Source organism: Pantherophis guttatus, chromosome 10, assembly GCF_059756535.1.
Source record: "Pantherophis guttatus breed Tessera chromosome 10, ASM5975653v1, whole genome shotgun sequence".
NCBI lineage: Eukaryota > Metazoa > Chordata > Lepidosauria > Squamata > Colubridae > Pantherophis > Pantherophis guttatus.
In genome coordinates, this window is record NC_142072.1 from 8,797,501 (window position 1) to 9,287,500 (window position 490,000).

At 44.7% G+C, this 490,000-nt stretch overlaps 26 protein-coding genes and 2 long non-coding RNA genes across 61 annotated transcripts in view; 19 read left to right on the top strand and 9 right to left on the bottom strand.

Annotated features, from left to right (window-relative positions):
- Positions 1–43,352, top strand: part of MAG (myelin associated glycoprotein) — a 55,401-nt gene extending 12,049 nt beyond the window's left edge. The window contains exons 2-12 of one of the 12 annotated variants that reach the window (XM_087876134.1): positions 6,370–6,457; positions 24,533–24,614; positions 26,140–26,508; positions 28,889–29,185; positions 31,502–31,759; positions 33,432–33,692; positions 34,579–34,866; positions 35,785–35,881; positions 38,119–38,215; positions 39,720–39,761; positions 41,695–43,352. In XM_087876134.1, the coding sequence (XP_087732260.1) occupies positions 24,566–24,614; positions 26,140–26,508; positions 28,889–29,185; positions 31,502–31,759; positions 33,432–33,692; positions 34,579–34,866; positions 35,785–35,881; positions 38,119–38,215; positions 39,720–39,752 (1,749 nt within the window). In that variant the 5' untranslated portion in view covers positions 6,370–6,457; positions 24,533–24,565 and the 3' untranslated portion in view covers positions 39,753–39,761; positions 41,695–43,352. Of the gene's footprint in view, positions 1–5,931; positions 6,463–24,532; positions 24,615–26,139; positions 26,509–28,888; positions 29,186–31,501; positions 31,760–33,431; positions 33,693–34,578; positions 34,867–35,784; positions 35,882–38,118; positions 38,216–39,719; positions 39,762–41,694 lie in introns of those variants that run through there. The other 11 variants (XM_087876133.1, XM_087876135.1, XM_034423698.3 and 8 more) reach the window with 11 other exon arrangements.
- A 12,154-nt stretch (positions 43,353–55,506) lies between these two features.
- Positions 55,507–76,932, top strand: HAUS5 (HAUS augmin like complex subunit 5). The gene is made up of 19 exons (XM_034423692.3): positions 55,507–55,896; positions 57,299–57,361; positions 58,628–58,660; positions 58,950–58,974; positions 60,727–60,859; positions 61,342–61,495; positions 62,890–62,965; positions 64,267–64,346; positions 65,214–65,271; positions 66,280–66,407; positions 67,776–67,854; positions 68,426–68,571; positions 70,158–70,320; positions 71,641–71,721; positions 72,246–72,391; positions 72,921–73,035; positions 73,646–73,784; positions 75,973–76,105; positions 76,522–76,932. Exons 1-19 carry the CDS (start codon positions 55,640–55,642, stop codon positions 76,643–76,645), a joined length of 2,133 nt encoding a protein of 710 aa, XP_034279583.2. The 5' UTR covers positions 55,507–55,639; the 3' UTR covers positions 76,646–76,932.
- A 1,245-nt stretch (positions 76,933–78,177) lies between these two features.
- Positions 78,178–100,417, bottom strand: ETV2 (ETS variant transcription factor 2). Of its 3 annotated transcripts, XM_060693971.2 has the most exons (10): positions 99,977–100,417; positions 99,708–99,836; positions 92,104–92,210; positions 90,074–90,151; positions 89,110–89,286; positions 88,074–88,154; positions 83,364–83,531; positions 81,996–82,157; positions 80,460–80,578; positions 78,178–79,072 (listed from the first exon to the last, which is right to left on the bottom strand). In XM_060693971.2, the coding sequence occupies exons 4-10, from the start codon at positions 90,147–90,149 to the stop codon at positions 78,887–78,889; spliced, it is 969 nt and encodes a 322-aa protein (XP_060549954.2). In that variant the 5' UTR covers positions 90,150–90,151; positions 92,104–92,210; positions 99,708–99,836; positions 99,977–100,417; the 3' UTR covers positions 78,178–78,886. The 3 variants fall into 3 exon arrangements, with proteins under 3 accessions (XP_060549954.2, XP_060549953.2, XP_087732269.1); XM_060693970.2 differs by lacking the exon at positions 99,708–99,836 and having other exon boundaries at positions 99,977–100,126; XM_087876143.1 differs by lacking the exons at positions 92,104–92,210; positions 99,977–100,417 and having other exon boundaries at positions 99,708–99,808.
- LOC117669340 (retroviral integration site protein Fli-1 homolog) lies at positions 100,178–132,793 on the top strand. Of its 10 annotated transcripts, none has more exons than XM_034423686.3 (9): positions 100,178–100,310; positions 121,419–121,624; positions 122,770–122,921; positions 123,089–123,292; positions 124,275–124,358; positions 125,190–125,255; positions 127,667–127,726; positions 128,301–128,351; positions 128,739–132,793. In XM_034423686.3, exons 1-9 carry the CDS (start codon positions 100,293–100,295, stop codon positions 129,251–129,253), a joined length of 1,356 nt encoding a protein of 451 aa, XP_034279577.1. In that variant the 5' UTR covers positions 100,178–100,292; the 3' UTR covers positions 129,254–132,793. The 10 variants fall into 10 exon arrangements, with proteins under 10 accessions (XP_034279577.1, XP_034279579.1, XP_034279578.1 ...); XM_034423688.3 differs by having other exon boundaries at positions 122,773–122,921; XM_034423687.3 differs by having other exon boundaries at positions 128,304–128,351; positions 128,739–130,527.
- A 4,011-nt stretch (positions 132,794–136,804) lies between these two features.
- RBM42 (RNA binding motif protein 42) lies at positions 136,805–148,210 on the bottom strand. Its single transcript, XM_034423685.3, has 10 exons — positions 147,957–148,210; positions 145,478–145,631; positions 145,209–145,296; positions 143,684–143,749; positions 143,443–143,603; positions 142,125–142,265; positions 141,271–141,474; positions 139,818–139,938; positions 139,013–139,207; positions 136,805–137,240 (listed from the first exon to the last, which is right to left on the bottom strand). Exons 1-10 carry the CDS (start codon positions 148,109–148,111, stop codon positions 137,128–137,130), a joined length of 1,398 nt encoding a protein of 465 aa, XP_034279576.1. The 5' UTR covers positions 148,112–148,210; the 3' UTR covers positions 136,805–137,127.
- Positions 148,211–150,693: 2,483 nt separating this feature from the next.
- COX6B1 (cytochrome c oxidase subunit 6B1) lies at positions 150,694–157,125 on the bottom strand. The gene is made up of 4 exons (XM_034423684.3): positions 156,969–157,125; positions 153,351–153,467; positions 152,039–152,139; positions 150,694–150,921 (listed from the first exon to the last, which is right to left on the bottom strand). Exons 2-4 carry the CDS (start codon positions 153,454–153,456, stop codon positions 150,868–150,870), a joined length of 261 nt encoding a protein of 86 aa, XP_034279575.1. The 5' UTR covers positions 153,457–153,467; positions 156,969–157,125; the 3' UTR covers positions 150,694–150,867.
- Positions 157,126–158,905: 1,780 nt separating this feature from the next.
- Positions 158,906–166,158, top strand: LOC117669335 (snake venom serine protease-like). The gene is made up of 5 exons (XM_034423683.3): positions 158,906–158,987; positions 160,830–160,980; positions 163,364–163,623; positions 164,487–164,620; positions 165,276–166,158. The coding sequence occupies exons 1-5, from the start codon at positions 158,933–158,935 to the stop codon at positions 165,456–165,458; spliced, it is 783 nt and encodes a 260-aa protein (XP_034279574.2). The 5' UTR covers positions 158,906–158,932; the 3' UTR covers positions 165,459–166,158.
- Positions 166,159–168,956: 2,798 nt separating this feature from the next.
- Positions 168,957–172,871, bottom strand: LOC148112388 (uncharacterized). Of its 5 annotated transcripts, none has more exons than XM_087876308.1 (3): positions 172,716–172,871; positions 170,410–170,463; positions 168,957–170,074 (listed from the first exon to the last, which is right to left on the bottom strand). In XM_087876308.1, the coding sequence occupies exon 3, from the start codon at positions 170,019–170,021 to the stop codon at positions 169,173–169,175; it is 849 nt and encodes a 282-aa protein (XP_087732434.1). In that variant the 5' UTR covers positions 170,022–170,074; positions 170,410–170,463; positions 172,716–172,871; the 3' UTR covers positions 168,957–169,172. The 5 variants fall into 5 exon arrangements, with proteins under 5 accessions (XP_087732434.1, XP_087732436.1, XP_087732435.1 ...); XM_087876310.1 differs by having other exon boundaries at positions 172,708–172,807; XM_087876309.1 differs by having other exon boundaries at positions 172,712–172,777.
- A 2,580-nt stretch (positions 172,872–175,451) lies between these two features.
- On the bottom strand, positions 175,452–187,880 carry LOC117669331 (uncharacterized). 4 transcript variants are annotated; one of them, XM_087876307.1, is made up of 8 exons: positions 187,647–187,677; positions 185,516–185,729; positions 182,625–183,565; positions 180,372–181,480; positions 179,320–179,437; positions 177,181–177,795; positions 176,053–176,213; positions 175,452–175,793 (listed from the first exon to the last, which is right to left on the bottom strand). In XM_087876307.1, the coding sequence occupies exons 3-8, from the start codon at positions 183,226–183,228 to the stop codon at positions 175,785–175,787; spliced, it is 2,616 nt and encodes an 871-aa protein (XP_087732433.1). In that variant the 5' UTR covers positions 183,229–183,565; positions 185,516–185,729; positions 187,647–187,677; the 3' UTR covers positions 175,452–175,784. The 4 variants fall into 4 exon arrangements, with proteins under 4 accessions (XP_087732433.1, XP_034279568.2, XP_087732432.1 ...); XM_034423677.3 differs by lacking the exon at positions 185,516–185,729 and having other exon boundaries at positions 187,647–187,880; XM_087876306.1 differs by lacking the exon at positions 185,516–185,729 and having other exon boundaries at positions 187,619–187,721.
- Positions 187,774–204,322, top strand: PSMC4 (proteasome 26S subunit, ATPase 4). The gene is made up of 11 exons (XM_034423679.3): positions 187,774–188,039; positions 192,200–192,298; positions 193,420–193,606; positions 194,104–194,250; positions 194,733–194,842; positions 195,925–196,018; positions 196,480–196,647; positions 198,670–198,746; positions 199,471–199,639; positions 202,200–202,255; positions 203,478–204,322. Exons 1-11 carry the CDS (start codon positions 188,004–188,006, stop codon positions 203,589–203,591), a joined length of 1,257 nt encoding a protein of 418 aa, XP_034279570.1. The 5' UTR covers positions 187,774–188,003; the 3' UTR covers positions 203,592–204,322.
- On the bottom strand, positions 192,572–197,459 carry LOC117669333 (uncharacterized). The gene is made up of 2 exons (XR_015729451.1): positions 197,376–197,459; positions 192,572–192,948 (listed from the first exon to the last, which is right to left on the bottom strand). It is a non-coding gene; the product is annotated as an uncharacterized LOC117669333 (long non-coding RNA).
- A 4,140-nt stretch (positions 204,323–208,462) lies between the features above and the next one.
- GRAMD1A (GRAM domain containing 1A) lies at positions 208,463–271,867 on the top strand. The gene is given in 20 exon segments (XM_087876387.1): positions 208,463–208,570; positions 219,702–219,728; positions 224,467–224,683; positions 228,930–228,950; positions 235,395–235,479; positions 238,616–238,719; positions 238,804–238,899; positions 243,476–243,556; positions 244,675–244,790; positions 245,632–245,785; positions 249,606–249,856; positions 249,858–250,036; positions 252,860–252,978; positions 255,889–256,031; positions 257,642–257,745; positions 258,755–258,940; positions 259,505–259,592; positions 262,833–262,940; positions 267,399–267,519; positions 269,775–271,867. Coding segments are annotated over 20 exon segments (2,277 nt in total). The 5' UTR covers positions 208,463–208,562; the 3' UTR covers positions 269,844–271,867.
- LOC148112389 (uncharacterized) lies at positions 221,267–232,782 on the bottom strand. The gene is made up of 2 exons (XR_015729462.1): positions 232,556–232,782; positions 221,267–222,742 (listed from the first exon to the last, which is right to left on the bottom strand). It is a non-coding gene; the product is annotated as an uncharacterized LOC148112389 (long non-coding RNA).
- Positions 271,868–273,796: 1,929 nt separating the features above from the next.
- Positions 273,797–278,802, top strand: LOC148112390 (uncharacterized). Its single transcript, XM_087876427.1, has 3 exons — positions 273,797–273,885; positions 277,480–277,864; positions 278,065–278,802. The coding sequence occupies exons 1-3, from the start codon at positions 273,797–273,799 to the stop codon at positions 278,800–278,802; spliced, it is 1,212 nt and encodes a 403-aa protein (XP_087732553.1).
- On the top strand, positions 278,633–302,659 carry SCN1B (sodium voltage-gated channel beta subunit 1). The gene is made up of 6 exons (XM_034423673.3): positions 278,633–279,152; positions 293,512–293,678; positions 295,553–295,796; positions 297,276–297,417; positions 299,164–299,277; positions 301,482–302,659. The coding sequence occupies exons 1-5, from the start codon at positions 279,104–279,106 to the stop codon at positions 299,228–299,230; spliced, it is 669 nt and encodes a 222-aa protein (XP_034279564.1). The 5' UTR covers positions 278,633–279,103; the 3' UTR covers positions 299,231–299,277; positions 301,482–302,659.
- Positions 302,660–306,277: 3,618 nt separating this feature from the next.
- On the bottom strand, positions 306,278–310,717 carry FNDC8 (fibronectin type III domain containing 8). Of its 2 annotated transcripts, none has more exons than XM_034423551.3 (4): positions 309,759–310,717; positions 308,491–308,841; positions 307,442–307,654; positions 306,278–306,439 (listed from the first exon to the last, which is right to left on the bottom strand). In XM_034423551.3, exons 1-4 carry the CDS (start codon positions 309,759–309,761, stop codon positions 306,326–306,328), a joined length of 681 nt encoding a protein of 226 aa, XP_034279442.1. In that variant the 5' UTR covers positions 309,762–310,717; the 3' UTR covers positions 306,278–306,325. The 2 variants fall into 2 exon arrangements, with proteins under 2 accessions (XP_034279442.1, XP_034279443.1); XM_034423552.3 differs by having other exon boundaries at positions 308,491–308,924; positions 309,759–309,908.
- Positions 310,718–314,230: 3,513 nt separating this feature from the next.
- Positions 314,231–337,926, top strand: HPN (hepsin). Its single transcript, XM_034423672.3, has 13 exons — positions 314,231–314,853; positions 321,348–321,446; positions 323,081–323,182; positions 323,693–323,734; positions 323,965–324,094; positions 324,467–324,589; positions 325,114–325,154; positions 326,156–326,321; positions 327,787–327,977; positions 329,593–329,688; positions 331,478–331,620; positions 333,955–334,119; positions 335,670–337,926. Exons 2-13 carry the CDS (start codon positions 321,431–321,433, stop codon positions 335,706–335,708), a joined length of 1,254 nt encoding a protein of 417 aa, XP_034279563.2. The 5' UTR covers positions 314,231–314,853; positions 321,348–321,430; the 3' UTR covers positions 335,709–337,926.
- A 3,960-nt stretch (positions 337,927–341,886) lies between these two features.
- LOC148112391 (alpha-tectorin-like) lies at positions 341,887–350,130 on the top strand. The gene is made up of 7 exons (XM_087876429.1): positions 341,887–341,929; positions 343,385–343,423; positions 345,299–345,429; positions 345,514–345,795; positions 346,348–346,485; positions 347,309–347,468; positions 349,697–350,130. Exons 1-7 carry the CDS (start codon positions 341,887–341,889, stop codon positions 350,128–350,130), a joined length of 1,227 nt encoding a protein of 408 aa, XP_087732555.1.
- Positions 350,131–351,156: 1,026 nt separating this feature from the next.
- Positions 351,157–364,383, top strand: LOC148112392 (IgGFc-binding protein-like). The gene is made up of 8 exons (XM_087876430.1): positions 351,157–351,244; positions 352,502–353,100; positions 354,437–354,986; positions 357,884–358,482; positions 359,719–360,277; positions 361,343–361,542; positions 363,343–363,735; positions 364,372–364,383. Exons 1-8 carry the CDS (start codon positions 351,157–351,159, stop codon positions 364,381–364,383), a joined length of 3,000 nt encoding a protein of 999 aa, XP_087732556.1.
- Positions 364,384–364,658: 275 nt separating this feature from the next.
- On the top strand, positions 364,659–366,591 carry LOC148112393 (von Willebrand factor-like). Its single transcript, XM_087876700.1, has 2 exons — positions 364,659–364,939; positions 366,038–366,591. Exons 1-2 carry the CDS (start codon positions 364,722–364,724, stop codon positions 366,357–366,359), a joined length of 540 nt encoding a protein of 179 aa, XP_087732826.1. The 5' UTR covers positions 364,659–364,721; the 3' UTR covers positions 366,360–366,591.
- On the top strand, positions 366,368–368,427 carry LOC148112394 (alpha-tectorin-like). Its single transcript, XM_087876431.1, has 3 exons — positions 366,368–366,380; positions 366,885–367,483; positions 367,855–368,427. Exons 1-3 carry the CDS (start codon positions 366,368–366,370, stop codon positions 368,425–368,427), a joined length of 1,185 nt encoding a protein of 394 aa, XP_087732557.1.
- Positions 368,428–369,506: 1,079 nt separating this feature from the next.
- LOC117669326 (alpha-tectorin-like) lies at positions 369,507–372,573 on the top strand. The gene is made up of 3 exons (XM_087876432.1): positions 369,507–370,106; positions 370,518–371,064; positions 372,332–372,573. Exons 1-3 carry the CDS (start codon positions 369,600–369,602, stop codon positions 372,571–372,573), a joined length of 1,296 nt encoding a protein of 431 aa, XP_087732558.1. The 5' UTR covers positions 369,507–369,599.
- An 80-nt stretch (positions 372,574–372,653) lies between these two features.
- On the top strand, positions 372,654–385,530 carry LOC148112395 (zonadhesin-like). Its single transcript, XM_087876433.1, has 8 exons — positions 372,654–372,659; positions 373,592–373,984; positions 377,703–377,989; positions 379,078–379,343; positions 381,167–381,768; positions 383,296–383,860; positions 384,869–385,401; positions 385,522–385,530. Exons 1-8 carry the CDS (start codon positions 372,654–372,656, stop codon positions 385,528–385,530), a joined length of 2,661 nt encoding a protein of 886 aa, XP_087732559.1.
- Positions 385,531–386,299: 769 nt separating this feature from the next.
- LOC148112396 (zonadhesin-like) lies at positions 386,300–391,824 on the top strand. Its single transcript, XM_087876434.1, has 4 exons — positions 386,300–386,864; positions 387,562–387,761; positions 390,118–390,510; positions 391,810–391,824. The coding sequence occupies exons 1-4, from the start codon at positions 386,300–386,302 to the stop codon at positions 391,822–391,824; spliced, it is 1,173 nt and encodes a 390-aa protein (XP_087732560.1).
- Positions 391,825–391,921: 97 nt separating this feature from the next.
- LOC117669239 (alpha-tectorin-like) lies at positions 391,922–404,702 on the top strand. The gene is made up of 9 exons (XM_034423531.3): positions 391,922–392,191; positions 393,597–393,862; positions 394,763–394,882; positions 396,700–396,884; positions 398,229–398,392; positions 399,567–399,815; positions 401,698–401,860; positions 403,136–403,238; positions 404,454–404,702. Exons 1-9 carry the CDS (start codon positions 391,974–391,976, stop codon positions 404,459–404,461), a joined length of 1,476 nt encoding a protein of 491 aa, XP_034279422.2. The 5' UTR covers positions 391,922–391,973; the 3' UTR covers positions 404,462–404,702.
- An 11,764-nt stretch (positions 404,703–416,466) lies between these two features.
- LOC117669325 (FXYD domain-containing ion transport regulator 3) lies at positions 416,467–435,969 on the top strand. 2 transcript variants are annotated; one of them, XM_034423669.3, is made up of 8 exons: positions 416,467–416,598; positions 427,951–428,011; positions 429,397–429,429; positions 430,726–430,749; positions 431,098–431,172; positions 434,142–434,178; positions 434,922–434,965; positions 435,118–435,969. In XM_034423669.3, the coding sequence occupies exons 2-8, from the start codon at positions 427,969–427,971 to the stop codon at positions 435,132–435,134; spliced, it is 273 nt and encodes a 90-aa protein (XP_034279560.1). In that variant the 5' UTR covers positions 416,467–416,598; positions 427,951–427,968; the 3' UTR covers positions 435,135–435,969. The 2 variants fall into 2 exon arrangements, with proteins under 2 accessions (XP_034279560.1, XP_034279559.1); XM_034423668.3 differs by lacking the exon at positions 416,467–416,598 and adding an exon at positions 425,276–425,936.
- Positions 435,970–436,178: 209 nt separating this feature from the next.
- LOC117669324 (leucine-rich glioma-inactivated protein 1) lies at positions 436,179–459,552 on the bottom strand. The gene is made up of 9 exons (XM_034423667.3): positions 458,938–459,552; positions 456,499–456,570; positions 450,215–450,286; positions 448,336–448,407; positions 447,031–447,102; positions 445,805–445,974; positions 442,219–442,383; positions 440,046–440,551; positions 436,179–438,507 (listed from the first exon to the last, which is right to left on the bottom strand). The coding sequence occupies exons 1-9, from the start codon at positions 459,150–459,152 to the stop codon at positions 438,202–438,204; spliced, it is 1,650 nt and encodes a 549-aa protein (XP_034279558.1). The 5' UTR covers positions 459,153–459,552; the 3' UTR covers positions 436,179–438,201.
- Positions 459,553–473,035: 13,483 nt separating this feature from the next.
- FXYD1 (FXYD domain containing ion transport regulator 1) overlaps positions 473,036–490,000 on the top strand; it is a 33,342-nt gene continuing 16,377 nt past the window's right edge. The window contains exon 1 of one of the 3 annotated variants that reach the window (XM_060693986.2): positions 473,036–473,212. The gene's annotated coding sequence lies outside the window, so the exon portion shown is untranslated. Of the gene's footprint in view, positions 473,213–480,550; positions 480,812–490,000 lie in introns of those variants that run through there. The other 2 variants (XM_087876567.1, XM_060693985.2) reach the window with 2 other exon arrangements.

Genomic DNA, 490,000 nt, shown 5'->3' on the forward strand with positions numbered 1-490,000 from the left:
TATGCCGTGCAGATTCATGTAAATTCACAGTAATAATTGGGAACGAATCCTCACGTCCTTGTGCCAGAATAGCTGTAGAAACTGCAGGCAGCAGGGGGTTGAAATGAAAGTCAAGACTCATGCCAGTGACTCAGAGTTCAGCACAAAAGCCTTTTGAATGAAAACACACCCATTTCGCCTAACATAGCTATCTAGGAAGAATCAAAGAGGTTGAGCACAGTTGGGGACCTCCAAGGATGCTCTGTCTTAACACATTTATTTATTTATTTATTTTTATTTATATCAAATTTATATACCGCCCTTCTCTCTAAGGACTCAGGGCGATGTACCGCCAAATAAAAACATAAACTACAAACATTAAAATACTATTAAAAAGATATATATAAATTTGGCCCCGTAATTAAAAAAAACAATGACAAACCAGTTAAAAACATTTAAAAGTGTTAAGCCAGTCCGGCTTGCTGAAAAAAGAAAGTTTTAAGGGCACGGCGGAAGGCACCGAGGTCTTGGGTTCTCCTTATCTCTGGGGGCAGTTGGTTCCAGAGGGTAGGTGCCCCCACAGAGAAGGCCCTCCCCCTGGGGGTCACCAGCCTACATTGTTTGGCTGATGGCACCCCGAGGAGGCCCTCTCTGTGGGAGCGCACAGGTCGATGGGAGGCCGTTGGTAGCAGCAGGCGGTCTCGAAGATAACTAAGTCCTATGCCATGGAGTGCTTTAAAGGTGATAACCAGCACCTTGAAGTGCACCTGGAAGACCACTGGGAGCCAGTGCAGCTCACGCAGGAGAGGTGTTGTATGGGAGCGCCATGCAGCTCCCGTAACTACCCGCGCGGCCGCATTCTGGACCAGTTGGAGCCTCCAGGTGCCCTTCAAGGGGAGCCCCATGTAGAGAGCATTGCAGTAGTCCAGGCGAGAGGTGACGAGGGCATGAGTGACTGTGCGCAGGGAATCCCGATCAAGAAAGGGCCGCAACTGGCGTATCAGGCGAACCTGACAGAAAGTCCCCCTGGCCACAGCCGTCAGATGTTCCTCCAAGGACAACTGCGTATCCAGAAGGACTCCCAGATTGCCAGCCCTCTCCGAGGGGGCCAAAGACTCGCCCCCAATAGTCAGAGATGGAGTCATCTGACTATATTGGGATGCCGGGAACCACAGCCCCTCAGTCTTGGAAGGGTTGAGTTTGAGCCGGTTTAACATTAACAGAATTGGAAGGGACCTTGTAGGTCATCTAGTCCAACTCCACCACCACCACCACCAAGCAGGAGACCCTACACCATTTCTGACAAATGAAAGCTTCCAGTGATGAAGCTGCCACAACTTCCAAAGGCAACTTCTGTTCCAGTGGTTGATTGTTTTCACTGTCAGAAAATTTCTCCTTATTTCCAGGTTGAATCTCTGCTTGACGGGTTTCCATCCATTATTCCTTGTCTGGCCAGGTGCCTGTCTTAATGCTGCAGCTAGCTTGGAATGACTCAAAAGCAGAACCCTTCTGCTCAGATGCTGTGCAGGATAGTCCTTGACTTATGATTACCCTTGGGACCAGACCAGGGGTGAAATCCAGCAGGTTCTGACAGGTTCTGGAGAACCAGTAGCGGAAATTTTGAGTAGTTCAGAGAACCAGCAAATACCACCTCTGGCTGGCCCAGAGTGGGGTGTAAATGGAGATTTTGCAATATCCTTCTCCCAGGAGTGGGGTGGGAATGAAGATTTTGCAGTATCCTTTCCCTGCCACACCCACCAAGCCACACCACACCCACCAAGCTACGCCCACAGAACCGGTAGTAAAAAAAATTGGATTTCACTACTGGACCAGACTTTCCGTTGCTAAGCAAGGCAGGTGTTCAATGAGCCACGGCCAAATTATAGAACTTTTTTGATATGATTGTTAAGCGAATCAGGCAGTCATTAAGTTCATCAGGCTTCCTCCGTTGACTTTGCTTGCCAGAAGCTAATTGGGAAGGTCACAATGATGCTGCAACCGTCATAAATACATGCCAGCCGCCAACTGCCCCGATTTTGGTCATGTGACCACAGGGATGCTGCAACGGTCATACGTGCAAAGAGCAGTCATTGGTCATTGAATGGTTGCTAAATGAATGGCTGTAAGTCGAGGACTACCTGTATAGAAGATTTAGAATGTTTTTTTTAACAAAATCCTCCCAGAACTCATAGGAGGGTAAGGGCTTTTGGGTACAGATTTCAGTGTTCTAACTGGGCGAATAATGTGGGGACAATTTGAAACTACTGTTTTAACCACTGTTCCCCTGTCCATAAAATGGTATATTATTATTTATTTATTATTTATTAGTTTGATTTATATGCCGCTCTTCTCCGGAGACTCAGGGCGGCTTACAATGCTTTTAAGCAATAGCCTTCACACTTTTGTATATACCTGCTTAGTAGGGCTTTTGGCCCCCCCTAAGCGGTGTTCTATTTTATACAAAGTCAGCTTATTGCCCCCACAAACCGGGTCCTCATTTTACCTACCTCGGAAGGATGGAAGGCTGAGTCAACCTTGAGCCTGGTGAGAATTGAACTCGCAGTAATTGCAGGCAGCTGGCAGCTAAATACTACTTTAACAGTAGTTTAGTCCACTGCACCAGCAGGCATAGCCATAACTAAGGTCCATTGATTAAATGTGATCCAAAGTATGGAGGTTTCATAGTCTTAGTAAGCTTTAGTAAGACCACACCTAGAGTACTGAATCCGGTTTTGGTCACCACACTATAAAAAAGATGTTGAGACTCTAGAAAGAGTGCAGAGAAGAGCAACCAGGATGATTAGGGGACTGGAGGCTAAAACATACGATGAACGGTTGCAGGAACTGGGCCTGGCTAGTCTAATGAAGAGAAGGATCAAGGGAGACATGATAGCAGTCTTCCAATATTTGAGGGACTGCCACAGAGAGGAAGGGGTCCACCTATTTTCCAAGGCACCCCAAGGCCAGACAAGGAATAATGGATGGAAACTGAACAAGGAGAGATTCAACCTGGAAATAAGGAGAAATTTTCTGACAGCGAGAGCAATCAATGAATGGAACAGAAGTTGCCTTCGGAAGTTGTGGGAGCTTCATCACTGGAAGCTTTCAAGAAGAGACTGGACTGCCATCTGTCAAAAATGGGGTAGGGTCTCCTGCTTGGGCAAGAGGTGGGTTGGACTAGATGACCTACAAGGTCCCTTCCAACTCTGTTAATCTGTTAATATATATGGAAAGCAATCTGAGGCCATGTTTCTCAACCTTAGCAGCTTTAAATCCTGTGGATTTAAATTCCCAGAATTTCCCAGTCAGTATGTAGCAGTCCCAGACACCTTAAAATTGCTGGGGTTGAGGAAACACTGCTCTGAGAAATAGCCATACAATAGAGATTATCCAGAACAGTGTTTTTGAAACTTGGCAGCTTGAAGATGTGTGGACTTCAACTCCCAGAATTCTCCAGCCAGCAGAGCTTGCCTTGGGAGCAGAGCTGGCTGGGGAATTCTGGGAATTGCAGTCCACATATCTTCAAGCCGTCAAGGTTGAGAAACACTGATCCAGAATGCCACAAATACTCCATTCTTGGGTAACTAAAACTGTTCTTTAGTTTCAGCAGTCCTGGTGAACCCTGAATCGAACAGATGATTCCTAAAACATATAAAGAACGGTTGCAGGAACTGGGTATGTCTAGTTTAATGAAAAGAAGGACTAGAGGAGACATGATAGCAGTGTTCCAATATCTCAGGGGCTGCCCCAAAGAAGAGGGAGTCAAGCTCTTCTCCATAGCACCTGAGGGCAGGACAAGAAGCAATGGGTGGAAACTAATCAAGGAGAGAAACAACTTAGAACTAAGGAGAAATTTCCTAACAAGGTTAGGTTAGAACAATAACCAATGGAACAGCTTGCCTTGTGTGCTCCATAACTGGAGGTTTTTAAGAAGAGACTGGACAGCCAATTGTCTGAAAGGTATAGAGGATCTCCTACTTGAGCAGGGGGTTGGACTAGCAGATCTCCAAGATCCCTTCCAACTCTGATGTTCTATGTTCCTTCCTACCTCGTGAGAGCCAGCCTTTCCTTTCCTTCGCTCTGCTAGATTTTCAGTCTTCAAATTTCCCAGTCAACCTGACCCCAAGGCAATCTGGGAGCTGCAGTCCAATCTATCTAGAAAGGATTACTTGGTGGAAAGATATGGAGCTGGAGACCCCTTATATATTAAATAAAGAATAAAATCATAAATAATATTCCTCCAGGATGTGGCAGGTGGCTAAAATCTCTGGAGCAATGTTTCTCACCCCTGGTCAGCTTTAAGAGATGTGGACTTCAATTCCCAGAGTTCCCCAACTAGAGGGACACCAAGATTTGCAGGCCATAAAAAGGAACTGCATTGTGTTTGGTATGATATACAGTGCCTTCATTTATCATAGCATAGGCTTGAGGAATTCCTAACATGCCCAAAGCACATTCTTCAAACATTCTCCCTCTTCCCACTATAGTGGGCAGGCGCATGCACGCACACATGCACACACAAATACACAGAGAGGCTGTAGAAAACCGTTTCAAGAGCATCATCTGTGTTCCATGTAATAATAGGGTTCCATTGTAGCCTATGACTATCATTAAGTGTTGTACCTTATGATTCTTGATGAATGTATCTTGTCTTTTATGTACACTGAGAGCCTATGCACCAAAGACAAATTCCTTGTGTGTCCAATCACACTTGGCCAATAAAGAATTCTATTCTATTCTATTCTATTCTATTCTATTCTATTCTATTCTATTCTATTCTATTCTATTCTATTCTATCTTGGGGAAGGCGAAAAACGGGCCTACCGGAAGTTCGGGAAGGCCGGAAATGGGGCCGTTTCTGGCCTCCAGGGGGCCTCCGGAGTCTGGGGAGGCTGTTTTTGCTCTCCGGGAGGCTCGAAAAAAGCCTCCGGAGCCCAGGGAGGGCAAATATTCCCCCCCCCCGCTGTGGTGCAGGAGGCCGACTCAGCCATGCCCACCATGGTCACGCTCACCCAGCAACCGGGCAGAGAGCCCCTTGCTAAAACTTTTGAAGCCCACCCCTGGTGCAGTACCCTCTTTATTCCTCCGCCTCTGGGTTTGAATACAGTGGCTTATGAAGTCCATCCTTCTATGCATAAAATCCAAGTATTCCGTAATATCTAAGCAGAGGGGGATGAACTCTATAAAGAGGTGGGGGGGATCCTAGTGAGATCTGAAAATCCGATTCCTCTATTTATGCACAGGAGGAATCGATAAGAGCATTCTGCCTCTTCCCGGCCAGTGCCAGCCCTCTCCTTTGTTTGGGTGGCATTCCGTCCAATCACCTGTGTGCAGTGTCTTGTTGCCTTGTGGTGACTAGGCAAATGGAACAGGAGCAATTTTCTTCTCCCGAAACACAAAGTGGCGTTTAAACATCCGGCTCCTAACCCCGCTGCAAAACCAAGACAACGTGATTGACCAGCAGGAATCCTACAGCATTTGGTGGCGTAGATAAAGTTGAATGAATAAAAGTGATATAATGATGCTAAGACTGTCCGTCCGTCCCCCACCACCCACCACCCCCATATCTTTCTTAGGGGCACCCGAGGGCAACTGCACTGCATGCCCTGGTGCTCCAGGTGATGAGGACTAAAGCCAGGTGATGGAAAGATGCAAGACTTCGTCAGATAGTGCTGTCTGATGTCCCTCCCTCTCTCCCAGAACTGAGGCTGGAAATTAGGCTCGCATGCAAAACGGTGTCAGGCAAGCAGTCTGTCTGTGCTCCGGCTAACCGTCATTTAACCGAGGGCTGGCATAATGGTACAGTCCAAAAGAGCTGGTCGAGGATGAAAAGAATAATCTGCTCCTTCTCGGGAGCACCAGGGCCAGCTTCAAACGTAACCACCCACAAGTGCGAGATGTGCTTCGAGAGAGGCAACCAATGTACTAAGCCAAACATTTCCTCCCCCCCCCCACACTCCTGCAGCAGCCTGTCTTCACTCTCTCTCTTCCCCCCCCCCACCCCCAGCACACAGCCAGTGGAATTTGTGTGTGGGCTCCGCTTGCTGAAATGCAGAGCTAACATAATTGGGCACCCACCAATACTCGTGTGCCTGGGAAGATGCCGCCAGCTTTGCCCAGATACTAAGTGTGGATGCTCTCACTTACCCAGTCTTGGGAAAAACCAGGATTTGATCCCAGGAGGACAGAACTAGACAAGGACTGCAATCTAAGGTCACTGGCTAGACTTGGTCATCGGTCAAGGCTGCCTCCTCCCTCAAGGCCGAGGCTTCACTCTCCCTAAGAAGCCCCAAAAAGCAGTTTGGCTTTCGTTTCCGGTTGCTTCCCTGGACGCCCGACATCTGGCTCTCCTACCTCAAAGGCATTCAGACGTTGCTCTTTCCATTCCAGATCTCCCACCTACCCACCCACCCACCCAGCCTGGGAAATTCAGTGCTGAAGGCATGAATGGGCAAGGACAGCTGTAGAAGGTTGAAAGGTAAGGTGCGTCAGAAGTGGTATGGAGGTATCCAGAGGGTATCCAGCGCAAGAGTTTGTCCCTAGCTTCATCCCAACCTGTTTGTCAATGCTAAAAGGCTGCATAATTTCTTCTCAATGCTCTCTCCCTCCCTCCCTCTTTTCTCCCACCCACCCTCCCTCTCTCTTTCTTCCTCCCTCCCTCCCTCTCTCTTTTCTCCTTCCCTCCTTCCCTCTCTCTTTTTCTTCCCCCTCTCTTTCTCCCTCCCTCCCTCTCTCTCTTTCTCATTCTCACTCCCCCCTCTCTCTCCCTCCCTCCCTCTTTTCTCCCTCTCTCCCTTCCTCTCCCTCTTTTCTCCCTCCCTCTCTCTTTTCTCTCTCCCTCCCTCCTTTCTCCCTTTCTCTCTCTCCCCTCCCTCCCTCTCCCTCCCTCCCTCGCTCTCTTTTCTTCCTCCCTATCCCTCTCTCCCTTCCTCTCCCTCTTTTCTCTCTCCCTCCCTCCCTCTCTTTTCTCCCTCCCTCCTTCTCTCTCTTTTCTCCCTCTCTCTCCCTCCCTCCCTGCCGGCCCTCTCTCTTTTCTCCCTTCTAACTGAAAGCTGTCTCTCTAGCTTTGGCAGTTTTCTGCAAAGTAAAGCATCCAATTATGAAGCAGCTCTCCAGGTTACTGAGGAATCTTAGCCGTTATTGGGTCATATCAGGTTCCACAGAACAGGACTGCTGAGACCTTGAATCAGCTTAACCTAACCGGCAGCAGAAACCATCACTTTGGGATTGAAATTCCCCAGGGGGGCCTTGAAGCAATTGGAAAATTTGGTGGTGGGGGGTGTTTGTAGAGGCATTCCCTTTCCTTTGAGACTTAGGATCAGTCCCTCGCTGCCTTTGAGACCATAGGATCCCAAATAGTACATCTCCCCTTCAAAAGATAATTCCTGAGGGCAGATTCCTTTGCTTCAGGCCAGTTGATGGAACAAGGGATCAGGGAGAAGAGGATATAACTGGAAAAAGTCAGTAACAGTAACAGAGTTGGAAGGGACCTTGGAGGCCATCTAGTCCAACCCCCTGCTCACGCAGCAGACCAATACTAGGGATTCGAACCGCTGAACTGCCGACCTTTCTGATCGACAAGCTCAGCATCTTAGCCACTGAGAGGGAAGAGCAAGGGGCCACTCTTGAGTTGAGATAGCAACGTTGCTTGAGCTGGTCCCTTCTCTCCCCATTGTCTGTACTATATGTGAAAGGTGGACTTGAGCTCTATAGCAGCATATTTACTTTGCAAAGAAAAAAAAATCCAGGTCCAATCTCTGCTGGCTGGAGAATTCTGGGACTTGGAAGTCTACACGTCTTAAAGTTGCCAAGGTTGAGAAACGCTGCTCTAATGAAAAGGACCAGATAAACAGGAGGTGCTGAGAAAATACCTTTACCCAAGGCTTCAACGGGCATAGCAAATTAAATCGTGGGGAAATAATCTGAACCGTTTTAAGTCTGTTTCCTTATGTCCTGGGAACAAAAGTTAAAGCAGCCTTCCCTGTGTTAAACAGGCATTATCCACAGCTACTGGGAAGAATGACGGGCATTGTAGTCCATCCTGATTGAGGAACAGGAGGTTGAAAAAGATTAGATTACAGGAATAGCCGAGCGCTCCGAAGCTTTGTTATAAATGTTTTCAGTGAATTGTTCTTTCAGGAATCACCCGTATCTCTTGCATTTCCTCAGGACTAGCAGTTTTGTTTGGCTAGGGGCATCCCACCTTAAAGATATAACCCACCTTTTCATCGCCTTTATTTTGATGGTGGAACAGGAGCTGATGGACAGGTGGAAAATAGGGTGGTAAATGGGCTTGACTTAAGTGTGGAGATAAGAACCTTGAAAATAAATGCTAGATCATAGTACAAGCCAGTCTGCATCTACTCAGAAGTAAATCCCATTTTGTTCAAGACGACATGCTCTAATTCATGCACTCGGGAGTTCAGCTATGATTAATGAGTAGGATATTTCTAAAGTAATTACTACATGACTTTTTTTTAAAAAAAAAATCTGACCATGATTATTTCAACTCTGGACAAATGACCGTCTTAAAACGGAAATCTAGAATTAGAAGTAGCTGAAATATTCCAGTTGGTTGATGCAGGAACTGGGGGATTCGGGTTTCCTTGAACTGGTTTTTAGTCATTGTCATTAATCATGCAATTCTGTGCTGGTAACTGTTCGGAAGATAGTCTATTGAATTCACAAGGGTTTGGATAAATGGGTATCATGCTGAATGGAGGACACTCTTAAGAGAATAATTTTATGTGAGATTGACAAGCAAGAGCTCTGGGCCAGCTCTATAATTAAGTAAAATGAGACAGCTGCCTTGGCAGCAGCAGATGGAGCGGGAAAGCACAGAACAGTGCTGGAGAACAGAAATATGCGAGCCATATATAGACTTGTCATATCTGGAGAACCAGTAGATGGCAGTAACAGAGATTCTGAAGACCTTGGCTGTTTGCTGCCATCTGCTGTTCGCCCATTCCAGTTACAGGGACTCTATTCATATCAATTGCAGTACTTTAAGCCCTGTTAACTCATGTGGGAGTCAGATGGGGGATACCACTTCACACAACCAACCTGTGACATTTTTCTTCTTCTTCAGGCATTGTTCTCTTTATGCTTTCAGGTGACACATGGGCAGGGGTGAAATCCAGCAGGTTCTGACAGGTTCTGGAGAACCAGTAGCAGAAATTTTGAGCAATTCGGGGAACTGGTAGCGGAAATTTTGAGTAGTTCGGAGAGCTGGCAATTACCTCCTCTGGCTGGCCCCAGAGTAGGGTGGGAATGGAGATTTTGCAATATCCTTCCCCCAGGAGTGGGGAGGGAATGGAGATTTTGCAATATCCTCCCCCTGCCACGCCCACCAAGCCATGCCCACCAAGCCACACCACGCTCACCAAGTCACGTCCACAGAACCAGTAGTAAAAAAAATTGGATTTCACCACTGAGTTGTCCCAAAGGTGCTTTTTCAAAAGGCAACTGGACTTCCTGCATCCTAAAAGGATGCAAATAACCACCTGTCTGCAAGGAATATAAATCCTTCCGTTCCCCACTATCCTGTCAGAGCTGAAGAAGCTTCTTGGATGAGAAGTGAAACGTCTTCAAAAGAAAAGAAAAAACAAGAAAAGTCCAGTTACCTCTTGAAAAAAGCACATCTGGGACATGTCTTAGCATTGTGATTTTTATAGATTTGCAAGATGTTGTTACGTCTGTTGTAAAGATACCTAAAACGTTAGCGAGCTTATGAAATTCAAGATGGTTTGTGCATTGCCGAGATCAGTCTCACATCTAAGAACTGATCTGGCCACGTGCTTCATCTCAGCAAAAACCTCAACCCTTGTGCTTTTCAACCCATGTTTTTAATAATGATTTGGCACCTGCTAGGTTTGTGGGGAGGGGGGAAACTGTCCTAAAGTAACCCAGTGGGACGAGAGCGATGGAAGCAGATTGAAGAAAAACACCCATTATCCATCTTCAAGGTCAAAGTTTTAGGTGAAAATGGCAACAGAGCAAGAGGGAAAAAAAGAAAGCAGTTCTGTGAACAGGCTGTGGCATGTTTTCGGTGAAAATAACCATAGACACAGAGCAATTGTGGAAAAAATTTCTAAAATTATTTTCTTGCTGCTTTTCAGACAGTAAGACCCTCTTTATCCTAGAGCTGCTTAGAAGTTGCATTCTGTTTGTTACCATTCATGAAGTCAATCATGATTCCTGATGACTTTTCCTGCCAAGTTTTCAGAAGTGACCTGCCAATGATCTGGGCTGAGATAGAGAATGATTGGCTCAAAATCACCCAATCAGCTTCCAGGCCTTAAATGAGAATGGAACTCAAGATCCAAGCTTTTAATTCTACATCATTAACCAATTGAACCAAATGGAATGTGTTTATTCGACCTGCCTTTCCAACTTCTCTCAATCCTCCTTTATTTTATTTTTTTCATTTTATTTATTTAAATATATTAGCCACTTAACTATAATGGACTCTGGACAACATACAAAACTAGGGGAACAAACCCCTAAAAACAGCTAAAAGCATTAAATCAAATAGACAGCCCAGGCTAAAATGATCTAATAAAGAACAAAATAAAAATAAATAAAACTTAAAAAGAGAGGGATCCAGTTTGTTGTAGTGCTTTTTTTTTTTTTTTGCTTTAATTTTAATTCTCTTTAATTCTCCGGAGACTCAGGGTGGCTTACAATGCGTTAAGCAATAGCCTTCATACTTTTGTATATTTATACAAAGTCAGCTTATTGCCTCCACAATCTGGGTCCTCATTTTACCTACCTTTGAAAGGATGGAAGGCTGAGTCAACCTTGAGCCTGGTGAGATTTGAACTTGCAGTAATTGCAAGCAGCAGTTGTTAATAACAGTGCTTTAGTCCACTGTACTACAGGCTCTTAAGGCTCTTGATGCTTAAGGCATCAAGCTACGATTCATGAGACCATGGTTCCATGGTCTAAGCATGAGTGTTGTTATACCCTCTCAATCCTAGGAAGAAGGCAATGGAGAACTTTCCATTGCCAAGAAAACTTCAGGGATTTGTCCTAGCAGTTGCCAGGAGTCAAAAACTGACTTGATAAGAATCGCCATAAAAAAAAGCAGGGGTCTTTGACAAAATGACAAACATCTTGTTCTATATTCAATATCCTTTCCTGAATTTGCATAGCCCTGATCGGTCTTCCGTTCCGTGCCAGTCTTGTTGACACCATTGTTATAAAGATCTCGCTGTGTAGGTAACCTGAGCAAAATCTGCAGAGCTTTGAAAGAGCAGGAGTTAAAAGAACTGACACCCACAGGCCAACCTCCTTGCCAAGCGAGCTTCAGCCTCCTGGCATGTGCACAAGGCCAGGAAATGAATGGTGCTGGGCTAAAGAAAATTGGCAGGTCTGGTAGGCTTAGGGAGGTGGGCACAGCAGGGCAGAAATTGCCTGTAAATTCAAGCCAAGCTGATAAGAAAACACACACATATATATATATTGCATCAGGAGTAACTAGAAAATCCTGGAAGGTGCCTTGTTTATGGAGTTCTGGCTTTCTGGTTAACAACATGTACAAGGAAACAAACTTAGGTTGCAGGAACTGGGTATGTCTAGTTTAATGAAAAGAAGGACTATGGGAGACATGATAGCAGTCTTCCAATATCTCAGGGACTGCCACAAAGAAGAGGGAGTCAAGCTATTCTCCAAAGCACCTGAAGGCAGGACAAGAAGCAATGGGTGGAAACTAATCAAGGAGAGAAGTAACTTAGAACTAAGAAGAAATTCCCTGATAGTTAGAAAAATTAATCAGTGGAACAGCTTGCCACCAGAGGTTGTGAATGCTCCAACACTGGGAGTTTTTAAGAAGAGATTAGATAACCATTTGTCTGAAGTGGTGTAGGGTTTCCTGCCTAAGCAGGGGGTTGGACTAGAAGACCTCCAAAATCCCTTCCATCTCTGTTCATTCTATTCTATTCTATTCTATTCTATTCTATTCTATTCTATTCTATTCTATTCTATTCTATTCTATCCTATCCTATCCTATCCTATCCTATCCTATCCTATCCTATTCTGTTTAGTTCTGGATGAGTAGCAACTGCACACAAATCACACAAACACAGAGTTGGTTCTCTGTTTGAGGACATCCTCAACCAAAACAATTTCCTACTTCTATACAGTTACAGATGTTTACCTGGAGGGAACGGGGAAACAAGCTGTTCTCCCCAGCTGTGAGCCTGCAACATATTTACCCACAGTTTTTAACCACTGTTTTATGGCATTCACCCCATTTTCTGGATTTGGGCGTTCTTTGAACTGTAAGCAAACCACAGGGGTGAGATCTGCACACACACACACACACACACACACACACACCGGTGAGGGATGAAGCAAGCTATGCTGCTGTGGGACACCTTGTTGGAGGTGAACAAAATATTCCGTTGCTGAAAATTGCCTGAAATGATACCATTGTCAGAATTTAAAGTGGCAACTCTCAAATCCAGCTCCAGGATTCTTCCAAAGCATCATGAGAGAGAGAGAGAGAGAGAGAGAGAGAGAGAGAGAGAGAGAGAGAGAGAGAGAGAGAGAGAGAGAGAGAGAGAGAGAGAGAGAATGAAAAAGTCAAGATGGCGGCCATAATAATACAACCCAAGTCCCAACCCTTTTTTTATTTGCATCCACATAATACATGTAAAAAAGGGGCCATAGCTTCAGGAGTGAAATCTAGCAGGTTCTGACAGGTTCTGGAGAACCAGCAGCGGAAATTTTGAGTAATTTGGAGAATTGGCAAATACCATCTCTGGCTGGTCCCAGAATGGGGTGGGAATGGAGATTTTGCAATATCCTTCCCCCAGGAGTGGGGTCAAAATGGAGATTTTGCAGTATCCTTCCCCTGCCATGCCCACCAAGCCACACCACGCCCACCAAGCCATGCCCACAGAACCGGTAGTAAAAAAAATTGGATTTCACCACTGCATAGTTTCATTTGCTTCTTTTTTTTTTTTTCCTTTAATTTATATGCTGCCCTTCTCCGGAGACTCAGGGTGGCTTATAATGCGTTAAGCAATAGCCTTCATACTTTTGTATATTTATACAAAGTCAGCTTATTGCCCCCACAAACTGGGTCCTCATTTTACCTACCTTTGAAAGGATGGAACCTTGAGCCTGGTGAGATTTGAACTTGCAGTAATTGCAAGCAGCAGATGTTAATAACAGTGCTTTAGTCCACTGTATTACAGGCTCTGTCTTGCAGCTGCCATCTTGGCTTTTTATGCCCAAGGATGCCTCAGACTTCAGAGGTGGCTCTTTTCAACAGAGTTGGAAGAGACCTTGGTGGTCTTCTAGTCCAACTCCCTACCCAGGCAGGAAACCCTACACCACTTCAGACAAATGGTTGTCCAATATTTTAAAAACTTCCAGAGTTGGAGCATTCACAACTTCTGGAGGCAAGTTGTTCCACTGATTAATTGTTCTCACTGTCAGGAAATTTCTCCTTAGTTCTAAGTTGCTTCTCTCCTTGATTAGTTTCCACCCACTGCTTCTTGTCCTGCCCTCAGGTGCTTTGGAGAAGAGCTTGACTCCCGCTTCTTTGTGGCAGCCCCTGAGATATTGGAACACTGCTATCATGTCTCCCATAGTCCTTCTTTTCATTAAACTAGACATACCCAGTTCCTGCAACCGTCCTTCATATGTTTTAGCCTCCAGTCCCCTAATCATCTTTGTTGCTCTTCTCTGCACTTTTTCTAGAGTCTCCACATCTTTTTTACATCATGGCGACCAAAACTGAATGCAGTATTCCAAGTGTGGCCTTACCAAGGCATTATAAAGTGGTATTAACACTTCACGTGATCTTGATTCTATCCCTCTGTTTATGCAGCCTAGAACTGTGTTGGCTTTTTTGGCAGCTGCAGCACACGGTTGGCTCATATTTAAATGGTTGTCCACTAGGATTCCAAGATCCCTCTCACAGTTACTACTATTGAGTGAGGTACCACCTATACTGTACCTGTGCATTTTGGTTTTCTTGCCTAAATGTAGAACCTTACTTTTTCCACCTAGTTTATTTTATTGATTAGTAGCCCATGGGCCATATCAAAGTGCAGAGTTCCAAGCACTCTTCTCTGCACTCTTTCTAGAGTCTCAACATCTTTTTTTTTTTTTTTTTTTTACATTGTGGCAACCAAAGCTGGATGCAATATTCCAAGTCTGGTCTTATCAAAGCATTATAAAGTTGAATTAACTTATTAGATCCCCGGTGCGAAGAGCTAGCTCATGAGTGACCATTAGCCCTTCACTCCCCCTGGATTATGTGTTACAGCAGTCTCAGTGTCTCTTATTAAGTGTCACCGCACCGGAGCTGCTGGGACAGAGGAGGGAGGCTCAACGAAAGGTAAGCTACCAAGAGTTTTGTCTTGGAGGAAGGAGATTGGTCAGGAACTCTTCTGAAATTGCGGGTTTCTACCCCAGGCTGTGCATTCTTGGAAAGTGATGGCCCCTTGATACTGAAGCTGGGTGGAGGTGAAATCAAGTGGATTTTGCAGAGATGGGGGCAGCTGGCAGGGAGAAACGGAAGAGGCCTGGGACAAGAGAGGCATTGAGAGACCCACACAGGTTGCCTTTTGTTAAGGGCCCCACCCCACCAGGATCAAAGCACCCCTTGTGCCCGAGGCTGTGAAAGACGCTGGCAAGTGGGTGTCACTGGCAGGCAAACTATAATATGTGCCTGTCTCCTCTTCCCCGAGCAGCTCTTCCTTTTGCTGCTGGCCCCCTTTGGGGATATGTTCCTTCCTTGGGGCTGAAGATCACATGGGACTTGCAGGTTATCAAGGGAGGGAGGCACAGGGGTAGGTTTAGGGGCAAGCAGCCAGAATCCAGGAGGGCAGAGTAGTGGGAAAATGGGGAGGGGGGGAAAGGAGACCAAAATGCAGCCAGAACAGTCTGCCCCAGTTTTGAAGGAAAGGTCTACCCATCAGGATATGAAAGCCTTAAGCTAGAGTTGAAAGTAACCCATCTGTATCCTGGTAGATGCATCAAAAGTGCTCTTGTGTCATGAGCCATGGTTGCACAGTGGTTAGAATGCTGCTCAGTGGTGGGATCCTGCCGGTTTAACAACCGGTTCGGTGATCGCATGCTTTGCGATGCATGTATGTGCGCACTTGCACAGTTTTATGAAAACTTACCTTCCGCGTCACTGCTGGGTAGTAACACAGCAGAGGTGCAGCAATCTGCTCGGCTGCACGAATCAGCTGAGAAAATATAAGTCAGTAAAGTGCAGGGGCAGGCGGGCCCAGCTGATCGTCGGAGCGAACCAGTTCGCTCCCAGCTGATCTTCGGAGCGAACCAGTTCATTCCCAGCTGATTATCGGAGCGAACCAGTTCACTCCCAGCTGATCGTCAGAGCTACCGGTTCACTCCCAGCTGATCATCGGAGCAAACCGGTTCATTCCCAGCTGATGGTCGGAGCTACCGGTTCACTCCCAGCTGATCATCGGAGCAAACCAGTTCATTCCCAGCTGATCGTCGGAGCTACCGGTTCACTCCCAGCTGATCATCGGAGCGAACCAGTTCACTCCCAACTGATCGTCGGAGCTACCGGTTCATTCCCAGCTGATCATCGGAGCGAACCGGTACATTCCCAGCTGATCGTCAGAGCTACCGGTAAAATCCCACCCCTGATGCTGCTTTATTGATGGCTAATTCAGCTCCCTGCCAGGAGTTCGATCCCCACTGCTCAAGGTTGACTCAGCCTTTCTTCATTGAGGACCCAGATTGTCGGGGGTGATATGCTGACTCCGTAAACTGCTTAGAGAGGGCTGTCAAGTCCTGTGAAGCGGTAGATAAGTCTGTTGCTATGATCAACAGCAGGCTTGGCTTTCTCAGTCCTGGCTGTGCATCGCCCATCTTCCTTAAGGAGTCTAAAATCAAGGCAGGAAGAATGAAAAACACACCGATGTCAAACCTGCTCTTGAGTGCAACTGTTTCCCCCATTTGCATTCCCTTTAGCCTCGAGGCATCTCCTCCCACCCCCGCCCATCTACTTCATAAGTCTACTCATTGACAACAATGAACCTGCTTTGCAGAAGCTCCTGGAAGAGATTTTAGAGCAGAGGTCTTCAAACTTGACAGCTTTAAGACTTGTGGACTTCAACTCCCAGAATTCTCCAGCCAGCATAGCTGGCTGGAGAATTCTGGGAATTGAAGCCCACAAGTCTTAAAGCTGTCAAGTTTGAAGACCTCCATTTTAGAGCCTCAACTGGAGATGGAAAAAATGGAGTCCGTGTGCTTTGGAGGCAAAGAGACTGTTCTGTTCTAAACCACTGCCGCTTTTTTATTAGAGGAAGAACCAGAAGCTGTCAAATCAGCCTGCCAAATAAAATTGAACAAGTGGGACTCATAACAAAATAGTGCGGGGGTATGGTTGCCCCTGCAAGCTGTGTTTCTCCTCCGAAGACCGAATAAGCATCCCCCAGAATAGTCTAAGGAAGAGATCAAGCTTTACACTGTATTTTCATCCAAACTTTTGGACGGAAATACATACATGGCTAGAGAAAATGATAAAACCACATATAGACCAAAAACCAGAAATATTTTTGTTAGGTATCCTGCCAGAAAAAAATACGATAAAGGGGAGGTATATTTAATGTTACATGTTTTGACAGCCGCGAGCATTGTATTTGCACAACATTGGAAAAATGAGGAAACCCCTACAGAGGAAAATATAATCAGAAAAATATTAAGACTGTGCAGAAATGGATAGGTTAACATTAAAGGCAAAGGACAGAGAAGATACAGAATACTTTTTAACTTGGGATTTGTTTTACCAATGATTAGATAATAAAGATAGAAACTGGAAGAATATCATTATATATAAGTAAAGAATGTTATTGCTGTTATCACTATATATTTGTAAATTGACTCAACAATATACTGCTTATTAAGCACTTATATATGTTTTAAAAATGTATAAATAAAAAAAATAATTAAAAAAATGCTTTACACTGTAGACTTAAGACCTTCCAACTAAATCAAATACATATAGACCAGGTTTCAAGAGCCCCCAGTCCAACTAGAGCCTGGTTCCGATTATTGGAACTGAACTGAATTTGTTACTGAACATCCGCAGAAAAATCCATTTCTCCTTGTCATCTCTTCTTCCCCCTATGATTTTTTTTTCCAGCAGGAAATTGAGTACCAGCAGTATTTATATCACGCCACGTTCCACATTATTTTCTTTTTACAAGTCTTCAGATTGTCTTTCCCTTTTTTTTTTTTTCTCAGCACATCACTGAGGCTCATAAAAGCTCATAAAAGAAATCTGGGGATTTCAGAGTTTACTAATTGGCTACCCTCGATAGCCTATAAATCTTTGAACTGCACAACAAGTGATCTATTTGTGACATTCTTCTCTTGCAAAAGGTATTGGTTGACACTTCACCTTCTTGCCTTGTGCTTATTTGCTTGCAAATATATCTATTTCGCTTCCAAGTAAAAGGACATCACTAATTAATTATAATCTGAGCCCATGATTCCATTTTCTCGGCTGGGCAAAGGATCTGTGAATCATACCAAGTCAGCCATTTCATTTCCTAAGATTTAAAGAGACATCCGTGTTAAATTGTAAATCTATTTCCTCCTGGAAGCATAAGGACTAGAAACATGCTCTCTATATTTAAAAGAAAAATGAAAACATGATGCTCCCTGCAGGATGCTTAACGATAATTGTGATGGGGCAGAAAAGGAAGCTGCTGGCAGATTTGAGGATAAAGAAGCAGAAGTTGGAGGTGAATAATCAGTTGCCTTAGCTACAAAGACATTTTCAATTTGTCATTAGTTCCGGAGACACGCAACTGGAGGGATTTTGCACGTCTGATATTGTTTATTCCATCTGGCAATACAGATACCCTTGTGGGGATAATATATTATTTCAGTGTAGTGTTGTTACAATTTGAAAGCATGCTTTTCCCCAAGCACCAAACATTAAATGCCGCAATAGGATTTCTGTATGTGGGCGTAATTTTGGACTTTTTAAGGACTTCCTGCAGGGCATTGAAAATTTTAATTGATTATGTGCCGCGAAAATGATGTTGATTCTTATCAAGCGCACAGATTTTTCTTCAGGAAGATATAGTCCTTCAGCTCTTCCGTCGGTGCTGTCACTGAGTCTACCCCGACTGGCTGCTGAGTATTCTCTTCTCTTTCTTTCCATCTTTCCCAGCACTAGAGATCATTTGGCTGGTAAAGAACCTTTATTATATCCCAATATATTGATTGAACATATAAATAACTTCGTAGGGTTCAGGTGCTCCCTGAACTCCCTTGATGTTTGCTTGCAGACATTTCGATACCTTGGTGGCGCAGCAGACTAAAGCACTGTTAAGTAACACCAGCTGCCTGCAATTACTGCAAGTTCAAATCTCACCAGGCTCAAGGTTGACTCAGCCTTCCATCCTTCCGAGGTAGGTAAAATGAGGACCCGGATTGTGGGGGCAATAAGCTGACTTTGTATAAAAAAGAACACCGCTTGGGGGGGCATAAATAAATAAATAAATAAATAAATAAATAAATAAATAAATAAATAAATAAATAAATACCCTACTTCAGGTTATTTCATCAGCCTGAGTGAGTATGTGATTTGCTGCCTGTTTATAAATAGGTAGTCCTCAATTTAAACCATTCATTTAGCAACCACCTGAAGTTGCAAGGGCTCTGGAAAAAGTGGCTTACCACAGTCCCCGCACTTACAATTATCATAGCATCTCTACTGCAGTGGTGGGTTCCAACCAGCGTTACTACCAGTTCTCTTCGTGCACGTGCTTTGTGCGCAATCGCCCCGCACATGCTCGCTTCACTCGCACGAAGTGAGCCAATATTGGAGGGGCTGCCACAAAAAAAGAGGGCATCATCGACCTATTTTCCAAAGCACCAAAGAAAGCAAGGCAAAAAACAGTGGATGGAAACTAATCAAGGAGAGAAGCAACCTGGAACTAAGGGGACATTTCCTAACAGTGAGAACAATTAATCAGTGGAAGGGCTTGCCTCCAGAAATTGTGGGTACTCCATCACTGGAAGCTTTTAAGAAGAGGCTGGACGGCCACTCTGTCCGGAATGGTGTAGGCAGGGTCTCCTGCTTGAGCAGGGGGTTGGACTAGATGACCTTCAGGGTCCCTTCCAGCTGTTATTCTGTTCTTGACTTTTTTGATCCCTCCCCCTACAGACATCCCGGTACTTCACAATTTAAAAAGGTAAAGGTTCCCCCGCACATATGTGCTAATTGTTCCTGACTCTAGGGGGCAGTGCTCATCTCTGTTTCTAAGCCGAAGAGCCAGCGCTGTCCAAAGACGTTTCCGTGGTCATGTGGCCAGCATGACTAAACACCGAAGGCGCCAGGAATGCTGTTACCTTCCCACCAAAGTGGTCCCTATTTTTCTACTTGCATTTTTTACGTGCTTTCAAACTGCTAGGTTGGCAGAAGCTGGGACAAGTAACGGGAGCTCACTCCGTTACGTGGTGCTAGGGATTCGAACTGCTGAACTGCCGACCTTCTGATCGACAAGCTCAGCATCTTAGCCACTGAGCCGCCACGTCCCTAGTGACAGTAAATGGCCGACATTTTCGGCATTCTTCCCTTGGGCAGCTCCAGCTCAGCTCCTATTATTGCCTCCCAGGCCTTGTTTTTCTGACTGGTGAATCCCAACTATTGAGCTTTGTAACTCGCTGTGCCAAAGCAGCACATTTCTGTTCAATAAGCAAAATGAGGGTTTAATACAATGTGCGATCCCTCCCGGAGAACTGTGTGTTGAAAATTCAAGATATTCCTGAAATTTCAGCCTCTGCTGGGTGGTCTGCAAATTTCCTGTCAGCCAGTTGAGGGAAGAGAAATATGGCGGTTTGCCAATCTTCTCCCAAGAACTGGCAGGAGAGAGAATCACAGATTGGAGAATTGTTCAAGAGGTGTCTCAGCCTACAGAAAGAAGAAGGGCATGTGAAGCATTGAAAAGAAGGACTAGAGGGGACATGATAGCAGCATTCCAGTATTTGAGAGGCTGCCACAAAGAAGAGGGAGGTCAATAGGAGCCTGGATAGCTCAACAGACAGAGCACTGTAATTTAACACCAGCTGTCTGCAATTAAAGTAAGATCGAATCTCTCCAAGGCTCAAGGTTGACTCAGCCTTCCATCCTTTCTAAGGTAGGTAAATTGAGGACCCAGTTTGTGGGGGCAATAAGCTGACTTTGTATAAATATACAAAAGTATGAAGGCTATTGCTTAACGCACTGTAAGCCGCCCTGAGTCTCCAGAGAAGGGCGGCATATAAATCAAATTTAAAAAAAAAAATTATTCTCCAAAGCACCAGAAGGCAGGACAAGAAACAATGGATGGAAACCAGGGGTGGGTTCCACTTACCTTTACTACCGGTTCGCAGCGGAAAGCTTCTGCACATGCGCAGATCACCCATGATGACGTCGTGGCAGGTGGGTGGAGCCTCCTGCCGGTTTTATTACCGGTTCTATAGCACCGGATCGAACCAGGAGCAACCCACCACTGATGGAAACTAATCAAGGAAAGAAGCAATCTGGAATTAAGGTGAAACTTCCTAACGGTGAGGACAATCAACCAGTGGAACAGCTTGCCTTCTGAAGTTGTGGGTACTTCAACACTGGACGTCTTTAAGAAGAGACTGGACAGCCATTTGTCTGAAATGGTATAGGGCAGTGATGGCTAAGCTTTTCGGCACCGAGTGCTGAAAATGGAGTTCACGTGCGCGCTCGTCAGGGCCGCAACCCGGAAGAGGAGCTGCCCAGGGTGTAAGCATGGACACGAACCCAAAAATGAACTTCTGGTTTCTGGCGCGCACATGTGCACTGGCCAGTTACTCTTCTGGGTTACTGGCGCGCATTTGCATGCGACAATCAGCTGGCTGTTGCGCATGCTCACACAGGAAAACGGAGGACCAGCTCTTCCAGTTTCCGGCACTGCCACACACAAAAGGGCCAGCTGATTGTCTCACACGCATGTGTGCCAGAAACCCGAAAGAGGAACAGGCGATGCCGTGCATGCCAGGCGATGTGGCTCTGTGTGCCACTTTGGACACACGTGCCATAGGTTCACCATAGGGTCTCCTGCTTGAGCCAGGGGTTGGACTAGAAGATCTCCAAGGTCCCTTCCTAGTCTGTTACTCCGTTATTCGTTTCAGAGGGGACCCTCCCCAGTTTTCCAGAGAGTAAAAGGAAAGAAGGCAAGAAACAGTCTTGCAAGATTTGGTTCATGTAACCTTATAGTAAAGATAGAGCCGGTACTCTTGGTTGTGTTTCTAGTCTGGATTACTTTGCATCGCTAGCAACAGGTGGCAAGTGGTTAGAGTGCTGTACTGCAGCTACTTCAGCTGACTGCTAGTTCAGCAGATCAAATCTCACCGGCTCAAGGTTGACTCAGCCTTCCATCCTTCCGAGATGGGTAAAATGAGGACCCAGATTGTTGGGGGCAATATGCTATTTAGTATACTGTCGATTGTTGTAAGACGCCCAGAGTCCTCGGAGAGTGGGCGGCATAGAAATACGAAAAATAAATAAATAAATAAATAAATAAATAAATAAATACATACATACATACATACATACATACATACATACATACATACATACATACATACAGCCCAGGATCTGTGACCAACAGTCTGGGATTATCAATTCTTAGGTTGCTCTTGCACTAGGACTGTATATCAGATGGGTTAGTAATATTTGACTTTGGCAATCCAGGAGTCCAGTCAATTTCTCTTCCCCACCTCACCCCAAATAGGACTTATTAAATATTTCTGCTTTTTTTTTTTTTTTTAAACCACTGTTAGTAGAAATATCCTTCTGGGTTCAGCTCCAAGTGGGGAAAAAGACACTGGAAACATGGAGACTGCTTGGAAAGATGGTTTAATGGTGGACAGGATTCCATGGTTTGAGTTCCTGAACAGAAAAGGCGCGAGATGCTGAGCGTGACTCGGTTTTATGCCCTCTCTGAGCTTTGAACTTCCTGAGGCCCAGGAAGAGTATCCTGATTTGTTGCTGCCAGAGGTCATAGCTAGCCTTTTAGGTTATCTGTGTGCCAAATTTGGTTGAATCTTGCTGGGTGGTGCAATAAAGGGCAATTAAATGGCTCTGCCTGAAGGAGGTAGATCTTTGTTATGTAGAATAGATTGGCTCATCATTGGCCCATTGACAAGGGTGCGGGGCTGAGTTTCTGCTTCTCTGAGTTTCTACTTCTCTTTTAGGGAAAATATTCTGCCTTTTTAGTACATTCCAAAATACTTCATTTCTCTAGAAGAGGGGTGAGTGCCAACTTACTACACCACCTCACTGCTTCTTATGCTGGAAATATTTCCCCTTCATGCACAAAGAATCTTTCAACAGTTGGGCTGCAGGGTAGAAATCAGATTTCTAAGTGCCACAGTTCTCTACACACTTGTCCTAATCAGGCAGCAATCAGGAAGTGGCGAATATATGAAGTACTGCTTCCCTCTGCTGGCACAATAGCGTAAACAAAGTAAAACAATGTCTTTTTTTTTTTAAAAAAAGAAAAAAATATTGTTATATAAGCTTTACAGTACATTCCAACCAGAGATGTTATTCAGCCGGTTCGAACCAGTTCGCCCGAACCAGTTCGCCCGAACCAGTAGCGGAAATCGCTGGTGGGCCTGCCCACCCACCCCGTCTCTATGCCATCCCATTTAGGCATGTTTTTGAGGCGCATGAGCAAAGGGCATGCACGGAAGGCCGGGCGCATGCATGGAAGGCAAGCACACATACGAACTGGGCACGCACGCACATGAAGCAAGCGTGCATGCGCGTGGCGAACTAGTAGTAACATAATGTGAAACCCACCACTGTTTCCAACCTCCGGGAGAGAACCTCTCCCAAGTTGGCTTTGCAAAAATTAAAAAGGAACAGATATTACTGTATAGCAGGGGTCTTCAAACATGGCAATTTTAAGACTTGTGGGCTTCAACTCCCAGAATTCCTCAGCCATCTGAGGAATTCTGGGAGTTGAAGTCCACAAGTCTTAAAGTTGCCAAGTTTGGAGACCCCTGTTGTATAGGATAAAAATCCAACACTGGAAGTTTTTAAGAAGATGTTGGATAACCAATGTATAGTATAGTTTATTGAATAGCCCGAAGGCCTTTTCAAACAAAACAGAAAAGAAAAAGGGAAAAAGGTAAAATAGTTACAAAAATAGCAATCTAAAAATATATGATAGATGACATTAAAATTTTACAATATCAAATTTCAATAGCTACGTTGCCAAGACTAGATAACCCAAATAGGATAGCTCCTCTCTAACTGAGCTCATCTTCCTTACAATCAATAAAATTTTTTTTGATATAACTGGCTTGTATTGCTGTCATTCTTTTAAGATATCGAGTGATCGCTCTTACCAGGGGAGGAGAGTCAGCCCTCAACAGAAATGCTAGTTTTTGGCTTATATTCCAGTGGGGAAATTTGTCTGAAGTGATATAGGATTTCCTGCCTAAGCAGGGGGTTGGACTAGAAGACCTCCAAGGTCCCTTCCAACTTTGTTATTCTAAATTCTAAAACAAAGATGGCTCGGATATAGCACCAAGTTCATTTCTCTATGACAGGATTCACACATCACACCAAGAGCCACTATTTCCTTAACCATAGTTCGCTGCCTAAATTACAAGTAGGCTGGTAATATGTCAAATTAGGCAACATTGCAACTTAGGCAATGTATGAACACTGTGTGATTATGACAGCTCCTGTTCGACTTCCAGCACCGGACATGTATGCAGGAGGAGGTTTGTGTATGAATTCTTACCAATATTGTATAAAACATCAACAAATGGATGAAACAAATTTCCTACTGAGCATCCTCAGGTTCAGGTTGTATTCAGTAGCTTTAAAACCTCAACCTTGGCTGTTTGATAACATGTGGACATTCAGGGAATTGAAGTCAACACGAAGTAGCTAAGGTTGAGAAACACTGTTTAAACCTTTCAATAGCTTGAATATTGTCTTTGTGTGAATGCACAGTGAATGCATACGATCTGCATGTTAGCTGTAACTGACCTTGTGATAGGATGCAAACAGGAAACAACTTCTGCCGTACTGGCAAAAATCCAATTTCTCCTTAGTGATGGTCTGATGCTGTACATGCCTGAGGTCTAGCTAGCAATTTTCTTCTGTAGGATCTCTCTCTATGGAAGAGAGATCACAATCTAAGACAAGGTTTCTCAATCTTGACCATCTTAAGATGTGTGGATTTCAACTCCCTGAATTTTCAGAGTTGACATACATGCCACATAATAATAATAATAATATTAATAAGCCTGACTAGGTGGCTCAGTGGCTTAGACGCTGAGCTTGTAGATCAGAAAGGTCAGCAGTTCAGTGGTTCGAATCCCTAATACAGGTCTCCTGTGTGAGCAGGGGGTTGGACTAGATGATCTCCAAGGTCCCTTCCAACTCTGTTACTGTTAAACTTAAAGTTGCTAAGTTTGGGCAACACTGCTCTAGGGAATGTTCTACCACGCCAAACAATTGTCCTCTTACTATCAATGTCATCCTACTTCTCCCTCTTTCCTTTAGGTTGACCTACACATTTCTTCAAAAATAAACAACATGAAATTCTTCTGCAAGACGCTGCTGGCCTTCTGGGTCCTATTTGAAGGTACTTTTGGACAAAAGTATGAGTTCTGTCTTGGTAACATTCTCCCAAATTACATTGTGATGACCCATCAGAAACCCAAGACATATCTCATCTAATTCTTTGTAGATTGGGTTTCAAGTTGCTCATAGACCAATTTCTTACTGGGTTAACTATTAAGAGTTGTCAACCTTGACAACTTTAAGATTATGTGGACTTCAACTCCCAGAATTCTAGAAGTTGAAATCCATACCTTGAAAGTTGCTAAAGCTTAAAAAAAAACACTGCTATAGAGTATATAACACCTTTGATATTACCTTTAGTGCAGGGGTGAAATCCAGCAGGTTCTGACAGGTTCTGGAGAACCGGTAGCGGAAATTTTGAGTAGTTTGGAGAATTGGCAAATACCACCTCTGGCTGGCCCCAGAGTGGGGTGGGAATGGAGATTTTGCAATATCCTTCCCCCAGGAGTGGGGAGGGAATGGGGATTTCGCAGTATCCTTCCCCTGCCATGCCCACCAAGCAACTGTTTTTCCTTCCAGTAAGTGATGCCAGTCTCAGGGGAAGGAAATCAAGAATTCCCCAGGCTCTACCCTGAAATTGTCTCCCATTAAATCTGTAGAGCTAGCAAAGCTATTCAGACTCACTTCTGTTAACACTGTCAGACATGGAGGTAAATGATCTCCATGGCCTTTCCTGCTGATTCAAAGGCAGGTGAGATGCAGGTAACACAGCCATGAGGGCAGGGGTGAAATTCAGCAGGTTCTGACAGGTTCTGGAGAACCGGTAGCGGAAATTTTGAGTAGTTCGGAGAACCGGCAAATACCGCCTCTGGCTGGCCACAGAGTGGGGTGGGAATGGGGATTTTGCAGTATCCTTCCCAGTGGTGAAATCTAAATTTTTTACTACCGGTTCTGTGGGCGTAGCTTGGTAGGCATGGTGTGGCTTGGTGGGCGTGGCTTGATGGGCGTGGCAGGGGAAGGATACTGCAAAATCCCCAATCCCTCCCCACTCCTGGGGGACGGATATTGCAAAATCTCCATTCCCACCCCATTCTGGGGCCAGTCAGAGGTGGTATTTGCCAGTTCTCTGAACTACTCAAAATTTCCGCTACCGGTTCTCCAGAACCTGTCAGAACCTGCTGGATTTCACCCCTGATCCTTCCCCTGGACTGGGGTGGGAATGGAGATTTTGCAGTATCCTTCCCCTGCCACACCCACCAAGCCACGCCCATGGAACCGGTAGGCGAAATTTTTGAATTTCACCCCTGCATGAGGGAGGCTCCTGAAAGAGACCTCAAGACTATCCCTATTCGTCATATCCAATAAGAGGGACCAGTGATCCCAATCAATATTATACAAGATAGTTTTTGGGTAAAGCATAAAGTGCCACACGGGGTGAATGAATGGTGCCACGTGGAGCAAACACGGAGAGAGAATGGTCCACAGCACGTAATGAGAAAACTCAAAATCAGCCATGAAGCAGGCAGCCAATCAGCAGCCATATGTTTTTCTCTCTCCTTCATTGTCTCTTCTGCCTCCTTTCATAGGGGTCTTGGCTGGACCGTGGAGCGCTTGGATGCCCGAACACATCACCGCCTTTGAGGGCACTTGTGTGGTTATCCCTTGCCGCTTTAGCTACCCAGAAGAGCTACGTCCAGGAACCATCCATGGCATCTGGTACTTCAACAGCCCATACCCCAAGAATTATCCCCCAGTGGTTTACAAATCCCGCACCAACATTGTCCACGAGAGCTACGTCGGACGCAGTAGACTGCTGGGAGAGCTGAATTTCCGCAACTGCACCCTGCAGATCTCCCGTCTCAGCCCTGAACTCACAGGGAAGTATTACTTTCGGGGAGACCTCGGTGGCTACAATCAATATACCTATCCAGAGCACTCCAACCTGGAGGTCATCAGTGAGTATCAGGCAATGCTAGTGAAAATACAAGTTCTAACTCTTGCTTATAAAGAATCGGGTCTAAGCTGGGAATCAGCAGCAATTAAGGGACGTAGGCGGCTTCCCTAGAGACAGTAGAGTAGAGTAGAGTAGAGTAGAGTAGAGTAGAGTAGAGTAGAGTACAGTAGAGTAGAGTAGAGTAGAGTAGAGTAGAGTAGGAATAGAATGGAATGGAATGGAATGGAATGGAATGGAATGGAATGGAATGGAATGGAATAGAATAGAAATTATTTATTGGCCGAGCATGATTGGACACACAAGGAATTTGTCTCCGGTGCATAAACTCTCTGCGTACATGCAATATAAAATGATAATGCATCATTTTGTTTGAGTTTGCAAACTCAAACAGAAGCAATTCCCTAGCTATCTGCATTCAAGAAACAAAATCATACTAGTATGAATAAACATAGATAAAATAAATCAGAATTGCCTAGGTATTTTGCCAGAGTTATACAGTGAGCCCTATCTCCCTACAGAAGGAGTACAGTAACAAGACCTGGACTTGCCTTCTCCACAATGGCACAATCTTAGCTCATAAGGATTATTTTTAGCATTCTCCAAAGAAGCTAATATTTGATAAATTCAGAAGTTCCCTTAACCTTACAGTATCAGTTCCTAATGCGTAAACTTGATTTAACGGTACTGTAGTTACTACTACTAAATACTGCTAAAACTCTCATTGTGTTTATCCGTTTGTCTACATGTACCCTAAGGTTGGCCCAAACTTTGCATCTTGTTGCAACTATTTTTTGATCCGGCTATTTAAAATTGGCTAACTTAAAGAAGGTGTAAAAAAATCTGGGACCCATTACTTCTGTGGGATCGAAATTCTCATGATGATCAGTTTTGCTCATAAAGGTGCAGCCATTGCAGTGTTGCCGGAGTTACGTAATTGTGATTTTCATCACTCTCTGTCAGCTTCCCACAAGCAAAGTCAATGGGGAAGCCGGCAGGAAGTCAGAAGTTGCTCCCAGTGCTTACCCCCTCCTCCTATAGTCATTCTGTTTATTTGTTTATGTAAGTAAATATTGACTTATCAGTGAAGTTTGCTTGCCGCTACAGTCATTTTTCTATTTATGATACATACCCTACTACAGGAGTGTCAAATTTAAGATTTAGAGACTTTTAAAGTGCTTAGATCTGGCCCGTGGGGCCACCATGGAAATAGCAAAGGACCAGCTTCTGCCAGTGAAAATGGAGCTCGGGAAAGCCTCATGCGATCCGCCCAGGCTCTGTTTTCGGCCACGACAACCTCCTGCAGCCCTCTACCAATCAAAACAGAGCCCAGGGAGGCCTGCCCAGGGAGACCCACCTGGGCTCCATTTTCACTGGCAGAGGGCTGCAGGAGGCCATTGTGGTGACATCGAGCTGGCCACGGCCACCCTGGTCCCTGAGCTCAAACACGATGTGGCCCTCAATGGAAATTGACTTTGATACCCCTGCTCTATTAGATGAGGGTGAAAGTTCATTCTCCCAGTTTGTGGATTGGTTTCTGAACGTTTCATTACCAGGCTAGGCAGGGGTGAAATGCTCCTGGATTGGACTGGATCGCCTGATCCGGTAGCCAGGAAGTAATGTGTTTTTTACCTTCTGCGCATGCCTGTGACGCACACGCGCGAGTGAAGCGAGCACCTGCGCTTCCGAACTGGTAAGGAAGGTAAGTAGATTTCACCCCTGAGCCTAGGTAACATCTTCAGTGGAGTTTAGGAATGTCAGTGTCAGTATTCTTCTGTTTATAAGGGCTTGGTGTAGTCAGTAGGAGAACGAATCTTCACCCTCATCCTACACCTGAGCTACAGATATTCGCCACTATTGCAAACTTTTCTAGATGTTCACGGGACTAGTTGGCTTTGGAGTTTAAAAAATGTAGCCTAAAATGTAACATTCATTCTGGTCACATCAGACTGCATTACCTTTCTCTCAAAGGATGAACCAACTGGTCATCGATTGGTAGTGGTGGGATCCTACCACTTTAACAACCGGTTTGGTGATTGCGCGCTTCGCTATGTGCACGTGCCCAATTGAACGAAAAATCACCTTCCGCATTAGTGCTAGGGAATTGAAACAGCTGAGGTGCGGCAATCCATTCTTCTGCGCTAATCAGCTGCGAAAATATAGATAAGTAAAGCGCAGGGGCGAGCGGGCGGACCCAGCTGATCGTCGGTGCGAACTGGTCTGCTCTCAGCTGATTGTTGGAGCTAACAGTTCGCCCGAACCAGTCCGAACCGGTAGAATCCCAACCCTGCCCGTTGGTCTAATAACCTCTCAATTGGAGGAGAAGATAGGAGTGGGGGAGTTTCTGTTTTCTCCATATTCTCTGTCTCTTTTCTACACCATAGACAAGCCCACAATTGTGAATCCTCCAGAAGTGGTGGAGGGTTCAGATGTAGAGCTGCACTGTGAGGTGCCTGACAATTGTCCAGACATGAAACCCGTCATCACGTGGATGAACTATGAGAATTTGGCTGAGCATTCAGTCTACGCACAGATAGAGGAAGAAGGTAGCACCTGGTCGCTCATCTCCATCCTGAAGTTCCTACCACTGCGTGAGAACCACGGACATGAGGTGGGCTGCAAAGTCAGCTACCCGAACACCACTTTTGAGTTTGATGGCTTCTCGACTCTGGACGTCAAATGTGAGTTGGATGTCGATAAGTAGCATAGAACATAGAATAATAAGAGTCGGAAGTGGCATCCAAAAAAAATGACTTACAACCGTTTTTCACACTTATAAGCAGGGGTGGGCTTCAAAAATTTTAACAAGGGGTTCTCTGCCCGGTTGTTGGGTGGGTGTGGCCATGGTGGGCCTGGCCAAGTCAGACTCCTGCACCACGGGGGGGGAATTTGCCCTCCCCGGGCTCCGGAGGCTTTTCTCAAGCCTCCAGGAGGGCAAAAACAGCCTCCCCAGGCTCCGGAGGCCCTCCGGAGGCCAGAAACAGGCTCGTTTCTGCCCTTCCTGAACTTCTCGTAGGCCCGGTAGGCCCGTTCCCTGAGCCTCTGTGCACCCCTTGCACTTTCCTGCATCCAAAACAGGCCACATGTGGACTCCTAGGAGGGGTGGGCGGGGCCAGCCAGGAGTGGGATTTGGGGGTTCTCTGAACTGCATAGAATCTTAGCTAGAGGTTAGCTAGAGGTTCTCCTGAACCCCAGCAGCCCACCCCTGCTTACAAGCATCCCCAAGGTCACATGATCAAATTTTAGATGCTTGACAACTGGCATTTATGACAGTTGCGATGTGCTGGGGTCATGTGATCATCTTTTACAACTTCCTGACCAGCAAAGTCAGTGAGGAAACTAGATTCACTTAGCAACCATGTTAATTGCAGTGTTTCACTTAACAACTGTGGCAAGAGAGGTCTTAAAATGGGGCACAACTCACTCAGCAACAGAAATTTGGGCTCGATTGTGAGATCGTAAATCAAGGACTACCTGTAGTATCTGGAAATGCCCAACATCAGGACCACAACTATGTCTTCCACAAAATAACTATAATAAAAGGAAGCCCTATTTTCTAATGTTAAAAGTCCATAATCTTAATTAGATGGCTCAAGCTTCTGTCACAGAAAATTGCTTCCTATTCTGCATGAGTGAGAGGGATGAGCGGTTAATTTAGTACTTAGTTATGTGGTAATTAATGGATTCCTGGCCCCCGAGCCATGTGAAAAGCAGTTTTTTTTTTATTCCCGATTTAATTTTAATGTATTCTTTTTCCTTTTTTTTTATTGTCAAAGATGATCTGTTTTGCAAGTCACATTCCTCAAACATGCATATTTCATTTCTCATGAGACTTCCTTCATCTCTAATCAACATCACTTTCTCTTCCACGGCAAAACGAGTTAACTGGGAATATATGATTTCAAATGAAAAATGAGCTAGCGTGCTAATAACAGCTTCTCACCCATTGTCATCTTCCTTCTTAAATTCTGAATCTTGTGAATTTTTTGTTCACATACAAACAAAAAAGCTAAGCTAGCCAGGCAAAAGTTACACACAAACATAAGGAAAAGTATATATATATATAAAAGTAAAATTGGAAGTGTCTTGGTGACGTTTCGACGAAGTCTCATTCGTCATCTTCAGGCTGGTGTTCTCGGCTTCGTGCTTCCAGGAGCTCCTGGAAGCACGAAGCCGAGAACACCAGCCTGAAGATGACGAATGAGACTTCATCGAAACGTCGCCAAGACACTTCCAATTTTACGTGGGAGAAAACCCGAATAACCAAAGACCTACATACAAACACCCGCGAAAACCTGAGAAAACATATAAAAGTAAATATATATACTTCATCAAGTTGATGAAGGGTGGAGAACTTGTGGCTCAGAGGTTAATACAACTGCCTAACAAGTTCGAATCCGAGTAAGGGTATGGCTAGCTGATGAGAGTTAAATAGCTTGAAATAGATCTATACTAGTCACCCTTTATTTCTTTATCAGCGAAATCATTTAATGGAATAAAATACAGTAGCTCCAACTCTGATTTTGTTCACAATAGGGAACAAAGGAAAAAAAGGACTAAGCGGGATATGACTAAGAAAATCAAGATAGCAATAGCACTTATAATATATCACTTTATAGTGCTTTATAGCCCTCTCTAAGCGGTTTACAGAGTCACCATGTTTCCCCAAAAAATCTGAGTCCCCATTTTACCGACCTCGGAAGAATGGAAAGTTGAGTCAACCTTGAGCTGGTCAGGATTGAACTCCAGGCCGTGGGCAGAGTTAGCCTGCAATACTGCATCCTAACCACTGTGCCACTACGAGAGTCATGATGATGATGATGATGCAATGCCCATAAAAGACAACGACAAAAAAAGTTATGGTTGCCCTAACATGACTGCCGTCCTGACTTTTTTTGACCATACCTGGCTGATACCTTTCTTACTACCTTTATCTGCTGCGGAAAGAAAACTGGATATGCACCCCCAAAGGTGATCTCTTTACCTGTCCTTTGCAGACCCGCCACGTATCCTGCAAGTGAACTCCTCCGTGGAAGTCCTACATGGCGCTCACGTGTTCTTGATGTGTATTGTGGACAGCAGCCCAACAGCCATGATTGCCTGGCTCCGAGAAGATGAAATTCTCCATGAGGACTTAGCTGGGAACCTCACGCTCTACCTCGACAATGTAACTCACCTGCAGGATGGCGTCTACACTTGTGTGGCGGAGAACATTTACGGCAAAGACAACCGCTCCCTTGCCTTGTCCGTGCTGTGTGAGTGGTAATCTCCCGTTCTGGGATAAAGCCTATTGATTTTATTTATTTATCAAATGTATTTGCCACCCTTCTTGCATCCAACAACTCTCGAACCCATTAAGGCTGCCCAAGGTTTCTCTGAGACAGACTGAATTTTTTCATTAGTTTCATTAATTTTTTCATTAATCACAGTAGTAAGTTTGTCCTGTGTGGCTTTTAGGGCTTCTTGTATCATTTCAAACGTTAAAGTCTGTGGATCTATTGGGGGGCGGGGCGGGGCAGAGGCTTGCAATCTAGAAGTGTGGGCTGGAGAGCTTCCGGCACTACCAGTTCCTTTAATAGGAACAGTCTTTACAGATTTTGAGGCCATTTTTCAGTTTTAATTAATCTTTGTATTTTAATCAGAAGCCAAAAAGAAAAATTCAACAAAGTCAAAAGTTTTCCCAATCTTAAATTGATGTCTTAAAATCCTCCTTCTCTCAGTACAAATAGTTGGCCTCCTGCACCACTGTGGTGAGGGGGGGCATTTTTGCCCTCCCCGGGCTCCAGAGGCTTTCCTTGAGCCACCAGGAGGGTGAAAACAGCCTCCCCAGGCTCCGGAGGCCCTCTGGAGGCCAGAAACGGGCCCATTTCTGGCCTTCCCAAACTTCAGGTAGGCCCATTTTTCCCCCTCCCCAAGCCTCTGCACATGCCTTGCGCTTACCTGCATCCAAAACGGGCCACATGGGGACTCCTATGGCAGGGTGGGCGGGGCCAGCCAGGAGTGGGATTTGGGGGTTCTCCAAACTGCACAGAATCTTAGCTAGAGGTTCTCCCGAACCCTTGCGAACCCCCAGCAGCCCACCCCTGGTTTCTTTAACATCGTTTAAAATCTGTAGAAACCTTGTATCACGTTAATGGGTTCCAGGGTTATGTTCACTGCCAGAGTTGTCGGATACATTTTGAAATGTAAAAATAAAAATGTAAGGAAAAGGTTGTGTTCTCAACCCTGGAGTATACAGAACTGGATTTTTTTAAAGCTCCTTATAAATTGTCCTTTTTTTAAAAGTAAAAAGAGGCATTGCGCTTATCAAAAGCATAGCATGAGTATTTTATTGTGTGTGTGTGTGTGTGTTTGTAATGACAGCAGAGTTTCTCAACCGTAAATGTGAGGATGGGTGGACTTTGTCTCCCAGAATTCCCCAGCCAGCATGCTGCCAAAGTTGAGAAGCACTGAATTAGAGAATTACATCCACATGTACTATGGATGTTTCCATGCTACCACTGTTTTAATTTCTTTATCTCTACAAAATATGTTGAAACGGACCAGCGATCATCTTTACATGCTTAAAAACCCTGGGAAGTGCAGGAATCACTGCAAAGTGGCTTCAACAGTTAACTAATGGCAAAAGCATGAGAAACAGAATTTAAACAGATTTTTCTTTTTCTGGAGACCAGAGAAAAAGATCTGGGGTCCACATGTTAGCCACAGACCATTGACTATCCGTACAGTACCAATATGGATATTGCTACATTTGAAGGAAGAATAACTTGATGCAAGTCAAGTTTCAACATTGCTAAATCTTTGAAAGAGCATCATTTGAACCATTCTGGGATGAGGACTCTGCTCTTAGCCGAGGTGACCGTTTGCAACATGTTTTCATTTTTTTAAAAAAATGAATGTTCTTCTTGACTTTGTCTCCCTGTGCAGATGCTCCTTGGAAACCAGTAGTCAATGGATCAATGGTGGCCCTTGAGGGAGACCCTGTCACTATCTTCTGCAGCTCACAGAGCAGCCCTGAGCCAACGATCACCATCTTCAAGGACAAGAAACCATTAGCCATGGGGGTCTACCAAAGCCAGGTGGAGCTGGATTTTGAATCCATATCGCACGAAGATGACGGCGAATACTGGTGCACAGCAGAGAACCAGTTTGGCCAGAGCAGCATTGCTTTCAACCTCACCGTTGAATGTAAGCACTGGCTTTGTGTCCTTAGAGCCTTTTTTAGTTCTAAAGATCTCGAGCATGTTTTGGGATTGGGTAGTGTGCTGGTAGATCATGTGCTTTGAATGCAGAAGGGCTCAGCTATGAACTCTGGCATTTCCAGGAAAGATCCGTTCTCAAAGCTTTGGGGAACTGTTGGTAGTAAATTTGGATAAAGCTGGAGAAGAGGAACTAGCAAATTTCTTCTCTATATTATTGTGGAACTGGAGCTATGCCTCTCCCCATGGATTCTCTTTTCCCTGATGTATTTGTTGGAAGTAGACATCTCAAGAGTGTAGACCAGTGGTGGGTTGCCCCCGATTCGGACCAGTTCGCAAGAACCGGTAGTAAAACCGGCAGGAGGCTCCGCCCACTGACCCGGACATCATCATAGGTGATCTGCGCATGCGCAGAAGCTTCTGTGAATGCGCAGAAGAGCACATGCATGTGAGCGAAGCAAGCACATGTGCGCAGGCGCGATGCGAACCAGTAGTAAAGGTAAGTAGAACCCACCCCTGCTCTAGACCAACTCATTGCTCTATTGTATGTCTTGGCATAAATGGAGGAGCTTCCATAGAGAGGATTTCTACAATCCAAGAAAGCTATTAGAGCTTTCTATTAGGTGCAGTGGTTAGGATGCAGTATTGCAGGCTAGCTCTGCTCACTGCCGGGAGTTCGATCCTGATCGGCTGACTCAGCCTTCCATCCTTCTGAAGTTGGTAAAATGAGGACCCAGATTGTTGGGGGCAATACGCTGACATTTGTAAAACACTTAGAGAAAGTTGTAAAGCACTAGGAAGTGGTATATAAGTGCTATTGCTATTAGTTCATCCTGGATTGCACTTTAATCTCTTCTTTTTTTTTTTCTCCACAGTTGCTCCACGTATTCTTCCGGACTCCAAGTGCACAGCCGCTCGGGATACAGTGAAATGCATCTGTGCAGCCAAAGCCAACCCAGAAGCTATGATCACCTTTGAGTTGCCCACCCGCAATGTGACGGTCAATGAGACTGACCGGGAGTTTGTGTACTCCCAGAAAACGGGCTACATTGTCACCAGCATCCTGACTGTTCAGAGGGAGGTTGACTCTCAGCTCTACATAGTCTGCTCTGCCAGGAATCACTACGGCACTAAGAACCAGCAGCTCCAGTTCCATCACTCCAGTGAGAGTCCCTGCAGGCAAACATCACGTCTGATCCCTCTGGTCCTCTTCCTCAATCTATTGGGCCATAGGCCCTCGGTTCTGACCTGGCTCTCAAACACAACAAACCCTCTGTAGTTAACTAAATGTTCCCTTTATTAGGAGCGCCAGCAGCCCCGGCAAAAATTCTCTCTCACACACACAGCAGGCTAACAGGTCTGTCCAGCAGGGAGATGAATAATTATCTGCCACACCTTTTCATCTCCGGCCCCTGCCTTTTATCCCCAGAGCTAGGGTGGGGCTTCACCAGCAGAGGTAGCTCTTCTGTCGCAAGGACCGGCCCATAGATTTCCACTGCTCTCCTCTCCTCTGCCTTCTGCTCATCTGCACGTCAGGCACTGGACCCAGCTGTTCTTCCTCTTTCTCATCAGTCACCTCCAGACCTGGGGGGCTGTTGACTCTCCATCTGAGGGCTGACGGATTATGTGTTAGAACTTTTCAAATATCAGCTGGGCTGTCACATATAAGTGAGAGATCAAACCTGGTTATCTCTGACTCCAAAGAGGAGAACTTAAACTACCACCATTCAATTGCAAGCAAAAAATATTTTTTTATTATACTGTATGAATTTTATTATCCTGAATGGAGATTTTACAGTATCCTTCCCCATGGTGCCATGCCCACCAAGCCACGCCCACCAAGCCATACCCACAGAACCGGGAACAAAAAAATTTGAAACCCACCACTGATGCCCTGCAAATCCAGCTGCGGTTTACTCAACAACCCCCATTAAAATAAACTTGTGTTGGTGCCATGTATGACCCAATGATTGTTCCCCTATTCCTGGCTTACGTTTCGCCACCATCTTGTCTCTTTACATGGTTTCTCTTTGCATTCACTTTTAAACCTGTCTGTTGACCTGTGTCTTCCTTTCTTCCAGACAGCCTGATGTGGGCAAAGGTTGGGCCGGTGGGAGCTGTTGTGGCCTTTGCAATACTCATAGCTGTGGTGTGCTATGTCAGCCAGGCCAGAAAAAAGTAAGTTTTGGGAAGAACGGAAATCCAAGCCCAACTTCCTTTGGTTTACACACAACTGAAAATGGTTTTTTCTTATGACTTTGACGTAGAAACACACAGCAGGGTTTCCAGGGTAGTGGATCACCAATCAGGATTTGTGGGCACACTAAATCAATGGGTGTGTGTGGAAGAGTTGAAATCCACTGTATACACAGCCATCATTGCTCAGCTTTGCATTAAGTCAGTGTTTCTCAACCTTGGTGTTGTGGCCCGCCAGTGGCCAGCAGAGCTGGTGGCAGACTCGGACAGTGAGGAGGTTGGGGAAGAACATGGGCCAGGCCTGAAGTCTGGGGAAGGCTCTGATGAGGGCTCTGCATCAGAGGCAGAGATGGGGCCAGGGCCGTCCGACAGTTATCAGCTACCTTCAGAGTTGGAGATAAATGGAGCTGAAGAATAGCTGGAGTCTGTTCCCGATAGGCACTTGTGACCTAGGCCCAAGTAGCTATTACCAGATCAGTCCTAAACAATCAGTCCTAAACAAACATATTTTATTAGAACAGCTGAGAATTACTTCATTCTCAGCTTAGTCCAAATTAAGTCCAAATTAAGTCCAAAACAGATTTTTCATAAACAATTCTTCAGCCTCATCACCAACCTTGACTTCTTTGGCACCCTGCCAAAGGCTTTTCTTGGCAAAAGTTCAGAAGCAAGAGACTCCGACATGAAACAAATGTAGCAAGACAAGAGACAACTGTAGCAATGTTGCTTTCCTACAAAGATCCCAAGAGCCCTTGCTGCTCTTTTAAGCCTTATGGGAGGGGCCAATCATCTCCTGGCCTTACTCCCGAGTTGTCCTTTTTGCTTAAGCTGCTCTTGCCTTCTGGCAGCTCTTCACATGCGTGCACTAGGAACAGGCTCCTCCTGTTCCTCTGCCTCTCTGCTATCTGCCTCTGGAGGTTCCGGAGTCCGCAAATCGCTCCCAGATGGCCCTGGCCCCATCTCTGCCTCCGATGCAGAGCCCTCATCCGGGCCTTCCCCTGACTCCAGGACTGACCCATTGTCCTCCCCAGCCTCCTCACTGTCCGACTCCGCTGCCAGCTCCGCAGGCTGCTGGCGGACCATAACATGCACAATTAAGGAACAGAGGTCGACTCAGGAGTAAAGGCACAATGGGATGCTGAATGGCCCCTCCCATAGGGAGTAAATAGGAGCAAAAGGGGAGTGGTGTTTGCAGGAGACAATTAGTTCATTTTATTAGTGTGAAGATTTGCTTAACTGAGTTCGTGACTCACAGAGACTCCTTGCCAAGTATTTCTTTGCGCCTGGAAGCTATCAGCCTGGCTACTATCCAAGGATTGATAAGGTCTGTGGTTGCAATTCACCCTTGAAAGACTGTTTGCCGGGACTTTGCTGGATGTGAATGCCAGGAATTCACATTAGCCAAATAAAACAGGTTTTTTTCGGGACAAAGAGTCTGTTTCATGAATTGGTGAAGCCTAGGTCAAAACACTTGACAACTTGAAAATGTGTGGACAATCAACTCCCAGAATGGAGTTGAAACTGCCTGGGGAATTCTGGGAGTTGAGGTCTACATACCTTCAAGTTGCTATGGTTGAGAAACACTACATTAAGCCATGATCAATGCTTCTTTTAAACTACATTTTGGTGTATTAACTGAATCAAAGTGATACATATATGTAATATCTATCCATATATGATACCTATCCTTAATGAGGAGCCCATATTAATTTCCAGAAGAGCTGATTCAGAACCTCGATTTACAACTGTAACTGACCCTACAATTTCTACCGTTAAGTTGTGATGGTCATAAAGTGTGTCACCTTGTGACCACATCCAATGTTATGCCCTTTTGGGGGGCAGTTGTAAAACAAACACCATGGTCATTAAGCGAGCATGTCGTTTGCTATTGGAAGGGTTTTTTTTGCCAGGAACTGGAAGTAAACAATGGTTTTCAGCAAAAATATCGTAAATCACCATTGTGTGACTCGGGATACTGCAAATTGCCATAAATGCACGCGCCGAATGCCCAAAATGTGGTTGCGTGACCATGATAGGTGGGAGACAAATGTCAGAACTTTGAATCTGAGTTGTTAAGTCCCATTTTCAGGATATGTTGTAACTTCAAACAGTCACTAGGCAACCAGTCATAAATTGAGGACTACCTGTTTTATGTTGTTCTATGTCTTATGTTGTTGGGGCGGTTAATATTGTTATTGTAATTATCTCCATTTCCCCAGAAAAAACAATGAAAATCCCGGCTTTGGGCAAACAGAAAATCCTCCTGTTGTCTACAGCGGAGACTACAGGACTCCAGGCAATCTGGAAAAATCAGAGGTACCAATAACTGTAGTTCAGTTGCTTTTGGTAGGACTGTGTTGGTAGGACCCCTCCCTGCAATACACACAACCTCTCTCACACAACCGCTCCTCTGCCTCTCTTTTGCCACCTGGGTGCAGTTGCTATAAGTTGTTTCTGCCTATAGGCTGAATCCATTCCCATCTTCTGGAAGGAGAGGACAAGTATAGTCCTCTCAGCTCAGTATTTTACAACAGGGGTCTCCAACCTTGGCGACTTTAAGACGTGTGGACTTCAACTCCCAGAATTCAGCTGGCTGAGGAATTCTGGGAGTTGAAGTCCACACGTCTTAAAGTCGCCAAGGTTGGAGATCCCCTGTTTTAGAACAAGGGAAACCAGAAAGCTTCTTTAGGAGCTGGATGGATTTTTTCCCCTTTAGGCCTTATTTGGGGCAGTACAGGCAATTGCCCTTAGACCAGGGGTGTCACACTCAAGGCCCGGGGGACAGATCCGGCCCAGGGGGTACTTAGATCTAGCCTGCGGGACCGCCTTGGAAACAGCGAAGGACCGGCTCGCGGTGCTTCTGCCAGCAAAAATGGACTCCCAAGCTCTGTTTTCAGCTGCTACGGCCTCCTGCAGCCCTCTGCCAGTGCAACCCTCTGCCACACAGGACCCCTCCCGAGCTCCGTTTTCACTGGCAGAGGATTGCAGGAGGCCATGACAGCCAAAAACAGAGCTCAGGAGCCCATTTTCGCTGGCAGAGCGCTCGGGCCGCCACAGGCACCCCTGACACGAGTGACGTCGAGCTGGCCACCCCCACCCTGGCCCTCCAAGGTCAAACACAACCCTGATGTGGCCCTCAATGAAATCGAGTTTGACATCCCTGCCTTAGACCCATTCATGAGAAGTGCCCTTCCAAAGGGGGGGGGGTTGGATATGGTCAGAGAGGGGATATTTTTTCTTCCTGGTTTTTTTTTTACACTCAAAGTCAGAAGCACCGCTTCCTGTTGAAAGGATTAGCTGGTGACATCATCACCATTGTCTTGGGGATGCCCCATTTGGGTTCTTTTCTTGTTCCCAGAAGGAGCTGGAGTGAAGGACGGGAGCTCAAACACTCCCCACACACACGCACATACGGCAGCTCTCGGGTCTCGAACGCAGGCTTCCTAACCTCCTGCCCGGGGTTCCAACCACTTGAGCCACTGTGCTGCTTCGTTTTTCCTGGTAGCATAACTAGTCGGCCCTAAGAATGGTTTCCTTACTTAGGGTTTGCTGGCCTATCGATTTCAGCAGAGAAAAAAGCAAGAGCAGACCCCCCAAATATGACCTTGACAGAACAAGACATGAGGAGAAGCTCAGGTGAACATTCTGTCCTTCATCCCTCTGTCACAGCCATGACTTATTTCACCACGGTTCCAATCTCTCTCCCTGACTTAAGCTATACTTCATGGCGCCCCAAACTCACTTCATGGCAGGGTTGAGTTTGCCCAAGCTGTCCTTTCTCCCTTTGGGTCATTAGTGACTACTCTTCCTTTTCTAATAGTCTAAAGAGATCTGCTCCCTGGAAAGTCACTGACCTGGCCAAGTAAGTATGGACTTCCCTGTCCATGTGTAACATTGTTGTCCTCTCATTGCCCCCTCCTCCTTTCCCACAAATGAAGACTCCATGCATGCTTTTATGGGCTTGTATGTCCCTTTGTGGCGGGAAACTACCGGTAAATGTCTTGTCTGGGGTAAGAAGCAAAGCAAGCTTGGGTTATGAACTTGGAAGCAGGAGTGGGCTCCTGGGGGTTCGGCAGGGTTTGGGCGATCCTCTAGCCAAGGATCGCCAAGGTTCGGCGAAATGCTGAATGCCACCCCTGGCTGACCATGCCCATCCCGCTCCTCCAAGGAGTCTCCACGCGGCCCATTCATAATTCCAGGTAAGTCCAGGGGCCGCACAGAGGATCTGGGAAGGTGAAAAATGGGCCTCCCGGAAGTTCCGGAAGTCTAGATATGGGCCTGTTTCTGGCCTCCGGGGGGCCTCTGGACCCTGGGGAAAGCAGTTTTCGCCTTCCCGGAGGCTCAAGGAAAGCCTCCAGAGCCTGGGGAGGGCAAAAAACGCTCCCCCCTCCCCTGTTGTGGTGCAGGTGGATTACTAGGCCACGCCCACCATGGCCACACCCACCCAGCAACGGGGCAGAGAACCCCTTGCTAAAATATTTGAAGCCTACCCCTGGTGCAAAGCAGATGTTACCTTCAAAAAAAGAACTTCAGGAGGCTGAGAGAATATACCGAAATATATAACAAGCTCGTTTTTAAAATCCTGGTTAGAAGCAAAGCCTAGAGAGAAATGAATAAGAAAATTCAGAGGAAGGATCACAACCTGTGGAAAAGAAACTGATTTTTTTTCCCCCTCATCACAATTCTTCTATTGTTTGTTTTTTTAAAAATTTCCCCTTCATCTTTGCTCTTGGCATTCCCTCTTGAGATTGAAGCAGAGTAGAGCCACTTCCACGAAAACTGGTCTGTGGCTTTTCATTTTGGGTGTTTAGAAAAAAAAAAAACAGGTTCTGCCACAGTAAGGCTGATTAACTTAATTTCTTTTTTTGCCACCGGAGACCATGTTTTTTTTTTTTTTAATTTGATTTATATGCCGCCCTTCTCCGGAGACTCAGGGCAGCTTACAGTGCGTTAAGCAATAGCCTTCATACTTTTGTATATTTATACAAAGTCAGCTTATTGTCCCCACAAACTGGGTCCTCATTTTACCTACCTTAGAAAGGATGGAAGGCTGAGTCAACCTTGAGCCTGGCGAGATTCGATCTTACTTTAATTGCAGACACTGGTCTTAAATTACAGTGCTTCTGTCTGTTGAGCTAAACCAGGCTCACCTTATTATTTTTAGTTCAAAAAAAACTGCCAGGCATGTGGTAATAACATCTCTGAAGAAGACACAGCCAGATTTTTTTCTGCTCTGCTTTTTCACTTTTTGAGGGGGAGATGTTTTTCAGAGGAAAGCAGACGTGTTAAGTCTGTTAAAGGCTTGTTGTATTGTTCTGCTGCACAAATAGGATCTTTGCAGTGAATAAGCCCTTCCATTGGATTTTATTTTTATTTTATTTATTTTTTTGCATGCATTTCCCGTGTCTGTAATTTGAAAATGAATTCTATCTCGGCTAAGGGGATTTCCAACTTGGGGGAGAAAAAAATCACCCTCTTTGACATGGCCTGTCTTGCATTAACAGTTGTCACGTCTGCACGCAGTTCCAAAAGCAGCTATTGAAATGCGCTGTGCGACAATACGTTTGTGTCAAATATTTTGTCGTGTGTCTGAATATCTGAAATACTCAGATATTTCTGAAAAACCTGAGAAGATAGCTCTGTCAGGTTTCTGTGGTGTCTGTCATCGTAACCTTCCCGGTGAAATTCTGTTGCGTCTATCAGTGGATCGTGGTTAAATGTTTGCATGTAAGTGGACACTTGCCGTTTGTGGTCTATATACATAGCATTCCTGTCCCTTATTTCTACCACCTCAGGTCTTGCAGAGCAACCTGTCTCCCCGCCTCAGATGTTGCTGAACTACACCTCCTAACATCCCTTAGCATTGATCCTGATGGCCAGGACTGCTGAGAGTGTCCTCAGCAATATCTGGAAGCCTACTTTGATTCTACGGGAATAAACCAAATGATGTAACTCAGAGAGTGAGTTGGCGCAAGCAATAACCTGATCTTGTTTGTTTGCTCACCTCCTCCTCCAGTATGGGCGCTGTGACAAACTGCTGTTGAACAAGCGCGAGGACCTGGGGATTGATTATGCCAACATAGACTTCACCAAATTGTCCACCAAGGACAGCTATACCCTGACGGAGGAGTTGGCTGAATATGCTGAAATCCGAGTCAAGTGAGGCCTCTTCTCACCAAGGCCTTTCTTCCAACTGGAACTATAGTAGTTGAACGAAACCCCGAGCCGTCACCATCCCTGGGCTGGCCAACCATCATTTCTCAGGGGACTCCACACTATCCACTGTTTTTGATATTCTGATGTTCGCACTCCAAAATATGGGGTGGGCTTTCATTTCCTGGAGAGTACATACTGAAGATCACACTAACACAGGTTAGGGCTCCCCTTTTCTCTCACACACATTCAAAATCCCCACAAGTAAACACTTATCCTTTTGGCCAGCCAACAAGTTAGTTACAGAATGGTAAGAGGGCAGCTCTTTCAGCTTCGGCTGTGGTAAATTCCTAAATCTTGGATACCTAGTCTAATTTGCTATGATTCCAGGTCATAATCGTTAAGGATCAAATTGACAAATCCAGAATAGCTGTGATCTAATAGGTATCCCCCTCTGTCTGACAGAGTCCCATGAAAGAGGTTGTGTATCTATGAGAAGTTGAATGGATTCGTTTTCACCACAATCCCCAAGAGTCTTGATCCTTCTTTATCAAGGCTGATGAACCTAAGCAGTAGAGTTGTCTCTCTATCTGTCCAACGTTCACTTCACATTTCCAGATTCAAGCTGGGGGGAAAAAAAATCAAATTCTAGCTCATGTGTCTCAATAACTCTACATCTCTTGTCTTTCACAAAATAAAAAAAGAAAGGAAGAAAGCAGGGAATGCTTTAGGCACATCAATTATTTCTACATGTATAAAGACAGTGGACATTTCACCACCCTGTTCCGATTCCAGCATCATAGATTTCAGGTTAAAAAAAGAAACCAAGTGATGAGATGACCGAAAACATCACCTAGTGAATTCTAGCATCTTCAGTGCACCAACCAGCTATGGTTGAAGAAATATAAAGCCTGCCCAGCTACTGTCCTTTTGACATAGCCGTGGTTGAGTGACTCTAGAAGACGCTATGAATTGCTAGCATGGAAATGATCTTCATGTCAAGCCATTTTTACCAGATATGCTTAGATCCAATTTTACATTATGTATATCTGTTAAGTAGAGGACTAACTTCTGTTTCCTAGAATGTATGTTCTGTTTCATCAAGGGTTTCCTTCTGCACCCCGTAATAAGTCCCCCAGTGATACATTCCTGTTGTTGTTAGCATGACTAATGAAAGTGCTGTGTGTTTTGCTGAGCAACTGGATATTGTATTCTGTAGCATCCACTCAGTTCTGTCCGCAGCTTTGCCTTTTGAGAAAAAAGTGCCCTTTCCAATTAAGTAAATTTGTTGGGCAAAAGATCTTCTCTTTCCTCTGCTTGTTCAACCTCAGGAAAACAGAATCTTTGATGGCTTAAACCCAACAAGAACCCCGCATTTTGATTTTGATGACATTGGAAGGTTATAGAAGAAATATCTTTTTTTTAATTATTATTTTGATTTATATGCCGCCCTTCTCCAGAGACTCAGGGCGGCTTACAATGCGTTAAGCAATAGCCTTCATACTTTTGTATATTTATACAAAGTCAGCTTATTGCCCCCACAAACTGGGTCCTCATTTCACCTACCTTAGAAAGGATGGAAGGCTGGGTCAACCTTGAGCCTTGGAGAGATTCGATCTTGGATCCTTCGTTATTTGCTGAAGACCTGCTATGATTATATTGAAAACCTTGACCGCTCATCCTCCTGGTCATATAGTAAAGCTTTCCAATCATAAAGCAGTTTTACCTGCAAAAGTGGTGGGACTTCGCTTCACTTGAATGTGTTCAAGCTGGGGTGAGATAACCATCATTTCAGGGTGGGGGGTTTAATTTAAAAACCTGCACTGAGCAAGAGGCTGAACTAGATGGTTTAAATCAGGGGTCTCCAACCTTGGCAACATTTATGACATAGACTTCAACTCCCAGAATTCAGAAGCTTTGCTGGCTGAGGAATTCTGGGAGTTGAAGTTCACAAGTCTTAAAGTTGCCAAGGTTGAAGACCCCTGGTTTAAATGGCCTCTTCTAACTTCATGATGTTATGACCACTATTGATTTGATGTCCGCTTGGGATAAGGAGAAATGGAAAAGTTAAAAAGCTCCCTTGGCACTTTCTCCAAAAACTAGAATAAGGAAAGAGTTTGGATTAACCATCACCCAAATTATGACTGTTACATGCTACAGGCATGAATATGTTAAGTTCTCCAAAGCTTTTAAGTCTGTAAGAAAAGCTTCCGGAGCATTCCAAACTTCAAAATGGTGACATTTTGGCAGTCCTTATAAAAGTATAGTTGTTAGTGATTTTTTTTTTGAGAAATAAGAGACTGTTATCAGCCAAAAGATGAAAAGAATATAATAAGCATTATTCCTTTTAATTTCTTCCATTCCTTTCTGCACATTGGAGGTTTAAGCAACAACTGTCGGTGAAAAGGGCAAAACAAACTAGGATTTCAAGCATCTGAAGCTTTTCATGTTTTTAAAAATAATCTCAGGAAAAGTTTTTACTGCTTGGAAAGTTTCCAGGTCTATTGTTGCATTGGAGTAATGTTTACAGAATCAAATTCCACCTTCGGTTTAGTTTTTAAATCAAGGCTCCTCCCAAATCCCCTTGTGTTCCAACACACAACATATCCTGTGTTTTTGTACTGTACAGAAAAAGATACTGTATTTTGCTGATTAAGCAACAGTTGAATCATTGTTTTAACAAGTTGTCAAAAGTTGGGAATTCATGAAACCCAGCTGGGAAGGAATCCCCATCACTGATTTAATTGGTGTTTGTGAAGAAAAGCTGAAATTCTCAGCTGGCAAACTAATTCCAATATCCTAACAAGATTAATACCTAACATTTCAGGCAAAAGCATGGTTCTATTTATTGAAAAAGCACCTTTTTTTAAAAAAAATGCTTTTGTTAGAAGCTGGGGTTGTAGAGATAAAAAGTTGGAATCTAATAGCATTACCTAAAGATCTGACTGTTTTGACAAGGATCCATTCAGCTGAACTCAGTGAAAATTACACATTAGATCAGGGGTCCCCAAACTTGGCAGCTTTAAGACTTGTGGACTTCAACTCCCAGAAGCTGGCTGGAGAATTCTGGAAGTTGAAGTCCACAAGTCTTAAAGCTGCCAAGTTTGAAGACCTCTGCATTAGATCAAGCATGAGTAAAGAAAGCTACAGTATAACACTCCACATAGTTAGATTATAGCCATCAGCCACAGTTGCTACAGCCCGTGGTCAGAAATGATGGGAATTGATGTTCTATAATATTTTGGAGAGTAATAACTTCCCCGTCACTGTCCTTTTAACTATACGTCAAATGCAGCTCGGGAGCAACAATTAAGAATAAGTCTCATTGAACAGAATGGTCCTTATTTCAAACAAGGGATAGGATTCTATCGGTGAGGTATTTGCTAAGCGATCAGTTGTACTAGTGGTGGAGGTATATCTTTAAGATTGATAGAAGTAAAACACTCTAACAATCTTCCCATGAGAGCAGCCACCCAAGTACCTTAGGGCAGCGATGGCGAACCTTTTCAGCACCGAGTGCCTAAAAGGGAGCGCATGCACGCGTCTGGGCCATAACCCGGAAGAGGAGCTGCCCAGGGTGCATGCACGCGCCTGAAAATGAACTTCCGGTTTCAGATACTGAACTTCCGGTTTCAGCCAGCTACTCTTCTGGGTTGCGGCCCAGGGTTTCTGGCATGCATGCGCACGTGATGATCAGCTGGCCGGCGCGCATGCTCACGCAGGAAAATGGAAGACTTAGCAGAAGATCTTCTAGTTTCCGGCACTACCACATACAAAAAGGCCAGCTGATCGTCGCGTGCGCATGTGCACTAGAAACCCGGAACAGGAACGGGCGACGCCAGGTGCCAGGTGACATGGCTCCACGTGCCACTTTGGGCACGCGTGCCATAGGTTCGCCATCACAGCCTTAGGGTATATGGTTGAAGCAGCAACTGTTGATCGGGCTGGAAGAACTTTTTCACTTCTGATCAAACAGGTTCAGCAGAGTTTTGGACCTCTGGTGAATCTTCTTCTCCAAGGCAAGAGCAGAATGAAATACCTGAAAATGATTCTCTGTCTCAGTATCTGAAATCCTTTGTACCAGTCCAATTTTAGCAAAGATTGCTTTCCTTTAAAGTAGCAGTATTGGGAAAAAAGACTTTCCCCCACTGATTCCTGGGTTCAAACCCCGCATTCAGTCATGAAAATATGAAAATATTCCCGCTGGTTCAGGCTTTGGCTGATCGGGCCAGTATTCAAATCTCACTTGATCCACCAGATTTATCTAGGAAACCCATGGATAAGATGTCAAGGTAGGCCTTCTCTCCCACTACCCCTCCTGGGTATGTAGCATGTGGAAACAGATTGTCCCATGTCCGAAAGCAGCATCGAGACCAGAGGTGTGTTTCAAAGATTTTTACCACCGGTTCACCCCATGTGCTCACACTCGCATGTGTGCGCGCCTTACACGCATACACCTGGCCTTCCACACATATGCTTTGCTCGCGCACCCATTCTGCACATGCGCCCAGCCTTGAAAACGTGACTAAATAGGACACCATAGCGCCGGGGCGGGATCAGGGGTGAAATGCTCCCGGTTCAGACCAGATCGCCCGATCCGGTAGCGATGGAGGTGGGCGGTTCGGAGAACCAGTAGCAAAAATCCCTCCACACACCCCCCCATTGCCCAGCTGACCCGCGCAATCATCAGAGGCTTTTTTATTATTATTATTTTTAAAAGCATTTTTTCTACAACCTCTTCAGCTGAAGAGGTTGTAGAAAAATGGTTTTAAAAGTTTAAAAAAAAAAGTTGGCCACACCCACTCAGTCATATTACCACCACCACCACCACGCCACGCCCACAGAACCGGTAGTAACAAAATTTACATTTCACCACTGGGCGGGATGTCCGCTACCGATTCGCCCGAACCGGTACAAACCAGCTGAATACCACCACTGATCAAGACCAAAGGCCATTGATCTAAAAATTAGTCTAGCACCCTTTGGCAACCTTACAAACTAGTGGCTAAAGATCACATCTTCTGGCAGCATATTCCCAAGGTTTATAACATCGGTATTCCTCTGATCAACGTTAATTCTTTTGCTAGTAAGTGTCCTTGAGTAACCTCTGGTTCTAGTGTCATCAATAAGGAGAAAAATCTCTTCTGTTCCTCCTTTCTTCACCGTGCATCCTTATATATAAACCACAATCACATTTCATAAGCTACTTTTTTTTTAATGCAGTGTTTCTCAACTCTAAGATGTGTGGACTTCAACTCCCAGAATTCCTCAGCCAGCATCCTGAATTCAAACATCTTAAGAGTTGCTAAGGTTGAGAAAAATCTGCTCTAAACAGTTTCAAGCATTGCATCTTTTGCTTCTTAGGATGCAGCCGAGCCTAGAGGACACCTGCATTTATCTGACTTTTAGATTTTGTTTCTCTCAAATTTTGGAAACCTTGGATCAAATATGCTCAATTGTAACGGCCATCATCCCCAACCAGTAACAGCCTCTTTAAACATGCTTGGAGATTGGGGGATTTTATTTCATTGCTTCTGGGGAATAATAGGCTAGCAAGATGGCCATTTAGACTTTTAAAAAGAATATCTGTCTGCACATTCTTTTCCCCGGGGCTTTCCTATCTTTGCCTTGCAAAAGGAAATTTTTCTGCACCAGGAAATGCTTTGGATCATAAGCTTTTGGAATATTTTGAAACTGAAATGAATTTTGGGGGTATGAGGAGGAGAAACTTAAATCTCTCATTAAAGCACTCCTAAAATAGGGTCTTTACACTGCTCCCAAATTAACTCAGATCTTATATTCTCATGCTGTTGTCTACAGTCAGCAACTGGGCTGTATCCCAAGCATGCAATCAGTAAATAAATGAACAAATAAATCAACCTTTCCTTTTGTGAGACTGAAACCCTACACAGCTTGTGGATGGCTTGCTTTCTTATTGGCAGAATGAGTGTCTCCTTCCACCTTCAGCTGATGTTTATAGTCTGAATGTTCATGGTCCTTAAAAGGGAATGGTGGCTTGCCAGTTATATAGATCCATCTCATAGAAACCAGTCAGATATTATTTTTTTCAAATGTCCCAAGTTAGCTGCTGATCTATTTTTAAGATGCAGCTGGAATTGGTTGAAACTGTTGTGAATTTTAAAATCTTTAGAAGTTTTCCACCAGGAACAGAAGCTTGCCAAAGCCTTCCTTTTTTACTGCAAGGGACAAGTAGGCATGCAAAATTCCAGGCTGCTCCCCACCCACTGACTCTTCCTAAATGGGAGTATGGTTATTTCCAATTTCTTTTTCTTGTTTCTCTTTTGTCAGATGCAGGCTAGTTCTTATTGCTCCATAAGTTTTCCTTTCTTCCTCTCTCACTTCTCAGCCTCCCCCCAGCAACTTCTCCTGTCTGCCCTGCAGCCTAGAATTTTTTCTCTCTCTCTTCCTCTCCAACAGTATGCAATCATGACTAGAGTTATTAGGAGATGGACGGGGATGATTGATTGCAAAACCGTCATCATGCTATCCTTTCAGCATATTAAGTAGCAAGGGTCTTTACAACTGATCTTTACTTTTTGCACACACTTTTTCAAGGTGGAGGGTGGTGGGAGGGGAGACATAAGGAGAGATACAGTTTTCATCGCTCCAGGAACTGCAGTAGCTTAGGATGGGGCACTGGTTGAATTTTTGATCTTCCTTTCCTTTCCTTTCCTTTCCTTTCCTTTCCTTTCCTTTCCTTTCCTTTCCTTTCCTTTCCTTTCCTTTCCTTTCCTTTCCTTTCCTTTCTCTTTTTCTCTCTCTTTCTCTTTCTCTTTCTCTCTCTCTCTCTTTCTTTCCTTCCTTCCTTCCTTCCTTTATTTATTTATTAGTTCGATTTATATGCCACCCTTCTCCGGAGACTCAGGGCGACTTACAATGCATTAAGCAATAGCCTTCATACTTTTGTATAAACCTGCTTAGTAGGGCTTTCGGGCCCCCCTAAGCGGTGTTCTTTTTTATACCAAGTCAGCTTATTGCCCCCACAATCCGGGTCCTCATTTTACCTACCTCAAAAGGATGGAAGGCTGAGTCAACCTTGAGCCTGGTGAGATTTGAACTTGAAATAATTGCAGGCAGCTGGCAATTAAGTGCTACTTTAACAGCACTTAGTCCACTGCGCCACCAAGGCTCCTCCTTCCTTCCTTCCTTCCTTCCTTCCTTCCTTCCTTCCTTCCTTCCTTCCTTCCTTCCTTCCTTCTGCCTGTAATTTGATTTTATAATGGGCAGAAGGAAGTTTGCAAGTCGATGTCAAAATATTTGTATGGATGTGGGAGGGGGAAAAAATGATGTGGCCCTATTCACAAAATTGACATTTATTTTTGAATGTCATGTTAAAACTCCCGATTCTAAAAACAGGTCTTTTCTCCAAAACATATTAGAACCATTTCTTCATCTTTTTCTTCAAAGAGAAGCCATTGATACTAAGGTTGTGATTCAATATCCACTAAACTCTCTGAGATTATTTTTGTGAAGACATGTACAGCGGTGTTTCTCAACCTTGGCAACTTTAAGATGGGTGGACTTCAACGCCCAGAATTCCCCAGCCAGCCATGAATCAGGAAAAACACATTATCAGCTTTCCAGATTCAGCTGAATGGATGGTGTGCGGAAAGGATTGCATTTGAATGCACACTTAGATAAAAAGGCAACAAGCCAGGAAAGAAGATTTGAGCTGGAGATGGCAGATTTCAAAAAGTTTCTAACATCTCAAAATTGGGCCTGTGATTTCCCCAACCCCCCCCCCCCGTTCTCTCCTGCACTTGTGTCTGAATAGGTTCCAATTTAATACATGTTCCAAATAAATTATTACACTACGTTCTTAGCTTTGGAACTTGCTTTATTGCACTTCAAATGTATGCATTTAAAAAGACTTTTCAGCTTCAATGCATAAATGTTGTGATCGTTTCATGTCATGTACGTTGTCCCTCCTTTTACTGACGGAGACAAGGACAGCCAGGGAGGTATCCCGTTGCAGATTGTACTGTAATTTATTTCTGTGACAGGCACCTAGTAGGGCTTCCTTAATTAGCAGTTCTGATTGTAAATAGACACCAGACAGAGCGTTTTTCAACCCACGCGCACAATTTGCTTTTGAATTTCTTTAAGCATCTTTTCTCACCCACATTGCACGGAAAGGAACACGTAAAACGTATTTCTAGGTGTGAACATGTTTCAGGCAGATTTAAATCTCTGCAGTGGAGTCTGAGCAAGCAGACAAAGAGAATCTGAAGATGGACTCACCTGTCCGGAGTGCAGTATTAATTTAGGAAAAGGCTGGGCTTTTTGTATTTCTTGTATTCCCACAATACCGCAAATGTTTAATGACTTTAACCCCTCTGACTTTGTATCCTGAAAAAAAAAAATAAAAGGTCTTTTACAAATTCCATCCAGTAGCCCATCTCTTTGAATAGCATCTTCGGATACATCAGTCATCAGATCATCATTCTCCAACTAGATAAAACCACTGGCAAACCTGTTTCCTCCCCCAAACAACCCCTTTATTATTTTCTCTCCTTGCATCTTAGTTTTATTGAGGTTACTGTATTTTTCGGAGTATAAGACACACTGGAGTATAAGACGCACCTTATTTTTTGGCGAGGAAAATAAGAAAAAAGCTGATTGGCAAGTGGATCGGCCTCCCGGAATACCCCCAATCAGCTGTTCCCTGAGGTGAATTTTAGCAACAGGTTCCTTGGTTGTGAGCTCTGTGCTTTGCTTTTTTTGCTTTTTTTCCTGCCTCTGAAACGTCTGAAACTCCATTTCAGAAAAAAATTCCTTTTCTTGCCTCTGAAAGCCTCCGAAACAGAGCTTCAGAAAAAAAGCCTCTGAAGCTCTGTTCGGGGGCTTCTTTTCTGAAGATTCGTTTCTGATGCTTTTTTCAGCTCTGAAACCTCCGTTTGAGAAGCTGGGCGGGGCTACATTCGGAGTATAAGACGCACCCAGATTTTCACTCTTTTTTGGGGGGGAAAGGTGCGTCTTACATTCCAAAAATATGGTATTTTAGAATTGGTTTGTGCCAAATCCCCTCCAACACACTTCGCTTTTCAATCCTAATAATAAGAAATATTTTCTTCATTTAAAACAACAGTTCTAATGTGGAGGAATATATGTTTCATCCGAGAGAGAGAGTTGTTTTTTAAACTGATGGATGGAAAGCCAAGGGTTGTTCATCACACTGCCATTGTTGTGGAGTGGAAGGACCAAGCAACATTCCTAGGTCAGCCAGAGACAGTTTTATTGCGCAAGGTTCGGAGCCAGTTTTGTACATGAAGCTTTGAACAAGGGAAGAACCCTGATACAACTGGTTTTATACATTTCTAAGACAAAGGATTCAGTGAGATCATACATTTTCCATATATGATTAATATGAGATCATACATCCGATTTTCCTTATATGGTTACATACATTGGATAATAAGTTCATCTAATTACTTAAAGCATTAATTTTAGTTTCTTAGCCACACAACTTTTCCTTAAGTGCTTGTAGTTGCTAATGGGAGAGTTACTACTGTCCTTGGGTAAGTTTATTGGATTAAGTAACTCTTTGTAACATATAGGTCTTTGTGTCATTCACAGTGGGTCACTCAGATGTTTTCCATATGGCAGTCCTTTCGTGACATCTAGGTCTCAGAAGATATATTACCACTTAATGAGGTTTAACTGTTTGTTAATGTAATTTCCAACAAGCACTTTCCTCTCTTATAATAATGTGAATAGAGAGGTTCTCTCAAAGTTCATGTATCTAAGCACGTCTTCCCCTTATAATAATGTGAATAGAGAGGGTCCCCCAGAGCTCATATATCTGACTCTGTATGATTCCTATTTTATTCACATTATTTCTTATTTGCTATAATTCCTACTTTATTCACATCACCATAGTCTGTTTTTATCATAAATATAATGTATAAGAAAAGGCAGAATTCACTTATAGTTTGCACGAAATAGGAAATGCATTTTATTTTGAGGTTAGGACAAAGCAACCCAAAGAAAAGTTTATGTCAGAGGACTATATTCCAAGAGAAAAAAAAATCAAAATGCCAAAGAAAACATTTTCATTTTCAAAAAAAAATCATCCTTCAAGCCATTTTTTTTTGCTAACCTAGTAATTCAGAAGCATACAAATCATCATACTCCTTTAACAAACCGATAATCCCTTGTGGGGTGGAGTCTAGGCAACTGAATGGAGCTAGCAGAGTGTTTAATGGCCGGATGCTCTTCCTGTTGCCAATGAGGAGTTTTGTTCAGCAGATATATTCTCAATGTGCCCAGAGAGAGCAATATCTGCTTCTACCTAGGATCGAACTCACAGCCTCCTGATTGTGAAGCAAGAGCTCCACCTCTAGGCCACCACACCACTCTGGAAGCATACAAATGCAAGTAGATAAATAGGTACCACTTCAGCAGAAGGTTACCACATTCCGTATTTTCATGCCGGCCACATGATGATAGAAATATCTCAGACAACACAGGCTCCTTCAGCTGAGAATCACAGATTAGCACTGCCCCATTGAGACGGTCATGACTAGACAGGGAAAATCTTTAAATTCATTGGATAATGACCTGTGCCATAAACTAGACTAAATAAGCATCTAGTTTGCCATATTAGACTGCTTTGTAATTTGATACAGGTAGTCCTTGACTTACGACAATTGAGCCCAAAATTCCTGTTGCTAAGCAAGAGAGTGGTTAAGTGAATTTTGCCCCATTTTAAAACTTTTCTTGCCCCAACAGTTGTTGAGTGAATCAATGCGGTTGTAAAGTTAGTAACACGGTTGTTAAGTGAATCTGGTTTCCCCATTGACTCGGCTTGTCAGAAGGTCACAAAAGTGATTCCCATGACTCCGGGACACTGCAACCATCATAAATACTAGTTAGTTGCCAAGCATCTGAATTTTGATCACTTGATCACAGGGACGCCGCAAAGGTCATAAGTGTGAAAAACGGTCATAAGTCACTTTTTTCAGTGCTGTTGTAACTTTGAACGGTCACTAAACAAACTGTTGTAAGTTGAGGAGTATCTGTAGTCTTCCTATCAGGCCCAAATTCAGAGATGACCCAGCTAGATCCCACGGAGTTCAATCCTTCATTTGCTTACACCTAATGGACAGAATCTTGCCAAACTAAAGTTATAACTTTTTAATATGCTAAGTATATCCTGAAAGATTTTAAGATGTGGCTCAGCTGAACTTCTTCCCTCCTCCGTATCTGGAACCAGACTGCACTCTCTCTTAATATGGGCTTCTTTCTGAGAAAACTCAAATGTTGCCAAAACCTTTCCTCACTGCTCTTGAAGATGTACATCCCATCACATAATATCCACATACTAACCTTTATGTTTCCTTATACTCTCCCATCTAATGCTTCTACCTCTTCTTTTGGATTCTTTTACACTCTTGTTTTCTTTTTGTATATGAATCAAGATCACATGAAGTGTTACTACCACTTTATAATGCCTTGGTAAGGCCACACTTGGAATACTGGATCCAGTGTTGATCGCCACGATGCAAAAAAGATGTTGAGACTCTAGAAAGAGTGCAGAGATGAGCAACAAATATGATTAGGGGACTGGGGGCTAAAACATATGAAGAACAGTTGCAGGAACTGGGTATGTCTAGTTTGAGGAAAAGAAGGACTGGGGTGACATGATAGCAGTGTTCCAAAATCTCAGGGGCTGCCACAAAGAAGAGGGAGTCAAGCTATTCTCCAAAGCACCTGAGGGCAGGACAAGAAGCAACGGGTGGAAACTTATCAAGGAGAGAAGCAACTTAGAACTAAGGAGAAATTTCCTGACAGAACAATTAACCAGTGGAACCAGCTTGCCTCCAGAAGTTGTGTGAATGCTCCAACACTGGAAGTTTTTAAGAAGATGTTGGATAATCATTTGTCTGAAGTGGTGTAGGGTTTCCTGCCTAAGCAGGGGGTTGGACTAGAAGACCTCCAAGGTCCCTTCCAACTCTGTTATTCTATTCTATTCTATTTTAATACATATATTTTCTATCTTCTAGCTTTTCATTATTTTGTAAGACTCCGATGTAGCTGTACTTTTTAATCATCTCTAAATCGCCCTTCTTATGCTGGTTTTGACTGTAATAAAAATTCCATTTGATTTGGCAGACGGTTTGCTTGAACCTCGGCTTTGGGGAAAAGGGCATTCTGTTTTTCAGAATCTTCATTGAAAATAAGAGGGATGGTTCTAGAAAACAAATCACAGCTCCTTGGTAAAGCACATACTTTGCATTCCAAAGGCTGTGGGCATCACCCCCTTCACTGAAAAGAACCAAAGACACAGAATTTAACAAAGATTTCTTTCATTGGAGAGAAGGATGCGTGGCATTTTGTAAGACTTGCATTCATTCATAGGTGTTTGGTTGAGTACAACTGGGAGTTTTAAAGTACCCTAATAAATGAGAAAACTCCACTGTTTTCTATATAGGGGCAGCTGCTATATGTAGGTTGCAAAACTCCAAACAGCACCATAGGCAAACAGTACAGAAAAATCTGCTTCTCTCTTTCCAGCAAATGGCTGTTTGGGTTTTTGCAACCCAGATATGAAAGGCTTTTCCCCCTACCAGCAGTGGGTTGCCCCCGGTTCAGACCGGTTCGCAAGAACTGGTAGTAAAACCAGCAGGAGGCTCCATCTACTGCCCCGGATGTCATTGGCATCTGCGCATGTGGAGAAGCATGGCACGCATGCAAGCGAAGTGAGCACGCGCGCGCGTGATCCCGTTGCAAACCAGTAGTAAAGATAAATGAAACCCAACCCTGCCCCAGCAGCATGGCTGGCTTGGGAATTCTGGGAGTTGAAGTCCACAAGTCTTAAAGTGCCTAAGGTTCGAGACCCCTACATTTAAGAGACTGAAGTCCACAGCATGTTTGGCTGGGGAATTCTGGGAGTTGACGTCACAAGTCTTAAAGTGCCCAAGGTTGGAGACCCCTACATTTAAGAGACTGAAGTCCACAGCATGTTTGGCTGGGGAATTCTGGGAGTTGAAGCCCACAAGTCTTAAAATGCCTAAGGTTCGAGACCCCTACATTTAAGAGACTGAAGTCCACAGCATGGCTGGCTGGGGAATTCTGGGAGTTGAAGCCCACAAGTCTTAAAATGCCTAAGGTTCGAGACCCCTACATTTAAGAGACTGAAGTCCACAGCATGGCTGGCTGGGGAATTCTGGGAGTTGACATCCACAAGTCTTAAAATGCCTAAGGTTCGAGACCCCTGCACTTAAGAGACTTGAGCAGCTTAGCTTTATTACTTTTTTAAAACCATAGTTTCTTTTAATTTGACAAACACCTTGCTCCGTTTATTGCAACTCTCAGGCGCAAATAATAATAATAAAAAAACACAATCCAGTTGCAAGAGTCCAACGTCTTCTCCCTATGGGACTTTCAAAGAGCCTCCACAGGCTCTTGGACCACAACTCCCGTCGCCCCCCGCGGAAACAGCCGTTGCTCAATGACAGCTGTTAACTCCACCTCCCTCCCTCCCTCTTGGCTCTTCAGCCTAGCCGCGGGTGGCCAACAAACTACACGTCCCATAGGGCATCGCGAAAGGCCTTCAACATAAAAATGCCTCAGGAAAGCCCCGCGCGCGGGATGGGGAGAGGAGAAGAGGGATTTCCCAGCGTGCTCTGCGGGAGGCGGAGTCCGTCTCGAAGGGCGCCGGAGTTTGAGGCGGCTTTTCGGGCGATGGCGAGCGGGGAGAATGCGGCGGCGAGGAGGGCGGGGAAGACGGGGGCATCGCTGGCTCAGGACCTCAGGCGCTGGGCGGCTGAAGAGATGAAGCTTCCTCCGGGCAAAGTTCCCTCCGAGAGAGACGCGCGCAGGTGGGTGGGAAAGGGGCGAGAGTGTTTCTGAGCATGTGCAAAGTTGCTCTTCCCCAGTCTAGTGCAGTGAGAATAAACCTATACGAAGCGCGGTGAAGCATTGCAAGGCTGGGCTAGAGAAGGTGGGACGCTCCTCTCCTACCAGGGCTATGTTCGCTTGCACCTTAATATGGGTTAACAGCAACAGTAACAAGAGTTGGAAGGGACCTCGGAGGTCATCTAGTCCAACCCCTCCCCTGCTCACGCAGGAGACCTGTACTAGGGATTCGAACTGCCGACCTTTCTGATCGACAGGCTCTTAGCCACTGAGCCACCTAGCCAGGAAAAGATGACTGAACTATTATTTTTAATAATTATTATTAAATTATTAATTAAAAATAATTGGCCCTCGATTGCCAATGACGAATCCGTTTCTTATATACAGTTGGTCATGCAGTTTTAGAACTTAGAATAACTTTATTGTGGTTTTGAATATTACACTAATCGGCATAACATTAGAATGAAATTTCGCTGCTTGCAGCTCTCAAAGGGTCACCCCTTCCAATGTACACTACATAAACCATGACAAAATAAATAAATACAAAGTTATGCATTAGAATGAAATTTTGCTGCATGCAGCTCATGACAAAATAAATATATACAAAATTGCGCATTAGAATGAAATTTCGTTGCATGCAGCTCTCGAAAGGATCACTTCCAATATACACTACATAAACCATGACAAAATAAATAAGTACAAAATTATGCATATATCCACATATATGATGTGGCACAGAGAAACAACACAATCTAGTTCGTATGTATACATGCATGTGGCGAGAAAAAGAATTCTTGCGAGTTTACCAGACAGATGGCATAGGGAACAAGGCTGTTACAGAATCAGGTAGTTCTGCTAGAAATGCTTTGAAATCTCCTCCCAGAGTGGAGCAACAGAAACAGACCATGAAGGGGGGGTGTGGGGGGGTCTCTAACAATGCTTTGAGGGCTAAGTACATAGCGCTTATAAGCAGCATCCTGAATACCAGGAAGTGACTTTCCTATGATCTTCTCGGCTGCCCTCACCACTCTCTGTATGGACTTTCTATCTGAGGCACTGCTGCCACCAAACCAAACAGTGATGCGGTTTATTAAAAAACGCTCTCAATCTTGTCTCTGTAAAAAATGGCCAGGATAGAAGGAGAAAGATGTAATCTCCTCATCCGATGCAGGAATTGCAGACGCTGTTTTGCAGCATAGTTAACAGACAGCAATATCAATACTGTTTCAGGATAGGATTATGGGTATAGTTCTAATAGCCTGGAGTTCACAAATGGAAATATTTTGAGAAATATGTGAACTTGTATGATATAATTATCAACATCATAGATTTTTACTTCTTCCTCTCATTCTTCACCCCTCCCAGGATGTGCTCAGGTCAGTGTGCTGACATCTGGAAATATATCATCCGCCACGTTCATCATCAGAGGTAGGAATACAAAGATGGAGATCGGATACAGGTAGTCCTTGACTTACAAGAGCTCATTTGGTGACCTGTCAAAGTTTCTTTTCTTTCTTTTTTTTTTTTGTGAAAAAAAGTTTTTTATTTTTATTTTTCATCAACATGTTTAAATATACAGTCTTTTATCCATCCTTATACATTGTTCGTTCATCTTCTTCTTTAACTCCCATTAGGTAATTAATTATTTGTTCGGGTCTGCTCTTTTACCATTTCCTTGTTTTGTCTTACTACAACCTTTCCTTTTTCCCTTCCCTTCTTTCTCCTTCTTTCTTTCTTCTTTCCTCATTCCTCCTCTCCTTTCCTTTCCTACTTCCTTTCCTCTTTCCCCTCTCCTCTCTTCTTCCTCCCCTTCTTACCCTCTCTCCTGTTCTTCTTTCCCCTTCCTTCTTCCTCTCCTTTTCCCATTCTTTTCTCTTCTTCTCACCTCCCAACTACCCTACTTTCCCCTCTCTACTCCTCCCCTCATTTCCATTCCTTTGTTGTTTCCTTTTTAAATTCAATTTAATTCAACCACAAATTGAGCATTAGCATAGCCTAGCCTGATATGTAAATCCAGCCACAGTGTCACTTTCCCTTTGTTTTCCAAGTATATACCGTACTTTTTGGAGTATAAGACACACTTTTTCCCCCTAAAAGAGGGTGGAAATGTTGGTGCGTTTTATACACCGAATACAGCTATTTTTGGCCTCAAGAAACCCTGCCACACGTGTCCTGTTTTTGTGAAAAACAGACCCATTTTTCGCAAAAAACAGGATGCGCAGAGGGTTGAGGAGACCTGAGGGTTGGGGAGGGCAAAAATGTGACTCGTGAGGGATTTGGGAAGCCAAAAATGGGCCCGTTTTTTGCAAAAATGGAGGTGTTTTTGCCCTCCCCAGCTCCCAAGAGCATTCTGCAGGCCTCCCAAACCCTCTGTGCATCCAATTTTTGCGGAAAATGGGCCCGTTTTTCGCAAAATGGGACACGCAGAGGGTTTGGGATGCCTACAGAGTGCTCCTGGGGGCCGAGGAGGGCAGAAACTTTTTTTTCTTGTTTACCTCTTCGAAATCTTGGTGCGTCTTATACTTCGGTGCATCTTATAGTCCGAAAAATACAGTAGATAGCACTCCAGCACAACATTCTTTGCAATGGGGCTGACTTCTGTTAGTTTGACCCATATTATTCTGCACCTTAAGCACATTTTTCAAGGGTATATCCTGTGCTCTGTTGAACCCTTTCATCTTGCTTGTCTTGCAGGACCGTCAAGAAGATTCGTGGGAACTTACTGTGGTATCCTTTCCTTAACCCTTTTTCTGAATAGAGTCCAGTTTTCATCTCTCGTTCCCTTCATGGGCTTGAGAGGTTAACCCTGAAACCCTCAACTATCATGATTATTTCTCCCCCAATACTTCCCATTGGTTGGAGCAAAACAATGAAAAGTATTGCAAGAACAATAGAGTCTTAGAACACCTCGGTTGTTTAAATCGGCTGCTGCTAATGGTAGAAAGAGAAAGAGATCCCAAAGGATTTCCAAACAAGTTAAAGATTTGTGTCCTTGATCCTATTTTTTGTCACATAGGTATCAGCAGATGGAAAAGGGCGAGGTGAGTAAGAACAAAGCGAGGTGAAAATTTTGCTTTGTCTCCAAAGGTTTGGGCTAAAGGTGGGGGGAGTGTGGCTCTCTTGATGTTAGACTACTATGTCCTCCATCAACCTTCAGCTGGTGGCATTTGGAATCCAGCAATAGCAGGAGAGTCAAGGATATGGCTTCCACCATTTGGAAAGATCCCTGTCTCAGAACTGTTGACAGCTACTGTAAAGAGGTGTGGATGACATGGGCCGTCTTCTGTGACAGGTTCTGCAAGAACTTTTCTGGTCCTCCAAAGAAAATTGAGCCTTGGTAGTACAGTGGTCTAAGGCACCCTGTTATTAAGCTGGTTATTAAGACCAGCTGCCTGCAATTACTGCAGGGTTCGAATCTCGCCAATGCTCAAGGTTGACTCAGCCTTCCATCCTTTCTAAGGTAGGTAAATTGAGGACCCAGTTGTGGGGGCCATAAGCTGACTTTGTATAAAATATACAAAAGGATGAAGGCTATTGCTGAGCACATTGTAAGCCGCCCTGAGTCTTCGGAGAAGGGCGGCATATAAATCAAATTAAAAAAAAAAAAATTACTGTCAGGCCTGGAAGCCACCTTTTGCATTGGGCCTTCAGGCCTGCCACATTTACTACTGTGGGAAACTGGGAGGGGGGATATTGTGTGTAACACGGGTCATATATAGTCATAATAACATTCCTTTCTCAAGAGAGTCAAGGACATCTTGCTCTGCACCTGGAGGGCTGGAACTGGGAGGCATCTCCAGTTGGGATGGTGCTTTGATTTTTTTTTTTAATTTGATTTATATGCTGCCCTTCTCTGGAGATTCAGGGCGGCTTACAATGCGTTAAGCAATAGCCTTCATACTTTTGTATATTTATACAAAGTCAGCTTATTACCCCCACAAACCGGGTCCTCATTTTACCTACCTTAGAAAGGATGGAAGGCTGAGTCAACCTTGAGTCTGGTGAGAATTGAACTTGCAGTAATTTCAGGCAGCTGGAAGCTAAATACTACCTTTAACAGTAGCATTAGTCTGCTGCGCCACTCAGGCTCCTGATTGGACCATGTGATAGACATGTGGGGCAAGGCTGGGGGAGAGAAGGGGGATAAGATAGACTTCTGTGGGGCAAGGCTGAGGGAGAGAAGGGGATAGGAGAGGATCAATGGGGCCAGCCTGAGGGAGAGAAGGGGATAAGATAGGAGAGGCCTCTGTGGTGCAAGGCTGAGGGAGAGAAGGGTAGAAGAGAGGCCTATTGTAACTACTCATTAAGTTTCATGCTGTAACTATCAATTTGTCAAGCCCCATCATATAGTTTTGTAGCGAAGTATGGGTATCCAGCTAGTATAGTCATAATAACATTCCTTTCTCAGAGAGTCAAGGACATCTTGCCCTGCACCTGGATGGCTGGAACTTTGAGGAAACTCAAGCCTCGTAGTTTTCTTTTGTTGGGAGTGTTACTTGGAACCCTGACATTAACTTAAATCTGCTTTAAAAATCCACCAGCTCCCTGGATACCGGGGTGCTGTCCAGGGTCCTGAGCCCTGAACGTCGACCCAAAACCGGGTGGCGTGAAGACTCAGGGAAGATGGAAGTGTCAGCTATGGCCATCGCAGCAAGCATGGGCTTCCAACTTTTGACCTCTGAAAGAAGGAACAGGAGGGATAATTCTATGACCCTGCTCAAGTAGGAAGCAAGAGCTAAAAGATGGATAGTGGGGCCTTCTTGGTAACGTTGCAGTTTGATCTTTCTTCTCAGGTCAAGCCCAGTGCCTCTGAATCTGATAAAGAACGTCGCAAGCATCTAATCCAGGCCATCTCTCGCTTGAAGGAAGAAGATCAGCAGTTGGACCTTCAGATAGAATTGGCACAGCGTGAGTTCGTAGCCAGCGGTGAGTTTTTTTTTTTTTTTTAATTTGATTTATATGCCGCCCTTCTCTGGAGACTCAGGGCGGCTTACAATGCGTTAAGCAATAGCCTTCATTCTTTTGTATATTTTATACAAAGTCAGCTTATTGCCCCCACAAACTGGGTCCTCATTTCACCTACCTTAGAAAGGATGGAAGGCTGAGTCAACCTTGAGCCTTAGAGAGATTCAAACCAGCAGAAATTGCAGGCAGCTGTGTTAATAACAGGGTGCATTAAACCACTGTACTATCAAGGCTCCTTGATAGTTGAGAGCAAACAGCAAAACCACTTTTGCCTCCATCACGAAACTCCTCGGAGGACGGTTGGGCTGTGATTATAAGCCCCCTTGGCTGAATCCCAGCCATCGAAACACATCCCATAGAACAAGTGAGCCTCTGCTGTAGGCTCAGCTGTTCATGTTTGCACACACCCTGATTTGCAACGTATTGTTCTCCTTGGCATCTAGAGGTCACCCTGGAAACGACTCAGATCTGGGATGCCAAACGACGCAGTTTGCTCCTGAAGGCCTACTCCACACGGGTCACGGCAGAACGCCAGCAGTTGCACAAGAAAGGTGCCCAGGTCAAGGGACGTTTGGAGCAGTTGGAAGAGATGGAGAAGTACGGGCTCACTTTCTAGATCCCTCTACCTCCTTGGCAAGAGGGGATCCGGCAGCTTCCTAGCTGGTGGAGCGCTAGTGTGATGGAGGAAGAAAGGGTGATTTTGGGTCACATGCAGTGGTGAAATCTAAAATTTGTTACTACCGGTTCTATGGGCGTGGCTTGGGGTAATGTGACTGGGTGGGCGTGGCCATTTTTTTAATTTTTTTTTTACTTTTAAAAGCATATTTTTCTACAACCTCTTCAGCGAAGAGGTTGTTAAAAAATGCTTTCAAAAGGCTCTGATGATCCCAGCTGAGTTGCCTGATTGGCAGAGGCTTTTTTTTCTTTTAAATGCCTCTGACGATCAGGCAACTCAGCTTGGATCGTCAGGGGCATTTAAAAGAAAAAAAGGGTTTTTTTCTTTTAAAAGCCTTTGAAGATCCCAGCTGAGCCGCGTGATCATCAGAGGCTTTTTTTTTTTTTTTTTTAAACTTTTAAAAGCATTTTTGGCCGAAGAGGTTGTAGAAAAAATGCTTTTAAAAGTTTAAAAAAAGCCTCTGATGATTGTGCGGCTCAGCTGGGCATGGGGTGGGGGGGCAGGGATTTTTGCTACCGGTTCTCCGAACCATCCGCCTCCATCGCTACTGGATCGGGCGATCCGGTCCAAACTGGGAGCATTTCACCCCTGGTCACATGTACTAAACTGTGGCTTGATTAACCATGGATTAATGAGTAGACACAATACACTGGATTCATGTGATATGCTAAGGCAGCCTTCCCTAGGTGGTAATTTCCAGAAGGGTGGAATCCTAGAATGATTAAGGCTGTCAGGCCTGGAAGCCATCTTTTTCGTTGGATCTTCAGGCCTGCCACGTTTACTACTGTGAGAAACTGGGAGGGGGGATTGTATGGAGCATGGGTGATATGTAGTCATAATAACATCCCTTTCTCAGAGAGTCAAGGACATCTTGCCCTACACCTAAAGTGGTGTGACTGGGAGGCATCTCCAGTTGGGATGCTTTAATGGGACCATGTGATGGACATGTAGGTGCTGGGCAGGGACTTGGACTTTCCTTTGGGTGGGGAAAACCTGGAAGCTTTCAGATTTGGGTTTTCCCAGATGTGCCAATATGACATCTCTAATAAAATGGAACTTTGAGGAAACTCAAGCCTTGGAGTTTTCTTCCGTTGGGGGTGTTACTTGGAACCCTGACATTAGCATTATGCGAGTAGAAGTCCATGTTTTTGGAAGACACCAAATTCGCTAAACCGGTTCTGAACCATTATGCATTAGCACAATGTGTGAACCAAGCTGATCTCTTTTCAGCCAGCTGGCCTGGGGAAGAATCTCTGTGGCCTTCAAGCGTGGGAAGCAGAGGTCCATCTAAAACTCTCTTGTGGTTTTCTTTTAGGAAAGCCAAGACGGTCGTGGCTTTTGGTGGCAGACACCCAGAGCCTCGGTTCCCCATCTTGGAGCCTGAAGTCTTGGTAAGGAAAAAAAAAAGAGAGAGAAAGGCTTTAAGTTATACTTGGGGGGGTCCACAGTTTTGGGAAGAAGTTCAGTGATCATTCAAAGTTGCAACAGCACTACATTAATGGTATTTGGTGCCCAGTCCTCTAAGTTAGGGCCATTGCAGCACCCCTGCGCCAATATTTAACAACTACAGGATATGCTTCAACTGCCCCTTCCCCATCTCTGCATTTTTTGGACACTCTGCTGCCCCTGCTGCTTCCACCTGACCTTTGGCATCTTCATCTGACCCAAAGATGCTTTTTCGGGAGGCAACTGGACTTTCTTGTTTTTCCTTTGAAGACGTTTTGCTTCTCATCCAAGAAGCTTCTTCAGCTCTGACTGGATGGTAGTGGGGAATGGAAGGACTTATATTCCTTGCCGACAGATGGTCATTTGCCTTCTTTTTAGAGAGTCGTCCCAAAGGTGCCATTTTCAAGAGCCAACTGGACTTTTTTTGTTTTTTCTTCGAAGGCATTTCGTTTCTCATCCAAGAAGCTGCTTCAGCTCTGACTGGATGGTGGAGAATGGAAGGATTTATCCTCCTTGAAGACAGCTGGTCATTTGCATTCTTTTTGCAGGTCGTTAAGGTCACCTGGAGGTTTATCTGTGTCATCAGGCTCACCTGAGTGGTGCAAATTGGTGTGGAGCCTTCTTGGAACTGTTGCAAGGACTGTGTTGTAGATTGGAGAGAAATGATGTCCTGTCCCTCCCCCTCTGTTGAGAGAGGGCTGTACAATTTTGACATAGATGGCCTCCTTAAGAAGCTTCTTGGATGAGAAGGGAGGAGGAGAAGGAGGAGAAGAAGAGAAGAAGAAAAAGAAGTAGTAGTAGTAGTAGTAGTAGTAGTAGTAGTAGTAGTAGTACAGTTGCATCCAGGTGCCTCTTGAAAAAAGCACCTTTGGGACAACCATGACCTGGATGACTGAGAACCTCCGTAGACATTTTTAGAGAGTCGTTGAGGCCACTTGGAGGTTTGTCTGTGTCCTCAGGGTCACCTGAGTGGTGCAAATGGGTGTGGAGCCTTCTTGGCTGCAGGATGTTTTCTGCCCTGTGTTCCTTCCCTGTTTGAAGACAGGCGCAGGGGATGAGTCTGTGCAAATGGTTGCCCTTCAGTTTAAGATGCAGGCGACACAGGTATTTTGAATGTTTGAATACCAACTTGCTTGCGCTGGTTAACAACCGCAAAAAAAGTAAAGTCTAAAAGAATGGAAAAGTGAAAGATACAGATTGTATAAAAGGCTCAACCCAGGTTTTATGCCTTTTTTTCCCCCCCTAGAGGGATGTCCAGGAAAGCTGCCAGCTGCGTTTCCAATTCCTGAAGAGCCTCTTTGAAAACAGCATCTCTGGGAGCTCTCCGTAAGGCCCCTTCCTCTCACCTTCCTGCAAATGGTGCCTTTGGCTTAGAAAACAAGACAGGTCTATTGTCATGTGTGAACACACCCACACACTAGCTTCCTCTTTAGAGTTCTGATGTGGTGTAGGGTTTCCTGCCTAAGCAGGGAGTTGGACTAGAAGACTTCCAATGTCCCTTCCAACTCTGTTAATCTAGTCTAGTCTAGTCTATTATTATTATTATTTTGTAAAAAGTTTTTTATTGTTTTATACACAAACAAACACATAATACATCAGTCATTCTGTGTGTCATCTCGGTGTTTCTTCAGTAACAACTTCTTCCTCTTGTTACTCCTCTTTTCTTCCTTTTTTTTAAAAAAAAACATCCCTCTTACAATACAATATTTTTATTATATTATTGTCTTATTTAATTATTAAATTATTTGTCCATATCTATTTTCTAACCAATGAAAAAATTGTCCCCATATCTTAAAATATTCTGTGTCTTCTCTTTCTCTAATTTTCAAGGTTAGTCTATTCATTTCTGCACAATCTATTTTTTTTTAAATCAGTTTTCCTTCCGAAGGGATTTTCCCTGCTTTCCATCTTTGCGCAAATACTACCCTTGCTGCAGTTATTACATGTATAATCAAATATATATTTTCTTTACTAATTTTCTCTGGAAGGATACCCAATAGGAATAGCTCAGGTTTTAAGTCAATATGTTGTTGAATCATTTCTTCCAACTATATCTTAATTTTATTCCAGTAATTTCTAGCTTCTGGGCACATCCACCACATATTGTATCCTATCCTATCCTATCCTATCCTATCCTATCCTATCCTATCCTATCCTATCCTATTCATGTGTTTCTTTGCTTTTTCCTGGCAGAGAGACAAATGAGGAAGAGATGAATATTACTTACCAACATTGGCTGAGCACCGTGGAGGTAAGGCAGACTAGCATACTGGAGCAAGAGTGGGGAAAACTAATGCCTTACAGACATTGTTCCCAGGTCCCTTTGGCTGGGGCTGCTGGGACTGTAGTTCAGTCAGATAAAGAGAACCTAAAGCACTGCAGTACACAGCATTGGTAAACAATCACTTTTAGCCTTGGAGATGCTCTTTACGCCTTCCTTAAGAAAAGTAGAATGCTTAACTGGACAATAGCAAGGCTGCTAGATACAGCAGAAACATATCTACTTCTCAAAGTTGGCATCTTGAAAAATGGGTGGACTTCAGCTCTCAGAATTAAAGACTTGTGGGGGAATTCTGGGAGTCAGAAATATTCTGAGTAGCAAATACAAGATTAAAATCCAACACAAGAAGAATACATAATGATAAACCACAATGATATAATAATAGCCATAAATCTCTGCAGGGATCAAGGTGATTATTTTATGCTCCAGACAAAAAGAATCCACATTTTTAACCTGGTCCACTCGGGGGGTTGCATTTGATCTCTTGGTAACCCATACTTGTAAGATCTGCTATATCAGGGGTCCTCAAACCCTGGGCCACAGCCCACTACTGGGCCATGGCCTGTTCAAAACCAGGCCATGTGAGCGTCTGGCAGGCGCACATGCGTGAGCATGCAACTCAACTTGCACAAGCAGTCTATAGAAGTTAGACTTATATACCACTTCACAGTGCTTTACAGTCCTCTCTAAGCGGTTTACAGAGTCAGCCTCTTGCCCCCAACAATCTGGGTCCTCATTTTACCCACCTCGGAAGGATGGAAGACTGAGTCCAACCTTGAGCCTGGTGAGATTTGAACTGCCAAATTGCAGGCAGCCGGCAGTCAGCAGAAGTAGCCTGCAAGTACTGCACTCTAACCACTGGGCCACCATGGCTCTTTAGTCCAGATATCGGATATTGCTAGCTGCAAGCAATAAAGGTTCGGCATAGAGGTTGGATGAAGGACAATATCTCAGCTATTGTTTTGCATCTTCCTACAGAAAGTTGTCGGTACCCATCCTCCTGCCCATATCCTTTCAGCTCTGGAGCACTTGGCCCGTCAGAACACAATGAAGCTGCAGGAGGTGACGGACAAGATCAACATCTCCCAAGATGTGGCCGCTCTCAAGTAGGTCCTGACCTTTGGCTAAGAAGGACTTGATGATGGTGTCCTTCCCAGGGTAAAACTGAAGGCATCTCCATTGCTAGCAAGAATATTCAGTATCCTCATGGAATTGCTTTTGAAGTCATGTGTCAAGTTTCCGAAAGATGCCCTAATTAATTCATGAGCCATGATCCAAACTTCAAAGGAAATATATTCATTTATTAGGAGCACCATTCCGGCAATACTCTGATGCAGTTAGGACTGATCCTACGTAGATTTACGTTCCCCTAGACCCTGTCTCTCCCCTCCTCTCTGGCCATGTCATAAATCACATTCTCCAATTAACCACTTTGGCTGGCTGTGAAACCTAACACCCTCCTTCTGATTGTGGTCAGAAAGAATGTATGGAATTCACTTCAGTTCTCCCTCCCTCCTGCTCATGGCAACTTGAAAGCTTTGCAAGTTGACATTATGATTAACATGCACATAATACTTTCCATTTTCAGCTGGCTGACTTAGGACCAGTGAGATTTCCCCAAATGCCTTAGGCCACTCCCAAAGCTCTAGGGGAATTGTGGGAAGTTTTACATGCCACCAAGCCAGTTCCCACTCACGAAAGTACTGCTGCTAGGTAAACCTTTGCCCAAAGGCCAGTATATGGCAGAATAGCGTTTCCTGTTCTTGGAAGCCCTTCCCACTTTTAAAACGATGGAAGACGCCAAAAGAGCTTTTGCTTGTATGGGTTACATTTGTTGATATTTACCATATTAAAAATTATTTCTGGATGTAAAAATGTAGAAATAACAATATGAAACCCACTAGATCAGGGGTGTCAAACTTGATTTCATTGACAAACACATCAGGGTTGTGTTTGACCTTGGGGGAGCAGGGCGGGGGTGACCGGGAGAGGGCGTGGCCTGCTCAACATTACTTGTGTTAGAGGCACCTGTGGTGGCCAAATGCTAAGGCAGGACTTCCCTCAGATCCTCCCTCAGTCTCATAATCCCCTCTCTCCCTCCCTTCTTTTTTCTTCCCTCTTCATTCTCCTTTCTACTTCCTTCCCCTCTTTCCTTCTTTTTCCTTCCTTGCTCTCTTCCCCTCTTCCCTTCTTTTTCTATGTCTTTCCTCTTTCCCTTTCTCCTTTCCAGTCCCTAATTGCATGCTCAAATGCAAAAGAGGACTTGGATTCAACTCCTAATCTTAGAACTTACTAGATGCCTTTGGGCAAGACGCATACATCTCTTAGCCCAGCTGCCATTTGTGGATGTGGAAGCCCAGAGTTGCTACTTCAGTGAGATGGGTGGCATATAAATTTCATAAATAAATAAAACTTGGCGCCGGGTTTCCCATCGACATGTAAAATCTGCGAGCCTCATTCTGCCCTCTTCTTAGGTTCCGTTACGACAGCACACACTTGCAAGACGTCTCAGATTCTGCAGACAAGCTACCTTCTGTCCGGGTTCTTATCCAGGTGAATAAATCGGATCTCAAAACATATTTTTCCAAAAGTCCGTTTTTGCCATTAGAACAGTTCATTTCACAGCCAGAGCAGCTCCAGTGAGGTTTACATCAGCTTGTTTCTGGGGGGAACATTCTGATTGAATTCACCTGGTGGATTTCCTGTACACTATACAGGGGAAAAGGGACATGGTGGCTCAGTGGCTAAGACGCTGAGCTTGTCGATCGAAAGGTCGGCAGTTCAGCGGTTCGAATCCCTAGTGACATGTGACGGGGTGAGCTCCCGTTACTTGTCCCAGCTTCTGCCAACCTAGCAGTTCGAAAGCACATAAAAAAATGCAAGTAGAAAAATAGGGACCACCTTTGGTGGGAAGGGAACAGCATTTTGTGTGCCTTTGGCGTTGAGTCCTGCCAGCCACATGACCACGGAGACGTCTTCAGACAGCGCTGGCTCTTCGGCTTTGAAACGGAGATGAGCACCGCCCCCTAGAGTCGGGAACGACTAGCACATATGTGCAAGGGGAACCTTTACCTTTATACAGGGAAAAATTCTCATCTTGGTCTCTCTTCTTTGCATGGGACAGGAGGGCTGGAGCAAATGCGAGATGCTCTGTGTGCAGCAGATTCCCCTACATGCTGAAGAGAAAGGCCTGCTGTCACGTCTTGAAGCCCTAGTTAAAGAGATGCACGGTCTCCTGTCTGACGGATCGGAGCGCTCCATCCTGGCCAGGTAAGACTCTTCCAGAATAGGCTCCTGACGAGGGAATGATGAGAAGGAGTGGTGCGATGGCCTAGAGGTGGAGCTCTTGCCTCACAACCAGGTGGCTGTGAGTTCGATCCTAGGTAGAGGCAGATATTTCTCTCTCTGGGCACACTGAGAATATATCTGCTGAACAAAACTCTGCATTGGTGACAGGAAAGGCATCCGGCCATTAAAACACTGTGCTAACTCCATTCAGTTGCCCAGACTCCACCCTGCAAGGGATTATGGGGTCGTTCAATGAAGATGATGATGGTGAATGAGATTTGCGTTTTTGTTGCTGGAACTGGGTATGTCTAGTCTGATGAAAAGAAGGGCTAGGGATGACACGATAGCAGTGTTCCAATACCTCAGGGGCTGCCACAAAGAAGAGGGAGCCAAGCTATTCTCCAAAGCACCTGAAGGCAGGACAAGAAGAGATGGAAGCTTATCAAGGAGCAACTTAGAACTAAGGAGAAATTCCCTGACAGTTAGAACAATTAATCAGTGGAACAACTCGCCTCCAGAGGTTGTGAATGCTCCAACACTGGAAGTTTTTAAGAAGATGTTGGATAGCCATTTGTCTGAAGTGATGTAGGGTTTCCTGCCTAAGCAGGGGGTTGGACTAGAAGACCTCCAAGGTCCCTTCCAACTCTGTTATTCTATTCCATGACTGGGTAAGGGTAGTTTTAGGGTGGCCTGCCAGGCCATCAGGGAATCCTGAACCTACAACTGTTCGAAGCTACAACAGCAATTGAAAATAAGTCACGACCATCCTCACACTTATGGCCATTGCAACATCCCCATGATCAAAATTTGGGATCTTGGGAACTGACACGTATTTAGCAACTGTTGCAGCGTCCCAGGGTCCAATAATAGCTATTTGCGAACCTCCCAGTCTGCTTCCCACAAGTAAAATCAGTGGGGGAAGCCAGATCTGCTTAACTGAGCTCCCCTTCATTCAAAATTAGATTTGCTTCATTAATTAAATTAAGATTAGCTTCATTATTAAGTGTGATTCACTGAACAATTGCAGTGATATGCTTAACAACCAAGGCCAAAAAGAAAAAAAAATCATACTAATGGAAATTCCAGTCGCAAGTGTGGCCATAAGTCAAGATAGTTCCTCGACTTACGACCACAAGCCCAAAATTTCTGTCATTAAACGAGACATTTGTTACGTGAGTTTTGTCCCATTTTACGACCTTATTTGCCTTTTTTTTCTGTTAAGTGAATCACTGCAGTTATTAAGTTAGCCACACGGTTGTTAAGTGAATCTGGCCTCCCCATTAATGGTGTTGCAAAAGGGGATCTCACGACCATGGAATACAGCAACGGCCGTAAGTGTGAACCAGTTTCCGAGCATCTGAATTTTGGCCACACGATCACAGGGACGCTTAGAAAGGTCATAAATGTAAAAAACGGTAAGTCACTTTCTCCAGCGCCGTTGTAACTTTGAACGGTCACTAAATGAACTGTCGTAAGTCGAGGACCGCCTGTACTTAATTCCCCAATGGCTACTGAAACAACCGGATCTGTAAGTTGGTCTGACTCAGTCCTTTCCCCTCGCAATCCAGAACGGTCTTTGAGCTGGAGCTCCGGGCGGTGAGGTTGCGAGGATACAGGGATGGGCTGCTGCAGGGGTGCCAGGAACTTGAAGAAGCCGTGAAGGCCCGGTACGCAGAACTGCAGAACTTGCAGGCGAAACGCCAGCGCATCTTGGACTTCCGCCGTTTGGTGGTAGGTGTGCAGAAGGAGGAGAAAGGAACGGGAGGGAGGAGGAGGGCAGGTGTGATGACCCAGGACAAGGCGCGAAGGTCACACAGCCAGCTGAGGGTTCAAACTCCCCTTTAATGCTTCAAATTTCCCCCCCCCCAAATGCTCCCACGTTCTTGGCAAGTCCCAGAGCAAAGCACGCACACACACACACACACACACACACACACACACACACACACACATACAAAACATGGCAGCCTCTGGCTGCACCCAGTCCAGCAAAGCAAAGGAACCAGGAAATGAGTCCATGAAGCAAGGAAGAAGCAAGCAGTCCTGCAAACTCCAAATGCCTGTACTAGCACACCAAATTCTACAAATTCAGTGTTTGTTCCAGTGGTGGAATTCAATTTTTTTTACTACTGGTTCTGTGGGCGTGGCAGGGGAAGGATGTTGCAAAATCCCCATTCCCACCCCACTCGGGAGCCAGCCAGAGGTGATATTTGTCGGTTCTCTGAACTACTCAAAATTTCCGCTACCGGTTCTCCAGAACCTGCTGAATAGCACCCGTGGTTTGTTCCCAACAAACGCCCCTCCCCACATTCCTCCTTCAATCTCAGTCCCCAGGTGTGCCTTGTGAAGAGGAGTGGGGCGCTCTCCCGAGTCATTGGGTCTGTCCATTCTCTGTGCTTGGGGATCAAGAGGGGGTGGTCCTTGCTCATTGCCTGAGTTCCGTCGCTCCTCGTGTCCGCTGCTTGCCTTCTCTCGGTCATCCTGCACCCACCCACCCCACTTCCTCCCTGCTAACAATCCATTCCAATCCTGAGGGGCTTTGGGCTGCCTCATCCTGCTCCTCCCCACGTTCCTCCGAAGCCGCCCCCTCAATATTCCTCGGCTCCAGCTCCGGCTCATCCTCGTCTGCAGATTCAGGCTCCAACAGGAGCATGACAGCAAGCTTGAAGTTCAGGAAACTGTTAGGCAAGGTCCAAGGTCGGCAGTTGTTTTATTTCGTGGTTTTATATCATTCCCTGAGCAATCATTTACTTTTTTTTTTTTTAAATGGCCCTTTTAAAACTGAGAACAGACTTTTTCAAACATTTTCAGTGGGTGGACTCTCATTAAAAAAAAAAAAATCAACATCTCGCAAGTTTTGGCCTTGTTAAGTTTTGAAAGCAATTTTAAGTTTGAAGAACGCATACATACCTGTTTGTGTCAGGGAAGCACTTGGAAAAAGGATAAAAACTCTTCCTAGTCAAACTCCCGGTATTGAGGGAATGGAGAATGCAATCGTTCATCGAGGGACTTTCCTCCCCGGGGGTTTATTTCTCTGCTTTCCTCCCACAGAATGAGAAACAGCAACATATTCGGGTCCTTATCAAAGGCACTTCATTTCTCAAATCCCAACTTCGCAAGAACCAAGCTGAGGTGAGATTGGCCATTCGCCCCGTCTGTCAGAGAGAGGCCTTCGCTCATCCCGTTTCACTCCTTTAAGATTTGAGATATTAAGATGCAGCATACAGAATGACAACAGTTTCCCAACCTTGGTAACTTTTAAGATGCGTGGACTTCAACTCCCAGAATTCATGGCTGGCTGGAGAATTCTGGGACTTGAAGTCCACGCATCTTAAAAAGTTAACCAAGGTTGAGAAATCCTGGATTACCACCTTCTGTTCTGAACACAACACTTTCTAAAAAGCCGTGGGATTACTGGCAAACCGGCTTCACGGAAAATTATTTCTGTGCTTATTCGTAATCCCGTTGACTCAGAGGTGGCTTTCACATATTTTTACCACCGGTTTGCCGTGCCCGGCGTGCACCTTCCACGCATGTGCCCAGCCTCGAAAATGTGGCTATATAGGACGGCATAGCACCGGGGCGGGACCCACATTCTTCGCCTGAACCAGCTAAATACCACCACTGAGTTGACTTACGGAGCGTCTCTCCTTCAGATCCAGGATTTCATACAGAAAAAACTGCTCCCTCAGGCGCAACAGGTGCAGCTGGAGACCCAGCAGCTTCACGACAGGGTAGGCCGTGAGGTCCAGCATTTCAAAAGCATCGCCCTGCCTTGTCTGCTGACCCGTCAGATAGCTGGGTGAGTCATCTCCAGGCGTCTCCGTGTGGCTGGGTGTAACTCTGACGGGGTGGGGGTGGGGATGTTTTGAATCCTTTTTCCAGAGACTTTCCTTTTTTCCAAAGCTCGAAAGAGCCCTAGGTGACTACCCATTGTTTCCCCTCCCCCTCTTTGAGAAATAAATCAGCTGGGAGAAATGACTTGGATGGCTTGAGGAAGTGGCTGCCATTTGGTGAGGGAGGATGAAAAGCAGATGGGCTCTCGCTAAAAAGCAGTAAAATAATTCTGTTTTTTTCTTCTCCCGAGGGTCATTTCCTACAAATGAAGTTGACCGAACATCATTTTTTTTAACCTTTCTTGGCACTTGCCTTTCTCTGATGCAAAATTTCAGCAGCATTGTTGGCCCCGATTTTTTTTAAATAAAAATAAAATAGGCTTGATTTTTCTTTTCACGCACGGAGGATTGGCATGACTTAACGATGGTCCGTATGATGTAGCTTCAATTGCAGGGGGAGGAAAAAAAACTCTTCTTTTTGTCACGGTCTTCCAGGTCTGAACACATCCCAGCCCACAAACTTTCCATCCATCACTTAAGCCGGACAGCACTCTCTGAAAATCGGGCCTTTCTCAATGTCTGCAATGGAGTTAGCTTTCCCCTTTATAAGGTAGGGGTGTGCCTTCTCTGGTTTAATTTGCTGAATTCGTCTAGAAAGATGAAACAGACGAAATTCACTTGGATTTGTTTTAGGGACCCTTCTCTTCACCCTCCCTTCCATCTTATACATTTTCATAAAGGTTGTTAACAGTGAAAGGGGGGGGGTCATAAGTTACTTTATTCAGGTACCATTGTAACTTTGAATGAAGTGTTGTAAATCGAGGATTACCTGTATTCAACTCGCTCTGAACCACAGTTACAAAACCTTTCCTGTAAAGGCGATTGCCGTACTGGAAGCCTCCGATGTTGCATTCATTGCTTTTGTTTCCTAAGCGGAGAATGTCGCTTCTTGCCTCTTTTTGAATTGGTGTCCCACTTCACATTCCTCTAACCCAGAGGTCTTCAAACTTGGCAGCTTTAAGACTTGTGGACTTCAACTCTCAGAATTCTCCAGCCAGCATAGCTGGCTGGAGAATTCTGGGAGTTGAAGTCCACAAGTCTTAAAGCTGCCAAGTTTGAAGACCTCTGCTCTAATCTGTGCATTGTCGTATATGGTATCTGTGTGTGCTTTCTCACTCCTGCGCCTCTGCTTTCTTAATCTTGCCCCCACCCCCTTTTAGGCTCCCGAACAGCTCCTTCTCCATCTGGCTGAGCTGAAGAAGATGATTGCTTACCTGTGTGCCCGGCTGAGCTCCAAGCAAAGAGCTTTGGGAAACCTGCAGCACCAGCTGGAGAGTGCCCCAGAGCCCGATGTACCAGGTAGGGAAATTTCTCCCCCCCCCCCTTTTTTTTTTTTTTTTTTTTTTTTTTTTGCTGTTTCTGCTTCTTCTTTCTGACCCTAGGAGCTTTCGTTGGAAGTTTTCCAAAACACAGAGGTCATAATCCTACTTCAGAGTTCCAATCTTTCTCTCTTCCTGTCCCACTCTGTAAGGAAAAGGAGACCCTTTCCCCCATCCTTTATCCCACTAATCTAAAAGCTATACTTGAGAGGCGAACGTTTGATACTATTTCTCCACGTGTGGTACTTTCGCCTCATCTCCATTTGGGGTTGTTTTTCTTTTTTTTTTTTTTTTTTTTTAAAAATTGTTTTATTGAGTTTCCACAAATTGAACAATTCTTATTCACTTCTTGTGCATGACTGTGACCATTTACATATCATCACACTACAATTCAGCTATACTCTGTACAAATTTTTACTAAATCTACCATTCTATTTTGTCTGTTTTTTCCCCATTTTTCTATTTTCGATCCAATTGTACCATTTCTCCCATATTACATAAAAATCCGAGTCCATCAGTCCTTTCAATTCAAGCGACAATTTGTCCATTTCATCGCAATCCAATACTTTTTTTATTTATTAAGTCTTCAGAAGGTGTATTTGTGCTTCTCCAACATTGTGCAAAGGCCAGTCTTGCCGCAGTTGTCATGTGTAAGATGATATACGTTGGTTTTTTTTTCATAATTCCTTTTTATTGTTCCTAAAAGAAACAATTCCGGTGTGTATTCTATCTGGGAGCCTGTTACTTCCTGCATCCAACTATGTATTTTCATCCAATATTTTTTTGTTTCGGAGCATAGCCACCATGTATGAAAGAAGGTACCTTGGTTTTGTCTACGTTTCCAACAGTTGGGGTTTAAATTTGGATATATTTTTGCCAATCTAGAAGGTGCCAAATACCAACGATAAAACATTTTGTATTGATTCTCTTTATATTTTGCCGATCTGGTTGGGGTTGTTTTTCATTACACGGCAAGTCACAATGTATTCTGCAGTGAGCAGGGCCTTGAACCTTGGTGGCGCAGTGGTTAGAATGCAGTACTGCAGGCTACTTCTGCTGACTGCCGGCTGCCTGCAATTTGGCAGTTCGAATCTCACTGGCTCAAGATTGACTCAGCCTTCCATTCTTCTGAGGTGGGTAAAATGAGGACCCAGATGGTTGGGGGCAATAGCCTGACCCTGTAAATTGCTTAGTGAGAGACTGTAAAGCACTGTGAAGCGGTATATAAGTCGTAAGTGCTATTGCTCTTGCTATTTAGGTTCAGCTGTGAGATACTATGGATGGAGCTTTCTTGATAGCGCCTCTGATTCTATGGCACTCCCAAATGAAATACATCCTTTTGGGTAATGTAAAAAGGACCTTTAAGGCTAGTGGGGTCCTTGGTGCTCTCTGAGCTTGGTGGTTTTCTTGCAGATGTTTCATCCACGCTAGCAGTGATGATGATACCAAGTGCCAGAAAACCACCCAGCTCAGAGAGCACCAAGGACCCCCACAGTTCAACCCTGAGCTGCAAATATTCACTTCTATCGGTACCTTTAAGGCATTTTTTAAATGCAAATTGTCATTGACATTGAAGACAATAAAGCCAGCAAGCCACTATGCTGCTGGCTTTATTGAACATGTTTATTTCCTATTCCTTTTGTTTTATTGTTTATTTATCTTCCAAGTCTTGCTTTTAAGCTTAGGGTAAAAATAAATGGAGAGCCAGTCTAGGGGCACCTGTAGTGGCCCGAGCGTTCTGCCAGCAAAACGGGCTCCCGATATCCGTTTTCAGCTGGGACGGCCTCCTGCAGCCCTTTACCAGCTAAAATGGAGCTCGGGAGCGCCATGTGCTAGTCCTTTGCTGTTTCCAGAGCTGTCACGAGGGCCAGATCTAAGCACCCTGTGGACTGGATGCGGCCTTGTGTTTGACACCCCTGGGTTAAGGCATCAATCAGGCTAGAAACCAGAAGATTTGTGAGTTCTAGTCTCAATTTAGGCACAAATCCAGCTGGGTGACTTTGGGCCAGTCACTGCTTCTCAGCCCTATTCAGAAGGCAATGGTAAACCACTAACGAAAAACCTTGCCGAGAAAACTGCAGAGACTAGAGCAGGCAGTCTGCAAGCATTGGACCTGCTCGAATGGAAAGCAGAATAATGGCTAAGCTCTTTTCCTTTTCTGTCCCCAGCCTTGGTGGGAGAGGTGCAGTCCCACGATCAGAAACAAGCCTTTTTGCTCCTGCCCTGTATCCAACGCACGATGGATCAGTGCCAATGTCTCCTCAAGCGTCGACCTGAGATCCAAGCTGTTATCGATACCTGGTAAGCGAACGGACCCTACCTAGCAGGTACTGAGAGCTTGGTCCAAGAGAGGGGTAGTGTTTTAAGAGCTGACCAGCTGCTAGGATGATGCAATGATGCACTGATGTAATGATGAGAATGAGTCAGCAAGGTTTTTGGCTGTTATCCCTTTAAGAGCCTGTATAATAATAAGAAGCCCTGTTTGGGTGTCTCGCTTGCCGTGTGTTCTTCCCTGCTATAATTTGCTGTTTGTTTGACTTCTGCCTATAGTACGAGTATGTACAGTATATATCCTTTTGTAGATAAAACCACTATTTATTACAAACCTCTGTTTGCTGTTATTGCTCCTGGGTTGTCTCACGTAGTAAAAGCTTGTACGCACTCTGACAGGAGGTGTGCCGCATTTGTACATCTTTTATGTTCCATCTCTTGTCTAGGTGGGAGCAGCCAGGACAGCTTGTTCTTCCTCACGAGCTCCGCTATGGCTTCACTTTGCAACAGTGGCTGGAGCGTTGGACTTTGGCTGCCAAGAACCTGCAGCAACAGCAGATGTGGCTTTGATGAACTCCTGGGTATCAGTCTGAGAAGCCGGTTGGTGTTCGTGGCTCGCAAGATACAGCGCCCGGGAGACAGTGCAGTTATGCCTGTGCTTCCATCTGGCTGCTGAATGATGGCTCTTAATTTCATGCAAGGGGGTATGTGGTTTTCTGCACCTCACCTCACCTTCTTCCCTCTCCTCTCCGTTCTTCAAGGGAGGCTGGGGGAGGACGTAATGTTGAAGGTACATCTCAACAAGTAGCAGCTATGTATTTTCCAAGGATTTGAAATAAATATAAAGTTTATCTTCATTCATCCGGCTTTGCCTTTTTCTAACCTTTTGTTGTGGTCTGCCAGCAGCCTGCGGAGCTGGCAGTGGAGTCGGACAGTGAGGAGGCTGGGGAGGAACATGGGCCAGTCCTGGAGTCTGGGGAAGGCCCGGACGAGGGCTCTGTGTCGGAGGCAGAGCTGGGGCCAGGGCCATCTGGGAGTTATGCGCAGACTCCGGAGCCTCCAGAGTCAGACAGCAGAGAGGCAGAGGAACAGAAGGAGCCTTTTCCTAGTGCACGCATGCGCAGCTGTCAAAAGGCAAGAACAGTTAAAACAAAAGGGACGACTCGGGAGTAAGGCCTGGAGATGATTGGCCCCTCCCAGAAGGCTTAAAAGAGCAGCAAAGGCACGTGGGCCCTTTGCAGGAAAGCAACGTTGTTAATTCTGTTCCCAGTTGGCATCTCTGTTTGATTCTAGACTCCGTGTGTCTTTGCCAAGTAGGTCTTTAGCAGGGAGATAAAGATAAAAGATTCTCCCGAAGGACTTTTTGCAACTAATTGGGACTCAGCTGTGAATGAACGTAATTCACAGCTGTTGCAATAAAAGAGGATGGAAAAGCCGATGGAAAAGCCACCGCTGCAAACAAAGCCCCACCTTAGCTCTGGGGATAAAAGGCAGGGGGCGGAGATGAATAGATGTAGCAGCAACTATTTATCTCCCTGCCAGACAGACTTGTTAACCTGCGTTGAGAGAAACTTTTTGCCGGGGCTGCCAGCACTCCTAATAAAGGAATCATTGCTTCAGCTACAGAGGGTTTGTCGTATTTGGGGAGCTGGGTCAGAACAGGCTGCTTCTGAAAATCCATCAAACCTTACAATTCTACCTTCGCTCAGTCCATCAATTCATTGTTTTTTCATTTAAAAAACATGATTTTTTTTTTTAAACTTTATTTTGGGTTCCAAACTGCCAACTTTCAGAACCGACATAGTTTACAATCAGTACAGCAAAAAGAAAATCGGCATTTTTTTCTAACCGCTATGTACAAAGATTTCTGACTTGAAGACGGATATAATTTTGACCTCTTAAAAAACAGCAGCGGCTGTTTTTAAAAAGCCAGCTCACCCGTCTTCCTTATGAAGGCACAAACGGAAGCAGATACTTAAGGTCTGCTTACAAGCAATTGGGAAGGGGCCATGCCTCTCACCACCACCACCAAAAGGAGTTCAAAAGAGCTACGGAGAATCTCTTTTTCCGTTCTATGAGAAGCGTAGCCCTATTTTAAATGGTTTAATAATGCCTAAAGGAGAAGGAGGGGAATGGAGTGTGTGTGTGTGTGTGTGTGTGTGTGTGTGTGTGTGTGTGTGTGTGTGTGTGTTGGGAGGGGGGGAGCAGATAGCTTCAAGAATGGTAATCCTCCTCCTCCAAAATGTCTGTGAAAATCGAGATATTTCATGCTGATCAAATATTGCCGGTTTTTACTCCTTGAATCAAGAGAAGTAAGAGCCATGCTTTCATTTGCCAAACCTCCGCTAATATTTTATACCAGGGGTCTCCAACCTTGGCAACTTTAAGCCTGGCGGACTTCAACTCCCAGAATTCTTCCAGGCTTAAAGTTGCCAAGGTTGGAGACCCCGTTCTACACTTTTAGCCAGGGTGATTGGCTGCCCCCCTGCCTTCAGCTAGGATCAAGACCCCAATTCTATTTTTTGGGGGGGGGATTATTTTTACCTACCCCACCCCACCAAAGCAATAACTTCCCCGCCCCCCAGAAAAAAAATCCCACTGTTTTGGGGGGGGTTGTTTGCCCTGCCCCATCCAGAGAGGGTCTTCCCCCTACTCTTCAGCCCACCGCCAGCATTTCTCACACCCCTTCTTGTTTTAGACGTAGCTTAAAAGGAGACCAGAGTCTTCACCGAGGGAGCCGGTCCTGCTTTCTCTTCCGAGGTTTTAAGGAATGAAGAAAAGGTTCTCTTTTTTTTTTAAGACGGTTGCATGCTAAATCTGCAACTTCTTATCCAATTCGGCCAGCAGGCCCTGGATGTCGCAAACGAAGCGGTAGACGTAACGCTGCCCGCTGGTCTTGTGAATGATGTTCTTGTGATAATAGTAGCGCAGCCCCCGACTCAGTTTCTCGTACGTCATGCGGGGCTTGTTCTTACGCTTGCCCCAGCGCCTGGCCACCTAGCAGGAAATGAGAGGGGGGAGGAAGGAGTAAGCAGTCCATTGATACTGATAACCAGAAGCCCATTTTAGCCCGAGTCCTTACTCAAGCGTTGCTCCTTGTGGCTTGTGCCCAGATAATGCTGCATTGCCTTTGCCTATTATGCCTGCTAGAGGGACGCGGTGGCTCAATGGCTAAGATGCTGAGCTTGTCGATCGAAAGGTTGGCAGTTCAGCGGTTCGAATCCCTAGTGCCGCGTAATGGGGTGAGCTCCCGTTACTTGTCCCAGCTTCTGCCAACCTAGCAGTTCGAAAGCACTTAAAAAATGCAAGTAGAAAAATAAGGACCACCTTTGGTGGGAAGGTAACAGCGTTCCATGTGCCTTTGGCATTGAGTCATGCCGGCCACATGACCACGGAGACGTCTTCGGATAGCGCTGGCTCTTCGGCTTTGAAACAGAGATGAGCACCAACCCCCTGGAGTCAGGAACAACTAGCACATATGTGCGAGGGGAACCTTTACCTTTATTGTGGTTACTCAAGCTAAGACCATTTTGGCACTTGAGGGAGAGGGAGGGCCACGGTGGATGGGGCCATGATGTTTCTTCTCTGGGTTTAGGAGAAGGATGGAATTTTACAGGCGATGGATTCCATTAATCCCCTTTTTTAGTTTTTAATTGTTATTAATTGTTTAGTTTTAATCTGTTAATGGGTTTTAATTCGCATTGTTTTAATTCGGGCCAAAGTATATAATTCTTTTAATTAATTTTAAATTTTGTATTGTTATTTATTTTAGTTCTGGCTGTGCACCGCCCTGAGTCCACTAGGAGAAGGGCGGTATATAAATTGAATAAATAATAATAATAAATAATTAAACTCGCTGTACCGTTGGCTTCATGATGGCGGGAAACGTCTGGTCTTTGATATGGGGATTGGGATGCTGAGGGAACCAAGTTCAGCCCTGGGTTGTTTATATATCCTAATGCTAGGCCCGTGATGGCGAACCTATGGCACACATGCCAGAGGTGGCACGCAGCGCCCTCTCTGATGGCACGCGAGCTGTTGCCCCAGTTCTGCTCTGCTGCGCATGCCTGCACATCTCCCGCCAGCCAGCTGGTCTTTGGGCCTCTGCCACGCATGTGCGGGGGTGGGGCACATGTGGGGGGGCTGCGTGTGCATGCGCGAGGGTGGGGCACATTCGTGTTGCACATTCCTAGGGACTAAACACTTGATTTAACAAACACAAAAACCATGTCATCCTGAAGACAGACAGATATAATATCTGTATTAACGTGTATGATATTATACAGAGAATACAATATCTCTGTATTCCTGAGAGACTCTTTGCCACAAGGGAAGGGCACCGTGGGTTGTCTATAAATGAGGGGGAGGGCGAGGGGGGGCTCACCTCGTGTGGATCACAGAGCTTGAATTCCCAGTCGTTCCCTGTCCAGCGGATGAGGGCTTGGCAGGAGCCATCTTGCAGGAGCTCCAGCAGAAAGCGCCATAATTGAATGGGTCCGGCCCCTGCCATAAAAACAGGAGGTGAACGGGTGATTTGGAAAGGGGGATGTGGACTCACATGAGCACAGCACCTCGCAGCTGTTTGTTGCAACCGGGGAAAAAAAATAACTGCCTTCAGGAGGTGCCACTTAAAAATAAAGGCAGCCTTAAAAGAAAGAAGAAGAGAGGGAGGGGGAGGGGAGGGAAGGGAAGGGAAGGGAAGGGAAGGGAAGGGAAGGAAGGAAGGAAGGAAGGAAGGAAGGAAGGAAGGAAGGAAGGAAGGAAGGAAGGAAGGAAGGAAGGAAGGAAGGAAGGAAATTACGTACGGTCAGAGCAGGCTTGCTGTCAGGGTTCTGACGGATGCCCTAATTAAATCATGAGCCTCGAGCCAAGCTTCAGATCCTACATAATTGACGCACCAATTATGACCCTGTTTCCCCCCCCCCCCAGAGTGTGTCATCAAACATATTCGCCAGTGGAGCAATTTCATGGGTTGTAGATATCACCCCCGTCCGGCTGCTGTAAGTAACCCTGGGATACAGCCTTGAGAGAGACAAGTATGGAATGTGCATCTGTCTTTGGCTGCCATGCCGTTTCACCAGTTTCCCATCCTCCCCGGCCTATGGCAATTTAAGGGCAGGCCAGGGATGATTTGCGAGTTGAAGGAAGGAAGGAAGGAAGGAAGGAAGGAAGGAAGGAAGGAAGGAAGGAAGGAAGGAAGGAAGGAAGGAAGGACTGACTTTGAAAAAAAATCGGCTGCTTAAATTACTTGTATTTCTCTGCAAACAATTGAAAATACTATACAGATAGTCCTTGACTTACAACTATTTCTTCAGTGACCATTCAAAATGGCATTGAATAAACGTGACTTCACTTCCTGCACCACGGCAGGGGTGGGGAGGCGTTTTCACTCTCCTCAAGGTCCAGAGGCTTTCTCGAGCCTCCAGGAGGGCGAAAATGGCCTCCCCCGGGCTCCAGAGGCCCTCCAGAGGCCAAAAACACACCCATTTCCGGACTTCCAGGAGGCCCATTTTTTACACTCCCAGAATCTCCACACAGGCACTGAATTACTTGGCATCCAAAGCGAGCCGCGTGGAGACTCCTGGGAGGGGAGGGGCAGGGTGGTCAGGGCCAGCCAGTCCTTGGAACTACCGGTTCAGCAAACCAGATGTAAAATTAGCATCTGGTTCACCTGAACCGGCTGAATCCCACCCCTGACTGTAACCCAAAGCCAGAGGAACAGAATGGCAGATACCCAAATACGGGACATTTCCTAATTTTGGAGTCACCACTGAGAAGCCAACATCATACCTGCCCTTAATGTTTGGGCAAGCAATTTAAAAAGTCATTGCAACTCCAGACCCTTTAAGACATGAAGTTTAGTGACAGTGCGTTATGGGTTTCTGGAGTCTCCCAACCCATGCTCCCCAGTCAACATTACCTGCCCGATCTCTAGGTGAAGTATTGGTGTTCTTCCTGTCAGCCTGGTCTCTGCGTTCCCGTTTTTTCTGGCTCCTGATTGGTGAATCGCATTGACAAGAATCGCTGTCCAAGGCACTGGATTGGCTGCCTGAATCGGGGCCAAGGGACTCAACCCAATGTTCTAGAGGCAACGACAATGGACGAACAAAATCAGGGAAGTAAGTATAAAAGCTAGTAATCCCTGTAAGATCAAAATCTTACAAAGGACAAGAACCACACACACACACAATCACACACACATACACTGCTTGCATTCACACAATCCCTTTAACCAGTTCCTTAAAGCAAGTCCTGGTCCATGGATCGACACCAATCCACAACCAGGCTATGAAAACAAACGAAGCCCCATCCGCAGGATGCAGGCAGTACATGAAACCACGCCCCCCCCCCCCACGGAAGAATCTCTTTCCACAGAACCATCCCTGGTGCTTAAAAGGTTGGGGGCCACTGCCTTAAAGGCCCAATAGTGTATGGTGCAAATCGTGCATCTAAACTTCTTTTTTAACATGGCTTAGGACCTGGTTATCTACGGGACCGCCTGCTACCTCCAATAGCCTCCCACCGACCAGTACGCTCCCATAGAGAGGGGCTCCTCCGGGTGCCGTCGGCCAAACAATGTCGACTGGCGGCCCCCAGGGAGAGAGCCTTCTCTGTGGGGGCACCTACTATCTGGAACGAGCTCCCCCCGGAGATACGGAGGATCCCGGATCTGTGCACCTTCCACCGCGCGCTTAAGACTTTCTTATTTCATCAAGCTGGCCTGGCCTAAGTTTTTTCCCCTTTTTAAATGGGAATTTTAAATTTGGTTTTAAATTATTGGGGTTTTAAATTTGTTCCGCCAAATTATTTAATTCGTTTTATTCTATTTTAAATTTTGTATTTATATGTCTTATTCTATGGCTGTTCACCGCCCTGAGTCCTTCGGGAGTAAGGCGGTATACAAATTCAAAAAAATAAAATAAATAAAATAAAATAAATTAACGCAGCACATGATTGGTTGGTTGGTTTATGGTTCAGGTTATTCTAGAACTCACAAAACTCCATCCGATTCAGTGGTGGGTTGCCCCCGGTTCGCACCGGTTCTATAGAACCGGTAATAAAACCGGCAGGAGGCCCCGCCCACTGGCCCTGACGTCGTGAAAATGCCGAAATGAAAATGAAAGACAAACACATGCAAAATGATAATGCAAGCTGAGAAACAGCACCCCAAACAAATTCTAAAGCATGTTGAAAATGAGTTTTTTTAAAAAAAAAAAAAAAATCAGGAACTTGAAGGGTAGTTTGGGGGACAGAAATTATGCAAAGTCGTGCAAAACTGAGTTTTTACCTTCCTTCTGCTGTTCTTGCTGATCTCCGGGAGGAAGCTGAGCAGAAGACACCTGTTCTCCAGGAGAATCGGGATACCGAACAAAGCAAGGCTGAGGAGCAACCGGGAGGCAGGTGGAGCCCTCGAGGCTGTGGAGGACACTGTCTTGTTGGAGCACCATTCTTGAAGCTGCAGGAGATTCAAGGTACAGGTGTCATCAGAATCATGGGAGAATGGTAATCCTAACCATTTTTCTTGCGTCCAGTGGTGGGATTCAAAATTTTTTACTGCCAGTTCTGTGGGTGTGGCTTGGTGGGCGTGGCCAGGGGGTGTGACAGGCAGCACTTGGCCTCCTGCTCCCCTGGGAGCAAAAACGGGCTGGGGGGGATGCGCCGCCCCTCCCGCACCCCGTTTTGGGTCTAGGGGGGGATTATGGGAGTGACGGGGCACTCCCATGTGACTCCTCTCCTGCGCGAGCTGCATTGGCTTCCGGTGGACTTCCGGGTGCGCTTCAAGGTGTTGGTGATCACCTTTAAAGCACTCCATGGCATAGGGCCAGGGTACTTACGGGACCGCCTTCTGCCACCAATAGCCTCCCACCGGCCGGTTCGCTCCCACAGAGAGGGCCTCCTCAGGGTGCCGTCGGCCAAACAATGCCGGCTGGCAACCCCCAGGAGGAGAGCCTTCTCTGTGGTGGCACTTACCCTATGGAACAATCTACCCCCAGAGATACGAGTGATCTCCGACCTCCGGACTTTTCGTCGGGCCCTAAAAACTTATTTTTTCCAGTTAGCCGGTCTGTCTTGATTTTAGGGTTAGTTTTAAAATTTTTAATATTGATTTTAAATTGACAAGTTTTAAATTACGGGCCAAATTTATAAATTATTTTAACTTTCTTTTTAACTGTAATGTTATGTATGGATGTTTTTATTTTGGCTGTTCACCGCCTTGAGTCCGAAAGGAGAAGGGCGGTATAGAAATTTGAATGAATGAATGAATGAATGAATGAATGAATGAATGAATGAATGAATAAATAAATAAATAAATAAATAAATAAATAAATAAATAAATAAATAAATGAGGCCTTCCTGAAACCTCCTGGGAGCAAAAACGGGGCGTGGGGGGGTGCGCCCTGTTTTGGGCCTAGGAGGCCTCCCTGCATTTACCTGAGAGCAAAATGGGGCGTGTGGGGACGCCTGGAAGGGGTGGGAAGGGAAGGGGCGGGGCCAGCCAGCAAGTTAACTACCAGTTCACCTGAACCGGCCCGAACCGGCTGAATCCTACCATTGCTTGTGCCTATCTATAAGCATAGGTGTCTATAGGAGGCAAGAATTCCAGGTTATAAAATTCCTCAGGCGCCAGTCTCAGAAGGAAGACCACTTCTGGTACTAAGAGTCAAAAGACACTGAAGGAATTCAGGGTCTTCTCACCTCTCTCTTAAATGGATGTTGAAGTACAGCTTCATCACTGGAGGTTTTTAAGAAGAGCCTGGACAGTTACTTGTCTGAAATGGTATAGGGCAGGCCATAGCGTCTCCTGCCTGAGCATGGGGCTGGAGTAGAAGACCTCCAAAGTCCCTTCCAGCTCTCTACTGTGATTCTGATGGTTTAACTGATTCTCCTACACATTGCAGAAGGTTGGATTAGATCATCTTCTAACCCATTCCAACCAGTAGTAGGTTTCAAAAATTTTTACTACCGGTTCTGTGGGTGTGGCTTGGTGGGTGTGGCATGGCTTGGTGGGCGTGGCTTGTTGGGCATGGCAGGGTAAGGATACTGTAAAATCTCCATTCCCACTCCACTCCAGGGGAAGGATACTGTAAAATCTCCATTTCCTCACGATCAGCTGGGACTTGGAGACAGAGAATAGAAGGGGGCAGGGCCAGTCAGAATTTTTACTACTGATTCTCCGAACTACTCAAAATTTCCGCTACCGGTTCTCCAGAACAGGTCAGAACCTGCTGAAACCCACCTCTTGATTCCAACTCTACAGCTTTCCATCTCTCTGATAAATTAGACTAGTGACTTCTGATAAGTGCCTTGTCTGGGAAACTTCAGAAGAATTCTCATATCCACATATAATGAAAATTGTCTTTTATGCTATACCTACAAATATGGCAATATTCCTGTTGTAGTAGCACAGTGGTTGGGTTTTTTTTTTTTATTCCACCTACTCCTCATCCACATTTCAGATACATGTGCCAATTTCCATAATTTCCAGAGAGTTGTGCTGGCAAGGAACCATGGGACTGATAGTCTAACCTTTCTAAAGGGGAACGTTTTTGGGGAGGGCTGATGACTGGCAGCCTTACAACATTTCGGCAAAGTTGCTTTAACAACTCTAAGTTGCTTCCTCTTGTTGCTTTAACTCCCAGTTGTGTCAAGTTGACACAGGGAGGCAATTTGCGTTGCGCTGTGATGTTGTTTCTGCTCTATCTTACTCTAAGGCCCTGATCAATTTAATTAATTTCAAACAGAAGTGCACAGGATGTTTTTAAAAGGGGAAAAATTCCTTTGTTTGTTTAATCCTCCCAAAACACATATGCCAGCTTGCCAAAGTCATTGCGTTCATGCACTAAGAAATACCCACAAGGACTTGTGACATAGCCCATTTCACTTCCCTTTAAACAGGTACATGTAAGGTATTCTTTCTTAACTGTACCATTTTCATAACGATTCATAGAAACGTACTGAGCCTAAAGAAATCTTTCTCCTTCACTGAATGTGCAATGATGGATAAGCTACAGTATATAGTTATAACAGGACCAAATTTAAGCAGGAATGATTCCCTTATATAAACAGGGGTGGGCTTCAAAAATTTTAGCAAGGGATTCTCTGCCCGGTTGCTGTGTGGGCGTGGCCATGGTGGGCGTGGCCTAGTCAGCCTCCTGCACCATGGTGGGGGGGCGTTTTTGCCTTCCCTGGGCTCCAGAGGCTTTATTCGAGCCTCCGGGAGGGTGAAAACGGCCTCCCCAGGCTCCAGAAGCACTCTGGAGGCTGGAAACAGGCCCATTTCCGGCCTTCCTGAACTTCCGGTAGGCCGGTTTTCTGCCCTCCCCGAGCCTCTGTGCGCACCCTGGGAGGGGAGGGGCAGGGTGGGCAGGGCCAGTCAGGAGTGGGATTTGGTGGTTCTCCAAACTGCACAGAATCTTAGCTACAGGTTCTCCCGAACCCCAGCGAACCCCCAGCAGCCCAACCCTGTATATAAGTCACGTTACTAGCAAGGCAAATTTAGATATTTGCAATATGGCTTCCAAGAAAAATAAGTAAAGTGGCTAACTAAAAAAAAAACACAAATGAAATGATTTAAACAGATATGAGCAAACATGCCCAATGTTTATTATTAAATATTAAAAGTATAGCATAAATATTTATGTGTCCCAAAAGTGCCGTTCAAAAGGCAGCTGGACTTAATATTTAACTGAAGGTTACTGGTTGGGGAAAAAGAATGAAGAGGAGATTGTGCCATCAAATTCTTTGTTGCAACATTTTTACTTTGTTCTTTTTTATTATTATTATTATTTTGCCTTCTATATTTTTATGTTTCACTCTCTGGTGCTCTTTAGGCTTTTGCAATATAATAATTCAATGAAAAGTTAAAACTTTTTGTTTCGTTTTGATATTTTTTTTAGGTTTTTAAAGAAAACACATAAACATAAATGCAAAAAAAAACGGTCAAGAAGATAAAAGAATAAAGCACAAAAATAGGGGGTCTAAAAATCTCAAGGAGGTTATAATTTTAAACTGCATTGTTAATAAATGGCTGAATATAGTGCCTAGATTACTAAAAGTCACTGTCGAGCTTTAAGCAAGGATTATCAAGAATCACGGCCCACACCATATAAATTGCCACATGAGCTACAAAAATTGAGTCAAAAGTGAGCATCTGTTCTGCTTTGAATATTCCAAACACTGAAGTTTGAATCAACTTTCAGTGAGGTTTGAGTCACCATGTGGTGAGTTTGGCAGCCACGTTAAATGTGTTTAATAAATAAATGAACTTTGATAAATGAGAATTTGATAGTTGTGACACTTCAGAAAGCACAAATATTTCCCCTTAGTGCCACTAGCTTTCTCTACTCCCCGCTCTCTCCTTCTGTTCTGACCTAGACTTCCTTAGAAAGTATACAGCACAATCTTAGTCCCGGCAAACCTCTTTTATTCATACGGCTGTGAATTATTGTCATTCCCAGTCCGAAAGGATTCTCAAACAGTCTTTCAGGGGACTGTTTACAAACACCCACCTTATCTCCCTTGGAATGCTGCCAGAGAACTAATTGCCACACGCAGGGCAAGGCCAAACTTGGCACAGAGTCAAACAGAACTTTTCCAAAGCTTTTACTGACCAGATGCACTAATTGCTTCCTGCAAAAGCTCACGTGCCGTTCGCTTCCTTTTATGTCTTATGGGAGGGGCCAATCATCTCCAAGCCTTACTCCCAAATCGACCCTGTTTTCTTAATTGTTCCTGTGTTCTGGCAGCTCTGCGCGTGCGCACACTGGGAACAGGCTCCTGCTGTTCTTCTGCCTTGCTGATGTCAGATTCTGGAGGCAGCAAAGAACTATGGCCTTGGCCCCCTCTCTGCCTCCAACTGAGAGTCCTCATCTGAGCCTTCCCCGGACTCCAGGACTGGCCCACGTTCCTCCCCAACCTCCTCACTGTCTGAATCTGCTGCCAGCTCTGCTGGCCATTGGCAGGCCACAACCCTTTCCAAATATCAACCAAAACTCACCACCATGGTACGGTTCCCTATAGTCTGGATCAGAAGAAACCTGTTTCAATTCCACAATGGTCTTGGTGTATTCAGGAAAACCTCAAAAGAAAAAGAGATAATTCCATTCATGTTTATTCTTACAGTGACAGTGTATGGTGTTAGGGATGGTGCATTTTCTGCTGCTTAAAACTCTACTGCTAAATTGACACTTAGGATAGTTCATAGATGATTTCTTGAAAACCGATGGATAAACAGCTTGAGAAAAACATGGGACTTTATTTCTATATATGATAAAGCAACAAGACTTTTGTAAGTACGGAGATGGAAGGAGCTTCAGATTCCCACAATGGAAGAATGGAGGATGAAATTAATGGAGCTGGCTGAAATGGCAAAACTAAAAACTTTGATTAAAGAGAAGAAAACTCTGGAGACCTTTTTTGAACTTCTTGCTTGAAATGGAAATAAATGAAATTTTTAAATTTTGGGATTTGATGAAGACAACTATTCATGATTACTGAAAATAAGGAGAGAAAAAGTGCCAAGAATAAAAAAAATATAGGGAAAGAGTAACTTTCAACTTTGATACAGTTACAAATATATATATATATATTTGCAAGCATTTAATAATGTATATTTGAAAAAAGAACATCCATCAGTCATATTCCTATTAAAATTAGAATACTGCTTTATGATTAAAGAGAATATTTAGCAACAATCAACTTCAAATTTCTATGAACCTATTCTTAATTTTGTTTAATCTCTTCACTATTCTTAATTTTGTTTAATCTCTTCCTTTCAGATTTGTTTAATGTCTAAAAGAAAGCCTTAAAAAAGAGAAAGAAAATAAAATCATTCCTGTTTGAATTTTCAAACTGTGTAATGGATTCAAGAGATTCAAGAGAAAAGAAAGGAGAGATGGAAAGGGAAGAGGAAAAATGCAGATTCGTGCACCCTCTTAAAATGAAGGTGGAATTCTTATAGTTGGATAAATAATTCGGGATGCTAATGCTGGGACCGCATCCCAACTTCCTCTGCTGACCAGGATGCTAGTTACCTTTTAAGCCAAGGGATTCATGGATTGGCACTGTCTTCTCAAAGCCTTCCAGTTCAGCAAGGTAACTTCCACCAGTCCAGCTTGGCAGCTGCTGCTCCATCTCATTTTCTGGTAGAAACCAGGAACCTATGTCACCAAAATCATCTTGGAAAATCTTCCTGTACTCTTCCAAAAAGTCTTGTGGAATGTAAAGAGAGAAAAAAGAATGTAAGAAGTGTTCATATTCTTTTACTATGCACTCAGACCAGGGGTGAAATCCAACAGGTTCTGACAGGTTCTGGAGAACAGGTAGCGGAAATTTTGAGTAGTTCGGAGAACTGGCAAATACCATCTCTGGCTGGCCCCAGAGTGGAGTGGGAATGGAAATTTTGCAACATCCTTCCCCCAGGAGTGGGGAGGGAATGGGGAATCTGTCTATATTTTATCAGCGTGGTAAGTCTCCAAAAGGTGAGCAGAAGCGGTCCAAATTTGGGGTGAAAAGAAGCCAGCCAAGGACAAAAGCAAAGTTTTTAAATGCACCAAAAACAGCTGTGTGGCAACTTGAAAGGATCATGGCTTCATGAATTAATTAGGGCATCTTTCGGAAACTTGACACTGTGAGCTTTAGAGAAACTCCCATCCCACCCGGGTTGCAATCCTGTAGTTGATCCATTTGAGCAGCCACTCTAAAAAAGAGATGACTCTTCCATTCTCAGCTTTTCTCCTTCATCCCTCCTGGTCACATGTCCCAGAGTGAAGCATAGGCAGACATCCCTTGCTTTCCAGTTGCACATCTACTTACAAACATGTGGCAACAGCTGGGGAAGGATTTGGCAAGAATTCCAGAAGAAGAAGACATGCCCCACATGTTTCCTCTGTTTGTATCAGACGTGCAAGGACTTACCAAGGCCAACTTAGTGGCCTGACAAAAAACAAGACAAAATTGTGGTTTCGTTTTCCCAAAACAAATAAAAGCATCACTTACCTGTTCCTTCAATCTCTGCTCCAACAGGGACCATTTGCACCGGGTTATCCCTCCAGCTTTCTTGCCAGGACTCCATATCTGGATAGAGACAAATACCACATGAAGTTTTAATACCGCTTTATAATGCCTTGGTAAGGCCACACTTGGAATACTGCATCCAGTTTTGGTCACCACAATGTAAAAAAGATGTGGAGACTCTCGAAAGAGTGCAGAGAAGAGCAACAAAGATAATTAGGAGACTGGAGGCTAAAACATATGCAGAACGGTTGCAGGAACTGGGTACGTCTAGTTTAATGAAAAGAAGGACTAGGGGAGACATGATAGCAGTCTTCCGATATCTCAGGGGTTGCCACAAAGAAGAGGGAGTCAAGCTCTTCTCCAAAGCACCTGAGGGCAGGACAAGAAGCAATGGGTGGAAACTAATCAAGGAGAGAAGCAACTTAGAATTAAGGAGAAATTTCCTGATACTTAGAACCATTAATCAGTGGAACAACTCGCCTCCAGACGTTGTGAATGCTCCAACACTGGAAGTTTTTAAGAAGATGTTGGATAACCATTTGTCTGAAGTGGTGTAGGGTTTCCTGCCTAAGCAGGGGGTTGGACTAGAAGACCTCCAAGGTCCCTTCCAACTCTGTTATTCTATTCTATTCTATTCTATTCTATTCTATTCTATTCTATTCTATTCTATTCTACTCTACTCTACTCTACTCTACTCTACTCTACTCTACTCTACTCTACTCTACTCTACTCTACTCTATTCATCCCCAACTCACTTCCTTGGCCTGCCTAACTGTACTCACCCTGCCCACTTGGTAGCATTGATGCCAGGACAGAAGGTGGATGGTACATTTTTATCCCTCAAGGTGGAATGATCAGGAGAGAGCCATAAATAAGCCTGCCCACCCCATGCCTGAAGCCAGGACTATAGCCCCATCTGCCTCTGAGTTTCATTTCTGACAAAAAAATAAAATAAATGCTCTTGCCTGTCTTCAAAACATCATAAATAATGTTTCAATTATTTATACTTTTATAATAATGTTAGACTGCATTCATAACATGGGTTTCTCTTAACATAAGCTCTTGCTAGTCCAACTTACAATGATCTGTGTAAATAATCAGTTGTTCACTGTGGACAGAAATTAATGTAATTCTTTATCAGACCTTATGATTTATACTGTGCTGATTGTTGCCATTGTTACTTATATGCTAACCGGACTTTAACAATGATCAGATTTTTTTAATGATATAAATTATTCACATGTAAAACTAACTAATGAAATATTGGAAATTCTTATCTAACGCACACATACATACATTTCCAGCTGATAACTGATCATCAGTTAACTATAAAACTAACTATATAAAACTAAGAAATATTGAAAACTCTTATCGGCTAGATGTAAAATATTTTGCAGGATCCTGGGACATGTATGCTTGCCTTCGTTTATAAAATATTTTATCTATGTATAGATTCAGATTTGCACACATATACATAAATATAATATTCAGTTATGTAAAACTATTTTGTGAAATATTGAAGATTCTTATGTATATAAAATGGAAATTCATAACACACAAATATAAATTAAATGTTATGTATCTAATTATACTTTTCCAGAAAATGGGTCTATTCAGTAACTAAATTCAATAATTAAAACTAAGCTAGAATCAGACTGTAGGTCGCATTGGGGAGAATTTGGGGGCAATCCACTTAACCTCTAGTGAAGAGGATGAACTGAATCAGGTTTCCCTAACTCAGCATCATCCAAAATTGTTGGCAACTCCCAGAATTCCTTTGGCCATGATAGCCAGATGTTCCAGATGTTTGCAGTCTCAAACATTTCTTTGGTATCCTGGCTATGGTGGGCTAAATTAAATAGCTTTTATCATGTATCGGACTGCAGGTACTAGATATTTAAGTCTGACGTAGTTTATGGGCGACAAACATATTTTTGCATGTAATTTTGTACACACAGAGAGACACATCATTCCAACATGCAATAGTTGCCTCAATCCCTGATTTTACTCACTGCTTTGCAGGGGTCTCTTATGGGATGGCCGGCTTGCTTGGAGAAATTTCTTGCAGGTAAAGAAATCCCAAAGTTTGAGTGGCACAAAATATCTTCTGCTCCTTGGACTATGAAGTTGGGAGAAGAATAGTTACACCTAGGAGTATCTCGGGCCAATTGGCTTCTGCTGCTTTCCTCGTAAAAGTATTGGCCGGCGCTTATCCCTTGCCAGGGGTCTCTCTGCCATTTCCCCCACCCACCCACCCACCCACCTTTTCTCTCTGTATTCATATCCTTGTACTACTTTGCTCCCATTGGTTGAAGAAAGGAGCAGGTTTCGTGACTTATGCTGTGTTTTTGAGGGGAGGGCGAGGCAGGGGGGGGGCAGACGGATTTTCCATGTCAGCACAGCCAACGTGTGTGAAAGGGACAGGGAGCAAGAGGGGGGAAAGATAGAGTGTCTATATCACGACTTTGCAATCCCCGAGGGGTGACCAGGTGGCCAAATTTCAGAGACAGAAGGAAGGTCGTGAGAGGAAGCAGAGCTGGGATGTTTATCTCTCAGGAACACAAAACAGTTCACCAAATCTTCTAAGCAATGCTGGTCCTCCCAACTCCAATCAATCTTAAAAGGAGACACCGTGACTTCCTCCAAGGCCTGCTCTAAGCCAGAAAAAGCCGAATTTTCTCAACTGAGTCAAACGCCTTCTAAGCCGGGTTTATTATTCCTGAGAGCATAAGCACTGTTCATCTAGGATGCTGAAAGAAGACACACTTAGAAAGCTCTTCCTAAGGTGCCGGATCACAATTCTCAACAAGATGTGCAAGTTCAAGGGAGGGAGAGCTCGAATTCAACACAGCCCTAGAAGGAACTAAGTTGACCAACCCTACAGTTGTACTTACACGGTGGACCAAAGGAGAGGAGAGCTGAGCTTAACAAATACCAGCAAGGAGAAGAGGATTGGATCAGAATCATAACATGGGAGGGCATGTGAGCGAGCTGTGCCTATCCTACACCCAAATGAATTCAGGTGCTTCCAATAGGAGAAACCCAACTGCTCCTTAAGGGAAATCTCCAGATATTTACTCACAAAAGCAAGATATTCTCCCCCCACTTAGATACTAACAAGCACCTTCCTAACATGAGGGTTACTTGTACTGAGGAACAGGAGTGGAGTGGTGGGTAGGACAAGCATTTTAAAAAATAATAGAACAGAGTCTAGTTGCATTGTGGTGTTAATTGCCGTGCAATTAAAACCAAATAGCTTGATTTTGGCCATGTTGACCACACTTTCTCCCATGCACACTTTTCTCTATGACAAGCAATGAGTGGCAGAGTTTCCCAACCCATAGAGAAGCCATTCCCCTTGTACTTAAACAGCCCTAAACCACAAACCCACAGAATTGGGTAATGGCTTGAAATTGGGCAAGGAACAACAAAAAAGCTCCCCACCCAACAAGCTTGTTCCCACCCCCACCCCCCAATTGAGCCAGAAACTAGCTCCACATCTGAGTCTCAATTCACCTTTCCCAATCTGGTCCTCACTAAATCATCTGGACTGCAAACCCACCCATCCCCACATCACTACCTGGGCAAGGATGATAGACCACTGTAGTTCAACGCCATCTGGGCAAGCCTTATTCAAGATCAAGGGTGCCTAACTTTGGCCTGGGTATGATGTCCTGTGGAGGCTTGATTCCCCCAGAGTAGATAGGACGAAGTTGTGGGTGACATCAGTCCCCAAATAAATCTGATTTCATTGTAATTCCAATGAAATCAAGTATTTAAAGGAAGCATCTGTCAAACTGAAATGTGCAGTTCAGTGGCAACTGAAGGAGGAGTTGGAGGCTACTTATAGTCCTGGGGTTTGTGCACCTCTGTCTTTCATGAAATCTGCAATCCGGCCACCTTACCTCCAAAGAACCTATTTGCTCTCCATCCTCATCCCATGAACAGGCCCCCTCACCCAGCATTCCAGCTGCCCCAATGATCCTTCAGAAGAACTCCTCTTACGTGTAGGCTCGCAGTGCCTATTGAGTTTGAGGGCGCTCCATTCTGTGCCCCTTACAGGGAATCTCGGCAGAGAGGTGAGTTGGTGGGTGGGTGGGTACGCCAGCCTCCGAAAATATGATGTGAGATTGTGCAATCAGCCCCAGCGTTGAGACAAGGAGTGCACAACAGCAACCGGAAACCTCAGGGCCCCCACGCCTAACCACGAAGCACAAACCAGGTGCAACGGAGCTCAGAAAAGTAGTAGAAAAAGAGGAGGAGGAGGAGGAGAACACAGAAAAGAAAAGAAACTGTCCCTTTGCTCTGCCTAAGTTGGAAAACTGGAGGGTTTTTTCGGCCGACAGCAAGTGTCTGGGGGGCAGGGGGTGAGGGGCAGCTTTCCAACAAGGTGAAAGTGGCAATGACCAAGGCACCAAGTTAAGTTGGGAACTGTTTGTTTAGGGGAGGGGGAAATCTTAAAAGCAAATTAATTTTTTTTAAAAAAAAAACCAAGATAATGTTGCAGCCTCTCTTTGATCTGATCCCTGAAACTTTGGCTGGATAGGCAGAGAAGAAATCAAGTATCTCTATTTCCCAAAACATGGTTGAAAAACATGAAATAGAAAAGAGGGTAAAATATTTGCCAGTTACCAAACCATCCCCTGGACCTGCCTTTGGGGTTGAGGGGCAGGGGTGGGCTGCTGGGGATTCGCAGGGGTTCGGGAGAACCTCTAGCTCAGATTCTGTGCAGTTCGGAGAACTCCCAAATCCCACTCCTGGCTGGCCCTGCCCACCCCATCCCGCCCCTTTCAGGAGTCCCCACGCAGCCCGTTTTGGATGCAGATACTGTAAGAGCAGGGCATGCACGGAGGCTCAGGGAAGGTGAAAAATAGGCCTACCGGAAGTTTGGGAAGGCTGGAAATGGGTGCGTTTCCAGCCTCCAGAGGGCCTCCGGAGCTTGGGGAGGCTGTTTTTGCCCTCCTGAAGGCTCAAGGAAAGCCTTTGGAGCCCGGGGAGGGCAAAAACACCCCCGCGTCCCGCCCTGGTGCAGGAAGCCAACTAGGACACACCCACCCAGCAACCGGGCAGAGAACCCCTTGCTAACATTTTTGAAGCCCATCCCTTTTTGGGGGCAGGGGACGGGATTGGTGGCATGGTCCACCTAGGGTACCAGTTTCTGTTTGTTAGGAACAAACCTTGCAGCCAGAAAATACGATTTGCATTACTTTCCCTGAATGGGCCATTTAGGACAGGCATCCAGAACCCTAACCAATACTGTACACGAGAGGCTTTCAAAGATCCGCCAGATTTAGAAATAAACATAGCATTGCATCTCTCAGCATTATTGAATTAACCCATTTATTTTTATTTACGAAAAACACCCAACTACAAAGGAACAAAAGAGGTTGAATTCACACAACACTCTAAGCCAGGAGAACCTAACCAAGATGAATTCTAACGGAGCTTCCCACATTGTGTGTGGATGGGACCCCTAGATTTGACTATTGGGATGACTATGAACACCACTGTTAATGCTGATGTACACTGTTGCTGCATCATAAAGCATTAAAGCTGATAATTTGTTTCATAACATGTTATCTTAAAAATAAGAAAACCACCGAAACCAAGTTTTAAAAGCACAAATTCCAAATAACTAAAAGAGAACTCTAAAGTGAGTTTTGTTTTTTCTACGGGACTTAACCTTCTGACGATTCTCTCATTTGTAAATGAGTTACAAATAAATAAAGTACGTGTAATTAAGAACAGAAGAGAATAACAGAGGTGGAAGGGATCTTGGAGGTCTTCTAGTCCAACCCCCTACTCAGGCAGGAAACCCTATACCATTTCAGACAAATGATTGTCCAAGTAACTTGATGGCCAAGATGCATGTTGGCCAGGATGCACACAGAATGCTAAATCAGAAAAAAATAATAATAATCCGGGTGAAAATTGCCAAGTTTAACTTATTGTGTGAATGCACACACAATAACAGTCCCAATTAAGTATGTTGTGCAGACACAGCCTGGTGAGTGTATTCTACTGCAGGGGGTAGCAGAGTGAGCATGCTTTCAATGGAGCCCATCAAACAGAACTGTTAATTGATGGTATCTGCAGAAGATCCTTCCTGTAGAGATGAAAGACCAGACACTCACATAACAAGAGAAGTCTACCGTTGGATGGCCAGCCCCTAGAATGCTTTCAGCAGCAAAGTTTAGAACAAGGGCCTGGCACTGAGGCCAGGAAACAATAAACAACACATATCATGGCATCTTCCCCTTTATCAAACCATTATAAGAAGAGACAAACGATGACCATTTCAGTACCATTTCCGTAGGGTGAATGCAGTTAGCATGGGATTTCTAAGAAGTACATGTGAAAAACAAGAAGAAGAGATAAGGTCAAGATTATTGAATGAGTGCTGAATTCATGTGGATTAAGTACGAAAGACAATGGCCAGTATAAAACGAATACGCTTGAGAATGGTTTGGTCATATAGAGAGAATGAACAAGGATCAAACTGGAAAACAAATTAAGGAAGATTGGATGAATTGAGAGGAACAGAAAGGCACCAGAATTCAAAGTTGGGTGGAGTTGAGAGAAATTTTGATGAAGGAAAAGCATTATATGGATATAATGGAGGTAAGAAAGGTAGAAAGATGTGATAGTGGAGGTATAGTGAAGGATGTTGGCTTAAACTCAGAGGCATTTATAGGACGGCAAAGATTCAATCACTTAGTTGCACCCGCCATTTTGATTTCTTTCATCTTCCTCTTGCCTTTATTTAAATGTATTTAGATATAGCTATATTTCTTTAAATGTATTTAGATGTAGTTCTATCTTCTTTTCTTTTTCCACTTTCATGCCTATATTGACTTGTTCTTTCTTACTCTTTTTCTGTGTTTAGCATATGATGATTATTATTATAGTTAATCTTCCATTAGATTCAATCAAATCCTAACCAAGTATATAGCCAGTTGCCAGTAGGGTGGTTTTTTGCAAAGTTGGGATATTTGGGTCTAATAAGTTCAACATTTCCGTGTATCTATGTAGCTCTTTGTGTATTGCTCCAAGACCCTAATTCAATTTTTACTCCCCTTGTGCTGTCCAGTTTTAATCCATTATGTAAATCCAGTTTATTTATTATTATTATTATCTCTTTTATTCATTAAACATGAAACTCAGTCAACTGAACATTTAAAAATGTGTCACAAATATCATTGACTGCTCAGATGGTTGATACGGGTTGCTGCCAGCATCCTAGGTATCGACCAAGTATCTTCTTAAAATATATGATGTTCCGAGTAGCGCAGTTTTTTGCAGTTCCGCTGGTGTTATTGCAGGAAGCTGCAATTTCTTGATGTGTTTTGTAAAATTCTTGGACATGGTACCAAGTGCCCCAATCACAATGGGTATCACTGTTACATGTTTCATCCATATTCTATTTCAATATTATTCTTGCAATGGGTTTCCATTTTCATAACCATACAGTATACCACAATAATCTATAACATAGTTTGCTGAGGCTTGAATATGTTTATTCTGCAGACAAGCCCATGGAGGTTAATTAAACCATGACTTGAGGTCAGCTTAATTGGGTCAGCTAAAAACCAAATAGTTGCATTTGCACTACATTCTCAATTTAAATAATATTAACCATGGTTCATTTTCTTATTCCCCTTGTGTTGGCCAAATGCAGTCTAGATGCTTAGTTTAGAATGATAATGTGCAAAGTCAGACTATGGCTTAATTAAGTAATCAGGTTAAATATGCTATATAGGTAGATACAGTCATCTTATTATACATGGCTAACCAATAGTGATTTGTTCAATAAAATATAGCCCAAACTTTCTGGTCTAGTCAATTGTAAAGCAGTCTAGAGCCTGGTTGATGCTTCTAGATCAGTATTTCCAGGGGTGGGCTGCTGGGTGTTCGTAAGGGTTCGGGAGAACCTCTAGCTAAGATTCTGTGCAGTTTGGAGAACCCCCCAAATCCCACTCCTGGCTGGCCCCACCCACCCCATCCCACCCCTCTCAGGAGTCCCCACTCGGTCCGTTTTGGATGGAGGTAAGTGCAAGGCATGCAGGGAGGCTCAGGGAGGGTGAAAAACGGGCCTACTGGAAGATCAGGAAGGCCGGAAATGGGCCCATTTCCAACCTCCAGAGGGCCTCTGGAGCCTGGGGAGGCCATTTTTGCCCTATCGGAGGCTCGAGGAAAGCCTCCGGAGCCCGGGGAGGGCAAAAAGCTCCCCCCCCCCGCCGTGCTGCAGGAGGTCGACTAGGCCACACCTGCCATGGCCACGCCCACGCAGCAACCAGCCAGAGAACCCCTTGCTAAAATTGTTGAAGCCCACCCCTGAGTACTTCCCTACCTTGGCCACCTGCCTGGGGAATTCTGGACATTGAATCCCACACATCTTAAAGTGGCCAAGGTTGAGAGACCTTGTTCTAGATTCTTATGTTATGAAGCCACTCCAGCATATACGTAAATAACCAATGACTTGACTGAAGACCAAAGAGAAGAAGCACGAGATAGAATAATCAGCTGTGATCATTTAAAAACTGTTCCTGCTCATAGGATAAAGAGGGAGGATCCGATCCGATCATCCTAATTAGAATGACCCCAGTCCAAAATTCACATCAACAATGTTCGGCAATTTACTGATTAAACATCAATTAATCTCAATTAAGAAAGACACAGACTGCATATGAATGCATGCTTGTCCATGTGACATCTGACAATAGTCTCCCTCTGAGAATCAAGATTTTCACTTCTTCTCCCGTTTTCTTTTCGAATAAACTCTTATCTCAACTTTTTCCTAACCCGGACAAAATTGACTGGAATTTCACTGATGTCATATCCTTCTTTCTAACAAAATGATTTCATAAATGGATTAGGTGAGTCCTCACCTGCCCACTGACCCATTGTGTCAGTCAATGTCTCTACACCACCTCAATTATTATTTTTTAATTCCTTTGATTAAGCAGAAAACATGAGTAAATGAATAGAGAAGTACCCTACTGCCAAACAAAGCTCCAGGCTCGACATTATTTTTATAGGAATGCCACCAGATCCTTACTTGAGGCTCCATAACAATCTCTAGACAACAACAACAACAAAAGCTCAGGAATTTCAGGTTATTTCTTTGCTGAGAAGAGAGACCACCTGTACAGAAAATAATAAAAAAATAAAACAAAAGCATCCAAAGCAGGAAGAAAGCTGGCCATAAATAAATAAAAAAATAATAATCTCATCCTATTGTCTCCCCAACCATGGAACGTGACATGATTGGCTACACCGTGGTCCAATGTGGCAGCCATTTTGTGAGAGTGCCCACAGGTCATTTACTGACCTAACACGTTAGTCTCCCAAATAGACTAAAATAACCTCCCTACCAACTGCATAACAGAGCAACAGCATTCAGTAACGTAGCTGAGACAGAATCAAGGATTACAGATGAAATCACTGAGCATGAATTTATAAGCAGTTTGCAGTTCCGGTCTCATTGAGATCTAAATTTCAGTACATAATTCACCAGGCTTGCCTGTCCTCAATCTAGGAGGCCCCACTGTAAGCAATGCCCTTTAGCTGGAGAGGGTAACATGGCGCAAATCAGGGGGGCTAAGACAGAAGTTACCTCTGAATGTGTACAGTGCCTTTCCGACTCCAGAAGCTAATTTTCAACCCATAAAAAAACGCTTGCTTTAAAGATCAAGCATTGGGTCCTCCTGACTTTTATAGGGCGCACCCCTCTTGGTCTTGCTTCCTGCAAAAATAAATCAAATGACCCTTCAACAAGAACAACAACAACAGGTCTTCTTTGGCCCTCGTCCCTCTCTGTTTCCCCCCCCCCCCGCCGTCTCTCTTGCCCTTCCATTTCAGTCTCAAAAAAATCTCTTGACTTACCCATTTGTAATTTGAACAAGAAGAGGAAAAAAATGCATCTAAGCCAACAATGCTATTAAAAAAAAAAACAAAAAAAAAACTTTCAGAGCCTTGTAAGCTTGGTCACACCAATAGGAAACCAGCCCTGGCGGTTTGTGTGACTTCACTTCCCAAAATTAGACGCACACATACACACCACACACACACACACACACACACATATACACACACACCAAGCCTTGTTCATCCGGCCCCCTGCGCAAGATCAGCCCTGCCAATGCAACTCATCTGAATGCCCATGGAGATCTAGGCGGAAAGCAGCAGGTAGAGGCGTGCCATGGATTGCACCATCAAGGTAAGTTCTGGAGAAGTTCCTCCATCTTTGTTAGCAGCTGATCCCCCCCTCGCTTTGTCTCTGTCTTCCAGTTTGCACTGAGCTGGTCTCTGGTTCAGTTCCTCTCTGTCTCATACACACCCAGCTCCAGAAACAGGGCCCCCCTCCGCTCTTTCCTTCTGGTACAAAAAAATTTCCTCTTCCTTCCCTTTCGTGGCGGTTGATGTCTCTGAGCTTAAAAAACCCAAACCAAACCACCACCAGACACTTTCAGCTGTGAAGCAGAGAGCCCCTTGCACCGCTAAGTCTGGCCAACCAAACGAGAGAGTTTTGGGGGATCTCCATACTTTGTCGCAACCGGACACAGGGACATATGTTTCCCCAAGCCATCAAGATGCCCGGCAAGAGATGAAAATGGCATCTCCATGCCAAAATGCAGAAGTGCGGGGTAGGATGCAAAATGTTGGGGGACACGTTACCCCCACATTGGAATGACTCCCCTGTGGTAAGAGGTCAGTTCATTTTATTTTTATTTATTTATTTTGCATTCTTGTTGTCATTAATCCATTTTCAATTTTGATAAAGCTTTTATCCTTTCCAGCTGTAGCTGTTTTTATTCATTCATTATTTCCAACTTTAGCTTTTGGTTCGTCCATTCCTTTTACATTTTGTTTTCCTATGCAGCATACATTCCTGACCAGGTTGGCCAAACAGAGGCTGACTTGTATAAACATTGGTGGCTTCGAAATTTTATCAACTCAAGCATAAGCCTTGTATTTAACCATGCTGTGCTCTTGAAGAAAATAATAATATTAACAATCAACTTAGATTGGTAGAGAATTTTCAGAATTCATTGAGGGGAACCTTTCTTCTTCCCCGGGTCAACTCTTCTCTAAGGATATGCATTTATCTTCGGTTTTGCATTATTATTGGCAAGGAAGGAATCTGTGCTGGGATTTTAACTGTAGTTTAGTGCTGACCTGTTCAGATTTTTAAAGTTGAGGGAAATGGAGCCTTGCTTAATCATTTGCAAAGAAGAAGCTGGTTTGGTCTGTCACAGCGAAACCAGCAAGCCAGAGCTTTGTTGTCTGAGCTGCTCTTGGAAGTAGTTGGCTTCAAGGGGACGCATAGAGACCATAGAGGCATAGACTCACGACTAGCAAAGGACCTGGCCTAACATCACCATCCATCTTCCTTCACTATGACCTTTCGGATTAGCTGGTGAATACAGCTCCACAACTTCCAGGTTAATGAGAACGCTGATGTCTTCTCTCACTTGAGGGTTCCCCCAAATCTTGAGAACCAGTCTTGGGTTTGGCATCGACTTTAGGATTTTCTGGAATGCTTCAGGCGTGAGAGGCCAAGATTTGTTGCCTGTTTGTTTTTCTTTCCCTGCTCATTTTGTGGCAGGGATAGATAAAAGTTGCCTTAACAGTCTGCCTTTCCATGGCATGTAGAAAGAATGATTCAGTTTCCAAAGAAATAAGGCTCTGCAGTTTTCTTCAAGTCAAGCCAACTTAATCAGACACCTCCACCCCATCCCAGATTCTCTGCTCTTCCTGCTTTCAAAATAATTTGATTTGAAAAAGCCATCTGATGAAGATCTAGCAAGGCAGTGATATGAGCCTAGTTATCTCTGCAGACCAAGGGGCTGTTAATGGATAATGTAAGGCTAACGTAGATTTGATGAATTATTGCTTTTAAAATGTACAAGAAGAGAAAAAAATTGCCAATTTGACTGAGCAATGAAGACACCAGGCTAGAGATCAGGAGTTCTAGTCCCGCCTTAAGAATGAAAGCCGGTTGGGTGACTTTGGGCCAATCACCAGGAGACAGTGAGTTCTAGTCCCGCCTTAGGCATGAGCTCACCTGGGTGACTTTGGGACAGTTTGTCTCTCTAGGACAGAGTTTCTCAACCTTGGAAGCTTGAAGATGGGTGGACTTCAACTCCCAGAATCCCCCAGCCAGCAGCGCTGGCTGGGGGATTCTGGGAGTTGAAGTCCACCCATCTTCAAGCTTCCAAGGTTGAGAAACACTGCTCTAGGACCAACTCACCTCACAGGGTTATTGTTGTTGTTGTGGGGAAAATTGGAAGAGATTACCAACTTTTTAAACATGGTTATTCCTCTCACCCACCCCACCCCCCATCCTGTGTGTAATTGTTGAGGTTAGCAGGTGAGAGAACATTTGACTTCGGGGCTATGCAATGTGGATTCTTCAAAATCTATTTATTCTGTCACTTGCCAAGTCTCGGCTTGTGGGGCTACATAGCAGAGGTGTTGTTAAAAGAACCTTCTCTTGTCATGCCAGGATCCTCCCATAATAATTGCAAGGATACAAAAAGAGTGGATTGGATCTGATCAAAAACGTTCCATCCATTAAGGAAAATTTCTGGGAAACTCCCACGCACAACATGGAGCCAAAAAGCAATCAAGTGGTCTTGGTGTCCTCTAACAACAATTGTTTCAGAGGCAAACTATTTCTAGTTTCCTCCTGAATGCTTTCTCCATGGCTTTGCAGCACCTTCTTGAGATACTTTGGGGACAAATTCAGGGCACCTCGTAATGGCAAATCCTATAGCAAAACCCCTGTTCAAACAAATCCTTTTTGCATCTCTTCATAATTTCCAGCACCATGTTATTCTTGATATGGTGAGAGAATTCCCTAACTTGCTATATTATACAGCATGCTGGCTGGAGACTTCTGGGAATTGAAGTCCACCCATCTTAAGAGTTTGCCAAGGTTGAGTAATCCTTGGTTATAAGGATGAATTATGAGGAAAGGCCACGTCTGACTCCATCCTCAGCCATGGAAATTCCCTGGGTGATTTCGGGCAACTCATACTCTCTTATCCCAATCTATTTCACCAGGTTATTGTTATGGGGATAAATGGAATGGCAGTAGTTGTCTAAGCAGCTTTGAGCAAAGGTGGAATATCAATCTACCCAAGAAATAGTCTTCTCCTGTGACGTCCATCTAGTTTCCTTGGTGACAATTTAGATATGCTCACCTCTCTGGCTTTTTCATTTGCTCAATCTAAATCTACACCCTTGAGGTTTCCTCGTGGTCTCTCATCCCAGTTTGATTAGGTTTTTTTCCAAGCTTGCCTACCAGGGCTGGGACAAGCCCTTCAGCTGGGCAACTCCTAAAGAGTCTCTTAGAGCAAAGATAAGAAGGCTTTCCTGTCCCGGGTACCATTTTCATACCCAGCCCAATCCCTCCAAATTTGAGAGATCCTTTCTCCCAGCCAGTCCTGCTTCTGCAGATCCAGCCTCTGCTGTCCCTTTGTCCCATCAGTTGCCAAAGAATTGCTGGAGCAAAGGAGGCCAAGCGCCAGTAAAACCGCCAACCCCCCCCTCCTCCCAGACTTAGGATTTCAATAGCCAAACAGGAAACTCTGCACACATCTCTCCCATCACCTCCTCCTCTTGATCCTTTATTACAGAAGATGGGAGAGCTATTTAAAGACCCCCCCAAGCTAACAAGGGCAGCTCCGAGCTTCTCCAGCAGTCCTTATCAGCAGCAACAGAGGCTTCCGCCATTGTGGCCTCAGACTTCCTGCCTCGGCTTCCTGTGCTAGCTGTCCCACCAGCATCTCCGAGCTGCAACCATAAACCCCCCCTCCCATACCGCTGTCCTCCATCTCTGCCATGTCAGCCTTGCCCGTCTCACATGTGAGCAACACGAGTGGATTTTCCTTGCTCCGAGCAATGTTCAGAATCCCAAACATGTTGTTTGAGTCCCTCCGGGCTATAATTTGTAGTTCTCCATACACTCATACAGATAAAAATATAGATTCCCCTTGCTTTACAGTGGCCACCAGTCCTGTATGATAAAGGCCAGTCCTTGACTGCAGAAAGATGTCCTTTTGGGATATATTTATTTTTTCGAAACCTCACTTTTGTCCTCTCTTTAGGTCATTTCACTCTTGCGGTACCCATGTATACCGCTTCATGCAGCGGCTTTTACATCGTTCGTGTGGAAAATGAATTGTCTTCTTTAAACGAATGTACACGGACTGTTTGGTTTTAGAATGTGTGTTTTGTTGAAGTTTTTCTTGGTTCGGCTCTCCAGTTTTCTTTTGTAAAGCCAAGTTACCAACATAAACAATTATTATTATTATTATGTTCTAATTCTGATGAAACTCTGCCAAATTAGCCCCTTTATCATTTGTTGGTCCTTTGTTTTTTTTTTCCCCAAGAAAATATGGTCACCATATTTAAAAGCCTCCTGCTATTTTTCGTGAGTCCGAAGGTTTCTGTCTCCCATGTAAATTCCCATGGAAGTCTGGACTTATGCTTGTTTGGTGAGGAAAACTCAATAGAAGATTGCACTGGGGGAGGGGGTGTAATTGGTCCTGGGGGAGGTGGGATTTGCACCATGTGACCACTGACCCTAATCTCCAGGGCTGCCATCCATCTGTCAAGAGTCTTCTGGGAATCGCATTAAAAATGAACCGTTTTAGCAGTGTGAGTCTGGCTGATTATTAGTTTCCCATAATACCCCTGGATGAAGCATCCTTTGGGGGCATTGTGGGAAATCAAAAGAGCATAGAGACTTAACGGCAGGTGCTCCCTGTGATTCTGCTCACACCTAAAATGGGAAGCAGATACGGCATTGGTCCAACCTATTTCTTTTTCTAAAAAATATACAAGACTGAACAAGATGAAATCTCATAACATGCCATCTGATTTGGGCTAACTTTACAGATGGAAAAAGACTACATCTTCCAAAATTCCTGACTGGCACAGTCAGCCCAGTGGGAATAGACTGGGAACTCAGGAAAGCGTTTGTTGGTAAAACGCTTGAGTCATGTATCTTCACTCCTGCTATATATATATCACCCTGTCAGGCCCATATAGCTTCAGAATTGATAAAAGTGAGAAGAAAAGTTGATTCCTGGTCTAAAGCATATGGTCAAAAAAATCAAAAGGACAGCTACAATGGTGTGATCCGATTTCTTCTAAATTTTAATTTAGTTTTTATAATTTAAAAAAAAAAGGAAAAGAAATAATACTGATACAAATGCACAAACTACGCCAGCAGCAGTTTACTGGTTGATAACCAATATCATTTCAAATAACTGGCACTCCAAACTATCGCTAGCTAATATATTCTAATACACCATTAATAACTTAAGACATTTCATGACCAATTCCTAGTAGACATATGCCTCTATTCACAACATGAAAACTGATAACAGGAAAAAGAAAATATTTAAATAAACAATATATGGAAAGAATATGGCAACGAATGCCAGTAGACAATACATCAGATTAAAATATAAATTCCAGAAGTCAAATTGGGGATGCAACACAATGCCAAGCCTAGAATTATACTCCAGAAACCATTTCCAAATAAGAACCGTACATCACAGTTGTTTTTTTAGATACAAAGTTATTCTAGATATTCCCCACTTAATTAACATTCTTCCGTAGAGGGAATCAGAGATCTTTTCCAATAAAAAGCATATATTATCTTTGCAGCTGTTATCATGTACAGTGCTTGTTCACGATATTTTGAATAAAGGTAACGTGTGGTGGTGTATGGCAAAAGTATCTCTTTGAAATGGAATTACAACTTTCACAGTCCTGTCTGTTTTTAATGTGTGTTGCAAATTAAAAGAAGGTGGTGTGTTGATCACACTGTTGTGGCTGCAATCTCGATGTTTTGACCACATGCATGCAGAATGATGTCACAATGCACAGGATGTCACTTGCTCCCATTCTATCCTTGGCCACATCTGCAATGCTTAAACCCAATTAAGGAATCCAATATCTGAGGTAACATTATTTATCTTTGTTGCACAGTCAGCCAGATGTTTAGACCGAGTTTCGCAGTTTTGTCCACCTACTGAGTCCTTTCCCAAGGACCTGGATAGGCAGATATTGTCATTTGATGGTGTTAAAGGTGTTGTTGTAGAATATTATAAGATTTTCCAAGTAAAGCTGATGTTTGCAATTGACTAATAGTGATTTTGTCAATGCCAAGGGTATTCAAATGATGCTCCAGATGTTTTGGGATTGCACCCAAGGCGCCTACCACTCTTGGTACAATCTTTGCTTTCTTTTGCCACAGCTGTTCTATTGTACCTCTTTGCATTGTTTGTTATTATCACACTTTTTAATATAATTTCTATATTTAATATATTTCCATATTTAACATGTATGTCCACTATGATTAGCTACAAACTACTAATGGTCTTCATCTCAAGTTTGTTTGGGTTAGAAAGTCAGCTCTGTGAAAAGCCTTTTTTTAAAACAAAATATATTATCAATGACCCACATGGAAATTTTTGTGGCTACTTCCTTATCAGAGTGGTGGCAGAAGTTAAGTCAATCTTTTGCTGACCGGGAGATAAACTTAATTCTGTATGATTTACCTGCTTAATCTTCACCCTGCAGTCTGTTATTCAAAGCCCCTGTGAGTCTGTAATTCCATACAACACTTTTGGTTTCAGATTACATTATTTTCCCATTTGGACCAAGTTCTAAGTCTGTTGCCAAATTCCAGTCTGTCTGTACAGGCCTTCTAGCAAAAATCCGATATGCAGAAATGAGCGGGCAAAGTTTTGCATTGCTTAGAAATCTACCCACTCACCTATCACATTTTTATCGCTCAAATCAAGGTGGTTTATGTACAGTGCAGGAGGTCCTTGACTTAACAACCACAATTGGGACCGGAATTTCTGTCATAAATCGGGATGGTTTTAAAGCAATCTTCATATGAATGGAGTCGATTTTACAAGTACTTTGACTGTGGTTGGTCCCAATCCCCGTGAGATTCCATCTCAAGATTCCCCCACATGTCAATTGGACAGAATCAATCCTCCACAATCGGCTTTTAGTATTCTCCCTGGCGGCTTAAACAATTTTTTTTAAAAAAAAAAAAAGTCTGTGGGTGTTTCTTTGCAAGTTTGCACATTGCTTTGCTCTGTTTGGGCACTTCTGCAAACTTTAAAACTTCATGCAGAGATTATATTTTGGTTTACAGAAAGCGCTGTGCTATTTTGGCCGTAACGGTAGTAGCAATCCTCATTTCTAAAATCCTAGAAATGTTTAAATTTCCTCCTTCTGTCCTTCGTTTTTGTGTTTTGTTCTTCTGCTGCTTTTCAGTTGTTGTTTTTTTTTAAAGTGATGTGTCTAAAATAATTCCAGGTGGGACAATGTGCAGTCACAAGTCTCAGTTCCTTTGGTTAATTTGTCTCTGTTTTCAGTTCCTATATTACCATGCTTGAATTGATAAAAAAAAAACGCTGTGGTGTAGTTTTGATACAACTGCTTGGTGTGTTGGATTACAATGCCTACCCTATTTTACAAGGTCAACCCTGTCCAGATTGCCCCCCCACTGCAAAAAATAGTTTGATAGTATATACATTCATTCAAGATTCACTTAATATTCTAGGTGGGGGGAGAGAAGCAAAAGTTTCCTTTTCACAAAGAGACACCAAGGCAACATGTAGAGAATTCTTTCTTCCTCTTTTATTCTCTACATTAAATCTGTGAGGTGGATTAGGCCGCGAGAGATTTTAGTAATAATTTGTGCTTGGAACTCTGCACTTTAACATGGCCCATGGGATAATCAATAAAATAAACTAATAGGTGGAAAAAAAGTAAGGTTCTACATTTAGGCAAGAAAAACAAAATGCACAGGTACAGTATAGGTGGTACCTCGCTCAATAGTGGTGACTGTGAGAGGGATCTTGGAGTCCTAGTGGACAACCATTTAGATATGAGCCAGCAGTGTGCTGCAGCTGCCAAAAAAACCAATACAGTTCTGGGCTGCATAAACAGAGGGATAGAATCAAGACCACAAGAAGTGTTAATACCACTTTATAATGCCTTGGTAAGGCCACACTTGGAATACTGCATTTAGTTTTGGTCGCCACGATGTAAAAAAGATGTGGAGACTCTCGAAAGAGTGCAGAGAAGAGCAACAAAGATGATGAGGGGACTGGAGGCTAAAACATATGAAGAACGGTTGCAGGAACTGGGTATGTCTAGTTTGATGAAAAGAAGGATTAGGGGTGACATGATAGCAGTCTTCCAATATCTCAGGGGCTGCCACAAAGAAGAGGGAGTCAAGCTCTTCTCCAAAGCACCTGAGGGCAGGACAAGAAGCAATGGGTGGAAACTAATCAAGGAGAGAAGCAACTTAGAACTAAGGAGAAACTTCCTGACAGTGAGAACAATTAATCAGTGGAACAACTTGCCTCCAGAGGTTGTGAATGCTCCAGCCCTGGAAGTTTTTAAGAAGAGATTGGATAACCATTTGTCTGAAGTGGTGCAGGGTTTCCTGCCTAAGCAGGGGGTTGGACTAGAAGACCCCCAAGGTCCCTTCCAACTCTGTTATTCTATTCTATTCTAGGCTGAGAGAGAGAGAAAGTGACCCAAAGTCACCAGGCAGGTTTCCATGACTGAAATTGATGGAGAACCTTGAACAATCCATGCTGGCTGGGGATTCTGGGAGTTGAAGTCCAGATATCTTGAACTTGAGAAATAACCGAGGTAGAGGATAGAGCAGACTGGTTCAGAGTTGTTGTAGAAGGCATAGATTTCACTTAGACATCAGGAAATCTTCCCCAAGAGTTAAGAGAGGTTCAGCAATGAGGCATGGAGGTGGGAAATACTCCTTCCCTGAAGGCCATTCAACACAAGCTAGGTGGCCATTTACCAAGGATGCTGGAATAACGGATTTTTTGCTCTGGAAAGGGAATTGTGCTAAATGATCTCAAGGTTCGTTCCAAACCTTACCTTCTATAGTTCTATGAACAATTCCTGAACGCCATCACTCTGCTAAACAAATAATTCCCTCAACACTGTCAAACTATTCACTACGTCTGCATTACTATTACTATTAATCTTCTCATCATTCCTACCACCCATCTCCCCCCACTTATGACCGCATGGCTGTAACTTTGTTGCTTGTATCCTTACAATTTATATCAATTGTTTCCTAGTATGATTCAATTGCTTATTTATACCTTGTGACTATCATTAAGTGTTGTACCTTATGATTCTTGACGAATATATCTTTTCTTTTTATGAGAGCATATGCACCAAAGACAAATTCCTTGTGTGTCCAATCACACTTGGCCAATAAAGAAAGAAAAAAAGAATTTATCAACGTTTTGCTATACAAGTAGTACTTGACGTATGACTATAATTGCAACCAACGTTAAGAGATGCGTCATGTCCATTCTGGGACATTTGCTGCGGTCATTAAATCAATCATATTTCACATGAATTTGGCTTTCCCCATTGACTTTGCTCCTTGGAAGCCTCTGGGAAGGTCGCAAACAATGATCACGCGACCTCAGAATATTGCAACTGTTGTCAACACATGCCAATTGCCAAGTGCCCAAGCAGCAATCATATGACCATGGGGACACTATAATGATCATAAGTGTGAGTACCAGTTGTAAGTCACTTTTTCAGTATCATTGTACCTTCAAACAAATTGCTGAACAAATGCAAGCTGAGGAGTAACTGTAATGTATTTTTTTATTACTTTTGCATTGTCAGTTCAGAAGGCAAAACTTTCAGCATCCAAATCACAAATATTTTGTGAATGAGCCCTGTTAATAAAGGTCTGTCTGTTATTTCCTATATGAAATTTCCACCCGACTTTGTTATGCAAATTCAGCTATCATTCATAATCAAAGATGTTCCATATTCTCCTATCACAGGATAGTACCCCCGATCTCTGATGAAATACAGGCAATAAAATTCATATGCACATAAATGTGTTAGTTTTTAGGCTCTCACAAGACTCTTTGTTGTAAAGTTAAATCCTTCTAATTCTTATCTAGCTAAGAATCAGGAAAATGGTGAATATTATGTATGGAACGATACCTTCTGGAATAAGACGTGGTATCCGAAACAGGCATTTTTGATTATAACTTCATAGCATCTTCTTGTCTGATGTTCTCCTCTTAAATTTCCCCCAAATATTGCTAACTATGGATGCTGTTTAAAATTTAGGGTCTTAGGTATGAGGAAGCATTATATGTCATTTTAAATGCAATTAAGATAATTGATTCTCAGATGGCTCTTAACACCTACATAGAGGGTTGGAGCCAATCTTTAAACACATGAAATTAGCAACTGGGGCCTCAACCCAACTTATCTAGATTAATACTTCATCCTGTTATCTTAAAGTACCAACAAATTACAAGAATGAATTTCTTGGAAGTGAGCCTCTTTATTTAAAAAGAAAACACATTTGCAGAATTATTTAAGCACGGTTCGCATTTGCAACACTGGATTTTTGACCAGTGTGATATTCTATCTTGACAGTCCGATTTCCAGGGATTTTTACAAACGTGCACAAATCACAAAAACGACTATTGTAAGCCAACTATTTTGCAAAAGTCAACATCATCTTGGAAACGTAAATCCAGTTTTAAATATCCACATCTGATATTGGTACTTTTGAACATCGGAACTTTATTCTTAACCAGGCTGATAATATTGCCTGCAGAAACTGTAGTGAAATGTGAACCTTGTCAGTGAATTGATGGTGGAATTAATATCTTAAATGGCAAGTAAGAACTCAGAACATAAACAGGAATTTTTGGCAGAAGCATTGTATTGCAGACTAAATAATGCAACCAGTTTAATAGGCTGTTCTCGACTTGCAATCATTTTTAATTGACAATTCAAAAGTAACAAAAAACGATTTACAGCTGGTCCTTACACTTATGACCAAGCATCCTGGTGCTATGTACTCCCCATTTGCAACCTTCCCTGCCAGCTTCCAAAAAAGTCAATGCGGGAAGCTGGGTCCACTTAACAATCATATGATTCACTTAACAAAAGTGATTTGTTTAATCACCGAGGTAAAGAAAAGTTCATGAAAAGAGGCACAACTCACAATTGCCTTGCTTAGCAACAGAAATGCCGGTCCCCATTGCAGTCATCAATTGAGGACTACCTGTCTATAAGGCCAGCATTTCTTAGCTGCAATAACCTGAAGGGCCACTAGATGGGGGTACAGAAGACTTCATGAGAGCTCTATGGCTCCATCAAAGGGCTTCTGAGATATCTACAGCTCAGACACGATAGTTTATATAATGTTATTATGGCAAATGAATGGGTTAACACAATGGGTGGAAACTAATCAAGGAGAGAAGCAACTTAGAACTAAGGAGAAATTTCCTGACAGTTAAAGCAATTAATCAGTGGAAGAAACTTGCCTCCAGAAGTTGTGAATGCTCTAACACTGGAAGTTTTTAAGAAGATGTTGGATAACCATTTGTCTGAAGTGGTGTAGGGTTTCCTGCCTAAGCAGGGGGTTGGACTAGAAGACCTCCAAGGTCCCTTCCAACTCTGTTATTCTAAATTCGATTGTCCTACACAAAAGGCCTGCCCGTAAGGAAAAAACTGGAAAGCACTGTGGTTTTTTAAAAAACTGGCTTTTGCTAGTAGGTGTAGTAGCAATTGTCTGAGTTTATGAACTGAACAGGAAGAGCACAGGGGTTTCCGATGAAAGACTGTCTCATTCATTCATGCATCTCTTTCACTCCTTGTGCTAAGAGAGATGCACACCCCCGAATCCTCTTTTACAGCCACCGTGCAGAGTTTCCAACTTGGATTTTCTACCTTATCCAAATGGGAAACATATAAAGGAATATGAAAGTTTCCTTTTAAGTTTCCTTTAAGACATGATAGCAGAGGTCCAATATCTGAGGGGCTCCTGCAAAGATGAGGGGATCAGTCAAGCTATTTTCCAATGCACCAAAATGCAAGGCAAGAAAGAATGGATGGAAATTAACCAAGAAGAGAAGCAACCTAGAACTAAGGAGAAAATTCCTAATGGTTAGAGCAATCCACCAATAATGGTGCTCCATCATTGATAATCATTTGTCAAAAATGGTATAGGATCTCCTGCTTGAGCAGGGGAGGTTGGACTAGAAGACCTCCAAAGTCCCTTCCAACTCTATGATTCTATGTTCTAAGTGGAATTCAGCTCCTGGTAATTATCATAACTCTATGCAGTTTTCCTGGCTACCATACAGAAATATTTGCCCATTCTCTTCTTCTGTGTTACTTTTTCAATTTCCCACCAATCTTTGCTGATCATCTCCCAGCCATGATTCAACATTATCACTCATTTTGGAGGCCATCCAATGCTGCTACTACCCGACTGGGCAATTTAAACATATAAATATTGAAAACGAAACCTAACGTAGATATTTTTTGCTCATTTAGTACAGTTTTTAACAGATTTATTTTTTATTACAATTTTTAAATCTCCCAATACTGTAACCAAAGCTCTCTGGGAAGCTTTATTGTTCAATTCTTACAGGGATTCTTAAATTTTGCAGCACCACAACTGTTTCAGGGTGCCTGGGGTGTCTGCCAAGTGTGGTCCAAATAACAAATGTCTGATATAACCGTATAATTGATCCACCCATGGCCACAGATGCCATTGTGATGTTATTTACCACATCCTGTGGACATCCTTGGAATCTGCTGATTTCTGTCTCTGCAATGCTGATCAAATACCCTGTTTCCCCGAAAATAAGACCCAACTGGAAAATAAGGCCTAGTGTGATTTTTTCAGGATGCTTCTAATATAAGCCCTACCCCCAAAATAAGTCCCAGTTAAGATCATCAGCAGACAGAGATGGTTAGTACTGTATTTTCCCCAAAATAAGACCTAACTGGAAAATAAGCCATAATGCATCTTTTGGAGCAAAAATTAATATAAGACCTGGTCTTATTTTGGGGAAAACACGTTATGGCTCATGGCAGCCTGGGGTGGTTTACAAATTCCATAAAATAAATTAATACATACATAACAGTGAGCTTGTCCCTCAGCCCCATTGTCTCCTCTGGGCGATACTGAATCACAGTTTAAAGACTCCTGTGCTAAGCCCAAATCAAACCAGGCCATCTTAAGGCTTGATTTGAACCACGGGTGGGTTCTACTTACCTTTACTACTGGTTTGCGGGTGCTCTTCTGCGCATGCGCAGAAGCTTCTGCACATGCCCAGATCACCTATGATGACATCTGGCTCAGTGGGCAGAACCTCCTGCCGGTTTTACTACCGGTTCTTGCGAACCGGTCCAAACCGAGAGCAACCCACCACTGATTTGAACCCACCCCTTCTTCCTGCCAACCACTGCAGGATTCCTCCCCTTCTCCAATTTGGAAAAAGACTGGGGCAGAGGACCAAGAGTGAGGGCCTCTCTCCTCACCTCTTCCTCTCAGATACACGAAGATGGCCACCAAAATCAAGTTGCATTGAAGAAATGATTGAAAAGGGAAAATTAAGAGAACTTCTATCCAGGCTTTCCTCGGATAAGTTTCTGCCAGCTGCTTTAGACAGAATAGTCATCTGGCTGGAATCCAACCCATTGTTCTCTCCCTCCCTCCCCATCTCTTCCTTCAGCCTCCGAGGTGCCCATATTTTGCTTTGGAATCGGGTGTTACCCACAGTTCAGCATTACTGGCAGCCCTTCGGCCCCACCCACCATTTTGTGCAACGCAGCGCAACAGTGAGGCAATCCCGTCCTTGCGTGATTGTGCACTTCGGTCATTAGGAAGCCTGGTGGCTGGTTTAAAAAAGGAAGGTTTTCTATCAGCAAAGGGAGCCTGAGGCTTTTCATAGCCAATAGGCATCAGAAGGGGTGCTGAGCAATGGAGCTTCCATGTTCAAGGGCAGTGTACCTCGACATCTACAGCTACTGCTATGAGATGACCAGCCATCTCCATGGGTCCAATAAATCTCTATTTATCTAATGTTTCGGATACAGCAGGAACAGGTGGGGAGGCTGTTTCCATCATTCCTGATTTCTGAAAATTCCCCCTAGAGTTACTAATTAGTTCCTATGTTTTCTATAGAAGCATGGTTAGGCTGCTACTTGGTTGATTTTCTCATCATGCTCAGTGCTAGTAGGTTGGTGTTTGCTATAATGGGATGCCCGAGTCTAAAATCGTGTGTTTACTATAAGATGAAAACCCAGCCTTAGAAGTTAAAACGGTTTGAGCCTAGGATTTGGGAGTACTACAATAGAATTGCATGGGGTTTGTTTCATTCTAGAATAAGACCACGAAATCCAGGCTGCAATACTGCAGAAAAGGCATAGGTGGCAGCAAAGAGAAATGGGAAATCCTTTGCTGCCATCAAGCGGTCGCTTGGACCATTGCATCCCAGACTTTGCACCTCCATGCTTCATACATATGGAGTTAATTCATACACCATACTAAGCCAGGCTAAGAAATTATGGTCATATACAACAGTCTAAGCCAGTTTTTCTCAACCTTGGCAATTTTAAGGAGTGTGGACTTCAACTCCTAGAATTCCCCAGCTTGCTACAGCATGGTGGCTGGGAAATTCTGGTCGTTGAAGTCCATACTTCTTGCCAATATTAAGAAACTCTGGTCTAACTCCAAACCAACCAGTTCTCATTCCAATTTAATACAGGTATGTTGTACAACATCAGCCATAAAAAAACCAGCAATTCTTCCTTCTTGAGTAGCCTCCTCCAACATGGGCACTTTCTGGCCATGATTCCTAGAATTTTGAGGAACTCTGGGAGCTGAGGTCTGGAAGGCATCCATGATGGAGTAGACTACCCTAGACATTCTTCATTGGATCCTTGGTCTCGTAAAACACCTTTTGCTTTGGCTCCTGCTAGTCTCTTGGACTGCAAGGCGATCCAACCGGTCAGTCCTAGAGGAGATCAACCCTGACTGCTCTTTAGAAGGCCAGGTCCTGAAGATGAAACTCAAATACTTTGGCCACCTAATGAGAAGAAAGGACTCACTGGAGAAGAGCCTAATGCTGGGAAAGATTGAGGGCAAAAGAAGAGGAGGACGACAGAGAACAAGGTGGCTGTATGGAGTCACTGTAGCAGTCAGCGTGAGCTTAAATGGACTCCAGAGGATGGTGGAGGACAGGAAGGCCTGGAGGAACGTTGTCCATGGAGTCGCGATGGGTCGGACACGACTTCACAACTAACAACAAAAAAAGAGATCACCAGAAGCACCAGATTCATCTTTTAGATGATTAATTGAATCTTTCAGGTTAGTAGAAGGCTACTTCAAGATGTATGGATTTCAGTGGCCGACTGGGGATCTCTGGGAGTTGAAAACCACTCATCTTAAAATGGCCAAGTATGAAAATTGTGGTTTTAGGAGGCCCCTGGAGCTTTCCTTGACCAGCTGAAGAACGGAGACCATTGTGTGCAAAACAGGCCTCCTAAGAAGCCAAGCACAGTTCCTCACACCACCCCCTTTGCTCTGAGTTTTTGCATCTGACGATAGCATCTCCTATCAAGGCTGCAGAAGTGTCTGTTCAGCACCCTGCCAACTTCTGCTTTTAGTTCTTGACGGAGTTTGCATTGCAGCACCCAGGTTTGGGGGTGGGGGTGGGGGTGCGTGTGCCAGATTCAGATTCTCCTCCACAAAGACCACATTGGAGCAAACATTTGTTTCGCAAGTCTCGGGAAGCTGCCTTGGGGGAATCCAAGATGTCCTGTACAAAGGCAACTCTGAGCATAGGCAGAGTGTGGTTTTGTTTTGTTTTTTCCTCCCCCCCCCCCCAAAAAAAGCAAGCAGATGCAGACGTCCTTTGCTTACCCGTCCGTGCCGGGTAAATTTAAGAGGAAGCTTTGCAGGTGATCCTTGATTTACAGCAATTATTTAGCAACCCTTTAAAGTGACAATGGCTTAATGAATGGCACTGGGGGAAGAAAAGGCTTAACGAAAGGTCCTTGTATTTACGACCCTCACAATATTGCTGCTAATAATGTGATCAAAATTCTGGTGCTTGACCAAAAGGCATGTATTTATGACGGTTGCAGCATCCAAGGGCCATATGATCGCCATGTTCAACCTTCCCAGCTGGATTCTGATCAGCAAAATCAATAGGGAAAGCCGGATTTGTTTATATTGATTCACTTAACAATTGCTTAACAACCGTGGCCCAATATATATATATATATGTAAAAGTCACTTAACCACCTCATTGCTTAGCAATGGAATTCTGTTCCCAACTCCATTCATCATGGGAGGACTGTAATGATCCCAATGATATAAAGCATTATCTTAAAAGGTAAATTTGCTTGTGGGCACAACTCGTTGTGCCCACGTGACACCCCTCCTGCGCGAGCTGCACTGGCTCCCAGTGGTCTTCCGGGTGCGATTCAAGGTGTTGGTTACCACCTTTAAAGCGCTCCATGGCATTGGACCTGGGTACCTTTGAGACCGTCTTCTGCCACCAGTAGCCTCCCACCGGCCAGTTCGCTCCCACAGAGAGGGTCTCCACAGGGTGCTATCGGCCAAATTATGTCGGCTGGCGACACCCAGGGGGAGGGCCTTCTCTGCGGGAGCCTCAGCCCTGTGGAATGAACTGCCCCCAGAAATTTGTAAAATCTCTGATCTCCGTGTATTTCGCTGTGCCCTCAAAACCATGTTGTTCCGCCAGGCTGGGCTATCAATGTAAAGATTTTAATTGGTTTTAAATGGGATTTTAAATTTGGGGTTTTATAAATTGGGCCTATTATTTAATAATTTTAATTATTTTTAAATTTTGTCTGTGTTTTTAATTAGGCTGTACACCGCCCTGAGTCCTTCGGGAGAAGGGCGGTATAGAAATAAAATAAATAAATAAATAAATAAATTGTAACTCTCCTAAATTTTAGACTCTTTAAAAAAATCTTTTTTTAAAAAAATACCTTTATGTAAAAATCTCAAAAGCCAGAGCTGTTGGCTTTCTGGTCACAAAATCTTCGCCTAGATTAGCTAGAAACCTCACAACTCCATGGGTGCATGACATCTTCCCTTCGGGGTTAGTCGTCTTACAGCTCAGTGTGTTGTGCAAATCCAACCTTGTAGGGTTTGTTTAGGAATAACTGTTTTGTGCGCACGTAGAAAGTGAGTTGACTTCGCCACCGAGTCAAGCGTCTTCAGTGATTGCAGCCTCCGCCTTCAGCAGGGCCACCTCCCAGTTCTGTGGTTTAAAAACCGAGAAAGAGTTGGCCTTATCAGCAAGGGCCTCGCAATTCTTTTCCTCTGGCGGATTATTGTAGCGTAATTTCACTACAGGTCAGAAGGATGGGTGCAGAAGGGAACGGAGCTCCTGCCTGCACGTTTAACTGTGATTTGAATGACGGAATTGAAGTTTCTTGCTGTTGCCTGTTTTATTTCAAGGATTGTCACTGGCAGGGAGAATCTTGCCATGTTTCAGACAGGCCACTGATGGCTGACAGTTGCATATTTACCATCCCCAAGGACAGCGTCATATTTTGCTTCAGTTCTTCCCCTATCAAATAGACTAACTTTACAAGTCTTTTATCAGAATATATTCCTTTTTATTGCCTATGCCTGGTAGAATCAATCTTTCTTTTTCTTTCTCTTTCTCTCCCTCCCTCCCTCCCTTTTTCTTTCTCTTTCTCTCTCTCCCCTCCCTCTTTCTCTTTCTTTCTCTTCTTTCGTTCTCTCTCCCTCCCTCCCTTTTTTCTTTCTTTCACCCCTGCCCACCTCCCTCTTTTCTTTTTTCTTTCCTTCTTTTCGCCTTCTTTTTTTCTCTCTCCCTCCCTAGAATCTTTCTTTTCCTCCCTTTTTTCTTTCTTTCTCTCTCCCTCTCCCTCCCTTTTTTTTCTCTCTCCCCCTCTCTCCCTCCTTTTTCTTTCTTCTTTTTCTCCCTCCCTCCCGCCCTTCCTTTCTTTCTTTCTCTCCTGCTCTCTTCCTCCCTTTTTTTCTTTCTTTTTCTTTCACTTTCCTTACTTTCTTTTCTCTTTCTTTTTCTCCCTCCCTCCCTAGAATTTCTTCTTTTTCTTTCTTTTTTTTTCTTTCTTTCTTTTCTTTCCTTCTCTTTTCTTTTCTTTCTTTCTCAACTGAGCTGTATAGCTGCCACCTCCCTGCTATTTCCTGTGCCAAAGTTGTGTCACTGCCCAGGAATCCCAACAGCAGACGAGGCAGAGAGGTGAAAAATCACATTGTGTGGCCCTGGGAAACGTCAGCTATGTAATACTAAGTAAGAAAAAAGAAAGATCAAAAAGAAAGATAAAAGTGTAAGAGAGGAAAAGAAATAAAAGAAACTGTGGAGCTTTAGGCCATGGGCAGTCCTTGATGTATGACCATTTGTTTAATGACTGGTCAAAATTACAAGGGTGCTGAAAAAACTCAGTCCTTCCAACCGTTGCAGCATCCCCACTGTCATGTGACCATATTTTGGAGACCAGCATGTGTTTACAATGGTTGCAAGGTCCCACGGTCACATGATCTCCCCCCCGCCACCTTTCCAGGGAGCTTCCCATAGAAGCAAAGTCAAAGAGGGAAGATGGATTTGCTTAACACCTGTGTGATTCCCTTAATGACTGTGGCAAAAAGCCATAAAATCGGGTGCAACTCACTTAGCAACCACATTGCTTAGCAACAGCGTTCTGGTCCCAGCTGTGGTTACGAGTCGAGGACTAGCTATATCCCGTTCAATTTCTTTTCTGTAGGCAATTTCTCTCTCCTTCGTCACAGTCACCCATTCCCCAGGTTTCTGCATTCAGGTCTGTGTTCCCTTTAAGGCCAGGCCAGTGGCGGGTTTCAAATTTTTTTACTACCGGTTGTGTGGGCGTGGCCTGGTGGGCGTGGCTTGGTGGGCATAACAGGGGAAGGATACTGTAAAATCTCCATTCCCACCCCACTCCAGGGGATGTTTACTACAAAATCCCCATTTCCTCCCGATCATCTGGGACTCGGGAGGCAGAGAATAGATGGGGGGCGGGGCCAGTCAGAATTTTTACTACCGGTTCTCCAAACTACTCAAAATTTCCACTACCGGTTCTCCAGAACTGGTCAGAACCTGCTGAAACCCACCTCTGGGCCGGGCCTGTTTAGAGGCAGGGAGGGCAAAATAGGCTCTCGCTGTGGGTCATAAATCGAAGACTATCTACATTCCATTCATTTTCAGAATTTGCAAGATGATCCAATGAGCCAAGAACTCATTCCAGAATTCACTGCCTTCTGCTACGGGTCTTATTAATGCACCCTCTCCCCTTCTACCACCAGAATCCTACCCACTCTAAAAAAAGGGGGGAAATATTCACAATCTTCAGCAATTTCTAAATAATTGACAGAAATAGCATTTCTAGAGAATAATCTCCCAAGTGGTGGTGGTGGGGGGTCTCTCATTGTTAGAGTCGCTTGTTAAAATTCTTTCAAAGCTGCTTTATGGTGACTCTGGGTCCTTCTGTCTTCTATCGAGGCTGTTTGTTTATTTTTCTGCGCATCTTACCTGCCTGTTTCCCTGCTGGAATTGTTCCCTGTTGTTCGAATTGATGTTTTGAACTAGAGAAATCCAGGTTACCGAAACAGACACAGGTAGCTTTCTTGCCAGGAGGTGATCGTAATGTAAGAAGCTCCTTCCGTTTCATTCTTATAACAGCCTTGGAGGCCAGGTGTGGTCAGAAAAGTCAAGATGGCAACTAGAATTGTATTTGCACAACAATGGAAAAATGATGAAATTCCGTCTGGGGGGAAAGTCATTAAGAAAATATTAGAATGCGCAGAAATGGATAGACTAACTCTTACTATTAAGGATAAAGAAGAACCTGAATATTTTTTTGATATGGGACATATTTTATCAATGGCTAGACAACAGAAACAGAAGTTAGAACGGAGGAGATATAAAAAGAGGAAATGCTAAAGTGGAGAGTTGTTAAAGAAGATGATGTTAAGTATTATGGTTATTATATTATCGTATTATTATCTTATCAATACTATGGTGATGAATACCACAACAAATATGTATATTATGATTGTTTAAAAATAACTGTACCCAGATCACACAGTTTAATGAAAATTGAATGTTTTAAAACAAATAAAACACTTTTTAAAAAAAAGTCAAGATGGCGGACATGATGGGACCTTTGAAGAGGGTGGCCAAGCTCATAACGGCAATGACGCAACTGAAGCTCTGACTGTTTTTCTAGATGCACTGGATAAAAAAAATAATAAGCAGAACTTCGACCTCACCATCCCCTCCATGCTGGCTGGGGAATTCTGGGAGATGAAGTCCAGAGAGGCCTTAATATTGCTAAGATTGAGAAACACCAATGGAAATTGACAGCAGGCATCTCCTAACTCTGCTGTCTGCTCCAAGGACATTCTTTGTTGGGATCAATCAGGATTATTATTTTTTTGGCCCACCCAGTCTAGGAATCTGTCGGTCAGTTTGGACCCGCCGATAGGTTTCTTAGTAACATGCAAGCGACGGACTCTTTGATTCTTGATTCCCATTTATGTGAACAGGGCCGGAAATGAATAACCGGGTGTGGATTTCCTGCATGGAAAGATTGTGCTTTCCATTCAGGCCTCCAGGATGTTAAAACTAAAATCCTGAATTCAGATCCTTCATTCAAAAGCCTGCAGGGTTCACACAGGGATTGTGGGTTGCTTGTGGCTTGGTAGGTTGTAGGAATTTATTTACTGAATTTATATTGCCGCCTATTTGCCCATGGTAACTCAAGGCGGCTTACATCATTTAAAACCACATTAAAAAACAATAAAACTAATAAAAGAATCAAATAGATTAATATAATAAAATCACCCCCATCCACCCTCCACCTCCTGCCCCGGCGACAGCAGATTGCACGAGCCATTTAATGGACTCCATCCTTCTCTGGGTTCCCCAGGCCCGCTGGCAGAACCAGGCCTTCAGCGCCTTACGGAAGAGTGTTAAGAGTGGGGACCATTCTAATCTCTGGGGGGATGATATTCCGGAGAGAGGGAGCCACCACAGAGAAGGCCCTTCTTCTGGGTCCCATCATGTGTATCGCCCTCGGGGATGGGACCGGCAGCATTCCCTGCCTCCGCACTCTAATGGGTCAGGAAGATGTGACCGGCAAAAGACGGTCCCTCAGATAACTTGGTCCCAAGCCATGAAGGTCTTTAAAGGTGACAACCAGCACAGGAAGGGTGATAAAGGAGCAATGCTGTCCCATTAAACAACAATACTGCTAAGTTGGATGTTGCATGTTATGTGACCATCAGAATGGATTTAGGGTCTTTCAATCAGGAAATGGACTTGATCTCTCTTCAGTCCAATGTGGTAGATCTCCTCTGATTTTTCTTAATCGTCGCTCTCGTCTTTTCCCGTTACTTCCCTACCTTCTCCTGCAGGAGGCGCTGTCAGTTGTAAGTGAGGACCAGTCCATCTTCGACCCATCCTTTGCCTCCTCACACCTCTTGAAGACCGAAGTGTCTCCAGTGGACGATTATGGGGGCAAGGAAGAGCCAGGATTGGAAGACCCCTCCTGGTCAGCCCAGGTCAATAGCCGAGGCCATATGGTGAAACAGGAGAACGAACAAGTCAATTGCTCCAGCAGGTTAGCAGCTTTGGAGGGCAGCAATCCAGCTTTTGGATTTATTTATTTCTTTGTTTCATTCAACCTTGAAAAAAGGTGGACTTCAATGCCCAGAATTCCCCAGCCAGACATGCGGGCTGAGAAATTCCAAGAGTTAAAGTCTTACATATCTTCAAGCTGCTGAAGTTGAGAAACACTCCATTAAATCAATGTTTCTCAACCTCAGAAACATTAAACTGAGTGGACTTCAACTCCCAGAATTCCCCAGCCAGCCATGCAGCCATCCCCATACTGGCTGGGGAATTCTGGGAGTTGAAATCCACAAAAGCTTTAAGTTGCTGAGGTTGGGAAACATTGCACTAGAAGTATGTTTGTTTGTCAAACATGTACAAGATAGCAGGTATAAGTATGAACCTAAACATGAACAAAGGAAGTATGTATAGATAAATGGAGACAGTAAGACAGGGACGGTAGGCACGCTGGTGCGCTTATGCACGCCCCCTTTACGGACCTCTTAGGAACGGGGTGAGGTCCACGGTAGACAGTTTGAGGTTGAAGCTGTGGGTTTGATATCCTGCCTTTATTTTGTAAAACTCAAATTGGCATCCATAATCGCCTTGTTTTTTCCATGAAAGCCACTCTCTGAGAGTGATTGCCCCAGAGACACTCAACCAGTTTCCATGCCTGAGAGAGAAGACAAAATCACAGCCTCCCAAGTTCTAGACTAGTCCAGCACCTTCCCCAACACACCACCTCACTGGATTTTGGACTGAACAAGAGGGACAGCCCAAAGAAATTGATGTTGCCTTCAGGGCAAACAGGTTGGCAGGCTTGATTGATCTAGAAGATGGTGCTCCTAAATGCATCTCCTGCCAAAGGTTGAGGCTTGGGGGAATGATTCTACAGCCGTGTTTCTCAACCTTGGCAACTTTTAAGATGTCTGGGCTTCAACACCCAGAATCCTGGGAGTGGTAGTCCACATATCTTAAAAGTAGCCAAGGTTGAGAAACACTCGTCCATAGGATGAAAAGAGGAGATTTACAAGGGAGTCCCTCCTTGGCTTCACAACATCTATGGAGCCTTGGCGGATGCCCCACAGATGCCCACCTTGAGTGAAGACCTGCTACCCTCCTTCTCCTATATACCTACCTCTCTCTCTCCCCCAGCAGACAATCACCGGTGGAATGCAGTGCCACCCGCAGGAACAAAGTGGAAGCGGCGGTCGACACATCCCAAGTGTCCTACTCAACTGGATACCCCAATCAACGTAGTCCCCCCGTTTCTTCGTCCAGAGAAGAGAAGGTCATTGTTCCAGCAGGTTGGTAGAAGATAGGTCCCTCCCCACCATTTGAAGATTCTGTCTTGTTCCACCAGATCTCACACCTTCCCTGTTGCACCCCAACTCAGCAGCTTCCAAGAGCTGCTTTACGTCCCCTGGCCATGGACCTCTTCGCTTCTTACTCCAAACTCTCCTCTCCCTCACAGATCCGGGTGTTTGGAGCTGCGACCACGTCCGTCAGTGGCTGGACTGGGCGGTGAAGGAGTATGGCCTTCCCGACATCGAAACCAGCCTCTTTCAACACATAGATGGAAAGGAGCTCTGCAAACTGGGGAAGGAAGGGTTCCTACGCCTCACTTCACCTTACAACACCGAAATCTTGCTGTCTCACCTCACCTACCTGCGCCAAAGTAAGACCATGAACAAGCTCAGGGATGGGGGGGGGGGAAACCCGGTGATGTGATGCCAGAGATGTCTCTGCTGCATGGTGAGAATCTAAATCCTAACATAAATTTGGAGAATTTATTAGATTTTTTTTTTAATCCTGCACCTTCATTACTTTATATATAAGGTGGTGAACATATCTAATACTCCTTTCTCTTCCCATTTTTCCCACAACAACTTTGTGAGGTGACATGGGCAGAGTGTGAGAGTTATTAGCCCAGTCACTCAACCGCTTTCAATGCTGAGGTGGGACTAGAACTCACTGTCGCCTGGTGATTGACCCAAAGTCAATCAACCACTTTCAATGCTGATGTGGGACTAGAACTTACCATCACCTGGTGATTGGCCCAAAGTCACTCAACCGCTTTCAATGCTGAGGTGGGACTAGAACTCACCATCACCTGGCGATTGACCCGAAGTCACTCAACCGCTTTCAATGCTGAGGTGGACTAGAACTCAGTCGCCTAGCGATTAGCCCAAAGTCAATCAACCGCTTTCAATGCTGATGTGGGACTAGAACTCACCATCACCTGGTGATTGGCCCAAAGTCATTCAACCGCTTTCAGTGCTGAGGCCAGACTAGAATACACCATCGCCTGGTGATTGGCCCAAAGTCACTCAACCGCTTTCGATGTTGAGGTGGGACTAAAACTCACCCTCTCCTGGTTTTTAGGTCTTCACCACTACACCAAACTGCCTCAGTTTGAATCCCATTATAAAACCCGTTTACTTCTGTAAGCAAAACACTGCTGGTTCTCCATAATCCTGATTTATCATTAATTTTTTAAAACCTTGCACCAGGTTCGGTCATTTACTCTGTTGCTGGAACTTTCTGCAAATCGGGCTTTGTGTTGTTGTTGTTTTCTTAAAGGGGAGGGATATTGAAACAAAATGGAGCTTTTTCCTTTTCTCATCATTCCTTCTTCTTTTCTTTCCTTCTTCTGCCAGGCAGTCCCACTTTCACTTATCCGTCTGCACCGGTGATCACCCAGCAGCCTCCTCCGCCTCCACCAAGGGTCCAAGTCAAATCTGGTGAGTTCATACCGTGTTTTCCCCAAAACAAAACCGGGTCTTATATTAATTTTTGCTCCTAAAGATGCATTATGGCTTATTTTCCGGTTAGGTCTTATTTTGGAGAAAATACAATACTAAATGCCTCCGTCTGGTTGACGATCTTAACTGGGGCTTATTTTGGGGATAGGGCTTATATTACGAGCATCCTGAAAAATCATGCTAGGGCTTATTTTCCGGTTGGGTCTTATTTTTGAGGAAATACAGTACTAAATGCATCCATCTGGCTGACAATCTTAACTGGGGCTTATTTTGGGGATAGGGCTTATATTATGAGCATCCTGAAAAATCATGCTAGGACTTATTTTCCAGTTGGGTCTTATTTTCGGGGAAAGAGGGTAACAGAAACTTACCGACTCATTTCAAAGGGCAGAACAGTGAGAAGAGGAAGTGAGGCTAGGCTGGTAATAATTGCTTGCTTTCTTAGTAACCATTCACCCTGGAGTTTTTCACTCATTTTATTACTTTTGGTTTGCAGCAAAAAAAAAAAAAAAAAAGGCCCCATGGGGAACAATGGTTTGGCTTCACAACCACTGGAAAAAAGATTGTAAAATCAAGTGCGGTCACACGATGGCCTGCTTTACAATCACAACGACAACCGGGCCTTTGAACTTGTTGTATCTTTCTTCTCCATCCAAATCAGTGTTTCTCCAACTTTGCAACTTAGCCGGAAAGTTCTGGGGGTTGAAGACCACCCAATCTTAAAGTTGCCTAGGTTGAGAAACACTGATCTAAATGGTGGTGGTGGTGTTTTTTGCCTAATATGTCATCTTTGTTCTTCATTTGATGTAGAGTCTGCCTATGATGAAATCCGAAGAAGCAGCTGGGGCAGCAGTACGGTAAACACCACTCCCAAAGGTATTTATTTTTTATTTATTTTATTATTTTATTAATCATATTTCTATGCCGCCCACTCTCCGAGGACTCTGGGTGGCTTACAACAATCGACAGTATACTAAATAGCAACAATCTGGGTCCTCATTTTACCCACCTCGGAAGGATGGAAGGCTGAGTCAACCTTGAGCCGGTGAGATTTGATCTGATCTGCTGAACTAGCAGTCAGCTGAAGTAGCTGCAGTACAGCACTCTAACCACTGCGCCACCTCGGCTCTAGGTATAGCTCCAAATTTCACTCATATATCTTGAATTATATCGTCCTGTGATTTATTTAGGTTTGGTTTAGTGTAAAGAGCAGTGGTTAGAGTGCAGTACTGCAGGCTGCTTCTGCCGACTGCCGGCTGCCTGCAATTTGGCAGTTCGAATCTCACCAGGCTTAAGGTTGACTCAGCCTTCTATCCTTTCGAGGTCGGTAAAATGAGGACCCAGATTGTTGGGGGCAATACGCTGACTCTGTAAACCGCTTAGAGAGCGCTGTAAAACACTGTGAAGTGGTATATAAATCTATGTGCTATTGCTATGCTATTGCTAATGTGCCAAGCTGACTACCATGATTTGCAAGCCACATCCCAGGATTTCGTTATGCAAACTCAGTCAATTATTGTTTGTTCCATGAACCAGATCAAGGCTTAAGCCACTGTGAGCTTAGGTTGTGTCGGGGTTCACACCAGCTGGTATACTGGGCTACAGTGGAGTTAGGTAGCTTGTGTGGACCTAATCATTGTACTGTGCATGTCTGGGTATTGGGGAAGGTAAAAATCAAACCATACTACATTCTGGAGTTGTCCGAAGTGTAATTGGTGCTTTTCAAGAGAGACTGGATTTAGATGGTTTTTCAAAGAGAATCTGCCAAGGTAGCAGTTAGGTTCAATCAGTGGTGGGATTCAAATAATTTAATAACTGGTTTTCTGCCCTAATGACTGGCTGGGTGGGCGTGGGCATGGTGGGCATGGCCATGGGTGTGACAAACGGACTCCTGCACCCCCCTGGGAGCAAAAATGGGCCACGGGGGCGGGGGGCACCCTCCTGTGCATTTTGGGCCTAGCAGGCCTCCCTGCAGCCTCCTGGGAGCAAAAACAGGCCATGGGGGGTGCACACCGACCCCCCCATGCCCCGTTTTGGGCATAGTAGGCCTCCCTGCACTTACCTAGGAGCCAAAACGGGGCATGTGGAGACTCCTGGAAGGGGCGGGGCCAGCCAGCAATTTCACAACCAGTTCACCTGAACCGGCCCAAACTAGCTGAATCCCACCGCTGGGTTCAACGGCTGTTTCTATGATACAAACTGTGATCACGTAACATACGTGATTTGATTACTGAATTAGGCTACAGCCTTAATTTGCAGAATATTTTGAGCCATAATCTAATGAAACGGGCTTGGCCTGTGTAGCGTGCTAGGATACAAATGAGCAAGCTAACACTACTCAAAAATAGTATGCATAGAATCCGTATTGCTAAGCCAATTAAATACCCAGATAACATGATGTTTATTAAGCACTGAGAAATGTAATTAATGGAAAATTAATAAATTTATTTTTTTTTAAACAAAAAGTAGTATGCATGTGTGAATATAAGCACTCCGTCTTTAACTGACCTGATTAAAGGTATTGTGTGAACGCTGTCAGGAAGTCAGAGTTTCTCTCTCTGTGTGTCATATGATTGGTTTATAGTCTGCTTGACAACTTTAACATGTGTGGACTTCAAATCTCAAGAATTCCCCAGCCAGCAATGTCCACACATAAAGTTATCAATGTTGAGAAACACTGGGTTGGTGGGTTGTATAACCACATCCACCACCAGCCCGAAATTGGAGTGAAGCATGTAAACTCTGCTGTACCATTGAGGTTCTACTTTCCTTGCAGAATTGGAATTTGCAATTTCCCACTCGGTGCCCAGTTAATGAGGACCATGAATGCAATCACCTTAATGCATTTGTCTTCTGCACATGGATTTATCTGGTTCCTCTGAAACACGGGTGTCAAATTCAATTTCATTGAGGGCCGCATCAGGGCTGTGGTTGACCTCGGGGGGGGGGAGACACGGAATGGCCAACTGGGTGGGCGTGGCCAGCTTGACACCACTCCCCAAACTACTGGCGTGTGTCATCTTCACATTGGGTAGACCAGACTGAAGCTACGCTGGCTTGATCTTTCCTCTTTGCACTGGGTATACCAGGACGGCCTCATGGGCCGAATCCAGGACATGGGCCTTGAGTTTGACACTTTATAATGTACAGGTGGGTAGAAGGAAGGGACCCTTGGTCTGATCCTGCTTGGCTTCCCCCAAACAGTGGGATACCGGGACATCCCGGGCTAAAGAAATGACATCACAGCCGCCACTTAGTTCTGCTTATTTTCATCTTCTACTTTGAAGGTTCTCCACCGCAGATCCAAACGGTGAGCCGGATCCCAGATTCTACACGCATGGCACCTGGTAGGCCGATACCGCTGGCTCCTTTGTCCTCCACCATCTTCTGCATTTCTTTGGCGTTTCGCATCAGCCTGCATTCCTCCGCCTTTACCAGGGGCACGATGCATAAGGCTCCGGCAAATATTTGTATGCCTTGCCATGCAGGAAAACAGCTTCTGTTTGTGCTTCCCCTCCCCCCTCTCTCTCTCTCTCTCGAGAGCAAATTAATTGCTTTGAAATTAGCTGCTAACCCAGAAGTATGGCAATGAGAGTAATGCACCCACTTCTTGATCGTATGTTTGGCCTGTACCATTTCATCTGGAGAGGGGAAAGGGTTAGCTAATTATCTGTACTCCTTGCTCCCAGAAAGCAAGCATGACAAGCTAGCAGGTAGAGCCATATAAGATATCAGTTGTGTCAGTTGCAACTTGTCTGCTGGATTGTAGCCTGAATCAGAGGGCTATCATAGCAACTAGGATAGGGCTAGGAGAGAGAATTTGTGAGCTCTTCCAAATATGGGGAGGGGATCCCCTCCAATGCACCCCGTTCATTCAATTGCATCCAATTCGAGTTCCTCTTATTTCCTTCTTCTTCCCAGTAGATCCATACCAAGTCCTTGGGCCCACTAGCAGCCGCTTGGCAAACCCAGGTGAGCCATCCATCTTTCGTCCTGGGGGTGGTGGTGGAACATTTAGCATCCAGAGGTCAGGCCGGAGAAGGAATGCCTTCTCTCTGCCTGGAAAAGCAGTCAATGGACTGGGAGACTTCACCCACCGACAGATGGCGGGAGAAGTCTACTTTCAGACTTGCAAGGTTTTTGTTAAAGTAGAACTTAAAATAAAAGTAGAACGAGCTCATCTGGTTGCGTTCACCTGTCTGGTCTACTTGAGAAAGTTGCCAACTAGCCCCCCCCCATCCCCACCCCACCCCCAAGATCTCTCTTGGCCCAGCAGAAGGTGGGTTGGAGTGTGAGCGTCTTGGTCATCCCAGGAACAAGCGGAGGTCGATGCTCAAAGAGTCATTCTGTCTCCGACAGGTAGCGGTCAGATCCAGCTGTGGCAATTTCTCCTGGAGTTGCTCTCGGACAGCAACAATTCCAGCTGCATCACCTGGGAGGGGACCAACGGTGAGTTCAAGATGACGGATCCCGACGAAGTGGCGCGACGTTGGGGCGAGCGCAAGAGCAAGCCCAACATGAACTATGACAAGCTGAGCCGGGCGCTGCGCTACTACTACGACAAGAACATCATGACCAAAGTGCACGGCAAACGCTACGCCTACAAGTTCGACTTCCAGGGCATCAACCAAGCTCAGCAGGGGCAGCCGGGTGAGCCAGCCCTTTACAAATACCACCACACGGAACTGCCTTACCTGCCCCCCTACCACCAGCAGAAGGTGGGCTTCGGCCTGGGCCATAGCACGCAGATGCCCGCCTCATCCTCAGGTTTTTTTGGCCCACCTGCCCCGTATTGGAATTCCACAGCGGGAAACCTGTACCAGAACCCCCCTGTGTCCAGGCAGGCTACCAACCACTTGGGCTCTTTCTTCTAATCTCCAGAAAGTCCTGGAGCTACCTGAACTTCTACCAGAAGATCTCATTATACAAACATCCTACCACACCCAGAAACTGGGATACAGGGAATATCATCTTGAACGTATTCGTGGCCATCATGAATAAAGAGGGCAGGGAGGAGAGCAGTACCACTCCCCGCCACCAGCAGGCACTGTTCTGCTGCGCTACCAAAATAATTGTGTGATCATCTTCTAATCCACTCATGGACTTAAGGTGGAAGACTTTTACCAACCAGATTTTGTGCTATCAACGCCTGAATTTTGCAGAGATAGGCCGGATCTCAGAATTATAGGAGACACAGATGAGTTGCCTCAGCTTGCTTAATTCCCCACCCCCACCCGCCACCTAGTATTACACCATGTACATTACGGAAGCAGGAGTGATATATTTCTTTGTATATGAAGTAGCGGCAAGGATGAGGTTCTCACTTTAGGCTAGGGTTCCTCAATCTTAGCAACTTGAAGTTGTGTGGACTTCAACTCCCACAATCCCTCATCCCCCTCAGCATGCTGGTTAACATCTTGCATCCTGACTGGGGAATTCTGGGAGTTAGTATCTACTCATCTTCAAGTTGCCAAGGTTGAGAAGCATTACTTTGGCTATTACATTACAGTCATTTTTAATCTTTTCAGAAGTGGAAATCCTGTCTAGCCCAAATGTCCAACATTTTCCCTCTGGTGCTGCTGTGAGCCATTAAAATACTTCAGTTGCAGTACTAGAAGGCTTTTGGGAACTGCCAAAACCTGAAAAATTGTAGTTCAGAGTTTTCTTTAGTCAGATTTATTAAAACGTATGGGGGATAGCAAGAATTCCAGGAACTTTTCTCAATTTAAAAACCAGTATCTCTCTTAAGTATTTTAAGGAGATTTTCTGATTCCCCCCCCCCCCAACCACCTATACTCTATGGGTCCCTTTAGTGATATAATGGGAAAACTTGCAGCTGTTTTCAGCAGGGCCTTCTGAATCATTTTCAGTTTGGAGACCAACTCTTCCAAATTCAATTTCAAATAAGGACCAAATTCAACAGACTTGCTTTCTCAAAACGAGAACATCCCAGAGGTGTGGACCTAAGAGGCCCATAATTCTCAGCTAGCTAGTTAAAACGTTTATTCTTTTGGAATTATGGAAATTGTTGTTCCAATGCATCTCAATTGGTCCAGACTGGCAAAGATTGGAAGTTCTTGGGGAAAGAAAGAAGCAAAAAGTAACTATAGTTCTGTTTGCTCTTATAAAGTGTTAATTCTCCTTGGAATTTCAGAACTTTTTCATATGACGACAATGGTGTGTGTGTGTGAACGGACTCTGGACTCTTTTCACTCATAATACAGATGGCTCAATGGAAGCACAATAAGCGGATAAACTACTGAAACTGTAGGGTGGACTGAACAGGAAAAACATGGCCCTAACCCTAACCCTAGAAAGAGCTACCTGCAAATTTAAAACGAACAGTATGGTTACTGTGCTAGCTTTCTATTTATAGGAATACCTCAGTATTATTATTATACACACTGGAATGCACCACTTCTAGGCTGCAGTAGCATCGTACTCTATGATCCTATGGGTATCAAGTCAAACAGTCAGGTAGCGATGGTGTAACGAGCAGTTGCGTGTACAGAGACTAAAGGATCTTGCTCCAACAGAATAGCATTTCTCAACCTATGCTGCGGCGTTAAAATGCGTGGACTTCAACTCCCAGAATTCACCATTCCCAGCATGTTGGCTGGGGAATGCTGGAAGTTGAAGTCCACACAACTTAAAGATGCTGAGGTTCAGAAACACTGCTGTGGAGCAAAGGATTCACGTACCAGTGTGTCCTGGTGGTCCCATTTCACTTAGAGCAGAGGTTTTCAAACTTGGTAGCTTTAAGACTTGTGGACTTCAACTCCCAGAATTCACCCTTCCCAGCACGTTGGCTGGGGAATGCTGGGAGTTGAAGTCCACACAACTTAAAGATGCTGAGGTTCAGAAACACTGCTGTGGAGCAAAGGGTTCACGTACCAGTGTGTCCTGGTGTGTCCCATTTCACTTAGAGCAGAGGTCTTCAAACTTGGCAGCTTTAAGACTTGTGGACTTCAACTCCCAGAATTCTCCAGCCAGCTTCTGGGAGCTGAAGTCCACAAGTCTTAAAGCTGCCAAGTTTGAAGACCTCTGATTTAAGAGACTCTCTAAAATCATTTGTCTAGATGGCTTCTAGACAAACCCCAGTGAGTGTAGAACCTCTAATGAGAATGCACCACTGCCCAAGACAGATCGCTCTGCTACTAAATAGTTCTTATCAATGATGATGCTTCTCTTTTAAAAAAATCTTTTTCCCTAGTGTTTAAAGAACTATTTTTCTAGTTTTAAATGCTGAAAATTCACTCGTTGAGAGGTAGGACTGTTTTGCCTGGTGGAAGAAACGGCTCAAGTTTTGCAACTTTGATGTATGGACACTCTCTATGTGCACAAATCAGGATTTAAACAAACTTTTAAGTATTTATATCATTCCAAAGATACAGTGACACACACATACCCCAGCCCAGGTGGAAGGAATGACTGTTCCGCAGAAAATATTCCTTTACTCCAGGGGTTTCAAACTCAAGGCCCAGGGGTGCTTAGATCTGGCCCACAGGACCACCCCATGTGGTGGGACAGCGAGGGACCAGCCCATGGTGCCTCTGCCAGTGAAAACAGAGCTTGGGAGGGGGCTGCAGACAGTTCTCCCGAGCCCCGTTTTCACTGGCAGAGGGTTGCAGGAGGCCGTCGCAACCGAAAATGGAGCTCAGGAGCCCGTTTTTGCTGGCGCAGCACTCGGGCTTCCCCAGGCGACCCCGACACAAGTGACGTTGAGCTGGTCATGCCCCACCTGACCCCCCCCAAGGTCAAACACAATCCTGATGCGACCCTCAACGAAATCGAGTTTGACACCCCTGCTTTTGGACTCAATATTTACAACATACAGAGTATAGGTTTGCCCTCGACTCATGAATTTGAGCCCCAAATTCCTGTTGCTAAGCAAGACCATCATCGAGTGAGTTTTGCCCCTTTCATGCCGTTAAGGTTGTAAAGCGAATCACACTGCAGTTGTTTAGTTCATAACACGGTTATTAAGGGAATGATGTCTTCCCCATGGACTTTTGCTTGTCAGAATGTCGCCAAATGACACTGCAACCGTCATAAATACATCCCAGTTGCCAAGTGTCTGAATTTTGATCACGTGACCATGGGGATGCTGCAGTGGCTATAAAGCGTGAAAAAAAGATCATAAATCACTTAAGTGCTGTTGTAAGTTTGGGTAATCAAATGAATGGTTAAGGACTACCCGAATATGGAACCTCAGGATAGTTCCTGCAGCCCACAAAACCACATCTGCATCAATTTAACTACCTTTTGCAACACAGAGATGTACAATACTGCACTTAACTTTTTGTGAATATTTTCCCCTCTCCAATGCAACCACACCCCCACTTCTCTGTTCTAGAACTCTTTTATCATTTTGTACTGGTTTACTGTGTATTAAAAGTTGTGTTGTGATTTAAGTGCGCTGTGGATTTGATGGGCGAGTCACAGGAACACTTGGGTGACGGACGGAAAAACACCCTGGAAGGAATGTGGGGAACGTGCACGTCGGTGAGAGTGCAAGGACCACAATGTACGACATCATCAAATGCTGCAAGTAAATGGATTCGTGCCAGATGTTAGGGCACAAAGAGGGAACGGCGGACTTTTGTGATGCTGGGACACATCGTTTTGGCATCGTTAAGGTTTGCTGCAGACGCTGCCACTGAGGAACTGCGTAATAGCAATTGCACTTAGACTTATATACTGCTTCACAAGGCTTTACAGCCCCTCTCTAAGCAGTTTACAGAGTCAGCCTATTGCCCCCCAACAATCTGAGTCCTCATTTTACCAACCTTGGAAGGATGGAAGGCTGCGTCAACTTTGAGCTGATGAGGATCGAACTTCAGGCTGTGGGCAGAGTTTAAACCTGCAATACTGCATTCTAACCACTGCATCACCGCGGCCCAGTAAGCTTTCAATTGATAATGGAAAATAAACATAGCTCAGGTTTGGCTCTTTGTGAGATTGGCATTCTTACCTATGCTGAAGTTAACCCACTAGGTTACTAAGAAAGATAATGAAATGTCTATAAGGAAAAATGAAATGTCTACAAGGTAAAATGAAATGGCTCAGAAAATCCCATCAATTTTCCCATCAATTTTCCCAGTGTTTTCATTTCTTCTCTCACTGACTTTTATACCTTACACGTAGGGCTGACCAGAGAGAAGGCTGGTGTGGATCCATAAGCTAAAAAAAAAAAAGAAGAATCCATCCATTCTTGAGACTTCTTTCAGATTTAATCCTCAAAACTATTTCCCTAAAGCCTTTCACTTAAACCAGTATTTCTCCATTTGGGGAACTTACAAAGGATGTGTGGACTTCAACTCCCAGAATTCCCAAGCCAACACTGGAGTTGAAGTCAAGTTCCCAAGGTTGAGAAATTCTGGTTTAAGGATATAATCCCAGTTGGTAGGAAGGCACTAAAGGTTATAGAAACCTCTACCTGGGGATTTTGGGAGGACTTACACGATCTGGTTTAAGACATAATCGCAGTCCGTGTTTGCACTGTACAGAAATATGAGAATTGTGGGCACTCTGTTGTCAAGAAAGCTGATCTGACCCAAATTTTCACAACGAAGAACCTCTCAAATTTGCTCACGGACTGCTTGCTAAAAGAAAAGAGATACCACCAGGGATGAAATCCAGCAGGTTCTGACAGGTTCTGGAGAACCGATAGCGGAAATTTTGAGCAGTTTGGAGAACTGGCAAATACCACCTCTGGCTGGCCTCCGAGTGGGGTGGGAATGGAGATTTTGCAATCCTTCCCCCAGGAGTGGGGAGGGAATGGGGATTTTGCACTATCTTTCCCCTACCACGCCCACCAAGCCACACCATGCCCACCAACAGAACCGGTAGTAAAAGAATTTGGATTTCACCACTGGATACCACCTCTTTTAGCTGAGATGTGGGCTGCGGGGGAAAGAACCACCTTATTTGGGGACTTGCAAAAATCAGGAACTGTTTTCTGGTTTTGTTTATTAAAAAAAAACACACCATATAGCTATACCCTCTCTCACTATAGCTGAGCATCTTCTAAAGCAGTTTCACATTTTTTTAAGAGCTACTTAAGCCCAAAAGAATTTTTTTCAGCTTTTTGTAATCTTTCAACCCCTTCCACCTCCTGCTCGCTTATTTGTTTGGTCAATGGAATTTCATCTGTCTGAACAGCTGCTGCCTGCCCCCATAAATCTCCTCCCCAATTAGGGTCAAAGCTCCTGCTTTTCCAAGCTTCTCCCATCTGCTTCCTGCTCTTTGGCTGTTTTTCCTGTTTGCTCAGCCTTAGGATAATACAAACACCTCCTCTAAGACACGCAGAGCACAGAGAGAAAGAACAATGCAGCAGCCACAGCTTGGGGGGGTGAGGGGGAGGCTGCTTCCCTTCTGACCCCCCTCCCACCCTCTCTCAAAAAGCTCCCCCTTCTCACTGAAAACAACAAACATTTTCTATTGTCTACCATTTCTCTGATAGATGCAGACCAAATGGACAAGTCTGCATTCAGCACGCTTCCTGTCCCCAACCTCACCGTTTCATTTGGAAGGCGGGGAAGGATTGCCGCCATTTTTTGTGTCCATTTCAACTACACCCTTACTCAGCACCTAATTCTTTTAACTAGGTATGCCAAGCTGTGGGTGCCCAGAGTCAACAGCACAGCTAACACAGGACAGCTGAAAAATGAGGGGCTACAGAACCTATGGAATTTTTTTTCAACATTGCCGGAGTACAATGCAAACCGGCCAAAGCTACAAGCGTACTACATCCCTACCGCTTTTATACCATTTTACTTAGCTCCAAACAATTTGTCTGATTCTACATTAGCATGTTCTGTAAAACCAGTGACTGTGCTTTTAGTGTGATGTGTGAATTACGGTATTTTTCGGAGTATAAACGCACTTTTTTCCCCCCTAAAAGAGGCTGAAAATTTGGGTGCGTCTTTTTTTCAGCCCTATCGAGGTGCTAGTGAGTGAAGCATCTTCCCAGCTTTGCCTGCTCCCTCAACTCGACTCTCCCGCTGTGCTTTAACAAGGCGCTAGTGAGGCGCGATCACACTTTGCTCGGACTCTCAGCTGTGCCTTAGAAGCTGTTTTTTATCCCCAAGCAGGGGATAAAACCCAGCAAACTAATGTGCTGAAGAAGACCAGACCAAGGACGCTAGCCAGATGAGTACCTGGTAGGCAGATTTTTTTTCCCTAGTTTCCTTCCCAAAAACTAAGCTGTGTCTTACACTCCGGTGCGTCTTATACTCTGAAAAATATGGTAAGTCCTAGTATGACCTTTCCAGGAAGAATAGTCTTGGTGTATTCTGATCAAGTTGAATATTCCAAGCAGGGTGGATAAAAATTGATGATTTTTAAAATAAAAAAAAATCAGATTTTTTTTATTTTCATCAAATTTATTTTAATAAAATGCTTTTGGAGTAAAAAATCTATCTAAAGATAGTTTTCTATTTAAGATACATTAATTTAGTTTATTCAGCATGAAATGGAGCTCAGTTAAGTAGCACGAGGCTGTATATTCTGCAATACTGGGACTGTCGGTGAGTCAACAGCGGGTCAAAGGAGGAGCCACTGCAGGATGAAAATGACAGTTTCTCTTTAAAAATTACGATTTAAATCAAGCTGATTTAAATCAAGCCTTTTTTACTAGTGATTTAAATCGTGATTTAAATCGGCTTGATTTAAATCAAACCCACCCTGATTCCAAGGGTCTTTATAAAATGATTCAACGTTGCAGATAACATTGCTCACCAATATGCTTAACATCTAACAAGTAAGAGCCATGGTGGCGCAGTGGTTAGAGTGCAGTACTGCAGGCTACTTCTGCTGATCACCGGCTGCCAGCAGTTTGGCAGATCAAATCTCATCAGGCTCGAGGTTGACTCAGCCTTCCATCCTTCCGAGGTAGGTAAAATGAGGACCCAGATTGTTGGGGGCAACAGGCTGACTCTGTAAACCGCTTAGAGAGGGCTGTAAAGCACTATGAAGCGGTATATAAATCTAAGTGCTAATACTATTGCTATTGCTAAGGAAACATTCTATTACGGGGTAATCGGAGTATTCTGAGAAGGGAGTCTGACTTCAGCAATACATGGAACAGGCTCACATTGAAATCTACCTAATTTCAAACAGAGCTCTGCTATGCTCCAGAAAATAACATTTTGTAAACTTCTAGAATTAATATGAAAGTTGTGTTCTGGTCAGGTTTGGTCCAGCATTCTATTTACTACAGAGGGTTGACCAAACTGCTGTTGCAAAACCTACAAAGCAGGACTCCAAAGGCCATGAAACTCTTTCCCTCGACTTCCCCAACAACTGTCTGTCTCTGGAAATATAAAATCTATAAGCAGATTCTTACCACCACCAGTCTGAAAATCAAGGTAGCCTCAAGAAAACAAGATTCTTTAGGTAAGGGAAAGATAACAAAAGTTAAATATAATAATAAAAAAAAGAAGAAGCATAAATTTATTGACTTAGCACAAAAGTTATTTCCCCTCAAAATACACCCAGAAGACTCTACAAGTTGTGGTTTCTTAACTATCAAACCAGGAAAGCCAGTTAAGTCTGGGGAACGGGGTGCAAAGCACACAATGCTTCCATGCATGTGAGCCTCAGGCCGGGGAGGGGGACTGTGCTATCCCAAGCCCCTCTCCACTGCCCAAGTTCTCAAAATCTGCATCTTCTCCAGCAGGCCCAGAGCTCAGTTCCTCAGCTTTGGGTGAATGGCTGAAGCACAGTCCCAGCGACTGCTGTCCCGTTACCTGAGGCCCAGCTTCTTCTTCTCTTTCTGTTTCTTGCGCACAATGTCGATGTTGCGATCCTTCCACATGCTCTTGCGCAGTTTAATGGGCCTGCTGCCCACGTATTTTCCTGCCGCAAAAGAACAAGAAACGGTGTGAAGGTGGGGGACCAGAGTGGATAAAGATTGATGATTTTTTAAAAAAAATAAATTAAAAAAAAATCATTTTTTAAAAAAAATTAAATCGGATTTTTTAAAATTTAAATCAAATTTATTTTAATAAAATGCTTTTGGAGTAAAAAAAATCTATCTAAAGATACTTTTCTATTTAAGATACATTAATAATTTAGTTTATTGAGCAGGAAATGGAGCCTAGTTATGATGCATGAGGCTGTATATTCTGCAATATTGGGACTGTTGGCGAGTCAACAGTGGGTCAGAGGATGAGCCCCTGCTGCGAGACAGAGATGACCGTTCCTTTTTAAAAATTACGATTTCAATCGAGTTGATTTAAATCAAGCCTTTTTACTAGTGATTTAAATCATGTTTTACATCAAGTTGACTTAAATCAAATCCACCTGGTGGGGACGTTTAATATAATGCCCGTCTGCTGAAGCCAGGCATTAACCCAAGCTCCTGTCATCCTGGGATGGAAGTACCCCTAATATCTAAGGGCAGCTATAAGGGGGAGGGAAGTCCGCAATTACCTGGAAGGTATCGAGATGAAGCTGGCAAATGTAATTTACCTGCACAACTAGGTTAGCTGGGTTCATGTATTACACCCAAGTGATCGTGTGGCTTATTTCCTTCGGAGTTATCGGTCATATTAACTTCGCTATTGAGGAATGTGAAACTGTAATTAATGGCTTAGAGATCACTTGGGCTACAGGGGTGCATTTCATCAGCCAGTTAAACAAACCATACTTTATTCTTATGTAGGGACCACATCATTAAAGGATAACTGCAATGTGGGAATTTGACTTGAATTCCCTAAAATGGAACAGATGCAATTTAGCACAACTTTTTAAAAAAAAACAAACAGACTTTGTATGGAGCTATACTTCAGATTGGGAGTTAACTGTATTTTTCGGAATATAAGACGCACCTTTCCCCCCCCCAAAAAAAGAGGGTGCGTCTTATACTCCGAATGTAGCTCTGCCCAGCCTCCCAAACAGAGATTTCAGAGGCTGAAAGAAGCCTCTGAAAACTTCAGAAAAAAAGGCTCAGAAACGACGCTTCAGAAAAAAAGCCTCTGAAAGGCTTTTATCTAAAATAATATGGCAAGCAACAAAAGAAGCAGCAGTAAAGGTTCTAACCAAACTATGCTAACAAATCTGGAAAATGACACAGATCAGAAGAGGTTAATCTATATACTAATACCAAAGAAAGGAGATTGAACAGAGTAGATACTGCTTCAGAATAAAAGCCTCTGAAAGAAGCTTCAGAAAAAAAGCCTCCATACAGAGCTTCAGAAAAAAAGCTTTTTTTTCTGAAGCTCTATTTCAGAGGCTTTTAGAGGCAGAAAAAAAAGCAAGGCACAGAGCTCACAACCAAGGAACCTGTTGCTAAAATTCACCTCTGGGAACAGCTGATTGGGGGTATTCCAGGTGGCCAATCCACCCACCAATCAGCTTTTTTCTTATTTTCCGCCCCAAAAGCTAAGGTGTGTCTTATACTCCAGTATATTTTATACTCCGAAAAATACAGTAAATCGTGGTTGGACTTAGTAGCCAGTTGATGTTTGGGGTTTTCTCAAAAGACAGGACATTTTTATCACTGGTTACTTCATTTTTAGATGGGAGTTGATTCTGTTTCTCCAATGGGAGTTGAGGAGGATATCTTCTCGGGATGAAATGGACAGCTTTACCCTCACCGTCAACAAATGGGGGAACTTCACACGCACCATTCATTTCTCGCATAGCACGGACATAGTCGTTGGGGTCTTTGAAGCTGACAAAGCCGTAGCCTTTGGTTTTGCCAGTGCGCTTGTCCCGGATGACTTTGGCCTTTAAGAAAGATGGGTAACGGCTGAAGGCCCGGGCCAGGATGTCATCGTTCACCTCATTGCCCAAGTCCCCACAGAAAATCCGGAAGTCATCTAGAAAGGAAGGATAATGCAGAGTCCTTGCTTAGTCCTCAAGACAACAAAAAACCTTCAATGTGCATTCATACAAGGTGACATGAATCAGAATTTCAGGAAATTCCTTTTTGTAGCTTTTCATGGTTCTTGCCTCTCCAGAAGAGGAATCATTATATTTCACTTTTTTTTTCCCCCCTGAAGCCAATCTCAAAAGAGCCAATTTAGGGTAATGATTGCGGGCACCAAGTTAGAACCCAGGAATTTTATTCCTATTTTGTGCATGAAATCAGCTGGGTATCCTTGGGCCAGTCCCTCTCTCTCAGCAGGCAATAGCAGACCACTTCCGAAAACCTCGTCAAGAAATTTACAGGGACTTGTCAAGACTGACTCAGTGGCACCAAAACAAACAAAATCTCAAAAAGCATGGTTTATTCAAGACTCACGCATTCTGAGTTGGTTTGATACGCAGGCTGAGTTATGCTGGGAGACTCTGAAGATGTTTACAAGTCCATACATTTGACAAACACCAGTCAGTGAAGGAAAATTAATGCCAATGTTAGGCTTGAGGGAAAATCGTGGCCTCAACACCCACTGTCTACTGATTGGCCCACTCTAGTTGGATGCTCACCAGCGTCCCATTCAAGAAGGCTTGGGTCCTCCCAGCAGGTCCCAGCAGCAGTACGGATGCAACGCTTCAACTTCTCCTGCCTTGTCTTCTTCTTGTCTTCAGGCGTGCTCTCCATGACCGGCTAGGGAGGCAAAAAGAAACATGTCAATTACTTCACCTATGTTGAAGAACCACTGAAGCAGTAGGCATGAGCAATGGTGGTATTCAGCCAGTTCTATCCAGTTCGGGCGAACTGGTAGCGGCAGCTGCGAGAGGCTTCGCTCACCCGCCAGGACGTCATCATGTCCTGTGTTGATGCTCTGTGCATGCACAGAAGGTCCTGAGCATGTGCAGAGGTGTCGTGCTCACATCTGCGAACCGGTAGTGAAGATAAGTCAATACCACCCCTGGGCATGAGCTTAAATGGACTCCAGAGGATGGTAGAGGACTGGAAGGCCCGGGGGAATGTTGTCCATGGGGTCGCGATGGGTCGGACACGACTTCGCAACTAACAACAACAAATGTTTAAGAACATATCTGAAACTGAAGACTGTCCTTGGCCCAGCAGGCTAGAGAGTAAACCATACATGGGAAACAAAAACAGCCACACTTTCCTACTTCTTTTTCGCACAAACCTCTACCTATCTCAGGCCATTCATTACAATTCTTATCTCCCAGGCTCACTCACACAATACAAATACAATGACAATTAAGTCAATATAAGGATTTAGCACCTAGGGAATTAAAGCATTACCTTCACACCTGGTTAGTTGGCATTTCTCTAGCTAGTCTAAGAACAGGAAGCGTAAGGCTGGAAGGATGCTTCTCATGATCAGTAAAGTCCTTATGTCCTCATAGAGCGCCCCTTCCTGCAGCATATTAACAAGCACATGTGCTGGTGGCTTTTGAATTTAATCATTTAGCTCCCCAAGATTTTAGACTTTGGCCTTTCATACCAATGGGGTTCTCTCCCTTTTTATTTATTTATAAAAATGTATAGCAAATATTTATTTGTTAAAAATTTCAAAGAGTAAAAGGAAAAAAAAAAAGCAAAGCAAAGATTTAAAAAAAGAGAAGGACTAAAGTTAAGAAATATGACTTCCAATCTTTTCTTCAACAGATATTACAATTATGTCTGCCTCCTGCCTCTTACATATTATATAAATCTTGCATCAACATTATCTTTACCGTAAGGTGAGCTGGGTTGGGCTGAGAGAGAAGGCACCAGTCTTCCAGCCGGCTTGTATGCCTAAATCTCCTGGTTTCTAGTCTAGCTCCTTAACTACAACACCAAACTGGCTCACTCCAAGAGGTTGTGTGAAGATGGTCTCTCTCTCTCTTCCCCCACCCTGCTCCCTCCATCCCAGAAATACTTAACTCTCAACGGCTTTGAAGAAAAACATACAAATAAGACAAGGACATTCAAGAGAAAACTACTCATTGCCTCTACAGAGAAATGACCGCTGTTTATTACCTCAACCGGAACAAATCCAGCATCAGCTCCTCGGGGCCGCTTCCCTCGTGTAGGTGCCAGGTCATGGCCACGTAGCGATGGCAGCCGAGAGTCCGCAACTGGGATCATGTCTGTTTCTGGCATACTTGGGCCTATCACGGGCTCCTCAGCCCCAGCTGGTTCTTTCTCCTCCACCACAGGTGGCAGAGGCTCTCGATGTTCCTCCTGCAGAAGCAGAGGGAAGATGTCAGTGAGGCTCAGGAGCCAGGAGCAGCATGTCAGGTTTTCAAGTGATAAAACCCATTCAAAACAAAAATAGGCAAAGTCCATCTTCCAAAACAAATTTCTTTTATTTTGGTAAGCAAAAGTCTGTTGTCTGTTGGCAAAATCTGTTGTCATTCCGGATCTGACAGAAACCGAAAATTACACCACATAATACTGCAAGTTAGAAACATCCCTCAAGTGTCACATTTTCCAATAAACACTCAATCCACATTTCCCGGTGTCTTCAAACTCCACCTTCCATTCTCACCAGGAGCAGCCTCTGTTCCCACGGGAAAGAAAGTCATCTAACCAAAAGAATCCTCAATATTTATTCGCTCCTTCCCCGCCCCCCTTAAGAATGTGGCGAGCCTGGAAACCCCCCTTACATAGTAAAGAGAAAGAAAAGAAATAAATGAGTATAATAGAGAGCTAAACAAAATGGCTACACGTATGTCAAATTCGGGCTCGACACAGCACTTACTGGAGACCTTGTTTTCCTGTGATCCGCTAAGGAAGCTCAGTGGTTCCAAGTCATTTCCCTCCTTGGAGGTGCAGAAGAAGATTGGAAAGGATAATGGGACTCGAGTACAAATTTAACCAGATTCACTAACCTCTTGCTTTTTCACTGGTGGAGAAGAATATACTGTAGGAGCCGCCTGGATGACTGTGGGGTTGACTTTCGGAGGGGCCACCACTGGCCGAGGAACGGGCACCAGTGGAGCTAAAGGGCCAACAGGAATGCCTGGCCCCACCTGGTCAAGGAGCAGAACACAGTCACAATGTGCTGCATAAACTCTTGTTTTAAAAATGGTTTACTCCTTTTTGACATGTAATCAAAAAGAAAAACAAGTATAACAAAACACAGTATCAAGAGAAAAAACATGAAGGTAATTAAACTGTAGAAGAAATATTCTTTCATTAAAAAAACCCCAAAGTTAATACATTTAAGGAGTTAAAAGTTAAAAATCGAATACTATTCAAGTCTTAAACAGCAGACTAAATCTTGAGTATGCGGACTTATACTCAGATTTATTAACGTCAGTAAAAAAAAAAAACAATTCAGTGTAGATAATATAAAAGTTAGGCTCTTGGGAGGTGGGCAACCATATAAATATAAGACACGCCAGTCAATACATTTACCGCTCCTTTGACTGACAGTATCAGTCAGTCGTCAGATATTAAAATGAGGACTGTCTGTTCCACACCTATACATGTATTGCTCTTTCCATTTATACTGACAAACCCTCTTCATATAATTCCAAACCCACCTTATAACTGGTCTCAAAACTTGGCATAGCTCTTGGTACCCTCCCTGCTCTAAGAGAGAAAGGTGGTGTCCGATGGAATCAGATGAGTCAGAGGAGACGGAGGGGGTGCCTGGGTTACCATCAGGGCCTGCGGAAGGATCTGAGGAGCAGGAGGTCTCGGAGCCAGATGCAGAGCACGGCCCATCTACTAACACTCAGGTGGAGAGACAGCTGTTTCCGGGGCCTGAGATGAGTGAGGGGGAGGAACAGCTGGGGTCTGTCCCAGATGCGCGTAGGCACAGAGAAGTGCAGGAAAAGAAGGAGAGGTTAACAAGCCCCTCTCCTGGCTGGGATGAGGAGGAGGGGTGTGGGAAACATAGTTGTCAGAGACAACTGTTCATGCTCCAGAAGAGTTCCCTCCGGCGGATTCCTTGCCAGGATTTCCTTGCCCCTATCCAGATTGGTCAGGACTCTTCGTATTGGGATTGAAGTGCTAACTGAGGCTCCCTGCAGGGGAACTCAGAGACTGTTATGGCTTGTGAATCACCCAAAGATGTGTGACCTAGAATTTTATCAGTGAATGCCATGTAGTCCTGCCTTTCTAAATAAAAAGGGGTTTCTTCTGACAAGTAGGCTGTTGAATGGGGCTGGTGAAGGCTGGGCCAGAACAAAAGGTACTTACTGGGGGTCCAGGTCGCATTGGTCCTATGTTCCCAAGGGGTGGACCAGGTGCTCTCTGCATTGGTGGACCCATCATTATCGGGGGGCCTTGAGGGCCTGGCATTGGAGGCCCTACCATGGGCTGGTGATGTGGTGGGCGCATTGCCATCGGCCGAGGGCCACCTAAAAAAAAAAAAAAACAGTGGTAGAAAAATACAGGCTCCGGCCATCTACTGGGCTTAAAAAGGAAAAGGAAAACTTACCTGCCCGCTGCAAGACATGAGGCACAAAGGTTGGCCGGAGAATGGGAGGACGTTGTGGGGGAACCGCTGGAAGGAAAAAAAGATGCTTTGAAAACTCTCCTTCTGAAGCAAATGGTTTCTATTTTACAAGTAATTTTCTTAGCCTACTGGAGGAGTGGAAAATTCTATTCTTCCTGCAGTTCACTGAGATTGTATATTGGGAACAGAGAACAGGGTTGCCCAGCTCTGACACCTACTTGGTTCCTAAGTGAGGTGCAGGGGAGGAGGAATGGGGCCTGTCCCTCCTCCACCAGCCTGATCATTCCCTTGCAGTCATTTCCATCTTGCTTTTTTGCAACACAAATCCAAAATTGATGGAGAATGCATGTACAACAGAACTGTCGGGCAGGTTAGAAGAAAGGTTAAATTCCTGGAGCAGAAAACAGTGCCCTACATAGTTAACCTTACGTTGTCATCTATGGCACTAAAGAGATGTTCTTTTGCATCCCCTCAAATCTGTTCAATGGCTCAATTTGTAATGCTGTTTATTACCTTAAAACCCTTACACGGGTCTTCCCCAAACCAAGTTTCTGCCAATATGCTGGAGTACAATAATCAGATTCCAGATCACATAATCCAAATGGCTGAGATCATGGAAACTGTAGTCGAATGGACCTATAACTAGTCAAGGAAAACTATTATAAATGACCAAGGTGCTTAAAAGAACGCCATCCTTCCAAATGTTGGATCCGTTGAAGAGGCCTATTAGGCATGTTCTGCTTCAGTGGCAGTTGTTGAGAATATACAGGCATCTCTGCTTCTTCATTTCAAATATGCTATCTCTGCCTTTAACCTGACCCATATTTTTAAACCAGATGAAAACTATTTGTTTCAGCAGCTTTATAGCACAGGGCATTCTTGAACAAGGGATGCGGTGGCTCAGTGGCTAAGATGCTGAGCTTGTCAATTGAAAGGTCGGCAGTTCAGCGGTTCGAATCCCTAGTGCCGTGTAACGGGGTGAGCTCCTGTTACTTGTCCCAGCTTCTGCCAACCTAGCAGTTCGAAAGCACGTAAAAAATGCAAATAAAAAAATAGGGACCCCCTGTGGTGGGAAGGTAACAGTGTTCCTTGAGCCTTTGGCATTTAGTCATGCCGGCCACATGACCATGGAGATGTCTTCAGACAGCGCTGACTGTTCAGCTTTGAAACGGAGATGACCGCTGCCCCCTAGAGTCGGGAACTACTAGCATATGTATGCGAGGGGAACCTATTCTTGAACATCACTGTTTTCAGCTCTTAGTTTGATTTATCCTAATTCTTTTTTTTCCCCTCCTTTTGGGGTTTTCTTAAATCAATATTTTGGAAACAATATTCTAAGAATGAAAATCAAGAGTTTCTCGAGTACAATAAACGATATTACTTAAACTGGAGTGAGGCACCTCTATCCTTTCAGAAATAAATATCTTTCTCACTTAAAGACACTGATGAAGTTAATGCGGGGGCAGAAAGATGATTGTTTAGCCAAACGCTTTGGAACTGACCATACCTGGGCCTACAAATGGCACTGGAGGAGCCACAATAGGGGCAACTACTGTGGCAGCTGCTGCTGCTCGGGCTTCCAAGCTCTGCTGGACCTGGAGAGCATGAGGATAACAAAATGAAAGACTAGATGGTAGCAAAATAAGATGAATAGCCATGTACAAAAATTTACAACATCACGCTACAAAAAAAATGTAGTACTGATTTTAAATATTCCACTGAAAATATTCTAGCACTTCTTGCATTACAAAGAATACAATTAAACAAACTGCTCACCTGTTGATAAGTGTTAGTGGCAATGATGGGTCGGATGACCGGAACAGGGGGCATTGCAGTTACCGCTGGTACTGCTAGAGCAACTGGCACAGCTTCTACCACAGAGGCAACAGGAGGCAGAGAGACAGGAGCTCCAAGCACTTCCTGCTCAAACCTATAAGTAATTATCAGGAGGCATATTTCATTTTTGAACATTCAAACATTTTACTTTCATCTCAACAGCAATTATAATCAGTTGCTTGGCTTTATTCCCTGATTAGATTTATGTTCCTTCCCTGAAGAGTCCAAAAAACAAAATTAAATTTCCACTGAACTATGAAATTTAGTGAATGGTCCATAGAGAGGCAAAATGACAGACAGACAGACAGATTTTGAGCCTTTATCTAAACTGGGAAATACTAGGGATAAATACTCAGGCAGCTTATCCAAGCTGTTGTAGATTCCCAACTCAGTTTCCTAGAATGCTCATCTGTCTTTTCTCCAAGTTTCAAAACATTGAAAACTACAGGCAAAAGAAATCCTCAATTTTTCACTGCTCCCCCAAGTCAAAGAGTATGGGACTAAAATTAAGTCTAAGCCTGGACCTTCTACCTGTTGTCATTTGTTTGGTCTTTTCTTCTTTATGTTTAAGAAGAAAAGACCAAACAAATGACAACAGGTAGAAGGCCCAGGCTTAGAACTGCCAGTAAAGATACTTAAATGGTAGAGATCTTCTGCCTTTTAACATCAACAATCAACAGTAAAGGAACAAGCAGTCAAGAAACACGCTGCAAATGAGCACTTGGTAGAACAACTATAAAAGCCCTGGAAAAAATATCCAGAATGCTGCGATGTGTCTATACCTACAAAGATCAGATTAGAATCATGCAAGCCACAGTATTCCGTGTTTAAGAAAGCAGGATAGGAAAAGTCTTGACCTTGGACAACCAAGAAAACAAACCAATGGATCATTGAACAAATTAATTCAAGCTCAAATTATCCTACTTTGGACACATTATGCAAAGAAAAGTACTACCTTCTGTCTAAGTATATTTTTTATTTATTATTATGTCTAAGTATATTTACCCATGTAGTATGGCTGCATTACTTTTATCCTTCTCATATATTCCACTACTTTCTCTTATTGGTATGATCATTATGGTTATGATTACTTTGATATTAATGATTACTTTGTTGTTTTGCGTGTACAATGAGCGCTTATGCACCTATGTGTCGAACACGCTTGGCCAATGAAGTATTGTTATCTATCCATCCATCCATCCTACCTACCTACGTATCATCTATCTATGGTATCTATCTATGGTTTCTATCTATCATCTGTCTGTCTGTCTGTCTACCTATGGTATCTATGTATGATCTATTTTTCTATCTATCTATCTATCTATCTATCTATCTATCTATCCATTCAATCTATATATCCATTCTAACTATCCATCCATCCATCCATCCAACCTACCTATCATCTATCTATCTATGGTATCTATGTATGATCTATTTTTCTATCTATCTATCTATCTATCTATCTATCTATCTATCTATCTATCCATTCAATCTATATATCCATTCTAACTATCCATCCATCCATCCATCCAACCTACCTATCATCTATCTATCTATGGTATCTATGTATGGTTTCTATCTATCTATGGTTTCTAGCTATCATCTTTCTGTGTATCTGTCTGTCTACCTATGGTATCTATGTATGATCTATCTATTTTTCTATGATATCTATCTATCTATCTATCTATCAATCAATCAATCATCTATCTATCTATCTATGGTATCTATCTATCTATCCATTCTACCTACTTACCTATCATCAATCTATCTATGGTTTCTATCTATCATCTCTCTGTCTGTCTACCTATGGTATCCATATGATCTATTTTTCTATCTATCTATCTATCTATCTATCTATCTATCTATCTATTCATCCATCCATCCATCCATCCATTCTATATATCTATCCATTCTATCTATCCATCCATCCATCCATCCATCCATTCTACCTACCTATCATCTATCTATCTATGGTATCTATCTATCATCTTTCTGTCTATCTGTCTGTCTACCTATGGTATCTATGTATGATCTATTTTTCTATGCTATCTATCTATCTATCCATTCTACCTACCTACCTATCATCAATCTATCTATGGTTTCTATCGTCTGTCTGTCTCTCTGTCTACCTATGGTATCTATGTATGATCTATCTATCTATCTATCTATCTATCTATCTATCTAAGTAACTAACTAACTATCTATCTATTTTCTATCTATCTACCATCTATCAATCTATCTGCTAACTATCTGACTGATATTTGGAGCTATAGATCCCGTAAGGCCAAGAAACGCGTCTCAGAATTGGGGATTATAGGAATGCACGTATAGGAAGTCACCCGAAAGGCTGAGCTCAATTCAAAGGAGGCTTTGCACAAACCCCCGGAATACACCAAGCTCCTCTCAGGCCTCTACTCACAAGGCCATCTCGGCTTCCATTTCCTTCAGTCTCTCCTCGCCGCTTTTCGCGCCTCCCGCCGCCACCACTGCTCCTTGCCCAGGAGCCCCTCCCGGCACCCCAGGGGGGGCTCCGGGCGGCGGGGGCGGCGGGGGCGGCATCGCAGGAGCCGCCATGGCTCGACTTCTTCAGTCAGGCTCGGTTACTCTAGTAGCGTCCGATACCGACTTTCTCTCCTTTCCGGCGCACACTTAAGTGGTCACAATATAACTTCCGGAGTTTCTGGCGCTTTCTAGCGGAAAACCAAACAAGATTTTCCTAGAGCGTACTTCCGGTTCAGAAAGCAAGGCTCTCCGACTCTATGACCTGGGTGGTCTCTTGTCACCTAAATCAGAGGTCTCCAATCTTGGCAATTTTAAGACTTGTGGACTTCAACTCCCAGAATTCAAGTCTTAAAAGTTGCCAAGATTGGAGACCCCTGACCTAAATAGAGTAGAATACAGCTGGAAGGGACCTTGGAGGTCTTCTAGTCCAGCCCCCTGCTCAAGAAGGAGAACCCATACCATTTGAAACAAGTGGCAGTCAAATCTCTTCTTAAAAACCTCCAGTGATGGAACACCCCCATTATCAGGAGGCAAGCTGTTCCACTGGTTAATTGTCCTCACCATTAGGAAGTTTTTCCTTCATTCCAGGCTGCTTCTCTCTTTGATTAGTTTCCATCCATTGTTCCTTGTCCTGCCCTCTGGTGCTTTGGAGAATAATTTGACGCCCTCTTTTTTGTGGCAGCCCCTCAAACACTGGAATACTGCTATCATGTCACCCCTAACTCTTCGTTTCTTTAGGCTAGCCCAGGGGTCAGCAATCTGCAGCTCTGGAGCCGCATGTGGCTCTTTCATGCCTCTGCTGCGGCTCCCTGTCACTCAAAATATGCCGCCAATATGTGATACCTGCCGGCATGCAATTTATTGAGCTTTTCAACCCCAATAGGCCAACCACTGATAAATCCAAGAAAAGTTTCAGAAGAAAACAGAACGTTTAATTCAGAAGAAAACAGAATGTTTAATTCAGCTAGTTTTGTGGCCGCTCAAGAAATAGTCAGGCACGGGAAGGGTTTTGTGGCTCCCGGTGTTTTCTTTTCTGTGGGAAACAGATCCAAATGGCTCTTTATGTGTTTAAGGTTGCAGACCCCTGGGCTAGCCAAACCCAAATTCTGCAGCTGTTCTTCGTATGATTCACACTTGGCTTGAATGAACAAGTGACATTTCACAGATCCGTATTTGAGGTCAACGCGCACAAAACCTGTTAACTATCTTGCACCTCCTGGCATAAGCATGTGTTTCCTTTGCTTTTTGTTTGCATAGACTCCTTTGCAAAGGAGAAACCAATCTATCAAGATTGCCATCCATGCAGAGGGGTGATCCTGCCACAGTCAAGACGATTGCAAATCAAATCCGGTTTTGTATTAGGAAAACTGATGAATCACCACTAGGTTACGGTAACTTTTATAATATACTAATGTCAGAAATGTATGGTTTATCTTTTTGGAAAACCATCATTTTTTACTAATGAAAGGATGATGTGTTACTATAGCAGATATTTTATGGTATTTTACTTTTGCTGCAATTATATTCTAGTGGTGTATTAGTAAACAAATGACTATTGATAAACATAAAACATAAGGCAGATTTCTTTCTTAGTCTTTATTTGTAGTTTGTTTGGGGTTGTCTCTTCTAATTTTTAAAGTTTTTTTTAAAGTTTGAAAATGATTTTGTTAAGAAAGCTAAACAAAAATGTTTTCTTAAAAATAATCCTAAACATACTTACTAAAAATTTTTTATCTCGATTCTAAAGTATTTGCTTTCCTAGGTACATTATTTCAAACTGGTAACATGGAATATGACTTCACTGCATATATTACAAAAATAATTTGCATGAGTGATATGACATCCAATGGCACCATGTATATTATTTGCATGGTGCCATTGCAATACACATGCCTCTGATTGGCCTAGCCCTAGTAGATCCCCTGATAATAAGCCCAATTGGGCTTTTGAGCGCATGGCAATAAGGCCAAGTGCTTATTTCAGGGTTCAAAAAAATATAAGACAGGGTCTTATTTTCGGGAAAATATGGTACCACCTTTAAGAGTATGTAGAAAAAACACACCAAACACAGCACTCAAACACCACTTTTCCCCCCTAGAAAGATACATAGGAGTGTTATTCTCACTTAACTCTGTAAAGCAGCCTCCTCTCCATAAAACAGAGTTGTTGGCTAAGCCTGCTCAACAGTTAGCCTGGCACAATGTGTGAGCCCATGTGGTATCTGATGCCCTTTTCAAGATCAGATCTTTATCTGTTCATTGGCTGCCTATGATAAGAAGCGGTGACATATGAGGCTATTCAAATATGTTGAAATCAAGGCAATCTACCCAAGTGGGTTTTTCATGTCGCACTCGCTTAGCCCAGAACATGAGATTAATAACTGAGAAATGACCAGGTGTGAGATGGCTGACCCTGGTTTGATAAGTCCTGTTATCAACATACAAGCAGCTATAGAGTTTCCCATGTAAATATAAGCTGTTTAACCCAATGAATGGAAAGGCTTATATCTTGTCAAAGGGGGTCCAGTGAGAAAGTACAAACATATACCACAGTAATGACACGTGTCCCATTCTTTGAGAACGTTACCATAGATAAAGCATGTGGTAGAACATATTCATGAGTCATTAATAGAGTCAGCAGGATAAACACAGGCATGGGTATTATGCATTTTATTAGAATGGGTAATATCCAAGACTTTGTACTATTAAATGATTCAGGCGCTCAAGCAGACAAGAGCCATTTCAGACAATCCTTCAGATGTACCACACGGAAAGAACTCAGCAGCACAACTTCCTGAGTAGGGGAGCGACTGGCAGACAAAAAGACCATCAGATTTTGCCTGGAAAACTGCCATTTTCCCGACCTTCATCCCAGCTATCAACCTGCAAAAGACCAGGAGATTTCTTTGGATCACTGTTTCTCAGTTAAGAGTTATGTCATTAGAATTGTAACTCTTCCACGCACTTCTCAATTGTGTCCTGAAGGGGAGGGATAAGAAGTATTTTGAATACAATTCTGAATGGACTTTTTTAAAAATAATATTTATTGAAATTCCAACATATAAAACACAGTACAAAAGTACAACACAGAAAAAAAAAACAGAGAAGAAAAAAAAACATAGCAAAAAATTTTCACTAATAACAGCTTTTCTATATCGGTATCTCTATCATAACAAACATATTTACAAAAGTTCTAATTCTATTTATCTCTATCTTAAATTACATCCTTATTTAGATTATAATAACCTCTATTCATAATTCAATTTCATATCCTATATTTCTTCAGTAATTTTACCTTCTACATATATATTTAACAGATTATCCCTTATTTTTTTCATCTCCTCTCAAGCCAGAAATACCATCTGTTCCAAATTTGATAGTACTTGGTTTCCTCCCTCTCCTTCATTTCCATTTCCATGGACAGTCTGTCCTTTCTGTACAATCATACATTTTTTTAATTATAATTTGGTCTGGAGGAATATCTGGTTGTTTCCAGTTCTGTGCTAGGACAATTCTACTTGCGGTTAATATGTGTATTGTTATATATTGTAATTTTTTCACCATTTTCCCTTCAAAAATGCCCAGAAGAAAAAGTTCTGGTTTCATCTCTATTCTCTGTTCTGTTATCCCCTCCAGCCACGTTCTTATCTTACACCAGTATTTTATAATTTTAGGGCAGGTCCACTACATGTGGTAGAACGTTCCTTGTTTATGACCACACCTCCAACACGGAGTTTTTTTGATGGCATGCAAATCATGGGAGTTGTAATCAACTGTTTCCCAGATATACTGGATATACTGTTTCCCAGATGTACAACACCCATGATTAATAGCCAGGGATTCTAGAGTTTTACTCCAAAGTATTTTGGTCATCAGGTTGCCTGACTGTTCATGGCTGTACCCCTGAAGAGGGAGAGATCTTTTAGTGAGTGTCTTCCTTTTGTCTCCAACGGGTTTCTTGTATAAAAATGCTCTAGCCAGACTTATATAATTTACTTACCCAAAAAGAAGGGCACAGGGATGAGTATACTTTTTTATACCACTGGCAGACATAGGGATCAGAGCCTTTGGCATTCATAGCTTTCTCACAGCGATGGAAATCTGCCAGGAGGGGAGAAAAAAAAACATTTCAAGCCAATGATGGGGCAAAATGCATCTAATCTAGAACCCAGAAGAGTCCTTAAAACAGAATTGTGTATAAACCTGAAGAATCTACAAAACTGTTTATTGTCCAACACCTGGATCGCCAAAATAAAAAAAGAATCTTGCTGTACCCACCATTCTGCCCTCCAATACATCCAAATACATTTTATGACGATGATGATGATACATCATTCTCAATCTCCAATCAGTTGTTGCTACGGAAAATGTTAGTGGGGATTCAATATTGTGTTATACCAGGGGTGTCAAACTCGATTTCATTGAGGGCCGCATCAGGGTTGTGTTTGACCTTGGGGGGGGGGAGCGGGGGTGTGTGTGGTGAGCTCGATGTCACTCACGTCGGGGGCACTTGTGGTGGCCAAGCACTCTGCCAGAGAAAACAGGCTCCTGAGCTCCGTTTTCGGGTGCAACGGCCTCCTGCAACCCTCTGCCAGTGAAAACGGAGCTTGGGAGGGCCGCCTGCAGCCCTCCCAAACTCCGTTTTCACTGGCAGAGGCACCACGGGTCGGTCCTTTGCTGTTTCCAGGGCAGTCCTGTGGGCCAGATCTAAGTACCCCATGGACCCCCAGGCCTTGAGTTTAACACCCTTGTATTATACGATCAGCCTAACCAGAAAATAAATTATCAAATCCCCACAATTCAATATTCTTGCTTGTATACTTATTTATTTTTTATTTATTAAATGTAGATGGCACTTGATCTCACTACTGGAGTGACTCTTATATGCAAGATAAATAGAGTGTTACAATCTTCTGTAAATAGAAGATTGAGGAGGGTGGGTTTTTTTACGCAATCGGGACAGTATAGTTAAAACTTTGTTTTACCAGGGCAAACTATAACCCAAGCTGTCAAAAAAGTTCAAAAGAAAAATGGCAGAGAAAAAAAGGAAATTTGTTGTGTTAAAAACTAAAAAAAATAATAATTGGTTAAATCCAAAGAAATTATTCTTCATCATGTAACTAACGTTTTTAAATATAGGAGGAAGAGACGGCAATATCATTTTTATGCTTAAACTTTCCGTACGTAATATATTATTTTTACTTCAATAGAGAAAAATATGACTTTTCATAAAGATTTCAGAATAATATGAAGCCTTTTTTCTGATCCGTAATGCAGAAACGCAAACATTCACATGCATCGATTATACTAACCAAGGTAGTTCTGCCAGCAGCCTCGTGTTTGATTTTGATTGGGGAACCTACTGTCAAATGGAGCTGTTTTGTAGTTCTCTATGTTGCGTTTTATGGCTTCAGACATACTTTTTTTTTCTGAAAATAGATATGAAATCAGGAAGTTGATATATCCTGGTGCTTCAAAATGTCAACTATTAGAAGACATTCCCTTAGGAAAAAGATCAAGTTTTCCCTATGACAATTTTATCCCCCAAAGAATTTGATACTGGATTGCCATAGATATTTTATTCTAATTAGAATCCTGCTTATACATCAATGTCTACTCCTTATTGTACGCCTTTTTACTGTCTTGTGATCCTTTCCTCTACAATGAATGTAAATACAAACATTAATTCTCTTCTTACTAATTATATCAGTGTTGGAGTGAGCATTCCAAAGGACAGAGGAATGGGGGAAAGGGACTATAAGATCTACCCTTTTACTTGGCTTCCTCACAAGTCAAGTTTTGGAAACCTTTCTCATCCTTTGGCATCACCCAGCTCTTTGGACACTGTAAAACAAAGGAAAGCTAAATAAAATCATTAGCACATTTGTGGTCATGTGATTGGACTTAGTGACAGTTTTGTTTAACAACGGAGTTGCCTGACTAGGACTGTCAAGGACTATCGGTACAGTCCATTTCTCCTATCTGTGATCAGTGAACCAGAAATTAAATCTTCTGCTCACATCAGCTATAGAAATATGTCTGGAATCCCTTCCTGCTAAATAAGAGAAAGCCTTGGTACCCTTACCACTGACTAATAGCTCTTTTAATCTAATACATTTATACACCTCTCCCTTTTTAAAAACCTTCTGATAACAGATTGGAGATATGGTTTCACCCTTAAGCTTGAAGCAGATACTTTATTCTGCAGTTCTGCTTGCTGGCTTCTGCCCAAAATAATAAAAATGGGTGTGGTTGGTAGGATAATCAGATTAATAAACAATTAAATGTCTGAACGTTGAACAAATGACTAAATGAACATCTTGTTTGTTTATTAGTTCAATTAGGTACAGTTTGGAAGAAAGCTGCATCTACCAAAGTGATGCTTTCTAAGCAGCTCCTAAAATCTTTCAACTGAGCAATGGGAAGAAGAAAGCAATCTTATGTTTTCATTAGACTGCTAGTTGTGTCTCTTTAACAGAGACTGCCTGATACTTTACGTAACAGAATAGATCCTTTCCTAAAACGATTACCTATGGGTGGGGATGAAAGGTACAAAGGTATCCTTGCCTGCAGACAGGAAAACAATAACAAAAATGGCATGCCACATGTGAGACAGTGTACCCATTACTGTAATATTGCTTAACGCATTGTAAGCCGCCCTGAGTCTCCGGAGAAGGGCAGCATATAAATCGAATAAATAAATAAATAAATATTAAGCACTGAAAATTTATACACGTTAGCTGGGTTCAACAGCCCCCTATGCTCAGACCACGAAACAGTTATTGCGTTCACATATCTGATACCCAAATAAAACCATTTTAGGAGGGCTTGACTCGTGACTGACCTAACATGGTAAACCAGTGGCTTCCCACCATTCACTGAACCATAGATATTGCCTCATTGCATTTCAGGCTACCCCAGCTTTTGTGTCAATTCTGCTATTGGAAAATCAAGCTGTTTTAGTAAAAGCAAAGCAAAAGCAAAGGGGAAAGGGACACTTCATGCCCAAATCTGATATAACTTAACTTTCTTGCCAATGTTCCTAGTCTTCATGTAAGTGCTAATCTATGATGAAAAGACAAGCTATCCAGGCCAAACAGAAATACTGGCACACAATCCTCCAACTCAGTGTTTTTCAACCTTGGTAGCTTGAAGATGGATGGACTTCAACTCCCAGAATCCCCCAGCCAGCAGCGCTGGCTGGGGGATTCTGGGAGTTGAAGTCCATCCATCTTCAAGCTTCCAAGGTTGAGAAATACTGCTCCAACTAGTAATGATGATGGTTTATTAAGCTTGTGGGATAATATCATTTGGCTGGAAGGTTACCTTTTGTATTAAGTCTGCTTGGGTGCACAATTCTTTTGAAACAGCTTTCTTTTGCTGCAGGTAGTCCTCGACTTACAACAGTTCATTTGGTGACAAAAGTGACTTATGACCATTTTTCACACTTACGACCGTTGCAGCATCCCCATGGCCATGCAATTTACATTCCAATGATTGACAACTGGTTCCTATTTATGACAGTTGCAATGTCCCTAGGATTATGGGATCAACTTTTGCGACCTTCTTACAAGCAAAATCAATGGGACAGCCAGATTCACTTAACAACTGGGTTACTAATTTAACAGCCGCAGTGATTAAACTTAACACCTCAGTGATCCATTTAACAAATGCAGCAAGAAAAGTCATATCATGGGGCAAAATTCACTTAACAAATTTCTCGCAACATGGGGTCAATTGTGGTCATAAGCCGAGGACTGCCTGCGTTATAGAGAAGACTGTCCTTGGGCCAGACCCCAAAGAGCTTGCTATGAATGGAAATAAATTCTTCCCAGGACAAATGGGAGAGGGAAAGATTTCACCCAAACTGTCCTCCTCCACCCACCTCCTCCCTCCCTGAGCCCCCTTTTGCAGTACTTGAGGGGTGGTGGGTGCTAAGAATAGAATTCTTTATTGGCCAAGTGTGATTGGTTACACAAGGAATTTGTCTTCGGTGCATAAGCTCTCATGGTACATAAAAGCTGTAAGTGATAAAATACCCCTTTTAAGAATAATTATCTTTAAGAAGAAAATGAGAGAGAGAGAGAGAGATGGGAGGGAGGAAAGAAAAGAGAAAGGAGAAAACGATGGAAGGAAGGAAAGAAGAAAAAGAAAGATGGAAGGAAGGAGGAAAATGAAAGAAAGGGAAAGAAAGGAAAGGGGAAAAAAGGAATGAGAAAAAGAAAGAGAGAGGGGGAGGGAGGGAGGAAAGTAAAGAGAAAGAATGAGAAAAAGATGGAAGGAAGGAAAGAAGAAAAAGAGATGGAAGGAAAGAAAATGAAAGAAAGGGAAAGAAAGGAAAGGGAAAAAAGGAACGAGAAAAAGAAAGAAAGAAAGAGAGGGGGAGGGAGGGAGGAAAGAATAGGGAAAGAGAAAGAAAGAGAAAAAGATGGAAGGAAGGAAAGAAGAAAAAGAAAGATGGAAAGAAGGAAGGAAGGAAAGAAAGAAGAAAGAAAAAAGAAAAAAGAAAAGTAAGAAAGGAAAGAAAAGAAAGAAAAATTAAATTATTTTTAAGGATCAAAGGGGAGGATCAAAGGGGAGGCGGGGGAAGGAAAGGCGGGGTCCTGCGGACTTCATTTAATTCCCCACCAACCGAGACAGAACCAGAATTTGTGGCTATTTGGGGTCCAAAGCTCCCGAAGGACCCGGCCTCCTCCTCCTCCTCCTGTGGCTGCCACCTCATGCACTGGACTCCAACCCCCATCATCCCCAACTGACACGCCGAGGCAGCCTGAGACCCAAAGACCCGGACGGGCACGGCTCCCCTTCGGGGTGGGGAGGCGCCATCACCACCGGGCCTTCTCGAGGCCCCCTCCGAGGGCGAAGCGAGCAGCTGGCCTCCTCCTCCTCCTCCTCCCCGCTCGGCTGGGAGCGAGTCCCCGGCTTCTCACCGCAACGAGCCCGACGAAACAGCGGCTTCCTCAAAGTGACTTTCACCTGCAGAACAGGCCACCGAGACGCCGGAACCAGCGACGGGGAGGATAGAGCAGCGCCGGAAGAACGGGCGGCAAAGGACGCTCTAGCTCCGCCCCTCGTTTTCGCGGGATCTCTCACGTGGTCAGTTGAGGGCGGTACTGGCGTCAAAACCTCAAAATGCAGCTGCTTCTAGAGCAGTGTTTCTCAACCTTGGACGCTTGAAGATGGGTGGACTTCAATTCCCAGAATCCCCCAGCCAGCAGCGCTGGCTGGGGGATTCTGGGAGTTGAAGTCCACCCATCTTCAAGCGTCCAAGGTTGAGAAACACTGCTCTAGAGCAAGAAGTGGGGAACTATGCCCCCTTATGATTTGTGGACTTCAACTCCCAGAATTCCTGAGCCAGCCATTTTAATATCTAACACTCAGGTTCTAAGGCCCCTTTATGGCTTGTGGACAACCCAGTCTGATACCATATATGATATCCAACCATATCTGGGTACCCTTCCCCAGCTTGTATAGAATTCAACTTCCATAATTCTCCACAATTGCCATCCCTGTTGCAAAATTCTAGGAGTTGAAATCCAGGCCTCTGGCAGATACGAAATTTAAAGGTTGAGGCTGATTTTAACGAAGTCAAATTCAAACAAATTGCAGCTGTGGAAGAGCGTCCGTCCATCCAGTGTTGTGCATAGCCGAGATGGCGCAGCGGTTAAGAGTGCAGCGCTGCAGGCTACTTCAGCTGACTGCTAGCTGCAGTTCGGCAGTTCAAATATCGCCGGCTCAAGGTTGACTCAGCCTTCCATCCTTCCGAGGTCGGTAAAATGAGGACCCAGATTGTTGGGTGCGATAGGTTGACTCTGTAAACCGCTTAGAGAGGGCTGTAAAAGCACTGTGAAGCGGTATATAAGTCTAAGTGCTATTGCTATAGCCAGCTTTCCTTGATCTCCATTTTTTCAAAACTGGATCCTAGAATGGAAAATGTGAAGAGTTTTCAAACCAGTCTCACAACACTGAAAATTGTTGGACTTAAATCAGTTGCCCCCGCTATTAATAATACAGGAACAATCATTTTTCCGCACCACACAGACAAACTGATCAACGGAGTGTGAGTTGCCTTTGTATGGTCTAACTCCCCTGGCTTTTTGAGGCTTAAAAATATTTCCAGTTAGGGGGAAAAAATCTGTTTTCCTTCTGTTCTAAAGCTGAATTGAATTCTGCACCTCATATAGACAGCATTGATCACATTTTGGGGGGTTTTGCTTTCCGGAAGGGTCTGTTTTTATTGAGATACATATCCAGTCTTTCTATCAATGTTTTTTCGTGCCTCAGGCTGCATGATACAGAGCAGGGGTGTCAAACTCAGTTTCATTGAGGGCTGCATCAGGATTATGTTTGACCTCGGGGGGCCAGGGTGGGCCTGGCCAGCTCGACATCCCTCGTGTTGGGGGTGTCTGTGGTGGTTTGAACGCTCTGCCAGCAAAAACAGGATCCCAAGCTTTGTTTCCGGCTGTGGAGGCCTCTTGCAACCCTCTGCCAGAAAAAACAGAGTTGGGAGTGCTGCCTGCAGCCTTCGTGAGCTCCATTTTCGGCTGCGATGGCCTCCTGCAACCCTGTGCCAGTGAAAACGGAGCTCAGGAGGGCTGCCCTCCCGAGCTCTGTTTTCACTGGCAGAGGAACCGTGGGCCAGGCATTTGCTGCTTATAGGGCAGCCCCGCGGGCAAGATCGAAGCACCCAGATCCAGCCTTGAGTTTGACACCACTGACGTAGAGCCAAGTTACATAAGGGTGAGAACCTGGTATTTTTTTCACATCTGTGCCTGGGCCTCGGAAAGGAAGAGAACAAAGTGATTAATCAAATATTTTGAACTCTACATTCTTGCCAAAAAAAATTCTTATTTCTGAAGTCCGGGCAAACAGTTTGCCACGTAGAGCTGGAACTATGGCACTGATCGGAATGCTAGCAAACCTTCTGATACTACTATGCCTTTCTTATGGTAAGAGCCTGGACAATGGAGCTTTAAATGTCTTTTTTGGTTTAAACCTCCAGTTACATGAGTAAACCTGCATGAAATTACTAACTCTAGATGTACAAGCAGGTGACAGGTAGAGGGTGGGGGAAGAAGGCTCGGTTGGTGCCAATGAATAAGACCATTGCTGCATGTGTAATGATAATATGGATACATTTGATTCATATCAGCAAAACCAGCCAATTAAAATATATATCATCCCAAGTATAGTATAGTCAGCTTCCTTTCATGTTTCCATTTATGTGGCAACTGACTTCAATAGAGGAAGATAACATATTACAAGATACTTTGAGAAAAAAAGTTGGGGAGGGATTTTTAGTCTTAGGATAGTCTTTTAAAAATGGTGTATGAAATGGCCATGGATTTGTGTCCAAACTGGTAAAACAAATCTGTTGCATTTAACCTAACTCCCATTTTGTTAGATTTGTTGCATTATACAGCGTCCAACATATGGGTCACTGCTTCTGAAACAAATATCAAAATTGCATGTAAGGGATTTTACTGCCATCAGTGTTGGCTCAAGCTATTTTTAATGAACTAAATCCAAATGTTATCTACCTCCCATCCAAATTCATAAATTAAATTCCATTTTTCATAGAACTCCCCTGTCTTGGAAGTGTTTCTACCCCTAAATTTTAGCACCACTAACAAAGCAGAACCTTCTTCACTAATGTGTTAAGTGTTAAGGTCCTGGACATATCTTATTTTAGAGTGTGATGAGCTAGCATCTCTGTTTAATATTTAATGAATTTTTGCTTTCATAAAACCATAAAACATACATATATATATATATTACCAAATTTATATTTGGTATACCAAATATTATACCAAATATAAATATTATCTGCAAATATAAATTTGGTATAAAATGGTTTGTCGTGAATGGGACTGCTTGAGGGCTGCTGGATTGGAGCTGAAAGGCGAAAGGGAAGCAGTATGCTCCCTCCCATATATATAGTCATACATACAATTTGCAAATAATCCATAATTATTTGCAAATTAATAAACCTATTTTATTCAACTGGGTTGATGCTGGGTGTCTCACAGTCTTCTGTGCCCTCCAAAATTAGTGTACTAATAGAAACACTATTATTGTTGGGGGCAATTTGCTGTCTCTGTAAACAGTTTAGAGAGGGCTATAAAGCACTATGAAGCAGTATATAAGCCTAAGTACTATTGTTATATACATATATACACACGCACATACACATATATACATACATAGACATATTAATCACTTAAAGATTCACAGGTAGTTTACCTTTATAGGTTTAGGCATGTAGAAGATTTGCAAATAATCCATTTTATTCAACAGATGTCAGCACTCCAAACTACATTCACTCCAGTGCTGACATAAGGAAGAGAAGAGGACACTTGACTCTTCACCTACGTATTTTCCCTGAAGATATTATCCCCTAGGAGATGGGATGGGAGGGGGGACATTCCTGTGAGCTGAAGTAGTAGATATGGGGAGAGTGACTTGGAAGATGGCCAATGAGACGCAGAGAATTGGGGAACAGAAAGGGAGGGTTTGGGGTCAGAAGGTCAGTGCTGACTATGATGGAGTCGGGGACAGATTGTTGTGCTCAATAAATGAAAGATTTCATCAAAGACTATATGTTTGGAAATGCAATTTATTTGAGACGATGTCGTAACCTGACAACAGGTTTGCTGCTGCGTGTCCCACAGTCTTCTGTGCCCCTCCAAAATTAGTTACTGATAGAAACACTACTAATAAAAACAATTGTGTTCGACTCCACAGCCAACAGTGAACTTCCTTGTTTTTTGATTTTTGATTTTTTTTTGCAGCAACAACCCCTCTTGATCGGATCATTGGAGGTTTGGAATGTAACGAAAATGAACATCGTTCCCTTGTACTCTTGTATAACTCTGCAGGGATATTCTGCTCTGGGACCTTGCTCAACCACAATTGGGTGATCACCGCTGCACACTGCAACAGGTGAGGGCATTACAGAATGTGGAAGGGCTGAGGGAGATCTTGCTTAGATATCCAGATTTTTTATAATGTTTCTGCTAATTTTAGTGACTTCTCTGTGCATTTTGAATGAGCGTTCTGCTACTTCTGCTCTCCACAATCATACCATGAACAATGCTGTTTGTATTTATGGTAGAATTTCCTTCTTCTTCACCACAGTATTTATATCTTTCCTTTTCACCATAGTATTTATACTCCTTCTTCTTCACCATAGTATTTATCAGTGGTGGGATTCAAATAATTTAACAACCGGTTCTCTGCCTAATGACCAGCTGGGTAGGCTTGGCTCGGTGATCATGTGACCGTATGGGCGTGGCCAACTCAACTTCACTCACATGGATGGGCACTTCGACTTATCTGTTACAATATAATAAGGGTTAACCAGAGAGGCAGTTTCTAGTAAGCAGGGCAATAAAGATTAGGCTAGAAACAACACCAGAATGTTTCCTTCCTGCCTTCCTTACAGGATTAGCCCCGTCAAGTGGAAAAAAAACAAAATAAGTTTTCGTCCAACAACCGGTTCTCCAAACTGCTTAGAAAGTTAACAACCGGTTCTCCCGAATAGGTGCGAATTGGCTGAATCCCACCACTGGTATTTATATCCCTTTCTGGGATATAGTTACAAGAAGCACCACAATATCTGGATCATTACCTGAACACCATCAACATTGACAAAATCACTACAGTCAGTTGCAAAAGGCAGCTTTACTTGGAACAGCTTACATCCTGTGACAATCCCTTGAATACCATGGAACCACAACATCTACCAATGCCAGGTCCTTGGGAAGGACTCGTTAGGTGGATAAAAATGCCAAACCCAGTCTAAATATCTGACTGACTGCAACCTACCAGAATTTATTAGCCATATGCTGCAATAAGAAAATACATTTTTTAAAAAATCAATAAAGCATAAAAGATAAAAACATGATGAAGTGAGGGGCTTCTCTCTCCCTTGTCAAAGGCCTGGGCGAGGCACTTCATAGCTCTTCAAAACAAGAGCAGATTGGGCACCATCCAGATCTTGTGTTTGCCTTTATCTATCTCATGATCCTTTGAGATAGGTTGGGGTGAGAGAGGATGTGCGCAATACAAAATCATAACATTAAGACCATAATCACATGGATTCTATCTCAACCCTTTTACACAGTCACCTATAGTTTATAAGTGCCACATTCACAGAATGCACATCCAACTCAGGAAAGAGATTGATTCATATTCTATGCTGAGCTTGCTTAGTGCTAAACAGCACTACGCTTCAAGATTTTGCATAAAGAACAGAATAGCTGATTCAATCACCTGAATAAATTTCTTGGGCGAATCCAGACCTCTAGGACATCTAATTCAGTTTTGTCAGCATGGAGTGATTGTAACTCTTCCAGGTTTCAGGCAGGTTTCACCCCCCACCCCACCCCAAAATACAATAGGAGAAGCTGAGTTATGGCCCTTTCTTGTTCAGCACTAATGATCCTGTTTGAAGGCCAAAATGACGTCAAGTACCATCCCAAGTCATCTAGAGCAGCGGTCACCAACCGGTGGTCCGTGGACCACTGGTGGTCCTCGAGAAAATTATGGTGGTCCACAGAAAGATTATTTGCATTTTTTATATTGCACTAAATCAGGGGTCCTCAAACTATGGCCCCTGGGCTGGATACATGCAATGAATGCTTGTGTTGCTGCAGAGAGTCTCCCCCTTCAGGATCTTTTTGTGTAGGTCGGAGGGGGGCAGAAATTTTGACTCGGGGTCTACTTCAGCCTCCTGGTATGGGGCTTTGGACGAAGGCTGGAGGGAAACACTGCTGGTGGTGAAGAGCCGCAGGGCTTTGTTCCAGTGGGACAGCATCATGACCTGGAACTGGCTGACCATCTCAGCCTGCTGAGCCTGCAGGCGCCGGTACCTGGCCTTGCACTCCCGCAGGTCTTCCCTCTGCTTGGAAAGCCTATCTCGTAATCCTCAGTGAGGTGCTTCTGCTGAGCCTCCTTCTCGGTCAGATCCAAATCGAACTGAGCCAGCTGTTTTGCCAACTTTTTGTCATGGTGGCTGCTTAGCTCCAACAACTGCTTCCTATTGGGGCCCTAAGGAGCCCGGGTGGGGAGGCGAGGAGTGGCTGGGAGGGGAGGGGTGAATAGAGGCTGGCAAGGTGCCCCTCGACACGAGTGACATCGAGTTGGCCATGCCCACCCAGTCACATGACCATCTAGCCACGCCCACCCAGCCGGTCATTAGTTAGGTCATATTAGTGGATTTAAAGGTATGAATTTAGTGGTCCCTGAGATCTGAAAGGTTGGTGACCCCTGATCTAGAGTTTATTTTAAGTGACTCCTTAACTTTTTGTTGTTTTTCTTGTAGGGAAGATATCCAGATAAGGCTTGGTGTGCATAACATACATATACACTATGAGGATGAGCAGATAAGAGTCCCGAAGGAGAAGTTGTGTTGTCTCAGTACCAATAACTGTACCATGTTGAACCAGGACATCATGCTGATCAGGCTGAACAGTTCTGTTAACGATAGTACACACATCGCACCTCTCAGCTTGCCCTCCAACCCTCCCAGTATGGGCTCAGTTTGCCGTATTATGGGCTGGGGCACAATCACGTCTCCTGAAGGTAGGGATCTCCGTCTCTTTACTCTCAGACAAAGCTATTGAGGTAACATCAAACACCACATGAGCTGCGGTGGCGCAGTGGTTAGAGTGCAGTACTGCAGGCTAACTGCTCACATTGCCAGGAGTTCGATTCCTTCGATCCAGCTCAAGGTTGACTCAGCCTTCCATCTTTCCGAAAGTCAGTAAAACGAGGACCCAGATTCTTGAGGGCAATGTGCTGATTCTATAAACCGCTTAGAGAGGGCTGTAAAAGCACTGTGAAGCGGTATATAAATCTAAGAGCTATCGCTATCAACCAGAGTTAGGGTCCCACTATGTCTGATGTCACCCATGAAGAGATTGGAATGTGGATGGGCAACGGTGTTCCCTAAGATTCCATTTCTTCATCAGTTCTACCTCCACAAGGTCCCTGGAAAAAATGAAATAAATAAGGGACTTCGCTCTATAGAAAAAACAAAACCTAGTTTCTAGGATCAGATTTATTTATAGCAGTGATGTTGGGAATCAGAGGATGCAAGATCAGTTCTATGACCCTTGAACTAGCAAAAGTCCTACTTTTCCCACAAGGCAACTTTTGCATAGAGTGCCGGAGGAATTTGACAAGCCTTCAAATGCCCATCACCTGATTTAAAACCTATTAATATCTTGACAAAAGCCATCCTTTGCAAACATTTAACTACCGGTAAAATCTATTTTTTCCCAGGAGTCCCTTTGGGCTATTTTGAAAGACAATACTTTCTATCCCCAGTCAGTGAGATAAGCTCTATTGGTTGGAGACAATGGGAATATGTAGCCTCTATGTATCTAGGTGGTAAATTGTGAAAGGGGGAGCTATGTAACTTCGCCTATTTTTAATTTTTTCAGTGACTAATCCCGAAGTCCCTCATTGTGTTAACATTAACGTACTCCATAATGAGGTGTGTCAAGCAGCTTACCCATTTTTGCCAGGGAACATATTATGTGCAGGTGAACTGGAAGGAGGCAAAGACTCATGTAAGGTAAGATGATCCTTTCTAAGATAGAGTCCTAAAGAAACGATGCCAGTTTCCAATGCTGTAAGATCGTGATGGTGAACCCATGGAACTTGTGCCAGAGGTAGCACGCAGAGCCCTCTCTGTGGGCACGCTGTGGGCACTATCACCAGCTGCTCTTCTTTCCTGCTTTCTGGTGTGCCAGGTGATCTTCACGTGTGCTGGAAACCTGAAGACAGCTGGCCAGTGTGCATGCGTGCACCAGAAACCCTTAAGACCAGGCGGCTGGCGCACACATATCCACCAGCCAGCTGGTCTTCAGGTTTCAGGTACTCGGCATGCGCACACGAGCGCAATGCGGTTTGGGCACTCGGTGCCAAAAACATTCGCCATCACTGCTATAAGAGATCCAGCCTTGAAGGCATCTCGTAGAAACATACATACCAAGTTACAGTTTTTAACTCCAGTGCCTTTTAGGTGTCTGGATTTCCAGACTTCCCGATACAGTTGATGCTGGTGGGGGAAAACTCTAGGAGTTAAATTGTATGAGGATCCTGGATTGGGGAACACCGAAGTGAAACATTTGGGGCTATATGGGAATGGACAATGGAAGGGAACTGTTTGCTCCACTGTCCATTCATAGATAGTAATGTGATGTTCCATGTTTGGTTTTTCTCAACAGGGTGATTCTGGGGGACCCCTCATCTGTGATGGAGAAATCCAAGGCATCGTATCTTGGGGGGGCTTTCCTTGTGCCCAAGTTCTTGAGCCTGGCGTCTACACCAAGGTCTTCGATTATATTGACTGGATCCAGGACATTATTGCAGGAAATACAAGCGTGATTTGTCCCGGTGACAATTTTTGAAAAGGATAAAAATTATATTACCCTGTTTCCCCCCAAATAAGACATCCCCTGATAATAAGCCCAATCGTGCTTTTGAGCGCATGGCAATAAGGCCTGAACCTTATTTCAGGGTTCAAAAAAATATAAGACAGGGTCTAATTTTTGGAGAAACACGGTTGTACAACTCTTCTATATCCAGCTGCTTTAGAAAATATTCCGAGACAGTAAGCGTTTTCTAGACTCAATGAGACTGCCTTTTGGAGTAAGAAATACTCAAAATAGTGCTTCAGGGATCATGTCCCAGTTAAATCTCAATATAAAATAATCTCAGTAAAATGGAGGCCTGTTTTAGGGTGAAATGCAAAATTTTCTGACTCTCAAATGGACCGTTCCAAATATCTTAAACCTCTGAACATCTTTCAATTTCTGTCCACTTCTGGGGACAGTGGGGTCCTTGATGCTCGTTTTCTTGCAGATGTTTCATTACCCAACTAGGTAAAATCATCAGTGCTAGAATATTGTCTTCTATTGGTACTTCTGTGACATTTATAATATGCTCATATGGAGTCATACAGTCACCCTGGGAACATATTCATATGTCAGAGTGCCTAAAAAGGATCCTGGATAAACCCCCTCTTCCCAACCACAAAATAGAATCTTTTCAGAATGATGTTTTCATGTAAATTCTCAAGTATCAACAGTAATAAAATCTTATAAATCATCTCTCCTTTGTTTTCTGATCCTTTGCTTTTGTCACTCTTAGTAAAGGAATGGCCTGGCAAATGGCAGCGTTTGGCCAACTAGGCTTAAAAGCTCAAAAAAGATCTGACCTGGGTAGTATGTGGATATGTGGATAGGATGCTACCAGAGTGGGAAACTGGAAAAAAAAAATAAGAAAAATGGTGATGAAGCTCACAATTGCTTGGGTATGCAGGTCAGGAAGCCATCACCAAACAACCTGTTTAATGGCCTGATGCAATGTGTACCGTAAAGCCTTGTTCCCATGGTACAATTTATGGATGCAATGGCAGAGATCAGATTTTTACATAATTTCAACTGGTTTGGTTTTTACTGTGATTTAGAACTGGGCTTCCATCTTAGGTAGCCCTCCCTAGGCAATCCTTTAACAGGACTCATTGTCAGATAAGTCTAACTCTGCCCTTCCTTTCATCTACAATACACACACACACACAGTTCTTAACCTGCTGAATTCAATAGTATGTGACATAGAGATAATCATCTTGAATAGATTTTTGAGTCAATGATGGCTATTAATCCTGAACACTTCCAAGCTGGGGGCGGTGAAGTCCAAGTACCTGGTGGAGGGGATGCTTTTCATTTCTTGCTTGGAGTACCCCAGCAGTATCTAGTGGCCATTGTGAGAAGCAGAATCTCTGATCAAGATAGGTTCTGGCCAATCTAGCACAGCTATTTATACTTTCTTATCTAAAGCAGGGGTGAGGAGATATCAAATACATGACTGGAAAATAATTTTATTTATATTTTTTATTAACATTTCATGCAAATAAAATTAAGTCAAACTGAGTGTCTGGCCTAGCTCCAGGAAAGCTGCATCCCACTAGACCATACAAAAACCAAGCAAATCTGGCGAGCCAGCAAAAGCCAATGATGCTTATGGCCCAGAACTTCAAGCATAGGTTGTATTTTTAGGAATGATTAAAGGAAATCAAACGTGGGTAGACCAGTGGTGGGTTTCCAATTTTTTTACTACCGGTTCTGTGGGCGTGGCAGGGGAAGGATACTGTAAAATGTCCATTCCCATGCAAATAAAAACATGGCTAAAAATCTAGTTTGTTTTTTTTTTACAAGGAAAGAATGTAGAGACTACATTGTTAGGACTCCAGAGAAATTCAAAAATGAAGTATAGGAGTTCTGGTACAATATTAATATGGGATCAGGAGGATGGAAAAAAGCCAGCTACAAATTTGTTTTTTAATCAATATCTTCCAATCTGCTGCTAAGGAGAAAACAGCCTGATGTTTAAAAGGTTGACAAGCAATCCACAACTGTTACACCAGATGATGATTTATCAGATTTGTACATCAGAATGACATGCTTTAAAGTCCGTCTAAGCCACCGACAATAGCATTACACAAACCTCACGAGAGGCTGATTCTCTAATTAGAATATTGTTTTTCTAGCAAACAATTCTTTTTTGGAATCTCTAAGATATTCCTAGATTGATATTTTTTGGTATGGGCTGCTGCTAAAAATCCTTCTACTGGTTTCTGTCTCACGGCAAGTCTCTTTGGGGGCTTCCCACAAGATCTAGCCAAAGCACACCTGAAATGGGCCAGCAGAACAATGCAAAAGCTGGGTCAGACACTTCAGGTCAATCCAAGTCAAGTGGTGTATTTTTTTTTTGGGTGGCAACGCCTTTCTTCTGAATTGCTTCAGAGGACTCACAAGTACATACGTTATCTTTTCTCTTTCACACGCTGAATCCTTTTGTTCCCTAGGGATGCAAGTCCTAGGTACACCTCAGGTGTCCTAGATACACCTGGGAGAAAGGCTTAAAAGACATTTTCATACTCAGCGAAGATGAGGTGTGGTTTGGGACTCCAAAATTTTTCAGCTTGGTAGATTACTAGGTCTTTTTGAGTCTCCTCAGCTGTAAGGGAAAATAAAAAAGAAACACAAATCTGAACACGCCTGTAAAGCTTTCATTTCTGGTCTCATGTGGGATTTTTAGATGATGTCCCACTAAGGTATTGGATGGCGGAGGGAAGAAACAACTTGAGGGGTAAACACAAAGGAAATAACAGAATATTTAACCATAGGCTACCCTTTAATGTAATGGTGTACAACCAGAGATTTCAAGGCTGTATGTGAGTCATGGCGATACAGTGGTTTGAATGCTGTATTGCAGGCTAACTCTGCCCACAGACTGGAGTTCGATCCTGATTGGCTCAAGGCTAACCCTAATCCTTCCATCCTTCCCAGGTCGGTAAAATGAAGATCCAGATTGTTGGGGGCAATATGCTGACTCTGTAAACCGCTTAGAGGGCCATAAAGCACTGTAAAGTAGTATGTAAGTGCTATTGCTAAAAGCCATTCCTGGTTGCCAGTTATTTAGTGACATGGGGAAGAACCATATTAATTTACAATTTTTAATCCTGGCCCCTTTTTTGAAAAGTGTCCCTCAGCACTCAAATGCTATCCTTTACTGCAAAAATGTTGTGCATCTCCCTTCCCCAAATCTGGCACCAGAGGCAGACTAGTGATCAAGTCAACCCCATCTGCTTGTTTAAAGAGGCAACTCCTGCCGATAAGACAACTGTCTAACCAATGCCAGATTCTTCTACATTGTTTACCCAATATAGGCTAAACGATGGTTGAAACCACAGTCCAAGACCTGTTACAGAAGTCTACGAATGCTTCCGAGAATCTCAGATTTTGAAAACCACAACAGAGATTTGTGACATTATTGGTCTTTTTGTTTCAATAATTCATGGTGAAAAAAAGGCAATCTACAAGGAAAAGCTGAATATGAGGAAGTAAATTTTGGAATAGATCAGCCTTTTATTGTCATGCAAAGCATCAACCGGAACTTGGTGTACAAGGAATACAATAGCTGCCCAAAATCATCATGTCTCTTTAGCTTTGAGCAGTAGCAAAGCTCTGAGCAGAGTAGCCATCAACCGACCAGACTTTCTACCCCTAAGGGTCCCTTCCCTTACAAATAGCCCTTCCTGCCTGCCTGTTCCTGAGACTTCAGCGCAGCCAACTTCTTGCTGAAGACCGCTGCCTTGCTCTCTCTGGATAGGGCTGCCGTCCAGGCTCAGGATGCAGAAACTGGTAATCTTCTGCCAGGGCGACAGCTTCATCCCCATTTTCTGGATGACGCTCCCGGACCCATTTCTGGACATCCTCAGGGAGGAGGTTCAGGAACTGCTCGAGGACTAGCTGCTCAACGATTTCCTCTTTGCTGTGGGCCTCTGGATTCAACCACTGGAACAACAACTCCTGGAGCCGCTCATAAGCCACTTGGGGACCTTCAGTCTCTTTATAGGCAAAACCCCGAAAGCGTTTGCGCTGATTTTCTGAGGCCATGTTAGGCAAGCATGGAATAGCCTGTTCCACCTTTGTGCAGCCTCCCGCTCGGCTGACATCCAAACTGCTGTGTGCTTCCTGGGCTTCCCCAAAGAGGTCAGGCAGCAGCATAGCCTTTCTTGGCCCTCTGGCTTCCTGGCACACATCAGGCATTTCTTTAAAAGCTTCAGCATCATCTTCCATCATCCGTTTTGCTCCCTTTCCTTTGTTCAAGGGTGGCACTGGAACAGAGACAGCTACCTCCACAGGAGGAGGCACCAAGACTGCCTCAGTCTTTGGCTCCTCTTCATGTTTCACTTTCATTTTTGTGATCTGGCATGGATCAGCAGGCTGTGCTGGCATTTCCAAAGGTTCAGCATCCCCACCCAAACATTTGGCAACCACCTTAGGCTCGCTCTGATCGCTATCTGAGTCCTGATGTTTAATCACAATGCCACCCTCCGATTCCCTATCTTCCGCAGGGCCAGAACAGGAGCTATCCAGGAATGGTTCTTGAATCTCATTGGCCATTCTTCAGTGGCTGCCCACAGGCGTTGCAGCTTTTCTTTTTCCCTGGGAAAGTGCTATAATAAGAGATGTCAAAAAGAAAAATTGTGGTAAAAATTCAAGATTAACTCTAAAGGCTTCTGTGTAGACATTCATTAAAAAAAATGAGCAGAACCCAGCTCAGAAGTGTGGACAACAGGTACCCAAGGAAAGATGTGGACCCCAGGAACTCCTAGCACTACTAGTTAAAATGTTAATGAGGAACAGAAGAGGAAATAATGAAGAGAGCTTTGAATAATTGTTGCTAAAGAAGACAAATATTCTGTGTGGTAATTGTGTTAGGTGTACAATTACAGTCTAGACACTGTAAAACTGTGCTGAAAACAGGCTAGCCTTCTTTGCAGGTACTTACATTTTTTTCACTGTGTGGATTACTGCTGCTTCACTGTATCAGCCTCCCTTTACTCTGTATTTTAAAAAGCAAAGCAACATGTAATCACACACTTGGGAACAAATGCCAACCAATGCGACTTCTTTCCTTGTCACTTTACAAAACATCCAATTCTCCAGAGGCCAACTAGGTACCAAAATGGGGAAATTATAAGTATGCACAATCATATAATTTTATGTTAACAGGCCTTTCATCAGATAGTGGAATAAACATAGCTCCATATAACATGCTCTTTGCAGAATGGCTGCATTTTTGTTCTGCAATATTTGTTTAAAAATCCCAATAATATTTTGTTGAATTTCTCCAAGAATTCAAAAACTTCCCAAAGCAGCATATCCTTAAGACTCCCAAGTTACAGTACAGGTAATCCTCCACTTATGACCACAATTGAGCCCAACACTTCTGTGATAAGTGAGACATTTCTTAAGTAAATTTTGCTCTATTTTACCACATTTCTCACCACCTTGCAGTTGATAAGTGAGTAACCTGGTTGTCAAGTGAATCTGGCTCCCCCATTGGTCACAAGGTTGCAAATGTTGATCACATGACCCTAGGAGATGCTGCAACGCTCATAAGTATGAACCAGTGGGCAAGCATCTGAATTTTGACCATAATGATCAAAGGTCAAAGGTCATAACTGTGAAAAAATAGGTCACCTTTTTTTCAGTGCGGATGTAACTTTGAAACAGGGTGGATAAAAATAGATGCTTTAAAAAAAAAGATTTTTAAAATTTAAATTGGATTTTTAAACTTTTTTATCAAACTTATTTTAATAAAAGGTCTTTGGAGTAAAAATCTACCTAAAGATAGTTTTCTACTTAAGATACATTAATAATTTAGTTTATTCAGCATGGAGAAATGGAGCTCAGAGATGTGGCATGAGGCTGTATATTCTGCAATATTGGGACTGTCCGTGAGTCAACAGCGGGTCAGGAGAAGCCCCTGCTCTTTAAAAATTATGATTTAAATCAACTTGATTTAAATCAAATCCATCCTGCTTTGAACAGTCACTAAACTTAGGCCCAGGCTATTTGTCGGACCACCTGCAACCAGCGTCAACTCCCCATTGCCCAGTGAGCTCTCACAGAGAGGGCCTACTCAGGGTGCCATCGGCTAGACAATGTCGGCTGGCGACCCCCAGAGATAGACCCTTCTCTGTGAGTGCCCCCACCCTTCGGAATCAACTTCCCTTGGGGCTCCGGCTGGCCCCTGACCTTCGCACCTTCCGCCGTGAATTGAAAACCTGGCTATTTATGTCCCCCGGCCTGGACTGATGGGGTAGTATATTTTAAAAAATTTTTAAACTTTTTTATTTTTTTGTGTATATTTGTTGTTTTTAACCGTCGCTTGGTCGATTGTCGTTGTGAGCCGCCCTGAGTCCTTGGAGATAGGGCGGCATACAAATTTTATTAATTAATTAATTAATTTAACGAACTGTTGTAAGTCGAGGACCACCTGTACTGAAATAAATAACAGCAAAGTTTAAAAGTTGTGGGGGGGAGAGAGAGAGCCGGGTGCGAAAGGAGAACACGGCCCACCCAATTCTTGGAGGTAACCATTCCCCCCCCCCCTTCACAAGGCCAGACGTTTTCCTTAGAAACACTTCGCAGCCTTGAGATCCAAAAGGATTTCTGACTAGGCGGCTCAGTTGGCTAAGACGCCGAGCTCCTCAACCAGAAAGGTCGGCGGTTCGAATCCCTAGTACGGGGTCTCCTGCGTGAGCAAGGGGAGGGGGAGGGGGAGGGGGGTTGGACTAGATGACCTCCAAGATCCCTTCCAACTCTTACTGTTCCTGCTATTTCTTCCCCATTCCCCGCCATGCTAAACGCCGAGCCGGCAGGGTAGGGAAAACTTTTGCTTCCCGCCACAGGATGGGGCGCAGACCCGCTTTCCCTTTCTCGAAGCTCGCCAGGGCCGCGCGGGGAGAGAAAAGGCGGCGAAAATTGGCATAAGAAGCGAAGGCGGGAGAGGCAAAGCAAGCGACGCTTCGGCCTGAAACCTTCGGCTGGGCCGGGTGGCCTCTTTGTCTCTCCCCCCTCCCCCCCGCTCTTTCGTTCCTGAGGCGTTTCGTTCCGCGGGGGCTTTATAAGCATCCCGGCTCCTCGCGCGGCGGGAGGCGGGCGAAGGGCCTTTTCTCTCTCCCAGGAGCGCCGCCTCCCTCCTGGCGGGCCCTGAGGAGCCGAGCGCGGCTGCCCCACCTCACCCCTTCCAACCGTCCCTCAACCGAGGAGAGAAGAGCGGACATCATCGCCTGCCTACCTACCTACCTGCGTCCAGGCCAGGCCCGCTTTTAGCCGCTTGAACCCGCCCCCGGAAGTTCGCCCGATGGCTTCCGGCCCGGTCCCGAGGGACGGTTGACGGTTTAGAGCGGGAGAAAGTAGAGCTATAAAGATATAGAAGAGCGCCCCCCCTCCCCAATTGGGAATAGTTGGGCGCGTCATTGAGAAACCGCTTCCGAGGATGATCAGCCGTAGGGCGAAATGGTGGCGTATTTTCATAGGCAGCCGCGTTAGGCGACAAGTTTAAAACAAAAAACAAAGGTTGGATTAAAAGACCTCCAAGGTCCCTTCCAACTGTTCTATTCTATTCTATTCTATTCTATTCTATTCTATTCTATTCTATTCTATTCTATTCTATTCTATTCTAACAGTAACAGTAACAAGAGTTGGAAGGGTCTTTGGAGGTCATCTAGTCCAACCCCCTCACGCAGACCTCCTATTCTATTCTATTCTATTCTATTCTATTCTATTCTAACAGTAACAAGAGTTGGAAGGGTCTTTGGAGGTCATCTAGTCCAACCCCCTCACGCAGACCTCCTATTCTATTCTATTCTCTATTCTATTCTATTCTATTCTATTCTATTCTATTCTATTCTATTCTATTCTATTCTTATTCGATTCTTTCTATTCCTATTCTTACTCCACTCTTATTTTATTCTATTCCTATTCCTATTCTATTCTATTCCTATTCTTACTCTAATCTTATTCTATTTTTTTTTTTATTTGATTTATATGCCGCCCTTCTCCGGAGACTCGGGGCGGCTTACAATGCGTTAAGCAATAGCCTTCATACTTTTGTATATTTTATACAAAGTCAGCTTTGGGGGATTGATTAAATTGGTTGTCAAATCAAACCTGAAAAGGAGAGGGATTAGTTTTGCCTAAAAGGTCAATTGCCAAAACGTTTTACAGAACTCGTTCCTTGATAGGTAAAGGTTTCCCTCGCACATATGTGCTAGTCGTTCCCGGCTCTAGGGGGCGGTGCTCATCTCTGTTTCAAAGCCGAAGAGCCAGCGCTGTCCAAAGACGTCTCCGTGGTCATGTGGCTGGCATGACTAAACGCCTAAGGCACATGGAACGCTTTTACCTTCCCACCAAAGGTGGTCCCTATTTTTTCTACTTGCATTTTTTACGTGCTTTCAAATTGCTAGGTTGGCAGAAGCTGGGACAAGGAACGGGAGCTCACCCCGTTACGCGGCACTAGGGATTCGAACTGCTGAACTGCCGAACTTTCGATCGACAAGCTCAGCATCTTAGCCACTGAGCCACCACATCCCACCCTTGATAGAATGCCCCACAAATCTTGTGCTGCAATAAGAATATTGAAGACACTACTGTCTTTTTTATGTGAAGAGAAGACTCAGTTGACCATGGTGCTTAAGTTTCAAGTAGATCTCTGGAGCTGTGTGAATTGTGATTTTTTTTAAATAGATTAACTAATGTTGCTTTAATTGCGGCAAACCTCTTTAGAACTACTGGTTAATACATTTTCATTTATCTTTTGGACAGTTTTGAATAAGAGGACACTAATTGATTTCAACTTCATCCCTGCTTCTTCTCTTCCCCCTGCCTCAACTTGAAGATGTTAAATTGCAGGGTAGGAAACCCCCCCCCCCCCACACACACACATTTGATACTCCCAATAACTGAATATGAGAGAGATTCTTTGGGGCCAAAAATCAAATGATCTAATCTGGCATAAAATATATAAAGTAGTAGCATTTGTTCTGAGCATACTAACAGTGATTAACGTCTTTGATCATAGTGAATTGAATTCACTTTGCTTGTTGGAAGCTGGCTGGGAAGGTCACAAATGGTGATCACATGATCCCAGGACATTGCGACAGCCATAAATACATGCCGGTTGCCAAGGTTACCCAACTTTTGATAACCATAGGAAAGCTGTGATGGTTGTTACATGTGAGGATTCATCCCAAGTCACTTTTTTCAATGCAATTGTAACTTCAGTCAGTCACTAAACAAATGGTTATAAGCAGTGGTGAAATCCAAATTTTTTTACTACCGGTTCTGTGGACGTGGTGTGGCTTGGTGGGCATGGCAGGGGAAGGATACTGCAAAATCTCCATTCTCACCCCACTCTGGGGCCAGCCAGAGGTGATATTTGCGAGTTCTCTGAACTACTCCGCTACTGGTTCTCCAGAACCTGTCAGAACCTGCTGGATTTCACCCGTGGTTATAAGTCAAGGACTACCTCTATACATGTGTGTGTGTGAGAGAGAGAGAGAGAAAGAGAAAGAGAGAAAAAGGGAGGGAGAGGGAGAGATTATTAAGTTTCCCTTAGTTTATCTTTTCCATTCTCTCCAGTGTCAAACATTCAAAGTTCTTTAGAACAAAAGTTTAAATTTCTTACCACGGTAACATAATCAAAAAAGTTCCTGTTTTGTATACAATGATAATATTCTTCTTGTGCCGATCAACACTCTGTTCATTTATACAGCTGATGTTGGGAGTCTGTCAACATCTGTAATCATTGTACTTGTGAATATATTAAGAGAGAATATAATGTTCATCATGAAAGCAGGCTGGATCTAGACTACCTCGAGGCCTGTATCTGGGCTAACAATTCTTTCCAAAACCATTGCTTGCTTTCCAAAACAGGAGCTCTGATTCCTTGTGGATTCAAAGGAGGCTTTCTCTTTGCAGACTTCTATGCTAATTGGGTCAGTGCACATGCTATTTATTGCCCATCAAGGGTACAGTGAATCATTCCCAGTTGCTTTATTTAAACTCAAGCAGGAAAGGGAAGAAAGAGATTACTACAGTATAAAAACAAAAACAAAGGGTAACGGTAAAAAGGTAAAGGAATTGACAACATTTGCACCATAGCAGGGAAAGGGCATCTGGATCAGAGCCTGCTGTAGTCTAAGCAATCCAACAGGATGGGGGAAGGAAATAAGGAATCACGGGCAGGGATAGTTGTAAGTCTCAGGCAATCAAGAGCAAAGGGTGCTTTTCACTTTCCTTTTCAATCAGGCGCTTCTAATATTGCTGCTGAATTTCTTGATTTGGGGGGGTACATTCGGCCCATGCAAGGATTCAGAGATGCTACAGGAAAGATAAAACACAATTAGTATTGGATGAAAACTTTTTAAGTATTTTATATTCTACTCAGAGAATGAACACAATCTTCTATACATATATAAATGGCGCTCTCTCTTTGTGTGTATGTATGTTCCAGCATAACTCTGGAACGCCTCGAGCAATTTCAACCAAACTTGGTACATAGATGACTTACTCTATGGACCTAAGGAATATGAAAAAAAACATGCCTTACACACAAAAAATAGCAAAGGGGGAGACTTACATTTCTTTCTCGCCATACTGGCCTACTAGGGATTTCAGCAATGTTCTGGGGTATGTTTGTTCCTGGCAAAGATTTTGTGTCGTTCAGGACCCGTACAACAGTGCCAAGAGCCTCTGATAGGTCCTGCAAAGAGGTGCCGCTCAACCCATACAGTGTAGAAGCTGCATATAAACGAACAACAACAAACAGAAAATAAGTAACACAAAATGCTGCCAAAAAACCCCAGAAAAGCTTCTTAGCAAGTTGACACCTTCGTTCTTGCCATCTTAATAAATACCTCGAGACATGTCTTTTCACCTTAGTTTACTTTATAAATCAGTCCCGATATTATGGATCAATTTTTCAAATCAAGCATTTGCTGCCAATTCTAATTCCATCCTTAGTCCCTTCATCAAGTTCTTTACTGGTGTCTTTAGGCTGTGTTCATTTCAATTCTTATTTATTCACTGATATCCTACCTTTCTAAATGAAATACTTATTTAATGCTGCTTCTAGCTAGAATGCCAGTTAAGAATTCCCTGCTGAATATCAGCACTATACTTTCCTGATGAGTGCTCTCATATTATGACAAAATAAAAAGTGAGAATGGCTATGGGGCAGGGGTGAAATCCAGTAGGTTCTGACAGGTTTTGGAGAACTGGTAGCGGAAATTTTGAGTAGTTCGAAGAACCGGCAAACACCACTCTGGGGCCAGCCAGAGGTGAGAATGGAGATTCTACAATATCCTCTCCCAGGAGAGGGGAGGGAATAGGGATTTTGCAGTATCCTTCCCCTGGAGTGGGGTGGGAATGGAGATTTTGCAGTATCCTTCCCCTGCCACGCCCACCCAGCCACACCACATCCACCAAGCCACGCCCACAGAACCGGTAGTAAAAAAATTTGAATTTCACCACTGCTATGACAAGCAGACTTGATTAACAGCCGAGCAATTATTCTGGGAAAGATCTAAGTGATTTATGTACTGTGTTGCGTTCAGCAATAAACAAATATTAAACGGAACCAATGGCAAGGCAGTCATATAAGTATACTGGCAAGAGACAAATTCTCGCAAGTATCACATGAAGGACAAAAAGGAAATTGATGTCACCCTGGTGAAGAGGCCCTCCATGTTTACGCGCCCTGAGTTACCTTGGGTTAATCGGAGCTCCTCACGGATTGTATCCAACTCAGCCTTCAACATGGTACAGCCCACACAGGGGGGTAGCATCCTGGAACCGGCTCCCCCGTCTTGGGCTGTGTCACCACTGCCATTTCCACTCCAGGGAGAATCCAGTAAAATGTCAATGCTGTCACTAAATGAAGGTCTGTCTATGTCAGGAGACCCGTGACCATCGTGGCCGGGTTGGGGGCTGGCGACGGTTGCATCCTTGTCGAAAGCCAGCTGAGACGACCCAAGACTAGCCGATGCTTTCTGCTCGTGCAGGATCCCATTCACAGCTTCTGAAACTCGGCCGCTGCCTTTCGTCTTAGCTTCCCCCTCCGCCTGGTTTTCCCCAGCCATGTTATAACTGGGAACAGATCTTCCCCGCCCTTTGGCTTTCCCAGCTTGCTTCCCTGGCCCGGAGGTGGATGTCTCTTTCGCTTTCTTTCTAGTTTCAGCCATTTCTTGCTCTTCTATGCTATTGTTCAACTTCATCTGCTTGGCTGCTGCCGCCACACCGTGTTCTCCATCCTGTTTGGGCACAATCTGCTCCCTCGGATCTGATCTGGCTCTCTTCCTCAGCTGGAGATGCGTTTCTGTACCTGAAGATGGAGAATAAGTTTATCTTGAGAGACCTGCCAAGATACAAAAATAACAGATGGGCTCGTGGTTAAGGCCCTAGGCTGGGAATAATAAGACTTGGGTTCCAGGCCCATAGATGGTGGGATTCCACTCGCTTCTTAAGAGAGTATATGCTCCCTTACTCAACAGGCTTTTGTTTTAGCTTCAAGTATGAATATTTAGAATATGAAAGGTGCTTGGTAGCCTTCCTTTCATAAAAAACTTCGAGAGGGATCACAATTATTCCTCTTTTACAGATAAACTGAAGACATCCTTAAGAAATCAAGATAGGTTGACTTGCTAAAGGGTAACCCAATATGGAATTCCTTAAAAGAGCTTATGCACATGCTTGTAAAGTAATCTGAATTTGAAATCATTTAAAGTTCTGTTTGTTGTCTTCTCTCTGTAAGGTAAAGGTTCCCCTCGCACATATGTGCTAGTCGTTCCCGACTCTAGGGCAGTGCTCATCTCCGTTTCTAAGCCGAAGAGCCAGCGCTGTCCGAAGATGTCTCCATGGTCATGTGGCCGGCATGACTAAATGCCAAAGGTGCACAGAACGCTGTTACCTTCCCACCAAAGGTGGTCCCTCTTTTTCTACTTGCATTTTTTACGTGCTTTCGAATTGCTAGGTTGGCAGAAGCTTGGACAAGGAATGGGAGCTCACCCCGTTACGCGGCACTAGGGATTCAAACTGCTGAACTGCCGACCTTTTGATTGACAAGCTCAGCGTCTTAGCCACTGAGTCTCTCTATACATCACTCTGTACTAATCCCCTAAACCTCCAGAAGTGGCTTAGATTTAAGGAAGCTTTTCTGAGCAGTTGAGAATCCAACTAAATGCCTTTTTGATCCCACCCAATCTTGGCATCGATCTCAGAATTACCATTCAAAGTGTCTTTACAAATATACAATCAAGTGAAGTCAACCAGCTGTGACGTGTGAATGAGGACCCTAAGCTGAACTTGGGAGGCCTGTAACATCTCTCTTCAGCAAACACTTCACTTCCTTGCCATCTTGATGATCCCCTCACTTCCTTGGCCAGTTTTTCTTTCGAAGAGGTTTTGCTAATTTGCTAGTCTCTATGCTAAGAAGTGGGACGCGGTGGCTCAGTGGCTAGGATGCTGAGCTTGTCGATCGAAAGGTCGGCAGTTCAGCAGTTCGCATCCCTAGTGCTGCATAATGGGGTGAGCTCCTGTTACTTTCCCAGCTTCTGCGAACCTAGCAATTCGAAAGCACGTAAAAAATGCAAGTAGAAAAAGAGGGACCACCTTTGGTGGGAAGGTAACAGCATTCCATGCACCTTTGGCATGACAGAAATTGTCCAGACAGGATAGAGGGAGTTAAGAGTGGGTAAATCTGCTTATGGCATGCAAGTATAAACAGAAAGGGAAGGGCGGGGGGAATCTAAGTGGATATGTACTAAAACAAACGAAAACAACCCTCGAAAGGCAAAGAAACAAATCTGTCACATCAAAGATTCAACGCACCTAAGAAGCAAATTCTTACCTAGTAAGCCAACCTTCCTAGGATTTTCTCGACTGTCTTTTATGCAGGGTTGTCTCTGATCTTCATTCAAGTCTTCTCGAGGGGAATCGACAACCATGTTATCTGAGGTAACACGTACCTGAAAAATAAGAATGCCACTCTTGTATTTATCACTTCTTTTAAAGTAAAAAAGGGGCCCTCAGTTCCACACACCAAAGATGTCAAAAACCCTAACCTAACCTAACCCTATCATTTGTGAGCTAAGAATAAATACAAGCATTTTGAACTTGCTGTTTGGTTGCCTCATCCTAAATATCCTTCAAAACTGAATCCTGCTGCAGTCACATGAAAATATTAGTCAGAATCTGACAATTTATACCCATAAGAATTTTAATGTTTTTTTTTTAAAAAAAGCAGATTCATTTTCTACTGTCTAGGAAATTTTGAGTAGCCATTCAGCTTCTACCAAAGCAGAAAGGCTCAAGCAAATTGGAAGTGTGTCTTTGAGGAAAAGGAATCTGCCTCTTCCTGCAGTGCATCTTATTGTTCCATTGTCTTTAAAGCAGGGGTGAAATCCAGCAGGTTCTGACAGGCTCTGGAGAACCGGTAGTGGAAATTTTGAGTAGTTCGGAGAACCGGCAAATACCACCTTTGGCTGGCCCCAGAGTGGAGTGGGAATGGAGATTTTGCAATATCCTTCCCCCAGGAGTGGGGAGGGAATGGAGATTTTGCAGTATCCTTCCCCTGCCATGCCCAACAAGCCACGCCCACAGAACTGGTAGTAAAAAAAAAATTGAATTTCACCACTGCTTTAAAGCTCACCTTCAACTGAAAAATGACAAACTTTTGCTAATAGACAAATTCCTTGTGTGTCCAATCACACTTGGCCAATAAAGAATTCTATTCTATCTATTCTATTCTAATAACAACAGTAATTCCGAGATTCCACATATAAAGTCTCTCGGTCAAAAAGAGAAATGTGTCTGGGGGAGGGGAAATACTTTTTTCATTTCCTTGCTCCTTTATGCCGTCTCCAAACCCCAAAGTAGAAATCCCTCTCAGCGTGATCTTACTTGGTCCCGTTGCCTCTTGGACTCGAAATGGAGCTGGAATCTCTCGGCCAGGGCCACAGCTTCCTTGCCATTTTCTGGCTGGCATTCGCGTACCAAGGTCTGGATCTCTTCAGGGAGTACGTTCAGGAACTGCTCGACCACTAGCAGCTCCATAATTTGCTCTTTGCTACGCGCCTCTGGCCTCAACCACTGGTGGGAAAGCCGCCACAGACACCTGTATGCTTCTTGGGGTCCCTGGGCCTCCTGATAATGGAACTGCCTGAAAGACTGCCGGCGGGTTTCTAAGTCTACGTCTGTTTCAAGTACTTTAGCGCCATTGCTGGAGCACAGATGTTGGGCCTTGCTGTGGAGCTGGTCTCTACCCTGCTGCTGAGAACTCGGGTACGAATCGCATAATGGATTCAAAACGGAGAGATGTGCCTCTGAGGTATCACCTTTCCCTGTCGCTGCCAGGTGCCCCGCAATGAAAGGAAGCCTTGGGCCCGACAGCATCTCCTGACAGTGGTCTGCAGGAGGCTGCTGAGACAAGAGCCACCTCAGTATCTCTTCGGCAGTCCAATACTGCACTTCAGGAGGCACCTTCACTCTTCCTCCAAGTGCTTCTTTCACTGCAAGTCTATTTAGACTCTTCCCTGGTAGGTCGGACTGCATCATCTGCTCTAATAAAGCCTGTAGGGCTGAGCTAGGCCCAGCGGCGGCTCCTGCTCCATTCTTTGTGGACATCTGCAAGACCTGCAACGGGTTAGCGCAGTCAGGAGAGCTAGGGCTGGCAGGAGACCGCTGAGTTAGCACCTGGACAAGCTCGGTTTGCTTCTGAAAAAGTTTCTCAAAGAGCTGGGCTTGGAACTCCCTATCCTCACGCCGCATCTCCTTGTCGTGCTGGATGAACTCCGCTAAACTCTGTTTTTCCTCAGCTTGGAGGGCCAGCTGTTTCTGCATCCTCTGCAGCTCCGGCTGATGTGAACGAACGCACTTCTGGCCAGCGCCCCTCGACGGCCCATCCCCCTGAACTTTTTGTTTCCGAGTTCGAAGATGGGGACGTTGGTCAAGCATGGAGATGAGCTGCCTGGGTGGAGGTTGGATCTCCATTAGCATAGGAGAGGCCACATCTATAAAGGAAGGAACAGGGAACAGCCATATATATATATAAATATAAATATAAATATAAATATAAATATAAATATAAATATATATATATATATATATATATATATATACCCATTTCCCCCCGAAAATAAGACCCTGTCTTATATTTTTCTGAACCCTGAAATAAGTGCTTGGCCTTATTTTCGGGGAGGTGTTATTATTTTGGGGCGTGTGGAGCAAGATAGGGCTTCCGTTGCCGTCTTACCTGATTTCCAGTTCTGCATTTAAATATTTTCAGGGAGGGCTTATGTTTTTTAGCTCTCATCAGCTAGCCATACCCTTACTTGGATTCGAACTTGGGCTGCCTGCATGTTAGGCAGTTGTATTAACCTCTGAGCCACAAGTTCTTCTCCCTTCATCAGCTTGAGCCAGGGGAGAGATTAAGAGTTTTTCTATCGAGACACCTGGTCTACCCCTAAATAGATCTATACTAGTCTCCCTTTATTTCTTTATCAGCGAAATATAAATTTGGTATAAAATGGTTTGTCGTGAATGCGACTGCTTGAAGGCTCCTGGATTGGAGCTGAAAGGCAAAAAGGATGCAGTATGCTCCCTCCAACATGCTGGGGTAGACCAGGTGCCTCAATAGAAAAACACTTTATATAGTATGTATGTATGTATGTATGTATGTATGTATGTATGTATGTGTGTTTTTTTTCAAAGCAGTGCAACATCACCAATAGGGTCAGAATGATTCATAAGATCTGATGGTCAATATCCAATGGCCAATGATTCAAAGGGCAAGAAAGTAATAAAACGATATGCATGCATGCACCACCTGTGACTGTAGGCTAAAAAAAAAGGTCTGAAAGTTACCCTATGATGTTGTCCTTCTGAGTATATAAATAAATTAAAAACAACCAGTGGAAGTTGGCCTGCTATAGAGAGTTATATGCATTTCCAGAAACAGAAAGTTGTGTTTCTAGTGGAGTACATTTAAACATTTAAACCAAAAGTCCAATAAAGTTATGAAACCAAAGACCTAAATATTTCATAAAATGATTAATAGAATATTCCGAGATAACTTTCCCCCTGCCCATCCTTAGGTATCCTTCCAGAGGATTTGCACTGACAACATTCCCCAGGAGAAATGAACAAGGTGTTTACCCAGCTCAGGTGAGATTTCATCTTCCGATTCCTCTTCCTTCACCTGAACTGGGATGACTTGGATCTCGCCAAAAGCATCATGAGTCTCTGCCTGGGTGTAGCTGAATTCATCGGTCCCTTGGCTTTCCGAGGCAGCAGTCTGGGACAGCCAATGCCCAGAGGCCTGGGACGCCCAACGCTCAGAGATGCTGGATTGGGTCCCCCAGGGCTCAGAGATGGAGAGGCCTTCCTGTCTGTCTGCAGTAACACTGGGCCCTTCGCCAGCCTCAGAGGGAAAACCAGGCCTGCAGTTTATATACTGTGTCATTATCTGGTCAATTTCATCATAGAAGGGACATTTGATAGGTGGCCGCCCCACGGAGTTATTTTCCTTAGCCTTGCGGTAAGCCACTTTCAATCCTTTCATTTTTTCGCGGCATTGGTCCCCAGTCCGATAAATGCCCATTTCGGCAAGACGCTGAGAAATGCCATCATAGACTGCACGGTTCCTCCCGTGGGAGCTAAGGTCATGAGTGACCGCTGCCTCGGTCCAGAGGGCAAGGAGCACCTTGATATGCTCTGCTGGCCAGCTAGCTGCCCGTTCTTGTGGTCTATCCCGCCTCATTTCTACCAAGGAAAACCTGAAATGTCTCGTTGGCAGGTTACGCAGCAGAGATCAGGCCCACCGAAGTCCAAACGCAAGCAACACAGATACAAGGAAGGACATGTAAAAGGTTTGAATTTCAGAATTCCCAATTTCTGTGCTGGAATGGCCTTGTAGACGATCCTCGATTCTCCTCCATATGTCATTTATGCAGAGAGTGTAGATTATGAAGCTTCAAAATCTAGGAATCTAAACGCTGAACAGCCACAATAGCTACATCTTTCCACTTGTATCGGGTGCAGAGGTATTAAGACAGAGTAAGTTACAGCTCACGAAAGAAGGCAGAATACTGCATCTCCTGTGGAAGAAAAGTCAGGTTTCAAAAGCCAATGTTTAATTCAGAAAATATTGGATCTTTTATACTGTATAAAACCTCTCTCTCTTTTTAACTAACTTTAGTTATCTCCTCTGTTTATTGAAGGAGACGGTTTGGTCAAGTCTGGAAAAATCCTGGAAGTTCGTGCCAAAAAAAAGTGACTAAATATTTATATCACACATTTCTCCCAAGCACCCCAGTCCAAGTTTAATGTTTGCTCCACTTGCCTCACATCAGTTCTGTGAAGCAAGCCAGGTCAAAAGAAAAGTGATCAAGATACAAGCAAGCTCAACAGACGAACTACAGAGTAGTTCCATCTCAGCTTGTCACACAATATTGTAGCATTTGAACAGTAACCGCAGGGAACCTCCAAAATCAATTAATTGCAAACCTGCAGGTAATTGCAAACCTGCAAAATTAATTGATTAAATTAATCCATTTCTATTTCTATTTCTTGCAGAGATCTGAGATGACCATTCCAAGAATAAGTGATGTTTTTTTCCAGGCATGTCTACTTCCATTTTCAGCTTGTGTGATGCACAAGGCTTGCATTTGGTTAGAAAAATAAGTAATTTTTTGTATACAAGTCCCCCTCAATATAACGGAACTAAAGCTGCTTCCATAACAGGAGATTACTTGTTTTTATTCTAGAACATCATAACATCTGAACAGGTGAACAGATTAGAAAACACACAATCCAGCAGATCATGAGTAAAAAAAGTCAGTAGGCACTAGATTATTTATTACTTTTAAAAAATGAATAATTTTATCTTCTGTTCTAAAATATTGTCTCCTAGTCCAATACTATAAATAGATCCTGCTTTTAATCAGCTTTATCTCTGTGGACATCTGCATAGAATGGCAGTATGATCCTACTGCCTGTTTGCTTAACTGTGACATAAAATTTATTATAAATTTGGAACTGGGCTGTTAAAATGCACATTCATTCCTCAAATGTACATTTTAACAGCCAGTTCCAAACTTAAGCAATTTCAGTCCTCTTGCATATTTTCATGAAAACAAATTCAGATTTGTCCCACAAAATATATTCTCAGATATATAGCAGCACTATTGTTTTTATCACAATCAGAAAAAGAAAGTGAAATATACTGTTCACCGAGTGAATTGCTATTTCGCACCCTAACCAATCCAAGAGTGGTATTGTGAAGTTAACACTGGCTTGAGTATACAACGCACTTAACCCTAATTACTGAAACAACTCTTTTGTTGAGAGTTTTAAAGTTTGAGTCTTAAAGTACTAAAGGCAAAGGATCTCTCATGCACAACACTTGCTGAATATATTGTCTGCAGCAATGCAGAAGTGATTTGTCATTTTATTTTTTTTTCTCCTCAAGTCTGCAAAATTGAATTACAGTAAGCTTTTTCCAAATCACCAGGTGGCAGCACCTGGATGCTTTTATCTGGAATCAAAAACTAAATGATTTCCAGGAATACAGTCTGGACAAGAATAAAAGAAATACAAACTACTTCACTTGCAAAAAACATTGCATGGATATGCTCACGTAATTCACTAGAAATCCAGCTGCCCTTGAGGGCATTGCTTACAAGGTGGGATAGAGGATTTACCCAATGCATTAAAGCATAAACTGACCTAACTAGGGTTCACTGATGTGCAAAGAATGAAGATTAAACCTATCTAAGCATTACATGTTGTGGAAACAAAATAGCAAGTTTATAACTAATCAGGTTAAGCATATTGCATTCATTTTAAAGGCATATCTATATATGGATATAAGGGACGCGGTGGTTCAGTGGCTAAGACGCTGTGCTTGTCAATCGAAAGGTTGGCAGTTCAGCGGTTCGAATCTCTAGTGCCACGTAACGGGGTGAGCTCCCGTTACTTGCCCCAGCTTCTGCCAACCTAACAGTTCGAAAGCACGTAAAAAATGCAAGTAGAAAAACAGGGACCACCTTTGGTGGGAAGGTAACAGTGTTCCATGCGCCTTTGGTGTTTAGTCATGCCGGCCACATGACCATGGAGGCATCTTTGGACAACACTGGCTCCTTGGCTTTGAAATGGAGATGAGCACCACCCCCTAGAATCAGGAACGACTAGCACATATGTGCGAGGGGAACCTTTACCTTTACTTTATATAGGGATATACCCAATACATGATTGATCTCTCTAGAATAAAATTAACATAACATATTAAAATAGTAAATAAACACATGGAAGGAACCTTTTAAGCAGCAGAACAGGAATCCAAATGATATCCAATCTATTCTCTACTTGGACACACAATGTTTGCCTTATAGATAACCTTTTTATAATTTGACCCTCAGTGATTGTTTATATGTATCTGTAGTGTATATCCAGCCAATTTTTGACATAGTCACCCTTTTAACAGTTTAACTTGCAATGACTAGCAATGTATACATATGACAGAGAAAGATGGGGGGAGGAGTTTTTGACTTGGCTACTGTATCCTTTCCAGAGGATTTGATTTAGTTATTCTTGCGATTGCTTGCAGTGATTGTATCTATGTGCACGCACACACATACACAAATAGAGGTAACATATGTATAGCCAATTTTTGACTTAGTTATTTTAACAGATAACTATGTATCTGTTACATGGATTCATGTACACAAAAACATACAATACCTAAAGAGCCAAATTTCTATTTAGTTTCAGCTATTTGGATTTAGTATAATTTGTGTACACACAGACAGGTCTATGTCCATGCATATATAATAAGTATAGCTAGGTTTTGATTTAGTTATTAATAGTTAATGTAAGGTAAAAACCAACAGTTGACAGCTATCATTTTATGCTTAGCCTGAAGCGATTTGAAGTTTGTGTGTGTGCGTCTGTGTGTACATATACATAAAGATATACATAAATACTGGATAGAAAGACAGATATATAAGGATACATGGATGAATGGATGGATAGATAGATCAAGCACACGACATATATTATTGCATATACCCTGGGATAGATAGATAGATAGATAGATAGATAGATAGATAGATAGATAGATAGATAGGGCACACAATATATTATTGTATATACCCTGGATAGATAGATAGATAATACATAGATACCATAGGTAGTCAGTCAGACAGACAGACAGATGATAGATAGAAACCATAGATAGGTACCATAGATGATAGATTGATCTTAGGTAGGTAGATAGAATGGATAGATAGGTAGATAGGTAGATCAAGCACACAATATATTATTGTATATACCCTGGATAGATAGATAGATAGATAGAAACTATAGATGGATGATAGATTGATGATAGGTAGGTAGATAGAATGGATAGATAGAATGAATGGATAGATAGATAGACAGACAGACAAACTGACAGATAGATCAAGCACACGACATTATATTATTGTATATACCCTGGATGGATGGATAGATAGATAGATAGATAGATAGATAGATAGATAGATAGATATAGACAGACAGATGATAGATAGAAACTGTAGATAGATAGGTACCATAGATGATAGATTGATGATAGGTAGGTAGATAGAATGGATAGATAGATAGAATGGATGGATAGATAGACAGACAAACAGACAAATAGATCAAGCACACGACATTATATTATTGTATATACCCTGGAGCACATACACCATACATCAATGCCATAAATCAAGAACCACCTCCGGGAGCTCAACTTGCAGGCGGGACCGAGGCGCTCTAGGGGTTTAGATCCCGCCCGGGGGGCAGCTCCGATCCCTGCAGACAAAACCCCGGAGAAGCCCACCAGGTGGGTTTTTCATCGGCCCCTTCCTTTCCTTGGGCTCCCTCATCCCCTTCCCCGCTTACGGGGGTCTCTCCGGGCGTTACACCCCCGGCCCTCCGGGAAAGCAGCCGAGATGCTCTTGGAAGAAGGGCAAAGCCAAGACACCGAGCCGCTTAAGGCCAAGCAGCGGTCCCTCCATCCCCATCCGGACCCGCCGCCCTCGCCCTCTTCTCTGGGGGGTAAGAATGGCCTCTCATGATGATGATGATGATGATGATGATGGGTGGGGGGGGGGTTTGCTCTTCCCTACCTGCTTTGGGGCACCCCAAACCGCCTACCTGCGCTTAAAAGAACCAAGAAAAAGCGAAGGCGGCGCTTCGGCCCAGAACTCGCCCCGAGGGAGCCAATAGGAAAGCCGGGAGATCCCGACCGGGAGAAGACCATTGCTTCTTTCACCCGTCAATCATCCTGGAAGGCAGGGCTCTAGCGGTGGCGTTCTCCCCCCCACCCCCCGGCTACCTATATTCTAATCGTGCGGCAGCCACGACGGGAGAGGTGCCCATCAAAGAGACGTAAGCCAAAAGGCCGGACTACAACTCCCGTGAGCCTCTCTCTTTCTCTCTGTGTCCCCGGCCGGGGAGCGTAACCGGAAGCGGGATCCTCCAGCCTGGTTTCCGGTCGAGGGGGAATTAAAAATGGAGGAGATCGGCATCTCGGTGGAGAAAACTCAGGTACGGGGGGGGGGGGGAAAGGCGGGAGAGCGAGCTGTGAGGGAGGAGGAGGAGGAGAGGCGAAGTCGCGGGGAGAGCGGCGGCGTGGCCCGCCGTTTGGCTTCTTCTTTCCCGCTTCCGAGGCTTGGGAAGGAGGCGGAGGAGCGCTAGGAGCCCCAGGGACGAAGACGAGGGAGGCGAAGATGCAGAGTCACCGCTTGGTAGGCCTAGCAGTGAGGGGGGGGTGGGGGTGGGGAGCAGGCCGCGGCTGCGGGCAGGTTCCCTCCTCCTCCTCCTCCTCCTCCTCCTCGGCCGTGTCTTGAGGCGTGTTTTGATTTATGGAACTTGTTAAGGGAATATGCGCAGAGTAACCCTTGAGTAGCAAGGTTGCGCACGTGAGAAACGGCTGAGGGTGATTGTGAATATATGGTGGGACAGGTAACAAATAAAATAAAATAAATAAAAACACGAATCCAGTTAGATAGTCACTGAAGGGCCCTTCTTTGTTCTTAATATTGTAAGAGAGAAATTGCTTGCAATTATATTCAGAACACAGACAAGGACATCCTTTGCAAGGATGCTTACTTCAAGGCCTCTCAGTTGTCACAGATAAGAACAGTCTACGTGATTTACACCTTGAGGTTAAAGTGACAGGGATGTCCACTTTGTTATTTCAACAAAAGATAACAGATATGCTTCAGTAATCTACAAAAAGAATTATGACTGTTTTGCAAATAAACTCTGTAATGTCAATTAAAATTGATAAATGTATAGGACCATATGAACTGCTAACTTCAAAGGATCCTTTGTTTGAAACTGTATAAAACTGGAGTCTCAGGATCATAACGGGGTTCAGATCTTGAGGTATCAATACCTATCTGATCCTTTTATTGCAATAAAATAATTAAACTGATTCTGTCTGCCCTAATTGGGATGTTTTCTTAATTCCTCATCTCCACAAAACATCTCTACAACAAATAAGCGCTGTCAATACACAGACACACCTAAAATTTACTCCTCAGTTGTTTCTATTGGGTATAACTACAGACTGTACAGTTTTAGAGACTAAATTGATTTTGAACTTAATATCAGCAGCTAGGCTGCTGGTAGCTCAATATTGGAAGAAAGACTCTTTGCCTACTATTGAAGAGTGGACATTGAAAGTAACAAACCTAGCAGAAATGGCGAAAATCTCGGCGTACTTGAAGGACCACACGCAAGGAAGATACGTATCGGAATGGAGAAGATGGATTGATTATATTCAAAATAAGTATCAGACAAGAAAATATCAAACAGCTTATGAATAACTGTTAGTATTAGAAGTATTTGGTTATCGATAGTGGAGTTAAGGTTTCAGTGGGGGAGGTAGTACCTTGAGGATAAGTAGATTAATCTAGTTTATGTTTGACTAAATGAAATACCTTGTATTTTGCTCTGGGAAGTGGGGGGAGAGGGTGGGGGGAAGTGGGGGAAATTTTCTCTTTTTTGTAAAACTTTTCAATTAAAAAAAAACTACACAGACACACCGAGTTCTGATATTCTTTCACTTTTAGGAAAAAAGTAAAGCAAAGTCCAATAAACAATCCAGGTCATACACAGACAAAGATAGTTAAATTGTCAATCCAGGGATATTCCAAGAACAAAGTCTTCTTACCAGTTGTTGTAGTCATACGCAATAAAACAGTTCTTTTTGGAGTTGCAAACAGGAACAAGTACAGCAGTAAAACAATCAGTAAAACAGTAGAAAAACAACAAGTAGCAATGATCAATCAGTGATCAGGCAGAGAGAACAGGCAGAGAGGAGCAGAGGTAGCAATAATAATGTAATAAGAAAAAATAAGCCATGATTCAAGCTTCCTCTTAAATACCTTGGCTACAGAGCTAGCCAATCAGAATACAGTATGATGCAATACAGCATTAAAGCTATACATTACATTTTGACTGCAAACATGCATTGATGGTTTATATATATTGCCAACCCAACCAGTTAGGCAATAGCGATTCCCTAAAGAATAGGGAACTGCGAGCTGATTAATTTATGTTTTGATTGCAGTAATTACTACTACTCTTCTCATCGTTCCTATTACCCATCTCCTCCCACTTACGACTGTAACCTTGTTGCTGGTATCCTTAACATTCATATTGACTGTTTCCTAATTTGATTGCTTATTTGTACCCTATGACTATCATTAAGTGTTGTACCTTATGATTCTTAAAGGATTCTATTCTATTTTCTATTCTATTCTTATTTTTATTCTATTATATTAAAAACAAGGACAAATAGACTGAAAAACAGCTTCTATCCCAGGGCAGTAACTATATTGAATTCTACTGTATAGTGCAATATTAATGCAATATCAGGGGTTTTCAGTACAATAGTATAGAATGTGAAGGATGTGTGTTTGTGTTTTATTTTTTATAGTTATAATGTACACAGAAGATGGCATTGAATTTCGTTGCACGAGGTGCAATGACAAAGTAAACTAAACTAAACTAATTCTACCTTTTTTTCATATGACTCAAGATTGAAGATACCTAAGACAGGTAGTCCTTGACTTACAACAGTTCATTTAGTAACACGGGCACGGGGAAAAAAGGGACTTATGACTGTTTCCCACACTTATGACGGTTGCGACATCCCCGTGGTCACGTGATTTACATTTGGATGCTTGACAACGGGTTTCATATTTATGATGGTCACAGCATCCCAGGGACATGTGATCCCCTTTTGCGACCTTCTGGCAAGCAAAATCAACGGGAAGCCAGATTCGCTTAACAACCGTGTGACTAATTTAACAGCTGCAGTGATTCGCTTAACAAATGTGGCAAGAAAAGTCGTAAAATGGTGGGGGGAAAACTCAACAAGTTTCTCACTTAGCAACATTGTGGTCGTAACTTGAGAACTACCTGTATTCCTGCCTTCTATTTTCACCACAACAACACTTGAGTTGGGCTTTACTGAGAGAGGGGGACTGGACCAAATCCCCCCCCAACCCCCCAAGCTAGCTTTTGTTCCTAAGGAAGGATTAGAACTAGAGTTTACTGGTTTCCAGGCCTACACCAACTACTTTATCCTATTTTTCACCATCTTCTGCAAAATTATTCTCTTTTTCACTGAAGCTTACGCCAATATCATATTGAGACTTCAGAAAGCCATCTATTGGGTGATAAATAAGGATTGTACTATACGTAGGGATAAGAGCAAACTTAATACAAGTGCTAAATACTTTATCTGTTGGAGCTTATGTCCAAGTAGGCGTCAGGGTTTAAAGGAATTCCAAGGATGTTGCTTCAGGTACATCTAGTTAGTTGGTGTTGCCAGTGTCCCACTCAATTCTTCTGGCATGTATCCTAATGTTTGACAAAGGTTGAAGTTGGTTACATGTCTGTTTGTGCAAAAATTTGAACTAAGTCTTAATCAGCAAAATGAACATAAGCCTGAGGCTTTGGAGTTTGTGGCTAATGTAAGGAGAGAAATAAAGCGTGCCATGTATTTCTAACATGGTATGTGTCCTTCAAAATAAGCAGTAAATGTCAGTTGACAAAATGTTAGAAATACATGGCAAACTTTATATGTGGCATGCTTTATTTCTCCCCTTACATTAGCCACAAACTACATAAGCCTTAGGCCTATATTCATGATTAAACCTTACTGCAACATTTTGCACAAATGAATGGGCATGTAACCAATCTTTTGAAATGTTTGCTTTTTTTTTTTTTTTTTTGCAACAGTTGTTACTGTTTTCCTCAAAACTGATAAGTAGCAAAGCCACAACTCCCTGTGGTTTAATAGAGGCTGACATTGGATGTTAAAAGTGTTGCTCAAAACAGATGGTTGAACCTTTCGGTTATCCCTATCCTAAATAAAAAGTTGCACAAGCTTAGTAAACCATGTGCTACATATTAATTCTGACGTGTTCACCTTAGCAGCTTTAAGAAATTTAAATGAACTACACATTCTGTTTAAGTGCATACAACGGACCTCAATAAGTCAGATAAAGATCAAATATGTATATGTTAAACTTGTTTTTTGCTTCTATTTTGGTTTTCTTTTTTGGGATTTTTTGGCCTCAGAATGTTGTGCAAATCCAGGACTTATTCATTCATACTATATGAAACATAGAAAACAGGGATATTCTATATCCAAGTTATTTATATCTAATCTGTGTTTTAATTTATAGGATGAGCTTCCTGCTCTCTCTATTTCCAGACCTCAGACCGGCCTCTCCTTCCTAGCTCCTGAAGCTGAAGATGTCGAGGATCTATATAGCCGATATAAAGTGAGCTGATCTTCAGTCACATGCTACTACTTAGCAGCGCTGAAGAGCGTTATTGTTTCTAATTTGCATTTTGTATTTGTCAGTCTACAACGCAGGTGTCAAACTCGCGGCATCGTGTTGCCATCACGTAACGTATCGCAATGTTTTTGCCCTTGGCAGTGCTGGGGTGGGCGTGGCCTGTGTGTGACGCATCCACCCCGCGGGCCGCCAGTTTGACACCCCTGGTCTACAACTGTCTGTGTTCAAAAGGCATTGGACGCGTAGAACAGAAGGTGTCGAAGAAAGTAAATTATTTATTAACTTTGTATCCTGCATTTATTTTGTGCAACTCTCAAAGCAGTCTACATCGTGCTTTTTCTGTCTGTTTTCCCCATAACAGCATCCCAATCAAGTGGGTTGGACTGAGAGAGAATGACTAGCCCGACATCACCCAATTAACTTGTAGCCTCCTGGTTTCTAGTACAGTATGGTTGATAAAGTGTAGCAAACTGGGTGTCACAAGTATATAAAAGAATAGATCTCTGTAGAATTTTATTCAAGTGTCTCACTTCAGTTCCTTCTTCATGTCTGCTATCTTTTCTTCGGGTGGCTCTAGTTGTTGCTATTAGCTTTCTGGAACAATGGGGTACTGAGTTTGTTGCTCTCTTTCCCTGCCAAGAAAAGCATTATGGGAGGAAAAACCAGAGAAAATAACTGTTTTCTCACCGTATCCCCCCCCCATTAAAAGTGTACTGCCAGAAAGTACGCTTTAACTAGTACTTTTGTTTGTTTTTCCTGCTCTTTCCTTCCAACTTTTTAGTTTTGTCTCATGTTCTGTTTTTTTTTTAGATTACAACATAAAGCTCCACTCTTAGTTGTGAATGGCCATTAATTTTAAAAATAAATATAACCACTGTTTCAAAAGTAATGAATACAATTAGGTTATTTCAAAATGTACATTTCCCATACTTTCCTGGTATTTGAAATTCCCATACTACTCAGTAGGGGGAGTATACTACTTGGTACACATACTCAGCAAGAAGTCATGATCTGGTTGCTTACCTCTCTTGTCCTTTCTTCATTTTATAAGCGGGAATTTTGCAGGCACAACAAAAGCCACACTTCTCTTTGTCTTTTTGTAGAAACTCCAGCAAGAGCTGGAATTCCTGGAGGTCCAGGAAGAATACATCAAGGATGAGCAGAAAAATCTGAAGAAAGAATTTCTGCATGCTCAGGAGGAGGTGAAACGTATCCAGAGCATCCCGTTGGTCATTGGCCAGTTCCTAGAGGCGGTGGATCAGAATACAGCCATTGTTGGTTCTACCACAGGTGCAGTGCTCATCCTTTTTGCTGGCTCTTGATTTGTGGAAAGTTGAGAGGAAAGAACTTCTCTTTTCTTGAATTGCCTCCCTGATAGCTCACAGGCCCATTTTGATTTCTATTAGATGGTTTAAGGCAGGGATGTCAAACTTGATCCCATCATGTGCTGTATCAGGATTTTGTTTGCCCTTAGAGGGCTGGACTGGGCGTGGCCGGGGTGGGCTGGAGATGCGGTGGCATGTGCCTATCCCTTACCGTTTCCCAATCTGCCCTGCGTGTTTGACACCCCTGGTCTAAGGGTTGCCATTTCAACACCCCCAAATGCCTCAAAGCAGTATTCTAAGACATGAAGTTGCAGCTAGACTTGATGGTCCCTGCTGTTCAGAGAGAAGGGAGGGACACAGCCCTGTATCAGCGATAGGCCTAACTAAGTGATCTTCCGTACTCCCCATTCCTTGGAAGTAGAACTAGGATCCTGTCTAATCTTGCAAATGTTTCCAATGCAGGCTCTAACTACTACGTCCGAATCTTGAGCACCATTGACCGTGAACTGCTGAAGCCCAATGCTTCTGTGGCCCTACACAAACACAGTAATGCGTTGGTGGATGTGTTGCCTCCCGAGGCTGATAGCAGTATTATGATGCTGACTTCAGGTGATGTTCATCTATTTTTCTTAACCAGAGATGCAAACACTGCCTGCAGGGAGTGTATGTGTTTGTTTGCCAGATTGTCGTTTTATCTGCAAAAATTTCAGATAAATATTTATTTATTTATTTTATTAAATTTGTATACTGCCCTTCTCCTACTGGACTCAGGGCGGTGCACAGCCAAAATAAAAACATCCCAATACAAAATATGAGACTGAATGGGCTAATAAACTCTTTGTTGCCTCTGCTCATCATATAGTTGCTGAGCACATGAAGTGCGCTCATGTGGCCGTGGGGGAGATGGCTATTGGAACTGGGTCATAAGTATCCCTGGTGAGGTCTGTTGCAACTTTGAAAAGTTGCTAAGTGAACGGTTGTAAGTTGAGGATTACTTGAATTGAGAGCAAATAAACCATAGAATCGGGTTGTTGGCAAAGATGGGTAGTTATTGGAATGAACGCTTATCAGTGTCTATTTGTTTCAAATAGATCAGAAACCAGATGTGATGTATGCTGACATTGGTGGGATGGATATTCAGAAGCAGGAAGTTCGAGAAGCTGTGGAGCTGCCCCTCACTCACTTTGAACTTTACAAACAGGTATTCTAAATTTCAGGGCTCAAAGTCCGCAAACAGTAGTGGACACAAATAGTCCTTTTATTATGGTTATATCTCATTTCTGTTTTTCAAAACTTCTTCAAAACTCATATAAGGCATTTCTCTCCTCCCAATTAGCTCAAGCATAATGACTTCTGAATTGATTTGTTCAGGTTATGAAGAGATGGACAAGCATATTTCACGCATTACCTATCTCTTAGAACGTAACATTTTCAAGTGTCAAGTTATGTGTTTTTTTTAAGCTGAGGTATTAGCAGTTATGTGACAGGAAGAAATATATGTCAAAAGAAGCATGCAGTCTTGATGATATAGTAGTTGACTGAGCTAGTTAAGTCTTGCCCGTTGTCCTAGGCCGTGAAGTTCTCTTGGCTTTGCACAGTGTGTGTACCTAGCCATTATGAGTTAATGGCTTAGTAGGATACAAGCACAGTCATTGTTTAGAGCTAGATGCAATAAAACCAGAAAGCTCACTGGATGCACCAACAAGGAAAACAATGCTTAAATACGGTAGGCATGTAATGCTAAGTTACATGGTTCGCTTAATGTATAACTACCATTATAGTTTTGGCTATTTGTTGCCAGGCAAAATAGGGCAATAGGGTTAATAATTGACTGGATTCAGAGGTTTAATCTTAGCGCTGACAGAGAGCTATGTAATATTGAAGTATTGATGTCCATACTGAAGTCCCAGACCTCCAGACTTTTCGTCAGGCCCTTAAAACCTACTTCTTTCAGTTAGCCGGGCTGTCCTGATTTTATGATGGGGGTTTTTAAAATTTGAAATTGGTTTTAAATTGAAATGTTTTAAATTATGGGCCAAATTATTTAATTATTTTAAATCTATTTTAACTTTTGTATATAAAGTGTTTTACTTGGCTGTTCACCGCCCTGAGTCCGAAAGGAGAAGGGCGGTATAGAAATTTGAAAAATAAAATAAAAATAAAATACTTCAGCCAATTGAGACTGATGGCATCTTTATTAAATCTGGGGAAAAAGTAAACCATGATGGCCTCACAAATTAATTCTTTCATTGCTTGTTGCTTCCTTGTGTGGCTCTTTTATAGATTGGTATAGATCCTCCACGGGGCGTGTTAATGTATGGGCCCCCTGGCTGTGGAAAGACTATGCTAGCTAAAGCTGTGGCCCATCACACCACAGGTAAGCATGGTTTTGGTTATATTACCATGTGTCGTGTATAGATTCCTCCCCTGTTGGGTATTTTTCCCCTCTTCTATCTGAGCTATTTTAATGTTTTATTGCCAATCTTTTTGGTACTTGTTAGTGCCCGAAGCTGAAAATGGGCACGGTTTAAGTGTTGTACTTTTAAGAAGCCAACATGGACGGGAAAACAGTTGCTAACCAACAAGGACAACTGGACGTTGCATCTGGAGGCATCTTAGAATGTGTATTATCCTCTTCCTCTGTAGAGAAGAATAGTCTACCTCTCTGAAACCGTTTTAGTCTTCTTCGTAATAGCACACAGATCAACTGATGAAAGTACACATTTGGTTACTCTGGAAACCATCTACAAGCTTGACCTCAAATGTATATCGCTTCATAAATATACACAGACTCCTGCACAGTCCTATGCATAACCCAGAATCATGATGTCTTTCCAGCTGCTTTCATTCGGGTCGTGGGGTCTGAATTCGTGCAGAAGTACCTGGGTGAAGGGCCACGCATGGTCCGGGATGTTTTCCGACTGGCCAAAGAGAATGCACCGGCCATTATCTTCATCGATGAAATTGATGCCATTGCCACCAAGCGTTTTGATGCCCAGACTGGAGGTGAGTTGGCAAGCAGAAAGCAGCTGAATTTTGAAGGGCAGCTCTGAATATTTGGGTAGAAGATGGAGGATGTTTGAAGAATGGGAATGTCCACTTGGCCGTGGCCGTGGTCCACTTGGCCTGGATATTTTCAGGCAGTTACAGAGATGTCTATGTGGGAGGGTTCTGGAGAAGTGGAAATTGTGTGCCATGGAAATTAACTTACCTTTTTGCCCTAGTGGTGTCCCCACTGATACAGCAGCTGAATTATGTTTCTGCTGTCATTAACTGGAACTTGTGATTATTTTATCTATCTGCATTATACAAGCCACTCCACAAAGGCTTTAATCTTATAAATCAATACTGAAGCTAAGCCAAAATAAAAGAAGGGAAAACATTGCTGTGTTTACACAACACACTTAATCATGTTATTTAAAGACTGTATGGCTGAATTTATATAACTGACTGAGTTGGATCAGCCTTCATGCTCCTGTTTAACATTACCTGCTTTTGTTATGGGTGTGTGTGTGTTGTGAAAACCTTGCTTTTTGATGCTGATGATTCATGTGTTGTGTGAATCCTGAAATTTGAGTTATTCGGTAACAAAACCTGAACCAACTCTAGTTTCTTTTCTTCCTTATTCGAGCCCAGCACTTCTGTGTGCAGCATTCTTTTCCCTCTCTTCCTGATTTGCATTAGGGACTAAATGGGTTTGACATTATTTCTTTAGCGATATAAATCTCTGGTACCTGTCCAGTTCTTAGCTGCTGAGAATCGCATGGTCCTGGTTACAATATGTGGGCACTGCTCTTTCCCTGCCATGTCACAGTGTCTTGGAACTCTTGAGTTTGCAAAGTTCTTTATCTGTTGAGCACAGTGTCTTTGTGTTGGGTTGATCTATGAAAGCCAGAGGAGAATCTCTTTCTAGGTGGGTTTGTGCTTCTGTGTTTGTGAATTGCAACTTCTAATAGCTACAGCAAGAGTGCCTAGCGGTGAAAGATGTGGGGTTTATATTTAAATAATATCTGCAAGGCCATAAATTTTCTGTTTTCTCAGGGTTAGGCCTGGACTTGTTACAGATGCCCTCATTTCTCAACATTCAGTAAATTAAGCCCTCGTTACTACCTTTGTGCAGATTTGTTCAATGATGTGAGATTTTAAATTAGGTTTGGGAAGGTATAGGACAAGGGCGTCAAACTCAAGGCCCGGGGCCCAGATCTGGCCCATGGGGCCACCCTGGAAACAGCGAAGGACTGGCCCGCAGTGCCTCTGCCAGTGAAAACGAAGCTCCATATTTGCTGGCAGAGGGTTTCAGAAGGCTGTCGCAGCCAAAAATGGAGCTTGCAAGGGCTCCATGCCACTCTCCCAAGCTCTGTTTTCGCTGGCAGAGGGTTGCAGGAGGCCATTGCAGTTGAAAATGGAGCTCAGGAGCCCGTTTTCACTGGCAGAGCACTTGGGCCACCGTAGGCGCCCCTGATACAAGGGGCGTCAAGCTGGCCATGCCCACCCTAGCCATGCTCTGCCCCCCCCCGGGTCAAACACAGCCCTGATGCTGCCCTCAATGAAATTGAGTTTGACACCCCTGGATAACAAGCGAGGATTTAAGAAAGGGGAGGTTAGAAATCCTGGCAGCTCTTAATTGTATGAAATAGTAAACTGATTAACCAAATCCTACCGTTCTATAGAATTCATTTTGGAAGAGAAGAATTTCAACATTAAAAAAACATCTAAATTGGGGAAAACCTTAAGAGGATAGATTGCAAAACTTCTTCCTTCATTTATCTATTTTTGAAAGTTTCACGAGATTCTGGTTCCTCTTCAGTATTTTGTCCATAATTTTATAATAAGTTTTGAAACTTGGGAGCATGAATAAAAATTAGAGTTCTTTGATTTTGAGTTGCTTCCCAGAGGGAGCACAAGCTGGTGTGATGTCCTTTAAAGTCTGTGGAATGAAGGATGAATGAAGACTAAAAATATGGAGGAATGCATGGATTTTTTCTCTTAGCTGGCCATCCTCTGATAGTTTTGTCAATCTCTCCACAGCGGACAGGGAGGTTCAGCGGATTCTCTTGGAGCTTCTCAACCAGATGGATGGCTTTGACCAGAATGTTAATGTTAAGGTGTGTTGGGGCTTAAAGATGACTTGAATGATCTAGGGTGACAACGATCTCCTTCTACTTTTCTTCATTTTGCACTGCACAAATACGATGCTTAATACAATGTGCCTGTGTATGTAAGGGAGAAGAAGAAAACGCATCCCAAATCCCAGGAAAATACCCAAAATTAATATATTGCAATCAATAAAATTTTAGCCCACAGTTCATAATGGCTGATAATCTACTGAGGCACTTGCCATGTCAAAAAAAAGTTATGCAGCTTCCTTGCCCATCTAGGTCAGGTTTTTTTTGGCACGTACCTAAAATAATAAGTATTTTTTTCCAAGCATGTTTCATCTTTGATGGGCTGAGGTTAGAAAAATTCCAGTAATGGAACTATTTCCTATTTACAGTCAATTCTTTGTAGGTTGATTTTTTTCTTCTTCTACTAATAGTATTCCCATGATCCAACAAGGCAAGAAGCTTACAGGGAGTTGATGGTTTTCAGAATCCTTGTTAGTCATTGAACCGACCATAACAATCCCAAGCTTTTTAGAGTTGCTAAAGTAAGGAAAATTTCAGACGGGGGAAAGATTTTCTCACTTTACTTATTAAACTTCAGTTCACTATCTGCCTTAGTCAGCTGTGTTTAAGAGTACCCAAGCCATGAATATAGCTTTGGGCTGAGATGACACTTTAAAATTCAGGATTGATGTGGTTTCTTCGTCTCTTGTTCTTTTGACCACAGGTGATAATGGCTACAAACCGAGCAGACACCCTGGATCCTGCTTTGCTCCGACCGGGCCGTTTAGATCGTAAAATCGAGTTTCCTCTGCCAGATAGACGCCAAAAACGCTTAATTTTCTCTACCATCACCAGCAAGATGAATCTATCTGAGGAGGTGGATCTGGAAGATTGTATCCTTGACAAGAATTTAGACAATAGAAGTGACACTTTTTTTGAGAGAGGGGGTGTGCCTTATTGAAGGGACATTGCTACATTTATCTATAGCAGGGCTCTCCAAACTTGGCAACTTTTAAGACTTGTGGACTTCAACTCCCAGAATTTCTCAGCTCTGACTAGGGAATTCTGGGGGTTGAAGTCCCCAAGTTTTAAAAGTTGCCAAATTTGGAGTCCCCTGGTCTATAGAGCAGAATGTTTGGGGTGTGTTTTGGTGTGGTGTTTTTTTTGGAAATTCTTTCCAACCTAATATTATTGTAAAGAAATTACTGTATTTTTTGGAGTATAAGATGCACCTATCCCCCCCAAAGGGGGGTGAAAAATTAGGTGCGTCTTATACACCGAATGTAGCACCGCCCACCCTTTGGCCTCTGCCTCCCAGCAGTTTACCTCCTTGCAGCAAGCAGCAAGAAGAAACAGCTGGTTTCTGCTTCAGCACAGCCTAATTAGCACAAGTTGATTGGATTGGCCACCCGACTCTCAGCTGTTTTGCTCTCACCTGTTTTGCGCAGGCCTCTGCTGCTTGCTGCAAAGAGGTACATTGCTGGGAGCAGGTTTTTTTTTCTTGTGCAAATCAAGCTATGCTGAAAACGAAAATGAAAGTAAAGCAGGCTATTTGCTGTTTGCTGCAAGGAGGCAAAATTGCTGGGAGGCAGAGGCAGATTTCTTTTTCTTGTTTTCCTCACCAAAATGGTAGGTGCGTCTTATAGTCCGGAGCGTCTTATACTCTGAAAAATAAGTTACGTAAAGTTGCCTTGGACTCCCCCTGTGGGATAGATTACAGCTTCCATTTCAGGCAGCAGGTTGGGGGAGACAAAGGTTTTGTGTCTAGCGCATCTTATTGGGGCAAAGTATTCAAGTTCCAGCAACTCATAATTGTATGATTTCACTATATGTTTTCGTTGTATCCTCCTTTTTTTCTGTTAATTCAAGGTTGTGTATATAGACACCTCTGTCTATTTTTTTCTTCCAAGAACAACTCTTATGAAGTAGGCTTTGCCGAGAGCGGGTATCAGACTTAAGAGTCACCCAGCGACCTATAAATTCAAGTGAGGACTTGCACTTGAGTCTCCCTAATCCACTGTTGGAATGCTGATTAAAGTGTTGGAGAAAAGAGACCCAAATTCTAGTCTACCCTTATCTGTAGAAATGTGCAGTGTAACTTGGGCCAATCATGCATTCTTAGTCCAGTGTATCTCCATGGGTCATTATTGAGGGGAAAAATAAAAAGGAACAGTGCTGTGTGCAGTACCTTGAGCTTCTGAATCAAGGGCAGAGTAAACATTTAGTAGATAAAAACACTTCAGTCAGTGCTTAAGATGCATACGTTTCAGCTGCTTTCCTGGGGCCATTCACGCCCCCAATTGTTGCGTTGCAAGAGCTGCTTCTTGCCCAGCAGATCCCTCCCTTCTCCAAGAACAAATTAGAGGCAGCTACTGTGGGAGGGAGCATTCATGCTATAATAGTTTCTCCTGACTGGTTAGAGCTGTTTTCTGTTTAGCCTTGAAAACAAAGCAGTCGGGTTGGGCATTTGTTGTGTTCTTGCCTAATCTGCCAGTGCCCTTTGTTACGAAATGGGATATCAACCAAGTTCCACTTTGTGTTGTTGCCAGATTCCTCCCAATTCATCTGGTCCATTCTTCAGAGGGAAAGGGGATTCCACTTTATGAAGCTTCATGTAAGAGCCAAGGTAGCGCAGTGATTAGAGTGCAGCCTTGCAGGCTACTTCAGCTGACTGCTAGCTGCAGTTCATCAGTTTAGATCTCACTGGCTCAAGGTTGATTCAGCCTTCCCTCCTTCCGAGGTCAGTAAAATGAGGACCCAGATTGTTGGGGGCAATACGCTGCTTTTGTAAACCGCTTAGGTAAAGGTAAGGTAAAGGTTCCTGTCGCATGTATGTGCTAGTTGTTCCTGACTCTAGGGGGCAGTGCTCATCTGTTTCAAAGCTGAAGAGCCAGCGCTGTCCGAAGATGCCTCCGTGGTCATGTGGCCAGCATGACTAAATGCCAGAGGCGTATGGAACGCTTTTACCTTCCCACCAAAGGTGGTCCCTGTTTTTCTACTTGCATTTTTACGTGCTTTTGAGCTGCTAGGTTGGCAGAAGCTGGGACAAGCAACGGGAGCTCACCCCGTTACGTGGCACTAGGGATTTGAACCGTTGAACTTGCCAACCTTTTGATCAACAAGCTCAGCATCTTAGCCACTGAGCCACCACGTCCATTCAACCGCTTAGAGAGGGCTGTAAAAGCACTATGAAGGGGTATACTGTATAAGTCTAAGTGCTATTGCTGTTGCTATTGCCTGGGAGAATCTGTACCTTTTCCAACGAAGTGATTACTAGTTATTTCAATCATTGGTTTCCAATCGGTTGGTTTTCCTGTAATGTTTCACTGGGTCAAATGGAAAGGTGACCACTTAGAAGAGAAATATCCCGATTGCAGAAGTCAGCTAGCTAAAATTGTGGGAATGGTCAGGTTGGGCCTTTTCTCCCTATCTCTTTTCCTTCACTCCTCCTAGATGTGGCACGACCTGATAAGATCTCGGGAGCTGACATCAACTCCATTTGCCAGGAGGTTCGTATGCTCTTGTTCGTCGTTCCAAAAAAGAAGATGGCCATCGGTCTTCAGCCCCGCTTCCTCTTTATTCTTGTCTAGCAATCTTAACAATTTAGGGAAATGAGAGAAATCTTCAGAGGAGGGGGGCAGGGGGAAATAGGCATGAAAATGTTAGGCTCTGAATCATGCTTCTCTTGGGTCAACTTCTGTGAGAGAACGTGTGTAGGCTGGTAGCCAGGAATTTAAACTGTGAGCTGAGAGTCATGAGTCTGGATCTTGCCTCTATAGCAAACTCTGTAGGAGGACTAAGGTTCTTTGCCAGCATTACATCTGATAATCTTGCCCATCTCACTGGGTTTTATTCTCCTGGTGCTGGATTTTAGCAGACATTCCCTCCCCCCACCCCAACCATCGGTGGCATTTCCACTTACGTGGGATAAAAGAGAAGGCAAAACAAATTATTATACATGGAGGTGAATGGAAAGATTGCTGGTTGAGATTCAGCAAACAGCAATATTAGTTTTGGTTTCTAACCAGTTGAGAACTGGGAATTAAAGTAGGGACCCTCTAAATAAATGGATTTATATGTTACCTGAATGTGTGTATATTTGCAGTGGCTGTAGTGGGCTCAGGAGTGCAAACATACTTCCGTTTCAATGCAGGAATCCAAATTTTAACATACTTGGCAGTCTGTTGACATCCATTGAAGGGAGGCTACTGCTTCCTTGGGCAATTTCATTGGGCTGCAGTTCCCAGAACGTTTTGCCCAGATGGTGTGAATTATAAATCTGAACGAAAACATGCCTTTGAGCAGGGGTGAAATACAGCAGGTTCTAACAGGTTCTGGAGAACCGGTAGCAGAAATTCTGAGCAATTCAGAGAACTGGTAGTGGAAACTTTGAGTAGTTCAGAGAACTGGCAAATACCACATCTGGCTGGTCCCAGAGTGGTGTGGGAATGGGGATTTTGCAGTATCCTTCCCCTGGAATGGGGTGGGAATAGAGATTTTGCAGTATCCTTCCCCTGCCACGCCCACCAAGCCACACCACACCCACCAAGCCACGCCTACGGAACCGGTAGTAAAAAAAAAATTGGATTTCACCACTGTCTTTGAGTATTGCTACGCGATGTCTTTCCCACCTCTCTTCTTTTATTGTGAGCGCTCCCTTTCCTTTGCAGTTGGTGTTTGAAACATTTCCCCTTCTTCCCAGCCTCCTTATCTTCTCATTCTTCCTTTTAGGCTGGGATGCTGGCAGTACGGGAGAACCGTTACATTGTCCTCGCCAAGGACTTTGAAAAAGCCTACAAAACGGTCATCAAGAAAGACGAACAGGAACATGAGTTCTACAAATAAAGACGGGAGCAGCAGGACCGAGGTTTGGTTTGGTCGTCTCAGTCCTTGCGGTGGAAAGACGGGCTGTGGTTTTTTTTGTGTGTGTGTTTCTGGTAGGCTACGTTTATCCTGTGTTTTTTTTTTTTTCTTCTAAAAAAAGAAAAGCTATCCAGAAATGCCACTGTTCCCTTCATCGATGGAAATAGGAGATGAGGGTGTTTTTATCTCATCCCCTCCATTCCTATACGTTCTTGATCTGCCTATATTGTTTTTTTTATTCTCAGGCCCTATAGGGAATAAGATTTGAATTGGATTAACATTTGCTCCCTTGAGGGAAGGGGAGCGTGGGTAGGAACAGACCTGCCAGTTATTGTTACACCACAGTTCCGTCATATCTGAAATTTGGTCACAAGGTTGTGGTTGATAGTTGAAAGCAATAGTTGGCCTGTAAAGTGTGTGGGTTCATATTGCATGCTCGGTTCACATGTTAAACGTTAGATCAAAATCAGTCAAACCCTTTTTCTAGGATGGTGTAATGCCCGTGTGAAGTTTTCACAGCTTTCCTAAATTGGGCTGTACGTTACACTCGGCTAAGTTTTATTAAACATGATTTGAAGAAATCTCAGTTTAGACCCATGAATTTCCACCAAGCCACATTGTGACTTAATAATACATTGTATGATGGTTTGTTAGCAAATTATAATACATGGAATTTATTCTTATGGTCCAGAAAATAAAAGACTTTGGAGATACATTTTTGCAAGTGTTGGTGCTGCTGTGGAAGAACCAGGTTTCTTGGAAAGCTTTTTGTGTCGGGGGCAAAAGACCAGGATCACACATGAAGTTCCGTTGCCATTCTATTGCTCGTGCCAGGAATCTACTCAACTAACAGTGCTATTTTGGTGCTAGAGAAGGGTTGATAGAATTCAAGGAGAGAGGGAGTTGGACTTAGTCCGTTTGAGGCTATGTAGAGATTCTAGACTCATTCCTTTTTTGGCTCCTCCTCCCAGATTATGCCTTTCGTTCTACATCTTGAGAATGGCTGTATCAGAATTGTTCACATTCTTTGCAACAATGTCTAACCCATTAAAGAACATGTATTATGTTAATTCAGTGTTGAAAACGACGAGGGCCTTTTTTAGAAGCAGTAGAATTATCCTACAGAAAGTATCCTCATCTTTCCAAGAGATCACCTTGCACAAAAGCTGGGTTATGTAACACAGTAAGCACAAACTGTTATAGTCTCAAACTATGCTGTGCTGAAACTGACCATATTTTAATCTGTTAGGTCAGGGGTCAGCAACCTTAAACACTCAAAAGAGCCATTTGGACCCGTTTCCCACAGAAAAGAAAACACCGGGAGCCACAAACCCTTCCTATGCCTGACTATTTCTTGAGCGGCCACAAAACTAGCATATGTAGTTGAATTAAATGTTCTGTTTTCTTCTGAAACTTTTCTTTTCTCGGATTTATCCATAATTGGCCTACCGGGGGAGCGAAAAGCTCAATAAACAGCGTGCTGGCAGGTGTCGCACATTGGCAGTCGTGACGCCTATTTTGAGTGACAGGGAGCCACAGGAGAGGGATGAAAGAGCCACATGCGGCTCCAGAGCTGCAGGTTGCTGACCCGTGTTAGGTTCACGCACCATGCTAAGAGAATGAATGAATTTGCACTTGCAAATCACAAGCTGTTAACTTCATTGTAGCTTTAACAAAAGTTTGTCTGCCTTTGTTCATACTACAGACTAAATGATGTGGTTTGTTTGCTTGTAATTGAGCCAGCCGTGCTATATTTTTCTAATTCTTGTTGCCTCATAGAGGAAGTGATCACATTTGACACAAATGTCTCTTTCTCTGCCTCTTTCGTTTGACACAAATAGCAACAAGGGGCAATTTTAATAATAGAAGTAGCAGGAGGAGGGTAAAAGAAACAAGTATTTCTCCTTTAGCGGTTGGCTTAGTCTCACACACACACACACACACACACACACACACCATGCGTTGTTGGCTCTTGCTAGAAGAATGCCAGACTGACATGGCTTTACAGTATGAGTGGCTTGATAAATCTCGACCCTTGTTTGCTTTCAGTTTTATTGTCTTGCAAAGCAAACAAAAGCTCCTACTTCACATTCTCAGGAGCCTGGAACGTGCCAAGCCAAACGGAAGCAGAACATGCTTTTGCCCTTTTGCTTTACTGGTTGAACTCTTTCCCCCGCCCCCCATCCTCCAAATTTTGAATGATTTGGCTGCAGTTAAAAATTGCAGTATGTGGGCAGGAAGTGGCACTAGGTCAAAAGTAGTTCCTCTGTTTAAACTGGAAGTTCTCTACTGCATGTTATGGCTGTCAGTTGGCATAGTAGCTTTGGTAAGACATCTGCCATTAAAACAGTTTTGGGTGACATGAGAATCAGTGTTAACCTCAGTAAGCGTCAGTTGGCATAAAATAACGGTTGCATTTAAAGCTGGGAGTTAAGTTATCCTTCCCCTTTATTCTTCCTCCCCATCAACAGACCTCCCTGTTTTATTTTTTAAAAAAGACATAATTTAAAGATGAAGTCCTTAATTTAATTTCCTGCCCATATTTTGTATGCATGGCAGGCTCCGTGCAGAGGTGGTATTCAGCCGGTTCGGACCAGTTTGCCCGAACCGGTAGCGGAGATTGTGGGTGGGCCAGTCCATCCACCCTGGGTCCAAGTCATGCTGTTTAGGCACGTTTTCGAGGCTGGGCACACGCACGAGAGGCACATGAGCAAGCAAAGCGCGTGCGCAGAAGGCCAAATACATGCGTGGACAGCGCATGCAGTGAGCGAGCATGAGTGCGCGCAGCGAACCAGTGATAAAGGTAAGTGAAACCCACTCCTGGCTCCATGTTTTTTTTTTAAATCTGCACAGAATAATAATGGAACATTACCTTCAATAATGCAATCGACTCCCATCATTGAAACAGAACTTCCATAGCACACCATTCATGTGACAGTTAATGATTATGAAATTGAACAGTAATTAGAGGTGTTGGAGAGATCATACTTTCTGGGTGGAGTATTAATTGGGTCAAATGCTTTTCTCTGAAAGCAGATTGGGATGTCTTTGCGTCTGCTGTTGCCCTCTGGTAGATGAAATGGTCAACTTCGCTTTCTCACGTTTTTTAATCTCTGTTCCACCCAATTTGTAAAATCAGAACATTTTGCTAAATTCTTATCAAATACTAGTACCAAAAATTTGCAATGCAAACCAATGCAAAAATTTGCACTGTGGACATTCAAGAGGAACCACAGTATTCAAGAACACATTTTTTGTACCTGCTTGCATTAACTCTTTAAAAACACATGAGCTTGTCAGACACAAAACAAGATCTTCATTCGATTCTACGAAATAATCCTACCAAGATTCATATCCAGATATTTTTACAAGCTGTGTTTGCCTGGGTGGATGAATCTTTTTAAAATACCTTAGAATTAGTTTTTGTGCATTGAGAAAATTCCTGATTTTGTATGTCTGTTTCTTATTAAAAATCGACCCTCTTCCCCCAAAAGGATGAAAATCCCATCCTATCCTTCAGATCCCCACATTCACTTTTTGTCAGTTCAACGACCCTGTGCAGTGCATCTATCTTAGTTTAAGAGTAATAGGATTGACAGTCCTCCAAACTGGATTTTTGCCAATACTTGAAATGAGCTAATTCTGCATTTCTGATTCTGAATCAACTTAAAATTCTTGAATGTGATCCTTTCCAAGATGAAGTGTTAATTTTTTGAGAGGGGGGGGGGTGTATCATACTTTTTAATGGTTAGCCATCAAAACTATTGGTGAGCCTACATAAAAGCTTTTATTTTTTCCAAGAGGGCAGCAGTGGATTGGATCCAGGATTGAGTTGCCATGGGCGAATAGGTAATATAAATTTAATAAATAAATAAATAAATAAATAAATAAATAAATAAACAAACAAACAAACAAACAAACAAACATATACATACACAGATATATACATACACATATACACACACACACATATATACATATGCATATATATATATATACATACACACACACAAATACACATACACACATACATATATAATTTTAGAACCAATCTCCTGAAATTCAGAGGGCGCCGAATGAGTCAGACTTGATGCATGGCTCACCAAGTTGAAAACATACATAACATTGAAGCCTGGAATCCAGTCCCACTGACTGTGTATCCCACCTCCAAACCTCCCCCCTCCCCCACAAACAGACGATCTGTCTCTTTCCGCAACTCCGGATCCCCTAAAAAGGAGCGCTTTCTCCTGCTGGGAACAAGAGAAGCCGCGTCCCAATGTTGGGGCGCCCATCGGAAGCGCTTCCTCCTCACCCATCCTCTGCTACCACATGTGCGCCCGTGGGTGGGTGAGCGCGAGAAAAGAGGAGGAGGAGGAGGAGGAGGCACCTCGTGCCCGAGCGGGGTACGTGCCTAGACAGGCGAGGCGTCCTGGGGCGGCTCGTAAGGCTCAGCCGCAGCCCGGTCCCCGTGCAACCCCGGAATTGGCCCGGGAGGTTCGAGCCCCTTCTGCGGGAAAGGAAACGGGCGAAGCCGAATCGGGGCATCGCAACCAACCAGGCCTGGGTATCCTCCTCTTCCCCCCCCCACTCCTCGTGTCGCCCCCCCCCCCAACCTCCGCTTTACACGAGAGCGGAAAGGTCTCCGCGCGCCCGCTGGCTCCTCCCGCCTGCTTCTGGCCCCGCCCTTTCGCTGGGCTGCGCGGCTGGGCGGCGGGCGGGGGGGGGAGCCGCCGAGGGGCTGCGTGCGACAAAAAGGGGCGGCCGCCGTCGAAGGAGGCAGGGAGGCAGGCGGGCAGGGAAGGAGGGCGGGCGGCAGAGGACGGCCTGCCTCTTCCTCCGCGCGGCACAACGGGAGCCGCCGGCCGGGACCCTCGCTCGCCTCTCCATCCCGGCCGGGCGGGGGAGGGGGGGGCGTCCGCCCGCCCCCCGCCCCGCATTTGCCCGCGCCGGGCTATGTTCGAGTAAGGAGCCGCGCTGCAGGGAAAGGGGGAGGCGGAGGGGAAGGGAGGGGAGGGGGATGCCGGGCTGGCGGAGGGAACGGATGGCGTGGAGCTGCCGCGCGGTCCCGTCGGGCAGGGAGGAAGAGGAGGAGGAGGCTGCGGTGGTCCGGACGCCAGGCAAAGAGGGTGGGTGGGTGGTGGGTGGCGGGGGGGGGTGGGCTCCGCTGCGGCTGAGGGAGCTGGTAGAAGGGGAGGTTGGGGGGGGGGAAGTGAGATCCGGGCGGGAAGAGGGCATCGGCGTCCGCCCGGCTTTAGGCTTCGCGTGTGGGGTTGTTCGCTTGTCAGCTGGCAGATGGAGGGAGGAAGAGATGGAGGGACAAAAGAGCTGCCGGGAGAGAGGGAGAGGGAGGGAGGGAGAGAAGGAGAGAGAAAAGGAGGGAGGGAGAGAGAGGAGAGAGGGAAGGAGAAGGAGGGAGGGGGAGAGAGAGAGGGAGGGAGGGAGAGAAGGAGAGAGAAAAGGAGGGAGGGAGAGAGGAGAGAGGGAAGGAGAAGGAGGGAGGGGGAGAGAGGGAGGGAGGGAGGGAGGGAGGGAGAGAAGGAGGGGGAGAGGGAAGGAGGGAGGGAGAGAGGGAGGGAGAGGAGTGGGAGAGAGGGAAGGAGGGAGGGAGGGAGAAGGAGGGAGGGAGGGAGAAGGAGGGAGAGAGAGAAGGAGGGAGGGAGGGATAGAGGAGAGAGGGAAGGAGAAGGAGGGAGGGGGAGAGAGGGAGGGAGGGAGAGAAGGAAGGAGGGAGGGAGAGAGGGAAGGAGGGGGGAGAGAGGGAAGGAGGGAGGGAGAGAGGGAGGGAGAGGAGTGGGAGAGAGGGAAGGAGGGAGGGAGGGAGAGAGAGAGAGAGAGAGGGAGCGAACGTGGGCTGGTGGAAGGGAGTGCGTGGCATCCCTGCGAACGGCGGCGGTTGTTTTGGAGGGCTGCCCCTTCTCCTCTTCCTCTTTCCTCCCGGTCTCCCCACCCCCCCCCCGCCCCCCACGGGTTTCGATCCAGCCGCTCGTCCTTTCCCCTCTGGGGGCATCGGCGATTCGCTGCCGGTCGCCCTGTGGATCGTGGTGTGTGTTGCCCCTTTGTTGCGGGGGTGCGTGCAGATCTCCGCTCCCGGGTGGGTTGGCTGGCGGGCGCGCGCACGCAGGACCCCCCCCCCCCCGCGGACGATCCTTTTCCAGTCGTGATGTTATCGAGCCACGCTGCCCATCTTCTCTACAGGACCAACCAGCTGAAGGGATGATGGACCTCAATGTCTGGACAGCGCCAGAATGGCAGGCTTCACATTATAAAGATTAGTCTGTAACAAACCCCACTGTGTGTGTGTTTGTGTGTGTGTGTATGTGTGCATTCACACAACTTGCTAGTCTTGGCTTTTGTTTTTTAAACCTGGTTGGCTTTTGGTGCTTTCACATCTTGTGTGAGGCCAGGCTGTTTGGTTGGTTTCGGGGTTCCCTATATTTTGTGAAAGTGAATTATAGCTTTTGTGTATTGGGTAAATGCATCTCTCTCTCTCTCTCTCTCTCTCTCTCTCTCTCTCTCTCTCTCTCTCTCTCTCTCTCTCTCTCTCTCTCTCTCTCTCTCTCTCCCCCTCCCTCCCTCCCTCCTTCTCTCTCTCCCCCCCTTCCTCCTTCCCTCCCTCCCCCTCCCTCTTCCAGCTTTTGAACTGTTTTTTTTTCTTCTGTTCAATATTGCACAGGCTACTGATGTTCCCTGTGGCTCACTCCTCATCCCCAAGCCCCACATAGACAGAGGTTGCAACAGGAAGAATGCCAGCCAGTTCTTGGATTATCTTTGTTGACTTGTGTGTCAGCTAATGTATGAACAAACAGATACCATGTGCTTTTGAGCAGATGTGCAGTACAGTATGTGATTTATTTTTTCCGTGGGCTGAAATTGAGGTATCCTTGCATCAGGAGAGAATCCTTTCTTAGTCTGGAGTAGCATGGCCAAGCATCTTTGGCAAAGCAGCCAATTTGTGAGGATCTTGAAACATATTTTTAGCAACTGAAGAAGTTGAATATACAATTGCACAGTGAAGAGGCTTTCCAGAAGTATTTGGGTTTGTTTTCCCGAGCGTCTAATGTCCTTCCATTATATATATGTGGGAGATGAAGATGTTCCAAAGCCCTAAAAAGCAGTATGGGAGGATAAGCAAAAAATTGTGATGTACCTTTGGAGAATGTTTAAGGTGCCACAAATATCTTCATTTTTTTTTTAAACCAGTGTGGACCGTTCTAAAAGTTCTGAGATCCTTATTCAAAACTTTGCAGGCCAGTCACATGATTTTGAATGTATAAAGGTCTTAGGACCATGGGGATGCCAGAAAACCACTAGTTAAGATTCACACAGCCGTTTAAGGATGTGAGTTTACAAACTTAGCAGCTGTAGCTGCATACAGTACATATAGAAATGCCAGGGCTTCTTTTTTTTCTTTTTCTTTTGTTCTTGCTTAATTATTTTGTGGTTTGGTATGTTGTGTAAGATTAGGCCATATGGTTAATGGACAGATCATTGTATTCTGAAATTCCCCAAATAGATTTATTAACAACTAGGTGATGCGTGTTGTGTGAATACACAACTGTGCGTTCGTATCTTTGGCCCTATGGCCATGATGGTGAACCTATGGCATGTGTGCCAGAGGTGGCATGCAGAGCCCTTTCTGGTGGCACATGCACCATCACCCCAGCTCAGCTCTCCGTGGTGTTTCTTTCGTGAACTTCTGTTTCTTTGCAAATGACAAAACAGAAGTTCACGAAAGAAAAAGATCTTACCTCTTGCTGTGCTGCTAGACGTTGATAGGTATGTTTAGGATGCAGGGAGTTCTTGAGTTAACAACCGTTCGTTTGGCAACTGCAAAAATGTGATTTACAGTTGGTCCTCAGACTTTCAACCTTTGCAGTGTTCCCGTGGTCATGTGATCAGAATTCAGACGCCTAGCAACCTCTGTGTATTTGCGATGGTTGCAGAGTTCTCAGCAGGGGTGAAATGTTACTGGTTCGCACCAGTTCAGGCAAACCGGTAGTAATAAAAAAGATATCGGTTCATCCAAACCGGTATTTCCGACGATCAGCTGTGCCGTGTGATTTATATTCGCTAGAAAGCAGGAAATCCTGCTTTCTAGCAAATCTAAATCACACGACACATCTGTTCCCCCCCTTCGCTGTTCTACTTACCTCCTTTTTCCGTGCGAAGCGCATATTTGGTGCGCACTGAGCACGCACATGCACGCAGCATGCATTTGGCGTGCACCGCGCATGTGCGGGCAGCGAACTGGTGGCAAACCGCGGAGGATTTCACCACAGGTCCTCGGGTCATATGAGGGCCATTTGTGACCTTCCCAGACAGCTTCCAACAAAGTCAATGGGGAAAGCGGAATTCACTTAATTCACTACCTCAGGGGTGTCAAACTTGATTTCATTGAGGGCTGCATCAGGGTTGTGTTTGACCTCATGGGGCCTGGGTGGGTGGCCTGGGGGGGCATGGCCAATTCGATGTCACTCATGTCGGGGACACTTTTTTTTAAAATTTGATTTATATGCCGCCCTTCCCCGGAGACTCAGGGCGGCTTACAATGCATTAAGCAATAGCCTCCATTCTTTTGTATATTTTATACAAAGTCAGCTTATTGCCCCCACAAACTGGGTCCTCAATTTACCTACCTTAGAAAGGATGGAAGGCTGAGTCAACCTTGAGCCTTGGCGAGATTCGAACCAGCAGTAATTGCAGGCAGCTGTGTTAATAACAGGGTGCTTAGACCACTGTGCTACCAAGGCCACTTATGGTGGCTCAAGCACTTTGCCAGAGAAAACGGGTTCCCAAGCTCTGTTTTCAGCTGCTATGGCCCCCTGCAACCCTCTGCCAGTGAAAACACAGTTCGGGAGAGCCGCCTGCGACCCTCCCGAGCTCCGTTTTCACTGGCAGAGGTACCGCAGGCCAATCCTTCACTTTTTCCAGGGCAGCCTTGTGGGCCAGATCTAAGCACCCTCCCTGGGCCGGATCCGCACCCCCCCGGGCTTTGAGTTTGACACCCATGCACTACCTGATTCACCTGACCACTATGGCGATTGAGCAAAAATAAAAGATCATCAAATTGGGCGCCTCTCACTTAGTAACGACTCTGGATAGCGACAGAATTTCTGATCCTAAAGTACGCAGAGAGCTATCTGTAGATGCAGCCTCCTTATCAATGAGTAGCTTCTGTGGGCCCAGGAAAAAAATGTTTCAGTAACTCAGCAGCAAGGGCGATGTTACACAAAGGTCAGCACAGGAAGTGAAGGTCAACAGTCTTTTAACATGTTGCCAGCGCAGGCAATTATGATTGCAGTGAATATGGGAAGGTGGACAATAGGTCAGTTCCCTCTTCCTTCCTCCCTAGTTCCAGTGAAGGCAACCTCATCTGTGTTAGTCTGCTTCTGCAAGTAATTTTGTGTTCTTCTGTTTGTGATTTCTCTGCAGCAGAGGTCCCCAAACTTGACAGCTTTAAGACTTGAGGACTTCAACTCCCAGAATTCTCCAGCCAACATAGCTGGAGTTTCAAGTCCTCAAGTCTTAAAGCTGCCAAGTTTGGGGACCACTGCTCTGCAGTCTTATAGTTCTTAGAAAGGAAGTCTGTGGAAGGTGTAGGACTCTCTCTCTCTCTCACACGCTCTCTGTGTGTTTGCAGGTCTAGAGTCAGAAGGATAATGCTTCAACAATCAGAACAGACAGGGTCAAATTTAGTATGGCAGAAGAAAGGAGAACTATGAGAAGAAGAAGAATGATTTATTAAAACGTGCATGGTATCCAACTCCCAGCAATTATCAAATGATCCAGATCTAGTCAGAGGCTATCGAGAAAAAAAAAAAGAGATTCCCACTGCAGAAGATCCTTGGGGGCGCAGTGGTTAGAATGCAGTATTGCAGGCTACTTCTGCTGACTGCCAGCTGCCAGCAGTTTGGCAGTTCGAGTCCCACCAGCTCAAGGTTGACTCAGCCTTCCATCCCTCCGAGGTGGGTAAAATGAGGATCCAGATAGTTGGAGGGCAATAGGCTGACTCTGTAAACCACTTAGAGAGGGCTGTAAAGCACTGTGAAGCGATATATAAGTCTAAGTGCTATTGCTATGCGGGGGCGGGGGGGGGGACAGCCCAGAATGTTGCTGGAGATTCCATTCATAAGGACTTCACCTTCCTTCTCCCTGGCCATGTGACTCAGAGGCAACCCATCCTGTGCTTCACATAGACACAGACACAACATAGTGAAGAACAGAAGTCGCCTTGAGAACAAGACTTGTGGCTAACAGAGGTCACAAGGGGACGCGATGGCTCAGTGGCTAAGAGGCTGAGCTTGTCAATTGAAAGGTCGGCAGTTCAGCGGTTCGAATCCCTAGTGCCGCATAATGGGGTGAGCTCCCGTTCCTAGTCCCAGCTTCTGCCAACCTAGCAGTTCGAAAGCACGTAAAAATGCAAGTAGAAAAATAGGGACCACCTTTGGTGGGAAGGTAATAGCGTTCCGTGCGCCTTTGGCGTTGAGTCATGCTGGCCACATGACCACGGAGACGTCTTTGGACAGCGCTGGCTCTTTGGCTTTGAAATGGAGATGAGCACCGCCCCCTAGAGTCGGGAATGACTAGCACATATATGCGAGGGGAACCTTTACCTTAACAGAGGCCATATCTGTACTACCCCCAATATTATATCCATATTCCTTGATTTCTCCTGGAAGACAAGTGCATGTGTATGCGCACACATGCGCACTCTTGGTGTGTTTTGTCACAAAGAAGAAAATACAGATGCCATCTTACCTGATTTCTAGCTCTGCGTTTAAATATTTTCAGGGAGGGCTTATTTTCGGGGGGGAGGCTTATTTTAGTGCATGTGCTCAAAAGCCCGATTGGGCTTATTATCAGGAGATGTCTTATTTTTGGGGAAACATGGTATTTGGAGGCAGTGTTTCACAGCATCCTTTCCCGTTACATTTGCAGCTACACCAAATTCAATGAGCTTTACTTTTACTTATTTAAAAGGTTGAACAACTTGTTTGCAAATTGTTCCAACTTTGGCCACGTGGTTAGTTTGCGGCTCAGTGCATTCTGCATACCTAGAAAACAGATTAAATTGATTGGGAAGGAAGGAAGGAAGGAAGGAAAGGAAGGAAGGAAGGAAAGAAAGAAAGAGAAAGAAAGAAAAAGAAAGATTCACAACCACCCAGAATCACTTGGATAGTGAGATTGGCAGCATATAAATTTAAATAATAAATAAATCTGTCACTGGTAATTCATTCCCTATCAATATAAATGTGAAGTTAAGTTTAGTAGATCGTGAAAAATGCCTTTCAGCCTAAGTGTAAAGTAATGTCTGCCTCCCACACTTAGATTGAAAGACATTTCACATCTTACTACATGGTTCTCCCAACTTGCAGAGACCCTACAGAGTTCCTTGTAATGCCTTCTTTAAAAAAAACACAACCCCACCCATAATAATGTGTGGTTATCGCTATCACCACTCCTTCCAGTGGTGGGTTCCTCTCGGTTCGGCCCGGTTCGGCCAAGCCGGTAGCGGTGACGCTATTACGTCACTGAACCGGTTCTCTTTCTTTGGAAATTGGGCCCTCCCGCCCGCCCCCGCATTATTCCGACCTTATATTTCTTCTTTTTTCGCCCAGCTGAGAGGTGCGGCAGAGCGGATTGCCGCACCTCAGCTGGGCAGATTCGCAACGCGCTTGCGCAAAGCGCAAGTTTGGCGCACAACACGAAGCTACTTTAAAAGCATCGGGATTGGTTGATCGCTGGGGAAGCTGAAATGTTTTGGCATCTTGCAGTTCTTGGTCTGATTCACCTGAGACATATCCAGTGATTATAACTTGTGATTTTCAAGCATTTTTCAGATTTCAACACCCACATGGCTGGTGGACTGACCAGGACATGCAATAATTATGCCAGACTTGGGAGCTGCAGAAGGCACAGGCAAGCAGGAAGGGTGTGTAACTGAATAACAATTTCTGCTCACTTATCTAAGTTAATATAGAAGCATAATGTAAACCTAAATTGTGTTTACTTTTATATTGTACATTGTAATTGCAACAATCTCTACAGATACATAGAAAACATTTGAATAATTTCTGTGCCACTTCCCGCTACCGCAAATCACAAAGCCATATATGGTACCCAAAGTATTATTCCAGAAGCAAACCGCAGAAGCGCATCTAAAAAAGAAATTAAAACAGAGCATTTGTGAAATAAGATATGTACTAGATGAAAGCAAAATAAAACAGGAGAAAAATTGCTGAGCACATTGTAAGCCGCCCTGAGTCTTCGGAGAAGGGCGGCATATAAATCAAATTAAAAAAAAAAAAGTTTCTTCCAACAATTATTCTGGGAGGAGTTTATTTGCGTATCTTTTTGTCACATTTGTACAGCTGCCATCTCATGTAGTGACACGGTGCTGTACATAATAAAATGAGATATGTAAAAATCACTGAAAGCAACCAAATTAAATTAAAATGATTAAAAGCATTTTTTTAAAGAACAAATGTCAGAAAAAAAACATGCAAAAGAGTACATTCATTTAACTTATCTGCTAGCCAGCTGGCAGGCTCCAGATATTTGGCAGTATCATGTTTTAAAGGTAGAGCCACATTAATGGCTGCGGAAGAGATATGTAAAAAGATACATTTTTAAAGGAATGCTTTCTGCATGCCAGTTTGGTAGCTTGGCAGAATATCGCTCTCTGACCAGCAGATCCAGGTTTCTACAAAAATCTTAAGCAAATTGGTTGATCTTGAGCGAATTCCCATTTTTTTCAACCACGTTAACTTACCGTTATGATCAGGATTTCTTTGATCAGGAATAAGCAAGCTAAAGTTAGGAACACACTTAGTATATGGGATACAGGCAGGAGGTGAAATGCTATCGGTTCGGACCGGTTCGGGTGAACCGGTAGCGGATTTTGAGGCTGGTTCGCCGAACCGGTAGCAATTGCTGGTTGGCCATGCCCCCAAACTGGTCCGCGGCCTGCAGTCCTGGCATGCTTCCCGGCCTTCCATGCTGCCTTCCAGGCATCCCTGTGGCCAGCTTCTGAAGGCAGGCAAGTGGAAGGCCATGTGGAAGGCAGGCAAGCATGGCAGGGCTGCGGGAAAGAGAGTAGGCTGCTAGCTCCCTTCCCCGCAGCCCTGCTCTGCTTACCTGCCTTCCACGCTGCCTTCCCGGTGGTTCCCATGCCCGCTTGCCTTCCAAGGTCGGCATCTGGCCCGGCCCAGCCAGTGGGTGGGCAGCCAGTCCTTGGTGGAGATGCCGCCACTGCGCTGTCATGGGACATGTGCAGCAGCCCCGGGGCCAGGACATCTGCCTGCCCTCCCGGAGCACCACCGCGGTGCTCCCACCCCTTTCAGCCCCGGAGCAGCGGCTGCATCTCCACCAAGGGCCACCTGCCGTCAGCCTTACCAATGCGCTGGCTCCGCTGGGCATGCTGAATATGCCAGTGGAGGATCTAGAAGATAAGGCCAATGCCTTACCTGGGCGTGAGAGGGAGACTCGCTGCGCTCAACTCCTCGCAGGGACATGATGAGGCTCGCTCACCTTTTGGGCCTGGTGCGCTTGGCTTCCACGGTGCCTTTGGCCGACTGCCACCCGCTTGCCTTCCCCTCTGCCTCTGGTCCTGCCTGCTCTCCCGGAGCACTGCTCCGGTGCCACCGTTCACTTTCTTCCTTCTCCCCCCGCGAAATGAAAGCAAACGGCGGCAGGGTTGCTTCGAGGGTTGCTTTGGGAAAGCGGATGTCTGTAGCCAGGCGGGGAGGGAGGCCGGCGAGAATGGCAGCAGCAGGCCAGAGAGTGCCAAGATGAAGGGCTACCTGCACTGGCCCTCCTGGGTAAGTGCCGCCACCCAGGCTGAAGGGAAAGCGCTGCCGGCTCTGTGGTGGCACGGCCTAGCCGTCTCCCCACACGGGTGTGTGTGTGTGTGCTGCCCCTCTTGCTCCGCTTCTTCGCCACCGGTGGCACAGCTCGGCCTCCTTCCCCCGTAGTGCCGGACTCCGCGGGCCGAGTTCCTGGAGTGGCACCGGTGGTCAAAGAGAGCAGGCAGGTGGCTGGGTGGGAATCCAGTGGGCTGCTTCAGAGCCGCAAACCCTGCAGAGGTGGCATGGGAGGCAAGGGGGGAAGGCGGCCTTTTCTGCAGCATCCCCCTCCCCTCTTTGGATCGCCCTGCAAGGAGGGGGGGCTCTGCCTTTGCAGAAATGGGACAGGCGGTTTGTATGGAGGATTGAGGGGGGGGATGCGTGGCCTTCTGGGATGGAGAACGGGACAAGAGAAGGCTCCGAGATTCACTTGGGCAGTCAAGCCAGATGGCGGAGGGAAACTCAAAGCGTTGGGGGCTTCAGAAAGGCAGAATGTGCTTCAGAATGTGCAGCTCTTGACTCTAACAGTGAGTGACATATGTGACGTCAAGTTGGTCACATCCCAAAGCCACACCCACCAAGCCTTGCCCACAAAACCGGTAGCAACAATTTTTAGATTTCACCACTGGATACAGGGCTGCAAAGGAAGAAAAAGCTTGCCTCTCAGTGGAAAGTTTTGAGAGATCTTTGTATTTTAATAGCAGCATTTAGTTTTAGTTAATTGTAGTATTTACTTAGTATATTTTAATCTTTATTTTTTTGGTGGGAAACCGTGTCCGTGGTTTTTAGCAATCAGGATCAGAAGAGGTTCTAAGAACCGGAAAGGGAAATAATATTAATGACAATACCTAGAAAACATTTCCATCCCTCAATTACAAAAGGCCACACTGCTTGGATCTGCATGTAATGCACGCTACATCAATACATTCTGACATTCTAAGTCATAATGCATCGAGTTTTTCCCAAGAACTTAGCATGTCGTAATGTATTGACACACTATGCATTACGTGCACATCCAAGCAGTATGGTCCTTTGTGATTGATGGATGGAAATGTTGTCAACACACAGATTTTCTAGGTATCGTCATTATTATTATTCCCAATTTCCGGTTCTTAGAACCTCTTCTGATCCTGATTATACCAGCCAAAGAACTGGCAGCTGTGATTTCGCGTTGTTGTGTATTTGTGTATTTAATAGTTGTGTATTTAATAGTCGTCCCAATAACCAAAATCATCATAAGGCTGCTTGAGAAGAGGTTCTGTTGTTCCCATTTCCAATCCAAAGTTGTTGAGGGCCATCTGTGAATGGATGGTGGAGAGGCTTACCAGGCCAGTCCGAGGAAATTAAGAGTAGTGGGCAGTGCCATCTTCATTCAGCTGGCCTAGTCTTGTTGGGTTCAGACCAGGGGTACTATTCAGCAGGTTCTGACAGGTTCTGGAGAACCAGTAGCGGAAATTTTGAGTAGTTCAGAGAACCAACAAATACCATCTCTGGCTGGCCCCAGAGTGGGGTGGGAATGGAGATTTTGCAATATCCTTCCTCTGGAGTGGGAATGGAGATTCTGCAGTATCCTTCCACTGCCACGCCCACCAAGCCACACCACACCCACCAAGCTACGCCCACAGAACTGGTATTAAAAAAATTTGAATTCCACCACTGGTTCAGAGGTAGCTTGGATTGTGGCTTGGATTTGAGGAACCAGGAACAGAAATGCCATTCATGGAACCAAGCAATTCAGTGAAGGAGGCTTGCAGGATATGCCTTTCGGGACCAAAACCTTAGATCCCTCTCCCTTCCCTGCCCTTCCCTGCATCAGAAACTTGCTGGTTTTTCCTATCCAGGCATTGGGATCATAAGATTCTTGGGGAGCAGCCCATGGAGACGGGCTTGGCCAAATTGATGTCCCGTGAAAAAGTAGAAGTGCACTAGGATGAGCGATGATCCTTTAAAACACTCATTTGTGTGTGCCACGCTCCCCTCCTACCATATTCTAAAGCAGCTGTTCAGCGTAAAATAACCACCTGCTGTAAGCATTTGTCTGGGAAGGACAGGAAGGAGGGAAGCGAGAGCTAAACTCAGGGACTGATGCACACCCAGCCAAAGAGAAGAGCAGGTGGTCTCCAGCCTGCAGCAACCATTTGCTCCGTCTTCGTCTTTTCTCTCTTTCTTGCGCTACTCGCTCCGCAAGTATTCTGGCTTTCATGCATTTTCCTCCGCTCTCTTTTTTCCTCGCTCTCGTTTGTACCAGGGCGCCAGGCAGATCCCCAGGTGGCCGGTAAGTTCCCTGCCAGATTGGGTTTCGGGGGAAAGGGAGGGTGGGTGCATGAGCATGATGGAAAACGTGGGAATGTCCTTGCTTTCCCCCACTTGAAAGACCAGGTCCTATAGAAAGGCTGGCCTCGCATGGGTTCCAAAAAAGTGGGCTGCCATCTTCATCTACCCCTTTCCATCACATCTGGTACTAAACGTGAAGTCCTAAACTCACTCGGTTGTCTGAACTGAAGTGACCTCAAGTCTGGATTCACAGAAGCTGGAATCCAGCCTAGGTGTCAAGGTTGGATTTTTTTAAAAAAAAACTAGATTAGTTCTCTTTTGGAGACCAGCATGTCAGAAGGGAAGATAGCAGGGCTGTTTTGAGGGAGAGTGAGACACCAAGCTAGTAGACATTGATAATCCTGTCCTTATATTTGTGTTGGAAATAATGACAACCCCAAAATAATAATTATCAAACCAGGCCACTGTACTTTAAAAAACTTTCTGGTGCCTTGATGGCTGGGGAAGAAAGAAATAAAAAAAGAGAGGAGGCTTCCATTCAGAAGTTTTCTTGCTTGTTTCATTAAAGGGTTATTTTTATACGTTAGCAAGCAAACAACTGTCTACCAGACTTATAATGTTTCTATTCTCTTTAGATTAAGCTCGTGGCAGCTGGAAAGAACTAAATAGATATTGGCAGTTAATAGGTTATCCTTTTGTGACAAGGCTCAGTTATAGGTAGTCCTCGATTTACGACCACAATTGGAACCAGAATTTCCTTTGCTAAACAAAGGCAGTTGTTAAGTGAGACGCACTTAACAATTTTATGACCTTTTTTTTTTTGCCAGAGTTGTTAAGCAAATCACATAAGTTGTTATATGAATCCCGGGGTGATTAATTGAATCCAGTTTCTGTGATTGACTTTGTTTGGAAACCAGCTGGGAAGGTTGCAAATCACATGACCCCAGGACTCTGCAACCGTCATAAATAGAGGCTGATTGGCAAGCATCACAATTTTGAACATGCGACCCTGGGGATGTTGCATTCATTGTAAATGCGAGGTCCGGTCGGAAGTAACTTTTGTCAGTGCTGTTGTAACTTCCCACCGCTACGAAACAAATGGTTGTAAGTCAAGGACTGCCTGTACTCAATATCTATTATTTTGGATTAGTTTTTACCTTCTAGCTCACTCTTCTTATGATTCCGAGAATGAATCAAGAGTGTTGAGGAGAGTTCAGAGGTGGGTTTTAGCAGGTTCTGACCAGTTCTGGAGAACCGGTAGCGGAAATTTTGAGTAGTTCAGAGAACCAGTAAATACCACCTCTGACTGGCCCTGCCCCCATCTATTCTCTGCCTCCGAAGTCCCAGCTGATCGGAAGGAAATGGGGATTTTGCAGTAACCTTCCCTGGAGTACGGTGGGAATGGAGATTTTACAGTATCCTTCCCCTGTCACGCCCACCAAGCCACGCCCACAAAACCGGTAGTAAGATTTTTTGAAACCCACCACTGGGAGGGTCATAATGCATTTAACATTTGAAGGATAGGACAAACGTCCATCGTTTTTAACCATTCAAACAACTTTATAATCATGAAAATAGGAATGCTTTTTTAAAAAAAAAATTGCCAAAAGATTTATATTTGAAAAGAGTAAGAAAGCAGGCTCTTCCTTTCTTATGATTTTTACACGCCATCCCAGAACTTCTTTGGGCAGCTTAGAATAAGCAAACAAAAAAGCAATTTCAGGCCAGGCCATAAAAATCCAAGCTTAGCATTAAAGCAAACGAACAGAAAACAGAAAAGGTGGAATGCAGACTTGGATTCCCAAAGGGAATCCTTTGTTTGTTAATATTTTCACATCCTGGTAGCCCTCAACCAAGGACTTTCCATGTTCTGGAGATCCCCCTTAGCAAAGTCAGCATCCCTTGTTGCCTAGAAAAATCCTACAGATGAAGGAGAACCTATAAGTCTCCCTACACTGGAAAAGTTACAAGTTTCTATATTTTGGTATAGGCCAGGGTTTTTTTTAGAGTGCAGGATATACCACAGAGCGCATGTGGAGCAGTGGTTAAGGAGTTTGGCTAGAAACCAGGAGACACTGAATTCTAGTCCCTCCTTAACAGGGGTGGGCTCCAAAAATTTTAGCAAGGGTTTTCTGCCTGGTTGCTGGGTGGGCATGGCTGTGATGGGCGTGGCCTAGTTGGGCTCCTGCACCATAATGTGGGGGCATTTTTACCCTCCCCGGGCTCCAGAGGCTTTCCTCGAGCCTCTGGGAGGACGAAAACGGCCTCCCCAGACTCTGGAGGCTCTCTGGAGGCCAGAAATGGCCCCGTTTCCAGCCTTCCCAAACTTCCGGTAGGCCTGTTTTTCACCCTCCCCAAGCCTCCGTGTGTGCCCTGCACTTACCTGCATACAAAATGGGCTGCGTGGGGACTCGTGGGAGGGGCAGGGCAGGTTGGGCAGGGCCAGCCAGGAGTGGGATTTGGGGGTTCTCCAAATGCACAGAATCTTAGCTAGAGGTTCTCCCGAACCCCTGCGAACCCCCAGCAGCCCCCCCTTCCCCAGCGCCAGTCTCTCTCAGCCCACTCCATCCCACATGGTGATTGTTGTGGAGAAAAATAGGAGGAGGAGGAAGGAGTGTTAGGTATGTTTGCTAACTTGAGTTACTTATAAAAATAATAAAGTAGGATATAAACAAACAAACAAAGAAATAAGGATCACTTTCACCAGCTGCTCGCTTCCCGTCTTGGGAATCTCCGCTGCCTCCTAAGGTGACCCAAGCTTCGGATTCGGATCCTGTTTCACCCCTTGAGAAGGCACTTTCCTGTTTACATTCTTCTGCACCCAGAATAATTCCTTGGATGGGAAACGGATCATCCTACTGATGTCGTTATTTGGCTTAGCTTTACTCAGGCCCCCAAGGGAGTTTCTGCATCTTTAAAGAGTTCCACAGAAGGGAGAATATGAGAGGAAGAAAGTAGCGACGTTTCCAGATTTGGCGATCACAGTTTTCAGAGCTGACGAACGCATCTGTCAGGCTGAAACAAAACAGATTTGGCTTCAGGCAGGCATTACTGGCAGACCTGGTTAGCAGTGGCCAGGTTCCATAGCTTGTTGAATAGTGAGGATGAAGACACAGATCAGGCTGCAGAGAAATGCACCCAAAACTGTTCAGATACTCAAACGAACTCAAGTTTACAGTTCATGGAGTACAGGTAGTCCTTGACTTATGACCATAACTCAGCCTGCCCATCACGGTCGTAAGTTATGATGGTCATACAGTGGATCACCCACATAGCCGAACCGATTTCACGACTTTTTTTGCAGCGGTTGTTAAGCATAATAGTTCACTATGAGCCAAAAAAAAAAGTAAATGCCAGTTTGGGGCAAAACTGGCCCATAATGATTCGCTTAACAACCACAGCAAAAAAAGGTCCTAAAATCCTAGTCAGGTAACTGTGGGATGCTGCAAATGACTGTAAATCGAGGCCACTTGCTGAGCGCCCAAAAGGAAGTCATGTAACCAGGATGGCGGCCATAAGAACTTCAGAATTGGGTTGTAAGGATGGTCTGTTATAACTCTGAAAGATTGTTAAGTGACTGGTCATAAATTGAGGATTACCTATATCTTTTTTTAAAATATAGGAGCCTTGTGGCTCATGTGGGATAAATATATATACAGGCATCCTTTCCTGGAATTTTCTGGGCAAAGGTTAAGTTAATTTTTATATTTAACAATCAGCTATCAGCTGGGATTGAAAGTATTCTCGCTTCTAATTTAGTTAGATTAATACTGCTCCTGCTGTACCAGCAGTGAGAATTTCTTTGTAATTTGCTTCCCTGCCTTCAATTCTGAATAGGTATATTGTAGGGGTCTTAAATTCAAAAGTATTCCCTGATGTTTGTGACCCAGGTTTATTTTTTCCACTCAACCTACCTCGCTGGGTTTGTCATGAGGGGAAAAAAGACAAACAGCATGCTGGCTGGGGAATTCTGGGAGTTAAAGTCCAAGCTACCAAGGTTGAGAAACATCTCATCGAAGCAGCCTTGAGCATCTTCGATGGAGGGCAGGATATTAGCATCAGAAAAGAAAAAAAAAATCTGTGAAAAGAGGCTTGCACTGTTTGGATGTAGCTATTGAAATGCCAGGACTGTACAAGATTCTGTACCAGTATGATTGCATTCTCACAAAATACAAAATATGATGTTGGTTAGGACTTTGGGGAGGCACTTAGCATGGTGAATGAATGAAGCCAAACTGCTAATGCAAAAAATCTGTGTAGTGTCTGGGCTTATCTGATGCAGAAAAGGCTGCTGGGTGGGAGCAAGATGGAGGAAGAGCTTCAAACTGGACAACCGTCAGTTTGCAAGGCATATCTTGATTGATTTTGGCTCTTTGAGGTTGGTCCAGACAAGAACCAGAACAATGAATCCTAGCTCCACGTCTCCTGCAAGGTTGCCTTAAGGGAATCTTGCAAGACTGGAAGTATTTCTCTCCTCCTTTCCTTCTAGGAAAAGGTCCCTTCTGAAATACTTCCCGCAACCTTCCTCCCTCTGTGGACTGACTCATCTTTTGCATGACTATGATCAAATCTACAGCTCTTCCTCCCCTCTCCAAGGTCATTCCCACTTCCCATTACAGACACAGCTTGACATAGGAGCCGATGCTTGAGTTGAGGCAAAATGCACAGCTTTGGCAGGATTTAGTCTTTGAAAGTGGGTCTCGGCTCACCATGTTCCTTTTTGGCTTTTCCCCCAACAGTGGCACCATCTCTCCCCGCACGACCCCCAGCAGCTCTCCGTCCTTGAGAAAGCGTCTCCTGCAACTGCCTGCCCGACCGGCTCCAGAGCCACTTTCGGAGACTATGGTGGAAAAGGGCACTGATAACCCTGCCGAGCGGGGGCCTCTGACTGCCACCCCTCAAGGCAACCCCGTCAACTACCCGCTCAGTGGGCGCAGCTTTATCCGCAACAACAAGGTACAGTTGGGGGAAGATGTGGAGGCAGATAAAACGGTGCCTTTTTTCAAGATCTCACTGTTGAGCTGCTTAGCCAGTGCGGGTCCTTTTGATTTATTTATTTATATTTCTAAACTTGCCCATCTCCTTCAAAGGGGGAGGGGGGCTCTGAGTGGCGTACAATGTAATATAACCGATACATAAAACAACATAGAAAAATTAACTACTTCTTCTTGTGCCATATCCATCATGTTGACAGTGGTGATCATTTTGGCGATCCTATTTTTATCAGCAACCGCACGAAAAAGTGCTGTGGAGTTTTGTCCAAACTAATCCCATTGATTTTGAAGCCATGATGTTCTTCTGCCTGGATCTTGTTTGCCTTCAATCTTTCCCTGGAGAATTAAGTGAAGCGTGCCGTATTTTTCTGGGTGTTGCATCACACGTCTGAAATATTCTAACTTTCGCTTTTTAATGGTTTTGATGATTTCCCTTGGCTTTCCCAGGCGGTTAATCACCTCATTTGTGATTTTGTCAACCCAGCTTATACGTAACAGCCGCCTGTAAATCCACATTTCAAATGCTTCTAGTCTCTTCAAGTGGCTTTCTGTCAGAAACCAACCCTCTGCTCCGTAGAGCATAATACAAAAGATGTAACATCTGACAAGCCTGATTTTCAATTTTAGGCTTATGTCGTGACTGCAGAAGAACTTTTTCATTTTGAAGAATGCTGTTCGAGCTTTCTCTATCCTTGTCTTCACTTCAGTGGTCATGTCCTCCCAGCTTTAAAAATTAACTGTAAACTTTTTTAAAAAAATTATGCACTTCTCATCACCTGGCAGCCCTTTGAAATAGGCAGAGGCTCTGCAAGAAATGGTGAAAGTCTCGTATTGATTTATAAGGTATAATAACAGAATCCTGAAAGGCAGACAGCATTTCCCTCTCTCTCTTAAACAGTGTGCTGCCCCGGTCCCCTCACACACACACAGCAGTACAACAAGAGGTCACCTGTAGATCCCTCCAAACAGGTTGGGGTTGAGGCCCTTGGAAAGAGCCTCTGTTGTGCAGGTCCGGATTCCAAGCTCAGTATAGCAAGAGTCACTGAGTAACAGTCCAATATACACACACGAAATCCAGGAAGGCAGTCCAGGAATCAAAAGAGGCACGGCACGAGCAAACACGAACTGGACATGTTGTTCCAGCAACACTCAAGTCCTGGGGGCAAGGTTAAGTAGGCAATGCCGGTGCAGCCCTTCATGAGAAGCGAAGTTGCCTCCTCTTGAGTAATCTATTTCCTGACAGAACAATCAGTGGAACAACTTGCCTCCAGAAGTGATTGCTCCATCACTGGAAGTTTTTAAGTAGAGACCGGCTAACCCTTTGTCTGAAATGGTATCGGGGTGATGACTAACCTTTTTGCCATCGTGTGCCAAAAGCGGGTGGAGTGCAGGGGGGGTCAAACACGCACATGCCACACCCAACATGCATGCGCGCGTGATCCTCCCATGCTTCCCCCGCTTTTGGCACGTCATGGCACAGTGGGCCTGGTAGACCCGGTTTTCACTCTTCCCCAGGCTCCAGAGCCTTTCTAGGAGCCTGGGGAGGGCGAAAACGGCCTTCCCCAGAGGCCCTCTGGAGGCTGGAAATGGCCCGTTTGCTGACTGGTGGGCCCAGAAGGCCCAAAAATCAGCGCACTGGAGCTGAGCTCACGTGCCCACCGATATGGCTCCTTGTGCCACCTGTGGCACGCGTGCCATAGGTTCGCCATCACGGATATAGGGCCATGATGGTGAACCTATGGCACGTGTGCCTAAAGTGGCACGCGTAGCCATGTCCGCCCAGCACGCGCGGCCTTGCCTGTTTGCCTTCCAGGTTTCTGCCGTACATGCACGCACAACAATCAGGTGTCCTTCACGCATATGGCAGTGCCAAAAATCAGCCTGCGCATGCGTGCTGGCCAGCTGATTGTTGGCCGCGCATATACGCTAGAAGCCAGAAGTTTGGCTTTTTCCAGAGCACAATCCCTTAGTGCACACAGCAGTGCCGAAAAGTGGCCTGTGCATGCGTGCCAGCCAGCTGATCATCGGGCGCACATACGCGCTAGAATCCAGAAGTTTGGCTTTTCCAAATTGCAGCCCCGATGAGCGCGCCTGCACGCGCATGATGCTTTTGCGCGACCTTTTCGGTTCGCCATCACTGGTATAGGGTTTCCTGCCTGAGTGGGGATGGGGGGGTTGGACTAGAAGACCTCCAAGGTCCCTTCCAACTCTATTATTCTATGTTCTGAGTGGAATTCAGCTCCTGGTAATAGCATAGTTCTGTGCAGTTTTCCTGGCTACCATGCAGAAATGTTTGCCCATTCTCTTCTTCTGAGTTACTTTTTCAATTTCCCACCAATCTTTGCTGATCATCTCTCAGCCACGATCCAACATTTTCACTGATTTGGAGGCCACCAAATGCTGCTACTACCCGACTGGACATTTAAACATATATTACTCTGTTATTTTTTTTGCTCTTAGCTGACCGGCGTTGTGCTTGTCTCCTCTCTGCTCTACGTGTCCTTGGATCAGGAGGAGGTGTGGACTCCACCTCCTTCTCATTGCTAACAGGCGGTAGCTACTCCTGGTTCTTGCCTGGAGCCTCCTGGCCAATTTGGTACAGCTGGGGCTTGCCTCCCTCAATCTCAGCCTGTTGCTCATCTGATGACCCAGCTTGCATTCTCTGAACCCTGAATCTGACCAATTCTTGGCTCTACGCTTTCCTTTGCAGACTCACCCTCCTCCTCTTAATTGCATCTGGAGAGGGGTCCATCAGGGGGCAGATCCATGACATAAGAAATAAGAGCCTTGGTGGCGCAGCAGACTAAAGTGCTGTTAAATAGCACCAGCTGCCTGCAATTACCGCAAGTTCAAATCTCACCAGGCTCAAGGTTGACTCAGCCTTCCATCCTTTCGAGGTAGGTAAAATGAGGACCCGGATTGTGGGGGCAATAAGATGACTTTGTATAAAAAAGAACACCGCTTGGCGGGGGAAGGGGAGCAAAGCCCTACTAAGCAGGTATATACAAAAGTATGAAGGCTATTGCTTAACGCATTGTAAGCCACCCTGAGTCTCTGGAGAAGGGTGGCATATAAATCGAACCAATAAATAAATAAACAAACAAACAAACAAACAAATAAATAAATAAATAAACAAACATGCAGTGGTACCTCGATACTCATCCTTAATTGGTTCTGGGAGGTGCAATGAGTACCAAAAACGATGAGTACTGAACAAGTTTTTCCCCAGAAGGAATAATGTAGTGTAATGTAATGTAATGTAGTGAGTCACAAGGCAGCAGATCCTGACAAGTTTTAGCTTGTGCATTGAGTGCCAAAGAAACTACGAGTACCAGGGCAAAATTTTCACGTCAAAATGCGTTGAGTGCCAAATTCAGTGCATTTCAAAGCAGTCGAGTATCCAGTCGAGTACCTTTATACTAAAAACCATCAATGTAGGGCAGTCCTCATTTTCCTTCTCATACATTCCTGTTTTCCCGGGCAACATTCATGTATTACCAAAAGTTGCTATGGACTGACTTTCCCCAAGATCTTCTCTGTACTTCTCTACACCACCAGTGATGGTTAATAGGGCCCAGAATGGTGGACTTCTTCCATTGGAGATTCTAGATTGCAAAAGGAACTCTCCCAAAAATTACATTGAGATCTTCATTGCTTGGTTTTTTTTGCTTCAGTTATCTTGTTTGTTTGTTAAAGGTACTTCAAAGATGCTGGTTTAATTTGACCTTTTTCCAGAGATACGTTTTTCTGTTTTTTTCTTCTACTTTTTAAAACAAGTGTTTATTATATATGCATAATCAATATAAAATATATTATTATATTACATTACATTACATTGCATTATATTTTATTTTATTAATAATCTATATAGGCACTCCTTGTTTAGCAACCACAATTGGGACCAGCAACTCTGTTGTTAAGCAAAATGGTCATTGAGTGAAACTGTGACTGCATTTATGATCTTTCTTCAGCTTTCTTTTGCTTTGCAGATTTGCAAAGTTTATAAATGCAAAGATTGGTTTCAAAGTTACTTTTTCATCACCAATCTAACTGAACAGTTAGATTAATAAAATCTACTAATAAAATTAATAAATCCACTACTTTGTTTAAGCCAGTTTTGCCAATCAGTCAGGTTTCAAAACAACTTTGGACATGTGTCCTTCCTGCGAAGAATTCTAACTTTTTCTTTTCTTTTCTCTTTTTTTCAGAAAATGCAGAGCTGGTACAGTGTAAGTAGATGACAATGATGATGTTTTTTGAATCCTGCCTTTTATATATAACTTTTATATATAATTCAAAGCAGTGAATAAACCTAATATTCCTTCCTCTTCAAGAGCCGAGGTGGTGCAGTGGTTAGAGTGCAGTACTGCAGCTACTTCAGCTGACTGCTAGTTCAGCAGATCAGCGGATCAAATCTCACCGGCTCAAGGTTGACTCAGCCTTCCATCCTTCCGAGGTGGGTAAAATGAGGACCCAGATTGTTGGGGGCAATAGGCTATTTAGTATACTGTCTTTGGTGTAAGCCGCCCAGAGTCCTCGGAGAGTGGGCGGCATAGAAATATGACAAATAAATAAATAAATCTTCCTATTTCCCGTCCTGAGCTCCAGTTCCTTGTCCCAGCTTCTGCCAACTTAGCAGTTCGAAAGCACGTAAAAAATGCAAGTAGAAAAAATAGGGACCACCTTTGGTGGGAAGGTAACAGCGTTCCGTGCGCCTTTGGCGTTGAGTCATGCCGGCCACATGACCACGGAGATGTCTTCGGACAGCGCTGGCTCTTCGGCTTTGAAATGGAGATCAGCACCGCCCCATAGAATCGGGAACGACTAGCACATATGTGCAAGGGGAACCTTTACCTTTACTTTTTAACTTAAAAGATCTTACCAAGGGGGCCCCTATAAATACTGTGATCATATGTCCTTTTTTATAAAAGGCAGTCCTTTATTTCAAGAATCTGACCTTTAGATTTCTTTAATTATTCATTTCCTGGGTTTTGCTCTTGATTTTTTTTGGGATAAAGCAAAATTATGAACCTTTTTAAAAAATCTTTATGAACCTCTTTCACACTCGCCTCACTTTCAGGTCTGACCTTTAATATTTTTCCAAGAAAATATAGTTGCTTCATCTGTAGTGTTCAGTAGAATTCACTTTACTTGAATCACTCGATGGAGTTAATTTCCTTTGCATGTTTACCCAGAAACTGGATTCATTGCTGCTTATCGCAGTTGCCTGAAAGAAATACAACTCTGCATTTCAAGGGACATTTTCTTCCCTTTGCAAGATAAGGCAGGGGGGAAAAAAAGAAAGAATTTGTTTCCTTACTAGATTCCCCGCTAAGATTTAGTGGAAATCCTAGGTGAATTGTTTGGCAACACCTCCAATCCCCCAGCTTTTCTTTTAAGTTAACTTCAGTACTTTTTGACATTTGTTGAACCCTGAAGTGCAAAAGGAGGTTTAGAGATTCTTCTTCTGCTTCTGCTGGTGATGACTTTATAAAGTTATCTTTGTGTTCCGTTTAGAACTGAAGCAGACCGTGGTAAATTGCATTTGGGATTGGAAGACTAGCTCTGAAGAACCATTGCTCTGTGCCACTGGAAGGGTGTCCTGCCATTTCTAGCTTGGGTTATGTTTGCGAAGTCAGTACTTAGGTATTTGTTTTGGAAATTCGTCCTGGCGTCTGGTCAGATGATTCCCCCAAGGCAGCTTTCAGATTGTTTATGTTCAATGACGAGAAGGTGTTGCCTGATGGAGTTTTGTTTATTTTAGAAAATGAAACAGTCAAAAAGAATATTTAAATAAACTAATCTGATTGAGCTGAAAGGGGGGAGAAGCACCAAGAGATTGTCTAGCGGCTGTTTGCAGTCACGATGGTGACAAAACAGCATTTTTTTTTTCAAAACAAGTTTTTTTTTTAATATACATATCAATGCCTGAATAGTGTGATACCTGGATATCAGTGGTGAAATCCAATTTTTTTTACTGCCGGTTCTGTGTGCGTGGCTTGGTGGGCATGGCAGGGGAAGGATATTGCAAAATCTCCATTCCCACCCCACTCTGGGACCAGCCAGAGGTGGTATTTGCCGGTTCTCCGAACTACTCAAAATTTGCACTACCGGTTCTCCAGAACCTGTCAGAACCTGCTGGTTTATCCATCTGCAAACGGATGCTCTGGGTTCTGTAATGGAGCCTTCCCATTAGGGTCAAAGCTCATGGCAATCCACAAAGCAGATCACCCACATGATCAACCCAATCTTTTGACATTTTTCATGGTGGTCGTGAAGCAAACGCCACGGTCATAAAATGAACCCATTGTTTGCTATAAAGGTATATAAAAATAAATGGCAGGTTTTTGGCAAAAACATCGCAAAACGCAGTTGGGTGACTGCGGAGCTGCAAACCGCCATAAATGTGGGCTAGTTGCCAAGTGTCTGAAAGGCACTCAGGTGATCAGTTGTGTGTGTGTGTGTGTGTGTGTGTGTGTGTGAGAGAGAGAGAGAGAGAGAGAGAAAGAGAGAGAGAGAGAGAGAGAGAGAGGGAGGGAGGGAGGGAACTGGCTGTTAGAATTTTGGAACCCGATCAAGAGTCACCTTGGTGAGGTCTGTCATAGCTTCAGATGGTAACTAAACATCTGGTCATAATTCAAGGGCCGCCTATACCTACAGAAGTCATGGGTTCTCCATCTCTGGAGGATTTTTGACAGCCACATCTCGGAGGAAGTTGAATTATTTTCCCAGCACATTGCAGATGGTTAGATTGGATAACCCATGTGGTCCCTTCCGACTTCACAATTCTATGATTCTATTCTAATTATTATTATTATTATTATTTTGCGATCCTGGTTTGGTTCTGCGCCCTACTTGGCTTTAGATATCCCAGTAGATGGTTCTTGGAGGTCAGGTGAAAAACAGGCAGAACCATTGCTGGCTGGCCCAGGTTTGATTTGGAGCAGAGGTGAATCCTCACATCTGTCTCTGTGACCGGAGTTATAGGCATCTAAATTCCACACTGGCTGCGTTCACACGGCATGCCAAATTTTAGTAGTTAAGTTTTAGTAGTTTAGTATTTGTGGTCTGCTCTGCCCCCTCAATTTATGGCTCGGTGCATTGAACAGAGACGGGGGTTTCATTCAGGAATCCGGTTAAGTGGGTTGTGTGAATGCAGCCATTGGCATTCCAGGCATGTTCAGGACTCCTTTCTCATACACCCCCACTTAATAGCAGCCTCCCTTCCGATCTCCTGGATTTTTTTTGAAAGACAGGGCTCTCTTCGCCAAGATTACAGATTATGCTTCTGCTGTTTCCTTTGGCAGGGCAAAACTTCCGTCTGCGGGCAGGAAATGGTTAAGTGCAGCCTGACACCCATCTCCCCACCCACCCCCTTTGTTTCCTGTAAGCAACACCCAGGCGCCCTCAGCCAATGGCCGGGTAGCGTAACTGGAGCTCTCCTTGAAGAGGGGGGGGCGTGTTTCCAGTTGTGCCTTTCAGGGCTCCTGGAAAAAAAAAAAAAACTTTCCAGGCCCCCCCCCTCCGTTCTCTTTTTCTGATGATCACCAGTTTCTGCCCAGTTGTCTTTCCCACCCATCTCTGCCAACAGGATTCCCTGCCTCTGGGAAAAAAAAAACCCCGAATCTTCTTCTACCTGCAAAGCAACTTTCTTTTATCTTCAAAGGTCCAAATTTTCCCTCCCGTCTTTTTCTTGTTCCAAACTTTTAAACCCTTCTTTGGATTCTCGTCTTTTGAACTTTGCGCACTCTGGCCTGTCCCCACCTTTGTTTTTTTCTCGCCTACCCTTAAAACCCCTTCCTGGGCTGAGCCTGCAGCCATCCTGTTCTCTTACCTTTCTTGTGCCGCTGGCAGTCAGACTTTTCCCGTAGTTGGTTCGTCCATCCTTCCCTTCCCCTCCCCACCAGCTGCAACAGCTCCCTCCTCTTTGTCCAAAACTATCAGGATGTGGTCTGAAACCCTTTGCCTTCTGGATCATGGCTGGTCTTGCTCGCTATGACAAAACTAGGTTTGACTCGCATGCTGCTGGCAGCTGTTTCATCCAGACAAAGTAAGAGGTACAGATCCTTTCCTTCCTTCCTTCCTTCCTTCCTTCCTTCCTTCCTTCCTTCCTTCCTGCCTGCCTGCCTGCCTGCCTGCCTGCCTGCCTGCCTTCCTTCCTTCCTTCCTTCCTTCCTTCCTTCCTTCCTTCCTTCCTTCCTTCCTTCCTAGATGATTCTCTCTCTCTCTCTCTCCCTCCCTCCCTCCCTCCCTCCACCCCACTCCTTGATAAATGTTCTGGTGTTCCTCCTTTACTTTCCCACCAATTCCACAAATGAGTAATATGTAATTTTCCTCCGCTAGAATGTGTGTGTGTGTGTGTGTCTGTAGTATGATTACAGGGCTAATAAATGGAGAATGCACTTTTATGCGCTTGGGAAAGAGAGGAAGGGAGGGAGGGAGGAAGGAAGGAAGGAATTTTATTAGGTTACAAATGAAAAAACACACTGTGGAAATGGATGAGAAAATGGTGTGGTGCAGTGGTGAAAGTGTCGAATTAAGACCAGGGAGATCCAGGTCCTAGCCCACCTCTTAGTCCTGGATGACTTTTGGCCAATCCCTCTCTCTCAGGCCAAGAACCAGTGTGGGAGAGTGGTGAGGATGCTGGATGAGGAGTGAGAAGATCCAGGTTCAAATCTAGGTTCTTGAGCCATGGAAGCTCTTTGGGGTGAGTCCCCCTGCCTCAGCCCAAGAGCCACTGTGGAGTAATGGCCACCGTGGAGTAATGGAGAAGATGCTGGACTAGGAGTGGAGAGAAACACATTCTAGTTCTCAGCCACAGAAGCTTCCTGGATAACTTTGGGCCAGTCTTCCCTTGTCAACCCTATCTTCATTACTGGTTTGTTATGGGAGAAAAATAGGACAATGCTATGTATGCACCTTTATGCTTCTAAACACAAGTCAAGATATAAATCTAACAAGTAACAAGGGATTGAGGCACCCAGTTCACAATTCATGCCCTTGATTTTGTTCAGGACCTCTCTTTTTCCCTCCTTGAGATAATCAGCCCCTGTTTCACATAGCAACAGATAATCAATCAGCTGTTGAGTTCACACCACCATATAAACAGACCAACTAAAGATATAACACTAGCGCAGTGTGTTAACTTTTGTTAATAGGTGTTTTATTTTGGTTTTGTGGGTTGGCCTATGTTATGAATTCGACCTGCTTGGCTCATTTCGGGTCCAGTGTATTGTACAGAATCCAGAAAATGGGTTAGTTTTAGTAATCAGCCTCAGAGTGTTGTGTGAACCTAGCAAAAATAGTATAGTGCAGGAAAGAGCTATTTTCAGATCTTCATTACCAAGCACTGTGGGCAGTCTTTTTTATTATTATACAATTTTTTATTATTTTATAATATAGCATACAAAGAGAATACAAAAGAAAATAGTAGGGAAATTTGGGAAGGGAAAAGGGAAATAGATAGTGGGGGAAAGCAGGGGGAAAAAGAAAAAAAAAGAGCCTTGGTAGTACAGTGGTCTAAAGCACCCTGTTATTAAGAACAGCTGCCTGCAATTACTGCAGGTTCGAATCTCGCCAAGGCTCAAGGTTGACTCAGCCTTCCATCCTTTCTAAGGTAGATAAATTGAGGACCCAGTTGTGGGGGCAATAAGCTGACTTTGTATAAATATACAAAAGAATGAAGGCTATTGCTTAACGCATTGTAAGCCGCCCTGAGTCTCCGGAGAAGGGCGGCATATAAATCAAATTTTAAAAAAAGGCATTGACTTCCGACTCCTTTGGTGCAGTAGAATAAGGCATTAACATCTAACCTCAACTTTTTTACTTTTACATAATAGTATAAACTAGCCATTTCTATAACAACAAATCTATCTAATCGGTAAAGCCCCAAATCAAAGTTTCAGGAAGGGCAGGATTAACGTCTTTTTAAAAAGTAATAACAGACACAATCTCATTCTTTTGCAACTCTTATCTACTTGGTGAAAACATTACTGTCAGACCCATATAGCAAATTTCTTGCCTAGAACCTACCGTGTTTCTCTGAAAATAAAACCTATCCTGAAAATAAGCCCTACCATGTTTTTTGCCCGTGCGCCTAATATAAACCTTATCCCCCAAATAAGCTCTACTTAAGTGCCTGTGCAGCTGGCCAGCCACCCATTCCTTCTGGTTGCTTGTGGTGCCCTGGCCCTGAGGTGAGGCGGGGGTGGAGCTGTCCCATGCCCTCCGTACTGACTTACCTCAGGGAAGTGAGGCGAGACAGGTATTGGGGCGTGGGTGGCCTGGTTGAGGGGGCCCTGAGGTAAGCTGGTGCGGGGCACATGCTGAAGTGGGTGGGCCTCCCATGTCCTCTTAAACTACATGGGGGGGAAAAAGACCCCCCCCCAAAAAATAAGCCCTAGTGCTTATTTTGGAGCCCAAAAGAAAATAAGACCAGGTCTTATTTTGGGGGAAACATGGTACTTCCCTATAAAGTGGTAGAAGTGGCTATATACTGTAGATCTTCTTCTCTGAATTGGGCATTTTGTCCAGAAAGGACCTAGTCCAGCAGATGTGACTGTGTTGTTGATTGTCTAAATCATCTGGAGTGTGTGCCAGGCTGGAAAGGCTGGTTGAGCTTGACGGTAAGAAGGTCAAATCATCCTAAGGCCTCTGTTTATATGTATTGGCAGATGCTGAGTCCCACCTACAAGCAACGCAACGAAGACTTTCGCAGGATCTTCAAAGGGCTGCCTGAAGCTGAGCGTCTTCTTGTAGGTGAGGCCATGAGAGGAGATAAGGGTTGGGAATGGCTTGTGCTTGGATCTAAATAACAGGGTGGGTGAACTGAGCAAATAGAATCACTTACCGGAGCTTGTTGTTATTAGTTGCGAAGTTGTGTCCGACCCATCACGACCCCATGGACAACATTCCTCCAGGCCTTTCTGTCCTCTACCATCCCCCGGAGTCCATTTAAGCTCACGCCAACTGCTTTAGTGACTCCATCCAGCCACCTCCTTCTCTGCCATCCCTTTCTTCTTTTGCCCTCCATCTTTCCCAGCATTAGGCTCTTCTCCAGTGAGTCCTTCCTTCTCATTAGGTGGCCAAAGTATTTGAGTTTCATCTTCAGGATCTGGTCATCTAAAGAGCAGTCAGGGTTGATCTCCTCTAGGACTGACCGGTTTGATCGCCTTGCAGTCCAAGGGACTCGCAGGAGTCTTCTCCAGCACCATAGTTCAAAGGCCTCAATTCTTTGACGCTCAGCCTTCCTTATGGTCCAACTTTCACAGCCATACATTGCAACTGGGAAAACCATAGCCTTGACTATACGCACTTTTGTTGGCAGGGTGATGTCTCTGCTTTCTAGTATGCTGTCTAGATTTGCCATAGCTTTCCCCCCCAGGAGCAAGCGTCTTTTAATTTTAATCGGCAGTGATTTTGGAGCCCAGGAAAATAAAATCTGACTTTATATAGGTCAGAATAGGCAAGGGTATTCTGTATGACCTCAATGGAAGGCTAAGTTGGACTTTGAAGAAGCAGGAGAAAAAGGGTATTGACACTTTGGAGTTGGCGAAAGCTCCTGAGAATACTACGGATAGCCAAGAACACAAATGGACTTTCAAACAAAGCAAATCCAGTGCTGTCACTTGAAGCACAAATGATCAGGCTTAAATTATTCTACTTTGGACACATAGTGTGAAGACCCAGATCTCTGGAGAAGACTCTAACACTTGGAAAGAGGACAACCATCAGCAAAGGTGTAAGGACTCAGTTCGAGTGGCGATGGCTCCATCCTTGGAAGACCTGAAAGACCTAGTTAGGGTCAGATCATCTAAGAGAAAAATCTACCTATGCGGTTGCTAAGAGTTAACACCGACTTGATGACACAATTGGTTATCACTCATTGATGACTGCGTAAAGATGGTGGAATAAATCATTGGGGAACGATTGGGAACAACTTTGGAAAGTGTGGGAAATAATGAAACGGCAAGGGGGGAAAAATTCAGTGTTTCTCCTCATCTTTCTTTCAGTTTCGGGCAGTGGTGAAATTCAAATTTTTTTACTACCGGTTCTGTGGGCGTGGCAGGGGAAGGATACTGCAAAATCTTCATTCCCACCCCACTCTGGAGCCAGCCAGAGGTGGCACTTGACGGTTCTCCAAACTACTCAAAATTTCCGCTACCAGTTCTCCAGAACCTGTCAGAACCTGCTGAATAGCACCCCTGGGTTGGGAGCTGGAAGTCCTGTGGGTAATTTCCAACCCTGGAATGCTTGCCACTTCAGAGGTTTATGATAGTCTTCAAATAACTCGACATTCCAGAGGGTTGCAAAGGATGGAATTATAAGGGGAAAGAACTGGAGTTATCATGTTTAGGCATGTTTGCATGCCTCAGGTTTTTCAAAAGCACTGGTGGTTCGTAATTGTTATTGTCACAGCCATGTTCAGCCTTCCTTTTTTTTTCTTCTTCTTTTTTGATTGCTGGCTATCTCTGGCTATCAGTTACAAAGTCCACTGCTGCAGTTGTGTGACGTGCAAAAAACACAGCTGATTTTAGCTTTGCCTAGGATCAGGGGTGAAATGCTCCCGGTTCGGACCGGATCTCCCGATCCGGTAGCGATGGCAGCGGGTGGTTCAGAGAACCAGTAGCAAAAATCCCTTCCCCCCCCATGCCCAGCTGAGCCGCGCGATCATCAGAGGCTGTTTTTTTAACTTTTAAAAGCATTTTTTCCTGCAACCTCTTCGGCTGAAAAAATGCTTTTAAAAGTAAAAAAAAAAGCCTCTGACGATCCCAGCTGAGTTGCCTGATCGTCAGAGGCTTCTAAAAGCATTTTTTTCTGCAACCTCTTAAGGTTGTAGAAAAAATGCTTTTAAAAGTAAAAAAAAAAAACAAAAAACTTGGCCACGCCCACCCAGTCACATTATCCCCACCGCCAAGCCACGCCCACAGAATTGGTAGTAACAAATTTTACATTTCACCACTGCCTAGGATAGTGTTTTGGTGGCATAGTTAGTGTTGTGTGTCGGTCAGGGGTGAAATTTACTTACTTTCGCTACCGGTTACAAATGTGAGCGCTCGCGTGCACCTCCTCCACACATGTGTAGAGCCTTCTGCGCATGTGCAGAGGGTCAAAAATGGGACATGATGACATCTGGGCGGGTGGGCAGAGCCTCCCGGCGCTACCGGTTCACCCAAGCCGGATTGAACCGGCTGAATTTCACCACTGGTGTCGGTTTAGTTTGTAGTTCAGAGGGTGGGACATAAAACTGGGTTCCCAACTAAGTTGCTCAGTGTGTGAGCATAGCCAATGTACAGGTAGGCCTGAACGTGCAAGCAGTTGCTTAGCAACGATTCAAAGTTATGATGGAAAAATACTCCAGATCTGAAGTTCCAATGGCTATTGCTGTGTCCACCCCCACCACCCCATGTTACAAAATTGCATTTTGGGCAAAACCAATTTCCATTTGCGGCCATTTGCATGTGACCACAATCGACAACATTTTTTTTTCCACCCAGGAAATTGATGTTTACTTCTCATTTCTGTCAAATTGGAAATTGGTGTTTTACTTCTCGTTTCTGCCCATGGTGGACAATTGGTTCACTTTAAAAATTGCACCATTTGCATAGCAACCACCGTGTCTGCTATATGACCATGCAAAAAAGTCAAATAGTCATGTGATGATCCTCTTAATGACTGGGCAGGATTTACAACCCTAATTTTGGGCTGAGTTGCAGTCATAAATTGAGGATTACCCTGTATCTGAAATAAAAGTGTCGGAACTTGGATGAGTATCTCTGCACCTGCAGCCCCCTTAGTACCAGGCTGCAAGGATAATCTCCTAATTTTAATTTGTAGTTTCTGTGTCTTCCTTTCCATGCCACCCACCCACCCCCAACATCTCCTGACTCCTTAGATTACTCCTGTGCGTTGCAGCGTGACATCCTCCTTCAAGGACGGCTTTATCTATCGGAGAATTGGATCTGCTTCTACAGCAATATCTTTCGATGGGAGACCACGGTAAATGCTCCATCCAGGACTCTTCTGATTGCTTTTAGCTCTTCCTCTCCTGGCCACTGACCTCTGTGTCACCTTCCATGATAGATCTCCATCCAGCTCAAGGAGGTGATATGCATTAAGAAGGAGAAAACCGCCAAGCTGATCCCCAACGCCATTCAGATTTGCACAGAGACCGAGAAGGTGAGACCGTTGCATATCCCCTAAGAATCCAAGCCTGGGGATAGATAATTATCATTTCCAAGATGCTGCATTTTATAATCTGCCAGCAAAGGGGCCCCAGTCTCTGATTTTCTTCAGGTGTTGTAAAACTGGGCTTTATTTGTAATCTGTTCTTACTGATTACCATGAATGGTTGCAGGAACTGGGCATGGCTAGTCTGGTGCTCGGACTGATGCAGCAGGCAATGGGATACGTCAGTCCGAGCATGACGCAGCAGGCAATGGGAGCGATGGCAGCGGCTTTTTCGGCGACCTCTGAAGGTCTGGGACGCTGTGTGGGTGGGCAGGGAAAGCGAGCAGTGACCGGGCTACTGGTTCGGGGGAGTAGCCAGCCAGTGGTCGCTACCAGTTTGGCGACCCAGGCCAAATTACCGCTACCGGTTCACCTGAACCGGTGCGAACTGGTAGAAACCCACCCCTGGAGACTTCCCATCCTTGTTCTAGACCAGTGTTTCTCAACAGTAGCAATATGAAGATGTGTGGACTTCATCTCCCAAAATTCCCCAGAATAGCCATTCTGAAGCTACACACGAATGCTCAGTACCACTGGGAAAAAAAACAGGGTGTCTGGAGCCCAACCAAAGAATTTTCAGCCTTTCTCTGTCCCAGCTTCCTGTTCTCTTTTCCTGACTTTTCAAAGCTTTGGGGGCACATGATGGACCTTCTGCATGGTGTAAATATTTGAATAGATTTTTACCCGTGAATCTGGGTTATCTTTCTTCCTAGGAAATGAGGCAATTTTGTGCAAGAAGAGAGCCTAACTGACTGATAACTCACTGTTATTGACTTGTTCCTCTTCTTTCTCTCCCATCTCACTGTCTATAGATATTCTCAGTCATCCTAGGTCAGTGATGGCTAACCTTTTTGCCATCGCGTGCCAAAAGCGTGGGGAGCGGGGGGGAGTTGTGCGTGTGGGTGTCCACACCCATAATGCAATGCACCCCACCCCCTAGAAAGCCTCGAGCCTGGGGAGAGTGAAAAACGAGCCTTCCCCACCCCCGGAGGCCCTCTAGAGGCCAGAAATAGCCTGTTTCCCGACTTCCGGTGGACCCGGAAGGCCCGAAAATCAGCTTGCCGGTGCACACATGCGCACTGTAGCTGAACTAGGGCAATGCTTGCGTGCCCACCGATATGGCTCAGCGTGCCACCTGTGGCCCCCATGCCATAGGTTTACCATCACAGTCCTCGGTCATGGTCCATGTCCCGAAGATGCTTTTTCAAAAGGCAACCCGACTTTTCTTTGCTTTTTTCCTTGAAGAAGATGTTTCACTTCTCATTGAAGAAGCTTCTTTATTTTTTTTTAAATCACGTTTTATTGATTTTTTCTCTCTCTCCCCCTCCCCCCCATTCACCCGCATATTTTATGAACAAAGTATTGGCCATATCATATCTTATACAACTGATCGTATCCAAATATATTTTACATAGTTACAATTTCTGCCAAAATCATCTTTTCCCATATTTTTAAATCATACCTTAATATTTCTATGTTTATTTATATAAACAACATCTTCATTCGCCCTCAAATTCTAATTTCTCTATTTTTACTCCTATTTATTCTTTTTTACTTTTTAATAATTCATTCTTTATCCTAATACATTTACACACGTTCGGGGTTGCCTTTCTTCCATTTCATCTTTTTTATTGTACAGCAATCTTTCTTCTCATTCTCTTCCGTCGCCCTCCCTTCTTTTATTCTTCCTACTTTCTTCTTTCCCTCTCTCCCACTCTTTCCCTACTTCCCCTTCCTTTCTCCCCCTCCTCCTCTCTTTCTCCCTATCTAACCTTTTCTCCTACTCATATTTCCCCTCCCTCCCTTCCTCCCCTCTTCCCTTTCTTCCATTCCTCTCTCTCTTTGTCCCTTCCTTCCATCCCTCTATTCCTTCTTTCGTCTCTTTCTATTGCTGTATTCATTTTTAATTTACTATTTTCCACTATGGTGTCCAGGCAACCCCGACTTTTCCTCCATTTATTAAATATATTTCTCAGAATTCTCCTCCTCTTTTTAATTATTAACAATATATTTCATCTTATTCCATTTTTACCTTAAAGCCTTTGCTGAGTTGGCCTTCCAATCCTTAATCTATTTTACCTTTAACAACATCTTTCTTCTCTTTTATTTCTTACTTATATTTCATTTCATTCTTACTTACATCGTTTACTAACATTTCAATTTTGTTCAGTTTTACATTTCAGTTTTTCATCTTAATTTCAATTAATTCCTTTGAAGCTTCTTTAGAACGGAAGAAACGAAGTGCCTTCTTCAAGGAAAAAAACAAAATCCAGCTGTCTTTTGAAGAAGTACTTTTGGTTTCTCCCTGCCTCATTCCCGTTCCTAGATTTCCTAAGTTCTTTTGGCATCTTTGCTGAGCCAGGGTGAGGCCTTTATCTCAGAGGTATCTCTTCCTGACTTATGGCCCTAACCAGCAGGGCAATGTCCTAGAAAAGAGAAAGCACATCGGGTACAAAGAATTCCAAAGGAAAATGGGTGTGTCCCTACCGCTAGAAAATCATTTTTACCTAGAACCATCCTTCCTTTGCGGAGTTTAATGACCTGTGACTGCATACTTTAGCAAAACCAATGCACAGTCTTTGCAAGTGGCCTGAAAGATATGCACATCCAGGAAGCCTTGAGATTACAATCTTCCACCAACAATTGTGGTTTAGACAGCCAGGGAGGACTTGTAATCTTTAAGTTTGCTCAGATGCCTCTGATGTTTTCTTCTGGTGTTGAGGTTTGCCGTGTGAAACAGCGGAGCCCATTTCAAAGAAAACCTATCGTTGTTTCTTGCCTGAGATCACTGTACTCTTTCGGTGTGTTACTCATGCAAGAATGCATTGCACACTCTTGAGGCAGGAAGCAAATTTCCGTGAATCGAAAATATGCTGATCTGCTAGAACAGTATTTCTCAACCTTGGCATCTTCTAAAACACGTGGATCTCAAATGCCAGCATTCCCCATTTCATAAAGTTGGCAAGGTTGAGAAACACGGCTGAGCTATTATCTCCCAGGAACCATGTGGCGATAATATGACTTCTACTGGGGGATGCTGGGAGTTGTAGTTCAGTCATGTCTGGAAGAGCAACACTGGTCTACATAGTTAAAGGGTTATCTTCCAGGGGTGAAATGTTACTGGTTCGGACTGGTCCACCCGAACCGGTAGTAATAAAAGCTACCGTTTCGCCCGAACTGGTAGTAATAAAAGCTACCATTTCGCCTGAACTGGTAGTAAAAAAATGCTACTGGTTTGGGATGAACCGGTATTTCTTACAATCAGCTGTGCCGCGCGATTTAGATTAGCTAAATCCTGCTTTCTAGCGAATCTAAATTGCGCGGCACAGCTGTTTCCCTCCCCCTCGCTATTCTACTTACCTTCTTAAGTCAAACTTACAGCAAACTGGTAGCACACACCGGAGGATTTCACCACTGTTATCTTCCCACTGTTGAAATTCACCCATCTGTGTGAACAGAAGGAGCAAGAACATAGATTGTCTCCTGGAGATCATCTGTGATAAGGAAATGTCCTTGCAGCTCCGTGATCAAATGTGCATGTCCACGTGGATAAATTCCATTCCTTTGTCTTTCTGTCTACCTACCTACCTATCTCTCCCCTTTTTGGAAGAGCTTTATAGCTCCCGCTGCCTTAAGAAAGTTGAAGACATTCTTAAGGATCCATCACATCCTGGGCACTCTTTTTTTGAACTGTTACCATCTGGCAGACGGTACAGGATAATAAAAACAAGGACAAGGCTGAAAAACAGCTTCTATCTCAGGGCAGTAACTATATTGAATTCTACTGTATAGTGCAATATTAATGCAGTATCAGGGGTTTTCAATTCAAATATGAAGGATGTGTGTTTGTATTTTTTTTAAAAAAAATGATTTATATGCCGCCCTTCTCCGGAGACTCAGGGCGGCTTACAATGCGTTAAGCAATAGCCTTCATACTTTTGTATATTTATACAAAGTCAGCTTATTGCCCCCACAATCTGGGTCCTCATTTTACCTACCTTAGAAAGGATAGAACGCTGAGTCAACCTTGAGCCTGGTGAGATTTGAACTTACAGTAATTGCAGACAGCTTGATGTTAATAACAGTTAATAACAGTGCTTTAGTCTTCTGCTGTTATAATGTACACTGAAGATGGCATTTATTTTCGTTGTATGAGGTGCAATGACAATAAAGTAAACTTAACTTAACTTACGATAACTTAACCTATCGACCTATTATCGGTAATTAAATCAATCAGATTCTCCGCAGTAAATAAGACCATAAAAGAAAGGCCATTCCATTGAAAGATCAATGGTAAAATATTAAAGCACATCAATAGAACTTAGTAGATTGATATCAATCAAGTATGGGTGTCCCATTGCTCATCCTAAACCCTCCAAAATAGTTATGTTTTCAGTAATTTTCAGAAAGCAAAAGTTCCTGAGGAAATCCATAGCTTAAATGCAACACAGAAGCTATGAAAGTTCCGCACAGTCAAACTTATTTTGGGGGCACCAGTCTTAACCTTATTCTTTGTGGTTCCCAGCATTTCTTCACATCCTTTGGTGCCCGTGACCGATGCTTCATGCTCATCTTTCGCCTTTGGCAGAACGCACTTCTGGATAAGGTATGGACAGACAAGGGGAGAAGCCACCTATGATTTTTTTGGAGAGTGGTAGATCAGATTTGACCTATGGAGATTCTCAGTCATCCAGATCATGGTTGTCCCAGATGAAACCGGAATTTTTTCTATTTGGAATGACTACACCACAATATACTAAGGAGATAAAATACCTTATTATTCACATTTTAACAGCAGCACCCATACTGTACGCCCAAAATTGGAAATCCGAATTACTACCAACAGAAGCAAAAATAATTGCAAAAATAACCAAATGTGCAGAAGTGGATAGACTCACTAAAGAGCTTCAAGAGAAGGAAGATACCGATTATTATACAGTTTGGCAAAGATGGTACTCATGGCTGGAGGGAAAGATAGGGCCAGTAAAATAAAATGTTAGGAAAACTTGAATAGGAGTACAGAAAGTGGCACATGAGGAAAACAGTAGGATGATAGTTATGAATAGTTAGTACGAATTGCAGAAAACTATGCTTAGGAATGCACAATTATGTTAAGGTACAAACAAGCAGAAATGCAAACTTTTAAATAAAGAAACAACAGGTAAATTAGAAAACAACGACCGATATGATAGCTTCTTAGGATAGTTTTTTCTTTTTTCTTTGTGTATGTATTATATTGATGTATATGTACGTGTTTTTACATGTATTTACATTGTACGTTTGTTTGTGTTCAAAAAAAAAATTTTTTTTAAAAAAAGAAAGGTTGTAAAATGGGGCAAAATTCACTTAACAAGTGTTTGACTTAGCAACAGTTGGGCTCAATTGCGGTCGTAAGTGGAGGACTCCCTGTACTTTCCCATCTTCCTGGATTTAATGCATGCTTCTTTTCTGTACTTTCTGTTGCCTTAATAGCTTCTCGGTCCCTCCTCCAAATTCATCTCCGTGACTCCCTATACTTAAATACGTTGCACAAATGCAGCCGTTACAGTCTGAAAACCATATTTTGTGCTATTGTGCAATATATGAACCCAGTCAATTGCACCTTGCTCAGCAACCCACGATGGAAACAAATGTTGACTTACTGTGATAAGCTCCTCAGTAGCTGTGCTATCTATCCGCTTCTTAGTTTCCTCTCTTAATGCCGTGTTCTTCTATTGCCATTAGACATTGCCCCCGCGAGAACTTTGGCACATTGTCCATCAATGCTACGGTTCTGAACTTGGCTTGACCAGTGAAGATGATGATTACGTTTCTCCCATTGATGACCTTAATGGCTTGGGGTGAGTATCTACCTGTCCTGTGGATAAGACAGTTTTCACCCGGGTCAGGGAATGGAACCTGTACAGTAGTGGCCAAAATTGTGGAAACCTTTTGAGGAAAGTGTATTTTCTAAAACGAGCTAATGACACCACTTTTTTTTAAATAGTACCATAAAATGATATATCAATGGAAAGATAATTTAATCAAGAATGTAATGCAATAACTTTTATGAAGAATTTGCTGTTAGAATAGCAGTTACAGTATAAAGGAGAAAAGTGAAACACATAGAAAAAAACGAGATATGCAAAAATTATCACCATAGAAAAAAATGAGATATACAAAAATGATCACCATGTCAGTTAATACTTAGTTGGGTAACCTTTAGCATGAATTACAGCCTTACAACGTCTTCCCATGGAGTGAACCAAATCTTTGAGTTCTGCAGCTGTTATAATGTGAAACCAATATTGAATGATTGCTTCTATTAACTGGGTTTTATTGCTGGGTCACTTCTGTTAGTCACTTCTGACTAACAAGTTTCTTTAGTCGGCTCCATAGATTTTCAATTGGGTGAAGGTCTGGGCTATTCCCAGGGCATTCTAGCAGTGGAATATGATTATCTTGAAACTCTAAAAAAAAAAAAAAAGTGATGTTATTAGCCATCCAACCTCAAAAATACACTTTTTCCAAAAGGTTTTCCACAATTTTGGCCACTACTGTAGCCATACCTCTTCTCTACCTCTTCGCCATTTGCAGGAGATGGCGTGCAGCCTTTCTCAAGGTTGATCCTTCCATAAATGAGCCTTGCTGGTCCAAAAGATTCCTTTTAAATCTCCCTGTCTTTTATCTCTCTCACAACAGAAGCCAGAAAGAAATTGGAGATGATATTGACCTGACAGAGCTGACATCCCGCTGCAACACTGAGCTCAAGCTGGACACCAGTCCCTTGCTGGACAAAAGGGACACCAGTCATAGCATCAACTCACTGGCCAGTAGCAGTGATGGGACCACATCGGTGAGGACAGGGGATTCAGAAGACAGCTGGAATGTTATGAAGGTCCATTCCTAGATTTTGCCTCCCATAAGAACTATTTGCCCTAAGATGATTGCAAACCTTTCCGTTCTCCTCTTGAATATTACCTGCTCTGCATAATTTCCTCTCCCCTCCCCAGAAATCTCGTTTGTTTTGCATATTTTAATGCACTTATTTTACCACCTATTTGTAGGTGGAAGGCGAGAGAGAGAGAGAAAAATCACCCCACCAAATTTCAACAGTGTAATCTTGGAGATTCTTCAGAAGGTTGCATGATGTTTATGGGTTATCTATCTCCAAAACCTTATCCTCTTGGGGTTAAATGAAAGGATCTAAAAGACAATATTCATGGGAAAGCTTTATGGAGCAGAACTGGATCACTGAAGAAAGAATCAAATAAACTGAAATAAGTTCAGAGATGAGGAGTGAGGAAATCCAAAACGTAGAAACAAAGTCGTTTTGAGGAAGAAGAAACTGTTTAAGGTTGTTTATTTGAGGGATTGTTGGTGCTCTCTGAGCTTGGTTGTTTTCTTGCAGATCTTTCATTACCCAAAGTATTATGTCAGTGTGTAACATCATCAGTGCTAGGTTGTTCGGTTGTTTGGGAATGTTTAAGCTTGAGAACGGAAGACTGAGAATAGGACAGCACTCTGTCAGAGTTAGTTGCAGCACACACAATCAGACTATTAAGCAGGATTCAAAATGTCTTTATATACATAACAACGCATAAGGCATACAATACCCTTGTAGGTTTTTCCACGTTGTAGGGAAGAGAAATAGCAAGTACAAACACAGCACAAAATGGAGAAGACAAAATGGAGGAGTCAAAATGGAGGAGTCAAAATGGAGGTGGGAGAAGCTAGTGTCCTCAAACTTATATACAGAACAGTTAAGCCACACCCAGGCTCCAAACTCTCTCTTACGTTCCCATACAACAAATACTACCACGTTTCCCTGAAAATAAGACCCTCTCTTATATTTTTTTGAACCCTGAAATAAATAGAAATAGAATAACAAGAGTTGGAAGGGACCTTGGAGGTCTTCTAGTCCAACCCCCTGCCCAGGCAGGAAACCCTACACCACTTCAGACAAATGGTTATCCAACATCTTCTTAAAAATTTCCAGTGTTGGAGCATTCACAACTTCTGGAGGCAAGTCGTTCCACTGATTAATTGTTCTAACTGTCAGGAAATTTCTCCTTAGTTCTAAGTTGCTTCTCTCCTTGATTAGTTTCCACCCATTGCTTCTTGTTCTACCCTCAGGGGCTTTGGAGAATAGCTTGACTCCCTCTTCTTTGTGGCAATCCCTGAGATATTGGAACACTGCTATCATGTCTCCCCTAGTCTTTCTTCTCATTAAACTAGACATAAGCACTTGGCCTTATTGCCATGCGCTCAAAAGCCTGATTGGGCTTATTATCCGGGGATGTCTTATTTTGGGGGAAAGAGGGTATGTTTCAGTTACCAAATAGCTCTTGTTGGCTGACCTGTTGCTATGCCCTATTCCAGTTGATGAATATACTCTGACACACTCTTTAAATATCTGAAAGTCTGCCACACAGATGATGGAGACTTACTCTACCATAGTTCCCAAGGACAGGACATGAAATATTAAGGTTCTGAGTTATAGCAAGCCAGATTCCAACTGAACGTTAAAAAAAATATAGAACCAGTTAAACTGGAAATAGGCTTCCTTATGTTGGATGTAATTCAAAAGACAGCTAGATTTATCAGAGATGCTGTAACATGGATTCCTGCTGTGGTGCCAATGTCCAACAGCCACTTGCAACTAGAAGAACCAATGGAGCATCTTAAACAGAACCCAAATTAACCTCCACCTAGCTTGTGAAGGGTTTTAACTGAATCTTTGAAATACAGGAAGGTAGTGTAGATTCTAACTATTGGTCAATATTCCCCAGAGATATGATGTAACTGTTCTGACCTAAGCTTCCCCAGCAGCACGAAGCCGAGTCCTCGTCCCGATAAACCCCTTTTATTTAATTTACAGTGAATTCCTCTCCAGCAAAGTCTTTCCTCTCCCCTAGTCTTTTAAGATAGTTCACAATTACCGACCTTTATCAGGCTTGGAGAGTGGCCAGGCCAATGTCTTTTCAGACGCCACACTGTAACCGACAATACTTGGCAAGAATGCAGGAACAGATCTTTACCCAAATGAACTATTTATCTCCTGCAAACTCTCCTCCCCTTTGCTCCTCTTTATTCCCTATGGGAGGGGCCATTCACCGTCCATCTGTGGCTTTACTCCTGAGTCGACCCTTGTTCCTTAGCTGTTCCCTTCTCCTGGCAGCTCTGAGCATGCGCACACTGGGAACAGGATCCAGCTGTTCTTCTGCCTCACGGATGTCTGACTCCAAAGGCAGCTGACAACTGTCAGACGGCCCTGGCCCCATCTCTGCCTCCAACGCAGAACCCACATCAGAGCCTTCCCTAGAATCCAGGACTGGCCCATGTTCGTCCCCAACCTCCTCACTGTCTGAATCTGCTGCCAGATCTGCTGGCGGGCCACAACAGTATTTCTAAAGAAAAGTCTTTTCTAGTTCCACTTAGAAATGCTAGGAATTAATTCTGGAACATTTAGTGTGCAAAGCACATGCAGTAACAGTCTAGCTAAGAGTCTCTATTCTTGGGTGCAGTGAAATGAATCCCTTTGAACTATTAAAAGACCCAGATGAAAATACTACAATTGTTCCTATGCGCCATACTATTTTTTATACCTCTGCTTCATAAGTTTATATGCTTCACACACCCATCAATAACTTGAATGTTGCAAAGAACAGCATAAAACTATTTTAAAATAAAGGTTTTAGCTTGTCCATGTTATACAGACATCAAACTCTCAACTTTAAGTAAAGACAACACAGAGCCCATGAAGGAAAATGGGAAGCTCTCCCATTAATTAAAATAATTTTTGAGTGGAAATTAATTATGTTTGATTTCATGCCTCCGAATAAAAGCCTTTTTCTCCGGCTGCCCAAACAGGTGAAAATTTTCAGTTTAGTTTTGACTATCAAGAGTATTTTTAGATACCTGGTCTAATAATACTTCCTTTTTTAAGCAGCTAAAGAAAAGAATACAAAAACCCAACACATTCTGTGATTGTTTTTCACAGTTTTGGGAAATGTCCAAGGATATTTCAGAATCCTTAAAAATGAAGCCGATCTATTGAAACACATCTAGCTAAAATGGTTTTGTGATTCTAACTCTACTGCAACTTACAAAGGAGAGAGATTTTAGCTCTGAAAATTATTTATAGCCCAATACATGTTTATGTAGAAATGAGTCCCATTGAATATTGTAAAAGGACTTTTTCGGTGTCACTGTCACTTCAAACAGTCACTAAACAAAAATGTTGTAAGTCAAGGACTACCTGTTTTACCTTCTGCTGCATGCTTGGTGACAAGAATGTATCAAATAGCAATAGCACTTAGACTTACATAGTGCTTCACAGGGCTTTAGAGCCCTCTCTAAGCAGTTTACAGAGACAGCATCTTGCCCCCAACAATCTGGGTCCTCATTTTTACTTTCCGACCTTGGAAGGATAGAAAGCTGAGTCAACCTTGAGCCAGTCAGGATTGAACTGCTGGCAGTGGGCAGAACTAGCCTGCAATGCTGTGTTCTAACCACTGCGCCACCATGGCTTAAAATAGCAAATATTTTGGCTGATATCTCATTCGCTGTCCAGATGCTGAACGTCAAATTGTGACCAAATGTGCAATTTCAAATGGAGCCGACCTCCAAAGCTTACCTGGGTTGAATCTAATGCCGACTTGTTTCCCTTGTAGCTGGCAGAAGATCCGGAGGACAACACTGACAGCCAAATGGATGCTTCATCCAGCCACACAGTGACCTCAGCCACAGACCCCCCTCTGGAAGATTTGGTGCAAGGGTCTGCTGTGTCCCCCCTGGAGGGGGACCTGCCTCCCAGTGAAGAACTCCCCACCGACATGAGCAATTCCTCCTCTTCCACACAAGATGAAGGTGAGGGCAACCGCCATCCTGCCTGGATTCTCCCAGATTTTAGATTAGGAGATCTAATCCGACCATCTCTCGTTCTTCCTTCCTTCTCCAGCTGAGGTGGAAGCCTTCTTCACGGACTTGCCAGGGCGGCTCCTGATCAATGCCGTGTATCATGTTGGAGCCGAGAGGCTGCAGCAAATGCTCTTCAGCGACTCCCAGTTCATACACAGCTTTTTGGACCAACGCAAATTCACAGGTAAGTGAGAAACCGGTTCAAATCACATCCTCGGTGGATATTTGGGAGCAAAGTTCAGGCAAAGAGTTTACATTGGAAAAACAAAGGAGGCTGCTGTTTTCTGTCTTATTTGCTTAGACTTCCATAAACTGGTTTCCAGTTGATGTATTGGATAAATATTTGGGAGGCCATTGCATAAACAGCCAAGTACAAACTTCCCTGATTGCTAGAGGCACGACCTTCCTCCTTCCCAGATCATAGTAAAAAGCCTAATCCATAGTCTGTTGGAAAGAAAGTCGTAGAGATCCCTATGAATGAGAATGTTATTAAGGAAATATTAGAATGTGCAGAAATGAATAGATCAACACTTGCAATTAAAGAAAAGGAAGAATCTGATTATTGTAGGAAATGGGAGTTATTTTATCAATGGTTAGAGAATAAATATGAAAATTAGAAAAGCAGAGAAGTGAAATATGGAAAATGTTTTAACGAAGTTAAATAAGCTAAGAAGAGCATTGTTATAATAGTAGGTATGTTAGGTATTAGTACTGTTGAGAGATATAACTTTTATTTGCGGTCACAGACCAAAATACAAATAGAATTGCAAAAGAACTCGGGGAAAGTAACATCATAAACAGTTGGCTACCAGAAGCCTTGGCTGAGAGGAATTACAGCATTCTCCTCTAGTATTAGTACTGTTAAGAATAGACAAAATATTAAATATGGCTGTAAATTTTAATTGTTATTGCACAAAATATTTGTACCCAGATGACACGCTGTTTAATGAAAGATGAAATGTTTGTATTAAAATAAAATAAAAAATTATTATAAAAAAAAAGGAAAGAAAATCTAAAAGTCTTCAACTGAACATCCCAAAGGTGCTTTTTTCAAAAGGAAACTGGGCTTTCTTTTGTTTTGCTTCAAGACGTTTCTCTTCTCATCCAAAAAGCTTCCTCAGTTCTGAACTGAATTGAAGAAGCTTCTTGGATGAGAAGCGAAACGCCTTCAAGGAAAAACAAAGAAAGTCCAGTTTCCCTTTTGAAAGAAAAAAAACAACAACACCTTTGGGATAACCATGACCTGGATGACTGAGAATCTCCATAGAGGTTCTTCACCTGAATGTCCGTGGAGAAAAATTGGTTTCAAAGAGGAAAATAGTTCAGCCGCTGGAATTCTTATATGCCCACCCAACTCAATCAAGTCTTATGGAACAGATCTGGGAATTGATTTGATTTGATTTGACTTAATTTGATTTATATGCCACCCTTCTCCGAAGACTCAGGGCGGCTTACAATGTGCTCAGCAATAGCCTTCAACCTTTTGTATATTTATACAAAGTCAGCTTATTGCCCCCACAACTGGGTCCTGTTCCTGTGCTGGAAACTATTGTTTTCAGTTTTAAGCAGCTGTCAACCAATCTTGGAACTCTTTGTGGCATGGTTACTGTCTGTTGCTTCCCTCACATCTGGTAGACGCCATCTTGGGAGCTATTGCCCTTCCCAGTTTTAAGTCGAATGAGGGCTCCTTGGTGCTCTCTGAGCTTGCTTGTTTTCTTGAAGATGTTTCATTACCCAACTAGGTAATATCATCACTGCTGGTTATCACCACCAGCACTGATGATGCTACCTAGTTAGACTAATGAACGGTCTGCAAGAAAACAAGCAAGCTCAATGGGCACCAAGGACCCCTCATGTCAACCCTGAGCTACAAATATTCTACTTCATTAGCAACTTTTTAAATGTCTGGATTCATATACCTATATCCGTATCCTTATCCATCATATCTAACTCCCCTGAAGCCTACAGCAAGTGTGACTGATGATGTTATAATATAATATTTCCAGATGGGGCACAGACAAACATTTTGGTCCTTTGGACTATTTTGGGTGGGTTAAGATGCAAACAGGGCACCCATTTTCCCTCACAGCCTTCCCTCACAGCAAGCCAAATCCCCAGGCCTAAATCCAGTGGTGAAATTCAAATTTTTTTTACTACCGGTTCTGTGGGCGTGGCTTGAGCGTGGGGTGGCTTGGTGGGTGTGGCTGGGGAGGGATATTGCAAAATCTCCATTCCCACCCCACTCTGGGGCCAGCCAGAGGTGGTATTTGCCGGTTCTCCGAACTACTCAAAATTTCCGCTATCGGTTCTCCAGAACCTGTCAGAACCTGCTGGATTTCACCCCTGCCTAAATCCCACCCACCCCCAATCCTAGAGGGCTCCAACAATTGTACAAGGGGTGCTGGGGAATCCCTCACGAGCCATAGATCGCCCGGTTGAATTCATCCATTCAGTCCTATGATCCTTTTCCTTTTCAGTCCAAAGTTAATGGTTGTGAGAATGGATCGTAGTTCCCTGGCAGAGCCAAAGATCTCAGGTTGAGTTAAACTGGCGGTATCCTAGGCATGCAGGTAGCAACCCTTTGAAACCTTGAGTCCTGCCTGTTTTTTAAATGTGCCTTTTATTGTTTTTTTTTTTGGTGCCGGAAGCCTTGTGACCTTCAGAGATAATGGGTGTCCCATTAAATCCAAATTTGTGCCTGCTTTTGTCATTTGCATAATTACACGCTTGGTGTAAATTGTGTGGGTTGCAATAAAACCTTGACTCAACGAACTAACGTCCATTAAAGAGAGTGTGGTCTCTGAACGGAACATGTGTTTGCTGAATCCAGAGTTCACTAAACGATAATCTGTGTTTGATCAACTAAGACTTTATTGTGATCATTTTTTAAAATAAATGTTTTGAATTTAAATTTAAAAATAAATTATTATTTAAAATAAAAAAAATATTTTAATTATCCCTTGTTTTTCCTATCTTGTCCCCAACTTTTCTTTCTCCCGCTTCCTAGATGTTGCACTGAGTTCATGGAGCGGAGACAGCAAGTGTCATCAAAGCCGAGTCATCACCTACACCATTCCCATCAGTAACCCTTTGGGCCCCAAGGCTGCACCTGTGGTGGAGACACAGGTAGGGGCATTGGGTTCCTAAAAATACAGGTAGTCCTCAAGTCACAAATACAACGGAGCCTAAAATTTCTGTTGTTAAGTGAGACGTTTGTTAAGCGAGCTTTGCCCCCAATAAGGGATAGAGCCTTGGTAGTACAGTGGTTTAATGCACCCTGTAATTAACACAGCTGCCTGCAATTTCTGCAGGTTCGAATCTTACCAGGCTCAAGGTTGACTCAGCCTTCCATCCTTTCTAAGGTAGGTTAAATGAGGACCCAGTTTGTGGGGGCAATAAGCTGACTTTGTATAAATATACAAAAGTATGAAGGCTATTGCTTAACGCCTTGTAAGCCGCCCTGAGTCTCCGGAGAAGGGCGGCATATAAATCAAATTAAAAAAAAAAAAAAAGGGATAAGTTAATAACCCGGTTGTTAAGTGGATCTGGCTTCCCCATTGACTTTGCTTCTCGCCAAAGGGGGATCATGTGACCTTGGGATGCAGCCACGGTCATAAATATGAACCAGGGGTGAAATGTAAAATTTGTTACTACCGGTTCTATGGGTGTGGCTTGGGGGGGGTAATGTGACTGGGTGGGTGTGGCCAACTTTTTTTTTTTTTTACTCTTCAAAGCATTTTTTCTAATGCTTTGAAAAGCCTCTCTGCCGATCAGGCAACTCAGCTGGGATCGTCAGAGACTTTTCAAAGCATTTGTTTTACCACCTCTTCGGCCAAGAGGTTGCAGAAAAAAATGCTTTGAAAAGCCTCTGACGATCCCAGCTGAGCCGCGCGATCATCAGAGGCTTTTTTTTTTTACTTTTAAAAACATTTTTTCGTCGGAAGAGGTTGTAGAAAAAATGCTTTTAAAAGTAAAAAAAAAAAAAAAGCCTCTGATGATCGTGCGGCTCAGCTGGGCATGTGGGGGTGGGGCGCAGGGATTTTTGCTACTGGTTCTCCGAACCACTTGCCGCCATCGCTACCGGATCGGACGATCCGGTCTGAACCGGGAGCATTTCACCCCTGATATGACCCCGTTGCCAAATAAATAATAAATAAATAAATAATTTTATTTCTATACCGCCCTTCTCCCGAAGGACTCAGGGCGGTGTACAGCCAATTTAAAAACACAACACACAACAATAATTAAAAATTAAAATAATTACATAGATTTGGCCGATTTAAAACCCCAAACATTTAAAATACCCCAATTAAAATTATTAAGTTGATAGCCCGGCCTGGCGGAACAACAGGGTCTTCAGTGCGCAACGAAACACTCGGAGGTCGGAGATCTTGCGTATTTCCGGGGGCAGTTCATTCCACAGGGCAGGGGCTCCCACAGAGAAGGCCCTCCCCCTGGGTGTCGCCAGCCGACATAACTTGGCTGATGGCACCCTGAGGAGACCCTCTCTGTGGGAGCGGACTGGTCGGTGGGAGGCTATTGGTGGCAGAAGACGGTCTCGAAGGTACCCGGGTCCTATGCCATGGAGCGCTTTAAAGGTGGTAACCAACACCTTGAATCGCACCCGGAAGACCACTGGGAGCCAGTGCAGCTCGCGCAGGAGGGGTGTCACGCGGGCACAACGAGTTGCGCCCATAACCACCTGCGCGGCCGCATTCTGGACCAGTTGGAGCCTCCGAGTGCTCTTCAAGGGGAGCCCCATGTAGACAGCATTACAATAGTCCAGCCGGGAGGTGACAAGGGCATGAGTGACCGTGCGCAAGGCGTCCCGGTCCAGAAAGGGCTGCAACTGGCGGATCAGGCGAACCTGATAAAAGGCCCCCCTGGCCACGGCCGTCATATGCTCTTCTAAAGACAGCCGTGCGTCCAGGAGGACACCCAGATTGCGAGCCCTCTCTGTGGGGGGCAAAGATTCACCCCCAATAGTCAGCGATGGCACCTGCTGACTATATCGGGACGCCGGCAGCCACAGCCACTCGGTCTTGGACGGGTTGAGTCTGAGCCTGTTCCTCCCCATCCAGCGGCTGAATGTTGATCACATGACCATGGGGATGCTGCAGAGGTCGGTAATTGTGAAAAACGGTCCTAAATCACATTTTTCAGTGTCGTCGTAACTTTGAACGGTCACTAAACGAACTGTTGTAACTGGAGGACTACCTGTATTAAGACGGGTGAACAAAGCAAGGTCATGGTGTTTTGATCTGCTGGCTGTCCCAGTACAGATAGCCCTCACCTTCCAACAGTTTGTTTAATGACCGTTTGAAGTTACAACGGCACTGAAAAATGTGACTTGGGACCGTTTTTCACAATTACGACCTTTGCAGCATCCCTGTGATCACATGATGAGAATTCAGACAGTTGGCAACTGACTCACATTTATGACGGGTTGCAGTGTCCCGGGGTCACGTGATCCCCTTTTGCGACCTCCTGACAAGCAAAGTCAATGGGGAAACCAGATTCACTTGACAAGCAGGTTACTAACTTAACGACTCTGGCGATTCATTTAACAACTGGGCCAAAACTCAACAAATGTTTCACTTAACAACAGAATTGTGGGGCTCCATTGTGGTCGTAAATCGAGTGGTGCGGTGGCCTGGAGGTGATGCTCTCGCCTCACAATCAGGAGGCTGTGCGTTCGATCCTAGGTAGAGGTAGATATTTCTCTCTCTGGGCACAGTGAGAATATATCTGCTGAAACAAAACTCCACATTGGCAACAGGAAGGGCATCCGGCCATTAAAACACTCAGCTCCATTCAGTTGCCCAGACTCCACCCTGAAACGGATTATGGGGTCGTTAAAAGAGGATGACGATTGTGGTCTTAAGTCGAGGACTTACCTTTAACTTAACTTTTAAGCCAGTGTTTCCTTGAGACGGATGGGCATGGGTAAAGCATAGCATTTTCTAAGAATGGGTGCCAAAAACTGAATGTCTGCTTATCATGCCTTTCTCTTCCTCTTTGACTGCTGGATGCTAGACTCTTTTCCGTGCCAGTTCCAAGAATGGAGGCTGTGTGGTGGACTCAGAAGTGGTCACTCAGGGCATCCCTTACCAGGATTACTTCTACACTGTGCATCGGTACTGCATCACCAACGTAGCCAAAAGCAAAGCCAGGCTCAGGTATTCATTCTTGGATCACTCCCTTCTCGGCCGCACCTGTACGGTTGGCAAACAGGGCTATTTTCCCCATATTTTTCAAGGAATTCGGTTAGGAGAGTCTAAAACATCGTGGAAATTGCTGGGGAAGAAACGGGGGGTGGGAGTGGGAGGTGGTTGCCCGTGGCAGCCATAATAAGCTTCAAGTTCATCAAAATGTTCACATGGATCATGTTATAGAGTGAAAAAAAGGGACGCGGTGGCTCAGTGGCTAAGACGCTGAGCTTGTCGATTGAAAGGTCGGCAGTTCAGCGGTTCGAATCCCTAGTGCCACGTAATGGGGTGAGCTCCCGTTCCTTGTCCCAGCTTCTGCCAACCTAGCAGTTCGAAAGCACGTCAAAAATGCATGTAGAAAAATAGGGACCAACTTTGGTGGGAAAGTAACAGCATTCCGTGCACCTTTGGCATTTAGTCATGCCGGCCACATGACCATGGAGATGTCTAAATGCTACTCCTATTGCTATTCTCCAAAGCACCTGAAGGCAGGACAAGAAGCAATGGATGGAAACTAATCAAAGAGAGAAACAGCCTAGAACTAAGGAGAAATTTCCTGACAGTGAGAACGATAAACTAATGGAGCGACTTGCCTCCAGAAGTTGCGGGTGCCCCAACAGTAGAGGATTTTAAGAAGAGATTGGGCAACCATTTATCTGATATGGTGTAAGGTTCCCTATTTGATCAGGGCATTGGACTAGAAGACCTTCAAGGTCCCTTCCAACTCTGTTATTCAATCAGAATGGGGAAGAAGCAACACAAAACATATTAAGCCAGCCAGTTCACAGTTTGCAGCTCAGAGTTCATCTTGAGATAGAGACGGTGTTCTAAATGCACGACTGTAGGCATCTTCGGGTCATCTTACATGTTAGCATTCAGCAACAAAGGATGACTGATATCCCCACCTTCCCGGTTCTGAAAACACACAGGTTACTGAGCCTCTGATCTCCTTGGAGAACACTTGATCTTGTAACTGCAGAGGAAATGGAAGAAGATGAGAGAGAGATAGGAAAGATTAAATAACGCCAGAGATCCTTTGGGTTGCAAGCCGAACGAAGTAGCCCATTCTTTGCCCAAATGGGTTCCTCTTCAGGTTTCCCAGCATTCCACGAGGGAAACAGAAAGCTTCTTTGGCCCACCTGTAACAGTCATTCTCAGTGGTGGATTCAGCCGGTTTGGCCGACCTGTAACAGTCGTTCTCAGTGGTGGATTCAGCCGGTTTGGCCAACCTGTAACAGTCGTTCTCAGTGGTGGATTCAGCCGGTTTGGCCCACCTGTAACAATTGTTCTCAGTGGTAGATTCAGCCGGTTTGGCCGACCTGTAACAGTCGTTCTCAGTAGTGTATTCAGCCGGTTTGGACCAGTTCGGGCGAACCAATAGTGACAACATGAGAGAGTGTCTGCCCACCTGCCCTGGCGCTATGACGTCCTATTTAGCCACATTTTCTAAACTGTGTGCATGCGTGCAGGCCGTGAGCAAAGCGCGTGCACGGAAGCCGCAAGCACGCTCACATTTTCGGTGTGCAGCGAACCGGCGGTAAAATGATGTGAAACCCATCTCTGGTCGTTCTCCATTACAGAGTCTCTTCTGAAATCCGATATCGGAAGCAGCCATGGTCCCTTGTGAAGACTTTTATTGAAAAAAACGCCTGGAGTGGTGTTGAAGAATACTTCCAGCACTTGGGTGAGTGAATCAAGGGGACAAGCTAGATTGCAGAACCTGTGCTTTGGAACAACTACAACACAGTCTGGGTTGGGTTCCCTCCTATCTTCCCATTCATAAAGTTCATCGACTTCTCCCAGGAGAGGTTATTAGAGAATAGGTAGTTCTGAAGTAAGGGACGCGGTGGCTCAGTGGCTAAGACGCTGAGCTTGTCGATCAGAAAGGTCGGTGGTTCGAATCCCTTGTGCCGCGTAACGGGGTGAGCTCCCGTTACTTATCTCAGCTTCTGCCAACCTAGCAGTTCGAAAGCACGTAAAAAATGCAAGTAGAAAAAATAGGGAGCAGCTTTGGTGGGAAGGTAACAGCGTTCCCTGTGCCTTTGGTGTTGAGTCATGCCGGCCACATGACCACAGAGACGTCTTTGGACAGCGCTGGCTCTTTGGCTTTGAAACGGAGATGAGCACCACCCGCTAGAGTTGGGAACGACTTTACTAGTTCTGTAGTGGTCTGAGATATCCACCTGTAGTAGCCATGTGCAGAATGAGACAAAAGTGTAGATCAGGGGTGTCAAACTCAATTTCATTGAGGGCCGCATCAGGGTTATGTTTGACCTCGGAGGAGGGGCTGAGGTGGGCGTGGCCAGCTCAACGTCACTCGTGTCGGGGGCGCCTGTGGTGGCTCAAATGCTCTGCCAGTGAAAATGGGCTCCTGAGCTCCGTTTTCAGCTGCGACAGCTTCCTGCAACCCTCTCCTAGAGAAAACGGAGCTGGGGAGGGCTGCCATTGGCCCTTCTGAGCTCCGTTTACACTGGCAGAGGCACTGCAGGCTGGTCCTTTGTTGTTTCCAGGGTAGCCCTGTGGGCCAGATCTAAGCATCCCGCGGGCCAGATTTGGCCCCCGGGCCTTGAGTTTGACACACCTGGTGTAGATGTTTTGGAAAGGGAGAGAGGCTGATGTATCGAGATCATCATTTTAGGTACAAATGCAGCCCTGCAACTCCTTCATCTCTGTGGTCTTAAATGCTGTTTCAGAACTGGCGCTGGTGCAAGCAGAAAAGGCTCTGTTAGAGGAAAGCTGCCATGGCAAAGAACCCCGGGGTCTCTTGTCTGGATTGCGTCGCAGGAAACGGACCTTGAGCTGGAGGGCTCCTCACGTCGAAGCCCCAATGCCCACGCTACCCGATAGCGAAGGGGCATCGCGTACTGTTCGCCCTTCAGGTATGCCTCCTTGCTGGGAATGGTTTACCTCCTTCCCCTTCCCGGATGTATAAGGAATCGAGCCATGGTGGCGCGGTGGTTGGAGTGCAGTACTGCGGGCTATTTCTGCTGCCTGCCGGCTGCCTGCAATTTGGCAGTTCGAATCTCACCAGGCTCAAGGTTGACTCAGCCTTCCATCCTTCCGAGGTGGGTAAAATGAGGACCCAGATTGTTGGGGGGCAATATGCTGACTCTGTAAACTGCTTAGAGCAGGGGTCTCCAACCTTGGCAACTTTAAGCCTGGCGGACTTCAACTCCCAGAATTCCCCAGCCAGCAAAGCTGGCTGGGGAATTCTGGGAGTTGAAGTCCGCCAGGCTTAAAGTTGCCAAGGTTGGAGACCCCTGGCTTAGAGAGGGCTGTAAAAGCACCGTAAAGCGGCATGTAAATTTAAGTTCTATTGCTATTGCTAATCTATGATTCTCCACACATTACTGAACTACTCCTTGTGTAGTTCAATAATGCCTGGAGCACCTCAAGTTCCTTTTGTTCTCTGTCCTTTGATCTGTTGGTTTTCTGTCCTTTAGGCAGCCTGACCTCCCGTCTTTCGGAACAACTGTTGGAACCAGGACAGGGACAAACCGTCTCTACCGTCATCCTCGTCATCAGTCTGGTGTAAGGAAGCTGCTTTTTGGGGGATATAGGTTGGGCTGTATTTGGAGATTGTCCCCCATTCTGATTTTGAGTTCAGTTCCCAAATGGGATTTTAGTAGAGCCTGGAATTCCTCTTAATGGGTAGGGTGGCTTCGAAGTTAGCAAGGCTGCTTGAAAGAAAATAAAGTCAGACGCGTGACCATCAAAACGAGGCTTTTCTTTCGGCTCCCCAAACTGAAACGACCTTGTTGTCCCTTTGCTTGGTGGGATGCAGTAAAAGGAGCCTTGATAGTACAGTGGTTTAGTGCACCCTGTTATTAACACAGCTGCCTGCAATTACTGCTGGTTCGAATCTCTCCAAGGCTCAAGGTTGACTCAGCCTTCCATCCTTTCTAAGGTAGGTGAAATGAGGACCCAGTTTGTGGGGGCAATAAGCTGACTTTGTATAAATATACAAAAAGGATGAAGGCTATTGCTTAACGCATTGTAAGCCGGCCTGAGCCTCCGGAGAAGGGCGGCATATAAATCAAATTTTTTTTAAAAAAATGTCAAGGCTGGTTGGAAAGCCTTGAGTGCTTTCACTTTGCAATCTCATGTTTGCTTTCCTTAGTTACTAATACCTAAAAAGGGATGCTGGCTTGTGGTTTAAGATGTACCACTATCTTCCTAAGATCCCTCACCCTCCTTCTTTTCTCTAGGTGGGTTGGCTGGTTTATTATTTTGATTTATCTGCCTTCCCCCCCATACCCCCTCAAAATAATAATAATAATAATACAAATTCACGACCCTGGGCCGTTCCCAACAGTTAAAATGCCATAAAACGTAATTGAATGAACGGTTTCTAAGTTAACTAACTTAATTTCCTGCTAAATTAGCAATATTTGTTTGAAAAGTACAATCGAGTTTGGGGAAAGTCTGGTGTGGCAGCATCTGTGGTGGGTAATTTTTTTCCTTGTCTTTCTTTTATTGATGAGAGAATGCAGGAACAAAGCTTCATTTCTTTCTTTCTTTCTTTCTTCCATTCCTTCCTCTTTCTTTCTTTCTTTCTTTCTTTCTTTCTTTCTTTCTTTCTTTCTTTCCTTCTTTCTTTCTTTCTTTCTTTCTTTCCTTCCTTCCTTCCTTCCTTCCTTCCTTCCTTCCTTCCTTCCTTCCTTCCTTTCCTTCCTCTTTCTTTCCTCCTTCCTTCCTTCCTTCCTTCCTTCCTTCCTTCCTTCCTTCCTTCCTTCCTTTCTTTCTTTCTTTCTTTCTTTCTCTTTTTCTTTCGTTCTTGCCTCTGCACAGGATCTGTGTGAGGTATTGTATGCCAACAGCCCCGCAGCGCTGGCCATGTTGCTACTGCCTTGGACATCCCTGCCCCCTCCCTTGAAACACCCCCTTCCCCCCATCCTGCCATGCCTTCCTGCTTTGAAAACCTGCAGCTTCCACCCCGCCTTCCTTCTTTCTTTCTGACGATCCCAGAAGCCCCAAGTGGCTTCTTCATCCTGGCTTGGTTCTGGTTTCTTGATTGGCCTTCATGAGTCCTGCCATTTCAATCTCTGCCTGAGCCGTCTGGCAGTCACTTCCATGATGTCTTCCACTATTGCTTATCCTTCAACCCCACTGCACTCCGCTTTCCATGTCTCTCATCCCTCGCCCCAATTCTAAACTGTGATCCCCACCCAGATTAAACAGGAAACGGGGGGGGGGTCTGTCCTGCAAATGGTGGTGGTGGGAGTTGGGGGGGCAGGGGGAGCTAACTTTCTCCCTGTCCCATCTTCATTCTTAGGGCTTCTGATATTTCAGCCTATACATTTTTAAAGCTCAGAGAGCCAGCCACTGAAAGGAAGATGGATTTTGTGTCCAAGGTTAATGTGATTGCTTATGCAAAAATAGTAAGACTATCTCAGGGAGTTACGGTACTCTGCCTGCTGGAGACCCCTTCCTTAGCTCAGGCTGAGATTATCTTCTGCACCGACAGCGCTATCAATGCATAGATGTCTGATATTGGCCCCTGTGATGTTGTGCACATTATGAAATTCATATCCTCTGCACAATGACAGCATGGCGTGCATGATATTGCTTTTCTCTCCCTCCTCTGTCGATCCAGATGCATTGATGTGTTTCCTCTGTGCCCACTACGGTGACTAGCTCGGTGATTAAAAGACCCAGGTCACACAGTGCATTAAACCAGGCGGTTATTCAGTGGTATAAAGGCTCGTATAACCACATTTGAACCAAACCGAATAGATCGCTGCAGGATTAAGGCAAACCGTGAAGGCAGTCTTTAGGGATGCTATTTTACTATGTCGTTATTCTTAGGAAGCTATAAATAAGAATATCAGGATATTTTAACCCCTGGGTGTTTTTGTGGCATCATTTTAATCATGATCTTGAAGGGATTATTCCCGGTGAGTATCCATCAGTGGTGTGGTGGCCTAGAGGTGGAGCTCTCGCCTCACAATCAGGAGGCTGTGAGTTCGATCCTAAGTAGAGGCTGATATTTCTCTCAATGAGAATATATCTGCTAAATATAACTCCGCATTGGTGACAGGAAGGGCATATGGCCAGTAAACGCTCTGCTAGCTCCATTCAGTTGCCCAGACTCCATCCCGCAAGGGATTATGGGGACTATTCCCAGTGAGTATCCATTTTGATTGTGACTCTTTACCGAATCCCCCATAGTGGGAATGCTTTATTTGTATGTATGTATGATGTGTGTGTGTAGCAGTGATGGGTTTCAAATTTTTTTACTACCAGTTCAGTGGGCGTGGCTTGGTGGGCATAGCATGGCTTGGTGGGCATGGAAGGGGAAGGATACTGTACAATCTCCATTCCCTCCCCTATCCAGGGGAAGGTGACTGCAAAATCCCCATTTCCTCCCAATCAACTGGGACTCAGGAGGCAGAGAATAGATGGGGGCAGGGCCAGTCAGAGGTGGTGTTTACCGGTTGTTCGAACTATGCCAAATTTCCGCTACCGGTTCTCCAGAACTGGTCAGGACCTGCTGAAACCCACCTCTGGTGTGTATGTATGTATGTATGTGGTAGAATTTAAATGACTAACAATTCCTCCATATTTCATAAGCACATCCCCTGTCTGTATGTGTGTGTGTGTGTGTAAGTGTGTGTGTGTGTGTATATATATTATATAGGGGATGTGCTTCCTGTGACATATGGAGGAATTTTTGGTCATTTAAATTCTATCACATTCTAGCTGGAATTGAGTGCCACCTTGGTCTGAATGGGTCCTTTATGTTACCAACATGTTTGTGTTTCTCTGTAGTCTTTTAGTTCTGGTCATCCTCAACATGATGCTGTTCTACCGGCTATGGTCTCTGGAGCACACAGCCCGGACCGTGGAGTCATGGCAGACGTATGCGCTCTCCAATGGGTGAGAAAGGCTCTCTGGAAAAGAGAAAACGGGAGACTGACTTTCTTTAGAGATTTTGAGAATTTAATGCAAGCTAATGTAGCAAGAGCACTTACTTAGATACCACTTCGTCTAAGCCAGTCATGGGTAACCTTTTTGCCGTCTCATGCCAAAAGCAGGAGGAGTGGGGGAGGGGTCGCATACATGTGTGCCCACCTCCATAATTCAATTCAACAAAAAAGCTCCCTTCGCTTTTGGCGCACGACGGCAAAAAGGTTACTGTTGGGCCTGTTGTTTGCCCTCCCCAGGCTCCAGAGGCTTTTTTGGAGCCTGGGGAGGTCGAAAATGGCCTTCCCCACACCCCTAGAGGCCCTCCGGAGGCCAGAAGCAGCCCATTTCCGGACTTCCGGTTGGCCCGGAAGGCCCGAAAATCAGCTGGCTGGCACACGCGTGCACACTGGAACTGAACTAGGGCAATGCTCGCGTGCCCACAGATATGGTTCCGCGTGCCACAGGTTCGCCATCATGGCTCTAAGCAGTTTACAGAGTCAACATGTCCCCAACAATCTGGGTCCTCATCTTATCGACCTCGGGAGGATAGAAGGCTGAGTCAATCTTGAGCCAGTGAGAATCGAACTCCTGACAGTGGAATGCAGAGTCAGCCTGCGATACTGCATTCGAAGCACTGCACCATCACGGCTCATGGACTAGGGGTCTTGAATTCTCTCAGAAACCTTGGCAAAATGCCATTTGAATTGAGGGAAAGGCAGAACAATCTTCTCAAGATAGCTTATTGCTGTTTAATATAATTTAGTGTTTATGTCAAGAAATAATATGTTGCAAATTAGCCTCTCAAAGAATAGCAATGAAGGCAATTGAAAAATATACTCTAATGTCTTGATGGGCCAATATTTACAAATATCAGACTATGCAAGCAGTGGGTTTCCTTGTGACACCTTATAGAAGTGAAAGTTGGACTTTGAAATAGCAGCTTTGGATCTTTGATGTTGGACAACACTCGTTGAGAATATCATGGAGAGCCAAGAAAGTCAACAACAGATAGATCACAGAACAAATCTGTTTCAAGACTTCTCACTCAAAATACAAATAACCAGATTCAAATTTTCATATTTTGGATACCTTATGTAAAGACGTAACTCTGTTAAGAAGTTCATAATGCTAGGAAAGATGGTAGGAGAGAGAGAAGAGGATGACTCAAGGTAGATGGTAGAAGATAGATGGACTCAATTATAGTGGCAATGAGTATACTTCTAGAAGAACTGAAGGAGAAGGTTGGGACAGAACCTTCCAGAGAAGTTCTATCTATGTGACTACTTAGAGTAGATGCTTGCTTGATGGTACGTAATCCACCAGTCCATCAATAGCATTTAAGCTGGCTGGGGAATTCTAGGAGTTGAAGTCCACAAGTTGCAGAGGTTGAGAAATACTGTTCTGCTATGAAAATGTTTTTAAATTAGACAAAATTAAATTAGGCATGTTTATACATCGGATGCTTTTTAAATCAAAGCCACTAATCATTTTGACCATTTTTGCTTTGCAAAAAGACCTTGATGCTTAAAATGTAAAAAAAAAAAAAAATGTAGTCATAACAAAATTGTATCTTATGGTTGAAAAGCTGGGTATAAATCAATAAAGAGACAGCAGAAACCAAAACAGATACAAGTGGAATGAGAAACATATTTATTATCAGAACATTTTAAAGCAGGTCAGGAACCCTCAAAAGGAAACCAATGTTATTGACATTCCTCGCGGAGTTATATCTTCAGTGGTAAACCAAGATTTGACACTATGTGAAACAAAGATGATGAATTACGCAGCGCTATTTTAAAAGAATTATCTTTATTGTATCTGTAAAGTTTTTTTTTTCTCGTGCTAAACAGTTATTAACTTAAGACAGAGGTCTTCAAACTTGGCAGCTTTAAGACTTGTGGATTTCAACTCCCAGAATTCTGGGAGTTTGTTGAAATTTGTTTTGAGCACAACTTTGGAAAACATACTTTCTAACGTTGAAATGTTCGGGGTTATTGCCTGGAAAAGCATATCGTAATTCAAATAAACATGTCAGGCTTTTAGTTTATCCCTAAGGAGGGCAGAGAATCAATTCTTTTAAATGAATTTACCTTATAGAATAGCTAGGATAAAACAAAGAAAGGATACCACTTTTCTGGGGGGAAATATATTATTAAGTATATTAAACAGGTGGATGAATACTGAGGATCAGTAAATTATTTGAAATACTGTGCAACAGGATTTAGGAAGCTGATATCCTTGCCTTTCTATATCCAATAGAATTAATTGCTCTCTAATAAATGCAGTCCTCTGAGTGGAATAAAATAGAATACAATAAAATAATATAAAACCCAATTTAAAAAAAAATCCCGCAGTACAATATCAGAGAGAAAATCATTGGCAATAAAATGCTGTGAACTTTCCACAGTTTTTAAAATGTTTGAGCCAATGAAATGCTTTTTTGTTTGACATAGTGAAGCTGTAAAATAGCTGTACCAGAGTCTTTTGAGGAAGCATTCCTAAAACTTGGATTCTGCCTTGTTTGGGAAAAGTTTTCAGATGAAATCCATCCATCAAGATAAATCAACCAAGAGTTGGATGTGTCTTGCAAGCTCCAGAAACCCCAGGTAGATGCAAGCTGATTTTCCGATAGGCCAAACTTGCTTCTAAAATAGAATTATAACCTTCCCTTCATACCTCTAAAGCCCAAGAACAGTGGTGGCGCAGTGGTTAGAATGCGGTATTGCAGGCTAATTTCTGCCAACTGCCAGCAGTTCGATTCTCACCAGCCCAAGGTTGACTCAGCCTTCCATCCTTCTGAAATCGGTTAAATGAGGACCCGGGTTGTTGGGAGCGGATATGCTGACGCTGTAAACCACTTAGAGAGGGCTGTAAAGAACTGAAGTAGTATATAACTCTAAGTGCTATTGCTATAAAATCTCACCTCCTCCAGTATGTTTTAGCCCTAAAACGTATGTTCTGACCTAGGCTTCCCCAAACCATGAAGCAGACTCCTCTTCCCGATAAAACCTCTTTTATTTACGTTAAAGAGAATTCCCCTCCAGCAAAGACCCGGCAAACAGTCTTTCATGAGATTTCACAACTACAGACCTTTTTCAGGCTTGGAGAGTTGCCAGGCCGATATCTTCCAAACGCCACACTGGAACAGCACTTACTTGGCAAGAAGTCAGGAACAGATCTTCACCCTAATGAATTGAACTAATTGTCTCCTGCAAACTCTTCCCCCCCCCTTCGTTCCTCTTTGTTCCCTTTGGAAGGGGCCATTCACTGTCCACCTGTGCCTTTAATCCCGAGTCGGCCCTTGTTCCTTAGCTTTTCTCTTCTCCTGGTAGCTCTGCACATGCGCACATCAGGAACAGGCTCCAGCTGTTCTTCGGCCCCACTGATGTCCGACTCTGAAGACAGCTGTTCTGTCCCCCTTCCTCACACAGGCAAACGTAATACCAAGCACGCCTGCCAATATTTTATTAGGTAAACAGATTAGAATCTTCGGCAGACCAAGGTTTTGGCAGCAAACTGCCGAATGCCTGCCAAGACCGTTTTCACTCCCATAAAGCAGAAGAGGACTTATCTTCAGTCCGTTCCAGGAGCAACAAATTATCCATGAGACAAGAGTTTAGTCAATGTTCAGTCCAAAATATATCCAAGCCGAATTTCAGAGATTACGATGTGACTTTCAAGGTTTAACTCTGTCCGTCACAAAGCTTGAAGAGTAATCCCACCCACTTTTATTCCTGGTGGGGCGTGGCTCCCTGACTCAGCTCAATCTCTGGCCCTCCTATGCCTCTTCCGTTGCTGCGCACGCTTCTTCTTCCGACGCTGCCTGGGATCAAGCCAGGATTCATCATCCTCGCTCCCTATCAATTGGTGCTCTGATATGCCTTCCTCCCGACACATCCCAGGCTGTTCCTCCTGGCCTTCGGATGGAACCTGAGGTATTGCCAGAAAGGAGGGTCCTGGAGAGGGAGGCCTTGTCAGTTCCTCCCCATCACCTTCTGAGTCCTCTTCCTCTGTCAGGACAGGCTCGGGAGTCGGGGTCACAACAGCTGATAACTGTCGGATGGCCCTGGCCCCATCTCTGCCTCCAATGCAGAGCCCTCATCAGAGCCTTCCCCAGACTCCAGGACTGGCCCATGTTCTTCCCCAATCTCCTCACTGTCTGAGTCTGCCACCAGCTCCGCTGGCGGGCCACAACAACATATAGCTCTAAATTGCTATTAAAAAGGTTACTGAGAAGAGAATATAGCTAATGGCAAAAGGTTGCTCCCCCAACCTTAGAATCAGGGGAGTTAGGTTCTGGAAGGCCAACCGGCTTCTGCGTTAAACAGTAGTGATGGGTATGATAATTCACAGGAAGTAAATTCAGAGAGCGGACACACTGCTGAACCATTGCCGTTAAGAGAATTCTGTCTCCTCCTTGCCTGGCAGGAAGCTTCCACAGACGGCCTCGGAATGGGCAGAGATTTTGGAACTGCAGAAACAGTTCCATAGTGTGGAGGTGCAAAAGTGGAAACAGATCCTGAAGGCATCCGTGGAACTTTTGGATGAGGTTTGTTTTCCAATTTGAATGTTCCTCCAGTCCAGCTAAGTTCATAGAAAATGTGAGAAACGATGCTCCAATCCTTGGTTTCCAGAATCCCTTTTTAAGAGTCAGAGATTTCCATCAGATGTTGACCATACAGAGATTGAGATATATCAACTTCATTCCTTCATCGTTAGGCAGGTTCGACCTGATGGATATTGAAGTTCAAATGGGCAGGAAGGCACCAGATTGTCTACCTCTGTATCGAAAGTTTTGAAAGCAGCTTCAAAGCAAGGATGGGGAATCTGTGATTCTCTTTCTGAGGGATCTTTGGAGGCACCAGATCAGTGGTGGGATTCAGCCGGTTCTGTCCGGTTCGAGCAAACCGGTAGCAGCGACTGCGGTAGGTCCCGCCCACCTGCCTGGATGTAATCCCGTCCTATATTGCAACATTTTGGAGGCTGTATGCATGCGCATATAGTGCACGCATGACCAAAGAGCATGCGCCAAAGGCCGAGCACGCGTGGAAGGTGCACGCTCACATTTGCAAACCGGTAGGGCAGGTAAGTGAATCCCACCTCTGCCCCAGATCCAGTGATGGGAGAAGCGCAGATTCCCCATCCTTTAACAAAAAGACAGAAAATCCAAAATCTTAGGATATGGAATTGGGTACCCAACACTCACATGTGACTATGAACTGCTACGGTGACCATTTAAGCAAGTCTTTGATATCCCAATTGTCTCACGATGTGTTGAAACAATTGTATGGACACGATAGTCATCACCACATCACAAGATTGCAGAAGCCTGGCTTAAGGCTCATCTACCTGTGGTGCACAAACATGTAAAACTGAAATACTGATGGGATCTTTACCCGTAGGTTGGGCTCAACCACTACCTTAATATCTTTGGTTGATGGTTTGGCAACGTTTTGTGAAAGCAACCAGTTCTGCCTTGCCCAATGAAATGTGGAGATTACCGTGTTACGTTGTGGGATTCGTTGTCTAGTTTTGAAATAAACAATCACCAGCCAAAACTTCCAAGAGAAAACAATGGTAATTTTATTAACTGCTTTGCAAAGAGGGTGCCCCCCCTGCACACGCAGGTATAGTGGACACACCCTAAATCATCAATATGTTTGCCTTATATTCCCTATTGCCATTACAAATTTACCTCCCACCTTTTTCCCCTTGGCTGCTCATTCATGCCGTCACACCCTATCCAATGGGTTTAAAGCAGGGATGAAATTCTCACGAATTGGTAGTGAAAATGCTACCGGTTCGCCTGAACCGGTAGTAAAAAAATGGCACAGCTGATCATCTGAACTTTTTTTAAAACTTTTTTTAAAGCATTTTTTTACTACCCGTTTGGGCAATAGGTAGTAAAAAAATGCTTAACAAAAAAAAGGGGGGGGGGGAAGGTTCCGACAATCAGCTGTGACAATCAGCTGTGCCGGAGGATCCTTGGAACTTTTTTGGGGAACTGGGGAGGGTCCGTTTTTGCTCCCAGGAGGCTTCCCTAAGGACTGCTTGGCCAAAAGTGGGGGGGGGGGGTGGAAAGAAAGAAGAAAAGAAAGAAAGAGAAAGAGAGAGGGGGGAGAAAGAAAAGGAGGAAAGGGAGAAAGAAAAAAAAGAGGGAGGGAGGGAGAGGAGAAAGAAAGAGAAAGAAAGAAAGAAAAAGAAAGAGGTAGGCAGGGAGGGAGGGAGGGAGGGAGGGAAAAAGGAGAGGAAGGAAGGACCACAAACCTGGCACTACGTGCAGCTTCAGTGGATACCTTGAAAGAGCCCAGCAATCCAGGGCTGGAAGGGACCTGGAAGTCATCTAGTCCAACCCCCTGCTCCAGCAGGACATTGTTAAAATGAGTTTCTGTCTTTTGACCCCCCAGTCACATGACTACATAGCCACGCCCACCCAGTCACATGACCCTGCCAAGCCGCGCCTGCCAAGCCACACCCACAGAACCGGTAGGAAAAAAATAAATGAAATCGAGTTTGACAGCCCAACGCTAGAGTAACTATCATATCAGGAAATTCTGGGTTAAGGCCGGTTTTTAGCATTAGCGGAGACCTTCCTACATACAATTCTCAAGCTTCAGCCTAGCTCATGAGATTAGAAACATATACGCTGCATTTTCTTCACGGGCTTACATGTCTTCTCAACAATTCTGTACAAACAATAAGCTCTTGTTTCCCATAACGTGAACTCAACCCCAGCATCCTTCTTGTTGGTTGGGGCAAGGCTTTCCTCTTTGGGGAATAACCGATTCTTCTCTTTTCCACCAGATGAAGCTCTCCCTTGAGAAGCTGCAGCAAGGCATCCTGGTGGCAGAGCCCCCGTTGGAACCAGAGTGAAGCCTCAAGATCTTCCTCCCTCTCTCTCTTTTGAAGAGGTTGCCGAGTTACCAGAAAGAAGACTCCTGAGATCCATCTCAGAAACTTGTCGAACCATTGGCGTGGGCCTCCTGTGGGAGGAGACAGCATTGTGTACTCCTCGCCAGATCCATCACCTTGGACATTATCCTCGAGAGAGCGAGCCACTGGTAGCGATGGATCGCTTGGTTTTTGCCGGGAACATCTCTCTTGGATCATTCTCCCTGGGATCGTTCCTGTAGGGACTCCTCTTTATCCCTTTCCCCCACTTCAGTGCTATTTATATTGTACCCAGGTCCCTGTCCCCCGAGAATCCTTGATTTTCCTGTATCCTGGCACTGGTTCTTTTTTTTTTTTAACCAGCTATTGTTTGGGGAGGAAGGAGGGTGGGATCAGTTTTGGGGAGGGGGATGGCCTCTGGAGCCGGGATCTCTCTTTTTACCCTGAAACTTCACTCAGCAGCTAAGATACCCTAATGGAGGACAGCAAAGAACCAACTTCTGCCATTCTCTCTTTCTGTGTCTCTGTCTCTGTCTCTCTCTTAACGCACAAGCGATCATGAACTGATGGTGGGGCGAAAGCAATTCAGAGGCTCCAAGGGGGTTCATTCCTTCTCCAGCTCTCTTCCCTGCTGCTTCCCTGCCCTGTCTTTCCTCCCGTTCAGTGGGTCGATTGTCCACGTGGTTAAAAGGGATTTTCCCAACCAATTACCTCTGCCATAGGGTAAAGGCTTTTCAGCTCCTGCATTTTCACACACACAGAAAAAGCAAGGGGGACTGGATTACAGCATCTTGCTGATGGCATCTATTAACACAGAAAACTTTCTGAACAAGGGGGTCACCTGTGAAGTATCCTTGGAACTTTGAAAGATAACATACACCAGCAGTTCTCTATAGATACCTATTTTGCTGGAGTCCAGTCCAACCCTTTTTTTTCAAAGTAGTATTTGGACTTCCAAAAGTTATCAGCTGACATCTGCTCCTCTTGGGACTGTATTTACGCAACACTAAAGCCAGATGCCTGTTTAAAGAGCACACCTGTTTTTCCCCCTGTGCATAGCCAGTCATGAACTCAATGCAAGGTTTCTAACCTTGACAACTTTTTAAGATATCTGGACTTCCAACTCGCACAATTCCCCAGCCAGCATGGGGAAATTCTGGGAGCTGAAGTCCAGACATCTTAATATTGCTAAAGATTGAAAAACCATGACTTTACTGTGTGTAAAATCTGAACCAGAAACACCTAATAGCCAGATAAATCTCACCATTTGAGATTGATTGAAAATGGACTTTGCAGCCAAGGGATAAAGTATTAGAGGTATAAAGTATTCCAAAACCTCAAATGGCACACCTTTTTTTTGAATTTGGAAAAATGGGGTTAGCAAACAAATATATCGTTATTGAGAGGACTTGGCAAAGTGCGAACGTTTTGTTCTCATTCACTAGGCATTTGTTTTGGTGTGCCATGCAAACCAAGACCATTTAGTACATTATTCTCCAAATGGTGCTTTTTAGGGAACGTCGTATCTGGGTGCAGTCAAGAATGGTGGTTCCATCTGGGGTTTTATTTTTTTTTAAAGCCTGTGCAGCATGCCACGTGTGCCCCACGGGAGCCTGGACAACAGCTGGGCCTTTGCCTTCCCACCAAGAAGCTGTATTGTCACTATAAAGTAGAGTTTCACTGCCAATCTCGGCCTCTAAGCCCTTCAAATATACTGCCGCCAGCAGGGAGGGGGCATTAAATCTGCCTCCTCCTGGAGAGGGGGTTGTGTGTCTGTCAACTCTGTGTTCCCTTTCCCCCCAAAAAACCTGGGAGACCCAGGTATTCAGGCCCTCTCCCTTTTTTTTTTACCCGTCCCCCATTAAAACTGGGGTTGGGGGGGAGGGGCGGTCTCTTTCCTTCAGTTTTGTAGGTCTGTTCAGTATTAATAATCCAGTGTGTTTGCAGTTCCAGAAAAAATGCCAGGGCTTATTTATTAGGGAGTGAAATAAAGACCGTGGATCGGAGTTTGCCATGTCCTCGTGTATGTCCTTTTGGGGAGGGATGTGTTTTTAAAAAATGTTTTGTCAAAATACGTCTGCCTTGCTTTTCCCTCCCACTGTGCGTACATTTCTCTCTCTATGGCTTGCAAGACCAATGTCAACCTTTTATAGAATAGAATAGAACAGAACAGAATAGAATTCTTTATTGGCCAAGTGTGATTGGACACACAAGGAATTTGTCTTTGGTGCATAAGCTCTCAGTGTACATAAAAAGACAAGATACATTCGTGAAGAATCATAAGGTACAACACTTAATGATAGTCATAAGGTACAAATGAGCAATCAAATCATACTAGGAAACAATATAAATCATAATATTTATGTGGGCTGGCTTGATCCCACAGTTTTTGGTTAAATTTAATTGATTTTAATTGGGTTGTTTTAAATTGCGGCCAAAAATATTTAATTATTTTTAAACTGTTTTTAAATTTTGTATGTTCTGTTTTATTCTGGCTGTTCACCACCCTGAGTCCTGCTGGAGAAGGGCGGTATACAAATTAAAACAAACAAATAAATAAATAAATAAGGATACAAGCAACAAAGTTACAGTCATAAGTGGGAGGATATGGGTGATAGGAACGATGAGAAGATTAATAGTAGTAGTAATGCAGACTTAGTGAATAGTTTGACAGTGTGGAGGGAATTATTCATTTAGCAGAGTGATGGCATTCAGGAAAAAACTGTCCTTGTGTCTAGTTGTTCTGGTGTGCAGTGCTCTATAGCATCGTTTTGAGGGTAGGAGTTGAAACAGTTTATGTCCAGGATGCGAGGGGGCCAGTTTGGGAATCAGACACATCTAGCATTACTGGAATTTCACTTTATTGTTGCAGTGTGTGTTGTAACAGAATCTTGAAAACTCGTCTACCTTATACCGAAGAAAGTCAAGCTGGGTTTATCTTGAGTTTCTTTCTCATCCCCTCTTCTTTCCCAAAACTCAGCAGATGCTTTTTAAAACTGTTTTTGCATTCCATTTTGTCCACGAGATGGACAAAAGCAGGATTGAAATGCATGCCCCACCCCTTTTGCACGTGTGCCCTGATGCCACAAGGACATAAAAAAGGGGTGGAGCTCACAAGGGGTGTAAAAATAATCTTTTTTGGAGACAGGTAGTCCAGATACTGGTTAGATAAGGGATGTCTGCTCACAGAAGGAATGGGAGTGAAGAAAGCATCTCAAAAGGGGACTGTCCCCAATTCTCTGGAAAGTAAAAAATAAGGGAGGGGAAAAGTGCTTTCAGACTTGCAAAGATTCTGTTATTAGAAACTGTTGGAAGAAATGTCCATCTGGGTTCAGTTCCAAGTGGGGAGAAAGACACTGGAAACATGGTGGCTGTTTGGAAAGATGGTTTTTAATGGACAGGGTGGACAGGACCACATGGTTTGAGGTCCTCAACAAAAAGGCACATGGAGTGGAGAGAGGGATATATTTATACACTCTCTTGGGCCCTGCCTTAGCGTTTCCTGTTCCTGTACAAGAAATGTATCCCATTGGCTGTCAGACTTCCGAGGAGCTGGGGTCTTAGCTAACTTTGTAGACTATCTGTGTCCCAGGCTTGGTTGAGCCTTGCTGGGTGATGTAATCATCCCAGGTGCCATGTGGTGAGATGGGTAGAGAGCTAATCCTATCATGTCCTGAGGGCCATGTCTTAATCCCATCACCCTGGAGCTGAAGGGGGTGGGGGCAGGGAGCTTCAGGAAGCTGCTTTCTCTTTGAAAATATGTTTCTCCTTTTCTCAGCCAGGGAAATATAATATTCTGCCTCTTTAATATTTCCTAGAATATTTCATTCTTCTAGGAGAGGTGGGTGGGTGCTAACTTCCTACAAAACTTAACAATAAAGGTAGTGTTGGTTGCAGGATCCAACTAGATCCAGGATCTTAGAAGTTCCCGGAAAATGAGCTCCAGCACAAGTCAGAAAGCTCATAAGATTAAACCTCTGGTCCTGGTGACCGACTCAGATTGGAAAACATTACCCGGGGACATGTACATTTGCCTTCGTTCATAGTGTTAGTATTCATCAGTGGTGAAATCTAAAATTTGTTACTACCAGTTCTGTGGGCATAGCTTGATGGGGGGGGGGGGTAATGTGACTTGGTGGGTGTGGCCAATTTTTTTTTTTACTTTTAAAACCATTTTTTCTACAACCGCTTCAGCAAAGGAGTTGTAAAAAAAATGCTTTTAAAAGGCTCTGACGATCCCAGCTGAGTTGCCTGATCGGCAGAGACTATTTTTCTTTTAAATGCCTCTGATGATCAGGCAATTCAGCTTGGATCGTCAGAGGCATTTAAAAGAATAAAAGGTTTTTTTTCTTTTAAAAGCCTTTGATGATCCCAGCTGAGCCACGTGATCATCAGAGGCTTTTTTTTTTTACTTTTAAAAGCATTTTTTTGGCCGAAGAGGTTGTAGAAAAATGCTTTTAAAAGTAAAAAAAAAAAAAGCCTCTGATTGTGCGGCTCAGCTGGGCATGGGGGGGGGGAGTAGGGATTTTTGCTACCGGTTCTCTGAACCACCCGCCTCCATCGCTACCGGATCGAGTGATCCGGTCCGAACCGGGAGCATTTCACCCCTGGTATTCATGGTTTATGTTCCCTGTCTGCACTCCCTTAAAAGGCTGGTTACTTGATGATATGGCTTTTATCTTGATGAAGGCAGCAAGAAAATCAAATGCATTTATGTCTATCTGTCCTATTGGTCCTATAGAGGAGCTGATGGGAGCATGCAGTACAGGGAGTCCTTGATTTAACAACCACAATTGATTGAGAAATTTGTTAAGTGACTTTTGCCCCATTTTATTCTTGCCGCATTTGTTAAAGTAAATCACTGCAGTTGTTGAGTTAGTAGCACGGTTGTTAAGTGAATCTGGTTTCTCCACTGACTTTGCTTGTCAGAAGGTCACAAAAGGGGATAGAATAGAATAGAATAAGAGAGTTGGAAGGGAACTTTTTTTTTTTAAAATTTGATTTATATGCCGCCCTTCTCCGGAGACTCAGGGCGGCTTACAATGTGTTAAGCAGTAGCCTTCATCCTTTTGTATATTTATACAAAGTCAGCTTATTGCCCCCACAAACTGGGTCCTCATTTCACCTACCTTAGAAAGGATGGAAGGCTGAGTCAACCTTGAGCCTGGGGAGATTCGAACCTGCAGTAATTGCAGACAGCTGGTGTTAATAACAGGGTGCTTTAGACCACTGTACTACCAAGGCTCAATAGAACTAGAACTTGGAGGTGTTCTAGTCCAATCCCCTGCTCAGGCAGGAAACCTTTATACCTTTTCAGACAAATGGCTGTCCGATATCTTTTTTAAACCCCGCAGTGTTTTAAATTCACATTCACAACTTCTGGAGGCAAGCTGTTCCACTGATTAATTGTTCTAACGGTCACATGGACCACATGACCTCAACCATCACAAATATGAATCAGTTGCCAAGCCTCTGAATTTTGGTCACGTGACCATGGGGATGCTGCAATGGTCATAAGTGTGAAAAACGATCATAAGTCTTTTTTTTCCCCCAGCGCTGTTGAACTTTGAATGATCTCTGTTGTAAGTCGAGGACTGTATTTCTGCTGTCCCTATCCATTTTTCCTTCTTGCAACAATCTGATGAGTAGGCCAGGATGAAAGACAACTGCCCAAATTCTTGTTTTTTAAGCTCTGCCCTTGTACTTTAATGAAAGAAACATATTTCTTTTTCAGTGTATGCTATGCAAATCAAAGATACAATGTATCTTTTTCAGTGTATCCTATGCAAATCAAAGATACACATCTTTGTGTATCCTATGTGTAACAAGGATACACATAGGATCAAAGATTTGCATAGCATGTGAAGAAACTAATCCAGATTAAAAGTAACCCAGCTTGGAAAATGTGTGAATGCAACCCTTAAATTTATAAGCCCTCTGGTTATGCATAGATACATATTTAGATTCTTACATCTTAATATTGGACCTGCATTTTGCTCTGACAACTGGCTAACCAGAGTGCTTTCGATCAGGGAATGTGAAAAATGTACATTGATTATTTTTTTGTGTAGCCCACTTCAAGCTTCTAAATTAACCAGGCAGATTCCATATCAATGATAATCCAGAACATTTTTTTTAAAAAAGCAACTTGCTTGCCAAAGGAAGTTGACTTTTGAAGCCTATTTGGTTCCTTTTGAGCTGGCCAAAGTATTTCCCCTAATACAGATTTGGAAAGTAGAATTTCATCTAGTGTTGGTCACGTTACAAAAAAGATGTTGAGACTTTGGAAAAAGTGCAGAGAAGAGCAACTAAGATGATTAAAGGCCTGCAGACTAAAACATCATGGCTTCAAAATCTAGACAAAACTCAGCAACGCTTTTGTGCGGCTGTTGATAACAATAGGATCGCCAACATGATCGTCAACGTCCAATGAGGGATATGATACAAGAAGACGAAGACTAAAACATATGAAAAATGGAGGATTTGGGTTTGGCTAGTCTAGAAAAAAGAAGGATTAGGGGTGACATGATAGCAGTATTCTAATATTTGAGGGGCTGCCCCAAAGAAGAGGGAATCAAGCTATTCTCCAAAGCACCTGAAGGCAGGACAAGAAGTAATGGGTGGAAACTAATCAAGGAGAGAAGCAACCTGGAATTAAGGAGAAACTTCTTAACAGTGAGGACAATTAACCAGTGGAACAGCTTGCCACCAGAAATCGTGGGCGCTTCATCACTGGATGCTTTTCAGAAGAGACTGGACAGTCACTTGTCTGAAATGATATAGGATCTCCTTCTTGAGCAGGGGGTTTCACTAGAAAACCTCCACGGGCCTTTCCAGATCTATTCCGTTTGATCGACCGGATTAATTTACAGTCAGGAGCTTACCTTTGTCCACATGCAGAGTGTCATTCCCTGCCTAACCAACCAACTAGGCTAGGACTTAAGACTTTGTCAACTGACAAAGGAGCTCTGGTAGCTCAGACTAAAGCACTGTTATTAACATCCACTTACATGTGCTGCCTGCAATTACTGCGAATTCAAATCTCACCAGGCTCAAGGTCGACTCAGCCTTCCATCCTTTCTAAGGTAGGTAAAATGAGGACCCAGATTATGGGGGCAATAAGATGACTTTGTATAAATATACAAAAGAATGAAGGCTATTGCTTAACGCATTGTAAGCCGCCCTGAGTCTCCGGAGAAGGGCGGCATATAAATCAAATTTTAAAAAAAAATGATTTATTTTTTCATACTCAGCACAACCAGCAGTTTGGGGGGGGGGAAACTTTCCTTCGGGTCAACTGGACCTCCACCCTGGTATTTTTACCAGGGGGGGGGGAAACAAAACTTCTCTGGGCCAATCAGTGGTTCCGGCCAACCGAGGATGGAGAACAGGACCAGATGCTGGGATTCATTCAACGTTGGGGGGGGGGGAATGGGGATGCGGGGGGAGGGGTGTGCCTCGGGACGGGCTCCGCAGCCACTGCAGAGAGTGACGCATCCCTCCTCCGCCTATGGTCGTGTTTCCATACCCCCCCTCCGCCTTTTTCCCCCCCTCCCCCCGCGCCCCGGGCTTGCTTTCTTCCCCTTCTCACGTTCCGATCGCCCCATTCCCGAGGCAGGCGGGCGGGCGGGGGAAGCCACTGCGGGCCCCAGCCAGCCCGGCTCGCCCGGCTTCACCTACCGGTACCTTTAAAAAAAAATATTATTATTATTATTATTATTCCCTTTTCCACCCATTCGATCTTTAGGCCCGCGTGGCTTTTTTTTCTTCCCCCCCCCTTCTTCTTCTTCTTCTCTCCCCCCCCCACCCCGGTTACGCCGCCGCCTCCGCCGCCGCTGCTGCAATGCATCAAGTTTGGCGGCGCCCGCCTCCTCCGCCTGGCGCACGCTTTGATTCATCCCTCCTCGCCCTGTCCAGCAGCGAGCCAGAGCAGTTCCCGGGCGGCTCAGCCTCTGCCGCAGCGGTGCGCGCCGCCGGGGAAGGCTAAGGCTAAGGCCAGGGGGGTAAAGGGGGCGAAGGTGGGGTGGGGCGGCGGTGGGGAGAAGCGAGTCATCCCCGGCTTCTCGCTCCCGGGCGGGCCCGATCCCTCCCTCCCTCCCTCCTCCTCCTCCTCCTCCTCCTCCTCCCGCATCCTCCAGCGCCAGGAGCTCCAACCGAGCCTTCCTTCTTCTTCTTCTTCTTCTTCTTCTTCTTCTTCTTTTAGCGGAGCCCAAGGCTTCTTTATCGGAAGGCGGGGACCGGACTTCCCGTGCAGCCCGCCAAGCTTTCAGCCAGCCAGCCAGCCAGCCGGCGAAGAGGCTTCCTATGGATCCGGCCCTCTCGAGTCCAGCGGAGGCACCTGCCCGAGGGAGCGGCTGATCTCGGGCTCCTCCTGGGCGCCAGCGGAGAAAGCTGCCCCCCCCTTTTTTTTGGCAAAGGGTTTGCTTGCAGAAGCGATCCTTTTATTTTATTTTATTTTATTTTATTTTATTTTATTTTATTTTATTTTATTTTATTTTATTTTATTTTATTTTATTTGAAAGAGGGGGGATCTAATTTGGAGAGGAGCGACCCCCCCCCAGCCACCCCCCCACCAGCCCCATTGAGAAAAGGAGACTCCGGGAAGACCAAGCGGGGCTGGGCTCCATCCTTTCGGCCCGAGCAGAGAGGGCCGCAAGGCGCCAACCTTGAAGCCGAAAGGACGCGGGGGAGCGCAGGTGGCCGAGCCCGGGCCGGCGCCACCGGGAGGAGCCGCCGCCTCCGCCGCTTTGCCCATGGCCGGCTGAAGAAGAAGAAGAAGAAGGGGACCCGCTTCCCAGCGCTGCCGCCGCTCGCCTTTCCTCGGGGCCCATCCCAACTTTTATGGCTCCCCCAGCAGCCGGACGCCTCCTCTGCATCTTCGTGCCGTCTCGCTCCCCGGCTTGGGTCCCTCGCAGACCCGGGGCGACGAGGGCAGTCATAACAGCAGCAGCCGCCGTCGGGGCAAGGAGCGGCGGAGCGCCTCGTGCGGCCGATCCCGGGCAGGATCGGGTATCCGAAGCCAAAGCAGGTGGATCCGGCCGGGACATTCCGAGCCGCCCGGCGGCGGGAGGGGTTTCCTTGAGCGAGCTATAAATAAGAATACCCTCCGCGGGGGGGAAAAAAATTCTTGACCGGGATCGTCTGACTGTTGACCGCCAAGAGGGTCGCTTGGAGGGAAAGGGCGGGACGAGCCCACCACCCCGGCCGAGAACGGGAGCGCACCCTGGAACCGATCCCTCAGCATGGCCGCCCCCCGACCCGTCTCGCTGCTGCTCTTCGGCCTGGCCTTGGGTGAGTTGGACAGACCGGGAGGGGAGAGTGGGTGGGTGGGTGGGAGAGAAGGACACGCGTGGGGTGGGGAGGGGGATGGGCGGCTGGAGAAGGTCCGAAGAGGCGGCGTGGGACCCCCCCCCTCACCCGAGAGCCCCGGCCTAAGGGCGAGTCTTCTTTCCCCCTTGGGAGTCTCGGGCTGTGCGTGGACGCTGGGGCGGGCTCGGGCCTCGTGGGATAGGAGGAAGGCTTTGCTGCCCCCCCCCAGCCTCGACCCAGGCCGCCTTTTATTTATTTATTTATTTTATTTTATTTATTTGTTTAAATTTCTATACCGCCCTTCTCCAATGTAGGACTCAGGGCGGTGAACAGCCAGAGTAAAAACAAGACATACATACAAAACATACAAAATCTAAAATCTGTTTAAAATAATTAAATAATTTTGGCCGTAATTAAAACATTCCAATTTAAAATCCGTTTAAAATTTGACTCAAGCCAGCCCAGCTAGTTGAAATAAATGGGTTTATTTTGAGCTTTTGAGCTTTTCTCCTCAAAAGGCCTCCCGCCACCTAATTTGGAGGCTTTCTGAAAGCGGGAAGCAGGTAAAAGTCCTCTCTGGGCTCTTTTTTTTTTTGGGGGGGGGGTGCCAAGCAAAAGGAAGAATTCAATCCGGGATGCCCTCCGTATTCTGCTGGTTTTCTCTTTTAACAGTAACAAGAGTTGGAAGGGACTTTGGAGGTCATCTAGTCCAACCCTGTAACTCTGTAAGGGACGTGCCTAAGAATACCAGCGTGCCTACCTACCATCCCTGTCCTAATGGTCCCTTTATTTGTATTCGTTTTATGTATTCAATTCATGCTTATTCTTATAGATATTATCTAATATGTACTTGACAAAATAAATAAAATAAAATAAAAATAAAACCCCCCTGCTCACCTAGGAGACTTGTACTAGGGCAGTGGTTCTCAACCTGTGGGTCGGGACTCCTTTGGGGGGTCAAACAACCCTTTCACAGGGGTTGCCTAAGACCATCGGAAAACACATATTTTCAATGGTTTTAGGAATAATTTTATGGTTGGGGGGTCACCACAACATGAGGAACTCTATTAAAGGGTCGCAGCATTAGGAAGGTTGAGACCCACTGTACTAGGGGATTCGAACTGCCAACCTTTCTGATTGACAAGGTTGGGCCTGGACTTCTAGATCTGTGTGGTGTGCGTGGGCTTGGATGGAGCTCTTGCAATTGTTTCCCCCCCCCCAAAAACCCAACTTTTGCATCTTTTTTTGGATGAGGGGGTTTGTCCCCTAAAAGTCCTGATGCCTTAAATCTCTTCTTTGCTGGAAACAACCTGGAATTTCTTGCCAAGGAATGAAATCGAAGTGAGTGGGTGGGTGGTTGGAGGAAGAAAACAGAAAGTTAAAAGATGCCTGAGATTTGAAGGGGGCTTCAAGGAGGTCCTGAGGAGCCGTACTGGGGACAGGGGGGCTTAGGCCATGTAGGGAGGATCAAGGATCAAGTTCAGAGCAAGGACCACCAAACACAGATTTCCTTCTGACTCAAGAGAGGGGAAATTGTCTTTTGAAACCTGGGATTTCCAGAGATGGTGGATGTCCCTAAGAAGTGCAGGGACAGAGATGTGCGAGGATGGCAACCATGCTGCAGTCAGATTGGCAAAGCAATAGAAGAATTAAAAAAACAACAACTCTAGAGGCAAAATAGAAAAGAGCCTTGGTAGTACAGTGGTCTAAGGCACCCTGTTATTAAGCTGGTTATTAAGACCAGCTGCCTGCAATTACTGCAGGTTCGAATCTCGCCAAGGCTCAAGGTTGACTCAGCCTTCCATCCTTTCTAAGGTAGGTAAATTGAGGACCCAGTTGTGGGGGCAATAAGCTGACTTTGTATAAATATACAAAAGTATGAAGGCTATTGCTTAACGCACTGTAAGCCGCCCTGAGTCTCCGGAGAAGGGCGGCATATAAATCAAATCATATATATATATATATATATATATATATATATATATATATATATATATATATATATATATAATTGGAATATATAATTGGAAAATATAATTTTCCCTAACTCGTACCTAAGTTTTTTTTAACTGTTTAAAGAAAATGATAAATAATCTGCATCATTCCTGTTGCCTTGGCCTTGCAATGTCAGTTCTTCCCCATCCCCCACCTCACTCAAATAATGCACACTAAGGTCATCTCTTACATCAGTTGAAGCTGCTTTGCTAGCAAACTCTTAATGCATTTAAAGGTAGCCTTTCTTTCCTTGCTTTTTTTTTTTATGGAGCATGTACGGTGAGACAGGAGGGCATACTTCCTATTTCTTTCCTCATTTTCTGCAGTTCCCAATCCTGGATATCCTTACCGATTTCAAAGGCTGCATGGAACCTTCTCTTCATCAGCCCCTGCCCTGAAGAGATAAAAGTTATTTTCTGGTCCAGAGAAACATACTTTCATTCAATGCCCTACAGTGAAATTTGGGCCTTCAGATGCCCAAGACCTGCAGCCCACAATCACAGGAGATTTGAGGCATTCTGTAGAAGGCTGTGAGACTTTCCTTCATCTGGGAGGGGAAAAAAGTATGGTTTTCCAACTAACAATTTTTATTAAAAGGCATACATTCCATGACCTAAAGCTCCCTTCATCAGATGCACCTGACCCTACCAGATCTGATCAGATGCTACTAAATTCTAGATTTTCTTTTGTCACCATAGATAAACACAGCTGTCCTCCTACAATGTCATCATCCTGCAAGAGCTGAAAAATAAACACTTGAACAACATAACATCCTCTTTCTCTCATCCAAGAATAGAATGGAAAATGTGTATAGTACCGTCAATTCCCAACCTGCTAGGCAGAAACAATTTTGAGCATCAATTTTTATTTATTTCCAATTCTTCCTATTTTTTTTTTTTACAACCTACAAGGTAAACCCATTGTAGACAAAGCTGATGGTGGTGGTAACATTTTTAAAACCATCAAAAGAAACCAAAGGAGGCTATTACAATTGTAGAGTATGAAATGAATAAATAGATAAATGATAGACAGACAGACAGACAGATGGTATAACATAGCCTGGGACTTTAAAAACAAATACTCTTCAGTTTAAGTAAAAAACAAGACCAATACCTAGTAAAGAAGTGAATTAAAATAAAATAAAGCATGTCATCATCAGAAGGTATGAAAGTAATTTGGCTGAAAGTCTTTATATAACTATTTTTCAAACTTGGCAACTTTCAAAATGTGTGGACTTCTACTCCCAGAATTCCATGCTGGTTGCAGAATTCTGGGAGTGGAAGTCCACACATTTTAAAGTTGCTAAGTTTGAAAAACACTGTTTTAAAAGGCCTTTGAAAAGTCTGGTTACAGTGAGGGCTATATATTTTGTTTTATGCTGCCCTTTTCTGAGAAGTTTAACTGTCTGTTTCTTAATGCATAACAACTCCTGAAAAGTAGGTTTATGACTGATCATTTCCTTCGTTTCTATTTTATCATGGCTAAATTTGAATTTGACACACTGCTTTTTTCAGTCCTAGTCCATACCAGGATCCTCTTTGCCTCCCAGATGTTCTTAATCAGTATATATATTTTGGCAATCATTTTTCCAATTTCAAACTTCCCTACCTGGTCACCTGCAACTGGTTTTTTTTCCTTTTAGATGAGTCATCATAAAAGAAACAGCTTCAGCTGAAGGATCTGGGTGCTTGGTGGAAGGAAAATTATATTGAACTCTTTTCTGGAAAGTTCTTGAGTAATCTGGTTTTCTTTGTCTGCAAGTGGGTTTAACCAATAAATAAATCAGTGTTGGCATATTCTGTCAGACCACCAGGATCTCCAAAGTGGATTGAATGGCTGCTGTAAGACTTCTCTAAGCGTGGTTGAGCTTTTTGTCAGAAATTCAGAATGCGTTTCATTAAAAGTGAGATTCCTTACACTTGGTTGTTCAAAACTTGGGCCGCGAAACTTGGCAGCAAGGAAGGTGGACAAGTTCACATTAATTAAGCTTTCAGAATTATACCACATCATTAAGCTAATTCATAACAAGTGTCTACTTGTCTATCCTTTATCCTCTATCGTCTATGATCCATCTTCTACTATCTTCCATCTATCCTCCATTATCTATCCTTCTATCATCCATCACCTATCACCCATCTATCATATTTTTATAGCTGCCCAACTCACAGTTGTGATTCTAGCCTTTGTACAATAAAACGACCAGCTAAAACAAACAAACTGCAATAATTAAAAACTATTTACACACAAATATAAATAAGACAGTAAGAATGAACCAGCATCTTGCACACACACTGTAACCATCTTGCAGGCTCCCTGTTTTTTGTTTTTTTGTTTTTTGTTTTTTTTTTTAAATTTGATTTATATGCCGCCCTTCTCCGGAGACTCAGGGCGGCTTACAGTGCTTTAAGCAATAGCCTTCATACTTTTGTATATTTTATACAAAGTCAGCTTATTGCCCCCACAAACTGGGTCCTCAATTTACCTACCTTAGAAAGGATGGAAGGCTGAGTCAACCTTGAGCCTGGCGAGATTCTGTGGGATCCCCAAACCCAGTGGTGAAATCCAATTTTTTTTTACTACCGGTTCTGTGGGCATGGCTTGGTGGGTGTGGTGTGGCTTGGTGGGCGTGGCAGGAGAAGGATACTGCAAAATATCCATTCCCATCCCACTCCAGGGGAAGGATACCGCAAAATCCCCATTCTCTGCCCACTCCTGGGGGAAGGATATTGCAAAATTTCCATTCCCACCCCACTCTGGGGCCAGCCAGAGGTGGCATTTTCCGGTTCTCCAAACTATTCAAAATTTCTGCTACCGGTTCTCCAGAACCTGTTAAAACCTGCTGGATTTCACCCCTGCCCAAACCTCTTAGAAGAAACAGGGTTTCAGGGATTTCCTAAATGGCAATAGGATGAGGACTAATCTCACTGGGGAGTGGGGGATGATAATGTTCCAAAGGATGGGGGCCACAGTAGAAAAGATTGTGCTCTTGAATCCCATCCAGTAGAACTCCTTAGCACAGGGGTCTCCAACCTTGATAACTTTATGACTTGTGGACTTCAACTCTCAGAATTCGCATGCACATGCTGGCTGAGGAATTCTGGGAGTTGAAGTCCACAAGTCATAAAGTTGCCAAGGTTGGAGACCCCTGCCTTAGCAAACGGGACCCATAACATGCCATTCCTGCTGGACCCCGATGGGATGGGTAGATGTAACCGGGGAGACGCTGTCCCTCAACTTGAATTCATATCGTTTTAAATTAGAAGCTGAGTTGGGAAGTGGGATGAAAGAGAGAAATGGCTTGAAGCCAGAAAGGCAACATGAAGCAATCTGCTTATCTCTACACCAGATATAAAAATCTCCACCCCTTGCGCAGTGTGCGTGTCTCCAAAATCTGTTGTGTTTTATGTAACAAGAATTTTAAGATTGAATGATCAATCGCTGCGCAATGGAATAAACTCCAGTTACGGATGCAATGGAATAAGCTCCTGGATGTGGTGGCTCAGTGGCTAAGATGCTGAGCTTGTCAATCAAAAGGTCAGCAGTTCAGCAGTTTGAATCCCTAGTGCCACGTAACGGGGTGAGCTCCCATTACTTGTCCCAGCTTCTGCCAACCTAGCAGTTCGAAAGCAGGTAAAAAATGCAAGTAGAAAAATAGGGACCACCTTTGGTGGGAAGGGAACAGCGTTCCGTGCGCCTTTGGCATTTAGTCATGCCGGCCACGGAGGCGCTGGCTCTCCAGCTTTGAAATGGAGATGAGCACCGCCCCCTAGAGTCGGGAACGGCTAGCACATACGTACGAGGGGAACCTTTACTTTTACCAGTTACCTGCCCCAGCTCCTGCTCACCCAGCAGTTTGAAAGCAAATGCAAGTAGATCAATAGGTACCACTTGGGTGGGAAGGTAACAGCGTTCTATGCGCCTCAGCATATAGTCATGCTGGCCTTAGAAATGTCTTTGGACAATGTTGGCTGCCTTGGCTAAGAAACTTGAGATGAACACCACTTCCTAAAGTCAGACAGGACTGGATAGGGTAACCCTTCACCTTTATAGTTAATTTATTTCTTTGATTCTTACCCTTCCTTTTTTACTTTGTATAAATAACTCAAGGTGGAAAACATAATACTTCATCCTCCTATTTTCCCCATAACAACAACCCTGTGAGGAGGGTTGAACTGAGAGAGAGTGACTGACCCAAGGTCATCCAATTGGCTTTCATGCCAAAGGTGGAACTGGAACTCCTGGTCGCCTGGTTTCCAGGCCAGTGCTTTAACCAAGTACTTCAAACTGACTCTCTAATCTAATGCAATCCTGTGTGTTAACTTTTCTTTCTGAAAGGCAGTGTTTTTGCTATAAATGGAGCCTCCACATCTGGTGGCAATATATCTTTAAATACAGGGTGCCATGGAGAGGCAATAAAGGTAGTCCCTTGTAGGGATTTCCTGGAATATCTTGCTAATATTTCTTAGAAAAAAAAGCTACTAGATTATAGATGTACTGTAATCCTAGCAAAGCTCTCGTGTTCTTCTGTGTTGGCCTCCATGCTAAGTTGTCTCCTTAGAAGGCACAGAATTGTACAGTTTGCCGGATAGTGTTTCCTGTCCCTGGAATATTGTGTGTTCTGCTTTGATTGTCATCAAGGATTTTTTGAATAGTGAAATCCCTATCAATTCTTTCTAGAACATCGACGACTTTAAGACTTGTGGATTTCAACTCCCAGAATTCCCTAGCCCGGCGGCCAGATCCGGCCCGCGGGGTGCTTAGATCTGGCCTGTGGGGCCACCCTGGAAACAGTGAAGGACCGGCCTACAGTGGTGGCCCTCCTGAGCTCCATTTTTGCTGGCAGAGGGTTGCAGGAGGCCATCACAGCAGAAAACGGAGCTCGGGAGCCCGTTTTCACTGGCAAACTGCTCTGGTCACCACAGGCGCCCCCAACATGAGTGACATCGAGCTGGCCACACCCACCCTGCCCACACACCCCCGCCCCTCCCCACCCCCCGAGGTCAAACACAACCCTGATGTGGCCCTCAATGAAATCGAGTTTGACACCCCTGCCTAGCCAGTTATGGCTGCTTAGGGAATTCTGGGAGTTGAAGTCCACACTTCTTCAAGTCGCCAAGGTTGGGCACTCCTGATCTAGGAAGTTGTCTCCCCTAATCTAAAGCCAGTCATTCTAACTCCCCCAAGAATATTGAAATTCATAAATACGCTTTGCATATGTTCAAATATACAACACGCTGCTCTCTGCTTCCATTCTAAAACCAGTTCCAGGCTTCTGCTGCAGCTGTTTGGCTCTGGGCCTGCCTCCAGCTGATTTTCTTGAAAGCATTTGGGATTAGAAGTTCCAAAGTAATTCCATTACCGAGCAAATCAATGGCCTTGCTTTAGATTGTGTGAGGCTCTTTGCAAATGACACACAAATGATCTCCTCTAAAAAAAACAGTAACCAAATTTGTAGGTGCGTATTTACATCAGGTGTGGCCCTCTCTGGCCCTTGTGGGCATTGGGTGAAAATTCAGTTTTCTGTTGTGTAAACCAATGTGACTGAAGGTCACCGCTTTTACTTAGGTGGCAGGATTGTGGCTATACCGTAATAGCAATAGCACTTAGACTTATATACTGCTTCACAGTGCTTTACAGCCCTCTCTAAGCGGTTTACAGAGTCAGCCTATGGCCCCCAACAATCTGGGTCCTCATTTTACCCACCTCGGAAGGATGGAAGGCTGAGTCAACCATGAGTCTGATGAGATTCGAACTGCCAAATTGCAGGCAGCCGGCAGTCAGCAGAAGTAACATGCAGTACTGCACTCTAACCACTGCGCCACCGTGGCTTTAACGTAATGGGCTATAACAATAATTAATCTGTTATGAATGTTTCCTGCAGAGCCATTGGCTCTCTTATCCTAGGCTTGCACAATGTGAGTTTATTTACGAAAGCTTGTCTGCTCTGGTCATTGGACAGCTTTGTGCAGCAATAAATTTTCAGTGGGGCTTATTGCTAGATGCCCAGGAATTCCAGCTTTAAAGATCTAGAACCTAATAATAACTTCTAACTGGTTAAATATTGAAATTACAGAGGAAGTAACATCTTAATAGGGAATTGAGTATTTTATTAGAGATGAGGGGAAAGGATCAGAATCATTTAAAAATCCTAGCAAAATACGTTATTACCGTTCGGTAAGTTGCACATTTGTGGAAATGTTTGGTTTTGGACGCTGCTTAAAATGAATGCTCAGCCCATTTCCAGTCATTAAATTTGCAGAGCTCTCGCTCAAGTGCTGTTTGGCAGCTTGTGGGATTGAGGCCAAATAGTGCTTAGGAAGGTACATTGCATCTCAAAATCTCCCAAGTTGACAATCCTGTGAAATTCCCATAGCGGTAAATGTTCCCCAGGCTCCCGAACCTCATGTTTCTCTGTCACCTTTGCAACTTCCGAGAACCAAAAATGGAGAGGAGCCTAGATTTATCTGTTCAAAGTTCTCGGTTTGGTGGGTATCTGTTGCCCAATTATTCAATGACTTATAGGTAGGTCCTCAATGTACAACGACAATTTGAGACCCACATTTCTGTGGTTAAGCAAAGCAGTTTTAATGGGGTTATGCACAATAGCAATAGCATTTAGACTTATATGTCGCTTCACAGTGCTTTACAGCCCTCTCTAAGTGGTTTACAGAGTCGGCATATTACCCCCAATAATCTGGGTTCCAATTTTACCAACGGAAGGTTTATCGGAAGGTTGGAAGGCTGAGTCAACCTTGAGCCGGTCAGGATTGAACTGCTGGCACTCAGCAGAATTAGCCTGCAATATTGCATTCTAATCACTGGGAGGGACGGAAGGAAGGAAGGGCAATAGCAATCGCACTTAGACTTATATACTGCTTTACAGTGCTTTATAGCCCTCTCTAAGCAGTTTACAGAGTCAGCCTATTGCCCCCAACAATCTGGGTCCTCATTTCACCCACCTCGGAAGGATGGAAGGCTTAATCAACCTTGAGCCTGGTGAGATTTGAACTGCCAAATTGCAGGCAGGCGGCAGTCAGCAGAAGTAGCCTGAAGTACTGCACTCTAACCACTGCGCTACCGCAGCTCATCCAATATTACTGATATTACTTTCTTTTTTTGACATGGTTGTAAAGTGGATCATTGCAGTTGTTAAGTTAATCACATGGTCTTTAAGCAAATCCAGCTTCCTCCATTGACGTTGCTGGTCAGAAGCTGGCTGGGAAGATCACAAACAGCGATCATGTGTCCTCAGGACACTTTGGCTCTTGTAAAATACACGTCGGTTGCCAAGCATTCAGATTTTTAATCACATGACCGTGGGGTTGCTGTAATGGTCATAAATGCAAGGACCAGTCAAGTCAAGTTTTTTTCAGTGCTGTTGTAACGTCAGTCTCTAAACAAATTGCTTTAAGCCCAGGACTGTCTATACATTACTGTATCTTTAGATAACACCTTTTCTTCTTCCTGTTTCAATGGATAATCTGTCCTTCTCCAGAAGCTGGAGTAATTTATCTGATTACAATTTTGGCAGCTATGGGAATGAACCTCGTTGAACTCTGGGAGGTTTACTTTAGAATAAACATGCATCAGATTACACTATCTGCCATTGCTTCCTCTTGGGATAGTTCTTCCTTAGGCATTCAACTCTCTCTCTCTCTCTTTCTCTCTCTCCTTTTAAATTCATTTGATTTTTTTTTTCAAAAAGCAAAACAAAGTGTGTGCCAAAACTTCCTTTCTCCACCTCCCTGCTTGTAGGCCCATTTCTGTGATCAGCGTCAGATGGGCAGGTTGAAATGTTTGCAGAGACTCCAAATTTCTAAAAGATTCACTATCGACATGTTCACCTTTCTCTGGTTGGGAGATAGAGCTGAGTGGCATCTCCGTCACAGAAGCCTTGTGATACGTTGAATATTTGAAGCAAGGGATTTGCAAAGAGATGGTTCGACATGAGGTTCTGCTACTTGGTGCCCCACAGCTGAGTTTGTCTGGGTATCCAGGATGGCTGGAGAAATATTGACATAGACAGAAGCATTTTGGACCCTTGTATAAACTGTTCTGTCACTTTTTGAAGGAAAAACAAACCCGCCCTATTATTTATTTATTTTTATTAAATTTATATGCCGCCCTTCTCCCGTAGGACTCGGGGCGGCACACAGAATTAAAAACATATCACAATAAAAATCCTAAAAACAGCCAATATAAAACCCCAAACAGAATAAAATCTCTAGCAGATCAGGGAAATTGCTGAAACAGCTATGTCTTCAGGTCGGTGCGGAAAGTGCGGAGGTCAGGGGCTGTCCGGAGCCCGATGAGTAACTCATTCCAGAGGGTTGGTGCGGACACTGAGAACGCCCTCATCCTGGGGGCCACCAGCCGACATTGTCTGGCTGATGGTACTCAGAGGAGGGCAGCCCTATGTGACCACACAGGGTGGTAGGAGGCCGGTAGGAGGTGGTCCTGCAAGTACCCCGGGCCCATGCCATGTAGGGCTTTATAGGTAAGAACCAGCATCTTGAAGCGGATCCGAAGAACAACCGGCAGCCAGTGCAGCTCGTGCAGGAGAGGTGTCACATGGGAGTAAGGGGAAGCTCCCGTAACAACCCGCGCGGCCGCATTTTAAACTTATTAAGGTTTAAACTAAGAATGTCTGGTTCACAAGATATAAATCATTAACTAGAGTTAAAGGTTATGGTGAAGTAAATCTAGTCAATCAGAATAGAGTTGGAAGGGACCTTGGAGGTCTTCTAGTCCAACCTCCTGTTCAAGCAGAAGACCCTATACCAGGGGTGTCAAACTCAAGGCCCGTGGGCCGAATTTGGCCCGCGGGGTGCTTAGATCTGGCCCGTGGGCACACTCTGGAAACAGCGAAGGACCAGCCCGCGGTGCTTCTGCCAGTGAAAACAGAGCCTGGGCAGGCCTGGCGCAGCTTCCCTGAGTTCCGTTTTCACTGGCAGAGGGCTGCAGGAGGCCGTTGTGGCTGAAAACGGAGCTTTGAGTGTTATCCAGCTGGCCACGCCCATCCTGGCCATGCCCCCCTCCCGCCCGAGGTCAAACACAACCCTGGTGCGGCCCACAATGAAATCGAGTTAGACACCCCTGCCCTTTTTTTAAGAAAAGCCCAGTCTTAAAAACCTCTGATAACGAAGCACCCACCACATCTGATTGTTCCACTGGTTAGTTGTCCTCATTGTTGGGAAGTTTCTCCTTAATTTCAGGTTGCTTCTTTCCTTGATTAGTCTCCATTGTTTCTTGTGCTTTGGATAATAAGTTGTGCCTCCCCCCGCCCTTTTTTTTTTGTGGCAGCCTCTCAAACCGTAGACTTCTAATTTGATTAAAAAAAATTGAAAGGCAGACTCTAAATATTTTTTTTTAAATGGTTTGGAACAAAACTGTGTCAAATTGTAGTCAAAAGAGCCTTGGTGGCGCAGCAGACTAAAGTGCTGTTAAGTAACACCAGCTGCCTGCAATTACTGCAAGTTCAAATCTCACCAGGCTCAAGGTTGACCCAGCCTTCCATCCTTCCGAGGTAGGTAAAATGAGGACCCGGATTGTGGGGGCAATAAGCTGACTTTGTATAAAAAAAGAACACCGCTTAGGGGGGCCGAAAGCCCTACTAAGCAGGTATATACAAAAGTAAGAAGGCTATTGCTTAACGCATTGTAAGCTGCCCTGAGTCTCCGGAGAAGGGCGGCATATAAATCGAACCAATAAATAAATAAATAGTCTAAGAATGGTTAGAGTTGAACTTACCTCAGATTCACTTTTCAAATAAGAGGACATCGCAGCATATCCACAGAACCTGGTTAGTCATCCTTCAGTGGGAGGAATCAGATCTGCTTTGTGATAAAAAGCATATGGTATTTTTTGCTGCAGTGACATTGTTTATAGCCAGGTAAAGGAATAATGGGAGGGGGGGGAAAGTAGGTCAAGATGTTTTCACTTTCCAGAATTCATACAGCTGAGGTTCTTATAGCTCCAGCAGATCAACTAGGCAGAAATTCCACAAGGATGGATTTCTCCATTTCGTTAGATCTGCCTTGTGAATTTGGAATGCCCTTGAAAGATGTGAAATGTACTATAGGAGGTAAGGAATCAGGACGAGTATCAGAGGGCATCTGCCAAGGTCTGCAAATTGTCCAGTCATGGCAGTTTTGCTGATGTTCTCTCTTGGTCATTGTCACCTGTGAGTGGAGTAAAAAAACAGACACCCAGATACATTGTGTTCTGTCTGTGCACAGCAGCAGTGAAGAAAATTTGGAGGAAAGCAGGAAGATTGGGTGTGTAGAGGGAATGGCCTTGGGGGACAGCAGGAAAAGTCAGATAAAAGGGGACTGAGCCCAGGCCAAGAATGTAACGTGACTACGGGTAGTCCTCGAGTTACGACTATAATGGAACTGCCCATTATGGTTGCAAGTTGTAATGTTAATTAAGCAAGGTGCCTACGTGATCGCCTTGCTTAATGACCTCCCACCTGTGTTCTCCCTGATGTAGTCGTTAAGCGATCTTGTTCAAGGGTAGGGGAGGCCCTGGGAAGCCTGCCTTGAGCCTCCCAAGGCTTCCCCCACACCCATGAGGCACTCCTTGCTCCACTTCCTGCCTCTGGGGTCCCTGCAGCTTTGGCCCTGCGTCTTCCCCTTGGGGTCTCTGTAGGCGTTAGCTTTGCTTCCCACTCAGCCACCCACAGGAGCCCCAGGCCTCTCCCTCAGCTTGGCTCCTGTAGGGAGCCCCACTACAAGATCTTGCAAGATTCTGTTAACTATAACTTTATAATAAATTGGTCTATAGGACTTTCATCTCCTAGACCGGTGTTTCTCAAACCTTAGCAACTTGAAAATGGGTGGACTTCAACTCCCATAGCTGGCGGGGAATTCTGGGAGTTGAAGTCCACCCATCTTCAAGTTGCTAAGGTTGAGAGGCTGGTCTGCCTGAAAGGGCTGACATTGAGCGATTAGATAACAGATTTACAGAGTTGGAAGGGACCTTATAGGTCATCTAGTCCAACCACCCCACCCCAGCCCAAGCAGGAGACCCTACACCATTTCTGGCAGATGGCAGTCCAGTCTCTTCTTGAAAGCTTTCATTGATGAAGCTCCCACAACTTCCAAAGGCAACCTCTTGTTCCATTGACTGATTGTTCTCACTGTCAGAAAATTTCTCCTTATTTCCAGGTTGAATCTCTCCTTGTTCAGTTTCCATCCATTATTCCTTGTCTGGCATACAATCTATTTTTGGAAAATAGCTTGACCCCTCCTCCTCTCTGTGGCAACTCCTCAAATATTGGAAGACTGCTATCCTGTCTCCCCTGGTCCTTCTCTTCACTAGACTAGACTAGCCATGCCCAGCTCCTGCAACCCTTCATCGTATGTTTTAGCCGCCAGTCCCCTCATCATCCTGGTTGCTCTTCTCTGCACTTTTTCTAGCGTCTCAACATCTTTTTTATAGTGTGGTGACCAAAACTGGATGCAGTATTCTACAGTAGGTGTGGTCTTACTAAGGCTTTATAGAGTGGTATTAGTATCTCCCCTGATCTTGATTGTATCTCTCTGTTAATGCAATTTAGGATTGCATTGGCTTTTTTTGGCATACTGTTAGCTCATATTTAATTGGTTGTCCACTAAGACTCCGAGATCCCTCTCACAATTACTGCTATTAAGCCTTGTTTCACCCAGTCTATATGTTTACTTTTGGTTTTTCTTGCCTAAGTGTAAGATTTTACTTTTCTCTACATTGAATTTCATTTTGTTAGATATCCTTATTCTTACCGAGAAAATGCAGGAGAATATCTGAGATTCTGCACCCTTTCCTGTGCAGAAAGGATCCTTGATTGGAAATAAAAAAACTGACACCCATATAAGTTTTTTTAAAAAAAAGTTTGGGCAAAACGATTTACGCTGTCTGAAGGGGAAACTAGTACGTTTATAATGATTTGGATGTAATCAGTAGGGTTCAATGGGAAAGAATTTAAAACCAACCCTGTTTTATTTTTTAAGTATTTATTCTTCACTTTTTTTTTTCTTTTTCTCTATTTTTGTTTACAAGAACATGGACATTTATTTTAAGAACGATGACAAATAAAGGGTGAGATCCATATAAGTATTAAGGTTTAGAGTGTTGTGGTGATTTACTGTATGTTACTTCCTAAGATGATATAAGCAATCTAATTTTATATAGTCCATTAATCATTTAAACAATGAAGTAATAAATGTTACATTTGATGACAAATGTCGTTTATTTTGTCCTTTAAATATTTTAAAATATGCAAAAAAAAAAAAAAGAGGATGTAAAAGCTGGAGACGGGAGTTTTGATACCACCGGATTGTAATTTTTCTGATTTCCCCTCTTTCAGTGACCTTGTGCCGAGGTGGCTGCGTGGAGGTGGATGCAGAAACGGAGGCTGTAGTCGGCAACTCTTTCAAGATCCGTTGCATCTCGTGCAAGAAGCGAAGTGAAACAGAGGCAGAAGCTTTTACTGAATGGTTCTTCAAAGAAGAGGGGACAACAGACTTGGTCAAGGTGTGTGCTGGAGCAAAGTAGGAATATTTTAGAAGAGGGGTCTCCAACCTGGGCAACTTTAAGCCTGGCGGACTTCAACTCCCAGAATTCCCCAGCCAGCAAAGCTGTGGCCCCTGCCCTCTGGAATATTCTCCCGCTAGAGATAAGGTTGCCCCCCTCCCCCACACACACACACCTGGCCTTCAGGAAGAACTTAAAACTTGGCTCTGAAGAGCTGGCCTGTGGCCCTGATAGATGTGCTCTGTGCTGATAGAGGGGCTGGCTGATACAGTAGACCAGCAGTGTCAAATTCAATTTTATTGAGGCTGTGGTTGACCTTGGGAAGGGGGGCTGAGTGGGTGCGGCCAACTGGGTAGGTGTGGCCAGCTTGCCGCCACTCCCTAAACTGCTGGCATCAGAGGCGGTATTCAGCAAGTTCTGACCAGTTCTGGAGAACCGGTAGTGGAAATTTTGCGTAGTTCGGAGAACCGGTAAATACCACCTCTGACTGGTCCCGCCCCATCTATTCTCTGCCTCCCAAGTCCCAGCTGATCGGGAGGAAATGGGGATTTTGCAGTATCTTTCCCCTGGAGTGGGGTGGGAATGGAGATTTTACAGTATCCTTCCCCTGCCACGCCCGCCATGCCATGCCATGCCACGCCCACCAAGCCACGCCCACAGAACCAGTAGTAAAAAAATTTGAATCCCACCACTGGCTGGCAAGTTTCCTCTTCGCACTGGGTAGTCTGGGCCGAAGCGATGCCGGCCAGCACCTTACATTTTCCAGGACGGCCTCACGGGCCTAATCTGACCACATTGCAGTCCGGATTCGGCCCACAGGTCTTGTGTTTGACACCCCTGGAGTAGACAGAGAGAAGACCCCCACCCATGTGTCTCTTGTCCTCTTCGTCAGGGGTCTCCAACTTGGCAACTTTAAGACTTGTGGACTTTAATGCCCAGAATTCTAGCCAGTATGGCTGGCTGCAGAATTCTGAGCATTGAAATTCTCATCTTAAAGTAGCCAAAGTTGGATACCTCTGCTCTTGGTGCCTTTCCATTGCTGCATTTTTCTACCCAAGGCCATTATTTTAGTTTGCCCAGCCCTGTCTTTTTCTTCCAGTTAATATAGGACACAAAGTGGTTCTCTTAGAAGAATCTTCAATCTCCAATCTACTGCCAGAGATGGCTATCTCACCTTGATTCACAATACATTACTTCTACTTATCTGTTCTGACCTAGGCTTCCCCAGCAGCACGAAGCCAAGTCCTCATCCCAATAAACCCCTTTTATTTAATTTACAGTGAATTCCTCTCCAGTAAAGTTTTTCCTCTCCCACAGTTTTTCAAGATAGTTCACAATTACTGACCTTTATCAGGCTTGGAGAGTGGCCAGGCTGATATCTTTCAGACGCCGCAATACTTGGCAAGAATGCAGTAATGAACTAATTGTCTCCTGCAAACTCCATTCCCCTTTTCACTCCTCTTTTATTCCCTATGGGAGGGGCCCTTCATCATCCACCTGTGGCCTTACTCCCAAGTCGACCCTTGTTCTTTAGCTGTGTCTGGCAACTCTGCATTTGTGCACACTGGGAACAGGCTCCAGCTGTTCATCTACCTCATTGGTATCTGATTCCAAAGGCATCTGATAACTGGCATACGGCCCTGTCCCCCTCTCTGCCTCCAACTCAGAGCCCTCATCAGAGCCTTCCCCAGACTCCAGGACTGGCCCACGTTCCTCCCCAACCTCCTCACTGTCCGAATCTGCTGCCAGATTTGCTGGCCACTGGCGGGCCACAACATCATAATCGCCATCGTATTATTACTGAAGGGCTGTATTTTTCTGTGTGCAGTACTGTTCTTCTGGTTCTGACTGGGTCCTCTCCATCTTCTCTCCAGATTCTTCGCTATGATTACTATGAAAGGCTCAATATATATGATCCTCGCTTTGAAGATCTAGTGGTGTGGAATGGTACCAAGAACATTGCAGATTTGCAGGATGTCTCCATTTTCATCCTGAACGTGACTTTCGAACACAAAGGGGAGTACATCTGCAGTGTCAACCGCACACTCCATTTTGCCAATGAGTTCTCCTACAACATCATGGTCAACAAAACCATCCACCTTGATGTGGTTGAAAAAGGTAAGCACAAAGCTGGAGCTAAGAAGTAATACAATAGTTTTTAGATTGTGCAGAAATGAATAGATTAACTCTGATGATTAAGGATAAGGAAGAATCAGAATATTTTAAAACATGGAATTATTTTTATAGTTGGTTGGAAAAGAGATATACTGTAGATGACTGATACCATAATTACGTATAAATGATGATTACAATAGTGATTTAGCAATGAAATGTTAGAATGGTTTGGGTGAAGATGAAGATAGAAGAAACTTATGGAAGATGGAGAAGAAGCCTAGAAGATAACACCGAGATGTCACAGGGAAGGGGGGATTGATGTATTAAATGTTTTTTTGTCTTAAAAAATTACTTAAAAAAAAAAAGCTGGAACTCAAAGATGGTGGAGAAGGCATGAGGATACCTTGGCATGTTGTAGACCATTGGAGAGTTTAAACATCAGATTATTTATGGGTCAAAGCATCTTTTTTAACCACCTTATTTTCCACAGGGTCCAATCGGGCAGTTTCAGAATTTATAAAAGTTCTCTTGCCTGAGTTCCACCAATGAGCATAACCAGAAGTAAGGATGAATGTAGCCAGACTCAAAAGAAATAGAGCCACAGATATACCCTGTTTCCATGAAAATAAGACCCAATTGGAAAATAAGCTCTAACATCATTTTTCAGGATGCTCGTAATATAAGCCCTACCCCAAAATAAGCCCCAGTTAAGATAGCCAGATGGACGCGTTTAGTACTGTATTACCCTGAAAATAAGACCTAACTGGAAAATAAGCCCTAGTGCATCTTTTGGATCAAAAATCAATATAAGACCCGGTCTTATTTTCGGAGAAAGACGGGTAAGTATAATAGTTTGTCCTTAGACTGAGAAAAAAATGTTATGTAGGCAAACAGTTGTAAACTTCTCCATTGTCCTTGAGAAGATCCAGTTCCTTGGTGGATCATAGAAAGCCGTTAAAAACAAAAAAAGAAAACCCACACTTTAGAGCAGGGGTCACCAACCCCTGGTTCGTGGACTACCACCGGGCTGCAGCATAACAGCAACCGAGCCACACAAACAAGCAAAGCTCCATCCACAGGATACAGGCAGCATGCAAAACCACTTCCCCTCCAGTCAGCGGAAAAACCTTTCTCCATGGAACTGGTCCCTGGTGCCTCAAAGGCTACTGCTTTAGAGGAAATCATTGAGATGCTGGAATTCTTGTAGCTCCATTCTGTTCATCTCATTAAATCAAGTTAAAGAGAGCTCTTGAGAACAGTGACTGGAAAGAATCCCATTGAGTTTAGGTGTTTGCCAACGAGCCCAACAGAAAGCAGGTTCACTTCCAGGTGAAACAAGGTCATTCTTTGCATGTGTGGTCCGTGAGTTTCCCAAAACTTCAGTATTCCATTTTCCATTCTAGCAAAAAGTAACTGAGTTTAGTTAACCTGGATGCCTGCGCTTCACACAGCCCTATCCCTGTCTTCCCCTTTCATCCATAGCCAATCGGGATATGGCATCTATTGTCTCCGAAATCATGATGTACGTCCTCATTGTTGTCCTGACCATCTGGCTGGTAGCGGAGATGATCTATTGCTACAAGAAGATCGCTGCAGCGACAGAGGCAGCTGCTCAAGAAAATGCGTAAGGAGAGTGGGATAGGGCAGGAGAAGAAGCATGGGGGAACATTAAGGGGCTTCCACGTTCTGACTTCTAACTGTGTTGAGTGGCTACTAGCTACACAGCGCCCTACAATAACTCGTAAGGCTCTGGGATGATGCTATCAATGCTGTATTTTGAGTACTGATGAGCAGCTCAATCAGAAACCAGACATTGCTGTAAAAGAAATGTCCAAGCTGATGTTGACATCAAACATTACTCCTGGCAGCTTCTATGGCACTAAGCGTCATCCCAACAAGGTAGACCAGACAAAGAAACTGATGCCATATAGGTCATTGTAGTTGTTATCGTGACAAATATCGTAACAGGATCTTGCAATGTTGAATGTGCTCTCCCCTTCACTTTATCTTTGAATCAACTACAGAGAGGCTCTCTGAGCTGTTTACTCGAACTAGTTTCTTGACCCAGCTTCAAGCCCCTCTTAACTGACCATTACCTTGGTAGTGGCTTGTCCTCCTATTTTTCAAGGTCATTCCCTATGTCCTGTCCACTAAGGTTCTATGCTGGGTAGGGCCGAGATGGGACAGTGGATAGTTAAATAGGTATGTACATTAGGAAAGGAAAATCTCTGGAATGAACTTGTTCAGTGGGAGAGAAAGTATACTTGTTTTCTTTCATAAGTTGTTGACAAAGCCAAGATGTATATATATATATTTACGTTTCATCATCACCATGCTCATCTCATTGATTCACTCTTTTCAAGGACAGACCAGTGGGGAAATCCTACCGGTTCGCACCGGTTCGGGTGAACCGGTAGTGATAAAAGCTACCGGTTCAGCGAACCAGTAGTAAGAAAAAGTTATCGGCTGGTCCTAACCGGTATTTCTGACGATCAGCTGTGCTGCGCGATTTAAAATAGCTAGAAAGCAGGAAATCCTGCTTTCTAGCGACTCTAAATCGCGTGGCACAGCTGTTCCCCCACCTTGCTGTTCTGCTTACCTTCCCAAGCCTCCTTTTTCCATGCACAGTGCGCTTTTGGCACATACTGCACATGTGCATGCATGTGCAGCGTGCATTTGGCACCACACATGCGCAGGCAGCAAACCGGGGATTTCACCACTGGGACAGACCTTCCCTTCATGGCTTGTGACTGCACACAACCATTTGAAAAAGCGTGGGGGTTCACATTTCTTAAAATTGTTGGGTCATCAAGCAGCTTCTGCATGCTCAGAAGGAAATTAGGGGAGCTTTGGTAGGCCTAACGTGTCTTACAAGCTTCTAGAGGGAATTGAGTCAAGCTCAACTCCTGGAGACTTGATGGACCATGAATCCTGGCTTTGACCATAAGCCCCACTCATTTTGCATCCTTGCCCCCTCTGTTGGGCTCTTCAGTTTCCCATAAATCAAAGTATCCTGCAACCGTTGCTCATCCCTCTACAGTATAAGGCTTATTCTGCTGCTTATAACCCTGATTCCTCCTCGTTTCATCCTTCTCCCATCACATCATGCAATGAACTGGCTTGCCACTAGCTTTCTCTCCCTCACAGTGAGATGTTCCAGGTCTCCTAACTTAGTCACTTGACCTTATTGGGGTACCAAAGCACACCAGGATTATTATTTCTTTGAAAAGATACTGAAGGCTGGCTTAGCATTTGGTTGTGATGAAACTCCAGCAGTTACTGGAGCTTGTATTGTGTAAGGGAGGAGTGGGGAAAGGTGAGCTTAACCTCATTTCCAAAGTATACACCTTGTCTTTCTGTCTCCTAACAGCTCTGAATACTTGGCCATCACATCGGAAAGTAAAGAAAACTGCACAGGGGTGCAGGTAGCTGAATAGCCCAGGCCAGGCCATTGGCGGGCACTGGGATTACTGGTTTTTATAAGGTATGATCATTATCGTAACCATCACCTAAATGAATATCATACAGACAGTCCACAACTGTACAACTATTCAAAGTTACTGCGCACTTTAAAAAAGCTATTTACAATCCCCCCCTTCAAAGTTAAAACTGCTGTCTTAAAAATAGTCATAAGGAAGAGTCCAGTCATGTGTTACCTTGATGACTACAATGACTTATGATTGAAATTCTGGACTCCATTGCAGTCATAAATCAAGGACTATCTGTAGTCTAGTTGACGTGAGTGTTGATCCCAATGATTGGATAGTTAAGAATCATGAAGGTATTGCCATAAATTGTATTCTGTTCTTTTGCAAAATAGGAGATTTCAAGTCCAGGAAAGTTGACATTTCTAAAATTTGCTAAATTTGTCTGGTATTGCATCAAAAGCTCCAACAAAAATCAGTATATTGATTTATAATTATATTATAATTATATTCTGAAGAATACTTGGGAAATGCTGGTGGTTTAGGATTCATTCAAGCTTTTCCCAAAAGCCACCTGTCCAAATATTATAATAGGCAACGTAGTGCCTATTAATATTATTAATAATAGTATCAAGGGTGCCTGGTGCTTTGCAGATGATAAGAGCCAGAGATGTCTCTGCCTCAAATGATTTGAAATCCAAATTTATGGTAATATGGGAGCAGTGAGACAGTTGGGAAATATAACTCCCATCTTTGCATTTACATCTCATCCTTCTATCAGTTGATATTGTTGGAGAGGATTTTGGCTGACTTCTGAAAGAGAAAATGGATCCAAATTTTCGTACTGTTTCCCCCATCAAAATTAAACGGCAGGTGAAAACTCCAAATAAATCTGATTTGATGTGATGTACAATTAAACTTCATTCAAATACACAGACTTTATCATTCTGAAAAAAAACACTCTGGTAGCACCTTCTCCAACTAGCAGATTTTATGAGAAGACATCAACTGTGTTTAGACACAGTTGTCTTACAACCTTAACGATTCCAAGTAAGTTTCCACTTCTGTCCCATAATCACTTGGAAGTGACATTCCAGACGTGTTGAGAATAGCACTAGCATTTAGACTTATATACCGCTTCATAGTGCTTTACAGCCCTCTCTAAGCGGTTTACAGAGTCAACCAATTGCCCCCAACAATCTAGGTCCTCATTTTACCCACCTCAGAAGGATGGAAGGCTGAGTCAACCTTGAGCCTGGTGAGATTCGATCTGGCAGTCAGCAGAAGTAACCTGCAGTACTGCATTCTAACCGCTGCGCCACCGCGGTTCATAGACTCATGAGAATCATCCTCAGGGGCTTTCAGGGCTGACTGGTTGAACAGCAGGAAGGTGAAGTTTGACTTTCCTCTCTTCCTTCTGCGGCCTCCCCGAGCTCTGTTTTCGGCTGCAACGGCGTCCTGCAGCCCTCTGTCAGTGAAAATTGAGCTTGGGGAGGCTCCGTTTTCAGATGCAATGGCCTCCTGAAGCCCTCTGCCAGTGAAAATGGAGCTCAGGGAGGCTGCAGATGGCCCACCCAGGCTCCGTTTTCAGCCACGACAGGCTCCTGAAGCCCTCTGCCAGTGAAAACGGAGTTTGGGTAAGCTGTCGCGGCTGAAAACGGAGCCTCGACAAGTGACGTTGAGCTGGTCACGCCCACCCCGGCCTGCCCCCTCTGAGATCAAACACAACCCTGATACGGCCCTCAATGAAATCAAGTGTCAACTTGCAAAGCTTTCAAGTTGCCATGAGCAGGAGGAAGGGAGAACTGAAGTGAATTCCATACATTCTTTCTGACCGCAATCAGAAGGAGGGCGTTAGGTTTCACAGCCAGCCAAAGTGGGTAATTGGAGAATGTGATTTATGACATGGCCAGGGAGGAGGGGAGAGACAGGGTCATAGGGGGACGTAAATCTGCGTGGGGTCAGTACTGACTGCATCCCAGTATTGCCGGAATGTTGCTCCAAATAAATCACTATATTTCCTTTGAAGTTTGGATCATGGCTCATGAATTAATTAGGGCATCTTTCGGAAACTTGACATCAAGTTTGATACCCCTGGGATAGAAGATTTTAGTAGCTGGTCCCCCCCCCACCCTTAGCAAGCAATCCACCAATAATGACCCCTGGCATCAGTGTTGTAAAGCTCCCCACTCCCAGGCCTCAAGTCAGGTTATCTTTTGCCATCAAGGTGATCTAATGCTGCTTGTTATTTGCAATTTTCCAGGGATGAGGCTTTGACAAGGAGTCGAGAAGAGGCAAAGTGACTCAGCAGAGCAATCATCAGCCCAGAGAAGAAGTGAGCTGGAGCCAAGCAGCCCCTCCCTCCTCCCCCCCCCACTGCACGGCCTCTTTCCTTAATGAAAGCATGCTATTTTTAATACCAGAGCTCTGTATCCAAGCCAGCCACTCAGAGACAGTCATGCATATTTTTCGTGGGAAGGGTGGGTTTCTCCTTAGAAAAGGGAGTTTCGCTCTTTTTAAGTCCCAGGTTATCACCTTTCCGGAGTGGGCATTGCCCCCCCCACCTCCACCCACCCACCCCGCCATTAGCATGAGGAGAACACGGCATGGCGGCTTGCCTCACGTAATGCAAAGCTTGAGGTCCTTTCCCACGGTGGGCCCCCCCACAGGCCGGCCAGAGGCCTCTTTCCTTTAGGAGCACTTGCGCTTTCTGATGTTTTGCACATTTCTTGCGCTTCGAATTCTTTCGGTTACTTCGCAGCCAGCACTTTCGATGGGTCTGAGGAGAGGATCCCAACTTTCTCTCCTACGTGTCAAGATGGATCTGGACTTCTCAGCGGCCACAGCCAGCAATGAGTAGAGACTGGGTAGAAGATAATGACCTAATGGTTCCTAAACTGTGGAGGGAATGCTCGGATGCAAACACCGTCCTAAACTCTGTTGTGGAGTGAACTCTCTGGGGCAGGTACGGATATGTAAATTGTGCCACCCGAAGACCCCGTTCCCAGCCCAGGCGCCCTTCACCTAATTTTCTACCAAGGTTTCCTTCCAAGATGGCTGGCTGGCATATATGGAAGGTCTTTGCAAAGGAGAGACGCCTTGGAATAGAAATCAGATGGAGGAGGAGACTTTTGCTTCTCTCCCACCGTCCTGGAGATGTGGGTTGTCACGGTGCTGTGTGTTGGGGCCTTGGTGGTTGAGCTCGGCCTTGGAATTGGTGCAGACCAACCGTCACAGCAATGCCATCATCACCCCCGTGCCCTCCTCCACATTTCCCCTTCCTGGATCTATTATTACCTTGCCAGGCCATTTTGGCTGTTTGGAGAATACTCTGACCTCCCCTCTGCTCAGACCCCCCCTTCCCTCTGGGGCTGGTCCTAGGAACCAGCTGCCATCACAATAGAATAGGGTTTGTTCATAAATAAAGATGATTGAATTTCACCCGCTCTGGCTCGCTGATGTCATTCCTATCATAAGTGTGATGTGTGACTATAGAACATCTGGATGGGTCTAAGCAGGGGATGAAGAGGTTTTCAGTGGAAGGAGTGGAGAAGGTAGGCCTTCCCTTGTCAGGGCATTTATTAATCCCATGTTTGGCTCTGGGACTAATTACCCTGGTTTAGAGGAGATGGATCGTGGCTTATTCCAAATTGCAATATTCTGAAAAGAAACGCGAGGAAAAGTTTCTAATAAAACTCATTTATTTGTTATAAAGAAAATAAAACACCTCACTAACTAAGAAAAGTTAATTGCTACATTTTTGAAAGTAATTCTTGCCGGCTATGTCAGCCGGACCTTGCTGGAAAGGGAACAAAGGAAAAGAGTGTGTGAGAAGCAAGTGAAGGAATGTGGGTGGATACGGAAACACGTAGCTTACTGATAAGAAGTTGGCAAGCTACGGAGAGTCAGATAGTCCAGAAATGATGAGCTCAGCTGGTAAATAAAATAACGCAGTGACATCCCTGATAGAGAAGCTCTTTGGCTTCACCCCACCATAATTGACAATTAAAATTTGCTCCTTTATTTAAATCATTTCAACTCTGCCACATCATCATCATCCTCTTTTAACGGCCCCATAATCCCTTACGGGGTGGAGTCTGGGCAACTGAATGAGTGTTATTGGCCGGATACTCTTCTTGTCGCCAAGGCAGAGTTTTGTTCAGCAGATATATTCTTATTGTGCCCAGGGAGAGAAATATCTCTCTCTACCTAGGATTGAACTCACAACCTCCTGATTGAGGCGCGAGACTAGCCCACCACACCACCCATTTAACTCTGGCACACATACTGATAAAAAAAAGAAAGAGAATGGGAATAAGTACCAGTTTCTGTCCCAGTCAATCATTCATAGCCTATTCTGTTTCAGAGGATCATCAGCATTTTAATGTGGGAGGGTGAGACCCATTCACAAAAATAAAATTCAAGAGGGGGCTGCCAATTACTATCGCTAGGTTGGTTCTCGAGCTTTTGTAGTAACCTAGTGCGGTTCCAGTTCAGACAGATCAATAAGGTGGCTCAGCATAAAGTACCTTTACGGACTCTATAGAAGTCGATTATTAGAGGTTATAGAAGCTGGCAGGGCTGGCTTTGTAGATCTTGGGTAGGGCTCAGGACAAAAGTACCATCACTGATTCTGTAGAAGCTGGCTGTTTCTAGATAGGAAAAGAATGCTATTTTATTGTCGGTTCTATTTTCTGCTAAAATTAGCATTCACTCAAGAGGCCGTACTGGAACCAAATAAATAAACTCGCAAGAATCCAAGAACTTCTAATTAATAAACTAAAGAAAAGTGAGATAGTCATCACAAAAGAATTAGAGCAACTGCACGAGCAAGCCCTGTTTGCAGAATCCGTATTTTGTCTCTCTATATGGGATAGGCTGTCTAACCCCCTCTTTAGCAAGAGAGGGTCAATTTCCATCGGTTCCTGGTTTTTTATAAGGGTCAGGTCTGCTATCATGCTTTTCATAGACTACAGAATTGCTCTTACGGCTTTGTACAACCTTGGTAAATGGGTCTCGGACAGAGGTGGTATTCAGCTGGTTTGGACTGGTTCGCCCGAACTGGTAGCAGAAATCGCTGGTGGGCCCATCCGCCCCGGCTCTATGCCAGCCTATTTAGGCCCATTTTTGAGACGGGGCGCATGAGCGGAAGGCGCACCCAAGCAAAGCACATGCATAGAAGGCTGGGTGCATGCATGGAAGGCAGCTGTGCATGCAAACCGGCTGTGCACGCAGACGAAGTGAGTGTGCGCACATGTGGCGAATCGGTAGTAACATAATGTTGGTAACACCGCTGGTCTCAGAGACCCAGTTTGGTGTAATCGTTAAGACATCAAGCTACGAACTGGGATACTGAATTGTAGTCTTGCCTTAGGCACAAAGCCAGCTTGAGTGGGCCAGTCAGCCCGCTCTCAGCCCTAAGAAGGAGGCAATGGCAAACCACTTCTGAAAAACCTTGGCAAGAAAACTGCAGGGATTTGTCCAGGCAGTTTCCCAGACTCACAAATCCCCCCTCCCCCCTCTCCCTCTCCCTCTCCCTCTCTCTCTCCCTCCTTCTCTCTCTCTCTCCTCTCTCTCTCTCTCTCCCTCCCTCCCTCCCCCCTCCCTTCTCCCTCTCTTTCTCTCACAGAGAGAGAGAGAGAGTGCAAACGAGAAATCTTAGATCTTGAAGAATGATGTTTTCTGGCACCATCTGGTGGCAATTGCTCAAAGCATACTTGTGAGTCAAGAAAATGAAGCTTCAAAACAATATCTTTAAAAATAACACGCATAATTTGCAATCCTCAAAATCCATAAAATGACTTCATAAACTCAATAAATAACTGCATATTAACACTCTAGCTATATTTGTACACACTTTACTAAGCTGGGTTTATGTTTGGGTTTTGTTCTTTGGAGGAAAAAAAATAGAAGAAGAAGAAGGAAGAATAGTATTTCGGATGAAAAGGTATATAAGGTAGCAAGCCACAATCAAGATATGTTAGATGTAAAACATATCACCCATCATTATTGGTCAGGAAAAGGCTTCCTCTTATCATATTATGCCATTATTTTATCACCACACTTTGTAGCAGACCCTTATGCTCTACAGACCTCCATTCATTCAGCCATGCTTTATTTTATGACCTGTCCCAGCCAGCCAGCCCCTGGAGACGTCTCATGAGAACGGTTAGCATTTCCCTAGCCAAATGCTAATTGGACCTATTTCTCGGCAATGAGACAAATACATAATGTTAGACGGAAAAAGCCTGGCCGCAGGAAGGGCATTGCTAGTTAATATTAAACACTCTGTGCAACCTGTTTTAATTACAAGGCCTGCTAATTGTGGAAATGCCTCCCGGGTGCTAAGTAGCTCTGAAGTGTAAGAAACTTCTTGTTTCTTTTCTCCCCTCCCTACATCTTCAAGTTTCCAAGCTGTGATACTATTTTCTCTCATCCCTTGGCATTTTCTCAAGGGCCTCCCACCTCTGGGTAGGTGAATTGCCCATTCATGAGGGCCCTCCACAGCCATTACAACAAACTTAATATTCTTTGGATCACATTCCAGACTCTTAAGTAGATGGCACAGCGCAGAGTAAACCAGAGCGACAGCCGTAGTAAGCAGTACAACTCAGGGAATTACAGGGTTATGATGCATTTTTAAAAAAATAAATAAAGACAATCTGATCTCTACCAATTAAAAGATTTTTTTTAAAAAAATTTGCTTCTTTGACTCAAAATGCATTCTCTGTCCCTGATTTTATCATTGTACATGAAGCTGTATCTCTCCACAATCTATAATGTACATCTACATCTATCAATGGAAACTTGGGTTCACTGTTCAGAGTTCAGGAGAGTCCACGAGGAATTTAAAAAGTCAAAATGGAGTTGGTGATTGAAAAAAAAAGCAATACTTGGACCAAAATTGGGGTTCAGTCTTGCTGTTAAAAGGATCAAATATCTATTGTAGGCAGCGGTGGGCTTCAAAATTTTTAGCAAGCGGTTCTCTGCCCAGTTGCTGTGTGCAGATTTGCCAAGACTCCAAGTAACATACAGAGAGATGGAAAAGGACAGTGATCCTGGAGCAGATCAGAGATGTCATCCTTTATTGCTCTGATGTAGATCGTCTTAGGGAGATGGAATAAAGATAGTTTTCCTTTGGGATTTCCGACGCCTTCGTACAGTGACAGTAACAGGAGAAGGATCCAGGGGCATGCCTGGGATTGGATGCATCGTGCAAAACTGCAAGAATCAACATGAAAGGTTTATTGTCATATTCTGCCCATTTTGCTTAAGTGGTGTCCTCTCTAAATTTAGGAAGAATAAAAACATGAAACCCATGGCCTAGCACATTGATCAAATCAGTGGCTTATTCAGTAAGGTATCGTTAACCACACATGGTTTAGTGCAGTGCTTCTCAACTCTGGGCATTTATGATGTGTTGACTTCAACTCTCAGGATCCCCTAGTCTTGAAGTTGGTCACACATCTTAAAGCATCCAAGGTTGAGAAACACTGGTTTATTGTAATGTGTGAGCCCCGTCACTGAATACAATTTGAAATATTGTATTAAGCTGGCTGGGAAAGGACAAACTTCTCAGTCATCATTTGAGTGGCTTTGGATCAATCATGTCTTAGTCTAATGTAGGAGTCAGCAATCTTAAACAGGATAGGATAGGATAGGATAGGATAGGATAGGATAGGATAGGATAGGATAGGATAGAATAGAATAGAATAGAATAGAATAGAATAGAATAGAATAGAATAGAATAGAATAGAATTAAAAGTTCTGTTTTCTTCTGAAACTTTTCTTTTCTTGGATTTATCCATGATTGGCCTACCAGGGTCAAAAAGCACAATAAATCATGTGCCGGCAGGTGTCGCACATTGGCGGTTATGACACATATTTTGAGCGACAGGGAGCCGCAGCAGAGGGATGAAAGAGCCACATGCGGCTCCAGAGCTGCGGGTTGCTGAGCCCTGGCCTAACGTATCTCATGGAATTATTGGAGTATGAAATAAAGTTGGGGAGAGAATCACAGACACTATCTTGACATCCTAGTAAGGAGGACAATTTAGAAATACGATAAGTACATTTCCCGATCCCAAGTATTTGAGGAACATATCTGAATAGTAGACAACGTTAGGTTGATCCATCAGATTTGCTCTCGGGCGTGTTTTTCTGACTTTTTAGAGACCAAATATTATACCAAGTATATTCACCGAGCCCCAGAGCGGTATATACCTTGTAAGGTGGACTCCATTTCCCCGTGCCTGCCACATTGAGAGCTCTGGCACGGATCACATACGCGGTGCCAGGAGTCAGGTTTTCCAAGTTCTCTTCTGTCTGTGAGCAGAACCAGTGGATATCTTTCCCTTGGCCTTCTAGCTTAGCCTCCTGCAGTTGCAGCTCATAGAAGGATATCAACTCACCATTTTGCGGGCCGGCCCAAGAGACCTGCATAGGGGAGACAACTTGACAATTTGTACTGGAACTCACAAGCAGGGATCGACTTGTCTGCAAATACAATTGCTTCCCGAGAAAGTTGGGTTAACATCAGGGGTGGGATTGAAAATTTTTAGCAATCGGTTTTCTGCCTGGTTGCTGGGTGAGCGTGGCCATGGGGGTGTGGCCTACTCAGCCTCCTGCACCACGGTGGGGTGTGTGTGTGTTTTCACCCTCCCCAGGCTCTGGAGGCTTTCCTCGCGCCTCCAGGAGGATGAAAATGGCCTCTCCCAGGCTCCTGAGGCCCTCTGGAGGCTGGAAATGGGCCCGTTTCTGGACTTCAGTACTTCCGGTAGGTCCATTTTTCAACCTCCCCAGACATCAGAGGCTTTCCTTGAGCCTCTGGGAGGGCGAAAATGGTCTCCCCAGACTCCAGAGGCCCTCTGGAGGCTGGAAGCTGGCCCGTTTCTGGCCTTCCCAAACTTCAGGTAGGCCCGTTTTTCGCCATCCCCAAGCCTCCATGCGCACCCTGCACCTCCCTGCATCCAAAACGGGCTGCGTGGGGACTTCTGGGAGAGGCGGGCGGGGGGCGGGCCACCCAGGAGTAGGATTTGGGGGTTCTCCAAACTGCACAGAATCTTAGCTAGAGGTTCTCCCGAACCCCTGCAAACCTGCAGCAGCCCACCCCTGCTTAGGGCTTGATGGTACATGAGAAACAAGCTGTGGTGGATTGCTCAACAAATAGAGGAGGAACAATTTCTACTAAGGAGAAGTAAGCCCGTTAACAGAAATCCGGTTTTGCTGCACATGAATGGTGAAGTTTGTTCATTCGTGCGCAAGAAGCTCACCTTAGCATTGATGGTGCTGACCGTGTGCTCCTGGATGACGGGCTCTGGCGGCAACTGCACATACACAGGGGAATCCGATCCGCTGTCTGAGATGCTGGTCTCTCCATCGCTTACGTCCAAATTGATGAGGACGCTTTCGTTCTTGGTGCTGCACTTCGAGCGAGCTGGTGGAGGCTGGCGGGCTTCTTTCTGTGGCACCTTCATGCCAGCCAGCAGGTCATCCAAGGTGTGAGGCAGACTGCCCGTGGAGTAGAGGATGTTCTTGGAGCTCTCCACGGTGTTGCTCAGGCCATAGCTGGAGGTGTCGCTGCTGTCGCTGGTGAGCATTGAGTGGTTTCTGTATAGCTGAAACTGAACGGAAGAAGAAAAAGAAGAAGAAACATTTCCCCACCAAGAAGCAGACCTAACTTCTTCTCCTATTTCTTCTGAGGCATCTGCGGGGGGACAAAAAAAGGCAAGATGGAAGATCCATCACATTTTTTGACAAGTCTGATAACTTTGATTTCAGGGTCACAATTGTCATTTTGATTATTTTGAACCTCCTTCCTTCCTTCCTCCCTCCCTCCCTCCCTCTTTTTCTTTCTTTTCTTTCTCTCTTTCTCAATCTTCCTTTCTTTTTTCTTTTATTTTCTTTCCTCCTTCCTTCCTTCCTTCCTTCCTTCCTCCCTCCCTCTTTCTTTTCTTTCTCTCTCTCTTTCTCAATCTTCCTTTCTTTTTTCTTTTATTTCCTTCCTTCCTTCCTTCCTTCCTTCCTTCCTTCCTTCCTTCCTTCCTTCCTTCCTTCCTTCCTTCCTTCCTTCCTTCCTTCTCCACGCAAGCTTTTCTCCAAGTTAAGAACCACAGCTTGACTTTCTATCCCCTCTAGGGTCACACTTAAGGGAACAAGCAATGGCACAGCATCCAAAATAGTTACGACCAAATTAAAAATTGAGATTTGATCCAAATATGCTGAGCCCACAGCACGCCTTAAGTCCACATTAGAAAGCCACCTTACGGTCCAGTGAGTTTTCTAGGAGAGCCAGTGTCGTGAAATGGCGAAGGCTTTGAAGTGGGACTGTGAAGAAGATCCAGGTTGACCTTAGGATTCCATGGTTGATTTGGAGTCAGCCATTCCCAATTAGGCTAATCTACCTTGCAGGGATGTTGTGGAATTAAAATAAGTCTTGCCCCATCTAATTATACCCCAGGTAGGGTGTAATTATAATTGTAAATAAAATATAATTCTCTCTTTTTTTCCCCTTGACCTTCCATAACAATTCATCACTTACCATTTTCTAGAGGGGTGAGGTCATATCTTTAAGAAAGAAAATATCTGATAAAAGTTATTTATTGCAAGATATGTTGATATGATGATCAGCTCTGAATATGTCTGGGCCTTTGAAGTGGCAGCTGGTCCCTGGAACGAGACAATGTGAACGCTTCAGATCATTACAACGGGAAGACTGCGAAGCTAGAGACTTTTCAAACTTTAAATATATTAATATCCAAGTATACAGAATGTAATTTTAGGACGTACATGCAGTTCACACTCAGGGGGATAGGTAGCAAATGATGCCACTTCCAAAACAACATGTGACCCATACACATACCTGTACACACACATTATCATGTTAGTACATGATCATTGTACATCATTGTGTCCCCAAAACTCACTTCAATATTAAGTCATGGCATTCATGTGATGATGCCGCACATATGTTCCATGTCCATGGAAAAGGAGAAGGAGAAGGAGAAGGAGAAGGAGAAGGAGGCCGCCTATGGGGTCCTTGGTGCTCTCCGAGCTTTGGCAGATGTTTCATGATCCAACTAGGAATCTCATCAGTGCTAGAAGGGAGTGTAAGAGGAAGTGGAGTGAAGTGGAGGAGGAAGAGGAGAAGAGGACTGTGGGGTCCTTGGTGGTCTCTGAGCTTGGTGGTTTTCTTGCAGACATTTCGTGACCCAACACATTCTCACTTCATGGGGAATAGGAGGAGGAGGAGGAAGGGGAAGGGGAAGAAGGAGGAGGAGGAGGAGGAGAAGAAGGATGGAGATTTGTAAGTCTACTATATGTTCACACCAGCAACACTACTGGAATCCAAAATTGTTCTCTCTGTCTCCCCTGGCCTGATAAAAAGGGCTCATTAGAACTCCAATCCTGCTTTTCAAAACATCTCCTCTTCTTCTCACGTCACAGAGCCAGAGCTGACTTACCCCCACCAGAGGCTTCAGTACTGACAGAAAGAGTGTCACCTTGAGAGACTGTTGCTCTGGGTACCTGGCCCAGAAAGGTCACTATTTGCTTAGCTCTCATTATGCCACAGTGATGCCCTCTCCTATTATGACCAGGTGTGCCTATAAGGACAGGTGTGCCCTCCAAAGTCTAAGACCCGGAGTCTTTTTTTCTTTATGTAAACAAGAGGAGGCAAGCGAAGTCATGCCGTCGCACACACTCCATTAGAAAGAACGCACGCACACTCTTTGTATATACACAGCTGTGCCCCAGGGAGGTGCATTTTCGACCAGGATGCTCCAAGGTGGAGAAGAGATCTCTGCATCTGAAGAGTTGGTGTGGCACAATCACAGGACAACCATTCGGTTGAGATCTGCATATGTGGGACTGATTGGGCTAGAATAGATCTTAGGGGCGATACCATTTCCAGCCTCCAGTGGGCCTCCGGAGCCTGGGGAGGCCGTATTTCCCCCTCACGGAGCTCGAGGAAAGCCTCAGGAGCCCTAGGCCACGTCCACCATGGCCACGCCCACCCAGTAACTCGGTAGAGAACCCCTTGCTAAAATTTTTGAAGCCCACCTCTGTCCAGGGCGTAGGTTGAGAACTAGTAATTACTTCAGGAGGTAAGAACTGCTGTTTCCTTGGCTGCCCCTGCTTCAACTTGCTTTCCCCCATTCCCTCCCACCCCCCTGGGCCACCTTTCAACAGCTGCCCAGGCTGGCTGCCCAGGTAATCAGTAACTGAGCATACAGGTCTCAGAGGTCTCGTCCCTTTTACGTTTGAAGCATTTTTCCTGTTTTGGCAGGAGTGAATGATCCACGGACCCCTCCCCTTCCCTGTTACAAATGGTTCATTTACTTTGCCTAAGCGTCTTCTGCCTGTTCCAGATCTCACCACTGACGAAAGGCCTTCTGGGTTCTCTAGTGTGGAAAATCTCACAGACCCAAGAGAAATTGGTGGGCTTTCCCCCCGACATGCTCACCTCCCGAGTAACTTATCCATGTTTCACTCAGTTAATCCGATTTTCTGGATTTGCATGACCATTTGATTGTGTTCACATGGCAGGTTTAAGCAGGTTTATTCAGGACAAAACCCCGTTGTGCTCACATCACACATTAAGCTAGGTTAGCTTTTAACTTACTATGAGTTGGGGAGCTTAGGGCACGGTGCAAAGTGAACTGGCACGACTATGGTGCCATGACATCATTTACAGAACAGCTTAATTTGATCATTGAGTCAACCTACTTCCTGTGGCACCTAAAACACAATTGGATAATTTGCAGTTCTGTCCAAACTAATTTTCTTTTCCTTTTCCTTTTCCTTTTCCTTTTCCTTTTCCTTTCCTTTCCTTTCCTCCTTTCTTTTCCTTTTTTTCTTTTCTTTTTTCTTTCCTTTCCTTTCCTTCTTTTCTTTTTTCTTCTTTCCTTTCCTTCTTTTCTTTTCTTTTCTTTTCCTCCCCTCCTCTCCTCTCCTCTCCCTCCTTTCCTTCACAACTTTCTTTTATTATTAAGCAAACTCTCTTATCATTGTAGCATTTTCAGGAAAGCTGCAGGGTTCTTTTTTTAAGTTCAGTATAAACTGTGGCTGAATAATTAATAATTTTACGTATTAGGTTCCAATCTGCATGAGAATTAATGGTTCTTTTATTTAACCAGACTCAATTTAGTGTTGTGGTTAAGCAGTTCTGCTGCCATTTGGGAAGGATCGTGGCAGATCTGGAAAGAGCTAAGCAGGATGGGACACCACCAAGAGATCCCAGGAGGGTGGGCTAAACCAGAAAGCTTCCCCTGTCCCCTCCAAGAATTTTTTTTTTAAAAATTTGATTTATATGCCGCCCTTCTCCGGAGACTCAGGGCGGCTTACAAGGCGTTAAGCAATAGCCTTCATATTTTTGTATATTTTATACAAAGTCAGCTTATTGCCCCCACAATCTGGGTCCTCATTTTACCTACCTTAGAAAGGATGGAAGGCTGAGTCAACCTTGAGCCTGGTGAGATTTGAACTTGCAGTAATTGCAGGCAGCTGGTGTTAATAACACTGTTAATAACAGTGCTTTAGTATGCTGCGCCACCAGGATAATCCCCATTATCTTGGGAAAAGGCAACCCAACGACTTCTGTACATGACCTTATTCATAAAGTCACCAGGAGGTGAGGACTCAAAGCCGACTCCTTGCCTGCTGGGGAGAAATCTGCATTTATCTCCTGCTTGGAGAGGACTGCAGCTTGTTCAGGGGGTTTTAGAAACAGGTGGGACTCATCCTGTTTTAGGCAGAAAGCCAGCCAGTCACTCTCTCTCGGCCCTAGGAAAAAGAGCCTTGGTGGCGCAGCAGACTAAAGCACTGTTAAATAGCACCAGCTGCCTGCAATTACTGCAAGTTCAAATCTCGCCAGGGTCAAAGGTTGACTCAGCCTTCCATCCTTTCGAGGTAGGTAAAATGAGAACCCGGATTGTGAGGGCAATAAGCTGACTTTGTATAAAAAAGAACACCGCTTGGGGGGGCCGAAAGCCCTACTAAACTGGTATATACAAAAGTAGGAAGGCTATTGCTTAATGCATTGTAAGCCGCCCTGAGTCTCCGGAGATGGGCGGCATATAAATCGAACCAATAAATAAATAAAAATAGGAAGGAGGCAATGACAAACCACTTCTGAAAAAGCTTGGCAAGAAAACTGCAGGGATTTGTCCCAGCAGTTTCTCAGTCACAAATTCCTTCTCATTCTCTCCCTCCCTCCCTCTCCCCTCTCCCCTCTCCCCCTTTCCCCTCCCTCCCTCCTTCTCTTTCCCTCCCTCTTGTGTGTGTGTGTGTGTGTAGGGGGGACTTATGCAGCGATCGGCTCCTCCTCTTTCGCTGGTGCAAGTTTCTTGGCTCCCAGGTGCGTCCTCAGATAGCCCGGACAATGGTCTCTTTGAGAAAGCAGTGAGGCTGAGCCGGGCGAGCGGGTGGGGGGGAGAGAGGGTGGCGGAAGAGAGCAGCTACTTTCCTCACCTAGCGACGTCCCTCTAAGAAGGCACAATTCCAGGCGGCGGCTTCTTCTTCGCAGCCCTCTTTGTGTGACGGCTGTCTTTGAAAGCTGAGATCCCCGTCAGGAGCCTCTGCTGGGCTGGGGAAGGGGCCCCACCGCGAAGCATTGGGATCCCAGACATCCACCCTTCCCATTCCGCCTACTCTAAAGAACAGGATTTTTCTGGCTCTCCAAGGTCCGCCGGAGAGGCAAGGAGGTCGATGGACCTGGAAAATGTCAAGACTCAACACCGCTGGAGACCCGAACTTTGCTTTGCTTGCATCCTCACCTCCTGCTGCTCCGCTGAGATGCTCCCTGGCTCCCTAATTTAGGAACCCTTAAGTTGTTGGGGTTTTTTTGCTTTAATTTATATGCCGCCCTTCTCCGGAGACTCAGGGCGGCTTACAATGCGTTAAGCAATAGCCTTCATACTTTTTGTATATTTGTACAAAGTCAGTTTATTGCCCCCACAATCTGGGTCCTCATTTTACCTACCTTTGAAAGGATAGAAGGCTGAGTCAACCTTGAGCCTGGGGAGATTTGAACTTGCAGTAATTGCAAGCAGCAGCTATTAATAACAGTGCTTTAGTCCACTGTACTATCAGGCTCTTATAACCCTGATAGTTAACATCCCCCCCCCAAACAAAAAACAACCATCTCTGGCCATCTGCCCCAAGAAAAAACCAGGATCCCAGCCTGGAGGCTTCCCAACTTGGGATCGGTTCCAACGTTCCAGCTGAGACACGCAACCTCGACGTCGTCGTCGCCTTTCCTCCACTCGAGCCCTTCGCTTTAGTGACAGAATATCGAAACAGCCCAAGCCCCGCCCATCGCCCTCTAGCCCCGCCTTCTAACTTTCTCCCCCTTAGGCGTTGACGCGTTCTCCGTTCCTCCGTCTCAAGCCCTTCGCCGGCACTGCGATCTCCCGGTCGATCTCCTGCAGGCTTCGTTTTTTTTGTCTTCCTCGCCGCCCCTCCGCGATCGGCCCGGGAGGGATCAACAGCTGGTTGGGCGCAAAAGCGCTTCTCCGCCGGCAGCGCCTCCGTCCCGTCCCGGCGATGAAGAGCGCGGCTCCCTGGGCTGGAAGAAGGCGACTTCCCCGCGGCTGTGCAGACTGGCCCCGCAGCGGTTGAGGCGGTGGAGGAGCGAGGTGAGGAGGGTACAAGATCGCCCAGGCTCGCTTCTCCCGAAAAACCCGGTTTTTTGGAGAGCAAAGTTGGTTGCCCTGCTTTGATAACCAAAGTCCCCCCCCCAATCACTGTGAATTTGTGTGTGTGTGTGTGTGTGTGAGAGAGAGAGAGAGTTAATTAGTTAATTTGTGGGAGCAGGTTAGCAACGACTATTTTTACACCCCTATCTTAGGGTCAGAAATAAAGTCACCAGGATGCTTTCTAACACTTTTAAAAGTTGTTTAAGGAAAAGGTAAAGGTTCCCCTTGCACATATGTGCTAGTCCAGAGGTCTCCAACCTTGGCAACTTTAAGCCTGGCAGACTTCAAGTCCCAGAATTCTGGGAGTTGAAGTCCTCTCCAGGCTTAAAGTTGCCAAGGTTGGAGATCCCTGTGTTAGTCGTTCCCGACTCTAGGGGGCGGTGCTCATCTCCGTTTCAAAGCCGAAGAGCCAGCGCTGTCCGAAGACGTCTCCGTGGTCATGTGGCCGGCATGACTCAACGCTAAAGGTGCATGGAACGCTGTTACCGTCCCACCAAAGGTGGTCCCTATTCTTCTACTTGCATTTTTTACCTGCTTTCGAACTGCTAGGTTGGCAGAAGCTGGGACAAGTAATGGAAGCTCACACCGTTACGTGGCACTAGGGATTCGAACTGCTGAACTGCCAACCTTTCGATCGACAAGCTCAGTGTCTCAGCTACTGAGCCATTGGGTTTCTGAATTAAATTTCTGAATTAACTTTTTCCCGAATTGGCATTATTGAACCGAATTGTCCCACCACACCAAATCACACCAGAAGCGAACTAGGTTAAAAACAGGTTTGTTATTGATCCTAAATTTCCTGAAATTCAGCTGCTTTCCTCAGAGAGGCCAGAGAATCAATTTGTTCCATAACAATCCAGTTGTTTGCTTGTCCCAAAGCTGGATTAACCCTTGGCTGTTCTGTTACACATCAGTTAACTTTTGCTGTTTTTCATTAGAGGCAAATGAGGCGAGTTGCTCAGAACTGATTTGGTCGTCTAGGCCCCAAATGGGTAGGATCTAAATGTTAAAATGTCTCTCTTTGTTTGTGTTTGAATGGGGGGAGAATTCAGAGAAAGCACATAAAAAATGCAAGTAGAAAAATAGGGACCACCTTTGGTGGGAAGGTAACAGTGTTCCATGCGCCTTTGGCATTTAGTCATGCCAGCCACATGACCACAGAGACATCTTCGGACGGCACTGGCTCTTTGGCTTTGAAACGGAGATGAGCACCGTCCCCTAGAGTCGGGAACGACTAGCACATGTGTGCGAGGGAAACCTTTATCTATTCTTTAGCCAGAGAGACACCCTGAGTTGTAATACTTCATGGGGCCACTAAGTGGCCACAAAGAGCCACAGAAAATCCCATCCCTTTGCTACCCTCTAGTGACTCTGTATTTAGTAACCTTATCTTAGTGATGGCCAAAATTTGACTTCAGAAGAGATGGACAGAAATCTCTTCTGCTGTGCCCCTTATTCTGCAGATGGTTCCTGGCAGGATTATCTGAGGTTGGGTCACTTCTGATAGCACCCTAAACCTGAAACTCAGATGACCAAAATACAAATGTTGCATTCATTTATTATGCCATGTCCAAACAAATAAACTATGCTATGGTTTAATAGGATAACCTGGTTCATGCAACTTGCTTAAATAATGGCTGGGTTCTCTGAATGAAATAACAGGGTTGAGAGCAGTCGTGGGATTCAAGTAATTTAACAACCGGTTCTCTGCCCTAATAATTTCTTCCAACAACCAGTTCACCAAACTGCTCAGAAAGTTAACAACCGGTTCTCCCGAAGTGGTGCGAACTGGCTGAATCCCACCACTGGTTGGGAGGGACCTTGGAGATCTTCTAGTGACCAGCTCTAGCGTTCAAGCAGGAGACCCTATACCAGTGATGGCGAAGGTCGTGCGGAAATGTCACGTGCGTGCGTCAGGGCCACGCTCCGGAAAAGCCAAATTTCTGGGTTCTAATGCGCATGCACGCCTGACGAACAGCTGGCCGGCAGGGATGCGCAAACCAGTTTTTGGCACTGCCGGGTATGTGAAGGACCGCTGATCGTCATGCACGCATGCGCACTAGAAACCCGGAAGACAGACAGGGAAGGCCGCGCGTGCTGGGCAACTTGGCTTTGCATGCCACTTTGGGCATGCGTGCCATAGGTTCGCCATCACGGCCTGATACCATATTGAACTAGTGTCATCGGTTTGTGTATTTGTGTGGCACTTTAAACTCTGCAGAGAGCGAGCCTGATAATTTTGCAATTTAAATACCTGAGAGTAAAGAGGATTTTCAAACGTTTTAGAAAGATGATCTAAGCCCACAGCAATAAAGGAGTCATTGTATTTTAAATTTCACCTTTTCATCAAATGTATGCTCTGACCCCTTCAGTCACTACTCTGGAGTATTCTATGAATGTAGCGAAGGTAGGGGTGGATGATGGAAGAGTTTTTCCATTTCCACGGTTAATGTCTTCTTTCCTTTTGAATACTTTTCTGAAAGAGATTGTCATATAAGGTTATATCTGCATTTTGGATATGTTTTTCCCAGTAAAACAGTACTAGACTGTGCTGGGCATTCTGGATGGATTCATATCACTTGCTTGATTTGGGGAAATCTAGATTCACATCATGCGCTGAACAAAGTAACCCAAAGCGGTTGGGATCTCACAAAATGCTGAGTCATCAACACAACTGCAGCACCCTTAACCCCAATGCAAAGTCAGCAGTCTTAGCATTTTATCCAAGCGTTGCCTGAAAAGAACCACAGACATATTTTAGGATAACAGTAACAAAGTTGGAAGGGACCTTGGAGGTCATCTAGTCCAACCCCCTGCTCACGCTGGAGACCTATACTAGGGATTCAAACTGCCAAACCTCTGACCTTTCTGATCAACAAGCTCAGTGTCTTAGCCACTGAGCCATCTAGAAAGTGTAGAGAGGAAAACTAGTTTTCCAGCTGTTACTAGCTGGAGCAATTGAACTGTCCTTTAAAATTTGGTGTCTGTTTGCAAAGTGTCTCTTTGATTGAGCTAAAGGTGCCAAAAGAATGCAGAGAAAAGCAACAAAGATGATATGGGGACTTGAGGGTAAAACATATAAAGAACGGTTGCTGGAACTGGGTATGTTTAGTTTAATGAAAAAAAAGGACTAGGGGAGACATGATAGCAGTCTTCCAGTCTATCTCAGGGGCTGCCACAAAGAAGAGGGAGTCAAGCTATTCTCCAAAGCATCTGAGGGCAGGACAAGAAGCAAAGGGTGGAAACTAATCAAGGAGAGAAGCAACCTAGAACTAAGGAGAAATTTCCTGACAGTGAGAACAATTAATCAGAGGAACGAATTGCCTCCAGAAGTTGTGGATGCTCCAACACTGGAAGTTTTTAAGAAGATGTTGGATAACCATTTGTCTGAAGTGGTGTAGAGTTTCCTGCCTAAGCAGGGGGTTGGACTAGAAGACCTCCAAGGTCCCTTCCAACTCTGCTATTCTATTCTATTCTATTCTATTCTATTCTATTCTATTCTATTCTATTCTATTCTATTCTATTCTATTCTATTCTATCCCTATCCCTATCCCTATCCCTATCCCTATCCCTATCCCTATCCCTATCCCTATCCCTATCCCTATCCCTATTCCTATTCCTATTCCTATTCCTATTCCTATTCTATTAATATTGGTCTGCAGTTTGTTTCCCATAATGGCACATAAGATGCAACAGGATACATGCTACAGCAATAGAAGCCCCATCCTGATCTGCACACTGATGAAGCACCAAGTTGTTGAGCTACAATTTATTGAATTATTCACAACGTGTTAAACCGCAAAATTTGCTTTCTAAACTGCGAAGTCTGATTCATTTATTTTAATCAAAAGCAAGCAGAACCACATTCTGCCCTATTGGAATGCATGAATAGACAAACCAAGCTATCAATAACACAATTAAAAACCAGCAATTTATTAAGCCCATCTTAAATTGTATGGAGGAAGAATTGACGGTGAGTTCTAGTCCCACCTTGGACATAAAAGCCATCTGGGTGACCTTGAGTCAGTCTCACACTCTCTCAGCCCAACCCACCTTACAAGGTTGTTGTTACGGGGAAAATAGGAGGAAGGATTGTTGGATACATTCACCACCTTGAGTTATTTCTAAAATATAATAAAGGTGGGATCCAAATAAATAGATATAGATAATGCCCCTCTTATTTATAATATCTTCATTTAATGATTGCGGTATTTGCTTTATGATCGCTACATTGCTTAAGTGCCACAAAAGAATGATTTACGAACACTTCCTATTGCAGCATGGCTATAAATCCCATTTGAATGATGGACATTTTCTTCCAATATGTACAGGTAGTCCTCTTCTTATAACCATAATTGAGCCTGCAATTTCGGTCATAAGTCATGATGGTTGTTAAACAGCAATAGCAATAGCAATAACCGCTTCACAGTGCTTTGCAGCTGTGATGACCCAGGGCACGGCACAGAGATAACACACACAGCTGGCAGTTCAAACCACCCCTTTATTGCTCCAAATTACACCAAACGTTCCCACAGTTTCTGGCAAGCCCCAGAGCAGAGTGGTAACACACCCCCACACAAACCTCAAGCAGCCTCTGGCTGCAATCAGTCCAGCCCAGAGCTGTCTGCACCAAGGCTGCACGGCAATAAATCCCAAATGTATTTGGCAAAACAAGAACAAATCAAGGAGTTCAGGGAGCAAAAGATCCAGGTAATTAATCCAGAACACCAAAAGGAATGCAAGGACTCTTGGCAAGTTCAAATGCCGGCACGCAACACTTCAGGAACTCAGTGTTTGTTCCCAACAAAAACTCCTCCCCACAGCATCTCCTTAAGTCTCACTCCCCAGGTGTGCCTGGTGAAGATGGGCGGGGCACTCTCCTCACAAGTATCCTGCTCCGTCTGCGCTGATCATGCCTTCTCTGCATTCTCCGAGCCCTTGCATCAGGAGGGGATGGTTCTTACTCCTTGTCTGTGGTCTGTCTCTCCTGTTCATCCTGTCTCTGTTCCTTCCTGCCTGTAGGCCTTACTAATTATGAAAAGCTTTGCCTGGACTGACTCTGCCCTTCCCCAGTTTCTTCCAAGGCCAACAGAGGCTGCCCTTTCAATCACTGACAGTCCTTGTTCCAGCTCATTTTCCCCCACAGATTCAGACTCTGACAGGGGCTTGACAACAGCCCTCTTTAAGCAGTTTACAGAGTTAGCATATTGCCCCCAACAATCTGGGTCCTCATTTTACTGACCTTGGAAGGATGGAAGGCCGAGTCAACCTTGAGCCTGGTGAGAATCGAACTGCTAGCAGTTCGGCAAGCAGATGAGAATTGAAGTAGCTTGCAGTACTGCATTTTAACCACTGCGCCACCACGGCAGGCATGGTCATGTGACATCCTGCTTAACAATCATCACGACTGATGACCGAAATTGCAGGCTCAGTTACGCTTGTAAGTTGAGGACTACCCGTACACATTGGGAGAAAATGTGCATCCTGCAAATGGGATTTATAGTCATGCTTCAATATGGAGTCTTCGTAAGTAAAGTCCCATAATTGGATTGATGCCCTAAGCACAGCTCAACAACGCTTCCCCTTGACGGAAGTGAAATTGCCATGAGACCGAAACAAATATGGGATCTGATGAAGGTCTGCAAACCACACTTTGAAACTTTAGTCACTCATTAAACAATGCAGATTAAAGTCAAACAAGGGCAACTAAACAAAAAGTTTGATTAAATTCAATTACGGGAGTGGAAGAGTAAAAGGGCTGGTAGCTATGCCCGTGCTTATTTTGCTTAATCGTTAATCCAGAGCTGCAGAGAGACAAACTATCTTCCGGTAAATTACATTCCCCCTTAACATTGAGCATGTTCTTTCCTCAACCACTGCTTTTGGATGTCTATGGAGGTTTTCAGTCATCCAGGTCAAGGGTCTCCAACCTTGGCAACTTTAAGACTTGTGGACTCCAACTCCCAGAGTTCCTCAGCCAGCTTTGCTGGAGTTGAAGACTGTCTACTGTTGACCTCACCCCATTCCTAAGAGGTCTCTAAGGGGCGTGCATAAGCGCACCAGCGTGCCTACCGTCCCTGTCCTAATATTCCTTTTTACTCTTACTCTTTTCATGTATTCAAATTATGTTTATACTTTTACCTGTTATCTTATATATGCTTGACAAATCAATCAATCAATTAATCAACCCTGGCATGCTATGGCCCATGGAGTCACGAAGAGTCGGACACGACTTCACGACTGAGCAACCACAAAATAACTAAATAGTAGAAGCTAAATAACAGCAGATACTTCAATGCTAGTAAGAAATTCCAGGTAGAATTTTTGCGAGCTCTAAGAGGAACACAGGTCAACTCTGGCTGACAAAAAAGAGGCTTGTAGCTCTACTGAAGAAGAAGAAGAGACTTGTATCATTTCTTCCTTTCTGATTTTAGGACTTGGGGACTGGACCCAAAGGCTCCTGGGCCTGAAGAGCTGGACTTCCAAACAGCAGCTTTGATGATTAATTGTTTTTGATATGGCTGAAAAAGATGGTGAGTTGAACTGTAGAAAAAGAGAAGGGAAAGAAAAACTCAACATCTTACTTTCCACCTCTAAATACTCAACCTTCCCACCGCTCTTTCTAGTTTGAGCAGGACTTAAAGATGAACATCTTCAGGCATTCAGGAGAAGTGCACAGCTGTTTGCTCACAAGGGAGACCTCTGGCACTTTCTTTCTAATAATAATAAGGAGGTTTCCCTCCCTTCATTTTCGTTTTAGGTTCAAAGGTGGAGTTTCTAAAGAAAATCTAGAAAACTAAATGTTGTAATAATACAGTATAGACCAGTGATAAAATCCAAATTTTTTTACTACTGGTTCTGGGCATGGCTTTTTGGGCATGGTGTGGCTTGGTGGGCATGGCAGGGGAAGGATACTGCAAAATCCCCATTCCCTCCCCAATCCAGGGGAAGGATACTGCAAAATCCCCATTCCCTCCCCACTCCTGGGGGAAGGATAGCTCAACAGACAGAGCTCTGTAATTTAACACCAGCTGTCTGCAATTAAAGTAAGATTGAATCTCGCCAGGCTCAAGGTTGACTCAGCCTTCCATCCTTTCTAAGGTAGGTAAATTGAGGACCCAGTTTGTGGGGGCAATAAGCTGACTTTGTATAAATATACAAAAGTATGAAGGCTACTGCTTAACGCATTGTAAGCTGCCCTGAGTCTCTGGAGAAGGGCGGCATATAAGTCAAATAAATAATAAAAAAAGGATATTGCAAAAACTCCATTCCCACCCCACTCTGGGGCCAGCCAGAGATGGTATTTGCTGGTTCTCTGAACTGCTCAAAAAAATTTCCGCTACCGGTTCTCCAGAACCTGTCAGAACCTGCTGAATTTCACCCCTGGTATAGACCCAATTCACATGTACAAAACCAGGTTGTATGGCTTGTTTGCTTTTGGCTTAGCCTGGTAAATACAATGGTACCTTGGTACTCAAATGCTTTGAAACTCATCGAATTTGGAACTCAATGCATTTTGATGTGAAAATTTTGTTCCTTACTCATCCTTTGTTTGGTAGTCAACTTGTCGGTGTTGGCTGCCTTGTGATTCACTACATTATTCCTTATGGGAAAAAATTGTTAGGAATTCATCAATTTTGGTACTCATCGTGCCTGCTGGAACCAATTAATGAGTACCAAGGTATCGCTGTATACCCCATGGCCTTCGTATTAGTATGGTGACAAACATCCTAGGTTGATGCTATGTACAATGGCAGATCCAGCAGGTCATCCTGGATGATTGCCACGTTTCTCCATTTCCTCTCCCTAATTTGGGGAAAAACCTCCCTCAGTTACCCTGTTTTCCCCAAAATAAGACCCAACCGGAAAATAAGTCCTAGTATGATTTTTCAGGATGCTTGTAATATAAACCCTACCCCCCAAAATAAGCCCCAGTTAAGATTGTCAGCCAGATGGATACATTTAGTACTGTATTTCCCAAAAAATAAGACCTAACCAGAAAATAAGCCCTAATGCAACTTTTGGAGCAAAAATTAATATAAGACCTGCTCTTATTTTTGGGGAAACACAGTACTAATGGTATCTGAGGAGGTGTTTTTCAACATCTGCTTCTGCCTGGCAGGGGCAGCTCTGAGCTTTGCTGTCTGATGATCTCTCTACCTTCCAGGAGAACTTAAAACATGCAGCTGGACTCTGCCTAAAGTCATGGCAGTGGGAGCCAGCATCTTCCTGCTCTTGGCTGGAATCGGAGCTGGGATTTGGGCAATAGGTAAGATCCCTTGTGAGTCAGAGAGAGGTTTATTCCTTTATAGCATTTATATATCCTCCCCGCCATATTAGACCCAACTCTGGATGGGTTCCAGTCAAGAAATTGGAGTCGTTTGTGATGTACAATAAAATCAGTGATTCTCGGCCACAGGTTGGCAGGAATGATGTATACACAACACTTGTATACAGCAATAGTTAAGCATGAAAGCTGATGGGTGATCTTGGGCCAATCACCAGGAGATGGTGAGTTCTAATCCTGCCTTAGATATGAAAGTTGGCTGGATGTCTTTGGGCCAATCACCAGGAGACTGTGAGTTCTAGTTACGCCTTAAACGTGAAAGCCAGCTGGGTGACTTTGAGCCTGTCACTCTCAGTCCACCCACCCTATTTCCAAAGGTTTCCCCACCGTGAAGAGCCAGCATTAACTTCTGTAGAACATGGATTTTGCTTCTGCTGTCATTGACTTCCTGCTGAGCGATGTTCTAATCAGTCTTCTTATCTCCCTCTGCAGTGGTGTCTGTGCTTGGGAGTGAAAAGGAAAGCTTATATGTGGGTGAGTATGGGACAAAGGGCTGTGGACTCTTCCACCATCTGTGACCTAGCCTCACCTTTTCCAGCCTGACGTCTTCAGGAACTGTGGGACTAAAGCTTCTCCAATTCCCAGCCAGTCTGATTAAAAAGCAGCTGTAGCTCAACAACAGATGGGATCAGCGAGTCTACCCGGATGCCACAAAGGAGCAGGGATAGTCCTGTTTTATCACTCACTACCTTTGTTCTATTCAGTTCAGGTGAATTCCGAGGACCTGCGCCTGACCGTGTACGATGAGACTGAAGGGAAGTGGAGGCTCCTCTGTTCTTCGTCATCGGATGCCCAGGTGGCAGCTCTTAGTTGTGAGGAGATGGGATTCGTCAGGTACACCAAAAACTTGGCTGCAAGGACAAGGTCTATAGGGGCTTCAGATGGGGAGGTGAGAGGTGTCAGCAAAGATAGCCTGGTTTACATCAACACAGCAACTGGCTGGGCTTTCAGGTGGGCAGAGTTGGTCATATTGATTCAGTGTGATTCCAGCTCTTCTAAGCTATAATGCTCAGATCTTTTCATGCCAATGTAAGATTGTCCCCAGAGATTAAAGGTAAAGGTAAAGGTTGCTTGCGCTGACTGGTTGCTGGCATGCCACAGCCCAGTGCCAGTCCACGGCCCAGGGGTTGGGGACCCCTGCTCTAAAGCCACCTTACCAAGTCATTGGTTGGACGCTGAATTTCTTTGGATTTGTCTCTGTTCCAGATCTCTCTCCCATTCGGTCTTGGATGCAGACAGTGTAGGTGCCAATGGGACATCAGGCTATTTCTGCGTGGATGACTCTCGCCTGCCTTTTGTGCAGAAACTCAGAGAGGCCATTGTTGTGTGGTAAGGACCACTTCCTTCCTCCTACTTTTCCTTCGCTTAAATACATAGACCCAGTGGTGGGATTCAACCAGTGTAACAACTGGTTCATTGAGCGCGCACATGCAGTGAGTTTGAAAACAGCTCTGAAACTTACCTTCTACTGCAGCCCCAGTGAGTAAAACAGCTGACGGGCAGCAATCCGCTCTGCCGCGCCTATCAGCTGGGCTTCAGACAAAGAAAATATAAGTCGGTATAGGGCAGGGGTGGGAGGGCCCAGCTGATCGTTGGAGTGACATGATATACAGTAACTACTTTTCCTAAATTGTCTTTCCATGGGAGATCATCTGATGAAATTGAAGTCTATAATGAAAGATCCCTGGGAACAGAATGCAATCAGTCCATCGTCATTTAAGAAAATCAAAACTAGAGATATTCTGTATGCCACAGAACATTCAAACTGCAAAAATTGGGAGTTCCTACTTTTCTTGATGATGCCTCTTTACTTCTCCTTCCATAGACATTGAGTTTTCTTCTCTTTCTCACAGTGAATGTCTGACAGGCCGGTTCCTGGCAACTCTTTGCCAAGGTATGAAACTCACAAACTATTTCAAGGGGCATCTTTCTTTCTCTGCCCCCTTCCAATTCATATCTTTCTTTCTTACCTTAACCTTTCTGCAAAAATCTTTCTCAGATTCTTCTCTTATTCACCTGCTACGTCCAACTTTCCTATTCTTCTGATTCACTCAAATCTAGATTTTCCTTCGGAGCTAGTTGGTTTCACCACAAGCGCTCAGCTGGGTTATTGTAATATCCTCATGGTCCTCCTCAGGAATAAGATTTCATTCACGAAGTTATGTGGGATGCGCAAAAGTTGATGGAGTTAGCAGAGATGGCTAAATTGACTGTTTCGATCAAAGAAAAGAACATAAGTACTTTTGTTTCTACTTGGAAACCGCTTCTGGACTTTGTGCTCGAGGTGGGGGAAAAAAAATGAAACTTTGATTTTGGGTTTTACCGATTAGATAGATTGGTTGTTATAGAAATGGCTAGTTTATACCAGTGGTGAAATCCAAAAATTTGTTTATTACCGGTTCTGTGGGCGTGGCTTGGTGGGCATGGTGTGGCTTAGTGGGCGTGGCAGAGGAAGAATACTGCAAAATCTCCATTCCCACCCCAGTCTGGGGCCAGCCAGAGGTGGTATTTGCCAATTCTCTGAACTACTCAAAATTTCCGCTGCCAGTTCTCCGAACTGCTCAAAATTTTTGCTACCGGTTCTCCAGAACCTGTCAGAACCTAATGGATTTCACCCCTGGTTTATACTATTATGGAAAAGTAAAAAGTTGAGGTTTGAAGTTACTGTCTTATTCTACTGCACCAGAGGGAGTTGGAAGTCAATGGCCCCCCTTTTTTCTTTTTTTCCTTCTTTTTTACACTTCTCTCTTCCCCTTTCCTTCCCTTTTGTTTCCTACTATTTACTTTTGTATTTTATATTATAAGCTAACAAAAAAACCTGTAAACTTAACAATGAAGTTATGTGGGATGCAAAGTTGCATCAGAACGGGTATTAAACTATCGTATGCTTTGCAGACTGTGGACGCAGGAAGTTATCTGCTGACCGGATTGTAGGTGGCCAAGATGCCAGTTTGGGTAAATGGCCTTGGCAAATCAGCCTACATTACGATGGGACACATCTTTGTGGCGGCTCCATCATCTCAAATGAATGGGTAGTTACAGCAGCTCATTGCTTTCCAGAGTAAGTCCCGGACTAGATATGTGTATAGAATAACATCCAGATTTGTAATATTGATTGTTCTTAAGAGTTGACCAGATGTTTCTGAGCGCTCACTAGGGAGGTATATCAACTGTTGATGAGCAATTTCAGAGTTCAGAAGTGCCCTCCAGATGTTTAGCTTTCAATCCCCAGAATTCTAAGCCACAGCCATGCCAGCTGGGGAATTCAAGGAACCAGGGGTGGGTTCTACTTACCTTTACTACCGGTTTGCAACAGGAGCATGTGTGCGTGCTTGCTTTGCTCGCATGTGCTTGTGTGTTTCTGCGCATGCACAGATCGTCCATAATGACATCCAGTCAGGTGAGTGGAGCCTCCTGCCAGTTTTACTACCGGTTTGCAAGAACCGGACCGAACCAGGAGCAACCCACCACTGCAAGGAACTGAATGCCCTCTGAAATATACCCTGATTTATTGCTAGTTGTAGACTCAAAAAACATTTGCTGTATTTTTCGGAGTATAAGACGGACTTTCCCCCCCTAAAAGGTGAAAATTTAGGTGCATCTTATAGACTGAATACAGGCGTTATTGACCATCTGAACCCTCTGCATGTTGCGTTTTTGCCTTTCCCGGCCCCCAGAAGCATTCTGCAGTGCTCCGCATGGCCCACTTTTGTCAAAAAGGGACCCATTTTTGCCAAAAATGGGCCTGTTTTCGCCACTTCCAAGCCCTTCGCACATCACGTTTTCGCCCTATCTGGCTCCCAGAAACACTCTGCAGGCCAAAAACAGTTTTTGGCTAAAACAGGCCGTGTGGAGCACTGCAGAGAGCTCCTGGGGGCCTGGGAGAATGAAAATCTGATGCGCGGAGGCCAAAAACTATTTTTTTCTTCTTCTCCTCCTGTAAATTTAGGTTTGTCTTATAGTCCGAAAAATACAGTACACTGGTCTCTAAGGCCCGGAAGATTCCTCGGCTTCCGAAGATTGTGACCTTAGGCCAGGGTCCTAAGTCAAAATAGAGTCAAGTAGTTCACGCTTAACAGACTGTGTGAACTCAGACAATAGGTTTTGATGAAATAAACAAACATTTTGGGCAATGTGTGTGAATCTAGCCACAAGGCTGCTCAGGATATCTGGCCTTCAACTCACAGTCTGTGGGCCTATATCACCATTGAAAAAGGAGAGCCCCCAAACACCACAGGGCTGTTGTTTTTACCTTTTGAAGCAAATGAAATAATTTATCTGGGCAGAGTTTGCACCAAGGTCATTAAAGCCATTTTCTGCATTTAACAAGCCATGTCAAAAAATACCAACCCTAACCAAGGTTACAACGAATCAAATTCAGCTTGCGATGCAAATGCAGCCGCTCGATCCTTAAGTAACTTGATCAAACCTGTTAGATGCACCCTGCTCCCAAGGAATCACTAAATCCAAAGTCTCCACTGATTCCACCTGCTGTCCAACCTTCTCCTTTTGGGTCTGCCTTGCAGGAGGAATCGCGTAGTGAACCGCTGGCGGGTTTTCATGGGAGCCGTATCTCAGCAATCCACAAAGGGGCTGCAGATGGATGTGGCCAGTATTGTGTACCATGGTGGGTACAGGCCCTTTGTGGACCCCAATAGTGAAGAGAACAGCAATGACATTGCCTTGTTGCGCTTGGCCACACCACTCTCCTTCAATGGTGAGTGTCAACTCTGAAGCGAACCTGTCTGAAGGCATCTTTTGCTGCCTCATAGTTGCCATGAACTTTGAGGGGCGGAGAAGAGATGGGGGAAGTAAATAGACTGGCTACCAGTCAAAACAAAAAGCTTTCTCGTGGGAACCAAGATCATCCCAAAGGTGACAGTTGGAGGAGGAGAGGAGTGACTAAGGAACCCTTGGTCCAGTGGTGAAATCTAAAATTTGTTACTACCGGTTCTGTGGGTGTGGCTTCGGCGAAAAGGTTGTAAAAAGTGCTTTCAAAAGGCTTGGACGATCCCAGCTGAGTTGCCTGATCGTTAGAGGCATTTAAAAGAAAAAAAGTCAGCTTGGATCGTCAGAGGCATTTAAAAGAAAAAAAAGGGTTTTTTACTTTTAAATGCCTCTAACGATCCAAGCTGAGTTGCCTGATCAGCAGAGACTTTTTTTCTTTTAAATACCTCTGACGATCCAAGCTGAGTTGCCTGATCGTTAGAGGCATTTAAAAGAAAAAAAGTCTCTGCCAATCAGGCAACTCAGCTTGGATCGTCAGAAGCATTTAAAAGAAAAAAAGGATTTTTTCTTTTAAAAGCCTTTGATGATCCCAGCTGAGCCGCACGATCATCAGATGCTTATTTTTTGACTTTTAAAAGCATTTTTTGGGCCAAAGAAGTTGTAGAAAAAATGCTTTTAAAAGTAAAAAAAAAAGCCACTGTGTTACAAATGCGAGAGAACTTTCAGAGTTGGCTTTCACCGGCTGTGCCAATACGATGTATCCAAAAAGCATTGTCAAGTTTCCGAAAGATGCCCTAATTAATTCATGAGCCATGATCCAAACTTCAAAAGAAATATATCCATTTATTAGGAGCACCATTCCGGCAATACTGGGATGCAGTTAGGACTGATCCTACGTAGATTTACGTTCCCCTATGACCCTGTCTCTCCCCTCCTCTCTGGCCATGTCATAAATCACATTCTCCAATTAACCACTTTGGCTGGCTGTGAAACCTAACACCCTCCTTCTGATTGCGGTCAGAAAGAATGTATGGAATTCACTTCAGTTCTCCCTCCCTCCTGCTCATGGCAACTTGAAAGCTTTGCAAGTTGACAAGCATGTTCTTTGAGGAATCTACTTGCCTTGGAGTTCTGCTTTTGGTGGATGCATTACTCGGAATGCTAACAGTGAGAATGCGGCTGGGCAGGAGTTGGGAGGGTCATGACATCACAATGGAAAGTCCACCCATCCTCTGTTTGTGTGCAACATCTTCACATTGGTACGAAAGAATAGAGGAGGAAGTAGTATTAGGTATGTTTGCTGCCTTATTTATAAAATAATAAAGGTGGGATTAAAAAAAAACCTTAAACCTGCTCTGAGATGTCAACATTGCCCTAGTTGTCTTCTCCCTAAAGTTGTGGAAGGCCAGCACCCTCTAGTGAAAATTCCATTGAAAGTCACTTTTCCTTTGTGGAATTACTTTGATTCATCAATTCTCTCTTCCAATTGGTAAAAAAAAGAAAAAATATTTCGGGCACAGAAAATTCACAGAAGCAACTTGCCATTCATGACCGGGAGCCCAGGATAGCAATGTGTTTTTGGGTGTTTTTTTTTTTCCTTACAGAATTTATTCAGCCTATCTGCCTCCCAGCATTGGGGCAAACTTTGGTGGATGGCAAGATCTGTACGGTGACGGGATGGGGCAACACACAATACTATGGTAAGGTCCTCTTGCTACCATGAGATGATGGTAGAGTTTGTACGGTTGGAGTTCTCAGTCAAGTTGTGTGAGAGCTTAATTCAATTCAAAAATTCTGCTTTTTGAGGAAGGGAGGGAGGGAGGAAGGAAGGGAGGGGGAAGGAAGGGAGGGAGGAGGGAGGGAGGAAGGGAGGGAGGAGGGAGGGAAGGAAGGAAGGAAGGGGGAAGGAAGGAAGAGAGGGGGAAGAGAGGGAAGTGGGAGGAGGAAGGAAGGAAGTGGGAGGGGGAGGGAGGAAGGAAAGGAGGGAGGGAGGGAGGAAAGAAAGGGGAAGGGGGAGGGAGGAAGGGAGGTGGGAGGGAGGGAGGGAGGAAGGAAGGTGGAAAGGGAGGAAGGGGGGAAGGAAGGGGGAAGGAAGGAAGGAAGGGGGGAGGGGGAGGAGGGAGGAAGGAAGGGAGATGGGAGAGAGGAAGGAAGGAAGGAAGGAAGGAAGGGGGAAGGGGAGGGAGGAAGGAAGGAAGGGGGAAGGGAGGGAGGTGGGAGGGAGGGAGGAAGGAAAGTAGGGGGAAGGAGGAAGGAAGGAAGGAAGGAAGGTTGGATGGAAGGCAGGCAGGCAAGCAGGCAGGCAGGCCTGGCCAAAAGGAAGAAAAAGACACACAAAATAAGGGAACTATTTGTAAGAAGCCAGGAGGCTGACCTTAATTGCCCTGCATGGACCTATATCTCACTCATGACTGTAAGCCTCACAACTGCCATTAAGCTAGCAGATACATGTTTTCCGTTGACTGTTCTCCCTACCACTTTCTAAAGGCTGCAGAGTGTATATGACTATTCATTTACAATGGATTATTACATTCCTGCTGAAAACCTAAACTTTGATGCCTCTGTATGGGAAACGCACAACGGGATGCCCGTTTTGGTGTCTTGCTCTTCTTTGAGGATGCTGGATTTTGCAAACCTCTTTGTGTCATAACAATGAGGCACATTTAAGCTCACGTAAATCGGCCTCAGGGGATTGGAAGAGAGAGATGAGCCGATCTCTGTTTTGAAGCTGCAGGCGAAGTAGCTCAGGAAAAAGTGAGACTGAAGTTCCTTACTTTAATTGGGGCTGCCAGGTGACACCTGCTGCTTCTCAGTGGAGCTGAAGACATAATTTTTTTCTCCACATGTTTGGCTTTCAAACATCCAGAAGTCCTTCTTCCCTGCTTAAGGAAGTTCTAATTAAAAAAAAAAAACTTTTGGAAAGACTTTGGGTTGCTAATAGAACATCTCGGATCAACTCAATGATCTGAGGTCCAGGGGTCGGCAAACTGCGGCTCTGGAGCCGCATGTGGCTCTTTTATCCCTCTGCTGCGGCTCCCTGTCACCGGTTGATGCCACAATTTTGAGAGGAGCTTCTGGTTGTGGGGAGCGGGGGGGGGGGGGGGAAGCATGGCACACCAGGAGGAGGGGCAGGTTTTCCCGTCGGCTCCACAATTGATAGGGCTTTTAGTTAGGACAGGTAGAGGAAAAGGTTTATGGAGGCTTGGAGAGGGCGAAAAATGGGCCTACCAGAAGTTTGGGAAGGTCGGAAATGGACCTGTTTCCGGCCTCCAGAGCCCGGGGAGGGAAAAAACTCCCCCCCACATGGTGCAGGAGGCCGACTACGCCACACCCACCCAGAAAACAGACAGAGAACCCCTTGCTAAAATTTTTGAAGCCCACCCCTGGAAGCACGGCATCAAGAGAGAACTTAACAACCACTGCAATGAGCTGATGAAAGTACCGGGCTCTCTTGTACAAAGGCAGCTTCTGATTCCTCCTTCTTTGTAGGCCAACAGTCTGACGTCCTTCAAGAGGCCAATGTGCCCATCATTAGCACCAGTGTCTGCAATGGCCCCGATTACTATGGAAGCCAGATAAGGCCCAGGATGTTTTGCGCTGGTTTTGCAGCTGGAGGCACAGATGCTTGCCAGGTAGGCATGCTGGCTGGGCAATTCTGGGAATTAAAGTCCTCCCATTTTAAAGTTGTCATGGTTAAGGAACACTGCTCTAGAAGTTAGTGTCTTCAGCTTGGTGTTCCCTAGACCCAGGGGTCTGCAACCTTAAATACTCAAAGAGCCATTTGGACCCATTTCCCACAGAAAAGAAAACACCGGGAGCCACAAAACCTGGGTGGGCGTGGCCAACTCGATGTCACTCACTTTTACCAGTCACATGACCCCCCCTAATCACGCCTACCCAGCCGGTCATTACAGGAGAGGACCAGTTGTTAAAAAACACCTGGAAACCACAAAATCCTTTTGACATATCTCTCTCTCCCCTCCCTCCCTCCCTTCTTCCCTCCCTCTCTCTCTCTGTATCTTTCTATGTCTGTCTCTCTCCCCCTCTCTCTGTATCTCTCTGTCTCTGCCCTGGCCGCTTCTCCATCCCCCACCGTTGCCCTTACCTTCTCAGGCCAGGGGAGGAGTGGCTGGGAGGGGAGGGCGAGGGGTGAAGCTAGCCAGTGGTGGTGTCAACTTGCAAAGCTTTCAAGTTGCCATGAGCAGGAGGGAGGGAGAACTGAAGTGAATTCCATACATTCTTCTGACCGCGTTAGGTTTCACAGCCAGCCAAAGTGGTTAATTGGAGAATGTGATTTATGACATGGCCGGAGAGGAGGGGAGAGACAGGGTCATAGGGGAACGTAAATCTACGTAGGATTAGTCCTAACTGCATCCCAGTATTGCCGGAATGGTGCTCCTAATAAATGGATATATTTCCTTTGAAGTTTGGATCATGGCTCATGAATTAATTAGGGCATCTTTCGGAAACTTGACAGGTGGGATCACCTGACAGGGAGCCACAGCAGAGGGCCCAAAGAGCCGCATGTGGCTCCAGAGCCACAGATTGCTGACCCCTGCCCTAGACATTGGCAGGATCAATTGGAAGTGTATGTTCCTTATAGCCAAATATACCTGAAAGACTTCAAGATGGAGAACACAAGGATAGACATTAGGTTCACCCATAGGACCACTTAACCGGATGTGACTTTTTCTTTTTTAAATATAAAGCAAGAGAAGAGACCAATCCTGATCAGACTTGGGGGAGCGTTTCCTATTCAACCTTGTGCTCCTAAATTGCTGTTAATCCTGAAGATGTAATTGTGTAGTCCTCAAATTACGACCAGTTGCTTAGCAACCATTTGAAATTACAGCCGACCCAAAAAGGAGATATATAACCCAGATTTGAAGTTTGGATGGTCAGGACTCCCTCTGCAGTCATATGACCAAACTTCAGGCCCTTGGCAACACTGCTGCAATTATATATATAAATATAAAAGTTATATTTTTATATTTCCAGATTTGGGAAAACCACACCCATAATAAACTATTGGCTCACTTAACAACAACGATGTTCACTTAATGACTGCCACAAAAGAGGTCATTTTACATCTTTCATGACATACAACTGTAACGGGTGGGCTTATGGTCGTAAGAAGGACTACTTTCAAGTTACCCGCCTTACAAAGGATAGCTATATCATTTGGTGTTTCTGTATCCTTAATTCTTTGGGCAGCTCTTTTTTAAAAAAAATGTTCTCCTATTATGCAACAGACAGAAAGGCCACAGCTTCTTAACAAAATTTGTTAGTGTGGTGATCCAGGAGATTTCTGGTTGTGATTTTATTAGCTCTAATAGACATAATTTGGGGAGTCTGTCAGTCTCCATTTCATTGACTTTGTGCCAGTAGTTATGCGCTCTCATTTTGGATAGTGCATGAATTGTATGAATTCCCAATTCAGCTCTAACAGCTGCAGCAGATGTTCTTAGCTCTACACCCAAAATACACCTCCAATGCTGGGACTACTTGCAATGTTCCAAACCTATGAAATGGAAGTTCAGCTTCTGCTTCCTGTTTCTGTTCCTAAACTTTCTTTTGTTATCTTGTTTCTGTCCACCATCATAGTTTCCCCTGACTTGATGTTATTCAGGTGTGCTGGATTAAAACTCCCATCATTCCCAGACAGCAAGGCCACGTGGGTTTTGAATTCTGGGATAGCAGTGCAGTGAATAAGGAAATGAGGATGATAACGTAAATGCAGGTTTTGCTTTTTGTTTTTTTTAATTTTGATTTATATGCCGCCCTTCTCTGGAGACTCAGGGCGGCTTACAATGTGCTCAGCAATAGCCTTCATACTTTTGTATATTTATACAAAGTCAGCTTATTGTCCCCACAAATTGGGTCCTCAATTTACCCACCTTAGAAAGGATGGAAGGCTGAGTCAACCTTGAGCTTTGCTTTTAACGTAGGTTTCTTCCACCTGACAGGGTGACAGCGGCGGCCCTTTTATGTGTGAAGACGGCATTTCACAAGTGTCACGTTGGCGACTGTGTGGCATTGTGAGCTGGGGCACAGGCTGTGCCCTGGCTAATAAACCTGGAGTCTACACCAAGGTTAACGATTTCCATGGTTGGGTCCACCACACAATGAAGGTAAATCGCATGTGAATGGGGAATACTCCAGAGAAGATGCTGTGGGAATCTGTGATTGTGTTCTCGCAAAATGTTTAATCCACATGCTAAGTTTGGTTTAAACTTTGGTTCATCGGCAGGGGTACATAGAACGTTGTTGCAAACTCAGTCTGTTGGATGAGTTTGTTTCTGTGCACGCACAAACCATCAAAATGGATTAATTCAGTTGTAAGGTGAAGTATTGTGTCACAACACAAATCAGTAAATACGGTTGTTTAATTTCTTTCCTCACCCCACCCCAATGGGATTCCAAGGTGATCTAACCTTCCTTTTGGCTCTCTGTCCTAACCATGAAATTTTAGGGGAACAATTGCTGAAAATCCAGTAACACAAAACACAAAACTTCCAGTGTTGAGATAGGAGCAGAGGTGGTATTCAGCCGGTTCGGTTTGGTTCATCTGAACTGGTAGCGGAAATCACGGGTGGGTTCAATGCCATCCTATTTAGGCATGTTTTTGAGGCCGGGCACATGCGCGGAAGGCCCGCGTGCCAGCAAAGCACATGTGTGGAAGGCTGGGCGCATGCGTGGATGGGGCGCGAGTGAGCAAAGTGAGCGCTTGCCCTTGCACGCTCACATTTGCGAACTGGTAGGGAAAGTAAATGAATACCACCAGTGGTGGGTTCCAAAAATTTTTACTATCAGTTCTGTGGTTGTGGCTTAGTGGGTGTGGCATGGTTGGTGGGTGTGGCAGGGGAAGGATACTGTAAAATCTCCATTCCTTCCCCACTCCAGGGGAAGGATACTGCAAAATCCCCATTTCCTCCCAATCAGCTGGGACTCGGGAGGCAGAGAATAGATGGGGGCGGGGCCAGTCAGAATTTTTACTACCGGTTCTCCGAACTACTCAAAATTTCCGCTACCGGTTCTCCAGAACTGGTCAGAACCTGCTGAAACCCACCTCTGAATACTACCTCTGGGTAGGAAGTAAGAAAACCTGCATTGTAAGCCCTAAAATAGTAAAGACATAGCTTAATGAACATTTAATGTATCTAATCCGCAAACCACTTTATTAGAGAAGACGCTTCTTCAATAAGATAGAGAGAACAACAGTCTCAAAAAGTTTCTCTCTTAAATACGGTACAAACAGATATCCGAAAGGTGCTTTTATTCAAAAAGCAACTCATGTTCTTTTAATGTGTTGGAATAACATTTCCATGTTGGTTGGAGGCAGTGGTGAAATCCAAATTTTTTTACTACCGGTTCTATGGGGGTGGCTTGGTGGGCGTGAGAAGGAGACTGCAAAATCTCTATTCCCTCTTCACTCCTGGGGGAAGGATACTGCAAAATCCCCAATCCCTCCCCACTTTAGGGCCAGCCAGAGGTAGTATTTGCCGGTTCGCCGAGCTGCTCAAAATTTCCACTACCGGTTCTCCAGAACCTGTCAGAACTTGCTGGATTTCACCCCTGGTTGGAGGTGATGGAAATCAGAAGTTACAATATCTGAAGCCTATCAGGTTGAGGAAGGCTAGAGACGCTTCCTCTACTTTGTCTCTTTGTTTCTTTTCTGCAGACAAACTCCCACATTAGTGGGTTGGTGATTCAGCAATGAAATGCATGGAACTGGCCTCTTCCCTTTCCAGTGAATTGCTGCCTTAAAAAAGAAGGAGAAGAACCAAGGAAGATGAGGGGGAAAAAAGAGGAACGAACATACGGATATCTTTGGCCTGGCGAAATGAGCAGAATGGGACAGAAAAGTCCTTGCTAATTGCTAAAGCTGTTGTGGCATATTGGCTCTTTCAGACTTTTGATAAGATGCTTTTGTTCCATTACGTTGTCTTCATGGAGCTTCCGGTCCTTCAGCTGCTCATCTATGGATGAGTTGAAGAGAATACAGAGTTGGAAGGGATCTTGGAGGCCTTCTAGTCCAACCTCTTGCTCAAGCAGGAAACCCTATACCATTTCAGACAAATGGTTCTCTGATGTCTTTTTTAAAACTTTCCCTTCTGGAAGGAAGTTGTTCCATTGATTAATTGTTCTCACTGCCAAGAAATTTCTCCTTAGTTCTAGGTTGGTCCTCTGCTTGATTAGTGCCCAGCTTCTCAAGCAGTGGTGAAATCCAATTTTTTTAGTACCGGTTCTGTGGGCGTGGCTTGGTGGGTGTGGCTACTAGAAGTTTGGGAAGAAGGCCTCTGGAGCCTGGGGAGGCCATTTTTGCCCTCCCAGAGGCTCAAGGAAAGCCTCCGGAGCCTGGGGAGGGCAAAAACGCTCCCCCTCGCCATGGTGAAGGAGGCTGACTAGGCCATGCCCACCATGGCCACGCCCACCCAGCAACCTGGGGCAAAGAACTGGGAAGACCACGAGAACATAAAAGGGGTTTGGTAAACATACAATAAATTACAGAATATAGTTTGTGTTTGAGTCCTACTTTGGATTAGAGATAACAAAATGTTTATGTACAAGGAGAGAACTAGAAAGAACAGAACTCCTGCCCCAGCTGAATGAAAAGCAGACATAAAGGAGATACGATGGGTTAGCTCATCTGTGAATCCAATAGAAGCTCAGGCTTGAACGCTGGAGTCTCTGGTGCTTTCTGAGCATGGTTGTTTTCCTGCAGACATTTCATTACCCTACTAGGTAACATCTTCAGTATTATCAAGGATAAGGATTTTCTCCCTGTACTATGTATGCTGTTGGACTGACAGCCCAGTTGATGGCTCTTTCATATTATGAGGCAAAGATTTAGAGCCCTTCAGGTGATCCATTTTTGTTTGTATGCCCCTTTGAAAAATCTCACCCAATCTGGTATCTTGGCTGGCTAGAATTCTTGGAATTTGCAATCCATTACATGTAGACCAGAGGTGAAATGCTACTGGTTCGGACTGGTAGTAATAAAAGCTACCGGTTCGGATGAACCGGTATTTCCAACAATCAGCTGTGCCGCACAATTTATATTCGCGTGGCACAGCTGTTCCCCCCACTCGCTGTTCTACTTACCTTAGAAAAGGCTTCTTAATCCTCCTTTTTTAGCGCTGCGCGGTAACGCCTGTGGTGCATATGCGCGCACAAAGCAAACCGGTAGCAAAGCAAACCGGTAGCAGACTTCAGAGCATTTCACCCCTGATGTAGACACATCACTTGGAGAAAAGCTCCCTTGAAGGTTATCTCCTGTCCTATGTTATCTTCAGTTTAGAGACTCACTGGAGTCTGATTGCTTGCATCCATTGGTAGATATCTTAAAGAAGGCACAGCGATATACAATTGTATCTGCTTGTACTAATTGTTTGCAATGATTTATAAATGATCAGCTAGGTACAATTGACCTTTTTTTTTGCCACGAAGAAACTTCCTCTTTTTATCTTTGGCCGAGGCCAGTACCTTAGAAAGCATCCAAGAAAGTTCATTTATTGTGTCTATACATTGTATATAGATGTCTATACTGACTCTTTTCAGTCTTACCTAATTTTGTTCACTCAGATTGTATGTCCCAAAGGTGCTTTGTCGGGATTTTTGTGTTTTTGTTTTTCTTTGAAGATGTTTCGCTTCTCATCCAAGAAACTTCTTCAAGCTCTGACTGGATGGTGGGGAATGGAAGGATTTATATTCCTGGCAACCAGCTTCCATTCCCCACCATCCAGTCAGAGCTTGAAGAAGTTTCTTGGAGGAGAAGCAAAACGTCTTCAAAGAAAAAAACTAAGTCCAGTTACGTCCTGAAAAAGCACCTTTGGGACAACCACGACCTGGATGACTAAGAATCTCCATAGACACTCAGATTTGTATATATTTCGTACGTGTAATGATCTCAGTAAAATAAACTGGTTTTGATTGTGGACAGTTCTGGAATGTTCATGCAGATTTCCCTGAGAATCTCCATTGAAAATGGGGTTCTCTAAGTCAATTAAGACTTATATCAAGGGATGGGATTGAAAAATTTTAGCAACCGGTTCTCCTCCTGGTTGCTGGATGGGTGTGGCCATGGTGGGCGTGGCCTACTCAGCCTCCTGCACCATGGTGGGGGGGGGGGGCGTTTTCATCATCCCCAGGCTCTGGAGGTTCAATGAAAAGGCTCCTGAAGGGCAAAAATGGCCTCCCCCGGGCTCCGGAGGCCCTCCAAAGGCCGGAAACGAGCCCATTTCTGGTACTCTGGTAGGCCCGCTTTTCGCCCTCTCCAGGCTCCGGAGGCTTTCCTCAAGCCTCTGGGAGGGTGAAAATGGCCTCCCCGGGCTCCGGAGGCCCTCTGGAGCTGGAAAAGGCCCCATTTCCAGACTCCTGGAACTTCCAGGAGTCCCATTTTTCACCCTCCCAAGAGTGTCTGTATGAGCCCTGCACTTACCTGGCATTCAAAACGGGCCGTGTGGAGACTCTGGGAGGGGTGGGACAGGATAGGTGGGGCCAGCCAGTCCTTGCAATTACCGGTTCGGCAAACCAGATGTAAAATTACCATCCGGTTCACCCAAACCGCTCCGAACCGGCTGGATCCCACCCCTGCTTCTATCTCATAAGAGGTGTAATTTTTTTTTACAGTAATAGCTCGCCAATATCCTTGTAAGGAAAGAGAAGCATTTATTGTATGGTTTGAACAGCAGAGGACAGCAAACTGTAAAATTTGCTTCAAATTTCCTGGGTATTTTACACAAACGGTCTTTTATTCTCAGCGTTTTCTTGCCTTTGGAGAACAATTTCTGCTTAGGCAACCATGCCTTGGTGAGTCCATTTAGAGACTTTCGTTCTGGAATGCTCAACACATTGAAATTGTCCAGGACAAGCAGCCTACAGTATACCAGGATCTACATCAATCTACTTCATGACATGCCTCAACAGTCTTTGGTCCCTTGTGTTCAGCTCTCAATAGTTAGCACCCTTCACTAATTTCGGATCGGCTGGAGAGGTCACTGTGTCTGCTCAAGGAGCTAGCTCTGAGTAAGCAATGCCCTTTTTTCTTTCTTTCCCAGAGTGGCAGGATAATAAGGGTTAGCCTGTTTTGAGGCCCCATAGCATGTGGAAACAATGCCCAGTCTTACAGGAGAGAGATTGGACATCCGCTTAAAGGAGAGGAAAAGAGCACAGAATAGTTAATAACTGGTTAATGGTTAACTGAATTTTTTCCCCCTCCCAACATTACTTAACTAGCAGTCAAGAATGCCCAGAAGAGTCCAAATGAGCAATTAAATAATTAATCTATTAGTCTATATTCGCTTCTCACCCGCAAATGTACTTTCTGTTCATGGCAGTTTCTCATATATTTGATCTTAAATATATTCCATGTCTTGTGAGTTTCGCTTGCTTACAACCACAAATTGAGCCCAAAATTTCGGTGGCTAAGTGAGACAGTTGTTCAAAGTGAAATTTGCTCTGTTTTACAACATTTCTTGCAACAATTGTTAAGCGAATCAATGCAGTTGTTAAATTAGTAACACAACTATTAAGATAATCTGCCTTCCACATTGACTTTACTTCTCAGAAGGTTGCACAAGGTGATCACATGACCCTGGGACACTGCGACGGTCATAAGTATGAGTCAGTTGCCAAGCATCTGAATTTTGACTATGTATCCATGGGAATGCTGCAACAGTTGTGTGAAAAATGGTCATAAGTCACTTTTTCCAGTGGTGGTATAAGTTTGACTGGTCACTAAATGAACTGCTATAAATCGAGGACTACCTGTATAATGTCAAGTTTTTAAATTCATCTTGGAATATAGAATAATATAGAGAATAGAATGGAACGGAACGGAACGGAACAGAATAGAATAGAATTCTTTATTGGCCAGCTGTGATTGGACACACAAGGAATTTGTCTCCCGTGCATAAGCTCTCAATGTACATGCAAGCAGCAAGGTATATTAACAAGTATGGCATTCTGGTAAATCAGCCATCAATAGACACATAGACATTAACAACATCTATATAGACCATGCAAAAGAGACAATCAACCAGCCCAAAAATAAACAAAAAGACTCCAGCACTGCTCCATCAGTAATCAGCATTCAGATCAGCATAGATTAATTCCAAGGTTAACTTCAGACCAACAATCAAGTAAGCAATACCCCAATTGACAAACTGCCAAAGAAGCCAACAGTATACAGTCCAGTGGTGGGTTTTTTTTACTACTGGTTCTGTGGGCGTGGCTTGGTGGGCGTGGCATGGCTTGGTGGGCATGGCAGGGGAAGGATACTGTAAAATCTCTATTCCCCCCCCCAATCCAGGGGAAGGTTACTGCAAAATCCCCATTTCCTCCCAATCAGCTGGGACTTGGGAGGCAGAGAATAGATGTGGGTGGGGCCAGTCAGAATTTTTACTACCGGTTCTCTGAACTACTCGAAATTTTTGCTACCGGTTCTCCAGAACCGGTCAGAACCTGCAGAACCCACCTCTGGTTAGGCTTAGCTACAATGGGAAAAACGCACAGAATCATTATATCCTTGTCAAAATGTTTCTACTGATGCTGGCTTGACAAATGAACCTATTCTTTCCTCTGCGTGCGTCCAGAATTAGTTTTCAATTGCCCTTTCTGGGAGATCGTATATAACCCCTCCTGATGTAGAGAAAACTGAGTGTAACAAAGAACAGGGATCTCAGCCCGTTCGTGCACTACGCTGCAGACAACTGATGGGTAAGAATTTTATGCTCAGAATGAAGAGGGTGGAAAGTTTCTCCCATTTTTTTGTTTTCCTTTCTGCAAATATTATCTATTCCCCTGCAGTACTTCGTTGATCTTTCAATCATGGTTTAGCATGCAAGTTAAAAGAAGGAAGATCCAGGTTGAAATTCTTGTTTTGTCACCAGATTTATCAGGTGAGCTTTGCTGGATCAGACCCTCTCATTTTTTCCCCCCAGCCCTCCTTTTAAGACAATTATTGGATGGATCAAATTAAATCAAAATCAATTATTGGGTGGATCAAATCAAGTGTGACATTGACGGAAAGTGGCATTTCCCAAACCCGCTGTAAATCTGCAGAATTTAAAAATGAAAAGAGTTGGAAATGTTGAATAAACCAATCCACAGGAGCCTCAATTCTCCCTATTTACTTTATTTATGAGAGTTTATAACACTTCATTCTTTAAATATAATAGGAGCCTTGGTAGTACAGTGGTTTAATGCACCCTGTTATTAACACAGCTGCTGCAATTTCTGCAGGTTCGAATCTTACCAGGCTCAAGGTTGACTCAGCCTTCCATCCTTTCTAAGGTAGGTTAAATGAGGACCCAGTTTGTGGGGGCAATAAGCTGACTTTGTATAAATATACAAAAGTATGAAGGCTATTGCTTAACGCATTGTAAGCTGCCCTGAGTCTCCGGAGAAGGGCGGCATATAAATCAAATTTAAAAAAAAATAAAATAAAAAATATGACAGAAAAGGTGGGAAGAGGCTGTAGAAACTCTGGTGAAAATAAGGGCTATAGGAAAGAGAAAATGAATTGCAATTCACACCAAGAAGGTAAAATAATAGTATTTTAAAGGCAAAGAATATTTCTGAATACTGTATTATACGAGTTCTTTTTTTTTTTATGCAAGATGCTGAAGGGCTAAGCAGAAAATACATTTAAAATGACAGCCGTTGGAGAAATATTTGCTTTAATTAAGTAGACACTTAGCTAGAAGTAATAATATGTATCCCTATTCGATGATTCGGTACACTACTCAGCTATAAACCCCACAGTGTACAATAAAGGTGAGTAGGATTACTGCCAAAAAATGTATTAAGAACAACATCAAGCCAGAAATAAATTTATACATTCTTAGGTTTCCTGCATAATTTCTGATATAAGAATTAAAACAACAGCCGGGAATATGAGATCATACCTTCCCTGGTCAATGAAGTTCCTAGCCCTGGGTGAGTTTGTCTCAAAGTTCTTTTCAAATGCATTTATTCATTAATATGCATAATAAAGTTCACAGCATGATTTAGTTTATTGTCACTATTGTTTCCTCGTCCCCCCCAAACTGCAACTCATTTTGTGATTGTAGTGGAGGCATCTACACAACACCTAAACTGCTTGTGTGTCCCTCCTCATGCTCCAAATTTGCAACTAATTAAATTTAATTCTATTTTATTCTGGATGAGATGGGACATTTTATGATTAGTATTGACCAACAGCAATTTATAAAAAGGCAGGAGTGAGTTCCCAATGGAAAGAGGAGGAATTGCTGACTGATAGGGTTCCCCATGCACCAATGGGTTTTTCTTCATTGCTAAGCAGCAACAACGCCCTCGTCACTTCTCGCCTGGACTACTGCAATGCTCTCTACGTGGGGCTCCCCTTGAAGAGCACCCGGAGGCTCCAGCTGGTCCAGAATGCGGCCGCGCGGGTAATTATGGGGGCGACATGGCGCTCCCATGTAACACCTCTCCTGCACGAGCTGCACTGGCTCCCGGTGGTCTTCCGGGTGCACTTCAAGGTATTGGTTCTCATCTTTAAAGCGCTCTATGGCTTAGGGCCCAGGTACTTACGAGACCACCTTCTGCCACCGATAACCTCCCACCGGCCAATTCGCTCCCACAGAGAGGGTCTCTTCAGGGTGCCGTCGGTCAAGCAATGTCGACTGACGACCCCCAGGGGGAGAGCCTTCTCTGTGGGGGCACCCGCCCTCTGGAACGAGCTACCCCCAGGAATACGACTGATCCTGGACCTGCGTACTTTCCGCCGAGCGTTAAAGACCTTCTTATTCCAGCAAGCCGGGCTGGCTTAAAATTTTAATGGGTTATTTTATGGGGAAAGGGTTTTAAAATTTAGGGAAGCCAAACTGATTTAATTCTGTTTGAATTCTTTTTAATTTTTATACTGTATGTGTTTTAAATTTTGGCTGTTCACCGCCCTGAGTCCTTCGGGAGAAGGGCGGTATACAAATTTAAAAATAAATAAATAAATAAATAAATAAATAAATAAATAAATAAATAAATGAATGAATGAATGAATGAAAGAAAGAAAGAAAGAAAGAAAGAAAGAAAGAAAGAAAGAAAGAAAGTATCCAATGCTTTAAATTTTCTGCTGTGTTCCAGAATGATGTGAAGGGGAATGTGGGAATTTCAACTGGTAGGTTCTATATCTTTTGCCCTGCAGCAGTCAGATTTCCTAGTTACACTTTGGTGCAGTTGAGCTTTCCTTTTTTTTTTTAAAAAAAAGAAGTTTTTTATTTTTATTTCTCATAAACACATTTACACATGTACAGTCCTTTCCATCATTTTTCATTCATCGTTTCTTTTAACTTTCATTTTTCATTTTTTACTTTTTTGAGTTGAGCTTTCCTTATTCCTTCTGTTCACTTGCCTTTTCTCTCTCTCGTTAAGCATCCCAAGTGTTGTCTTTGGGAAGTGTGCCTGACACAGGTAAGTGACTTTCAAATGATATTGTAAAATCTGTAGAATATTCCAGCCAATATGAGACACAATCACAAACTATTTGATCTGAAGGCACCAAGGAAAAAACCACTGGGGCCAGTTTGATTGAGGGTGTCAAAATGCAAACAGCCTGAAGTCTTTTTTCCTCAGATATGTGGATTCAGGGGTGGGCTTCAAAAATTTTAGCAAGGGGTTCTCTGCCCGGTTGTTGGGTGGGTGTGACCTAGTCGGCCTCTTGCACCACAGTGGAGGAAGAGCGTTTTTGCCCTCCCCAGGCTCTGGAGGCTTTCCTTGAGAGTGAAAACAGCCTCCCCAGGCTCTGGAGGCTTTCCTTGAGGGTGAAAACAGCCTCCCCAGGCTCCGGAGGCCCTCTGGAGGCCGGAAATGAACCTGTTTCCGGCCTTCCAGAACTTCCGGTAGGCCTGTTTTTCACCCTCCCCGAGCCTCTGTGTGTGCCCTGCACTTACCTGCATCCAAAACGGGCCGCATGGGAACTCTTGGGCGGGGTGGGTGGGGCCAGCCAGGAGTGGGATTTGGGGATTCTCCAAACTGCACAGAATCTTAGCTAGAGGTTCTCCCGAACCCTGTGAACCCCCAGCAGCCCCCCCCATGTGGATTGAGTTTAAAAGTCTCAGCAAAGGGCACAACTGGAGAAGGCCCTGGCTGAGTAAAGGCTAATATCCCCAATAGCACAAATTCTTGTCCCAAATTAAGCCTGAAAGAAGGATTGGCATGATATTGGGATGATAGCAAACTCTTTGGCAGCTGCCCAAACTGAATGTGATTCCTTCCCAAGCCTTATTCTTATAGAGTTCTTGTAGAGTTCTCTTTAACAAGATTTGTTAAATAAAAAGAGTAGGGCATATAAGAATTCCAGCAAGCATACTCATTTTGAACTAAGAATCTATGTATTTCAGAGTATACGAAAGCAGAAACATTTTGACTTTCTTTTGCCCAGTCTTACAGTAAATTTATTTTTTTAAAAAAACATTTATACAGCCACTCTTGTTATATCCAACACTGGGTAGCTCCCATTAGTGGGGAACTGGATTTTCCCCCTGATATAGCAATAGAAATAGCACTTAGACTTATATACTGCTTCACAGTGCTCTAAGTGGTTTATTGAATCAGTTTTATTGTCCCCAACAATCTGGGTCCTCATTTTACCGACTTTGGAAGGATGGAAGGATGAGTCAATCTTCCCCAGATTCTAGGACTGGCCCATGTTCCTCTCCAGCCTCCTCACTGTCTGACTCCACTGCCAGCTCCGGAGGCTGCTGGCAGACCACAACACTGGTGAGATTCGAACTGCCAAACTGCTGGCAGCTGACAATCAGCAGAAGTAGCCTGCGTTATTGCATTTTTTATCCCTGCGCCACCACAGCTCATGTAGGAAAATCTGCAGTTGGTCTTTTATGTTAAAAGGTAAGGTAAAGGTTCCCCTCGCACATACGTGCTAGTCGTTCCCAACTCTAGGGGGCAGTGCTCATCTCCGTTTCAAAGCCAAAGAGCCAGCACTGTCCGAAGACGTCTCCATGGTCATGTGGCCGGCATAACTCAATGCCAAAGGCGCATGGAACGCTGTTACCTTCCCACCAAAGTGGTCCCTGTTTTTCTACTTACATTTTTTACGTGCTTTCGAACTGCTAGGTTGGCAGAAGATGGGTCAAATCACGGGAGCTCACCCCAATAGGCGGCACTAGGGATTCGAACCGCAGAACTGCCGACCTTTCGATCGACAAGCTTTTATGTTACGGTTGCTCAAAAATCAGTCTGAGAACCAGCTCTTGCTGATATTGTAAATGTTGCCTATTAGGTCTTCTACCTACCTTAACCTCTTATCTTTTCTGGGGACCTTTCCAGACACCCTGCTCTATCCGTATGGTCCCCAGTATCAGGACAGAAGCACCCCCAAGGCAGATGATGGAGCATCACCCGAGATCTCCATCTCTGAATTCTTCTTCTTTTATGGGCGGAAATATCATTCCCTTTACGTGAGTATTCTCCAGCCATCTCCTACAAAGCCACTCTTGTCTATTGTTCAACCATACCGCAGGCCTCTCCTTTCATCCCTCCAGGTGAACAACAATGGGGTGGTGTCCTTTGGCAACCCTGTCAGTCAGTTCACCCCAGATCCTTTTCCTCTGATGGACGGCCGAGCCTTTGTGGCTCCTTTTTGGGCCGATGTGGATAATCGTATCACAGGGGAGGTATACTACAGGGAGAGCCAAGAGCAGCGGCTGCTGCAGAGAGTCACGGCTGATATAAACGCTTACTTTCCACACGAGAAGTTCACGGCTACGTGGGCCTTTGTGGCTACCTGGGATCAAGTGGCTTTCTATGGATCCTTGTCCACCAAGGTAGGCTGGTTCAACTGATCTTGAACGAAGGCCATTTCACTCAAAAAAAAGTTTTGCTAGACACCTTCTGTCCAGTGGTGGGTTTCAAAAATTTTTGCCGGTTTGGTGGACGTGGCTAGGTGGGTGGGGGCATGTGACTGAGTGGGCACGGCCAACTTGATTTCACTCACGCCCACACCCACTCAGTCACATGATCCCCCCCCAGCCACGCCCACAGGAAAAGGTAGGAAAACTTTTGGAATTTCCACCTATCTACCCCTGCCCTTCCTTCGCCAGTTGCCCCCATTTCCCCTCCTTTAGCAGCCCCGGCCCTACCCCCACTTCTTCCCCCACCACTGCCTCTTTGTTTGGGCTGCTTACCTTCCATGAAGCCAGCTGGTTTACCTTGGGCCGGTCACCTCTCAGCCCTAAGAAGGTGACAATAGCAAACCATTCCCACCCCAAAAAAATGCTTTCAAGAAAACTGCAAAAGCAATGAATACAGGTCAACCAACTGACTTGAAAGCACCAATTAATACAGGATCAATTAATACAATAATCAATTCTCTACAGGTGAACACATTTCAGGCTGTTTTAACTTCCGATGGTAAAATGTCTTTTGTGATGCTGAATTACCAGGATATCCAGTGGATATCAGGCCAAGCAAGTGGCGGAGATGCTCACACAGGCTTAGAGGGCACACCTGCCCAGGTAAGTCTCTTCTAAAGGCACATGTTTCTCAGCCTGGACCCTCAGGATTTCCCAACAAGGTCTTTGTTGAAAATGCAAGTGGGAAATGCTCAGATTGGAGATGCTGCATTCAAGTAGATGACAGTACCTAGTTGACCTTGATGTAGAAAACCTGAATGAACTTATATCTGGTAATTTGGGTGAGATATTACCAGAAGAAGGGATGTGGTGGCTCAGTGGCTAAGACACTGAGCTTCTAGATCAAAAGGTTGGCAGTTCAGCAGTTCAAATCCCTAGTACCGTGTAATGGGGTGGGCTCCCGTTCCTTCTCCCAGCTTCTGCCAACCTAACAGTTCGAAAGCACGTAAAAAATGCAAGTAGAAAAATAGGGACCACCTTTGGTGGGAAGGGAACAGCGTTCCGTGTGCCTTTGGCATTGAGTCATGCTGGCCACATGACCGCGGAGACGTCTTCCGACAGCGCTGGCTCTTCGGCTTAGAAACGGAGATGAGCACCGCCCCCTAGAGTCGGGAATGACTAGCACATATGTGCAAGGGGAACCTTTACCTTTACCTATTAGCAGAAAATCTTGGGAGTGTGGACTAGATTGGGGAGAAAATACATATAAGCACCTGAAGGCAAGTATGACAGACATTTTTACAGAAAAATGTATCTTATCCCCATCAAGCCAGTTTATTTTCCTGCCTATTTTATGGCCAGTGGCATAAGTTTGGATCTTGGGAATTGAAGGCCAAGGTCCCATAATCCATCCAACACCTCCTTGGCCTAAATAACCTCCCATCTTTTTTTGGTAATACATTTCCCCCCCATTTCTTACTTACAGGCTGGATTTAATAATGGTGATGTTGACAATTACTTCAATATTCCTGGTTCTTGGACTCCAAGCATAATCAACGTCAGCTCAACAAGCAATGTTGTGGACCCCGGCCGCTGGGTATTTGAAGTGGACGTTTTTGCAGTGCCCAATGGATGTGTGTACAAAGGTATATTGAATGCTACCCAGTGAGATCATAAGAAAAGAAAGCCACGAAGGACTCAGCCAGAAATCCATTATTCCAGTGATGGATAGTCGTGTTCTTCTCATAAATTTAGCCACATGTCAACAGCAATGTCCCCTTCTTTGCACGAGGCGCAGGGGTGAAATCCAGCACGTTCTGATAGGTTCTGGAGAACCGGTAGCAGAAATTTTGAGTAGTTCAGAGAACCAGCAAATATCACCTCTGACTGGCCCCGTCCCCATTTATTCTCTGCCTCCCGAGTCCCATCTGATTGGGAAGAAATGGGGATTTTGCAGTATCCTTCCACCAGGAGTGGGGAGGGAATGGGGATTTTGCAGTATCCTTCCCCTGCCACGCCCACCAAATCACGCCCACCAAGCCACACCACGCCCACCAAGCCATGCCCACAGAACCGGTAGTAAAAAAAAATGGATTTCACCACTGGCCAGGTTGTTGCTTTTAATGACTATCTGTACATAAACCTTCCATCAATTTATGATGGCTAGTCAATATGTCCATGAAAATGCTTCATTTATCCCAAGAACTAGATGTGGAATATACATCTGTTTATGTTTTTTTTTTTTATTTAGTAAGATGTTCAGCAAGTCTTTAGGCATAAAAATGGCATATCAACATAAATACCAATAAAATTAATATTGAGGAAGTACAAGAGCTTCATAGTACTTAATATGGAAGGAATATTTACGTTCCGTGTATCTCCTAGATGTTCAAATATAGGCCCTTGATGGTCCCTGAATATCTTTGCTTTTGCTTGCATATTAATCTAAGGTCCGTATAACCACAACTGCATTAACCTCTTCTGTATATGTTTCATGGCTACTTCCTTATGATATAGTTCCTCCAAGTGGAGTAATCTTTATTACATTAAGACATAGCTTTTGATTTATGAACCACATGTCTTCCTAAACTACCACTGGGAGAGCTCTGAGCGCATTACCGGAATGCTTAGAATAAGCATGTTTACAGTTCTCCCAATTCAAACTGTGATCCATGGATAAACTGTCATCTTTACTTTCTATAATTCTGTATAAGAGCTCTGTTGACCATTCTCTGGCAGATTCTAATCCTCAAAATCTGTAGGTGTTCCTAGTAGTCACATTTCTAGTTGAAATAATGGGATATTGATTTTGTTAATTTTAAGAATGCATACGTTTTTCTTGATTATATTCCCCCAAATTTGGAATTGACCAAAACATCAAAGACTGAACTTTCCATATGGAGTGTGTGTGTGACCAGAAGAATTTTAATGCAATATCATAAGGACAAATTTACACATAATTTGTAGCAATGATTTATAGCCTGCAAGCATTTGTGAATTAGGTGGGTTGTTTTGTTTTCAGCATAGGAACAAGGAAATGGATTTCTATTTCTAGTCAAACACTTGGAATTTATGGATAAATGTCCAGGTCTTTCTGTTACAAATATATGCATTGTTTCCCATTATAGGGTATGGATATTAATTTTTTGAGGAGAGGGATTATTTTGTTACTTCTGTTTATGTACTTAACTTTTCTTTCTGTTAGTTCAGTGCAAATTAGGGGACTGGAGGCTAAAACATATAAAAAATGGTTGTTGGAATTGGGTATGTCTAGTTTAATGAAAAGAAGGACTAGGGGAGACATGAGAGCAGTCTTCCAAAATCTCAGGGGCTGCCACAAAGAAGAGGGAGTCAAGCTATTCTCCAAAGCACCTGAGGCAGGGGTGGTTCTACTTACCTTTACTACCAGTTTGCATCATGCCCGCACATGCGCAGATTGTTTCTGATGACGTCGGAGTCAGTGGGCGGAGCCTCCCACTGGTTTTACTACCAGTTCTATAGAACCGGTCCGAACCGGAGGCAACCCACCACTGCCTGAGGGTAAGACAAGAGGCAATGGGTGGAAACTAATCAAGGAGAGATCTAATCTAGAACTAAGGAGAAATTTCCTGACAGTTAGAACAATTAACCAGTGGAACAACTTGCCTCCAGAAGTTGTGAATTCTCCAACACTGGAAGTTTTTAAGAAGAGATTGGACAACCATTTGTCTGAAATGGTAGAGTTTCCTGCTTGAGCAGGGGGTTGGACTGGAAGACCTCCAAGGCCCCTTCCAACTCTGTTATTCCATTCTACAGTATTCTAAATAATAAGCTATCAGAGGCGTGAACTTCCGGGGCTTTCCAAACATTTGCGATATGTCTTTTGTCTTCACAGCTAACTTCTTACCTCTCAATGCCATCTTCTGGAGTGAATCAACCTGTGAGGAGAAGTGCCAGTGCATGTTGGACACTCATACAGTGATATGCCAGGCTGAAGGCTGCTCTGCAGATGAGGCCTGCCAGCCGGTTTCCTGGTACCATGTGTGCCAGCCTATCCACAGTGCATCCTGCCAAGTCTTAGGTGGACAACATTATACCACCTTTGATGGCCAACTGTACCATTTTCAAGGTGATTGCACTTACGTATTGTCTCAGGTATGTGCACCCTCGCACAACCAAAGCCTGACGTACTACCAGTTGGAAGCCAAGGTACAACGAACCGGCTTAGATGCACCGCACATAGAATATTTGCACCTGATAGTCTATGGGCAGGACATTGTTTTAATGACCAATTCTACTGGGCATGTCATGGTAAGTCATCTGAATTAGTGTCCCCAATTCAGCTCATGGCTTACTTCTTCCCCACCTTCTCTGCCCTTCGTTTGCCATTTCCTCTTATTTTTTTCTTCAACTTATTCTCCTTCAGTGATGTGTACTTTAAGGGGAACTTGGACAGACATTGTTTAGGGATTATTTTATTTGGTTCAGTTTAATTCAGTAGTAGGACTTCGACTCATGGATCTAAATGGACTTTTCTAACTTTCAGAGTCTACAAATTTTAATTTTCAACCCTAGCTCAGCTGCCCCCAGCTGAAGGTCTTTCACTTATAAAACCCTTGCTCTCTTCAGTTAGTTGTGGTTCTGCCTAACAATATATTTGGAGATAGTAGCTTAGGCTGCTTCTTGCATTGCAGATGTGGGCCATAGGTGGCATCAAATGCCGGCAACACTTCTTTAAATCCAGTATGGTTGATTGATTGATTATAGGCCAACAAATTGGTTTTAACTCCTAATGACCAGATAAATAGATCAATCTGATCCAGCTAAGATGAAAGCAGTAACTCTGATTCCATTTTATTGTATGGAACCCCTTGGTAGGTTGGTGGGATGAAGACACTTCTTCCTGTGGTCCTTCTTGGTGGCAAGATCCAAGTGTGTAAGAGTGGCTTCTCCGTGAAGATAGATACTGACTTTGGAGTATCCGTTTCTTACACTGGGAATCAACATGTGGAGATTGGGGTTCCTGCCAGATATCAAAATGCAACTTGTGGCCTTTGTGGATCTTTGAATGCTAATCAATCAGATGATTTCTCAACCCCCAATGGATCCTTGGTGGAATCGGTGACTCTATTTGCTAGAAGTTGGCAGGTCAAAAATTTTGAGGACCATTGTGGGGACATCCAACAAGCACCAACTTGCCCCCTGATTAAATTGGCCAATTATTCCAGCTCAGAACACTGTGGCATTTTAGAAAAATCCCCAGGTCCTTTTGCTAATTGTGCACAGATGGCCCCTCTATCTAGCTTTATGGAAGTCTGTCTTAATGACGTTTGTACATCTGGAGGGAACCGGACTATGCTATGCAATCTCCTCCATATTTACGCTGAACGCTGTCAAGCAGCCAACATCACAGTTGGGCAATGGAGAGAAGAGACACAGTGCGGTGAGTAAAATTAATAAATATAAATCAACAACCTCTCAATCCCTGGAGAGAATCATAATAAACGTTACACAGTGACTAATCAGTAATGAGAGATGCAATGTGTACATTCTGGCCCATTAAAAATATGATTAATGGGACTTAGGGCACATCCAGAAAACTGGTGGACAATGCTTTCCTCTAATCCAGGAGTCTCCAAATTTGGCAACTTTGAGATATGTGGACTTCAACTTCCAGAATTCATCAGCAAACCATGCTGGCAGGAGAATTCTGGGAGTTCACAAATCCACAAATGTGAAAGTTGCCAAGTTTGGAAACCCTTGTTCTAACGTGCAGGATGGCAGAAACATGTGTCCTGATTGCTCTGTTATGATGGCTGATCTTCTTGTAATGAAATTGGTGATTGGCATTATCCTAATGGTTGTAATGTGGGACGCGTGAAGGAATGAGATTGGTAGATTTTTGGTGGCTGAGAAAAACAGTACGTTCTGGTGTGTGTATTTCTGTGTGCATGTGCCCATGTATACGCATGTGAACCATCAATTACCACAAGTTCTTATTGCAACATGTTTTCAACCTTCCTGTCTAACTCTGCAGACAGCATCATTGGAGAGAATGGCATGAGCTAGATCCACCTTTTCCAACTTGGTGTCCTCCAGACATGATGGGCTTCAGGTTCTAGAAGTCCCCATCCTACTGGTTGTTGTCAGTGATGAGTGATAGCATCTCGGAAATGAGATGCAACACATTCACGGGGCATCAAGTTGGAGAAGGCTGAGAACAGATGGAGGTGGAACAGTGGTGGGATGCTGCCGGTTTAACAACCTGTTCAATGAGCACGCACTTTGCGTGGGCACGCATGCTTTGCACACACATATGCCTAAGATGCTTGCTCACAGCGTTGAAAATGGAGCATTTAGAAGCTCAGCTGCTTACCTTCCAAGTCAGCAACAGTAAGTAGAACTGTGAGGGGGGAAAATCAGCTGTGCTCCACAATTGAGGTGAGCTACAAAGCAGGAAATAAAGGACAGGATAGAGCGGGGGCAGGTGGGTGGGGCTAACTGATAGTCGGAGCTACCGGTTCGCCTGAATCGGTCCGAACCAGCTGAATACTACCTCTGTGGTGGAACATGTGTCAGAATGAGCAGCAAGACATAGTTCATGATTCATAGAGGAGGTATTGGGATTTGGTTTGGTACAATAACGTGCCATGGTGTGCACTTGATTTTTCTCCTCTTTCACGCATCCTTTCTCTCTCAGAAATCACTTGTCCAGAGAACAGCCATTATGAACTCTGCTCTACCGCTTGCCCAGCCAGCTGTCTGGATTCCACTGCTCCGCTTTTCTGCCCTAAGCCTTGTCGAGAGGGCTGCTCTTGTAACAAAGGCTACATTCTCAGTGGAGGTGCATGTGTGCCCCTGAGCCGCTGTGGCTGCACACTGAACAACCAGTATTATGAAGTGAGCAGTGAGGAGATCCTGTTAGATTCCTGCAGCAAGAAATGCTTCTGTAGGCAACCTTCCCACCCTATGGAGTGCCAAGAGCATGCATGCAGGGCTCAGGAAACCTGCAGAGTGGTGGATGGTGTCTTGGGATGCCATGCTGAGGAAGCTGGCAGTTCCTGGGTGTTTGGAGATCCCCATTACGTCACCTTTGACGGAGTGGCATTTGATTACGAAGGGACGTGCACGTACACCTTGAGCAGGTACTGTGGCCCTTTGAACAAGTTACCGAGTTTTACTGTCAAAGTGCAGAATGAACATCGGACCACTTTGGCAGCATCCTGGATCTATCAGGTGGAGGTAGAGGTCTACGGGCAGCAGATTGTTATGATGGCAGATGAGTATGAGAAAATACAGGTAAGGTCCTTGTTTAACCATCACTCCTTTAGCTACTGTTAGTTCAGCATTGCCGTAATTGAAAAGTGTGTTCACCATATACAGCAAAAGTGCCTATTGTTTTTGGCCTGTGCCTGCAGTACACAATTCCTTGGCTGAGTTTTTTTTTTTGTTTGTTTATTTTTGCTGTGGTTATTATTCAATCTCTTCTTCTCGCTCTTTGTGGTTTCGCCGCAAATGTACAACCAAGTCTCCTTGACAAAACTGCCGACCGTCAAAAGGGGAAGCCATCTCAGTAAATATTTATTGAAGGCATAAAAATGTTCGCTCCTAAAATAGCTTTGACCAAATCCAAGAATAGGTATAGAAGCTGGAATAACAAAAACAACTTAACCAATCTTGTGTCATATAGAGGCCACATGCCTGAAGTCGGGAGGGCCAGGACAAAACCTTGCATTTAACTTCATTTAAATTTAATCTAAAGCCATGCAATACATGTGATACATTCACTCATCATATGTTTGGTGACTTTTAGCTTTTCCCACTATAATTGCAATTACTTCTGGTGGTTATGAAAGTCTCAATCCAATCCATTCTAAAGAGTGCCATATTAGCAATAGTGATAGTACGTAGATATATATATGGCTCTATAATGCTTTACAGCACTCTCTGGCAGTTTACAATGTCAGCATTATTTGCATATGGCCCTCAACAATCTGGGTCCTCATTTTAATGATCTTTGAAGGATGGAAGGCTGAGTCAACCTTGAATCCCATCAGGATTGAACTCTAAGTTGTGGGCAGAGTTAGCAGCCTGCCATACTTACTTCTTACTACTACTATTACTACTACTACTACTACTACTACTACTACTACTACTACTACTATTTCTTCTTCTTCTTCTTCTTCTTCTTCTTCTTCTTCTTCTTCTTCTCCTCCTCCTCCTCCTCCTCCTCCTCCTCCTCCTCCTCCTCCTCCTCCTCCTCCTCCTCCTCCTCCTCCCTAGTGTATTCCTGCAAATGCAGGGTCCGTTTTTCAGATCATTGAATGTCACTTTGCATGGCGCAGGCCCATGGCTTGCATATCTTTGTTGATGGTGTCTTCCCACCTCTGTTTTGGAAGCCCGCGAGGTCGCTGGCCATTGACTTCTAGTTGGTAAGCAGTCTTGGCCATGGTGGAAGGTGCTGCTCTCTGGACATGTCCATACCAGCGGAGTTGGCCTTCTCTCATCTTCTCTATAATTGGTGCCACACCAAAATGTTGTTGAATTCTAAACACTGTGCCATCAGTGGAAAAGTTATTATGATTTATTGTGAATGAATCAATGCCTTGACTTCTCTTCCTTCCTCCCGTCTTAGGTGAATGGTCTTCTGGTCAACCTGCCATTTGTTCTTCCAGCAGAAAGGCTCTCTGCTTACTACCATGGCTTTTCCGTCCACGTTCAGACCGATTTTGGTCTCTCCGTCTCTTACGATTGGTCCTACTCCGTTTCAATGTCTGTCCCCAAGAACTATTCTGGGTTGCTTTGTGGCCTGAGTGGAAACTTCAATGGGAACCAGAAGGACGATTTCCAAAACTCCAATGGCAGAGTTCTTTTCAGCCCTACCGCTTTCAGCAACAGCTGGAAAGAACCTAGTTCACCTTTCCACTGTACAGTCGTTGGACTTCCACCCTCCTGTGATGAATCTCAGGACTGGCTTTTGCATTCCTGTGGCATCATCCGTGATCCAAGTGGGCCATTTCAGCTATGCAGTGACCCTGCTACTGCTCAAATCCACTTTGAGAACTGTGTGAAGGACATGTGTGTCACCTCTGGCAGCAGCCTATGCAAAACCCTGGGAGCATATGCTCAGCAGTGCCAAAGCCGTGGAATTGCCATTCAGCCCTGGAGAGAGATGACTGGGTGTGGTAAGATGGTGCAGATTTACAACCCTGGTGTTACAGTAATTGTCAACATCCAGCTCGCGCATCCAGATAAACTCCAGGATTATTCCATTCCCCAAAATCTTACTGTTTATTGAATATACTGCATGGTAATGTCAAGGAAAAACTAACTCTGAGATTCCCCAAACACCAGTTCCTAGAATTAAACAATATTTTTCCCAGCCAAACCCCCAGCTTCTCATGTAGCCCGTGAAAACAAGTTCTCTTTGTTATGGGAACTGTCAGCTTCAACTTTACACCTGTTATGATGTCCTTGAAAAAGTTTCAGGCTCTCATAGTCTCCAGCAGAATTGTAGAAGTTTCATTTCTCCATCTAACCCATTTGAAATGAAGAGGGCATGTAGCTGCCCAAAGCTTCACCCTTGACAGTAATACCGTGTTTCCCCAAAAATAAGACCCGGTCTTATATTAATTTTTGCTCCAAAAGACGCATTAGGGCTTATTTTCTGGTTAGGTCTTATTTTGGGGGAAATATGGTACTAAATGCACCCATCTGGCTAACAATCTTAACTGGGGCTTATTTTGGGGGTAGGGCTTATATTATGAGCATCCTGAAAAATCATGCTAGGACTTATTTTCCGGTTGGGTCTTATTTTCGTGGAAACAGAGTATATTGCATATTCATGCTGTTTCAGAATAGCCTTCCTTATTTTTATTTATTTGTTTAAATTTCTATACCGCCCTTCTCCAAATAGGACTCAGGGCGGTGCACAGCCTAAGTAAAAACAAAGCATACAAAATTTAAAAAACAGTATTAAAATAATTAAATATTCTGGCCGTAAATTAAAACAACCCAATTTAAAATCAATTTAAAATTTAGCTCAAGCCAGCCCAGCTAGTTGAAATAAATAAGTTTTCAGGGCCCGACGAAAAATCCGGAGGTCTGTTATTATACATAACTCTGGGGGAAGGTTATTCCAGAGGGTGGGCGCCGTCACAGAGAAGGCTCTCCCCCTGGGGGTCGCCAGCCGACATTGTCTGGCGGACGGCACCCTGAGGAGGCCCACTCTGTGCGAGCGTACTGGCCGGTGGGAGGCTATTGGTGGCAGTAGGCGGTCTCGTAAGTACCCCGGCCCTAAGCCATGGAGCGCTTTAAAGGTGGTCACCAACACCTTGAAGAGCACCCGGAAGACCACCGGGAGCCAGTGCAGCTCGCGCAGGAGAGGTGTCACATGGGAGCGCCTCATCGCCCCCATAATCCCCCGCGCGGCCGCGTTCTGGACCAGCTGGAGCCTCCGGGTGCACCCCAGGGGGAGCCCCATGTAGAGAGCGTTGCAGTAGTCCAGGCGGGAAGTGACTAGTGCCTGAGTGACTGTGCGTAGAGAGTCCCGATCTAGAAAGGGGCGCAACTGGCATATCAGGCGAACCTGATAAAAAGCCCCCCTGGCCACGGCCGTCAAATGGTCTTCTAGAGACAGCCGTGCGTCCAGGAGGACGCCCAAGTTGCGAGCCTTCTCCGTGGGGGCGAGTGATTCGCCCCCAATAGCCAGTGATGGCGTCAGCTGGCTATATCGGGACGCTGGAAGCCACAGCCACTCGGTCTTGGAGGGGTTGAGCCGGAGCCTGTTTCTCCCCATCTGGTCACCTTCCAGAAGTGTGGGACTGCATTTTTCAATAGCTGCATCCTGCAAATAAACCAAGAGCATCAATTAAATGAAAATTACTTATGCCCGTAGACTGTCTCATTAATACTTACAAGTGTCCCTTTGCTCAGTAGTTCTCAAGCTTTTCTTCACCACAGACCTTTTTAAAATATCTTTTGTGGCCACGGACCACCAAGATTTAACTCAAGATTTAAATCATAACCTTTCTTCAAGCCCTTGTGGCCCCCCTTTGATGACATCATGAACCCCCAGGGGTCAGCAGACCACAGATTGTGAAGCACTTATCTTAGATGAATTGGGAAGCGTAAAACTTGAATCAAGATGTTCAGTATCAGAATCTGGTCTTTTGGAACAATGTCTGTGGAGATTCTCAGTCATCCAAGGTCATAGTGGCCTGAAAAGTGGCTTTTTCATAAGGCAACTGGACTGTTTTTTTTTTCCTTGAGCAAGAAGAACAAAACATTTTGTTTGTCATCCAGTGAGAAATGAAGAAGTTTTGTTGATGAAGGATGTTCCTTGGATGAGATATAAAATGTTTTGTTCTAAGGATCACCAGACCCATCTGTTACCACCTACTCTACTTTCTGGTTCTTCTTCTTTTTTTTTTAAATCTCATTCTACTTCTCCAGAATGTTTTGGGAAGCCAGATCTTTCTGTTGTTTAAATTTTTCCATGGTACACCGGCAATAGCAATAGCACTTAGACTAATATACCGCTTCACAGTGCTTTTACAGCCCCCTCTAAGTGGTTTACAAAGTCAGCCTATTGCCCCAACAATCTGGGTACTTATTTGACCGACCTTGGAAGGATGGAAGGCTGAGTCAGCCTTGAGCCTGGTGAGATTTGAACTGCCAAATTGCAGGCAGCCAGCAGTCAGCAGTAGTAGCCTGCAGTACTGCACTCTAACCACTGCGCCACCAAGGCTCTGCTCTGCATTTGCTCTGCAACTGTGGGAAATGAATATGGGAGATGAATGCAAATCCCCATCACCATTTGAGGCCTGCCACAACCATGTAAATTGTGTGTCACACCTTTTGCTGTTTATATCTCCGAATCAAAGGACTGAGTTAAGCCTTAGTATCCGGGTTGCAGCAGAGTTTTGATTGGAGGGTTCTGTCAATCTTCCAAGTAGACCTTGTTTTTCTAAATTGCTTCTCAGGTTGTCTTTCTCTTCCCTTAGGTAAAGCAATAAGAAACAATTTGTACTTCGGCATTCTCAAATGTTGATATGTGTGAATTTTTTTTCTCTCTCCTCAGAGTTGTTGTGTCCTGCTAATAGCTTTTATGATCTCTGTGGACCTCCTTGCTCGTCTTCTTGTGCCTCCTTAGCCACACCTTCCAACTGCCAGACTGGTTGCGTTGAAGGATGCCACTGCAACCCTGGGTTTGTGCGGAGCGGTGTGGAGTGTGTGGCCCAAGACCAATGTGGCTGCACTTACGACGGAAGATATTACCTGGCTGAGGAAAGTTTCTGGCAGGGGGAGGATTGCAGGATCTTCTGCATCTGTAATAGCACCAGCCATACTGTGGAGTGTGTCAACTCCACCTGTGGTCCTGAAGAGTTCTGTGGCACCCAGAAAGGCATTCATGGGTGCCACAAGCTCTCAGATGGTCTCTGTCAGGTGTCAGGATATCTTCACTACACCACATTCGATGGGCAGCAGTTTGGATTCCAGGGGACATGCAAATATGTCTTTGCAGAACTTTGTGGAAGCGCTGCAGGCTTGTCCTTCTTTAGAGTCGAGGTGAAGAATGAGAAGCTAAGCAACCAGCCATTGCCCATGACATCAGAAGTGTTTGTTCAAGTGAACGCCCATCAGATACGTCTGCAGAGTGGTTTCTGGGGAACCATCCAGGTAAAGCTCTTGGGCAAGAGCAGCCTTATCCAGCTAGGTATCTGTGGGACTACAACATCAGAGGTGGTATTCAGCCGGTTCGGGCAAACTGGTAGTGGCGACCTGCGAGTGGCCGCCCACCTCTCTGGGTGCAATCCCATCCTATATTGCTATGTTTTTGACACCGCAGGCACAGAGGTGAAATCTACTTGCCTTTCGGAAGTGCATGAGCTGCGCGCGTGCGAGTGTTGCTTTGAGAACTCTCCTAGTAAAATATCTCTGGACCCTCTCTAATGTAATGATGTCTGAAATACAGTGATTCAATTTTGCTTCTCATCCAAGAAGCTTCTTCAGTTCTTTAGTCCCCTAATTCAGAGCAATAAGAAAATAAGTTGAAAATGAAAATTTAGAGAGAAAAACGGAAGGATACAATGACCTCTTGTTTTTGACAAGAGGTCATTGTCAAGGTTATTATTTGTTTTCAGTAATAAGAAACATACAAGCAGGACATCTAAGAAGGAACTTTCTTTGTATTGAAGTAGTTAGATGTCTCAGAGAAACACACACTTCGAATAAGGTGGTTCTATATAAATGCCATAGCTGAAAATTGTTGAGCAACTTGACCTGTTGACTTTATTTAAAGTTTGTAAAAAGCCACCTAAAATACTAGCTGAATTTGTAAAAAGCCACCTAAAATACAAGATTGTTCCATTCAGCAAAAGAAACCCCTGCTTTCTTTTTTCTTTCCTGGTAGCCTGCATGTGGACCTTAAATTTTAGACTCTCTCTTGACCTCGGAGGGCCAGGGGGTGTGGCTGGGAGGGACGTGGCCATGGTGGGTGTAACATAGGAGCATAGGACATAGGGGCACCTGTGGTGGCCAAGTGTTAGGCAGGACTTCCCTGAGACCTTCCCTCACTCTCATTATAATCTTCCTTCCTTCCTTCTTTCCTTCTTTCCTATCATGTCTCCCCTAGTCCTTCTTTTCATCAAACTAGACATACCCAGTTCCTGCAACCGTTCTTCATATGTTTTAGCCTCCAGTCCCCTAATCATCTTTGTTGCTCTTCTCTGCACTCTTTCTAGAGTCTCCACATCTTTTTTACATTGTGGCGGCCAAAACTGAATGCAGTATTCCAAGTGTGGCCTTACCAAGGCACTATAAAGCGGTATTAACACTTCACATGATCTTGATTCTATCCCTCTGTTTATGCAGCCTAAATTAAATTAACCAGCCTTCTTTGCTTCTTCAAATCAGATCAACGGAGCAACTGTGAACCTCCCAGTGACTCTCAATCAAGGAGAGATGGTCATTTTCCAGCATGGAGCATATGTCATTCTGAAAACAAAATTCAACCTGATTGTGAGCTACGATCTGATGCAAAACCTCTTTGTTGGCCTTCCTCACCAATACATGGGACAAACCTGCGGGCTCTGTGGGAATTTCAACAGGGCGGCCCATGATGATTTTGCCATGCCAGATGGCTCTTTAGGAATGGATGTCTTCCATTTTGCTGCCAGCTGGAAGTCAGAGACTAGCTGTAAGGATGCCTCTCCTGCTTCTTACCCAGAATGCTTGGAAAAGGAACAGCTCATCCAGGCAAAATACAAATGCTGGATCATTCAAAATCCCCAGGGGCCTTTTGCTTCTTGTCATGCTCAAGTTACTCCTGAGCCGTACATGCACAATTGCATATTGGACCTTTGCATCTCTGCGTTAGACCACAGCGTCCTTTGCCACTCCATTCAGAACTACGCAGCAGCCTGCCAACGACAAAATGTAAACATTTCTGACTGGAGGAACGAGAGTTTCTGCTGTATGTATCTCATCCCTTCATCCTACATGGCGTTTTGTTTTTGTACTACTGCATGTGATATAGGAAGCCTAGCAGAGGTGGGTTTCAGCAGGTCCTGACCAGGGGTGGGTTCTAAATTTTTTTACTACCGGTTCTGTGGGCGTGGCTTATTTTGTGGGCGTGGTTTGATGGTCATGTGACAAACAGTTCTTTAGGATTTAGCAGAGGTACTGGTCTACCAGGCTTTTAACTGCTTGCAGAGCCGTACTGGTCTACCCATTTGTTTTTGGAGCGCACTGGTCTACCACCACACTGCCTTTTATCGCTGATCAGCTGTAGGGCGGCCCTTTGAAGCGCCGTGGCAAGAGTTTAAACAGTTTTTTGCCGCTCTGCCACCACCGAGAGCATCAGAAACTGCTTTCAGGCAGCTTGGCCTCAATTGCCAATCTATTACCACCGAGCAGTTTACAAGGAGTGGATCAGTTCTAGCCGATCAGCTGGGAGGCTTCTTGGCTTCTCAATTTAAAGCTAAGGTGTCTTGTTTTTTTTTTCTCTTTTCTTTGTCAAGTGAGCCCTGATTTTTTTCTTCTAGCTGATCAGCTTGGACTCGGGAGGTAGCGAATAGATTGGGGATGGGGCCAGGCAGAAGTGGTATTTCGGTTCTCCGAACTACTCAAAATTTCCACTACTGGTTCACAAGAACAGGGGAGAACCGGTAGCAACCCACCACTGGTTCTGACCAGTTCTGAAGAACCAGTAGTGGAAATTTTGAGTAGTTCGGAGAACTGGTAGTAAAAATTCTGACTGGCCCCGCCTCCATCTATTCTCTGCCTTCCAAGTCCCAGCTGATCGGGAGGAAATGGGAATTTTGCAGTAACCTTCCCCTGGAGTGGGGTGGGAATGGAGATTTTACAGTATCCTTCTACTCTTACTCCTTACTCTTTCTAGCACACATTTACTTCTTCTCTCCCTCCCTCTCCCTACTTTTTTTTGGTTTTTTACCAGATCTGGACTTCTACTCCTAGGTCCCCCAACTGATATCTGAAAATTGCTGCTTCTCAGATTATCCCATTCTTTTTCTCCTAGATTTTCAATGCTCAGAACATAGTCACTATGAGCTCTGCAAAAACCCTCTGGATAAAGAATGTTCTGCCAGTTGGCTTCTGGGTGTCCAAGGCACCACTTGCTCTGAAGGATGTTTCTGCGATGATGGGTACTATCAGAGTGTCAACAAGTGTGTCCAGCTAGAACAGTGTGGTTGCAAGTATGATGGACGCTATTATAAAGTAAGTAGGATTCCCCATCAAAGCCAACACTTTGTAATGTGGTGGAACATGTACTTTGCTTAAAGAAAATTTTGGGGGGAAAATTAGGAGAGTGAAGGAGTTGAGGAGAAGATGCCATAAATCAGATGCCATCTTCTCAGTAAGCCCTTGCAGAACAATCTCAGGGGTGGGCTGCTGGGGGTTCGCAGGGGTTCGGGAGAACCTCTAGCTAAGATTCTGTGCAGTTCGGAGAATCCCCAAATCCCACTCCTGGGTGGCCCCGATCACCCCTCCCCTCCCAGGAGTCCCCACGTGGCCCGTTTTGGATGCAGGTAAGTGCAGGGCACGCACAGAGGCTCAGGGAGGGCGAAAAATGGGCTTACTGGAAGTTTGGGAAGGCCTGAATTGGGCCTGTTTCTGGCCTCTAGAGGGACTCCGGAGCCTGGGGAGGCCGTTTTTGCCCTCCCGGAGGCTCAAGAAAAGCCTCCGGAGCCTGGGGAGGGCAAAAATGCCCCCATTACCATGGTGCAGGAGGCTGACTAGGCCACACCCATCATGGGCACGCCCACCCAGCAACCAGGCAGAGAACCCCTTGCTAACATTTTTGAAGCCCACCCCTGAACAATCTGGAAAATGGAAAGAGCAGAGGAGATTCAATGAACATTAGAAAGGGGCAACATGAATGGAAGGTAGCCATGACGATTTGTGATGTTGCTTTTCTTATCTCCTTTTTTCTCTAGCATTATGAGTTATATTCATCATGTGCAAAAAAATAAATAAAAAAAAACATTAATATGAGCTAAAGGTCAAGATTATCTTTCATCCTAACAGTCAGCACTTCTTAAGAATTGAATCCATCCTAATGCAGGTTTATTTCAGCTTGTCTATTAAGATTTACTTGTTCTGTAACAATCATTTTCTTGCTTTTGTTCTCATCATTTGCTAATTTGATCCTGCTCACCACATCTAAATGTGTCATTTATCAATTAGCAAGATACGTCTTTTTTCTGCGTAAGGAGCAATAGCTCCCTGGGCTGTTTTTAACAAAGAAATTATCTGTTAGATCTTACAAGATAGAATTCCAACACAATTCCTTTTGCTAAAATTATGCCTTGTCAGACTTCTAATTTTCTCAATAGTTTTAATTGAGTATCTTTCTGATCTTTACACCATGCAAAATTTATTGAAAAACACCAGTGATGACATTCAATTTTTTTCCTTAGCGGTTCTGTAGGCGTGGCTTGGTTGGGGGGTGGTTTCCTGTGACTGAGTGGGCATGGCCAACTCTATGTCACTCATGGCCATGCCCACTCAGTCACATGACCCCCCTAAGCCACGCCCACAGAACCCGGTAGGAAAAAATGTGTGTCTCAGCACCAGAAGGGCTCATAGTGAATGCTGTGGCAGAGAGAAGCCAAATTTTTCTCCCACCATTCACAGTGAAACTGCTGCTCCTTTATGGTCCCCCCCTGGCCCCCTCCTTCCTGGGGATCCAAGTGCTTTAAAGGGACAGCTGCAGCAGCTCCGCTGTGAATGGAGGGAGAAAAGTTCGGATTCTCTCTGCTGCAGCATTTAACTTTGAATGAGTCAAGTGGCCGGAAGGGGCGAGCAAACAACTGGAAGGAGTGAGTGGCGAGTGGGTGAGCAAGTGGACATGGGCGGGGCCAACCAGAAGGTAGTTTTTACCAGTTCGGCGAACCGATTCAAATCGTCCCTACCAGTTTGCCCGAACCGGTCTGAACTGGTCAAATTTCACCCCTGAAAAACACCCACTTTGTTCTCATTGCATCTTCCATATTAACCTCTGCGTTCTCCATGCAGATCGGAGAGCACATCTGGCTGCCCGGTTGTGCTAAAAAATGTCGTTGTGACCTCCGTGGCAATTTTCGCTGTTTCCCAGCTAGATGTAAGATGGATCAACAATGCACATTGAAGGGGGGATGGTATGGTTGCCACAATCTCTTGACCACCTGCGTCATCACAGGAGATCCTCATTATCTCACATTTGATGGTGCACTGGTGCACTTCCAGGGTATCTGTGACTATGAGGTCTCTCACACTTGCAATTCCACGCTGGATTTCTCCTTCCGAGTTGTCATTGAAAACCGACACTTCCAGAATCCCAGAGTTTCCTTTGCTTACCGGGTGGAAATCTGGTTTCAGATGCACCAATCGAGTTTCCATGTTTTCCTTGAGCGAGGGAAAGCTGTCCATGTGAGTAGTGTTTAAGTGTCTTAGACTCATTGACTTATGGACTCATAGAATCGTAGGGACCTTGGAGGTCTTCTAATGACCCCTAGAATCATAGGGAAAGGGGCCTTGGAGGTCTGCATCCAGTTTTGGTCACCACATTATAAAAAAGATGATGAGACCCTAGAAAAAGTACAGAGAAGAGCAACCAGGATGATTAGGGGACTGGAGACAAAACTTATGAAGAACGGTTACAGGAACTGGGCATGGCTAGTCTAGTGAAGAGAAGGGCCAGGGGAGACATGGTAGCAGTCTTCCAATATTTGAGAGGCTGTCACAGAGAGAAGCAGGTGGGTCAAGCTATTTTCCAAAGCATCTGAAGGCCAGACAAGGAATAATGGATGGAAACTGATCAAGGAGAGATTCAACCTGGAAATAAGGAGAAATTTTCTGACAGTGAGAACAATCAACCCATGGAACAGAAGTTGCCTTCGGAAGTTGTGGGAGTTTCATCAATGGAGGCTTTCAAGAAGAGACTGGACTGCCATCTGTCAGAAATGGTGTAGGGTCTCCTGCTTGGGCGGGGGGTTGGACTAGATGACCTACAAGGCTCCTTCCAATTCTGTTAATCTGTAATCTGTTTTCTATCCAACCTTCTAGGAGGTTTGGTGAACCAGATGTAAAATTAGCATCCGGTTCACCCGAACTGGTCCAAACTGGCTGAATATGTGGGTATATGCATAATTTTGCATTTATTTATTTATTTTGCCATGTTTATGTAGTGTCTATTGGAGGTGGTGACCCTTTGAGAGCTGCATGCAACGAAATTTCATTTTAATGTATGCCGATGTGTGTACATTCAAAGTGACAAATAAAGTTGTTCTAAGTCTAAGTCTTACGTTAGCACTACAGAAACTTTCACAGTATTTCTTTTATGAAAGGTTAATGGCAGAAGAACCCAACTACCGGCCAATGTAGGATCCATTGCTCGGATCTTGAGAGTGAGGAATATGTTGACCGTGAGAACCAAAGCTAATGTAGAAATCCAGTTCAACGGGGCAAGTAGTGTCTTCATACGTGTGGGTCCAGAGTATCAGAATCAGCTGTGTGGCATGTGTGGCAACTTCAACGGCGATGCTTCGGATGATAAACTTTTACCCTCTGGAGACAAAGCTCTGAATGACGCACAGTTTGGAAATGGTTGGATATCAAACACCAGCTCTGTACGGTAAGATGAGCCTTTTTTCTCTCCCCATCTGAAAAGCTAGAGCACCCTGGAATCGGAAGACCCAGAAATTCTGATGGTCCCAATCAGGGGTGGGATTCAAAAATGTTAGGTTCTCTGCCTAGTTGCTGGGTGGGCGTGGCCATGGTGGGCATAGCGTACTCGGCCTCCTGCATCACGGTGGGAGAGGGGCGTTTTTGCCCTCCCCAAGCTCCGGAGGCTTTCCTTGAGCATCCAGGAGGGCGAAAACGGCCTCCCCTGGGCTCCGGAGGCCGGAAACGGGCCTGTTTCCAGAATTCTGGAACTTCTGGGAAGCCCATTTTTTGCCCTCTCAGAGCCTCCATGCAGGCACTGCACTTATCTGGCATCCAAAACGGGCCGTGTGGAGACTCCTGGGAGGGGAGGGGAGGGGTAGGCAGGGCCAGCTAGTCCTTGCAACTACCGGTTCGGTGAACCGGATGTAAAATTAGCATCCAGTTCACCTGAACCAGCCCAAACCGGTTGAATCCCACCCCTGGTCCCAATAGATTGCAGGATATCAGGACAACAGCATTGGAGAAGAACAGTGTTTTAAAAAGAGACTAATTAAAACATTTTAATCAAATAGATCAGCTAGTCCTCTTCCGGATAGCTCAGTCTCTTGGGTGATGAGTAACGATGCTGTCAACCCTGAAGCTGACCTGACTGAAGCCATTTTGAACCGCTTTCAGTGTTGCCACACTGAAGCCGAGGGATAGGCAGAGGGCAATTGAGATAGAGGGGAATCTGTAGCCAAAACAACATATTTTCTCTTGGGAACCAAGGACATTCTCACACCTGGTTGGAGGAAGCCGGAGTGATGCCACCCAATTGCCAGTCCGCACCGTGATTGGACCATGTGACTGATTGTTTTGAGAAAGTAGAAAAACTTTTACTTCTAATTAGGTGAAAACCGCGGGAAGCTTCAGAGTTGGTTTTCACCAGATATGTGCCAATATGATAATTCCAATAAAAGTATTCTTTGAGGAATCTACCTGCCTCGGAGTTTTGCTTGCTATGGATTTATTACTTGGAACTCTGACCTATGCCTTTGTAACTCTGTTCTTTGTCTGTCTTTTTCAGCTGTAAGAACAACACCAAAGACCTTGTTCCTTGCCTAAATCAACACAAGTACAAACAAATGTGTGCGATCTTAATGAACAGTTCAGGGCCTTTCTCTGAATGTCACTGGCTCAATAACCCAGACTTGTATTATGAATCCTGTGTCTATGATTTATGCCAGTACGGATTGGGCAACCGCATGTTCTGTATGGCCATTGAAACTTATGATGAAATGTGCACCATTACTGGGGTGAAGGTGATGGACTGGCGGAAGGCAACAGGATGCAGTAAGCAAAATAAGAAGGGTGGTTCCCATCAGGAAAATGTCTGTAGATGCATTTGAAAGTCAAGATGCGACACCTGTGTATAAACATCTGCCCTTGGAAATGATAATTATCATGAATGAAGGCAAATGACCATATTTGATCAGTTGATATACTGTACGATAATCAAATTATCATACAAATAATTATCAAGTTTGTACTACCTCACTTGGGTTATTTATTGTCAGGCATAAGCAACTTGAACTAGTCTCAACCAGAAACTTTAAATGAATAAAGTTTGAATATACTCTATCGTTGAACTAGTCTCAGCCAGAAACTTTATTGTTAGTCACCTATATTACAAGAATCTCACCAGACTGACTATATTCCCCTGGGAACGGTCAGATAAGACTTCAGGGATTCTGGGGTAAAGTCACTGTGCCACTTTCTCCAGTGAAAAGATTCTAAACTCAACCCCCACTTAACACCTCCTTCCAGTCTAACTGGAGATTCTACCTCATGTATGTTACAAACATATTTTGGGTGCATTGTTTTGCCTGATGGCTGATAAGTTCCCAAACCCCATTTGATCTTTTTCTTTTCAGGCATCACCTGTCCAGTTAACAAGTACTATGACTTTTGTGGCTCAGCTTGTCCTGCCACGTGTACCAATCTCCAGGCCCCCGCCCTTTGCAAAAAACCTTGCATCTCAGGCTGCGTCTGCAGGGAAGGCTATGTTCTGAATGCTGGCGTCTGCATACCTCTGAAACTCTGTGGCTGCACGCTGAATGGCCGCTATTACCAGCTGGGAGAACAAGTCATCCTGGGGGACACTTGTAACCAAAGATGCATCTGTGCGCAAGCTGCTCACCCAATGGAATGTCAAGAGCACGCCTGCAAAGCTCAGGAAATATGCAGAGTTGTGGATGATGTACGGGGTTGTTACCCAATGACATTTGGCCTGATGCATCTATATGGCCCTTCAAACTATATCACTTTTGATGGTGTTTCTTATAGTTTTCAAGGGGCCTGCAAATACACCCTTGTTTCATACTGTGGCCCTCCAGGAAAGCTTCCAAGCTTCAACATTGAAGTATTAAATATGCATAAGGACTCTATCTTGGTATCCTGGATAAAGCAGTTGGAACTTGAAATCTACGGGGAGAAAATAATTGTGGCAAAAGGGCAGTATGGCTTAATCAAGGTAAGAGCATTGTAAATTCTAACTACTTTCCATTGGAAATTCCATTCTGCAGTGCCTCTGCCAGCGAAAACAGAGCTCGGGAAGGCCGCACGCAGCCAAACTCCGTTTTCGCTGGCAGAGGGTTGCAGGAGGCCGTCGCAGTAAAAAATGGAGCTCGGGAGCCCATTTTCGCTGGCAGAGCACTCGGGCTGCCACAGACAACCCTGACATGAGTGACATCGAGCTGGCCACGCCCACCCCAGCCTCCCGAGGTCAAACACAACCCTGATGCGGCCCTCAATGAAATCAAGTTTGACACCCCTGGTACAGACTAATTAAACAAATCTATCTATGAATTTGACAAGGACATTGTTCCCCTGGCTTTGTCGTAGGTGAATGGCCTTCTAATGAATCTTCCCATCACCCTTGCAATGGGAAAACTCTCTGCCTATTCTACTACCACTTTCCTCACTATTGAGACCGACACGGGCCTCTCTGTTTCCTATGATTGGTCTTACCGCGTGTCAGTTTCCGTTCCTGAAATTTACTCTGGATCTCTCTGTGGCCTTGGTGGAGATTTCAACCAGAATCGCCACAATGACTTCAGGACTCCCAGGGGTTCGGTGGTTCAGGATCCAGAGACTTTTGGCAACAGCTGGAAAGATTCTGGCTCCCCATTCCACTGCGCAGCTGTTGGGCCCTTACTAAATTGCAATGAAACGGAATTGGCCCAATACAGATCTCTGGCTTATTGTGGACTCATTCGTGATATGAATGGGCCATTTCAAGACTGTCATGACCAAATGGAGGCTCAGCATTACGCAGAGCATTGTGTGAAGATCCTATGCACAACACGGGGCAGCCGCAAGATTCTGTGTGAAGTACTATCTACGTATGCCCAGAGATGTCAAGCAAAGCACATCAAGATTCAGCCATGGGGAAAGATCACTGGGTGTGGTAAGTGATATTCAATAGAAAGACTGGCTTTAAAAACAGAAATGAACATTTGTGCAGGTTTGCTGATAAAATATGGTGTCTCTTAGACATGGCAGTCCACTGTCTGAGAATCTTGCTTCTCTTTCTGTAAAATAGTTTTTAAAGAATGAATGAATGAATGAATGAATGAATGAATGAATGAATGATTATATCTGTTTGTGTGCAAATCAGACCTTCACTCCTGTCAATCTGCCCTGGAGAATGAATAAGTAAAGCACTAGGAAGTTTGTAACAATGTCACATAATTGTGTGTTTTAAATAAAAACATTTTTCATGGATGAAAGCAAATATATTTGTCCCAGAATAATATTGCAAGATCCAATCTGGGTGTCAATTCTGAAGCCATCTTTTGCTGCCTCAGAGTTGCCACGAACCCTGAGATGGGAAAGGGAGTGGGGGAAGTAGAGAAACTGGTTAACAGTCAAAACAAAAAATTTTCTTGTGGGAACCAAGGTCATCTCAACAGGTGGTAGTTGAAGGAGGAGAGGAGTGACCAAGCAGCCGGCCAGCTACTTTCATTGGACAACGTGACTGGTGACATCTGGGAGGGGGAAGTTTTACTTTTTGAATTAGGGAAAAACCATGGGAACTTTTAGAGTTGGTTTTCACCGGCTGTGCTGATATGATGTATCCAAGAAACATGTTCTTTGAGGAATCTACCTACCTCAGAGTTCTGCTTTTGGCGGATGCATTACTCGGCATGCTGACATTGGGTCAGTCACCAGGACCAGCGGTTTAGTCTTCCAAGCTATTCGGGTCTGAAAACTCGGGTCTGAAAACATACCAATCAACCAATAGGAAGGCACCACATCAATACAATGCATAGTATAGCCCAAAGCACATATTCCAGTAGAGAGAAGTTCCCGGAAGATGGACTCCGGCACAAGTTCGAAAGCTTGGAAGACCAAACCTCTGGTCTCAGTGACTGACCTCAGATTGGATCTTGCAGAAATAATTTTCATTACTACTCCTTTGTCCCCATTATATTAATTCCAAAATCTGTCTTTGGTATTAAAACAAATCATTCAATCTTTTGCGTTTAGAGTTAACTTGCCCAGAGAACAGCCATTATATATTTTGTGGCTCTCCCTGCCCTGCTTCTTGCGTCCAACCAGCTGGACCTCCAAACTGCTTCCAGAGGATGTGCGTAGAAGGATGCCAGTGTGAAGCAGGGTTTGTGCTGAGTGGCACCGGCTGTGTTCCGTGGGAGCAGTGTGGCTGCAGCTACAACGGACGGTATTACCTGAAAGGGGAAACGTTCTTCCTGGAAGGTGAAAACTGCAAAAAGAAATATCGCTGCGATGGCTCCATCTCTGCCATTGAAGCTGATAGTTCCTTCTGTGGTCCTGGCCAATTCTGTGGCACTCAGAAGGGAGTGTATGGTTGCCACATATTGGCAGATGGCATCTGTCAAATTTCTGGATTTCTCCACTACACCACCTTTGATGGACAACCGTACAGCTTCCAAGGCACCTCTATGTACGTCTTGGTGGAACTGTGCCCAATGTCCAAGCTTTTGCCCTCTTTCAGAGTTGAAGTGAAGAATGAGAAGATGCCTAGGAGGCTTTTTCCTGAGATGTCAATGGTGCTGGTTCTAGTGAATACCACTCAGATATATCTGCAGAGAGGACATCACGGGAAGGCCTTGGTAAGGACAATTTTACCTAGTTGCAACCTGAAAGGATGGGGGTGGTTTCAAGCATGTTTTGCATTTCTTGTTGTATTCCAAGTAAGTTTACAGAGTCAGCCTATTGCCCCCAACAATCTGGGTCCCCATTTTACCCACCTTGGAAGGATGGAAGGCTGAATCAACTTTGAGCCGGTGAGACTCGAACTGCCAAATTGCAGGCAGTCAGCAGAAGTAGCCTGCAGTACTGCAGTCTACTAAGCGGTTTACCCAATGTGGTCCCCTATGATCTGGGTCCTCATTTTATCAACCCCGGAAGGTTGAGTCAACCTTGAGTCGGTCAGGATCGAACTCCTGACAGTGGGTAGAGTTATCTTGCAAATACTGCATTCTAATCACTGTGCCATCTATTTTTTCCCCCTCTTCATATAGATCAATGGTATAGCTCTGCACCTTCCTGTCCATTTGAAAAGCCAGGGAATTGCCATTTATCAACATGGATTTTATGTTGTTTTAACAACTGACTTTGGTTTAACCGTCAGCTATGACCTGGCACACAGCCTCTTTGTTACCCTTTCCTCTAAATATCAAGGGCAAGTATGTGGGATGTGTGGGAATTTCAAGAGAGCCAATGACGGCGATTCTAGCATGCAAATCAGATCCATAGCAAAACACCCCTTGGATCTTGCCAGCTTCTGGAGCTCATCAGCAATCACAGGTCGCTTCGGGCCTCCTAGATTTGTTAAGGAACATCTCATCCGGTCTAAATCCATGTGCTGGATCATCCAGAATGCCGATGGGCCATTTGCTTCTTGCCATTCTCTGGTCAATCCTGAACCTTATTTAACAAATTGCATTTTGGATGTTTATGCATCAGCTGGGGATCCGAGCATCTTATGCCTTTCCATTCAGACCTATGTAGCAGCCTGCCAGAGAGCCAATGTTACTCTCAGGCCTTGGAGAATTGGATCGTTTTGTGGTGAGTCAATTAGCATAGTCCAATATATTTTATGAACACTTCTAGGACATTATTTAATATTTGGTTTATGAATAGGTGTGCGCATGCAATACATTTATCTAACTTTAAGGTTAAAGAAAAGTCAAGCCAATGCATTCCCATAACATGCTAAGTTTGGTTACTGCAAATGTTGGCTAGTTCGTTAGTGTGTTATGTGAAGCCAGCCTGTATCGTTTGTTTATGGTTCAAGATAATGTGTGAACCCATAAAATGGATTAAATAAAGTAAAATATGTTAAAAACAATACAGTTACCGTATTTTTCAGAGTATAAGACGCACTTCCCCCCCCAAAAGAAGGTGAAAATTTGGGTGCGACTTATACACTGAATGGAGTCACGCCCACCCACTGGCCCCCACCTTTGACTTCTACCTCCCAGCAATTTACCTCCTTGCAGCAAACAGCAAACAGCCTGTTTCAGCTTCAGCACAGCTTGATTAGCACAAGCAGCTGATTGTCAGCTGGATCAGCCTCCTGACCTTCAGCTGTTTCAGGCTGCAGGGATTGCCATTGCTTATTGCTGCGCGGGCCTCTGCTGTTTGCTGCAAGGAGGCAAATTGCTGGGAGGCAGATTTTTTTTTCTTGTTCTAATCAGGCTGAAAATGAAAATGAAACTAAAGCAGGCTGTTTGCTCTTTGGAGGAAAATTGCTGGGAGGCAGAGGCAGATTTTTTTTTTCTTGTTTTCCTCCCCAAAAAAGTTAGCTGCATCTTATAGTCCAGAGTGTCTTATATTCCCAAAAATACGGTAATCAGCAATTTACCTAGGAGCTTTGGAAATCAAATCTAGAGCTTTGGCGTGGGGTGCTGGCATTTTTGAAGGCTCCCGTTTGAAGCCTTCTTTTATGATATCCCAGGGAAAAAAATGACTGGTTTGATTGGATGAAGGGATTATTCTAGAAAAAAAACTTCCTCCCGAGCAGACTTGGAAATATTATAACATTTTGCTGTAACCTTGGTCATTTTTACATATTTAACATGAGTTATTTGGAATATTTTCTAGAAAAGAACATTATTAGATTTACGGGTAGTGGTGGGAATACGCTTCTTTTTTTCCGTATGCGAAGGAAAAGCTAAATAAAGGCCACATTATTGTTGTTTAAAATAAAACCCACAAAAATGCATCAAATAGCATCAGGCTATTTGGTTTTGAAAGACTTTCTTCTCATGGATAGGATCGCCAGCAAAGTTACTGATTCCTTTCCCCACTATCCCCACTTCTCTCTTTAAAGATCCAGATTGCCCAGCCAACAGCCATTATGAACTCTGCCAGCTGCCCTGCCAAGGTTTTTGTGCTGGGGCCACACTTACGCATCTCTGCAACCCCCTGTGCGCTGAAGGATGTGTCTGTGATGCAGGATACTTATGGAGTGGGAACAAGTGCATTCGGCACGAACAGTGTGGTTGCGAACACAACGGCCGTTATTACAATGTGAGTCAAGTTCTCCCTTTGAACCAAAGGTCAGTGTGGTAAAATGGGGAAGGTTAGGAGACCCAGATACTACCAGGGGTGAAATGCTCCCGGTTCGGACCGGATCGCCCAATCTGGTAGAGATGGCGGTAGGTGGTTCAGAGAACCGGTAGCAGAAATCCCTGCCTACCCCCATGCCCAGTTGAGCCATGCGATCATCAGAGGATTTTTAAAAAACTTTTAAAAGCATTTTTTCTACAAATGCTTTTAAAAGTTTTTTTAAAAAGCATTTTTTTTTTTGGCTTTTAAAAGAAAAAAAAGCCTCTGACGATCAGGCAACTCAGCTGGGATCGTCAGAGCCTTTTAAAAGCATTTTTTAAATAACCTCTTCGGCTGAAGAGGTTGTAGAAAAAATGCTTTTAAAAGGCTCTGATGATCCCAGTTGAGCCGCACGATCATCAGAGGCTTTTTTTTTTTTTTTACTTTTAAAAGCATTTTTTCGGCTGAAGAGGTTTTAGAAAAAACAAAAGTAAAAAACAAAAGGCCTCTGATGATCGTGCGGCTCAGCTGGGCATGGGGGGGAGGGCAGGGATTTTTGCTACCGGTTCTCTGAACCATCCGCTGCCATCGCTACCGGATCGGGGGATCCGGTTCGAACCGGGAGCATTTCACCCCTGGACAGAATGTATCTGCCCTCAGTGTGGAAGGGATTGCCACTCTCGAATTGGCCTTTTTAGTCACACCAGATGCTGTTTTAGGACCTCTTTCCAGAGCACGAGACCATAGTCTTCTGAGACTGAAGGTTGCCAATGAATAACCTAAGCCACACCCAGGCTCCAAGCTGTTTCAGCTCCCATTGGCTGACTTAATTGCTATGCCTATACATTGGCTGACCTTGTTACCATGTCCTATTTCAACCAGTTCCCAATGGCTGACCTGTTGTCATGTCTACCCCACTCATGAACTCTCATACACAGTGACACAGGGGCAGCATTCTAAGGTCCAACATACCAAAAAGAGTACTAGAAATAAATCTAGTACAATATATATTTGATTAATTAATTACTGGTTTACTTCTCAGGTTGGAGACCTTTTCTGGCTTTCCGATTGCACAAAAAGGTGCAGCTGTGAGAATTCGTCGACCTTTCACTGCGTCCCAGCCAGTTGCAATCCCGGCCAGCAATGTGCAATTCAGGATGGAAAGCTGGGCTGTAAGAATCAGCTGACCACTTGCACAGTTTCTGGAGACCCTCACTACTTCACATTTGATGGAGCCATAGCCCATTTCCAGGGCAGTTGTGCTTATGAGATCTCAAACACACCCAACTCCTCCTTGGATTTCTCCTTCCGAGTTGTGGCTACTAATAAGAATTTCCGGAATCCCCGAGTATCTTTTATTTACCGAGTGGATATTTGGCTTAGCTTCAAACAGTTCAGTTCTCACGTTGTTCTGGAACAAGGAAAAGATGTGAAGGTGAAGACAACGTCTTGATCCATGCCAAAAAAAAAAGGAGGAGGAGGGGGAAAAATGTACAATAAACCAATATAATCAATGGCCCTTTGGAAAATATGGGATGATGATGTTGAGAATGGTAGCAAAGGTTTTAAGAAATAATGTTTAGTTTGGAAATGTAAAATAAGATCTGGCAGTTTAGAATAGAATAGAATAGAATAGAATAGAATAGAATAGAATAGAATAGAATAGAATAGAATAGAATAGAATAGAATAGAATAGAATAGAATAGAATAGAATAGAATTATTTATTGGCCAAGTGTGATTGGACACACAAGGAATTTGCCTTTGGTGCATATGCTCTCAGTGTACATAAAAAGAAAAGATACATTTGTCAAGAATCATAAGGTATAACACTTAATGATAGTCATAGGGTACAACTAAGCAATCAAATCATACTAGGAAACATTCAACGTAAATCGTAAGGCTACAAGCAACAAAGTTACAGTCATGCAGTCATAAGTGGGAGGAGATGTGCGATAGGAACGATGAGAAGATTAATAGTAGTGCAGACTTAGTAAATAGTTGTTATGACCCAGGCCCACGTAGTTAATATTAAATGCAAAACAGTTCCAAAAAACAAACAGATTTTTTTTAAAACAGCTGGGAATTAACTCATTCTCAGTTTATTCCAAATTAAATGAAAGCAAAGTTCTCAAAACACCTTCAGTTTATCTCTGACCTTGGGATAATTAGGCAAACTGCCAAAGGCTTTTCTTGGCAACAGTTCAGGAACAGAAGACGCTGGCAAGAAAGAAATACATCCAAACACGAAGCAAATCTCTCAACGGTTGTTTTCCGGCAAAGAGGCCAAGAGCCGTTGCTGGTCTTTTAAGCCTTATGGGAGGGGCCAATCATTCCTTGGCCCTACTCCCGAGTTGTCCTCTCTGCTTTAGATGCTTCTGCGTTCTGGCAGCTCTTCTCATACATGCACTAGGAACAGGCTCCTCCTGTTCCTCTGCCTCTCTACTGTCAGCCTCTGGAGGCTCCGAAGTCCGTGCATCACTCCCTGATGGCCCTATAGCATCGTTTTGAGGGTAGGAGTTAAAACAGTTTATGTCCAGGATGCGAAGGGGTCTGTAAATATTTTCACAACCCTCTTTTTGACTCGTGCAGTATACAATGCCGTATACATATAGGTCTCCCCACTTTTTATTTTATTTTATTTTATATTGGATTTCTATACCGCCCTTCTCCCTAAGGACTCAGGGCGGTGTACAGCCAAATTAAAAAAAACATGCAGAACAAATATTAAAAACAATTAAAAGATATATAAATTTGGCCCAATTAAAACTCATTTACCAATTAAAAACGTTTAAAACATTTAAAAACAGTTAAAAATTTCATCTTAAGCCAGCCCGGCTTGTTTAAATAAATGGGTTTTAAGGGCGCGACGGAAGGCACTGAGGTCTTGGATTCTCCTTATCTCTGGGGGGAGCTGATTCCAGAGGGTAGGTGCCCCCACAGAGAAGGCTCTCCCCCTGGGGGTCACCAGCCTACATTGTCTGGCTGATGGCACCCCGAGGAGGCCCTCTCTGTGGGAGCGCACGGGTCGATGGGAGGTCGTTGGTAGCAGCAGGCGGTCTCGAAGATAGCTAGGCCCTATGCCATGGAGCGCTTTAAAGGTGATAACCAACACCTTGAAGCGCACCCGGAAGACAACTGGGAGCCAGTGCAGCTCGCGCAGGAGCGGTGTTACATGGGAGCGCCATGCTGCTCCCGTCACTACCCGCGCTGCTGCGTTCTGGACCAGCTGGAGCCTCCGGGTGCTCCTCAAGGGGAGCCCCATGTAGAGAGCGTTGCAATAGTCAAGGCGAGAGGTGACGAGGGCGTGAGTGACTGTGCACAGGGAATCCCGATCAAGAAAGGGCCGCAACTGGCGAATCAGGCGAACCTGACAAAAGGTCCCCCTGGTTACAGCCGTCAGATGTTCCTCCAAGGACAGCTGCATATCCAGGAGGACTCCCAGATTGCGAGCCCTCTCTGTGGGGGCCAATGACTCGCCCCCAATAGTCAGTGATGGAGTCAACTGACTATATCGGGATGCCGGGAGCCACAGCCACTCAGTCTTGGAAGGGTTGAGCTTGAGCCTGTTCCTCCCCATCCAGACCCGTACAGCCTCCAGGCACTGGGACATCACTTCAAGGGCATCGTTGGGGTGGCCTGGGGTGGAGATGTACAGCTGGGTGTCATCAGCGTACTGGTGGTATCTCACCCCAAAGCCACGGATGATCTCACCCAGCGGCTTCACATAAATGTTGAACAGAAGGGGCGAGAGGACCGATCCCTGCGGCACTCCACAAATGAGAGGCCTCGAGGTCGACCTCTGCCCCCCTGCCAACACAAACTGCGACCGGTCGGAGAGAAAGGAGGAGAACCACCACAACACGGTGCCTCCCACCCCCAACTCTTAGCTTCTTAGCTGCTATGATTGTGCATCAGTCAAGAATTTCAATGCAACCCCCCCCAAATAAATTAATTAACCAACTGTAGTGACTTTGTCCACCATGTTGGAAAAACATCACTGTGATGTTAGAACGGGTAGTTTTCCCAAGAACAAGACATTCTTGACTAGGGATTGACTCTGAGCTTTTCAAAGCATGTGTTCTGTCCCCGTCCCACACACACACACAAACAGACAGCCAGGGGTTAAATAAACTGGCAGACAACCAATTCTTCCGATAAGATGCTTGGCAGCAACCCAGTAGCTGCTTGCCAAGAACTTTTACTCAATAAACAAAATACACACGGTCAAGAATTGTCCATTTCGTAAAATAAATCCAAGGCCGATAATGTTGTTTCCAAAGATGCAAGATGACTCGATAGTAGTTAGTTTTGTCTGTCACAGAGTCTGAATGGCTACCTCACCCCCTTTTAAATCCTGTGGGGTGTGGTCCAGTGACTCAGCCTAATCTCTGGCACGCCTTTTCTTCTGTTGCGCGCGCTTATCTCTGCGACGCTGCTGAGGATCCAGCCAAGACTCATTACCCTCACCACTGTCCACCTGTGGCTGCATAGACGTGCTTGGCCCCGGCCCTATCTCTTGCCCTTCAGCGGACACTGAAGGCATTGCCAGAGAGGAGGGTCTGGAGAGGGAGGCCTTGCCAACTCCTCTCCTTCACTCTCGGAGTCCTCTCCTGCCGATAACACAGGCTCAGGTAATGGAGCCACAACAGCATGTTCTCATAATATTGAGATACAGGAAAAGTGAAATTTGGTTCTATATATCCAGTTTTTAATTCTAATTTGACCTCTAATTATTATGCCTAATTAATCTATTATTGTCCTTATATCTCATCTTTTCTTCAAGAGAGCTCAAAGCAACTTCAGGGGGTTTCTTTCCCAGGTCACTAGAAGAATTAAATGTGTCCCACTACTTTGGACTGTCCCCTGGGTGTATTCTCACCCGGTGTCTTCAAATTCATATGAATTGGTCTGCAAATGATCATAACTATTACAGTATAGAATAGGAGCCTATGTTTTTCCCAAGAACATCCTGATCTGAAGGATTAGGAAATACAAACAAGGACAATTAAAACAATGGCGACAATCCTTTGGAATCTCATTTATCTTGCGAGATCATGTGGGCTTCATGTTGTGCTGAAGCCATCAGCCACTTCTTCTCCACCCCATACAATTGATTACTTATATCTAATTGGGATTTCCACTATATTTTTAGGTTGATGGGAGACCAGTTGTTTTGCCAGCAAAACTAGAGCACTTAGCCAACATCACAAAAAGACGCCAGATGGTAACCGTAAGAACCCATCCCAGTTTGGAGGTCCAGTACAATGGCCGCCATGCTTTATTTGTTCGTGTGGGCCCTGAATATTGGGGGAAGCTGAGTGGGATGTGTGGGAATTTCAATGGCTATCGTGATGATGACAAAGTCTTACCTGATGGGAAAAAAGCTAAAAATGATGCTGAATTTGGAAATGCTTGGATGTCCGACATCAGTCCCCCAAAGTAAGTTGATTTATAACTGAGTTCTTTAACCTTTATGTTTATTTTAAAGAACAATTTTATGATTTTTTACAAAAATAATATGAGGCATACGAACTTAGTCCCTGCATCTCTTTGGAAGAATTTTATAGCTCCCGCTGCCTTAAGGAAGTTCAAAACATTCTTAAAGATCCATCTCATCCTGGGTACCCTTTTTTTTTTTGAACTATTACCATCTGGCAGACGGTACAGGGCAATAAAAATAAGGACAAATAGGCTGAAAAACAGCTTCTATCCCAGAGCAGTAACTATATTGAATTCTACTGTATAGTGCAATATTAATGCAGTATCATGGGTTTTCAATTCAATTGTATAGAATGTGAAGGATGTGTTTTGTTTTATTTTTTTATGTATAATGTACCCTGAAGATGACATTTAATTTCCTTGTAGAAGGTGCAATGACAATAAACTAAACTAAATTACAATTTGCCAAGTTTGAAAAAGTACTGATTTAAGCATTTTTTAAAAAAGATACCTATCTATATAAAAAAGGCTGTATGTATGTATGTTCCAGCATAACTCTGAAACGCCTTAAGCAATTTCAACCAGACTTGATACACAGATGACTTACTGACTGGAAACAAATACTGTGGGGGTAAGACACCCCTAGTGTGTGTGTGTGTGTGTGTGTTCCAGCATAATTGTGGAATGCCTGGGCCATTAAGGAGAGCAAGTGCGGTGTCCTAGAGCGGCAATTGTTTGTGATGTCAGTTCCTTCACAGCTTCCTCTGGAAAGGCAGTTGTGATGTTTGCCCTCCAGTGGAGCAATGAGGAAGCACCTGATGGATTTGGGGCAAAGTGCCAGGATCGTAGACAGGGCGGGAAACAGGAGCGCATGGGAGGGGGAAGGGAGAGGACAGGGATGATGGGCATGGGAGTAGGGGGAAGAAAACCACCCTCAATGGCTCCCTGTCAGACAAAGACTTCAATGTCTATAAATACCTGGGCAATGCCTGGTTACTAGCTAGTTATCTATGAAAGAGCAGATGCCATACAATTAATGCTCAATATAATGTCTGTATATAACGTAATGAGCTTTTCTTGCCTTTCAGATGCACTAATGATACAGGTGCTCTTGCACCCTGCACAAATCACCTAGAATTGGAACAAAAGTGTGGAATCCTCACAGATCAATCTGGGCCTTTCTCAGAGTGCCACTGGCATGAGGAGCCCGATCCATATTACAATTCCTGCATTTTTGATCTTTGCCAGTACGGCCAAGGCCATGACATGCTTTGCGCGACTATAGAAACCTATGAGGAGATGTGCCAGACTCTCGGGGTGCAGGTGCCCAGCTGGAGGGAAGAGCTGGGATGTGGTGAGCAAGGAGCCTTTTTCCTTTTGGTCCCTCAAAATAACCTGGTGTGCAAATGTGCTTTTTTTTTTTTATTTTGAAATATGAAAACTTTCAGAAATGCAATGCTGGGCTATTTTGTGTTTCCTTTGGAGGTTACTAAGAATTATAGGTAATCTTCAACTTAAAATCATTCATTTAGTGACTGTTTTAAGTTATAACAGCACTGAAAAAAGCAACCTAGGAGCATTTTTTTCACACTTATGACCGTTGCAGCATCCCCATGTCATGCAATCAAAATCCGGACACTTGGCAACGGAATCTTATTTATGATGGTTGCAGTGACTCAGGGTCATGCAATCTAGGGATGGGTTTCACTTACCTTTGCTATCTATTCGCTCGTGTGCACACCACTTCTGCAGGGTGTGCATGCGCAGAGCGTATTTGATGACGTCCGGATGGGTGGGCGGAGCCTCCCGCCACCGCTGCTATCAGTTTTCCCGAACCAGGGTGAACTGGTAGCAACCCACCACTGATGCAATCCCATTTTGTGATCTTCTGACAAACAAAGTCAATGGGGAAGCCAGATTCACTTAACAACCGTGTTATCCTGTTTCCCCCCAAAATAAGAATCCCCTGATAATAAGCCCAATCGGGCTTTTGAGCGCATGGCAATAAGGCCAAGCGCTTATTTCAGGGTTCAAAAAAATATAAGACAGGGTCTTATTTTGGGGGAAACACAGTAAGATAAATGATAGAAGATAGATAATAGACAAGAAAGGAAAAGTTACAGAAAGAAAGAAAGAAGGATAGATATAGATGATAGAAGATAGATAGATAATAGATAATAGACAAGAAAGAAAGAAAGGAAGAAAGAAAGAAAGAAAAGAAGGAAGGAAGGAAATAAGAAAGAAAAAGATATAGAAAGAAAGAAAGAAAAAAGAAGGAAAGAAGGAAAGATAGAGATAGATACCCTGTTTCCCCCCAAAATAAGACATCCCCTGATAATAAGCCCAATCGTGCTTTTGAGTGCATGGCAATAAGGCCAAGCGCTTATTTCAGGGTTCAAAAAAATATAAGACAGGGTCTTATTTTGGGGGAAACACAGTAAGATAAATGATAGAAGATAGATAATAGACAAGAAAGGAAAAGTTACAGAAAGAAAGAAAGAAGGATAGATATAGATGATAGAAGATAGATAGATAATAGATAATAGACAAGAAAGAAAGAAAGGAAGAAAGAAAGAAAGAAAAGAAGGAAGGAAGGAAATAAGAAAGAAAAAGATATAGAAAGAAAGAAAGAAAAAAGAAGGAAAGAAGGAAAGATAGAGATAGATACCCTGTTTCCCCCCAAAATAAGACATCCCCTGATAATAAGCCCAATCGTGCTTTTGAGTGCATGGCAATAAGGCCATTTCAGGGTTCAAAAAAAATATAAGACAGGGTCTTATTTTCAGGGAAACACAGTATTAACTTAACATCTGCAGTGATTCACTTAACAATTGTGGCAAGAGGGGTTGTAAAATGGGGCAAAATTGAATTAACAACTGTCTCACTTGAAATTTTGGGCTCAATTGTGGTCATAAGTTGAAGACTACCTGTGACTATGAATTGTCTTATTAATATCAATGTTCAGCGGGCTTTCTCTTAAGCATAGTTCCAGTTATGAATATATTTATTTACAAATATCCACAATGAGCAGAGATGGATGGACACACCCCCCCCCCCAATTTATGCTTTGGTTTTCCACACCAAAGATTTACAGAGCCCTCTTTTAACCTTCCTGCCTTCCCAAACATGAATGATGTCTGCGTCTCATTTTAACCGTTTGTTCTCTTCTTCTCTTAGCTATTACCCAATGCCCACCCAATGCTTATTACGATTTCTGCGGCACAGCCTGCCCCCTCACTTGTGCCAACCACACAGCTCTCATCAGATGCCCCAATCCGTGTGTCGCAGGATGCACCTGTCAGGAAGGGCACGTTCTGAATGAAGGCGCATGCATTCCCCTGGGACAGTGCGGCTGTCAGCATAATGGTCGTGACTATCAGCTGGGAGAAGAGATGGTCCTGCCAGACACTTGCAGCAAAAAGTGTTCTTGCAAACAAGTTGGGCACCCTCTGGAGTGCCAGGAGCTTACCTGTGGGCCTCGGGAGATATGCAAAACCGTGGACGGTATTTGGGACTGTTATCCTGTGTCGTACGGCACTATGTGGGTATATGGCTACTTTCATGTTATCACGTTCAGTGGGGCAGCCTTTAGCTTTCAAGGAGCATGCACGTACATCCTCACCCAATATTGTGGCCCTTCTGGCAAGTTACCTGCCTTCACCATCCACATAGTAAATGGGCACAAATACTCCTTTGCAGCATCTTGGACTAGGCAACTGATGTTGGATATATACGGGGAACACATCGCTGTAAAAGAAGGACAGGAAGGCAAAGTGCAGGTAAGAGGGGTGCTCTGCAAACACTAAAGAAAGGGCCCTCCTGGTAGCAATAGCACTTAGACTTATATACCGCTTCACAGTCCTATTACAGCCCCTTCTAAGCGGTTTACAGAGTCAGCACATTGCCTCCAACAATCTGGGTTCTCATTTTATCCACCTCCGAAGGATGGAAGACTGAGTCTACCTTGAGCTGGTGAGAATCGAACTGCCACACTGCAGGCAGTCGGCAATCAGCATAATTAGCCAGCAGTACTGCATTCTAACCATTGCGCCACCACAGCTCAGTGGCAATATGTGAGGAATTTTATCATTGGGCATTTCTGGTGGGAAAACCAATGTCCAAGGCATGCAATTCAAGAAAGGCTCAGTAGGTGGCAGCAGATGGCAGACTAAGCGGACCGTTGAACTGAGCCTAGAGAGGAAAATAGCTATCGATACAGGTGGTCCTGAACTTACAACAGTTCATTTAGTGACCATTCAAAGTTACAACGGCAGTGTCAAAAGTGGCTTATGACCGTTTTTCACACCTACGACCATTGCCGCCTCCCTATGGTCATGTGATCAAACTACAGATGCTTGGCAACTGACTCATATTTATGACGGTTGGAGTCTCCCAGGGTCATGCGAACCCATTTTGTGACCTTCTGGCAAACGAAATCAATGGGGTAGCCAGATACACTTAAGAGCCATGTTAGTAACTTAACAACCGCAGTGAGTCACTTAATAACTGTGACAAGAAAGGTTGTAAAATGGGGAAACCTCATTTAACAAGTGTCTCACTTAGCAACAGAAATTTTGGGCTCAGTTGTGGCTATACATCGAGGACTACCTCTATAAGTAAATCCTGAGTTTAGCCCCGAAAAAGAAGAAACGGTGAGAAAGAAACTCAAGATTGCCCTATCTTGACTTTTTGGTATAAATCCCAGAATGAGGCAATGCCAACCGTGTCCACCCTGTTCTCCTATGACCATGATGGTGAACCCATGGCACGCGTGCCAGAGGTGACACACAGAGCCCTCTCTTTGGGCACGCGTGGCGTCACCAGCTGCTCTTCTGGTTTCCGGCATGCACATGTGCACCAGCCAGCTGGTCTTCGTGTGCGCCGGAAACCCAAAAACCAGCTGGCTGGTGTACATGCGCGTGGCAGCTACCTGGTCTTCAGGTTTCTGGCATGTGCATATGTGCTGGCCAGCTGATCTTCACGGGTGTCAGAGCACCAGAAACCCAAAGACCAGGTGGCCAGCGCACGCATGCGCACTGCCCAGTTGGTCTTTGGGTTTCCAGCGCCCTGGCACGTGCGCATGCATGCGTATGCACGCGTTCCAGTTTCGGCACTTGGTGCTGAAAAGGTTCGCCATCCCTGTCCTATGAAAACCACATCGATGTTTCTATGTGGTCATTTTGTGTAGAGCTTCACTCAAGGGAATCTTTACCGTTTTGCTTTAAATTAATCATTCTCGGATTAAAAATTGGGGAGTGCCGATTCATTCGTTCTGAAGGATTTCTAGTATCACCTTTTGGTCTTAGGTCAATGGTCTCTTGATGAATCTGCCTGTTATCCTGGCTTCTGGGAAGCTCCACGCCTATTACAGTGGATCGTTCATCATTGTTCAAACGGATTTTGGCCTCTCCATCTCCTACGACTGGTTTTCCTATGTGTCCGTTTCTGTACCTGAGACTTATTCTGGTTTCCTCTGTGGGCTGGGTGGAGATTTCAGCGAGAACCATCATCAGGACTTCAGGACTCCCAATGTCTCTGTAGTTCACGATAGAGGCATTTTTGGCAACAGCTGGAAGAAAATGGACTCCCCTTCCTACTGTGCTGTGGTGGAAGTTTCAGCCACCTGCAATGAGACTCAACCAGCCCTCTTCAGTTCTCAGAATCACTGTGGGATGATCAGCGATAGAGATGGACCGTTTAAAGAATGTGGTAACTTTGCCGATTTTCAAAACCACATTGAAAACTGTGTCATGGACCTTTGCACAACTCAGGGTGCGCATAAGTCCCTGTGTGAATCTCTCCAAAGCTTTGCTTGGCAATGTCAGATTTGTGGCATCAGCATTCAGCCTTGGAGGGAAATTGCAGAGTGCGGTAAGTGAATATAATTGAGTTGAATATAACTGAATTTTCAGAATATAATTTCAGCTGTTCTCGTTTTCTTGTTAGGCATCCTGCATACTTAGCAATAGACTTATATACTGCTTCATAGTGCTTTACAGCCCTCTCTAAGCAGTTTACAGAGTCAGCATGTTGTCCCCAACAATCTGGGTCCTCATTTTACTGACCTCGGAAGGATGGAAGACTTGAATCAACCTTGAACCAGTGAGAATCGAACTGCTGACAACCAGCAGTCAGCAGAATTAGCCTGCAATACTCCATTGTAACCACTGTGCAACCACGGCTCCTAGGAGGAAGGCTGAGTCAATTTGGAGCCTGGTGAGATTTGAACTGTCAAACTGCTGGCAGCCGGTGATCAGCAGAAGTAGCCTGCAATACTGCACTCTAACCACTGTGCCACCGCAGCTCACACTTAGACAGATAGTTGCTCCACACCATGAACTTGATAGTGACTTATTTTTGGCCAATGACAAAGCCAAGAAGGTGGCTTCATTCTGGCAAACTAAAGTTTGATCCCAGTGGTGGGTTGCTCCCGGTTCGGTCTGGTTCTTGTGAACCAGTAGAAGCGCAAGGGCTCCCATTGTGAACTGGTAGTAAAGGTAAGTAGAACCCACCCCTGATTCAGACCCAGAAGAAGAAGAAATTGCTCCACATTTACATTTTTAATCTGCATGTTTTTCCTTTCCTTTCTTTTTTTCAGTGCGTTCTTTTAGATATTGTTCAATGTCAGTTCCCATCCCTTTTCATCAGAGACCATGTAAATTAATACTGACAGGATTTGGAATTCAACCTTTGGAAGACCCCAGGGTCTCTCCATATGCATTAAATCTGTCTTATTTTCTTTTGCATGAAGAATTTTCTGGCTCATTTCTTTGGGATTGGATTAAACGGCATGCATATGTCTTTCAGAGTTGACCTGCCCACCAAATAGTTATTATGAGCTTTGTGGCTCTCCCTGCCCTGCCTCTTGCACCCAACCAGCTGGACCTCCGAACTGCTTCCAGAGCATGTGCATAGAAGGATGCCAGTGTGAAGCAGGGTTTGTGCTGAGTGGCACTGACTGTGTGCCGTGGGAGCAGTGTGGCTGCAGCTACAACGGACGGTATTACTTGAAAGGGGAAACGTTCTTCCTGGAAGGTGAAAATTGTAAAAAAAAATACCGCTGTGATGGCTCCATCTCTGCCATTGAAGCTGATGGCTCCTTCTGTGGTCCTGACCAATTCTGTGGCACTTGGAAGGGAGTATTTGGCTGCCACGCATTGCCAGATGGCATCTGTCGAGTTTCTAAATTTCTCCACTATACCACCTTTGATGGTCAGCAGTATAACTTCCAAGGTATCTCCACATACGTCTTGGTAGAACTGTGCTCAACGTCCAAGTTTTTACCATCTTTCAGGGTTGAGGTGAAGAATGAGAAGCTGCTCAACAGCCCTTTATCTGTATTATCAGAGGTTATTGTATCTGTAAACAACACTAAGGTATACCTGCAGAGAGAACATCAAGGAACAGTCAAGGTAAATAAAGTAAGATCAACGTCTATTCTAAGAGATTGCTTTGTTCTTTTGTCAATTGAACCAGTGGAAATTTTGACCGGTGAGGATAAACTCAATCTTCCTTAACCTGATGCTCTTCAGATGCTATGAGACTACAGTTTTGAGATACTTGTTGTTGTTGTTGTTAGTTGCAAAGTCGTGTCCAACCCATCGCAACCCCATGGACAACATTCCTACAGGCCTTCCTGTCCTCTACCATCCTCTGGAGTCCATTTAAGCTCATGCCGACTGCTTCAGTGACTCCATCTAGCCACCTCATTCTCTGCCGTCCCCTTCTTCTTTTGCCCTCAATCATTTCCAGCATTAGGCTCTTCTCCAGTGAGTCCTTCCTTCTCATTAGGTGGCCAAAGTATTTGAGTTTCATCTTCAGGATCTGGCCTTCTAAAGAGCAGTCAGGGTTGATCTCCTCTAAGACTGACCGGTTTGATCGCCTTGCAGTCCAAGGGACTCGCAGGAGTCTTCTCCAGCACCAGAGTTCAAGGGCCTCCATTCTTTGGCACTCAGCCTTCCTTATGGTCCAACTTTCACAGCCATACATTGCAACTGGGAAAACCATAGCCTGGACTATACGCACTTCTCTTGGAAGGGTGATGTCTCTGCTTTTTAGTACACTGTCTAGATTTGCCATTTGGAGATGCTAGGAATTGCAATTCCAATGCAGTTAAACATCAGGCTTCTGACACAGCACATCCGTTGCTTCTCTTCACTGATCTCTTCTTTCTTAGCTGCTTTGGAGGACTGACACCAATTAATTAGATTCAGAAGCCCCAGTTATAATTTTATGTAATTTTTTTTTGTGGCGCTCCTTGAGTTTTCTATTGGTAGCAATAAATGGTCTTTGTTCTTGTCTTTCACGCAGATGGATGGAATGATAGTAAACCTTCCGGTTGAAATCCAAGCTTTAGGAATCACCATTTATCAACATGGCTTTTATACCGTTTTAAAAACAGAGTTTGGTTTAATAGTGAGTTATGACCTGCGTCACAATCTATTCGTTACGCTTTCCCCTGAATACCGGGGCCTGACTTGTGGTCTATGTGGGAACTTCAATGAACTCATGGAGGATGACTTTATGATGAGAAATGGCTCAACTACAGAGGACATACTGGAGTTTGTCCTGAACTGGACATCAGAAACGAATCTTGCTGATACTGGCGAATCGGTTGCCTTTATCCCAGTGTTGGAACAAGGAGAACACTTCACACATTTTAAATCTCTGTGCTGGATCATCCAGGATCCAGATGGGCCATTTGCTTCTTGCCATCTCCAAGTTGATCCACTGTCCTTCTTCACAGACTGCATTTTTGACCTGTATGCCTCCTCTGGAGACCGTAGCATCCTATGTCACTCCGTTCAGATATATGTTGCAGCTTGTCAGAGAGCCAATGTCACCATCTCATCTTGGAGAACGGAAGACTTCTGTGGTAGGTGGAGAATATGCATTTCTACTTTGAACTTCGATATGTCTGTTCTGAACATCCTGGGATCTTCTCCACTTTAAGTCAGCAGCTCTTAGGTAAATCAACCTAAAGTTTTAAATGCTTCAAACCTGGGATTGATAAAAAGAGTTGTTGAATTACCCACATTGTTAAATTTTGATTCCCACAAGTGGGAATCACTGTATTTTGCCATGTAACTAGGATATCAGGTTTTCTACCTCTCTTAAGATGTAATTCCATGTATAGGCCTTACTGTATAGACTGTATAGGCCTATTTGTATAGCCAAATACCAGTACACCTGTATAGGCCTTACCAACCAAATAGGCCTTACCAGCCACCTGTGGGCACATCGTGGATAACCCACAACTTGTTAGATGTCAAAGTCCACTTCGAACATGATGGATGGACATCATTAATTCCATGTAGTTATTTTGGGTCCATGCAGTGTTGTCCAATGCAATCCAGTATGGTGGATTAGACTAAAATATATTGCTCAAAAAAATAAAGGGAACACAAGCAGAAGACATCCGAAATCTGAATGAATGAAATAGCCTTATTAAATACTTTGTTCTTTACATACAGTAGTTTATACACTCCTCCAACAACTAAAGGGAACACAAAACTACTCTATGGGAAAATTCCCTCCTTTTGATGGTATCCTGTTTCTCATTTCTTGAACAGGCTCTGATTGCCAGACCAACAGTCACTATGAACTCTGTGGAGTTCCCTGCCAGGATGTCTGCTCGCATGTTTGGGTCAAGCTTCATTGCCTTCCCACGTGCTCTGAAGGATGCTTCTGTGACCAAGGGTATTTGCGCAGTGGGGGCAGTTGCATTCCAGAACAGCAGTGTGGCTGCATATACAATGGGCTGAATTATAAGGTACAACCTTACATCCTGACCAGGTGACACCATATAATATTGGGTGACTGCCATGGCATAAAGTCTCTCCTGAACTTCCCTTAGTTTTGACCTAGAATACTAATCACCTCCATTTAAACGTCCAGCTATGGTCTTCAAAGAAGCTACCTTGGGGATACCATGATAGCTATCCTGCCCGTTGATCTTCTATTAGAACCTAGAACCACAAACATCAAAGAAACCCATGGTACTGAAAGCAGCTACTGAGCTTGGCTTGTCGACTTGGTTAGGACACTGTCCTCTCCACTTCCTTGAATTCTGATGTCAACTCACAAAGCATCCCTGGCCTGCTCTCGAGTTGCCATAGGTCAGGGGGGATGGGAAACTCATGAAATAGCATGGCAGCCAAAGATAGATGCACATTCCAGACTTATCTCTCTCAAGGCTGTATCCCAGAGTTACCCACAGTGGCCGGAGGGGAGTGGTCTCTACAACCCATGAAATTGCTCCGTTGGTGAATGTGATTGATGACACATCCTGGGTGGGAGGGGGGAATCAGGGTCATGATTGGCATGTAAATTATGTAGGGTCAGAGCTGGCTTCACTTGGGAACGTGCCGACATGAAGCTCCTAATAAATAACTGGATTTCTTTTAAAGCTTGGCTCGAGGCTCATGATTTAATTAGGGCATCTGTAGGAACCCTGACAGCAAGCCAGCTCTGACCCTACGTAATCCCTGATGAACCCCGACATCTGGTTGACCTCTTCTCTTTTCTCCTTGCTGATGGAGGAAAGAAAAACAAAGTGGTCTATCCACGAGGGGAACTAGGACCTTTTTGTGATCCTTCTTTTAAGTGTGATCATATCTATTTTTAGCTGTGAAGATGGATTTTTGAACTCTAGAACAGGCAGTAAATGTTATAAATTAGGCCAAGCTTTTATTCGGATTATAAATGATGAGCAAGCATGTGCCTGCAAATGACAGAAGAATAACAGAGCAATTCAGATCAAAGTAATAATAATAAACAGAGTTAAAAATAGCGCTTAAAGTATCATGAATACTTTATCAAGCATCAAGCTCACTTCCAACCCTTCTGGGAAAAATTAGACTTCTGTTTCAAGGGCAAAAGACGGTTCATTTTATTTGGTCAAATGTTTCCGGCAGAAATAGCTAAACCAGACGCATCTTGGTGAGAGCAGAAATGTTCTTCTGAAGGCATCCAAAAAAACAAAGAGAGAGAGATTTCATCCTTGCCAAATGTAATACAGTAAACAAGGACGAGAAACCCAACAAACATTTACAGTTAAGAAGATCAAGGCCACCCTTCACATTTTAACTCAATAAGGGCAAAGAGCACTCGCTATTCATAGTTAAGAGCGAAACCATCTTTAGAATTTCTTTAGAGAACATTTTTAGAGGACATTTTTGGAGGGGTAATAAAATGAGTAGTTTAGCTCAGGTCTGCGCATGTTGCATGATACCAAGGAGTTGCGTTGATAGGTGTTGCTTGGACTTCATAATCCATTAATAGATTAACAGATTGACATAGTCAGAAGGGACCTTGTAGGTCATCTAGTCCAACCCCCTGTCCAAGCAGGAGACCGGACACCACGGGTCAGCAACCCATGGCTCTGGAGCCACATGTGGCTCTTTCATCCCTCTGCTATGGCTCCCTGTTGCTGGTCGGCTCCACAATTGATAGGGCTTTCGGTTAGGACAGGTAGAGGAAAAAGGATGCTGCGCTAAGAGGAGACTCTATGGTGGGGGAACTGGACTTCCGGTCAGCTCCAGAATTGAACGGAGGCTTCCGGTTAGGACCTTTGTGGCTCTTTGAGTGTTTAAGGTTGCCGACCCCTGCACTACACATTTCTGACAAATGGCCATCCAGTCTTTTCTTGAAAGCCTCCAGGGATGAAGCTCCCACAATTTCTGAAGGCAACTTCTGTTCCATGGGTTGATTGCTCTCACTGTCAGAAAATGTCTCCTTATTTCCAGGTTGACTCTCTCCTTGTTCAGTTTCCATCCATTATTTCTTGTCTGGCCTTCAGGTGCCTTGGAAAATAATTTGACCCCCTCTCCTCTCTGTGGCAGCCCCTCAAATATTGGAAGACTGCTGTCATGTCTCCCCTGGTCTCTTCACTAGACTAGCCATGCCCAGTTCATGTAATTGTTCTTCATATGTTTTGTCTCCAGTCCCCTAATCATCCTGGTTGCTCTTCTCTTCTCTTTCTAGAGTCTCAACATCTTTTTTTATAGTGTGGTGACCAAAACTGGATGCAGTACTCTACGTGTGGTCTTACTAAGGCTTTATAGAGTGGTATTAGTACCTCACTAGACCTTGATCTGATGAACTTCATTGTTAACATTTCTTTGCAGATTGGAGACCGGGTCTGGCTGCCTGGTTGCCATGAGCAATGCAGTTGTTACGGCCCCTCTGACTTCCGCTGCGTGGCTGCCAGTTGTAATCCTGGACAGAGATGTACTGTGAAAGATGGGAAATTAGGCTGTCACTCTCTGTGGGGAACCTGCACAGTGACAGGGGACCCTCATTACTTCACTTTTGATGGGTTGGTGGCACATTTCCAAGGCACCTGTGCCTACGAGATCTCAAAGCTTTGCAATGCCTCCTCTCCATTCTTCTACCGGGTTGTGGCACGGAATCAACAACGGGGAAATGCTCGGGTGTCTTTTGTAACTCGAGTGGAAATCTGGTTGAAGAGCAGCATGCTAAGCTTTCATATCGTCCTAAGGAGTGGTCAGATTGTAGAGGTATGTGGAATATTGCCATGTGTGATTTTTCTACTTGCATTTTTTATGGGCTTTCGAACTGCTAGGTTGGCAGAAGCTGGGACAAGTAATGGGAGCTCACTCCATTATGCGGCACTAGGGATTCGAACCGCTGAACTGCCAACCTTTCGATCGACAAGCTCAGCATCTTAGCCACTGAGCCACCGTGTCTGTGATGTCTACTAGATGTCAGTTGGAAGTCTGTTGCCGTCCTGCTAATGTTCCCCAGCAAGTGATGTTTAGACACAACTTGTCTTTGAATCTCGAACTGGCCTGTGACCACAAATGGCCTTTACTAATTCATTTAATCCCCTTTAAAACAATCAGAGTTTATCATCATCACTGCTTCAGGTTAGCAAAATACAGCTATCACTGCATTGGGAATGAATACTTTAATCTCCTAAAATTTCCACCATTCACCTTGAATAGAATAGAATAGAATAGAATAGAATAGAATAGAATAGAATAACAGAGTTGAAAGGGGTCTTGGAGGTCTTCTAGTCCAACCCCCTGCTTAGGCAGGAAACCAGCAGGTTTTGACAGGTTCTGGAGAACCAGTAGTGGAAATTTTGAACCGGCAAATATCACCTCTGGCTGGCCCCAGAGTGGGGTGGGAATGGAGATTTTGCAATATCCTTCCCCTGGAGTAAGGTGGGAATGGAGATTTTGCAATATCTTTCCCTTGCCACGGCCACCAAGCCACGCCCACAGAACCTGCAGTTAAAAAAAATTGGTTTTCGCCACTGCAGGAAACCCTACACCACTTCAGACAAATGGTTATCCAACATCTTCTTAAAATCTTCCAGTGTTGGAGCAGCCACAACCTCTGGAGGCAAGTTGTGCCACTGATTAATTGTTCTCACTGTCAGGAAGTTTCTTCTTAGTTCTAAGTTGCGTCTCTCCTTGATTAGTTTCTACCCATTGCTTCTTGTCAGGTGCTTTGGAGAATAGCTTGACTCCCTCTTCTTTGTGGCAGCCCCTGAGATAACAGAACACTGCTATCAGGTCTCCCCTAGTCCTTCTTTTCATTAAACTAGACATACCCAGTTCCTGCAACTGTTCTTCTTCATATGTTTTAGCCTCCAGTCGCCTAATCATCTTTGTTGCTCTTCTCTGCACTCTTTCCAGAGTCTCAACATCTTTTTTTACATCGTGGCGACCAAAACTGGATGCAATATTCCAAGTGTGGCCTTACCAAGGCATTATAAAGTGGTATTAACACTTCACCTGATCTTGATTCTATTCCTCCTTTTGAATGACTCCCAAATTCCAACATTATAGGAAAAAGATTTTTAAAAAATTGCCGTTGACCACATTCATGATTTAGATATAACTTATCCAGCTCACTTCCCTAATTCTACTTTCCTTTTTTTCAGGTCAACCAGGAAATGGTGGGACTGCCCCATACCCTGGAACTCACAGGCTTCATTTCCAAGATAAAAAATATGGTGATTGTAAAATTAGCAGCAAATGTAGAAATCCATTACAATGGCCAACATACTCTGTTCATCAAAGTGGGACCAGAGTACCAGGGGAAGCTGTGTGGAATGTGTGGAAATTTTAATGATATTTCAGAGGATGATAAGGTGTTGCCCGATGGAAGCAGAGCTCAGAACGATTTGCATTTTGGCAATGCCTGGAAAACAGAGACCAGCCCAGCAGGGTAAGAAAAGATTCAAAGATGATGTGTTAAGCCTCACGGCTCTGTTGTGAGTCCAATGACATCAAAGTCATTTTGCATTCCAAAATAGATGCAAATACAGCACACCTGTGTACATACAGATACACAGAAGTGTGTACACACTCAGTGTACACACCTGTACACCAGTGGTGAAATTCAATTTTTTTTACTACCAGTTCTGTGGGCGTGGCAGTGGGTGTGGCAGGGAAAGGATGCTGCAAAATCCCCATTCCCTCTCCACTCCAGAGGGAAGGATACTGCAAAATCCCCATTCCCATCCCACTCTGGGGCCAGCCAGAGGTAGTATTTGCCAGTTCTCCGAACTACTCAAAATGTCCGCTACCGGTTCTCCAGAACCTGTCAGAACCTGCTGGATTTCATCCCTGCTGGACACTGAGAGCATATGCACCAAAGACAAATTCCTTGTGTATCCAATCACACTTGGCCAATAAAGAATTCTATTCTATTCTATTCTATTCTATTCTATTCTATTCTATTCTATTCTATTCTATTCTATTCTATTCTATTCTAATGTATGACAGAAATCCTGCCACAGTTTCATGGTATTACAGACGTATTACTAGACTGTGATGTTGACTTTTTTGTGTGTGTTTATGGAGCCACGGATACATTTTATGCTATTGCTAATAACACACCACCAAGGAAGGCACCTGAATCAACAACATGTTTGTTAAAACATTGTTGCTTCGTTTCCTGCATTTGCTAGAGTTGAGTTTCTCCACCTTGGCAACTTGGAAGATGTATGGAATTCCCCTGGCTGAGGAATTCTGAGAGTTGAAGTCCACATGACTTCAAAGCTCCTTCTTAACAGCAAGACTCTTGGTAGCGCAGTACTGGAAGAAGGAAGATTTACCTACTATTCAAGTATGGACATTAAAAGTAGTAAATTTAGCAGAAATGGCGAAAATTTCAGCATATCTAAAGGACCATTCAAATGAGAAATATATGTTAGAATGGAAAAGATGGATTGATTATATTCAAGGCAAATATCGGACTAAAAAATTTCAAATAGCTTATGAATGATCAAAGAGATTTTATAAAGTACTTAAATTTAGTTTAGTAAAAGGGGAGTTAAAAGTTCAAGAGGGGGATAGGAGGCTATAGATAATTAGCTTAAGTTAGCTTATGATTGTCAAATGTTATACCCTGTATTTTGCTCTGGGAAGTGGGGGGGGAGGGAGGGGAAGGGGAGGGTTGGAAGGGGAGTAGGGAGGGGGAAGGGGAAATGTCTGTAAAACTTTTTAAAACTTTTCAATTAAAAAAAAAAAAGCTCCTTCTTGTATTTGTTTACATTTTGCTGTGGAGCTTCTAACAAAAGCAAGACCTCTTTCTTTGTTGTTGTTTTTGTTGTTATTATTTTATTAAGGTGTTTGGATGACAATTCCACGCTGGAGCCCTGTGAAAACCTGCGGGAATATGAAGAGCTGTGTGGGATTTTGGTCAGTCAAACGGGACCTTTTGCCAAGTGCTACTGGCAGGTGGATCCTTCCCTGTTTTATTTGGCCTGCCTGTATGATTTATGCCACTACGGGAGGTATAACAACATGCTGTGCATCAGCCTTGCAGCTTATGAGGAAATGTGCTTCCTTGAGGGAATTCAGACACCAGGCTGGAGGGCTTCCGTTCAATGCCGTGAGTGAATTTTATTAAAAGTTATCTTCTTCTTCTTGTGCCAGATCCGTCATCGGTCATTGGCGATCATGTTGGCAATCCTATTTTTAGGATTGGGGGTTCGCAGGAGTTCGGGACAGGGGTGGGTTCTACTTACCTTTACTACCGGTTCGCAACGGGGCACTCTTCTGAGCATGCTCAGAAGCATTTTCATGATGGCAGGGTCAGTGGGCGGGGCCTCCCGCCAGTTTTACTACCGGTTCTATAGAACCGGTACGAACCGGGAGCAACCCACCACTGGTTCGGGAGAACCTCTAGCTAAGATTCTGTGCAGTTTGGAGAACCCCCAAATCTCACTCCTGGCTGGCTGGCTGGCCCCTCCCACCCCACCCTGCCCCTCCCAGGAGTTCCCATATGGCCCGTTTTGGATGCAGGTAAGTGCAGGGCACGCACAGAGGCTTGGGGACAGCGAAAAACAGGCCTACCAGAAGTTCAGGAAGGCTGGAAATGGGCCTGTTTCTGGCCTCCAGAGGGCCCCTGGAGCCTGGGGAGGCCGTTTTTGCCCTCCCAGTGGCTCAAGGAAAGCCTCCGGAGCCCAGGAAGGGCAAAAACACCACCCCCCCATCACTGTGGTGCAGGAGGCTGACTAGGCCACACCTACCCTGGCCACGGCCACCCAGCAACCGGGCAGAGAACCCCTTGCTAAAATTTTTGAAGTCCATCCCTGAGGTCATGTCTTTATTTCTGCTTTAGACTGACAAATCTGATTCCTAATGAAACTTCTGAAGATCTACAACAAATAACCCTGTGATTATTGAAATGCTCTGAATCGCTGCCATCATTGCTTAATCCGAGAAAGGGGAGAGGAAAATCACGAGGGCCAAACCTTGTTGCCAGTAAAACCTCTTGTTCCTTCTGCAGCTGCCACTGACCCCTGCCTTGACTTGGCTTGTGGAGACGATGAATGGTGTGGGGAAAGGGGAGGAAAATGGGGCTGCTTCTGCCACAAATCTTACAGCCCCGTCAAAAGGGCTGACTATGGTAAGCAAAAGCCTGAGCTTTATTTCAGTTTTTTCCCTTTGTGCTATTTGTCTTTGAATACAAATTTGTTTCCTGTTCAATGTTGCTGCAGGCAAAACAGGCTGCAGGGGGCAGTGTCCCCCCCCCCAAAAAGATAAAATGGCACTCATGATGTTACTTAGTTGGGTAGTGAAATGTTTGCAAGAAAAACAACCAAGCTCAGAAAGAACCAAGGACTCCTTGTGCCAACTCTGAGCTACACAAATTCTCCTTTATTGGTACTGGGACCATGGAATAGAAGTCCCGTCCTGTTTTTACAAGCTTCACATCTGAAAAAGGGGCAGGACTTCGATCCTCTGGTTGCAGTGGCATGATGACTTAAACCCAGGGGTCAGTTAATACTTAGTTGGGTAACCTTTAGCATGAATTACGGCCTTACAACGTCTTCCCATGGAGTGAACCAAGTCTTTGAGTTCTGCAGCTGTTATCATGTGAAACCAAGATTGAATGATTGCTTCTATTCACTGGGTTTTATTGCTGGGTCGCTTCTAACAAGTTTCTTTAGTCGGCTGCATAGATTTTCAATTGGGTTAAGGTCTGGGCTCTTCCCAGGCCATTCTAGCAGTGGAATAGGATTATCTTGAAACTCCCCCCCCAAAAAAGTGGTGTTATTAGCCATCAAACCTCAAAAATACATTTTTCCCAAAAGGTTACCACAATTTTGGTCACTACTGTAGTTTTGAGGAGGGGAATTGTAATTCTCTTCCACCCCAATGGGGAGAAAACGGGTTTTAAAATGGAGAAAAATTGTCCACATAATTTTTTATTTTTAGACAAAGAGATTTTCTAATCCAGGGGCATATCAATCACCCTGTTCCATTTTCAAAGGGCCCATTTCATTCACATTAAAACATTTCCATCTGAAATGCAAAGCTAATTGTTCAGTTCAAACGATTGGTTTGATTTAGGAGAAGAAATCCACATGACCTTGCTTGTAGCCACTTGGTTCAACAAAGTGACTCATTTCAGAAATTTTTATTGTCATCCCTAAGCGGACTCGCTGACTGAAGAACGACTGAAGGAATTGGGTATGCCTAGTTCAGGGGTGTCTAACTTGATTTCATTGTATGGGCCACGTCAGGGTTGTGTCTGACCTCGGGACCTGGAGGGGGCGTGGCCAGGGAGCGTGGCCAGCTCGACATTACTCGTTGAGGCTTCATTTTCGGTCGTGATGCCTCCTGCCGTCCTCTGTCAGCAAAAACGGAGCTCGGGGTGGGTAGGCCCTGTTTTTGGTTGCAATGCTCTCCTGCAGCCCTCTGCCAGCGAAAATGGAAGTTACATTTTCACTGGCAGAGGGCGGCAGGAGGCTGTCATGGCCGAAAACGGAGCCTGGGAGGGCCACATGCAGCCCTCCCGAGCCCCATTTTTGCTAGCAGAGGCACTGTGGGCTGGTCCTTCACTGTTTCCAGGACGGCCCTGCAGGCCAGATCTAAACACCCTGAGGGGATCCGCTTATTTTCCAAAGCACCAGAAGGCAAGACAAGAAACAATGGATGGAAATCAATCAAGGAGAGAACCAACCTAGAACTAAGGAGAAATTTCCTGACAATTGGAACAATTAATAAATGGAATGGCTTCCCTGCAGAAGTTGTGGGTGCTTTATATTTATATTTATTTCATTATATGGAAGTTTTTAAGAAGATGTTGGATAACCATTTGTCTGAAGTGGTGTAGGGTTTCCTGCCTAAGCAGGGGGCTGGACTAGAAGACCTCCAAGGTCCCTGCCAACTCTGTCATTCTATTAAACCAAATATCGTTGATCTCATTCCTTTCTGCAGATTACCAGCTGACCTGCAAAAGCAGTAGAAGCATGGTCTCTCTCTCCCGCTGCCTTCTTTTCACCGACGGATTCCCTGCTGAAAGACTCCACTTGGCTGACCTCAGTTGCACGGGGTCCTTAGTTGGAGACAGACTCGTCTTCTACTTTGATACAGTGCAGAAAACCTGTGGAACCCAAATGGAGGTAGGGAGAGCGAGAAGCACCTGAAACAGAGAGGTTGCCCCAGTCGGAGTCTGAATCCGAGGGGGTAGACGAACAGCTGACAGAGAGCGGGAGAGTGGCTCTGTTGGCTGTGGAGGAAACTCGGGAAGGGCAAAGTCAGGCTAGGCAGAGCAGGGGAGAGGTAGAACAAGGGAGAGAGGGTTCAGATGAAGACCAAGGCCCACCCCCTCCTCATCCTAGGGCACGCAGGGAAGAACGGAGAAGAGAGCAATGTGGGTTGCGTGGTTTATGAGGGACGAAAGGCCTCTGATTCCCTTCACAAGGCACACCTGGGGATGGAGTTTAAAGGAGAGGAGAATGGGAGGGGCGGTTGTCGGGAACAAATGCTGAGTTCATCTTGTGTTAACTGCTTTATCTGAGTTCCTGGCATCCTCTCAACTGGTTTGTTTTACTGCCGTGCTACTTCACTTCTGGAACTCCTTATCTTGCTTTCCCTGTTGGATTAATTACCTTATCTTGCCATGTTGGATTTATAGTTGGAAGTTTTCTGCTTTTAAAGCTTGGACTGGAGTATTTTCAGGTAAAGACTGTTACAGGTTTGTGGGACAGTTTTTCTCCAGACCGGAGCGTAAAAGGGATGTTGGGGGCAAAGTTGGAGCTAATAAAGAGACTCATACTTATTCTCTAGCTGTGTTGTCTTTGTGCCACGCCCTGGGTCATCACATGTAGTTATTTCTTTACTTTGAAGAGTTGTTGTCGAAAGGATAAGGTGAAGGACAAGTTAAGGTGACTTCTAGACAAGGCGTTCACAAAACTCAAACCAGATGAATAAGATACAGGTAGTCCTCAATTGATGACCATTTGATTATTGACTGTTCAAAGTTAAAAAGGTGCTAAAGGAAGGGATTTATGATTTAACCTTGCATTCACAAGCATTACAGCATTCCCACAGTCATGGGATTAGAATTTGGGTGTTTGGAGACCAGCATGAATTGACCACAGTTGCACTGTCCTGAGATCATGGGATCACCATGAATGAGCTTCTATCTAAGGGGACTTCTGACAACCAAAACCAATGGGGGAAGCCAGATTTGCTTAACGACCCCATGATTCACTTAACAACCATGACAAAAAATGGTAGTAAAATCAGGCACAATAGCAACATGATTTAACAATAAATAAATAAATTCCAGTCCTAATTGATGGTCAGTTGAGGTCTACCTGTAACTCAATGGCCTATCCTTTGATTGACATATTCCTAGATAACATTGTTATAACAACAACAAGAAGTTGTCTTCTTCTTCAATGTCTGCTTTTTTTTCTTTCTACCTCCCACCCCCCCACCCCCCACCCTGCTCTTTCTAGGTAAATTCAACCCATGCTATCTACACTAACGTAGTGCAGGGTCATCTGGAGAACACCTACGGTGGGATGATCAGCCGAGACCGTTTTCTTTTCCTGCGCTTCTCCTGTGCTTTCCCACTAAACATCAATCTCTCCATGGCATCCGTCATTTATCCCATCCATGAGTGAGTTCCCAGGGCAGCAATTATACTTGCATTCTTCCCCACACTTTACCACACTGTTCAACTTTTGTGTCCTTTTGTTCAACTTTCCTGGTGTCCTCCATATGTAAAAAGAATCTTATTTGCTGTTTCCTACCACATCTTTTTCCCCCTCCTTTTCCCATCCTATCACCCCTCAATCTCTAGAACCCTGAGTGGTACATGGACTGCATGTTTCTGTCTCATTTCTATTCTGTGGTCTCCAGCCACGCATCCTGCTTCAGATCACAGCACTGGGGAAAAAATTGATAGCAATGAGACCAGTAGGGAAAGAGTCAACATGTCCACGTTGAGTAGATAACATCTCCAGATCATTCCATGTGGTTAGAATTTCCTTCTCTACCACTGGGTGGCAGATCTTCCTCAAAAATAGCCTATTCCTTTCTTCTGGAACCTGGGAAAAAATAGACAATCATTACTTACAATTATTTATGATGCTGATATAACCACCACTGAGGCATGGCATCTCTAGGTGGTACATAGAATTAAAAACCTATGCACTATAATGCAGTGGGTCGTAATGCATGACAATGATGTAAAAATACATTGATGGAGTTGACAGATCCGGCTTCCTTGGTTACTTGGTGAGTCTATTTGAAGGATACTCAAGAAATTGAACCATAATCTAATCAAGCCATCTGAATTACAGATGGCTTGATTAGATCTGAGTTACTTAGTTACTGAACTACAAAAAGTGGAACCCAGGTTTTCTCAACTTTGACAACTTTAAGATGTGTGGACTTTGACAGGTTGAGGAATTCTGGGAGCTGAGGGCCACATGTCTTAAAGTTGGCAAGGTTGAGAAACATTGATCTAATTGCAGTGAAGCCTTAGTATATTCTACAAATAGAGCTACTAGGTTTATAACTAACCTGGTTAATAACTAACCTGGTTAAGTGTTGTATGAAGTGTCCATTTCTCCAAAGGTCTCTGCAGTCTCACCAAGCCCTCCATTCTGCTGTTTCTTAACCATTTTCTTCTTCCCTCTCTCCCATCACTTGTGTTGTCCTACAATGCAATTGTTGTCCACTTGTCCTACAATGTAATTATTTCTGAGAACCTGTGATGTTTCCTTAAGCTTCCTCCAAAACATTGACAAAAAGCATGATAATTCTCTTCTGTTTTATTCCTTTGATAGCATCATTAACATGACCGTCTCCTCTGGCCAAGGAAATTACCAGGCCATCATGACCTTGTACCAAGATCCCCAGTACAGCAAACCATTTGCTCAGAGCCCTATTGTGCTCACGGTCAACCACAGGGCCTATGTGGGCATCAAGATTTTGGGAGCTGATCCCACCCGCTTTGTGGTCACCTTGTCCTCGTGCTGGGCCACGCCGGACAGAGATCCTTCCTCCAGCATTCGGTGGGATCTCATCACCAACCAGTAAGCTGTTCATGGGAATTGAAAGGAAACAGACTTTAGATATTTTGGGATGGAGAGGACTTCGTGTCCTCCTGCTAGCATCTCCAGAAGTGAGGGATGCGGGATCATTTGTCAAACTCAAGGCCCGCAAACTGGATCCAGCCCATGGGGCTGTCTCAGTGGTGGGATTCAGCCGGTTCGGGCTGGTTCAGATCAACCTGGGTCTTCGGAGAGGGGCGGCATATAAATTGAATAAATAAATAAATAAATAAACAATCAAACAAACAAACAAACAAACCGGTAGTTAAATTGCTGGGTAGCCCCATCCTGCCCCTCCCCACCCCGCCCCTTCCAGGAGTCCCCACATGCCCCATTTTGACTCCCAGGCAAGCGCAGGAAGGCCTACTAGGCCCAAAATGGGGCATGGGGGCATGTCCCCCCTGTGGCCCATTTTTGCTCCCAGGGGGGTGCAGGAGGCCAAGTGCTGTCTGTCACACCCCCTGGCCATGCCCATCATGGCCACGCCAACCCAACCAGTCATTAGGGCAGAGAACCAGTTTTTAAATTATTTGAATCCTACCACTGGCTGTCCTGGTCTACCCAATGTGAAGAGGAAACGTCAGGCCAGCCTGACTTCAGCCCATCTTAGATTTGAGGGAATCTTAGATTTGAGGGAGGAGGGAATACAGAAGATTGAGGCGATACAGGATTGGTTGCCTTTGAGATAGCAATAATCAGATTGCTAATTACTGGCATCAGAAGCTAACTGGCAAACAAAAGTGCAGTACTAAGAATAAACTGCATTTGGCTTGATTCGTACATATAGTTCTCTGCTTATGACCACAATCAAGGCCAAAATTTCTGTTGCTAAGCAAAATAGTTGTTAAAATAAGTCTTGCTCCATTTTAGGACCTTTCTTGCAATAGTTAAAAGGTCACTGCAGAATCACTACAATTGTTAAGTTAGTAACATGGTTGTTAAGTGAATCTGACTTCCCCATTGACTTTGGTTATCACAAGGTCACAAAAGGTGATCACCTGACCCTGGGACACTGACACCGTCATAAATATGAGTCATTTGCCAAGAAGACGAATTTTGATCACGTGACCATGGAGATGCCACAACAGTTGTGTGAAAAACAGTCATACTTTTTTCAGTGCTGTTATAACTTCGGTAACTAAATGAACTGTTGTAAGTTGAAGATAGCTGTAATATCACCAGTTATGGTTAAATTCCTATAAAACTTAAGGTAGATTTAATCAAATTGCAGGATGGTTGATTGTGATTAAGGAACCACATGCACGATGGGCTCTTGTCAATGTATTCATCAGAATTTGATGAGTCCTGGGTTGAAAATACAGAAACAGACTTTATTAAAGGCATTAGGTTGATAGATAAATGTGAATACAGATAGTCCTTGATTTACGACAGTTCATTTAGTGACCATTCAAAGCTAAAACGGCACTGAAAAAAGTCACATGACCATTTTTCACACTTAATTACCCTTGCAGCCTCCCCCACGGTCACATGATCAAACTTCAGATGCTTGGCAACTGACTCATATTTATGACGGTTGCGGTGTCCTGGGGTCATGAGATCCCATTTTGAGAACTTCTGACAAGCAAAGTCAACAGGGAAGCCAGATCCACTCAACAACCAGGTTACTAACTTATTGACTGCAGTGCTTCATTTAAGAACTGGGGCAAGAAAGGTTATAAGATGGGGCAAAATCCACTTAACAAAGCCACTGAAATTTGGGGGCTCAATTGTGGTCATAAGTCAAGGACTACCTGTATTATATAAATGACAAGTGAGCAACAGGTAAATGGGAGGTGATCTTTAATCCCATCGTACCTTCCAACCACTTTCATCCCTCTGTCTGATCTTACCTTTCCCTCTTCAGGTGTCCTAATCCTCAAGATGGCACAGTACGAGTTGAGGAGGATGGAGTATCTCTGTTGGGACGCTTCTCCTTCAATGTTTTCACCTTCATTGCGGATTCTGAAGAAGTGTACCTACACTGTCGCATCCGCCTTTGCAACTTCTGGTTGGCCAAATGCACTGTGGTGAGAGAGGGAGGAGAAACGTTAGATTAGGTTTTCTCTTTGACATTATAGGAGAAGAGCCTTGTTGGTCTGCATCAGAGGTGGTATTCAGCCGGTTTGGGCAAACCAGTAGCAGAAATTTTTAGTAGTTCGGAGAACCGGCAAATACCACCTCTGCATGATTTATTTAACAAGTACAGTGATGTAGGGTGAATACTTCCTGAGTGGGGTTTCAGCTGGGGAATGCGATGAAGAAATGTGGGCTCAACAGAGTGGCAAGTTGGCCATGGAGCATGTTGGCCATAATGAGTTGACTGCAATGAGTTGGCCATGGCAAGTGGGCCATGGAACATGTTGGCCGTAATGGGTTGACTGCAATGAGTTGGCTGTGGCAAGTTGGCCATGGAACATGTTGGCCGTAATGAGTTGGCCATGGCAAGTTGGCCGTGGCAAGTTGGCCATGGAACATGTTGGCCATAATGAGTTGACTGCAATGAGTTGGCCGTGGCAAGTTGGCCATGGAACATGTTGGCCGTAATGGGTTGACTGCAATGTGTTGGCTGTGGCAAGTTGGCCATGGAACATGTTGGCCGTAATTAGTTGACTGCAATGAGTTGGCCATGGCAAGTTGGCCACAGCAACTTGGCTGTGACAAGTTGCTCCATTCTCTGGCTCTGAAGCACAGGAGGAAGTGCTGCTACCAAGGCAGTGGTGAGATAAGAGGGACTTGAGCCTGGGCCCAGAAAATAATTTGAGAAAACAGCTTAGCCAAGCCCCTCCTTAGTTCACATGGAACATAAAGTGAGACAGGAGTCCTCCTAACCTATACAGGTCGCCCTCGACTTACAACCACAATGGAGCCCGACATTTATGTTGCCTAAATGAGAAATTTGCTAAGTGAGTTTTGCCCCATTTTACAACTTTTCTTGCCACATTTGTTAAGTGAATCGCTGCAGTTGCTAAACTAGGAACAAGGTTGTTAAGTGAATCTGGCTTCCCCATTGACTTTGCCTGTCAGAAGGTTGGCCAAAGGGGATCACATGAGCCCGGGGACACTGCAACCGTCATAAGTATGAACCATCCGAATGTAAATCACACAACTGTGGGGATGCTACATTGGTCATAAGAGTGAAAAATGGTCGTAAATCGCTTTTTTTCAGGGCCGTTTGAGTGGTCACTAAATGAACTGTTGTAAGTCGAGGACTACTTGTATATGGGCATTGGTTTCTTAGTCTGGTTTGTTGGGCTGATAGTTCTCTTGAACAAGATCATGGTATTTTATTTCCCCTCTTTCAGAATTGCCATTCTCCGGGCTCTGTGATTTTGGGAAGGAAACCTCCATCAGCCATCATCTCAGCTGGTCCTTTCTTGAAATACAGCAGCAATTTGCTAGATCACGGTAGGTTTGCTTCCTGCTTGAGTGCATTTTATTATTATTATTATTTGATTTATATGCCGCCCTTCTCCGGAGACTCAGGGCGGCTTACAATGCGTTAAGCAATAGCCTTCATCCTTTTGTATATTTATACAAAGTCAGCTTATTGCCCCCACAAACTGGGTCCTCATTTTACCTACCTTAGAAAGGATGGAAGGCTGAGTCAACCTTGAGCCTTGGCGAGTTTCGAACCTGCAGTAATTGCAGGCAGCTGGTCTTAATAACCAGCTTAATAACAGGGTGCCTTAGACCACTGTACTACCAAGTACTGTACTACCAAGGCTCTACAAGGGGACGTTTTGACTTCAAAACATCCCCAAGCCCTGGTTCTATAAATGCTCTCTTTTCTTCTGGAGACCCTTAAGAAATCCACTTGAAACCAGCTTCTTGCAACAACAGATCAGCCATTTACAAGTAAGGTTACAAGGAGGGGTGTTTCATTCCTCTCTGTGACCCTAATCGACCTCCCCGAGAATGTGTGGGATAAATGGGCTATGCTTATGTTTCAGTATAAGTCGAGGTGTCAAACTCAAGGCCCGGGGGGCCAGATCCAGGGGTGGGCTGCTGGGGGTTCACAGGGGTTCGGGAGAACCTGTAGCTAAGATTCTGTGAAGTTCAGAGAACCCCCAAATCCCACTCCTGGCTGGCCCCATCCACCCCACCCCGCCCTCCCAGGAGTCCCCACGCAGCCTGTGCAGGTAAGTGCAGGGCACGCACAGAGGCTGGGGAGGGTGAAAAACAGGCCTACCGGAAGTTCAGTCCTGGAGGCTCGAGGAAAGCCTCTGGAGCCTGGAGAGGGCAAAAAGCCCCCCCCCCCGGTGCAAGACGCCGACTAGGCTACACCCACCATGGCCATGCCTACCCAGCAACCGGGCAGAGAACCCCTTGCTAAAATTTTTGAAGCCCACCCCTGGCCAGATCCGGCTGCGGGGTGCTTAGATCTTGCCTGTGGGGCCTCTGCCAGCGAAAGCTCCATTTTCACTGGCAGAGGGTTGCAGGAAGCCGTCGCAGCTGGAAACGGAGCTCGGGAGCCATTCCCACCCCACTCTGGGGCCAGCCAGAGGTGGCATTTGCTGGTTCTCTGAACTACTCAAAATTTCCGCTGCCAGTTCTCCAGAACCTGTCAGAACCAGCTGGATTTCACCCCTGATCTTTCTTCTTCTTCTTTCTATTCCTCAGCGCTTTAGCATCCTGCTGGATTCCCTGCTAACTTCTTTTCCTGGGAACGCGGATGGATGGATGGAGATGGCAGACATGAGGCTCACCATTCACAGAGTGATTTCACCCTGGAATAGTCTTGGTTGGATCAATGATGAGTGTGGAAAAGTTCTGGGTGAGACCAGGACAAAGGAGTTCATATTTAGACCCAGTCTTGATTATTCAATGGCTGAATGTATGTATAATGATTAAAGTTGTAAAATACACAAAGTTTTCTTCCCTCTGTCCTTCAATACCATTCCATGCTTTTCACAACCTTTAATGCTGTTACTCGCAGATACTCGCAAATACTCGCAAGATACTCGCAGCGGAGCACTCTACCAGTCATGAATAGTTGCTCACTTTTAAGTTCAGCACCACGGTAGCTACAAGAATAAAACTCGATTTGCTTCTGCCAACTAGTCTCAAGTTATGTTTTCCTAAAAGCCATTTGGAGAAAGAAAAGGGTAATCCTTCAAATGAAGAAGAAAAAATGGTTTGCTTTGCTGGCTGAGAAATTCTGGGAGTTGAATTCCTATTCAAATTTCCAAGTTTGAAAAACATTGCTTTAAAACAAAGGGACATTAAAAAAACAAACAAACAAAAATGAATCAGAGGTGGGTTTCAGCAGGTTCTGACCAGTTCTGGAGAACTGGTAGCAGAAATTTTGAGTAGTTCAGAGAACCTGGTGGCTCAGCAGACTAATAGCATTGTGATTAACACCAGCTGTCTGCAATTACTGTAAGTTCGAATCTCCCCAGGCTCAAGGTTGACTCAGCCTTCCATCCTTTCTAAGGTAGGTAAATTGAGGACCCAGTTTGTGAGGGCAATAAGCTGACTTTGTATAAATATACAAAAGTATGAAGGCTATTGCTTAACGCATTGTAAACTGCCCTGAGTCTCCGGAGAAGGGTGGCATATAAATCAAATTAAAACAAAAAAAAAAAACGGTAGTAAAAATTCTGACTGGCCCCACCCTCTCTATTCTCTGCCTCCCAAGTCCCAGCTGATCAGGAGGAAATGGGGATTTTGCAGTAGCCTTCCCCTGGATTGAGGAGGGAATGGAGATTTTACAGTATCCTTCCCCTGCCACGCCCACCAAGTCACGCCCACTAAGCCATGCCACACATGATGACATCGGGGTCGGTGGGCGGAGTCTCCGTTTTACTGGTTTTACTACCGGTTCTATAGAACCGGTGCGAACCAGGGACAACTCACCACTGTGCTGTAGGCAGTGCAAGATAGAGGCAACGAAAAAGAGAAATCTGGGATGGAAAAAAAAAAATCCACAATAATTTATTTGTTACGCTACACATATGGCCAACTACTGACATTTTTTAGCCATTACGGTATCCGATCAAAATTAAACACAGGGTTGTTGCAGATTTCAATGAGCAACAACGATAAGAGGCCTCTCCTTTTGGCAGGGAAGCTCTGGAAAGAATGAAGGGCTGGAGAAGAAAAAAAAAAATTGGCCTCCAATCGCCATGAGATAAATCGGGAGCAAACATAGGTGAATCACCACAAATGAACTCAAGAAGAAGCTGGGGGAGGGAGGGTTCCTGGGGAAGGGAAAGGGCTCTGGAATCATCTGTAAGTCACAGGCAGCTGTCAGGATAATAAACAGCACTTGGTATTTGATTGGAAACAAATCGGCAACCAGGAGAACATTAGATGACCTACGTGGATGGGTCCGTGCAGGGTTTTTTTGAACCATAGGACAGAAATATCGACTGTTGGTTTTAGGGCAATGTTTCTTAACTTTGACAACTTCAAGATTTGTGGCCAACTCCCAGAATTCCCCAGTCAACATTTTAAAGTTGCTAAGGTTGAGAAATCCTTCCTTCCTTCCTTCCTTGCTTCCTTCCTTCTTCTTTCTTTCCCTCCCACCCTCCCTTCTTTCCTCCCTCCCTCTCCCTTCTTTCTTTCCCTCCGTCCCTTCTTTCTTATCTTTCCTCCCTCCCTCCCTTCTTTCCTCCCTCCCTTCTTTCCTCCCTCCCTTCTTTCTTTCTTTCCCTCCCTCCCTTCTTTACTCCCTCCCTTCCTTCTTTCCCCCCTCCCTCCTTCCCTCCCTCTCTCTCTTCCTTCCTTTCTTCCTCAATCCATTTTACAGTTTAGTGTTTTCTGGTCTGCCACCCAAGAACCAACCAGCTCCAACCTGGCTGTTTTTTAGCAATATGACCTTTGAGTTCTTTCAAAGACCAAATTGAGTGCTTTGTTCCTTCTCCCCCTTAGCGCTCTCCCTCCCTCCCTCCCTCCTTCTCTCTCTCTCGTTCCCCCTCTCCCTTTTCTACCTTCTCCTTGTCTCTTTTCTCAGTTCTGAGCCCTAGGAAATAAGAGCTTGCTTCCTGGAGCGTGTCACCCTTGTTGACCTCTCCCTGACATCTCTGCAAAGACGCCACTTGGCTTGGCTGGTTGCCAAGGGTCCCCTCCGAGCCCCTTCGGCTCTGGCTCACCCGGGTACAGCTGCAATCGCTTGAGAAAACGCAGAGTGAATCATCCCATTCTCCAGGGCTGGCCTTCGCACGCGCATCGAATGAAAACGCTCTCTTAACTCCCAGTTCTGCAGGGCTGCCAAGCAAGCTACCATCGCTCCTGCTGTCTGTTTCTTAAGTTAGGAGGAGCAGGCCTCATAGCAGATAATTCTCCTCCTCTCCCTCCCTCCCTCCCCCCCTCTCTCTCCCTCCCTCCTTCTCTCTTCTCTCTCCCTCCCTCTCTCCTTCCCCCTCTCTCTCTCCCCCTCTTTCTCTTTCCCTCTCTCCCACCCCTCCCCACCTCCTTCTCTCTTGCTTCAGTGCCACTTAGACAAAGTGGCTCTCTCGGATGGCATCTCCAAGCCAAGACGCACCCAAGCGAGGAAGGACAGAGGTGGGAAGAAATGCCCCAGGAAGCCTTCGTGCCACCCCCTCCCCATGTTGTTTCTGGATTTTGTCATTGGCTCCTGGTGCCTCTTCGGGAGCTGGAGGAACAAAAGGCCAAGCCTCCCTCCCGCCTTGCGATGCCGCTGTTCTCACATCGCTCAAAGGATCCCTTGTTTGTCCTCCAGCTTGCCAAACAATGTCCCGTCTGTCCCAGGGCAAGCCAGCAAGAGCCCTGGGTGTTTTCAAAAGTGGAGAGGTCACGGGTGGATTTCAAGGCGGCGGAAATGACCGAGGAAAGGGAAGCTTCTGGGGGTAATTAAGGAGACACACCCCCCTCCCCCATATCCCAGGCTGATGCAGTGCCCCTGGGCCCACATGACCTGAAGCTTGTTGGAAATAGCTCTCCCTTCTTGGCGTATTCATGCTCCTCCAAATTATAATTCGAGCTGACTCTTCTTTGGGGGTTGATATTATGCCCAACCCCAGCTGGACAATCTGCCTGCTCTCAAGGGCCACGCTAGTCATGGCCACGGAGGCCGCATATAAAATGTATGTGCTTCTATTCATATCTGCAGAGACACGGTGGCTCAGTGGCTAAGACGCTGAGCTTGTCGATCGAAAGGTCGGCAGTTCAGCGGTTCGAATCCTTAGTGCCGCGTAACGGGGTGAGCTCCCGTTACTTGTCCCAGCTTCTGCCAACCTAGCAGTTCGAAAGCACGTCAAAAATGCAAGTAGAAAAATAGGGACCACCTTTGGTGGGAAGATTACAGCGTTCCGTGCGTCTTTGGTGTTTAATCATGCCAGCCACATGACCACGGAGACGTCTTTGGACAGTGCTGGCTCTTCGGCTTTGAAACGGAGATGAGCAGTACTGCAGGCAGCAGAAGTAGCCTGCAGTACTGCATTCTAACCACTGTGCCACCGCAGTGATTAGAATGTAATGGAGCCAAGACTAAGGGTGAAATCCTACCGGTTCACACCAGTTCGGGTGAACCAGTAGTAATAAAATATACCGGTTCCGGTGAACCAGTCGTAAAAAAATGCTACCGGTTTGTCCGAACCAGTATTTTCAATGATCAGCTGTGCCGCGCGATTTATATTCACTAGAAAGCAGGAAATCCTGCTTTTGAGCGAATCTAAATCACATGGAACAGTTGTTCCCCCCCCCTTGCTGTTCTACTTATCTTCTTAAGCCTCCTTTTTTGACGCGAAGCGTGTTTGGTGCGCACCATGCATGCACGGGCAGCGTGTGTTTGGCATGCACCGTGCACGCACTCATGAGCAGGTTGTATTTGGCGCGCACTGCACACGCGCAGGCAACAAGCCGGTGACAAACCAAGCGGATTTCACCACTGGCCTAGAATTCTGTTATCATACCCTCCAACAACAAAGGAGCATTCCCATCATCCCTTGCCCTCTTGCTTCATGACTTGGCCTGTCCTAGAGGGTAGAACCTGGAGGGCATCTTACCAGGTTCCTTCACTTGTCTCCATCCCTACGGGGAACCTATTGCAGCTGATTTGAAAGGCATCTTCTTCAAAGGGAGACTTTTAGAAGTTAGATTTTATTTGCTGAGGCCTGAAAGATTATCAGCTCTCAGCTTTGAGGATGTTGCAGCATTGGTAAACTACGCTGTCTTCCAGAGGATTCTAAGTAGTAGCAGGAAGACCTGTCCCTCTGCTACTACTGGGAGAAAGCAGCCTTTTCAACCACTGCACCCAGAGGGCACGGATTAGATAACCAGGGCTTTCCCAGCCCTGTGGACTATGGAAAGATCTGGCTTGCTTTTGGGCCGTGCAACCAGCAAACACCACTGAGCCTTTCCGGCAGATCCCCAGAAATCAGAGAACTGCTGCCTCTAAGCACATACAGTATTCTCTCCACCCATGCAGCCCTGGGATTTCATTTGTATGCATATTAATGCAGCATATTCTGGGCTTCCTCCATCTCTGCTTCTAAAAAAAAATGCTGACTTAAAATAGAGAATCGTAAGAAGGTGCTGCAAAAACGAACAAACAAAAAAACAAACCACATTCCTCAGAAAAGAAGACGGGGACCGAGATATTTCTGCAGCATTTGCTTTGAAAAAAGGAGACCCTGCATCTAATTTGCCACTGAGGAACGTGGCTTGCATCCAGCTGATGGTTCTGGTCCATTTATTCGTCTTTCACAGTTCCATATTTACAAGAGTTCTGGATGCTTACAGACAGACACTCATGATAAAAAGAGAAGTAGCTGGTTATCTTTTTGGGGAAAAAGGGGTGCCTTCAAGGGGTGCCTGATGGCTGCCTGGACAAGTCCCTGCAGTTTTATTGGCAAGGTTACTCAGAAGTGGTTGGCCTTTGCTTCCTTCCTAGGACTGACAGAAAGTGGCCCTAATATTCTGTTTTATGTTCTACATCATAAGGGACCTCCAAGGTTTCTTCCAACTCTATAGTTAAGTATTCTAATGAATAGACTAGAAGGGACCTTGGAGGTCTTCTAGTCCAACCCCCTGCTGAGGCAGGAAACCCTACACCACTTCAGACAAATGGTTATCTAATCTCTTCTTAAAAACTTCCAGTGTTGGAGCATTTACAACTTCTGGAGGCAAGTTGTGCCACTGATGAATTGTTCTCACTATCAGGAAATTTCTCCTTAGTTCTAAGTTGCTTCTCTCCTTGATTAGTTTCCACCTATTGCTTCTTGTCCTGCCTTCAGGTGCTTAATGTTTTCAGCACTGTAGATATATTCTGAGAATTGCTAGGGAGGAGCAATAGCAATAGCACTTAGACTTATATACCGTTTTACAGTGCTTTACAGCCCTCTGTAAGCAGTTTACAGAGTCAGCATATTGCCCCCAACAATCTGGGTCCTCCTTTTACCGACCTCGGAAGGATGGAAGGCTGAGTCAACCTGGAACCAGTGAGAATCAAACTGCTGACAGCCGGCAGTCAGCAGAATTAGCCTGCAATACTGCATTGTAACCACTATGCAACCACGGCTCCTAGGAGCCTTCTTAATTCTATTTCTCCAGACCAAACTATCTTAAGTTTCCCTGTCTCTTTGCCCTCCTGGAATGCAGCCCCTCCCCCCTGGGAATCCAGACCACATTCCATCATAGTTACTGTGTTATCTATTACTTGGGTTGTAAATGGTCATTGCATTTCTAATGGATGCAATTAAGCTGTATTTTGAACTTTCCCAGACTGGTGCCTTCTGAACTCTATGCCTAAATCTTTAATTGCAGCATTCAGGCTTTTATTTTTTTTCAGTTGGAACAAAAATGGCAAAACTAGAATTCACTCTGGCATAAGTTTTCCACCAAGGCTGAACTCTAATTAATTTGCATTTACTATTTTTGATGGAAATTATCAATTTTTTTTAAAAAATGCTATTGTCATTTGATACTCCTTTTACACTTTTTTTTTTAAATTTGATTTATATGCCGCCCTTCTCCGGAGACTCAGGGAGGCTTACAATGCGTTAAGCAATATACTTTTGTATATTTATACAAAGTCAGCTTATTGCCCCCACAATCTGGGTCCTCATTTCACCTACCTTAGAAAGGATGGAAGGCTGAGTCAACCTTGAGCCTGGCGAGATTCGAACCTGCAGTAATTGCAGGCAGCTGGTCTTAATAACCAGCTTAATAACAGGGTGCCTTAGACCACTGTACTACCAAGGCTCTTGGTAGTACAGTGGTACACTTGGTACACTTGAAAACATCAAGATAACCTATGCATGTATAACTACATGCAAATTATGAAAAGGTTTATATTTCCTTTTATATCTATTCTATCCTTTATAAAGAATAGAATAGAATAGAATTCTTTATTGGCCAAGTGTGATTGGATACACAAGGAATTTGTCTTTGATGCATATGCTCTCAGTGTACATAAAAAGACAAGATACATTCGTCAAGAGGGGCACAACACTTAATGATAGTCACAGGGTACAAATAAGCAATCAAATCATATTAGGAAATAGTCAATATAAATCGTAAGGATACAAGCAACAAGGTTACAGTCATACAGTCATAAGCGGGAGGAGATGAGTGATAGGAACAATGAGAAGATTAATAGTAATAGTAATGCAGACTTAATAACTAGTTTGACAACGTTGAGGGAATTATTTGTTTAGCAGAGTGATGGCATTTGGGAAAAAACTGTTCTTGTGTCTAGTTGTTCTGGTGGGCAGTGCTCCATAGCATCGTTTTAAGGGTAGGAGTTGAATCAGTTTATGTCCAGAATGCGAGGGGTTTGTAAATATTTTCACAGCCCTCTTTTTGATTCATGCAGTCTACAGGTCCTCAATGGAAGGCAGGTTGGTAGCCATGGTTTTTTCTGCAGTTCTAATTATCCTCTGAAGTCTGTATCTGTCTTGTTGGGTTGCAGAACCAAACCAGACAGTTATAGAGGTGCAGATGACAGACTCAATAATTCCTCTGAAGAACTGAACCAGCAGCTCCTTGGGCAGTTTGAGCTTTCTGAGTTATGTAAAAGGAAAAAAAAACTTCTAGTCTTTAAAGTACCAGAGTTCCCTGGCTGAATTTACACAACAGGCTACCTAGATGAAAATTGGTACAGGAGGAAACCGGATAATATAAAAAAAGACTTATGGTACCTAGCCCTACACATTATCACAGCGGCGAAATTGATATACGCGCAATTTTGGAAAAATAAAAATATCCCATCGGAGGAAGCAATTATAAAAAAGATTTTGGATTGTGTGGAAGCAGATAAATTGACTAAAAAAATTAAAAGATAAAGAGCAAACTCAAACATGTTTATCCTGGGAAAAATTATATACTTGGCTAGCGAAGAGAAAACCACAACCCAATTGAAAAGAGGAAAGGTATTTACTGAGAAACCTATATTATACTAACAAAGTGAGGTCGGATAGACCTAATTGATGTATAAAGAGATATAAGTCGTTCTGTCTCCCTCGGAATATAATGTACTTGCAGATATGTTTGTTATTTGTTATGTTGTCTTGTATGTTATTTATATGGTGTGTTGTTATTTTTTGTTTTTTTTAATGGAAAATGTAAATAAAGATTATTTTTTTAAAAAAATTGGTACAGGAGGTAGTAGTTCAATGTGTTATGAGAATCCAACCATTACCTTGGTGTGTTGTGTGAACTAGGCCATCTGTTAAGCTACGGTTTCTCTTTTGGGGGCACAGCATGTTATGGAAACACAAACATTGCGTTTTCTTGACCTGCATAAAATGTTTAACCTCCTGCAAGAATCTATTGGGCGCTTAGTTGTGTTGGAAAAGCTCGACCTGTCTGCCCTTTGGAAAGTCAGGCTTCTAACAAGTTTGGAATATCTGCTGCCTTCTCTTCATCTCCTCTGTTTTATGGCAGGTGAAACACACCTGGGCAAAATTAGAACCCCAAGAAGACATTGTCACATGAACTGGTCTTCTGCAACTGGTCGTTCTCTCCGGAATCTTTGCTTTCTTTGGCTTCAACCACATCCAGTCATCGCCAAGATCAGGAGTGGTTTGTTAAATAAATCACAATTGGCTGGGTTTGCACAAGACACCAACTTTGGCGGCAACCAAGAAAAAACATGGTTTAATGGGATGTATGATCGCAGCTCTGTTGCTCCTGCTTGTGCCAATGGATACCAGAGCCTTGTTTGGCTTTTCGTGGTCCTAACTGCATTAGGAAACAACCATTTATTTGTTTGTTTGTTTGTTTGTTTGTTTATTTATTTCATGTATTTATATGCCACCCTTCTCCAGAAGGACTCAGGGCGGCGAACACAAGTTAAAAACATGTACAACAATTTTTTTTAAAAAAATGATTTATATGCCGCCCTTCTCCGGAGACTCAGGGCGGCTTACAGTGCGTTAAGCAATAGCCTTCATACTTTTGTATATTTTATACAAAGTCAGCTTATTGCCCCCACAAACTGGGTCCTCAATTTACCTACCTTAGAAAGGATGGAAGGCTGAGTCAACCTTGAGCCTGGCAAGATTCGAACTTACTTTAATTGCAGACAGCTGGTGTTAAATTACAGTGGCTTGTCTGCAGAGCTATCCAGGCTCCTTTAAATGGGTTTAAAATCCCATTTTAAACCGAATTAACTAATAACTAATAAATAATAAAACCCAGAATCAGAGTTAGCCTATTTGCTTGAACAGCCAAGTCTTCAGGTCCCGACGGAAGGAGCGGAGATCAGGATTTATAGGCAGTGAATTATACTCTCACTGGAAGCTACCGTACATTTTCATCCTGCATAGCGACATCCAAACTGCCTTGTGCTGGCAGAGATTGCAACACCCTTTTGCCTTCCTTTCAAACAATTTCAGGCATCCATCATATTCAAGTCCCCTCCAGCCTGAGCTGGATTTTTGAAAGGGCAGAACGATCCTCAATTACCTCTTTGGTAACTGCTGAGAACAGGCTGTAACACAGTCCGGTTTCCACTTGGGAATGTTTTATGATTTGCCAGCAGCCAAAATGCCTGATAAGATGCCGAAAGCGGGGAGGGGGAGCCAGCAGCTGGGTGGAACGAAGCCAAGCCCAACCACTTTGGAAGGAGCCAAGAAGACTACTCCAGAAGGAGGAGGAGGAAGGAAATAGCCTTAGCTCAGACTGCTTGTCCATCTAGCCCAGAGGTGTCAAACTCAAGGCCGGTGGGATGTAACTGGCCTACAGGGGGGTTACATCTGGTCCGCAGGCCCACCCTGGAAACAGTGAAGGACCGACCCACAGTGCCTCTGCCAGCAAAAACGGAGCCCAGGGAGGCCGAACACACATCTTCGCTGGCAGAGGACTGCAGGAGGCCGTCGCGGCTGAAAACAGAGCCTCGATGAATGATGTTGAGCTGGCCACGCCAGTGGTGGGTTTCAACCGGCTTTACTACCAGTTCTCTTCGTGCACATGCTTTGCGCGCAATCGCTGCACACATGCTCACTTCGCTCACTTCGCTCTATCTATCATATCTCTCTCATCTGTCTGTCTGTCTGTCTGTCTGTCTGTCTATCTATCTATCTACATACCTACCTACTTATCAATCATCTCTCTCTCATCTATCCATCCATCCATCCATCCATGTATCCATCCATCCATCTATCCATCTATCCGTCTATCTATCCATCCATCCATCCATGTATCCATGTATCCATCCATCCATCCATCCATCCATCCATCCATCCATCTATCTATCCATCCATCCATCCATCCATCCACCCATCCATGTATCCATCCATCCATCCATCCATCCATCCATCCATCCATCTATCCATCCATCCATCCATCCATCCATCCATCCATCCATCCATCCATCCATCCATGTATCCATCCATCCATCCATGTATCCATCCATCCATCCATCCATCCATCCATCCATCCATCCATCTATCTATCCATCCATCCATCTATCCATCCGTCTATCCGTCTATCCATCTATCTATCATCTATCTATCTATCTATCTATCTATCTATCTATCTATCTATCCATCCATCCATCTATCCATCCATGTATCCATCCATCATCTCAGCTGCTACACCTTGGGAAGAAAAAGCCATTTTATCCCTTGTACTACGCATTTCTACCATACCATTTTAGCAACCACAATCCCCTCCCTTGCACATTCATCGTATTGAGAGCCCACAGTCTGAATCATCTAATACCAGTCCAGTTTTTTCCCCCTCTTCAAATTAGACAGAGAGCCAAGGTGTGCAACGTTCATTAAGTTCCCTCCCCTTGATTGATCAGCAAATCAGGGCCCTTCAAAATTTGATCCAAGCCTTCCCCTCCCCCTCCCTTTCTGTGCGTGTGGGTGGAAATTGATCAACCCTTTTGGAATTTGATAGACTTTATTGGTGGGGGTGTGTGTATATATCTGGACTGCAAAACCCCTGCAAGACCATAATATGGCAGTGCCCATAAAATAACTCTGCTCCCCAACTCTGTTGGGTGGTCCTGAATTTTGACAGTTCAGAGGTGGGACCCTTATGTAGATTTTTTTTAAAAATCCCTTTATGGCACTCCAGCAAGATCCGTGTGACTCTAAAGACCACTAGAGAGCAAAGCCATATAGGGACAGAGGGGGAACAAAAATCATCTGGATTTGTTCATCACAATAATACCCAAAGTAAACTGTTTACAATAAATCTCTGTGTGTTTGTAAAAGGAGTTATTTGTGAAAGGGGCTTGAAATGTTGCACCATGATCACCTGGAAAGCATGGTTCCTGCTTTGGGGTGCAGTGGGGAGAGTCTGCACCATTGCTTCTTAACCCATGGTTTCAACACCTCAATAATGAAAAGAAAACTAGGGAGTTTTGTAAAATACCCCATTAAATTCATCCCACCTGGGAAACCATGGGGACCATCCTTTAACAACTAGGTGGCTCAGGGGCTAAGACGCTGAGCTTGTCGATCAGAAAGGTCAGCGGTTCAAATCCCTAATATAGGTCTCCTGCGTGAGCGGCAGGGGGTTGGACTAGATGACCTCCAAGGTCCCTTCCAAGTCTGTTACTGTCATATTGTTATAACTGGGAGCTCTGCACCCTGATGGCCTCTCCCATAATCCCCAACCTCCACAGCCATACTGCCTGAGAATGATGGGAACTGTAATCTCTGCCGTTCTGAGAGGGCCAGATGGAGGAAGGGGAGCAGTTTTTTTGAAGATGGGAAGCTCTGGGCAACGTCCTCCCCGTTGCCTCTCCCATAATCCACAGCCATACTGCCTGAGAATGATGGGAACTGTAATCTCTGCTGTTCTGAGAGTGCCAGATGGAGGAAGGGGAGCAGGTTTTTTTGAAGATGGGGAGCTCTAGGCAACGTCCTCCCCGTTGCCTGTCCCATAATCCACAGCCATACTGCCTGAGAATGATGGGAACTGTAATCTCTGCTGTTCTGAGAGTGCCAGATGGAGGAAGGGGAGCAGTTTTTTTGAAGATGAGGAGCTCTGGGCAACGTCCTCCCTCCATTCTCCTTTCTCTCTAACGAAACAAGAGCCCCTTCCTTCCTTCCTTCCTTCCTTCCTTCCTTCCTTCCTTCCTTCCTTCCTTCCTTCCTTCCTTCCTTCCTTCCTTCCTTCCTTCCTTTTCCCCCTCCCTAAAACAAGGAGGCCAGGCCGCTTCGGCATCCCCGCCGGCAGCAAAACCTGTTCCACCATGTATACCTGTCCGCGCAGGTTTGGGTGTGGTCTGCCCTAGGTTCTACTTAGGCAGGCCGACAGGAGGGGCTGCCCCAGCCCGGCGCTGGCTTTCCGGGTCGTTTTTGGGCTGCCAAGTTGCTTATCCCGAGTTCTCCCGGCTGGGGTAAGTGGAAAGGGTCGAGAGGGGGCTGGATCGGGCCCGTTTTCCCCTGGGGAGGGTCTTTTCTGGGCGACGGAAGATGGGGAGAAGCAGAGTCCGTTTCCCTGCGGGCTGGTTTCGTTCTTGGCTGGGATTGACAACGAACCTCAGCCTTGGCTTCGCCCTCCATCCGTTGCGCTTTGATTTCGGAATGCCCTGCTCGGAGAAGGGCAGCAGCGGGTCTGCCCCGCGATGTCTTTGGCTGGCACCGGAGGGCCGGGCGAAGCGGGGCTCCCCACGGGCTGATCTGAGCCCCTCCAACCCGAGGGAAAAAAACAAAATAAAAGTTTTATTCCGAACTTCTGTAAATTTCCCGGACAGCGGCTTGAATCGTGATTTATTTTTATTTTTGGGTTTTGTTTTTCCCCACTTTGCAAAACAAAAACACACCAAAAAATAAAAAAATAGACGCCTCGGGTGGCACTTCAAGTAATTATGGCGGGCATGAAAACAAACACGCACAGGCACACGCATCATTAGTAGTGCCACTCTTGTGGTTCTCCAAACTCGCTTAGACGCGCCTGGGTATTAATCGGGAATTCCCAGTTCTGGATTGGCCCCCTCTTTTTCAGCAAGGTTTGTGCAGAAAATGAGTCTGTTTTATTTAGAGGCCAGGCATAGAAATGGGAGCTTTTCCCCGGGTCAGATTTTAGCAGGGGTGCATATGTTTTGCATTTTATGGGTGAAGGGATGGACTTGCTGGAAACACGGAAGCTGCGGGGGAGGGGGGGCTTCCCATCTCGGATTCAGTCTCATTAAACCAGGGATCAGCAACCTGTGGCTCTGGAGCCGTATGTGGCTCTTTCACCTCTCTGCTGCGGCTCCTTGTCACGCAAATATGCATCACAAGCGCCAATGTGTGACACCCACCGGCATGTGATTTATTGAGCTTTTCAACCCTTGGTAGGCCAACCATGGATAAATCCAAGAAAAGAAAAATTTCAGAAGAAAACAGAACATTTAATTCAACCATATATGCTAGTTTTGTGGCTGCTCAAGAAATAGTCAGGCACGGGAAGGGTTTTGTGGCTCCCGGTGTTTTCTTTTCTGTGGGAAATGTGTCCAAATGGCTCTTTGAGTGTTTAAGGTTGCAGACCCCTGCATTAGACTATATTGTGGCTTGCTTAGTGTACAAGGCATGGGATGAGCCCATTATGTTGTATTCAATTAAAATGGCCTTTAACAAGCCATGTCTTCCTGGGATTTGTCAATCCAGCCACTGAGTTGATGTCAATGGGCAAACAATTTCATGGGATCAAAGTCAGACTACGGTATATGGGATAGTTGAGGCTGTTTGATTTGTTTTCACAGAATTGGTGCCTTTCAGACATAATTACGTTTCTCAGCTCCCTTTGCGTGTTGACTGCACTGTGACCTGTAGACCAACTTATTTAGAGGCCACCAAGGAAACCATCACTGTCCAAAATATATGGGGTTCCCATGAAAAGTGGAAGTTTGGGATAGGTGGTCTGAAGTAAGCTTGATATTAATGGTTAACTTTTAGATTTTGATTCCCCTTTTGCACCAGCAGTTCAAAGCAACGCCCTCAACCTCTAGCTATGAATTTAGTGATGAATTTCTGGAGAGTTATCCAAACCTTTTTTTGCAGGAAGAAATATTTTTGGCCTAAGGATAACCTGCATAATGTGAGGAAATCCCTTTAGAGAAATAGGCATGATCTGTGCTCATATAACATTTGAAGGGACACCAGTAAATTTGACTGAGAGAGGGTCAACCTATCTTCCAAATAACATGAGGGCAGGATAAGAAGTCATAGATGGAAACTTATCAAGGAGAGATCCAACCTAGAAAAGAGAAACTTCCTGACAGTGAGAATCAACGGAACGCCTTGCCTTCAGAAGTTGTGGAAGCTCCATCACTGGAGATTTAACCACTGCCTTGCTTACCAAAGGAAAATTTGGGGGCTCCGTTGTGGCCGTAAACTGAGGACTGCCTCTCCTTGGAAACTTTGCCCTCCCAAAGTCAGGGTGGCAACTTGATAAAAACAAGGTCTCCTGTTTTGCATCCATATCAGGAAACCCGGAACTCTTTTGTCAAACAATTGCATCACCTCTAACTATTGTTGGTGGAGTTGCAGAAAATTTTCAGTCTCGCCTGAGCAGGGAAGGAAAAGGAAAAAAAAAAAAAAGGGAGTAACTCCCAATCCGGATTAAATATAAAAGTGTTTTTTCTGCCCGCAGATTTAATGGCCTTCAGGTAATAAAACGGATTATTCTCTCCTTGCTTGTATTCAGAGATTGATCCTGCCATTCTGCAAAAAGGAAGCTGGACTTTTGTCCTGGACAAAGTTTTATCTAATGACATGGGGTGTGTTTTTTTTCCTCTATCTTTGTCTTTGGGAGACGTTGTTTCCCTTGGGAGTGGGACGGGGGGGGGGGCAGGGGAAAGAAAGCAGAAAGGAACCAGATCAGAAAACCAGAGATTTACACAAGGGGAAGGAAGACAAGGGATTTAAGAACGTTGTGTCGGAAGTTAGCACCCATAACACTCCTAGGAAAATGAGATATTTTAGGAGATATTAAAAGGGCAGTTTATTTCCCCTAAAAGGGAGGCAGAAACTCAGTCCCCCCGCCCCCGCTCTTTGTTAATGGGCCATTAAGGCCTGGGCCAGTCTATTCTACATAACAAAGATCTACCTCCTTCAGGCAGAGCCAGAGTAGGAATTGCCCAAAGCACCTTCATTACATCATCACCCAGCAAGGCTCAACCAAGTTTGGTTCTCAAAAACACAACCTACAGGGTTGCCCCTGCATGGCTCCATGGGAGTCTTGACAACCAATCAGAATACAAGCTCAAATTCAAAAGCCCAGAGAGGGCAGAAAACTCAGGCACTCTCAGCATCTCCTTCCCCATTTTTTTCTTCTTCACCCAACATCATCAAGGCACGTGATCCTGTCCACCATTAAAACCATCTTTCCAAGCAGTCTCCATGTTTCCAGGGTCTTTTCCCCCACTTGGAACTGAACCCATGTTAGAAGAAATATCCTTCTGGGTTCAGCTCCAAGTGGGGAAAAAGACACTGGAAACATGGAGACTGCTTGGAAAGATGGTTTTAATGGTGGACAGGATCACGTGGTTTGAGTTCCTGAACAGAAAAGGGGGGCCAGATGCTGCGAGTCCCCGGGTTTTATGCTCTCTCTGGCTTTGAACTTCCTGGGGCCCAGAAAGAGTATCCTGATTGGTTGTCAGACTCCCAGGGGGTGGGGGTCTTAGCTAGCCTTGCTGGCTGACGTAATCTTCCCAGGTGCCATGTGGTATGCACGTATCTGTCCCAGGGGCCGTAGTTTGAGGACCCCTGATTTAGTGCAATATAAAAAATGCAAATAATTTTTCTGCGGACCACCAAAATTTTCTCGCGGACCACCAGTGGTCCACGGACTACCAGATGATGACTGCTGGTGTAAAGTGTAAAAAACGGTCATAAGTCACTTTGTTCAGGGTTGCTGTAACTTTGAACGGTCACTAAATATAACTGTTGTAAGTTGAGGACTACCGGTGCTGACTGATTTTAGAAACCATCAGCATTGTTCTGAGACAGGAGGCTTCCAGCTACGGAGGGATGTGAAACTTCTAGGAAACAATCCCTTTGAATAAAAGCAGTTGCTTTATTCTCACAGGGCCTCATGTTGAGACAACAGTTAAGGATGTGAATAAATAATATAATAACTTCTCTTTTCTGCTGACACTTTCCAGCAATTCTCATTAGGCCAGGCCTTTTAAAGCTATTTTTATTCTCTGCAAGTGTTAACACATTGTATACGTTTATCAAAGTGGCAGCCTGCTTTTACGTTATTTTATTTCCTGGTGTGAGCTTTGCTACCAGGCGGCTCTTGTACACAAGCTGAGACGCTGATTGTGCATTTTGCCTGCAGCAACTTGAAAATACCATCTCCGATTCCTTTGCGAAATTGGAAGGAGGCTGTAAATGACAGCCCTACGCAACAGGAATAATCAGCCTGTGTTTTCTGTACAGAGAGCCCTCGACTTACGACACAAAATGAGACCGTAAAATTGGTTGTTAAGCGAGGCATCACATAACCGTGCCCAATTTTATCCTCTTTTTGCATCAGTCATTAAGGGAGACATTGGAGTGGTGTGGTGGCTTAGAGGTGGAGCGCTCGCCTCACACTCAGGAGGCTGTGAGTTTGATCCAAGGTAGAGGCTGATATTTCTCTCTCTGAGCCCACTTAGAATATATCTGCTGAACAAAACTCTGCATTGGTGACAGGAAGGGCATCCGGCTAGTAAACACTCAGCTAACTCCATTCAGTTGCCCAGACTCCAACCCGCAACGGATTACGGAGTCATTAAAAGATGATGATGATGATGATTAAGGGAGACATTACATGACTGCGAATTGTGATGTTTCCTGCAGGCTTCCCCATTGAGTTGGCTTATCAGAAATTGACTGGGAAGGTCACTAACGGCGATCATGTGACTGCAACTGTCCATAAGTGCGAGCCAGTTGCCAACCCTCTAGATTGTGATGATCTATTGAGGGGCTGTGACGGTTGTAAATGTGAGGATTGGTCATAAGTCGCTTTTTCCAGCACTGTTGTAACTTTGAACAAATCACTAAATGAACAGTTGAAAATCAAGGACTACCTGGATGTTCGGAGTACAAGTCACACAGCTGTTGACAGTGGCATTAGTTGTGACTCATGGACATTTGGAACACGTCCAGATGTTGTGTACCTACTGCTCAGTGGTTTCACTTAGTTCAGAGGTGTCAAACTCAAGACTCGGAGACTGGATCCAACTCACGGGGTGTTTAGATCTGGCCCGCGGGGCCACCTGGAAACAGCAAAGGACCAGCCTATGGTGCCTCTGCCAGTGAAAACAGCGCTCCCGAGCTCTGTTTTCAGTGGCAGAGGGTTGCAGGAGCCGTTGCAGGTGAAAATGGAACTTGGGAGCCTGTTTTCGGTGGCAGAGCACTTGGGCCCCCACAGGCGCCCCCGACACGAGTGATGTTGAGCTGGCCACGCCCACCCTGGCCACGCCCACCCCAACTCCCCAAGGTCAAACACAACCCTGACATGGCCCTCAATGAAATCGAATTTGACACCCCTGACTTAGTTGAAGGAACTTTCCTCAATTCCTTTCTTACAAATCAAGGCTATATGGTGGAAAGGTGAGCTTCAGAGGCTGCAGGCAATTGTTTGGCTAAATCATAGTTTGTAGTAACTACCGTTTGCGGGACAAGCCGCCATAAAGTTATTTCCTTGACCGATACTATGTGTTGATTTTGTTTGATTTGGTATGTCATGAGTATCCGTCGATTTGTAGCTCATGGTTTTTAACTTTTGGAGTGGTGTTCAAACGTAGCCAGTGCTGCTTTTGTCAACAAACCACGCATAAGTAAATCATAGTTAAATCTAATACTCATATCTGTTAAGCATGCACAACACCTCTCCTGCGCGAGCTGCACTGGCTCCCCGTGGTCTTCCGGGTGCGCTTCAAGGTTTTGGTTACCACCTTTAGAGTGCTCCATGGCTTAGGATCTGGTTATTTACGGGACCGCCTGCTACCACCAATAGCCTCCCACCGGCTGGTACGCTCTCATAGAGAGGGGCTCCTCCGGATGCCGTCAGTCAAACAATGTCGACTGGCGCCCCCCAGGTGGAGAGCCTTCTCTGAGGGGGCACCTACGATCTGGAATGAGCTCCCCCCGGAGATACGGAGGATCCCGGATCTGAGCACCTTCCGTCGCGCTCTCAAGACTTTTTTATTCCATCAAGCCGGCCTGGCCTAAATCTTTCCCCTTTAAAATGTAAATTTTAATTTGTTTTTAAAATTATTGGGTGTTTTTAATTTGTCTCGGCCAAATTGTTTAATTCGGTTTTATTCTGTTTTTAAATTTCGTTTTTATGTGTTTTATTCTGTGGCTGTTCACCGCCCTGAGTCCTTTGGGAGTACGGCGGTATACAAATCCAATAAATGAAATGAAAGTGGTTTCTGGTGGAGATTTGAACCTGTGTTTCTCAGAAGCGGTTTATGAAAGAAAAGCTAATTACCTTCCTACTTGTAGAGACATGCATAATACAGAGAGAGAGACTGAATTCACTGCTTATTGAATTAACCTATTTTCTGGTTGGCTGTAAAACCTTCCACTTTATTCTAAAATCCATGATTGACATTGTTGTCCTGGTTTTGTCTTTTTTAAAAAACAACAACAACCGAAGTCTGTGTTGATCATTATTGCTATAAGCCGTAACACAGTTTCATAACACAACTTTTTAGTAGTTCCACAATCTCTTTTTAAACTTGGCACTTTGGCCTCCCTTGATTTGCGGAACATTTAAAAAACAAAAAACAAAAACGCTTTACATTTTGGGATTAAAGCAGCCATAATCAGAGCTGGCTGGCCGTCTTACAACCAAAGAGGCTTCCTGAGCTTGTTGTAACTTGTTTTTCTTTCACAAGACCGCTGTCATAATGAGCTAGAAACCGGAGTTTTCCAAGGAGATCATTGTTCTCTGTTTTGCCAATGAGATTATTGCTTTGGCACTCGGTGGCTTTGGACACAAAACCAGCAATAGCCTCCAACATTCTTTGCAGCATTGCTCTCTATCCCAAATCTTGCATGAAGGCCCCCCTCCAGTTTTCAATGCTGATGATAGCACAGGTAGTCCTCGAGTTACGACCACGACTGAGCCCCAACTTTCTGTTGCTAAGCGAGACATTTTTTAGGTGATTTTCCTCCCATTTTACGGCCTTTCTTGCTACATTTATTAAGTGAATTACGGATTTATTTATTTATTTATTTATTTATTTATTTATTTATTTATTTATTTATTTATTTATTTATTATATTTCTATACCGCCTTTCTCCCGTAGGACTCAAGGCGGTGTACAGTCAAGAAAAATACAGACACACAAACATCATAAAATTGCTAATTAAAATTATTACTTAGTTTGGTCAATTAAATAAAACCCAGAATTAGATAACATTTAAAAAATCAATCTGTCTACGGATCTGTCTTCCCCGTTGGTTTTGCATGTCCGAAGGCTGCAAAAGGGGATCACATGACCACGGGGCACTGCAAACAGTCATAAATATGAGTCAGTTGCCAAGAGTCTGAATTCTGATCACCTGACCATGGGGATGCTGCAATGGTCGTAAGTGTGAAAAAGCCCCTTTTTCTACATCTACAAAGGTGCTGATTCTTACCAATGTTATTTGGCATTTTGTCACGTTTGCCTTTATTGATTCTCAACAATTTCTACCTGCTCTTTCTTTTCAGTGATTTAGCTTTGATTGATCCTTTGCAGCCAGTCATTTTAATATAAAAGTCCCTCAGGATTAGCCCCATTCAGATCAAATATTTTCTCTTTCTGTTACCTTCTTGGTTCCTTTTTTCTTTTTTTTTTTAAACCATCCTTCTCAGGGTTTCTTTTCAGCCCTTCCAACATTCTTTGCAGCTTGGCTCTTCATCCCAAATCTTGCGTGAAGGTACTATCCAGTTTTCAGTGCTGATTATAATACAGCTGGTCCTCGACTTACGACCACAGTTGAGCCCACAATTTATGTTGCTAAGCGAGAAGTGAGTTTTGCCCCGTTTTACGACCTTTCTTGCTACATTTGTTAAGTGAATTACTGCAGTTGTTAAGTTAGGAATTAATGGGTTAAGTGTAGGAAGTTAGCACCCACCCCTCTCCTAGGAAAATGAGATATTTTAGAAAACATTAAAAGGTCAGAATATTTCTCCTAAAAGGGAGGCAGAAACTCAGTCCCCACCCCCCTTCACCTTTGTCAATGAGCCATTAAGGCCTGGGCCAGTCTATTCTACATAACAAAGATCTACCTCCTTCAGGCAGAGCATAATAGGAATCCCAAAGCCCTTTCTGTCAGGGTGGCAATTAATCCCATTCTGCTTTTGGGTAATTGCACCTTGATTAGAGAATGGATGGAGGCTTTTCCCTTGAAGTATACTTAAAGAAAATAAACCCGAAGATATATTTTCTAAGAAAAACTCATTTATTTGTTATAAAGAAAATGAAACATCTTACTAGCTAATTAATTACATCTTGGCAAAGCTTTCCGGCCACCTCTCCTGGCCGGAGAACAAAGAAAGATTTGAGGAAAGTGAAGGAATGTGGACATGCGCAGTTAGATTAAAGATAAGAATTTGACAAGCTACGGTAAGTCTGAAAGTTCAAAAATTTATTTATTTATTTGTTTCCATTTCTATACCGCCCTTCTCCAAATAGGACTCAGGGCGGTGAACAGCCAAAGTAAAAAACAGAACATACAAAATCTAAAAACAGTTTAAAATAATTAAATATTTTGGCCGTAAATTAAAACAATCCAATTTAAAATCAATTTAAAATTTAAAATCAATTTAAATTTTTAGTAGTTCCAGAATCTCTTTTTAAACTTGGCACTTTGGCCAAGTTTAAATAAGAGCTCATCTGGTAAATACAAAAACACAGTGACACTTTCGTTACTTCATCACCCAGCAAGAGTCAACCAAGCCTGGGACTCAAAAGACAACCTACAAAGTTACCCCTGCATGACCCCATGGGAGTCTGACAACCAATCAGAATACAAGCTCAAATTCAAAGCCCAACAGAGGGCATAAAACCCAGGCACTCTAAGCATCTCTGCCCATCTGTGCTCAGGTTTTTAAGCCATGCGAACCTGTTCATCAATAATCCTTCTTTCCAAGCGACTTTGATGAATCCAGTATCTTTTTCCCCATTTGGAACCGAACCCAGATGGACATTTCTTCCAACAAGATAAACTTCAAAAGACTCAGCTGATGCATCAAACGAGTTCCCAGAATTCCCGAGCCGACATGACCATTCTGGGGAATTCTGGGAATAGAAGACCATACATCTGGAGTAGTCAAAATGGGGTTGGGTTGTTCCAAAGCAATTCATCATTCAAAAATGTCTTCTCTTCACCGGACTGTTAACATTTGGTCCCCGTGGGTATCCTGAAAGATTAGAACACCGATAAAGCATTAATTCTGTTTGGAATATTCTGCCTTTGTGCCACCTTTGTTAGGCAGTTACAGATTCTACTTGGCTGCAGGCATACATAGCGATGTACTGTGACTGATTCTCTTTTTTGTCCTTCCTTGGTGGTTTCTCCCATATTTATCTTCCCAAACGTTCTGATCATCACCTCTGCATTTGAGTCCTTCTGAGATAGTCACAACAGTGGCATCTATTTCATCAAAATGCATTTTCAAGGCTATTTCTCGATAAGGGTTTTGTGTGCGTGAAAAAAATCCTGTTTGATATTATTAGGAAAGGACAATCCGGAAGCACCTCAGGTGAGATTCACAGCATGAACCTAAGCCAGTATATGGTGTTGTATGAATCCAGCGATTGTAAACTGTAAACAGTGGTTTATAGCTAAATGTATTGATGATGGCTTAAGGGTTTAATATTAAATCAAGATATGACTGAATGCGCTGTCAGAAACTGTTATTCTGTATTAAGTTGTGCATTGTGCATTCAAAAATGCTTTCGGCTAAGCAACACTTTATTAGTGAGATGGGCGGCATATAAATTTAATAAATACATTTAATAAATAAAAATAATACATTACTTTTTTCCCCTGGTAGGTTAAAAGAATTCTTTTCAGAAATGTTATGAAATGCTGCTTGGGCTATTTGGTGAATCTTAAGTTGCTGTACTTATTTTTATTTTTATTTTTAATATTTTGTTTTAGTTATAGCTTTACATTGGAGAACTAATTATGGTCAGCTTCTTCAATTTCCACTTTCTCAACTTTAAAACAGAATTTTAAACTAGCAGCTCAATTCTTCTTTGGAAAATCTTTTGACCCCAGACAGTTATAAAAGACTATTTGGCAAAGACTGGCTGAGGCTTCCCCGATCTGATATTCTTCAAACATGATGGACTACAATTCCCATTCTTCTTGATTACGGTGGCAGTTTGCCAAACAAGCTTGGCAACAAGGAAGTTGTAATCTTATAGAGGCATCAGTTTAGATAAGATGGTCTGTGCAAGAATAATGAAAAAATGACCTTTGAATTGTAGCTGATGATAAGCCAACCATCAGCATTCTCTTAGAATGAGGGATGTGGGCAGTTGTAGACCAGTTCTAGATGCAAGATCAAAAATCTCACATCCCTGATTCTGCGTTAAGAGTCTTGCTTCTGGTGTTGGGTCACGAAACCTGCCCATTTGTCCTCTGTCACAATTCTGCACAAATGCACAGCCCTAAAGTCTTGAATTATTCCATGAGAATAAAATGGACAAGGAGAAGATGTTTCCCTCCTCCCAAAACACTAGCATCAGAAGATCGGGCTATGAAATCTTTGAAGAATCAAGAGAGACAAAAAGAAATAATTCAGTTTTGGAATTTGCTATTATGAAATGTGGTGGAAATAAGGTTGTGTTATGGCTAATCTTGAACGTCATTCATTGCCCAGACCTGGGTCTAAGATGGATAAAAAAGAAACTTCTTTCTTTAGTCAGAAAGAAGAAAGGATCCCAGGAGATATAACTAGGGCAAATATTTAGACCCTTGATTACAATTTTCCATTTATTTAAATGTATTAACAATGAATACACTGCAAGGTAGATAGATAGATAGATAGATAGATAGATAGATAGATAGATAGATAGAGATAGGAAGGAAGGATGGAAAGATAGAGAGATAGAGAGAGAGATAGATAGATAGATAGATAGATAGATAGATAGATAGATAGATAGATATAGATAGATGTGGATGGATGGATGGATAGAGAGAGAGAGGATGGATGGATGGATGGATGGATGGATAGATAGATAGATAGATAGATAGATAGATAGATAGATAGATAGATAGATAGATATGGATGGATGGATGGATAGAGAGAGAGATAGAGAGATAGAGAATGGATAGATGGATAGATAGATAAATATAGATGTGGATGGATGAATGGATAGAGAGAGAGGCTGGATGGATGGATGGATGGATGGATGGATAGAGAGAGAGAGAGAGAGAGAGATGGATTGATGGATGGATAGAGAGAGAGATAGAGAGATAGAGAATGGATAGATAGATAGATAGATAGATAGATAGATAGATAGATAGATAAATATAGATGTGGATGGATGGATGGATGGATGGATGGATGGATGGATGGATGGATGGATAGATAGATAGATAGATGTGGATGGATGGATAGAGAGAGATAGCGGATGGATGGATAGATAGATAGATAGATAGATAGATAGATAGATAATCTTATTTAATTAGATTAGCTAAGAACCTGGAATTGGCTAATTAAAAAAATCTAAATTGGCCGTTGTTTTTTCTTTCCCCCCCCCTAGATCTCATTCTATACCAAGATGAAATCCATCGCCATGAATATCCTCCTTTGTCTGTTGATTGGTAAATATGCTTGCCATTCTTCATCTTTGGTCTTCTCTAGGGTAGATTTAGACTAGAGTATTCTTGGGAATCTGTCAGGCGCAAAAGGTCAGGTCCACCCAATTAAACTGATTTATTGCCTAGGCACAGAGAGTCTTCCCAACTAACAATTAGCACTTGCTTGAAATTAGATAAGGTCCAGAGGAATTTATGGCGGGTTGGACTTAGTTGCTTGTGGCTATGTAAGGTTTCTAGGCAGATCCCTTTTTAATTCCGCCTCCAGGTTCTGCCGGTCCTTCTGACCTTTTTTATAAATCTGTGATCACAGAGATAGCTCCCTTCACCTTGGGGCAGGCTAATGTCCAGCGATGGGCTTCAAAAATTTTAGCAAGGGGCTCTCTGCCCGGTTGCTGGGTGGGTGTGGTCATGGTGGGCGTGGCCTAGTCAGCCTCCTGCACCACAGCGGGGTGTGTGTGTGTGCTTTTGCCCTCCCCGGGCTCCGGAGGCTTTTCTTGAGCCTCCGGGAGGGCGAAAACGGCCTCCCCAGGCCTTCCCGAACTTCCAGTAGGACCATTTTTTGCCCTCCCCGAGCCTCCGTGTGCGCCATGCACTTACCCGCATCCAAAATGGGCCCCGTGGGGATTCCTGGGAGGGGCGGGGCAGGGTGGGAGGGGCGGGGCAGGGTGGGCGGGGCCAGCCAGGAGTGGGATTTGGGGGTTCTCCGAACTGCACAGAATCTTAGCTAGAGATTCTCCTGAACCCCTGCGAACCCCCAGCAGCCCACCCCCTGCTAATGTCCAACTTTTATCCCTAATTCTATTTCTCCCAAAGATTAGTGGTCTCACAACTCTGGTTGCACAAAGCAAGGAACAACTTTCAGCAACCAGTTTTCCTAAGTTATAAGCGGTATACTTGCCATTGGAAAGAGGTAATAAGTACCCCCGCATCACCTTTTCAGATCCTTCTCTGCCTTTCCCCAGACAAGATCCAACGACCGTGGTAGATTTGTAGAAACCGGATTTGAAAACCAATATTTACCATCCATTTCCAGAAAGTTAGAATGTTTATCTCATGCGGCTAAGCCAATCATGAGAACATAGGCATAGTCCTTCATGAGATTGATCCTTTCTTTGGGACATGACCTGAGGGAGCTGGAGTCCTGAGAAAATTGGGCAGCGTGATTGAACTGTTTTTGACTGAATGTTTTATGAGCCAATGAGTGCCATCGCCTAGCCAGTGAATGATGTAGCGCAGAAGAGATGTAGAGAAAGGGATGGTCCCTTCTCTATTACATTGGCATGATACCTTCTCTTCTCAATAGCATCTTTAGAATTGGGAGGCAGAAATTAAGGGCTATATTTTTCTCATCACTCGATAATATTTTTTTCCCCGTCTCATGTTTGCAGGGTTCCCTGTTCTGAAGGCAAATGACCCTATAGGTGAGTATAACTTCATAGGCTGATGTCTCGTGGCTTCCTATAAACAGAGCAGAAGACCTCTTCGAAATTCTACTGAAGATAGCAATAGCAATAGCACTTAGACTTATGTACCGCTTTACAGTGCTTTACAGCCCTCTCTAAGCAGTTTACAGAGTCAGACTATTGCCCCCAGCAATTTTGGGTCCTCGTTTTACCCACCTCGAAAGGATGGAAGGCTGAGTCAACCTTGAGCCTGGTGAGATTTGAACTGCCAAATTGCAGTCAGCTGGCAGTCAGCAGAAGTAGCCTGCAGTACTGCACTCTTAACCGCTGCGCCACCGTGGCTCATCATGAAAAATTAGACCAGGGATCCCAAACTCTTTATCTCATTGATGCCTTTTTGATTCGTCAACCCCTAAGCATTTATTATATGGACATAATTTAATAAATACTGTACTTCTTTAATTGATAGCACTGTGAATAATGATAACGACCCCTTGGATATCCCATTGACAGTTGGGTGCATGTATGTCAATACTGACCACTTTGAAGATCTCTGAAGTAGACTATAGATGTCCCTGCTCAGCTTTAGTATAATTTCTAGATGGATGTTAGCAGGGGTGGACTTCAAGAATTTTAGCAAGGGGTTCTCTGCCTGGTTGCTGGGTGGGCATGACCATGGTGGGCGTGGCCTAGTCAGCCTCCTGCACCACAGCAGGGGAGGGGTTGGGTTAGGGTTAGGGTTAGATAGATTCGGATAGTGAGGAGGTTGGGGAGGAACATGGGCCATGGGGAAGGCTCTGATGAGGGCTCTGCATCCGAGGCAGAGAGGAGGCCAGGGCCGTCTGACAGTTGTCACTGCCTTCGGAGTCAGACATCAGTGAGGCAGACTAACAGCTGGAGCCTGTTCCCAGTGTGCACATGGGCAGAGTTGCCAGACGAAGGGAACAACTAAAGAGCAAGGGTCGACTTGGGAGTAAGGCCGCAGGTGGATGATGAGTGCCCCCTCCCAGAGGGAATAAAAGAGGAGCGAAAGGGGAGTGGAGTTTGCAGGAGACAAGTTAGTTCGCTTAATTGGTTCATGACTCCTTGCCAAGTTTTGAAGATATCGGCCTGGCAGGTCTCCAAACCACATAAGGTCTGTGACTGTAAATTCTCCCTTGAAAGACTTTGCTGGATGTGAGTGAGAAGAATTCACAGTAACTTAATAAAAAGGGTTTTTTTGTCGGGACAAGGAGTCTGCTTCATGCTCTCGGGAAGCCTCGGTCAGAACATCAGGTAACAGAATGTTAACTATCTTTCTTTTCCTTTATCCAGATAAGGACAGCCCCTTTTATTATGGTAAGTGTATCTCATTCTCGGCAACGTTTTAATAGCGTGTGTGTGGATGTAGTCCTTATAAAAAGGAGGGGGAAAATATGGGGAAAGATTGTACCCCATAACAGCCTGTTTCCTCCATCCATACACTCGTGTGGCCTATTTTGCATGCATCTCCTTCAAGAACGTTATTTATTTTTTTCCTTTCCACAAAAATGGTCCCTAAACACAGTCTTTTTTCCTTAGCCAGCTGGAATTCCTCAGCCCATGCCCTCACCCCGCTTTTTCTGGTGAAGTGGGCAGCATTGAAATGAGCAAGACCGACTTTGCTGCTAATCTAAACACGTCTCAATGGTCTCTTTTCTCTTCCAGATTGGAAGTCGCTCCGTATTAGTGGTTTGGTCTTTGCAGGCATTCTGTGTTTTATGGGAATTGTTATCCTCCTGAGTAAGTGGAAACAACAACGAGGGGAAAGAGAACAAATTCTGGGAGACGGGGAATAATAATGCTGTCTGTGTAAGAGTCCTTTCAGTCTGGCTGTTCTTAAGAAAAAAAAGACTCTTCGAGGGTTGCATTGTTTTATAATGTACGTTTAGGATCAGATTCTTCCCTGGGCTAAATAAATGTCCTTTCTCAGTTGGAAATATTTTATGGTGATCCTTGAGAAGAAGTATTCATGCCCTCCCACCCTTTCATTCTTTCCTAATGAAATGATTATTGTAGGTGTTTGGTTTCTCTGTTCTTCCTTTGCCCTCTCTCTCTCCCTCCCCCGCTCTCTCATTCTCTCTCTCCCTCCCTCTTCTCCCTCCCTCCCTCCTCTTCTCTCTCTCCCTCCCTCTCTCTCTCCTTCTCTCTCCCTCTTCCTCCCTCTCCTTCTCTCTCTCCCTCCCTCTCATTCTCTCCCCCTCCCTCCCTCCCTCCTTTCTCTCCCTTCTTTCTCTCCCTCTCTCCCTTTCTCTCTCTCTCTCCCTCCCTCCCTCTCTCTCCTTCTCTCTCCATCCTTTCTCTCCCTCCCTTCCTTTCCCTCTCCCCTCCTCTCCCTCCCTCTTCTCCCTCCCTCCCTCCTCTTCTCTCTCTCTCTCCCTCCCTCTCCTCTCCCTCCTCTCTCTCTCTCTATTTACAGTTGTCAAACCAAATAGAGGTCTGCTATTTTTAAAAGTAATTTGATCTGTAAGCCTTTCAGGCTGCTGGGTGGGATGCAAATGCTTTAAATAGATTTACACCGACCCCAAACACCAAGAATTAACCACAGCCACCCCAAGACTTTTAATTTCCTGAAGTCAAGGACTAATTTTTGTTTAAACACAATGTCCCCTCTCACCGTTGTGGAGTAGGAAATTACATGAGGGTGATTGTGACTAGCCGGGTGAAATACATCACCGCCTCCTTCAAAAAGAGGAATCACCAGGAGCTAAGAACTACTACAGGTAGTCCTCGACTTACAAGTTCATTTAGTGACCGTAACGGTGCTGAAAAAAAGTGACTTTTGACTGTTTTTCACACTTACGACCGTTGTAGCTTCCCCACGGTCACGTGACCCAAATTCAGGCCCTTGGCATCTGACTCATATTTATGACGGTTGCTATGTCCCACCGTCACATGTTCACCTTTCGGGATCTTCTGACAAGCCAAGTCAACGGGGAAGCTAGATTCCCTTAACAACCATGTTACTAACTTAAGAACGGCAGTGATTCACTTAGGAAAGTTTGTCAAATGGGGCGAAATTCCCTTAACAACTGTCTCGGTTAACAACAGAAATTTTGCGCTCAGTTGTGGTCGTAAGTTGAAGATTACCTGCTGTTGGTACAACGACTTACTCCTATCTTCTACCACCTATAATACGAGTTGGTTTCTCCCTTATTTATTTGTTTGTTTGTTTGTTTGTTTGTTTGTTTGTTTGTTTATTTATTTATTTATTTATTTATTTAATTTTATTTCTATACTGCCCTTCTCCCGAAGGACTCAGGGCGGTGAAGAGCCTGATTAAAAGCACAAAGACAGACAAAATTAAAAAATAATTAAAATTATTAAATGATTATTAATTATTATTAATTAATTATTAAATGATAGGCTCAATTTAAAACCCCAAATTTAAAATCCCATTTTTAAAAACCCAATTAAAATCTTTACCTTGCTAGCCCAGCCTGGGGGAACAACAGGGTTTTGACCTTGACCTATTCACAGGACCACTACCCCACCTCCCAGTGTAATCATTGGCAATGAAACAAATGTGTCTCCATCAACCCCACGAGAGCTAGGCTTTAAAGAAACATTTGCGGTCGCTTTCCAGTTAACCCTGATTTTTCAGAGCAGAGACGGGGAGTCCATGACACGCGAGTGATTTGAACAATTCCCAGGATTCATGAGACATACCAAGTTTGGGCTATTGGATGTTCAGCAATCCCTATGGCACTGATTCCCTGCAATTGGATTCACACTCTCCAACATGCCATGATGCAGCTCTCTTGGCTTTCTCTCAGCCGTGGTGGAATACAATGATGGTTTAGCTAATCCACCATAGCTATTGAACCAGGGGTGGTTTCTATTTACTGTCACTACCGGTTTGCAATGGGACTGTGCATGCGCTTTTGTGCATGTACAGAAACTTCCTGATGACATCCGGGACGGTAGGCAGAGCCTCCCGCTGGTTTTACTACCAGTTCTGGCGAACCGGTCTGAACTGGGGGCAACCCACCACTGTATTGAACGCAACTAATGTAGCAAACCCTTTTACATTACTACTCTTTTTGCTACATTACTACTCTTTCTTTTAGTATTTTAACAACCATGGGCCTCACAGTTTTACGGATTGATATTATAGTATAGTTAGTTCCGTGTGTAACTGACCGATTGGATGCCAACTTGTGATTTTAATATAGATTTTATCTGTTATTTATTAGTTTATTTTAGAATTTTTAACTGGCTATTCCTTGAGTGTTTTTATTTGTCCTGGTAGTCTTTGTAATAAACTGGGTTTGATTTGAATTATGGTTTAACGTAGGGTCGGAATCTGGTCAATATCTTCCATATGCAAAGGGACTTTTAAGAGTTGCAGCAGAATCTTATTGTCTTCTGGAATAGAGGCCAGGTCTATGTAGCCCAGTGTTTCCCAACATTAGCCATTTTAAGTTATGTGGACTTCAACTCCCAGAATTCTGGCTGGGGAATTCTGGGAGTTGAAGTCCACAAGTCTTAAAGTTGCCAAGTTTGGAGACCCCTACCATAGAGTACTGCAACACAGTGGCTCTCCTGCTTCCTACTAGATGCTTTCTAGCTGCTCTAGGAAGAGGAAGGAACTGAAGCTGATTGTTTTGCCTGCTAAACTGGCTTAGATACGTCAGCTGTCTTGGGTGATTTTGCCCCATCCTTTTCTTGTTTTAATTGTTGTCCTTCTCATCCCTCCTACCCCTCACCAGGTGGAAAGTGCAAATGTAAGCCCAAGAAGAAAAGCAGGTAAGAAATATTTTCTTAAAACAGTGGTGGGGCACGTTAAGACGGAAGGGGTGGACTCCTGTTAAGGCAGCGTTTCCCAAACTTGCAACTTTTTAAGATGTGTGGACTTCAGCTCCTAGAATTCTCCAGCCAGCATGGAATTCTGGGAGCTGGAAAAAGTGGCAAGGTTGAAAGACACAAGGTTGTAAACTCACCTGGGTAAGCACATTTGGACTTCACGCTCCTTTATTTGAGACAAGAGCGACGCTGAATCTCCTTTCCAAAAATGAGAAGGGGGAGTGACAGGGGTAGGATGCTGGGGGTTCAGGAGAACCTCTAGCTAAGATTCTGTGCAGTTCGGAGAACCCCCAAATCCCACTCCTGGCTGGCCCCGCCCACCCCACCTCTCCCTCCCCAAGAGTCCTGGTTTGGATGCAGGTAAGTGCAGGGTGTGCATGGAGGCTTGGGGAGGGTGAAAAATGGGCCTACCGGAAGTTCAGGAAGACCATTTCCGGCCTCCAAAGGGCCTCTGGAGCCTGGGGAGGCTGTTCTTGCCCTCCTGGAGGCTCGAACAAAGCCTCTGGAGCCCAGGGAGGCAAAAACATCCCTCCACCATGGTGCAGGGGGCCAACTAGGCCACGCCCACCCAGCGACCGGGCAGAGAACCCCTTGCTAAAATTTTTGAAGCCCATCCCTGGGGAGTGAGGATGCAAATCTTGGCTCCAGCTTCTTCCTTAACCTCATTTTTTTCCTCTCCCATCTAGCACGCACGTCAACGTCGGTGGGGCACCAAAACAACCCCTTGCAGGTAAGAGAACCTGCGGAGGATTCTGTGTGGATGGGAATTGTCCTCCCTTGCTCCCCGAGTCAAATTTTAATGTGGGGTGAGGGAGAAAACCACGCCATTTCTTTTACCTAAAATGTGCCTTGTTATTTGGTTTTCTCATCCGTGTCTTCTAGAAGCCAGCGAGTGCTGAACAGAGCCTCTTCTCGTGATACCACCAGCCGTGACAGTTCTCCGTGAAACGGCTCTTCACCTGACCAATAAGCCACTGGCTTGTTTTGTTGCCTTTTCTTCTTGCATTTGTTCTGTGAAATAAAATCTCACCGCCAGGTTAAAAAAAAAAATGCCCGCAATGTATGAACAACTTTACGCTGCAATAGAATTGCTCGGCCCCCAGAATGGGTAGAGATCTACTTTGTGGGAAGTGGTTGGCTTAACTCTGATTTATTAACTAAACAAGACCTGGGTTGTACTATGCAGAAAATCAGAAACAAAGTCTACCTATGCTGACTTGTTCCATTAGTCCTCGACTTGTGGCCACAACTGAGCCCGTAGTTAAACACGACGGTTGTTAAGTGAGATTCTTCCCATTTTATGACATTTTTTGCTGCAGCTTTTAAGAAAATTACTGCAGTTGTTAAGTGAATCATATAATCACTAAGTGACTTTGGCTTCCACCCCTCACCCCCCCCCCATTGATTTTGCTTGTCGGAACCCAGCTGGGAAGGTTACAAAGGGTGGATCACGTGATCCCAGGACATTGCATTCATCATAAATACACGCCAGTTGCCAAGTGCCCAAATGTTGATCACATGACCATGGGGATGCAGACCGTAAGTCACTTTTTTTCATTGTAACTTTCAAACGGTCACTAAACGAATGGTTATAAGTGGAGGATTACCTGTGCCTCATTCTGTAACCACTGAGAATATGCCTTGCTCACTTTCTGGATCACCCTTCTGGGCGAACGCTGTCAAATGGTGGCTTATTCAATAAATCCTAGTTCAAGAAACGGTGATTTAACATAATATGTCTAATAGCTTACGTTACGTTTTTCGACTCGGTGTTTCAGTGCTTCGCGACCGTTGCAAAGAGCTTGTATGAAAAGGATTGTGGGTTTTGCTCCGGTGGTAATTTTAAGGATAGGGGAATCAATCTCCCACCCGCCCTTTGACTCTGAGTAGCTTCCTTGAGTATCTGGAAAGTGGAGACAAGCCCGAACATTCATGAGCCCACAAACAAATATATTGACTTTTATTTACAATGTATTGTATGTGGGATGCCGCATCGCGAAGGGAAGCCCATAGAGGAAATCAAAACGTGTCCTTCTGAAGAAACCCACACGTGGTGTCTTTTCTGCCTGAGCTGTGTCTCTCCCAGTCCACCGAGAGGAAGGTATACAATAGAGTAACTCTACTCCTAGAAGGAGATTTGATGACTCTGAATAAGATGATGGCTATTTACGAGGTTGGACTATAAATGCCGGACTGTATTTCTTGCAAGTCCACCTCTGTTTCAGCGAACAGTTCTGTCCAGAATGGCTCCCATCTTCTCCGTTCTGTCGATGAGTCCATGCGCCTCCTATATTACTTTGTTCTCTTTCCCCCACCCCCCCTCTAAAGTCCTTCTCCAGTTGATCGAGATTTCCTGAGACCCCCCTTGGGTGCTTAATGCTAAGCTTGTGCTTCGGTCATGTCTCTCCCTGACATAGTTCGATGGCGAACATTGTGTTATGTTTATACATCCTTAAACTGGGAAATAGAAAACGGCCATTAAAACATACTGGGTGCAACCAGCAGATGACTGTAACGTTACTTGATGTAGATCTGCTTTGGGAAAACGTCCCCTGAACGCAGGAAAATGTTCATCGGAAAATGCAGCCTATCTCAAGGAAAGGTTGAGGCAGGCTTCCAGTAGGACTGAGTAGGGGGCAGACCAGTATGTATGGCCTGGGCTGTTAATCCCAGTTTAAAATCAACGGGATTTATTCCTAGAGAAGTAGCAATAGCATTTAGACTTATATACCGGTGCTTCACAGTCCTATTGCCCCCAACAATTTGGGTCCTGATTTTACCCACCTCGGAAGGATGGAATGCTGAGTCCAACCTTGAGCCTGGTGAGATTCGAACTGCCAAATTGCAGGCAGCCGGCAGCCAGCAGAAGCAGCCTGCAGTACTGCACTCTAACCACTGCGCCACCGCAACTCAAATATAACATACAAAGCTTAAATCATAAGACATTTAAAGGGGATCCAAGATTCTTTGGCTGTATTCGCACAATGTTTTGGGCCCATGATTTGGGAGAGCCAAACCCCTCCCCCCCCATATAATAACATTGTGGCCTGGTTTCCAGAATAGATTTAAGATCCTCCCCACCCCCCCGAAAAACCTGAATCCCAAGCTATCAACACCACTGTAAATGGCCCTGTCCGCATTGTGTGAATTTAGCCGTTAAGTTGGTGTTTGCTTTTTTTGAACAGGCACGCATAGGTTACAGTTATCTGATGCAGGATTGCACAATTTTTTTTTTTCAAAAAAAGTTTTCAACAGAAAACAGCCATACAAGCAAGCAGGCAAAATAAGCCAAAAAAAAAAAAAAAACTTTCCAGGAATTCATTAAAAGGGAAGAAGAAAATCCAACCGAATCGACCTCATCCTTGTTAGGAAATGATAAGTGGGGGGGAGAAAAAAAAGAATGGAAATTCTGAGCAATTCTGGATAGGATTGACCTCCCTATAAAACGAAGTGCCTTCTGAGTATCAGTAACAGAGTTGGAAGGGACCTTGGAGGTCATCTAGTCCAACCCTCTGCTCACGCAGGAGACCTGTACTAGGGATTTGATCCAGCGACCTTTCCGGTCGACGAGCTCATGTGTCTTAGCCACTGAGCCACCTAGTAAGAAGTGGCTGAGAGGATTGCTCTTCCGGCAATGGCAGCATCAGTTTATCATCATTTGGCAGGTCAAAAGAAAAGAAAAATCTGCTGACTTCTGCTGCCACTCAAGTTGCATTTGCTAGTGATTGATTATGGCTCTTAAGTCACCTAACTCCCACCTGCTGGCCAGCTGTTATCTTGTGCCATTGGAGACCTGCACCCTCAACAGCATCTGCTTCCAAATGCTGTCCCCCTACTGGATGCCTCTGGTACTGCACTTCCCAGGAGCCAACGGGTCTTCTCCTGGGCTGCTTCTCCCTGCGGTAGCTGCCTCCTACCCTCAATCAATGCCCCCCCGGCCGCCCCCCAGCCCCACTGTTGCTGGGCTCAGGCACTCAGATCGATGATGAGGTGACGGTAAATATGTGTCTTGCCCTTGAAGCTGGAGGCAACCAGGAAGTCTTGCTTGTCAACGTTGAGGTGGGCAAAGGAACGCGGGGCCTGGGTGTTGAGCTCCTGGAAGTGCTGGAAGAGGCCAGTGATGGGGTCGTAGCGGTAGACTTTGCTGAAGGAGTAGTCATTGCCAAGAAAGGCGTAGCGATAGCCGGCGATGCTCAGCGGTTGGAAGACCATGGAGCCACGAGAAGGCATATGCTGGACATCTCGAAACATGGACCCATCCCAGTGCATCACCTGTGGAGAGCAGAACAGGACTCAAATGCAATTTCTTGACGATCGTTTCAGTCAAAGGGTCTAAAGGTGTGCAAGCCCAGAGCCACTAAGACCGCAGCAAGTCTTAGAAAGATGGTGGTATTCAGCCAGTTCTATCTGGTTTGGGCAAACTGGTAGCGGCGGCTGTGGGAGGCTCCGCCCACCCGCCCACCCAGACGTCATCACGTCCTGTTTTTGACACTGCACATGCACAGAAGGCTCTGCGCATGTGCAGAGGTGACACCTGCGAGCGAAACACGTGTTATTATGGGGGAGTGTTATTAGTGAGTGTTATTATGGGGGAGTGTTATTATGGGGGAAAGGAACCTAATGTTCAGTATGTAAGGACAATGGAAAAAAACGGGGGGTTAACTAAAGGGAGGGATTTCATTTATTTCTCAATGAGCAATCTACCTGATTCATAACCGATGACACATTGGAAAAGAGAAACCGATTTATCTTTGCCCAATAAATTATAGTTGATTGAGCCAAGATTGAACCCTATGTCTTGGCATTTTCTCTTCTCCTGGGATCATGACCTCGCAAGAACCATTAAGGCATAGATTGAAATGTACTTAATGGAGGAACTCATTAAAGTCCCAGAACTTCTAACTGGAGGACTTACAGCCGTGATGGCGAACCTATGGCACACATGCCAGAGGTGGCTCGCAGAGTCCTCTCTGATGGCACGCAAGCCGTCACCCCAGTTCAGCTCCGCATGCGCGCGCGCCTCCCGCTGGCCAGCTGGTCTTCGGGTCTCTGCAGTGCATGCGTGGTGGGTGAGGCACATGGGAGCGCACACGCATGCGTGGTGGGCTGGGCCGCATGCGCGGGGGCTGCATGTGCATTGCATTTTGGGGGTTCAGACAGAAAGCTATCATTCAATATATCTGGAGGTCACTTCTAGATCTGTCCAGCCTTCAAGCCATCAACTTTAATAACTTGTCCTTCTCACTGAGACATGTTTTTGACTGGCAGCAGATACAAGTTTTCACCAAGCACAAATATATTCCCCTACAGGCTATCTTCAAAGCTTGCATCAGGTTTACTTGAAAACGCCACCAGATCCTAAGGCCCACATATGCTCACTTACAACCCAGTGATGAAATCTATTTTTTTTTTACTACCAGTTCTGTGGGCGTGGCTTGGTGGGCATGGTTTAGTGGGTGTGGAGAAGGATACTGCAAAATCTCCGTTCCCATCTCACTCCAGGGGAAGGATATTGCAAAATCTACATTCCCACCCCACTCTAGGGCCAGCCAGAGGTGGTATTTGCCAGTTAACTATTCAAAATTTCCGCTACCGGTTCTCCAGAACCTGTCAGAACCTGCTGGATTTCACTCCTATTACAACCTCTGATCTGCAAGCCATAGTGGTTGGATTCCCCCAACATGCTACGCCAAATAGCCACATTTCTGGAGGTTGTATTCAAACCACATCGGTGTGGTTTGGTGAAATGTGTGACCGCAGTGAAGCAGGTACAATGCCAACCAACCAACCACCCCAACCTCCCATCTCACCTTGGAATCTCCAAGGAACCGCGTCAAACAAATGTACACGTCGTCCTTGACCTTGAAATGCTTGACAGCGTAGACATCATCCATATCAGGAATGTCCGTACGGCGCACAAATTGCTGCTTGTTCCACTGATAGACGACCGGGCGCTGAGAGCTGCTGGCCAAGATGAGGTGGGGCTTGCCTGCAATCTCCAGAAATTCAGCATCCGTGTCACGATACCAAGAATGCAAGGACTGGTGGGAATAGAAGCCGTGTCCGTTCCAGCGGTACAAGGTGGTCGAGCCGGCCTTGGAACTGTCAGCCATGATGAAATACCAGTCTCCCTCCATTCGGAAGACCTCGATGTCATTGGGCTTACGGATGCGTGAGCTCTCGATGACCTGGGTGTGCAGGAACTGTCCTGTAGTTTCATGTCGCTTGTAGATGTGGGACCCTCTGAAGAGCTGAGCTACAACTACGAAGAGTTCGCCCTCAATCACCAAGGGTTTGCAGACCACAGTGGAAGAACCTGAGAAGGAGAAAGGGGGAGTCACTGGAAGCCTTCTTACATTAGAGTTACCTAGTTACATTAATTGTCTTAATGATGGCATTGCCATTGGGATCTGTACTGTTCTTCTCAATATTTTGGGGCCAGCAAGGATGTAGAAGATGAGACCAGAATGTCATGCCATCCAAGTGAACAGTTCTTGGTATCTTATTTCCTCCTACCCTACGCAGTTTAAAGACAATTTATTTGTTTTTGAGGTATGAAAAGCTCTTTTAATAGTGTGCTGCTATTTATTTATTTTTTTAGAATAGAGTAGAATTCTTTATTGGCCAAGTGTGATTGGACACACAAGGAATTTGTCTTAGGTGTATATGCTCTCAGTGTACATAAGGAGAATAAAAAACATTCATCAAGATTAAAAAGATACAACACTTAGTGATAGTCAGGGTTACCAATAAGCTATCAAATCGTGCTAGGAAACAAATAAAAACAATATAATTGAAAGATACAAGCAACATGGTTATAGTAATAAGTGGGAAGAGATAGATACTAGTAAGGAAGACAAGAATAATAGTAATACAGTCTTAGTAAATTATTTGACAGTGTTGTGGGAATTAGTTGTTTAGCAGAGTGATGGCATTCGAGAAAAAACTGTTCTTGTGTCTAGTTGTTCTGGTGTGCAGTGCCCTATAGCGTCGTTTTGAGGGTAGGAGTGAAACAATTTATGTCCAGGATGTGAGGGGTCTGTAGATATTTTCACAGCCCTCTTTTTGACTCGTGCAGTATACAGGTCCTCAATGGAAGGCAGGTTGGTAGCCATTATTTTTACTGCAGTTCTAATTATCCTCTGAAGTCTGTATCTGTCTTGTTGGGTTGCAGAACCAAACCAGACAGTTATAGAGGTGCAGATGACAGACTCAATAATTCCTCTGAAGAACTGAATCAGCAGCTCTTTGGGCAGTTTGAGCTTTCTGAGTTTGCGCAGAAAGAACATTCCTGCCCAAATCTCAGTGGGAACTTGTGCCCTTCATTTTGCTATCAAGTGGCAATAGTTGACAGCTGCAAAGAATCAGCACGTAGCATAGAACAGCGGCCCCCAATCTTTCGGGCACCAGGGACTGGTTCTATGGAGAAAGGTTTTTCTGTGGACCGGAGGGGGTGTGGGTTTGCATGTTGTCTGCATCCCACGGATGGGGCTTTGCTTGTTTGTGTGGACCAGTTGCTGGCATACCGCAGACCAGTACCGGTCCATGGCCTGGGGGGTGGGGGACCCTTGGCATAGAATATTTATTCAAGAATATACACAACAACTTGGTTAATTAAAGTTTACTGCTAAATTGGTGTCAGATAAAGGTCAACGGAATTGAGGATGGGCTAAGCTTGGAGTACTTGTGGGAATGCAAGGACTCTAATCTGATGACACACTTAACTCCGCCCTCCATCTCTGTCTGCTCTTCTCTTAGGATTGGCGCTAAATACAGACCATAGCTTAAAGACCTACAAACTACAGAGAAAGTTGATAGGCATAAAAAAAGGTAGAGAAGATAGCTCCTTATTTATTATGGGGTGTAGTTTGGCGCTGCTAAATGTTCCCCACTGTATGTTTCTGAACAACGAAGGCAATGCCTCCACCTAGTAATGCTGGCGGGAGAAAAGTGATTGTTGTTGTGTGTTTCTGGGTTTCTTACCATTGATAGTGGCATAGCTGCGAAATTTCCCACTCACGTGGTCCCACTCCATGAAGTTGCACCGTCCAGTAAAGGGCTGTGCAACCACCAAATTCTCTTCATCGTGATAGACGAACGTTTCTATTGAAAGAGACTGCTCTGGCAAAGTGTCAAAGAGAACAAGTTCTGTGGGGAGGAAGGTGGGAGTTAGCATTCGACCAGGGAGTGGAATCTCGCAACCCTGGTGGCCTTCAACTATTCAGAAGTGGGAAACTCAGTTGGCAGCCTGGAATGCAGTTCATTAATAAATGCATTTCTGCAAGGGCTGATGCTGTGTTTAAAGGGTTCCACGCAGAACATCTTTATTTGCCTCGTTATGATTTATTTTGCTATGTCTTGTGGCCGATCCACAAGGATGAATCCTGCTGGGTCAACCCAGAGCAGGGGTCTCCAACCTTGGCAACTTTAAGCCTGGCAGACTTCAACTCCAGCTGGCTGGGGAATTCTGGGAGTTGAAGTCCGCCAGGCTTAAAGTTGCCAAGGTTGGAGACCTCTGACCCAGAGCAAGGGAGAAGAATTTGTAAGCTTGAATTCCTTGCATCGCCTTGCAAAAATTTGGCTGTGCTTTCAAACCTGCCCTGAAGTTGCTACTGAATGGCAATTTTTAATGCAACAAGGAGCCAAATTTAGGTTTCATCCTGGCTCTTCCGAATTCTTGGAATTGCATCCCCCAGCAGGCTTCCCAAAAGGTCAAATTCAGCTTTCAGACTAACAAAAAGTGGTCCATTGCAGAGCCAAGAATCCATCTAATCCAGAATATTGCTTCCAACATTGACAACCAGATGTCTGTGAACCTTACTGCAGGTTCGAATCTCGCCAAGGCTCAAGGTTGACTCAGCCTTCCATCCTTTCTAAGGTAGGTAAATTGAGGACCCAGTTGTGGGGGCAATAAGCTGACTTTGTATAAATATACAAAAGGATGAAGGCTATTGCTGAGCACATTGTAAGCCGCCCTGAGTCTCCGGAGAAGGGCGGCATATAAATCAAATTAAAAAAAAAGAAAGAAAAGTAAACAACACCCCAATCAAGAAACTGCCAAAGAGCCATCAGTAAGCAGCCCCAGCCAAAGAACCTCTAAGACCAACCCAACCCACACTGACAGAAAAAGACACCAGAATATAAACTGACAGCAAATCCCACTCCTTATTAGCACTGATGATGCTACCTAGTTTGGGTAAGGAAACATCTGAAGGAAAACAAGCAAGCTCAGAGAACACCAAGGACCCCTGTACACTTTCTGTTTGTCGCATCTGGAGATTAATTCCAACTTCTTCCATTTCCATGGCTACAAATTCCCTAAGGAGGGAAGAGTCAATCTAAGACGGGGGTCACCAACCTTTCGGAACTCAGGGACCACTAAATTCATAATTTTAAATCCCGCGGACCACTAATACGATCTGCCTAATGACCAGTTGGGTGGGCGTGGCCAACTCGATGTCACTCACTTTGAGGGGCACCTTGCCAACCTCTACTCATTACTCCTCGCCTGCCCGGGCTCCTTAGGGCCCCAACAGGAAGCAGTTGTTGGAGCTAAGCAGCCACCATGAGAAAGAGTTGGCAAAACAGCTGGCTCAGTTCAAAGAGCCTGAGTGGCGTAGGAGGCTAATGACTCCTACTAAGGCAGCATTTAACATCCAGCTGCCTGCAATTACTGCGAGTTCAATTCTCACCAGGCTCAAGGTCGACTCAGCCTTCCATCCTTTCTAAGGTGGGTAAAATGAGAACCCGGTTTGTGGGGGCAATAAGCTGACTTTGTATAAAATATACAAAAGTATGAAGGCTATTGCTTAACGCATTGTAAGCCGCCCTGAGTCTCCGGAGAAGGGCGGCATATAAAAATAAATAAAAATTTTTTTAAAAAATGGATCTGACTGAGAAGGAGGCTCAGCAGAGGCACCTCAATGAGGACTACGAGCATAGGCTTTCCAAGCAGAGGGAAGACCTGCGGGAGTGCAAGGCCAGGTATAGGCACCTGGAGGCTCAGCAGGCTGAGATGGTCAGCCAGTTCTAGGCCATGATGCTGTCCCACTGGAATGAGGCCCACTGGCTCTTCGCCACCAGCAGTGCTTCCCTCCAGCCTTCGCCCAAAGCCCCATACCAGGAGGCTGAAGTAGACCCCGAGTCGGAATTTCTGCCCCCCTCCGACCTACACAAGAAGACCCTGAAGGGGGAGACTCTCTGCAGCAACACAAGCATTCATTGAACGTATCTGGCCCAGTGGCCGTAGTTTGAGGACCCCTGATTTAGTGCAATATAAAAAAATGCAAATAATTAGATAAAATTTGGTCCATCTTTGGGAAAAAATTGACACTAAAGAAATAACTGTGAAAAATTAAACGTTTGAGTGACTGTGCTTAAAGTAAAGGGTTTCAATAGATTAAAAATTTGAGATAGGTGAAGAGAAGGAGGCGAGGGCAGATGGTAATATTGATTATATATTTTATTAAAAATATAGATAAAAGGGGGAAAGTAAAATATTGGCAGAAATTGGAGTATATATAGTAAATATGGAGAAAATAAGCAGTATGAATTTTGACTCGGTCAATACTCTGTTCAGAAATTATGTATTTTATGCTTGTGTGTCTGAAAAAAAAATAAAAAATTGTTTTAAAAAAATTCAAACCATTTCTCTGTGGACCACCAAAATTTTCTCGCAGACCACCAGTGGTCCACGGACTACCAGTTAATGATCGCTGCTCTAAGACATTTGGCTACTTGAATAAAATCTTTTGACTTTCCCTGCAAGGGAATCAAGGGTGAAATGCTCCCAGTTCGGACCGGATCGTCCGATCCGGTAGCGATGGTGGCGGGTGGTTCGGAGAACTGGTAGCAAAAATCCCTTTGCCCCCACCCATGCCCAGCTGAGCCGCGCGATCATCAGAGGCTGTTTTTTTAACTTTTAAAAGCATTTATTCTATAACTTCTTCGGCCGAAAAAATGCTTTTAAAACAAAACAAAACAAAAAGCCTCTGATGATCTCATGGCTCAGCTGGGCTCGTCAGAGGCTTTTAAAAGCATTTTTTTTTCTGTAACCTCTTCGGCTGAAGAGGTTGTAGAACAAAATGCTTTTAAAAGCCTCTGACGATTCCAGCTGAGTTGCCTGATCATCAGAGGCTTTTAAAAGCATGTTTTTACAACCTCTTCGGCTGAAGAGGTTGTAGAAAAAATGCTTTTAAAAGTTAAAAAAAAAGGTTGGCCATGCCCACTGTCACATTAAACCCCCCCCAAGCCACGCCCACAGAACCGGTAGTAACAAATTTTACATTTCACCACTGAAGGGAATCCAATGTCAAGCGAGGTCTTTTTTTGGGTACTCAAGACAGAAAAGCCACAATAATCAGAATGGCAATATAGGAGCAGAAAATAGTCAACAAAGGCCATTCTTCTCTCCATTAGGGAGAAACAAAGCAACGAGCTAACCCATTTGGCTGACCCTTTAGCTGGATAGTAATACTTGCTGATGGAGGCAACTCCCTGCCTTTGACTCATGGTGGGGCTGGCAGTCCGTCCTCGCTGGAGGGAATCCAAAGGACAAAGGATGACCTACCAGTGGTGATGCAATTGAACCCTCCAGGGCGCAGTTCGCTGAGACTGGTGCGGTTCAGCTCAGCCGGCGAGTGGCACTCGATGGGCTCCACCAAGGCGCTGGTGTGGCTCAACCACTCCACCAGCCATTTCAGCTTACAGTCGCAATGGAAAGAATTTCCCCGCAAGTCCCTGTTGGGGAAGAAAAGTGGGTGGGTGATCACCAGGAGGGCAGGGTGGCAGCCAAACGTTCACCCAGGGCCAGCTTCGTGTCCGTGGGGAATGCCTTCCCATGCTTCAAGCACTTGGAGCTGAGGATGGTTAATTCTTCAGCCAGCCCATCTCTCTCTTGCCGTAATTCACACCCTTCTCTTCTTCCTCCAAGCCATAACCAGAAAATAGAACATAGAGAGCGTAGAACAATAGAGTTATTTTTATATCAATCACCATATTCTACATAATACAACTGCAACCAAGAAATTAAAAGACACTTGCTCCTGGGGAGGAAAGTTAGGGCAAATCTAGACATCATACTCAAAAGCAGAGACATCACCCTGCCAACAGAAGTGCATATAGTCAAGGCTATGGCTTTCCCAGTTGCAATTTATGGCTGTGAAAGTTGGACCATAAGAAAGGCTGAGCGTCAAAGAATTGAGGCCTTTGAACTATGGTGCTGGAGAAGAATACCTGCAAGTCCCTTGGACTGCAAAGCGATCAAACCGGTCAGTCCTAGAGGAGATCAACCCTGACTGCTCTTTAGGAGGCCAGATCCTGAAGATGAAACTCAAATGCTTTGGCCACCTAATGAGAAGGAAGGACTCACTGGAGAAGAACCTAATGCTGGGAACGATTGAGGGCAAAAGAAGAACGGGACGGCAGAGAACGAGGTGGCTGGATGGAATCACTGAAGCAGTCGGCGTGAGCTTAAATGGACTCCAGAGGATGACAGAGAACGGGAAGGCCTGGAGGAACGTTGTCCATGGGGTCGCGATGGGTCGGACGCGACTTCGCGACTAACAACAACAACAAGGCTTAAAGTTGCCAAGGTTGGAGACCCCTGGTCTAAGCCATCTGAAAGCCAGCGGACAGTTGACCTATAATCTCCAACCATCTTTGGTGTGAGATATTGATCTGTTTGGAGCTGTGTCCTTTGGTTGTCCTCATGACCAGGAGTGGAGGTTAGGCTTGAGTAACAACATTTTCTATCCAAAACCATACCCTTGTTTCTTTCTGCTGGACTCAACTTACACTGAAGTCAGCGAATCCAGGCCTCGGAAGAGGTGCCTTGGTAAGGTCTGCAAGTTGTTGTTGGCTAAATTCCTGTGAAAAATGGGAAGGAAAAAGAATATCCTTAAAGCAAGTTGGCAGATCTGAGAACATGCCGTGCGTTGAAGGGAAGCAGCCCCAACAGAAGAGAATATCTCTAGCTCAGGGTTGGGATGCAGATCCCTCTCTCCTAGCTTGGTTGTTTGCCTGGAGTTGTTTCATTACCTAACTAGGTTAACCTCATTAGTGATGATAATGTTACCTTGTTGAGTAATGTCTGCAAGCAAACAACAGACAGCACCAAAATCCAAAAAATAAAGGAGTGTTTGGGATAATCAAGGCATCCAAGCAAAATTAGTGCCCTCTTAGCAGGGGTGAAATCCAGCAGGTTCTGACAGGTTCTGGAGAACCGGTAGTGGAAATTTGAGCAGTGCGGAGAACCAGTAGCGGAAATTTTGAGTAGTTTGGAGAACCGGCAAATACCACCTCTGGCTGGCCCCAGAGTGGGGTGGGAAGGGGGATTTTGCAATATCCTTCCCCCAGGAGTGGGGTGGGAATGGGGATTTTGCAATATGCTTCCCCCAGGAGTGGGGTGGGAATGGAGATTTTGCAATATCCTTCCCCCAGGGGTGGGGTGGGAATGGAGATTTTGCAATATCCTTCCCCCAGGAGTGGGGTGGGAATGGAGCAGTCATGGGTTTCAAATTTTTTTACTACCAGTTCTGTGGGTGTGGCTTGGTGGGCGTGGCATGGCTTGGTGGGCGTGGCATGGCGGGTGTGCCAGAGGAAGGATACTGTAAAATCTCCATTCCCACCCCACTCCAGGGGAAGGATACTGCAAAATCCCCATTTCCTCCCAATCAGCTGGGACTTGGCAGGCAGAGAATAGATGTGGGCAAGGCCAGTAAGGATTTTTACTACTGGTTCTCTGAACTACTCAAAATTTCCGCTACCGGTTCTCCAGAACTGGTCAGAACCTGCTGAAACCCACCTCTGGAATGGAGAGTTTGCAATATCCTTCCCCTCCCATGCCCATCAAGCCCACCAAGCCACACCACGCCCACAGAACCGGTAGTAAAAAAAATTGGATTTCACCACTGGCTCTTAGGCTAAATTGCCAGGTGAGATCCTCAAAGCATGTATGTTGCTTTAAGTTTGCCCAAAATAAAGGGTGGATATAAAAAAAACAACTAATAAATAAACAGTAAGTCAAGTTGCATGGTAAACTTTGCCGGAACTCCAGAAGTCCAAAGAGGAACCAGGAAGATTGTCCCACAAAGTACTCACAGATGAAGAAGAGTCTTCAGACCTCTGAAGGCATTCTTGGAGATGGCTTCTAGTCTGTTTTGTTCAATGAACCTGGAAGAGAAGTCCCGGTAAGTCTCAGGAAAGGAGCAAAAATGAGACAGGGCAATGGTTAAGAGGTTGGACGAAGGATGGGCTAACACAGTGTTTCTCAACCTTGGTAGCTTGAAGATGGGTGGACTTCAACTCCCAGAATCCCCCAGCCAGCGCTGCTGGCTGGGGGTTTCTAGGAGTTGAAGCCCACCCATCTTCAAGCTACCAAGGTTGAGAAACACTGGGCTAACATCAATCCTCAGATCCTGGGGGGGATTGGGGCCAGTCAAGCTTTCTCAACCCAGCCTGCCTCACAGAGCTCTTCTTGTGAGGAGAAAATCAGAAATGGAGGAGAACCACTGCTACACATTGCCTTTTGCTTCTGGGAGAAAGAAAGGCAGCACCATAAATTGACAAATAAAGAAACCTGCACAACAGAAAAAAGAAAAAGAAAACAAAAGCAAATGAGCTCTAAATCTGGGATCAGCCACATATAACCTTCTAGATGTTGGAATGAAAGTTTAATGAATGAAGGAAAATAAAGCTGATTGCACATTTTACTGTACATCCATTCCCCTGTTGGGTTCTTTTCAGACTTACACGGTTCATAGAACATAGAATCATTGGCTGGGAGGGACCTCAGAGGTCTACTAGTCCAACCCCCTGCTCAGGGCTGGAGAGCTTACACCATCCTGACCAAATGACTGTCCAATCTATTTTTTAAAACCTCCAGTGTTGGAGCATCCACAACTCCAGGAGGCAAGCTGATCCGTTGATTAATTGTTCTCACTGACAAACAATTTCTCCTTACTTCTAAGTTGGCTTTCTCTTTAACGCCCTGCCCTTTGGAGCGTTGGAGAATAAGTCAATCCCTTCTTATCTGTGACAGCCCCTTCCGACAGTTTCTCCATATAGTTCCATAGCTACAACTCAATCTCTTAAATCTTACGAGCCCCTCTCTTTATGAGCTATACTGTCATCTCTGCCTCTTATCTAGCAACATACAACAGTCCTAGTGTTGTGGCCCGCCAACAGCCTGCGCAGATTGTTGCTGATCCCGACGACAAGGAGGCTGGTTTGGTGCTGCGCCAGCAGCCTGTGCAGCCGGCGCTCAAGTCGGACAGCAAGGAGGCTGAAGAAGATGCGGTGCCAGAGGCAGGGATTCAGTCAGGGCCTTCAGACCCTCCAGAGGCTCCTTTAAGTGAAGAGGAGGAAGAGGAGGAGCCTCTTCTCAATGCAGGGGCACCCAGAGCTGCCAAAAGGCAGGAGTGGTTCTTCAGGAGGAGGTCTCCTTGAGAGTAAGGCTTGGGGCTAATTGGCCACTCCCTTAGCCTATTTAAGAAAGTACGCAGCTTGTAACAAGCTGCAGGAAACAACTTTAGTTGGCTAATCATCGTGTTGGGATGTCTGTGCAACCTTGCTTCTGGGCTTTCTGCCAACTCTAGTAAGACTCTATCTTATCTGTGGAATTCTGGCAGGCTGTTAAGAACGCTTATTAACAGACGGCATTTGCTAAAACTGCGTTATTTGAGTAAACTAAGTTTTGTTCAGAGTTTTTGTGTGCTGTGTTTTTTGGGATCCGTAGCTGGGACAGAACACCTAGGTGTTGATAGACTGTGACTCCATCCACCCTCACCAAAGTCCTTGGTGGGAGTAATGAATGAGGGTCGCTGCTATCCCATCACATGGGAAGGGGCCCTGCTATCCTGTCGTTGAACGAGATCCTGAGCCTTGGCAAATGGCTGGTGTCAACCCATCTTGGTCCTCACTGATGTACTTGCTTCTCTTTTCCCACCCCCACCCCCACCCCCCACTGTTGCATACTTACAGATATTCCAGGTGTATCAGTCCCACAAAAGCGTCGTCCCCAATCAGTTCCAGGGAGTTGTAAGTGATCAAGCTAAAGGGGGAGAAGGTTGGGAGGAAAGGAGGCAAGCTGGTCAGTTGAAAGGAATACAGAGGAGAAAGAGCCACTTATAGAGGGTCCCTAAAGGAAATGCCACCTCTATGAAGAACAAAAGTGCTCTGAACAATCAGGAGTGTTGCAGGATGGGAAGAGAAGAAGACCACGTGCTAAGGGTCAGGGAAGTGACAGCCTAGGGCAGGGGTGTCAAACTCAATTTCATTGAGGGCTGTATCAGGGCTGTGGTTGACCTCGGGGGGCCGGGCAGGTGTGGGTGTGGCCAGCTTGATGCCACTCACTGGGCTGGCCGACTGAGTGGGCGTGGGTTGAGAAGGCCTTTAGGGCATCAGGTCTTGCAACATCCGTTGAGGAATGGCCCAGCAAAACTGGGATTAAAACTGGCAAGAGATAACATCTAATGCCTATAGCTAAATGTCTATGGAGATTCTCCGTCATCCAGGTCATGGTTGCCCCAAAGGTGCTTTTTCTAAGAGGCAACTGGATTTTCTTGTTTTTTCTTTGAAGACGTTCCACTTCTCATCCAAGAAGTTTCATCAGCGCTGACTGGATGGTGGGGAATGGAAGGATTTACGTTCCTTGCAGACAGCTGGTCATTTGCATTCTTTTATTTATTTATTTATTTATTTATTTATTTATTTATTTATTTATTTATTTATTTATTTATTTATTTAATTTCTATACTGCCCTTCTCTCGAAGGACTCAGGGCGGTGAACAGATTAAGATTTCATATACATATATAGGGAGGGAGATAAAATCAAAGATAAATTGATAAAGTTTAAGATATTAAGAATTAAGGAAAGGGTCAAGAAACTAAGAATTAGATAGAACTTTGCTATATAAAGTGTAATAAGAATGAAGTGGTATAGAATTTGAAATCAAGATTTGTGGTGATAAAATTGTAAGGTAAATAATTAGAACAAGAGGTTAGAATATTGCTAAAAAAATCTTTTTTGATACTGATGGAAAAAGATATAAGGTGAAGAAGAACAAGATATGATTAAGATTGACTAATAGAAATAAAAATGAGTGAGTTAATTTGAAATTAAAATTGTATTGATATAATAGATTTGTTTAGATGATGATGTTAGAATTTATATTAAAACTTGTTCTTATAGGTTTCGAACTTTTACTGTAGAGCTTTGACTAAAATTTTTTTCTATGTTTTGATTTTGAATTTTAAAAGATATAATGGGAAATTGTGAATGGAGCCTTTTTAAAATGTAAGCAATTGTACCTATTCATGACCGGATCGAGACTTAGCTCTCGAAAGAGATGTATTTTAAGTGTTATATTGGAAAAAATAAAAAATATTTTGGGGAAAAAAAAAAGATTTCATATACATATAATAATCTTTTTAGAGAGCGGTTGAGGCCAGCTGGAGGTCTATCTGTTTCATCAGGTTACCTGAGTAGTGCAAATGGGTTGTGGAGCCTTCTTGGAACTGCTGAAAGGACTGTGTTGTGTTGTGGAGCTCTGCTTTCTGCAGGATGTTCTCTGCCCTGTGTCCCTTCACTATTGAACACAGGCACAGGCAGTTGGGGATGCAGACAACACAGACTCATAAATCCTTCCATTCCCCCACCATCCAGTCAGAGCTGAAGAAGCTTCTTGGATGAGAAGTGAAACCTCTTCAAAGAAAAACAAGGAAGTCCAGTTGCCTCTTGAAAAAAGCACCTTTGGGACTCCCCTGTAGCTCTTTCTACAATCGGGGGCAGGTAACTAGGATCAGAATGCAGGGGCCAGACAAGCCACGGGGGGCTCAGTGCTATGGAAAGCAGCAACCTAGGCCAGGTAAGAAAGACTGGGACAAGATGACCTGCATCGCAGTTTAGTAAAGATGTCCCCGTTTGCCAGGTAACCTCCCATTCCCATCATCAACCTTGGTCCCCATCCCGTTCCCCCTTTGTAATCAACCACCAACTGGTTGGGCTAAAAAATATTTGCAGACGTTCCTTTGAGCATTTTGAAATGTTAAAGCAGACCACGAAGCCCAGATTGTAGAAATGGTTCTAATTGTTTCCTGCCTGAAATTTCCCTTGGTCTAGCAATGAGTCAGAGGTCATATAGAGTTTTTTTAAAATCCGTTTTTTTCAACCACAGCGATGAGTTTCGGAGCACATGATGGTGGTGGTGGTGGTGGTGGGGAAATATAGAATGTCTTGAATGAATGTCTTTCTCAGAAGCGTATTTTTAAATCCCATTCTGAATAGGCACATGGGATTAGGAGGCTTCCAGACCCAAAATAGCCAAGATTAGTAGGCAGCTCATTGATTAAGAAAAAGAAACTAGTCACTATTGCTTTGCCAATGTCTGTTTCCTAGGTTGCAAATGGGGGAAAAAAACCATATTTTTCATTAGGCACGTTTTCCATTAAAATGAGCAGTTACAATGGTTCACTAGTTCAAAAGCAGGCCCGTGTTCATATGTGGATATGCTAACATCCTCCTTTATACGATGAGCACATAGATAGTCCTTGACTTACGAACACAATGGACCCCACCCCATCCCCAAATTTCTGTTGCTAGGCGAGACGTTTGTTAAGTGAATTTTGCCCCGTTTTATGACCTTTCTTGCCCCAGCTGTTAAGGGCCTAGTGGCTCAGCAGACTGATAGCATTGTGATTAACACCAGTTGTCTGCAATTACTGTTAAGTTCGAATCTCACCAGGCTCAAGGTTGACTCAGCCTTCCATCCTTTCTATGGTAGGTAAATTGAGGACCCAGTTTGTGGGGGCAATAAGCTGACTTTGTATAAATATACAAAAGTATGAAGGCTATTGCTTAACGCACTGTAAGCTGCCCTGAGTCTCCGGAGAAGGGCGGCATATAAATCAAATTAAAAAAAAAAAAAAAGTGAATCACTGCAGTTGTTAGTGACATGGTTGTTAAGTGAATTCGGCTCCCCCCTCTTGACTTTGCTTGTCTGAAGGTCACAAAAGAGGATCACGTGACACCCCACCCCACCCCGGGACGCTGCAACCATCATAAATATGAGCCAGTGGCTAAAAGCAGTACTGCATTTTAACCACTGCGCCACCGTGGCTCATTAAGTGACTGGATGTAAGTCAAAGGTTACCTTATTGATTGTAGTTGTCGGGAATGTGCAAGAAAAGAGCCACGTTGCATGAGTTTGCATGCCTAGGGGCTAGTACAGGCAGTCCTCGACTTACGACCACAACTGAACCCCATATTTCTGTTGCTAAGTGAGACAGTTAAGTGAATTTTGTCCCATTTTACGGCCTCTCCTGGCAGAGTTGCTAAGTGAACCACTGCACTGGTTACGTTAGCAACAGGGTTGTTAAGTGAACCTGGCTTCCCCAGTGACTTAGCCGGTCCAAAGATCACAAAAGGGGATCATATATGATCCTGGGATACTGCAACTGTCAGGTTTCGAGGTCGTCTCAGATAAATTGCATTTCAAACAAAGTCTTCGATGAAAACTTTCATTTATTGAGCACGGCATTCCAAGCCCGACTTCATTGTAGCTAACATTGACTTCCAGACCCAAGACCCTCCTTTTCCTTTCCCCACTCCTCTGCATTCACTGGCCATCTTCCAAATCACTCTACCCCTAATCTACTGCTTCAGCTCAAAGGAATTTCCCCCCTCCCATCCATCTCCTAGGGGATATTATCTCCAGAGAAAATAAGTAGGTGAAAAGTCAAACATCCCTTTCCAGACGCCTCCGCTTCTCCTTCTTATGTCAGCACTAGAGTAAACGCAGCTTGAAGTGCTGACAGCAACCTTCATAAATAGTCAGTTTGCGAAGCATCTGAATTTTGGTCACGTGACCACAGGGATGCTGCAACGGTGGTCAGTATGAAAAATGGTCATAAGTCATCTTTTTCAGTGATGTTTGAACGGTCATTAAATGATTTGTTGCAAATCAAGGACTACCTGTATTATGCATGCCACATGAAAAGCCTATGCATGTGAATGTTCCCAGAGATGCGAATTCGCAGGTGAGAACAGGTAAAATAGCACAGCTGGTTCCCCACATCCATATACATGGGGATTTAGGTGGTTACTGAATTAACCCCACGTAGCAGCTTGGCAAAATACACTCATCCAAAGAATGGAGTCTGTACAACATGAAGAGGCATTGGAAAGACCTACCCATAATTTTCAGACTATAAGATGCACTGGAGTATAAGACGCACCAAGATTTCGAAGAGGTAAACAAGAAAAAAAAATACGTTTTTGCCCTCCCCAGCCTCCAGGAGCACTCTGCAGGCCTCCCAAACCCTCTGCATGGCCTGTTTTTCGCAAAAACGGCACGGACAGATTGTTTGGGAGGCCTGCAGAGTGCTGCTGTATATAAAATGATCTGCTATAACGTCCTACCTGTCTATGACTACTTCAGCTTCAACCACAACAATACAAGAACACACAATAGATACAAACTCAAGATAAACCGCTCCAAACTCGATTGCAGAAAATACGACTTCAGCAACAGAGTGGTCAATGCCTGGAATGCCCTACCTGACTCTGTGGTTTCTTCCCTGAACCCCCACAACTTTACCCTTAATACTGTCTACTGTTGACCTCACCCCATTCCTAAGAGGTCTGTAAGGGGCGTGCATAAGCGCACCAACGTGCCTACCATCCCTGTCCTTCCGTCCCCATTTATTCGTATCCATATCCTGTATTCATAATCACGTTTATACTTCTATCTGTTATCTAATGCATGCTTGACGAAAATAAATAAATAAATAAAAAATAAATAAAAAAGAGCAAAGCTTCCCAACCTTGGCAACTTTTAAAACACGTGTGGACTTCAATTCCCAGAATTCCCCAGCTAGCCATGGGTTGAGAAAACTTGTCCTAAAGAGTCTCTCCTTTTTTTTTAGTGGGTGTAAGCATTCTCCAATGCGTGCAATAGGCAGCACATACTGCCTTTGAAAAAGTGCACACTCTGTTTTTGCTCCTTTAAGGAGTGATTGTCCTGACATGCCATCGGTGCGGTTATAATTATACATGGATGGTTGGCGGGTATTTTTGTTTTGTTTTGCTTTGCGTAGACTGATCTGCAGAGACAGAGGTATGCCCAAATTTGCTGACATGTTTCATTGGGTGCCGCTAATCGTCAGGTTAAAATTAATTCGCTGACTAATCCTAATCTTGTAACTCCAGAGGGAATAATCTCATCCTTGCTCAATATTCAGATGTGATGAACTCGCAGCTGGGAGGGGACGCTGATCAAATATTTGAAGAAGCTGCAGACTGGCACATGTAGTCCTCGACTGAGTTTTGCCTCATTTAACGGCCTTTCCCGCTGCAGTTGTTAAGTGAATCGGTGCGGTGGTGAAGTTAGTCATATAGTTGTTAAGTTTAAATGCCTCTGACGATCCAAGCTGAGTTGCATTTTTTAAAAAGCCTCTGCCGATCAGGCAACTCAGCTTGGATCGTCAGAGGCATTTAAAAGGAAAAAAAAGCCTCTGATGATCGCACGGCTCAGCTGGACCGGGGGAGGGGCAGGGATTCTCCAAACCACCTGCCTCCATCGCTACCGGATCGGGTGATCCGGTCTGAACCGGGAGCATTTCACCCCGGATGACCCCCAGGACACTGAAATGGTCATAAATATGAGTCTGTGGCCAAGCATCCGAATTTTGATCACAAGAAGATGGGGATGCTGCAATGGTTATGTGAAAAATGGTTGCAAGTCACTGTTTTCAGTGCCTGAAAATGTCATTAAATGAATCGTTGTAAGTCAAGGACTACCTATACATCTAAAGGAAAGGGTGTCAGATTGGGAGTTCTGAAACTAGCAGACCCCAGATATACAGGTAAGCAGAATCATGTGCCGTGAACACTTTGCATAGTGACTACTGCTCTCCCCAATGTCCACAGAGGGACCTTCCAAGGTGGACTGATGGATGCACAAAGAACGATGTAAGCCAAAAGGAAAGGGAGAAAAAAGTGCATTCACCCCTAGAACCAAAGAAGGGCACAATCCTTGCCATTCTCCTGATCAGGAATTGGGTGAAATCCTAGGCATTTACATCATTAGACAAAAGGAGTCACATTCAGAAGGTTTCTTGGCAAGATCCTGTGAGTGGGAGATTGGATAGCAAAAAAAAAAAAAGAGGCAGGTTCTCATGTACCATACATACGGGCTGAGGAACACTTAAAAGTACACACATTTTGATGCATGCCACAACACTCACAACCGAGAGGATCCTTACAGCAGCTGGAGAGACGGGACCTGTTGAAAACTGCCTTCCAAGACCTCGGTGAAGCCGGACCGAATGAGACACCTGAAAAAGAGAGGGGGGGGAGAGGAGAGGGAGAGGGAGGGAGGGGGAGAGAACGAGAGAGAGGAGGGAGGGGAAGAGAGAGAAAGAGGGAGTGGGAGAGAGAGAGGAAGAGGAGAGAGGGAGGGAGAGAGAGAGGAAGGGAGGGAGAGGGAGGAAGAGGAGAGAGGGGGAGAAAGAGGGATGGAGGGGGGGAGATAGGGAGGCAGGGAGGGAGAGGAAGAAGGAGGGAGGGGGAGACAGGATAGAGAGAGGTGGGAGGGAGAGAGGGAGGAGGGAGAGGGAGAGAGGTGGGAGGGAGAGGGAGGGAGAAGGAGAGGGGGAGAGAGAGAGAGGTGGGAGGGAGAGGGGGGGAGAGAGAGGAAGGGAGAAAGAGAGAGGAGGGAGGGAGAGGGAGAGAGGGAGGGAGGGAGAGAGAAATAATTTCAGCAACAAAACAGCTGCACCATCACCTGGTCCAAAGGAAAGGACCACTTCGATTCCTCCTAGCTTAGCCAGAAAGCTACCATCAAGAGTCCCCTTGGATAGCAATCCAAAATTCTAGATGTTGCCATTTGAACCGTCTCCTGTGGGTCACAAGAGCAGTTCTCTGGAGCCAACCTTACCTGGCTAAATAAATAAATTATTAGGAGGAATTTACCTGCATCAGCTTGAGGAGCATTTGTGTGCATGGATGCACTACTTGGAGTTTCAAAGGGGAGGGGGTTTTTTGTCAAGCTGCATCTAATTTCCTCAGGGGATCTGCAATAATTTGGGCAGAGTGGCGGTGGTGGCAGGAGGGAAATGCTTGCAGCTGCCAGTTTCAGCAATCTGCCCATCCTGTCAAGGAGGGACATCTATTCGTGATTTTGGGATGCCAGCGTGCTGTATCGATTAAGGTCCGGATGGGGGAAATCTAAATTGATGTTTTTTTCCTGATTCAGGGTGAACCTGGGCCAGCTGCTTTTCCTCAGCCTCTCTTCTTTCACAGGGTTGTTGTTTTGGGGGATCCCACGATGCAAGACTTGCTGGAAATTGGAGCCTTGGTAGTACAGTGGTCTAAAGCACCCTGTTATTAAGACCAGCTGCCTGCAATTACTGCAGGTTCGAATCTCGCCAGGCTCAAGGTTGACTCAGCCCTCCATCCTTTCTAAGGTAGGAGAAATGAGGACCCAGATTGTGGGGGCAATAAGCTGACTTTGTATAAATATACAAAAGTATGAAGGCTATTGCTTAGCACATTGTAAGCCGCCCTGAGTCTCCGGAGAAGGGCGGCATATAAATCAAATTTAAAAAAAAATAAAATTGCCCTGTTACCGTAGATACCCCCCCTCCCCCAAACACACTGGAAAAAAACAGAGGAAGCAACTAGCCATTAGGGTACCTTGCTTTTCAGAGGGGAGCCTCTAGGAAGAAGAGAGAGAGAGGAAGAATGCCTGGTGAATTTTATCCGACTTCATGCGAAATTTGTGTGCGTTTGTGTGTGTCCTCTTGATTAAAATCCATTTCTCCCCAACCGCACATCTCTCTCTCTCTCGGCTAACCTGGTTTTCCATCATTGCACCAGAGACGGGTGCTTTCACCAAGGGAAAGCAAGGCGCTTGGTGGGGCTTCTTGCTAGCTCCATGTCCCTGCCTCCTCCCAGCCACTTCCAGCCCTTTCTCCCGACCCCCTCACCCCGAGACCCCCACAAAAGTTGTCCTCAACTCTGCAGGCAAGGCTAGCCTGGAAGTAAAAGAGCCTGGGCCAAGCCAGGAGTTGCAGATCTTTGGCCTGTTCCCACGACCCCTTTCATGATAGTTTTTAGAAGATGGAGAGGGGGGGGGAGGAGAGAGTCCAGCTGGTCTTCCTTTGGAGAAGGGGTGCTTATTACTCCCCGGAAGCCCACCCACTCCCAAGCTTTCATCTTGGGAGAGGGCTCTCTGTAGGTTTAAGCCTTGATCTTGGAAGATCTTGGGACCGAATAGATTTAATGTGTATTTTATTTATTTATTTATTATTTTATTTATTTTATTGAATTTGTATTCAATAAAATAATGTATTCCCGAAGGACTCAGGGCAGTGAACAGCCATAGAATAAAACATATCGATACACAATTTAAAATAAACTAAAACGAATTCAATCATTTGGCTGAACCAATTTAAAACCCCAATAATTTAAAACCAAATTTAAAATTTCCATTCAAAAAGGGGGAAAGACTTAGGTCAGGCCAGTATCATCCCAGTATCATCCGGGAGATCAACTAGCACTTTTGCTACTCCTAAACAAGGAGGGGGATTAAAAAAAAAAAAAGAAGAAGAAGGAAGGAAGGAAGGAAAAAAGAAAGAAAGTAGATGGGGGGGGGGAGGTTCAAAGAAGCGCCCCCTTCCCCTCGCCCAGAGGAAGCTTACAGGGAGATGAGGTTGGGGGGCAGATCGCGGGGAATCTCCTTGACTCCCTCGCACAGCGCCGTGTCCTTGGTGCAGGTGCAGCCCGAAGCGCATCTTCTCTTGGGAGGTTTCCGGCCGGCGCTCGGCTGTTGCCCGGCCAGGAGGAGCAGCAGCATCACCAATCCCAGCAGCAGGAACGGAGCTCCGGTTCCGCCGACCCTGCGGCTCCAGCCCATCTTGCCAGCCAGGCGGAGCGGGGGACGCAGCGGCAGGGCTCCTCGCCGGCTCTTTCCGCGGCCTCCCCCCCTTGCCCGGGGAAGGCGGGGGGGGGGGCAACCGCAAAGCGGAGCGGGGGCGCGCGCGCGCCGCTTCTCTCCTCCTCCTCCTCCTCCTCCTCCTCCGCTTGGGGTCTAAGACTCGTCAGCCGAGAGCGGCCCCCGCGCCTCCGTCCACGGCGCGCCGGGCTCCGAGGCAGCTTTGGGCACAGCCGCCACCTCCCGGCCGGCTCGAACCGCTGCCTGGCCCCATCCCAGCCTCCTGGGGAGGAGGAGACGGGAGGCCCGTCGCCGCCGCCGCCGCTGCTTCCTGCGCGCCCTGCCCTGCCCCTCCGGCCAGAAGGCTGCGGGCTTCTCCTCCTCTCCCTCGCTCGAGAGGAAGAGGAGAGGAGAGGAGAGCGGAGGGAAGGAGAGAGAGAGAGGGAGGGAGAGAGAACAGAGGGGGGGGGAGAGAGAGAGAGGGAAGGGAGGGGGAAGGGAGAGAGAGGGAGGGAGAGAGAGGGAGGGAGAGAAAGATAGGAAGGGGAGGGAGGGAGGTAGAGAGGGGGAGAGAGGGGAAGGGAGAGGGGAAGAAAGAGAGAAAGGGAGAGAGAGAGAGGGAGGGAGAGAGAAGAGGGGGGGAGAGAGAGAGAGGGAAGGGAGGGGGAAGGGAGAGAGAGGGAGGGAGAGAGAGGGAGGGAGAGAAAGATAGGAAGGGGAGGGAGGGAGGTAGAGAGGGGGAGAGAGGGGAAGGGAGAGGGGAAGAAAGAGAAAGGGAGAGAGAGAGAGGGAGGGAGAGAGAAGAGAGGAGGGAAGGAGAGAGAGAGGGAGGGAGAGAGAAGAGAGGGGGGAGAGAGAGGGAGGGAGAGAAAGATAGGAAGGAGAGGGAGGGAGGGAGAGAGGGGGAGAGAGGGGAAGGGAGAGGGGAAGAAAGAGAGAAAGGGAGAGAGAGGGAGGGAGAGAGGAAGATAGGAAGGGGAGGGAGGGAGAAAGGGGGAGAGAGGGGGAGGGGGAGGGGGAAGAAAGAGAGAAAGGGAGAGAGAGGGAGGGAGGGTGGGGGAGTGGGAGGGAGAGAGGGAGGAAGAGAAAAATAGGAAGAGGAGAGAGGGAGGGAGGGAGGGAGAGAGAGAGGAGAAAAGAGGAGAGAAAGGAAGAGGAGGGAGGGGGAGAGAGAGGGAGGGGAGAGAGAGGAAGAGGAGAGAAGGGGAGAGAGAGGAGAGCGGGAGGGAAGGAGAGAGAGAGGGAGAGAGAAGAGAGAGGGAGAGAGAGGAGGGAGAAAGAGAGAAAGGGAGAGGGAGGGAGAGAAAGATAGGAAGGGGAGGGAGGGAGGGAGAGAGGGGGAGAGGGGGAGGGAGAGGGGGAAGAAAGAGAGAAAGGGAAAGAGAGGGAGGGAGGGAGGAAGATAGGAAGGGGAGGGAGGGAGAAAGGGGGAGAGAGGGGGAGGGGGAGGGGGAAGAAAGAGAAAGGGAGAGAGAGGGAGGGAGGGTGGGGGAGTGGGAGGGAGAGAGGGAGGAAGAGAAAAATAGGAAGAGGAGAGAGGGAGGGAGGGAGGGAGAGAGAGAGGAGAAAAGAGGAGAGAAAGGAAGAGGAGGGAGGGGGGAGAGAGAGGGAGGGGAGAGAGAGAGGAAGAGAAGAGGAAGGGGGAGAGAGAGGAAGGGGGAGAGAGAGGGAGGGAGAGAGGGAGGGTGGAGAGAGAGGAGGGAGGGGAGAGAGAGGAAGAGGAGAGAGGGAGGGGGAGAGAGAGAGGGAGGGAGAGAGGGAGGGAGGGGAGAGAGAGAGGAAGAGGAGAGAGGGAGGGGGAGAGAGGACGGAAGGAGAGAGAGAGGGAGAGAGAAGAGAGAGGGGGGGAGAGAGAGAGGGAAGGGAGGGGGAAGGGAGAGGGGGGGAGAGAAAGATAGGAAGGAGAGGGAGGGAGGTAGAGAGGGGGAGAGAGGGGAAGGGAGAGGGGAAGAAAGAGAGAAAGGGAGAGAGAGGGAGGGAGGGAGGGAGGGAGGAAGATAGGAAGGGGAGGGAGGGAGGGAGAGAGGAGAAAGGGGGAGGGAGGGGGAGGGAGAGGGGGAAGAAAGAGAAAGGGAGAGAGAGGGAGGGAGGGTGGGGGAGTGGGAGGGAGAGAGGGAGGGAGAGAAAAATAGGAAGAGGAGAGAGGGAGGGAGGGAGGGAGACAGAGGAGAAAAGGGGAGAGAGAGAGGAAGAGGAGAGAGGGAGGGGGAGAGAGGACGGAAGGAGAGAGAGAGGGAGAGAGAAGAGAGAGGGGGGGAGAGAGAGAGGGAAGGGAGGGGGAAGGGAGAGGGGGGGAGAGAAAGATAGGAAGGAGAGGGAGGGAGGTAGAGAGGGGGAGAGAGGGGAAGGGAGAGGGGAAGAAAGAGAGAAAGGGAGAGAGAGGGAGGGAGGGAGGGAGGGAGGAAGATAGGAAGGGGAGGGAGGGAGGGAGAGAGGAGAAAGGGGGAGGGAGGGGGAGGGAGAGGGGGAAGAAAGAGAAAGGGAGAGAGAGGGAGGGAGGGTGGGGGAGTGGGAGGGAGAGAGGGAGGGAGAGAAAAATAGGAAGAGGAGAGAGGGAGGGAGGGAGGGAGACAGAGGAGAAAAGGGGAGAGAAAGGAAGAGGAGAGAGGGAGGGGACAGAGAGAGGAAGGGGAGAGAGAGAGAGGGAGGGAGAGAGGGAGGGTGGAGAGAGACGAGGGAGGGGAGAGAGAGAGGAAGAGGAGAGAGGAAGGGGGAGAGAGATAGAGATAGATAGATAGATAGGTAGATAGAGAGAGAGAGAGAAAGAGAGAGAGAGAGATGCGCGCGGCTGCGATGGGAGGCGGAGGCGCGCCTGGGGTTACCTCCCCGAGCGCTTCCACCAGTCTAAAAAAAAAACCCCAAAAGAACCCCAAAACGATGGCGAATCGATCGGCTTCTTCGGCGGCTAAACCAAAATAGCCCCCATCGATCAAGGGGCTAAGCGAAAAACAGAGGATCCCGCCGAGCCTCGGGCTAAACGTAGCGCTTCCTTCCGATCGAGCCCGCTCTCCTCCTTCGCCTCGGCTCCGACGCCTCCCTTGCCGCGTATACACGTGCACCGAGACACGCAACCGCGGGGTGGATGGAGAGGGTGGGGGGTGGGGGAAAGCCGGCCACACCGAGCTGCCGACAGCCAATAGGAAATGCGGGTTTCTGAGTGGCAGGGCCACCGCGCGACCGTGGGGACGCGGGGTGAAAGCGGGGGAAGGATGGATTGAATCTCAGTTCGAATCTCACCAGGGGGACTCGGCCTCCCGCTCTGTCCGAGGTCGGTAAAACGAGGAGCCGGATGGTTGGGGGGCCATGTGCTGACTCTGTAAACCGCTTAGAGAGGGGCTGTGAAGCACCCTGAAGCGGTATATAAGTCTAAAGGCTATTGCTATGGTGAGGGTTGTTATCCTGCAGTGAGAGAAGTGGGCATTCCCACGTTTGCAGGCTCCCACCAGAAAAAAGCAGGAGAGCAGTGGAAAGCATCTTTCCAGCTGCACCTTGTGGAGAAGACCTGGCCTTTTTTCCCCCCCTGTCCCCAAATATTAGGGGGTGTCCTCCATCTTGACTTTTTTGACCACGCACTACGAAGCCCATCGCTATACACAAAATACAAGCGTCTCCCGCCACTGCCTGCGAATCCTGTGAGGTTCTTGATGCGTGCGCGTGTCTTTCTAAATAAATTGTTTTATTTAGTTTCCTAGTAGGATTGATGTTGATTGCTTAATTAGTATCCTATGACTATCACTCAGTGTTGTATCTTATGATTTCGGATGAATGTATTTTTATGACGACTATGATCATGATTTATCACTTATAGCTTTTATGTACCATGAGAGCTTATGCGCGGAAGACAAATTCCTTGCCCAATCACACTTGGCCAATAAAGAATTATATTCTGTTCCGTTCCGTTCCGTTCCGTTCTGTACCGTTCCGTTCCGTTCCGTTCCGTTCTGTTCTGTTCCATTCTGTTCTGTTCTGTTCTGTTCTATTCTAATCATTCAATAGGGCCTGCCTTTGAAGAATTCATCCATTGCAGGAATCCGACCTTACCTCGTCTGAAATGACAACTCACAAAGAGGAAGAAGAGCTCATGTTTCTCTTCCGTTTAGTGTACATCCGTACCAGCCTTTGAACATCAGGATGGGCATGGCAGGCATAGAGATCTGTAACCCTGTCAAAATGGAAACGTGCGTGCCAGAACATTAGTGTGCAAATGATGCCCTTTTGATCTGCAGCTTACAGCAGTGGCCAAAATTGTGGAAACCTTTTGGGAAAAGTGTATTTTTGAGGTTTGGTGGCTAATACTGTAACACCACTTTTTTTATTATTTTTTATTTTTTTGGAGTTTCAAGATAATCCTATTCCACTGCTGGAATGGCCTGGGAATAGCCCAGACCTTCACCCAATTGAAAATCTATGGAGCCGACTAAAGAAACCTGTTAGTCAGAAGCGACCCAGCAATAAAACCCAGTTAATAGAAATAATCATTCAATCTTGGTTTCGCATTAGAACAACTGCAGAACTCAAAGACTTGGTTCACTCCATGGGAAGACGTTGTAAGGCCTTAATTCATGCTAAAGGTTACCCAACTAAGTATTAACTGACAGGGTGACAAGTTTTGTATATTTCATTTTTTCGATGGTGATAATTTTTGTGTATCTCGTTTTTTCTAAGTGTTTCACTTTTCTTCTTTATACTATAACTGCTATTCTAATAGCAAATCCTAAATCATAAAAGTTATTGCATTACATTCTTGATTAAATGATCTCTCCATTGATATATAATTTTATGGTACTATTCCCCCCCCCAAAAAAAGTGGTATTATTAGTTAGTTTAAGAAAATACACTTTTCCCAAAAGGTTTCCACAATTTTGGCCACTATTGTAATATATTGTTTGGAGGGGAAGGGAAAGTATGTACCGTTACTTGCATGCAACATTGGAATTAGGTTTTCCTTGCCGCTTCTGACATCCGTGTCCTTGGGCGCCTGGGCAGAAGGGGAACAAGGAGAGAAGTGACATTGTGTCATTATGTCATTATGCAAATGAAATCACTGTGGCTTCTGAGGGATGCCTCTTAATAGCCCTGGGCTATTTTTCCAAGGATTGTCTTCTAGAATAATACATCGCATTATTAAAATGAATTATTAAATAAGTCACCAAGGACTAACATCCATGAAACAGTCAAAGCAGTGGTGGTATTCAGCCGGTTCGGGGAACCAGGCTGCGGGAGGCTCCACCCACCCGCCCGGACATCATCACGTCCCGTTTTTGATACTCTGCGCATGAGTGGAAGGTTCTGCGCATGCGCGGAGGTGGCACGGGCACTCACATTTGCCAACTGGTAGCAAAGGTAAGTGAATACCACCTCTGAGTCAAAGCCTCAAATCATGGCATATCAACCGGTGTCATGCAACAGACCAAGTTGCAATGAAGCTACATTTTGGGACAGCAAATAATTTTGGACTCCTAGCGACCACCTAGATCAGTGATGGTCAACCTTTTTGCCATCGCGTGCCAGGGAAGGGGGGGTCACGCGTGGGTGGGTCCACACCCATAATTCTATGTGCCCCACCCCCTCGCATGTGCGTGCGATCCCCCCGCTCCTGGCACGCGGTGGCCCGGTAGGCCCATTTTTCTCTCTCACCGGGCTCCAGAGCCTTTCTAGGAGTCTGGGGAGGGTGAAAATGGACTTCCCCGCCCCTCCGGAGACCTTCCGGAGGCCTGTTTCTGGCCTCCGGAGGGCCTCCAGGGAGGGTGGGGAAGGCCATCATTCTGGTATCATCATGGTTTGTCCCTACTGCCTGTCTTTCTTTGCCTTTGGAGATGCAACCTTGTCTGTTTGAGTCTTCTGATGTCTGGGAAGATCCTTTGTCCTAGCAACAATGCTGGATCTGACAAACTTGGCTTGGCCTTTTTCATCCTTCTGGTATGCCAGCCTTCATGGACCCAGCTAATTGTGGATTATTTAGCAAACCATGGTTTGTGCTAATGCATGAGACCAATCTGTAGGTAAAAAGAGCAAGTGAGTTCACAAAATCATGTGGCTTTGTGAGTTACCTGAACCCAACCATTAAGTTGTGTGAAGCCTAGCTTGTAGGCTAGGAGCAGAAGTTACATAACATGCTAAATCATCAACCCTGATTTATAAACCACAGGAGCCAAGTTGAATCATTCACAGAACACACTATGATGAGGTTTCTTCTGGCTTCATGGGCCATGCCAACACAGCTTTTGGGGATTGTTAGTGAGCCAGAAATGGTCTGCAAAAGCGAAACTTTGCTTTGCTTAGCCATCCATCTATCCATCCATCCATCCATCCATCCATCCATCCATCCATCCATCCATCTCTACCTATCTACCTATCTACCTATCTACCTACCTACCTACCTACCTCTATCTATCTATCTATCTATCTATCTATCTATCTATCTATCTATCTATCTCTATCTAGCTATCTATCTCTATAACTATCTATCCATCTTTCTATATCTATATCTATATCTATATCTAAATCTATATCTATATCTATTCATCCAGTGGTGAAATCCAATTTTTTTTACTACCAGTTCTGTGGGCGTGGCTTGGTGGGCGTGGTGTGGTGTGGCGGGTGTGGCAGGGGAAGGATACTGCGAAATCTCCATTCCCACCCCACTCCAGGTGAAGGATACTGCAAAATCCCCATTCCCTCCCCACTCCAGGGGGAAAGATATTGCAAAATCTCCATTCCCACCCCACTTCAGGGGAAGGATACTGCAAAATCCCCATTTCCTCCCCACTCCTGTGGGAAGGATATTGCAAACTCTCCATTCCCACCCCACTCTGGGGCCAGCCAGAGGTGATATTTGCAGGTTCTCCGAACTACTAAAAATTTCTGCTACCGGTTCTCCAGAACCTGTCAGAACCTACTGGATTTCACCCCTCTATATCTATCTATCTATCTATCTATCTATCTATCTATCTATCTATCTATCTAGCTATCTAGCTATCTAGCTATCTAGCTATCTAGCTATCTAGCTAATTAGCTAATTAGCTATCATCTATCTATGTATCTATCATCTAGCTATCTATCTCTCTATCATCTATCTATCATCCATCTATCTATCTATCTATCTATCTATCTATCTATCTATCTATCTATCTATCTATCTTTATCATCTAGCTATCATCTATCTAAGTAGGGTCACCCATTTTATATTTTACAACTCTGGATCACAAAACCATAGTAAAATAAACAATCCAAAACAAGTGTTAGTGCCTGAGGGAAGAAACCATTTATAAGACCATCTGGAACATTGGCACAAGGGGTGGGGTGGGGGCTGCCACCTGAAAAAGGCTTGAGGGGACCCAGACATTGCCGGGTGATCCAAGCCATCCTGTTAAACCATGATATGTTGGTGTTCTTGCAACCTTGCATGTTAGATGAGCACTGCAATTATATTTTGTTGACTTGGATTTGAGCATTGCCATGCGGCATAAACCCTGCCAATCATAGTTTACTCAGCTCACCACGGTTAAGTAAAACCCGGCTTAGCTCTCTGCATCACATCCAGGCGCTGAGTAGCTGAAGTTCATAAAACTCTCATCCTAAAGGCTGCGCCATCTGCTCTTTAGTTCTGGCATTTTCAATTGGGCCAAGATTTTGTACTTGCCTTCTTTGAATGTACAAAGTAGGGAACCTGGCAGCTCTCGCAAGATTGATGCCATCTCTCCATCTCCAGGGAGTTGCCAACAACACTTAATAGTTTCCACTCCCCCAAACACCCTCTTGTCCACCCCTCTCGTCCCTGCTCAAATGCCAAGCTGGAAAGCCGAGTGTGAAGCAAGGAGCTGGCCCCACCACTACAAAGAGCCCAGCTGTTTGGCCAAATGCCCTAGAAGCTGAGATTCCCGCCCAGGGCTCAGCATTTCCCTACACACAGCACAGCTTTGTTCTGCAAGTGCCTTTGGTGGGGTGGGGTGGGGTGGGGTGGAGGGAGAGTGGACTTGAACTTAAAGAGCAGCTGTTGAAAGTAAGAGCAGCCTGTGGCAAAAGCAGATAATAACGGGCACTATACCTTGACATGGCTATGGGTCTTCTGTGCTCTGAGGATGATGAGAGCTATGCTGGAGGTTTAACCACACTGGATAGGTCTCATCAGAGGAGCCAGATAAAGGGTGTCTCTCCCATAAACAATATAAGGTAAAGGTAAAGGTAACCCCTCACACATATTGTTGTTCCTGACTCTAGGGGGCGGTGCTCATCTCCGTTTCAAAGCCAAAGAGCCAGCGCTGTCCGAAGACGTCTCCGTGGTCATGTGGCCGGCATGATTAAACGCCAAAGGTGCACGGAACGCTGTTACCTTCCTACCAAAGGTGGTCCCTATTTTTCTACTTGCATTTTTTTACATGCTTTCGAACTGCTGGGTTGGCAGAAGCTGGGGCAAGTAACAAGAGATCATCCCGTTATGTGGCGCTAGGGATTCGAACCGCCGAACTGCCGACCTTTCTGATCGACAAGCTCAGCGTCTTAGCCACTGAGCCACCATGTTCCCGTATAAACAATATGGTGAGACATAATTTACAGACACCTATGCTGGATCGGTTGTTACCTGGGTCAGCATGGACCACGCTAAGTGCTGGAGTTCCTGGGCATCTGGTGACAAATGGGCCGTGGGATGAGGACTGTTGGCCAAGCAACCAGGACTACTGGAAGAATACTACTGGTTTACCCATAGCATATATTTTATGCAAAGGTTGAAAAGAAAGAAAGTATAATAATGACGGAGGAGGAGGAGGAGGAGGAGGAGAAGGAGGAGGAGGAGGAGGAGGAGGAGGAGGAGGAGAAGAAGAAGAAGAAGAAGAAGAAGAAGAAGAAGAAGAAGAAGAAGAAGAAGAAGAAGAAGTAGTAGTAGTAGTAGTAGTAGTAGTAGTAGTAGTAGTAGTAGTAGTAGTAGTCCAAAGTGGGGTCTATTTTCTGGGAAATCTCAGAGAGTTTTACCAAGGGTGGAAGAGACCCCTTCTGTTTGGGACAGATTTGCCAGAAAACCCTCCGACTAGTCTCAACTTTATAATAGCCTCTGAAGTTAGCAACTGACACACCTTGGCCCAAATCTGGCTGCTTCCCATTTGCCATCCCCAGAGGCGGAGAGGAATCTGGATGAGCTCCATTACTGTCTGGGAGACCCATTGGTGCCACTTTTGACCAGGGGGCTGGGGAAGAAATAAGGCCAGACCTCAACTCTCAACACTTCAACGCTCCTGGCTCCTTCTCTCTCTGACCCCCTTGGCAGCTGGCTACCGTACTTCTTTTCATTGCTGAGACTCCTTTTTGTCTGTGGATACGGACGGGGCTCCCAAAACAATTAGTGATACCCACAACGAGACATGTTTCTGAAAACATTGTCTGAGTTTGAAGAAAGAGAAAGGCAAATTTGCTTAGAACCGGAGAAAAACACACAGACAACAAAGAAGATGAATCTTGTCTTAAGGGAAAAGGAATTGCTCAACTCTTCCAAGCACTTGTGGTCCAAAACAGCTCCTTCCTTAAGAAAGGATGTTCAAATCTTATAATGGGGACAATTGTCAAGACAATGTGTCATTTAAACTATATAGACTCCAAATCTGCTACATATCTAAGCTCCGGAGCACCCTATACTGTATATCATGGTGACAATCCTTTGATGGCCACAAAGAGTTAGCGCCCTAACTCTTTGTTAGAAGTTAGAAACGTAGAAGTATAGAATGATTAACTACATTGAGGATTTACTAAAATGGATAAGTAAATATTATTATGACTATGTGATTATTATTGATGTTATGAATATTTTTGTTATTATCAGTACTATTTCTCAAATCTAGGGATGCGGTGGCTCAGTGGCTAAGACACTGAGCTTGTCGATCGAAAGGTCGGCAGTTCAGCGGTTCGAATCCCTAGTGCCGTGTAATGGAGTGATCTCCCGTTCCTTGTCCCAGCTTCTGCCAACCTAGCAGTTTGAAAGCACGTAAAAAATGCAAGTAGAAAAATAGGGACCACCTGTGTTGAGAAGGGAACAGTGTTCTGTGCGCCTTTGGCATTTAGTCATGCCGGCCACATGACCACGGAGACGTCTTCGGACAGCGCTGGCTCTTCGGCTTTGAAACGGAGATGAGCACCGCCCCCTAGAGTCGGGAACGACTAGCACATATGTGCGAGGGGAACCTTTACCTTGACCTTATTTCTCAAAATCAACTGTACTCAGACAACACACTGTTTATATAGACATTGAATTTTTATGTTTAACATTATTAAAATAATATATTTTTTTTTAAAAAAAAGAAGAGTTAGTGCCCTGGCTCTCTTTCTTGCCATCTAGTGGTCAAAGAGAAATCTGCAACTCATGCTGGAAACTCCAAATTTTTGTCTGTGTTAAAGAGCCAGACTGGTGAAGAATCTATCAACTACAACCACCATGCCCAATGGTGAGATATGACACAGGGCTTGGTGATCGGAAGAACGTCTGTCTTTTGGAAGAGTTGGCACAGTCCATGTCTCATCCATTAAACAGGGTACTCTGATGGCAACTAGGAAGCATGCCTTCGCCTTTTTGGCATCTGCTTTGTGGGGCAACATCCCCCCCGAGAGTTATTTGACACCCTCCGCCTGCCGTCTTATTCAAAAGAGCTCTTAAAATTTGGCTCTTCCTTAGCCTTTCTTATGAAGTCATGCCTGAAAGAGTATTAACCTACTAACTTCCTGAAGCTGGTCAACTTTTTAAAGGCACAACAGAAGAGCTCATAAAAGAAGGTGGTAATGTTAAAGAGAGAGAGAGAGACAGGGAGAGCAAGTCTTGCAGATTTTAACCCTAAGGAAGATACTGTAGTAGTGTACACCTTTGTATGACTTTCTAGCAGGTTGGTTTTGAGGGGAGGATCGGTGGAAAAGGATTGCCCTCTACTGGCAGATCATGCGTAAAATCGTCCAGTTGAAATGCAAGTTATAGGAAGGTGATACAGAATTGTTATGCATGATTACTCAAACCTGGTGGCTTTAAGATGTGTGGACTTCAGCTTCCAGACTTGGGGGCTGAAGTTCACTCACGTTAAAGCAGGGGTGAGATGCTGGGGGTTCGCAGGGGTTCGGGAGAACCTCTAACTAAGATTCTGTGCAGTTCAGAGAACCCCCAAATCCCACTCCTGGCTGGCCCTGCCCCTCCTACCCCTCCCCTCCCCTCCCAGGAGTCCCCACACAGCCCATTTGGACGCAGGCAAGTGCAGGGTGTGCGCAGAGGCTCGGGGAGGGCGAAAAATGGGTCTACTGGAAGTTCAGGAAGACCGGAAACGATCCTGTTTCCAGCCTCCAGAGGGCCTCTGGAGCCTGGGGAGGCTGTTTTTGCCCTCCAGGAGGCTCGAGGGAAACCTCCAGAGCCCAGGGAGGGCAAAAAGCCCCCCCCCCACTGTGGTGCAGGAGGTTGACTAGGCCATGCCCACCATGGCGACGCCCACCCAGAAACTGGGCAGAGAACCCCTTGCTAAAATTTTTGAAGCCCACCCCTGGAGAAAGCCTCCAAGGAGAGTAACACTGGGTTAAAGCATTGAGGTTTTGTGTTTGTGTGGGTGTCGAAGGGATGGAACCATAGAATGACCAGAAATGGCTTTGGAAATCTTCTAATCAACTCACTGTCAGGATGGAAATCGTTCGACCATTCCAAAACAAATGAGTGTCCGATCTTTGCTTGGAAACCTTGGAAAGATGGGGCACTCGTGACTCCAGGGGTGGGCTCCACCCCCCTCCACCCCCCCTTAATGGCTTTCACAGTCAGGAAATGCAACTTTATTTCAAGCTTGGGCATTTCTCTTTAAAAACTTCCATCCAGTGGTACTTGGGCGCTACAGAGAATAATATCAATCTCCCCTTCTCTTTGTCTTCTCTTTTTTAGGGTGAACAGTCCGTTTGAGCAAGTTATACTACTGTTGTTGCATCATGTGGTTGCCATTTTCAACCACATCTGACGGCTGTAACCAGGGGGACCTTTTATCAGGTTCGCCTGATTCGCCAGTTGCGGCCCTTTCTTGATCGGGATTCCCTGTGCACAGTCACTCACGCCCTCGTCACCTCTCGCCTTGACTACTGCAATGCTCTCTACATGGGGCTCCCCTTGAGGGGCACCCGGAGGCTCCAGCTGGTCCAGAACGCAGCAGCGCGGGTAGTGATGGGAGCAGCTTGGCGCTCCCATGTAACACCGCTCCTGCGCGAGCTGCACTGGCTCCCGGTGGTCTTCCGGGTGCGCTTCAAGGTGTTGGTTATCACCTTTAAAGCGCTCCATGGCATAGGGCCTAGCTATCTTCGAGACCGCCTGCTGCTACCGACGACCTCCCAGTGACCCGTGCGCTCCCACAGAGAGGGCCTCCTCGGGGTGCCATCAGCCAAACAATGTAGGCTGGTGACCCCCAGGGGGAGGGCCTTCTCTGTGGGGGCACCTACCCTCTGGAATCAGTTGCCCCCTGAGATAAGGAGAATCCAAGACCTCAGTGCCTTCCGCCGTGCCCTTAAAACCCACTTTTTCCAGCAAGCCGGGCTGGCTTAGGAAGAAATTTTTTAAAATTTTTAAGTGTTTAATTGGTTTGTGGTTTTTTAAATTTTGGGCCAAATTTATATAGATTTTAATTGTTTTTAATATTTGTATTTCATGTTTTTAATTCTGGCTGTGCACCGCCCTGAGTCCTCAGGGAGAAGGGCGGTATATAAATTGAAAAATAAAATAAAATAAATAAAATAAACCATTTCCCCAGTGGCTTCTAACAAAGTCAATGGGGGAAATCTGGATTTACTTAATGACTGCTTGTTCATTTTTCCAACAGTCGTGGCAAAACAGGTCATAAAATCAGGCACGGCTCATATAACAGCTTTGCTTAGTAGCAGGAATTCTGGTGTCAATTGTAGTCGTACGTCAAGGACTACCTGTAAGGCCTGTTTGAGACCTTTAAGGTGGCCCACTTCTAAAAGAAATTAAGTATTGAGTTTGAAGAGGAGTTTGTTTTCTTGGAATAAATTTGAGACTGGGTGAAAAGAAATCTATGCTGACTTGTAAGAGCTTTATAGCTCTCTTTGGATAAGCGTTTGTTAATAGGTTATCAGCTTGATGAGCTGTGGTGCCGATCGCTTGATATGTGTTAATCGGAACTTTAATTCTGTTAAATTACAGGGTGACATTCTGCTAAAATCTGAATGATGCACTGAAATTAGATTGCGTTCCCAGGCATGCGACAACCAGGTGTTTTACATAGCAGATAAAGTGATGGCTTGGGTAACCATGGTTTGCAGAATAAGCCACATGTGACTGATTTTCACCCTGCATTAAGATAGAAACCACAGTTTGCAAACTACATTGGCACCCCGTGAGAATCCAATAAAACGATTGCTTTGTTTTGGCTTCACCGTTTGTGCAAACCAGCTATGGTGGGCTGTGCAAACCAGCTATGGTGGGCTGTGCAAACCAGCTATGGTGGGTTGTGCAAACCAGCTATGGTGGGGGACAAACTCTAACATAACATGCACCTAAGTCTGCTAACCACCATTAAAGAAACCTACCAATTCACCAACAGAGGAGAATTTTTCTCTGCCAAGCAAGTTAACCGGCTGCCTTTTCTCCAGCCTACCTTACAAGACGGGTGTTGGGGAAAAAAATAGGAGGCAGGAGGGCTCCGTGGGCCGCCTTGTCCTCCTGCAGGCTCTGAATCGATCAAAAATACATTTATTTTCTATTATTTTCGATTTGATTTGGAAAAAAAGACTTGTAACAGCCCGCGCTGTCCCGCTTCCAGGCTACGTCCGGCTTCTTCTCCAGGCGCGGAGTCGGGGGACCGGGCTGGGGCTGAGGCTGGGGCGGGCGAGTGGGAGGCGCTCGGAGGCGGGACAGGGGAGTCTCGCCCGCAAAGGGACAGAGAGCGCGGGGTTGCCACAGGCTGTTGTGGGCGAAGTGGTTCGCGTGGCCAGCGAGGAGCCGGGAATCCTTGGCCAGGCGCACCGGGGTTGCGTCCGAGGCGTGGATTAACTGCGGGGGAGAAATCCGTCCAGACCTCCTCGGCGTGGAAGTAAGTGGGGAGGGGGCGCAGGAGGGCGGCGGCCAGAGGACTTGGGGTTCCCCGAGCGCAAATGCCAGAGTCGGAGAGAGGGGGCAGGCAGCCCCCTCGCCTCCCCCCTTTTCAAGCCGACAGAGAGCCTTGCATGGGAAGGAAAAGAAGGGAAGCAACTTGGCAAGAAGTTGCCAAGAAGTTGGTAAGAGGTTGGTAAGAAGATACCAAGAAGTTGGGAAGAAGTTACCAAGAAGTTGGGAAGAAATTGGAAAGAAGATACCAAGAAGTTGGGAAGAAGATACCAAGAAGTTGGGAAGAAGTTGGGAAGTATATACCAAGAAGTTGGGAAGAAGTTGGGAAGAAGTTACCAAGAAGTTGGGAAGAAGATACCAAGAAGTTGGGAAGATACCAAGAAGTTGGGAAGAAGTTACCAAAAGGTTGGAAAGAAGTTGGGAAGAAGTTACCAAGAAGTTGGGAAGCGCCCCAAAAGGAGATCAAGTGGGACATGGAGGACCCCGAAGTTGTGAAATGCGTGAAGGCTTTTCGGAGCTTTGGAAGTGCGGGGGGGGAGAGACTTTCCCGGCCCTGGGGACCCTCCCCTGCCAGTATCCTTGGGGAAGAGGCGACTGGGGTAAGTGGTCCCCGGGAGTTCTCGGTGCCCTCTTAAAGGAGGGAAAGGGGGGAGAGCTCTGGGAGCCCATAGGGGAAAACTTTTGGGGCGGAGGCTTTTGAAGTTCAACCGGGTAAGGACGGGTGGGGGGGGGGCGGCGGGCGTGGAGTCGTTCCTCCTAGCCTGCGTCGGACGGTCACTTCACAGCTTCGGAGCACAACTCCAAACTTCCCTTGACAAAGCGGCTGCCTCTTTAAACCAGCGTGGGCCGGGTACGAGCGAGCAAGGGAGAGAGACTGCCCTTGCCAGAAAAGGCTCTCCCGGTCGAACTTCTGCCTGCCTTTAATCACGCGGCTGGGAGAGGTGGAAAAGTTTGGGAGCTGCGTAGAGGAAGATCCGCGGACGTGGAGGGGAGGTTTGTGGGAAAGCCGCTGGCCGCTGAAATGTCCCGGTTGGACTTCCAAAACAAGAAGAGGCTTCTTCTGGAGGATGAGCATCATTCCCCAGGCGATGCATTCCGCACTTGGCCAGGGGGGTCATTCGAGGCAAGGCCGAGCTAGGGCTTCTCATATGATGTGGCATAAAAATAAAAATAAAAATAAAAAGGCCACAGAGCAACTTTATGGAAGTTTGTCTTTCCGAGGGTGCTGCAGATCAGTGGTGAAATCCAATTTTTTTTTTTACTACCGGCTCTGTGGGCGTGGCTTGGTGGGCGTGGCTCTGTAGGCGTGGCAGGGGAAGGATTCTGCAAAATCCCCATTCCCTCCCCACTCCTGGGGGAAGGATATTGCAAAGTCTTCATTCCCACCCCACTCTGGGGCCAGCCATAGGTAGTATTTGCTGGTTCTCTGAACTACTCAAAATTTCCGCTATGGGTTCTCCGGAACCTGTCAGAACCTGATGGATTTCACCCCTGGTGAAATATCCCGTAGCTTGGCCATTTTTGCAGGGGAGTTTAGGGGAGATTTCCATTCTTGAGGCTATAACTCCAAAGGCCCCATGATTTCTCCAGGTATTGTACCTAGGCAAGCACGCCGTATCCCATTTGCTTTGGATATAGAGGGCAACAGTTCATTTAGTGACCGTCCAAAGTTACCACGGCACTGAAAAAAGTGACTTACGGTCGTTTTTCGCAGTCACGACCATTTGCAGCATCGTCATACTGATGAATAAGTAATCAAAATCCTGATGCTTGGCAGCTGGTTCGTGTTTATGACGGTGGCAGTGTTCCTGGGGGTGGGAGTGGGGTGGCACGCAATCCCCTTTTGCGACCTCCTGACAAGCAAAATCCATGGGGAAGCCAGATTCACTTAACAAGATTAACAAGAGTTGGAAGGGAGCATGTAGGTCATCTAGTCCAACCCACCTCCTGCCCAAGCAGGAGACCCTACACCATTTCTGGCAGATGGCAGTCCTGTCTCTTCTTGAAAGCTTCTAGGGATGAAGCTCCCACAACTTCCAAAGGCGACTTCTGTTCCATTAGTTGATTGTTTTCACTGTCAGAAAATGTCTCCTTATTTCCAGGTTGAATCTCTCCTTGATCAGCTTCCATCCATTATTCCTTGTCTGGCCTTCAGGTGCTTTGGAAAATAAGTTGAATCCCTCTTCTTTGTGGCAGCCCCTCAAATATTGGAAGACTGCTCTCATGTCTCCCCTGGTCCTTCTCTTCACTAGACTAGCCATGCCCAGTTCACGTAATTGTTCTTCATATGTTTTGTCTCCAGTCCCCTAATCATCCTGGTTGCTCTTCTCTGCACTCTTTCTAGAGTCTCAACATCTTTTTTTATAGTGTGGTGACCAAAACTGGATGCAATACTCCAGGTGTGGTCTTACTAAGGCTTTATAGAGTAGTATTAGTACCTCACTAGACCTTAATCTGATGAACTTCATTGTTAACATTTCTTTGCAGATTGGAGACCGGGTCTGGCTGCCTGGTTGCCATGAGCAATGCAGTTGTTACGGCCCCTCTGACTTCCGCTGCATTGCTGCCAGTTGTAATCCTAGACAGAGATGTACTGTGAAAGATGGGAAATTAGGCTGTCACTCTCTGTGGGGAACCTGCACAGTGACAGGGGACCCTCATTACTTCACTTTTGATGGGTTGGTGGCACATTTCCAAGGCACCTGTGCCAACAGAGGCAAGAAAGGTCATAAAATGGGGCAAAACTCACTTAACAAATGTCTCACTTAATGGGAATTTGGGGCTCCGTTGTGGTCGTAAGTCGAGGATTGCCTGTATTTCTCTCTCACCCTGCTTGGGAAACAGATACAGCTGGTCTGCTGATGGTGAAGGAGAGATAGGCCATCATTGATGAACCTCTTTACTTAATGGAGGTGTCTGAAGAAGAAAAGGGGTGAAGTTTGTCATGGGGGCATAAAGGATCCCGTTGAGAAAATGAGTGGGTTCCGTAGAAAATTGCTTGGTGATTTCCAACTATCAGCAATGGTCCCTCTGCAGAGCTGGAGTGTGGTAGTTTGAGAAATCTCATCAGGAACCTTAAACAAAGGAGTTGCTGAGAAAAAACCTCCCAAATTCTGTGCAGCCAAAAGGTGGATTTGTACAGTGCATTAAAGTCTCATTTGCTTAACCCGTGATTTATTGAATAAGCCACCAATGTCTGGATGAACATAGTGCCGCTTTACAAAACCCTAGTAAGACCACACCAGGAATAAGGCAACCAATTTTGGTCACCCCACTACAAAAAAGATGTTGAGACTTTGGAAAAAGTTCAGAGAAGAGCAACTAAGATAATCAAAGGCCTGGAGACTAAACCATATGAAGAAACGGCTGCAGGTTTTGCGTCTCGCTAGCCTAAAGAAAAGAAGAATTAGGGATGACATGATAGCAGTGTTCCAGTATTTGAGGGGCTGCCAGAAAGAAGAGGGGGTCAAATTATTCTCCAAACCACCAGAAGGCAGGACAAGAAACAATGGTTGGAAACTGATCAAGGAGAGAAGCAACCTGGAATTAAGGAAAAACTTCCTAATAGTAAGGACAATTAACCAATGGAACAGAAATCATGGGCGCCCCATCACTGGAAGTTTTTAAGAAGAGACTGGACAGTCACTTGTCTGAAATTGTATGGGTTCTCCTGCTTGAGCAGAGGGCTGGACTAGAAGACCTCCAAGGTCCCTTCCAGCTCTATTCTATTCATTCATATTGAGCTAAACTGCATAAACCAAGGCTTGCAAACCACTCTTACAAAAAAAAACTCTGGTTAGCTTGTCTAAATAAAACTGTTTCTTGAAATCGTGCAGAATAAGAGACTGAGAAAAATGTGTTGCGTTCGTGATCTCACTGTGCAGGTTGAATAAAATGGTTTCCAGTCCCATTTTACAAGTGGAGAAATTGAAACAGGGAGATGCAATTTTGCTTGAAAGCACTGAATGCACAAAAAATCTCTTAAGCAGGTTCGATAAAAACAGATGCCTGCAATGCAAATTTTTGATTGTTTAGTGGAGGACTGCCTGTATGGTGACAATCTTTTCCACACCTCTCCTCATTTATTAAAGGACCTTTCTGCTAATTTTGGGAATACCTTCCTGGAGAGAAGCACTCTGGATGTTAACTTGCTGAGCACATTGTAAGCCGCCCTGAGTCTTCGGAGAAGGGCGTCATATAAATCAAATTAAAAAAAAAAAACTTGATTCGATTCTAGTTAATGAAACGGCTCGTATTGGCTTCAATCTGTTGGCTTCATCAGATGCCAACTTTTTAGCTTGCGTTTAGATGGGAATAGCAGGGTTGCAGTTAGTTTGGAAAATCAATATATGTGTGTGTGTATATATATATATATATATATTCTTCTGGAAAAACGCTTTGGCAAACCACTTCTGTAAATCTACCAAGGAAGCCATCAGGTCCATGCCTGGCATTAAGATATTTCAATTTTTTTTAAAAAAAATCCCTAAAATGTGGGTTTGAAATGGTGTGATATTTTGCAGTGCTGTTGACACTCTGGATCCTGAATGCCCTTGTTTGTTCTAAACTTTCTACATGCCTGGATTGGCCCCAGCTACTGTTTCTCCCGTTGCCAAAAACTTTTTCCCCTGTCAAGGACCTCTGTGAAAGGGTGGATAAGAAAGAGGTTAAAGTCCTGTCCTCTAACTGGCCATGTATCTACTCTGTTGCTATGTATCTCCTCTAGGAGGGCTTGTACTGAACCCCGGCGTCACTTGGGGGCTGCATGTCACAGGGACTGAGAAGGGGGAATATTTATAACTCCAACATCTTGCCAGGTTAGATATATTTAGACAGCATGCTGGCCAATAAGAGATCAGATGCAGTGAGGCTCTAGAGCAGGGTTTCTAGCTACTGTTTGCTTCCTTCAGAGCTTTCCTTACCGCGTCTTTCCATTCCAATAACTCAGTTATGGCGAACCTATGGCACACGTGCCAGAGGTGGCATGCAGAGCCCTCTCTGTGGGCACGCACGTTGTCGCCAGCTGCTCTTCTGGTTTCTGGAGTGCCAGCCAGCTGCTCTTTGTGGGCACCGGAGCACAGCCTGAAAACAGCCTGAAAAACAGCCAAAAACATGCGCGCACAGGCCAGCTGATTTTTGGGTTTCTGGTGCTCCGGTGCGCGCACATGCACACACATGCATGCACGTTCCAGTTTGGGCACTCGGTGCCGAAAAGGTTCGCCACAGGGGTGGGTTCTACTTACCTTTACTACCGGTTCGCAACAGGATCGTGCTCGCGCATGCCCAGATCGCCTATGACGACATCCAGGGTGATGGGCGGAGCCTCCTGCCGGTTTACTACCGGTTCTTGCGAACCGGTCTGAACCGGGGGCAACCCACCACTGGTTCGCCATTGCTGTAAGAACTCATGAAAAAAATAAAGTAAGGACCATGGGCCAACAAAGAGAGAAAATCCATTCCTTGTCCTCAAAGTTATTTGACTCTTTGGGTCAAGTCTTTAAGAAAAAGCTCAGTTCAGCTTGGAAGCTAAGCAGAGTCGAAGCTTACCGTAGTTAGGGTTTGAATGGGAGGCTGCCAGGCAATTAAAGAGTTGTTGGCTAGACTGGGAAATTCAAAGGAGTCCTGGAAGAAGGCAACAGGCAAACACGCCTTTTCAACTTATTGCCAAGGAAACTGCATGGATGCGTCCGTGAAATTGCCGAGAGACGAGCTTGACTCGAAGGAGGCTATAACTAGCATTAAAAACAATAAGTTAGCACCGCTTTGGTTTTCAGGAAAGACTTTTGGGGCCCTGAACTGTTCTTGGAAATTTAGTGGTAGAAGTTGGCTTTCCATTTTTTAAAAAAATAGGTCAGGGAAGTCAAGGGAAGCCGGGCACCAGCCTTGTGATCTCAAGCCTTCCATCTTGGCCATCCTCCTAGCACCCAAAGAAGATCTGCATCCCTCAGCTTTTCTGCACTGTTTTCTATTCTGCACTCGATTGTTTGTTTTGCAAAATGCTTATACGTTTCTACCTTCCTGGAAATTCCTTCTTAACACAGTAGAACAACAGAATAACATCCAAATTGGAAGGGTCTTCTAGTTGAACCCCCTGCTCAAGCAGGAAATCATTTCAGACAAATGGTTGTTCAGTCTCTTCTTAAAAACCTCCAGTGTTAAAGCACCCACAAGTCATTCCACGGATTAATTGTTCTGTCAAGAAATTCCTCCTTAGTTTTAGGTTGCTTCTCTCCATATTTAGTTTCCATCCATTGCTTCTTGTCCTGCCTTCAGGTGCTTTGGAGAACAGCTTGACTCCCTCTTCTTTGTGGCAGCCCCTGAGATATCGGAACACTGCTATCATGTCTCCCCTAGTCCTTCTTTTCATTAAACTAGACTTATCTAGTTCCTGCAACCGTTCTTCATATGTTTTAGCCTCCAGTCCCCTAATCATCTTTGTTGCTCTTCTCTGCACTCTTTCCAGAGTCTCCACATCTTCCTCCATGCCTTCTCGTTAACAAAGATTGCTTATGCATGAGCTTTTCTGACCTCAGTGGAAGGGAAGCCCAGATCTAACCATGCTTTCGTACATATTTCTTCTCTCGTTTTTTTTTCTTTGTTGTCTCTCCCACCCACTGCTGAATGTGGATTGCAAGCTCCTTCCTGCATGTCCTTCTCTTAAGTTGGCAAACACTCATGTGTGTTGATGGTTTTATAGACAAAGGGACATCCTTCCTTCCCACTCTCCTTCCTTCCTTCCTTCCCACTCTCTTTCCCTCCCTCCCTTCTTCCTTCCCTCCCTCCTTCCTACTCTTTCTTTTCTTCCTTCCTTCCTTCCTTCCTTCCTTCCTTCCTTCCTTCCTTCTCTCTTTCCTCCCTCCCTCCCTCCCTCCCTCCTTCCTTCCCACTGTTTCCTTCCTTCCTTCCTTCCTTCCTTCCTTCCTTCTCTCTTTCCTCCCTCCCTCCCTCCCTCCTTCCTTCCCACTGTTTCCTTCCTTCCTTCCTTCCTTCCTTCCTTCCTTCCTTCCTTCCTTCCTTCCTTCCTTCCTTCCCACTCTCTTTCCCTCCCTCCCTCCCTCCTTCCTTCCCTCCCTCCTTCCTTCCTTCCCACTCTCCCTCCTTCCTTCCTTCCTTCCTTCCTTCCTTCCTTCCTTCCTTCCTTCCTTCCTTCCTTCCTTCCCACTCCCTTGCCTTTCCTTTTCAGATATCTATTGAGTGACCCCTCTAGATGTGACCTCCGGGCTAGTTAAAAACATGCCGTATCTCGCAGGGAGTAATTTCCAAGGCTGCGTTATTGAGGTGGGTGGTGGTTGCATACATCAGCCCATCCCAATTCCTTCCCCCCCATTGCTTCCTTCCCCTTATTGCCTGTGTGTGGCTTGTTTGTTTTGTCCTTCGCATGTTCTGCTAGCAGGCCTTGCTCTGTCCCCCTCCCACATCTGTCCCAAAGCCAAGGCAGACAAATTTAGCTCTTCTGATCTCTCTCGGTCTCGCTCTCTCTGTGCCACAAGCCAGTGCCTTGCCTTTCCCTGGAGTTCCTACAAGCTGTTGATTCCGTTCCTCTGAAATATCCAAGAGAGTCCTGGTGTGGGGCAGGCATCAAAGGGTAGGTACATAGGGCCCTGCAGGGTGGGGAGCCAAATATTTTGGGGGCCTGAATTTGGGGGAAACGACACAATAGCACCTCCGGCATCACTGTTGGGACAGGACTGTGCCTAGGAAGGTGAGTCAGGGCGCCTGTGTCAAAAAATAGCCAGATTGCACAGCTGTTGCAGCTGAATTGGCAGCCTGGGAAAGGAACACGAAGAAGGACAGAAATGGATTACTTGCTCATATTGTAGATCTCCTAGATGTGATAAGAGAGTTGAATTAATCTATAACAACCAAAAATCAGGAGGACTTTGGTAGCACCTTTTCAGACGAACCAATTTTATTCACAAGTATAGGCTTTGGTGAATCACAGCTGACTTTATCAAGTTGACTTTATGAATAACTTTAGTGCTACCAGACCCCCACTGATATTTTATAGATCTAATAACTTACAGTAGATCATTAAGAGTTTCTGAAGTGCCAGTTGTTCTAACCCCGTGATGGCGAACCTTCCCTCTCTGATGGCATGTGAGCTGTCATCCCAGTTCAGCTCCCCTGTGCATGCATGTGTGCCTCCCGCCAGCCAGCTGATCTTCGGGTCTCTGCCGCACAAGCGTGGGGACAGGGCATGTACAGGGGGGCCACGTGTGAATGTGCAAGGAGGTGGGGCACATGCGGGGGTGGGGTGCATGCAGGGAGCCATGCGCAGGTGCGTGGGGGCGCATGATGGGGCCCACATGCGCATTGCACTTTAGGCACTCGGTCTGGAAAAGGTTAGCAATCACTGTTCTGTTTAGGTTAGAGAGACAAATAGGTTTGATTCACATATTGTGCCCAGGATGGGTGCAGTTCCCTTGGTTTGGGAGTTAGCTACTGTGCCCACCCAGCCAATAGTGATTTAATTAAGAAGCTATGATTAAATAAAGGACAGTGAGAGAATGTAATCCTAATCCAGGCTGAAAGAAAGTAGCTTTCACTATTTCTGTAGAACCTGATGCTGGTAGAACGTCTGTAGAACTCGATGCTTGAATCCAAGTGATGGATAAATGGAGAAGAGGCTTGTTCAAGTCCCAATTTGGCCGAGGATTCATTGTCTTCTTGATCTGAGCCAAGAGTATCAAGTCCAGATACCTGTGAGACATAAATGCCAAGACTTTGAAATTGATGGTGACTACACATTTTGGGTTTTAGTTTAGAATTTTGAGATTTGTTGTCTTGGCCCTGCCTCCTTTGTGGTACACCAAAAATTATTTTAATCAGTGATGTCCAATGGGTTGTGTGCAGACAACTGCTCACCACCAACTGCGATGTTTTGCAGAGTCCCCAGCAACAAGGGGAAAGAAAATGAGCTCAGGTGAGGACTTGATCAATATTGTCCTGTGGTGGATCACCATGGCAAGCTGGAGAAGGTTTTAGTCTGGCTAATGGGAGAAGTAACCTTGCTGGACAGGATCTCCCTTTCTTCTGCAGCCAACAGGGGCAGGTTTCAAAACACGTCACTACCGGTTCGCTCGTGGGCTCTTGCGCGCTTGTGCGATGCTTCTGCACATGTGCAGAAGCTTCTGTGCATGTGCAGAAGCATCCGGGCAGGTGGGCAGAGCCTCCTGCCACCACCGCTACCGGTTTGCCCGATCTGGAGTGAACCGGTAACAACCTACCACTGGCAGCCAAGCCACCCAGGAAATGGACTTCTTGTTGGGATTGAGGTGTCCTTGTTGAGCGAAAGGGAAGCTGAGTCAGAGAATGGTAGGAACAAACAAGAATTAAGAAACAATAGGAAGACACACACAAACACACATACCATGCCAATTTGATGTCAACGACTATAAATCCAACAGCAAATAAGAAATCTGCTCTCAGCCAGTTTTCCTCCTCCTGTCCTGCAATGAAGGCAGATAAATTTGTTAAGCGTGGATCTCAATATATCTGGATGGGCCCAGTTTTGATAAATTTCAGGAAGCTTCAATCACATGCTGATTCTTTCCCAATTTTGGAGGAAAGTCTCCCTCTGCCTCTTTCTCTTTCTCACACACCCAAGTGCATATGCAATCTTCAAACATAGCAGCTGAGCAACCTATGGCACTTGCTGCAACATGATACAGTAATGGCCCCCAAGGAAGATGGCTTAAGAGAAAGATAGGCTTTAAAACGTAGAGCTTAAACCGATTCAAGCAGACTAAAGTCTATTGATGCTGTATGTTGCTTTCAGTTTCACACAGAGCATGAGTGGGGAACCACAATGGGCCAGAGCAGGGGTGAAATCTACTTGCCTTCCCAACCGGTTCAAAAGTGCACGCGCTGCGCATGCGTGCATCACATGCGCGCTTGGACCCTCTGTGCATGCACAAACCCTTCTGCATATGCACAGAGGGTAAAAAACAGGTTACTTCCTACCTAAAACCAGGAAGTAACGACAACCGGGCGGGTGGGTGAAGCCTCGCGCCGCCATCGCTACCGGTTCTCCGAACCACCGGCCGCCATTGCTACTGGTTCGGCTGAACCTGTCCCAACCAGGAGCATTTCACCCCTGGGCCAGAGGTATCGTTTTGCTGGTGCTTACATGCACTCTTCACACTAATGTGCTTTGATTGGTGTTGTGGAGCATGTTATACAAGTTTGCTCATTGTGGCTTATTTAGAGCCAACCCAGTTTTTCCAGAGCAGCAATCATCCCAGCCTTTGAGTGATAAAGTGATGGGTGATGTGTTGTATCCACGCCAGAAATGAGTAGGTGAGACCAAGATGAACCTTTGAATTGATTTGATGTACATCAACACTGCATTAGAATTAATAGACACCACGAGTTTAATTATTTCTCCTTTCTATGGCCTTAGAAAAAAAACCTTTAAGAACATGCAGAATATTTTGCAAACACCAATGTTTGATTTTTACTTAACGGACCAGGATTATGTATTTTATCAGCCTATCGATATCAGCCTATTGAGATGAGGTGGACTGGTTGCTTTCGTAGTGTGGAGACAATAACTTGGTCCTTAACACCAATAAGACCAAGGAGCTTATAGTGGACTATAGAAGGAATAGATCAGACATCCGGGTGCCGTCAGCTAAACAATGTCGACTGGCGGCCCCCAGGGGGAGGGCCTTCTCTGTGGGGGCACCCACTATCTGGAACGAGCTCCCCCCAGAGAAATGGAGGATCCTGGATCTACGCACTTTCCGCCGTGCTCTTAAGATTCTCCTATTCCAGCAAGCCGGCCTGGCCTAATTTTCTCCCCTGTTTTAAAATTCTTTTAAATCGAAATTTTAATCTGTTTTAAATTATTGGGTTTTTTTAATTGTCTTGGGCTAAATTATTTAATCTGGTTTTAATTATGTCTTTTAACTTTTGTATCTATGTATTTTATTTTGTGCCTGTTCATCGCCCTGAGTCCTTCGGGAGTAGGGAAGTATATAAATCTAATAAAACAAACAAACAAACAAACAAACAAACAAACAAACAAACATCCAGCCCTTGCTTATCAATGGAGACCAAGTGGAGCAAACGGCCAGTTTTAAATTTCTGGGCGTTATCATAAAAGAGGAGCTGACCTGGGGCGCTCACATTGCAGCCCTGGTCAAAAGGGCCCAGCAGAGATTATACTACCTGAGACTTCTCAGGAAACAACAACTGAATGAAAAACTGATGGTGACCTCCTACCACTGCACCGTAGAGAGTATTTTAACTTACTGCCGCTGTGTATGGTTTGCCAATTGCACAGTGGCAGATAGGACATCGCTCCAGAGGGTCAACGTCATTGCCCAGAGGATCATTGGTTGCCCTCTCCCCTCTTTGGAAGAGCTTTATAGCTCCCACTGCCTTAAGAAAGTTCAAAACATTCTTAAAGATCCATCTCATCCTGGGCACCCTTTATTTTTTTTAACTATTACCATCTGGCAGACGGTACAGGGCAATAAAACCAAGGACAAATAGGCTGAAAAACAGCTTCTATCCCAGAGCAGTAACTATATTGAATTCTATTGAATAGTGCAATATTATTGCACTATTAATGCAATATCGGGGGGTCTTCAATTGTATAGAATGTGAAGGATGTGTGTTTTTTGTTTTATTTTTTACGTATAATGTACACTGAAGATGGCATTTAATTTCCTTGTACGAGGTGCAACGACAGTAAAGTAAACTAACGAATGAACGAAATTATGTTTAAAATGATTCTTAAACTCTTCAGGCATGTTTTTGTGGTCCAGCTAGAAGTGAGCAACTCATGCTGGATTTGTGTCCTGGTAAAACCTTCCCATTTCTTCCCATTTCACGATGGGAGAAGAGAAGTGAACTGAATTCCAAGGAAAAGCAGAATGTTGCATTTCTTTTTCCATCCAGTTTTGGAAGGAAAATATTATCTAACTCGGAGCAGGAGGCCCAGAGCTCTGAAGACGTAAGACGCCTGCTTTTTTTGTTGCACAGGGAAATATTAAGCCTGTTTTCTGTTTGTGGTGAAAAAACTTTCAGGCCACAAGTGAGCCAAAGGACGGGGAGTGTTTCCATTTCCTTTCCTGTTGATTAGCAATAGAAGCCAAGCCTGTTAGTCAAAAGGATGTTTACTGGGGAAAAAACCTGGCTCGGAGAGTGATACAGAATTGGGATAGGAAAAAAGGGGAAGGGAGGCTTTGCATACCTGAACCCATCAACCCTCCTTGTTTTACTCTGAAGAAGATACGTACAGGTGGTCCTCAATTTACAACCTTTTGTTTAGTGACCATTGAAGTTACAATGGCACTGAAAAAAAGCGATTTATCCCCATTTTTTACACTTCAAATTCAAAAATCCAAACCTTTATTATCAGTGTCCAACATGTGTACAATGAGATTGGCTGAGCCTCCCTTCGTGCATCCCCCCCACCAACCCAATACAACTAGCAGTGAAAGACAGTAAAAGAAAAGAAAAAATCCCCGACTCAGTGAATCTTTCTAACAAACACACAATCCTACTGCAACTTGTGAACTTATTGCACATCGCGCCAGCCCTGCAAGTCAATCATACTATATTGTTGTAAACATGGGTGGGCTTCAGATCGGGTTTGCTGACCCGTTGCTGAGTGGGCACGGCTATCGTGGGTGTGGCGTACTCAGCCGCCTGCACCATGGCGGAGGGGGGGATTTTTTCCCCTCTCCAGGCTCCAGAGGCTTTCCTCGAGCCTCTGGGAGGGTGAAAACTACTTCCCCCAGGCTCCGAAGGCCCTCCAGAGGCCAGAAACAGGCCCGTTTCCGGACTTCCAGAACCTCTCGTAGGCCTGTTTTTTGCCCTTCCAGACCTTCCACGCGGCCCCTGCGCTTACCTGGAATGATGAACGGGCCGCGTGGAGACTCCGGGGAGGGGAGGGACAGGAAGGGGCAGAATGGGCATGGTTTTTGCATTTGAGGGTTCACCGAACTCTGGTGATCCTTGGCTAGAGGATCGGCTGAACCCTGCCGAACCCCCAGGAGCCCATCCCTGATTGTAAAGTTATTTTCCATTCAGAACAGGGGTGGGTTCTACTTACCTTTAGTACAGGTTCGCAACGGGATCACTGATGACGACATCCAGGGCGGTGGGAAGGGCCTCCCGCTGGTTTTACTACCGGTTCTTGCGAACCGGTCCAAACCGGGGGCAACCTACCACTGATTCAGAAGCCTGACAGCTCGCAATAAATAAAATTGTTCTTCAGCCTATTTGTGCAGCAGCCTATGCTTCTACATCTCCTTCCCGACGGCAGGAGAGTAAAGAAGGGCTGACCAGGGTGTGAGTCGTCCCTGAGGATTTTCCTCACTCTTCTAAGGCAGTGAGCCCTAAAGATGTCGTCTAGCGGTATCAGGGGACAGTCCACAATATTTTGTGCTGTGCTCACTACCCTCTGTAACGTCTTTCTATCCGCGGCTGTCAAGCCGGCATACCACACCGTCATGCACTGAATGATCCTTGCGGCATCCCCATGGTCAAAGGATCAACATTCGGACACTCTGCAACTGAGTCATATTTATGATGGTTGCAGTGTCCTGGGATCAGGTGATCACCTTTTGTGACCTTCCTATAAACAAAGTCGATGGGAGAAGCCAGATTCACTTAACAACTGTGGCGAGAAAGGTCGTAAAATGGGGCAAATTCCCATAACAAATGTTTTGCTTAGCAAAGGAAATGTTGGGCTCATTGATGGTCATTAAGACAAGGACTATCTGTATATCTTCCAGCAAAATAGATTTACCATCACATTTTAAAAAATAATTATTGCTTTTTTTTATTATTATTATTCTGTGCCTTTTGATTGGGAATCTGCAGGCTTTGGAGAGATACCTAATGCATTATTTTTTCTGTTGCTTTTGAACATTTTAATGAAGCCACCCGAACAATGAAAGCAATGGATTTTTATGCAGTACAGGTAGTCCTTAACTTACAACAGAAAATCCAGAAGTCTTGGAATAGCTTTCAGAGACTAATGCAGATAAAAATATCAGGGATTTTCAATTACTGCGGTAATTGACAACTTTAATATGTACAATGTTCATTGAGTCTGTGATGAACTTTTTTAAATTAGAGCGTAGAAAATTCACTAGAGGGCCAAATTAAATATGTAAAGTTCATTAATCACCGTTCAACGTTACGTCGTTGAAAAAAAGTGATTTTTCATGCTTACGACCATTGCAGCATCCCCCATGGTCACGTGATCAAAATGCAGATGCTTGGCAATGGACTCATACTTATGACGGTTGCAGTGTCCCAGGGTCATGTGTTCCCCTTTTACGACCTTCTATCAAGGAAAGACAAATAGGGAAGCCAGATTCACTTAACAAACGTTTTCTTAGCCTAACAAGGGCAGTGATTCTTTTAACAATTGTGGTCTGTAAGGCAGGGGTGAAATTCAAAATTTTTCCCTACCGGTTCTGTAGGCGTGGCTTGGTGGGCGTGGTGTGGCTTGGTGGGCGTGGTAAGGAAATGCAAAATCTCCATTCCCCCCCCCACTCCTGGGGGAAAGATATTGCAAAATCCCCATTCCCACCCCACTCTGGGACCAGCCAGAGGTGGTATTTGCCGGTTCTCCGAACTACTCAAAATTTCCACTACCGGTTCTGCAGAACCTGTCAGAACCTGCTGAATTTCACCCCTGCAGTAAAGTCATAAAATGGGGGCAAAACTCACTTAACAAATGTCTCGCTTAGCAACTGAAATGTTGGACTCGGTTGTGGCGTAAGTCAAGGACTAGCTGTCACGAGTGAGAAATACTGAGGTTACCGTTTCCTTTTTTCAGTTTGAGGTCTCAGCTTTAAGGTCAAAAAGTGCGGATCTCAAAGGGCAGGAGCTCACATGCTCTGTGGGAAAAGCTTTTTTATATTCATATTTTTAGATGAGTATAAAAATATATTTGCTGGTACATGAACTTTTTTTTTTTTAAAAAAAAAAAGCCTGAGAAACAAAGTTGATTCTTTCCTTTTAAAAATTTCTTTCTTTCTCTTTTTCTTCGCTGGGAACTCAGATTTGTAGGGGAAAGTTTTAGTTCAGAGCCCAAACACAGTATTCTCGCTGACGGGGTTGTCATTGGGCTGGCATGGCCTCCCGCTGGAAATGCGACGTTGCAACTCCAGTTGTCCCCTGTCCACCAGGGTCAGAAAACTATTTTGTTGTGGTTGTGGGTCACGGAGAGAATATGTTGCAACTTTTGGTTTTTTTTTTGCAAATCCCCTTTTGTTTTTCCCATAAAAGCACCCTAGACCATATGATGCCTGGGGTACTTGCCAGCTCAGCTTGTGTGTGAAGTTGGGCTGCTTTTGATTTCAACAATGCTGATCCCACACACACACACACACACACACACACACACACACACACACTCTCACACTCCTCCCCATATGTCCTGACTAAGCATGGTCTGTAGGCATTTGCAATCTGGAAATTGCCTAGTGGGCAACAGCTGGCAGAAGGGAAGCTGGTTGCCACATCCCTGAACACTGTGGAGACAGGTTATCGTCTGCAAACATTGCTGAAAGTGCGCTGCAAACAGTTCACCGCCATAGCAACTGGCCTTTGTCCTCCCTTCGAAGGCCAGCTGGGTCATTTCAGAATGTGAAATTGTGGGCCCAGCACCAGCTGTTCCAAGCTTGCTTTGCTCTCCTCCCCGCTCTGTTTCCTTTCCACCTGGCTGTTCTGGTCTCTCCTCCTCCTCCTCCCCACCACCTCCTTCTTCCATGCAGAATGCTTTCCTCTCCAGCTGTTCCAGCGGCCCCACCTTCTGCCCTATCTTGTCCACCTCTTCTTCAAAAATACATTGCGATGTGATAGATATGCCGTTTTATAGCACTAGCACGTGCCCTTAAGACTTTATTGTTTCAACAGGCTGGGCTGGCTTAAATAGCGAATTTTAATGGGTGTTTTAGTTTTTTAATATAAGGGCCAAATTATTTAATATGTTTTAAACTGTTTTTAAACTTTATGGATATATGTATTTTACTGTGGCTGTGCACCGCCCTGAGTCCCTCGGGAGAAGGGCGGTATAAAAATTTAAATAATAAAATAAATAAATAAATAAATAATAATAGCACTTAGACTTATATACTGCTTTACATGCTTTACAGCCCTCTCTAAGCGGTTTACGGAGTCGGCCTCTTGCTCCCAACAATCTTGGTCCCTATTTTACCCACCTCGGAAGGATGGAAGGATGAGTCAACCTTGAGCCGGTCAGGATCGAACTGCTGGCAGTGGGCAGAGTTAGCTTGCAGTAATCCATTCTAACCACTGCGCACTATGGAAAGACAGAAGGAAGGAAGCCAGGAAAGAAGGAGGGAGAGAGGAAGGGAGGGAGGGAGGGAGGGAGGGGGGAAGGAAGGAAGGAAGGAAGGAAGGAAGGAAGGAAGGAAGGAAGGAAGGAAGGAAGGAAGGCTAAATGAAGAGTGGTAGTGCTCCTGAAAAGGTCCATCACAACAGGAACATTTGGTGGCAGAATTAGGGGTCGAAAGGAAAGGTTTGCAACTTGGTTTTTTAGAAAAGAATGCTTCATGTGACATATCTTTTGTCCAGTGGTGAAATCCAAATTTTTTTACTACCAGTTCTGTGTGTGCGGCTTGGTGCACATGGTGTGGCTTGGTGGGTGTGGCAGGGAAAGGATATTGCAAAATCCACATTCCCACCCTGCTCTGGGGGGCAGCCAGGGATGGTATTTGCCAGTTCTCCGAACTGCTCAAAATTTCCGCTACCGGTTCTCCAGAACCTGTCAGAACCTGCT

What these genes read in the sequence shown, in the direction of transcription:
- LOC117669331 (XM_034423677.3), bottom strand. Translation starts at nt 183,228, where the DNA reads ATGAGGCGGGATAGACCACAAGAACGGGCAGCTAGCTGGCCAGCAGAG. An exon ending in TGAAATCTCACCTGAGCTGG is followed by an intron (nt 181,481 to 182,624) that starts GTAAACACCTTG and finishes CTTCCTTTATAG; the next exon opens with ATGTGGCCTCTCCTATGCTA. An exon ending in CCAAGAGGCAACGGGACCAA is followed by an intron (nt 179,438 to 180,371) that starts GTAAGATCACGC and finishes CTTATTTTTCAG; the next exon opens with GTACGTGTTACCTCAGATAA.
- HAUS5 (XM_034423692.3), top strand. Translation starts at nt 55,640, where the DNA reads ATGCCTCAGGAAAGCCCCGCGCGCGGGATGGGGAGAGGAGAAGAGGGA. An exon ending in CAGTTGGAAGAGATGGAGAA is followed by an intron (nt 61,496 to 62,889) that starts GTACGGGCTCAC and finishes GTTTTCTTTTAG; the next exon opens with GAAAGCCAAGACGGTCGTGG. An exon ending in TCTTGGAGCCTGAAGTCTTG is followed by an intron (nt 62,966 to 64,266) that starts GTAAGGAAAAAA and finishes TTCCCCCCCTAG; the next exon opens with AGGGATGTCCAGGAAAGCTG.
- LOC117669324 (XM_034423667.3), bottom strand. Translation starts at nt 459,152, where the DNA reads ATGGGCTGGAGCCGCAGGGTCGGCGGAACCGGAGCTCCGTTCCTGCTG. An exon ending in GTCCCGTCTCTCCAGCTGCT is followed by an intron (nt 450,287 to 456,498) that starts GTAAGGATCCTC and finishes CTCCCCCTTTAG; the next exon opens with CTTGATCACTTACAACTCCC. An exon ending in CAGCTATGCCACTATCAATG is followed by an intron (nt 440,552 to 442,218) that starts GTAAGAAACCCA and finishes TCTCCTTCTCAG; the next exon opens with GTTCTTCCACTGTGGTCTGC.
- LOC117669325 (XM_034423669.3), top strand. Translation starts at nt 427,969, where the DNA reads ATGAAATCCATCGCCATGAATATCCTCCTTTGTCTGTTGATTG. An exon ending in CCTCCTTTGTCTGTTGATTG is followed by an intron (nt 428,012 to 429,396) that starts GTAAATATGCTT and finishes TCATGTTTGCAG; the next exon opens with GGTTCCCTGTTCTGAAGGCA. An exon ending in AAGCCCAAGAAGAAAAGCAG is followed by an intron (nt 434,179 to 434,921) that starts GTAAGAAATATT and finishes TCTCCCATCTAG; the next exon opens with CACGCACGTCAACGTCGGTG.
- LOC117669239 (XM_034423531.3), top strand. Translation starts at nt 391,974, where the DNA reads ATGGTGATTGTAAAATTAGCAGCAAATGTAGAAATCCATTACAATGGC. An exon ending in CGTCAAAAGGGCTGACTATG is followed by an intron (nt 394,883 to 396,699) that starts GTAAGCAAAAGC and finishes TCCTTTCTGCAG; the next exon opens with ATTACCAGCTGACCTGCAAA. An exon ending in GGTTGGCCAAATGCACTGTG is followed by an intron (nt 401,861 to 403,135) that starts GTGAGAGAGGGA and finishes CCCCTCTTTCAG; the next exon opens with AATTGCCATTCTCCGGGCTC.
- FNDC8 (XM_034423551.3), bottom strand. An exon ending in TCAGCACCATCAATGCTAAG is followed by an intron (nt 307,655 to 308,490) that starts GTGAGCTTCTTG and finishes TCCCCTATGCAG; the next exon opens with GTCTCTTGGGCCGGCCCGCA. An exon ending in AATGGAGTCCACCTTACAAG is followed by an intron (nt 306,440 to 307,441) that starts GTATATACCGCT and finishes TGATTCTTGCAG; the next exon opens with TTTTGCACGATGCATCCAAT.
- HPN (XM_034423672.3), top strand. An exon ending in AAAGGAAAGCTTATATGTGG is followed by an intron (nt 323,735 to 323,964) that starts GTGAGTATGGGA and finishes TGTTCTATTCAG; the next exon opens with TTCAGGTGAATTCCGAGGAC. An exon ending in GAGGCACAGATGCTTGCCAG is followed by an intron (nt 331,621 to 333,954) that starts GTAGGCATGCTG and finishes TCCACCTGACAG; the next exon opens with GGTGACAGCGGCGGCCCTTT.
- SCN1B (XM_034423673.3), top strand. Translation starts at nt 279,104, where the DNA reads ATGGCCGCCCCCCGACCCGTCTCGCTGCTGCTCTTCGGCCTGGCCTTG. An exon ending in GGACAACAGACTTGGTCAAG is followed by an intron (nt 293,679 to 295,552) that starts GTGTGTGCTGGA and finishes TCTTCTCTCCAG; the next exon opens with ATTCTTCGCTATGATTACTA. An exon ending in GCAGCTGCTCAAGAAAATGC is followed by an intron (nt 297,418 to 299,163) that starts GTAAGGAGAGTG and finishes GTCTCCTAACAG; the next exon opens with CTCTGAATACTTGGCCATCA.
- LOC117669340 (XM_034423686.3), top strand. An exon ending in CAAGTCAATTGCTCCAGCAG is followed by an intron (nt 121,625 to 122,769) that starts GTTAGCAGCTTT and finishes TCTCTCCCCCAG; the next exon opens with CAGACAATCACCGGTGGAAT. An exon ending in GGTAAACACCACTCCCAAAG is followed by an intron (nt 125,256 to 127,666) that starts GTATTTATTTTT and finishes TCTACTTTGAAG; the next exon opens with GTTCTCCACCGCAGATCCAA.
- LOC117669326 (XM_087876432.1), top strand. Translation starts at nt 369,600, where the DNA reads ATGTGCGTAGAAGGATGCCAGTGTGAAGCAGGGTTTGTGCTGAGTGGC. An exon ending in GACATCACGGGAAGGCCTTG is followed by an intron (nt 370,107 to 370,517) that starts GTAAGGACAATT and finishes CTCTTCATATAG; the next exon opens with ATCAATGGTATAGCTCTGCA. An exon ending in GAGAATTGGATCGTTTTGTG is followed by an intron (nt 371,065 to 372,331) that starts GTGAGTCAATTA and finishes CTCTCTTTAAAG; the next exon opens with ATCCAGATTGCCCAGCCAAC.
- LOC148112396 (XM_087876434.1), top strand. Translation starts at nt 386,300, where the DNA reads ATGGATGGAATGATAGTAAACCTTCCGGTTGAAATCCAAGCTTTAGGA. An exon ending in GAGAACGGAAGACTTCTGTG is followed by an intron (nt 386,865 to 387,561) that starts GTAGGTGGAGAA and finishes TTTCTTGAACAG; the next exon opens with GCTCTGATTGCCAGACCAAC. An exon ending in ACAATGGGCTGAATTATAAG is followed by an intron (nt 387,762 to 390,117) that starts GTACAACCTTAC and finishes ATTTCTTTGCAG; the next exon opens with ATTGGAGACCGGGTCTGGCT.
- LOC148112394 (XM_087876431.1), top strand. An exon ending in GGCAGTATGGCTTAATCAAG is followed by an intron (nt 367,484 to 367,854) that starts GTAAGAGCATTG and finishes GCTTTGTCGTAG; the next exon opens with GTGAATGGCCTTCTAATGAA.
- COX6B1 (XM_034423684.3), bottom strand. Translation starts at nt 153,456, where the DNA reads ATGTCTGAAGCCATAAAACGCAACATAGAGAACTACAAAACAGCTCCA. An exon ending in CTGCTGGCAGAACTACCTTG is followed by an intron (nt 152,140 to 153,350) that starts GTTAGTATAATC and finishes CCCTCCTGGCAG; the next exon opens with ATTTCCATCGCTGTGAGAAA. An exon ending in CCCTGTGCCCTTCTTTTTGG is followed by an intron (nt 150,922 to 152,038) that starts GTAAGTAAATTA and finishes GGTCTTTTGCAG; the next exon opens with GTTGATAGCTGGGATGAAGG.
- LOC117669335 (XM_034423683.3), top strand. Translation starts at nt 158,933, where the DNA reads ATGGCACTGATCGGAATGCTAGCAAACCTTCTGATACTACTATGCCTT. An exon ending in ACTACTATGCCTTTCTTATG is followed by an intron (nt 158,988 to 160,829) that starts GTAAGAGCCTGG and finishes TTTTTTTTGCAG; the next exon opens with CAACAACCCCTCTTGATCGG. An exon ending in ACCGCTGCACACTGCAACAG is followed by an intron (nt 160,981 to 163,363) that starts GTGAGGGCATTA and finishes TTTTTCTTGTAG; the next exon opens with GGAAGATATCCAGATAAGGC.
- LOC148112392 (XM_087876430.1), top strand. Translation starts at nt 351,157, where the DNA reads ATGCTATGCAATCTCCTCCATATTTACGCTGAACGCTGTCAAGCAGCC. An exon ending in GAGAGAGATGACTGGGTGTG is followed by an intron (nt 354,987 to 357,883) that starts GTAAGATGGTGC and finishes CTCTCTCCTCAG; the next exon opens with AGTTGTTGTGTCCTGCTAAT. An exon ending in GTTTCTGGGGAACCATCCAG is followed by an intron (nt 358,483 to 359,718) that starts GTAAAGCTCTTG and finishes TCTTCAAATCAG; the next exon opens with ATCAACGGAGCAACTGTGAA.
- LOC148112395 (XM_087876433.1), top strand. An exon ending in AACAAGGAAAAGATGTGAAG is followed by an intron (nt 373,985 to 377,702) that starts GTGAAGACAACG and finishes CTATATTTTTAG; the next exon opens with GTTGATGGGAGACCAGTTGT. An exon ending in GACAGGAAGGCAAAGTGCAG is followed by an intron (nt 381,769 to 383,295) that starts GTAAGAGGGGTG and finishes TTTTGGTCTTAG; the next exon opens with GTCAATGGTCTCTTGATGAA.
- LOC148112388 (XM_087876308.1), bottom strand. Translation starts at nt 170,021, where the DNA reads ATGGCCAATGAGATTCAAGAACCATTCCTGGATAGCTCCTGTTCTGGC.
- RBM42 (XM_034423685.3), bottom strand. Translation starts at nt 148,111, where the DNA reads ATGGCGGCTCCTGCGATGCCGCCCCCGCCGCCCCCGCCGCCCGGAGCC. An exon ending in CCACTAACACTTATCAACAG is followed by an intron (nt 145,297 to 145,477) that starts GTGAGCAGTTTG and finishes CATGCTCTCCAG; the next exon opens with GTCCAGCAGAGCTTGGAAGC. An exon ending in CAATGCGACCTGGACCCCCA is followed by an intron (nt 142,266 to 143,442) that starts GTAAGTACCTTT and finishes CTCCTTGACCAG; the next exon opens with GTGGGGCCAGGCATTCCTGT.
- LOC148112390 (XM_087876427.1), top strand. Translation starts at nt 273,797, where the DNA reads ATGAGCTCCAGCACAAGTCAGAAAGCTCATAAGATTAAACCTCTGGTC. An exon ending in AAAACATTACCCGGGGACAT is followed by an intron (nt 273,886 to 277,479) that starts GTACATTTGCCT and finishes TTCCCGAGGCAG; the next exon opens with GCGGGCGGGCGGGGGAAGCC. An exon ending in CTAAGGCTAAGGCCAGGGGG is followed by an intron (nt 277,865 to 278,064) that starts GTAAAGGGGGCG and finishes TTCTTCTTTTAG; the next exon opens with CGGAGCCCAAGGCTTCTTTA.
- PSMC4 (XM_034423679.3), top strand. Translation starts at nt 188,004, where the DNA reads ATGGAGGAGATCGGCATCTCGGTGGAGAAAACTCAG. An exon ending in TATTATGATGCTGACTTCAG is followed by an intron (nt 194,251 to 194,732) that starts GTGATGTTCATC and finishes TGTTTCAAATAG; the next exon opens with ATCAGAAACCAGATGTGATG. An exon ending in TCAACTCCATTTGCCAGGAG is followed by an intron (nt 202,256 to 203,477) that starts GTTCGTATGCTC and finishes TCTTCCTTTTAG; the next exon opens with GCTGGGATGCTGGCAGTACG.
- LOC148112391 (XM_087876429.1), top strand. Translation starts at nt 341,887, where the DNA reads ATGAGATCATACCTTCCCTGGTCAATGAAGTTCCTAGCCCTGG. An exon ending in GGAAATATCATTCCCTTTAC is followed by an intron (nt 345,430 to 345,513) that starts GTGAGTATTCTC and finishes TCATCCCTCCAG; the next exon opens with GTGAACAACAATGGGGTGGT. An exon ending in ATGGATCCTTGTCCACCAAG is followed by an intron (nt 345,796 to 346,347) that starts GTAGGCTGGTTC and finishes AATTCTCTACAG; the next exon opens with GTGAACACATTTCAGGCTGT.
- ETV2 (XM_060693970.2), bottom strand. Translation starts at nt 100,014, where the DNA reads ATGCATTTTTTTCCTCTTCTTGTTCAAATTACAAATGG. An exon ending in TGAATCCCTTGGCTTAAAAG is followed by an intron (nt 88,155 to 89,109) that starts GTAACTAGCATC and finishes TTTTCTTTTGAG; the next exon opens with GTTTTCCTGAATACACCAAG. An exon ending in TAGGGAACCGTACCATGGTG is followed by an intron (nt 83,532 to 88,073) that starts GTGAGTTTTGGT and finishes AATCTCCTGCAG; the next exon opens with CTTCAAGAATGGTGCTCCAA.
- LOC148112393 (XM_087876700.1), top strand. Translation starts at nt 364,722, where the DNA reads ATGTTGACCGTGAGAACCAAAGCTAATGTAGAAATCCAGTTCAACGGG. An exon ending in TCAAACACCAGCTCTGTACG is followed by an intron (nt 364,940 to 366,037) that starts GTAAGATGAGCC and finishes TGTCTTTTTCAG; the next exon opens with CTGTAAGAACAACACCAAAG.